This window comes from Eubalaena glacialis, chromosome 1 (genome assembly GCF_028564815.1).
Source record: "Eubalaena glacialis isolate mEubGla1 chromosome 1, mEubGla1.1.hap2.+ XY, whole genome shotgun sequence".
Taxonomy (NCBI): domain Eukaryota; kingdom Metazoa; phylum Chordata; class Mammalia; order Artiodactyla; family Balaenidae; genus Eubalaena; species Eubalaena glacialis.
In genome coordinates, this window is record NC_083716.1 from 194872440 (window position 1) to 195436508 (window position 564069).

Sequence of the window (564069 nt, forward strand, 5' to 3'; positions counted from 1 at the left end):
TGCATGCGGGCTTTCTCTAGTTGTGGAGAGGTGGGGCTACTCTTCTTTGTGGTGCGCAGGCTTCTCATTATGGTGGCTTCTGTTGTTGCTGAGCACGAGCTCTAGGTGCATGGGCTTCAGTAGTTGTGGCACACGGGCTTAGTTGCTCTGCAGCATGTGGGATCTTCCCAGACCAGGGCTTGAACCTGTGTCCCCTGCATTGGCAGACAGATTCTTAACCACTGTGCCACCAGGGAAGTCCCTGGATTTCTTTTATCTATGCTCTTTCTTACTTTCTTTCCTAAAAGAGCTACTGGGATGCACAACCTGAATGCAACTCTATTTCTTATCAAGGAGAGGGAAGAAGTATTACGAGAGCCCTTTGGTTGTCAGAATCTTTCATTGCCCAATTTCACGTTTATAAGAATTTTCTGGATGGTTGAGGAAGTTAGAAATGGTACCATGTTCAGTCTTTCCCAGATAGTGTAGAGGAGGGGGAAGGGTAGCAAGATCATTATAGAACAGGCCAAGGTTGGGATTTAGATGTAACTGGATGAGCCTCTTTGTGTAAGATTTGTAGAAGATAGAAGCAGAAGCAGTATCATTCTTGAAATCATTTGCTCTGGAAAACTCATCTTGACAACTATAGACTGGATCATGTGGCCTTCACAAGTTTCAGTACCACCTTTTTCATAGTATTTTTCACTCTGAGTTGAAACTGTTTCTTGTCAACCTTTCAGACAAGACTGTAGATTTATTAAAGATGTGGATCAGGTCTATTTCGTCACTAGCCCCATGCCAGGCATAATGCTTAGCACACAATAGTTACTCAATAAGTATACATTTAATTCATGAACAAGGGCATAGACCAATTTAACAGCCATATATCCCTGCTAAGATTGACTAAAACCTACCAACTTTTTTTGTCACATCAGCTACTATTATGCAGCCATGTCTCTTCACCATATTCTTCTGTAATCAGTTTTTAATATATGCTTTTACATTTATCTCTTACACAACTTTATGATGTTGATATCAGCCCACCATCACTAAATTCTGAGATTTTAATTTTAATCCTAATATTGCCATGCAACATGTAGTTTTTATCACCTACAAATTTGATTAAAATTTCTGCTATGTCCGTTAATCATAGGACCATTGGTTAAACTGATTTCACACCTTTTATTTCAATATCAGCCCACCAAGACGTCTTCACTTATCTGGCACAGGATAATATGAGAGACATTGCCAAAATTCACTAACATGAACTCTGCAGAATCAGGAAGAAAGCTCTAATTAGTCCCAATCATGCAAAATTGTCCAGTTGGAAGATAGTAATGTTGAGATTTGTGTCATATTATTTTTAAGTATATTCACCATTCTCTACACAAAAAAGCTTACATTATTGTCAGCACTTTCCTAAGTCAGAGTGAAGCATTTGATTAGAAATGTTAGAAGAATGCATGCTTGCAAGGCCTTGAGCTTTGTATAGGACAGTATGAATCAGACTCAATTGCTATGACTAACAAATAAAACAATGTGACAGCCAGATGAAGAATATGCTTACCATGACTCAACAAAGCAGTCACAGAAAGGTTAACCACCCCATCTCTGGATCATGGATATTATCAGTCCCTATATTTATTAAGCAGTTAATATGCTTTTAAAAAATGCTACATATTTTGATATGAATTTCTTTGATCTCTTGGTATAAGAAACATTTTGGTTGGATTGAGAAAGTAAGTTTCTTCTTTTTTCTAGGCTTATTTCACTAAAGTGTATACAATAGGAAAAAATAGATGCTACCTACTAATAGTTAGAGTTTGCAAGCTTATTGCCTTATTCTGAAGCATCCCATTCAAAATTAATACATCAATTAATCAGGCTACTCCAACTAAAACCAAAATGAACTCAAGTGTAATAAAATAAATAACAAAAAAGAATTAATCTAGAATAGGTATAATCCCTTATTTTAAAGTACAAAAAATTCTAGCATGAACTTTAAGTTAAAAGCATCCATATATCAGCTCCAGAGAGAGGTTAAGTAGCTCACAGCTCAGAAAACACTTCATGTGCAATTTTTTTAAAAAATATGTTTGGTTCTCTTTACCTGTGTTTTACAATAATGTGTTTTAAGAAAAAGAATGATATACTGTTAAGTCCAGAGAACAGATGCCTCTATTTCTGTGGGAGCTATTTGGAAAACAGAAACTACTGTAGAAATACAAAACATATTACAGGAGGGAGAAGCAAGTATGAGTAAATAATTGAAATATTTTTAATTGGGGAAAAAATAAGTACTCTATGATTTTTTTAGAAAATTGTCGACTTCTTAAACTAGAATAAATCTCAGTCAAATTATGTTTAAACTTATCACTTCATAGATGAATTTATTATAAGAGTGCCCAATGGATATGTTCAATATTAAGTAAATTATATAATCTCTTTAAGGCTAAGAATCATATTACTTTTCTGTTTATACCCTAACAAACTTAGTGCGGTGCTTTGCACACAATAGGTATTTGAATAGCATAATTAATTAATTGATCAGAAACTGTCAGAATCATCAAGGAGATATGCTCTACACCTAGAGGCACTTACCTGAATTGTTGGAAAGTAATTTGGAGACAAAAATGTAGAAAGCGGACAATGTTCCTGAAAATCCAAATCTATAAATTGAGGGCAAACAGCACATCTATGAAATGATTAAAGTGAAAATAAAATAAAATAAAAATTGGAATTTAGTTATCTGCTTTAATTTAACTGTTAATAATCCACAATGTCCCCCAGCTTAACTGTTTTTCATGCTCTTCAATTGCTTCTTAGCATTGAATCAACATGTACATCAAAATAAAATTGTTGTTTGAATAAAAAAATTTTCTTTGAAGAAACTCAAAATTAATAAAGCTTTTTTAAAAAAATGATAAAGAGAGAAAGTGATAAAGAGAAGGCCAAGCTGAGAAATGTTGTAAAGCCTATGAAATACTGTTGTAAAGGAAAACCTATGATCCTTTTGGAAATATTTGTCTAAGTATGTCATTTCGGGACAGCTCCCTGCCACATATGTAAGTTTTGTTGGAAACTGTGTTCATTTCTCCACTGTCAGGATGGGATCATTTTGTACAGTTTACAACGTGGACAGGCCCTCAGGGGAGGGAAAGCCTAATTTTTCACTTTCTGGTTTTGCTTGGCTAATCCTAGATTAACACTGCCTACAATAAAACTTGGGTTGTCCTAACAGACTCTGAGAAAAACAAAAATCAGATTAAAAAATATAATTTAGTAGAAGAATGAGATTCTACACAAAGACCTCTGTATTCCAATGTACATTCACACCACCTCAATTCAAGACAATAGACTTCAAGGACTCTTCCATTGACTTTTAAATTCCATAAAGCACTGAGATTTTTCTTTTCTATTCTCTTTTTACTAATATAACAGAAAGAATACACCTTTGACTACATCTTCACATTATGTATTTTTTCAAAAACACTTTTGGATCTAATCTGTGGGATTGTCTTTACAATCATTTTATGAGACATGAAGGAAAATTGGAATCATTACTTTGTATTCACATTTTGTTTTTTGATGCAATGTCACACAATTTTACTTGTTTAATCCTACTTATTCAACAGAAATTGCAACAAATCGTTTTTGGTAGTTAAAAAAATTAAACCTACTCTCAATAGGTTCACCAGTGGAAACAGTGAAAATAATGTTTCAAACAAATACGTAATTGAGAGGAAAAAAACTGTGCTAAACCTAACTACTCCAATGTTTTCATTGATGAGGAAAACACTCATTTAAATATAAAGTTTCTGATCTGTTTGAAAGCATTTAGGGCTACTAAATTCAACTTAATACATGGGGATTGAAAGAATGGATCCTGGAATCAGATTTCCTGGGTTTGAATCTTGGCTCTGTGTTCACTAAGCATGTGGTTTTTGGGAAGTCATTTTACTCATTTGCAAAACAGGTATAGCATTAGTCATGCTCACAGGGTTGTAGTGAAGATTAAATAAATTATATGTACATGTTATATATTCTACTTATATATTCTATTTTTATATATTATATTAAATACATATAAAAATAAATACATACAAATAAAACTTAGAATAAGGCTGGCACATAGTAAGTACTAAATAAAAACTGCTATTATTCTTCTTCTTATTATTAAGGGCTTTGTTTATTGTTTTAATTATGGACAATCGTCCACAATTATTTTTTCATGAAAATAACCTTCTTCCTACTAATAAAATCAAAACATGAAAGCCCAATTCATAATTGAGCACCTTATGTGCCAGGAACTGCATCAGGCATTAGATATTTAATATTTTTCAAATTTTATTTTGAGATGATTGAATCTCTCTGCATTAACACTCTTTAGGGCTAAGTGCTTAAATGACACAGTCAAAAACAATTTCTGAGAACATTTTAATTGTGGGAGACACTCTTCCTCTTCCTCACTCAACCCCATTCCTTGCCTTTATCTATGCAAACTAACATTTATAAGCCAAGCTTTTTCTTATAAGCTTTAAAAAAAATTATCTTTTGGATGGTGATCCAAAATAAACAGTTCAAATTAGATATGCTTTGGGAAAATGTTAATAAACTTGCCCTGGCAAATTATTTGAGTTGCCTTGTATTACTTTCATTTGGCAGGGATTTTATTTGGGGATTTAAAAAAAAAAAAAAAGAAATGAAGAAAAATATAAAACTTTACAGATGGATATTTTTATTCTAAAGTGAAGCTTTTCTTATAAAACCACTATTCCAGTTTGAGAATTAAGAACGTTTAATTTAAATTTAGATTATATAAATTAGACTGGAAAAATAATGAAATCACCAGAAAGCTTAGAATCATTGGTATTGGACTGGATTCTCAGCATCTCATCTGTCAACAGGTCAGTACTTCCTGAGCACTTATTTACTGAGTGAGTACCTTCTCTTTGAGACTACATGCAAGGTACCAGAGAAACAGTGACCACCAGAACAGACACAGCCCTTTCCCCATGGAGCTTTCATCCTTGCAGAAAATATAAAATAATAATGAGTAATCAAGTAAATTATCATAATAAGTAAAGTAAATAACTACCAGAAAATAATGAGAGAAAATAACTGAACTAATGGCCACTTCAGGAGTGTGGCCATTCAATATGGCCCATATTTTGGCCTTCTTTTTCAATATTTTAAAATTCTGTGTCTTAAGATTTCTTTACCCCAAACTCTTGATGCCCACTTCCCCTAAGTTCTAAGCTGTTGAGAAGAGGAAATGTGAAGTGTTCTCTTCACCTTTCTTAGTCAAGGAGAACAAAATTTAATTACACCTATGTAGTGCTGGAAAAAACAGCTAGGAAGAGAGCTAACACCATGGTGGGTACACATGGGTACCCAAGGTGCCTGTCACTACTGCTGTTGTTTCCTTCGGTTCACTGGTCACCCTTTCTTCTTATTAACTGCTAGGAAGGATTTTGCTAACTAGTATGGCTGCAATCATTAACAATTTGGTGAGATTCCAAAATCCACAGCCCCTAGAAATTTTCCTGGATTCCCTACTTGGAGAAACACTACAAGCAACTTACAGCACACTAAATCAGAAAGGTTGGCCTGGAAAACCATTTATGTAATTTCTCTGCTTTTGTTTTGGGGAATCTTCCAAATGAAGTGTCTAGAGAATCAGATATAATTTTGAGCAGGGTATGCTAACGTGGCTTCAACAATGATTTTACTTTTCTTGTAATTTTGCACTTGACATCATTTTTTCCAGTAGTGTGTCATGCTGTCCCAATTGACTGTCTGGCCATATTTTGCTCTGGTGTCTGCTATAGCAAAAAGTGCAGATATAAAGTTACCTTCTTCAACTCGATGTTAATTTCAGTGAAATCTCTCAAGATGCATCCTCTCCCCTTTTCCTCCGCTAAATCTATATGATTTCAAAGAGTCCATCAGTTCTTGATTATATTTTGACTAGGAAAGAGTAACTCTCTGATATTTTAAAATATTTCAAGAGACTTATTTTAGCTTGGGATTTCTTCTTAGTTAGTCATCACAATTAATAACTAGAAAACATATTTCTTTCTTATTTCTTCCCTTCCCCACCATAAATGTACGTTTTTTTGGAACGTACTTTTATTTGAAGTACACCACTTCAAATTGGGAGATGGAGAGGGCCGAGGAATTTTCATACAATCCTATGCAGTTTGATCACATAGTGCCTCCAACTATAACCTTTAGTTGTTGGCCTCTCACTGCCAGTCATACCCTAACTGATATTTTAGGAGTGACCATTTCAGCTCACACCAAGCAGCAATCAAGAGTGATACAACCCTGATGCTGAATCTAGGTCAATGAGGCTGCTCACTTTGGAGCTGACCTTGACCCAAACAACCGAAAACTGGATTCCAACTCCTACACACAGGGGTCCTCTCAAGAATACTATTACCTGCTTCTATATATTCCTTGGCATACTCAACTAACCCAACTGGCATTTCCATACTTCTCCAGGGAATTTAAACCAATAAAGCAAGCAATAGGAGAAAAGGTATTCAACATTTGTCTTACATTATGTGTGGGGTGCCTATATTTGTGGAAGAGAAGGAAAATGTCAGTATTTTGATGACTTGATTATTTTACAGTATTTTTTTTTTCCTTTTTAGAATTTTTACTGCAAGGAAATTGAGTCAAGGGAAGTGAAACAGTTCAAAAGTGTGAGAACTCCTCGTTGAAGTATTTTGTTCTCATGATACTCATTTATATGTCATTTAAAAATTTATATCCCCAAAATAAAACAGATGAAAATCGTGATGCATTTCTAGCTCAATTATTTAAATTGTTTTTGAAATTAACTTTTGACTTTCTTGTCCTTCTTTCTTATCATCCTTGGCAAATTACCTGTGTTTCTTTCCATTTAAAAAAAAATTGTTTGTTTTTTCCTTTTAGTGGTCTCTTACTTGTGATTCTTGTGGTAAACACAGAGTTTGACTGTTTTCAATTTGTTTGCTAACTAGTTCTATTGTTTACTTTTTTTTTCTATTTTAGAAATAAATTCATAACATCTGGAAGTCTTAAAAACCCATTATAAATCCAAAGCCTTCCTGTGCTGGAAAGAGTGACCTTTCTTTTTTCAGAGTGATGGAAATACTGGGAATAATTAATTTATTAAAAATTACATGAGTTCTAAAGGATACAAAGGAAACATTACTTCACATGCATTCTGTTGGATTAAGTGTTTCATATTGTAAATCATGACACTTGACATTTATTAACTGCATATTCTATATAAGGCACTATAGTAGTTACTATTGGGTATAAAATGATGATTAAACCTGAATCTTGCTTTCAGTAGCTTTCAGTCTAGCAAGAAAGATAAAACACTATAAATTAAAAGAAACTAAGAGCCATGGGAAAGGTAAGGAAGATTAGAGGAGGAGGAGAATTATCTCAACAGGGGGGATCAGAGAGATTTCCTAAATTAGGTGATGTTTGGGTTGGGTGTTAAAAATTGAGTAGGACTCGAGCATATGGAGTTGAGGAAGGCTCGTTTCTGACAGGAAGGCAGCATAAGGAAAGGCATGGATACAAATAAATATGTTAGGTATTGGAAAAAGAGAGCCATTCGATTCTCATTAGTCAGATGTTTTGACCTAATCACTTCATGAAATGTATCTAATATCTGTGAAATGATGAAGGGTAGAGGCAGATTCTTGGTATGGGTCCTGCAAATTTTAAGAAATTCTTATATTATTAAACACTTAACTTTTCCCCCACACTTTTATTTATTTACTTTTCAATAAGTCTAAAATCTCAAGGGGTACAGCATCATGTGGATTCTGTGTCCAGTGGCCTTCGCAGGAAGATTGTTTCCAAATTTGGCACAAACCATGCCACTGTTTCCATGAGCACAAGTGGACTGAATTTTCCCCTCATTTTTTTGGTTTTGTCTGGTTTGCCACCAGGAGTCACTGTGTTCTTTGCTTTGTACACAAAAGAACATTTCTTGCCAAAATAGAATTCAGTTTTATTTCAGGCATTAGCATCTTCAGTTTTAAGAAAAGCTGTGTTGTATTCCCTCTTGTTCTGGAGATCCCACTTAAGCCAGCAAAAATGGCCTCGGACCACAACCTTCCAGACATATCTGCATTTTAGAAATTCTATTCCCAGCAGGCGTCCACACGTCCCAAGATGGAAGAAAGGGAATGCCTAATATTTCAACTACTTCATTCCAATCCAGTCATTCTTTTTTTACATTTATGACCTATTACCTATGATCTACACGGGACTGTGTTTGCTGCTGTGCATGATTTTTAAAAGGGGATGGGAATAAAAAATAAGAATAGCCTATAGGCAGGAATAAAATAAATATATAAATAAACATAAATATAAAGCAAAGTTACAAAAATGGACATTGTCACATGAAAGCTAAGACTCCCGAGGGCAACACTCACATCCTTTGGAACAAAAGGAGCCTATTTACCATAGCTTCCTTCCACCAAGAATCTAATATTGGGATTATTCCATATGCCAATAACATGCCTAAATATAAAGCTTCTTTAAGCATGATTTAATGTATAGACAAAAATGCAGTCTTCAGACAATCAAGCAGAATATTTGTTACATGAGCAGTAATGCTGACCTGAAGAGGGGTTAGTTGTACAGAGTAACAGTCATAATAAGTTACACCTGGAAAGGCCACGTTTACCTCCATTTATTTGGTGAGAGAGAAGTAGGTGGCTCTAAATTTCTTTGTCCTAAAGAATTATTTGGATTAAGGGACCCTAAATATGGTCCCCCATGGAATATCTGAATATAAAAATATTGAGAGGAATTAAAATCACTCTCCATTTGAAGCATGTAAATCCAATAAATTTGGCTTTGGCCTATCTCATGCTTCTATCAGAAGATTGTAGTTTGGGCTTTCTTTTTATCTTCAGACAGAATTGGCTTCATTTGAAAAGCTATTGCAGCTGTGTTGGATACTGCTGAAAATTCCTAAGTATGACTCAGATGACGAATTATATTTGATAGAGAGTCTGGTGGGATTTGCAGAGTGGAGCTTCAATCCTGAGAATGATTAAGTTAACTGAAGACCCAACAGGGAACTTCTGAACTCCTACAAGATGTTACTCCCAGACTCTGTGTCACCTTTGTGACAAAATTTATAAAGTAATCACACTGTTCTGGAATGAGTCAGTATGTTAGGCAATGAGATAGATTCCAATTTTCTGTGAATTTTCAAATATAATTACAATAATTATGATGGCAAATAAATATCATTGAAACATAAGTATATAAAGACTTCATTCCAGGAGGACATAATCATAATACTTCATAAACTTTCACAATTCAAACATGTACATTAAAGCAGTTTCCAGGGGACTTCCCTGGTGGCGTAGTGGTTAAGAATCCACGTGCCAGTGAGGGGGACACGGGTTCCATCCCTGGTCCGGTCCCTGGTTCTGTCCCTGGTGCCACATGCCACGAAGCAACTAAGCCCGTGCGCCACCACTACTGAGCCTGCGCTCTAGAGACTGTGTGCCACAACTACTGAAGCCCGCGTGCCTAGAGCCCGTGCTCCACAACAAGAGAAGCCACTGCAACCAGGAGCCCCTGCTCACCGCAACTAGAGAAAGCCCGCGCGCAGCAACGAAGATCCAACGCAGCCAAAAATTAATTAATTAATTAATTTTTTTTTAAAGCAGTTTCCAGGAAATTTTACTTGCTCAAATTTTAGTCAACCTTTAAAAGGATATGTGAATATATTAAAAATATATTTGCATGTATATATATAAGCATATACACAGACACACATATAGACACACAAACACAGATGTGAATTCTCTTGCATGCCCTGAGATTGAACTTCATCATTCAGTATAAATTAATGAGGATTTACTCAAAACTTCTTAAATTACAGCAACACTGGAAATTAAATGATGAGCCGAAATCAGAATATTTCTTTTTAAAGATTAATGATGAGCCGAAATCAGAATATTTCTTTTTAAATTGGTCATTAACTCTACAACTGTATTCTTTCTCCATCTTTTTACAATCCTTCATTAGAAAAAAAAAATGTATTCACCCAATTCCTAAATTGCATAAAAATATTGTTACCACATCAGTGACTAACCCAAGTGGAAAACATGGTGAAAAAAATTTGGAAAGCGTGCTATTTAATTCCAATTCCAATGAGTAATTTTGAGGTCATGCAACCTCATTGAACTTTCTGTTCAATCTTGGGGTAATTTTCAGCTGAAAAATACCGGGAGAGAAATGCAGAACCTCAGGCTTAACAGCAAACGATATAAAAAATAGATAAGAATAGAGGTACTTAGTGTTTCCAAAATGAGTACGTGTAGCACACTTCATTTTACTAAACATCAAGGCAATGTGAGAGTCCTGTCCAAAAGTAAAATTTCTAGGTTAAAGAGAAGTGGTTATCAATATAGTTCTATAGGAACAAAAATAAGGGGACAATTAACTCTACTTTAGGGAATGAGAGGAAATTACAGGGTCTTGAAGAACTGATCGTAGTAATCATTCAGAAATTTGCCTGTCATGTCCCACTACCAATCTCACTGCCTCAATCTTACATATACCTGTGGTTAGAAGTGCCCCAGTCATTCAATACAACATGACATTTGCAACCACATTTTGGCTCTACTACACACATATTGGTATTTGTTTACATTATTTTAAAGGGAACACATCTCTCCAAACATGTTTTCACCACATAAAGTAAGTGAACTGACCCACCTCTCTAGGAATAGCAAAGAAAATTTGCATTGTATTTTACAATTGTAAGTTATCCTATTTTAGGCTGCAATTCTGCTATGGATTCAGTATGTTTTTAAGTGAATCTTACCACATATACATTTTAAATGGTTTTACAGCGATTTGAAAGCATATAGAAAATGTCCATTAAAAAATGCACCTCCTTTGCTTAAAGAAGAAAGTTATATATGAAGCAGTACGAGAGAGAGAGAGAAACAGAGAAAGAGAGGGAGAGACTTCTCTTCTATGTGTTTTTCATGATGGAGATAATTGATTTTCTTATCGCTATTGTAGAGAGCACTGCTGACATTCACCGGCCTACTGAGTTCATCACAGCTGTGCTTATGCATCTCTCCCAAGCTCCATTTTCCACTGAACTGGAAAAAATTTGAATTTTTGTTTGATAATCTGCCACACCCTTGCTTTGCCTCATCGTTTTAGTCACCCTCTTTGTTAAAGGAGAACCAGATTAATCAGTGCTTTAGTTGGTGCAGGTGTTTAGATTTGTGTTAAAGCTCTAAATGTGATCCAGAGAGCAAAATGACATGTCTGTGTGAACTGGTTAATATCAGGGAAATCAGGGATGTATAGAAATCAATGTGTGTCTAGAGTACTACGAGGACATCAGCCCTTGGACTGCATAATAGAATTCAACACTGTGTGTATTTTGTCCAGTCGTGACACCAGCTGAGATCCACATCCATCTAGACACCGTATTAGAAAACATTTTGACATGAAGAGGAAAATAAGATCTGGGACATAGAATACAGAGGATCCTGGTGCAGGACCTCCAGATATGCTTGAGGTAGTGAAGAATGCCAAATCAGAAAATCTGGAGTATGAGATTTATCTCTGGATCTCTCATGGATACCTTAAAACACAACAATTATTTTTTTGTGCAAAATATCAGCTAACTTTTTAAAAATGAGTACATCAATCATGAATTTTTCTCATGGGTATAAAACTTTTATTTGAATAGATAACCAAATTAAGAATTTTAGGACAAACCAAAAATACAATAGAAATTGTATATGTAATGCCTGAAACAAAGCATAAAAAGCATTATTTTAAAAATAATGTATCTAATTTTCCACATTGGAAAACAATTCTAATGAAGAAATTTAATAAATTTCAACTTTTATTGATCATGTACATAAGATAAGGTAATGAATACAGGTACATAAATTTTTTTATGCAAGTGTCAGAGACACCAGGAGAAAAATGAATCATGTTTCTGAATTGGTTTGAACACAAGGGGATTTTTTTTAATATATAGTGAAGATGATTGAAAGACAGAAAAATGTATATAACAGTCTTTTCCCCCAACATCTCCACTGTGATCCAATAGCAAAGCTTATTTTCATGACTGTTCAATTGTTACTTTTTTTCCCTAAGTAGTGTATCTCTGGTCTAAAATCAGAAGATGTACAAGAGATTGGTCCAACTAGTTTTCTTTTCCTGTCACCAGATGATGTCATCTACATTTGGACGTCTTTGTGCTTTTAGTAACTGGGCCTGTAGGGAGGCAAGTGTACAACTGTCCTCTCTTATAGAATAGATGTACACCTACGATTATACAAATAACATGTAAATTGAGTAAAACATTGTGTAACATGAATTGGGAGAAAGAGAAAGAAGAAGATGAAAACAGTTTTAATGGAGGCAAGTCTTGAACTGGGTATTAGAGAAGTGACTTCCATGAATTGGTGTGAGATGGGGAGAATTTTATGTGCACATACATGCATGGAGATGGGCATGGCTAAGTTGACATGGAAAAAATAAAATAAATGCAGGTGACCTTGATTAGAATTGAATAGCTCATGTAGAATAGAGAGATGAATGAAGGAACTATGGACTGATGATTAGGGTATAAAGAAATATCTTGATTAATAGAAATAACTTGGTACTGTGGACAAGCACATTTTTCTTGCAAAGATTTATCAAAGACCTATAAATAGTATTTGCCCCTCTTTAAAATATGACCCAGAAATTACTCCCCATATCCAGAAATACATTGAAAAGCTATGTTAATGTGGCCTGGAAATTATACATACAAAAGTCTAAATTGAGAAATATTTATACTAATATTTATACCAATCCAGATAAAGTGAGAACTTTTGGTACTCTTTTGATATTTCATGTGATAAGCTCTTTCTCTTTCTGTTTCTTACAAAGTCAAGACATGAAGGGCTAAATTTTCCTCTAGAAAAATCTGTTTCAGCTTTTACAAGCAGTATAAAATTTGCACTCTCACAAGGAATTACTCTTTGGCTGGCTAAAGAAATTTGTGAAAAATAGAAACAGCTATAGATTAGTATCTAACTTTTAAGATGCCATTCAAACATATCTTAGATACTTAGTCTTTTGACATTTGCCTGAAACTGAATTTCCAGGACCCAGAGTGGGTGGATGAATGAAAGGGACAAACAGAGGCTTTTCTTCCAGTTAATCTTTTACAGTTCCCTATTTAAATTGAGTTAGGGTGGATCTTGGCAAAATCCCAATATAAAAGTCTTCTAGGAAGATCAGGTTGGCAAATTAGTCATGCCCAAGAAAAGGGCATCAAGAAATTTCTCAAAATGATGCAGTTGTTAATAAGGGGAAATAAAAAAATACCCACATCTAAGTCTTTTATTAAAACTCAAGGTAGAGCCTTTTGATATATATTCTTAAGTTGTGCAAAGACACGTATGACTAAAATATGGAACAAACTTATACATACACAGATAGACACGAGCTCCAGATGTGCAATTTCTCCTAAGTTGTGGGTTGTGTCTTCCATAAGGGAAAAAGACATATTAATCATTTCTTTTACTGCTCAGGGGATGGGTCCTGCTCTCATATTTCAGAAAGGGGCTGGAGAGCAAGGGAAGCCAAACTTTTTCCTATTTAAGGCCAAAGCACAGGAATCTCAGTGGCTGAGTTTTATGACGGGCCCGGTGCTGAAGGGCAGGGAACAACTGATGGTGCTACTCTGAGCTGCTTTGCTTTTCTCCTTTTTGCACAAAGAGTCTCATGTCCGATATTTAGACATGACGAGCTTTGTGCAAAAGGGGACCTGGTTACTTTTCGCTCTGCTTCATCCCACTGTTATTCTGGCACAACAGGAAGGTGAGTAGGTACCGATTTCAAGAAACTTTATGGGGTTTTTGCCTTTACTTCTCTTTACAAATCAGTATAAAGGGGAAACCAGTCTCCTAAAAGCTAATTTCCTCTGTCAGCTCCCAGCTGTGAAACGTAGAACTGACCAGGGTGGTGCTTTTTACATTTGCTTAAAGAGAATACTGTCCGTTTTGTATTTAAAAGTTCTCTGATTGTTGAAGATAAAGATGTTCTTGTACTAACTTGTTTTCACGTTAACGGTACTGGAAACTTTTTTAAATGGCTTTAAAAAGTTCCCCTCCTGGATTGTTAACATCGTGGAATGCTTCCCTAAGCAGTCTGGAAGTTATTGGTCTCTTGTAATACCTTTATGCTCTCCTTTGTATGCTGGATTCTTTGTCAGGATAGAGCATTAAGCATTGTTTACCCAGTAAGATAATGCATCTTAAAAATAGCATGCATTAAGGATAGTCTAAAGGAAAACACTACACATTATTAGAACCATTGAAATATATTTCTGTAAAATGGCAACAAGGTAATATCTGCAACGTTCTTTAAACGGGTTCAAACTGTAAAAGAGTTTCATTGTTCCTGTTTGTATTCAGTTTCAAGCACTTACATGGTTGATTAATACGTATCTTCTAATAATTTATGGTTAAGGGCCTAGTGTTTTCTGCATGTTCTACATTTTAACTGCATTTACATTGACAAAGAGAATATTTATGAAAATATTTTCAACAGGAATGTTTGACTTTTCTGCAAACAAGGTAAAGATATTAGTACTCTTTGACTTCAAAAAGTTGATTTGTTCTATTTTCTAATAAGTGCAAATGATGGTTCTCATGTTCTAATTTCCTCAAAACCATGTTTGGTTCATTATCTTACTGTGTGAAAATATTTCTTTTAATTCATATGTTTCTCAGAGTCATTAAAATACCAGACATATTGGAATTAAAACTTTCATAGAAATAAGTCTTTAAATGCTAAGTTTGAAGATACTAGAAGAAATCATTACACATTCATTTCTATGTGCACATAGTAAAAAAATGCTTACATTTAAACCTATAGTTTTTGCAAACATGGTGTCTGAAAACAGTTTTTCATTTTTAATGTCAAATATCTTTAATGTCCTATAGGTTGTATATGTAAGGAGGGGGGAAACACCCAATGATTTTTCTTCAGTTATATTCAGCCCATGGCCACAAACGAAAAGAAACATCCATATTCCTTGTTCCCTTCATTTCCTCTCCTCCTTTTTCCTCTCCTCCCTTCCTTTCTCCACCTTCTTATCTCTCCACCCCTTCTGACTCCTTTGGACCTCTTCCCCCTTGTCATTCCTTCCCTCGTCACCCCACCCCCTTCCTAGGCAAGACCATCTCTCCTCATCTCTCCTCCTCCTTCCCCCGTTCCTCTATCACCCCCTCCTTCATCCCCTTGTGCCCTCCCTGTGGCTCCATCTCTTTTCTTTCTTCCCTCCTCTTGCCTCCTCCCCCTTTCCTTCCCTTGAATTCTCAATCCTCTTTCCTCTGTTCCTCTTCTCTTCCCCTCCCCATTCTATTCTCCCAGAAGATGCCACAACCCCTAGTCCTTGGCTAAAATACCAAATGACTTCTACCACACCTCCACCTCAATCAAGACTTTTACGTTTTTAAAAATCCTTAAATTCTGCTAATTTCTGTGGGAAAAATCACAAAGTTCTCATTTATTGGAAAGACTACAAACCTTTAATGTTTAGTTCAAAAGAGTGACAAAATATTTGTGGTTGCCTGGTGGTTACAATCTTTTATAATCATTATGGCTATTTTTCTTCTCAATCCCACTTTAGAGGGGAAAAAAGTGTTTGATACCTACAGGATCTTTATATCACATAAGTTCTTTTTATTTTCCCTTTAGCTGCAGACTATAATAAAAAACTAGGAAATTTTGCTGATCCATTTGTATGCTTTTATGCTCAAAAGAAGTAGTAAAGGATTTTGTTCAGTTTACTGCTTTTGTTTCTCATGAAAAAAGATGTTTAAGTTTTTTTTGAGATAGTAATATCTTATGTTCCCTGGAGGTTTTACAAAACAAGACCAAGAAAATGCTGGTAGATTAGTTTTGGGGAGGTTACAGGAGGTGGTTGAATATACAGCACATTGAGAATAGTCATATATAGTTCTGGGGTATGGGTTTCTTATAAATGCCCTGAGAATCCCAGAAACAGAACAGCTCCAATAACCACTAACTTCTAGTCTACTCACACGAATATTCTAGAGCATAAGACATGTCCTCACAAAGAATTTTGGTCTTATTACAAATCTGTGAAAGTTCTATCTAATTCATGTATTTTCTTCTACCAATGGAGAAATATGTTCTATTTTATATTTCCTGTAGTTTATAAACATGCCAGATTTTAAGCACAAAGACTTGCCACCTAGTGGCTGACAGACAGTTACCATTTGCATAACCAGTGCCAACATAGATGTTACACAGCTGGATTCCGTACTTTATAATGAGATTTTAAAATATCACATGTGTGAATTTTAAATATTAAACACTACTTTCCTAAGAAAACAGGTATATTACTGATAAAATATTGTCAAACACACATACTCAAACACAAACACATGGTAGCAATATTCAAAGACTTTTAGGAAATAGGCTTGAATGTTATGGCCACTTTCAAAATTCCATATATAACTATTCCACATATAATATATAACTATTTTTGTGAATATTTGTCAAGTTTCTGATTTTTTGGACTATTTGACATATTTTAGTTACTGCTTATTAAATAGATAAAAGGATAAAAAGTTATTACTAAGTAATACTGCTTCATTAGGGCAGGGAGATAAACTTAATTTTAATTCAAAGTGTTCTAATGTTTGAGCTTATATTTAGTTACTCGGCTAATTCCACTGTGATAATGAACTGTGGGCATTTAATTGTTTTAGAATTAAAGTCCACTGTAAATGGACTCAGAGAAATCAGTTCCTTATCACAGGTTATGAGAGTCTATTTTCTTTTACACTAATTTCCATTATGCTTTAAGAGGGGATTTGTAACTGATCAAGCACACTTTGAACTGCTAAATTTACTTTTTAAATAGGAGGCTCATCTAAAATTTAAGCAGAAATTATCTTCAGCTCTGTAAAAATATAAATTCCAAGAAAATAAAGTATTGGTACAAAATTTTGTGTTTTTCATTAATGATACCTTGCATTTCCTCCCCACCTCTAGAGTATTCGACATCAGATGATCTAAAGGCCTCTAAGTAAATAGATATTCTGATTAAATTCTGAAATTAAACATCTCTGTATTGTAAGAGAAAAGAACAAAGCCACTGGAACAATTCTGGAAAAGAAAGACTGTGGTTATGTGCTTCTAATTAATTCAGATTCTTGGGTTGATGTCTTATCTACAGGCTCATTATAAAAAATCAAGAAGCATTGGATATGAGTTTTCTAGGAGTAGAGTTGAGACTAAAAGCCCTCACAAAAGTCTCTGTTCCACACCTACAGAGTTGCATGCCAGAACTTGAGTAGTCACTCAGGGAGAAGAGTGCCATCTACTGAAACCCCATGGTTTCCATTGTGGATGACTGGTGCAGAGTTCCAAAGATTATGTAGCTCAGTTCTTTCATTTTGTAACATCAGATGATCTCACCACCTTGAAGTGATTAAAGTGGATTGCTTAAGAGTTAAAGTTTTAAAGATGAAAGATGTTATTGCCTTTGCTGGACATGAAGAACATTTGTAAAGTTTCCAGGTCTACAATAACTTTCTGGAAACGTCTCAGTGGGCTGTTTCTCGTAAAACAGTTTTTCCTAGAAAAAAGTGTAGTGCTGTTGTTTTCTACATTCAAAAGAAAAAATAAAATAAAATAGAAAAGAGGGGGGGTGGTATGATGTAAAAAAATCTAGAGTTTTCAAAAGGGAAACTTGGCCTGTTTCATGTCAAGATGACAACGGAAAAAATAAGATAGCAATTCTTACACAAATCATTTGTTAACTGCAGTTTGGGGAGTTACATTAAACACTAGAATTTCTGTCTGTGCCTAATGAAAACACAGCAGAAATGGATTCCTTTCAGATTAACTAATAAAACCCTTGTATTTTCCATGACTGAGGTCAAGAACTGCCGTTTAAAATGTAATCTTAGTGAACAAAATGAAAAGTTCAAAGAAGAGGACAAAAATTAAAGTGCCCCAAAGATGTAAACATTGAACATAAAGGATTCAGAACCTATTAAAAATTAAATTTGCTGTGAAAAGTCACATTAAGAAATTACTGCTTCAGTAAAATGGCATTTATTTTTCCAAAACTTTGTTTTCTATAGTATTTGGTGCGGAGGATAGCAAACAGGGACTGTGTTTCTCAAGTTAATTAAAATCAGAGAAATGCTCTGGAGCTGCCTGGTGTGTTCATAAATGTCCAAATTCAGAAGGGAAGCTTTTAATGAAGTTAGAAGTTCATTAATATGAATCATTTAGTAACTGTATTTTCTGAAAATCAATCTTAGACATCCTAAATATGTTTTTTGGCACTGGATACATAGGCCCTATCTGTTTATTGTTGTTGCTGCTGATAGGATCCTGCTTCTCTGTATCTAGTAAAATGTATGCTGAGTTCCCAGTCCCGGTTAATCCTGTTGGTGGTCTGGATGTCATTAGGGTGGTCTTGGAGATTAAACTCTTTTTCATAAGGTCAGGAGAAAATAAACAACAGAATTCAACTCCAGATATTATCTTCTCGTTTTGAGGCCAGATTGAAAAGATATTCTGCAGAAAAATGTTATTCCTTAAAAAAAAACAAAAAACAAAAAATAAACCCTGTCTTTTTAGATTCTGATTTTAAGCTTGCAGGATTTAGAAACCATAATGGGACAGAGCTTTGAAGTTAACTTCTTTAATCCTACCCTGCCCTTGAAACTGCAGAAAGGGAATAGAATGTAGTAGTTAAAGAGTATGGAATTTAGAGACAGCTTTCCTAGGTTCAAATATTAGCTTTACCTCTTACCATAGAAAACCTTGGGAAAATCACTTCATGTCTCTGTATCTCAGATTTCCCACCTGTAAAATGAGGATTATGACAACACCCACCTCACAGGGCCTGTGGGAAGATTAAGTAAAATAGATATGCAAAGCGCTCATAACAGGGCCTGCAACATAAGAGATACAGATACAAACTCTGCCTAGTATTAGTTTCACTAACACTGGAGAATAAAATTACTGTAAGGAAGAAATTAAAGTACTTAATGATTTAGTGATAAGGAAGGTAAGAATAACATTTTGGTTATCAGACATAAAACTTAAAGATGTTTGCCAACTGTAATTATACAAGTAGAATATATTTTCCTCAGTATTCCTATAATTGATCACTAATCAGATTATATTATAACGTAATTGCTGATGGTTAGGTATATGATACTTTTAATTCTAATTCTCTAATATTTTTATTTTTGACAGGGCAAAATATTAACCACCTTAAAGGAAATTTCTAATTGGAGACATAAAAATCATATAACTATAAAGAATAAAACAAGGAAACATCTAGAAATGATGATTCATAAAATTTCTTGGTTTTGGGTTTTTTTTTTTTGTAGGGGACAAGAATAAGAAGAATCTACCTTGTCCATGCAAAACATTTTAAAATTGAAATTATCTATCTACTTAGGTCTACAGATATTTCCTTCAGTCCTTTTTGTTAATTCATCTAACATACTTTAACATACTCTGATTAATAATAAGCAGCCAAAACGTATTTATTAAAAATGTATGTTCTTCAAACATAAGTATCATTTAAAAGCCAAACATATTTCAGTTGGAAGCTATATGAATTCCTTTTGCTCACACTTACAAAATATTCAACTTTCTACCGTAACAGGAAAATAATGTTATGATAACTTGCATATCACATCCGTTATTTTTAGATTTTCAGATGAAAGAAAACCTTCTCTCTGAAGAGGATTCAATAAGAAGAGAAGAGAGAAGAATTAAACTTGTCACTCAAGCTAAATTAACAATTTGATTGGATGCTTTAGGGCATATTATTTTTACTCCAAAAATGGAATGAAGACAAACATAGCTTGCATTATTTTTTAGTCACTACAGTAAAATTCTATCAAATCAGCATAAATTAACATTTGGAGAATGGAAAACAAAACAACAAAAAGGAAAGCTTTTAAGAACATCTGAAAATATTAAATTATGTTACTTGGTTTTATTTTTCTCTAAAGTTCCAAAACAGAGAGCTAGAATATAAAAGAGTCAAAGAGTGGATTATGTTATACACTAGCTTCATTTTGTTTTAGAACTTAGATGATGATTTAGTCTAATGCATTGTTTGAGTGACCACAGAGAAATTTATTTCAGGACAGTTCTTTGTACATGTCACTAAGTGACATGAGAGGTGGGGTTTAAAATTAATTACACATTGGAACAGGGAGACTTAGTTTAAGCAGTAACAATAAAGGAAGTAATTGGGAAATCTATTACTTGTCCAGCAGTAAAAATGAGATTATTTACCTTTTCTTTAACATATTTACAAAAGTATGTATCTTATTTTTTTTCATCAAAGCTGCTCTGAATTTAGATATCTAAAAAAAGAAGGGAATAATATGAGATGACTACTGTTTCTGAATTCCATTTTCTATTTTATTTCTAAACGCTGCAAGTGGCTAACTAGAGCATTTTATTCTTCTTGAAAACAAAACACCTTTTTCCTTGACTCTGCCATGATTTTCTCATATATAACTAGGCTATGGTCCTAAAACTGAGGACCATGAGACATCTGTGTAATAGGTTTAGCTTCTGAGAGAACATATTGCCAACCATATTTTGTCATGCACAAAACACAAAGTTAGAGGCAACTACATAAAATTCTCCATTCTTTCAACAAGGGTGACTGAGGTAGAACTGCAGAGAAAAGTCTGACTTTCAGCTACAAGTTTCTACAGGAACTGACTTTTCAGGAGAGCCAGATTTCTTTCAAATGAATGTGAGATAAGTTATGGCAATAAGCAAAAGTGCATTAATTCTTACTTTTCAAGCATTCCACCTTTCTTCTTTTATTTAGAACATCACCTTTAAAAAAAGAGAATACACCAAAATAACTCAACCTTTATATTGAGATCTCTATGTTTTAAAAAGCATAACACACATGGCTTCTAATAAAATTTGGAAACAAAAGGCTAAATAATTTTCATTTGTGTAACGCTGAGTTTAACCCCAATTCTAAAAAATTCATTTACAACTTTAATGTCAATATTATGCTCATTTGTTTAAAAGTTTGCAGAGGGAATGTAAAATACCGTATCTCTAGGTTGTGATAGTACCTTCAATGAGACACAAATATAGGAGGATGAATACACAAGGGAAAATGTTTTATGTTAATTTTAAAGCAGAATAAGAACACAGGAAGAGAAGATATTTAAAATACAACATGCTTGACCCTAGTTTTAACTGTTATCTTCATTTGTCTTTAATATGCCATCAGTATCCAACAGCTAATTTTTATAAAACAGGTCCTATGTTAAATATAGAAAGATATTCTTGACCCAAAGACAAAGAGCTAAAAAAAGTATTAGTATAAACTGATCGTATCTTTTTCTTCTTTTTTTCTCAGCTTTATTGAAGTATAAATGACAAATGAAATTGTATATATTTAAGGTGTACAACATGATGAGTTGATATATATACACATTGTGAAATGATTACCACAATCAAATTAATTAATACATCCACATAGTTACGTGTGTGTGCATGTGTGTGTGTGTGTGTGTGTGTGGTGAAAACACTGAAAATCTACTCTCTTAGCAAATTTCAAACATATATTGGCCTATGGTCAATATTCTGTATACTAGTGATATCTTCAAGGAAGCTGAGAAGCCTGATATCCACATTATTAATGGGAAAAAATCTTGAGCTAAAACTAATCTGTTGGGACACTTCATATAATGTTAATTTAGAGAAATTTTTTAAAAATAATTCATCTTAAGAAAAGGGAGCCAGTGTAAAGTTTGAAGAGTGCATGTCATGCAATTTTATTAAACAACCTTCCATCTCATCAAAATTTTCAGGCCTTTTCTGAAAACCAGTGAACTTAGTTCCTAAATATGTCAGTTCTGCTTAGAGAACAAATTTAATGCCTAGATCCTTTAAATTACTACTGTTCATAATAATATGAAAAAGATTACACTTCTCTTAAGCATATCTTTCAAAACACCATTTAAATAGGCCTACTTCATTCACATGAGGTAAGCATTTTGGCATTCAGCTTTTATGCTCACAAAGTATAAAGGAATGCTCCTTTAAAAGCTTAGACAATATTTCTTTCCAATGTTCTCATCTGTTTCAAACATGGAGGAGGAACTAAAATAACTTTTTAAAATAAGCAGATTCTTTCTTGCCTACTTAAATTTGCAGTTAAACAACCATACTTTCTTTTATTAGCTGTAAACACATTGGGTAATTGTAACAAGAAGAGACTTTTAAACTTCTTGAATCCATCAGGGGTGTGGCACAAGATCATTAAAGTTGTATCTGCACACATAGATGGAAATGAGGAGGGGAGGTATGCTGTAGAGTACCTAGATTCTAAAATTCTCCTTTTTTTGTGAACTTTTCTTTACTGAATCAGCCAAACCTCTATACCCAAAATATTTAGCATTACTTCAGGTATGGAGAGGATATAAAAACGGGAACTTGAAGAGGTGATCTTCATGGCTGTATGTAGTATCCAGGTAGAAAAATCTCAGGACTCTCTCAAAGGCCTCTTGGCCACAGGGCACCAAAAACTGTTCTTAAACGACTTGCCTTCTCCCAAGCAAGCCTCTTTCAACAGACAAAAGTTCGGGCTCTGAGAAAATAAAATTTCACTGTCTTACAAAAATACAAATACTGAACAAGTATATGATTTGTTGTTGGCAAAAATTTTTGCAGATGTTTAGAAACTCGTAGTTTATTTTCTCAATTACTGGCAAGCTATCATAGTAATCCTCAAGAGCTAAAGTTGTATTCAAGCACAGTCCACAGCTAATGCTTTAAGAATTGAGACCTGGTTTTATTTTGGCAACCCCTAAGCTGATTCATTGTTAATAGCTGCTGAAATTTCAGTATCTTACATATAATTAGGAAACAAGTCTAAAATTTTGGTTGAAGCAAATTTTTGACCATTTTAAGCCACAAATACACATGGTCATGATTCATATTTTTCCCTATCATTCCTTGCCAATTTTTGTTTAAAAAAACTTTTTTTTTTTTTTTTTTTAGTGATTTGGAAACCTCTTTACATCCATATGGGGTATACAATATATTATATTATATCATATTATGTTGACCTACTAATGCCCAACAGAGCTAGCAGTGATATTCAATACATACAATAAGACTTGTTAAGATTTTCCCAGGAATCTGGAAGAGTTTTTTGTTGCCAAGAGTAATTCAGATTTCCCCTGAATTTCTCAACTAGGTTAATAAAATCCAGAAAGTCTTCAGAGTTAGTGACAAAATCATCTTTATAGTTTAATGCTCCCATCTATAGTTAAAGCAAAGAATAGAAATTAGATAGAAAAACTTGTTTTCAATTGCACAATTAATAAATAAATGTTTAAGTGATTGTCAGATTTCCACTGGTGTTAAATTCTCACTACAAGCAAAAGTAAAATACCTACTGGCCCTAAGGAAAGTTTACCTTGGTATACCAATTTTATGTTAATAAACAGATTTGGTATTTAAAGCAGTCTCTTACTACTTACCAAATTATGGAGGAAGACCATGATATTCTTCATAATTTAATTTTGGATTTTTTTTGAACGTGCAAAATATCACACCATCTCTCTTATTTTTCAGTTGTTGAAGGAGGATGCTCCCATCTTGGTCAGTCCTACGCGGATAGAGATGTCTGGAAACCAGAACCATGCCAAATATGTGTCTGTGACTCAGGATCTGTTCTTTGTGATGACATAATATGTGATGACCAAGAATTAGACTGTCCCAACCCCGAGATCCCATTTGGAGAATGTTGTGCAGTTTGCCCACAGCCTCCAACAGCTGTGAGTTTAAAGAAAATCTGTACATACTCAAGATTCATATTTAAATACATGAATAGTTCCTATGTCATAGGAGCCTGAAAGGAAGTGAAAGTAATGTCCAGCAAATAATCACATGGGTATTACCAGTAAAAGGTGAACCTTCCTGTTAAAAACCAGGGATTGGATGCAATTTAGGATAAGAAATTGGGACACACTTCATGGGAAAATTGTTCCTATCTATGTCTTGTTTAATCTGTATCTTTTCCATTTATTAGCCCACTCGCCCTCCTAATGGTCATGGACCTCAAGGACCCAAAGGAGATCCAGTAAGTAAACATTCTACAGTGAGAGGAAATTAGTTCCTTGATGAGTTTGCTTTCCTTTTTTCCCTTCTAATAACCTTTCCATATTTGAACTTTCATCATGTATACATTTCCTTTAGTACCACATATTTAAATAATGACACATGATAACTCAAAATGAGAATCCATAATTGTGCATGTAAAGATTCAGATTTCCCCAACTTTGTATAATGTCTTCATCCCTATTATTGGTTTGAAAAATAACATATAGGTCAATATACAAAGGAATAAATTACACTGAAATTATTCACATGATTTGGGTAAAAATGTATAGATTCCCAAGAAAACGTATCCCTTATGTTGATTTCTTATAAAGCATAGAAGCTACAATTTAATAATGATTCTAAATCACTAGGACTTTTCAGTGTTTTGTTTATTTTTATCTCTGATATTTTTTTTAGGGTCCTCCTGGTATTCCTGGGAGAAATGGTGATCCTGGTCTTCCAGGCCTGCCAGGTTCCCCTGGTTCTCCGGGCCCTCCTGGAATCTGTGAATCATGCCCTACTGGTAACCAGGTAATAAATTCCAGGACTAAAACGTTGTCCCATTTAAAACTACCTGGTTCATTTTCTTTTCTTTAGTCTATATTACATCTCACTTCTGTGGGTTTCTTATATCTATTCTCTGATTTTGTGTATTTAACAAATTCCCATCTAGTGCTTATATATGCTAGGCACTCTTCTAAGTGCTTTATAAATATTCACTTTTCCTCATAATTCTAATGGTATTGTTACTATATCTTTGCAAAATTTCCCAGCTTCTAAGCAGGCATATAATATATGCATTATGTTTGAAAAATGAACCATCAACTCCCCAAAGAATTAACCTAGAGAATTTAGGAATTGCTGTAACTATTCCCCTTATAATCCTGATGGTAAAGCCTCTGAAAGTCTGGACAAAAGCAGCTGAAGAGCTATGAACACTCCTTAATGACTTCAAGTCCAGAGGATTATTCAAGCCTATGCAACTACTCTTGCCAAGCCTTCAGAGCATATCCTGCTCCTCTTCAAAAGCATGGCAACCCACTAACTCTGCGTGTAAAGCAGATAACTAAACAAATATATAAGACAACATTTCTACTGCATGAAATTAGGAGAAATTAGAAAACACATATACAAATCACTGTGGGTTGAAAAAAAAGATTTTCAAAAATCAATTTGACAGGAAGCAAAGGATATAGTCTAACTTATTCTTATCTTGGTACCAAACAGAATCCATTGCTAGAATTCAAAATAAAATAATTTCCAAAACAATCCAATAAACACATGAACCTTTCTATTAAATCTCGTGCTTGTTTTCTATGGGGATGTTTACTTTTTGGCGAATCTGTTAGGTACATTAACCAAAAACTGGAGATATAAATTTTACTTGTATCATTAACTTTTGAGAAAGTAATTTGACATCTTCATTTTTTCTGCTCAAAGTAAGAAAGTCAGATTATATGATCTCAAGGGTCTTTCAGCCTTCGTCTATGATCTTATGTTTCTAAGGCTGTAGATATCATTTAGAAATATTTTTAGTAAGAGCATATAGAAACAAATTATTTAGAAACAAATTGCATACAGTCAGTTGAAAGATTTGTGCATTGCATAGGCAAGTATTTCTGTAAGACATCTAATATCTAAAGTTACAGAGAGAGAGAATTAGCAAGATAATTCATTAATACATACCACACTCTCCGGCATGCCGAAAACTTTCTATCAGTGAACAGATGTTGCATGCATTTCTTCTAAATGCTTCTGAAAAGAACTATGATCTATATATCAACATGATCTTATCTACCTGGTCTCTTTGCTACAGAACTATTCTCCCCAGTATGAGGCATATGATGTCAAGTCTGGAGTAGCAGGAGGAGGACTCACAGGCTATCCCGGGCCAGCTGTATGTACAAGTGTTTGTCAGCATTTAGAGAATAATTTAGCCTTCCACTCTGTTAAATCTTGAATGGTTGTTCTTCTAGTAATACAGTGTTATGACAGAATTGTACAAAATAGCTTATTCTTTGTTAAGGCCGGGAAAGAAAATGGTAGGTTTATCATGATCCTTCTTTCCTAACTCATCTTTTTTCTTCACTGCCTCTTATTTCACGCCTGTTTTGCCACTTCTTCCTTCTTTACAAAACCACCTGTTCCAGGGGCACACCTGCCTTCATACTTAGGTCTCACACTCCTATATTTCCTAATTTTAACCAAATTTTGTTATTTTTCACTTCCACTTTTTCTCACCTGACTTGTTCAAAACCTTCTTTCAATGTCTGTTCACTATTCAAATGCTACTTTCTAGATGACAATTCACTTGCTGACAATCCAATATCACAATTCATCTCACCTCAAATCCTGAAATCAAATACAAATATTTCCAGAATTTATCGAGTATTTAAGTTCATCTATTGTAAATGATATCAATTCACGTTGTATGCAAAGGGTTCCCTTCAATGTAAATGACTTGCAGTTTTGATAGAAGAAAATAGCAAAAAAGCATTGAAACCTAGGCACGTGTGCTTGTCGCATGGTGTCCCATGTAAATGACCTTTGTTGAAGAATAGCCATTAGGAGGAGCAGTACTATGGAAGGTTATCATTTTACTGCCAGAAACAAGTATGTATGTGTAAATGAGACATGAAGCTGGATTCCCAGGGATTATGGAAGATTGCTGCCCAGATCATTGGACCCCATAGCTGTGATTTCTAAAACTAGAGAGGATAAAATTTCAGCTATTAGATCGAAATGATCAGTTAAAGAAAGACCCTTAATTGGTAAAAAAAGTAAATTGTAAGAAGAGAATTTTACTCATCTTTAAAGTTTTAGAACCTGTGACTTTTTTGTGTATATTTTAAAACCAGAAGGACAATTGTATTAACTATGTAAATGTAAACATCTGTTGTTACTCAGCTACATTCACATTATGAATCCTATTTTTCAATCAGATATACTGTTTTTACTAAAAAAAAAACCTAAAAAACTAAAAAATCCACTACTTATTAAGATTCCAGAAAAAAAGTTACAAGATAAAATTTAAGAAGAAACTCTAGTTTTATAAATTTATTATCAGTATTTATAAATAGTGTGCTACAGAGCTGAAGATTTTCTAGTTTAACCTGTATTTCTGAACAATGATGAATCATTTATAATTTATTGTTGTCCCACATATGATGAATCTTACATACGCATCTAAATCTTCATATCAACACACCTCAGTGATATAGTTAAGAACTTTTGGGTTGATTTACATCATTATTTTTAGAAACTGGGGTTTATAGTATGCAGATCAATATTCTTCCACATTGAGTTGAGCTGCCAGGCAAAAATATGCTTCTTCACCAGTTCGAGTATCCCCCTAATGTTGCAGAGATTCTCAAAGCATTTTGTATAGATTTTTCCAGATTTTGAATGCACTTTTTGGGGAACTCAGGTCAACATTTTATAACACCAATAATTTTTTTGACTCTGAGAGAATTTCATTTAGAGTGAAGTTTTTGTGATGAGATTTTCATTCAAAATTAATTAATCTATGAATAGTTGTCACATAATGAGGTATGCTGTTCTCATTTTTATAGATGTCAGTATCATTCCAAACAGAGACATCTCTGATGCCTGGTTAAAGTGTATTGCAGATGCATTTATTTTGTACTTATCCTTCAAATTTTTGTTCCAGGGTCCACCCGGCCCACCCGGTCCCCCTGGTGCATCTGGTCATCCTGGTTCCCCTGTAAGTATAGCCATTAATGGTGATTTCTTCTTCATGCATATTATATGAATCAAGTTAATACAAATCTTGCTGTAATTTTGCCATTCTAGCATGTATAATCTCAATTAAGTAGAGAAGTAGCAACCAAGAAACTATCATTCCTTCAAAGATGTTGGAATCTCACATTTAGTTCCTTTTAACTATTAGCAATTAAAACCTTGGTAAAATTAAACCACATATTTAATTTGCTTGTCATATGGCTTCAAGTCTGAAACAATTCAGTTTCAGTGGAATTAAGTGTGTAGAATGGAATAAATTAACTCTATTTTGATCTGAAAAATTGTGGTTTCAATATTTATAAACTAGAATAAAATTCGCTGACTACATTCACAAATTCTGATTTCATACTGTCTTCAAGATGTAAATGAATCATATGAAGATTAAAAGTTAGTTTAAAAATATTTACGTATTATTCTATCCACTAGGGTTCTCCAGGATACCAAGGTCCCCCTGGTGAACCTGGGCAAGCTGGTCCTTCAGTAAGTAACAATTTTATCTATATTTAATAAATTAACAGTTCTAGATAGAAACCACCTTCATTTTCTAAAACATAACCGTCGAATGCTACAAAATATAGATCAAATTTATTTAAAATAATAAGTTGTACTTTTATGATTGTTGAACTGGTTTCAAAGATCTTTTGGACTCAATGGTTTAGATATCTTAGAGACACTTACTATTTTAATCTAGGAATTTCCTGGCTAATTAGCCACCACCACAGTCCACTTCCTAGTGCGAATACAAATCCTCTTTCTCTTAAATATGGATTAATTATCCTGTAGCCACTCAGTTCACCTGCATGTCTACTCTTCTGAAATATAATTTTAAAATTAATTTAGTAGAAATAAGCATAGTCTAACAAAGTCCACCGAGAAAACATGCTGTGTAAATAAGGTGAAGTTAGTTTAATATTTCAAAATATTTGAAAATACCTATACATTAAAAATTTCAATATCTCAAAAAATGTAGAAGTGCATTTGGGTTTATAAATACACACATGTGATATAAAATACTGATACATGGTGCTTTAAATTTTCATAAAAAATACGTTTAATAAACAGTAACAACTGGATTTAATATAGGTATACTATTAACTCAGTGTGTCATTTTCATGATGAGAAACATTGATTGTATTTTTTAAAAGGAGTTTTTTTCTAGAAATACACATAATTAGAATAATAAATTGATTGTAACAGAAAAATCTACAGATATATTTGTTTTTTATTTCCTTTTTTTCAGGGTCCTCCAGGACCTCCTGGTGCTATAGGTCCATTAGGTCCTGCCGGAAAGGATGTAAGTTTTTAAGAATTGAATGGGGATACAGCAAAATTCAAGTTGGAATATTCTAAATAGTATATCCCATGTTCTAGGATCTCAAAGAGAAAAACCTTACTCAAAAAGTTGTTGATATCTTAATAACTTTTTAGCTCATATTAATCTCTGAATATCTACATAGTATTTGCATAGCTACATATACCAGTTTTTGAATTCCAAACCAACAAAACCCCCAAATGTGCTTCTTGACTCTGTCAAGAAGAGCCATCCAGTGAATACATCACTTAACTAGAGAAGACGCTTCTTCTCTCTGTCTCTTGTAATAAAGAAATTTGTATCAGTTTTTTACGAACTTGAAAACTTAAAAACACAATTAATATTATGCCAGTCTTTCTTTTCCATTTAATTTCCAATGGCAAATTCTTCCCACTGGATTGAGAGGTGGTCATAATACTTGTTTGGAGTGATGCCTGCATTTTTTATAAGTTTATATCAAGGTGGGAGAAGGTCTCCCCATTCCTTTTACTAGGAAAGCTGTTCTCACAACCATATGTTTAGTCCAACCATTTTCATGAGTCCTTGGTGAGGAAAATGCAAAATAATCCGTTCACTAATTGGTTACAATGAGTTTTCTCTTACACAAGCTCCCATATATTCTTTATTTCTCCACCTAGGGGGAATCAGGAAGACCCGGACGACCTGGAGAGCGAGGATTGCCTGGCCCTCCAGTAAGTCTTCAGCATGCAATGAATTAGTTGGAGTAATCACAATGATCTTAGATTGAAAATTATTATATAATTAAATTAAACTTAAAAAGGGAAGGCATTTTTACTACTTGATTGTGAGTCTGTTTGAAAGTTCATTAATATCCTTTTTATTCCTTATTTTTAGGGTGTCAAAGGTCCAGCTGGCATGCCTGGATTCCCTGGTATGAAAGGACATAGAGTAAGTACAGTTTCTAAATTGACTCTAAGTTGTTGCATTTGGCTATGTTTACTTACCTAACCAATTTTATTGGACAATTGAGTGTGTGCCAAAAATGATTGATTCTGACTAGTTGTTTTGATTTTCTAAGTCTATCAACTTTATTTGTTGACCAAATCAACTAGTTATTTTACATAAAGTAATAAAGCTGATTTTAAGTGTATGGAAAATACTTGCAAAACAGTAAGTTTCTTACTGCCACTGTCAGAAAAGATGAAAATATACTATTGAGAACTATTCTTGACTTAGTCAATATGATTTACAGATCGAATCAAATGACTTATTCTATGCAAAACATTAGATAGAGTAAACCAGCTGAGCCAAAAATTGATCAACTTCATAGACATAAAAATCTACAAAACTGATACTTGCCTTAATGCTACATTTAAAGCAAATTCCTAATTGGACTAAATTGTACTTTCTAATTAGTTCATGTTTTTTACTGTAAAATCAATGTCCAAGGTCTTCAATGCACTTAAAAGAGTTTTAAATTTTTTTAAAGTTTTAAAGTTTTAAAGAGTTTTAAATTATTCATGTCAATGTTGAAAATATGTGGTAAAGCTAGCTATAAAAAATTTAATGTTAAGTTTTTAACTGTTCTGAATTGTTAACAGATCTTAATATTTTTACTACTTTTATCTATTTCAAAGGGCTTTGATGGACGAAACGGAGAAAAAGGCGAACAAGGTGCTCCTGGATTAAAGGTAAATCACAACAAAATCATAAATAAATTTATTTAAATAATATAGCTATATTTAAGATTTATATTTTAGGGTTTGCCTTTTTCTAAAACATACCTGAGTTTTGCATTTTAAGAGCTAAATAACAGCGACTAATTGAGATGTTCTCTTAAAACTTCCATGAAAGCTGATAACTTGAACTGTCTAGATTAGAAATGATTGAGAGCCCAGAGTAACACGTTGATTACTTCTGTTTAGTCCTCAAGTTTTTAAAATGCAAAAACTGAGATTTATAGCATATAAGATTGCTAACAAAAATTTGGTGTTGTTAAAATGTAATCTTTTTCTTGGTTCCATATGTTTTTTATAATATGCTGTGTTGAAAAAGTTATAAATTTCTCCTCCTGTTATACAAAATGGTGACACATTTTACATGTTTCTAGGGTGAAAATGGCCTTCCAGGTGAAAATGGATCTCCTGGAGCGATGGTAATTATGTTTCTTATCATACAATTTTCAGTTTTACTATTAACTTCCACCCAACGCAAAACTTACCTCGCTCACTCTCCAACCCTTCTCACACATATCTAGTTTAAAATAAGACCACCCTTTTAATTTTATTCTGTAGGGTCCAAGAGGGCCTGCTGGTGAGAGAGGACGACCAGGACTTCCTGGAGCTGCAGTGAGTATTCTTACTGACATTACACAATTACAACCCGAGTCACCGAGAAGTGTCTCAGTCAGTTTTCAGGCTGTGACAATCTGCAAGAAGTTTTCTATAAAATTGCATTTAAAGTCACCTCCATAAAGATTTTAGCCATAATTATATGCAAACAAATAAGTGTTTTATAGTTATTATCTGTTGAGGATTTTTTAACGTGTTAGCTTGGCATATTTATGCATTAATTTGCCTTCAGTTCTGTAAAACACAGAATCTAATCTTTCTACATCAGATCATTGCTGTACCTATCAGAATTTCAACAATTTCCCTCTAAAGGTATATAATTATTAAGCAGATTTTAATATACTTGAGGAAAAGTCAACTCAATTGAGTCAGACTTTTAGTTAAAATATTACTTGTGACCAGCCTTTCAGAAAGAAGATATTTGAGACCAACTTCTCTTTTTAGGGGGCTCGAGGTAATGATGGAGCTCGAGGAAGTGATGGACAACCAGTAAGTAACTTTTTATCTAACCCTGATGGGCTTAGTGTAACGAGAGATTATGGAATTTTGGAGTATTGGAATAACATGGATTGTAGACTTAAAACGCAACCTTGTTCATAAATATCTGATTCAAACTGACACTAATCCCATAAACAAAATCTAGAAACAATTAATCTAGAAACGGTAAGCCCATAAACAAAATTCTGATACTCCTTATTATACTTGGCCAGTTACTAACATCTGTATGGTGCTTACAATGTTAGTTAAGGGCCAATATTGGATATGACAATTAAAAGAGTCCTGCAAAATAGATAATAATGCTATCTCTATTTTATAAATGAGAGCTCAAGGCTAAGTGACCTGCACAAAGTCACCAGAATTCATGGCATAAGTTGTCGGGCATGGGTGATCCAAATTTTCTTTTTATTTTACCACACTATTTCTCCACATAATGTTCATCTCTGACGATAAATACTGTTTTTATCTAATTTTCCTCTGTATTGTGTATGTACCCACTTATTATTTACCAGTAGTGTTAGTCTTCTTTTACTTGATTAAGAGCTCTTGAAATGTTATTTATTTTTTTAGGGTCCCCCTGGTCCCCCTGGAACTGCAGGATTCCCTGGTTCCCCTGGTGCTAAGGTAAACATGTATTTCTGTAGAAGAATGTAAAATATATCTTTGAGACAACAGAAAATCATTGGGCTGCTTCTTGAAAGTGATTTTTTTAACAGTCAAGTGGATTTCTTTGAGCTATATAGATTTTTAAAGCCCTATTCTTGTTTCCAAAAGGGGTTTTATCCCTGGCCTTCGGCTATTCTGATCTCTTCTGATGTCTTTTCTTTTTTCCCAGTCTCTTTCTGCAAACAGAGATAACACAGTCACACACGTAGTTACCATTTTTCTCTGCCTATATGATTAATGAAATTTTGCTTTAATTATCGTACCACTTCAGCCTTTGGGAGATGGGTTTAAACAGGACTGACTAGCAAACTGGCCAAGAGATTGGAAGTGGCAAGGGAGACTGACTACTTAGGGTTTTATCCCTTAGGGTGAAGTTGGACCTGCGGGATCTCCTGGTTCAAGTGGCTCCCCTGGACAAAGAGGAGAACCTGGACCTCAGGGACATGCTGGTGCTCCAGGTCTTCCTGTAAGTACCAAATATGGCTGATTAAGGGACAGCATTGCTACACTTTATTTCATGAAAGCATATGTTCTAATGTTGCTATCAATTAAAATTACTTTTTTGCAAAGAAATGTTGCTTAGTGCTCTGCAATAACTCTACTATGATAAATACCGATTTGACTAGTACCGAAATTAGTTTTGCGGTCTGTACTTTTCTAGAATTTATGAATTCTATGGTTATATGACACAGAATAAGTAGAGGATGGATAGTTATCTGATACTTTGAAGACTGTGCCCCAAACTAATCACCTATCAGAAAAATTCAAAAAAAACAAGACCAAAAACCTCTTCTCTATGTACTTATTTAATAATTTAGACCAAGTGCATATTATCTTTAATTTATTCAGATAATGATCATTTTTTGCGACATTTTATGTGTTGTGCTGTAGTTGGAAGAATCACCTAATCTCTATAAAGCACAACACCCATCAATAAATTTATTTTAGTTATATAAGCAGCTTCAAATATATATGCACTATTTGCATTCTTATTAATATGCTCTTTTCCCCCCTTAGGGCCCTCCTGGGAATAATGGTAGTCCTGGTGGTAAAGGTGAAATGGTAAGATGCCCCCACCACTCACCCACATTCAGCCATACACATATTATTGGCTTCCTCTGCATTTTGCAGGACAATACATTTAAGTTAGCTATTTAGAAAAGAAAGTTCAAGTTTGCCTAATGTTAACGTTCTTGGATTGTTTCTAGGGTCCTGCTGGCATTCCTGGGGCTCCTGGACTGATAGGAGCCCGCGGTCCTCCAGGACCCTCTGGTACCAATGGTGCTCCCGGGCAGCGAGGTGCTGCAGTAAGTTGTCTATTTTTCCTTTATTGTCTGAAAGGTGTGGCTTATTTCTCACAGTAAAAAAAGAAATAGCAGGCTCTTTGTTCTTGTTCCATTGAATTTATATTGATTTCACTCTGGTTTTGTAATTGAATCAGGTGTGACTGGTGATTATTTTGTTAGTCTATTTTCCACGTTTTTAAACCAAGATTATGTTCCATTTAGGGTGAACCCGGTAAGAATGGGGCCAAAGGAGAGCCAGGACCACGTGGTGAACGCGTAAGTATCGCCCTAACAGATTTGATTATTTCTTAGAAATGTATACCATAATCAGGAAATAAACAGGTAAAAAATTTGCAGTGAAATTCAGTCATTATTTCTTTATTGACCTCATTTCACAGGGGGAAGCTGGTTCTCCAGGTATTCCAGGACTTAAGGGTGAAGATGGCAAAGACGGTTCTCCTGGAGAACCTGGTGCGAACGGACTTCCCGGAGCTGCAGGAGAAAGGGTACGTTTCCCACGGGCATCGAAAAGGAAAACAATCATAGAACTTCACCTTCACTGTGAGGCAACCATGTTTGTTCTTAATTTGAGTAGTACTCAATCCCAAATATTGTTTTGAAGCATTTCACAATATGAGAATTATGAAAAAGTTTTGACACTTTAGACTTAAATACTTGCCTTTCACTATTTCAGGGTATGCCTGGATTCCGAGGACCTACTGGAGCAAATGGCCTTCCAGGAGAAAAGGTAGATAACTTTAGTTTTCGATGTTCAGGAATGCTGGTGCTACACATAGGTATATTCTTCTATACAGTTTCCCATTAATTAACACCTAACCTGAATGAAATATATTGGAGTTAAAAAAATAATAATTCCCAATGTAAAACAATGATTGCATTCCCTGCTCAGTCATTCTCTTAGCTTTGTAACTAACGTTATTTAACCTCTATGAGAATTCTTTAATTTATCTGTCAATTGGGGCTATTTATCTCAATATCATTGCAAGAATAAGTTAGACTAAAATGCCTGAAAGTTCTTTGGAAACTCTGAAGTGCAGTGCAAATCTGATTTCGTAACATCAAAGATATTTGATTTTATATGCACCAAACTATATTGCTAAGCCCACTAAATATTGCTTTCTTCAGCATGTGATGTTCATCGAAGTTGCCTTAAAATATTTCCGGTATGACAACCCAAGCTAATAGGTAACGGTGATTTACACTGAGCATGCCAGCAACACCCCACCTCTCTTTAAGGGACCAAAAGAAGTTCTCTAGTTGCAACCTAAGTACTGTCAACGTCTAGGTCAGTGAAGGCTCTTTTACATACATGTTGATTTATTTCATCACGTAGGGTCCCCCCGGGGAGCGTGGTGGTCCAGGCCCTGCAGGGCCCAGAGGAGTTGCTGGAGAACCTGGCCGAGACGGCCTCCCTGGAGGTCCAGGATTGAGGGTAAAGAGGAACACTTGTTTGATTGACACTGTCATTTACTAAGAAGAAAAGCAAATGAAGAACGTTCAAAAATAACTTAAATCAGACTATACATTTAGTAGGCTCAAAACAAAACAAAATTCTTTTAAGAAAACTTAAGCTAGTATAGATTGAAGAACAGAAAATAGAATGCTTGACGAAGATATTTACAGACAGAAAAACATGTGTGCAAATATGAAGCTACATATGTCAGTGGAAAGCTCAAAATTTTACAGATAGGTGCTTTTAGTTTTTTTTTTAATTATCATTTTAAAATCAGCTGACTGACTAAATTCTTCAATTTAGGGTATGCCCGGTAGTCCTGGAGGACCAGGCAGCGATGGGAAACCAGGGCCTCCCGTAAGTACATTTTTAACATCTCATTTTACAAGTCCAGAGAATAATGAAATGCACAGTTTGAACTAGGCTTGATGTATATTGTATAGCCTTGGTATGTACATCGTATATTTTGATCAGATTTTTATGAAACCTCTATTAATATAATTTTTTCTCATTAGGGAAGTCAAGGAGAAAGTGGTCGACCAGGTCCTCCAGGCTCACCTGGTTCCCGAGGTCAGCCTGGTGTCATGGGTTTCCCTGGTCCTAAAGGAAATGATGTGAGTTCCTTCCTTCATTTCTTCAATAAATATTTGACGAAAGGTCTTTTACTTTCTGTATGGGAGTGCAGATGGCCAAAAATTGATCTCCACTTCAAAGCACAGAAGAGTATATGAAAATCAAAATACCATGTGAGAAGGGAGCTAAAGTATTTTTTCTGGAGTTCTGGGCAAAGAGTGGAACATTTATGGAAACCTAGCTCTTGAAAGTAGTTTTCGGTTGTGGATGTATGCATGTGTGTGTAGGGGGCAGATCAAAAACATGAGAGAATGCTATAATGAATAATTTCCTTTTGAGAATAAGTAAACACTGGCTACTTCTTTAGGGTGCTCCTGGAAAGAATGGAGAACGTGGTAGTCCTGGAGGTCCTGGCCTTCAGGTATGTAGCTTTCATCCACTCATTTCCAGTCTTCTAGTAGAAGCATTTCTCTCCAACTCTATGACTTCTGTTATCTTTATCTCTGCTTCCATAACTGCTTTTTTTTTCAGGGTCCTGCTGGAAAGAATGGTGAGACTGGACCTCAGGGTCCCCCAGGACCTACCGTAAGTTTACTCACATAAATTGGAAATGGAAGTGGATGGGACTGGGGCCAAGGGAAGACTTTGGGTATTATACAATCTCTGACACTATATCATCATAGTTCACCAAAGCAATTACAAAGCTTGTTTAGTTAGTTAGCTAGCTAAATACTAATATTGAGTAAAGTTTATGTTGTACATGTCTCCCTTGCATCACTTCCACAAGCCAGACTCTGCCCTCCTTTACACCATTAATTTTTTAATTAAGCAACTGGCCTGATGAAATGAAAACTGTGTGAACTAAATATGAAAGGATATCTTATAATGAAGCATCTCAATATTTTTTTGTACATAGGGACCAGGTGGTGACAAAGGAGACACAGGACCCCCTGGTCCACAAGGATTACAAGTAAGAATTTGTTACTTAAATGTCATTGGGCACCTACTTTTATCAGTACTTTCCTTTGATAGTTGTATTTGTTGAGTTAATCAGCTGTTCAGTATTCTTGTGACACTAAAAGATTATAATGCATCTTAAGCTTAAAATGTGCGGATCTGACTTCTACCTTGAAATAAAACAATAGGCCATGTTAATAGGCATAACTTCCATGCCTATTCTAGAATGAGTGCATGAATAATTTTTTAAATAAAATAAAGTTCACATAATTCTATATGCTTATACTTATTTTTATTGTAATTTAAATGTATATAGCTAAATTCATCTCACCACACTCATCAATTCATTTTTATATACAGCAACAGAAAGAATTGAAGGAGATGAACTTAGGTTTGTAAGATATGATTATCACCTCTCTATCGTTGGATTTTGAGAGCTACATATTTTTTACACCTAAAAAGACTGCTAAAACCATTTTTGAATACTTTGCAGAACATACTTACATGAGAGAAGCTTTTCTGTAAGCAATGTTTGAAGTGATTACACAATACAAATATGATTCTTTGTAGGGCTTGCCTGGAACGAGTGGTCCTCCAGGAGAAAATGGAAAACCTGGTGAACCTGTAAGTTGCTTGCCATTTTTTCAAAACTTAGAAACCAAAAGAATAAATATTAATCATTTATAAATTATTAACTTTTGCATTTTCATGCCATGGTATCTGGGCTTTAACAATTAGTTTTGAAATATTCATTAACAAAACAAAGAAAAATTATTCAGTCATAACTATTCCATGGAAAGTTTGAATTTTACCATAAAATAAAAGGAACTAAAGGAAGAGTACACAGCTCAAGATTGGACAAATTATACAGCATGCAAGTCAAGTGTGTATTTTGCTTATACTTATATAATGTATATTCTGATAGAGGCCTAATCATGCAATGCCAATCTCCTAGGGCCCAAAGGGTGAGGCTGGTGCACCTGGAACTCCAGGAGGCAAGGTAAATATTTCCATTTATTTTCTCATTTCTTCAGCATGTTATAGAGCAGTTGATTAGTGACACATTTTTAGTACAGCAAACCAAAATATTCCTTTCTTTAAAAGCACGACATTGCAAATGTTTGGTGAATACACTTAGGGTAACCCGAGACATTTCCAATACATTAAATTTGCATCATCTGGAAAATGAAATTTTCTGACATGAATAAACACTGTAGAGTCAACTATGGACTTGAAATTTCAAAAGAAAACTTTTCTAGTGCATTGGCTCTCTATAGAAAAACTGTTTTGGTAGAAGAACTTTAAAAATTTGCCCTGTGATAAAATAATAATAATAGTGTCAAAGCTAGCTCATCAGACCAGTTATCCAAGTTTCCTTGTTTAGATTAACTAATTTTGTGTTTCTGTTTGTCACTCAGTTGATCAAATGTCTTTTATAATTATAAAAATTTCTAAATTTTTCAAAAATGTAAGTTAAGAACCTTGTGGTCTATATCAAAACAATACAATTTAGGGTGTTTTTGCTTTGTTTTTAGCCTTGGTTTTCCTAACAGGGATATTCCATTTTCCTACTACAGGGTGATTCTGGTGCCCCCGGTGAACGAGGACCTACTGGACCTGCAGGGCCCCCCGGGCCTAGAGGGGGAACTGGCCCCCCTGGTTCCGAAGGAGGAAAGGTAACTCCACATAATTCAATTCACCTAGATTTTACAAAATGCATTTCATGTCTTTCCTGTGATTTACTATTTCTCCTTTAATTTCAGGGTGCTGCTGGTTCCCCTGGGCCACCTGGTAATGCTGGTTCACCTGGTCTGCAAGGAATGCCTGGAGAAAGAGGGGGTCCTGGAGGCCCTGGTCCAAAAGGTGACAAGGTACCAACTTATTCTCTGTTAATTATGTAATAAAACCGACTTTGTTGGTTAAAGGAAGGCAACATTTCTGGAAAGTAATCTATTTTCAAAATTAATATTATTTTATTTATTTATTTATTTTTAGATTTTTTTTTTTTATTGGAGTAAAATTGCTTTACAATGTTGTGTTAGTTTCTGCTGTACAATGAAGTGAATCAGCTTTATGTATACCTTTAACCCCTCCGTCCTGGACCTCCCTCCCACCCCACCCCCATCTAGTAAGTGTAATTTGAGATGGATTTCTAAAGCAACTTTCAAAGCAGAACACCAACTATACATTGCAGCTAATCTTGAGGGTTTCTCCTCTTCTTGGCATGTTTTCAGTGAAGATACCTCTAATCTGATGACACTGGCTTTTATTTGACAGGGTGAGCCCGGCAGTTCAGGTGTCGATGGTGCTCCAGGGAAAGATGGTCCAAGGGTGAGTACTCGAATTGGGGAGAAACAGAATTTATCTGTATGTGATATGGAGTAGTCCCTCACCTCAACTTCTATTTTTTCCAAAAACTCCTCATGATAAGTTAGACCATACTTTGCCACCTTCTGGGTATTAAGAAGACCCAAATGACATGATTGTTAAAATTCCTGATTTCTATCACTAATAGTTCAACAGTGACCTAAGAATGGAAAAAAATCTCAGAAGTATGATAAATGTTATAAGCTGAAGTCATAATAAGTCACTAAAATTCAAGATAATCAATACTGCTGATGAAGGAACTTTTTGATTTTAAAAAACATTGAAATTCCATGGTACATTCATACCATGGAATATTACTTAGCAATAAAAAGTTGATACATGCAACAACTTATACAAACACCAAGGACATCATGCTGAGTGACAAAAGTCAATCTCAAAAGGACGTACTGCATGATTCCATTCATGTAACATTTGTGAAATAACGTAATTATATAGAACAGCTTTATGGTTGCCAGAACTGAGGAATAGGGGAGAGGGAGATGGGTGTAACTATAAAGAGGTGACATGAGGGAGTCTTTTATGATGATTGTACCTTTGAATATCTTGAATATGGTGGTGGTCATGCGAGGCTACACATAATAAAATGTCATAAGGCTACATACACACACACACACACACACACACAAATGAGTGCATGCATAACTGGTGCGAACTGAATAAGCTCTATGGGTTGTACCAATGTCAATTGCTTTGTTTTGATACTATACCATAGTTGTGTAAGATGTAATCCTGAAGGAGGCTGGGAGAAAGATGCACAGGATTCTCCTGTATATTTCTTCGCAAACTTCTGTGAATCTATGTAACTATTTCAAAATAAAAATGGAAAGAAAAACACATTACAATCAATTCTATTCGCATTAGTAAACACCTAGATATGACTGTAGCAAATAAACATGATAACTAAGCCATTAGATAGACATTATCTTCACTGTAGTTGCCTTAAACAAATTCATAAATGCTTCATTTTTAACAGACTAGATGAGTAAGCCATCATAAAATTTTTTTTAATCTAATATTTTATTTATGTAATATAAGTAAAACTTTAATATTTGAAAACGTCAATGTGAAAACTTTAATAGGTGTAACAATACTTTAAGTGGTTAAATGAAATATTTTGAATTATCATACAATTGAATAAGGCAATGCACTTTAATTTTAAAAGATACGACTGTGAAATCTTACATCACATCTTATTTATCTTCTGCAATAGAAAGAAAAAATGAATCTATAAATTGCCACTGAATTATATAATCCATGAAATCTTATATTTACTAAACTCTGCAGTATTTACACAGTGAGTGAAGAGCGTATCATTCAAGCCATCAAAGCAATCATATTATCTAGTTTATTAGATGAACAGTATGTCCTTATATATGCTCTTTGATTAATAAGGAAAATGATGCTTTTTATCTTCGAAATTAAAGTATATTTCTATTTTCTTTAGGGTCCTACTGGTCCCATTGGTCCCCCTGGCCCAGCTGGTCAGCCTGGAGATAAGGTAACACTTGACACTATTTAGAAAGAGAAAATGTCTTTTGTCATCATTGTTGTTTGGATGCAGGGCAATATAAATTATTTTTCTCTTTTTTAAGGGTGAAAGTGGTGCCCCTGGACTTCCGGGTATAGCTGGTCCTCGTGGTGGCCCTGTAAGTGTTTAAGACATTTCAACAAAATTTTAACCCCACACAGGCAGCAGACCTGTGCTTCCCTCTTTAGCAATTCTGCTTCTGGCCCTGAGTCTCAATGATGGGATACTGTCTTTAGGCATCATATGACATGCAAGGCAAGGTTAAAGTCCTTAAATCTAAAATTCACAAGAGACCATTTCAAATCTTGCCATCTTTCCTAAATAATTCTGGAAAAAATATAAAAATTGCACAAGTAATAGGCATTTGTAAATGAGTATTTCTTAAAGCTATAGGATCTTTGCCTGAGCCTCCTTCTAGATCTAAAATTCTCTACCTTCAGGGTTTGCAGACTCAGGAGAGATACTTAGTAAATGTTTTTAATTAATTCATTTAATGATTGATTTCTCAAAACTTTTACCATATTTTTATTTTTGTAAATCCTTACATTTTTAGAAGTTATACAAGTAAGTGTTTTAAACACTTCAAAATTCTCAAATTATTTTCCTTGCAAATAATATCACAGTCAGAAGCAGAAGGAATCAATGGTTCTGGTGTTGTCTACTTTGAATTTTATTGAGAAATGGAAAAGTCTTCAGAGGTTAAGCTACGTTAGTTAGCTTTGCACACTAATACTATCTTTTCTTAGCTTAAAGGAAAGATAAGATGATACAGAGGATGACGTGTGCTCCCAATGGGAAGATGTCTTCGCTGTGACTAATGAGTATATTTTCACTTAAGGGTGAGAGAGGTGAACATGGGCCACCAGGACCTGCCGGCTTCCCTGGTGCTCCTGTAAGTATGAACATTAAAACATACATATCACACAGCCCAGAATCACTATCTTGCTGAAAAATAGCAGAAGTATAAGTCAAGTCTGAATTCTAATCTATCTCAACCACTCATTCCTTATGGGGTTTCATTTATCCACCTCCTTTTTTTTTTTTACACATTATCTCTATTCTTACTGTTTAAAAGATGGAGATAAAAACACCTGGCCTGTCTTTATGCCAGGTTAATGAGGCTAACATGATCCCCTAGACTTAAAGCACTCTGAAAATTTGAAAGGTTCTTCCATTATTAGATGGTACTAATTAAAATTTGCTCTAAGCCCCATCTTTCTCAAATGCATTTACTGGTGATTGTTTTGAGATGCACAATCCTCAGAGAGAGGGTCTCCTTTATGACAAAGAATGTACATCTTACCACTTTCTTGATAATTTTCTTCTATCATAGAAACTCTTTTTGGGGGGGCCACATAATGGGGCATGCGGGATCTTAGTTCCCCAACCAGGCATCGAACCCACGCCCCCTGCAGTGGAAGCTCGGAGTCTTAACCACTGAACCACCAGGGAAGTCCCTGTCATGGAAACATTTTCATTGTCTTTGTTTCTTCCATGTCTTCAAAGACTCTTCTTTTCCAATTTTATTTCAATAGCTCTCCACCTGAAGAATTCTATTTTCTGAAGGAAAATAAGGACAAGCCCATTGTATTGTGAAGGATGTAAGCTCACGGGCTGTTTTTGTTTCTGAATGCAGGGCCAGAACGGTGAGCCTGGTGGTAAAGGTGAAAGAGGCGCTCCTGGTGAGAAAGGTGAAGGAGGCCCTCCTGGAGTTGCAGGGCCCCCCGGAAGTGCTGGGCCTTCCGTAAGTATTTCTCTTTCTCTAAGCCTTCTAATGGAAAGCACTTAGGTTTGTTGATACTTCAGTATTTCATACTGAGAGAGCTTGTCATGGTGACAAGGGTACAGTTTTCCTAGGAATACAGTTCTGAGTTTGACGCTTGACTCCAACAATCTAGATATGACCTCAGTCAAGTTATTTTAATGTCCTCATAGAGTTACTGGTTTTGTTTTTGTTTTTCTTGATGTAGCTTCTCATTTCTGTAGTAATGTTTTTCCCCCAGTTCTACTGAGATATAATTAACATATAACATTGTATTGTATAAGTTTAAGATGTACAACATAATGATTGTATGTATTACAAGATGATTATCATGATAAGTAGAGTTACTGACTTTCAAAGGCTTAATGCTTCTCCCAAATTTTGATTTTGGTGCTATTCTTATAAACCATTTCCATCTCCCTTCCATATAGGGTTCCCCTGGTGCCCCAGGTGTCAAAGGCGAACGTGGCAGTCCTGGTGGTCCTGTAAGTAATGATCCTCTTAACTATTATTGAAAAGCATTAATTAATATCAATCTGTATAAAAACTGCTTTGAAAGCACTAGATCCCTAAAGAGAGTATAAAATTATAATCACTCATTCATATGTGAGTTATATGTAAATTCCAAGAGGAAAAAACAAACCATAAGTGATCCCAGAGTAGAATGCAGGTCTTACCACATTTCTTACAATTTATATTTGTTTTTAGTGGTTAATTATTTGTTTTCCTTGATTTTTGACATCAAAAATATATTTATAATTTCACAGGGTGCTGCTGGCTTCCCTGGTGGTCGTGGTCTTCCTGGTCCTCCTGGCAATAATGTAAGAACTTTTTAAAGTATTTTTTAACCATATATTCCATAAAGAGCATTCATATATACATAGGGTGAGAAACTTATCCTTTGCTACTTCTCTTTGCATTAAATCCCATATAAAATTATTTGAATGCAGGTAAAAGAGGGGAAAAAAATTACTTGTTCATTATAAAATATTCAAATTTCAAACATTTCTTTGTAGGGTAACCCAGGCCCCCCAGGCCCCAGTGGTCCTCCAGGCAAAGATGGCCCCACAGGTCCAGCTGGTAGTAATGGTGCTCCTGGCAGCCCTGGGGTGTCTGGACCAAAGGGTGATGCTGGCCAACCGGGTGAGAAGGGACCACCTGGCTCCCAGGGCCCTCCGGTGAGTGGTTTCTTTGCTCTATTGATTGACAGTAGTTTTATTTTCAATCACAAATCCAACAGAGGAAAACACAGTCACATAAATAATAACTAAGATTTCATTATCTGTCACAACAGGGAGTTCCAGGCCCACTTGGACTTGCAGGGATTGCTGGAGCACGAGGTCTTGCAGGCCCACCAGGCATGCCAGGTGGTAGGGGCAGCCCCGGCCCACAGGGCCCCAAGGTGAGTATAGCTATCTTTCACTGGACTCTTGCTTCCTTTGATAGTCTTCAGACATCACATAAACATAGCAAGTATGTAATGATCAAGTTTTCCTGTAATTAGATGCAAATTCTTGATATTTTCAAATTTTCAGGAAGCATGCATATTATTAAAAGTCTCTGGAACACAAAAACAATGCACATAATAGACCGGCCTTGAACATCAAAACAAATAGATTGATATCACAGAAAAATATCTTGTCATCTCAAATACCTGTTAGGAAACTTGTCAGCTTTCTTCAGTTTGCTGACTGTCAGTCTTGAAGCAGGAAATAATGTCAGGTTATAGACCTATGAAAGCCTTTAATTGATACCAATTATCCATCAACTCAATTCATTTTATACTCCTGACTTTCTTTCACTGATATTACTATAACAACCTAGTGCTTAACATCTTAAATATTTATTTAGCAAATAGGGTAATAAAATCGTATTTTATTAGGGCACACCTTTTTTTTCACTTTGAGCACCTCTTTAAACTAAATGTCATATACGATTGTAGTGAAATTACAATATAACATTTAAGTCTAGTCAATTTATATGAACATTTCCAATAAATGTATGTATTCTTTAAATAGAGCCAAATGTTCAATATAACCTAATTCTAATGGGTACCATAAACCTATAGTTTCATGATGGCTCATCATTATATTTTTCTTACAATAGCCATGTCTATTTATGTACCTCATATTAGGATGTATTCTAATATGATAATCAATGTAATTACTCAGCCTTTTGGTATCCAGGTTCACTGGGCAAGTTAGAAAAGACAAGAAGCTTGCTTCCCCAAAGCTTTTCCCCTATGGCAGGGATAGTTTTAGGAACAAATTCTATAGAAATTGGGAAATAAAGACAGCTGATAATATCATATTAATTGATTTCTTAGATTAAAACACAAATTTATTTTATTCTTTTGTACACAGGGTGAAAATGGGAAACCAGGAGCTAGTGGTCTCAATGGAGAACGTGGTCCTCCTGGAGCCCAGGGTCTTCCTGGTCTGGCTGGTGCAGCTGGTGAACCTGGAAGAGATGTAAGTACTAGTTCTTAGAAAATACACAATAAGCCGGGTAGTATTTGATAATTTATTTAAGCAAGGGTCAAATTGGGCCCTACTTTGGGTCTAAAAGTATAAATATTGCCACAAGCCAAAGTTCTCCTTCTTTCTCTAGTAGTAGATATTCTTTCTATTACAACTTAGAATAGCCTTAAATGTTCATGTTCTTTAGTATTTACCCAATGAATGATCATTAATGGAAAAGAATATGATCTTTAGCTAAATAAGAAAAAAGCTGGGGATGGGGAGAGCCCCAATTTACAACATTCCTTCTGGGTAAAAATATTCTGCATGTTATCTGTGATTAGACTTTCTTTAAATTGTAGATTTCCGTTATCAGCTTAAATTACGGTGTGTCAAGATTTTATTTATTATTTCTCCCCCAAGGCTCCTTTTTAGACTTTTTTTCCTAGTCACTTCTTGCTCTCTCACCCTGTGAAACTTTAGTACCATAGATATACTGCATATCTGTTTAGGTATTGTCACTCCTTGCAGGGCCACACCCATTGTCATATCTAAGATTTTTCACTCCCAAGAACCAATTTTTATCCTCTTTAGGATGATACTTTCCCCATTGAGAATGCATGGCTTAGATGGTATTTAAATGGTTCCAAAGAATTTGATTTCATTTCTTCCTCTTTTTTTTTTCTTTAATCAGGGAAACCCTGGATCAGATGGTCTGCCAGGCCGAGATGGATCTCCTGGTAGCAAGGTATAACAGGCACATGTACAATAGGTTTGTGTAATTAAAACAATAGCTGCTGATCAGATCGATTTTGGAACTGTGAACTTGTCCACAGGGTGACCGTGGTGAAAATGGCTCTCCTGGCCCCCCTGGTGCTCCTGGTCATCCAGGCCCGCCTGGCCCTGTCGGTGCAGCTGGAAAGAGTGGTGACAGAGGAGAAACTGTGAGTTCTCATGAACTCCATCTTTCCCTACTTATCTATTTTCCTCAATAAGGAGCTCAGTAGGTAGAAAATAGAATGTCATATCTGCCAACCAAAAGATCTACTCTCAATTGTTTCACAGTTTTGTATGCTAGTCAGTCCTTAGGCAACTGTGGTAATAAAGATATATGAGAATTTCTGGCAGTAGTCAATGAAGAATTCATTATTAAAATTCAAAATGGTATTAATCACACCAAGTGTATATCCACTTGGTCAATATAAGGTTGAATTAACAGGGTTTTCTGAGCTTTCCTATTCAGACCCCCTGGTAAAGCTGTAAACAGGTAAAGGATTTTTAAGGAGAAAATAATACTAACTTTCAATAATAGCAAACATATCATTATTCCCTCACAATGAAATTATTAACGTTTAAGTAAAACAAAACTGTATCAATAAATAAACACTTCCCTGTGCGTGTTCATTTGTTTATTTTTATTTTAGGGCCCTGCTGGTCCTTCTGGTGCCCCAGGTCCTGTTGGTTCAAGAGGTCCTCCTGTAAGTCTTTTTTTTTTTTTTTTTAACTAGTTCTACAATGTAGGAAATATTCTATTTTCTGGCATGCTCAGCAAAAAGGGATGACTAAATACATAACTATAGAACCAAATTTAAACTTTCCTTTGATGATATAGAAAGCAATTTAGGATCTAAAAGTTCCTTGGGGCTATGAGATTACACATCAATTATTGGGGCTCCATACAATTCTCAGTCCAAGATCAAAACAACCACAAGAACAATCTTTATCGTTCCAAGTATGCAGTGTTTGTTGATGGGATTTCTAGCCTGTAAAATGTTATAAAATGGACTTAATTGTTATAAATCCTATTTTGTTTTTCCAATGTGTATGTGTGTATGACCTTAACTCGAAATGTGTTTGTGAAGGGTCCCCAAGGCCCACGTGGTGACAAAGGTGAAACGGGTGAACGTGGTGCTAATGGCATCAAAGGACATCGCGGATTCCCTGGTAACCCAGGTGCCCCAGGTTCCCCGGTAAGTGTATCCATTTTGTTAGAAAATCCCCTCAATGCATTTTAACTAATGAGATAGGCAAATCTTAGAGACCAATGATAGAAAAATGTTCATCTGTGAAAGTCTATGCTAAAAGAGATTAGAAATGGATTTGAGGGCTTATTTGAAATAGTAGTTGGCATGAGACAATGGGGATATTAAAGGAAAAGGAAATCATATTTTATCATGTTCCCCATGTTTCTTGATCTGATCTTGAACATACAGTTTCCTAAGCCTTTTTAAAGTCTTCACTCATATTCACCTTCCTTTCCTTTCAGGGTCCCTCTGGTCACCAAGGTGCAGTCGGTAGTCCAGGACCTGCAGGCCCCAGAGTACGTACCACAGAAAGATATTGGAAGGTCCATATTTTAAAATGTTAGCACTGCAGGAAAATATTCTAGCATTGTGATATCATGATAATTTCTTAGGGACCTGCTGGACCCAGTGGGCCCCCTGGCAAAGATGGAACAAGTGGACACCCTGGTCCCATCGGACCACCAGGGCCTCGAGGTAACAGAGGCGAAAGAGGATCTGAGGTAAGATATCACTTATAAATATGTGTATTTAATTTGCTTTAATTTTCACATTTTCAGAAACACTTTACAATATTTTAAAACTGAGATAGTGAGTTAAACACAATGCAATTACCAAACCTAATTTAGGACCTGAACAATGACTTTAAGACATTCTCCACCACATGAAGACTTTCTCATCACACTATAATGACAGGGAGAAAAAAACCTTTCTTACAGTTTATCAGGTAACAGTTATATCAGAATAAAGACATACCCCAATTAATAAGATGAACTCTGCCAGCGCTGATCTCATATTAGAGATCTCACAATTATGATAATCTTAATGACTTACAAGTATAAAGTACATTCCACTTCTCAAATGGCTTCCATGACTCCTGTTTTGCTACTGATATCATCATTCCTAATACATTCCTATCCCACACTTTTGGAGTGAACAGAAGAAAAGCTATTATCCCCACAAGTTACACAATTAAAACACAAATAAGTTAAGTGGTTAGCCCCAAAACACAAAGTTAGATTCCAAAGTTGGGATCAGAATCTAAGTTTCCTGATCATAACCCCTCTGTCATGTCAGCATTAGAATTGCTTACATCATTTATACAGAAGGAAACACGAGAGAGTAAAATGTGTGTTCCAACACCAATTCTTCTTACACACTGGAACACGCTAAGTGTCATAACAATGAATTATAGTTATTATAAATTGGTTAATATTTGATCACAAAACAACCCAAATAAACTTTTACTGAAACAATTACTATGACACAATATATCAATTGTTTGGAATGCATTTTGGGGGGCTAGCAACATATTTTTTTCAGTGGATACCGAACAAGTGCCCCTCAGTGATGTATGCTCTTACCCTTCCTAGGGCTCCCCAGGCCACCCAGGACAACCAGGCCCTCCTGGGCCCCCTGGTGCCCCTGGTCCATGCTGTGGTGGTGGGCCTGCTGCCATCGCTGGCATTGGAGGTGAAAAATCTGGCGGTTTTGCCCCATATTATGGAGATGAACCAATGGATTTCAAAATCAACACCGACGAGATTATGACTTCACTCAAATCAGTCAATGGACAAATAGAAAGCCTCCTTAGTCCTGATGGTTCTCGTAAAAACCCTGCTCGGAACTGCAGAGACCTGAAATTCTGCCATCCTGAACTCAAGAGTGGTACGCTGGGGAATCTTTCACACTCATGGCAACAGGATAACAGAGAAAACTGCTTATATTAGAATTTAGGGGAAATGAAAATTTTACTGGGAATAGAAAACATTATATAGCAGAGACGGTACTTAAATAATGTTAGTTGAATTGAAACGCCTTGATATTCTGAGTAAGAAAACATGAATTTTGTAGGTGTACTTAAACTGTAATGTAAATTCAAAATATGCCAAATGTAGGAAAATCTAAAGACAGTTTTATAGAAATTTTAATACAAATTATAGTTTGGCATGTCTTTTCATATCATCACAAAGTTGTTTGAGTGATAAACAACGTATATCACTGTGTTTGTAATTTGATGCAGACATAATTTGTAATTTAATTATTGCAACATTTATTTATTGAAACAATTTTTACAATAAATCTAATTATCAATTTTTTCAAATTAAGAAACAATCTAAAAGTTCCTCTATTCTGCTACACTATAAAAGTACAAATACATAAAATACAAATACATTAGCAGTCAACATTATGAATGCCTTACAAAATCATTTTGGTCCAAATCCCATTACTGGATATTATAACCAATTCCATTGTTCTTTTTGTGACTATTCAGGAGAATACTGGGTTGATCCTAACCAAGGTTGCAAGATGGACGCTATTAAAGTATACTGTAACATGGAAACTGGGGAAACGTGCATAAATGCCAGTCCTTTGACTGTTCCACGTAAGAACTGGTGGACAAATTCTGCTGCTGAGAAGAAACATGTTTGGTTTGGAGAATCCATGGATGGTGGTTTTCAGGTAAGAAAAGATATACCATTTTTCTTTAACTAATCCATCTCTACTTACCTGACTTTTTTGTTCCTCCCATTTGCTCATCACAAAACAAATTTAGTTAATAAATAGAAAAGTGAAAAATTTTATATACTCAGGTAACTACTTTTATAACTTGTCTCTCAAAAGTTAAACTAGATTAAATTATTCTTCGTAAGTTACCAACTTTCCTTCAATTCTTAAGATCTTCTTTACTCTAGCATTGTATGTTATACATGCAATAAAGACATAGTCATACATAAAATATATGAACAACTTACATTACAATGACCATACTACACTGCATGAATCCCTTATGTATAATTGCAGCTAAAATGTTTGACCAGCCTTATTTGTTCCCTATCACAGTTTAGCTATGGCAATCCTGAACTTCCTGAAGATGTCCTCGATGTCCAGCTGGCATTCCTCCGACTTCTCTCCAGCCAGGCCTCCCAGAACATCACATATCACTGCAAGAATAGCATTGCATACATGGATCATGCCAGTGGGAATGTGAAGAAAGCCTTGAGGCTGATGGGCTCAAATGAAGGCGAATTCAAGGCTGAAGGAAATGGCAAATTCACCTACTCAGTTCTGGAGGATGGTTGCACCGTAAGTAACAGCATTTTTATAAGCATGCATCATAATGAGCTTAGCATTTCTCATTTAATCATGCTACTTTGAAAAGAAGGAATAAAAATAATGAGGGTGAACAAAAGATGGCATTTGGTGTGAGTTATATTGAATCTACTGATTCATTCCAGGGAAGGTTAAATCACACAAAAAATGAGTATATCTTCTCAAGCTCCAGGTGAAAACCAGCTGATGTGAAAGCAATTGAAATTTAAATCCATGATATAAACTTTGCCAGATAATTTAGACAGTTACTATCCACTCTACATAATTGCCATCATATGGACTCAATCTAAAATCTCTTTTTAATTTTAAAGGTTAACTTTGAATCAATCATTTGTTATTATCATTTATGAACAGAAGGAGAATTCACTTCTAATATTAACAGATTCCAATGTAAGAGACCTATCCACTTCTTAGTAAACCAGCTCTATACCTGGTAACAATGACCAGAACCAAGGTTTCTGAGAATGGACTGGCCTGTGGCAATCTCCTTGTTGGGTTTACCCTGAAGCCCTATAAGGCTTTTGGTTAACAATATGGTTTATCAACTGGGAGGATTCTCACTTTGAACTGGAGCAGGTCTCAGATGTATGGAAGATAATATACATGGCAAGTTGGCAACTCCCTTCAACAAAATTTTTTTTTAACTTCATCAAACAGAGAAACCGTCTAAGTAATTGTAATGTCATGATCACTTACTTTTTTTTTTTTTTTGCTCTTTTTTACAGAAACACACTGGGGAATGGGGCAAAACAGTCTTCGAATATCGAACACGCAAGGCCGTCAGACTACCTATTGTAGATATTGCACCCTACGATATTGGTGGTCCTGATCAAGAATTTGGTGTGGACGTTGGCCCTGTTTGCTTTTTATAAACCAAACTCTATCTGAAATCCCAGCAAAAAGTTTCACACTCCATATGTGTTCCTCTTGTTCTAATCTTGTCAACCAGTACAAGTGACCAACTAAGTTCCAGTTATTTATTTCCAAAATTTTTGGAAAAAGTGTAATTTGACCAAAAAAGAATACTTTTTTTTTTTTTTTTTTTTTTTTTGCTGTTACACCAAATACAGTTCAAATGCTTTTTGTTCTATTTTTTTACCAATTCCAATTTCAAAATGTCTCAGTGGTGCTATAATAAATAAACTTCAACACTCTTCCAACAACACTGTGTTACATTCTTTGAATCCTAGCCCATTTGCAGAGCAATGACAGTGCTTACCATCAAAAGATAACCTTTCTTCTGAAATAGTCAAACATGAAATTAGAAAAGACCTTCCTGTTTCAACTACCTCAACCTGGTCAGAAACACAGATGAATTTTATAAGCCCCATAAGATGAAAAAAATTGTATAAAATACCAAAACTTATAAATTTCACTGATTAAGTTCCTAAAATATTGGTTAAAAGAAAGAGTAGAGTGTAGTACAAGAATTTAAAGAAATATTTTTGAAGCCATAATTATTTTAATCTTGAATATCAACTGCTTTTAAAGGTGCTTTTCCTTTTTCTTGTCATTGCTGGTCAAGATTACCAATATTTGGCAAGGCTTTAAAGACACATGTTCTGGTGCTAATGTACTTTCACTTTTAAAACTCTAGGTCAGAATTGTTGCCTTACGTTCAAAACACAGATGCACACCATCTGTACGTGTCTCCGGTCAAAAAGATTTCCTGGTGTGTCACTGCCGGGGACTCTTTCTCTGCAACCTGTAAAAGTCAACAACAAAAACAAAAAACAAATTTTGGGGCTGCTTTTGTCACAATAACGGAGAATGTGTTGAAATTAAACTTTGTAAGCTTGTATGTGGTTGTTGATCTTTTTTTTCTTACAGACACTCATAATAAAATATCATAATAAACATTCCTGGTTTTTGTCAACTTTTCATAGATTTAAAAAATGCAAGTTTACAATCTAGTGATTTTTCTTGAAAAAAGCATATTGAATCCTAGCTCTCTGGCTTAATAATGCAATGACTTTCAGGAATATGAGATGATATAACTCATGCTGGGAACAGAGATAATGCGCAATGGGGAATTTTGCAGATTTTTAGATCATATTTAGTGGAACTCCTTGGGGCATATTGAGAACTGAGGGCTTCTATATGACACAATCCCTGGAAATAGTAACATAGTAAATTAGGGAGTCTCCAAAGTGGTAGTAATCAGGGAGGAAATTGCTGGTAATTTAGAAGGAAGTAAGCAGGGTCTGGCAAAACAGACATTAATATTAAGAACAATTGCAAGCTTAGGCTTTTTCTACCACCTCTAAATACTGCCTCATTTCCCTCTTGGGTCAGCCCCTTCTCCACCGACAAGTTATTAATCTTTTAGTTACTGCAAATGAAAATAGCATCGTCTTGCATACCTGACTTTATAGTTTGAAATGTATTCACTCTATATAATTAATAATAATAATACTTTCAAAAATAAAAATTCCATCAGTCAAATGTCAAGACTCTTAGTCTACTTATCCTCCAAGCTAGAGGCAACCAATGTTAGCAGTTTCTTGTGCATATTTTCAGAAATATTATCTACCTATCTATCATCTATCTATCTATCTGAGTCTATTTGTGTTATGCATTAGAAATTAAATTCCTTGCAGTTTCATTTTAGACATATTCAAAGCCAGCAATATTTGGTCAAGTCTTTCTCACATTGCATCACTCTGACATTGGCTCTCCTGCCTCATCTTCCACTTATAAGGACTCTTTTAACTACATCAGCCCAGCCCCCAACTAGATAATTCAGGATAATTTCCCCATTTTTAATAGATTTTTTTTTTTTTTTTTTTTTTAATTTGTGGCTGTGTTGGGTCTTCGTTTCTGTGCGAGGGCTTTCTCCAGTTGCGGCAAGCGGGGGCCACTCTTCATTGCGGTGCGCGGGCCTCTCACTATCGCAGCCTCTCTTGTTGCGGAGCACAGGCTCCAGACGCGCAGGCTCAGCAATTGTGGCTCACGGGCCTAGTCGCTCCGCGGCATGTGGGATCTTCCCAGACCAGGGCTCGAACCCGTGTCCCCTGCATTGGCAGGCAGATTCTCAACCACTGTGCCACCAGGGAAGCCCTCCCCATTTTTAGGTTAGTTGATTAGCAACCTTAATTCCATCTGCAACCTTAATTCCTCCTTGCCTTGCCATGTAATATAACATATTCCCAGGATCCAGGGCTTAGGATGTGGACACATTTGGGAGCTATTATTCTGCCTACTTCAACAATGATGCACAGAAGTAAGGAGAATGGTGGTGGTCATAGCTGTAGTGAGGGCAGTAATAGCCAGGTTTCTAAAGAAACTTGGCCAGTAGTGCCAGAAATGTCATTCAGTGCCCAGTTCGTTCATTTCACCAGGCTGCTTCTGGGGTGTGATTTTGAAGATGGCTCTGAATGTCAGCATTCCCTTCATAGCTGTTCATTTTATGAACCTGGGTTCTATAACTTGCTCTGAATTTCCCTGAACTTCAAGTAAAATCTATAAATTGCATTTCTTAAATCAGCCCAAGTTGGTTTAGGTTGTTTGCATGAATCCAAATGTTTTGGCCTGAGTAACTGGGAGAAAAGTTGCCAATAGCTGAGATGGAGGAGACTATCAAGGTAAAAGATTTGAGGAGTTAAAAGATTTAACAAGATGGGGCAAGTTAAATTTAGAATGCCTATCAATCATCTAAGTAAACTTGCTGAGTTGGAAGTTAGGTATAAATCTGGAGGTCAGAAGAGAGGTCCAGGTTAGAAAAATAAATTTAGGAGTTTCAGCATATATATGGCTTTTATATCCATGGAAGTAGATACAATCATTAAATAATTGAGTATAGAAAGAAAGGAGAAACTGTATAAGAAATGAATTCTGGGATATTTGAATATTTACAGGTTGGAGAAGTGAGGATGAAGCAGCTAAGGAGATGGAGTAGGAATAAAGGGAAACCAGGAAAGTGTAGTGACCTAGGTGTGAATAAAAATGTTTGCTGTTTAAATTTTAAAATTATAGCATATTAAGAGGATAAGGATGCTTAGGGTTGATGTATTACAAGGCCACTAATTGCGTATTTTAAAAAGCAAGGTCACGTGAGGTTATATCAATATTCCTATGTCCTATAGATGGCAAATAATGATGTAATTAAATCTTCTAATTCACAGTTATAGTATCACTTTTTTACCTCTTTGTTGATGGAAAATTGAATACAACTCTTTATCTTCAAGCTGGCATTAAAGCAAAAAATATTTCATTTATAAAATTTATTTTATAGGTCTTGAGGGTGAAATTTTTGCAGTCATAACAGCATTTTTGGAAAATGGAGAAAAGTAGGAAGAAAAATTCATTATCCATGTCTCACATCTGTGGATATTTCCTTAAAGTCTTCGTTATATATGCTGACATAATTACGACAAAATACACTTGTAATTTTGTATGCTGCTTATTTCATTTAACACAATACCATTTTATCCATAAGAATATTTTAAATTTTGTTAATAATTAGGAAAAACATAGAGAAAAATAGCAGTAATGGCTCCAAAGTTAGAAATAACATCAAAGTGATTGTACTTTTATCTAGTTTATATTAAAATTTTGTCTGAGTTTTATCTTAGAGGAATGTACTTTTTTTTTTTTTTTTTTTTTTTGCGAGGGCTTTCTCTAGTTGTGGCAAGTGGGGGCCACTCTTCATCACGGTGCGCGGGCCTCTCACTATCGCGGCCTCTCTCGTTGCGGAGCACAGGCTCCAGACGCGCAGGCTCAGCAGTTGTGGCTCACGGGCCAAGTTGCTCCGCGGCATGTGGGATCTTCCCAGACCAGGGCTCGAACCCGTGTCCGCTGCATTGGCAGGCAGATTCTCAACCACTGCGCCACCAGGGAAGCCCATATTTTTAAAAGTGAATCATAAACTGTGAAAAATATTTTCTTTTCAGGCAAAACTCTCCATTGAACCATAACTCACTAAGTGAGCTTGATACAACATTGGTGAAAATATTTTATATGACGGAGCATACATGAAAGCTCTCCCTAAATCTTTATGTTTCCCAATTTACCACACCTAAGGTTTTCAGAAATTTTTGAAGAATCACCTGTTGAGTTAATGTCATAAAGAAAAAAAGGCAATCATCCATAGCCAATATTTTTTTAAACAAATTCTTTTTTTATTTTTAATTAATTTCTAGTACCATTTTTATTTATTTATTTATTTATTTATTTATGGCTGTGTTGGGTCTCCGTTTCTGCGCGAGGGCTTTCTCTAGTTGCGGCGAGCGGGAGCCACTCTTCATCGCGGTGCGCGGGCCTCTCACTATCGCGGCCTCTCTTGTTGCGGAGCACAGGCTCAGTAGTTATGGCTCACGGGCCCAGTTGCTCCACGGCATGTGGGATCTTCCCAGACCAGGGCTCGAACCCGTGTCCCCTGCATTGGCAGGCAGATTCTCAACCGCTGCGCCACCAGGGAAGCCCACAAATTCTTATCTGATCATATTTTTCCTCCTTTTTCTTCTCACCTCTTTAAATCTTGTTCAAAAACTATTTCCCTTTAAAATTTCACTAAAATACACAAAATGACTTTGGCATCTTTTAACCGTATCTAACATGATATTCATTAATAGAAGAAAGGCTACCCTATGTAGTCCATAAAGTTTATAAATGGGGATTACTATATTTCACACCAGTTTAGTGATGATGGAAATGCAATGATACACTTGCTTCAATTTTGAAAAGGAGATATTTCATAATTAAATAGGTGGGAGAAATAATAAAAAGATTTAAGCTCTGTCCTAGATTGGGTTCCCTGGAAACAGACTCTACGGCAACTTATGTAAAGATTTACTGGGGAGTCATCTCGGGAGATACAGAAAGTCAGGTTTGGACAGAAGGAGAAGCTGACCCACATGCAACTGACATCGAGGCTTTGGGAAATCCTACAAGAAGCTCTGGAACTGAGATGGCCCTTTAGAGTTTTTATAATGCACAGTAAGATGATGGGTCTGTGTAACCTTGACTCAGATGGTCATTGACTCTGGGCCAGAACCTGGAAGGGGTGGGGAGTGGGAGAACCTTCTGTAAGGCAGTCTTAGTGATTGAAGGAAATTTTTAATGAGGGGCATGGCTGTGAGTCCTCAGTAACAGATATTCCCAGGAGCTGATGCTTTGGCTTTGAAGAGAGAATATGGGTGGAGCAACACATGATCTACTAGAAGCTCCTACTCCATGCTCAGCACTCTGCCAAACACTATAGGGAAAGATAACACATGATCACTCCTTGTTAGGAATGCGTTGTCTAGAATAGATAAGTTGAATCCATATGAAATGGTACAAAAGCCTTCAGATGGTGAACAATTAAGTGCTAAATTACGCTGGGCCAACCATCTGAGATATAGGTAGTAGATGAGAAAAGGAATTAGCCAGTGGTGATTATTTTGTCATAAAAGTCTTTAAGAAGATAAAACTTGAGTTGTGTAATAAAGAAGGGGAATAATTTTGGTAAATTGTGGCAAAAAGGAAAGCCACTTTAGAGTAAGAAACAAAAAAAGAGGAGAAATCGAAGCAGGGATAATTATTCCATGCTCACAGGACAGTGAAGAAGCCAGGCTACCTAAATCTATTTATTTCAACATTACTGAGCAATTATTAAATGCAAGGCTCAGAACCAAGTGCTCAAAAAGGTTCAAGGAGAATGAGATTCTATGAAATTTAGAAAATAACAATGTCACAAGACTCTATGTAGTAAGTTGTATTAGAGAGATCCAAGGCACTTTAGAAAGGCCCAAGGAAGGAACCGTCATGTCTGCTTGGAGGTCCTCAGGAAAGGCTATGTGAAGTATATTTGGCAACTTATATTAGCCCAGTTTCAGATGAAGCATGGATTTCATGTGGTGGTGTAAGAGATAAGGCTGGAGGTATAGTCTGGACCAGAGAGCATAGAAGAGCCAGGTGACAGGTTTTTGTCTTTTTTTTTTTTTTTTTTTCTAATCTACATCTCAATGTAGACCCATATAAAGGTTTTAACTATTGGAAGGCTGTTACTTGAGGAGAGCCTTGAGGTCAAGGGAAGTGTAGTGAAACAGCATCAGATTTACAGGAGATGAAGAGATACCTACTGTGGAAGAAAGAAAGATGAATCAGAATCAACATTTTAGGGAAGAAGAGGATGAGACCGAAGAACCTTGGCAAGGGATCAGAACATCTTCATTTTCAAAGACTAGACTGAGGAAAGAGTCACAGAGTATAGACATAGTTGCTGGGAAAATTAGGTTAAGAGGGGACAATGGGGACAGCAAAAGGAGGACATCAGAAGTCAGGCAAGAGATGTTTCTATTTAACACAGAAGAACTCAGCGGAAAGTTATGCAACTCCAGTCTTACTCACAGCTCTCTACGTGGCAGTTCACCATGACAGTGATTCCTTTGGAATGGTAGCTGAACATGATAAAATGTGTGACTGATTGGAGAATACTAGGTCAGGGGCAGTTAAGTAGATTTGGAAAGTACCCTTATACAGATGGTCGATGAAATCATCTGGCTCCAGAATGAAATCATTAGGGAGCAAAACTTCCAAAGGAAAGGGGAAAAGGACAGCATGGTGTGCCTGTGGTGGGAGGGGTTATGTGGAGAAAGCATCATCAAGCGTTGGATTTGGCATCCTTGGTTTTTAATGGTTTAAGAAAAGGAGGGTTTAATTTTGAAGGCTAAGGTTGTGATTAATTCAAGGGTTATGAGGAGAGAGAGGAGACTAAACAGAAGGAGGGTTATCATTTGTGCTACTGATAAAAATGACTGGGGTCTGATTTTCAAATCTTGTCTTGAATTTAAACCACCTGGAAACTGTCCTCAGTGGCATCAGCAAGAGCACAGATTTGAAGGAGTGAAGGCTGTAACTGCCTGTAAGAACCCACAGGGCACAGCATTATGCAGAGAAACTTGTCAGATGTCTCAAGGAGGGGCTTGGACTGCATCTTCCTATCTGAATCTTTAGGGCTTACATTTGGACTACAGATGTCTTCAATTTCATTGCATTTTTCTCATTAAAGTGACTAACAATTGTGATCATTCTGTATCTCCAGCTGCCTTTCGTTATAAGATCTATCTCATAACAGTTTCAACTCTTGGTTAAATTGTTCACATTGCATTTCTACCTTCCTCTATTTATTACCATCTGAATCCACATTTTTTACTTCAAATATGTGCAGACCAATTTCTTATAGTATTGATGGCATTTAACCGTAATTGCTTATATATGTAGGCTTTTGTTACACACTCTTTAAATTGTGGTGAATCGTATTCTTAGATAAAAATAAATGCACTCTTCATGTTTTTGTTTCTGTTTTTAACTTGTAAGATAGTCCCATGGTAAGGCATCGATGTGAATTAAATATCATTTGAGGTGTTTGTTGATGGCATCAAAATCAAATCCAGCAGAGAATTAAAAGTGTAAGTTGTATAGGATTATGCTTAATTAGTACAATTTCATCTTTAGGGATCCTTATTATAACAGTCTCACTGGTATCTTTGCTTAGATTGATTTTCAACCAGAATTTTCATCTTTCTTCATATTTCTTTCTATTGGTCTTCTTGAGTTTAGTCATGAAAGGGCAAAAATGAGAATAAAAACTGCATTATTGCATCAAAGGAGGCTTCAGGTAATCTTTTCCAAAGTTCATGGTTACCTTTAACAACCAAGTTTTGGGATCCTACAACTAAAAAATAATATTCCTAACTTTCCCCTTTCTCTCTTTTCCCCTTAAACTCCAGAGGTTCCCAGTGATCTGTTCTGGCTCATTACTCTCCTTTGACGTCCCTCTTGAGTGATCCCATTCCCACCCAAAGCTGTAACAACTCCTTGATGTGATGGCTCACATATCTTTAGGTATAACACCCACTTTATCTCCAGAGAGATGCTCCATACACACATCAGTTGCATCCTCAGCCTGTTTCCTTTTCTATTCCCCATGTTAGTAAATGTCATCATCTTCCATGCAGGTACCTAAGAAGCCAGAAACGTGAGAATGATCCTAAATCTCTTGTTGTCTCACCCTCTCACTCTTTCATCAGATTTTGTTGATTCTATTTCTTCAATCCCTTCAAGTCCATCTCTCTTTCTCCATCCTCAGTGGCATTGACTTCTCATTCCCTGTTACTATTTCTCCAAACTTGTTCTAACTAATCTCTCTGTTGTCAGTCTCGATCACAGTAAAAATTCTCCCTGAGTATTGCTGCCAAGGTGATCTTTCCAATATGCAAATCACAATATGTATCTTCTTTGCTTAAAACTTCCGTATTTTGCAGTGAAAGTTCTATCGATATTTTGGATGGTTCAGATTTTGTTCAAAGGGATTGGCTTGCATGCAAGATATTCAACATCTTTGGCCCATCCATAAAATGCTAGAATATTTCCCAACTGTTATAACCACAAACACCCGCCTCACACATATCCAAGGGTTCTCTAGAGAGGATGTTTACACTCCCAGCTTATAACCAAAAATAGCTGCCTAAAAAAAAAACTTCTTCAGAATAATTTTCAATCTCTTTAGCTTGACATACCTTCATGGTACCTCTTTCTCCTTTAACTCCAAACAATCCCTTGTAGGCAGTCTACTGCCATGTCAGCCTGATTGGGATTCCCTGAACAAGCCACAGCTCTTAAGAACTGCATACCCTAATTTATGTTGTTCCTTATATCTGGTATGCCTTCATTGCTCAAGACACTGTCTTAATCCCTCACAACTCATTAAGAGAAAACCTTTTCCAGGTAGTCTTCCTTGTTCTCCCTCCTCTCCAAATCCCAGCCTACTTTAGAGGGCTTAGTTCTGTGGTTCCACTGTGCATACTCCATTTAGATCAGTTATAACCATGTATTTATTCAATTCAGTTGGTATATTGGTCTGTTTTACCCACAAAATGGTAAAATGGTAAAAACAGCATATAAAGCATGGAATGACTTCCTGTAGCATCAACTGGATACTACATTCCAAACAAAAAAATATACCAATATCCTTACATGAAATACACAAGCAAAACATGCACTCACAACAGATTCTTAGGCTATAGTGTAAATTAATCGGCCACCATTGTGAAATTGGTTGTGTTATGTGAATTTTAAGTTCCATTCTATTTTATATTTGTATCTGCAATTTTTACAAATGATATTTTAAGTTACTCATCATCCGTTAAAATTCATAGTTCTGGAAGATCCCCAGTGTATCCTGTTCTTTCTCCTACCCCCAGATCACTTCTGGTGGCACTACCTACTCACATTTACAGGAACTCTAAGTAAACCAATTTGATAAAATGACTGTAACTATACTTTCCACATCCAGTGGGAAAAACAGACAGAAAGTGTATGTGAGTGTTTTCCTGCATCTTCTTTTACACCTATTACAATCAAACATTTTAATATTTGTCAAATTCTGATAGATGAAATTTAATATCTTACTGTTCTGGTTGCAGTTTTTATTTCTAATGACATTATATATCTTCCACATGTTTATTGGCCTTTATATTATGGCTTTCTGAATTATCTATATAGGATTTTGCATAATTTTGCTTTTTTGTACTGATTTTTAAGGGGTTTTTTTTTTGCAAGTAAAGTATACGAAGTCTTTTCTGTCATAGTTATTACAAAAATTTTCCCTGTTTAAACAAGCTCTTATGCATGCTCATTGAGTTTTATAATATAGATTTAAAATTTTAGAATCTGATATTTCAACATTTTACTTTGTCATTTATATATTTGTTTTCATTACCATTCCAAGATTATTAAAGTACTCAAAATAATTTATGCAAATACTACATTTAGAGGTTTTTTAAAAAGTGAAATATTCAGTCCATTTGGGAAATGTCTTGGTTTAAGGACTAAGGAAGGAAACATTCTTTAAAATGATAAATGTCTATCAAGTAACTGTAACACCATTTATTGAATTAATGAGAATTAATTTAATTATACATTAAAAATATAATATAGACATGTATCTATATATTTATATATATAAATCTAATATAGATATATAGATTCTTGTCTAAATACTCTTCTTTTACCATGGTCAGTAGATTTTTATTATTTTTTTCATATCTAATAGGAAGAGTGACCCGTCTTTACTCAGCATTTCTGTTTTGTGGGGGATTCCTTATCACCTTTCTTGCATTTTTTGATTCCAATGAGCTTTAAAATGGTTTTGTCATGTCCCATGCTTTTAAGATCCTACAGGGATTTTAAGTAAGATTGTACTAAACTTATATTTTAATTTAGGAAAAAGAATTACATTTTTCAAATACTGAGTTTCCCTATGTGAGAAAAAGGCACAATTATGCCCATTTTATCTTATTTTACATACCTTGGTCAAAAGTTATAGTTTTTTTTCCATCAGGTTCTATAAATGTCTTATCATGTTAGGTCCTTAGTGTTGTATGTTGTTATTGCCTTTGTGGATAGAATCATTTCTTCTGTTATGTTTTCTATCTAGTAATACGAATAGAAACAGTAATCATAATACAATAGTAATAATGACATGTGCTTCATGCTAGTACATTTATCAACTATGAATATTCTCTAAATATACTTTTCCAGTTACACAGTAGATATTTTCTCATCATTCATTCAATGAATGTATTTTGAACAAACACAAATATCAAGCAGTATGTTGGATCCTTGTAAAGAGCCCCTGCCCTTATAAAAAATACAATTAATAGAGAAGACTAAGACTAATCAAATAATCATACAATTATAGAAAGCATCATAATTTGTGCTATAAGGAAAAAATACAAGGTGCCAAGAAAATTTATAACGGGGGATGTTATCTAACCTGGGAGGTAGTGAAGGGTGAGGACTCTAGGAGGATTTCGTGAGGATGCAGCATTGAACAGAGCTCTAAAAGATGAGTACTAGTAAACCGGGCAAAAGAAATGCAAATGCAGGTGGCCTTTGACAGGATGGGGAATCTGGTTTAGGAAATGGACAGAAATTCATTGTGTGTGAAGATGGTGGCAAAATGAAGCTTGAGAATTAGGCGGGAAGTCAGGTCATGCCGGAGCCTCATAAAGTTTAAGTATTTTTGTCTTTATCCTAGAAGCTACTAGTGAAGCTTTTTAAGGATCTGTGTGTGTGTGTGTGTGTGTGTGTGTGTGCGTGCATGTCTGTGTGTTGTGTTGGATGGTGGCGGAGAGTGAGGTGACATATTCAGGTTTATATTTCAGATTGATCGCTCTGGTTCTCCTGGGAGTAATGGATCAGAAGAGGGTAAGAATGGATGCCTGAAAACCTTTTAGAAGGATATTGAAGGAGCCCAGGTGAGAAATAATGATAATGTGAACTAGGATAGTGGCAGTGGAGGTAGAGTGAAGGCCATAAGGAACATTTAGGAAGCAAAACTGAAAATACTTAGCAATGCCAGGGTTCTGGCATTGTAAGGGAGAGAGAGGTGACAAGAATGACTACCAGGTTTCTGGCCTGCCTAAATGGACGAATGACGAGGCTCTTGCCTGAGATAGGGAACACAGAACATAAATCAGCTTTGAGATACAAGTATCGTAATTTTTTGAAACATAATGAGCTACTAGTACTTCTGAAATCCAAATGAAGATGGTGAGTTAAACATTTACGCATGCATTTCTTGAGCTCCCAGGAAAGATTTAGGTTGTGTATATACATTGGAGCTATTGACATTAGATAGAAGTGACATGGATAAAGCCGGTGATGAACGAGTATTGAGTGTGAAGGTAAACAGTAAAAGACTGGTCCCTGGGGAATGCTGACATTTACATATTGAGTAAAATGATCATGATAAAGGAGACTGAGAAGAAAAGCTGCTCTTGGGTAAGCCAGCCAGTCTGATAAAAAAAAAAATCATCCTACTGGCATGCCCCACGCTCCATAGGCTTTTGGTTGTCTTTGCAGCATCATTGCCTTGGTTTGCCACTGTTGGACCTCAGCCCCCAAATCAGCTTTTAAGAGATTATTCTTAGTCTCTCCTAAAATTTTCATAATTTCAAAGAAAAGTGTTATCTTGAGGTGTTCTTTTTTCATGGTGGGATAGGAACTCTAAGTGAGGTGGTTCCAATGATCATTTTTTTTTCCAGATTTTTGTTGCACTTGCTTTCTGCCATATAACAACATCGATGTGAGAAGAAATGTTCTCTACAATTTCTTTGAATCTTTTTTTAATTTAAAATAAGTTACATTGAAACTGGTTCATTTGCCAAATTTTGTGTTAGGAGTCTGGGACTTTTTTGGCATTGTTTGTGTTTTCTTTGCTATTTTCTTCCTTTCTGTTAATTTGGGGAATTTTCATTTGTATTTTTAATAAGGTAATAATAAATTAATGTCACCATCCTCCCCAGCTGAAGATTATTTCACTTTTGATGATGCAGAGTTTGAGGTGTGTGTTGGACATGAAGGAAAGAAGTACACTCATCTAATGAAACCTATAGATCTGGAACAAAGGCAAGAAATTTGAGGGCTTCTGGAATGGTCTGGGACAGCCTTTTATTTGTAACATTCCTGAGGTTCAAATAAGAAGTGGTATTTCTATAGTTGAAACTTATTAGTGCTTTTGACTTAAGAGAATCACCACGTATTTCTGGTTCATCTAGCTGAACTTGTACAACTTGTATAGGTTGGACTTGGAGGAAGTGTTACTACAAACAAAACTCACAAATCTTTAGGTATATACATATTCAAATATTCAAAATCAAGATGTGGAGCTCAAATAATAACCAATTTGGGAGAAAACAATATTGTGAAATAAATATTGAAGGTAAAACTCTGAAAACATTTAGGCTAAATTCATATGTGATACACTGAGACATACGTTTTATTATCACAGTTTATTCAACCATGAAAAATAAGTTGCTTTTCTCTTGGTATCAATTGTCAGTACCCTGAGATTTTTAAGGGCATAGAGAGTGATAATTAGTGTCGTGTTGCCTTTGTGAGTGATGCTGCAAACTGATTTTCTTTATAAGCCAGTATCTACATGATGAAAGGTATCTGTTGTTTTGTCTTTTAAACAAATGGCAAACAAAGAATACCACAACACCTAACTTTTCACCACTGAAAATGAAATGGATCTAATATGTTCAAAGGAATTCCACGAAACGAAAACCATTGACATGACAAAAGCGTGCATTTAATTCAATGCTTTGCAGAGATACATGACTAAAGTTGTGTGCATGGCTTGTCCTTTGGGATGGTCCCAGCTGTTTATTTTTAAAGAAAAAATAAAAATGGAGCCAACAAATGCAATTAAGGAAAAAAAATCCTTGAGACATAAGGGGACCTACATGTTCTAGTCTAAGAAACATGCAAGTATTACAAAACATTCCAGATACAGTATGACAGATGAACAGTGAACAGGCACTGGGACAATGCTCCTTCTTTCAGAAACGGGAAGTGTAACAGTTATGTTTTCACAAATGGTATTGATGAAACCATCGTTATTTTTAAAGAATTTTATAGAAGGAATTTTAGCACCATCATTAAAGGAAAAATAATAATACATTTTAGCCCTGCCTATCTCCAGTCTTGGAATAATCACAGAAGCATAGCACCTTTTAGTATCTAAAATATAAACAAGACTAGTTAAGTCCATCCCAGCTTGTAGAGATGAGGTAGCTCATGCTAAGAAATGTTGGGTCATTTTTCCTATGAGAGTTCAAAGGCCAAATGTTCTAATTCCAATCATCAGATTTGATTAGAATCAGCTCCACACACTGAGTTTCTAAATCTTTTTCTTCATTATCGCCCTCAGGAAGATGAGACTGTACGTGTGGAAGACTCTCAACTTTGGGTCCTGAACATTTGTTTTTAAAGTTATGTGGAAATTATTTAGCATTCTATGTTTTCTTAAACAAGAAAGTGCAAATGTATTCAATGGTATACTCATTTAACTTCTACCTATATTGATAGATCGAGTCAAGAGGGAAAGGTAGCTTTAAATTTGAATGAGAAAGAAGTTTAGATTCACCACACTTTACAAAAATTTAGGATCACTTTTTTTTCAGAAATTCCATTGAATATATACTATTTTAACATTCCATTTAAGACAGTGAGAAACTGATATTTTTTTCATGGTTCCCTTTAAAGAGTCTCCATGTTAGCTATACAATATCAAGACATGCATGTGGGTTTCAATCACAAGGATAAACATTTTGCTTTCATTTTTAATTGATAATCTGGAAATGAGAGGTCACAAAAGGGCACTACTTTCTATTTTTCCAACTGCAGCCACATGAAATAAACATGTGTTGTGGTTTTACATACCCCACTCTTTAAGCTATCTGCCAGGAAGAAAGATTTTCTTATAAATACTAAGCAACTTTGTCATTACATTGAAATAAATTGAAGAAAATGGAGATTTATTTATTCAAACAGTTTACTTTTTTTAAAGGTTGTCATTGTCATTGATCATCTTAAACCTAAACTGCTTATTGAAAAATATTTTAAATCAATTAAAACTTGAGGATTGTAAGTAAAATAAATATTCTGAAGGATAAGGAGGCCAGGCACTTAAGATCATATATACAATGCTGATGCAGAATCAGCCATTACTTCAAGAGTCTCAGGATCAGCTTCAAACAGTCAAAGTCCTGTGAATGGTGGTGGTCACTGAGGGTCGGGGTGGTGCTCATTGTCGATGTATCTCGGCTTGCTTCACACAAAACAAACTGGCCCAACTTCGATGCCAAATTCTTGGTCTGTACTGCCGACATCCACAGGGGCAAGATCTATAATGGGCAAGCGTGCCACATTCTGTGTTCTATATTCAAAGATGGTCTTGCCCACATTTCCATTTCGTTTCTGGAATTAAATGGTACAACGGGTTAACAGCATATACAAATTATTCCAAAGATTTTGGACAGCAACTTCCAAACCAGTTTTTATAAGGTAAAAGCAATGATTTTTAGAGCACTATTTAAAAGTAAGAGCGCTGCTAACATAAAGTGAGATACTGGCAGGCATTTCTCTCATTCTTTAAATTGAGAAAATGACCTTTATTCTTTTGCAGCTTCCCAAATGGTCACTAACAATATAAATTATGAAAGCCTTTTTGATTTTCACAAGTGAAACCATAATTCATCATTAAATATTTTCCTTTTTTATATCTAGATATGCAAGGGGGAAGACATATAAATCAGTGAAAAATATAAGGTAACTAACTCAGATTGATTACATATTTTAGAATCAGGAAATTATAAGCATGGAATTGAGATTAAATAAACTAAGTAACTTGCAGGAGAACCAAAGTGAGTTTGCAAAAGAGCTGCAAGGATCCAGTCCTTTATTGTTTTGTATTAAAACCTCTACTGGTATTTCACGTACTAACACACATTCAAACTTACCCTAAGGAACAACTATAAACAAACTGCTGTTGTGTTTATATACAGGGTAAAATTGTCCCCACCTCTAGTGCCAGGACAGTATTTTTAACAAAATGATTTTTTTCTTCAACCAGATCAATATGGATCAAAAGTACTTACAGAGCAAGTATCATGAAGAACTACGTATCTGAATCTAACGTTTCCCTCTGCTTTGATTTCTAAGTCATTTGACCCTTTGAGAACCACAGCTTTCTTGAAGTTCTTAGCTTGATCATCCATGTATCCTACACTGTTTTTACAGATGTAAGTAATGTTCTGGGACGCTTCTTTCGATAAAAGGCGCAAGAAGGTCATTTGAGTAATGGCTGCATTAGGTGACTGATGGTCTCCATAAACAAACTAGAAAAACAGAAAGAGTCTTTGTTATACGTGTCTACCCCTCTTGAGTTCTTATGGTTGGACTAATAAAATTGGCACAAGACAGATTAACAAGAGAAAAAGAAACAACTTTAATTCAGGACACAGAGGTCTCATAGAAATGGGACCTAAGAAGTGGCCAAAGCAGGCAGCTTTTATACTTTTTAGACAAACAAACAAACAAACAAACAAACAATAAATTTGAGAGGAATTGACAGGACAAAGAAACCTAGGTTTGGGTATGTAATTGGTAAGGAATTTAAAGTTTGGGCTTGGGTAGTAAATTAATAAGGAAGTAACAAGGTTTGTTTATACAGGCTTCTTGGCTCTAAATTCCCTGTCTCTGATGATAAAAATGTCTTTCTGTCCCCCAGTACAGGGACGGCACCTTTCACAAGGGAGATTTATTTCCTGCTTTCGGGGAGACACAGAGCAGGGTCAAAGTGTCCCTCTTGCATCAACCGTTACTTAAATAACTTTAATTCAAAATAATCAACATGCCACTGAATCATATTTTGGAGCGGCCTGCCCTGGGCCCCAATATATGTAATACTGATGAGTTTTATAGTGGTGTGTGTGTATGTGTGTGTGTGTGTGTGTGTGTGTGTGTGTGTGTGTGTATTGATTTCAGACAAATTAATTTTGAAGAGTATTACTTCTTTTGAAGAGTATTATTCTTTCATATAACAAGATATTCTACCTATATACATAAAAATATCTTAAAATTTCTATGAATATTCACAAATAAGAAGCTTTGTCCTTACTACCCCAAACAAGTGGTGATGAAACCAAAGATAATTATAACTCACCAGAGAAAGTTTAAGTATTTTAAAATTTGCTTCTCTATTTGTTTAAAAAAAAATCTTGAATATTACTTTTTAGAAGAAGTTATATACTTGGGCATAGGTTTGGATATTCAACCATGTAGCAAAAATAACTCACTGTTTTTATTGTTAATTATAATAAGAATTAGGACTTAACTATTGGTATAAAATCTTTTTTAACCCGACTGTTATATACTTGTAGGAAATATGAAGTACGAGTTTTCCATTAGCTAAAACAAATAATCAAAAATAACTTCCTACAGGATATTTCCTACCCATCTTCTACTTTGAGCTTTATTTTCAATGTTCCTATATGAGCTTTTTACATAATATGTTAACTAAATTACATTTCACTTAGGTATATTTAAATTAAAAAATTTTCCTTTTCATTAAATAATGGTAGATTCTAGTATATCCTGCATATACCCATAATGCCCTCCTACTATGTTTATTATGAACAGGAGTTCTGAGAAAAGGTCAGGAGCAGAGTTGAGAAGAAAATTTCAGAGTTAGGCTGCCATAAAGAGATCTGGAATAGAATTAGAATCTAAACACTGGACCATGAAAGAAACATAGAGGGGACTAGACTCAGAAAAATATCAATACAATTTATATAATCATAAAAATGCCTTAAGTTTAAATAATACTACAAGGTTTGCAAAGTGATTCAATCATTAAAAATAATATTATAGTAATTATCTAATATTTATCCATAACTTACCAAATACTAGATACTATATTAAGCACTTTATATACACACAGAAACTATGAGATAAATATTATTGCCCTCACTTTAAAATGGCAAAACTGAAGCTCCAAAAGGTTAAGTGACTTCCTAAGGTCCCAAAGTTAGTAAGACATCCAGGTATGAGTCACCTAGGTCTCCTGACGCTAAATATACTTCCTGTCTTCCAACTATGGCAAGATCCCTTCAACTCTACTCCACAGTCAGTGTCATACGCATTAAAGGAGCTAATATGAAAAAATAATTACTTTTGTACATTCCATGAATGGGAAAATTATCATTCAAAATTTATGTTAATTTAATTCATAGTAATGTTTATGCAATGATACTATAGGTGTAACTAATGAGAATATATCACTTCAAAATAAACCCAGTCAAAAAATAACAGCACAGTCCTAAATAAATACAATAAATAATGACAAGCAATGAATACGATTTTAAGTAAGCATATTAAATTACCTGAGATCCTCTATTCATATCAAGACCATACCAAACAGGCTTATTATCAGGAGATTTGCTGGCCCACCAGGTTTTACGTGGTACACTGGATGGGTTTGCTGAAATACATGTTTCTCCTGTTTCCATGTTGCAGTAAACTTTGATTGCATCTTCAACAGATCCCTGGTTAGGATCAATCCAGTACTCACCTATTTTCCAAAATAAAAATATTTGCTAAATAAAAAGAACTTCAAACATGATTATGAGTCTCTAAAAGAATTAACAGAGGGTTTGAAAATATGAACTCATTGATTAAGGACTCTTTGAAGAGAGAATCGCAGTTAAGGAAACACTCTGCAGCTAAGGAAAAAGTAACTGTTATGCATTTGGGCCCTTTCTACATGCCAGGCACCTTGCCAAAAAGTGCCTAAGGCTCAAAACACAAATGTGAAGAAAATATCATTATACCCATTTTACAAATGAGAAACTATACCAAAAAGAGAGAATCCACAGCAAGTAAGCAGCTTTGCCAAAATGAACGTGTTCCCACTTAATTTGTAAAGCCAATATTTTAAAACAAATAATAATGTAATGTAATAAAATAATGTATTCAAAACTATGAATAAAGTAAGTAAATGAGTCAAACTACAATTAGAATGCTATGAATTATCTCACTGGCCCTATTTAGAATTGATCTTCTCATGTAGAAGAGATCCTTGAAGCAGGCTATACCAAGATAGTGCTTGGTACTAGAGATACAGTCAGTAAACACACAAACTAATACATTTTTGTGCATATATGTCTATGTACACATCTGTGTGTATATTTTGTACATATATTAAATATATGTATATATATTACATTTATATATGTATATATAAATATATATCATTTATATAATAGTATATGTAATATGTGTAAAATATATAAATATATGTATGTATATATAAAATGTATGTATAAAATATATAAATATATGTAGGTATATATAAAATATATATATAAACTATATATGAAAAGCTGCATTTTAAATGAAATGAAGGGGCATTTATTTGGTGGTGGGATATAAGGTATAGAGTTAGTAATCAAATTGCCTATTCTGCAAAGATAACAATTTTAGCTATCCCTGTCAATATCATTTCAAAGTTAACTGAAACTCTTAAGCATTTCATAGCTCATTCCTATGGCCTAGGATCTTTCTTTTCCAGGTCTTATTAGATTAATCAAAATGATAGAATTTTGCAAACTTCAGGCATGGTATATACAACTAGAGAAAAAGACTATTTAATTCCAAAATATTTTATAACATAACTATAACATAATCCTGCAGCAGAGATTACTGAAGTGTGATTTGTAGAACAGTAAATGACATGAAAGGAATTCCATATTCAAATAAATTTGGGAAATAAAATGTATATTTTATTCTACTCTTGATGATCCAATTATATGTTAGCATATTAAATCCCTGAGAATTACTGAGGTAACCAAATATATTTAACCTTGCTTAAGCAAGTATTTTGGACATTATATCACCACAAAATTATCAATATTTTAAGACTTCTGGATGGAAATGGAACTACCACCGTGAAACTGGATCATGAATAGGCTACGTCCTCTATTAAAGCGCTTAGCTTCTCACCCCCTAATTTTTCATATCATTGGCCATCCCCACCACTAAACCACAAACTCTGTGACTGTCCACCATTTTATCTCTTGTGTCTATCACTAAATAGAGAGTAAATACAATATTTTGGAATGCATTGGAGAATTACACATCAGAAGAAATGAGCTTTGCTCACATGGGCAGCTGTCTACTCACCGCTCTGCTTTGCAGAATGGCAAAGCTTTAAGTCATCACAAGTTCGGGCTGGGTGCTTTCTAGAGCCATCAGGGCTGCGCATGGTTTCGATCTGACTACTGAGTGACTTCAGGGTAGCATGCACCCCTGGGTCCGTTTTGTTTTTGTCATCAGGAGCTGCCTGATCTTCAGTAAACTCTGGAAGTGGATCTGGCATGCTCTCATCATAGTGCCCCATGATATCCCCGAGAGCAGCTGTAAGGTGGCCAGGGGGACCCGGAGGGCCAGGGGGACCAGGCTCGCCAGGAGGACCCTAATTTAAAAAAATTGGAAATACATTTAACACATTTTTTTGGTTTTTGTTTTTCTATTGGACGCAAAGGCATTGATGGGACTTGGTGCAGAGAGAGTTACAATGCAACACCCCAATGTGATGGTACTTGGGAGATCTGTGACTCATGCCCTTTTTAAACTAGATGGTTCTGGCCTGCGAACCTGTAACATTCCAAGGGTGAGAAATGATGCATAATTGTTTTTCAGGCAACATATCCGCAAGTTGGCATCTGAGGTAAATAAAGAGCAAAGCACAAAATATTTGCTTTGATGTTTACCCTTGAAGATGTAATACATTTTATGTTAAGAACATATAGATATGCACACTCATTTCCAAACTATTCTGGGCAAGGAACAACTAAAATGTTTTAAAAGGATTTATGGACAGAAGATGAATGAGGATATGCAGAGGAGTTGTGGGTGCTAGTTCTATAAGACTACACATCAACGCCAAGGAAATACACACAAGAAACACCCGCAAGAGAATTTCCCCGTATTTCCAAATAAGGGGGAAAGCACAGGAAGTCTTTTTATGTGCATTAGTTAGTGTGTAGATCAAAATCCTCTATACTAAACAAAACTGGAGGAAGTTCTCTTTGCCCTTTTTATTAGCAAAAAATAAAGAGTTCTCTTACTTTTTTTTGCCAAACAAGAACTACTGGAGCAAAAGGGAGATAAGCACAAAAATTGGCAGAGGCTAGAAAAGTGGATCCTCTCTATTAATTTCCTTCTGCATTTTCTCAAGGAAGAACTCAGCAACTTGAGAGAATTAACCAACAACCTGAAGATATGTGTGGTCCACATCTCTCGTGGGGAGTACAGTCCTGGCAGGCAGAAGGCTGGAGTTCTGTTACTGGCTCCGCCACTTGTTACATGGTTCTGGGAAGTTGCATCAACCTCTAGTGCAAACAATTTCCTCACCGTCAAGAGACTGTTAAATCTGTGGGTTTTTTTTTTCTTTAAGATCATATCATGATTCCATACATTCCTTTATGCTAATCTCAAGGGAGGAGATTTTTTTTCTATCAAGGACCACTAAAACACAAGATAAAGTCAATCAAGAGCCACATAAGTCAGAGGTATTCCAATTCTGTGGCTGTTTTCCATTTAAAGATACAGAAATAAACAAATAGAAAATATTCCTCTTGACCACAGGAAATGTAAAGCTATTCTTTCCACGTAATAAATAATAAATATTTGGCTTAATGGTATTGACAATAAAGGGCAGAGACAGAATAAGAAAAGGAAAATAAAACCAAAGAGGAAGAAACACCAGGGAGGGATGCATAAACTCCTATACACGCATGCACATACACACATGCAAGCCTGGCAGATAGAGGAGACTGCTTCTCAAAGTTTGTTTTCTGAGAAGCCAAAGTCTAACTAAAGCAATTTTTATAGCTTTACATAATCCTCAAGTCAATACTACTGAAATATTATATTAAAAGTTTTAATTGAAATCCTTTCTGAATTTCATTTTCAGTAAATAACTCTTCGATTTCATATGCTTCACTTTCCAGCATTTTCATGAATGAATGCATTCATCAAATCTCACATTTAGTCTATTGCCTTTTAAAGCAAAGCAACATTTCCATAACTCTAATTATAATACAGTCATAACTTACTATTTGCTTTCATTGATATCACATGAAGTCAAGGCCTAGGTAGCTTGGACTCTGATTTTATATACTCTGAATAATCTGTATTAAAATGTTTGAAATAGCTACTTATACAGACAAGCTCTTATGTGACTTTCAGACTTGTTTTCAGGGTTCCCTGAAGTCTTTTGTCCATCATGCTGCACAGACATTCCTTAGACAGAATCCAAGCTATGAGAATCAATAGAATCAATCAATCACTTGCATACAAATCTGTGATTTTACCTCAGGGCCTGCTTCTCCGACACTGCCTCGTACACCAGGAGGCCCGATGGGCCCAAGTGGCCCAGGGTTTCCTTCTTTACCTGAAGGACCAACTGGGCCTGGAGGACCCTGTAAGCAACAAAGACTGTATTTTAGATTCTAGGAAGAAAATCTTTACAATACCTTTCTCTGATCAAAGAACTATTTCTTTATGGAATTAACACAGTGATTTCTCATATTCGTTTTCCTAATGACTAATAAATGGAGTTCTAGCACTTTCTAATGTTTACTACTTCATCACACATGAATTTTCCACCATCCATGCAAGGTAAAAGACCAGTGTCAATTAAAAACGTTAATGGACTAGTCATCTACTTTTACTGGTAGGCACTGCTTCATCAAATTTCATGTATTGTACACCTAACTAGAAATTCAATTAAGTAGGAGTAAGAAAATGACAGAAGGAGTGTCTGATATAAATTAAATTTGTGTGCCTATACCCCAGAATCTCATCACATCCTAGTAATTTTGATACTGTTCTCAATTTTATGTGTGATTTGTTTGCACTGTATTTAGATACAGCAGAAATTGTTTCTAATGATTTTCCTAAGTAATTATGTGTGTCAATTGTCTTATGGCATTAATGACCTATTAGAGGCAGCATTAATACTAATGCAGAATTTCTATAAGCTTCAAATATTGGTTTCATTTTATGATTTGCTTCCTAGTTAGCCTTATGCCAACCATTTCTGAGGAACTATTACAATTACTTAAAGGAAAAAAATAAATCCAGCTTCAAAATCTATCTCCACTTCATGGTAAATCCTATTATATCATTTCAAAGAGTACAATTAAATGGAAATTTCAATAAACACAGAGTAAGAAAATGAACTAACAGATGAGTATATCCACCCTAGGTAAGAGATTTTAATGTGGGCCCATGAAGTAATATGTCATATTTCAGGATATTTCTACTTAAAGGTAAATGCTGAATGGTTTGTCTCATATGTTTGCTGCCAGCTTCAGAGAACCGAGGCCAACTCCAACTTCAATACCATGAAAATGATACTGAAGCACTAACAGTATACCACCAGGAGCATTATTATTTACATCTGCAACTTATTAAGTTTTGTTACTTACTCTTGGGCCAAATGGTCCTGGGATTCCAGCACTGCCTTGTTCACCATTGGGACCCTTAGTAGGAAAAAATAATGATGCCAAAATATTTATATCCTACGTTTTACCACTCTTAGCTTTTTCAAATGTCCTGTCATTGACTTTAGCAACATAAACTACTTTCATAAAGTCATCAACCTCTATAATGTTTCATGAGTTGGCCAATACTAAAGACAACTGTAGGAGTAATGGTGCATATATCCTTTTGCTTTATTTCTTTCCTACAAAATTACAGCAAATATATGAACAATTATATTGGATAGCTAGGTAATTAGTTATTCATCGAGATATTCTTTGAAATGAAAATAAGATACAAAAAAACCCCATCCATTTTATAGACAAATAAATGTTCATGTCAAGATACCTGTGTATTCTCACATGCAGGGCAAATAATACTTAAAGGGATAACTTACAGGAGGTCCAGGAAGACCTTGAAGACCAGTAAAGCCTCTGTGACCCTTCTGACCTCGGTCACCTCGGTCTCCATGATCACCTTTGTCACCTCGAGGTCCTTGGGGTCCCTAGAAATAGGGTCACAGCATGGATATTGCCTGTTGAGACTACAATTTACTACAGTTTTACTTTGTGTAATTGTATTTGCTACAATTTGGGGTACTGTATTTTATATGAACTAATATATTTACTTATCTAAATAGTGTTAGACCTAGGAATTTTTGTCTATTTTTCTCAAGGAATGAAGGTAATCCTTAAAATCATAAGCTATATAATAATGCTTTCCTAAAGATTCAGTTTTTTTATGTTTATCCTACATTCAGACTAAAATTAGGTATTTTAAAGTTTGATCTACCCTATCTGAGACATTTTCCAAAGATTATATTTCACATATTTAGCTGATATCATTATGTAAAAATACTGCCACCATATATAGATTCTTTTAAATTAAAACGTGAGTTCTTATTTACTTATGTTACTTCTAAGAATAAAATGTTTATTAAATTTGCATATGCAGATAAACTAACTAGATATGAGCTGGGACTACGTTAAGAAATTGGCCATATTTGAAAGTTGCAAAGGGAGTAGATCTTAAAAGTTCTACCACAAGAAAATAAAATTTGCAACTATGTGGGATTATGGATGTTAACTAAACTTACTGTGGTAATCATTTCACAATATACACCTATATCAAATCATTATTACCTTAAGTACAGTGTTATATGTCAATTACAGCTCAATAAAACTGGTGGAAAAATAAGAAATTGGCAAAAACTTGTTTGAACAAATGAAAGAGGAATATCTTCATCGAGCCACTCTCTTCTAAAGAAAACACAAAGAACTCTATGTTATCCTCATATCTGCAATATCTGTACCCAAATCAATCAACCCTGATCCTGAGAAACTAAAGAAAAAGCAATAGTTGAGAATCTAATTGTGGGACAGAAGCTACACCAAGAAGTAAAAATCATCCGATCAAACTTATTAGTCACAGACTTTTTCTTTGTTTGTAAAAGTCTCGGGTAGTAAAGGCAGCTCCAAGGGTCTAGTGGTTCACAGTAAACTGACAAGTAACACAGGGTCACCTACTACAGGGAAAGCTTCTGTTGTCTTTAAAGTTTTTCTAAAAGAGAATTGAAATTCTATCAATCTGACTTTGGAGAATGGAAGATACTATCAAATAGACTGGCTCTCAGGTTAACTTTTCCCTTATTAGTTTTTTGTTCTTATTTTGTTTGGTTCTTATTTTTTAAATTGGATATCCTAATTGTCAGTACGAGAATCTTTTTTATAACAAAAACAAGACTAGATCTCAGTAACTTTTACATATTGTATAAAACAATGTAAATTGAAATACTAAAATCAGTTTGAATGCTTTTATAATGTCAGAAAGGTTATTTTATTTTAGGGATGCCCCCAAATTTCATAATTAAAATAAACTAAACCAGAAAGCACCTATTTAAATTATTAACTAGAGTTCATTTAATCATGGAAAACAAATTGTAACTGGTTAGAAAACCATTCACTTGACATGCCATGTAACTATAAAATCTTCTCTAGCCTAGCTCAAATCAAAGCTGAGAATGATGATTTAATAATAGGTCATAATTTTAAGGCTATAATTGTTCTTCATGAATATAGATATTGATATTGAGTACAGATATTGATTTATATAATGGGTGTGAAAGAAACATGACCTATTAGACTGCCCATAAGAGATGATTCACTCATGATAAGACATCAATATAATAATCATTAACCTCGAAGCAATTGCAAATAGCAAAAAAATCAGAACATGGGCAGGGCAGTCTAGTTGAAAATAAAATATATTTGAATAGTACTTTTCAAGTTTACAAAGAGCTTTCAAACCCATTTTCCTATGTAATTTTTAGAAAATCTCAGAGAATGACACTATTTCTCCTGTTATTTTTGGGAGAAAATTGTGACTCTAAAAGTCTTAATTGATTATTGAAATAATTTGTAGTTAAATTCAGAGGAGCTATATTAACATTATAAAAACAAATATAAACTCCTGGGTATCATTTTAAATCAACATTTTGTTCAAAGCTTGAAGAATTTGGTAATTTTCACTTATGAGTCTTAAATTGTACTTCTTCTTTGGGAGTATATTTTATGTAAGAAGACATATATTTAAAAAAAAAAAACAGAGAACTTACAAGTAAGCCACGTTTCCCAGCTCGACCAGGTGGCCCAATAGGACCCCGAGAACCCTAGAAGAAATTTTCACAGATATTAATACAAAAATATGGATGTATTATATAGATATAGAATTCAAGAATATATGTTTGTAGTTGAATACTTATATATGTGTATGTGTGTATCTAAGTGTATAGTTCTATGGCTAATTAATTAAAACCAGGCTGAAGTCCCTAAGTATAAGAATGTGCTCACTATAACCAGGATGACATTTCTATAGTCAATTTTATCAACGGTCTTCACTGAATGAAGATCATCTTAGTTGTTTACATAAGACATAACTTGCTTAAATTTAACATGATACATACTTATTACATTTCCTGTAAACAACAACATTTTTAGATGATGAAAGTCAAAGCATCAGGATTTTTGAATACCTATTAGAAATCAAATTTTTAAGACTAAAAAAATTAATTCCTAATTGACTGTTTATCATTCTTTGTTTAGGGTCCTTAACCAAATACACATGTCATTGAATGCATGCATATATGTAGCTCATAATACAGTATGTTGATGTTTATAACTGTCAGTGTGAAACTGACTCTCCTTACCGGATCTCCTCTTTGTCCTGCATCTCCTGGAGCACCAACAGGACCGGGAGTTCCAGGGGCACCCTGAGAGCCTGGCAGACCTGCAGGCCCAGGGTCTCCACGATCACCCTGACAAGAAAACCATGATATTATCTTTTTAATATTTATTCTAAAACAGCCGTATTCTATATGCTCATGCTGTTCATGAGAAGGAAAAATATAACTTTTTAAAACATATTTTATTTATTATTTTATTAATATTTTACTTAAATATTTTAACTATATTTGCTTATTAATAAATCAAACTGAAAAGAATAAGATATTTTCCTCCAATTTCATCCCTCCCCTCACTCTCACCCTATTATTCCCATAGTCAAGATTGCTGGACTATAGGAGTGGTCACCTCCAGAATTCAGCGTGTTTTTTAGACCAATAAGCCTTCCAACTGGGATATCCGTACACTTGGTATAAACAAAAACTTTCCAAAGAGTGTAAAAACAGGGAAAATTCTAAGGAAACCACTTTCCAGATTTTCAACTTCATATTTGTTCTTTCAGAAAACTGACTTGGAGCATCCTTCCCTACTTCTTCTTTAATAATCACCCTTCTCCCATTTTATGAAATAAAAGCAGATATTGTACAGTCTGCAATCTTATTATGGTGCAGTGCTTCGAAGAATAAACACCACTGGGCATCAAACTAAGGGACTTTTCCAGAATGTCACTTGAGAATAAAGCAAAGAGGTATTCGGAAAGAAAGAGGTGGCTCCTTATTTTACCCAGATGACCCCGTTATGACAAGGCTCCGAATCTTACTTGTCTCTTTAAGTCAGAGATGAGATTATCGTTACGTGAATGTGTATTAATATAATTATTTGACTTGAGAAATGGAGTCAGACCTTTTTTCTGACAGAAGTTAAGTCTTATTTGACTGATTAGTTTGGCAACCAGGATAAACTCTGGCAATTAGGTTAGAGAATTGATACATAATACATTGAATAAGCTGAATTGGCAACTCCAAGATTTTGAAAAAAATATATTGAAAGCACATGTACATTTAGAATTTACCAAGAATTACCTCCTTTGCAACTATTAAAACTTGTGATTAAAATAAAATGTGATGGCAACTTAAATTATCCATAGGGGTTCATAGATTTTCAAAATTATATCAGGGGTACATCAGCAAAATCTTTGAAGACTACCACACTGGACAATATATTACCGACCGAGGGAAAAACCCAGATGCCAAGAGAATTTGCATTCCCTGGCTTTATGGTAGATGGAGGGGAGTGGCCTTACCCCAAGATTCCTCAAAACTCTTTCTTCCCCTCTCTTTGAGTGCCTACTAGATACTTTAAACAAGTTATTTGAAACACAAATGCCCAGTGGTATAGGTACTAATCATATTTAAAGTATTTGAAAATTGAGGCTCAGAAAATATGTTCAAGATCACACAGCTAGTTACTTAAAGAATCAAGATTCCAATCCAGGTCTCTCTGGTTTCAAAGCCCATTCTGCTACATGATGAGCTCCTGGAGTGGAAAGAGCCTCTGCATCATAATAGACATTAGAGAGGGTTTTTGTTTTTGCCTTCCATTTACTACTATGCAGTCTGAGACAACTGTGTGACTGCCCAAAGGGACTAGAGTTTCAGATAAAGTTGGGGATATTTTCAGTTCAGCACATGTCTAATTTAAAAACACATCATGAAATATACAATATTTAGAAAGACATGGTTTATTTCCTCGTGGGGCATTCACTTTAGGAGGTGAGCAGAGAAATTTAGATGTTACACAGCTCTATTTGTGCTGCCATACTTTTGTGAATGAGTTTGAAATTTAGACTACTTCATATGTATCCTCATCCAAAGCCTTCATGGTGCACCTTTTCCTACTGTTAATTAAAAAAATGCCGTCTCACTTGGCTGTGTATTCAAACTTTCATTTATAAGATCTACTCAAATTATGACGTTACAAAAAAGATTGTTACAATCAGAAATTTCAGGGCTGCATTGGAGCTATGAGAAGAAAGAGTAGCTTTTTACTCTTTAGTATTACAAAGATTTCAAATTTACATTACTCCAGATTTTTTAATCAGTGAAATTGCCCTTACACGTTCTCCAATAGCACCATCCCGTCCTGGAGTACCATCATTACCAGCTGGACCCTATAAAGAATCATATTTGAAAAATGAATTAACTGAGTAATAAAAAAGCACATTCCAATTGCCAGAAAAATTACAGCATGTTTTCCACCTCTCTTCCATATTATAAACTAGCATTTATGGAAATTTCAGTAGAAGAAAGTCTTCTGCCATCTTTCTATTACTTTGATTTGCCTGTAAAATTATTAACACATTCTTACATTTTTGGTGCCAACTTTAAATGCAGTTTTATTTAAGACACTATTTTCCACTTACAATTCAGTGCTTATAAAGTGCAATGTTATTTCCTTTCCCCACGTACATATTTCATATTCAAGTATTAAGAATGCCCAGTTATTTACTATAGCAGCTCAACTTTAAAACTGTCCTGGCATTTGCTACAAATTTGGGCTCTTCAATGTTTGGTGTGAAACAGTACTAAATCTATGCTCAGGTTGGCTTAATCAACCTCTTCAATGGTGGGCCCAGAGGAGGTGCCACCAGATGGAGGCGCTCCACCACCAGAGAAGCCCCCAGACATTCCTCCTGGCGTGCCTCCTGCACTAAGTCTAAATGCTTCATTTCTATTTTTTATTTTTAAAAAAGAAAAAGTATTCAAATTCTTCTAAATAAATAGACAACAATTACATTCCTGGTATTTTATGTTTTGTTTATATTATCAGTGGATGGTTTTCCTCACATTTACTTACCCAAATAATATCCTTAAAGTTTAAAGTAAAATATCTGCGTTTAGATATTAAATTACTTTAAAAAATATATAGTCTTCTTTTCCTATTTTATTTTGATTTTTTTCAGAACTATATTTTTACCATTTGAGCAAAAATTGCTTTGAAAGGCATTGATTGTTTCTTTCAAGAAAATGTGACACTAAATGTTTGGTGATTTACTCATTAAAGCACTGAACAGAGGAAATTCCAACCTATAACTTCTCAAATCGCCTTTCAAAAGCTGATTTCCTCTCAAAAGAACCTAAGGGAACATGATCTCCATAATGTAACTTTATAGGGATGTGTAAGTAAAAGCATCTCTACTTACTTTGCCCTCTTCACAAGCTATAACAATTATATTAATCCTATCACCATAAAACTTGGCAATTTTGACAAATATGCCATTACAGAATGAAATAATAATAAGAGAAAAGGTAAATGGTTGTGTCCTTTCACCTTCAAAATAATTTGGCAACAACATAAGTCAAGTAAAATACTTGGCTCCAGACTAGATGAAAGTCAGTGCAAGACACAAATCTTACTACTTTTTCCTATGTCATCATTTAGTCAACTCTCTAGGCAAGAACACATAAAGAAACATCACTAGGAAACTTCCTTCAGGTCAAATGTACAATTTCTAAATTTCTAAATTGACTTCTAAATTTAAAAAATGTCCCCGGGACACCCAGATGAGGAGGGGAGAGGGATTTTCACCGCAGTACTCACTTCAGGTCCTGGTTCTCCCACAGGGCCATTTGAGCCTGGGGGCCCCACTGGTCCAGGCGGGCCTTTATCTCCTGGTGCACCAGTTGGTCCTACTTTTCCTGGTGTGCCCTGAAATAAAAGTATAAATATGTCCACCACTTCTGAAGAAGTTTAAGGAGGCCAGTTCACATAAAGGCTACATTTATTCATATGGCACCCCAGTCCCTCCTTCTATAGTAATAATTGTCCATTATCCCACAACACTCATGTCACTGTAGTGCCTTCCCAGAGGCATGCGCACTTCTTATCACACTCATCCTGACATATCAAAGGGAATAAAAAGTATCCTTTGCACCAAGTCAGGTTCAGTTTGGTTTCTAATCTGATGTATCATTGTCATTTCTGGATGCCCTTCTTGAATCTGTGTCACTAGTAAGATTTGCTCATGCTTATTCATTTCTGCTTTGTCTGCTCACTTTACTTCTATATCCTGGCACTTTGGTCTCAGTATTGGGAGATATTACTTCCAGGTTCCTTGGCTCACTCCTGATAACAATAAGACAGCCCTTAACTCCCGGTTTTCTGGTTTCACATCTCCACCCACATGTCCCCAGTTCCAAGGTCCCAGCAGTAAATCTCTCTGTCTACATTCCATATAAAAACACCATTTTTTCCTCAAGCATGTAAACTTTCAGCAGTAAAATTTAGTCTCTTCAAACCTAACAGTGAGTTAAACTTTTATCCATACTCCAGGGAATATGAAATTCTTAGCACCCTCCAGGGAACAGGAGATTACTTTCAGAATCCTTCTTTATTGTTCACCCCACTTTCACCTCCAATATTACTTTAGCTCAACTATTTCTTCCCTTTGATGGTTTATGAAAACTTACTCTCTCAACTGTGAAATATGAGTGTTTCTGTTAGGCATGTTTATTTAAAAAGAGGCTACCTACTCACCAGGAGATTATCCTCCTTCTCTAGCTCCATGGATATTTTTAATCTTTGAAGAAAGATTTAGAGTCACCAAAAATCTATATCCTTATTTGTCTACTTCTCTAGTCCCAGGGTTAAATAACTATATTTTTCAAGGACTTTCTAAGGTACTTAAGTAAAGAATTTGACATTTAAAATCAAAAGGTTTTTAAGATACTCAGAATTTGTGTCTAAAAAAGACTTCAAACCTATTAAGAAAGAAAAAAAAAGATAAATTTTCCCTTCACAAATTTTATTGCATATAATCAGATGAAATATCGACCAGTGCAGCTACTCACTGCTGGGCCTGGAAGGCCGGGCATCCCTCGCTCTCCACGCTGCCCCGGCATGCCGACGATTCCTCTTTGCCCAGTTGTTCCAGCTGGACCAGGGGGACCATCTGGACCCTAATTTTGAGAACAAACTATAATGAGAAATTCTCCAGGGAAGACTATATGCAAGCACTTTATAATAGATCACAGCTTTACAGGTTTTTTGGTATGAGAAAAAGTTCTCTGTTCCATAAAACCATACTATATATGAGTAGTCAAAATGTGTAATCCACACTGAGCCTCTAACATTATTTAAAGGTGAGAATGGCTCATTTAGTTGGAAAGGAACTTGAAGATTAATGTGAATATTAGTAGAATAAAAGAGGTAACTATTCAGACAAATATTTTTCCTCTTTTTAAAATGACAAGAAAAATTTTAAAACAAAGAAATAGGGCTCTATCTAAACATATTAATGTTGAGGCATTTGGATATTAAAATAGTTTGGTTTAAAACAATGTTCTTCATTCAATACAGATTATTTAACAAAAACATGTTTCCTTGTTTAGTTTCTGAACACCATATCCATGACTATTATATTTTTATATCTGTACATATACTTTTTCCTAGAGCAGAGAATTATAAATTAAAAACCTATAGGGCATAATGCATTTAAAGGATTACGAAAGTGCTCACGATAATATATAAACAGTTTCTTTGTGGCAGTAATTCTTATGAATTTCTACTAGTAAATATCTCAGATAGAGGTGGTCTAGAACAAAGATTCCAAACTTACAGGTTGCCCATCTTCTCCTGGGTCCCCTTTGTCTCCTGGGCCACCAGGGGGGCCAGCTGGTCCTCGATCTCCTAGTCGTCCGTGAGAGCCGGGGTCCCCACGAAGACCTGGAGGTCCCTCCTTCCCAGGTTCCCCTAAGGGCCCTGCAGGTCCTGGAGCTCCCTAGTACAACATAGAAAGAGACCCAGGAGGGCAAAGTGGAAGCCACGTTAGAAGACCTAATGTGATGGTCTCTGCCTCAGAGGCAGATTCCCAAGCCTCACAGGTCCATTTTTCCTGTCAGATGATCACTCAGTGGATTTAAACAAAAATAAAAAACACAGCTGCCACACAGCTGATTCATTTCCCAGAGGAAAATCTAAATTATTTGCACACAATTACCTTTCAGTCATTATTAAAAGTGTGCTGACAATATTGAAAAATCAACTATACTTCAATTAAAAAATAAAAGTAAAGTGATTTGGAATTGCAAAAAAAAAAAGTGTGTTGAAATTAACTTGAATTTTCAAACTCCATAAGGCTCTGCCCCAACAATGAATACATAATATTGATATTTTATTCTGTCTGACCTGATCTTATAATGAAAGAATAACTTCTATTAAAGATAATTTCATAGATTCTTCCTAACTGAAAGAAATGATTATTAGCACATAATACTGTTACTATTTAGTACCCAAATGAAATGAATTAACAGTCAAACATTGGAGCTTAAAAGGATTTGCAAATAAGCTCCTCCAGGAAACACTGGATGATTAAAGAAGGATTTGCTTGACAACATACCACTATGAATTATTGCGACAAGAGTTGTCAACATGGGATAACAACTAATTGAGGGATTAAACAAAAGAACAAATAATAACTCAATTAAATATATGTGTGTATCATTATAATATGTACATATGTGTGTTTGTGTGTATTTTTATGTGTGTGTAAAATTACTCCACTATCAATGATTTCAATTACTGAATCGACTTACAGTAGGACCTGGAGGTCCAACTCTGCCAGCAGAACCAGGAAATCCTGTAGCACCCTAGAAATATAATATCATATAAGCAATTTTAAAATAAAAATTAATTCTATATACTTTCTAGGGATTATTGATTTTACAGGGATACTTAGGCCTTTATATTCCTCTCGTTATGACCAATATATATTTTTTCTTTTATCCTATGTTTTTGGGAATGGATCTGGATTAACTGGTAGGAAGGATACTATTTTTCTCTTTCCACTTTCCATTTCTCTTGAATACATACAAGTATATTGAAGGCAAGGGCTAGAATCACATTAATATTTTATATAACAGAATTATACAAAGTACTTTGACATTATTCATTCCCTCTTCCATAGGTAATATATTATTTATGTTACATATGAGGCATCTGGGTCTCCAAGATCAAAAAACTAATTTTAACCCAGATCTCCATCAAAGTTAAGCGCTCTTTCCACTACTGTATAGTTATACAACTAAAAACTTGTTGTTACAAGTTCAAATGAACTTTAAAATGGCTATAAAGTAATAGGTATCTGTGACTAGCTGTGTGTAATTCCCAGAGCTTCAAACCAACTTACAGGTGGACCCTGAGTTCCTCGACCGCCTTTTAGTCCAGGAACGCCATTAGGACCCTAAATAGAAAGAAGCAAACAAAAGATCGCTATAGTACAGAAAGATGGTCTAAACACAAGGTCAAACAGTGGGCACTGGACTCAAGTTGTGTCTTTTTTATTTTCAACTTACATGAGGGCCTGGGGATCCTGCTAGACCTTGTGGTCCAGGAGAGCCAGCATCGCCCTTCTGTCCTGGCTCTCCAGGTTCACCTTTTACTCCAGGCTGCCCATCAGGACCCTACATTAATTGAACAAATAAGCAGTTGATTATAACACTTATAGACATATGATTTCATGATAATTATTACTAACATATCATTTATTCATATATGGTGTAGTGGTGCTTTGAAATCAGTATAAAAGCATAGAAGAAAAAAAAACGCCCTGATAAGATCTTTGAAGACAGTCTGAAAAAATAAGTTATGCCACCACATTTTTATTACAACAAATAAGTATATAATTCAATATAATGCAAATTCATCCATTTTTGGGCCAGTTCATGAAAAAATGTATTGAAAATGAGAATATTGCCTAGAAAACTATAAGTTTTCCAGAATCTTGAATATACCTTCAAAACACATGACAACAATAAGTAATTAAGTTCATTGCTGTAACAAGAGGAATGTTCGCTTGTAAATTAGGGATATTTGAAAATCATACCTGGGGTCCAGCAAAACCAACGGCTCCAGTTGGGCCATTTTCACCACGAGAACCCTAGAAGAAGACAAACATTACTGTAGCTTTCACACATTATTCTAAATAGGAACAGTATTTTAAAATGCAATTATATAAATTTGTAGTGTCTTGAAATGTACACATAGAGAAAGTAGACATATTTCTTGAGGAGGGCTCTTAAGCGTGATGTAAAGATAAGGGTCATAGAAAAAATTTTCCAAGGCCCAAAGTCTCAAAGAAGCTTCTAATTACTTAGTAAACGAGCTGCCTACCCAGACTTAATAGACTGTATAGAAATAATGCAATGATTTTTTTTTTAAGTTTAATGAGAATAGTAAAAGGTGAAAACCAGGAAGTTAAAAGTAACCTAATCCAACAGGCATGGTTTTATAAATATCAAGACAAAATGATGAATCATTTTACTGCTCAAGCTCATACTAAAGAACATCAAAATACTGTCACTTACAGGATTTCCACGGGAGCCAGGTGGGCCAACTAAACCTCGAGGGCCAGGTTCTCCCTAGAAAGCACATTTTAGATTGTTATTGTCCAAAGCAGTGGAAAAACAGTACAACTGTAAGATTTGGGCCCTATGTGTAGGGCAGATGCGAGAAGAACTCTGAGATGATCTAGTCCAACTGTCATATTTTATGAAAGAGAAAACATTATGAAAAAGATCCAGCATTCAAATCTCAGGATTTTAAGTCCACAAAATAACAACTTGTGACATTACCTTTTCTCCAGTAGGACCTGCAGGACCGGGAGGACCCAAGGGACCCGGAAGACCCTGTCAATTAACATAACATAGGCATACTGAGCAAAAGAATGCACAGAAATCTCCATGTTTAAACAAACTAACAAAGAAGGGACTATTTTGTTACAGCTGACTGCTTTTGTAAAACATTACCTATAATAAATGATATAACTGCATAGTCTCAATATTTTATATAGTCTAAAACAATTTCCAATGGATTTTCTCCACAAAACGTTTTAATCTCTTTCATCCAACTCAACTCCTCCATATATAACACCGTCTTCAGACATTAGTATGAAATTAGTGCTACCCTTCCACAATGTTTCTGGGTTTCTTAGCTTATTTAATTTTGCTAATACCTATTTGAAATGTGACAATAGATTGAAGAGGCTTTTCTTCTTTTGTATAGAATACTATATTCTTAAATTATACTAGTGAAATATCACTCCTTTATTTTTTTTAAAAAGTGAAATTCTACTAAAGCACTCAGTTTTCCGCATTCCCCTGAGATGAAAAGGAGTTGCACTACCCCGCTACACTGAAGATGATGGTGTTCTTTGGCTCAGAATGTAGGGGCGCTACCACATGGGGTTTTCTTGACATGAGGTTACAATCTTTAAACTGCTGCACTGTATTGGAATCCTTCCTAAGACAGGTTTTCTCTCTGATATTTGTGTATTGCCTCTTCACAAGCCGCCCAGATATTCTTTTGTCATTTAATTTCTGTATGCATTACTGAAGAAACTTAAGGAACAAAATGACTTTTTAATTTTATATCTGTGACAAGAACATGAGAAAACTGTGATCTTAAATCCTCTAGATCTATAATGAAACAATGTTCTGCCATCCATTTACCTAATATACTTCCTTAAAGGATTTGATTAAATATAAAGGTGACTTCATTACATTCACATTTTTTTCATACAGAAAAAACGTGATTCATTTTTTTTCCTTTACCATGAGATAACAGCAAATGCTCTGCTCTACTTCTTCCCTAAAACAACATATTTCCCTCACTAAAAATGAAGCATTAAATCTTGATCCTATTGCATTGCATTTCCATAGTTCAAAGGAACAATAGTTATATATTTCAGCTTTCTCCTTAAAATAAACTGTCAATGCATCTCTCCTTCAAACAGCACTTCACTACTTACTGTGCACTCCAGACCAACCATGATGTGAAATACAAACAATAAACCGGATTTACTTAGACCACTTTTTGAAATATTAAATCAAATATTAGATTTAATTAAAAGGCAAGAGATATTTTGAGTTCATAATTTGCTAAACTAAGTGTTTCACCTTAATTAGCTTTCCAGGAAAAGAAAAAAGGGATAATTATCACTAAGGCTAAAACTTTTCTATAATTTACTTTATTTTTTTAATCAAAAGTTAATATAATCAATGTATTAACAGTGGCTCAATGGACAGAATCAAAATATTAACAGTGGTTCAGTGTCATCTCTTTTTTAATAGTATAACGGCTATTGTCAGGACACAGCATGACAACTAACAGCAAACCATGTCATACTGAACCAGAAACTATTTATCAAATATCAGGAACTATTTCCAGGAAATGTTGACTGTCTGAGCAACTGTAACTACCTGCTCTTACCTGAGAGGATCATTCATGTCTGAAAATATATTTTCAGTCTGATTGTCTGATTATCCTTAGAATTGCAAATACATTCTATTTTTAAGGACATAAAGTTTGTTAAATGTCAATTTCTGGAAGGATATTAAACAATCCTTCTTTACATTTCACTTATTCAGCCTCTTTATCAATGAAAGCATTAATGACGATTCATCATGCAGTAATTTTCTCACCCTTAACATCTAGCATATTGAGAAACATTTGTCACACCTTTGGCTACTCTGTAAAACTTTACTTGCCTACACTGGAATGAGGTCTAAGGCAACTCATTAGATCAGCATTTTAATAAAAATAAACATTGCCTATGAAATAAAAAGATAATAAAGATAAAGAGGGCCCCACCGCTTAAAGCACCAATCTCATATGCACAATAAAAATGTGTCTTACTTCATTTTCTCAATAATGACTATTTTTTGGCTAGTTCTAATTCAAGGTAAGCAAAATGAATATCTGTGGTCCATCAGTGTCAAATCTCAGATCTCATCATTCTCCTAATCCTGACAACCACGGAAACATGAACCTTATTTTTAAAAGTTCAGGCAAATTCATACGATAGTGATGATGTTGATTCCTAGCCCAGTTGCTGAAAGGAATGATTTCACTTACTCTTGCTCCATCATTTCCAGCTGTGCCTTCAGCACCTTTCTCTCCTATGCCACCCTGGGAAAACATACAAAACACCATTTAATCATTTAATTGTCTTTTTCCTACACTGGCATGGAAGCTTCATGAAAGCAGGGACTTCTCGCTAATGTTCACAGCTGTATCCCCTTGAGCCTAGAACAATGCCTGGGCCTAAACATTTTCTAAGTACACATATACTGAAAGAATGAATGAATGAATGACTTGTGACTTAGGATGGTAGAAGTAAAAGTCTGCCCAGGAAATCATTATCAGTAGAAAGTGTAAATGGATGAACTAAACAAACCAAACTTACTCTGTCACCCTTGGGGCCAGGAGTTCCTGCAATGCCTCTTTCTCCCGGCATACCTTGAAGACCTGGTGGGCCTGTATCTCCAGGGGTCCCAGTTGGTCCTGGACTGCCCTGAAATGAACCAACAATAAGTAAGCTCACCTATATATTAAGGTTGAAACTATATGAAATTCCTGTTTTGGTAAATCAAAAATAGTAGAATCTTGGCAATTTCATGTGGTTCAACCTAGTGCTTATATTTTTCATTTGGGAAAATTGACTCTGAGTTCATTTAAAAAAAATCAGATCTTGCTGTTTTGATTGTTGGTTTGTTTTCAACATTCTCTTTGGAGAAATTGGGTACCAATTCAAATAAAAATGATAGAATTGCCTTTTTATTTTCTTTTTTGGCAACATCATAGGGATTCTAATAAAAAAAGAAGACATCACATTTAGAGAGTATTCCATTCTCTCTCCAAAGAACCCATGATATGAAGCTGGCTTTCAGGCTCATTTAGTAATTAAATTGAAGCACATCTTCTGCAATCACTCTGGCCCTTGAAGGTGATAAGGGATCTAATATTATATGATCATGAAAAATTCTACTTCAGTTGTTTGCACTGAAGTTGGCCACGCAGACTTCTACCAATTTTAAAACAACACCCAAAAGGAAATGGTACTGATTTTTGCCTTATAATGTATTGTACTTTCAGATTTCAAAAATGACATACTTTCATATATTAAGTAAGCAGAACTGTAGAAACTGAGACAAGGAAAATGGAGCATATGATTAGGAAGACATCCTAATAAATTACGCAATTTTCGATTTCTTGCCTCTGCTTATTAATAGAAGTCATTAATAAAAGTTATATAAATAAATATTAGAAACAGGTTTGTATATGAGAATGTATCACTACTTTATGTAGTGATCAAAAATCCCATCAAAGAAGAGATTCTATTTTACCTGACTCTTTAGTGCCAAAGAAAAGCCAAGTAGGTGCTCATTAAATATTTGTTGAAGAAATTATATAATCAAATATTTGTAAAAACAAGAGAAATAAATAAAATAAATAATAATAAATCCAAGCACCATTATGTGTTTATTGAGCAGTAATTTTAGAGCATTTTAAACTACTGAGCTCACTACCATACTTACTTTTGGACCATCAGGACCGTGCCCTCCAGCCATTCCCTTCTCACCAGGAAGTCCGGTTATTCCTGGTTCTCCTCTTTCCCCTGGATTTCCTCGTTCTCCCTACACAACACAGGAATGTCAAACAGTCTCAGTGCTTGGTCTGAAAATGGGTTAAAAGTGTTCCTGGAAATGTGAAAAATGACTTCTACTGGGGAAAAATTTAGAAATGAGCAACTATTAAGACTCAGTTTTCTAGTTTAATAAGAAATGAACTTGAAGTAAGCGTATACTAGTTTCACAGCACAAAATATTTCTCATAAGATTGATTTTCATTAAGTAAAAAACTGTAACAGTTAAAGCCCAGTTTAAGATAAAAGATGCTTTTTCAAACTGAAGCCAATGGACACAAAGTTAATCATGAAGAAGAAGAAAATACTTACTCTAGGTCCTAAGGGGCCAACTGCTCCAGGATCTCCAGGAACTCCCTATAAAATACATTTTTTTTAAATGAAAAACTTTCAACTGAACTTTAGGTATTTATTAGAAATCTTTCCAGATCATATACCTAATTTCTTCTAACATACTATTAGAAGTCTGACTAAGTCCATAATATTGAAGAAAGAAAAATGTTTACAATTTTATAAACAATGGGATATCATATACATTGGATGGAAATATTTTTCCAGAAAAATTTATATTATACATGAATGATTGATTTTTGGCAATGCGTTCATTCAAAATATTATCTCACAAAGATATTATTTTTAGCAACAATAAAATACAAGCAAAAGGCCTTTTATTTCCTAATGGAATGTGAAAAACTTAACAGAGGAAAGTGAAATTAAAAGCAATGAAGTACTAATCTTTTAAATAGAACCAATTCAATTCAATTTAATAAATATTTCCTGAACATATAATATAGACAACACACTCTACTAGGAATTGTGAGCTCAAACTAATGCAGTCATGACTACATTAAAAGTTTGCTCTTAACTAAAGGAAAATTTGTCATTTAAAACTTCTCTGTTTGATAAAGACAGTAACTATATCAAGTAGGCCTCCAATCTTGTCCCTTGAAATGATTATCTTCACTGTGGCACGATCTTCCTAAAACCCAAACCTAATAATATTTCTCTCTACTTAAAAGCCCTTCATTAGCTTCCCATTACTCTAATAATAAGAACAAACTAGACTCAAATTAAGACTTTCCAGAATCAGGCCCCTGTCATTCTCCAGCCTCATCTTCACCCTCCTCAAATTGTATTTCACATTTCTGACCTACCAAACTTTATTCAGTGCCTAAATTTGATCAGCAAGCCTTTGCACTTGCTGTTTCCATTTCCTGGAGTATTTTCTTACCTTCTCTCGTCCCCACTTACCATCGTTCTTCCTTCAGATCTCATAAAAGATACTATTTTGTCCAGGAAACTTTTTCTAAACCCCAATGTCTGAATTAGGTGCATCTTCTAGGTTTACATACACACAGTGCCTCTCTTACCATAGCATTTAGAATATGCTACTGTTGTAACTGACTTTCTATACTCTTTGTCTCCTAGTAAAATAAAATATAAGGCAAGGTCCGTGTCCATCTTGTTCAATTGGTTCAGGCCAAGGCTTAGTAGAGCTTAGCACAGAGTGCTCAGCAAATATTTTTGAATAGTTAAATGAATGAATAAATCACTCAAAGAAAAATAAATTACACAAACCTATGTGCTGGTAAAATGACAGAAATAAAATTGTAAGTTTCTGTTCATAACCATTTATGAAGCCTCCAGTAAAATGTACAGTAAGACATATTTAGTGATTAAGAACACAGTATAAGCACATGACCTGGGTTCAAATCACATCAGCTGTGTGGCTTTGGGAAAATTACTTAACATCCGTGTGCCTTATTTTCCTCATCTGTAAAATGGGCATAATAATAATAATAGTACCTAGTACATAAGAGTTGTTTTGAGGATTAAAGGAGATAATTTAAAGCAAAGCAGAACAGAGCCTGACACATAGTAAGTGATATTATGTTAGCAATTTTTAGTTTTGCTATCCTTATTATTTAAACACTTACCTGATCACCTGGCTTTCCACCTTCCCCAGGAGGCCCTGGAGGACCAGGAAGCCCCTAAAGCAAAAGTAAGAATATAAAATTGTGACTCTGTGGAAATTTAATAGGCCACCAGTGTTAACAGTTCACAATTCATGGAGCTCCCTGACTATATTTTCAAGCAAAAGACATTATTTAAACACAAGTTAAGCAAAGCAAAATGAGAAACCTACATCCTCTAACATAACACAGCAGCTAGTCAGTTCGTAGGTTTAGATTTTCATTTGCACACCACTTAGCAAAAAAGAGGTAAGAATATAACAGTAGGTTCTTTATATTTGTGGAGCTTTCAATGGCTCTGAGAACAATACTTTAGGCTGCTAGAATAAATATTGAAAGTTAGTCCTGACAGTTTTTTCCCCAAATTATGATTATCTATGCTATTAATCTACCATCATATTTAATTAAATAAATCATGAAAATTTGTTCAACAAAAAATTTTAGACACTGTGTCAATAAAATTAGATAAGCCTTAATATAGTTAAATAAATCTTATTGAGATATTAAGAACATTTTATGATTTATAATTTGTTAATAGGTTTGGGGTTTGATCAGTTGTTCAGGGGAAATCTGTTCCTTCTCTTTGAGCAAAAATGTTTGATTTTGTCCAAATGTCTATCTTATTTACTAAAAGAGGAATGACTTCTTTGAAAATTGTAGAATTTCACATCATTCAACCATATCTTTTTATAAAAAAGCATTTTGGTTAGGGGAAGAAGAAATGGAAGACCGAGTCAGTGCATACCTGAAAGCCAGTGGGGCCTGGAGGGCCTTGCTCTCCTCTCTCCCCAGCTAGACCCTAAGTCACGAAGGAAAGAAAACCATGAACATCAAGAGCCAGATCCTTCTGCCTGCTTCCTACTTGTGTGAACCACCAGAAGTATTTATATTTCTTTGTATTTCTTCCAATCACAAGTTTTTCACTTTAGCCAGATAATAAACTAGTCCTAAATGTCACCTAATGGTACTGTTTGAAGTCCCTGATGGTGAGAAAATATCTTCTAAAGCCAGCGAAGAAACTGATAACATGTGCTCATTTTTTATCCAAACATAAATGTTTGGAGCCAACTGTAAAATTGGGGGGGAAATTGACTATTGGCATGGAAAAATCCATTACTTTTATATGTCTAATCTAAAAGGGTAATTAATGTTTCCATTGTAGTTTGTTTCTCAGTGTTATAAAAAGTATTAATCAAACCTTCAAAACTAGAATAACTAAAGAAAGCAAAGCTAACATTTTAAAAAAGATATTTAAATTGCCCCATTCCAAAACAAATAAACATGCCATAATATTTCTGATAAACACAATTTTAAAATCCTAGGATGAAAATATACCTCAAAGGTAAATATTATTCCTTTTTACTCCATCCAAAAAAACAAAAACAAAAAAAATGCTTAAATAAATTTCAATAAGACACAATATTAGAAAAAAAACCTGGTATAATCGAGTATTTATATATTTTAAATAAAATACAGTATAAAATATTTGTCAGACACTACTTTCCTCACATAATTTTCAACTGTGATAACATAGAGATGATGAGGTAGCTTTTACCATCAGCATTTCATAGAAGTTTAAAATGAAAAGACCAATAATTCTATTTAAAAAGGCAGAAGATGCTAGCACAGGAATCAAAAGAAAAGATATAACTGAAATTCTTCCATCTTGCACTTTTTATTTACTTCCCCCTGAAACCTATCCATGAGTAAAGTCACAGACAAACATCACTGAAGAATGCAATGTGAATATATTCTCATTAAAAATTACATACCGGGGGGCCCACAGGACCGGAAGGACCAACTTCACCATCTTTTCCAGGAGCTCCCTAGCATCGCAGAGAGATAATTTATGAGGTGAGACCATGAGAATTTGGGTAATTTCATATATATTTTTTTCTTTAGCAGAAAATGTGTAGTTACCCTCTGCCCAGGAACACCAGCATTTCCTGCTTCTCCAGGTTTTCCAGGGTCACCCTAAAGAATCAATGCAAACTAATTTAAATTTCAATCAGTTTGTTATAAACATGTCAGCTCCAAGTGAGGATTATGATGAGATGGCAGCATTATATACTGTACTCACACTGCTACCTTTGGGGCCTGGAAGACCCATACTCCCAGGCTGCCCTCTGATTCCTATGGAGCCTGGAGGACCTGGCCGGCCATCCTCTCCTGGAGCACCCTACACAATTGACAGGAGCAAGGTAAGTTTCACATAAGTTCTCACTGAATGTTACATCACCCAAATTGTCACTTGCCTTTCCTTACTATAAAAGTTATGTAAGTTTTAAATTAAGTTACGTTTTTATTTTAGTGAATCAGGACAGTTGAGTGTTTAAAAAAACTGCTGAGGTATTTGAATGTTTAGAACAGAGACTTTATTCTTATTCTATACACAAGCCTCATCTTTATGTCTCTTTACATTCTCATATTAATAGGAGAAATCTTCCTTCTTTCATTTACTCTTGTTTGTGGTAATGAAAACTCAGGACTTCCATTTCACATTTACTGTATAAGGGAAGGGCCCAGAATATATGAACTGTCAAATTTATACCTACTTATCTCTTAAATATATAAAATTGGAAGGATATCAAGAAATGAGAATGTTGCTAACAAATTCCACTAATATTAATAAATACATCATGGCAACTTTTACACTTACGTCAGAGAAGCAATTACAATCTCAAGCATTTATTTCAATACAATGTTATCAATTTTTGGTCATTTTGAAAATTCGCAGATCCTTAATATTTGCTTCCAGGAGAGGAAGGTACATTTTAAACATGTAAACATGATTAGCATCCACCTGATCAAAAATGTTAACCTTAAATAAACATCTTACCATTGAAGTTGCATGTCTATGGAGAAATATTAATGGTGGTGGACTTTTGTTTAAATTACTTACCAAAGGTCCAAGTTTTCCTTCAGGACCTTGAACACCAGGATTTCCTGTCAGACCCTAAAAATTAAAAGCAATTGTCAGTTTGTTGCTGACCTGCAACTGGAGTAAAGATTCTAAAGAGTAAAAACAGCACTGCATTAAAAAGATCCAGTTCCGCTTTGCAAGGCCCACTCTCAGTAGCCTTAGGCTCCTCTAGACAAACTCACAGGACCATCATGGACCTCACCCAACCTGGCTTCAGAAGGATACAGGGCAGACAACACAACATGCAACAAGGCATCACGTGTGGGACTCTCCACTGGGAGGAGTCCTCACAGCACAGCCTTCAGGGCCAGACTCTAAGCCTCCCACAACGGGAGGCCCGATGTGAGAGAATCAGTCTACGTGGTGGGTGCAGGAGCCACCCTGGTTTGAAATCTCACATAACCGATATTTGTAACAGCACCTTGGACATACTATACTGGTCCCAGCAAGGTGAATGCCCAGGTACAAGTCCCTGCAAACTCAGGAAGTCCAAAGCTATGCCTCTTACCAGTTTTTTCAATTCATTCATAGTCCTCCAAGTCCAAATGCAGTCTACAATCAGGGATCATTTTTACTAAAAGTAATTGAATGGTCATTCAGCTGGCATTCCACCTTTATCATGTGTCTAGGGAAGAATATCGAAGATATTCATCGAAGATGAACCCAGTGCCTGTTTCTCACATAGAAGGAGAAAGGGTTGTAGGAGACTTCTACTCATATATCTAACACTGGGTTCAGAATAAAGAACTTATGTTGAGCCAAATGTATCTTTCCATGAAGCTTTTTGTATAATCCTTTTCTCTTTAAGGGGCATTGTTGACAACTGAATATAAGGGTAATTCCATAGCTCAAATGAATTTTCAAGCGACATTTTGTTAAAATGAAATTTGTCAGGAATTCTCTGTGCTAAAAGTCACATAAGTTGTTCATCAGCAAGTAAAGAAAAATTATAAAAATTGATAAACAGGATTTTTTTTTCATATCAAGTGGTAAAATTATTAATACATACCTCTTTGAATACAGGAGACTAGAAGTTACTTTTTTTTTTCTATACATGATAAAAATAGCAAACCATTCATTATTTTAAAAATAATAAATCAGGTCAAACCCAAAGAAAAAAACAAAGAAATGTTCCAAGTCGTGAAAGCAAGCTATTAAAAAAAAAAACAAACCTTTAAGAAACCTTTAATGAATTCTCAGGAGCATATCTCCTGGGTTGATGTAGCAAAAAACTGCTGTGTTCTTACCCGAGCACCTGGAAGCCCAGGTTCCCCCGGACGTCCTGGATCCCCCTGACCTCCTTTAGGTCCTGAAGAACCTACAGGACCCCTCTCTCCTTGAGCCCCCTGTTCCAAAGCAAAGCAGAACATGTCAGAAAAAAGGGAGTGCAGGGAAACAAAAGCAAGCATATATAAAATCCTTGTTTTACAAATCAAACCACTAGTATAACATAAAAGAGTTTGTCAAAGTAGTTACAAAGACTTCTTTGTAAACCATGTCACTTCACATTTTGTTCTCATTTGGATTCCTTGTAGAATAGAGGTTTTTCATCATTAACTAATGAAAGTTGTGTTTAGAGCCTCACTCCAATAACTTAGATTTAGAAACCCCCAAATTTTGAAAGAGTCTAAATTTCTAGATAAAGGAAAAAATATATATCGGCTAAAGGAAAGATTTATGGCCTATTCTTCTCAAGAATGTCCCTGGAAAGTTTGAAAACAAACTCCAATACACCTCCAACCATCGTCCTTCTCCCCTAGGCCTCTATAATGAAGAAATTGCGCAAGAGGTATTTGGTGTTAGGAGTAACATCTGTGTCCAACTCTTTGCTAGATCTGGACCCATGTGGGCCAAGGCTAGATCACCATGCTGGACAATGGCATCTTTTGCAACACTACCCACAGGAGTGTCAACCTTGATAGGATAGCCTTACCTTTGGTCCAGGTAAACCATCAGAGCCTGGAAAACCACGATTGCCAGGAGCACCCTACAAATGACCAAAATGTGATTCTTAATTGCAGATGTTTTTGTAATATATAATGAGTGGGTGATTTTTATTCTTAGTACTATAAGGTTTTAGGAGCTATGATCAACCCAACACAGCAATAGGTATGTATAAGAAAAAATAACCTGACTATACAGAAAGACATTTTAAATTTTGAAAAATATATGTAAGTACTGAGCCAAAATTATTCAAATCAAAAAATATTTTACCACTTCATTGTAAAATTAAACATAGAGAAAAACTGATACATAGATATAGATACAAGAGGCAAAGAAATGGTACCATCTACCGCAATCAAAATGTCAGCGATCGCAGGCATTAGTATTGTCTTTGATGTGAAGCCCTTTGCATTTTCTGAGGTTCCATACAAAAGTAAGGTGATATTGTTATTCTCCCTTTCAGACCTGTTTCATTATAGGCCAGTCACAGCAACCTTTTCTGGTCTTTAAAATCACTAAGCCCTTTCTGCCCTCCTGGATTTGCATTCTTTTGTTTCCTCTGCTGAAAAATGCTTTTTCTCTCAAGTTTTCTTGCTGGCTCATCCTAATCTTCAGATCTTAGCTAGATGCCATCCTCTCAAAGAATCTTATTTCCTAACCACCTAACCTAATGACACACTACTGTCATAAGTTACTCTCTACCACATCACCCTGCTATTCCCTAAGTGTATATGGCACTTATTAAAATGTGTAATTATATTTTTATTTACCTGTTAACTTGTTTATTGCTTACCTCCCCACTAAACTATTGCTTACTAGCCCCCGCATGAAGGCTGGGACCATAGTATTCTTGTTCACTGATGTATCCCAAGCACCATATATCAAATTGGCATAGAGCAGTTGTTCAGTCAATATTAGATGAATGAATGAATGAACAATGATTAGACAGTTGGCTCCCTGAATTCACAGGTAGCCATACTGAACTGTGCAATGCACCTGCTAGCAATTCTCTTAATTCCTCTAGTTTTCCTCACTATCCCAAAAGTTATTCATGTAATTCCCCCACAACTATAAGAATTTATTCAATCATTCAAATTTTACCCTTTCTCCCATGGGGCCTGGAGGACCAACTGTTCCTGGATCACCTCGGGGACCTCGTTTGCCTTCTTCACCAGGTGGGCCTATTGGACCCTGAATACCATGTGGCCCCTATTGAAAACAGAAGGACAGATACCAGAAAGAGCCATTTGACAAGGGAGTTACAGTCAAAAGATTCATTTAAATAAGTCAGTCACAAATTTTAAACTATATTAAGCAAACTATTTCCATCCAAAAGTATTATAATTCTCACTGTCATTATTTGAAGTACTTGAGTATTTTGGGCTTACACTTCTGGATAATATTCATGTTCTTCTTATCATTTAAAAGAAATAAAACCTTACCGGTTCCCCTTTTGGGCCAGCTTCTCCTTTGAAACCTGGAACTCCTGGATCACCCTAAAATAAAAACATTGATAATTGTAAGAACCAAGATATTTATCCAGCCCAACCTGCTTTAATTATTACAGTGAATGGGTCTTGAAAATTTTCTGCAGCTGAGACTGTACTGAATCAGCAGTATAATAATTTTTCTAAATTATGCAAATCTTGTAGAATGTGTGTGAAATTTTATAAAATCCAGTATAGTTAGGTAGTAATTTGTATATTTTACAGGGGTCTTCAAAAGATTTACTTTTAAAATCTTGTTTTTCATCATGCATAGTAGGATAATTAGAATTATTCAGTTATTATTCCAATTTGATAATAAAAATTAGAACTAACAATGACAACTTCAATAGATAAATCTATTTAGGGTCTATTTTAGGAAATAGATTTGTTCACCTAAAAGCAAAATAATTTTATATTTATGTTCTATTTATTGAGATTTGACAACTTCAAATACGGTATTTTATCTTTAGAGTATTCTAGAGTTTTGGGTATGTGTGTCTTTATAATACCAATTGTACTGTAATTTGTGGGAACCAGATTGCTAAATTGAGAACATGATAAAATCAAATGTAAAATACCAACAACACGCATGTTTTTATAAATTTGTCACTAGCATTTAAAAAGGATTTATCAGCATAATCAAATTACTTAGATCAGGATCTAAAATATTTGTTTTAAGTAGTACTAGGAAACAAAGTTTTGTTATATATCAAGCTAAAAGATACATAAGCACAACTTCTCAATGTGTTTATTTCTTAAGAACTAACTGTAATATTTTTACCAATAGATAAATATACGAATATAAAATATACAAATTTATACAAAATGTGGAAACTCATTCAATATAAACAACATGTTGGAAGCACTCTTCAAGAATAAATCTCAAGAAATAGCTGTTGAACCCATTTTAGCCAACTTGTCATTATAAACCCCCATGAAAACTCCGTATTTCCCCATACTGGCTTGCAAAGTGTCTCCATATTTGTTATGCAACTATTTATAAAATTCTATGAGGTGGATCATGAAGTTAAGACCTTACTATTTTAAACAAAAGAACATTAAAATTTAACATAGTGCAATAATTTTCCCCTTTGAATTTAAACATGTAAATTGTACATTAACATTTGGCTTCCACTTTACAAAAATTCCTACCTTCTTTTGCCTCATTCAAATAAGTCACATTATCTATGTTTCACTGTTATCTCATTACATATTATTTCTCTGGCGATCTTAGTTGTATTATACTAATGGATGATAATTCTTTGATGGACATTACCGGTTGGCCTCGAATTCCTGGAGGTCCAGTGCTACCCTGAGGTCCTGGAGATCCAGGGGGCCCTGCTAAGCCAGGAGGACCAGAGGTACCCGGAGAGCCCTATTGGAATGCAAGAGTAATATGATGAGCAGAGACCTAGGCACAAGTCTACGGTCACTGTCCAAAGGATTGTATCCATCTGAACCTCATGTGGCATAAATGAAGTTAGTTACTCACTGTTGGGCCTTTGGCACCAGGCGTACCATCAGTTCCCACTGCACCCTAAAAGATACAGGAAAAGTTCATGAAATATTAAGCCATATCTAGGGTGGTATTCAGATGTCCACCCATCTCGCAAAAGGAGGCAGAAAAATTACCAAAAAGAAAGAAAGGAAAAATAAATCAACCACCATTATATTATAAAAATCACTTTTATGACTAATTAATTCCCTTTTCCACAAAATAGACAAAATTTGCAGAGTTGACAAGCGACATTTTTTTTTTCATGAGTTCTAAACACTCATTCAGAATTGAAAGAGAATATATTAAAATATGTTGCCTTTGTTCAAAAGTTATAAAACATGTCCAGCTTTCAGTGATAATTTTTAAATATACTAGGAACTTACAGGAAGACCTTGAGAGCCAACAGGACCCGGTAGCCCAGTTTCACCTCTTTGCCCCTGAGGACCTTCAGGGCCTCGTGCCCCAGTGGGACCTGCTTCTCCCTAAAGGGGTATGAGGAAAACGTTAATTAAAGAAAACATAAATGTGGTGTGTTTCAAAGCTGACTGCTTATTTGGAGTTTTACATTTTACACCCAATCATTTAAACGAGTCAAGAGCACAAAGTAGTTTCCAGGGGTGTGTGCCTAACTTAGCTTAAGGGATGGACTCACTTCCCGCCACTCTGGATGTGATGAGGCCCACAGCATGCAGAGCAGAGCAACCTGGTCAAGGTCACCTGATAGCCACCCTTGTTTCAACCCAAGATAGGGATTCAGATAGTAAATAAAAATACAGGATGCCTGGTTAAGTTTTAATTCAGATAAACAACAAATGATTTCAGAATAAATTTGTCCCATGCAATATTTGGAACACATGTATCCTAAAAATGCATTCTTTATTTATCTGAAATTCAAACTTAGCTGAGTTTCTGCATTTTATCTAACATATTAGGTACCTAATGTAAATCAAATCGTAGAGGGAATCCCTATTATCCTTCACTGAAATACAAAGAGCTAGACGTGAAAGTTTATTCTTCATCTAGAGAGCCAGAGACCCTGGAAGAATATTACAGGTATGGCAGAATTTTGGCCAAAAACAAACACCAGGGGTGGTGGTCTTTATGTTGGGGGTGGTGGTAGGACAGGGAAACAATTTCTGAAACAGTTTTGTGAGGTATCTGACTTTATTAACGAGTTTTCAGTAGCCAACAGCTACTAGAAAAACCCAGGAGGAGAGGGAAGTATCCAGAGTGAACTACTGTATAAACTATGATGGCTAGTGAAGTCTTAACTAGAGGCCACAGTAGGAGCAGAAACCACTTCCTGCTAAGTGAGAGTCCTGGGCATTGTGAGTATTCTTTCTTGAATTCTCTAGCCAGAGCTCGGTGTGAGGGTGGAGAGTCTCACAGAGAGAGAGAGGGAAGGGATTTTGCCTATTTTGATTGAGGTACACAGGGAGGTTGGGCCCTCCAAGGTCAGAGTCAGTGGCAGCAGACTTAGGACTTCAGGGAGCAGATCAGGTACAGAGGGGAACTGAAGAAGGTCCTACTCGGCTGAGCTCACAGTGAGTTCTCAGTTAACGCAGGGACTGGTTAGTGAACCAACGGAGGGCACCATTTTGAAATAAAGCAGCCACACCCCTGTGGCACAGAATTTAAAGTCAGCGTTAGAGAGAGCCGAAGAATAATTTGACTTGATGACTCTCACATTTCAGAGAACACTTGAAATGTCAACTAGAGATTTTGTTTGTTTGTTTGTTTGTTTCGAAGTTCAAATCCAATCTGAGTGGCCCCACTAACAAGAAGCGTGGGCCTGTACTGAGGGTATCCTCTGCCTCAGGCACTATGCTAAGGGTTTGCATATTTTCTCACTTAATCTTCAATAAAATTCCTTGAGAAAACAAGATTTAGAGAGGTGAGGTGACTGGCCATGGTTATTTTTGTACAGCAGAATCTTGTGAGCAAATCCCTTCTTCGAGATGAAGAAAATTATTGCCAAAGAAAAACCGGGTGTGAGAAAAATCAAACGTATTGTGTTGTTCAAAGTTTGAAGGTAGTGTTCTGAGTTTATTCACTAATTTAGCTAATATAATCTTAATAACCTCCCACTGTAATCTATGGATTTATCATCCAAAGTGTTGAGAGAAAGAACAAGTTGTGACTCACTACAAATGTAAATCATCCCAGCAGAATACTTCAATCCATTCCCACATGGACAGCCAAATAGCCTCCCCACACGTTCCATTAATGATTGTGTAAGTTGGGGGGTGGAGGTGGGAAGAAGGGGGGCAGAAGTGGAGGCTAATATTGTGTGGCCTTTTGACCACCTCTGATTTATTTTACTCTCCTATTGTTTAGAACATTCTGCCACTTATTACTGCCAGGCACTGTATCCAAGAATGGAGTTCCAATTCAGATTAAACTCTTATTCCTCACAGCCGTTACAACTGTCTGGTGTTAGAGTCCTATTGCAACAGATTCTTTGATACTACAAGTGTATGACTATAAGTAATTCTCTTTTAATTACTTATTATATAAAAATATCATTTTTTTCATTTTCTTTTTTTTTTCCCCTACCATAATGGACATTGAGAATACGCTAGGCTCTTTTCCTTAGTTAAGAGCGACTTCCACACTCTTCAATGAAAGAAATGACATTCTTTACTTTGGGATTCAGGTACTTAAGTAATTCATGTCATCAAGAGCTAAATATAGTAACATCTTACCTTCATCCCAGGATTTCCTGGAAAACCAGAGGAACCAGATATCCCAAGAGGACCCTATTAAAAGAAACCAGAAAAGTGATTAGACATGTATTTTAATTAACATGAAATCTTTTATTCTGTACTTTGACATATAAGAATAATCCACTTAGTACTTTAAAATCACAAAGATAATAATATAATTTTATCATAAGAACCTTACAACATTGATATGAAATTGTGCTAAAAGACATGTCCAGTGGTATTAAACATAACAGAATTTCCTAGTTGTAGCATACGAGAGTCAGTCACAAACACAAATTGTTTGAAACAATTGCTTCTAGAGAAATTACTTTCTTTGTGTTAACCAAGTAATAAGGATAGTTTTTAGAAAGTTACACATTGTACCAAAATCTAGGACTTCACTTTATAAAAATGATGATTAAGAATCATCTGGATATTTTGGAGTGATTTTTTTCAGGCTAATAAAGAGTGAATATGTGTCACTATACTACATTTGGGAAGGCATGAATAGAGTCTAAACCACTGATTTAAAGGAAATGAGTGTAAGAGGAATTTCATTCTAGGTTATCCTGATTCTTCTTTGAGGACTGTATTTTAAATCCATCAGTTTTGCATTAATAACAGCCCTATTAAATTACACTTATTTTTCCTCCCATAGTTTGTTTCCTTTTTGTGAGTCACAAGGGAGAAAAGATCTTAAGGGCAAGTAATTTCAAATCCGATTTACCCTCCTAGTACTGAATATTTCCCTGAGCTCATCGTGTTTTTCACTTATCCATTGTACAGACCATGCTGTATTCTTGTTCTTTTTGTATACTCATCTTTCAAGACTAAGCTTAAAAGTTGTACCTCTTTAAGTCTTTCTTGACATCTTTGTCTCACTACTGGTGTCAGTACAGGTAGGTTCCCATACTTCAGGTTGCTTTCCCTATTACAGCAGTTAGCAATAGCATTATGCTACAATATCAATTGATACATCTCTCTTCTTTGATAGGGCAGGTTTCAAAGACAAGTACTATGTGTTTATTGCCTTTCTGTTCCAAGCACCTGGGACACAGTAGGTGCTTTGTAAATGGTAATGAATGTACAAATGGAAGAATGAATGAATAAATGAATGAATGAATATGAAAGTAATACACTCACCATTGGCCCAGGTTTTCCAGGCATACCATGTGCACCTCGTTGTCCCTAATTAGGAGAAGAGGCAAGATAACAGTGCATTTTCTACAGTATTTGTTGACAATTCATTTACGTTATAAAAATTTCTATGTTAAAAATTGGAGAATGAATATTAAGGTTAACTGACAACTTTACCTAGGTTAATAGCAATAAAAATACACATTTATACAACATGGGTAAAGTAGCAATATGCACATCTATCCTTACAGCAATAAGAAAGAAAAATCAAGACTGGAAATATAAACTGATTCAAATGATTCTTTTTACTTGAACGTGTCACCTTCTATCAAATGAGCTCAAAGACAATGCAACTTTGAACACCAGGCTCTCCTTAATAGCCAGAATAACCCAGAGGAAGGAATGCGCTCCATGTAAAACAAAAACCTAAAGCACATGTGCACACACATGTACACACACACACACACACACACAAAGGAAATTAAGTAGTAGTGAATGCTGTGGGTGTCACCCAGATCCCCCTTCAGCACAGAAGTAATCATTCTACCACTGCTGGAAGTGTTGTAAGCTGTGATGGCTCACAGTTGAGACCCTCACCACAAATTGCTGAAAGGAGTTAGCTATCCCAAGGTTATGCCCTTCCATGGTCAGTGCAGTGGAACAAAGGATTAGCCCCCATTCAAAACAGTCCGAAGAGCCATCCCAGCTCCACTGTTCCCATGGAATGGAAGACTTATGAAGACTGAGGTCTCTGTTGCAAATGTAACACAGTTTAATTTCTCCCTGTGGCAAATCCTGTTTATTTTATTAATTTCTTCATAGGTGTAGTTTCTTTCTTTTTTTAAAAAATAAATTTATTTATTTATTTATTTTTGGCTGCGTTGGGCCTTCATTGCTGCGAGCGGGGGCTATTCTTTGTTGTGGTGCACGGGCTTCTCATGGTGGTGGCTTCTCCTGTTGCAGAGCATGGGCTCTAGGTGTACGGGTTTCAGTAGTTGTGGCTCGTGGCTCTAAAGAGCAGGCTCAGTAGCTGTGGTGCACGGGCTTAGATGCTCTGCGGCATGTGAGATCTTCCCAGACGAGGGCTTGAACCCATGTCCTCTGCATTGGCAGATGGATTCTTTTTTCTTTTTTGAATTTTATTTTATTTATTTATTTTTACAGAAGATTCTTATTAGTCATCAATTTTATACACATCAGTGTATACATGTCAATTCCAATTGCCAAATTCATCCCACCCCCACCCCCCGCCACTTTCCCCCCTTGGTGTCCATACATTTGTTCTCTACAACTGTGTCTCAATTTCTGCCCTGCAAACCGGTTCATCTGTACCATTTTTCTAGGTTCCACATATATGCGTTAATATACAATATTTGTTTTTCTCTTTCTGACTTACTTCACTCTGAATGACAGTCTCTAGATCCATCCACGTCTCAACAAATGACCCAATTTCATTCCTTTTTATGGCTGAGTAATATTCCATTGTATATATGTACCACAACTTTATCCATTCGTCTGTCAATGGGCATTTAGGTTGCTTCCATGACCTGGCTATTGTAAATAGTGCTGCAATGAACGTTGGGGTGCATGTGTATTTTTGAATTATGGTTTTCTCTGGGTATATGCCCAGTAGTGGGATTGCTGGATCATATGGTAATTCTATTTTTGGTTTTTTAAGGAACCTCCATACTGTTCTCCATAGTGCTGTATCAATTTACATTCTCACCAACAGTGCAAGAGGGTTCCCCTTTCTCCACACCCTCTCCAGCATTTGTTGTTTGTAGATTTTCTGATGATGCCCATTCTAACTGGTGTGAGGTGATACCTCATTGTAGTTTTGATTTGCATTTCTCTAATAATTAGTGATGTTGAGCAGCTTTTCATGTGCTTCTTGGCCATCTGTATGTCTTCTTTGGAGAAATGTCTATTTAGGTCTTCTGCCCATGTTTGGATTGGGTTGTTTGTTTTTTTGATATTGAGCTGCATGAGCTGTTTATATATTTTGCAGATTAATCCTTTGTCTGTTGATTCATTTGCAAATATCTTCTCCCATTCTGAGGGTTGTCTTTTCGTCTTGTTTATGGTTTCCTTTGCTGTGCAAAAGCTTTGAAGTTTCATTAGGTCCCATTTGTTTATTTTTGTTTTTATTTACATTACTCTAGGAGGTGGATCAAAAAAGATCTTGCTGTGATTTATGTCAAAGAGTGTTCTTCCTACGTTTTCCTCTAAGAGTTTTATAGTGTCTGGTCTTACATTTAGGTCTCTAATCCATTTTGAGTTTATTTTTGTGTATGGTGTTAGGGAGTGTTCTAATTTCATTCTTTTGCAGGTAGCAGTCCAGTTTCCCAGCACCACTTATTGAAGAGACTGTCTTTTCTCCATTGTATATCCTTGCCTCCTTTGTTATAGATTAGCTGACCATAGGTGTGTGGGTTTATCTCTGGGCTTTCTATCTTCTTCCATTGATCTATGTTTCCGTTTTTGTGCCAGTACCATATTGTCTTGATTACCGTAGCTTTGTAGTATAGTCTGAAGGCAGGGCGTCTGATTCCTATAGCTCCACTTTTTTCCCTCAAGACTGCTTTGGTTATTTGGGGTCTTTTGTGTCTCCATACAAATTTTAAGATTTTTTGTTCTAGTTCTGTAAAGAATGCCATTGGTAATGTGATAGGGATTGCATTGAATCTGTAGATTGCTTTGGATAGTATAGTCATTTTCACAATATTGATTCTTCTAATCCAAGAACATGGTATATCTCTTCATCTGTTGGTATCATCTTGAATTTCCTTCATCAGTGTCTTATAGTTTTCTGCATACAGGTCTTTTGTCTCCCTAGGTAGGTTTATTCCTAGGTATTTTATTCTTTTTGTTGAAATGGTAAATGGGAGTGTTTCCTTAATTTCTCTTTCAGATTTCTCATCATTAGTATATATGAATGCAAGAGATTTCTGTGCATTAATTTTGTATCCTGCAACTTTACCAAATTCATTGATTAGCTCTAGTAGTTTTCTGGTGGCATCTTTAGGATTCTCTGTGTATAGTATCATGTCATCTGCAAACAGTGGCAGTTTTACTGTTCTTTTCCAATTTGGATTCCTTTTATTTCTTTTTCTTCTCTGATTGCCATGGCTAGGACTTCCTAAACTATGTTGAATAATAGTGGTGAGAGTGGACATCCTTGTCTTGTTCCTGATCTTAGAGGAAATACTCCCAGTTTTTCACCATTGAGAATGATGTTTGCTGTGGGTTTGTCGTATATGGCCTTTATTATGTTGAGGTAGATTCCCTCTATGCCCACTTTCTGGAGAGTTTTTATCATAAATAGGTGTTGAATTTTGTCAAAAGCTTTTTCTGCATCTATTGAGATGATCATATGGTTTTTCTTCTTCAATTTGTTAATATGGTGTATCACATTGATTGATTTGCGTATATTGAAGAATCCTTGCATCCCTGGGATAAATCCCACTTGATCATGGTGTATGATCCTTTTAATGTGCTGTTGGATTCTGTTTGCTAGTATTTTGTTGAGGACTTTTGCGTCTATATTCTTCAGTGATATTGGTCTGTAATTTTCTTTTTTTGTAGTATCTTTGTCTGGTTTTGGTATCAGGGTGATGGTGGCCTCATAGAATAGGTTTGGGATTGTTCCTTCCTCTGCAATTTTTTGGAAGAGTTTGAGAAGGATGGGTGTTAGCTCTTCTCTCAATGTTTGATAGAATTCACCTGTGAAGCCATCTGGTCCTGGACTTTGTTGGTTGGAAGATTTTTAATCACAGTTTCAATTTCATTACTTGTGATTGGTCCGTTCACATTTTCTATTTCTTCCTGATGCAGTCTTGGAAGGTTATACCTTTCTAAGAATTTGTCCATTTCTTCCAGGTTGTCCATATTATTGGCATAGAGTTGCTTGTAGTAGTCTCTTAGGATGCTTTGTATTTCTGCAGTGTCTGTTGTAACTTCTCCTTTTTCATTTTTAATTTTATTGATTTGAGTCCTCTCTCTCTTTTTCTTGATGAGTCTCGCTAATGGTTTATCAATTTTGTTTATCTTCTCAAAGAACCAGCTTTTAGTTTTATTGATCTTTGCTATTGTTTTCTTTGTTTCTATTTCATTTATTTCTGCTCTGATCTTTATGATTTCTTTCCTTCTGCTAGCTTTGGGTTTTGTTTTTTCTTCTTTCTCTAGTTCCTTTAGGCGTAAGGATAGATTGTTTATTTGAGATTTTTCTTGTTTCTTGAGGTAGGCTTGTATAGCTATAAACTTCCCTCTTAGAACTGCTTTTGCTGCATCCCATAGGTTTTGGATCGTCGTGTTTTCATTGCCATTTGTCTCTAGGTATTTTTTGATTCCCTCTTTGATTTCTTCAGTGATCTCTTGGTTATTTAGTAACGTATTGTTTTTCCCCCATGTGTTTGTGTTTTTCACGTTTTTATCCCTGTAATTCATTTGTAATCTCATAGTGTTGTGGTCAGAAAAGATGTTTGGTATGATTTTAATTTTCTAAAATTTACTGAGGCTTGATTTGTGACCTAAGATGCGATCTATCCTGGAGACTGTTCCGTGTGCACTTGAGAAGAAAGTGTAATCTGCTGTTTTTGGATGGAATGTCCTATAAATATCAATTAAATCTATCTTGTCTATTGTGTCACTTAAAGGTTCTGTTTCCTTATTTATTTTCATTTTGGATGATCTGTCCATTGGTGTAAGTGAGGTGTTAAAGTTCCCTACTATTATTGTGTTACTGTCGATTTCCTCTTTTATAGTTCTTAGCAGCTGCCTTATGTATTGAGGTGCTCCTATGTTGGGTGCATATATATTTATAATTGTTATATCTTATTCTTGGATTGATCCCTTGATTATTATGTAGTATCCTTCCTTGTCTCTTGTAACATTCTTTATTTTAAATAGGTGTACAATTTTATCTGATATGAGTATTGCTACTCCAGCTTTCTTTTGATTTCCATTTGCATGGAATATCTTTTTCCGTCCCCTCACTTTCAGTCTGTATGTGTCCCTAGGTCTGAAGTGGGTCTCTTGTAGACAGCATATATATGGGTCTTGTTTTTTGTATCCATTCAGCAAGCCTGTGTCTTTTGGTTGGAGCATTTAATCCATTCACGTTTAAGGTAATTATCGATATGTATGTTCCTACGACCATTTTCTTAATTGTTTTGGGTTTGTGTTTGTAGGTCCTTTTCTTCTCTTGTGTTTCCCACTTAGAGAAGTTCCTTTAGCATTTGTTGTAGAGCTGGTTTGGTGGTGCTGAATTCTCTTAGCTTTTGCTTGTCTGTAAAGCTTTTGATTTCTCCATAGAATCTGAATGAGATCCTTGCTGGGTAGAGTAATCTTGGTTGTAGCTTCTTCCCTTTCATCACTTTAAGTATATCATGCCACTCCCTTCTGGCTTGTAGAGTTTCTGCTGAGAAATCAGCTGTTTACCTCATGGGAGTTCCCTTGTATGTTATTTGTCATTTTTCCCTTGCTGCTTTCAATAATTTTTCTTTGTCTTTAATTTTTGCCAATTTGATTACTATGTGTCTTGGCATGTTTCTCCTTGGGTTTGTCCTCTATGGGACTCTCTGCACTTCCTGGACTTGGGTGGCTATTTCCCTTCCCATGTTAGGGAAGTTTTCTACTATAATCTCTTCAAATATTTTCTCGGGTCCTTTGTCTCTCTCTTCTCCTTCTGGGACCCCTAAAATGCAAATGGTGTTGCGTTTAATGTTGTCGCAGAGGTCTCTTAGGCTGTCTTCATTTCTTTTCATTCTTTTTTCTTTATTCTGTTCGGCAGCAGTGAATTCCAGCATTCTGTCTTCCAGGTCACTTATCCGTTCTTCTGCCTCAGTTATTGTGCTATTGATTCCTTCTAGTGTAGTTTTCATTTCAGTTATTGTATTGTTCATCTCTGTTTGTTTGTTCTTTAATTCTTCTAGGTCTTTGTTAAACATTTCTTGCATCCTCTCGATCTTTGCCTCCATTCTTCTTCCGAGGTCCTGGATCATCTTCACTATCATTATTCTGAATTCTTTTTCTGGAAGGTTGCCTATCTCTACTTCATTTAGTTGTTTTTCTGGGGTTTTATCTTGTTCCTTCATCTGGTACATAGCCCTCTGCCTTTTCATCTTCTCTATCTTTCTGTGAATGTGGTTTTTGTTCCACAGGCTGCAGGATTATAGTTCTTCTTGCTTTTTCTGCCTGCCCTCTTGGCAGGCGGATTCTTAACCACTGCACCGCCAGGGAAGTCCCATAGGGTGTAGTTTCTGAGAGCACTCAGAAAACAAATTTCCTGCACACAAGTCTGCTTTAATGCCATTTCCTTGGAAAATTGACCCGTATATCATTGGTGCCAGAGGTAGTCAAGAAAGCCTATGCTAAAATGGAGTTTTTAAGCTGGATTCCTCCCTGGCCAGCTGGCGATAGATAGGGTATGGATTTCTCTTGGCATGCTGTAGTGATGCAGTAGTAAATATTGTCTCCAGTAGTGAACTCAGATAGGGTACAAGTGTAAGGGAATGGGCTATGGGTGCAATAGCTCAGGCATTTGAGAAGGTTTAGGGGATGTAACAATTACAAAGTTAATGGAACTGCATGGGTCTTGTCAAGTGAATCCATTGGAGAAAGATGCTGAAAGGCTGATGGTAATTAATCATCAATATAAATCTTCTTAGCAGCATTTAAAAATATTGGCATCTTCTACAACCAGAGGGAAGAAAAAGTTGAAGATTAAGCCCAGGACTTTATGATAAAGGTTTAAGTGCTCTTGAGAAGGTTGAATTCTAAAATGTGGAAAGTCTGCTATGCCATGGTCAGGGCCCTTGATTGGAGGGAATGGGACCTTGAAATTTGGCATTGGGATATCTTAAGAACTTTGAAATCTCAAATACCCTGAAGCCTCTGGGCCTACAGACGTGGTCCTTCCCACCATTAACAGCTTATACTTCTCTCTTGCTTAAAGATGAAACAAAGGCCTCTACTTTACCAGACAACATATGCCACCACCACCACCACCACCACCACCTGCTCCTCCCCCGGCCACCAGACCAACAACTAGCATCAAGTCACAAAATAACTGCATTGAGGAAATGCTGTTTCTGATAAAAGAGTGAAGAGACTATACACCAAAAAATCTATAAGTCCTATACATCATGTAGAGGCAGAATCCAAGAAAGAATGTATGGGACTAGGTCCTGAAGGTACTGGATCAAGAGGGACAGGATATAAAGCTGGAGAATTTTAATGATTTGGAAGCACTCTCCCATAATACATATTTAACACCCTGATAAAGACCCTGGGAAATGTTGTTAACAGGGACAATAGTGCTTAGAAACTTGGAAATAGCAATGGCACACACTAAGTGAAGTAGAAATGCTGGAACTGCCTGGGCAGATGGTAGAATAAAGCACAGAGAAGTGAACACAGTAGATTGGATATAATATGTACGGCTGGATAAGGCAATAGCTGACTATATTCTACAATATTCTCTACATTTCCAGAGGATACGCTGCCTGTAAGTGATTAAGAATGGCCTAGTGAGAGGGTCTCACTTCTCCTGAATCAAGGCCCTGACTTTGGTACCACTGAGAAGCACTAAGGTGGTTGTCTTCTATGGGATAATAGTAGGGGATGCTATAAACCTGGGAATTTTAATTATAATGGGGATGATAGGATATCAAAATAACAGAGGCCAGATGGCAGTCCTTAATTGTCAAAAGAAAAGTGGGTGAAATATAATGAACTGCAAGTTTGAAATATTAGCAAGTACAGCCTGACTTTCAGAGAGCTGTGATGAGAATGAACAAAATCACGCCCCCCTCCAGGTTCAAGGTAGATGGACAGACAGCAAGAGAATTTCTCAATCTGTACAATTAAAATCAATCAAGAGAAGATGATCAGGAGACTCTAATCTTTAAAAGGGTTTATTCATACTACTTACCTTTTAGGATTGTGATGAACAAGAGATAAAGATATTTAGAAGAATGCTTGGCAGATAATAAGTGCTTGATAAATATTACCTGTTATTATAATGTGATTACTATTCCAAAGTCTATGGTTCTCCATGCTGCTAAATGTTTTTATTATTTCTTAAATTCTGTATTAAAATAAGTAGGCAACAAATGTACTTTGGTTATGTAAGATGTTAACTTTAACAGAAGGTAGGTATAGGGTACAAGGGTACATGGGAACTCTCTTCTATTTTTGCAACTTTTTTGTAAACCTAAATTTGTTTCAAAATAAAAAGTATAAAAATTACAAAGTAGGCAACCAGTATGTCATTCTCATTTAAAACGCATATTCAGTAAAGCATTTGAGAGAGTTGAAATACACATACTTACAGGAGCACCCTGTGGCCCAAGTCTCCCTCTCTCTCCTGGCATTCCTCTTGGGCCCTGCAGATGAGAGAGAAACATCTCTTGAAACATCTTACTTGAATTTCTAGGGTAGTTTGATTTCACTACTCAAATCAATCAAGACTCATTATAATTGACCTAAATAGATTTCACTTAACCTAGCTTTAATGGCCTAAATCTACAATAATCCTGATTTGATCACTGGGTACTGAAAAAGAATAAGGGCATTCAACAAATAAGAAAAACAATGTAACGCAGGAAGCCTTTTCTATTTGAAGGGGTAATTCTTATAGTGTGCTTGCCTTTCAGCTGATAATAAAGGATTATTTCACCAGCTAACATATGTTCTCTAGGTCTTTTTTTTTTTTTCATTTAAACATTCTCTTAGAATAATCTAAAAAAGCAAAGAATTAAATTGATACGTACCATTGGACCCATGGCACCCATTGGACCAGTAGGGCCAGCTTCACCCTAAAGCAAAAATGAGATCATAGTACAATATGAGAAACCTTCAATTGATATTCATATCATTCTGTTCCATGTGTGTGTTATTTTAAAGGTTTATTTTTCAAAGTGAGCATTTGAAAGGTATACTTCCAATGAAGGACCTCAAAATTCTGCTGTAACACCTTTTCTCAAAATACAATGGAAATTTAGTTTCTACAGAAATAAGTCTAAAATAAAACTGGGGATTTAAGCAAGACTGATAGAACTATCACACCTAGTCACATTAATTAGAATTAAAAAACTAATTATTTGTCTATGTCTGATAATACTTTAGGTCAAGTAAAATTTTACAAAGCTAAAATTGACTGTAATATTCCTTTAAGATCTCTTATAGGAAGCTTAGAAATGACAAATTTAAAGCCAAATGCTTTTTCACATATGTATTTCATCATACTTTCTACTAAAAAGTCATCTGCACTTCCTGAATGTTCTCTTTCCCTCTAGAAGCATAAATAAATTTGGGAAAGAAATGATGGCCAAGAGGCCCTAGAATTAGAAGGGTACTAAATAATGGGACTAATGAACCATCTAAACCTCTCAGATATTTTTAAAGAAGAAAAAAGAGTAAATGTGTTTTAGAGGGTAGATTCATAGTGCATCTTTATATAAAGATAACAGCCATCCTACATTGGTAGAAACCCAGTGCCATGGTGGCTGTTCTTGGTGGCAAAATTAAGTCATGTTGTGTACCCTGCTAAATCTATTGCCACTCATCCATGAAAGATTATATTTATCTATTAAATTTATCTACTTAACTATTCATTTTTTATACTCCTCTTTCATCCAGAACTATTTAACGTGGTCCTGAAAAAAATTTTAGACTTGAAGCAGAACAGAAATGCTATAGTGGGGTTGTATTGAGATACTATACAATTACCTTGGAACCGATTGCTCCAAGTTCACCTTTAGGGCCTTCAAGACCTTTGTGTCCCTGAGGAGAAAAATATAAATTTGTATTTTACTGCTTTTTTGAGCCTCAGAAATGTAAAAGAAGAACCAAAAAAAGCTCACAGAAAGTACCTTATGAAAACGGATCTCAGATTTACAGTTGTTACTCAAAATGTTTCCAAATTCTCAACCTTTTTTGAAAGTCTATTCAAAGAAAATTAAAGTAGGGTTTCCCTCTTTAAATAACGTTTTCAATGTGCAATGTTCTCACCTTTCAAATTTTTGTGACTTCATAGAAATTTATTTTATAGCAACAAATAAAAAACCTATGGTGGCCTTAGAGAAAACAAATAATTATAGAATTTATATAGTTATAAAATATGGTTTATATCCAGGAGTGATGTTCAAAATATTTAATAACTAGTATAGGAGCAAGCATTCTAATTATAAGCTCAACCACTCAAAACAGAGGCCAGTCAATGTACACTGAGTGAATATCAACCATGCTTTCAGATAGATAGATATGTAATTTCTACATATGTATGTAACATAATAGTTACATATTAATTATCCTGAGTTATAAAGAGAGAAGCATTCTATAGACTTCCATGTCTGAGTTGGGCTGAGTTGGCTAGGCACCCCCTGTGATCTAGTGCACTTTTTAGTATTGTGTCATTTATTCCACTATATAGTAATTGCCTGTTTTCTTAACTGAATCTCATTAGCCTGAAGCTGAGAGTCATGGACATTTCTCATTTATCACTGTTTTTTCTTTTATAGCACAGTATTCATAGTATTCGCAGTATTACATAGTAAGAACTCAAAATACATTTGTTTATAGAATCAAATGAAATGTAAAAAAAAGCATTGTGATTTTGGTAACTGCAGATGACTACTACAACCACAGCCAGTTAAGGGCAATTGACAAATGGAATTGTAAAGATTTTGAAGGTAATGCTCCCCAGACCCTACTCTATAAGCCACAGTATCTAAAAGGATTACAGAGGATTGAACTTACTCGGTGACCCTTCAGGCCTGGAAGACCAGGAGCCCCAGGAAATCCTCGAGCTCCCTGTTGAGGGTAAAAAAAAAAAACAGATAAGGCATTTCAGAGTCATTAACTGCATAATACACTTTTTTTTCCAAAAAATATCTGGTACATAGTTTTTCACTAACAAACCTAAGGAAAAAAAGGAGAAGTATATTTTTACCTGTCAAAATACATCTAGGTGATCAAAAATTAACAAGGCAAATGGAAACATGTCTTACACAGAGACACGGATTAATGTCAGGTATTGATTTGATGACATTTTTAAATTTTCAAATTATATCACTGTATTATAATTAATAAAGAATAAACAACAAGAAAATAAACCTGAGTCAACCTGCTCAGTGTCTGAATCAAGTAGCTCAAGGTACAGGAAAAAAAATCCGAAGAACTTAAGGAAAACTATGTTTTCCCGCCTTTATATCGTGTTTTATTTGTGGTAGAAGAATAAATGTATGTGTAGCAAACCAATATGATTTATTTTTTCTGAACTTCTAAGTATTAGCAGCAGAATATGATTAGAAAGATTATACTAAAATGTGATCAGAAATTTTTTTAAATAAAATGTTCAGGAGAAGCTTGTGGATTTGTGATTGTTTAAAAAACTGAGAAAATGAAATATCCAACAGAAAAGAAAGTCAAGAAATACGAAGAGAATGGGTTGGTTCCTTGACTCAGTTTCTTCATTTCTGTTAATTCTATGCATCCTTCACCTAAGCATATCAAATAAAAGAAAAATAGAAATCAAACACTAAATAAAATCCAAACGGCATGACTATTTTGAAATGATGCTTGAAACTTTTTCCTCATACCCTCTTAAAATAGATAACGACCCAGTGACTTAATTATTCACTTATTCTGGTTGACTACATTAATTAGGTTTTGAACTGAATGCTATTAATACTGCCACCAGTAGACTGAGCACCTTGATAGCACAGACTGATGCTATCAAATATTATCAATTATTATTATTAATCTGCATATCCCTGGCACTTAGCCTTATGCCTTAGTAGTGGGCATTCAAGAATAAGCATTGAATAAACAACTGAATGAAGAAATGGTTTAACATTCATCATCTTTTTCATCTTCTTGACATTCATAGTGCTTTTCCTAAATCTTTCTTAAGGAACTTCTCTTGTACTAGCACAATCTAACAAGCAAAAGCCTTCTGTTCTGTATTATCATAGACTTAACTTAAAGTTAATTGAATGAATAAATAACTCAATAAATGAAATTTGTATGATAAAAGCAAAGCAATAATTCCTCTGTGACCTCTTCCAGGGAAAATGTTTCTGTAGTGTTTTCTAGGGGGTTATCATAGTAAGGGCACATCAAACCATGCTCTCTGAAAAAATAAAGTTCCACTAATTCTTCTGTTTACACAGCCTGACTTAGGAATTCGTTCACTTCAAAAACTCCCTTTAAGTTTTTCCACTGGAATGCTCCCCTTTACTGAGATTCGTCTCCCCTCCATCCTGAGCAGAAACTCAGTATACATCCATCTAAGCCTATAGGGGAATTACTGAGCTATGTTATTTCAAATAATTAGTTAACTTTTGAGTTTTTGTGGTCTGCAAGGGAATTCTCATATGATTACATATCTTTAATATAACAAGAAAATAAACCAGATGTACTAGTGCTCATAAAATTTTTCTCATTCTGCTGACCCAAGACTGTCATCACACCCCAATCACACATTGTTGCATTGCACTCACAGAGTGCATCTGTGACGTGTTGGCAGGGCACGTTTCCTCCCCGTGGAGGGTCTACGCTGTGAATAGGTGCAAGACTGTAGCAGGGCAGGAGGTTCAAGCCTGGATTGGCTCACGTGGACATCTGTGCTAATGACTAAACCACATGTCTTTGTCTGCATGGACTTTTCAGGCTGATGGGGGAGGAAAGGAAAGAGAGAGCGGGGAGCTGGGGAACTGGTTTTGTGTTTGAAACAAAATAATCCTTACAGCGTTGTAAATTCCCTTAAAAGATCAGCATTTATTTGTTTAAAAAAATCCTAGCATTGAACCTCATCAATTTTCAGAAAGTAAAGGGAGAATAATTCAGTATTGTTGGATGTATTGGGTGGTAGACACATTAGGATATTATCGGAAATATAATAAGTAGGAGGCCAAATCAGTTTAGGGGATTTTGGACAAGGAAAAAGTTTAAGAGCAGGAATGTTAGAACATTTTTGCTTGCTTATCATTTTCTAAATTTCCCCATTGCCTGTGTAGTGCATCCTAGGGGAGGGCCTATCAAAGTAATATGAGTGAAGAAAGAAAGGTGGGGTCAGAGTGTGGCCAAGTGGCCCAGGTCTTGAATTCTGGTGGAACCAGTTGCCAGGAACTTCTCCCTGTAGTAAGCCAAGCGGGAAGAAAATAGCTGTATTAGGAGAGCTGGTGATCAGTACACCTTGTCATAAGATTTTAGGGGCCAGAACATCAATCAAGAATTTCAGTCAACAACAGGGTTTGGGGAAGCAGCCAAAGAGGAATCTTGTCCACAATTTATTGTTCTAGGATATAAAAAACAAATCAATAAACTCTTTAAAGCAGTTGTTTTCAACATATGAATAATACAAAATTAAAAATACTAAAAATATCTTTAAAAGATAAATGGGATTGATATGTTGTGAAATTTAAGTAAGTCAAGCTGGTGACTTAAATGAAAATTTGATACTCATTTTGGAAAGAATCCATGTTAGGTTATGATATAATTTTCTAGCTCTAGGAGGGTCATTCATATGGTGCCAATGCAAAGCAGGCAATTGGAATTAGCTATCACCCTGGCAAATCGTCCTGTTTCAGAATGACAGAAGAGAACATATCTTGGTGACAGTGCCTAATGCATGCGCAGGCAATGAATTGCGAGTTAATTTTAAATGTTCTTTATTTTTTGAAGTTTGTCTTTACATTGTTGTATTGATCAGTATAAACTTACCGGAGATCCTGCAAATCCTACTTCACCAGCTTTTCCATTTCTACCAGGCTCACCCTTTATGGAAAAAAAGCAAAGTAGAGGGAAGCAAAGAGGAATTAAAATGTTCTCTCCTGAGACTAAATGACAAATCAATTGCAGATAAAAAGTCTTACTTAGAAAGCTCACGCCCAATGCTCTAAGCAGTGTAAGAACACAGCTCTATTCCTGATGGCAATCCATTAGAGCAAGTCAGTTTGTGGAGATTTCACTCATTTATCAGAAGAAGAAATAAATATAAATTATACTGGTCTCACCTAGCTCACCATTTTATGAACATCAAAATTTACACACACACACATGCTATGAAATTCTACATCAACATGTAGCACTGAATTAAATAAATAGTGCTTCTTACAATGATATGTGCCATTTCTTTCTTGTGATGAAAAAAAATTTAAGAACTACCAGAGATATTTTCTTTATGGCCAAATTCATTGTAATCCACTTAAATAGATCTCATGATACACAAAGAGAAAATATTTTCTTGGTTTAATGTCACACAGACGTTGATGGTTTACCCATAATTTTATCCTCAACTTTGGTACAACTAACAAAAGAATCCAGAAAAGCAAATCTGTTGTTACATCCTGTTCTTTGATCTTTGATCAAAGAACAGGGTGTTCTTTGTTCTTTGATCACATGTTCTTAATGTTAAAATCTGAAGTTTAGCCATAACTTTAATTAAAAATTCAATTAAAGAAATGAAGCATTTCTTCAAATGCTCAAAATTTCTTCAGTGCTCAAAATGAAGCATTTTGAGCACTGGAGAGCAATATTGACACTATTTTACTAACACATTTTAAAAAATCCATTTAATGAGGGCCTCACAATGATGTTTTGGGATCAAAGCAATGTATTTTTCCTTAAGATCACTTCAAAAGCTCTACTACCAAAGGTTGTTGCTATTGTAACAATTCTAGTATCTCATGGAGAAATCATAATGGAAAACCGGAAGAATGCAGGCAAGGATATAGTACCTAATAATATAATACCATCAAAATTAAGAGCACTTTTAAATTTTGTAAAATTCCATTCTGACTTCTCCAGTTTTTAGTGACTTTAATGACAGTTAGAAATGGAGGAAATGAAATGGGAACCAATGAATAACATTCATGTTAACACTGTAGCTCCTTCTTAGCCTCTTTCGAAATTTCAAAGCAAAATGAAGAAAGGTAGCTTACATCTTCACCAGGTTTTCCAGGAGGGCCCTCTGGTCCACGTGTGCCAAGTGGACCCTAATAACAAAATGAAACAACACAAAAGGAAAAAAAAGAATATTTACCTATATTTACCCATACCCATCAATGATATAATCCAAAATACGGCTGCAATAAATGAAAAATATCATAGAAAATAACTTTATTAATATTCTGAATTTTATGTTGTATCTGTCAGATTATGTGCTCAACAGGAAAAAAGTTCACAAATGCAAGTATCTTAGCACTTTCTGCTGACCACATTCAAAGCCTCTGAATTTAAATACTCTGCCAAAAGAAACGTAGAGCTTAAGCACAGGCCATAACAGAGGGCTCCTGAACTGGACTGGAATTTCTTGTCACATTAGGAAAGAGTTAGTAATATAAATAACTCATGACATCATTGTAATGGTGGACCCATATTTAACTGGGTCTACATGCTTACTTGACATTTACCATTGGTCCAGGGTCACCAGGCTCACCAGGAGGTCCTGTAGGGCCAGTACCACCCTAAAATTGAAAATAAATTATATATCTATATATAATTTATGTATAATATGTAAGTTATATAAACAAACCAAAGAAAAACATAATACTAAATCCTACACTTTCTGCAGTATAATGCAATTGCTCAAAATGCTGGCTCTACCACTCTCCACCTGTGTGACTTTGAGTGAGTTACTTAATCTCTCTATACCTCATTTCCTAATCTGTGAAATGAGAATAATATGGTGCCTACTTCATTAGGCTGCTATAGCTCTTCAGATAATTAATGCATGTTAAGAACCTAGAATAGTGCTGGCACAGAGTGAGTGTTCAATAATGGTAGTTATCTCCCTATTCTCCTTCTTCTTCATCAACTACAGTTGCCATTCACAATGGCAATAATATAAAATAGCTTGAAGTAAAAGTCCACAACATGATAATGAAAATACGGTATCTTTGATTGAGCTAATTCTTTTCTTTCTCTCTTTTGAAAAAATCATTTACTACTGCCTGTCAAATTGCTACAAACATTAAAATAGCTCTACATCACTATTTTATTGGTATTTGATAGGCTATAGAAAGAAAGTACAGTATTATATTCTTTTTAAAGATTCGATGGAGTGATCATCTTCACTGTTATTTTTAATAATACCACATGGTGATGTCCTATGATCTGATTTCAGAGCTCCAGAGTTGGCACATAACTAATTATGAGAATTTTCACCATGACATGAGATAATGATGTGTTATTTCAGAAGCACAGGCACATAAAAATTCTTTGTGTTGGAGATCAGTAACATAATGAAACCAGATAATAAAACTTTAACATCATGAAGAATCTATGAAAAACATACTGCATATATTTCTAAGTGAGTGAAAATTAACTGAATACATCCCATTCAGTGAGCATTAAAATATGCAATTCAAAGGCCAACCAAAAGCAGTCATGTCACAGAGACCTTATTTATAAATTTTTCTTTTTTTGCTACAGTATATAATTTAATTATAAAAAGACTTACCTGCTGTCCTTGTAAACCTTGAGGTCCCCTTGGGCCAACAGGACCCTTAGAAACAAATGAGAAGAAAAGTTGCATAGTGTTCATGACAATTAGTTGAAACATTTCAAAAATGTTGAATCAGTGGGGCTTCCCTGGTGGCTCAGTGGTTGAGAATCTGCCTGCCAATGCAGGGGACACGGGTTCGAGCCCTGGTCTGGGAAGATCCCACATGCCGCGGAGCAACTGGGCCCGTGAGCCATAACTACTGAGCCTGCGCATCTGGAGCCTGTGCTCCGCAATGAGAGGCCGTGATAGTGAGAGGCCCGTGCACCGCACTGAAGAATGGCCCCCGCTCGCCGCAACTAGAGAAAGCCCTCGCACAGAAACGAAGACCCAACACAGCTAAAAATAAATTAATTAATTTAAAAAAAAAAACAATAACAAACAAACAAAAAACTAGAAACAGGACGTCTATAAGGTGATCCTTTAAAAAAAAAAATGTTGAATCAGCTTTAGAATCTGGAAAAGTAAAGCTCTGACAGTGAAAAGGTGATGACGTTGTCCTTCTGTATTTACCTGGAATACAGCTAAATTCAAAAAGATTAAAGCTTGGGCAACATTTGGGATGATTTTACACACACCCTCAGTGTCATACAAAGAAATAAAGAATGTGCCTATACACACCCAATGTCTTTGGGACAAGAACACTTTAATTGCTTAAGGGGTGGTTCTATTAAAGCAGAACATCCAACAAAGAAAAACCTTGGCAAGCATAAAGTCGTTATCAAACTGTCTATTTAATTCTTCAGCTTCACAGCAGCTAACTCTTATAACTTAAAATGAGCAAGTTGAATTAAAGGCTTATGAAACTATCAACAATAATGACTAGATTATTTTAAATGTAAGTTTAAAACAATCTGGGGCACTAAGTTTTTTGGGTTATTTCTTTCTTTCACAACATACACTTAAAGTATCCACACAGGCTTTCCTCATTTAACCATGAAATGATTACACTGAGGCTTAACCAAAGGAAGAAAAGGAAAATGCAATTTTAAAAATTATTAATAAATGTCTATGTAATTTTTTAAAATGTCACACTTTAAAAGGTGAAAGCAATTAAATGAAAATCTAGTTTGTTCTTATGGCAAAAACTTCAATTTTTGTTTTGGATTGATCAGATATTTAGCTAGTAAGAAAATAAAAGCTTCATTTAAAAAAAATAAACACATATGTAATTTCAACTTCAAACTGTTAAAAACTCATATATTTTAGAAAAATATCCCAAGTTAATCACTGAATGAAACCATACTGCTACTGACTTAGAATGTATATAAACAAACAATGTTTAAGTGACTTAAAATATATACAAACAATGTTTAAGTTACTTGCTGGCCTTAAGGATAGGTAGAAGGGGTGTTTATGCAGTCTGACTTTACATTGTCTGAAATGTCATTAATCTGGGATGCCTTTGAATTATGTTATGAGCAAAAAAGCATGGAGAAGTTGCTTTGAAAAGTGTTAATTCATTCAATGAAATTGCACTGCTCCAAATACCCAGGTTAAAATACTTACCCAGAGAAAATGGGAATCTTTCTAGCTGCTGAAGAAATTCAAAAGAGAATGGGGATGGCCCAGTGCATAAATTTTAGAGTTGTTGGCATAAGGCAACCAGAGAGTATTAAGATAAATAGGAAATAATAAAAACGTAAAGTGGTAAAACTTCTCATTTCAAAATTTTGTCAAATAACTTTCTAACAATACCATAAAAGTTTTTTTTAATTTTTAAAAAGTACAGTTTTTGTTGAGGTGGTGGTGGTTATATGTTTTAAAATTCTTTATTTTCTTCAAATGGTAAGTGAAAAATACAGACAGCCCTTTATTAATGTAGACACATATTTTGCACAGTTATGAATGGAAAACCATTGGGCTTTTAACTGGTACACAGCAGGGTTTGATAAATAAATTGAATGAATGAATGGATGGATGGATATGTTTTAAGAAGACACACATCACTTCTTAACTAGCCAACTGAAACCTCTCTGCACAATGGTTTTTCCAAAGTACTTTGATTATCAGTAAAATCTGAACTTACCACAGAGCCAGGCATCAGTCCTACTTGACTCCCAAGTCCAGACTTTTCATCCAACCCAGCCATCTGAGCTGAAAACGGCTGTAAAAGCAATGTGTTGACATTATTTCCACAGTAAAAGACATATATCAACATACTTTTTAAACTGAGAAGTGTACATTCTCTGGGATTCTTAAAGAATGGCTCTTCTGAGAATCATTTTAAACTTTTTATTTAAAGCAAGGAAAAAGGTTCAAGCTGTTTTTCATTGTATGTGTTTTCGATTGAACAATCTTCCTCGGGGTATTTTATTACTATGTTGCTCCAGAATAACTACTGCAATGGGCCAAATGTCTGATACTTGATAAAAGCATGGATCATTCTGATAAGTATTTAGCCAGTCTAATCGACTTCAGGTTCAAATCTCTTTATCTGATTTCCTCCCATGGTTAGAGCACGCCAAGCATCTGAACAAAACCTAAAAGTGCCTTTAAAACATTTGTCCTAAAGATTCCAGATTCCATTTCAGAATATTTTACTTATATGGTATTCTGTTTGTGGCCAACTTTAAACTGTACTTATATAGGTTGATTACAATTTTACAATCCTTTTAATGAGTCCCTGAATGTTCCAAAATTGGCAAGTTTTACCTACTCTCTTTCATATCTAAAAATCTCTGGTAACCCAACTGACCAAAACTGCCCATACTCATTCCAGGAGTTCTATTAATTTCCAGATTTAAGTGGGAAAAGAATGTGCATATTGTTTTAAAAATAAACTGGCAATTCCTTCTACAATGTGTTGAAAATCAAATGTAAAAATTGTTGTAAAAGAAAAATCATATTTCAGGGTTCCATAAGTTCCGTTGTTGTGCTATGCAATCTACTTATAAATCCCGTCTCTGCCACTAAGAATTCAAAGAGGCAGGTATAGAAAGACACTTTGCTTTATTTTACTTCCGGCAGGAAACTGATATTCAGGAAATAACCAGGTAGCATTTTTAGTGTCAACTCAGTGGCTCTTTCATATACATCATCCTGGATGTGTCATCCTCCCTTGGTGTAGAGGACATGACACAGATTTGGCAGCATTCTGAGCCTAGAGAACAAAGGACAAGGACATACTTCTCTTATCAATTCATAGTGGGAACAATATTAGTGGTCCTTCAGAATCAACAGAAAGTACAAAATTCCAATGACCAGAACTGACATTGAGAAATACAAATAATTTGAAGCAGCACTTTTAAAAAGTGGTACTTTGAATTTTCCAACAGTTCCCTGTGGATTTCCTAGTTTTATTGTTATTCATAGCAGTATTGTGTTCTCTTAAGCTTCTCTTGAAGTCAAGGGTCAACATCTGAACTAACACAATTTAAAATCATAACAATAAATCAAAAACTTAATATTTTATCTAAAGATGATATTGAACAATGCACACATCTCACCCTGCTCAGGCCATCGGGTCCTGGGTGAGATGGATGTCCAGGAGGTCCTGGGGCACCCGGTTGACCAGGAACACCTGGTTCTCCATCGATTCCCTGAGGACCACGAGGACCCTGGAAAAATAAGCCAGTAGAAATTAGAACCTATTGCCAAATATGTACTTAGTAGAAAGCAAAAAGCAGACTTCTTGATGGAGATAAAGTGTTCATTATTTTTAAAAAAATAGCAATCCAGCCACCTACAGTAATTTCATCAGCTATTCCAACACTGCGGATTACAGCCCTGGTCAGCCTCTACCATCGGGACACGGTACCTTCTGGGTAAGAATTTTACTCTTGATGTGTTAAATCCCCAGTAATGAGCCTTCTTGAAATAATTATAAGAGTATATTCAGTTCATCTGTATTCTAGTATAAGCTTCCTTATTTGGTTGAGTTTTGCTGTTCAGGGTATCTAATCAACGATTTCTAAATTCACTTGTCTGTCTTAGATTAAATTAACTGTGTATGTTCTTGCTTAACTTCCCCCCACTTAAAAAAAGAATGTGATGGATCCTTGATTGGGCTTTGTGGTTTTTCTCATCTTTCTAATTTTTTAATGCTTCACATAGTTCCTGGCTCATAGTAGACACTCAGTATATGTTTATTACATTTTCACATTTCAATCCTCTTTACTCTAGTACTTGAAGTCTGGCACACTTTATTTTCCCGACTACTCCCAAAGGTAGTCCAGACCAATGAGAAGTAGAGGGAAAGGCACGGGGACTCAGCCAAGTCTACTTCTCAGGGCAGTGCGCAGTGAGTTGCAGCTGTTGAATTCCACCCTCCTCCTAGCCCACATTCTGAAGGCAGGTTGGGGGACAGCTACGTCCTCAGTTCTGGAAATGCCCCGTCCCCTGACCTCATCACGCCCACAAGCCTTGTTAACTATTTTATGGCTTTTTAACCCTAGAGATTCTTAACAGGACCAAAGAAAGGAAAGGAAGGATGAAAAAACTCAATATACTTTTACTAATTAGAAGCAGGGATCAAGAAAAATATGGTAAGTGAGTTAGAGTTTAATAGTAAAAGAATCTTCTCATGCCTAAGCATGAGGATATCTTCCAGCCCACAGTAAGCGAATATGAGCTGGTACAGCAGAGGGAATAAACGCAGGACAAGCAGAGGGGGCAGAGGGGGCAGTTTGCATATGATGGTTTGGGGGAGGGTGGCATAACAGCTATACAGAAATTTAATTAATATATTTTAATATATTCAAACACTCATGTTTGACATGTTTACTTCCTGGAGTAGTGGAATAATTAAGCAAATTTATGTGTTCAAATAGAAGTAGATAGCTTAGCCTGAGAAAACTCACATTTTGAAAACTAATTTCTCAGAAAGTTATTCTCATCCTTTAAAAATCAAACCCCTTCTGACTCCTAAACCACTAACCATTCACTGCACTCTTTTTTCATTTTACATAATGGAGGCTAATTTTTCATTGCTATCTAGGACTTCTGGATCATATGAATGTGACACCATGAGCTGGAAGTGTATATTTTCAGTGATGGCATAGAAAACTTAGTAGTCTGACCTACTCAGACTACTACATGGGGAAAACTCTTAATGTATTTTTAAAATGTGAAATTGTTAATTGATAACCAGGTTTGGTTAATACAAAAAATGAGCTAAAACATTCTCTCTGCTCCGAAAGAGATTTCCAAAGCAAAACCAAAAACTACATTTAGTTCCAGTGCAAGTAGAGAGAGATTTGGGCAATATTAATCCTCAAAAACTTGTGTCCTTTCCCCAGCCCTCTGTGATCAAAAATCATGTTTCAAAGTCTGCTCTGAAGACAGTTCACTTTTTCATTGACTTCATGATGCATTCTGTGCCTCCATGGTATCTCCTCTAAATAGCCTACATGATTTACTTTTATACAAATTGAGATTAAAATTAATAAAAACTTGTGAAAATTATCCAAAATTAAGTGAACATAATAAGCAAGATTATAAGTGAAAATAAGAAAAAATATTATAATACATGATATTTTGCTGGTAAATATTTAAAACAAAAATTATAACTTTAGAATACATTAAAATATACATTTTCATATTTCCAAGTGTGCTGAATCACATAAGTTTTATATTAAGGTAAGTATTCTGTTTATAATCATTCCTTCCCATCCCCCAGGATACTCCACTATCTCAGGCAGCAATCCACAATAAAAAGTACTTGTACATTGCCACTAGGTGGCAACATTTAAACATTCACAAATAGAAAGGAATAATAATGACCCCAAATTGTAAAGAACTTTATTCACTGATGGTTAGTAATATCACACACACACACACACACACACAATGAAATGTTAGAGTTGGTAATAACTGGTATAGTCCCCATTTTACAGATGAGGGAAGAGACCTATAGAGGTTGCGTCTCATGCAATTAGAACTCATCACACCATTGACTGTCCACCTCCTGACAGGTTGCTAGTTTGCCACTATGAATTTACCAGGACAATACACTTAAAACTAAGGATATGTGATGAGAGACAGTCATGATCATTGGCTAGTAATGAGGGCTTCAAGAGAGTATCTCTATATCAGTAGTTCTCAATCTTAAGCAATTTGCTCCCCTCCCCCACTCCCCACTGCCAGGGGACATTTGGCAACACCAAGAGACGTTTTTATTTGTTACAATTGTATGAGGGAGGGGGGCAGGTGTTTCTACTAGCATCTAGTGGGTAGAAATCAGGAATGCTGCCAAACATCCTACAATGCATAAGGAATGATCTGGCCCCAAACATCAGTGGTGTTAAGATTGAGAAACTGTGCTCTGCTTCACGAGCTTTTGTAGTGTTTGATGGTAATGAAGTAAGGGGAGAAAAATGGTATTTATGACTGCAGTACCAGCCTATATTGTGTCAGCCACAGCTTTTGTCCAGGTAAGCGTCTCCTGCAAGTCTTGGGACCTGAGGCAAAACATTCTACCTGTAGGTATCTTATGACATCATGCCAGTATCTTGAAAACAGCCCTGGTGGGAGTATTTACACCAGGGAAATCAGCAAAAGCTACAGGCATATTCTTTTTTTTAAAACACCTTTATTGGACTATAATTGCTCTACAATGGTGTGTTAGTTTCTGCTTTATAACAAAGTGAATCAGCCATACATATACATATATCCCCATATCTCCTCCCTCTTGCATCTCCCTCCCACCCTCCCTATCCCACCCCTCTAGGTGGTCACAAAGCATCAAGCTGATCTCCCTGTGCTATGTGGCTGCTTCCCACTAGCTGTCTATTTTACATTTGGTAGTGTATATATGTCCATGCCACTCTCTCACTTCGTCCCAGCTTACCCTTCCCCCTCCCTGTGTCCTCAAGTCCATTCTCTACATCTGCATCTTTATTCCTGTCTTGCCCCTAGGTTCTTCAGAACCTTTTTCTTTTTTTAAAAAATAAGTCAGTCATTAAACATTTACCATCACACCACTGCTTGCTAGGATTAAGAGAGGAACAGATTTCCTACTTGGGTATCTGCCAGGACTGTCTTGCTTGATTCCAGGTAAATAACTACTCCTCACAGTTTTTCACACACACACACACAATTCACATTGATTGTCTCAGACTTAACCAAGATAGGAAATGGAGCCTATAACGCACTAAGTCGAGAAGAGAAGAGTAAGAGGAGTGAGGAGTAGATTCACTGAATCCTGACAGAAATTCTGGAATTCCAACAACTATTTCCACAGCAACTTCTACCTAGACTTAGGACTCAGTTTTATCAATTATTCTGGGCACAAGTACATTGATACACAGTGTTTTCTGCATGACCACCCACCCTCCACCCAACTGAAGTCATCTTCCACCTGTCTCTGTCATCCTAGACCCTGGACAGACATCTGAAGATCTACCAACAGCATTTAAGCTACCAACGCTGGTGAGGTAGCTCAGCAGAACAGCAATGAAGAATGGGCCATAAGGGAATCGGGACACAGCTTTGCTGCCCACCTACATGGCTATGAACTCCTTCCTTGGGGCCACTGTCATTTACCTGCATACCTGCAAATACCTTCCATAACTCCAGCTGCGGTTTGGAAACAGTACTGGCATCACCCTATACTTGGTGAAATGTGTAGAAGCAAAAAACAGTATCAAAGATGAAACCAGTGGCAAGAGTTCCTAGCGACATGATCTAAAATATGTTTTTTCCTTATTTGTATATTTAAGGTTGTTTGTTCCTTCCTTGCTCATCTATTTTTCCCATTTAGATATGGATAAATACATCTTTGGAAGGTTAAAAATCCATAGAGAGTTAAATTTTAGTAGATATCATTAGAAAATCAAGCAGCAGAAATTCTTCTGATTGTAACACGGATAATGACAGCAATACACAAATTCGTCTAGGTATTTAGTACATAAAGGACATAAGTTTTTGAGGGTGAGATATAAAAAAAGCAAAAGAATTGCTATAGTAGGACTTGGTAATAAGAGAAAACATTTGGCACGTATTACATGCCATATAACCTCATGTCTTATCTCAAGAATATAGAGTTGATTATTTAAATTTAAAGATGTTCCCTTTGGTAATGAATTTGTTGATGTTTAAAATCACTCCTTTGATAGCTCCGCAGCAGCTGCTCAGTGAAAAAGGCAGTGTTAGTTGGGAAATAAATTCATTATACAACCACTTGAAAGAAAATTTTGTCCTCTAATAATTTCTTGTTCCTTTATCCTATTTGGATATTCCTGCAGCAACCACAGATCACAGAACTTGGGTGTTTTATCTCAACAATGCATTCTTGGCATTGTTTACTCATGATTTACAACTTCTGAAAACAACATGAGGTACTCATTATGTTTCCTTAGATTCTACTTTATCTTAATTTGACCCCCTAAAGGACAAATAAATGTCATCTGTGTTATCTAAGAAGATGTTAGGTAATTATTAGCATGTGATGCTTTCCTCTGAATCAGGATCGATACGCAATTACCTCATGACCTGAATTCTATGTCACATTTAATAGAAGTGAGAAAGGAACGGTGCCCCTGGCTCTTTGCTGCATCCAGGGAGCTTGGTGTAGACGGGCTTATGCAGTACACAGCACAATTCGCAAAAAGGGAACTCCACAGCCAACTTACAGGTTTTCCTTTTGGGCCTCTCTCTCCTCTTGGTCCCTGTGATCCTGGAGGTCCCTAAAACAGAAAACAGTGGTTATGCCTGCAAAACACATATACTTCAGACATTTTTGTTTTAAAGGTTTACCAATATAAGAAAATTGGAAAACAGAAATATCACACTTTTTTAAAATTTAATTCAGTTGAAGACTACAGAAAATAAACCCATGTGCATATAAAAGCTCTGTGTGCATAGAAAGGCTGTTTTTTTTAGCACTGAAGCTTAAAGACTTGAAAAGAAGTGTAAAAACGTGGTGCCCAATGAGCTGTATATATTAGTTTGAACAATAACTGTAAATTTGTAAGGACTGTTTTTTTGCTGTCTTGTCTCAGACACAAAAACTGACGATTCAGATTTGAGAACTACAAAATCGTACAGACTCCAGATTTCCAATTTTCTGACGGATGTATGAGTTCATATTGGTACATGATATCCCAAACTGTTCATCACTATTCAAGTTGCTGATGAAAGCAGTGGAAAGAAAGGCCTCTTATTCTACTGTTAATTTGTGTGCCTTCAAGTATCTAGTATCTTTTTTTTTAACTTGATTTAGAATATTGCATCATCTCCATCGTATATTTAAAATCCACTGAGAATTTTCCAAATGGTAATTGCAGTTATTTCTCCATTAAAATAACAAATGATTGGGACTTTCCTGGTGGTCCAGTGGTTAAGAATCCGCCTTCCAGTGCAGGGGGTCAGAGAACTAAGATCACACATGCAGCGGGGCAACTAAGCCCGCGTGCTCTAGAGCCCGTGAGCCACAACTAGAGAGCCTGCACACCGCAACTAGAGAGAAGCCCACGCACTGCAATAAAGAGCCTGCGCGCTGCAACGAAGGATCCCACATGCCACAGCTAAGACCCGATGCAGCCAAATAAATAAATATATTTTTTTTAAATAACAAATTATTATATTTCAAAAGTGGCATTTTGTGCTGATATCTTAAATTAACCTTTTTTTTCCCAGAAAATGGCAGTTGCCAGGAGAATTTTATTTCTCTTCAAAAGAGTTTCAATCGGACTTCCCTGATGGCGCAGTGGTTGAGAGTCTGCCTGCCAATGCGGGGGACACGGGTTCGAGCCCTGGTCTGGGAAGATCCCACATGCCGCGGAGAAACTAGGCCCGTGAGCCACAATTGCTGAGCCTGCGCGTCTGGAGCCTGTGCTCCGCAGCGGGAGAGGCCGCGATAATGAGAGGCCCGCGCACCGCGATGAAGAGTGGTCCCCGCTTGCCGCAACTAGAGAAAGCCCTCGCACAGAAACGAAGACCCAACACAGTCAAAAATAAATAAATAAATTAAATTAAATAAATACTAAAAAAAAAAAAAAAGAGTGTCAATCGAGTTATAAAAATTAGACTGTTCATTTACTCAAGTCAACATACAGTATTGTTTAAAAGCAAAAGCTTCAGAAGGACTATAGCAGGTCTGTTAAAGCGTATCAGTATTTCACTTATGTTAATTTAATGTGTTTTAAAATTTACAGGAATTGTGTGTGCGTGTGTGTGTGTGTCTTATCCATCTGGTTACCTGTGAATGCTACCACTAATCCAAACCTGAAATCAACAGTCTTTTACGCTAAACCAGAAATATGCTATCTGATGCATAATTTCTCAAACGCTAATGTAATATGTGATTTAATTTTATAGTAACAGATGAAATTAACAGTTTGTTTCATTAAACAGATAAAAGGAGTCTACCCTTAATCATTGTCAAACAACAGACTAATATGCCCTAATTTCAATGAGTACAGTTAACCTAATTAGGGTTCATCAATATCATTCACTGCTGCAAAGGAATTCTTAAACTTGAGGATGTTTCAAAACAAAATGTTTCAAGAAATCAAGCATCATTATTTTATAGTCTATTGTCTTTTCATAGATATAATATCCATAAAGATTCAGTATCTCAAAGAACTTAACAGTACCATGAATATTGGAGGAAACTACTTACTGAGGGTCCTGGACGTCCACGTATGCCTGTTACCTAAATGATAAACAAGATAATATGTAAAGATAAAGTTTCTACGGAGTTTTCGAAAACTTAATAGTCTAACAAATAAGAATAACAACAAAAGCCCAGTGAATTTTTTTAGAACAAATAGATGTTGACAGTTGATGCCCATTTCCTCCTTGCCTATAAAGCTAAGACATTATCTAATTTAAACTCTAATATAGGGAGGCAGTACTGGTATAGTGATTGAGAGCACCAATGCTGGAGCCAAGAGGGCTGGGTTCAAATCCTAACTCCATCCCTTCCCTTACCAGTTGTATGACCTTGGACTAATTAATTACTGTCTCTGTACTTAAGGTTCCTCTTCTGTAAAATGGTGATAATGATTATGAAATTACCTCCCTCTCAGAGTTGTTGTGAAGACAAACAAATAAATATTTGGAAAGCGCTCAAAACAGTACCTTAGACATTGTGTTTTTAAATGAAAGAAAACAATATGAATGGTTTACTTTTTAGGGAATCTTTGTTAAAGACAAGCCAATTTAAAAGCAAAGCAAACATGCAAATATTGTCAAATAAATCAACATGTTATATTTTTGTGTTGACAAAATGATAACTCCTTTAAAATCTAGGAGAGTGGTGAAGAACTTTCATCCTCTTTAATGATATACTTTTTGATCATCTACAAGTCTAAATAACTCTTAAGAACTCTTATACACTATGAATTTAAATCAGGATAATGGCACAACGTATTTCCAGACGTGTGGCACATTAAATCATGCCTTTCCGTTTGGATTATATGGCTATTTATACTATAAAAAATGTACATCTTAACTATCACTTTATATTCACATACATTATATTTAATTTTGTAAAACCCTGATTTACACCTTTAGTCATGCGACAATAAAAGTTAGGAAATTGTGAAAAATAAACATGAAATATTGTATTAAAGAATTGATCTATTTTGGTTTGCTTCTTTTATACTAAAAACTTGCTTATAAAATAAATTCCCTGTTTTTGAAAGTATGTATATAAGCAATAATATATCAATACAACAAGGCTGTAACTAAGTTTATCAATGGTACATGAAAGCAGTATATACATATATACTTACAACAGGCACTAACCCTGGTTCTCCTTTTTGTCCCTATGAAACAAAATAAAAGTTCAATTAGCAAAATATAGTGGCTTGTTGAGCATTAACATGTCATATTAGAATATTCCATGTAAACACTGGAAATTTCTGTGTAAGAAAGGTAAAAAAATAAATTGAGAAAAAAAGTTAACAATCAATCTTTAAAATATTTAGTCAGACATTATTCATGAAAAAAACACTACTTATCTCAAAGACATGAAAAGAAAATTAATCCAATGTGTGAAATGTGTAAAGTAGTTTCCCTTCAGTTTTTACAGTAATCAAGCCCAAAGAGAAAATCCAGAAATGTGGACATATTTGAATTTTCACACTCATATTACATGCCACCTAGCTTTTAGTAACCTATCAGATGCCATTCCTGAAACACCTGCCATCCCTTTTTTTTTTAACTCGTGGAAGAATATGAGAAATAGCAAGAGATGTATGGCTGTCTTTTAAGAAAAAAAAAAAGGAAAGAAAAGAAAGGACATAATAATATTAGTCAGGTAATTCTCAATATCTGTGGAAAATCTAGAAAAAACATTAACTGAACAGGAAAGTAAAAAATAACACAAGAAACTATCATAACTTAAATAAAGTCAGGAAGTTTAATTTGCTCTTATAATAGATGTAGATAACACAACAGATACAGATGGAATTTCTTTTGATTCTTAGAACTTCAGATTATCAAAAACTGCATTCTTATAGCATGATGTCAAGTATATAGTTTAAATAATATTGGATGAATTGTATCTTTATATACCTCTACTGTATCACGTACTTGCTTGTATTATTTATTTCAGAATTTGTCTTCCAACAGATTTTGGTCTCCCCAAGGTCATGATTATGTCTACTTTATATTCTCAGCTGGACACACAGAAGTTCTCAATAAATTAATTAATATATTAATTTTCATTAATACACTATGAAAAATGTTTTTTCCTAGGCAATTACAGAGAATGAATGCATTGAGGATTACATCCAAACTATAGAAAATGCAATGATAATGAATTCTCTTTTATTAAATTTCTCCTTTTACATATACTGTTCTTATATCTGATTATATAAAGAACGTGAGTTCATAGTAGGGAATTGTTAAATAGAGGAAACAGAGAGATAAACTAAATATCATACTCATGCCCAGGAGATAATCACTGTTAACATTCTGGTAATCTTAGTTTTCCATCATGTACCTGAGCTTGGTTTACCTAATCAATGCCTCAGTATTTTACTCTTAGATTTTGTCTTCATTTAAAACATTATTTTACAATCTTGACAGTCTTAATGGTGGACTCAATGAAAGAACAGTACCCTGATCATACTTGCTGATTCTAATGCTGAGACAGCTAATACTCATGAAGTCAGGAATAAACTGAGAATTCAGAAGTATTGCAAATGCATTGCAGCTCTGTTTACAATAGCCAGGACATGGAAGCAACCTAAGTGTCCATCAACAGATAAATGGATAAAGAAGATGTGGCACATATATACAACGGAATATTACTCAGCCATAAAAAGAAACGAAATTGAGTTATTTGTAATGAGGTGGATGGACCTAGAGTCTGTCATACAGAGTGAAGTCAGAAAGAGAAAAACAAGTACTGTATGCTAATACATATATATGGAATCTAAAAAAAAAAAAAAAAAATGGTTATGAAGAACCTAGGGGCAGGACAGAATAAAGATGCAGATGTAGAGAATGGACTTGAGGACACTGGGAGGGGGAAGGGTAAGCTGGGATGAAGTGAGAGAGTAGCATTGACATATATACACTACCAAATGTAAAACAGATAGCTAGTGGGAAGCAGCCACATAGCACAGGGAGATCCGCTCGGTGCTTTGTGACCACTTAGAGGGGTGGGATAGGGAGGGTGGGAGGGAGACGCAAGAGGGAGGAGATATGGGGATATATGTATATGTATAGCTGATTCACTTTGTTATAAAGCAGAAACTAACACACCATTGTAAAGCAATTATACTCCAATAAAGATGTTTTAAAAAAAAAAAATGAAGTATTGGAAATGGCTCTACAGAGGCAGGAGGATGCTTCAAGGTAGACTGAAGCACACCTACAAAAAGACTAGAGGAATAGGGGATCAACACATATGGGAGGCAAAGTAGAACAGGCTTATCTCTGTGCTAACTTCTAGACTAGGTCTTTCCATTTTTAACATGAAAGTAATACAAATTAACCTTTTAAGAGCTAAAAGAGCTTTCTTTGAAATACTAAGAGAATTTTAATTGTTCAGAGAGGGTATGCAAATCTGTGTCCAATAAATAAAGGACTTTATGAGAATGATACTGAAGAAACTGTTCCTTTTAGGAACAAGTCTAGAAAAACAAGTAAGAAGGGAGGAGAAATTATTTCAGGCAAAATTAGAAAAATGAACCTCCTATTGTTCCACAATACTTGATATGGGATTAAATGTTCTCTTATCAGGTTCTGATAACAAATTTATCTAATGATTCTATGATATTTCTTATTTTGGAAATAAGCCACATATGTAAATATTTGTTGCTTTTGTTAATATGGGCTTCGAATAAATCAATTTATGTGGAATGATAATTTTACTAAATTTGATTTCCATACCCCTGGGAAACATAAAATTCAAGTACTCAGATTCAGATGAGAATTACAGTTTATTTTACTTCTCATCTGTTATTCATCACTTAATGCTCTGTGGACATGCCTCACCACTTTTATGGCATGCCGTTACCATGGAAGCAGTCACAGCATTTTTCCCAGCATCATGTCATCTGTATTATTTGCCTCCTACAGGATTTTAACAAGGGCTCAGTAATTATTTGGGGGTTAACATGAATGAATGAATGAATGAATGAATGATAAATAAAAATCAATTTTATATAAACCAAGCACAAAATGTATTTATATAATATTACTCTGCTCTCATATTTCTGATGACGCTTGATAATAAATAACAGGGTCATGAAGATAGTAGCACATAACTAGACCATGCTAAATTAACATCTGCTATGAGTGTGTCCAGCTGTCCCATACCACCTTTGGGAAAAGGCAGTAAACTAAATGACATAGCCTGACAGCTGTCCCTCAGCAAATTGGGTGATTGCTAACCAAATCAAATTGATTACATCAGGGCAGTTCTCACCGTTAGTTCTTTTTTTATTTCACAGATTGTTTATCTATCTACCTACCTATTCACCTATCTATCTAGTTTGTTTGAGGCCTATACTCAAACCTTTATGTTTCATATTTTTATAGCTTTCAGATGTAAATTAAATGTGAGCTGGAATCTGTAGTCCTTCTCCTTTAACATATATTCAAATGTAAATAGCTTCACTGATATTTATGACAAATAAGACAACAACAAATTTATGGTGTTGCCCTCTGAACCAAAAAATGTAAAGGTGACAAGGACCTCCCCTTGATAGATAGCATCACTTTCATTTACCATGAAGGTATTGCATTGCATTATCTGATTATCACTTTACCAAAGTTCCACTGCATGCAGAGGCAAAGAATTTAAATTTGCTGTCTAAAATCTGCCATGAAAATTGGGATGCCTGCTCATTTCCATTCTTGATTCCTGTGCCCAGCCCATCTGGATAAGACCAGAGCAAATTCCATAGTTTTCAACTTAACCAGAAAACGGAGAGCACTTCCAAGGGAATGGAACTCTCTTCACTGACTGGGATTACCCATGTCCAGATGACAAGTGGCTAAACCAGCCAGCTGTACCAGGGTCATGGCTATACCCCAATATTGTCCTCTTGAGTGTAAGGCTTGTCTCTCGGATTAGATTTTAGGCTCCTTGAATGTGAAGAAGGGGAGAGAAAGGGAGGTGATGTGTGTTTGGAAAAACGTTCAAATAATTCTTTTAAATGAATCTTTACTTCCCAATCAATGCGCGAGAGACCATGATTCCACTGAAGTAGAACTAATACCCTCCCTTCTCTTCCTTCCTTCCTTCCTTCCCTCCTTATTTCCTTCTGTTAGACATTCATTAGACATTTAATATATTAATTAGACCTTAATAATTAATTAATTAGACATTAATTAGACATTTAACATACATAAGGTATATACTAAGTGCTGTGATAAATGCAAGTAATACAAAGGTTAATATGACACAGTCTCAATCCCTAAGGGATTCACAACCTTCTGGAAGAAACATCTATAAACAAAAATTAACAAAGGGAATAAAACAGAGGCATCTATAATCAAAGTAGTTAAACTGTGCTCATATATTTATATTAGTGTGGTACTTTATACTTTACAAAAGGCTTTCAAACACTTCAAGGCACAGTCCTATGTGGATAGCGTTAGAATTTTAAAAATTTACAAAAATGAAACTATGCAAAGTAAAACTTACCTTTCTTCCTCTACCTATAAAAAGAAAAGAATAAATGTTATTTTATGCAGATATAGTTATTGAGAATCTCCTAAATATTTATTTCAATAATTATTTTTAGAGAGTCAGAATTTAACTTAAACAGGTTTCCCTGTCACCAGTAGATATAATTCAAAAGTTGTTTTGGATCAGTATGTTCGTAGGAGGCAAAATAATACATCCCTTTGGAAAATTCTGACGTTATGTGATTATTCTTAACATCCTTTATATAGTATTTAAAATTCATTAAATTATAAAATTGACTATTAAAATTATAACTAATTATCTTCAATCAGTATGCTCTGTTTTTGTTTTTTATACTTTTTTGAGTAGGCTATTCATTCACATGGTTAAAAAAAACAAACGCAAAATATATTAATAAAGGTATACAATTATACAGTGAAAAATCGCCTTCTTGTCCCCTTTCTTCTAATTCCCACATTTCACTTCTCACAGGAGGTCACTATTATTAATTTTCCTATTATTAGTCTTCCTAACCAAGAACATAATAGAACATTACATTTATTAAAGTCATCATTTGAGTTAGTAGCGTTTTAAAGTTTTCTTCAGATAGGTCTTGCAAATTTTGTATGAAGTTTATCCTTAGCCACTTTATCCTATATATTGCTATTATAAATAAGATATTTTTATTCCTATTATTTATTCTATGAGGTAATTGTATACAGTATATCTATTAATTTGTTAATTTTATACTGCACTATCTTACTAAATTGTTTTGTAGTATTTTTTTACTCTATTCCCTCAGGTTTTGTAAGTACACAATTGTAACAAAACACTGTTACTATAAAGATGAATCATTGGACCAATTCTGAGTTGGCCCTAAGCATTAAAGGTAATGCTTCTATTGTGACCACCTAGAGGTGTGGGGTGGGGAGGGCGGGAGGGAGGGAGATGCAAGAGGGAAGAGATATGGGAACATATGTATATGTAAAACTGATTCACTTTGTTATAAAGCAGAAACTAACACACCATTGTAAAGCAATTATACTCCAATAAAGATGTTAAAAAAAAAAAAAAAGGTAATGCTTCTATTATTAAATATAATAAAGCTTCTAAGCTGAGATGTAAATATTTTATTATGTTAATGAAGTGTCATTTATTACTAAGTTACTAATATCTGTATCAAGAATATTTATTTGTCTTTGCCAAATGTCTTCAATTATGGAGAAAAGCATGTGATTATTTTTTAATAGCTCTGCTAAGATAATTATTTTTAATTAATTATTTTTATTAATAGCTTTCCTAATATTGAATTATTCTTTTACTTAAGGAATAATCTCTACTTTTTCATGGCTAATTATCCTTTTAATGTGCTAATAGATTTAATATTTTATTTATGTTTTTTAATAAATTTAAAAATATTAAGTAAATTTATATGATTATAGTTTTCTTTTTGTGCAATCTTTGCCACATTTGGCTATCAAGGATGTACTTCCTTCATAACAAGACATTAGAAGTATGCCTTCTCTTTGCATGTTCTAGAAGAGCTTAAACAGCATTAAAATAATCTGTTTTGTAATGGTTTAGCACAACTGTGAAATTATCTGCTACTTTTTGTAGGTCCATCTGCTTTACAAATTTTTCTATTTCTTCTAGGGAAATCTGTGTGCTCACTTTTTCTCCTTTTACCAGGGCTAGTTTTAGCAAATTATATTTTCCTAGAAAGGTATCCATTTCATATAGGTTTTCAAATTTATCAGCATAAATTTGTGCAAAGAAACCTTTTATTATTCTTTTATGTTCTCTGTTTTCATTTGGTCATTTTCCCATTACCATTTCTTATTTTATGGTTAATTTATTTTGTTGATTTCCTGTAGTACTATTTTTTGAATTTACATATTTCTACTGTACTTCAGTTTTCTCACTTTTCAACTCATTTTTTCTTTATGAATTTCTTCTGCTTATTTTCAGCTTATTTTGTTGTTCTTTTTCTAATTTTTTGAGATGGATACTAAATGCACATATTTTTATTCTTTCTTTTTCAATTTTTTAAGAATATAGCTGTAGATTTTTCATTATATTTTTAAAAAATGTTTCATAATGTTTTCAAGAACATTTGTATTGTTTGGTATGTTAGTCTTTCTGATGTTTCAGAAGATTCATATATTGGCTCTACTATTTAACATTATTCTTTTATATTACTCATATCTTTATTTAGACAGTTTCTATTAGCTCCATTAAAATGAGCAGTGATAAAAATTACAGTGCTTCCTATTTCTTCTCTGACCCCCACACTTTCTTCCAGCACGCAATTTAAGACAAGAAAATGCCCTAGTGTTTATCTCTGTAGTGTTAAATGTGCTACTATACTTCTTCTATATGATTTGTCAGCTTTGAATGATATTCTTTGACTTCTGCCTCTTAAAGGTGAGGAATTAGCAAACTCAACTCTACTTCGCCCCTTTTTGTCTTCTCCTCTCATTATGTATTATTAGCTGTATTATTTCTATATTGTCAGATTCAATAACATTTACATTCCCATCCGTCACCCTAAACTGCACTTTTGTTTTAGTCTCTTTCTAGAGTTATATATATCAATGCTCATGTCAGTTCTTTGACAATTTCCCCAATTAACTCTTGGTTGTCTTGGGTTTGTCCCATAGTAGTTTCCCTAAGATATTTATGGAAAGATTCCCAGAGTTCCTGTGTGTTTTACTGTTTTTTCCATAACTTTTATACTTGAAGGAGAGAATGGATTTATCTTTAAACTTTGGTTCCACATATTTTTTTCCTTGAGAAACATGTAGATATTGTTCCACTCTCTTTGGGTATTGAATATTATTACTATGGAGAAATCTGTGACTAATCTGAATAGTTTTTCATTTTAGAATTTATCCATTCTTTTTCACTGATTTTCCAAAAGACTCTTTTTCTTTAAAGTTTAATAACTTTACTAAGATATGTCTCTATGCTGACTATTCTGGGTCAATTTTTTTAGCCACTTGGTTTCCTTTTTCAATATCAAAATGAAAGTTTAATTTTACTCCAGAAAAGTTTTCTTGGATTATATCATTATTTGTTCTGCTCTATTGCATTTATTTTTTCTTTGGGATTCTTCTTTAGGGCTATCCTTTACATATGTTCTATATTATTTTCTTTCAAATCCTTTTCACTATTTTTATTTTTTATTTTTACTTTTCTCATTTCTATTTTCTACATCCCTTATTGTATTTTCTGCAGAATTTATCAATTCTCCTTGTGTACCTTGTGCAATTTATCAATTTCTGCAGAATTTATCAATTCTCCTTGTGCACCTTCCTATTTCATCTTCATTTCCCTATGATGATTTGGTTATCCTTCTACTTATTTACTCATTATTCCTTCTTTTTGTATTTCTAATTTATGACGTTCTTTCTTTCAATTACTTCATTAAGTTTTATTTAGTTTATGGTTAAATGGTTGGTCAGAATTTTTATCTGTTCTGTGACAGTGTATTTACTGGTGTGTTCTTTATCTCATAAATTTCGTTAAACTGTCCTACATTTTTCCTTATAGTATCTTTGTATCAATGCTGTTGTCATCTCTTTTTTTTTCATTATTCATCTTGGAATAAATTGGGCTTCCCTAAACCACCTATTTGTAGGAAGTTGTGTATTTTTCTCTGGTTTTTGATATTTGCCACCATTGTCCCAACATACTACTTGCTTATTCCCACAGGTTTAATTTTGCTTTACTCCTGGGGATTCTGTGCAGATTGTATCTACCTCAGGTAGCCCTTTGGTGTCTTGTTTTTAATTCTTCCCATTATATCTTCCGTATTACCTGGCTAAAAATTAAGTTTGGGTATTTATTCCAGGCAAACTGTCACTGTTGAAAGATACCCAAGAGGATAATTGGTAAATTACTATGTAATGTTTCCATGAAAATACTTTTGAATACTTCATCATATTTGTTGTTATTTGCAGTGAAATTTGGGGGAAGAAATAAAGCCTTGACACTGTCTAGACAAGGATGCATGCAAGTCTCCATTCGTGACTGCTAAAACAAATAACCTAAAAGTTTAATATTAATCTTACCTGGTTCACTAAAACACATAAATATGAACTTGTTTCTCTTATATGGAAGTTTTTCTAACATGTTACTCAAATACACAGGCTATGTTAAACACAGACACTTTTCTCCAAAAAAGAAGTTTTAAAAACCAATAATTTATATCATTGTTTTCTCAAGGAAATCCATTTCATTCTCTTGTCTTTCTTAGCCAACATTAAAAGCATTCTGCATTTCTGAGCCAATGTAATAGAGGGTGCTGTGGCAATAAATTACATTAGAAATTATTATTCCATTACCAAGGTCAAAGCTGGCACCAGGGAAGATAAATGTGTTTCTAGATCTCCTCTTAGATATTAATGGACTTCATAGAAAAGCAACAAATATCTTGGAGGCACCCAGCATGGATAGGGTAACAAATGACCATCTTAAGTAGTACAAGGAATTCTCAAATTAGACATAACCACTTAAAATGCAGCCAAAAAAATTCCCTGGTTTTTAAGAAGACAAGAAATAACTTTATTTTCATTACTGTTAGATAAAGTGGGTGAGAGAAATTATTAACCCCAAAGACCACTGAATAGTGGCTTAATTATTTTCTTGGGTTGCTGAATTCTGAGAGCAAAAAACACTATTACTATAAAGATGAATCATTGGACCAATTCTGAGTTGGCCCTAAGTATTCTTACCAAAATTGGTATTGCTACTTCCAGTTGTATGTGGACAGACAGGACAGCACTCCCCAGGAGGAGTTATGGGGTCGGCACATTCAAGCACATCCTGGCACTGTATCTTGTCACAAAGAATGGCGCCATTGTCACAGACACAGATTTGGCAAGGGGCAGGTTTCCAAATGTCCCTGTTTAAGTACATCTGACCATTCTGAGTGCAGGCTATTTCTTCACCATATCCTTCTAAAATAAGAAGAAAAAAAGGAGGTTAGTAATCTTCTGAAATTTTGGAATCTGGGAAATATTTAAGAAGGTGAGTCATCTTGTGGGTTCTAAAAACTCTGGGCTAAGCGGTAACCTCCTAAGGAGGCAAAACACAGATGAACTTACTTCATTAGTATTTAAAGAGAAAGCATGTAATTCACAATTGAATTATTATGATACTTATATTCTAGCATGATAGGGGGGAAAAAGTGATCCAAAGTTAAGTATACTAAGTCAGAGAGGCTTCCCAAGATCATTTTTGAAGATACAAATAACCAAACGTGGTAAGATCATGTCAGAAGGATAAAAATAAACCATTGAAAAGCAGGAAAAGAATAGTTCCAAAGAGAATACATAATTTCAGCGTTTGGTGAACCCTATGTGACTTTAAACTGACCAGAAATTTTCCATTAGTAAATCCCACAACAACAGAAGACAATATATATTCTCGTACCATGAAGAAAAACTTAAATTCATTTTAAACATTAAGGTAAAAAAGAATAATGGTGACCCATTTCATGGAGTAGATTTCCACTAAACATCCGAAACTAAAGTTGTTTCCTAAACTGTAGTGGAAATGCAAAGCTTATACAGGTAATGCATTCATTATCTTTGCATCAAAATTAATTAAGGGAGATGTTAAAAAAAAAAATTAATTAAGGAAAGTCACGACCAAAACAATATGGTAAGCTATAACCTAATATCTGCCAAATACTTTTCTTACATTTAGATAAAAATTTAATGCAGATTTGGAAAATATATACACACAGTTATACACATAGTAGTTCTCTTATACATTTACTATAAAATAAACACATATAGTACATCTTTAACTTTGTGATTCTTAAGAAACAAAACTGTAGTATTTTAAAACATAATGTGGATCATATAATCCTTGCTTAATTCCTTCAGGAGCTTTGCAACTACTTAAATTCACAGCTCCTTTTTCAAGCCCAAAGGCCCTCCCTCCCAGTCCTTGTACAACTTGACCCCTTTGCCTAGCACTACCTTTCCATCCCTCAACTCAGACTCTGATAGCTCACTATTATGGTTTGCTTAATTGTCACCTGCCCCCCACAATTCTTCTCTGACTACCCTATAAAAGTAGACTTCCTTTACCGAATTGAAATGCTTCACAGAACTCTTTAAAGAACCCATTCACCCATCCATCCAGTGATTCATTCATTTTGTATTATATGCAAGGTAATTAAATATTTACTAAAATGGAATGGCTAGGCAAAAATCACTGCCTTCATAAGATTTACTACAATTAGTATTTTTTTTTCCCTTGTTTATTTTCTTATTTCCACCACTAGACAGTAAATTTTATGAAGGTAAGAACTAGTGTGTCTTGTTCGTCATGGTATTTCTAAACCTTGATGTCATACCTTGCATAGAGCCGACATTCAACAAATACTTGTTCAATGGATGGATATGAATGAATGAATGAATCTAAATTATGGTTCACTAATTTAACTGCACCAGCAATAACTTTACACTTTACAAAAATAAAACTAAAAATTTAAAAACGCATTTACAATTAGTTTTTGAAATATATTTACTTATATTTATATATTTATCACAATAAATATAGTCAAATGCCAATACAGAACTACGGATGAAAATGATTTCAGTTTAAACATGTTAGTACAAATATCCATCTTCCTAACTTCAGAAAGTTTTTCTTGGATAACATTCTTCTCACTGCTCTATGGAATACTTTGCCTCACATATTTAGTCTTTCATCACATATTTGGCAAATGGAAAATTGTTTTCAGAGCATGACACCACATCCTGGCTTCTGTGTTATTCATAAGAAGAGCACGAAGTTTCTAATCTGTTTCATTTTCATCAAAAGATGTTTATCACATAATATATAGCTACTCAATAAAAGAATATTGGCTCTGTCTATCCAGTGTTACTATAGGCATTTTAAACTAAGGAGAAAATAAGTATCCTGCTTTAATATGCTTTTCTGCAGAACTATTTTGAAAAAAATAAGAAATTTGTACATCAAATAAGCAGTGTTACTTTTAGAAGAAAAATCACTTTGAAACAATGTAGTTCCATGGTGAATATTTTCACAAAACACAACCTATATAGAAATGGACTTACACCCATAGTCCATCGAACTACTCCATTAAGTAAAAGAATAACTTTGTTCATTAAATTTTTTGATTGAGAAAGAAATATCCAATCACAAGCACTAAATACCATTGACTGAAAATGAGATACACCACAAGTTCAGTTAGCTTGCTTCTCCCTTCCCACACCCTGGGAGGCAAAAGTGTTCACATGTACCTACTGAGGGTTAAGTGGGTATGTGCCTAGGACTGCATGTGCAAAATATTGGAAGTATATGTATTCTGTTCTCAAAAATATATACTATCATTGTGAAGTAGATCTCAATTTCACTGATGAAATAATTATATATGGGGAAGTAGTGAATGTGAAAAACAAAAAACGAGATGACATACAATGATGTTGTTGATTAAACATCATTAAAATATGTGAGAGACTCTTCAGGGGTGAGTTATCCTGTTCTCTGTGGCTCCTTCAAGGTTGGAATAAAAAGACACATTCTCTCAGTCTGTGTTAACTCACAGAAGGTCAGTTTCTTCCTGAAGGTTTAAGACAGCATGACCTCAATCCAAGGGGCACTATATTACTTGCTTTAAATGACAATGTTAAAAGTTAGTTTTATACTCTGAGTCATCACTGGTTCTTTTCCCCCTGAGAATTTATAATTAAATTTAATATGATGTGGAAAGTTAGTTGGAGTGCTTTTAAATGGCAAGGAGATGAAAAACCACATTCGCTGCTAAAACCTGCCCTCTCTTCCCCGGCACAGAATCCATGCACATCACAGAGGGCACAAAAACTCCATGAACTCTGATTCTTCGTGTCTGAATGAAAGACATGTACAAAGAAACACTGGGTAGAAAATACAGGGTGTCTTGCAGTTCTCAAGTTTGTACGTGGTAGTTGTGTACCTTATGATTAGGTTGTCCCTTCTGTTTTCTACATAGATATTTATTTAAATGAAAAAGTAAAATAGGAAGCAAAATTGCAGCCAATTTACAGTAAAGTAGCCATGACATAATTATTTTATGAATGACAATATTATTAAAAAATAACTAAGTAAGAATTCTCATATGACATTCTGAGAGGATCAATACCGCCCTCCTGATTCCTCTATAGCAATCATAAAATAATGCAAGCTGACATTAACCTTAATTGAAGGTCCAGAAGTTTAAAAATTATTTCTTATAAAATCTGAAAAAGAATTCCAAAACCAAAATACTTTGACACTTGTATTTTTTCTATGTATGTTTCTTTAATTTTCCTAAAATTGAGGAAGACCGATAGATATCTTATTGTATTGCCATTATTTTGTAATCTTCCATGGTGTTGTAACTTCCAAAAATTTTATCTTCCAAGCTACATGATTCTTTCACGCTTATCAAATGTTCCAACAAATTAAACCAATCCATTGCAAAGTCATTACCACAAACATCTTGGCACTGATCTCTCAGAGAGAAGAGATGTATTTTATCTGACCATGTTTTGTTTGAGAGTAACTCAATTGTCCTGTGTTTCTCATATATCCTCAGAGATTTGTCTTCTCACAAAGATTAGATGCTTTTAAATTTAATTGTAAGAATTCAGTTCTTAATCACTAGATGGCAGAACAAATCCACCATCTTATTATAATAGACAATTAGAAACTCAGACATCAGAACTGCTGCCGCTTGACAACTATGGCCCACACCCTAGGGCTACATTCCTTTATATAATTATACTTGTGCAAAAAAGTCCGTATAGAAATGGCCTTATTGAAACCTTTGACTGTCCAGGAGAGATGTGATTCTATTTTTAATATTAAATTATTGGGGTCTACCTAAAAATTTTGAAAAATATATGAAATAAACGCACCTAAGCCCATGCTGGACATTCTGTAGACATTAACTAAAGATCTTCCTTGTAGAAATAATGTGCTCGCATATCACAGAAATTTTAAATCTCTTATTCAAACAAGTGTTTGTTCAGACCATTTTCTCTCACTGGACTGTGAGCTCCTTGGGAGCCAGACGTGTTCATCTCAGTAACCTTCACGTCCAATGTCATAGAATCAGTCTTTGATAAACATATTTGCTGTGTGGATGAATGAGTGAGTGAATGAAGGCAGGAAGGACTAGTTCATTGACATGCTTATTAAACAGATAGCACACGAAGCTCTCTTTCCTCCTTCCCTAAACTTCCCAAAGAGGATGTGCACTGAGGACCCCTATTTTGAATGATAGGGAAATGGGCCACTTGATTGTTCTTGTTAAGTATGCCCCTGACATCTAGACTTCTGTGTGGCCATAAAGGAAGAAAACTGTGTCCGTCACAGCCGCTCACATTTTGAAAAAATCTTCAAAAAGCTATAGCAGCCCTTCAGCCTTCCTGGCCCAGTTGGTCTAGGTCCCTTTGCTGGTTATGAAGGTCTGGGTTAACATAATTTAAAGTTTCTCTAATTGTAAAAGTTTTTGAAGGGTTAGAATCATGGCACAGTCAGCTGGTGTCCTCATGAAGTGGGCAGAGAATGCTTTATGGGACAAGAGAAGCAGCAGCAGGGCAGCTCCACTGGTCCCTCTGGACCAGAGCACAGATGCTGCCTTTACCAATGCACAGCATAGCCCCAGCTGCTGGACTCAGCTCCAGAGAATGTTCCAAGGCAATCCCTCCCTTCCTTCTGCGCTCAGGCACTGTTTATCAACACAACGGAGAGACCAAGAAGAGTATTCAGCTCTTCCTTTAGACCCTTCTGACTCAGTGCCAACAATTCCACATTGATCATTTCTTTTTCCTTACCTGATCCCCAACATTTAAAAAATAAGATACATATGAAGCCACCAGGGACAGCTGAGGGGGATCTGTTACATACTTTGACAATATTTTTCCACCGCAGCCTCAAGGTCTGTGAGAGAGTTGGTGGGTGAGTATGGAGCAGGCCTGTGAAGTTTTGCATCTTTTGTTTCTTCAATCCACTTATAGGCTTTCACTTTCCAATGAGCCCTCTGAATTTAAATCCCTTTTTAGGATGGTTACTCAAACTATTACTTTTTTTGTGCCCTTCTCTATTTTTTTGGACCAGTTGAACAAAAGTAGCCATTTGATGATTATCTGAGCTGAGTTAAATTTCTGTTCCACTAGGACAATCATATTTAATATTCTAAAGCAATATAATAACAATTAATTTTGAAAACTTATCTGAGAAAGTAAAAAGAAGACAATGTATACATAGTATTTCAGTGAAACATACAAATAATGAGATTAGACAAACTGTACAAAGGTAGTTAGTTTCTTCAATACAGTCATGAAATGTTTCTCAATCTCACATCCAAAGGCTTTCCAGTTAACTGGTAAAACTGCTGTTTTTCCTTTACTTAAAATGGAAAAAATAAAAAGGAAAATCTTTTATATTAGGTATTACTTAAGTTTCTTTCCATGTATCATTGGGAAATCTAAATGATTGTGGCCAAAATGTGAAACTAAAATTACACACAGTGCACATGCAATGCTCATCTACAGTTTTGTCTGGAAAACCAACTTTCAGTCTGTTAATGCATTTGACATAGATTTTTTTTTTTTTTCCTCCAACCGAAGGCTCAAACTATTGACTAGTTGTAAAAACACCACACAGAGAACTGAGCCTGCCTTATATTGAAAACACTAGAAATTTTAGTAGTAATATCTATAGCAAACCCTAGTTCTATTCTCAAATATTAATCCTAAATGAATAATTAAGTACAATTTGTGCTATGCCAAATGTATGAAATGCCTGCCTAAATGCATGAAAGGTTTCGAACTGTTTTTTGTTTTTTTGTTTTTGAATGAAGTCTGTCTGCTTAATCTCTCTCCAGCAATGACATTGCTTGAAATAAAGAAGAGAACCAAAAATCTGCCTAGCTATTTCTCTCTTCAAATGGGTAGTATCATGACTTTTATGTAGTCTGGAGATAAATTAAGTAACAAATTCTGAGCAACATATAGTACCCACATTTCAAATTTCCTTCATCTCCTTCAAGTCTTAGCTCAAATGTCACCTTCTCCATGAAGCTTACTCTGACCGCCTTACAAAAAATTGAAAATTACCACACACACACCCATGTCACCCTCCATCTACCAATTCCTGCTTTTTTTTCTTTTAATGTGGTATTTAGCACTTTTGAACCTACTATATTATTGTATTTTTGTCTATTTTGTGTCTCCTCATGATAGATTTATAGCTTTATAAGGACAGATACAATTTATTCTGGCTTGTCCATTGATATATCCTGATATTCTAGAATAGTAGTCAGGATCATAGTAGATGCTCATTAAATATTTGTTGAATTAATTTGTTAATTGAATTGAATATTAGTTGTTTGTGTTAGCAGCTTTAGATGGTGGAGTTGTTTTATAATTATAGAGTTATTATACAACTAAAAAGAGTTATTGTCATATTATAAGAGAATATTTACAGAACTAAACTAGGGATATTTCATTATCCTATGTTTGGACAAGAAAAATACAAAAAATGGGATCCAAGATTTTGACCTGTATTTAAAGCCAAAAGCCAAGATTCTCACCTGTATTTAAAGTAAATAACTGTAAATACAGTTATTTACAATAACTGTAAAGTTATTAAGGGTAATAACTTCTCAGTGCTTCTGAGAAGTTATTACCCTTAATAAGTAAATGAATGGAGACCAAATTAAAACACCCTTATGTAGAGGAAAAGAAAATATCTATAAAGGAAAGGAACACACATTATTTTCTTAAAACATTTCTTTCTTAAAACATGTTTTAAGAAAGAAGATTTAGAGTTTTCAAAAGACTTTTCATTATTTGTTCAATCCCAAATAGCTATGGAACACTTTTTTTGGGATAACACATTGGGTTATCTGGTGTTGAGATCAGAGGAGAAGAATGTAGAACATTTGCTAAGCTGTAGAGGGTAAGATTTAGGTTGAACAAAAAGACATTAACTAGGTTGTTTACTTTAGCAAAGGATATGTGCCTCAGTTTCTCTACTCATTAATGTATAGGAAAAGATGAAATATGAGCCTTCACTTTTGGATGGGATGAAATATACTAGGATATGACAAATAAAGTTGCCTTAAATTGCTGCTGAAAGTTAATCCAAATAAATTAGTCAATCTGGAAAAAGGAATGGAGGCATTATTTAATCCATTTAACCAGTATTTATTTATCCAGAAAGTTTTAGTGAATACTTGTCTAGTACAAGAACACAGTTTAGGTCGTGCAATGAGACAGTTGGAGTCCAGCTTCCTTGCCAAAAACAATCAAAATATACAGAAGTTGCAAAAGGTAATGCAACTTTCTTATAGCAGAAAAAATAAGTTTGTACAAATGTATATTTCAAGAATTCATTTTGGAAAATTTGCATACACGTTGCAATTTTTATAAAATTAATTCTATTTTCTCATTAACCTACATGAGTCCCAGCCCCTTTTGAATTATTGGTTCTTATCCTGGAAATCTTCCTCTGTGTTTTGAGAGGTCTTTGCCTAATGCTATTTATTTTAATTAACTAAAGCTAATTCTCAGGAACATCAACCTGAGGGCTTTCTAGAATCCCAAACAAAAACAATCTTCAATCATTTGGGGGGAAAAAAAAAAGTTATGTTTATAAAAGCAGGCTGCAAATAAGCTAGGAGTGAAAGGAATGCAGAATTCCAAAAGGCATTAATTGAAGAGTAGATTGGTCACATACTGACTGTCCTTCAATGTCCTCTTTGGTAAGAAAATGGACTTCGAACCCTAGAATAGTCTGAATGCATAGCAGTGAGAGAGCGGAAAGCCACAATTCACACCATCCCAGCAGCCCCCACGGTGCAGCTGCTCTGCTGTGCGTTTTTCAGGCTTCCTTGGATGTTTTAGTCTTCCAATAGCTTCGGCATTAAGAATAGTTTCAAATTATAAAGTAAATGCGCTTACTCTTGAAACAAACATCAAAGTAACATAATGTATGCATTTTGATAATATAGTTTATTTATTTAACAAATATTTATTATCCATCTGTTACTTTGCCAAGCACTGTGAATACAGAGGTCAAGTTACGAATTCCTCCCCATCCTCAAGAAGCTCACAGACCAGTTAGGGAACCATTCCAGCAATAGACTAAAAGGACACAGTTCTTTAAGTATAAAACTAGAGGCAAACCCAAGTTGTTGTGGGAATATTTAAGAGGGGCACTTCACCGAGGCTAGAGGTCAGAGAAGTCAAAAGGGTTCTGTAATGTCTTTCTTTCCTTTCTTTAACAATTTTTTAGTTTTTTTTTTTAAGTGCTAAAACTAATATCCAAAATGATTTCTTCCAAAAATTCACTTCCAGGCTGTATAATATTATCACTCCTGGCTCATTGCTGGTAACAAGCAACGAACTCCTTCTTTCTACCAACCGGCTGGGATGGATCTGAAGGACCACAGGCACTTCCTCTCACTCATTACTTCCTGTTTTCATCTCTTTGGCATCTATTCTCTTGTCTGAGGGTAAAACAACAGCACTCTTGTTTCTAAACCTCCTGATGCCTACATAGGTGGATGTCTTAGAGGGGAGCAGGGATGTGGCTCTTCGGTGCGTGGAGCTGCCTGACAGCGCAGAAACCCGGGACAGCGGCACATAGCAACACGGGAGGCATCAGTTGCCACAAATGACTAAGTCTGGCAACACTCTGATAACTATAAATGCATTTTTCCAGGTCCAATTCTACAGCCATTTGGAAATTCAGCAAAGCCAAATTAAAATACCATTCCTCCAATTTAGATACAGAATTCTGGATTATGCTGCCTTGAAATTTTAGGAAGTCAAAAATTGTTGTATTGTGTAACATTTAGCTTGAAAGACAATGAGTTTCAACCATGGATGCCACTTTATAATTTAGAAAACAGTGAGAAATAAGGTATCAAATATCTGTGCTAGAAGTTCACTTATTTTATACTCAGCAAATCTATTCATATCCACTTTCATAGATTACATAAGCATTTATCAAGAGTCTGTGACCATATCCCACGCCAGAGAGATACAAAAGTAAAAGACATATAAGCTACTCCAGAAGAGCTTTTAGTTGAAAAAATAAGAAGGAAGTTTATAAAATCATGCTTTTAACAAATATTTACTAAGGACTATCTAAATATAAATTATCTTCTATCCAGTTATTTCTCCAATGACCACAATTAGTCAAGGAAGCACATTGTTTATGTAAGACACTAGGTTCAAGGAATTATGGATAAGAAATCTAAACAGCTGAGATGACGATGAGCTGAAATTATCTGAGGAGGGGTGAACAGAAGTGGGGTCTAAAGTAGGTCTTGAAAAATGCAAGGTATTTGAGATGGTGGAGGTAAGGAAGACTCTGCCTGGGATGGGAGCAGGAACCACCTAAAAGAGGCATGGAGAGGAGGGCAAACATGTCATAACAGGAGGGAACGGTTCTATATACAGAAAAAAGAGGTGATGTGAATTCTTGCTATGAGTGACACTTCTTCTTCTAGGGAGGTTTTCATGACTTAACCCTTTCCCACATGTAATTTGGTCACTCTCTTCTTTGTGCTCTGATCTCATCTTGTCCATACACCTGGCAAAAGACCTGCAACAGTCTACCTATTGTTTTTTTACATGTAAACTCTATCAGGCTGTACATTTCTTGAGGGTGAACACATTTCATTTCTCTGTATTGTGAATGTAGAACAGTGCCTGACACATAGAACATGTCCAGTAAATGCTTATTGAATAAATGAATAAGTGAATAAATAGGAGAATGTATAAGTAGCTTTCAGGAATATTAATCTAACAACAGAATTTAAGGTGAATTGGAAGCAAATGAGACTAAAGGCCACTAGTTTAAAATGTTATACTTCAGTTAGGAGAAATAGTTGTTCTGGGAATGAAGAGGGGTACATCCATAAGACACCAGATAGAAAATATGTAGAGTTTGATTAACTATGAATGGGATAAGGCATTGGAAAAATTAAAAAATAACTTTCGAGGTTCAGGATAGAATGGAGGAAGTAACATTTATTGGATACAGTTGTGGGTGGAATTGTGTCCCCCCCAAAAGATATGTTGACCTTTTTTGGAAATAAGTCCTTAGAAGATGTAATTACCTAAGATGAGGTTGGACTAGAATAGGGTTGGTCCTTAATCCAATATGACTGGTATCCTTATAAGGAGAGGAGAAGAGAACACACAGAGAAGCACAGACACATGTGATAGAGGCAGAAATTAAAGTGCTGCAGCTGCAAACCAGGGAAAATCAAGGACTGCAGGCAACCACCAGAACCTAGGAAGAGGCAAGGAAAGATTATCCCTCTACAGGTTTCTGAGAGATCATGGCCCTGCCAACACCTTGATTTTGGACTTGTAGCCTCCAGAACTGTGAGACAATACATTTCTGTTTTTTTAAGCCACCCAGCGTGTTATACAGCAGCCCTAGAAAACTAACACAGATATCTGCAGGATAGGAGGATGGTCTGGACATTGAATGAAATGTAAGTTTTGGGAAGATAAATAAGTTTGATTGGAAAAAATTGTAAACCCTATTTAAGGCATATTGGGATGAACACTAAGGAAGAACAACCCAGTATAAATATTAACAGCTACTATATATTGCGTTGTAAGAGCTATGCTAAATTCCTATGTACATTTTATATTTAATCCTTAAACCACCCTGGTAGAGGCTTGGAGTCAATCAGGATCACAAAGTTAGTAAGTAGCAGAGCCAATATCTGAACAAACACACACTCCTAATAACTATGTTCTAAGTTAGACAATTGGACTGCTACTTTAGAGAGTATTTAAAAGAAAGACAAGTTTGAATACATAAGATTTACAATTCACACTCTAATTGTAGATTTTGAATGCGTGAGAGTTAATAACCTGACAATCCATATGAAGGATGAAGAGCAAGAGGGGTCTGGATTAACTTTAAAGAAAAATTTAAAAGAGTAAAGCATTCTTAGAGATATGAAAAGGGAGAGAGAGTGTTGGTTCTTTTTTTTAATGAATTTGTTTTCAAAGGGAAGCAAGTGAAACATACTAAGAATATGAACTCTATTCTTTCTTTCTATTCAGCTCCCAACTCTAAATGGTCAATATTTCATTTCCTGATGCTATGCCTGTGTAGCCACCAAATGTTACCATCCTAATATCCTGTGAAATTTCCCCTAGCTTTCCCGAGGCTTCACAGGATATTGATGGGGAAAACTAGCTCCATGACACAAATAAGCTTTCAGGCATTTTGATGAGTATGGATAGTAAAGGACTGCATACCAACTGTTATTCAGTTCTTTTTTAGATTGGTTTATAGGGCACAGGAAATGAAATTTTCCCCCAGAAAACTCAGCTTACATTGTATAAATGTGATTCTCCTCATAGCAAAAAATATACTTTATTCTATCTACTTTATTTAAACTAAAGAGGTGATGCTGAAAAAGCCATTGGGGAAAAGTCAATGAAATTCAACATTAAAAAATATAATTTAAAAGGAAACCATCAAACACCTGCTTCTTAAATTACATCATATTCAGTTCTTCATTTCCTTTCATTTTTCTGAAGTCTGAACTAGTCTTTACAAAAGTTGTTAACTGTTTTCCTTTTTTTAACATTTAATCTTCTGTTAAGAGCTCTGAAAATAGAAACTTCCTCCAAGAACCAATCTACAACTTCAATTTTTTCCTGTTAAATAACTATCAGTTCCTCACAATCTATGTGACTGGCAATAATGATTAGAAATTAAAGTAAATAATGGAATAGATGTGATTGTACATTTTGTTTTATGTTAATAAAAGAGGGAATATGATCTAATAAAAATGTAAACCTGACCCGTTTGCATCCTAATTTAATGGAAACTAATTGGATGAATTGATATTCTTATGATGTTAATGGAACAGCAGTGATTAAGATTTATTTAATGGAACTTTTTGGCTAAATATCAAATACAAAGGCTGATGGGATTTATCATGAGCTCAGCCAGACTTTTCATGACTGGATCATATTATCAAATAAGATAATGAGATGACAAGGTGGGCTAGATACAAAAACAAACAAATAAACAAACAAAAAACCCTTATAGTATGTCTCCACCAATAGAAATCTCTCCGGAGTAGCAGAGGTTCAACTATAGGGGAATAAGGTCATTCTCAGCATCTTAATTGCCAAACAGAATACATTTAGAGGCATTATTTCATGCTTATCTACATTTACCAATGACTTCTCTTAGAGTTAGGAATTCTAAGGAATAGACAAAATCATTCTCCATATCCACACAAAACTGTAAGTCCTGTATAGCAGAATTTAATATTCAATATTATTCTATCTCATCTCATAAAATAAGAGGCTTTTCATCTCTTATAGGCTCCCAGGTTTTGGAGTCCTTAAACTGTCCATGGAGTAAATGAAGAGTTTACCCAGAACAGGAATATGAAATATGCAGTGATAACCCTCTCTCAGCCATGACTTTGTGCTACTTTATGCCAGCCCATGTATGATAGATTACAAAATCCACCATTTAGAGTGTTCTAAAGATGTCATAATTTTAAAAAATAATTCTTATATGGGAACTAGATTATACTTTAAATTATTGGGGATTAATTTAGCTCAACAATCATTCAGTTTGTCAATCTTAAGAGTGAAATAATTTAAAAATTAGTAAAGGAAAAAAGCCAATGTGACAATAAGGTAGCAAAATGTATATTATCTAATAGTCAGTATATGTGGATTGTTTACATGGCGGTATCTTGTGTGATGGAAAGAGACTATGGCAAATTTCCCTCAGTTATGATTATTAACACCAAATTAATAATTTATATTTCAAAAATGTTGTTCATACTTAGGAACTATTTTATAATCAAAGGAGTATTTCTCTTCCTTGTAAAATTTTATTTCTTTCCATGTTGCTAAACCAGGATGGATTTCAAGAAAAGTGATATATCACATTGTGCAGAATATCCTAAGAGGAAAGAGGAAATCAGCTCTTCAGCAGTTATACTAAAATGTCAAAAAGTCCTAAAACTCAGGAAGAATAAGTTATATTTCTTAGTGAAGCATGTAAATAAAATAATGTAAATCAAATCTAATTTCCCCTATAGAGGTAGCATTGTAATTAAAATGCATTCCAAACCAAGGGCCTAACAACGGCAATGACAAACATGACCATGCTTAGTAAAATGAAACATATACAACCCAGTGTGCTATGTACGGGCCTTGAAAGGTCTTGGCAGAGTAAAGGTACGAACTGGAGTCTCCAAAGAAGTATCCACAGAAACACTCCAAGGAATGCTAAGGCCATGAGGAGAGGCAATATGGTCTTTATCCAGCCAACAAATATTGAGCACCTACTATGTGCCCTTTCTCTACCACGTACGAGAGCTGAACAAAACAAAAAATGCCATCCTAAGTCCAAATAGCTATAGCCCAATGAGGAAGACAGTCAGATAATCAAGCAATTAAAGTATGTAATGATAAGTATCTTGATAGAAATAAATACAGGATGCTAAGGGAGCACACACAAGCATTGTTTCAGGCATTTTGTAGGCGGGGTGGGTTAGTCTTTCTGGTGGAAGCTGCGCGTCAGGTGCGAACTGAGAAGTAGAATTTATCCAGTAGCTATATGTAACTCACTATGGTTGGAAGGAAGAGAGGGAACGAGAAGAGAAAGAAGAGGAAATAGAAATTGAATGGCGGCTTAAAGGGACAGGGATGGACGAAATGGCACCTCTTTCTTGGCTCCACCTTCGGGGTAAGTAGTACTCTGCCAACTCAGTTCAAGACAACAAGGAATGAGGAATGAGAGGGCAAACTTGCAGCTCTAACTGATGAAACTTTCAGATGTATTTTGACTCTTAATCTAGTCATTGGGAACCTCTAAAAGGCAAAGTGGTACATGAGGAATGAAAATTGAGGAGTTGAGGAAAGCTAAGCTTTTTGTTTTATTTTGCTTTTTTGACCTTGGCACTAAATATTACTTACGTATTAATAACTTTTGGCAAATTACAACTTTTTTGATCCTCAAATTTTTTCCTCTAAAAAATAGGGTAATATACTACCCCTCACACCAGGATGTTTTGAGAACTAAATAGATGTGAAAGTGCTTTAAAAAATCAATATGTTATTCAAACACAACCATTATTATTATTTAGCACAGAGGTTCCCAGACTCCATTTACATGTATATCAAAAGCAAATTCATGCTCACCCCTCTCCCCCTCATGAGTACCTGTCAGAATCTGGCATAGTTAGGGAGGAGAGAGAAATCCTGCATTACATTATATTGGCAGAAATCCATTCATACAGGGCTATGATCACAGGGGAGGAATCCTGTTTCTCCCACAAAGACCCCGAGGTCAAGTATTTAACAACCAGTCTTCTGGTCTGTCCACATAAACAACATCACAAAACAGAAGCACACTCAGATTTCAAGAAGAGCAGTGATAAGACATAGGGAGGAGGGGGAAGGTGATTTCTGTAGGGCAAGAGGAATTTTTCTAGTTAGCATATGATACCAGACAAAGCTGTTGTAGCAGTTAGTTGGGCCTGTTAATGCCACAGTACCTGAGCTACCTGCCCACAGCAGTACACCTGTGTTTAATGTAATCACAGCTAATTATGTGGCACTTTGACAAGAGGCTTTTTAAGTCATCGCAGAATATTTTGTGATTTCAGCCAATATGACCCATATCTTGCCAGTTATGTTTTTAAAAGTAAGTGGTATTGAGCCTTCAGGGTTGGGAGGCAAACCTCAGTATCATCTTTCAGAGCCATTTAAAGCTTCAGGTTACTTTTATGTCCATAGTTTATAATATTTCAGTTCTTCCTTCAGTCAAAGATTTCACCCAAAATCAGTCCCATAAAAATTACATGGGTTTTGTGACTTTAAATGCTATGTATCCCTCAAATTGAAGCGTTTCTTTTAAATTTATTTTCAATTTCAGCCTTTATTTTAAGTTGGTACATCACAATCTACTCAAAGAATTTTTTTGAAATGCCAGTTCCTAGACCCTACCTCTTGTGATTCTGATTCTGTTTTGCACCTGGAAATCTCTATTTTTTAAATGCTTCTCTGTATTTTGACACCAGATTTGGAAATATTACTGCAGTCATCACAATAAGCACTTCCAATGATGTACTACTTTCTTTAAATGGAAGAAACAACAGGAAAACTATTGTTCCTTAGTGTAATCATGCCCATTTAGGGCCTTTCCTTCCTTATGTACAAGCTGTTAAAGAATATATTTTCTGCTCCTTCATTTTAACAACACAGATAAAAGCTAAATGCCATTCCCCTCCATAAATGATTTACCACGAAGAACTACCACAAATCTGAAATCTCACTCTATAATCATTTTTTAAAGGTATAAATGCCCTTAAATATAAATTGATTTAATCATTATGACTCTTTGGTATTTTAGTAATAAATCTCCCTAGTAAAGTGTACAATTTAGATCAGTACAGTGAGACTCTGTTGTGAATGTAAGAAGTTGCAAAGCTCCCTGAGAATCCATCTGTGCCTTTATGGTCCACTAGTGAGTTGTATCACTAGGTAGAATTCAGACCAAAAAACGAAATCTCAAGGAAAACATTTCACAGGGAGAATTTAACAAGAGAAAACAATAACTACCTTATAGAAAACAGATGGCTGGCGTTAGTAAAGCTGGAAGGCTGTCAGCTGTGCCTTCGCCTATTTTCTGTGCTTTCATAAATTGGCAGGAAAAATCCCTCACATTTTACCAAGAAAGGCCCAGCCCATAAACAGTTTGCTAAAGAAATCTGAAAATCCATATTTTGAACATGAAAAATGTAAAATGATTGAAGAATAACTTTTTAGTTCCTTTTATTTTGAGAGATGATTCTGAGACATTCCATAAATATTCAAGAGTACATAGAGAAAAATGGTGTAGACAAAATAATAGTTTATATGACAAATATCATTTTTGTTTTCATTTTTTAAAACCCTCTTCTGTCTTTCACATTCAAAAACTACTAGGTGATGTTTATTTTCATAAATCACCTATTTAATCTCAAAATGGACAAAGTCTGTGGCCTAGGAAATTATTTTCAAGTTAGGAATCAAAGAGTGCCTTAACTGTATTGTGTGCGTTCATTCAAACTTAATTTATGCTAAGACTTAGGAAAAGACGTTAGATTATAATTTAGCCATTTATTAAATACACATTTTATACAGTTAAATTATAGTATATAGTATACTGGGAGGTTTATAGTGATGTAAAATAAAGTTCATGCCCCCAAGGGGCATGAACATTTGAGTTGTTTTAAATTATGCTCTTGTAATGGTTCTGTCTATAGCAGTTATGAATTTTATGACCATAACTGACATTGAAGCAAAGAAATATGAAAGAAATGAGCAGTTAACTGAAGTAAGATTTATGTATTGTGATATTCTAGAGATCTTTTTGGCCACAGAATTAAAATACTTTTCCTTCCTTATATTCCTTCAGTTCAATTCGACAAAAATGCATTTTCTATCTTCTCTGTGCCAGACACTTCCCTGGACACTGGTGATACAGTGATGGGCAACACATGCCTGAATACTTTTACTTCTGATCAGGCTCACCTAGCTTTGCATGATAATTTTCCTTCCTCTAGTAATTCATGGAAAGATGGCAGTATTTTGTAGGAAGAATCCATGTGTGTACTTTTGGATAATTTACTCCAAATCCTGTTAATCACAGAGATATTGTGAGAGGAGAGTCTATGAAAAAAATGTTTGCTTTTCACTTATAAGTGAAAAGAGATTAAATTTTGATTGAGAATTTTAAAAAATTAATTTACTCACTTATTGAACAATTATTTATTGAGCACCTAATATGTGCTCAATTTCAAAAGGGTACTTCTATAAAAAGCTGATCATATTCAACCCTAAGTTTTGCTTTACTACCTCCTAGACTACACTCTCCACTGAGGCAGGGTATCTCTGTTTTGTTCACATCTGTATTCTTGACATCTCTAGTAGGTGATGTCAGGCACAGTAGGTGTTCATTACAGCTGCATGGTTAACTAAAGGGAAAGGAAGAAATCAAATCAGAGGAATGCTACCATATTTAAATAGCCACTTTGGCTCTGAAAAGATTTCATACATATCTTTCATTTCTTCTAAAGGGATATGTCCACTTCATTTTATAGATGAAGAAGTATTTAGAGGATCAACCAGTCTACAATCTTACCTTTTGCACAGTTTTGTTAACTGTGAGTCCAGATTTAAAATCCCAAGTCATGTCAAAAATCTCAGTAGATTTCTTTTTCATTCATTCAATGCATATATATTGAGTACCTGCTCTGTATTGGCGCCATACCAGTGTTAGGAAGGTAAGTGTGGACAGACATAAAAAGTCTCATCCTCAAAGAGCTTACAAACTAGTGGAGGGTAACAGAAAATAAGCAAATTAAATACATTATCATATGATCTCTCTAATAGTGACAAGTAAAGAAAACTGCAGCAAGGCAAAGACAAAGAGTGCTGGGAGAGAAGGGAATTGGATGGGAAGGGGAAACCAGGGTTAATTTTGAATAATCAGGGATGATCTCACAGATAAAGTAGAATGTAAGTAGAGATCTGAAGGGAATAACATAGCATTTTAAAACGACCATTCTTATTAGGAGAAATGTCATCTTCGAAAATTATAATCATGAACAGTGATTTCAAGTTCATTCTTGGGTTATAGGGAATGACTTTGACAGTTAAGTGTATTGTAAAGTTCATACAATGGGACACTTTGCAAATGTGACTTAACAGCAAATAAAATACAAAGCATTTTAAGAATTCTGTTTTGCCCTTAAATTGATCATGCCATGTCAAAAATTTCATGAAAATATGACAATCATTCAGTGAGAAAATTTAACTTTTGCTTAAAGAGTTCTCAGCTGGAAAAAAAAAAGTTTAATGAACTAGATTGTCTTAAGACACCAAAATAGATGGCTTTAGGACACTTCATTGGACAAAAGACTTACGAGTCAAAGGTTGGGTTTGAGCTGCTGTTGGATGCTGAAGGCAGCTTTAAGTACTCTGCTTAGTTCACAGAGAAAGGTGTGTGTGTCACAAGCAGGGGGATTTCTGTTGAGCAGAAACAATAAACAACTAGGCTTGGAGCTCACTAATAAGATGCTCAGCCTGTCTGGACCTGGGGGATGGAAAAATATATGATGATTCTTGATGCAATTTGGCTTCAGAAGAACACACTAATGATACCCTCTTTAGCCCCAAAAGGTGAAAATCTAGCAACTCTAGTGAAGTGTGAATTTAAAAACCAAATTGTTGACAAGAATAAAAACTATGATTCAATTAGTTTTACAGTCTCTCCAAGAATTTCTTCATATATATGTAAAACTTTTAGCTAAACTTACCTCTTGTACTTGGCAAAACAAATTAGAGGGGAAAGGGAGAGACTGTATGTGTTAATCATATTTCTCATAATAATATTTGAATTTTGAACATAACATTTGAATTTTGAACAAAATACTTCTATGTAATATAATTGATAAAATAAAATATGAATACTAAATTTTGGGTTAATTCAGAGGATATTAGATTTTGATTATAAGGTATCTATAATTCACCCACTGAGGTTCACATTTTGATTGTCTTGTATTAAAATGTCTGTTATTGGAAAGGTTAAGGCATTGAGATGTACGGACATGTGATTAAACATGCACATGGCAAGGTTCTTTGACCTCAAGAAGCCAGAATAGCCACGTTTTACATCTATTTTTATGATATGTAGTCATGGCCTACTTTTTAGAAACTTAAGTAGAAGTTTCCTACCACATCAACATTCCAGAGTAACAGTATCATTTTGGTACAGACAACTTCAGAAAATCAGAGAGAATAAAACATCGCGTTTTAGGAAGAGTTACAATCTTGATTATATATTTTTTTAATTAAAAAAAAATTTTTGTTAATCAGATAAAATGAATTCTGTATGTTTAAGGGTGTTGTGTAACTAACTTTTTAAGCCCTGGCTTCAAATATTAAGTAAAAACTATCCTAACTTTCTAATAATTTGACTGTCCTTTTATTTAAACCAAATACCATGAATCACTTTTAAAGCATAATAGAATTAAAAAACAATGAATGAAATTCAACTAACCAAAACATAATATATAGCAATAAAACATGTATAATTTTTAACTACCTATCTAATTTATTGTCAGAACTCAATACAGCAATTAAGTAATCACTGCCTGTGAGTGCCTGGCTATGAGCTTCAGAAGTAACAACCGGGGAGATACTTAAGCAATTACACAGAGGTAAGGAGTTAAAGATGGCATGTGCTTGGGGAGCATTCTAGAATTTGGTTTGCCTGATATTGAGTATTCTATATAGGGAATAAGTGGAAGAAATGCCAGAAAGTGTGAGTTGCGTCCAATCACAGAAATCCTGAACACCAACTAACAGTGTTGTATTTAACTTGGTTGATGATGATGTGACAGCACTGAAGTCTTTTCCTTCACTGAGCAGAAAAATGAAAGGAAGATTGAATCTCCTGAGATTGTAGAGTAAACTGGGAGAATCATAGAGGAGAGAAAGTTGCCAGGCAGCAAACAGGTAGGTGGTCATTACTCTGGTCCTAGTATGAGTTGAGGAGGGTTCAGACTAAGGACAGAGGGAAAATAACAGAAAGAAGCTAGAGAGGCCATGTGAAGCCAGATGTTGGTGACAGAGCCAGAGGAGTTCAGAAGTTATGTTTCTTACATGGTAATGATTTTTTGGAGCAGTTTGTCCTGCCTTGAATAGTGGAGCAACTAATTCTTCTTTTAGGTGTCTATTCCTGAACAAGAGACTGGGGAGATACATAGGAAATCACTGCCCTGCCCTCACAGACCTTACAGTCTAGTGAGGACACAGCCATGTAGAATTAATTGGTTCACCATCCCTGAAAGCTCTTCTTCCACTAATAAAAACAGAAACAAACACTGAAAATGATATGCTCATCAATGTTCTTCGGTATCAAGAAAGATTCCTAGATCTAACATTCTCTCCATGCTGCTCTGAGAGTTTTTAGTACCTCTAGCCCTCCATTCTGTTCCAAAAGTCACTCACTTAGAGCTTATTCACTCACGAGCCAGGAAGCCCTTACAGAGTTGATAGTAATTATAGCTTGAGCCTGAAAATCATTCTATTAAAGTAGTTGACAATATAAACATAATAATCTCTCAGCAACTTGCTAGACTGTACTGGAGTGCATCATTTTCAATAGTTTTGTATAAAGCAAATTCAAATTTGATGAACTACAGAGTAAAGAAAACTACATAAAAACATACTTTTGGAATTTGGGAGTTGCCAAACACCAAGAAATAAAGGGCAAATTCCAGGAAAGTGAAGCAAATTATATAATAAATGGCACTGCAAAAGTTTCATTTATTTCTCTTAAGCCTGTCTGAAAAGGAGATGGGGTAGATAATCAGTTTTAAGATTTACAAAATGAAATCCTCCTAGTCCCAATTATTCCATCATTAGTGAAAACACTAACCCCTACATGCCTTATTAACCACATGAAATTAATACAATCTGAGAAGTTATAAGAAGCATTAGTTTCAAAGCTTTGGAAAGTCATCTTGCCCTTAAGAACAGTAACCATATCTTCAGCTCCACAACCTAAGGTTATCGGGAATATACATATAATGTATATAACAAATCTTTAAGTCATACTTTTTTTAAAATTTTTTTTAATTTTAATTTTAATTTTTTTTTAATTTTTATTTTTTAAATTATTTATTCATTTATTTATTTATTTATTTATGGCTGTGTTGGGTCTTCGTTTCTGTGCGAGGGCTTTCTCTAGCTGCAGCAAGTGGGGGCCACTCTTCATCGCGGCGCGCGGGCCTCTCACTATCGTGGCCTCTCTTGTTGCGGAGCCCAGGCTCCAGACGCGCAGGCTCAGTAATTGTGGCTCACGGGCCTAGTTGCTCCGCGGCATGTGGGATCTTCCCAGACCAGGGCTCGAACCCGTGTCCCCTGCATTGGCAGGCAGATTCTCAACCACTGCGCCACCAGGGAAGCCCTAAGTCATACTTTTTATTTTTGTTCTCCTATTTCTATTTTCCATGTCCACTTACATTTACAGCTGAAGTCAAATAATGAAGTACTAGCTTAATTAAAAAACCCATAACTTCTAATTCAAAGCAACCAAACAGCAAAAACAGAACCTATCGCAGATGGTCATAGATTTCTAGAGTATTATCTCAACCCCTTTAGCAACTTTTTTCTTCCCAAACCTGGATAATAATGTGTAATACATAATTTATGATGAAGATATTTTCTGACAAAATATTGCCACACAGGCAATTGGGTGTTCTGAACAGCAACCCAAGTGTTTTCAATGCTCCATGAAGCTGCTGGGTACCTGATAAGAGAAACACTACCTAAGCTTGCAAATGAGGTACTACAATGATTTCTAACAAGTCCTACTCTTCTGTGTCATAAATATTGGTTACAAACAGTGAACTGAAAAACAGAAGGTAGTATTCCACTTGGCAGTTTCCTGTTCATGATAATCTGTAGGCTAAAGTGTTTCAATTGTTTCGGCTTCAAACAATTGCAAACACTATGGCCATACCTACACACTTTGGAAATTTCCAGATTAATGACAATGAACTGGTGATTCAGCATTTGGATGTTGATCTTTTTCGATTTTCTAAGAGTTATTAAAATAAAAGACAATTCAGTTTCAAAGAACTTTATTTAAATTGATAGCAGTCACGGTAATGGTAGCACTAGAAATAGCAATAGAAGCTTATATTTATTGAATACTCGATATGTGCTAAGTACTGTCCAAACTGTTTTATATTCTTGAGCTCATTTAATCCTAAACATACTTTCATCCCCAGGAGGTAACTGACAGTAGCTCACAGTGATTAAACAATTTGCCCCAGGACCAAGATTCCCACACCTCAGAAGTGATAGGCCCTGGATTTGAAACCAGAGAGTATTATTGCAGGTGTAAGCTTTTTCATGAAGAATGAAGATCAGCAGAGAAACAAGATTTTATTAATCATACATTCTTTATCAATCACATTCATTCTCTGGATGGGCTGTAGTCAGCTGGGTGTTAGTATAAAATGATTGGTAGCATGAGAGCTGCTGAGATAGGGTCCTGACTCAAGCTCTAGTTTCTCAGCACTGAAAGTCCAGAATCTTGATGGTTAACTTAAGCTGTATTCATCAGATTTATTTCTCTAAATGTTAATTTATGTGGCATAAATTCATAAGAAACTAATTTGTATATGAAAAACCAACATACTGTTCTGCAGACCAGAAGTTTCCATTGAATTCACCAGCATCTTCTAATAGAGATATTACTATTATATATGTAAAAATATCTGGTAAAAACCCTACATCACATATATCCTTGTATGTGTGTATGTATTTACAAATACACACACATATATACACATATATATATAAAACAGTTTTATATTGTGTATTGTGGTGGTAGATATTTCCTTTTATACAAATGGTTATATACACTCATATTAGGCCGCTGTAATTTTTTTATAAGTACATATATACCTAATATACATGCACAAACATGGTAAAATCTTGTGGTTTTATATTTATATATACAGACATGCATAAACACGGTAAAATCTTGTGTTTTTATATTTATATGTACAGACAGACATGCATAAACATGGTAAAATTTATGATGTTGACAATTATGCAATGACATGGGGAGAGGGAGGTGGTCAAATTGCTAAACCTGATTTATTTTATATACTTTTAAATTTTGTTTTATACTATACTTATTTTTATACTTAAACTTGATTTAAACCCACCTTTATTCAGGTAATTACAACCTTTTTTGTGTGTGTTCCTGCCATAAGTCCATTGTCTTGCCAAATATATCCAATTTAGTTCAATCAGTAAAACATGGCAAGCTACAAGCTTGCTTCATTTGCAGCTACTTATAACCCGGGCTTTATTTTTATTTTAATTGTTGACAGCTCAAACTTTTTATTTTCTTGTAATGTTCATCATTTTGAAAACAGAAGATAAATGTAAAATATGATGCTGAATTCATATTCTATATATTTAGCATACCAGAAATCTATATTCTACAATTAATAAATGTTTTCTTTATTCATTTCCCTTCTGAATAAAACTAACTGGACTGATCTCTGCACGCAAAAATACAAATATAGTGCTTTAAATATAGCAATAAGATGTAGTTTATAGATCTTGAGTAAATCATTTATCATTGGCCATTTACACAAAATAACATGGTTCAAGATTTATAAAAATTGTCACAAAAAATAAAAGACATTAGAGATATCTTTTAAAGATTTAAAACTAGGCCATATAATAATGGTATCTACATCAAGGTCACACCAAAATCCAAACTCTGTGTTGGATTGTATCACTTTATGAAGTCATTTTATAGAAGTGGCAGGAAAACATTTTGTTCTGATCCTCACTGGAGAACCAAGGATTAGGGCAGACATCCAAATTTAGTGGGCAGGGTTCATTTTGCATATTAAGCAAATAGGGATACTCCTCACTCACATAGAGGAATATGCTTACTTTCATTTTACTTAAAAAACATATATGTCATAGACAACCCTTTGTTTTCCCAATGTGTTAGTCATGGGTTCAAGAAGTATTTTCCTCTTTTCCTTACTATGTGAAAAACAACAGTGCATGTAAGGTGGAACCTGAACTGTTTCCTCAGTGTCCAAGAGAAAGTGAGGTGGAGGTGGGGATGGGTAGAGGGCTTACGGTAGACTGGAGCTTGTGCAGTCCCCACCAAGATTTCAACCACCATTCAATGCCAGGTGATTGGTACATGAATAATGTAGGTCTACAGTTTCTCGGATATGATAAATTTTAAAAAGAAACTAGAAATCAATATCTGTATTTGACATCTCTCAGTTTTTCAACGTTAGTTTTGTAATTCAAATAGTTTTAAAAAACACTGTGTGGACCAAACAAAACATATATGCAGGCCCATTCAGCCTGTGAACTCCAGGTAGGGATCTCTGGTTTAGAGTATATATTTAAGATATTGTATCCAGCCTTTACTTAGCTCTACCATTAAGGTATTCATTAATATGTCCTAATTTGCCTCCATTTTATATGATATCCCACACAAGGAAAGTTTCAGAAGAAATGCTATAAAAGCTAAGGTTATCCTACTTCCAAGCTGTCCTTACTTCCAAAATATTAAAAAAATTCATTTATATATGTGCATACACACACACACACACACAAACACGTGTTTGTATACACACATATACTTCCTTGCTCTGTCAACTGAGAGGATGTAAAAAGAATGACTTGTTAGTAGCAATGAACACACACCTAGGTCCCAAATTGTGGTTTCTAATGTCATACTGCAATTTAAAAAGCCTCTTTGGAGAAATGACTGATTCTATGACTGGGCTAGGAAATACACAGGATAAGCCTGGAATGTCTTATAATGCTATAAAGTAAGAAAATACTAAAAAAAAACCCATAATGATAGGGATATATCAAAGGGACACCAGAGCCAAGTGAAAGAACTCCCAAAAGCTGAAGCTAAAACAATTTGACCAACAAAATAAGCAAAGTAGCATTGAATTATTACCCAAAATTTAAAATAAATACCCATGAGTCCATACTGAAATAAATGCATGAAAATAAATAATAAATGGAATAGACAAATCTCTGTGCAGAATTCCAAATAATTTTTGTAGATACTACACTCTCAAGAAGATAGAACATAACTCCTACTCCTTAATTGTGGGCTGCACATAGTGAGTTTCTTCCAAAGAGTACAGTTTAGAAAGGGAGAAAAATAATAAATTTACGGTGGAGACATCTGACAAATACTACCTTAGCCAGGGGATGAAGTTTAACATCAATAGTGATAAGGTATGTGGGTAGTTGAGAATGACACCCACCTCTCAGGTTGTCTTCCTCAAAATCCACAACCCCAGTTTAATAATGTAAAAAAAAAATCAGACACATCCCAATTGAGGGATATTCTATAAAATACGTGGTCAGTACTCCTCAAAACTGTCAAGGTCATGAAAAGCAAGGTAAGTCTGGGAAACTGTTCCAGCCAAGAAGAGTGTAAGAAGCTTTGATGACTACATGTAATATGGTATCCTGGATGGGATCCTGGAAGAGAAAGAGGTCACTGGGTAAAACCCAGGGAAACCTGAATAAAATATTGACAATAAAGTGCCACTATTGGTTCATCAGTTGGTAATGTAAGATGTTAAGAAGAGGGGAAATTGGGTCTGGATATAGGGGAACCCTATGTACTAAATGCATAATTCTTCTGTAAATCTGAAACTTCTAAAATAAAAAATATATTTTAAAAAATGGCCAGAAGTTAAAGCATGCCGAAGTACAATTGTTTAGCATTTTTATAATTATCTCGCTCTAGAAAGTGAGAATAAAAATAAGCATCAAAATTTTAAAAATAACTCATTTATACTAACAAAGAGAACTCACTTTAACATATGTACATACTCCATAGAGTACCATACAGAACAAAGAACGAAACAAAAATTTCCCAGAACATTAAAACACAAAGAACATGCCCAAGGCCTCAAAGATGAACACAGCCTTCTGAGTCCCACTCTAGAGCTCTTTCCTGGGGACCAAGTCGCCTTCGCCTTCTTTCCTTTATTCTGTCTTTAACAGATTAGAGTACCATTCTGAATATCAATACATTTTAAGCCTGGAGGCACATCTGGCACGTTATTATGAAACAACGATATGTTTATAGAACAGATAGATAAACACAGAGATACCACTGTGCTTCAACAAAGCTAATGATAAGGATACAGAAATTTTATGTATATATGTGTATGTGCACATATATACAAAAAGGAAGAGAGAGAATGGAGAAGTATGTCTTTGCTCAAAATGCATAATGCTCTATTGTCAGAGCTTTAAATATCCATACTCCTTTCTTTTTAGGATATTATCTTTACCCCTTCCCCTTGTTTTTATCATCTTATTTCTCATTGTAGAAGTTTAATGTATACCAGAAAAAACCGTTTCTGGCATCAAAAGACTCAGCTCTAGAAATTACTAGCAGGAACACCTTGAGTAAGTTATTCATTTTTCTAAGCCTCAATTCTTCCAATTTAAAACATGGGTTTAATAATTCTCAACCTCAAATCAAATGAGATAATTTACATGAAAAAAAAGCATTGTAATCTGTTAAGTGCTACACAAATATTCCTTGTTAATTTATAAAGATTCAAATACTCTATTCTAAAATGTACTAAAAAATCATACTTTGCCCACTTGAAATTTAAAAATATTTTTAATAATAAATCATCATTCTTTTATTGAAAGGACCTAGAAAACAACCAGATGTATTCCTTATAATAGAGATGTGCTGAAAGTGAAGCATTCTGGGAATTAAAGCAGGATTGACAGGCAGAGATGGGAGATGAATGACATGAGCTAAGGATTCCAGATGGTTTAGTGTGGAACTACAGTGTGCAACAGACCAATGAAGACAGTGGTTAATTAGGATGCTTAAGGTCACCAGTAATAATAAGAATTACTTATTAAGTGTTTACTTTATTCAAGGCATTTTCAGATGTTATCTGATAAATGCTCACAATTATTTGAGGTAGAAATTATTTTCCTGTTTCCCCATTTTACAGATAAAGGGACTGGGGCTCACAGAGGCAAACTGATTTTCCCAAAGTACTGAAGAGCCAGGTTTCAAAGCCTTACTTATGTGACTGCAGAAGGTGTGTTCTTTCTGTTACGTTAGCCAACAACTATATCATTGATATACAGTAGAATGCCCATCTGTCTAGGATGATTTATTTGTGGCTCTAGTAAAAGATCTCCTCTCACCCAATAAATAAAATAAGTTTACACAGTCGCATGGGTCACATAGTTAAAGCAACCTTATAGTTAACATACTCTCATCTCCCAACTTTCCCCTGAATTCTTGATATTTACCAGTGCTGCAGGGAAAGAGTGAAATGTACTGCTAAATTTCCCCTGGATTCTTAAGGTATATTCTGACCTGTAAACAAAGTTAACTGGCAAGTTAATTGGATCAAAGAGATTATAGAGCTTAGTAGTGAAGCCATCTCTTCTAAACTTGAAGTAATCCAGTTGTCCAATATATTTCCCTTGCTTAACTTCATAATGAAGTTTATGTCAAAGACCAAAGACCAAAGACCAAAAGTTAAGCTTCATGATACTAAGGAAAAAAAACTGAGACGTTTTATGGACAGTCATTTTATAGATACTATCAAACTCTTCTGGAATCTCTTAAGTCTTATGCTAACAGATTATATAAATTTGATGTATTTAACAGCTAAATTTTCCCCTAATCTATGTAAATACTGAAAATATTGTAAAGACTTGACAATCTACAATTGGAATAGATACAGACTATTCTAAAAGATTTAAATTAAAACTATTTAAAATTTTTTGATGTTATGATTAAAAATAATTTTAAACCAAAAATTTCATTAAAATAGTAAAATTCCTTCTACTGCAAAACAGGTTTTCTTTCCAATTAAATATGTCTAAACATTTATAATTCCCCCCAGATTCCTTTTTTTCTTATTTTTGAGATAAATTCTTAAAATTTTATAAGTAAACTGTAGATTAGTATTTCCCCTAAGGCAGTCAACTAGTTCACCATAATTATAAATTTTCTATACTTGTTTATATTATGTACCATTGTTTTTGTGTATTTTCCATTAAAATTCATTTTAAGTTGACTCTTCCACTTTTGAAGCTTTAAATTTTTAACCTCAGATTTGATAAGCTATATAGTTGGGGTTTTTTTTCTAACATACATATAAGCATATAACTTGCAAAACATAAAATGTGTGCTACCTGAAATTATCCTGTGTATCACTACAGACTAATGTCCTATGCTTTGGGAAACATTCCCATAAGATCACAGAATTTTAGAGTGTAATTTTTAAAGTTAGTTTATGCCATAAAAATCATAAGCAGATTATCAATTAAGGAAAACAAATGATCCTCTATTAAAAAAGAATACTTTAAACCTATACTGAGGAGATCATATTTTTGTATGCCAATTCAGTACTATGTTCTTGCTTTATCTAAGAATGCTTAGTAACTGAGTGCACATATTAGGAACTCAATAAATGGTGCTCTCAAAATAATAATAATTATTATTACATTCATGAATATCCATTAAAGAATAAAAATTTAAATCATTATTATCCGTTCCATCTCCTCAACTTTCAAAGCACACATTCTTAGATTTTATACCCACATAGAGTTAACCAGAAATTTTTCTCCATACTTTATCTTAATCATTCTACCTTTCTTTCTGCTTTCAATACCACAGACATCTTGCAAATTTCTTTGTACTAATGCTATCCTGCAATCTATTTTAAGTGTAGCTACTAAAACTGTCTTCTTAAATGGCACCTCAACCATGTCACGTTTCACGAACCTCAGCAATAGCCCTCAGTTGCACTCTGCCCCAGTAACAAATTCATCCACACCTTCAGAATTGTGTCATTTTCTTCACGCTGACTGTTGCTCACTCCCTACAAACCTCATCTACTGCTTCCTTACCTACGTATCCATTCTCTGGCCTTTTCAATCTCTTAAACAATTTTGAACACCAATTTAAAACCTAGATTCTTAAATAAATCTTTTTCACACGAGCCACGACTACTCACAACTCTCTCCCAACATGCAACCCATAAAATTTCCCAGGTTCTTAGCCTCTAGCTTCGTGCCACACAGAGTACACCACACAGAGTAGGCACTTCCTAAACTACCAAACTTCCTTTACTTGCATGCATCATCTGTGCCACTATTTGGAGGGCTCCTATGTATCATTTGCATTTTGTACACTTCACAAAGCTCCAACTGAGGGGGCCAATGGGAGGTGAAATTCATTCCAAGCTCCCTTTGTCTTGCTATGAGCCCTAGCTTGCAGGCTGCACCTACTGGATGAAGGGAGGCATTTTTGTTTGCACAAGGGTACTGTCCACTTGCCTAAGATCACACAGAGGTGACACCTTCTCTAATTCACACAAATCTATGTAAAGGCTAGACCTCGCCCTGTAATTGAGGTTAATATTTCACATTGTACAATTTTTTCCTAACTTAATCCCTTCCTAATACAGTCTCTCCCACATTCTGTATTAGAATGAGGCTTCTTCAAAGGCATTACTTAGTATTCATTCAACAACTAGGTCTTGAATATCTGTTGTGTCCCTATACTGTCCCTTACACTTTACAAAATAAACAAAAAGAATCTTGTTATCAAACAATTTACACTCTGATTGAGGAACCAAAGCACACGTGAAACATTTAAACTAATGTACACCATGATATGATGTGAAGACAAGTGCTCCATGCAATGAAAGAGCAATGCATAAAGGTTGGATTAACTAGGAAAGACTTCACATGAAAAACAAAATCTTAAACCAGCCTTTGAAAAAGGAGTAAGATGTGGCTAGGCTACAGAAAAGAAATGAAGACGTTACAGCACCATGGAAAATGTCCTACAAATGGAATGTCATAGGTAGTATGTGTTTCATCTTTAAAAAAACATATAGCTGGAGAATTGAATTCCTGAAGAATTTGACACGGTGATGAAGATTAATATATTAGGGATCACCAGGGTAGAATTTTAGGTCCAATCTGTTTCCCAGATCGTTAGGGGGGAAAAGAAAACACCCTAGTGCTTGTATTTATCATCTGCAAACCAGATGGTTATGGAAAGGGGTGCGGGCTCTCAAAGACATTCTTCCCTTGCAAGAAACATGCTGCTGTGATGCAAGAATCCTGAGTCTCTAAAAACAGTGAACTCAAAAGTACTTGAGAGTTTTCTCAAGAATTCAAGAAATCAAAAGATAGATAAATAAAAGAAAGGAAAGAAACATGCAGTTTGACACACATGAAGAATAGGAACCTCAGTTTCAATAAACAAGTACATAGTTGGGAATTTGCTTAGCTTTATCTACTTAGGGGAACAAAAGTTTTATTTTTGAGCAAGGTTTTTCTTAAAGGAGAGGGAGGAAAAACAAATAATCAGCACTTGTTCATTGTAAATGTTGGATTAGAAAACTGGACTGTGATTTTATAAATATATCTTTAGCTTCATAAAGACTCAGAAGGCTGCAATGTCCTTGTTGTAACCACACAATACCAAAAGATTGGGACCAAAGAAAAACAGATGTACATAATATGATACGTAATACTCTTTCAAAACATCTGACTAAATGAATTCCATGAGCCATCTTGTTAAATTTTTAAAATATATACATTTTTATCAGAGTCTTTAAAAGTCATAAGGAACTTGAGAAATGGCAAATGCTTATTATTCCAACAAATAATGTGAGACACTAGCGGGACTAACTAGTCTGTATGAAGAGAATATCCTGAGCAGGAAGTACGGCTTGAGCACTGGGCAGTCCTGACTTGCTGATGTGGATGAAGAATTCTCCATTTGGTTTTGAGTAGGAGCAGATGCCTCATTTTCCCTTAGAAAGGAAATTACTTTCTACATAAGAGGAACTCAGCACTGCCAAATTAATAAGACAAGAGATTTCATCATCTCCTGGAATACATTAGCACGCAATTCTCCTCCTATTACAATGATTCTTACTGAATTAGCCCTTCTTTGAGTTTGGAATCTCATGGAAAGCTGAACTATAGTCCACAACCAGCACTGCCTTCAGAGCACTGCAGAATTCTTTCTAAATTCCTACATTATGGAACAATGGAAGCCATGAGTGTTTCTTTATTCTCATAAATACTTTCTAACTCCAAACTCTCAAAAAATGGGATATGAGAGAATATAAGGATTCTTGATTCTATAAAGTGCTAAAAATACTATATGGGAACTATGAATCCCATATAAACCTTACTCAAATGAGTAAAATAATGTGAAAAATCATTTACATCGGAAATTAAGAATAACTTATTCCTTGAGCATCTTTTCCTTGTTTAATGTTCTTACATTTCAAGGCAGTGTTCATTGAATTTCCTATCTAATAGTAAAAATACAGTAATGAAAATATACTATAGTTCACTAAAATAATGAAACTAAGCTGAAAATATAAACAATTCATTCATACACCCCTAATATTTATTAAATATTTATTACAGTAGAGCACAATATATATACGTGCTACACTTAATTCCAAGAATGCAAAGTGAATAAGACATCATCCTTCCTTTGAGTTTACAGACTAGTAGAGTAGATCAACCCACAAATAATCAATTATAATAATGCATGGTTACATGTAGGAATAGAAGTGTGTATTGGATGCTATGGTAGCCATAGGAATGGCACAAAATCCAGCTGGGGATCCAAATCAAGTAATTTGTAACGATGCATTGCTGTCTGGATCACATGCTAAATTAGAAACTCCAAGAAGGTAAAAATCTTATCTGCACTTTCACCACTATAGAATTGGTGTCTACTACATTGCCTAGATCGTTGTGGGCACTTTAAAAATTATTGTTAGGTAATAAGCTGAAGAAGATTTTATTCAGTACAATTTCTATTGGGCAAGCACAATATTTTAAAAGAAAGAATATATTTGCTAAGTTGCTTACAGTATAGAGAAAGCCTGTATGAAAGGTGAGGTCAGGCTACAAAGATGTATGAAATAAGGAAAAAAATTTTTTTTTTCTGAGAAGGAAGGTAAGGGAGAAAAAAGAGATAGAGATAAATACAGATAGAGATAGAGAGATGGAGACAGAGACAGAGAGGATTGAGGAAGGATGAAGAAAGAAATTGAGATCTTAGTCCTTAATAACGTGACCCTTCCTTAGAACCCTAAATCTTCAATTAAATTATTAAATTATCACAGACTTGACATGAATGGTCTTTATCGTGTTTATGAGTAATGTGCTGACTCTCACATCTGGACTCACACAGGGCAAGACAGTAGAATTACACAGAAAGCAAAGAATCATGGATTTAGGGAAAGTTACATGAATTTAATTGAAAAGTGGCCTATAGGTAACATTTTGATTATAGTGGACATCTTGATTACATTTGAATATGTGAACAATGAAGAAGATAAGGAAAGATATTCCAGGAAGATCTGGGAGAAGGTACAGAGTTGTGAAATGATACCGTTTAGTAAGAACTTTACTGGGAGAGAAAAGGAAGAGTTCATGTGGGAAGTAAATGAAGATAGGGTAATTAGGCACCAAATTATCAAAGGCCTTGTTTGTGAAACTAAAGAATATGAACCTTATTCTGAATGTTATAGAGAACCATTTTAAGTAAAATAATCAGAATAGTATATGACAATTAAGAAAGTGAAAACTTGATAAATTAACGATCATGTGAATTTATATTGCCATTCTCCCATAGGCAGATATGCAAGAATACACGAGATTACAGACATCTGCTTGGTAAAACTGAATTTTCAGAGTCTAGACAGATTTGAGCAGGAATTGATGCAGGCTGTATCGTGAGTGCCCATCCCTGTCTACTCATTATTTACAACAATTAGGCTCAGCATTTGGGCAAAAGAAGGAATGCCATAAAAAATAATTTAATTTTAGGAAAGAAAGCTTAGGAAAATGTGGCCATTATATTAAAAAAAAGTAAAAAGGAATAGTTTAAAGTAACATAAACCACAGAAAGTCTGGAGACTATTTTAAGATACAGCATTAGAAGCCCAAGATGAATTTTCTGTCACGAATCATAAAAACAAGCCAGATGCAAAAAAAAAAATTGTTTTTACAGCAAATTGTTACAGAACAAGCTGACTTCACAGAGAGTAAAGCAATAAGCATAAAATGTAAAGATTTCCAAATCAAGGGAGAAAAGGGAAAATTCCAAAATGTGACAGATAAGATACAAATAGAAATTAGGCAGATCAGAAAAATATCTGGGAAACTATCTTACAAGGAACATCATAGCCACTAATGAAAAGTATCCTTAAATTTGTCAAAGAAAAGGAGAAATCCAACCACAGAATCCAGAAGAATCCTAAATATAAAATGATATATCAGGGGAATACTCTTAAGAATAGTTAGTTATTTCTGTTTTGATGTACTCACTTTGTGATTTCAACATTTAAACTGTATATTGAGGTAGGCACATCAGAGGTACTAGATTCAAATTGCTAAAAATACATTAAGTGTTTTATTCATTAGAAAATTGGGCACAGATAAATATCTGTGACGCTGTAGCATCTACACAAAAATTATGAAAGAATTTAAGAGTGAATGTCGAACAGTGAGGTAAGACATGTGACCTGTCAATAACAAATTACACCAGGCCAGAAAAGGTAAACTGTCAATAATAATCCTCGCTCATAAACACAGAATCCAGTGAAGACCTTGGAAATCTAAGACTCATTTCCACCCAGGCAATCTTATGGAATCTGTTATAAAGTGGGTCATAACTATGTACTTAATACAACAGAACTCACAGAGGAATCATGGTCCTGGAAGTGGAAATGGTGCTTGACTAACCTATTACAGTTGTCAGGTTAAGTAAGCAATTTGGACAGGACAGACCTGGTGGATGTAATTTATTTATACTTTCAAAGGGCCTTTGACAAGGTTCATACCAAAACTACTTGAACTTTGAGTCACTGTGAGACTTAGGAAGATGTCTTGACATGCATAAGGAGCTAGCTTAGAGTCAGGAAACAAGAAGTAGGAGGGCCAAATAAGTATTTCTTCAGGTATAGAAGTTCAAATACTGGTGCCTTCCAAGGAGTGGAGTGCTGTAATTTCTTTAGACAAAGGAGTGCCCAGAGATTTCTCTAGAATCATGAGAGTGATCTTTACCTTCAAATCCGTCTACAAGTCTTACCCAATATTCCAGCACCCCAGCAAAATCTCTTGGGTAAGGAGATGGGGGTGGTGGGTAGAAGAGATAGAGGAGGAGGAGGAGGAGAAGGAAGAAAAGCCTCATCTCCTCTCTCAAGCTTTCTGGACCTCTACCAAATGAGCTGGTAGAAAAAAAATTGAGCATGTTATCACAAACCCTTAGAATTGCTACTAGACAATCCTAAACCCTTCTGGGGATTGAAAAACCAAATTGTGAGTAATTGTCAATGAAAAGTTCTGTGATGCTCTTAGTAGACAGATAAAAGGACAAATGAACTTATCTGTGGAAAATATAGTTATATTTACAGAAAAACAAATTTCCATTCATTGGGGGAAGAGGGATCCTTAGATGACAAGCTACACTATGATGGGAAAGACTCAGAAAAATAATCTGAGCTTTTGCACAGTTATCTCTGAAGATATTCCAGCAAGATGCTAGTTTAAAAAGGCAACATATTTGTGAAGAGAGAAAAGTATATAAACAAAGTAGTATCTGACACTTAAAAAAAGTCACAATGTAGCTGGGCCTGGAACATGTCATGTAGCTTAGGTTGCCGCATCTAGGGAAAGATACATAGAGGTGGAAAGAATCCAGCAAAAGCCAAACACAGACCCAAGGGAGGTTGGCATCTGTATAAATAGATACAGAAGAAATGAGGCTTCCAGGCTGAGAAGAGTGTGACAGGCCAGTGACCTCTACTTAGTCATGGAGGGTGTAAATTGAGACTGGAAAGATGTAAATATAGGTTTGAAAAGAAAACATTATAAAGTTGATAATATATATGACAAACCCACAGCCAACATTGTCCTCAATGGTGAAAAACTGAAACCATTTCCACTAAGATCAGGAACAAGACAAGGTTGTCCACTCTCACCACTATTATTCAACATAGTTTTGGAAGTGTTAGCCACAGCAATCAGAGAAGAAAAAGAAATAAAAGGAATCCAAATCGGAAAAGAAGAAGTAAAGCTGTCACTGTTTGCAGATGACATGATACTATACATAGAGAATCCAAAAGATGCTACCAGAAAACTACTAGAGCTAATCAATGAATTTGGTAAAGTAGCAGGATACAAAATTAATGCACAGAAATCTCTTGCATTCCTGTATACTAATGATGAAAAATCTGAAAGTGAAATTAAGAAAACACTCCCGTTTACCACTGCAACAAAAAGAATAAAATATCTAGGAATAAACCTACCTAAGGAGACAAAAGACCTGTATGCAGAAAATTATAGGACACTGATGAAAGAAATTAAAGATGATACAAATAGATGGAGAGATATACCATGTTCTTGGATTGGAAGAATCAACATTGTGAAAATGACTCTGCTACCCAAAGCAATCTACAGATTCAATGCAATCCCTATCAAACTACCACTGGCATTTTTCACAGAACTAGAACAAAAAATTTCACAATTTGTATGGAAACACAAAAGACCCCGAATAGCCAAAGCAATCTTGAGAACGAAAAATGGAGCTGGAGGAATCAGGTTCCCTGACTTCAGACTATATTACAAAGCTACAGTAATCAAGACAGTTAGGTACTGGCACAAAAACAGAAATATAGATCAATGGAACAGGATAGAAAGCCCAGAGATAAGCCCACGCACATATGGTCACCTTATCTTTGATAAAGGAGGCAAGCATATACAGTGGAGAAAAGACAGCCTCTTCAATAAGTGGTGCTGGGAAAATTGGACAGGTACATGTAAAAGTATGAAATTAGAACACTCCCTGACACCATACACAAAAATAAACTCAAAATGGATTAAAGACCTAAGTGTAAGGCCAGACACTATCAAACTCTTAGAGGAAAACATAGGCAGAACACTCTATGACATAAACCACAGCAAGATCCTTTTTGACCCAGCTCCTAGAGTAAGGGAAATAAAAACACAAATAAACAAATGGGACCTAATGAAACTTCAAAGCTTTTGCACAGCAAAGGAAACCATAAACAAGACCAAAAGACAACCCTCAGAATGGGAGAAAATATTTGCAAATGAAGCAACTGACAAAGGATTAATCTCCAAGATTTACAAGCAGCTCATGCAGCTCCATAACAAAAAAACAAACAACCCAATCCAAAAATGGGCAGAAGACCTAAATAGACATTTCTCCAAAGAAGATATACAGATTGCCAACAGACACATGAAAGAATGCTCAGCATCATTAATCATTAGAGAAATGCAAATCAAAACTACAATGAGGTATCATCTCACACCAGTCAGAATGGCCATCATCAAAAAATCTAGAAACAATAAATGCTGGAGAGGGTGTGGAGAAAAGGGAACACTCTTGCACTGCTGGTGGGAATGTAAATTGATACAGCCACTATGGAGAACAGTATGGAGGTTCCTTAAAAAACTAAAAATAGAACTACCATACGACCCAGCAATCCCACTACTGGGCATATACCCTGAGAAAACCATAATTCAGAAAGAGTCATGTACCAAAATATTCATTGCAGCTCTGTTTACGATAGCCAGGACATGGAAGCAACCTAGGTGTCCATCATCAGATGAATGGATAAAGAAGATGTGGCACATATATACAATGGAATATTACTCAGCCATAAAAAGAAATGAAATGGAGGTGTTTGTAATGAGGTGGATGGAGTTAGAGTCTGTCATACAGAGTGAAGTAAGTCAGAAAGAGAAAAAGAAATAGTATGCTAACACATATATATGGAATCTAAGGAAAAAAAAAAAAAAAAGGTCATGAAGAACCCAGTGGCAAGATGGGAATAAAGACACAGACCTACTAGAGAATGGACTTGAGGATATGGGGAGGGGGAGGGGTGAGATGTGACAGGGTGAGAGAGTGTCATGGACATATATACACTACCAAATGTAAAATAGATAGCTAGTGGGAAGCAGCCGCATAGCACAGGGAGATCAGCTCGGTGCTTTGTGACCACCTAGAGGGGTGGGATAGGGATGGTGGGAGGGAGGGAGATGCAAGAGGGAAGAGATATGGGAACATATGTATATGTATAACTGATTCACTTTGTTATAAAGCAGAAGCTAACACACCATTGTAAAGCAATTATACTTCAATAAAGATGTTTAAAAAAAAAAAAAAGTTGATAATAAACATAAAATCCATATTTCCTTCCTGTATGGGATTAGAAAATTATGAAGTACTGCAACAATCAAGATTTAGCGAAATTTAGGAATGCTAGACAAAGTACAAAGATATTTGGGAGTACCTTTAAAAGTCCTTCACCCCCACCTATTGTAAAATCATAGATCTAGCTGAATCTTCATTTTGCCACAAAGAGTCACTGCACAAACTTGATCCCACATATAGATTAATAATTCATATAGACCACGGCCTTAACCAAAGATGGAATTCCTAAAATATTTGAGAGGTAATTAAGTTCATTTTAATTGTAATATGATCTTCTATAAGAAATACGAATTGCTCTCCAATGAAAGTTTGAAAAATGGAAAATATTACCCCTCCATCAAAGCCATTTCACTCTCTTCTCATCAGAAAGAAAATTTGATTTGTGAATTTTAAGATAAAGATTTTCTCACCATTGTATCTTATATGTTGTTTCAGAAACTAGTGGTGAAGACAACTAGAACTAAATTCCTGCAAAATTCATACAAGATTGTTTCAGAAAGTGAAATAAATACAGTAACACTTGCTGAACATTAATATTTAATTGGTTACTTAAATTTTTGGCTTTCCACAATCTAAAATAAATTACTTGTAAATATTTTTAATGTTGGGCCTAAATTTCATTTAATTCTGAAAGTCTATGATTCTTTTAATAGTCAGGTGAAATGCAATTTCATTTGCAGACATCTAATAGAATAAAAACTAATGTGATACTTTACATTAAAAAGAAAAAAAAAATCTTTTAAGTTTCATTAGGTCCCATTTGTTTATTTTTATTTTCCTTTCTCTAGGAGGTGGGTCAAAAAGGATCTTGCTGTGATTTATGTCATAGAGTGTTCTGCCTATGTTTTCCTCTAAGACTTTTATAGTGTCTGGCCTTACATTTAGGTCTTTAATCCATTTTGAGTTTATTTTTGTGTATGGTGTTAGGGAGTGTTCTAGTTTCATTCTTTTACATGTAGCTGTCCAGTTTTCCCAGCACCACTTAATGAAGAGGCTGTCTTTTCTTCATTGTATATTCTTGCCTCCTTCATCAAAGATAAGGTGACCGTATCTCTGGGCTTTCTATCCTGTTCCGTTGATCTATATTTCTGTTTTTGTGCCAGTACCATACTGTCTTGATTACTATAGCCTTGTAGTATAGTCTGAAGTCAGGGAACCTGATTCCTCCAGCTCCGTTTTTCTTTCTCAAGATTGCTTTGGCTACCCGGGGTCTTTTGTGTTTCCATACAAATTGTGAAATTTTTTGTTCTAGTTCTGTGAAAAATGCCATTGGTAGTTTGATAGGGATTGCCTTGAATCGGTAGATTGCTTTGGGTAGTATAATCAGACACTATAAAACTCTTAGAGGAAAACATAGGCAGAATACTCTATGACATAAATCACAGCAAGATCCTTTTTGACCCACCTCCTAGAGAAATGGAAATAAAAACAAAAATAAACAAATGGGACCTAATGAAACTTCAAAGCTTTTGCACAGCAAAGGAAACCATAAACAAGACAAAAAGACAACCCTCAGAATGGGAGAAAATATTAGCACACGAAGCAACTGACAAAGGATTAATCTCCAAAATATACAAGCAGTTCATGAAGCTTGATATCAAAAAAACAAAAAACCCAATCCAAAAATGGGCAGAAGACCTAAATAGACATTTCTCCAAAGAAGATATACAGATTGCCAACAAACACATGAAAGGATGCTCAACATCACTAATCATTACAGAAATGCAAATCAAAACTACAGTGAGGTATCACCTCACACAAGTTAGAATGGCCATCACCAAAAATTCTACAAACAATAAATGCTGGAGAGGGTGTGGAGAAAAGGAAACCCTCTTTCACTGTTGGTGGGAATGTAAATTGTTACAGCCACTATGGAGAACAGTATGGAGGTTCCTTAAAAAACTAAAAATAGAACTACCATATGACCCAGGAATCCCACTACTGGGCATATACCCTGAGGAAACCATAATTCAAAAAGAGACATGTACCACAATGTTCACTACAGCACTATTTTTTATTTTTTATTTTTTATTTTTTTATTTTTTTAATGCTATTCTTGTCTGCTTACATTCTTTTTATGTATGTATGTATGTAGGTATGTATGGCTGTGTTGGGTCTTCGTTTCTGTGCGAGGGCTTTCTCCAGTTGCGGCAAGCGGGGGCCACTCTTCATCGCGGTGCGCGGGCCTCTCACTATCGCAGCCTCTCTTGTTGCGGAGCACAGGCTCCAGACGCGCAGGCTCAGTAGTTGTGGCTCACGGGCCGAGTTGCTCCGCGGCATGTGGGATCTTCCCAGACCAGGGCTCGAACCCGTGTCCCCTGCATTGGCAGGCAGATTCTCAACCACTGCGCCACCAGGGAAGCCCTGCAGCACTATTTACAATAGCCAGGACATGGAAGCTACCTAAGTGTCCAACGACAGATGAATGGATAAAGCAGATGTGGCACATATATACAATGGAATATTACTCAGCCATAAAATAAATGAAATTGAGTTATTTGTAGTGAGGTGGATGGACCTAGAGTCTGTCACGCAGAGTGAAGTAAGTCAGAACGAGAAAAACAAATACCATGTGCTAACACATATATATGGAATCTAAAAAAAAAAAAAAAAGGTTCTGAAGGACCTAGGGGCAGGACAGGAATAAAGACGCAGACGTAGAGAATGGACTTGAGGACACAGGGAGAGGGAAGGGTAAGCTGAGACGAAGTGAGAGAGTGGCATTGACATATATATATACTACCAAATGTAAAATAGATAGCTAGTGGGAAGCAGCCGCATAGCACAGGGAGATCAGCTCATGCTTTGTGACCACCTAGAGGGGTGGGATAGGGAGAGTGGGAGGGAGATGCAAGAGGGAGGGGATATGGGGATATATGTATACATATAGCTGATTCACTTTGTTATACAGCAGCAACTAACAGAGCAATGTAAAACAATTATACTCCAATAAAGATGTTAAAAAAAAAAGCAGCAATGATTTCCCACACTATCAACCAAAAAAAAAAAACCCACATATGATAAAGGTTAATTATAAAATTAAATTGGACTTGGCTAAATATCAACATATTCTGATAATACAGAAAATAAAGTGCATTAAAAATGGCTCTTTTCAATGGGTTAGGATCTAAAATTCTACATTTCCCTTTTCCTTTTTAAGTATTTAGTGGTTTCAAGACAGCCTGGAAGGCTAGCATTAGAAATTTCTGTCATCAAGTCATTAACCTCCAGAATAAAAACATGGGCTTCTATAAAGACATTCCTCTTTCATAGCCAAATTTTTCTAGAGAAAAACTTTATGATAACACTTATTAAAATAGAACCTTTTATTTAGTGTTCTTTGTGAAGTCTTAGAAACTTAAAACATACACTTTGCAAAAATGATATATGTCCTATATGGCTATGTAATTACAAGCTTAGTGCAAGGGCTTTAAAATCCCTCTGTGAGGTGTATTTTATGTGTCCCCTCAGTTGTTATGGTTTGCTTTAATTTATGTAATTATGTATGAGGTCAGTATGGAAAACTAGCCCTCACTCATTACTGGCAAACATTCCTGAACAATGTGTGTGCCTTCAGGAATCAAAACAGGCTCACAGTCCGTAACAAGGTCAAATGAAAGCAACCAATTGTTTAGCCACTAAACGGTTGTGATTGTTTCCTAAATTACAATTGTACTTTGCAGATGGCTTAACAGGCAATAAATTATGTCCAGAATGACAAGCTCTCAGATGACAAGCAACAGCACAGGAAGTGAATAGAGTTCATGCTAATTGTCACATATCAAGGCACAAACACAAATCTTCTTATGTTATGTCAATATAAAAATCCTTGAGATATGGTGCATGGAAGAGATTTCTATTTGAAATTCAGTCAACTAGGATTCTTTGAGACACAAATATTTTCAACGATGTAAATTTTAAAGCCCTTTAAAAGTTCTCAAAGATTGAAATGTTAGTTTGAAATGTCAGTGTCTTTGTGGGCTATGAATATTTTCTATCTTTTAAGAAATAATCCAAACCAGGCTTGGGTTTTATTCCTCCATTTAAAAAAATCCTTGAAAGATAAAGAGTTTTGTATACACAATAAATGTTCCCTGATATTCATTGGTCTGCTTGGTTACTTCAAGAGATGGAGAATTCACCACCTAAACTGGAGCCCATTATATTTTTACTTAGGTCAAAACATTAAAAAGATCTTCCATAGGGAATCCCATGTGGCATTTTAGAATGTTCCTATGTATAAATACAGAGCAGAGCAGTCTTTAACGTAATTCAATGAGCATATCATGGGTTATGTGGCAGCCAAAATCGACCTACCTATACTTTCTACCATATGGAGCTACCTTGGCCTGCTGGAGTTGCAAGAAATAAATCTAACTCATTTCCACACAGATGAGCCCATCAAATATTTTAAGATGTACTAACAAGTTCCCCACCTTGTTATCTTCCTTTTTTATCCACTCTGATACTCACTCAATCACTTTACCCTTTGTATTACAATAGAATTACCATATTCTTCTCTGAACATATTTCCAAAATGTACCTTCTTTCAACTAAAGTGGTCTCTATGGCAAATGGGCTTATAGTCGATCAATCCCAAAATGGTTTTATGGTTTATATTTCACAAAGGCATAATGACAAATGAAGCAATCTTCAGAGTGAAGACACTCATAATCAAGATAACAGATCCTCTCAAGGAAAGCAACAGTGAAAATAACTGGGCTTTGACTGTCTTTTTTCTGTCGTATCCATGACTGAAGACATGAATGTATGGCAAATGTTTAAAGAGAAGTGATGGCCTAGACAATCTAAAAATCAAATGAACATCTGACATCTAGCTATCGGTTTCATAAGATTCCTTTTCAGTTGGCTTATTCTCCTTCCACAATGAGTTTCAAAGGTGTGTTTAAATTAAACACACTTTACATATCCCAGTAAGAAATGATATAAAAGCTATTTTTATTTTAAAAACCACTTTGCTTTTTTAAAAAAATCACATGACTATGGAATTCACCTGAAAGTTGTATTGTTGGGTCTATGATCCTAGCTTTTATATTAGAAAGAGAACTGTTCTGTTCCTTTGTTTACTTAAGAGCCTTAAAAAGATAACTCCTTATAATTCAAGGCATAACATTGTTTTCAAATTTCTAGGAGAATAAAAAGCATAATCATCTAATCTAACGTAGAAGAAAATTTGTATTTCAGTAAAGAAAATCTCATTGGAAACATTTTTTTTTAATTGTTGATTGCCTACAGTATAAATTAAAACTAAGGAATTTTGTAAGTTTAATCCGTACCACACATTGCGTTAAATGCTGTAGGTATGTTCTCTTGTTTGATACATGAATTAGATAAGCAATGACTTTCATGCCATTTTACAAATGAGATAACTGAGGCTTCATGAGGTTAATTTCTTACTCAAAGTCACAGGGATCAAGGCAGCCTGAGATTTGGATTTGCAGCTTGACTTCAGAGGCCCCACTCAAAAATGTTCTATGTACCTCCCCTGGACCAACCAAGTGCTAGATACTGTGGCTGCAACAAATACACAGAAATAAAAATGATCTCTATCACTTAGTCACTAAGGAGAGAGAGTCAAATAAATCACAATGTAAACAGAATTATTCAAAATCTCAGAGAACCGAGGAGTTCACCCACTCTGTTTCAAGTACTTCAACACACATGATCTCATTCCGTCTGCACACAATGCAAGGTAGTCAGAGCAAGTATTCTTATCTTCTACACTTTACAGGTACAGAACCTGAGGCTTATATGTATGATTTAAAATAGAAGATCATGCAGCTAGTCAATGGAAGAGCTAAGATTTATACTGACAGTTTCTAACTCCAAGTATAATAATAGGTAAGGTCAGCACCCTATGACCTTCAGGCTACACAAATCATAATACCAAGAAATTCTGAATTGTATCTCCGTGATGCGTCTTCAGAGAAATCAGGATGGCAACAGGCATTGGCAACTAATGTGCTAAGTTGAAGCGGCAGGAAGATCGACACAAGGTGTAGCTCAACTCAAAATTTAGACTTCAAAGCTCCCGCAGCAAATTCACAGAGGAACACAGCCAAATGTCCAGGTGTGGAATGAGCTAGTTCCCCAAAGGGATCTCTTCCTGTTATCCTGGCTCCCTTTACTCCGCTCCTTGGGAAAATAGTTGTGGTATGAATTAGGTTTTTAGGTTGCAACTCCTGCAGAGGCTGGCCTTTTGGAAGAGCCTGGCTTTTTCTGGCTGAGGACCAGGCTTAGCACAGAGGTTGGAAAAAAATCTCTATTTCAGAAAAGATCTGGGGCAGAGAGGATTGTAGAGGGAAGTGGGAAAATGAAAATGACTTAGAAAGGGAAGTTCAAGGTCTCACCAAGATGTGAAGCTAGGTGGGAAATTTTATCCGTCTTGAACTGCTTAGAACTGGTTGACTAGTTTGGGATGGCAATTACTAGCCTGCATTTTAAAATCAACACACAGGTTAAAAGAATGTTGGAGTAAAAGAAGCATCGTGGATATTCAGTGTGTAAAAAGAAATTCATCAAGGATGGATTTTTTATTTTCGTATTTTCTTCACCTTTTATGAAACAATTCCAAGAGGGTGCCTGATATGTAGAGAAAACACCTGGTTGCCTGTGTGATTCTATTACAAGAGCTCCCCAAAAGTCAACCTGGCTAAAATATCCAATCTGTGAGTCTGCCAACATTACATTCAATTCTCAGATGTCTTCCGAAAGTAGAATTTTTTCTAACTGGACAAAAACATAATGCTCATCCTGGAGGTTGGTTGATGAGGAAAAAAGGGAGAAGAAATTCATTCATGCATGCACTTCACATACATTATTTCATTTGATTCTCACAACAGACCTTTGGCAGTGATATTATAACCTCCATTCTACAGATGAAGAAACTGGATGGTTTAGAGGTTAAACAACTCAGTCAAAGCCACCCTGGTAGTAAATAAGGAACCCAGAATTTGAAGACAAATCTGTTTGACTCCAGTCATGCAGGTTTTAATAACCCCATGATATCTAACAAACATATTAGCCAGGAAGAGTTTCCTGATTAACATATTGACAAAAATAGTTATAGGAAAGATAATGAAGGTACAGGAAGGGGTAAGTGGGGTACATAGCAGTGATAAGCTTGTGTGTGCATCCCAGGACAGAGGCAGACATACTGTTACTATTTGCAGTTAATGGGGCACCAAATTTTGATCCCTTGGCTCAACTATCTTCCCTGTACCTATACTCTTTGGGTTCTTCTTGCCTTGCTTTCCATGTGCCTAATCCCTCTTATATCAGTGCTTCACATCCTTTCTGGTTGTTCTGGCAGGACATGCTTCAGTTTTTTGGAGCAGTTGCCAAAACAAGCATTTCAACATCTGGAAATCATCCTCCATCACTTTCCCTGGTAAGATGCATTTGCCTTAAAAGGTAGTTCCCATATAGACCCCCTGAGATTCCACATTACCTTTGAGTAACAACTTTCCAATATTCCCTGGCTATGGAAAATTGTAACCCACTGACTGCAAACTCTGGCACTTTCTATCAACTTAATAATGACATATTTTATAAGTCAATATTATAGCATCCTAAAGTAAAATAATTTTAAAAGAAAATATTAAAACAAATGATCAAGCAAACAAAAAAGCATACACCACATACACACACACACACACACACACACACACACACACACACACACAACCCTCTGGATTCCTTAAAGGAGACAACCATACCAGAAACTCTATTTTTTATCCTATAAGACATGACAGTTGAAAGTCAATATCACTAATATAAACTGCAAAAGGACAATGAAATGAATACAGAGCAGCAACAACAAAAATACACTATCAAGATAAAGTTCTAGTTCAAGACTTACTAATAGAAGGACTTAAATTTTACTGAAGATGATTCTCATTTGCTAGGGGAGCCATAACTCATGATTCCTACTTCTGCTTCTTCCACTGATATGATTTGTGTTTTTGGCAGGGATGAATCATTTCCACAAAATGACCAGGAAAATGCCTTTGATACTGGACAAGTGGGCAGTCCCCAGCGTAGCAGGGCAATCCTGACAGTCCCCCTCTTCCTTCACCCTCCCTAGAGCAATGCAAAACTGCAGTTTAACTCTCTGCCTCTAGAATCAATGGCCTTCTGAAGCCATCAAAATGAACCATAATTTTTAAAAGGAGAATTCTACCGAACTGTGAATTCCATGAGTTTAGCATCTCTGTCATATCATTTTTGCATATATGTTACTTGGCATAAAACCTGACACAAAATCAGGCTTTCAGTAAATGCTTGCTGAATGAATGAATGAATGAATGGCCTAATGGGTACTTAAAATGGTAGGCATGTCTCTAAAGCACACTGAGAGGTTTTTAAGTGCTCTACATCCCATCCGTCTATTTTATTTATTTTATAGCACGTATTGCTCTGCATTTTGCGCTTTCTGCCAGGAATGCTCTTCCCTTGGCCTTTCACATGCCCAATTCCTTCTTCTCATTCAGATCTTCACACAAACTAACTCCACCTTATGTAAAGGAGCACTACTCTCCAGCTCTCCTGAACAGCACTGTCGAAGAGGACTTTTTCTTTTTTTTTAAATTTTATTTGTTTATTTATTTATTTATGGCTGTGTTGGGTCTTCGTTTCTGTGCGAGGGCTTTCTCCAGTTGCGGCAAGCGGGGGCCACTGTTCATCGCGATGCGCGGGCCTCTCACTATCGTGGCCTCTCTTGTTGCGGAGCACAGGCTCCACACACGCAGGCTCAGCAATTGTGGCTCACAGGCCCAGCTGCTGCGCGGCACGTGGGATCCTCCCAGACCAGGGCTCGAACCCGTGTCCCCTGCGTTGGCAGGCAGATTCTCAACCACTGCGCCACCAGGGAGGCCCCCGAGGGCTTTCTGTTATGATGAAAATGTTCTATTATTTGCAGTGTCCAATACAGTAGTCACTAGCCACACTAGCAGCGCTTAGATTTTAATTAATTTAAATTAAATTTAAATAGTTACAAGTGGATAGTGGATATTAGACTGGCCAGCACAGCTTCAGAACTCTACTCTGTTTTACTTCCTTTGCCACTTAGTAACTGAAATTATCTTTTTTAAAAGACATATTTTGCTCATATATTGTCTTATCCCATTGTATTAATTTTCAATTGCTGCTATAACAAACTATCACTGACTTAGTGGCTTAAAAACATCACCAATATTATTTTACAGTTCTGGAGATCACAAATCCCAAATGGGTCTCACTGACTAAAATAAAGGTGTTGGCATTCCTTCTGTGGCTCTAGCAGAGAATTTATTCCATGGCCTTTTCCAGCTTCTGGAGGCTGCCTGTATTCCTTGGCTCATGGATCCATTCCATCTTCAAAGCCAGCAACCACAGGCCAGTCGATCCAACGTTGCCATCTCTCTGTTTCTTTCTTTCAATTCCCTCTTCTACTTTTATATTGTTGAATTTGTATCTTATTGTTGCTGTAACAAATTACTACAAATTTACTGTCTTAACAACTCAAATTTATTATCTTGCAGTGTTGGAGATCAGAAGCCTGAAATAGGACCCACTGGGCTAAACTCAAGGTGTCGGCAGGGCTGCACTCACTCTGGAGGCCCTAGAAGAGAATCCATTGCTTTGCCTTTTCCAGCATCTAAAGGCCACCTGCATTCTGTGACATATGGCCCCTTCCTCAATTTTCATAACTAGCAATGTAGCATCTTCATGTGTCTCTCTCTGACTCTGACCCCTGCTTTAGTCATCACATCTTCCCTGACTGCATCTGTTCTGCCTCCTTTTTTTCTCTTATAAATATCCTGTGATTACATTGGGCCCACTCAGTTAATCCAAGTTAATCTCTCTCTCTTAAAGTCAGCTAATAACCAACCATAATGCCATCAATAAACCTAATTCCCCTTTACTGTGTGAAGTAATATATCCACAGGTCACAGGGATTAGAGCATGGACTTCTTTGGAGAGCCATTATTTGCCAGCCACACCCTGGAGTAGAATTCCAGTTCCACGTGGTCAGAGACCCACTCATCGCTGTATTCCCAGAGCCACAGAATTGTGTCTGTCACATTGCACTCAATAAATATTTGTTAGAACTACCATACGACCCAGCAATCCCACTACTGGGCATATACCCTGAGAAAACCATAATTCAAAAAGAGTCATGTACCAAAATGTTCATTGCAGCTCTATTTACAATAGCCAGGCCATGGAAGCAACCGAAGTGTCCATCAACAGATGAATGGATAAAGAAGATGTGGCACATATATACAATGGAATATTACTCGGCCATAAAAAGGAACGAAACTGAGTTATTTGTAGTGAGGTGGATGGACCTAGAGACTGTCATACAGAGTGAAGTAAGTCAGAAAGAGAAAAACAAATACCGTATGCTAACACATATCTGTGGAATCTAAAAAAAAAAAAAAAAAAAATGGTCATGAAGAACCTAGGGGCAAGACGGGAATAAAGATGCATACCTACTAGAGAATGGACTTGAGGATACGGGGAGGGGGAAGGGTAAGCTGGGACAAAGTGAGACAGCGGCATGGACATATATACACTACCAAACGTAAAACAGATAGCTAGTGGGAAGCAGCCGCATAGCACAGGGAGATCAGCTCGTGGCTTTGTCACCACTTAGAGGGGTGGGATATGGAGGGTGGGAGGGAGGGAGATGCAAGAGGGAAGAGATAAGGGGACATATGTATATGTATAACTGATTCACTTTGTTATAAAGCAGAAACTAACACACCATTGAAAAGCAATTATACTCTAATAAAGATGTTAAAAAATAAATAAATAAATAAATATTTGTTAAGTAAGTGAATTCTAAATTTCCCTTTTAGAGAATGAGTTTTGACTGTGTATACTGAAGATTGTAGATTTTAAAAATACAAGAATAAAACATACCATAAAATTATAATTTACATTACATTTGAAAACAAACCAATACATTATTTCTTCATTTCAACATATTGTCCTTTTATAAGGACTTCTCAATACTTGAAAGTTTCAAATATACTCAGTTTTCTGATACATATTGATGGCCTTGTCCTCATGTATTAATTTAAAAAGAGTCTGGCTATCCTGCTTTGTTGGAGAGATTGCCCCAATGAGTCATAGGCATTATATAAGTAGAACATTATCACACATGGATGCACTAATAGAATAAAATTAATGTTACTTTTGCATAACCCAAAATATATATTGATGTGTCTCAATTATGCTTTTGTGCTAACTATTTGAGTCTGTTATCTAAGAATAAATTCCATTAAATTGCCAGTGTTACATTATCTTCTGAAACTTTCCAAATAGCTAGTGCAAAATCCAGTGTTAATTTGCACTAGGGAATATAATAAGCATATGGCCTATTAAGTTACTCTAATAATTTGCAATAAAATAGTGGAAATATGATGGAGGATTAGTTGCCATGGTAGATGAAAAATAACATCTGGTAACAAAATGGAAAAATTCAGCCTAAGCAACTGTTAATATGACTATGTAATAGCTTGGACTATGTATATGTTTTTCACCCATCTTCCCAGTGGATAGCCCTCAGCACTTAGGCTATAATGAAACAAGGAGCTAAATGTTCTGTACAATTTAATGAAAATTAGAGAGATAGATAGATAGATCACAAGGCACAGCACCATGTTCTAAATGAGCTTTTGAGATATATAAAGATCTGAATACAAATAATGCTACAACTATTAGATCACATTAAAAGTGAAAGTTGTGTAAATTTGCTTTCTTTTTAAAAATTTTTTTCTTCCATGTTTATTAAAGCATATACAAATGATAACGCATCTGGAAGCTTGACCCAAAACAAAAGTTAAAAACAATACAGTGGTATAGAAGAATGTAAAATATTCATTGAGATAACAGGGCATGCTAAGGACATTTAAGTAAAAAGGTCCAAAAAGAACAGGAATTCAATTTCATCAATTATCTTGAACAGTAATCACAAACAGGGGATTCTGTTATTTCCTTATGCTAAAGGAAGTGCTAGTTGCACCACTTTGCCCACCTGACAGGACACAGTAAACAATATGGAATCCCAACCTAGGCTATTGTCTAAAGTGTATTTCACACATACCAGTAATAGGAAGTCTGGAATATAATGAGCTTTGGATGACAGAAATAAAATGTGGGCTAATTCTTCAGTGGAACTAAATATTTTGTGGTATTCTTGCTTGAAATAAAACTCTGCCAAGAGTTGGGTCAAGATGCCCTACTCCTTCTGGTATGTCCTGGTTTGAAGAAACAATATTTTTACCGTCAATGAAAGCACTGAAATAATAAACAATTTTTATCTGATGTCAGTTATACATACATGACTTTTTCTTGATCTAAATAGAAAAAATATTTTATTTGTGACAATTAAATTTTAAAACATTCCCATTCTATGTTCTTGTTTTTCTCTCTCTCTAGATAGACCGTGAGTTCAATGAGAGCAGGGACTGTGTCTTATACACTGTGGTATCCCTACCTGGAACACAGTAGTGTCCAATAACTCTTTGCTAAATTGTAATTAGAAAGTCAAAATTTTTAGGTAATCATACCAGTAATTAATAGATGAGTCTCTGAGAATCAGCACAGCAATGGCTGAAGATATGTGCAATGACTGACTCCATAGTAATGACTTTATTGAGTAATTTATGGAAATTTCTGTTATTTTTATGGTAACAAGTATTCTTATCACATTAAGATTAAATATCATCAAGCCAAAGAGAATTTTATGCAGCTCTCTATCTAATCCATTGATCACCGTTCTCTACTTTTGTATAATACCTCACCAGCACTACAAACATTTCCTAGCACTAAAAATATTAACATAATGGAAACACCAACAGATCACATCTATCATTTCATTAATAATAGTCAATAGCTCCTTAGAATTAGAAAACAACATAGAACTAAAATTAGCTGAGTACAATCTAGTTAAATATATGACCTAAATGACTACTATGTAAAATTAGTTCAAAAATCAGTATATTAGAATATAAAAAAAGTCTGACCTCTGGAAATTTTGCTTTGGTTGTTTACTGCCTGGACAACCACTCTCAAAGGTGAACAGGAAACTCCACACTGCCAGATCCAGTAGCTTTTCTCCATCACCCCTCCCTTGGATCTCTGTGATACAATTACCACTGACTTCTTTTAAGAACACTTCTGATAGCTTCCACAACACTATATCCTCCAGTCTGCTTCTTCTCTGAAACCTTCACTCATTTCCTGACAACTCCAGCTGATTTTCCCTTCTCCTGAACTGACTCTAGACATATTCTGAAAAGTTTAATGTATTTTTAGTTCATATTACATATCCTATTTCTTATCCTAATTATTTCAAGTATTTACTTTCCAACTAAATTAGAAACTTCCCATGGTTAGGAATCAAGGATTCTACTTCCTAATTTATTAATAAATATATAGGTTAAGTGCACCATAGCACTTGACTTGGTACACAGAAGCCAAATAAATATTTCTTATTGGCAGATTTAGTGATTATCAATGGCAGCATTTACACAAATTGGTAGAACATTTCTGCAGGTGATTAAATTTTTAACTCATTTGTAACTACCTTCATGGAAACTCTTACAAATGTTTTGACCAAAAATGTCACTATAGCAGGAAGAAAAATATTTTCTTAGCAAATAAACATTTTCATTGCAGATCTTCCCATTAAAAATGTTTGGTTCAGATGTCTGATATTTATAACTTTTGACTAATTTAAAAACCAGCTTAAGATGGTCTACATGCATGTTGGTGCCTATACATCCATCATTTCTCTTCACAAAAGTACATAACTAGTTGTATCTCTCATATTGGGGTTCTTAAATATGAAGATCATTTCTTATTCTTCTTTCTACTTCCAATTTTTAACATGGCACTTAGGATTCAGGGATCATGGAAGCACTCAATAAATATTTGGCCAATGATGGTTTCATTAATTTTATAATCAGTGCAGTATATAAAGCCAGGACAGAAAGCCTAATAATTAGAGGGATCCCACTGAACGCTAAACCGGCATTAGTTTTTCTTTCCAAAAATCCCTTTTGGCTCTTGCCCTGTAACACAACCTGTAATTGCGTTTGTTTTCACCTCTATGCAGATTCCAGGTTACAAGGTTTCCTATTTCACCTCAAGTAAAAAATTTTATTTGTATAAACTAAAAGTTGTATGGTTATTTCCTCCTCACTATAGTTCTTCGTGATAATCTCTAACTTCCAGGTCTAAAAAAAAAAAAAATCTAAGCTTCTACAAGATTGAATTATACTTTCCCTAATCATTGTCTGTCACAGGTTTGGTCTCACTGAAGTCTCTAAGAATGCATCACTGAATAAAAATGATTTTCATATAATAGTGTGGAGTGCTCTTCTTGATAACTAAAACTGTCTTCCTCTTTCCTTTTCTTCTCTCTGTGAGATACAATTGAAAGAGTCCTGGACTGGGAGCCAGCAAACCTAGGTTCTCTATCTCTATCCAACGTCTGCTGCATCATTCATCCCTTGTGCATCTCGGTTTCCTCATCTGTAATCTAAGGTGCTTAGGTTTTATGTGTACATCAAATGAGTGAATGTACTTTGTGAACTGTACAATCCTACTTAGATCTAGTGTGATATTATTACTAATAGAGGCAAAAAACTCTACAAATAAATGTCAACTGAATATAGACCACTGGCCAGCACAGAAAACCTTAACCTTGCCTCTGAGAAAGTGAATCTTTTTTTTATCATTGTGATTTAGGAACACCTGACCTTTAGTGGGGGTGAGGCGGGGGTGGGGGGGAGTTAGAGACTGATGGAAGGTTGAACCTGACTATCCAAAAGCACAACACATTGCCCAGTTAGAAAAAGAAACATCATGTATTTTGATGCAAGCATTTTGAGCAACTATTTGATATTTAACCAACATTCACAATGAAAACAAATGACTTACTGATAACTTAATCTTCACATGATGCTAGCACAAACAGAGCAATAGGTGAGACAACTGGTCTCAAAGGACATCCTAGTATATATAATTTAATTGTTTAAATTAAATTGATTCCATTTTAATTTAATATTGATGCATTAAAATGATTGAGGCATTAAATTAATTGAGGCAATAAAAAGACTTGATGTATTCAAGCATGAACAATCACACCCCTACCTCTTGCACCCCAAACGTATTTCTTTCACCTGAAGCTACAACTGCATCTTTGCCTTCCCGCATCTAATGTCGAAGATACAACAGCCAATCTCCTTTCAGAGGCTAACTCCTCTCCCCTTACACCCAGTGTTGCCCTCTCCTATATCCTGGTCAATCTTTTACCCCTTTCTTTCTGTATCTTCGACATCTCTCCCTCCATGGGACTCTTTCTCTCAGTCTGTGAACATCCCATCCTGTCATCTGAAAACAAAACAAAACAAAACAAAAATCCTCACTTGACTCTACCTAACTATGGTCCTATATCTCTTCTTCCCTTCACAACTAAGTTGCTTAATAAATAGGGAAAGAAAAAAAAATAGTCTATACCCACTGTCTCTACTGTTATTAAATACTGAATTTTTAAATAATTAATCAATAAATTATCCAAAAAAGTCATCTCTAATAATAAATGAGATCATCCCACGTTCCATTCTCCAAGCCATCAAAGTACTTGTAGTTTCCTGCAAAACAATGTTAAATAACACTTCTGAGTATTGCAAATATTTTTTCCTATCTACATGCTATTTACTTGCTCCTCTTGTCTCATTTCTTCTGGTTACTGCACATTCATCACTTATATTTTGGATCTGTCTCCTCCAGGAAACTAACCTTTGCTCTCACAGGTGAACTGAATACTCCTATGCCATTCTTTTTCATCATATTTATTATATTGTTTTATAATTATTTGTTCATATGTCTATTCCCCTCATTATGGATGCCCCTTAAATACAGGAGAGTGTGTCAATCATCTTTGCACCCTTATAGCCTGACTAAAATCACTATAAATAAAATGGGTAAGTTATAAAATTAACTTTTGTTTGTATATAGTAGCCAATTAGTGTGCTTTGAAGTAAGTATTTTTATGAGGCTTTACCCAAAAAGGCGCTAAATACAGCTAACCTATACGTAAAAGCCGGCTCCATTTTTTTAAGTTTGCTGCTATGTATGTAAAAAAAAGCAAGATTGAGTAATGTAATTAGGCAACAATCTGACAGTCAATGGAGAGAAGGCATTTGACTTTAAACCATCAAGGGAAATATATTTTGTTCAAATTGTTCATCACAAACATTTATTGAAAACCTCTTATATGCATAGCACTGAATCTGTATCTGACGTTTTGGGTTTGAGAAATGGTCTTTACACTCAAGGAGCATATGACAAAAGTAAGAGATCAATGACATTTATTAAGTAAAACTAAAACAATGGGCGATGGAGAAAAGGTTTTATTAAGTGCTAAATACGTCATAGAAAGGAGAAGTGCTGTAGTTTAGAGAAAAAGAGCAAAGATATCTGGGATAATCAAAAGTTTTCAAAGAGGACACACACCAGACTTGATTATGATTTGAAGGGTGTGGATGTGTGAAGAAGAGGCTGGAAGACAGATAGAGGAAATAATGGAGTGAGTGCAGGGGAATGACTGCTCAGGTGCTCCCTCCTCTGAGACCTTCCCTGGCCTCCCATCCCGCCTCCACCTCTCAGGCTGTGTGTCAGGGACGCCCTCTAGACTCCCCTAGTACCTGTCTGCCTCCATCACTGCACGGACCACATGGTATTGTTCTTGCTTCTACTCTTCCCCCTCCCTGGGGGGCAAGGACTAAATATTTGTTTCTGTATCATCCAGTAAAGGGCCTGGTTAACAATAGGTACTCAGTAAATATTTACTGAGTTAATGAATAATACAGGAATGAAAGTAGGTTGCAGGGTGGGGATATACTGCCCTGTATAGAAAAGCAAGTCAAAATCATCATCACTTGAGATCAGAGCACTATTTCTTTCAAAAAAAGACAAATTTTTCAGAATCATCTGAAGCAAATTCTAATGTCACTAAAACAGTTTTATAATGGTTCTTGAGGATAGAATGGGATTTATATTCCCCAAAGAAGGAAATTATTGTCACCTGCTTTAAGATGACTGAGTATATCTCATTTATCAAAGAGTCCATTAATCTAGAACCTGACAGTTTTCTCCCACTGGCATTTCTGATTTTACATGGATGTGAGCATTTGTGAGTGCCTTTTTAAAATCTTGTCAGATTTTTAATCTAAATTTTTCATATGCCCAAATTAGACACACGTACTTCTTGTAAAGACATTTTTTTAAAAAGGCTATTTTCTATCCATAATGCCTGGGAGTGAAATTCTAGCAGGACTTGGGGACATAAATGTTTAGAGGACTAAATCAGGATCAGTGAAGTAGGAAAAGTGGGAAATAAAACACAAAAATGAGTCCCTCATTTTCCTTGAAGAAAATGGGAGACAAGCAGCATGTTCCAAAAAGTTCTGTGCTCAAGAAATATCAATGGAATAAATCAAGCCTTCTAAATATTAAGACTAAACATGTACATATCTCCCAACAAACATTATTGCAAAGAAAAATAAGGGCTGAGGAACAAGTATAAAATAAGGAATCAAGAACAATCATGACAATCTCATGATCTACTCCTCAGGTAAAGCTCGTAAGTTTTTAATTCCCCTTCCTGCCTCCCTCCCTCCCTTCCTTCCTTCCTTTTTTTTAAAGGCTAGATAGAATAGAATTTAGTACGTTCAGCAGATTGTCAGTAAAAGTAAGCAATGTCTTCATTGCAAAGACAAATCCATCAGCTTTAAGGGCAAGAGTCTAGGATGCCACTAACCTCTGACCACCATCCCACCAAAAAATATTTAGAGAGCACCAAGTCTTATGGTTGTAATAGTGTAACACAACACTGAATGCATTTACATATTTTCTCTCTAACTGGGAAATTCAAAATTAATCTGAAATCTACAAAATTTAATGCCAGATTATTCTGAATTTTTTTCACAATCACCTTTTACAACAGTGTCTAGAAACTTTGTTGTAAAGCCATTCGCTGAAAAGCAGATCATTTTGGAAGTTGTGTTTCTTAAATGAAGCATAGTCAGGTAAATAACTAGAAACCTGGATCAAAACTTAAAATCCTAATTTAAAAGTACAGAAAGATATTACCTACAGAAATTATGCATAATGCATCAATCTACCAAAACGCATACATGAGATTCTTCACAGTGGTATAGCACAAATCTGACCTATGTGAAGTAAGTTTATGTAAACCTTCTATGGTCACAGAATTTCAGAGCAGAAAGTGGCCCTGGATAATACACCACAGGTCTTACAAAGGAGGAAACTGAGGCCCAGAGAGAATTTAAGTCACTTCCACAAAATCACCAAGTTAGTTCATGATAGAGCTACAATTAGAATGCAGATTTCCTGTGTCCTGGTCTAGTTTTAATTTAGAATTATTTCAACAATTCATTCATGAAAGAAAGAAACAGTCTATTTAGTTGAGGCCCTCATCTCTTTAACTGCATGTTTCTCTCTGTATAAGTAGAGAGTCTTAAAATATACCAGAAAGTAGACAGGCTTGAGGGATGATGGAACCTTTGTCTAAACACTTGGCTCAGATTGCTGTGGATATTTATCACCAGTTTAAACTTCTGGCTCAAAGTCACCTTCTGACCCAGGGAAAAGGGATACCATGCTACAAACAGGCCCTTAGAGCTTAACTTTTGATTTTGAGACAGGCGTCCTGATGAGAGATGAATAGGGAAAAAGTAATAATAATAGTGGATTCAGCCTTAGGTCAGGAAGCTACAGTTTTGCTTGTATAGAGACTGCAGTCCAGTTATATTAGAAAAATCACGTTTTGTCTTTCCGTCTGTTCTGTTTATCCTCAAGTCAAAGTCTCTATTCTCATTTTTTTCCTATTTAATTCCTATTTTGGGGCTTTGGGAGTTTTCTAGATAGATATGTAAACAAGGTATTTTACTCTCTGCAATTCAAGGTTTAAAAAACCCCACTAATTTTGCTTTCTTTCAGTTCTGTGAAGAGTCTTATATTCCTTTGGATTATAAATATTCTCATCTACCTAAAATAAAACATTTATTTTGTATTCATCTAACTTTTCATTACAGTAAATCATACTAAAAATAATAACATTACCCTTATCGAGGCTTTTAAACCTGACACCGAATTTCCACAGATATTATGAACTCTTCATTTTGAATCTGTGAGGTAGCAAAATAAAAAGTATTATCCCTGTTTTATAAATGAGGAAATTAAGGTTCCAACACATTATAAGGAATTTACAAGGAAAGAGTCAGGACTTCACTGGAGTTGTCTGACTCAGGGCCAGTGCTCTTTGGACCCTGTTGCCATGTTGAGTCAGTAGAAGTTGAATGAACTCACAGAGCTCCTTCCTCTGCATTGACCACCCAGGTGGAGGTGCATGCCGTCCCTCATAAAAACATTGCCAGGGTCCAAATAAGTCTGTCTTGAACCAGTAAAATATCAGGAAAGTAAACAAATGTTTTAATGTTTTATGTATTGAGCATAGTTTCACTTTTCTTGAACAACTCTACCTGAACCAAATGGGCAAACAATTGCCAAAATCATTACATTAGAAAAAAAAGAATAAAATTAAATGAGTATATGTACCACTAAGTTTGTGAAATGCATCCTAATACCAAAGTATAACTTTCAGGGGTTGTGCCAGTTTGCTTTTCCTGACTTGCTTTGTGAATCATCTGGAGCTGAGCGTAGGCCTGGCCCAAGGGAAAAACATGAAATTAAAAAAAATTCCTTATTGCCATTTCAAACCTCGCAATTATACCTCTCTCCACTCCTCTCTCCCATTCCTGGCCCCGTTCTGCCCCAGGGATTCTGCTCCCTCCATCAAAATTTTAATTCAATTCTTCAATATGCAGATGAGAAAACTGAATCTCAAAGATCAGTAACTTGCTCAAGGTCACAAGGTTGCAACTGGCAAACTCAGGACTCGAATTTGAGACTCCAAAGACCCAGGCTCTGTTAATTGCTTTTTGAAAGTAAATGGAAAAGGAGAAGTTCTAAATGTAGAAACTGCTCACTGTTAAAGGTTCTAAGTGTAGAAAAATGGTAATAATTGGGAACCGAAGGAATTTCCCAGAATTAAAAAATCTCATTGTGAGATAGTGCCCTATTCCTACTATTCCTACAGCCTATAGGCCTAGTTAAGAGTATCTATGCCATTAGCTCAAAAGAACAGAGATATAGTATTGTGGTTGTGTTTATTTATTTATTCATTCTAAAATGACTGTGTTTTAGGAATATAGGGTAAACAAAAAAATTAGAGAAATCAAAGAACAAAAATTAAGAGATATCACAAACTTCCCCAACCTCTCTGAAATTCTCAAAATAAGTCCCACAAGACATGATATAGGAATGGTCAGGGAGCCCCACATTAGCTTGGAGCCTTACATTTTAATGTATGATTTCAATGAGGCTATCTGAGCCAACTGCTAATTGGTATCCTTGTGTACCCACAGAGAACCCATCTTCCCATGCACGTATGCTTTCCATATGATGCACAATCATATGGGTCTATCCTGAGGAAACTCAGAAGTCCTCTTCAGAAACAGTCGGAATCCTGTGGGCAAATTTCCATTTTGATTATACTAAGGCAACTTTCAGTTTCTATTAGAATGGGTTTGAAGTGATTCTAACGTCTTGACTGTAGAACCCTCCACGGACAAATAGGGGATGCCCATGACAGCTGTGTTTTATCCACCTATAGTGCCAGAGCGTCCATCCGATACTGGGACTTTCATCCAGAGCCATGATGTCAGCTGATCCTGATGGCCAGAGAATATTGGGGAAAAAAATCATAAAAGGCAAATTACCATATATAATATACTCACATTACAAAGGAGTAATATTTTTTAAAGGGTGCACTGGAATAATGACTAGAGAGGGCATGTGTTGTAGACTAGTTTCCCAAGGAGTAGAAAAGAAGAGGACACCAAACAGGTAAGTTTTGATAGGAGGTCAGGCTAGAAGAAAAATTCTGTAATTTGAACCAAATTTGGGAAGGAGACATGTAGATAAAGCTTCAGTGTGAGACCTTGATTCTCAGGCAGATTCCTGAATGCCTTTCCTACAAACTGAAAGGAGGTTGAAAGCGTATTTCCCTAAAAAAATAATTTAATTAAATTAAATTTAAAAGTCATCTACTTCAAAACTGTTTTCTTAAAACTGGACCTGCTTACCCTCCTGGGACTTTAGCAACATGGAACAGATGTGGAAGGGGTACAGGGTAGCTCAGGTGAATATAGCTCTGGCAAGTTTATGAAATATTTATATGCTGAATATACCAAAATACCATAAAAATACTAATTTAATTATCATAAAATACTGATTTAATTTTATTTCATCATCCTTCACATACCCAAACACAAACACTGCCAATGGAACTTTGAATGTATCCACGGATTAATCTCTTTAGAACTAATTGTTTCAATTTTGATTCATTCTCTACATAAAGGAATTAGCCTACTTTTTTAAAAAATAAAACAAACAGATTCAAAGTATCCGGAAATCTTCCCAGGCTAATAAGCACTCCATTGGTTCAGGAATTTATCAGTTGTTTCTCAGCAAAATTCAGTTCACTTTTACTGTGCTTAAGGGAGAAAAATAAAAATACAGACAAACACATGCCTAATCTAATGTGTAGAGATCAAGATTTAAGAGGAAATGGGGAAGGGCTGGAGAAAGAAGTGGTTTTTTTTGTGAACACGCAGAAAGACATAACACTTGCAGCACCTGAAAGCTTAAACACAAGCTCTTGATGGAATGTTCAGTTGTGCCTCCTTCATTGCCCCCAAGTCTCTTCTTCTTTTTTTTCTGTACAAACTCATATAAAAGAAGATTCTCATATCAGAATCACTCATTTGCCTTAGAATGGTCAGTGCCCTTCTGCCCTCTCAAATGAAAGTATAAGCCTTCTTTATAAAACTTCAGAGGGTTTGTGTTTTTAGCCAAAGACCAGAAAACTAGGAACTTTTTCTTTGTAGTTCATCTTCCCATGGTAACCAGTTAACCTCACTGTTCACCCACCAGCCCATCCTACCGGAAACTCTAGCTAAAAATTTAGCACTAACATGAGAAGCATAATGTTCTGAATTAAACTGTAACTTAATTATTTCTTCAATAGAAAGCTCTGGAAAGAATGAAGAAGAAAAAATTTAAAAATAATTTCAAACTAGCATAAATAAATCTGATAGGTTCTTCTCCCTCAGGAGCAAATAATAAGTATATAACTGCTATTTAAGAAATATTAAATGAAATATAAATGAAATGAAAATATTAAATCTCTAAACTGTATTTGCTAAGGGAAGCACCCATATTTTAAAATTCCATAATGAAAAACTCTAGAGCTGACAGCCACAGAACAGCTATATTGAATAACAAAGATTTAATTAAAGGAATTCATAGCTACTAATTATCTGGTGATATTCCATGTGCACACCTCCTGCCAAGTCAAACCCATCATTCTGTTTAAGTTTGAAAAACTGAGAAGAAAGAAAAGTACAGCAAAGTAAGGAAAGTGTGAGTATAAAGAATGTGCCTACATCCTACAGCAGTTTCTGCTTTCTGGAGTCAATTTAACAAAAATCTCCTGGGAGCGAAGGGAGTAAAGAAACCAGCAGACTTTGGAAAATGAAGAGACTTGCTGCAAAGTCTGAGAAAAGACAGTCACTCCCTCTACTGTATCCAAATAGTCCTGGGAGCTGCGTTGTAAATCCCTGTGCAGTGAAGCAATTCCTCTCATTCCAGATACAACCCAGGGCAATGCAGTGTGGAAAATAAGCTTCCAATTTTTACTACAGACTTTTATGACTATCATATTTTCAGAAAATAAACTCTGAAACAGACAGAGCCGGTAGACAGACATGTGGTAGCACTGGGGCATGGAACGGATCGTGCTTGGCTTGCTTACATCCTGGGAACGACTACAGAGAATGAAATGCTGTGGGGGTGAGAAACAGGAGAGCGGCAGTGATGCTTCAAATCACAGGGTTATTAGAAAGTATTCAACGGAAAGAGCTTTTTGTTCCCTTTGTTTTTTCCCATATAAACCTACACAAGAAGACGCTACAATAAAGCTCTGCTATTTGAAGGGTAAAATTTATAAATGGGCTTACAATATAGCCTATTTAGATTTAGATGAAAATACTGAGGTATTGTCCAAATGACCATAGTAGAACAGTAAATAAAATTTGCATTTTAAGTTTTACACTAATTTTAATCTCTTTGAGAGCAAAAGTTGTTTATTTTTTCCATAACATCTAACATTTTGGTTCTTATAATTACCCAATAAGCATTTATTATTATTGCTATACTACTAAATAGTAATGGAATAATAATATCAACTGGATAATAATGTTGGATAATGATATCTATAATCATTTGATGAGCTCCTAGTATTTGTTGGGAGCCATACTACTATGTAGGTGGTTTATATACATGATAGTCTTCAAAATAATTATTTAAGGTAAATATTACTATTCTAATTTTATAGACAAAAAAACTAGGACATAGAGCCATCAAGAAAATTGCTCAAGAATATGCAAATATAACTTGCAAATCCTGAATTTGAAATCAGTTCACTCATATTTGAATGAATAGTGGGAGAGATTTTTTTTAGATTTTCAAAAATAATATTCATTGGCATATATGCATGGAATAACTATCATATACTTAATACATAAAATAAATTTATGACATGAAGTGGAACCTGGGAAATAGACTTAAAAATAGGAACCGTGTGTGTGCATGTGTGTAGTGAGAGGTGAGAACTACAGGCAATTCCTATTTTGAGGCAAAGAATGATAGTGACTGTGACTTAAATTCTAGAAATGGGTCAGATCATGGAAGGTCTTGTATGCCTTGCTTAGGAGCTTGAACATTATTCTCTCCTCAAGTTATGGGAGTCAATGGAAGATTTTAAGGAAGGTAATGAGGTAATCAGATTTTAGTTTTATATCACAGTGGCAACAGAGGGGGTCTCTATAGGTGTGGGTGGGAAGTAGTCACGTGGGATGCAAGAGACAAAGTTAGATGCTACTGCAGTAAATTGTAGTAATACTGCAATATGATGATGAGAGCCTAAACTTAGGCATTTATAGTAGAGAGGGAGAGGAGGTATATATGAGGAATATTTAGCAGGTAAAATGGTAGCGAGTTTAGTGACTGATTACACTTTTGCTTGAATAACCAGGTAGGATGATCTTGCCTTTAACTGACATAAAGAATACATGAGAAGGATGATCCTGTCTTGGAGGAAAGATAATGAATTGAGTTTGGGATACACTGAACTTGAAGTGGTTATGGACCATCCAGTGGGAAGCTGGGTATTCTGAAGTAGATGTGGAAGGTCAGGGTTGGAGAGAGAGATATTTGAGAATGATCAGCAATTAGCTGTCAAGCAAAACCCTGAGGGTGAGTAAGATTCCTAGATACTCTAGGGAGAGAATATACAGAAAGGACCAGTGGACAAAATCCTATGAGAAAACAAAGTGCTAAGGGATAAATAAGGAGAAGGAGCCCATGAAGCTGAGAGGGAAAGGTCAGGAAGGTAGAGGGAGAATCTTCAGAGCACCACCTTTCAGGAAAGCTGGAGTGGTCAATGGTAGGTGAAAGGAGCCCACTGTAACATCACACATTACTAGAAGAGCTTAAGTGGAATGGACGGGGTAAAAGTCAGAGTGCATGGGATGAGTGAGGGCATGGAGGCAGACAGAAAACTGTTCTGCTCCTTTAAAGCAGCTGGGCTAAGAATAAAGAGAGGATGGGAGCCAGACACAGACCCTGGGAGAAAGCTGAGCTTGTTTACAGGCTAAGGGGAAAGAGCTCATAGAAAGGAAGCTGTTGAAGTTATGGAAAAGAGAGCATGATTAATGGAGCAACTTCCTCCAGGAGATGGAGAACAAACAAAGTACAGAAGGAGAACAAATCTGGAAGTTTCTTCAAAACAAATTCAAAGATTTGGCGAAAGTAAAATATATACCACCAAGGTTTGTATCTGTGATGACTGAAATCAGATTGTAATATCACTTTCTGTGTCTCATTTAAGTGCTCTAAAAGTGCCTTCAGGTAAAGTTCCCAAATGACCCACCTAAGAGTCCCATCAGATTAACAGGGGTGTGTATAAATTCTCCAATTTCAGATGAGGACCCAAAGGTTTGGGAAAGTTAAAGGACTCTAAAGGTAGCAAGACTGCTAAATAGCAGAGATGGACCAGAACTAAGGTGTTCTCCCAATGATGGTTGGACTGTGGCTTCCTTTATTTACTAAAGTATATAGACTACAACAAGGCTATGATGCTTATGTTGCAAGCAATGTTTCCACCGAGAATACTGTCATCTTGAAACTGAATTTATAATTCTGATTGAGCAGACACCCAGAAAGGAAAAGAAAAGAAAAAGGAAACCAACTGTGAGACAGTCCTTCCTCCTTCTCAGATCTAAACTAAAATTTTTTTTAAAAAGCATACAAACGTTTTTGAGTTTGAACATTATACCAGAAAGCTAATAGGGACAAAGTTCATTATTTATTAATATTAATTTATTAATACTGTTAATATTACTGCCTTCTCTGTAGAAGGCAACACGTGAGTAAGGAAAATCTGGTGCTATTGTAATGTCCCTGATACACTGTTCCTTAGAGAATATACTCAGTATAAGATGGAACCATCCTGATTTCTGTTGAGGAGTTTAGTTTTAAACATATCAATAAAATAAAATAAGGGCTTCCCTGGTGGCGCAGTGGTTAGGAATCCGCCTGCCAATGCAGGGGACACGGGTTCGTGCCCCGGTCCGGGAAGATCCCACATGCCACGGAGCGGCTAGGCCCGTGAGCCACAACTACCGAGCCTGCGCGTCTGGAGCCTGTGCTCCACAACGAGAGAGGCCGCGACAGTGAGAGCCCCGCGCACCGCGATGAAGAGTGGCCCCCGCTCGCCGCAACTGGAGAAAGCCCTTGCACAGAAACGAAGACCCAACACAGCCAAAAATAAATAAATAAATAAATAATTTTAAAAATAAAAAATAAAAAAAAAATAATAAAACAAAATAAAAACACTAAGGCCACCAATGTAGTCACAACTTTAAGGCAAAATTTTCCACTGGATAGACTACCCCTCATGCAAATGCCAAGGATAGATACTCTTTGTATATAACAGTTCTTCAGCCTTAAATGAAATTTAGAAAAAGCCACATGAAATTTATATGGAAAGAAATTTAGAGGAAAACTGAATGGTCCATATGCTCCAACCATTCCATTGTCTTATATAAACTTGTTCAACTTGCCAATATGTACACAATAGGTCAATTAATAATTAACAATTTTAGTCTTTCTTTCCTACTATTATTATATCTCTCATATGTAAATCTAAACTTTTCAATGTTGTAATCTCAGAGAAAAAAACATCAGTCAAAAAGTGACCGATCCATTTTTAAATATTTTATGAATTTCCATATAAGGCTAAGTGATGATGTATGAATTATCCTTCAAGTAGGAGCAAGCTGTTTGATTAAAAAAAGAAAAAAATGGATTAACATGACTTCAATCTTCTAAGTCTCCTCCTCTCAAAACAAACTTTCTCTTTATGTTTTTACTTTACATACTGCATTATGTGCATTTCTAGAACGATCAACACAATGAGTTTTAGGCCTGTGTTGATATGATAGAAGTGTGAAGAGCAGGAAGTAAAAGAGAGAAAAAGAAAACTATATATTCACCTGGAAATACATTTTAATAGTCTGTGTCCTTTGCATAGTAGAATGATTCACCTAACCTGCCATGAGGAGGATTTGGGCCTTGAGTTGTTTTTCCAGAAATGATAGTGAATTTGCAGTGGTTTATATACAAACTTCAATTAAGCAGCCTTATAAGTGAAAGGAATGACTAGAATAGCAAGCTATTGCCAAAGTCACAGTGTGTAGCCTTAGAACAGGAAGCCAAATGGTGTCATATCAAGACAAGAGTGTTAGGTAGAGACTTAATACAGTGGTTCACCAGCATGAATCAGAATCACCTGAAAGCTTCCCAGATCCCACCCAAATCTACCAAATCAGGATATCTGGAAACAAAGGGAGCCTAGAATCTATATTGGCAACAAGCTCTTCACGTGATTCTTTATGCAGCCAGCTCAACACTGATCTGTGGATCGCTTACCAACAAACTTAAAGAGTCATGGTCAAAGTATACACTGCATTTGTCAATATAAAAAATTCACTATAACTATCAATCTACCAATCTACATATATAGAGAGATACTCTTCAAAATAAAGCCTCGTTCTAATTTGAATAAAAGTTATAGGTACGTCTAAATTTATCTGAAGAGAATAAGGAAAGAATTGCAAAGAATTACAACCTAGTATTTAAGTGCCATCCAGTGTTCTTGGCTTTGTAGTCTGCTCAGAAGTGAACAATAACCAGGGTAAATCAGGTTACTCAACTATAGTCTGTCCATTGAAACCAGATCTATTCCACTAGTTGACAATTATACTCATTGTGGCTGGGATTATAGTTGCCTCCTAATAGCTGTTCTCCCTTTTATATCCTTCATAACATAACTCTATTCAGTAGAGTACACTGTCAGTGCTATCCAGCTAAGACTACATTTCCCAGCAGTCCTTGTAACTTTGTATGACCATATGACTAAATTCTAGCCAACTTTCAAGTAAGTTGAAATGATATGATGACTTAATAGTCTCCATTAAAAAAGAGGGAATCACAGCCTTTGTCTCCCATTCTCCACCCAGATGCCAGGAAAGTAAATATAATGGCTGGGATTCCAGCAGCTGTCTAGGAACATAACATCAAGGACTGTACCCTAGGGATATGAGAGAGCTAGAAAAAAATTGAATCCCTGATGGCTTTGTAGAGCTGGTATACCAGCCTTTCACCACCTAACTAGAAGCTTATTTTATATAAGGAAAAAAACCACTTTTTTTGTTTAAACTACTGCATTTTGCTATATGCAGGTAGACCTAGATTAAAACATCCACTATAAAAGAAAAGTTTGCATATCCTACATGATTCAAAGTATCTATTTCAGTAATAAAGAGTTTAAAACAATTTATGAGTGAACAAGTATCTTAAGCTATGTATTTGTATTCTGTACCTCCTTTAAAATCATCCCATCCAAGTACTGCTGAGTGTTAAGCATTAGTTTCTTCATATTTGTATTTTAACAATGAGATAAATGGTAGACGTAATATAATAAAAATGTAGGAGACCATGGTATAGAAAGGACTGTGAGCCCCTCATCTCTTAGTAATCAGAAGTTGGCTTGGGTCCAGGATATTAGTGTAGGGTTGCCACAAGAGGGTTGCAAATTTATGGTCCAGGAGCCAAACCTGGCACTCAAATATACTGCACTTGGCTTAGGCAATGCTTTCTGAAAACATTAGATGTGACTGTCTTCAAGTGGGCAAGCATCTTCAGTTCTCCACAGGCCCACCATCCCCTGTTGACGTACAAACACTCGTTTGCTTCACTTATTGATGTTACCTACCTTCTCAGTGCCTCTGAGAAGCACTGACGTTTATAGTCTCTGGAAATAAAATGGTACATTTCTGCACCTTCCCTTCTCTCCATTTCTTCTCTGTTGTTGAAATCAGTGATTCATATCAGAGATTATTTTCCAAGATTAAGTATGTCCACTTCTAATAACAAGAATGTATATAAGCTCGCTAGGTGTTAGACCTTTATTTAGGAATATAAAAATTACTATAAATGCACTAATATTTTCTCCTACAAAAAACAAATGGGGAACCTTTCAAAGCACCCCCCTAACAAACACACACACACAAAAACTCATGAAAAGCTGATTTTGTCACCTTGACTCATTTTTGTTACTTAATTTTACTTAGTAGTCTCAACTAAAGTTAGCCCAACTCTCACACTTTCTCATTTTTATGAATTTAAAAAATCAATTCAGTTCTTAAAATTTAGTGAGAAGTAGTAATGATTTTGGCCTAAACGGCCTAAAACTTTATTTGCTTTCTTTTATCTCATCATTCATAAGTATTTTTATCAGACAGGTACTGTGTAACTAAGTAAAATATGTTTTAAATTTCCAGTAAAAATAATCACAGTCAAACAGAAGAAAAATATACCTTGAAGTCCTGAAAAGAAAAAAATAAAAGCTCATAAATATGTACTTACATATGATAATAGGTCTCCACATTCAAAGGGGACATATCTGTACACAAAATCAATACCACATTATATGACTTAGAGCTAAAATTTGAAAAACATACTTGTTTTGCATGTGTGCCTTAGATATTTCTTTAGTTTAAAACATTTACCTGAACTTACTCTTCCCCAAACTTAAAATCACATGGAGTTTCAAAATTCTGACACTTCTATTAAGCTTGTGACAAGCCTGAACAGGGAAAATAAAGTATTGCCAAGTACCACACAATATAACTTAAACCAAAATATGCATGGTAAGTAAATACAAGTTATGTAGCTCTGAATATTCTGGATTCTGGAATTCTTTTCTACATCAACTTTAATTAGGACCATAACTATTTTCTTTTGCTTTTGAATTTTTATCACATATATTCTTTTAGCTTGAGTAATAAAACTGAGGAATTTATTTTTTATAATACGTATGAAAGCAATTACCCTTTTTCTGTAAAATACAATGTTTGGAATTCCAGTTTCTATGCTGTTTGGTTATACTGGGGGGAGCAGAGTTGGTATGGAATCAGGGACTTTTTGCATCAAGCCTCACATTCCTAACATTTATGTAAATCAGTATTAAGGAAAATTGAACTCTGCTCATTTTTCAGAAACACCTACAACGTAATTACAACTATTTGAGAAAGTCTTTTAACATATGGCCTACTCCATATGCTTTAGGAAACATTTATTTACATGTTCAATTATTTTCATACTTTATAAATGTAAGTTATTTATTTTAAAATATATTAACAAGGAAAGTTGTGTTAATTAAGTTTTAAAAGAAAGTTGTTGGTTGTTTTGGTGGGGGAGGGGAGTCAACTACTTCTTTTATGTTCAGATTTTTCTATTTCTATTGTAATTTTTCTGTATTTTATTTCTCCCCTTTCCTGACTTCTACTTCCTATTAAATTATCTCCCCAACCCTTCCAAACTGTACATGCTTTTCACAACATTACAAGGAAACTCAAGAAGTTTCATCTTTTATAAATTGTCTCATTTTCAAAAACATAAAAAGTAACATAAAAAGTAACATAAAAAGATCCAAGATTTTAGAAAGTGCCCCCTCTATGGGACTCTGGACAGATTGTTGGGTATTCATCCCAGATTCTTATTTTCACTTTTTAAATGTTTTTTAGACCTCGTGGTCTCTCTATTAATTTTATGAACATTTATAGAGCAAAAATACCCAGAAGCAGGTATTAAAATATATATATATACACACATACATATGTGTATATATACACAAAAATATATATGAAAGACAATAACAAAAGTTTAATAAATATGCTAAGTTTTAAAAGCTTGAGTTTGATGTTAAATTGTTATGAAAATCTATAATGGCCTATTATGAAACAGTACATGTCTGTATTTGAAACTTCAGGCCTGGAGGGGAAGGATTTAATAATCAGTGGAACCAATTTAAATATTTTCTTATATGTTATAGCAGCCATGCATTTTTGCTTAACATACCATAGAACCCAACCCTAACATATGCAAATTTCAAAGGAAAAGAAATCGGTAACCAGTCAAGATTTGCCTCACATTTTAAAAAAAGAAAAGAAAGGAAACTTGTGTCTAGTGAATAATGCCAATAAAATACTCCTTGATAAATAAATTATATAAGGCATGTGGATTTCCTGCCTTCCGCCATCCAACAGGGAACCACCACTGTCCTGATAATCAAGTCAGTAGGGTGGGAAAATAAGAAATCTGGCTTCTATCAACTTCTGCCATGGGGAAAGAAACGAGACTGTCTCTCAGAAAGCAAAAGTGATTGTAAGATCACAAATGAAAATGGGAAAGACGTAGAAGTCTGTAAAGAGAGCAAAATAAGGAGCCAAAGACAAAGAAAAAATCAGTTATCAGACTGGCTGCAGAGGTTTTTCTAAACAAAGAATTTTATGAAGCAGCTGAAGTTCAGTACAAAAAGGACTCCACCCTACCCTGCTTCTGCTGCGACTTCTCCTTGCTCTGAAAACTCCAGCCCACGGAACAGAACTCCTCTAACTAAAAGTGCCTTTAGTGCTCTGTTTTAAGCACTCTCCTTTTCTTTTAAACTTCCCACTCTCCACATTCAGGCAAAAGGACTTATCCTAGGCTTTCCCAGAAATATTCAGGAGTGTACTCTTGGAACCGCAGATGTGGAAGCTCCGGATTTACAAACATCCCGATTGTCTCCCGAGCTGTTTCCCAGGTGCAAGTCTGTCAGCCCCCTTCTCAACTTCAAATCAGAGCCTCCTCTTCATGCTCTTCCTGAGGCTTAACATTCCACCTATTTCCCAAACCATGCAATAAACACCACAAGGAAAGCAAACGGCAAACTCACCATCCTCGTCTTCTTCCTGGGCTTTTATTGAGACAAATTGCCCTAATAAAATAGTAAGAATGAGGAGAGGTCTTGCTTCCACCCAATTTGCCATCATGTCTAAATATTAGACATGTGGGTCCTCCTGGGAGTGAAAAGTAGATTCTAAGGTTATTGTAGCACCATGAAGTCAGCTGTGGGCTCTTCTTTCAGCACCAGCCCCAGGGCAGCCTCTGAAAACCCCCTTTTTCAGCACCAGCTCCAGCACAGTCTGCGAAAACTTTTTTCAAGCGATGCAGCTTTAAATAGGAAGAATGCTGCCTCCACTTCTTTTCCTGCCCCTTTTCAGCTTGTTCAGGCTCATAACCATCCAGTGTCTGCCAAGCAACGGTCTGATTGATGGTAAACAACCAAATCAGAACACGCGCCTCTGTGCCTTGAACTGTCCCTATTTCATTTATGTTTTAAACATAAATGGGGCTTAATCACAGAAACAAACGTTTGTTTCTCTTTCCCTTTTTTTTTTTTTTTTTAAAGAAAGCCTGTTAGAAGGAAAGAGACTCATTCTCCCCTCCCTACTCTTTTCCCCAGACACACACCCCTTCACTTTTTCCCTATAGGGAGGAAATACAGACTTTCAGCCTAGTTTTTGGTGTCTAGATAATTCAGGATCCTTGTCCACTTTAAACTTTCAAAGGAACAAATTTTAACCCTTTCTTTTTACTAAGGAGGACTCATACTTGTCCCCTTGCTACATTCTGTTTCTTTTCCCAGATTCTGGAAGGGGACCCTTAAATGTCCAGGTGAAGAAACTATTTGACAAATGCATCATACTTTGAATTAAGATCGTCTCCTTATCTCTCCATCTCTCTTATTTAGAGAAACACATCTGCAGGTCCTTCTTGTCCCAGAGAGTTTTAATTATGTAAAAAAGCAGTCCACTATGTTAGTGTGGAGTAATGGGAAGGACACTGTATTTGGATGCAAAAAGCCTCGCTTCAGACATCAGCTCTGCCACTCACCCATTTTGTAAACACAAAGTCCTTTATCTCTGTGCACTCCAATTTTCTCATTTGAGAACAGAGTTTTGCCCTGACCAGTGGACAGGGTTTAGTGACATTAAAACAAGTAATATATTATTAACTAAGTTCTGAGTTGCAAAGAACTACGTAAAAGTAGATGGTGGTATTATTACCCCTAAACCAGCTTTTCAGGGAATTTTGTAGTTCCAGTTGCAATTGCCATTCAAGAGCGTTATTCATGAACTTTTGTGCCACACTCATGCTTGCCAAGATCTTAATGACCTCCGAGTGTTCCACATAACCTAATACATTTGCTACCTTGAGTCTACCCAGAATCAGAATGGCTGTTCTACACAACACAGGTGAGTCAATGGTTTATAATTACTCAGCAGTGATCAGGAACCCTGCCCTGAGCTAAGTACTGGAGGGAGAGGATGACACAAAGTAAGTGAAAGGCATACCCACTGCCTCCAAGGAACACGTGTAGACACTAAGAAAAGAAATTTACATGAAACAAGAAATATAAGCCAGAGCATATACATATGTGTGGGATACATTAAGCCTAGGAGAAATTCAGAGAAAGGAGAGATTATAGGGTAAGATTAGGTAAGTAATATATTATCGTCACTTTTCTTCATAGAAGAAATCTAAGAAACTTTGAATTTTCACTTTGGAGCTAGAATCTCCACAGAAGTATTCCAGAGGAGGTCAACTCTCCACGCAGCTGTACCCCTCAGTCTAGTTTTTCACTTCAACACGTCCCATTTCAATTAAATACTTCTGGCACCACCACACTTAAATGCCCTGCTCCCACTTAAACGAATGGGCCGAGTAAGAACCAAAAATCACCCTTCTGCTAATTCTAACTAGAATATCTGAGAGAGGCCAGGACTTGAAAAACACCTTGCTAAATATTCAAAAAGAATAACAGGAAAATGCAGAGAAAAAAAAATTTACTCCATGCGCTTGCCACTTCTATTCTACTTTGAAACTATTTTAGACATCAACACCCCGATACCAAAGGGTTGGCACAATTTTCAGGCATCTTGTGTGGAATCTTTACTGAACCACAGAGACCAAGGACATTTATGGAGAATCTGCAATTCTCAGAAAGTATTCTAAATGCTGAGAGCACATAGATGATAACTAAACAGGAACAGGACTTGTAGCAGAATCAGTGTACATAAACACTCAGTGCTTGCTCAGACCAGCATCTTAGTATCTGTTATTAAAACAGTTATTATCAGCATATCAATAGTTATTTTAAATTTAAACATAAACACAGCTTTTATAAGAAAGATTTAAAATCCAAGGCAACCTCTCACAGTTTCCTCCAGTCCCAGCCTCCTCTCCCCATCATACCAAAAGCACATGGTATGATAGAGGCAAAGCAAATATTTTCAAGAGAGCTGAGATAAATTATTAGCATTCTCTCTTATCCTTGCTAGATTTGTGACTTGGGCTTTTCTTCTATGTTTGGCTTTAGGATTCTACATTATAATTTGGAAAGAAGTAAAACATACACAGGTATTGACCAGGTGTGTCTGTTTAATAGATGTGGCTGAATTCAGGAAGACTTGACCATTTCTCAGTCCTTGAAGAACTGATTCTAGGCCTCAGTGCTTGAGTGGAGAGGTCAGAAATCTGTCACAATTCCAATGAATTGTGCATATTATAATAATATGGGCCTAGTGGGTCAATTTTTACTAATCCAATTTTTCACAGCAACTCTGAAAGGGAATTTGTTAATTTTCTCAAGTCATATATAAAGGGATTACGCTTCAAGGAAGTTTCAAGTTTGCTAAGCTAATAAGCGGTAGATTTAGGTTTCTATTACTCCAGAGTTAGTGTTCTCACTGCTTCCTAGCTTTTAGATCTACTTGACACCAATACTTCCAATCTCAGAAGGTGTCTCAGCACCCTTCAGGGTTAGTCCCTCCCTCTGCACTCTTTATCCCTTCCCTTTACATTTCCTTCGAGGCATTACTCTGTCAGTGTCTTCCTCAATTTCTTCAAAAAATAAGCAAAAAACCAAAGGTTTCCCTTGACTCCACATCTTCTACCATCTCTTTTTTTCCTCTCCTTCCTCTCCTTCCTCTCCTGGCTATACTTCACCCTGTGCATCAGGATGTCATCACCAGCACCACCAGAGACACCAATACCCCTTTGTTGTTAAACCCAAAGATATTTCCTTTTTCCTCCTGTTGTGTTTGATACTCAGACTACTCCCTTCTTCTTACTGAAACTTTTTCCCCCCATGGATTCCTGGTCCCACATACTACTACTCCTCCTCTGTTTTGGGGGTCAAATTTCCTTTGCTAATTCCTTTCAGAAAGTTATTGTGCTCTCCAGTATTGTACTATCAGCCTTTTTCTCTCCTTGCCCATTATCTTGATCTATTTTAACTACTAGACCCCTTGACTTTATTTCCATTTACATGCTAATAACTTCCAGTCAAGGCTTCCCTCCTGAGTTGTGGACCTGTATTTCTAAGTGCTTGAACATCTTCCTCTGGACAAGTCCATGTAGCTCAATACCAATTAACACTACCACAATTATCCTAGTCCCAAAGATAAGACACAGAGGACACTCTTCCTTCTCCTTCAACCCGCATCCAATTGTTCACTGAGTCTTGCTGGTTTTATTATGCGCTTGCATTTTTTTAAATTGTAGCTGATTGACAATATTATATTACTTTTAGGTGTACAACATAGTGATTCAATATTTTTATAGCTAATACTCCATTTAAAGTTATTAAAAAATATTGGCTATATTCCACGTGCTGTACAATATATCCTTGTAGCTTATTTTGTGCATAGTAGTTTGTACCTCTTAATCCCCTACCCCTATGTAGTCCCCCCTTCCCTCTCCCCACGGGTAAACACTAATTTATTCTCTATACTTGTAAGTCTATTTTGTTTTTTTATATTCGTTAATTCCTAAGTACTTACATGATATAGCAACACGCTATTTTAAAATAATAATAACAGTAATAATAATGAAGGAGGAGAAGGAAAATGCCTATTTCTTGGTCCCATCTCCCTCTACTTTCCTCTTTTGGCTTCAGCCATTGGAAACACAGATTTTCCCAGGAACATAAGCAGTTTCACACCTCAAAATTTATTCAGGCTCTGACCTTTGCCTGAAATAACCACCTCCCCAGTTTAATTCATTTTCTCATTCAACAAATATTTGTTGATTGTCTATTATTTGCCAGGTTCTAATCAAAGCACTAAGGATGTAGTATGAACAACACAAACAAGGTCTGCAGTAGAGTTGTGAACAACACAGACAAGGTCCCTGATGCTATGGAGCTTAAAACAGAATAAGTGAGCAAACAAGGTAATTCCAGACAGGGATACGCCATGAAGGAAATAAACAGTGTGTTCTTTTAGAGTTGCTCAGGAGTCAGTGGTGGGAAGGATCCTGCAGATAAGGCCATAAGAGTAGACTCTGTAAGGAGGTAATAGTGAATCTGAGACCTAAAATTTGAAAAGGATCTATCCCTGGAGAACTGGGGGAAAACGGCATTCCAAGCAGAGGGAACAGCAAGCATGAGTGGCCTGGAATGGTGTATTAATTTTCTATGGCTGCCATAAAAATTACCACAAACTTAGTGCCTTAAAACAACACAAATGTATCATCTTACAGTTCTATAGGTCAGAAGCCTGGGTCTCATTAAGCTAAAATCAAGGTGTCAGCAGGACTGCACTCCTTTTTAGAGGATCTAGGGATGAATTCATTTCTTTGCCTTTTCACGCTTCTAGAGATCACCCACATTCTCGTGGCCTGTTCCTCATCTTCAAAGCCAGCAACATGGCATCACTCTGACACTACTTTTGGGGTCACATCTCTTTCTCTGACCCTAGCCAGGAAAGGTTCTCTGCTTATAATAGCACATGTGGCTGCATTGATTCCACCTGAAAAATCCAGAATAATTTCCCCATCTCAACATCCTTAATCACATATCACAAAATCCTTTTTGACATGTAAGGTAACATAGTCACAGGTTCTAGACACTAGGCCATGGACATCTTTGGGAGGTCATTATTCCTCTTACCAAAGATAGGAATAAGCTTTGAGTGTGAAAGACTAGAAAGAAAGCCATTATGGCTAGCCTGATATGATGTAAGGCTGGAGATGAGGTCTGTCAGTCATGTCTTGCAGGTCATGTATAGGAGTTTAGATTTTTTTCTAAATGCAGTGAGAATCCAATGAGGGTTTTTTAACAAAGGAGTGACGTGCTCTAATTTACTGATTTTTTAAAAATCTGAATGGCTTGTGAGAAATGTATTATAGCAAGGCAAGAATGGAAGTGAGGACACAGGTTAGGAAGCACTTTTAGTCCAAATGAGAGATGATGGAAATAGAAAGAAGCAAAGAAATTCAGACTATATTGTGGAAATAAATTCACTGATGACTTATGAGAAGCTGAAGTGCAAATTTGAGGAGGACACCTCTGCCAACTAAGTAGATGATAGAGCCAGCAAAGCTCAAGTGTTGCCCCCCTGACAAACCAGTCTGCTCCTTCATAGAACTGACCAACGTGTTCTGTATAGACCTCCCTAACCTCACACAATATTAACGTCTGATTTCCCTGCCAGACTGAAAGCTCCTGAAGATTATGGACATTGTCTGGTTATTTATATTTGCCTAATAGTTATTGTTGAACCCATATTGTTTAGTAAAGAATCAGTAGAACTTGATGATTGAATGGCCATGACAGAAGAAACAGTGAGCATAAATAAAAATGATTGCAAGATGTCAGCCCCAGAGGACTAGGAATATGATGGTTCTAGTCAAAGAAATATCTAAGCAAGGAACAGAAACATAAATGAGTAGAAGGAGAACACATAACTGATTAGGTGCCTCTCTACACATATTTGCTATAAAATAGCAAAACCACAGTTTCTGAACAGAAAAAGACTGCATATTGTGAATATACTTTCTTTCTGGCTGAAAGCCATTGTAAAAATAACTATAACAATAATAATAATGACGGCTAGAATGTATTAAGTACTTACTATGTGTTAAATACTATATAAGTACTTTGCATGTACTCATTAACTTAATCCTCAAATCAATACTATGGAATAAGTCCTATTATTTTCTCTGTTTTACAGATGAAGAAAGGAAATTGAGGCTCATAGAAGCTAAATAACTTGTGTCAAGTCATACTAGACAAGTCAAGAAATGACATACTAGTCAAGAAATGGCTAGGTCCAGGTTTGGAACTCTGGTTTCACAGTCTTTTCTCTTAAGGAGCTGAAGTTCAAGGAAATTATATGATGTTTATTTCTTTAACTTAAACGCCATCACTGATTTTTTTTAAACAAATGACAATACTTAGAGAATCTCTCAAAATGCCTTTAGTATAATAGCTTTTCAAGTAAACAAATATATGAACCAATTAATTTAATGGTATCTATATCCAAACTTTATAAATATAGGTTAGCTCTATCTGAATATTTGTATTGAAAATATATCTTTTTACATTTAGGCATAACTAGAAATATTTTCTTTTTTAAATTCTTAAAATATGAACTTTCATTTTAATCTGGATGTTTATATTTTGGCATAAGTCATATTTTGAGAAAAGTTTGCAATTTTACCTTTCAAAATATTGTCTTATCTCTTAAGGCAATCAACAGTCACATTTAGAAGTTATGGAGAATGTGAAAACTTCTATCTATTACTTTGTAGTCTGTGCTTTTTGTGTCTTCTTTAGGAAATCTTCCCTACTCCTGTATTTTCTTCTGGAAGTATTTCACACTTAGGTCTTTAATCCACCTGGATGTTTTGTTTGGGTTTGTTTTTGTTGCTCTTGGTTTATAAGTTAGAGATACTTTTTTTTTTTTCATTTGAATAGCCATTATTTACTGACTAGTCCATCCTTCCCCCACTGACTGTGATGTCACTGCTGTTATACGTTGTCATACGTGAGGGTCTGCTCCTGGGTTCTCCAGCCTCCTCCCTTTGTCTGTTGATGTATCCCTGTGTCAGTGGCACCGTGGCTTACTTACTGTTGTTGTTAGTAAACCTTGATAACTTAATAGGTCAGCTCTTCCCACTCCTCTTAATCATGAAAATCACTTCAACCCTTCCTGTTCCTTTACTCTTTCATATAAATTGTTTATTCAGTTCGTCAGATTCCACGAAAAGGCCAGTTAATATTTTTATTGGACTTACATTGAGTTGAGAGATTAATCTGGAAAGGATAGATGTTTTAATGATATTGAATCTTTCTCTTAATAAAAATGGCATGGCTCCACTTATTCATGTCTTTAAATGTATTTCAATAAAACTTTATAAATCTTTAAAAAAAAAAAAAAAAGAAGTTATGGAGAGTCCTGTCAGCCAAAATTATAAATGATCTGATAAATCATGTTGGCTCATATAGCACCCAACTCTTCACATACTGTTTGAGCACACACATTCTCTTTGAGACTCACAATAACCCAGTGAAATAATATGAGCAGAATGATCATTCCCATTTTATACTGGGATTCAGTGAGATTAAGTGACCTTTCAGACAATGCAAACAATAGTTTCAAAAATGGTTTCCAAGTCCTAGCACTCTCTGCACTGTACTTCATGATAATTAAACTATAATATAAAGTAAAGTTCAACTTTACTAACTAGGAAGACAGCATCAAAAGAGTCCGCAGGCTGGATAAGAGAGTAGGTCTTAAAGGTTCTCACACACACACACACAAGAAAGATAACTATGCCATGTTTATTAAGGCACATTTTAGATAGAGTAAATTCACCTTTTGAGATGTACAGTCCTTTGAGTATGACAAAGGTATATAATCGTGTAGCCACCATCGCAATCTAGAGGATATGTTCTTCACCCCAAAAAGTGCCTCCATTTGGAGTCAACCTTCTCCTCCCAACCCCACTCCTGGCAACAGTGATCTGACTTCAATGCCCATAGCTTTGTCTTTCCAGAACATTATATAAATGGAATCAGACAGTATGTACCCTTTTGTGTCTAGTTCTAAGATTCATCCATGTTGTTGCATGTATCGGTAGTTCATTCCTTTTTTTAAAAATACTTTGTTTACATTTAAAACATTTATTTCCTCATTCTTAACCATGAATCCCTTATTTATTAAGCCTAATAAATCCTGAAATGTGGATGATTGTTTGTATTAGAATAGACAATTCTCTGTAGCTAAAATGAGAGTCCATGAGTCAGGGCTTCCCCTGAGGGAAACTTTTTAGATGGCAGGAGTACGTACAAGCTACAAAGGGGAAATTGTCCAGAAAATCAGTGACATCAAAGGCCATTTATACCAAATGAGCTTGCCATGCTCCGTATACTGCTTTGAAAAAATTAAAGGCCTGAGAGTCTCAGGTTGTTTCTCAACAAAATAAGGAGTCATTCAGCCCATCTGACTTTTGAGTTCTTACATTGTTCAATTGACAACTATGCGGTGACCAGAGGTCTGGGAAATTGGTCCTTGGTTTGGAGAGGGCAGTAGAGGGCAAGGAAATCAATATGAGACATCTTATCACATTTCATACCTCCATCAGTATTTTGTTTAATGTTTTACATTTTCCTGTGTCTTGGGGCAAACTACTCCTTCAGACCCTTTAGTAACTTCATTTTAGTTTTACAGAGCTGTGGAATTCTCTGCCTTTGCGAGGTAATAAAAGAAATTTTTGTAAATTGGCTGTTGAGAAAGTATAGCATTTCCTATAACCTGCCATTTCAAGTGTCATTTATGTTGTAGTTTTGTTTTACATTTTACATTTGCATCCAGTGTTTGAATATGAAAAATAATTACACCAATAATTACATCAGTTATCAATATGTCAGGAGTATTCAATGCCAATTTTTTAAAACACTTTTTTAGACAATCTATGAGTAATAAAAAGATTCATCCCTATCTCCCTCTGATATACATATATCCCTCCCATATGATATGCATATATCAAATGAGAAATGGCCAGCAGTGGTCAATTCTTAATGCTGAAAAGCAGAAACTTCTGCTCACAATCTCTACTATCACAATTATTTGTCATATGTAAGTACTTTAATAATCATGAAAAAGCTAAAATATATTATTGATTAAAAAACATATAATGCATTTGAATTATAATTTTTATTTAAATATCTTCAAGTAATCAATGAGCTCACTTTGGTATAAATATACAAATATAAATTAAGATAAGCTCTTACCACAGTAATTAAAGTTAATTAAATATTAAAATTAGTCACTCTGTAGCCAAGATTTTCAATGCTTTAAATACCACAAGGACCCAGTGGCTCATTGATTATATGGCTTAGAAATCAGGAGCATTCTGTATATTTATCACACATTGCCCTACTTACCATTTAATTAAAATGTGTAGATATCTATACACAAAAACATACACATACACAAAAAGAGTGGGCAAAAAAGCAATTTATAAACTTGATTTCGAATATGTTCTTAAGTTACTGCAGCAACATAAGTCTGAGTCCTCCTTGACACCCAAGGATAAGAAAAGCAAAGACTCCTACGACCACTTATTACCAAAAAAATGGGTTATTATTCCTAATACATAGACAATACTACGGCAGGATTTCACTCACCAGTCGAATAGTGTATTATTTTAATTTTTCTAAGTATGTGAGTGATATCATCTCATGAGATTAGGAGGAACACATGGATCTCATTTTCTTGTTTTACAAAGACTTACTTTTGTTTTCTCTGGAATAATTGCAATCATAAGATATTATTGGATGAGTGAAATTTTATAAATGTGCCTTGTCTTCTCTTTCAGCATCATCTCCACTTCCATGATTTTGGAATGAGAGGAATCCAGAAAACTGTTCCTGGGACATCTGAAATCTCTTCTCCATAAATACATAGTTAAAGCAATCAAGGGACACTTAAAACATTTGGCAATTTCTCTCCCTGTTAAACTAACTAAAATTAATTTTACACACATTTATTTGTAAGAAGAGATCCTTTATTAATTCACATCTTGTAGTCAATCTCTAAGGCCCATCAGTTGGCTCCAAAAGCCACAATGTACTTAATTTAGTAAATTTATCCTGGATTCTGTTCAATGTTTATGATTCTGTCCCAATTACTTCAATTATCTGTGACATGGAAATCATCAGTAATAGGAAGAATTAATAAATAACTGCCTAAAGGCATGAGCGCAAAACCCTCATTTCAAATATACCTTGCTCATCCTAATATGTCCATCCTACTTACTTAAGGAAGAGGAGGTTGTGGCTTCAGAAGTTATATGCAATTCAATACAATGCACATTTGTCAGGAGATTACTTTGAGGATGCAAATATATATTGGACCTAGTCTTGCTTCTCCATGGGCTTACCTGGTTTGGTGGTAATAGACATAAGCACTGATATCTATAATCCACATAATACTGGCCCGAGTTCTATTATAAAAGTACACAAAACAATGAAAGAATAGGGTAGGGTAAAAGCACTTAGAATCATGAGGAATCTGGAAAGAAGTTATGGATGTGGTGGAATTTAAGCAGAGCATGAAAGAATGAATAGCGCTCCAACAAAGACTGGCTGAAGGGAGGTTAGGGAAGACACACAGAAGAACACTCAAGTGACTTAGAGAAACTGAAGGTAATCTAGCAGAGTTAAATCATAGGCCACTTAACACTACAAAGTGGGGAAGTAAAAACTCAATGTTTTAAAAAGCATGAAGTATTTAAGTAAAACTTATATTTACTTATACTTAAAAACTTATTAGGTAAAACTTAATATTTTTAAAGTATAAAGTATTTACAGTAAAAGAGATGGGAAGAGGGGGCAAAAAATATTTAAAAGCTAACTGCAGTAAATCCCAACCTTAACAATACCTTTATCTTTTAATGGTCTAGTCAGTATTTCAAGATAATATCTATGGTAATTATTATATTTCAGGGTACAATGATTTTTTAATGATTTCACTAAACTAAAAAACTACTGTACTGGATTCTTCAGAACTCTCTGTCATTAGAGAGGCACAGAAAGATATTGATAATATCCCCACATCTTTAGTCTTGTAGCAAAAAATAAAAGCATTTCTAATACTCTGCATGGTTTTGTTTCTTGTAGAACCACACCCATATCTTAGCTTCCAAAAGAAGACATAGCTCAAGAAAAAATGTGCATGAATCAGTAACCATACATAGATTTGAATTCTGTTTTTCACACAGCAACCTCATCTCATCTTCTAAGCTCACTCCAAAGTGGTTTTTCAGCAGCCTGAGTCAACACAGCAAAGAGAAGTAGAAAACACACATCTGTAGGTCCCTATCTTATCTAAGCCCGTGAGTGTTACTAGCCCTTTAAAATATTTGGAAAGATAAATACAGGTCCAAATTCCAAATCTTGCAAAAAGGGAATGAATAGCTAGTATAATCAAAATGATTTTAGGTTAAAAAAAAAAAACTACAAAAACTCATCTTGTTCTACAGAATATTATCACTGGCAGTACTGGGCCTTGGGAAACATAAGCTCTGGTCCTGGGACAGTCTCTGATTAACCTCTTGACCTGAGGAGGACCTCATATATCATCAGAGCCCAGTTACTTGTTTGCAAAAGGGGATAGTAAACGTCCCTTCATATTTCCAAGTATTGTTACAGGGACTATTCATGAATGAGCTTCATAAATTCTAAAAATTAATAAAATATAAGCTATCATTCTCATTATTACTACCCTTAAAAGGTGATTAAATAGACTGTTTGAGAAAAACCTTATTCATTTCTTTGCTTAAGAATGGACAGTGGATACTGAAGTTATTTTTAGCCATTAAAAGCGTATTTTCAATGGGTAAAAGGACAAGACAAGTGAGCAATGTAATATTCCTTGGTTTGGCAGGGTTCCATTTAGATCGCCTCAACTCAGAAAGAACTTCCAACTTGAGCATTGATCTAACAGAATGAGCTAAGAGGAGAGCAAGAGTTTGGAGACACAGGATGGGTAAGAATAATGACAAGGACAGTTTGATAGCCTTCTGAAAAAAGACATTTTCCATTTGCTTAGAAGTAATGCACAGAATTAAAATATTATTCCTTTACCATTTATGACTATGAAAGCTGAAAACATAACTATTATTATAAAAGACAGTATCTGATTAAACAGAGAAAATAGAAAAATTACATGTATTGTATCTCAAGTCTTTGTTTTGATACTGCAAAGGAGTTCCACAATGACAATGACTTTTCTCAACGACACAGTGGGATACAAATCTCATTTTACAGATAACTAACATTTAGTTCAGTGGGGTTTCATGAAATGTCAAAATTACACCACTAGTAAGTAAATCACTCAGGACTCAAACCTAGATCTGACTTCCAGTTCTTCCTCTACCTCAGAGAAGGGTCTAAGTACTCCTGGGTGCTCCTAAGACATTTTTTTTTTAGGGGGTTGGGGGTAAGGGTGAGTCTGTGAAGTTTTCCCTTTTCCAATCACATATCTGTATGAGGCCAGGTTTTTTCATATACTTTAACCACAACAAAATATGGCAACAGATTGAAATCAGATGTAAATATGAGAATCTGCTGTATTCTATTAAGCCAGACATTTAAAGGATTTGCAAAAATTTTAAATAATGTCACTCTTCTCATTAAGTTTTTATTTTGGTACATAGTTATTTTATAACAATACATCATTGATGGTAACATAAAATGGGTATATTGTCGTTTTAAATGAATAACTTTTTAAAAATTTCTGAGATTTAATTTCTAAAATGATAAATATCAATAGGTATAATCTACTAAATGCTATTTGGGGTCCTTGATAATTATAAAAGTGAAAAGCGCTCCTGAGACCAAACCACAAGTTTGAGAAACACTGCTCTACACCATGATCTAAGTATGTCTTCTACATTTTTAATCTAGTATGTAATTTTCACGTTTACAAGAGTAGCATATGCTTCCCTCATCCCTAGGAAAGGGAAAATGCAGAAAGTATAAAGAAAATGATTTCGCTTAATAATCCCTGATATAATCATTGTTAATACAATATTTATTTCTCTTCAAAACTTTTTCATTTGAGAATACATTTTACATGTAATCTCTTGCTTGATGTACTACTTTTTCCCCAATTAACACTATGAGATAGCATTTAATGATATACTAAAAATTCTATGAACAGCCCTTTTAGTGACTATACCATATTCTATCATAGTCCAATCTATAACTTATTTAGCCATTCCCCTGTTGTCAGATACGTACGCTGTTCCCCAATTTACAATATTATAAATAAAGGAAGGTAGAAAGAGTTCCTGGAAAGATTCTCTGTTTCTGGGTGGTGGATAAGGCACCTGGAGACGTGCATGTGCTTTGTTGTGGTTAGGAAAAGATATGTTAAAACTGTTGAATTGGTTTAAAAGAACGTTTATTTAGGTTTAGTTAGTTTACTAATGATGTTTAAAATGAGAGCTAAATGACAAAAGGTTGCTAGCCATGAAAATTACCAGAGGAAGAAAACTCCAGCAAAAACTCATACAAATGCATTCAGATAGGATCTGCTTGATATCCGTAAGAAACAGAGATGACCAGTTTGGCCAGAGGCTTCAGAATACTGCTCTTTTATGTGGCAGAAATTTCTCATAGGCCATTGCTATTTTTCATTCTGCAAACTTGACCTTTAAAAAGATATATATTTAGATCTAGGAGTACATCACTCTTACCTGAAATAAGTGTGTATTACTCTTTATCATCAGTTTTCCACATGGACACTGAATATATAAATATTATTATCTTTATATAATAAAGATACACAGATATAAAGATAATGAATACACTTGCAAGTATAGAATCTAGTCTGGCAATCACTCATCTTTGGCAGTGCTGCTGGAGTAAAGTGAGATCTTTTACCACCAATCTGTGATTACTTGATTATGAGCAAAAACCTTATGAAAATGAAACAGTATGAAGCTCATCTTTAAATGGATGAAATGTGGATAGCAAAAGGGGAAACATGGTAGCAGGCACCACTTTTTGGAAAAATCCAGTGAGAAAGGATAGGCAGGGTAGAAGATTTGCTAGAAAAATGGGAGGAGCTAGAAAAAGTTTTAATTGTTGGTTTGTTGACAGATGGGAGGCACATACTGACCAGAGCCATTTATTAATGATATGTCTGAGAAGTCAATTAATCATCCAGAAATTGCTTTCATAATAGTAGATGGAAAAAAATTAAAGGTCTGAAAATCAATCCCTTACCTACTGTTACAGAACATATATAAGTTGCCCTCTTGAGGGATACACATAAGTGATAAAAATAAACAATCATTAGAAATGATGGTCAACATCAGGCCACCCATTTCCCAACTTGAGATATAAACTAATTTTTCTTTTCAGCAATAGTCAGTTTTTAGATTCCAAGTTGGAAACTAAGAGAGAGTTGTTGACATTTATTTTCAGAGTAACTCTACTCTAATTTATAATTTATTCATCAACAACTTTATATATTCATTCATTCAGCCATGTTAATATTTTTTCTTTTCTAAAATTACGTTTTCACATGATGTTCTGCCTTTTCAATAGATTATGGTTCAAGAGAAAGAAGCAAGACCAATTCTTTTTGTAACTTTTTGTGAGCTGGAGTCCCATAAACATGAATTGTTGAGCAGGCCTATGATGAAAAAGCAAGATTGGGCACTTTGTTAATTCTATTCTTATTTAGCAAAAATTTATATAATCCACATATAAGTGGTCATTAAAAACTTAAATGTAAAACTATCTCATAAATGTTAGCAAGAGGGATGAACCATGGGATCATGCCATAAGCATCTACAGAGTAAGGTTTATTAAGGTAGCATTTAGTCAAGTTTTTTCTCTTCTCTTTAAAATATAGAACAACCCACAAAGTTATGTTTGCTTGTTTTTATTTCAAAACACAAAGTAGAGTGGCTAATTTAAAAAAAAACAGCCAGAACTCTAAAAATTCAGGTCAAAAAGGATGTTCAATTTAAAGTCTAAATTATGTACAGATATGGCTCTACAGACTTTTCTACAGTTAGAATATTTATCCTGATATAATAAATTCCCAAAGAAAGCAACAAATGTACTTTGTTTTCTCCATTTGCCCCATCAGATTCATTCTCCATCTTTCTTTGTACATCTCTTTGCCCCAAGAGGCTGACATTTACAGGTTGCTCCTACAGACAGCCTCATTCTCTGGTTTGGCCTGTTATGGTCTGGCCATTGGGAAGCACAGTAGGGGACTGGAAAGTAGGAAGAGAATGAGGTCAGAGTATTTATTCCTCTGGGCCCCGCCTGCCAGGCTGTGGTTAGAAAATGGCTGCATTCCTGTGGGGTAGCTTTTTCCTATAGCAACATCTCCCCAGGTTCCAAAAACTGCTCTCCTCTTTTCCTTTTCCAGGCCTAAGAATGATAAACACAGGTCTTGGGTGCTTTACCATTTGTTGTTGACTATACTTTCCTTCCCACATGTTTGTAAATGTTTTCATTCATCATCCTCTATTATACCCCTGGAGGATCTCATCTCTTTCTTGCCAGAATCCTGGTATATACAATCTATCAAAAACAGAATGCTTCCAAGTGTTAGATACGGAAGAATATTGGTGAGAAAAAGAAAAAAGATGACTAAGAAAAGGTGAACCAGAAGAGATTAAGGAAGATGTTTGCTCTAGCAACTTGTAGGTAAGGATTTTGCAAATTTATAAGTAAGAAGGAATTAGTAGTTAAAAGCAAAATGATATAATAAAAACAAAAAATTAATCATAGTAATAATAATAATAAAATGTATTGAATACTTTTTGTGCCAGGCATTCTACTAAGTGTTGTTTGGGCCTTATATCATTTAATACAAACATGATGCATGAAATAGGTTCAAAGCTAAGAAAACCAAAGCCTAGAATGGTTAAGTATAATCAGGCGAAGACAGTGGTTAGATGAGAGTTTCAGACTCTGGTACCTTTGACTCCAGAGTCCATTCCCTCAGCTACAATACAATATCACCACATGGTAGTTATTTAGCCATACAATTTCTACCTTTTTCAATTATTGTATTTATATATAACATTTATATAAGGAGGTAGCATAGCACTTAATCAAAAGATCTGTAATTTTACCAGATCAAAGCTCAGAAAGTCTGTGGGGAAAGGACAGGTGAGTAGGAAGGAGAACTTCACTGTAAACATCACTGTCAGCCATGCCACTCTCACGTATGCTGAAAACTAAGTGAAGATTCACTCTGAAAGAGTACTCAAAATAAGAAATCCAAATCAAAGCGACAGGCCCTTACAGTTTGTTTCTTTGCTACTACTTTTCTTCCTCCACTTTATCTTTCAGCTAATTTCCAGCCCCATTAATACCAGCATGGAAACTAAAAAGAGAAACTGAAAAATAAAAGGAGAAAAGGAATGAAAGCAAAAAGTAGAAGAGGAACAGCAGAACACATGAAAAAAAAAAAAAAACAGAGGCATAGTTTAAACAAAGAATTCTTCAGACTGTCAAGAAAATTAGTGTGTGATATTTTTATTAACAAATTATACTAATAATAAATTATGAGTTAAAAAGTTTATCTGTCTATAGGAGATGAAAAATGAGTTTATAAGTGCTCAAAAAGGAAATGGAAGATAAATACAAAAATATTTAGAAATGAAAGCCATAGTTGAAAGTAAAAGCAATGGAATAATTATTACTGAAAACAGAAAGATAGTGAACAGGTTAAAGGTACTCACACAAAAATGAAATGGTAGATAATACAGTTATTAAAATATATGAAGACAATAATAGATATTGGAAGACTAAAGAAATCAGAGATTCAATATATACATAATTGGTATTCCTGATTTTAAAAATAGAACTAATGGGGACTTCCTTGGTGGTGCAGTGGTTAAGAATCTGCCTGCCAATGCAGGGGACATGGGTTCAATCCCTGGTCTGGGAAGATCCCACATGCTGAGGAGCAACTAAGCCCATGAACCACTGCACTACTGAGCCTGCACTCTAGAGCCTGCGAGCCACAACTACTGAGCCCGTGTGTCACAACTACTGAGGCCCGTGCACCTAGAGCCCGTGCTCCGCAACAAGAGAAGCCACCGCAATGAGAAGCCCGCGCACCACAATGAAGAGTAGCCCCCACTCGCCACAAATAGAGAAAGCCCACGTGCAGCAACGAAGACCCAACACAGCCAAAAATAAATAAATAAATAAAATTTCTAAAAAAAGAAAGAAAAAAATTAATCAATTAAAAAAATAAAGAACTAATGGAACAGAGTATATGAGAGAAAAAACATTTTTAATAAAGAGAACATCTTTAATACACATATAAAAAGAAGATATATATCATAACAAAAGTTGTTACTGGACAATCAACACAAGGTCATATCTTAGCGGACTGACTGAATTTCCATGGTAAATAAAAAATGATCTGAATATTGAGGTAGTTTAAAGAAAAAGTCCAATACAAAGGAGGAAAATCAAGTTGGCTTGAAAATTTTCCACAGTAATATTCAGCACCAGAACAAAATGAAGTGATGTCTACAAAATACTGAGGGGAAGGAAAAGTGGCAAAATAATACTTTTAAAACAAAAATCTGCAATAATGAAAACAGCCAATCAAGAGGCGGCTGATGAAATGGAGGTGTAATGTAAAAAGATTGTGCTAAAAACTGAAAACATTTAGCTAAAGGAAAAAAAAAAGTTAAGTTTGATGGTATAAACAACAAACAAACAAATAAATGAAGCAACAAACTAATGCAAATTAAGGAGTTGGAAAAGAAAGAAGGTAGAAAGAAGATGAAATGTATTAATTTTCACATCTTTCATTGCTCAAAGCCATTAAATATATCTCAGAATGAAATATTTAACTAGAGGGCCTCTTGCTTCTAACTAGTAAGTAGAAAGCTAATAAGTGCATCGCTCCCATACTAATAATAAGTGAAACCCAGAGAATCTTCAAAATCATAATTTTTCCTTAACCCAAAAAAAGGTGAGGTTACAAGGGAGCCAAGCAGCTTGGATTCCAATAATATGAAAAGAAGATAGGGTTGCAAAACAAACTGAAGAGAGAGAGAATGGGACAGAAGAAATATTTGGAGAGATAATGGTTGAGAGCTTCATCTAAGTAATAAAATATATACAAGGGTCTCATTCAAGAAGCTCAGAGAACACCAAACAAGACAAATACCAAAAAGGAAAAACAAACAAGCACATCATCTTTAAACTTCTGAAAATCAAAGATAGAAAATAAAATCTTCAAGGCAGCCAGGCTTAAATGACATAATATATAAAGGGGAACAAAGAATTACACCAGATTTCCCATCAGAAACACTGCAAGACAGAAGAAAGTGGAATATCACTTTTAAAGTAGGGAAAGAAAAAACAATGCCAACCAAAAATTATTTACCCAGCAAAAATATCTTTTAAAACAAAAAAGAAATATAGACTTTTTTAAGACAAACAATAACAGAGGTAATTCATTACTGGAAGTCCTGCACTACAAAATTATTTAGGCAAAAGGAATATGACAGAAACTTGGGTCTACACAAAGAAATGAAGGTATCTGGGAATGGTTAAAATTATGGTAAATATAAAAGATGTTACTTTATCATTTTTACCCTAAAATATAACTGAATGCCTAAATCAACAATAATAGCAACTATAGCACATGGAAAAGTAAGCTATAAGATAAAAATAGCATAAAAGATGAGAAAGAAGAATTGAAAATGTACTGTTGTAAAGTTTAATACTACATGTGAAGGTTGACCTTGATTTAAAAATGTATATTATAAACCCTAGAGCAACCACTAACAAAATATTAAAAATGGATATTAATAAAAAGTCCATAATGGAGATAAAATGAAATCATACAAAATACTCAGTTAATCCAAAAGCAGACATACTAGACACAGCTAAAGAGAAAATTAATAAATTGGAAATTAGAATTTAAGAAAATATCCAGTATGGAATATTAACAAGAACAATACAATAAGAAATATGAAAGGGACATTAAGAGATATAGTGGTTAGAATAAGAAAGTTCTAACATACAACTAATTAGAATCCCAGAAGGAGAAACTCAAGAGAATGGAAGAGAGTCAATATTCAAAAAGATAATGGCCAATAATTTTTTCAAAATTGAAAATTACTCTGATCCTCAAAGTTAGAAATTTTAAAAACCTAAACAGGATAAATAAAAAGAAACTCACAAATAAGTGCATTGTATTGAAACTACAGCACACCAAAGACATAACATTATAAGAGCAGCACGAGAAAAAGGCAAATTATTGTGAAAAAAACAAGAAATAAGCTAAGAGCTAATTTCTCAACAACAAAAATAGAAACCAGTGTAAGTCACTTTAGGGATATACTGTAGGAAGAAAACAAAAGTTATCTCAGAAAAGATATCTGAGATGCAAGCAAAGAAAAACGGTATACATATGGGTAAATCTAAATAATCATTGAACAGATAAAACAATTTCTAAAAATTCCAATGGATTAATAAATACAATATAAAACTAAAATTATATAATCATTTCATATTGTCATATATAATATAGTTATATTGTATGCAATGTATAATAAACATGATAAATATATACTCTATGTATTATACAATATATATAATACATAGTCTATGTATTAGATAACATAATACATATACATTATATACGTTGTATTGTATTTTATGTATTATATAAGTATATTATATATATAAACATTATAAATATAATGTATATGCACATACACATAGGGTTTGCGGAGTATAGCATTTTAAGCTGCTGTTTTAGTTGGTAAGAGATTAAAGATATTAACTTCTTTAGACTGTTAATTTTAATATATGTGTAAAAAACTAGCAAGATAATTTTAAAAATAGAAATTAAACGCATAGAATACAATCTAGTTGGGTGAGGGGGAGTAGAATGTAAACAAAAACCAAAACCACTAACCCCCTCTCTGAAAAAATAAAACAGGAAGAAACAGAAAACTAGGATAAAATCAAAAGAATGAGATGCAATGTTAAAACTTAAGACATAGGAAATGTAAATCAACTGAATTATGCAGTTAAAAAGCCATAGATTGTGAGACGGGGTCTTGAGAAAAAGCTGGATTTAGAACGAGTGGAAGAGAGAGGTGAGGAGAACAAGTGCAGGGAAAGATGGAGGATGGAATAACATTTATTTATTCAAGTTGCAATAAGTGAACAAGCAGAGGTTTCATATTCAGAAGCAGTAGAAATTAATTTCTACAGGTTTAAAATTAATGTAGAAAAGTGAGAGCTACTGAGCAAAAGAAAGAAATGACAAGAGTAGTATATAAATAAGCACGTAAGGTAAATTTAAGGAGATAGATTAAAATATGAGATTCCATAACTCACTTGAGGAAAATGATACATTCACGGTGGGCATGATGAATTTGAGAATCCTCATAAAAATCATTATCTTTGGTGGAAGATTCAGCCAGAAAGTAGAAATGAGGATGAGGGGAAGGGAAAGAGGGATCAGAGACATAAAGCTCATTTATTAAACTTTTCTCAAGATCAATTTCAATCATTCATGTTTCATTACTTGTTACATTTAAATTTACCAATATTTAAATGAAATTCTTTATTCCTCAAAAGAGTTTTGCTTAACAGCTCCATTATTTCTAGAACAATATTATTACTGATAGATTTCAAGCCTCTTCCCTGCTAAATATTTTTTCCTCTAGTAGCATGGAAATGTTAAGAATAAAATTCAAGTTCAGTAACTTCCCACTAGTACAGATAAAGTATAAATCTGAAATGGAGTTTTTAAAGGTATATTTTGGAAACAAGAGAAAATATGAGTTCTTCAAACATGTGTACAAGTCAAGGATATATAATGAGGATATATCATGACCATAATATAATTGCCCTGCCTTATTTCTTTGCACTCTTCCAAATCTAAAAGTGTCATTGCTTTCAAGTTCCAACCAAAAAAACATAGAATGAACTTAAGTACAATGTAGTCAAGAACCAAACACCAGAGCTTTAACTTACAATCAACACACCCATTCCATAAATACAGGAGAAACTCTGGTGGCGTGGTAGAATTACAGGGAGCAGACAGTATTTGCTTTGGCAGATCTGAAGTTTGTGCAAATAGGAACACATCTGTATGCCGAGTTTTTACTGTTTCTAAAACTGCTGAATCAGACATAAAACCAGATCCAAAGTTGTAATGTAACAGCAAGTTTAGAGAACAGTATTTTTTAAATTTTTATAGAATAAGTGACCTGTATTAAGCATTTTTGTCACCATGTCAGTTGTAACATAGTACTTCCATCTTCAATATTGAGGGTCATATCTTACTTACATGGCTACAGTTCTTGTTCCAATTTAGATACTTTACTATTTTCCTTAAATGTAACACAGGCAAACTCCAGAGGAGCTAGTGACCCATTTGCCTAAAAGAGACTTAATTGAATATATAATTAGTTACATATGTATGAAAATTTCAATACAACTGAAATACTTCACACTGAAATTCTGAAAAGCAATACTGAAATACTGAGAATAATATTGGAGAACTTGGTCCACGACTATCCCTGTCTAAAAAATGAGGCATTTTAACAACACACTTTTAAGTCTCCAATTTAGTAAATTATGCTATTTTATGGAGAAGTCTAGGTCTCTTTAGCATTTCAAAAATAAAAATGAAAAAGAAGCACCTTTTTATTTACCAAGTAGGGCTTTGTCCAAAGATGTTTGCTGAATGAATAATGACTGAATGTCCCCTTAGTGCCTTACTTTTCCCACTGTTGAAAATATTTAGGACTTCTTTCTGGACTAATTAATCACCACCTACTACAACCTACCTTGTTTCTAAATTACGTGTTCATGTGTGTCTAACTCCCTACTCATTTAGAGTTTTAGACCAGTTTGTGTTTCGGTAATTGTTATTGAACTGACTTACACTTACTTTCAAATTATCAAATTCATTTTATCTTAAAACTTTAATCTCACCACACTAGGATGGTTCCCTACTTTAATTCATTTTCCCTCTAGATTCCTTGTCCCAATACTATTTAAAAAGTGAACATTCTGCAAAGACTACGGATAGGTTTCATCCTGTGGGCTGACTCCTGATGGATTTATAATGACTACCTGCATCATTTTACTGCGAAGAGCTTGAGAACAAATCTATGCATTAAACAGGAAAGAATGTTGTGTTAGATTAATTATGTCTGCTATGGGTTTAAAATAGTGGGATGAAAAGCGGTAAAATAGTTACCATTTATTTAGAACCCCAGGTCTTGGTATTTATCTACTGGTAGATCTTAAGTCTTACTTCACAGAATTCTAAACTAGTTAAAGCCACTACACACCTTACTGCAGAATTCTCCATTCTCTGTAGTTTTTCATATCCTGAAAGAGGAAACAGAATCCTAACACTGTTGTCCTAACCACCATGACACATCACCTTTGCTTCATTTAAGGATTTTACCGATGGTCACCTCTACCTCCCACCTCCAGGTTGTGGCATCCATAAAGAAGCCAAGAAACACAATTCCTTCTCAAAGGAAAATGGAAACTCCTGCCTCAAACACATAGTTTTTTTTTGCTTCCTATTTTATTAGCCAAATGGGAAGAAAGCTATTTTTTTTTTTAAAAAGCCAAAATGTCCAAATTAAGAAAAGAACTATTACTTTATGTTTACTCTACACCAGTCACCATGCTAACTGCTTTACATGGATTATCTCATTTAGCACAGACAATCCTGGAAGAAAGGAACTATTATCATTTTCACCATTACCATCCCTAACCTAGAGATAACAAAATTGAGTCTTGGGTATGTTAAGTGATGTACTCAGAGCCTCAGTGCTGGTGAGTAGAAGAAAAGGGATAGAACCTGGGAAATCTAATTCCAAATGCCGTGTTCTTAATTACAATGGGAAACTACGTCTCTAAATGAGACAATGGACCACATTTAGATCCTACTAAAATAATTGAACTGAATGTTAATGTTCAGAAACAGCACAGTTTGCATTTGACCTTGGCTTAGATTCCTGTGTTCATGCCGTATTTGCTACCTGTGTCTCATAAAGGCACTCTTCCCTTGTGTATAATATGGAGATAATGCTCCCTAAATAGTGAAATAATTATGAAGATTAGTAAAATAACTGCATGTAAGACATCTGGCCAATAGTAGATGTCAATAATTGTTGGTTGCCTATACTCATATTTTAATTTCTTACAATTCCTAGAAGATCTCTAGGTTTAAAAAGGGATCTATAATTCATTAGCTAGCAAAAGTAATAAACATTTTTTGGTGAATTACAAGTTTGTGTAATACGCTAGAATCAGGATATCACATTTATTAGAAAATTGGTGGAGATTTTAAGTAATAATATAGCACCAATTTCATATTATCCCACCAAAATTATAGTTGCCCAGAATGAATTGTTTAAAGAGCAATTACCCCCTTTCTTCCCCAAACAAACTGCTCTTAGCAGCTCTTAAGTCTACAATAAACTTTTCCAATGATTACTAGGTGTGTATGTCACATCACAGCCTGGGAGTAAAGGAACTGAGTAGGGCACGGAGGAGGGATAACAGGAGGTGTGTAGAGATAATGAGTCCCTGACATGACACCAATAATAGGAAATTAATAGAGAAAGAACTGGTTCGAGTGAGTTCAGGCTCATTGGTGGACTCCATAAGAAGGGCAAGTGGTAGAAATATGTCAAGGCCAGGGACGTGATTATAACAAGACAAGCAGATGGCAAGAGCAAGAGTATCCAATCTGGAACCAAATGCTGAAAGGAGCTTCAGGGGAGTTAGTTCAACAAAGGAGTACAAGCACAGAGGCCCAGACCAAATTCCTCTGTCCTTATCTGTTACAGCACCTTTAGACTCCTGAAGGCACTACACCCAGTTTGGTCGGACAGAGGGCACATATGGTTTCATCTCGGATGTACATGCCCTCCAGGCCAGCTGCAAGCAGAGGGAGAAACAGTAGCTGCCTGTATGTTGTGATTTGAGAGGAAATAAGAAGTTTCTTTTCCAAAATATACCCTGTGATGAATAAAAGTCCTTTGAGCTAAGGGGTGGTTCTCTGTTAAAAACATGAAGGGTTAGAACCAAGCCTGAGTAACCACTGGGAAGGGAGGAAAGACCACCAATCTTTATTTGTCATTTATAACTCACTTGAAAAAGTATTTGACCAACCAAGTCACTCTGACAGCAATTTTGTGGAAGTTGTTTAAGATTGGGAAGCAGAAAAGGGAAGAAGAGCCACAGGTGATGACAAGGCTATGAAAGGTGACGCTGAAAGGTTTTAATAACAATAGCACATATTTGACAATTTTGTGTAGAATTGGGCCCAAAGTCCTCTGATAATTTGTTTTCAATTGTATTGTGAGCAACAATTCAATAAGAACATGTAGGAGATATTAAACTTGGAAGCCTAAATTAAAATACCTTGACTTGTAATATTGCAGATATTTTTTACACATAATTCAAATTTATACTTTTAAAAATAGCAAGAGTGATTTTGTAAACATAATCTTGGATTTTATGCAAATTAAAGACAAAAATTGAGATACTTGCTCCTATACCATTGGAGAATATATGTTGAAAGAAACTAGTAATACCACTGCAGATGAAACAAAGCTTAGTTCTCTTCTTGCATATGTTAAGTTGGAATTAAACTAGGGTACACCTATGGCTTTTCAAACTTAACAGGAAAGTGGATTAGAGTTGTGAAGTTTATTGCACTGTGCTATTTTCAAAAAATTGGCTTTATTTTCTAATCAATTCCTCTAACTTCTATTTTTACCTTTTAATATGCAAGATGTTTTTGAATCATTGAAACATATCTTCAAAATTAGGCCAAAAATAACTCAGGGGAAAAAATTAACAAACATTTTAGCTTCTATTCTATTAAACCTAAGCCACAAAAAGCTTGCTCTGTGCTATGATCTGAATGTGCATAATCACCCCAAATTCATATGTTGAAATCCTAACCCCTAAATGTGATGGTATTTGTAGGTGGGGCTTTCAGGAGGTGCTTAAGTAATGAGGGTGGAACCCTCATGAATGAAATTAGTCCCTTATAAGAGGCCCCAGCGAGATCCCTAGCCCCTTTCTACCTTGTGAGGATACAACAAGAAGTTTGTGACCCAGCAGGGGGCCTTCACCAGACGGTGACCATGCAGGCAAACTGATCTCAGACTTCCAGCCTCCAAAACTGTGAGAAATAAATTTCTGTTGTTTATAAGCTCCTAGTCTGTGGTATTTTGTAATAACAGCCCAAACAGACTAAGACACTCTGTTATTCTACAGTTTAATTAATCCCCTTTAATAATCTTCATCAGTCATACAACTCCTTAACAAGCATCTAGTAGGTGCCAGTTTCTGGTCTAAGTGCTAAGTTTACAGAAGTTGCCTGCAGGAAGTGCACACTGTATCTGGTTAGAAAAGCTGGAAAATAACTCTAATACAACAAAGTAAGTGCCCTGGGTCTTTCTTCTTCAAGTCAAATTCCTCTTAACAAGTTTTTTACGTTAGCTGTCTCCATTTTCATTCCCTCATTCTTCACTCTATTCTATGTGCTGGTGTCATTGCTCCACTGAAAAAGATCTCCTATGATCACTATGAGGTCATTAAGTCCAGTGCAAAAGTCTGCATGCTCACCTTACTAAACCTCAGCAGCATTCAACACTGTAGCTACTCCATCTTTTTGAAATGTTTTTCTCACTGTTTCTGTTTTTAATCCTGCCTCTCTGATTACTCATTCCGCTTGACTTAGCCTTTAAGTGTTGAAGTTATTAAAAACTTAGCCATTGTCTTTTTCTCTTTCCTCTCCTCTCTTCCTAGGACTGTGATTAGAATGTGGATGCTATAGAGTGTCAATGTACTTTTCCAGTTAGCCCTTACTTCTACCCTCCACACTCAGTTACACAACAGTCCTCTCAATTCTCTTAGATGTCTCAATCCCAGTTCCCTCCAATCCCAGTTCAAAAATCACTTCCTCAGGAAACTCCATGTAGCAAAGACCAAGGGCATTTGGTTCATCATTGTATGTACGATGCTTTGCACAATGTCTATAACATAATATGGAGTCAATACACACTTGATTTGAATGAATGAACAGATAATCTATGGAAGTCCCGAGGAATGGGTCAATAAGTTTGTCTGGAACTCAGTTTAATAGAAGAGTTGACTCTTAAAGGATGGACACAATTTTGTCAAAATATAAAAAAAGTCAGATGAGGCAACAGACTAAGACAATGGAAGTATTAAATGTTTCAGGAGAATGAATCAAGGACTGCACAGTAAAGGGCATGGTGAAGATGCGGCTGGAAGTTAGGAGGTGGGGTGGGGATAGTAATAAAGGAAGAAAGGGAGGATTGAGAAAAGAGCTGAAAAAGTAGATTTTGACCAGAGAGTGAGGAGTCTAAAACTCTAGGCAACGAGGAGCCACTGAATGTTTTCAAATTGAGGAGGAGAGATTGTCTGTATTTTAGAAAGCATACAGTATTGGTTATTAAGTAATTGACTCTCATCTCCAATGCATCCTTCTATACTCTCTCCTGGGATGCTAGTGATGGAACTATGCAAATAACTCTCTTTTGCCAGCTGGTTCTGTTAGATTCTGTCAACAGGGGACTGTAGAGGGAAACTAGAAGACTGGGAAAAGGGACAAGGGACTGTCTCCTTTCTGGTTGCTTCATGGTTTTGTCAGTCACTCTACAATGGCACTCGGGCTTCTTTTGGCTCTCCCAAACCATCCTCATGAGGCCCCTTGGCGGTACCAGTACCTTCCAGGTAGTACCCTTTCCTCCAAGTCTGAGTCCCTTTCACAGGGCCTTTCCTTTATTCATCCAGTTTCTGAAAACCCCAGCCTCATGCCTCTCTTCCCTCAGCCTTAGGAGTGGTAGCAGCTTCTGCAGTTATTCCTCTGGTTACTTCTTTTTTTTTTTTTTTAGTCCTCTAATAAATATTATTCAATACCTTTTCAATTCTCTATGTTGACACACTTAGTATGACTTCTGTTGTTCTGACTGGACCCTCACCTACATAAACACTTTACTCAGATTAGGAAATTGAGTGGTAAGAACTGGAGTTAGAAGCCTACTTAAAAGACCATTTCAGGACTTTCCTGGTAGCACAGTGGTTAAGAATTCGCCTGCCAATGCAGGGGACATGGGCACAACTACTGAGCCTGTGCGCCACAACTACTGAAGCCCGTGCACCTAGAGCCCGTGCTCCGCAACAAGAGAAGCCACCGCAATGAGAAGCCCGCGCACCGCAACGAAGAGTAGCCCCCGCTCACTGCAACCAGAGAAAGCCCGTGCTCAGCAACAAAGACCCAATACAGCCAAAAATAAATAAATAAATAAATTAATTTTTTAAAAAGACCATTTCAATACTCTAGACAAGAGATAAAAGTGAGTAAAGCTGTGAAGATGATAATGATGAAAATAATAATAACTAGTATTTATGGAGTACTTTACAATATACCAAGTACAGTTCTAAATCCATAATTCCTATGATATAGGTACTACACTTATTTCCTTTTCATAGACAAGAAAACTGGGGCCCAGAGAGGTTTTAACTAACAGGCTAGGTCACACAGATAGTAGTGGTGGAGACAGGATTTAAACCTGGTTCCAAAGTCCTTCCTTTTAACAATTAAAAAGGGACTGGATTCTTGAGTTATTTCTAAGAAAGAAGCAATAGTATTTGAACACTTACTCAATAGGAAGGATCATGGAGAGGGACGAGTTTAAAAAATACTTCGGGGACATAGTTTTGGTGACTGGGTGAACGATGAAGCTATTAATATTAACAATGAAAAATTATTTTAAAAATCAGGTTTGGGTGCCCAGTAGGAATAATTAATTCAGTTTTGAATATTCTGAATGTTTTGAATTAAAGATGTTTGTGGGACATCTGAGGAGTGCTGTCAGCTGAAAGCTGAATTTGAGTCAGGTCCTTTAAAACGGTTCGTAAAAAGGTAAAGCTTTCAGAGCTCTTAGAATAAAGATGTTAGATAAAGTCATAAAAGCAGAGAGTAATGCCAGCCCTGAAAGGGAGGCTATAGAAAGAGAGTGAGCAGAGTTTTCAAGCTGCTAAGTATAAATCTTATGGCTCTTTTTCCTACATAAAGCATAGCAAACAGTTTTCAGAAGAAATATATATTAAGCAGTGGAATGGAGACACAGGGGATGAAAGGAAATGTATGTGGTATGACACACAAGCAAAGTATGAAATTATTCAAGAGGTTTTTTAAAAGGAAACAAAAAAAGAGGAAAAGGGGAGATAAAGAGAGTTTAAAACAGAATGCTTTAGTTCCTACACTGAAATGCAGGATCCCCTAGGTTGATTTTTTGCCTTAGAATGATTTGGCAACAGAGAATGGGATGACATCAGCAAGCCAATCCCTAGCCGAGTAGAATGAAGGACAATGAGTCACATTTCATCTGTTTTCACTTGATTAAAATATTTTACATTTGTTGAGCTTGAAAAAAAAAGATAGAGGAAGCCATGATGAAAGGAGAAAATTGAAAGTCCAAATATGGTTTGTTTCTGACTCACCAGAATTGCAGCATCATAGGAACTCTGACTTAGAGACATTAAAAAAAAAAAAAAAAAAAAAAAAACTTCTATTCAAGAAATAACTCTCCAAATAGCATAAAAGTGCTTTACAGTTTTCTTAAACTTTTAACTTAATACCAAACAGAAAAAACCCTATAAAAGGGTGATCTTCTTTAATACTTTTAAAATATAAAGATCTTGTTAGCTATAGAAAAAATGGGTAATATTTAAATATCATCTGGTCTTTATAACTTATTTTGTTCAGATTAGTAGAAACTGCTAGTTTTGATGGTTCAAATGTGTCGAAACATTTGCTTCTTTGGAACAGAGCAAGCAGGAAAATCAGAGTAAAGGGGTGGGGGCAGATTTGCTTCTTTACAGGGATTTATGCCAAGTAATCTGCAAACAATCCATTTCCTGGCAAATGTCTGCTAACTAATTTGTCCTTGACTCTTTTTTTACTCTAGTTGCTAATACTGACCTTCAGATCCCTTAACAACAAGAGAGATTTATAATTAGGCAGAATTCACTTGGAAAAGAAATCCATTGTTGCTGACTTTAGGCAGTTATTTTTCTAAGAATGTGAATTATTGTGAGGCTCAAATTATATAAGTGAAAGAAGTCTTTAAATAATGAGTCACTGCAAAAACCTTAGTTATTTTTTGTTTAATAGATCAGAACATGTAGAAATCATCTACGAATAGGAATAACACTGTTTGGGGCCATTTCCCATTAAGAAAATATGCTGCTTTCTAAGATTTCATTGTTCTTCACCCTGAATTGACATTAATTAAATATTGTTCATCAGTAAAACTTACCAAGCTCTTTACCAACCAGTGGGTGGGTCTCTCCAGTTTTTTTTTTTTTACTGAAGTATAGTTAATTTACAATGTTGTGTTAATGGGTCTCTCTAAATATAACCAAAAACAACATAGAAAAAAATTGAGAAATTTATTCACTTAAAACTATATTATGTAAAAATAAATTTAGATGATAAATGCCACACTGTTAAAAATTATTATTATTATTGTTATATGATAGACAAGAATTAAGATTTATATCTTAAGAAGAGTTCTTACATATTAAGAAAAAGGCAAAGACTCCAATAGAAAAATAGGCAAAACTACAAACAGTCCATATACAAAAGAAAAAATACAAATGGCCAATAATAAATACATACATAATAAAATAATTATCAGGCTTACTAAAAATCAAGTAATAAAAAGTTAAAAACAATGAGGCACCATTCTCACATTTCATATCAACAAAGATTAAAAATGAAAATACCCAGGGGGATTCAGGGAAGATGACAGAAGTAGAGACAGCAGAGTTTTTGGATATTCCAGAAAACCTATATAAGAATGGACAGAAAAAAAAAAAAAAAAAAAAAAAAAGAACGGACAGAAGAGTTAGAGAGTAAAACCAAAAACCCATGGACAACATCTACAACAAAACTAGACGGCAATATACAAATGTGTGGGAACAAACCACCAATAGCCTCAAACCTGCAAGAGATGGGAAGCTGTGCAAGAGAAAATCAAGGGAGGTCAAGAGGACTTGACCAACAAGACAATGCCCAAACAACTGCCAAAAAGTAATCACTGAAAACTCCAGTAACCCGATTTGAGATCAACTGCTTAGAGGAGGAGGTGGCACAGTGAGAGTGATCCCTCCAGGTGGAGAGGATTATTTTGTCATTGACATTGTTTAGAATTGCCAGTGGAGGCTGATAATATAAAGCCGACCAAGTTTCAGTAGCTCATTTTGTAGAATTCTCTATAGACAATGTGACCCTTTTGGGTCAAGCCACTAATCTCTACTGGCTACTGTTAGATTCATTCAACAATTAACTAACTCACTCATTCATTCAGTATTCCTTTCTCTAGGAGCTAGGGGATGAGAGTTCAAAGATGAGAAAACTAAACACCTGCTGCCTTGGGATCTCAAGATCTAGTATGTAAACAACACAACAAAAAGCTATAATGTGATTATAGTTACACTTTGCTACAGTAAAGATTATACTGTACATGTCACTAGGATAAATTAATCAGATTAAAAGTAGTCACATTAAAGAGCAGATAGTTGGATTCTAAACAAATAATATACTATAATATGGTATAATATGTTAAGATCACAAATCTGGAGTCATGCAGCTCTAAATTCTAATTCTAATTCTGAACACTTACTAGCTGTGTAAACTTGGGTAAATTATCTAGGGAAAACAGTAATAATACTTCAGAGTGTTATTAAGGATTAAATAAATTCAATAATACTCTGGGACCTTAGCATTGTCTCTGATACATTGTGTATACTGGAAAATGTACATTTTTATTACTATTGAATGGATCTAATGAAATCTATATTAGCTGGAGGGAAAGGCATGGGCAGACACATGGATATTTCACTGATCAATGAGGACCAACATGAAGAAATTGATGAAATTTACCCTGAAAGAGTGTAAAAAAGAAGAGAGGGGGGAAACTGACAGCGAGCATCTATGTGACAATACTGCATTGGACCTGCCTGATTTAATAAAATAATTCTTAAAAAAAAATTAACACCTGTTATTTAAGAATGAAGATTCATTAATTACAAATGATGTTGAACAGCTCCATACAGTCTTTGCATTTATTTACTTCCTGAAATAAGAATGGCATCAGCATCCTGTTGTCCCAGAAATACACCAATACTGGAAATCAGGAATTCCTTAAAGAGGACCATGTTGGTAATCAGTGTAAGAGCTGAGTAGATTTACCCTCCTGAACTCTAGGATGTGCCCTAGCAATTTGTGCACATAATCATATTTTTGTAAAATCTACAAAGATAAGCTATTTTAACTGTAATCAATTAAGGTCACTTTCCATCTGACTTCCTCTTTGTCACACTTTCCCTCATGGTCCAGTAGTGTTGGAGAGGCCACAGGCATTTTGGGGATCCAACTAAGAAGCTGAGTTGGGGATACATTTATTTTTGATTCGCTGTGGTATATTTATGTGGTTCACAGTCCATTCCACATATAGTTAAGATACTGCTAGCAGGCCTAGTGTAGGGATAGCTTCCAGAAATACACCTACCCAGAGTACTGACTTGATCCAGTATCATAACACAAAGGTTCAAGACTAAAATTTATTTATTAACATGAACATGTCCAGTGTGCCTTGTAATGAAACTATATAGGTAGTGGAGAAAATACAAGATTTGAAATGTATGAAACCAGAAACTAGTCTGTGGAAAATTCTTCCAGTCATCAGCTGTGTGCAACTGAATTGGGAGCATTAGGTTCTCACTGATGCCTAGTCAAAATATATATTGATAGAAGTGCTCTTCTGTCAGCAACGTTTGATGAGACAGTGCACACAATTGTAAATACACCATACATTCTTTTTGTCTTTCGGTGGGAAGCACATTAAATAGAATTGTCAGTTACCTCTACTTATAGAATACAATTTGTAACAGTAGTAAAAACAGGAAGTACTTCAGGGTGTGAAAATGCTTGCTTTATGCATATCAATGTATTGGATTATATTTTAGCACATCTGTTTTATCTTATTCTGACAGTCTGGTGCTTTCAGAGCAAACAAAATGCAAGATTCCACCAATGCAGCAAAATTGCTTGAAAAAGCTAGTATTCCAATAACAAAACTACTGTGCACATATGCATCAGTCAGCATATAAAGTACAAATGCAAAGCTCAACATGAAAGTGCAGCCATTTAAAAATCCACTTAAATTGCTCTTCTTTATGCCTTAATTTTAGGTTAGTTTTGTATATTTTTCATAATTATTGATCATACCAAAATTCAAATATAACATGAAAAAAGTATGCTAGTAGAAGCCAAAAACATTAACTTTAAAAAGACTGGTTAAAACTGGGTTGAAAAAAAATTTCTATATTTATGGCATTTGTCAGGTTTTTATATTTAAATTTATTACTTCTTTCAATCTAAGTAAATACTAACACGCATACCAAATTTGTATTTTTGATTTCATAGTCTTTTTCTTATAGAAGACCTCTCAAATTGAATAAGTTTCAGGACCCACAGAATCTGGAAGTACCCCTGTGTAAGGACAAAAACGAAATGGATGAATAATCACATTCATGATGACTTAGGTAGGAAAGTGGAAATTACCGTAAAACATTTGGATATAACTTAGATAAAACTGAATGACAGCAGAGTTGCTCATGTCATGGTATTTAGAGCTATAAGTGAATCTGAAAAGTACGTAGTTTAAAGCTTTCATTATAAAGTATTTGAGATTTAGAAAAAGTAAGCAACTTGCTTGGTTACACAACTAGCAGGCACAAGAATGGGCTTGGAATCCAGGTTGAACTGCAACGTAAGCCCCATGTTCCTGGGCCTGGAACATGTGGGTCTGTGGAGCCAGGGTCGATTTGGGGGCAGGGGAAAGCCTGCATTCTGCACGTGCGCAGACGGCCCCTCTCGCAGAAGCATCCCGCATTTGGTTCGTTACTCTGCCATCATCTTCTTGAAATTCTTAGTAAATTTTGAAAAAAGTGGTCCACATTCTCCTTTTGCGCTGGGCCCCGCAAATTATGTGGCCAGTCCTGTGTAGAACAAGTGTGGCCCGTTACAATGGCCCCCGTAGGGCTGAAATGGTAAACTTTTACTCTGCCTGGATGTCACTAGTCGTGGGCTGCCTCAAGAAGGACATGACCTAAGGTGAGGAGACTCTCTGCAGCTGAGACCCAACCCGAAGACGGGGACAGCTGGGCAACGAGACTTCCCGAGGGAGATTGGGGTATCACCCCCGTGACCACCTCTGGAGCCATTTACTCCATGTTGTGTTAAGATCCTATCACAAGACTTTAAAGATAACTTTAGTTGCCCAATTTTCTTCTTCCTCGTTGTAAGTGTGTAAAGATTCCCAGAGGCTAAGTCATTTTCCAAAGTCACTTAATTTCTTAGTGAGAAAGTTTCTTAGTGAGAGAACTCAAACTTGTTTGAAAATTATTCTTTCAAAATTATTTTAACTGTACTTTAACTTTACAACTTTAACATTAATTCCGTGCACTCAAGAAAAAAGACAAGGACTAATTTTCTACAGGGGTTTTAATATGCCAATCACTCCCACAGTAGCCAGTACAAAGAGACAATTTGTCTTTTTAAGTCAAATTTCGCTCACATTCCAAATAGACTCTCAGAGAAGGACATATTTTAGGAAGATCTTGAATTTAGGGGATTCTAGAAACAAACCAGTAATCTTGGTTATAAATTAGGAAATAAACCACTGGCAGCTATCGTATATAAAGTGAAAGATCCAATGCAAACAATATTTTGGCATACCAATGTTATTTCTGATGCTCTGGGGTAGGTAAGCGCAATCATAACCATGAGGACCATCACCCAGCCCTCCCCACTTCTCTTACCCTGCTCACTTTCTCCATAGCACTTCTTTCTTTCTAACTTACTATTCACATTTGTTATTTTCATTGCCTGTCTCCTCCCTCTACAACATAAGCTCTATGAGGTCAGTCCTTTCTGTCAGTTTTGGTCACTATTGTATCCCCAGTATAAAGAAGAGTGGCTAACCGACAAGAGGTGCTCTAAAATAAGTTGTTGAATGAATGAATGATTAAGTCCATAGAAATTTAGAGAATTGTGACTAAAAATATGAAGTCCCTAAATTCACATTTGCATAATTAGCAAAGGCCAAGTGCCGTTATACTATAGCTTAACAAAAATTAAAACGGAGATGATAACGTAATATTCATACCCTTAAACACCCCACATAATGAAAATTACAGCATATACCCGTTGGAAGTTCAGCTTGTTTGTGAATGATTTAACTCTACTCAGGATCATGTTTTTGTTGCAATCTAAAGTGTATTTTAAATATCTGAGCAAAGTATGGAGAAGTTATTCTGATTCTTTTTTTTTTTTAAATAGAGTAAAACCTAGAGAATAGTATCATGTGCTAGTAATAAAACTTTGTTTCTGTTTTGCTGATCAGAATATGATTAAGATCTTATAAAGATAAGACGTAGGTTCCGGAATCCTTGGGGGTCGAAGGGGGGGGACAGTGAAGAAAGAAATGCTAAAGAGAAAAAGATATAGTCAGGCTAACATTAACACTGAAAGTACATATTTGGTATGAAGCTTATATCCAAACATTACAACCTCTTTATCAAAAGGTATTTATTCAAGAAATGTAATTAGGGCTTCCCTGGTGGCGCAGTGGTTGAGAATCTGCCTGTCAATGCAGGGGACACGGGTTCGAGTCCTGGTCCGGGAAGATCCCACATGCTGCGGAGCAACTGGGCCCGTGAGCCACAATTACTGAGCCTGCGCGTCTGGAGCCTGTGCTCCGCAACAAGAGAGGTTGCGATAGTGAGAGGCCCGCGCACCGCAATGAAGAGCGGCCCCCGCTTGCCGCAACTGGAGAAAGCCCTCGCACAGAAACGAAGACCCAACAGAGCCAAAAATAAATACATAAATAATTAATTAATTTAAAAAAAATGTAATTAGATAAGCTTACAATTAGGTAAAGAAAAAAAGAAGGCACATGAAAGTTAGACAGCAGCAGCTCTTGACTCTTATAAACAGAGGCTTCCCGTTCTAATAGATCATGTTCTTAAGAAAAATTCATTTACTTTTTTCATCTTCTTCTCTCCCCATCTGCTCCTCTATGGCAGCAAGGGTGAAAAATAGTGTATGGCAATATTATAAAAGTTGGCCTAGAATTTGGCAAACTAATAATGCTGGAAGCCCACTATAACTTCATTGTCTATAGAATAAAATTTTCTATAATGTGGATTTATTCAAGACTCAGATCAAAGGACATTTAGTTTTGAAATACGAACATGTTCATGAGACACTTACACCACACTCAGTACATTCTGAGTTATGGCCTTGAGGCTATGAAAAAAAATTCCTAGAGTATTACTAGAATTGAGCATAAATAAAGCTTAACTATTTCAGTTGATCCATGTAAATTACCTTCATTTCGTTGCCATTTAAATTTCCTCTTACTCTCAAATGGATTCTAACTAGTAGAATAAATTCAACTGAGTATGCTTTAGGGTTTGAGCCAGATGTCCACAAACATTAGTGTACATCAGAATCATCTGAGATGACTGATAAAAATGGAAATTCTTAGGCCCCGTCCCCAGAGATTCGTAAATAATAGGACTGGAGGTGTGGTCCACATACTAAGAAACACTGGAACAAACACCTGTGAATTCCAAGTTTTTGCTAGAGTTAGAAATAGTGTTAGAAACACTATTATATAGCAAAGATAAGGAATAGTTAATGGATAAAAATATTATTAAGTATGACTTTTCATAATATATCCTCTAATACTTCTAGGTCAATGAAGAATATTTCATATCTTCTACCAGTTGTATACTCCTAACCAGGAAAAGTGCCAATTCAAGGTTGTTCTCCTACAAACTCAAAAGAAACATCTGCGTACTAATAAATGCCAGAACAAAAATGATTGGGTAATTTCCTTCTTAGTCTACCAAGCAGACTAATCCTCAGAGAACCTAGACTGGGCACTTGAAAAAGCACTTAAGGGCTTGACTCTGGGCCACTGGACTTTGGCCAAGGCAAACCCGTCTGCTTTCCTCCTCAGAAGAGGCAGTTGTGTTTGTAGTTTAGGAAAGGAAATCACTGATGCCCAGTAGAAAGCCTCCCAGAATTCCAAAAGTACAGTTCTGCTTCAGGCCGAATGCAGAACATCACTGAACATATGAAAAACGGATCTCAGGACCGGAGTAAGTCACCATTGGTCCTGAGAGCTGCTTTACATGAGGTTGCTCTAGTCTCCTGCCCTGAGAAATCCTCACTCCCCCAGCACAAGTATTCCCAGGATGTATGTCAGAATAGTTCATGGGTAACATTCAAGGACTATAATAAATAAGTTCTAGATTTCAATCAAAAAGGACAAATATCTGGGTTTTCTCCAAGTCATCCCAGGTGAAAATGTGCTCCTGTATAAGACAGTTCTGTACTATAATATCTTACTATCTTGTGTTTATTAGAAAATAAAGTTCTCCAAATGACTTAGCACACAAGAAACCTTCACCAAAAGAACTTAAACAAAGCCATCTTTAAAAAGCCATCTTTCTCACCCAAATTAAAGTCTTTTCTTCATCCAGACTCTTTCACACACAAGATTGAATGCAACAAAAGTGTATGTTCGAACAATATTTTACATATAAAACCAGTCTGGACTACACTTGCCTAATCTATAGTCCCTTCCTGTTTTTCCAAATTCAGATTATTCTCTTCACTCGTGGGGTCTCTGTGAATACTAGACCAAGCTAGGCAATTCTAGCTTAGCTAGAAATAAGCCCAGAAATCTAGAAAAAGCTAATAAGGTTGTACTGAATGTATGTGTGTGTGTGTGTTCACCGAAAGACATGTATGAAAACAGCCATACCAGAACTTATTCCTAATAGCCAAAAACCAGTAGCCACCCAAATGTGTATCAACAACAGAATGGATAAATAAATTTATGGTTATAATTATACAGCAATGAGAATCAATGATCTATAATTATATGCAGTTAAGTGAAAACCTTACAAACATAACGTTGAGTGAAAGAAGTCAATATTATGTTGTTGGTACATACTCTGTATTTCTATTTCTATAAAGTTCAAACTCAGGGAAAATTAATCTATAGTGTTCTAAATCAAAATAATGGTTAACTTGAGGGAGGAGGAGAAAAGAGATGGATTGGATGTTGGCACAGAGGGGCTTTCTGGGTTGTTAAATGGTTTCATTTACTTATCTGGCTCCTGACTACATGGGTCTGTTCACTCAGAGAAAATTTATTGTGTGTATTGTACATAAAAGATATAACACTTCTCTATATGTACATTATACTTCAATAAAATGTTCATTAAAAAAATCCTATCATGCTGTGTAACCTCTGAGGAAAATAACATGAAAGTGGACTAAAGGAGATGAGAGGTAAGGGCAGGGAAGGGTTGTACCAGGGAAAGCTAGAAGAAAAAAGGAATAAGATGGAAGAAATATCTCAGAAAGTGACTGCAAGGCTTCTTAAGGGGGAAGGTATGGGAACTGAGGATAAAACCTAAACCAAAATGCTTTGAGAACACCAAAGATCAAGCCTCCAAAAACCCCCAAGCCAGTTTCTCCCTTAATAAGAAAACACATGTCAAAAATCAAATGCAACCAAGAAAAATAAATGGCATTGTCTTCCCTGTCTAATGATTTAAAAAAAATAGTGAGCTGCCTAGCTCATACCATGCAATCTCCCCAGAAATCAGTTGTCCTTTCAATTTAGATGAGATAGATAAAGTATAAAGAAGGAGAAAGATAAAATATAAAAGGGGAATCAATTTTTTTAAGGGAGAAAATATAACTTTGAAGCATGAGTTACTCTAAGCATAATACCATAATTTTTTCAACTTGAAAAATCAAAAACATCTATATACCCAAAACCATAACTGGAAGTAAGAAAAATTTTAAGAAATTTGGGGAAATATCTGCAACTTATTTGAAAGGCAAAGAGTCAATATACGTAATTTGCTAAGAATACTCACAAACCAATAAAAATGTTTTAACAGAAAAATAGACAAAGGACACAATCAGGTATGTCACAAAAGAATACAAGTAAATGAAAAATGAATCATTCTCAATGCATATCAAAATAATTATAGCATTTTGCAATTATAAAATTAGCAGGGGCTTTTATAAATGTTAATAACCAGTGTTGGTACAATGCAGAGATATGATGGAGATATAAATATTAAAACCATCTTGGAGGACAGTCAATCAAACTGAATCAAAACACTGTATACTGTACATACCAAGTTCAAGCTTGACCCTCAGCAATCTTCAAAGAGAATCAGGAAGAGGTGGTTATGTATGAACAGTGATGACAGCGACTCTAGGATCCAGAAGCTTGTTGGGCTGTTCTCGGGTATAACACCAATGAGGAAGCAGATGGCTGGGCTTTTCGGGACTTTTGATACATCAGGAGCTGGTCCATGAGGAGGCTAAAAATGAAGAAAAATATTCATGACAAACGGACCCAAAAGGACCAGCAGCAAAATGACAAAAACTTCTCCTATCTTGAAAATAGTCTCTAATATTATTTTAACCTAAATATCTCTTACCACATCTTAATTATCACAGTCAGACTCTCAAGGAAATCTGTATTCAAATTTGGCAAAACACCAGTTGTGTTCCCTTTGCACCATTTTCCTAAAGAATAAAGCTGCTGTGGGCCTTTTCTCCTATTTACAACAAAGAGAATATAATCAGTGTTTTAAAAATAATTTTTAAATCGAAAAAGATACTTTTCAACTATGAAAAATAAAAAGAATTAACTGTTTAAAAACAAAACCAAAGCAACAACAACAAAAACAAGCAAAAAGAATCCTTCACATATAATATAGGTTCCAAGTTAGACACTGAGTTTTGGGGATATTCTGGGTTTTTTCAATTTCTATGTTGTTGTGTTGTTTTGTTTTTTCCTATTGTGTTTTACTTTTAGAGTAACCACTGAGTTAAGCTACATAAGTATGACAGTTACTGTGCACTGTCTCTGACTGCAGGGCACAGGTTCTGTAGTTAAACTGCCTGGGTTCAATTCCCAGCTCTTCTGCTAATAAGTTGCATAACTTTGGGCAATTTAAATATTTTCTCTGTGCATCCATTCCCTCCTCTGTAAAATTAGGAAAATAATAGTAACATATCTGCAATGTTTTGTGAAAATTAAATATCGCTGCATAAACACCAAGGATAATTATTGAGGCAGTAAAAGTGCTACATAGTGTCTGTCATTACATTTATATCTCTTAGCTGTTTCCACTATTACAGATAAAAAGCATAGAGCATGATTTGTTGGTGATAACATTTCCAAGAACTCAAACCAGAAAAGCATATGTAAGTAACAAGAACTAGTACTAAACAGAGAAACGATAGAGGAGTGATGTCAGCAAGATGGTGGAATAGGATGCCCCAGACCCTTCTCCCTCCCACAGAAACACTGATTCAATAACACACAGACCAATTCCCTTTATGAGAAATCCAGACACAGTTAAGAGGCTCCTGTACCCCAGGTGAGCACAAAATCGGCCACATTGAAGCCAGTAAGAAAAGTCATGGCACTCTCTTTCCATAATCCCTCTCCCTGGCACAGCACCACAAAATTGGGAGGAAACTACCATCTCCTGGCTTTTCCCTGGGAAGGAAAAGAGAAGACTAGACCACACATCTAACATTCTGACTTTTCAGAGGGGCTTCCATGGGATTGGCTTCTGCCTCACCTGTCGTGGAGTGTTAATGGAACCCCAGCTACTCTAGGGGGGCCTCTGGGAACAAAAAAGCTGGGTGGCACATTGATGCTCCAGAAGACCCACAGTACAGCAGACAGAGGCTAATACAGCTCAGCAGCCTCTCTCTATGGAGGAAGAGAAGAGTGGAGCATGTGATCAATTTTCCAGCTTTTTGAGAGCCGCCCAAGGCACTGGTTTCTGCATAGCCCAACTCAGGGCTCTGACAGGACCCAGCATACTATGGATGACACTATAATAGAAAACTACAAGCCAATACTCCTGATGTATAGATACATAACTCCTCCACAAAATACTAGCCAACCAAATTCAATAGCACATGAAAAGAATCATTCACTATGATTAAGTAGAATTTATCCTAGGAATGCCAGGATGGTTCGGTATATATTTTTATACATTATCAATTGCTATGGTACACCATATTAACAGAACACAGGGTAAAAATCACATGATCATCTAATAGATGCAGAAAAAGCATCTGACAAAATTCAACACCATTTCAAGGTAAAAACACTCCATAAACTAGGAATAGAAGGAAATTACCTCAACATAAAAAAGACCAAATATGAAAAGCCCACAGCTAACACCATACTCAGTGGTGGAATACTGAAAGCTTTTCCTCTATGATCAGGAACAAATCAAGGATGTCTACTCTTGCCAGTTGCATTCAACAAAATACTGAAAGTCCTAGCCAGAGAAATTACGAAAGAAAAAGAAAAGGCATCCAAATTGGAAAGAAAGATTTAAACTGTCTCTGTACACAGATGATTAAGTAGAAAACACTAAAGATTCCATTAAAAAACTGTTAGAACTAATAAACGAATTCAACAAAGAAGCAGGATACAAAATCAACATACAAAAATCATCTGCATTTCTCTGCATTAACAACTAATAATCTGAAAAGGAAATTGAGAAAATAAACCCATTTACAATAGCATCCACAAGAATAAAATACTTAGAAATAAACCAAGGAAGCAAAAGCTTGTACAATGAAAACTATAAAACTTCGCTGAAGTAAATCAGTAAGATGCAAATAAATGGAAATACATCTGTGTTCATAGATTGGAAGACTTAATATTGTTTAAATGTCCATATTACTCAAAGTGATCTACAGGTTCAATGTAATCTCTTTCAAAAATCCAATGATCTTTTATTGCAAAAATAGAAAAAATAACCCTAAAATTTATGGGGAGCCACAAAGGACCCCAATAGCCAAAACAACGTTGAAAAAGAACAAAACTGGAGTCCTTACACTTCCAACAGGATAGTAATCTTTAAAGTATTCACTAATTTAAGATGAACTCTTGCCTGTACAGTGCAGGGGTGCATACTGTCAGTGTTTTATGGCATTACCCTTCTTCTTTCTGAGCTACTGTAGCCAATCAGTGCCTCTTGTGATTGGCTTATCTGGGTTTTACTCCAGTCTTGTAGTCATCCAGTAGTCATCCAGTGCCTTTAAGATAGCTTTATAGATCTATTTTCTGAAACATTATGTGTTGTTTCCATAATATGACTCTCAGAGGATATCTTAATTTATTTCCCAGTTCTCAGAGGAAGCTACTTGAGGTAACTCTCAAAAGCAGTCAATATATGATATAACACATTAATATTATTAACATGTAATGGAAAATTAATGGATCAATTAGTCAATAAATCTGTGGAGGGAAAATCTAAGCCATAAAACTATACTCAGAAGTACACATCCTGAACAGAACCATGTTCATAACATTTTGCCTTTTCTATCCATTGGTATTTGTTCCCTCAAATTGGACTTCAAATCATACAGTTTTATCATTAAAATCAAATAGCTTGCCACTCAGATAAGAAGATCCATTAATCCTCCATTGTATGTTACTAATATTAATGTTTTGTAGAATTTGCATTTTCATTCTTCAGTTTTCTACAGTGTTCAATGGTGCCCTATTTTCTTCCACATCAAATATAATCATCAACTTTCCTCACCATATATCCTCATTATTCTCTGAAATACAACACAGCTTTTGAAACTGAAGCTTAGAGATGTGCGTTGTCTTGCCCAAGGTTAAACAGCTAGTAATCAGTAGATCCAGGATTCAAGTACAGCTCTAGTCAACACCAAGACCTCCTTCTTTTCACTGTATATAATATGCCTCACAAACAAACATGCCCTATGGGGTCCTACTTCACTGTGTTCATTCTTGACTGAAAACCCATCTGTTCAAATTTCACCCATCCTTTATGGTCCAACTCAAACTTTGCTGCCTTTCTTTCAAAGATACATATTTTTTGTGAGAAACATCATTACTATAATGCTGAAAAATGTTAAACTGCAATATAATATTAACTTTAAAATATGCTTTCAAACATAAAATACAAAGTGGAAAATTTGATGACTGAATGGAACAGGTTGAACTTGATGATGAGAGGAAGGGACAATGGATAAGGGAAGGGGGCTGCAGAGAGGAACCTATCAGTTGATCCTGGAGATTCTGGGAAAGTGGGACACAGATGTCTCAGTTCCCAGCAGCTTCCAGAGGAAGTAGGATGGAGCAGCCTGACCAGTCCAAGTCCTCCAATCTTATACTCATGGAGACAGAGCGCCAAATGGAGACACCAGAATAGATCAGCCAAGGAAAAAAAGTGAATAATATGAGAGCTTGCCTTACGTATTTTGATGGGTTGGTTAGAAGGGCAGATAATAGAAACACAGTGAGCCCCTGAATGGATCAGGAAAATGTCACCACTCAGGGAGAGAAAGGTAAAGAAAAAAGCAGCATAGGAATGCTGCAGCCAAGTGAGTGGTAATCAATCCTTTTCTATTTGGTAAGAGGAATAGAGGGCAGAAGAATACTAGAAGTTCAGAGGAAGGAGAAGAAAGTGAGGTGGATACGTCAGATAATCAACACAACCTTTTCTGAAGGGCAAGATTTATCTTCATTGGTTTGGAGGGAGAAAAAAAGAAAGGCGGGTAAGGAAGATAAAAAGGAAAGAGAGGGAAGGAAAACAAAACAAAGGTGAAGGAAGGAAGGAAGTGGGGGGGGGAGGCATAAGAAGGTATTTATCTTGCAATTTTTCATATGTTCTAACATAGAACTGTAGGATTCATGGCAATACTGTTTCTCATCACTTACAAGAATTCCAGGTTTCTTGAGAGCTGTGTTCATGCTTTTTTTTCTCTATTCAAATAATTCAACAGACCACAGTAGAGCCACAAAGAAGCAATATTTTATAAAGGGTGTTACTTCCTTGCTATTACCCACTCCATACACAGAAACTTCATTGTGACAGTTAGATAAAATCTATACCTGGAAGAGGTGCTTTAAGTCAAAACTCAGATGGATTATTTAAGATGATGAAGCTCAAACTATGGTATGCTTACTACATGTGCTTTATTCTAAGGTTAATTTAGGAATGCTTAAATTTTTTTAAAAACTAAATAATGTATAGTTGGGAATCAATATGAACTTTTTCTTTCCTCCTCACCAATTAAGACAGGTTCAACTCCTAGCCAAGGTAGAGTTTTCTCTTAGGACATCTAAGGAGAATGCCTCTTCCTGGGCTTCCCAAGAAGCTCCTCTGTGTGCACCACTCTGTCTAGTGCAATATGGGCCTTGTGGAATGTCAACTCTGCCACTGGACTATAGTTTTTAGTCTCAGACATTCTTTAAGACATTTCTCAATCTTAAATCTTTATGAGTTGATCTGTTTCAATATTAGCTTTCTCTAAAAATCTACTGTCCTGGGCTTCCCTGGTGGTGCAGTGGTTGAGAATCTGCCTGCCAATGCAGGGGACACGGGTTCGAGCCCTGGTCTGGGAAGATCCCACATGCCGCAGAGCAACTGGGCCCGTGAGCCACAATTACTGAGCCTGCGCGTCTGCAGCCTGTGCTCCGCAACAAGAGAGGCCGCGATAGTGAGAGGCCCGCGCACCGCGATGAAGAGTGGCCCCCGCTTGCCACAACTAGAGAAAGCCCTCACACAGAAATGAAGACCCAACACAGCCATAAAAATAAAAATAAAAAATAAATTTAAAAAAAAACAAAAAAAACTTGCTTCCTTTAAAAAAAAAAAAAGAGTGGCCCCCACTTGCCGCAACTAGAGAAAGCCCTCGCACAGAAATGAAGACCCAACACAGCCAAAAATAAATAAATAAATAAATAAATAAAAATTGTATTAAAAAAAAAAATCTAATGTCCCAAAGATTTATGCCTTTTTCCCAATTTCTCTAGAGATGTATTCTTTTTCTCTGATTATTCTTTCCTTCCTTCCATTGGCTATGTTTTAATCTTTCATATCTTAACTGTAATATGGTAAAGGAATATTTTTAGAAACAATTTTGCTAGGAAGAATAGTTCACCATATGATAGAGTCAAAGTTGAAACTGTATTTTCCCTATTGATGACATTACAACTTATGTTTAGTATATTTCCTTTGGCTGGAGAAACGTATGCCATGTACTATTGAACTATTTCATAGCTAATATTGTGGAAACCACAAAAGCACTTAGCTTAATGATGAAAACAAATTAGACTTTAATGAGTAGAATTCTGTTGATACTGTTGATTTTACTTATGGATCATTGCAAATACTTATGATAATATATTTGGTTATTTTAAACAGAATACGTCATTTTATTTCTGAAAGAAATTTTTAATCTTTCTAAACAAAAAGCATATCATATGAAACTTTCCAATCATTCATAAATACCTGAAAAATCCATTTCTAATCCAGAAATATAATCCAAATCATACCAGGTCACATGATAGCTAATTACATATTAGTCCTAGTTTGGTATCTTTGATTCATGTAATAATTTATTGAAAGAGCTGTCCCAGCTATGTCAGAGCTGAGACTGGAAACTGTAGCAAATGGAAGCAGGTGATATCCCCGATAGCACTTAGCTACATGCTTTGGCTACAAGAAGCTAAGGAACCACATAGAAAGGAAACTGAACCTGTCCACATTTGGGCTTTAGTTATATACAGACACGTGATAGACTGCAGTATGGGGATGTGGTAAAATGTAATCAAAGCCAAATAACAGGCCGATGGAGAACAAGGCTAGTCTTAGAGAAAAATCAGCATAAATGGTAAATAATTTTGTACAATGTACCAGATTTAGCAAAACATCTCCTTGGTGAGAGAGACTGATGGCTGAAGATAAAGCCTTAAGTAATGTTTGAATGCAACAGCCTTAAGCAATGTTTGCATGCAACAGATCCAGCCTTCTGGACTGGAGAGGGCTGCCTGTGGTCCTTGAGAAAGAGAAAACTATGGCGCAAACCTAAAACAATTCAATTGCTTCTTCCTTTTTTTTTTTTTTTTTTGAGCTCTTGAATGTCTGAACACACCTTTATTCTTTTTTTTTTTTTTTGGCTGTGTTGGATCTTCGTTGCTGCGCACAGGCTTTCTCTAGATGCAGAGAGCGGGGGCTACTCTTCGTTGTGGTATGAGGGCTTCTCACTGCGGTGGCTTCTCTTGTTGCAGAGCACAGGCTCTAGGCGCGCAGGCTTCAGTAGTTGTGGCACTCAGGCTCAGTAGTTGTGGCTCGCGGGCTCTGGAGGACAGGCTCAGTAGTTGTGGCTCATGGGCTTAGTTGCTCCGTGGCATGTGGAATCTTCCTGGACCAGGGCTCGAACCTGTGTTCCCTGCATTGGCAGGTGGATTCTTAACCACTGTACCACGAGGGAAGTCTCTCAACTGCTTCTTAACTGAAGAAGAAAGCAATTCATCAAATCAATTCTTCTGAGGAGTAATAACTTCTCCTCCACTTCCAAACAAAACAAAAAAGCAAGACTGAGATGGAGGAAATGTTTCTCTGCCAGTTGGATAAAAGATCAACCTCAATCCAAGACAGGTAGAATAGTGAGGAGATCCAAGCACAGTAGTAGAGAAGCAGTCTTTGCACCCTAACAAGAGACCTATGCAGGTTGTGGCTCCTGTGCAAATGGGCCAAGGAATGCTGACAGCATCACAGATGGTGAAAGAAGCATCAAAGTGAAGAGTAGAGTGATGGACAACAGTCCAGAGAGATGGCAGGTACAAAAGTAGAGGTGCAGGACTGTGGAATGAATTAAAGAAGAGATAAGAAATGAACCTTCTCTGAGAAATCCCAGACAGCCAAAAAAAAAAAGAGAAAAAATATTTGGCAGCTGGTGGCTCTTTACCTAACAGTCTTATTTAGTGTCCACAAACCAGTGGGTATTTTTGCATATTAATATATGAATATGTTAATAGGAGCTATGTACCCCATCCTCTCTCCCCAAAAGAAGCTCTGTGGTTAAATAGGATTGTGAAACAAGCACCTATAACCCCTCTTCAAGATTCACAATACATATTAGAGTTAGAAAATTCCACAGTACAATTTATCTGCCCAAAAGATGCTTTTTTTGCAACATACTTACGGTCACACTGAGGATTACATGACATATCAGTTAAGGAATCCTAGTTTGAAATTTTTAAGTTTTAAAATGCAAGTAACCCAATGCATGGAACAATGATAGGTTCTGAAAATATATTTGATGAATATTCAAAACCTTTAAAATCAATACATATTCTAATTTTTCTAGGAGTAAAAATAATTGTTATAATTCACTTGGAAATATTTTACTCCCAAAATTGTTTAAGCTGCACTTTTAAAAACATCATTTTTTAGCTAGTCTTACTATTAGAGCTCCAAAATATCAGAAAAAGGGAATGTATGTATTCAATCTACGAAATGTCACAATTTCTAACCTAATAGCATTTTTAAGTTTTGGTTTTATCAATGTCACAAATTAGTAGTTTTCATTCTCAAGATATAGCTGTGTATGCCATAATTTATGTTTGTACAACAAAGTCCGACATTTCAGAGAAGTTTCCCTTATCTACAGCTATTTCCACATTTTAAAAAATTGGAGAAGAAACAGATGTTGAATGGTGAAATATATTCTAAACTATTTCAAAAATATTTGGCAGCAAGTGCTGGAGCATTAGTAGAAGAATAGCTCTGTATAAATGGCCAGTTTATTTTGCATGTACTTTTCTTGAAAGAAAAATAATTTTAAAAGAGACAAAGGAGAATTATTGATGTGTATTATATAAACATTTATTAATATGGAAAACAGCTTTTCGTATTATATTTCATGATTTTGAGTCTCTATAAAACTCCACATATATACTCATAAATATAATATATTTAAAAATTTTCAAGTCCCTTCTGCTTATTACAACCTGTGATTTTTTTTTAATTAGCCCTGATGATTTTACCCTTCCTTCCTACCTTTTAATTTCTACTATAGCTTTTAAACTAATCCTTGCTCAAAAAATAGACTAATCCAATATTGCTCTACATTAATTTCTGAAAGATTCTTGTGGTCGAGTAATAACTCAAGCTTCTGGGCATATCTGGTCATTTTGTGTAATATGTTCATTTTACTCTTGGTCATCAAGCTATGTTTCTACATCACTAAATAGCTTTAAACTATCTTTAATGCTATTTTAGTGGATAGACTAAAAGATGATTCCACTACAAAGAAGGTTGTTATAATATTTCAAAGAATTTGGGGCAAAAAAGCATTAGTTGGCTTAACTCAAAGTTTTTTAATGAATTTTTTCTTAACCATTTGTCCCAGGGATAGCCAACTCTGTAGTTTTCTTTGGCATGTGAAGAACAATTTTATTAAAACAAACTTTCTGGGAATGAAGCTAGCAATATATAGGATAAGCATATACTATCCCAGATTATTTTTCCTTTTGCTAAAATTCTCTAAGATGGCTGCTGAAATTGATATCGTTTTATCACTAGTTGCAATCATTTACCAAAATAGCCAAAATTCAGAGATTGTCTACATTTCATATCAAAAGAAGGTAGCAATTTTAAAGTTCAATTAATGAACCTGTCATTAATGCAAAGCTTAAATTCTTTTCCAGTTGGCCTTGAAGTTTAACGTTGTGTATGATGTGGCCAAACTCCAGCAACTGACTAATTTATGAATAAGCAGTAGACTGGTTACAGTTTCCCATAGTAATTCAAAATCCAAAGTTTCTTTATTCAAAAATAATCCAGAACTCATTAGACAATTTTAGCATACTTGAAGTACAAATAAATTATCTTTCTCTTTATCCCAGCATTCCAAATTTAGGTTTAAAAGTAGTCCTTTTATCTGTGATCCCCCTGATTGAATACTCCTGCTTAATTATTTAATTAAAAATAAAACAATTCAAATAACAAAGACATCACTCAATCACTAGCTGTCAGCTGGATTAAGGCCATTGTAGCTACCTTTGTATCATCATGTACCTGAGTATGGTTGTAAAAGCAGAGGAAAGAACAGCATGTTTCACTTCTGGCCTGCAGCCAAGCCACATCTTCCAATGAAAATATATACTATATGAAAAGAATGAACAATATTCAAGATCTTAGGGTGCTAGGGAACAGGAACACATAGCAGCAGCAGCCCCCACTTACATATAGGGAGCTTTCACTGTGTGCAGAGTACATTTCCTAGAGCTTTGGCCAGGTTAACTCATATAATTCACACAGCAAACCTATGAAGTTGGTACTATATTACCCCATTTTACAGATGAGGACTAAAATGCAGAGAGATTAAGTAACATGCTAAGATCATGCAGTTGGTAAAAGGAGGAGCTGTGATTAAAATCCAGACAATTTGACTTCATAACCCACACTCCAAACCAAGCTGACGAAGCTTAATCAGGCTATTCTGCAATTTTAGAGATTGATATTTTAGCCAACTGCCCCAAAGTTTTTGTCCAAACAATTTAGAGTCACTTTAGCTAGAAGCTTCAATAGAGTGGCTAAACTTGCGGATATGATTTCCTGCAAACTTCTTCCCTCCCCTACTTGTAGAGCACTCCTATTTTCTCTACTTTTCTCCTTCATTGAAAGAATAAATATCCCTCTTACTTTCCAAGACTAACTAAAGGTTCCACTTTAGCACTTAATTCCATCCCCTACCTTTTTAGGGGTAAAACCATACCCTTCTAAAGACCATGATGCATAACTGCCCTCACACTGCTGCACAGCATTTTTTCCTCCACTCAAGACTATAACATATTCACATCTCTACTTCCTTTGATAAAATAAATCTTCCCTCAACCCCTCTAGAGCTATTATCCCATCTTCACTCCTTTACCTCATGCAATTTTTATTTTAACTAAGGAAAGGTGGCTAAAGCAGGGCCAAATCAGTCACCATGATTTAGTCAGAGGCCAAAAAGAAATCACAATACAAATTGTTCAACTGCTTTGATATAAAGAGATCAAGACTTGGAGCCAGAAATCTACTCTGCTTAATGGTGTGAATTCTGGACACCAGTCATCTGCAAAATACGGACAATGATACCTACCCCCATTATGCTCTTGGGGGAATTACATGTGACCAAGTGTGAGAAAACCCCTCAAACTCATTTTGGAACACAATAAATAATTAGGAAATATTTGTTGAATAAGAATTATAGTAATAATTAAGTGAAAATTATTTTATATTAAAAAACAAGGAATGAGATCAGAATGGATAAAAAGGAGAGAGCACTTGTATGTGAGGGAGAGAGACAGAGGTCAAAATGGAGAAAGAATGAACAAGATTGTGTAAGCACTAATCCCCAGAAGGTGCTCTGGAATTCATTCATTCAGCAAATATTTATAGAGCACCTACTATGTTCCAGGCAGGGTTCTTGACACCTGGGATTTATCAATAAACTAAGCAAAGAGAGTCTCTCTACGTCTGCTTTTGTCTACTCCAACAAATTAATCCTTCTAAAGAACCACTATGTTATTTCATTGTTTGAAAGTCTTCAGCAGAACTTCATTGTCTACTTAATAAATTCCAAACCCCTTAGCCTGTCTTTCAATGTCTTTTTTTTATTTTTTTAAACTCCAATCTATTTCTTACTATTTCAGCTTTTCCCCTACATGTACTCTCAGGAGGCATAAAAATAAGATTTTAAAGGGACTCTAGAGCTCTTCTAGAGTTTTGAAATTGAAGCATATTTGAGTGTAGCTGGGACATCTAAGAAACTTGAGGAGAGGGTGGAGTTGCAGATGATGGGGCTGTGAAAGAAAACTGGACTAGAGCCAGATTATAAAGGACATTGTATGCCACGTTAAGAAGTTTGGGTTTGTTCTTAAAGGCAACTGGACACTGTTTTAACAAAGGAGTGACATGATCAGATCTGTGTTTTCCAAAGGTAATTCTGGAGGCTGTGGTAGAGTAAATTTGAAGAGGAGATGTCTAGTGGCATGGAAGGCAGCTAAGAGTATTGCAATAATAATGAGAGATGGTGTTAGCTAAATTATACAGTGGAGCTGATGGAGTGAAGGATAAAAGAAACATTTCAGAGTTACTATCAATGAGGTCAGGGGTAAGTTGGCAGAATGATTTAATGGTTATGTGGCTCTGGAGTCAGACTGCCCTTGTCTGAACCCTGTCTTCCACACTTCCTAGATACATGACTTAGGTCAAGTTAACCCTGAGATTCATTTTTCTCATCTGTAAGGTAGAGATAACCAAAGTAGCTATCTCCACAGATGCTGTGAAAATTAAAGTCAATAATTCACACCAAGTTCTTGGCACCATACCTGGCTTATTAAGGGCTCTATAAATTGTATCCCTAGAATGTAGCAATGCATCATTCAGCCTTTTAAGTCCCCCTCTCAGCTTTCTGTCTTCAAATTTGTTAAATTTTCCTCATATTCGCTACATAATGAATTTTTACCTCTATTGGATCATTCTTCATGACATCTCTTTCACTCTGGTTTCCATCTACCAAAATTCAACTTAATGCCAGAGTCTATGGTTTAATCATTTTTGAATTCCCAGCACTTAGGTTAATTAGGCTGGAATTAAATTTGTTCAAAGTTCTCTGAAAACCTCTCCCAACATGATTTTTCCAGCCCCTGAACTTTCATAGTACTTTATATCATCCTTGACTCTTACCACACACAGTCTTGCATTTGAGGACTTGATGTAAGTAACTAATCTCCCCTCATTGCTCCATGAGTCATTTCCCCACTCCAACTTTTCTAAGGCTCTACACATGATCAGATTGGTGTCTTAGTCCAATGCATAACTATTTAATGATTTTCTCATTCACTCAATGACAAATAATTCCAAGGAAGCCACCAACTAGATTATAAACTCATTATTGCCATAAACTGACTGTCTTTGTAGTCAATACTTACATTTAATGTTTCATTATCTTGGAACCTGTTGCTGGAGAAGTACTAGAAGGTGCTCATTAAGTAATCTTGAGTTTACAAGATGTGATCTTCTGTTGACCGCCCTTGGGTATTTCATGATTCTCACAAAATCTTTCCAAAAAGTAAAACTCAAGTCTTCTCAATTAAGATAATTTTAACTTTTAGGCACATGCTCTGCTATAATTTAACAGAAATGATTGTTGTTTGTCCAGCCTGGGTCACATTACATTTCATTGTGTGGGCAGGCATCTGAATGTTTCACAAACAGCAGTTCTAAGGGGTATAAATATTGGTTGGTTTATACTTAGTTTAGAAACTCAAGGCTGCTATGACCAGTGATCTAAACCAGCATCACTGCTCCACCAAAAGATCTTGGGCAGGGCTTTCAAATGTCTTGGGAAGGCAGCCAGCCAAACACATGTGCCATCCACATTTCCTAGTCTGGGGATATGAGAAAAAGGAAATCTGCCTGAGCATGCTCAGGGCAGACAGTATACCCAGGCCACTTCTCCTGTCCTCTGCTGTTGTGCTCCCAACTGGGGCCTTGGGAGCACTCCCACACTACCTGCTGCCACTCCAGGCCCTGCGGCACAGAACTACCCCTGACATTACACCAGAATCAGGCTGCCTCTGCTTGTCACCAGAAGCCAAGAGACAGTATTCTACTGCATTCGAACCAAATGCTGCTGAGGGATGCCATGAAAAATGTGAAACTGGAGCCAATTTGGGAAGTAAACCACCTCACAGATTCTTGCTCAACCTAGCAACAAAACCCCTATCATTTGAAAGCATCAGTACACATTCCTTTCGTTCCAAAGACACCATAATAACTCTGTATCTTACAGACTTTATGCTACCTGCAAATAGTTGTTATGCTTATTCATCAAATGCAAAAAGAAAGTATCTGCATACTGCATCCTACGTCTTTTCCCAAGGGATAGCCCTAAGATCGTAAAGGACAAAAGTGATGCATCACTCCCACTTCCACCAATCAGAAAACAAGCTAGCCAGGTTCTTTCTCATGTATTAGAAGCATATGCTTCTGATCCAAACACTTTGGTTGGTAGGAGTCAAAGAATCAAAACATAAATTCCAAATGCTGATTAAGAGAATATGCAATGAAGTTAAACAGTTAAAATCCAAATATTAAAAGTCTAGTTCAAATACATATTTCATGCAAGTCAAAAATTTGCATTCCCCAATTAATTATTAAAACAGTCAAATTTGTGTAGTCATTTAACATTCTTTCCAGTGTGCAATAAAATTTATAGGATAATTTTAATGCCATCTGTAATTTTACTTTTCTCCATCTAAATGGACACCTTCTTTTCCCCAACTTCAATCCCAAAATCTCTTTGACGCTGGAATTCTGTTCTGAAACCCACTATTATTTGGATAAATGTTTGAAAAATGCCAATATTTTCACAAAACAAACTAAATTTATATTGCCTGTGATATAATTATTTGTACATCAAAAGTGTCACTGCCGGGCTTCCCCAGTGGCACAGTGGTTAAGAATCTGCCTGCCAATGCAGGGGACATGGTTTTGAGCCCTGGTCTGGGAAGATCCCACACGCTGCGGAGCAACTAAGCCCGTGCGCCACAACTACTGAGCCTGCGCTCTAGAGCCTGTGAGCCACAACTACTGAGCCTGCGTGCCACAACTTCTGAAGCCTGCGTGCCTAGAGCCCGTGCTCCGCAACAAGAGAAGCCACCTGAAAGAGAAGCCTGCGCACCGCAATGAAGAGTAGCCCCCACTCACCGCAACTAGAGAAAAGCCCATGTGCATTAATGAAGACCCAACGCAGCCAAAAAAATTAATAAAATAAATTAAATTAATTTTTTAAAAAGTCACTGCCATACAAATATTTTATGTTTTTAAAATTTTTTGACACGATTCAATTTGATAAACATTTATTAATTCTTATTATAGGTTGGTGCCAGTGCTAGCCACCATATACAATAAAATAAGCTCCCTTGAGGAGTTAATTCTCTAACAGGTAAAATAGACATGAAAATATCTAACTATAACGTAAAGTAGAACAATGTAAGAACTAATGTCGACTGCAAACATGTTGTAAGAGTAGAGTGGGGAGAATTATTCATCTTGTTGAGGGGAATCAGGTAACGTGTCATAAAGGAAGTAGCACTCAAGTATCTTGAAACATGAATAAATTGTGACAGAAAAGAGATGGAAGAATATTCTTCTCTCTGAAACGTCATGCCTTAAAAGTACAAGGAGGATGAGGGACAAATAGTGTGGAATGGCCAGAGTATATGGAGGGTTGGAGTAGGAGCAGGGCCTTTAAAGATAATTAGAGAATGATTATAACCTTCAGCATTTATTTGTTATTTATTTACTATATACTCAGATGTAGCTATTGCATGCCTGTTATATCTCAAGCAGACCACTCATACTGAAGATTCAATGGGGATTAAATTCAGTCCATGTCTTTCTGTCTAGAAAGTCTAGAAGGCAAATTTAAGAATTTTTAATTTCATTTTTGTAGGCAACAAGAAGCTTCTGAAGGTCTTTGTGGAAACAGATGGAATAAAAGAGCCTGTGTTTTGAGAGCACTGCTATTTGGTAACATGTTAAATAGACTGAAGCTACAAAAATGAAAATGAAATGGGAACATGGGCATGTCTGGAAGGACACTTTTTCCCTCCTCTGCTGTTTCTTTCCTGGTAAAATGAGGGCCACTAGCAGTATTACTCATGGCTTCTCTTCTCACCCTGAGGAAGAAAATGACTTAACAGATTCATGAATTTCAAAGGAGAAACCAGGCATGTGGAGCCCTGCGCATCCTTCTTCCTGTGCTCTTTGGAGAACACCTGACCTCAAAGAGCTTATGTTGCCCTGAGCGTCTCTAGGCTCCAAGTTGTCCATAGTTGACTCCAACTGGGCAGGTAAGGCTGGCTAATTCAGGAGTTTATCATTAGGAAAATTTGGAGAGCTTTCCAAATCAACAAAGAGTGTTTTCAATATTTTTTACACCTGCATAGTATTTCCTTTTTGAATGTACCATAATTATTTAACCTATCTACTACTGTTGGAATTTAAGTTACTTGCAAACTTTCCTGTTATAATACAAAAATTCTATTACAATACTAAAACTACCATTCTAAAACAATATTGCATTTAGTGATGTGTACATTTCTCACTTCACACACATATGAATGAATTTATATTTAGGATAAGTACTCAGAATCAAAGGCTATATACATTCATAATTTTAGTAGATATTGTTAAATTGTCCTTCGTAAGAGTTGTACTAATTTATGTACAGCCACATATGACAGAGCCTATTTGCTCCCACCTTGCTGCCAACACAGTGTTTAGATTTTTATGCAGAGTTTCTCAATTTTTAGATGTCATTTATAGATCATTTTCTAGTCGTGGCATTGTGAAAATTTTTATGCTTATTATTATATGATGTTTCTCAGCTTAAATAATCCATGAGGTTCTGAATATAAAAATTATGCAAACATCAAGGTATGTGAATTCCCTCAATTATTTGATTTTAATGTTTTATTATAAGATGTCATTTATGTCATCGTATATAGAAAACATGATCTGAGCCTCAATATAATTGAATTTAATTCTAATACGGTTGTAAAATACATTTTACCTTTCTGGATTGAAATCTGAAACGTAAAAATATCTATATCATACTTAGATGTAATGTTTATTACCACAGATACAGTGATAAATATCATCATTGTCAATTAAACATGACATGCATAGAAATGAACCAGATCTTGGGAATAAAATGAAAATTAAGATAATGGTTGTCCCTGCCTCAAAGCAAATTACCATTCATTAATAGCTATCACAGAATATATTTTAAAAGTAAATCTTCCAAGTATAATATAACCCCAAATAGAGATGTGTATATTTTATCTTATTCAATGAAAAGTCATTTTAGCTATACCATACTATCTCTTATTAAAATATACCAAAATGAAAAGACAACCTACTGAATGGGAGAAGATAATTGCAAATGATATGTTTGACAAGAGGTTAATATCCAAAATATATAAAGAGCTCATAAAACCCAATATCAAAAAAACAAACAGCTGATTAAATGATGGCCAGAAGACCTGAGTAGACATTTTTCCAGAGAAGACATACAGATGGCCAACAGAAACATGAAAAGATTCTTAACATTGCTAAGCATCAGGGAAATGTAAATCAAAACCACAATGAGATATCACCTCATACCTGTTAGACTGGCTATTGTCAAAAAGACAACAAATAATAAATGTTGGTGAGGATGTGGAAAAAAGGGAACCCTAGTTCACTGTTGGTGGAAATAAAAACTGGTACAGCCAGCCACTATGAAAAACAGTATGGCGATTCCTCAAAAAATTAAAAATAGAACTAACAACTGATCCAGCAATTCCATGCCTGGGTATATATCTGAAGAAAATGAAAACACTAATTCAAAAAGATATATGCACCCCAATGTTCATAGCAGCATTACTTACAATAGCCAAGATATGGAAGCAAACTGAGTGTCCATCAACAGATGAATGGATAAAGAAGATGTGAGATTATATACATATATACACACACACACATACACACACGCACAGTGGACTATTAGTCATAAAAAAGAACAAAATTTTGCATTTGTGGGACTTCCCTGGTGGCGCAGTGGTTAAGAATCTGCCTGCCAATGCAGGCAACACGGGTCCGAGCCCTGGTCCGGGAAGATCCCACATGCTGCGGAACAACTAAGCCTATGCACCACAACTACTTAGCTTGCGCTCTAGAGCCCGTGAGCCACAACTACTGAACCCGCATGCCACAACTACTGAAGTCTGTGTACCTAGAGCCCATGCTCCACAACAAGAAAAGCCACCACAATGAGAAGCACACGCACCGCAACGATGAGTAGTCCCCGCTAGCCACAACTAGAGAAACCTACGTGCAGCAATGAAGACCCAACGCAGCCAAAAATAAATAAATAAAATTTTTACAATAACAAAATAAAATTGTTTAAAAAAAATTTTGCTATTTGCAATAATGTAGATGGACCTGGAGGGTTTTATGCTTAGTGAAATAAGACAGAGAAAGATAAATTTTTATTTATATGTGGAATCTAAAAAATAAAACAAATGAATGAATATAAAAAAACAGAAACAGACTCATAGATACAGAGAACAAACTAGTGGTTACCAGTGGGGAGACGGGTTGGAGGAGAGGCAAGACAGGGGAAGGGGACTAAGAGATACAAACTACTAAGTATAAAATAAATAAAATACAAGGATGTTATGTATAACACAGAGAATATAACCAATATTTTATAATAATTTTAAATGGAGTATAATCTATAAAAATATTGAATCACTATGTTGTATAACCGAAGCAAATCTAGCATTGTAAATCAACTATACTTCAATTTAAAAAAAAAGAAATATGCCTAATCCCTTTTGTTATGAAATAAATATATTTAAGTTTATTGTAAAAGTAAGTTTTGTTGGGTTAATGACTGTTATTTCTGTTGTGAAGTTAATTTCTGTCAATGCAAGAGTATAACTCCAGACAATTAAATAGATAATACTAAAAACTTTGGCAGAGTGATCACCTACCTCATATTTTCTTCTACTGGTCTATAAAAGCTAAAATACTTGGGCTGATAATTAACCTATGATGTATAATTGTGTATCCAAAATAATTCATTTACATTGCTGCTTTTTCTCTATAATTTTAAATTACCATTCTTTTCTGAACAGACATCTTAGCTAATTACACCTGATCATCTTATTGGGAACAGGAGATAACTAATTCAATAAAATATAAAAGTGTCCTATCTTTGCTTAACAGAGTAATTCTGGTCCCAGGACTGCTCAAAGAGCAATATGCAGTTTCTTAATCAAATCCTACCCTCAAAATGAATGATTGTAAGGAAGGTGATATTTGGTTGAGTTTTTGTGGTAAAAAGGGAGACATAATGTTAGGATTCTTTTTCATTCATATTGGGATTTTATTCCTTTCACCTGAAAGAGGAAGGACAGGGAGCTGTCGAAGCCCAGGAGATAGCCAAGTGGCCAGGGAGCAATATGGTGGTACAGGAAGAACATGCATCCAGGAGCCAGAAGAATGGGTGTCAGCCTCAACTCTGATAGCCGAATGAGCCAAGGCAAATCACCTGCCAATCCTTGACCTGTTTCCTCAGTTGAAAAATTTAACCAGATGGTCTCCAAGATCCCTTCCTGGTCCAATATTCTAGTCTATGCTATGATAATTCCAACCTTATCCATCCTTATCCACTCTGATTTCCACTGCCCCAAACAGAGCACAACAGAGAAGTGAAACTCCTCTGTTCACTCCTTTACCCACTTCAGGCAAGTAATCTGTAATGAACCCTTGGTCCATTTTAGCCCAAGGGCAGAATAGTTATTAGTCAAAGAAAACAGTGTGCTAGGAGATAATTATGCAAGCAAGAAATGTGTATTAATTTCCTTCTCAAATGTGAAAAAAGTAACAATGTTGTAAGGCATTCTAAGGTTTTCCATTTATAGATTCTTACAGTAATATTTATTCAAGTCTAATTTTCCAATGTTATTTTTAACCTCACACAGTATGATTATTCTACTTCACTATGGTAACCATGTCACCAGTCTTCCAAGGCAGCCTCAGTTCCAATTGTTTTGTCCCAAATTTAGACCAAGTTTTAAACTTTATCTCTTTTTTTAAGTTTAGGAGATATGATTGCCCATATACTTAATTATTCTCTGTCTGTGTCTCTCTTCTCTGATTACAATAACAAACTTGATATGAGATGAGTAGACTAAGGAGATACCCAGATTTTTATATTTCACATCTTTGTACTTGGCTAATAGTTTCACAAGCTGATGTGGTGATGGAAAACTTTGGACCCCGACATAAGATTTACCCATTGAGTAGACATATATAGTGGGAGATATTTAGCTACAGTAGCTGACCACACAGAATTTGGAATTCCTGTGAAGCAAAGTCAGGATTGCTCTACTGTTAATAGCATTTCCAAGTGGATATATTAGGGTCCTTATGAGGGGAAAGAAGCCAATAAGTTTAGGAAGCTGGACAGACCGGCAGTTGTCTTCTGGGCAGAAAAGACAAGGGTCCCGAGATCTTACTGGGACTAACTGGCTGAGGTCCCAGTTAGTACTAGGAATCCACACAGAAAAGAGACAGAAAAGGGCAAGGAGGGTCATCAGATACCCAATGCTGGGCACAAGGATATATGGAAGCAGGGGAAATGTTTATTTTTTTTATTTTATTTTGTATTGGCTGTAGGTAACATAATATTGCACTCTTAAATCCTTCAGTATACATCTCTAAAATATAAGTCGTTTTTAAACTTGTATTACATTCCTCTTTGAGAAAGTGCTAAAAACTACAGAGTCAGAAAAAAAAAATAAATAAATACATGAACAATGCCTTATGGGCAATTTCAGGGGATTCACAGCTTCCTAGAAAGTTAGCCACAGACTTCAATTCAAAATCTTTAGCAAAGAGAGATTTGACTTTGCAGGGTGATCTAGAAGGGTAGTGGCCAGCACATGTCAAATCCAGTTAGCAGCTAAGATTATCTGGATATCCCATTGACCAGTGGGGAGGCCCCAGTTTCTAGAATTGGAAGGATAATTAATAGTCAGCCTCTGTGGGAAGCTGAGGCTGTTTATTACCATCAGCTGTGTGTCCTGTTTGGTCTAGAAAGTGGAGCAGGGATGACTTGTGGTATGAAAATCAGTGGGCCCAGCTCTCAGGAGCTGAGTCGAGCAAAGGTCAAAAAATAAGGCATCCAATACAGCTGAGGCAATCAAAGAATCTGCTTCCTGTGCACCATGCCCGAACACCACAGACAAATATAAAGTGGGATTTTAAGGGTCAGACTTGAATAGTAAAGGTCAGAGGAGAGGGTTCTGCTGATGGCTTTGGCAAGAGGTAAAAGAAAGAAAGAAAGATGGTGACCAGATGTTCTCCATTTGGAATCTGTAAAAGGGAAATTACATTACAATAGCAGGAATTTAGGTTATATAAAAGGAAAATTTTGCATCCAATGAACTTTGTAAAGCATAAGAACTACTTACTGAGGGACATTGTTATTCTCCTTCCATGTAATAGTTGAAAACAGAACAGACGTTTGTGTGTTTTCAGGGATTTGAATATAAGGTTGTCAGAAACAAGAGATCAGGTCAGGTATATATGGACATATTCAAATTCCTTGAAAGACTGGCATATCTGTATTTGACGTTTATTTAATTATAATAGTTTTTATAATTAGTCTTCAAATCCATTGAATTCCTCTAATCTGACAGTTCACCGAAACTTTTCTATACAAAATTATTGAGAATAAAAATATGCTTAATATAATTCATAATCAACATATTCACAGAACCCATTCATCATCAGTATTCCTATTAATTTTTATTAATATGTATTAATAAGAATTAAGTGAAAACATCAAGATGTAGCAGTCCAATTATAATTTGAAATTATAGTTTTTAAGTAAAATGACTCATATCTACATACACATGTTGAAAATAATATCTTAAGTAAAGTACACTCTGGAAAATTATGTAGAAAGTAATGGAAAAGTAATTACAAAAAAAAGTTCTGAAAAGACTGTTAGAAAAGTAATGAGATTTACAGATTGACTAGAAACAGCAGAAAATACCCAAAAGGTATTTGACATTTGGTCAGTCAGTCAGAAAAGACAGTTGGCAGTTGGTCAGGAGAAAATGTGAATCCTAAAAGTCTATCTCCTCCATCATATAATGCGTATGAATCAGATGTCTGCTAGCTAGTTCTTGGTCTCAATTCTAAGAGTCACTAACTACTTTATACGACTACTTCATGACCAAGCTTAGAGTTCCTGTTTTTTCAACTTGTAATATACGTAGCTCACGCTCACACAGAATTTGGGATACAGTGTCACTATCCTCCCACCCATTCACACCATCCTTTATTTTGGCCAACTGCTGAAACACAATTGCCACGTCTATCACCTACAACGGAAGTTTGACATTTAGCCAACTATTAGGAAGCACAGTAGTGACTGCTATAGCAACAGACTAAACAGACAATCTAAAAGGCAGAGTTAGAGGAAGAGGTAAGCAATTCCAAATACACGGAGGTATGAAAGTACTTTAAGAATTTTCAAACGTAACTCCAAGGCATAAAAACTCAGAATCCACATCAGAGTTAATGATATTCTTTATATTAAAAATATAATTATTTTCTATAATTATTTTACCAATATTACCATCTAAGAATTTTTTAAATGGTTTAACCTCAATTTCTAATGAAGTACAAATTCAAAGAATACATAGTTTCAAAATAAGAATTCTAATCCAAAAATTTCCAAATGCTGACTTCGTAAATAAGGTTATATACAAACAATGTGAAATTACTCCATTCCTTTAGAGCTGTTTCCTGCTAGCCTTCTAGTTGAAAAGGAAAATGTTAGCAGCACCAAATGTAAGCCACAAAGGAAAAAATGACACCACCTGTCCAAACTCTACTTCCTTCAGTTTATTTCTCTGAAAGCTTTTAGTTTTCTTAATCCTTCCATTATAAACTCTCTCTCTCTCACACACACACACACACCTTCCTATAATTTTATCAAGACAAAAATCAATTTAAAAAAAATCCTTTTGTATAATAGCATAAGATTATTGCCACTCTTAGACGGCTGTGTTTGTGGAGTTGGGTGAAACTTTAAAACTGTTTACAAAGAGAATTACCATTTTTGGTTCACCAACTGATACTCTATTTAGACCAGTGATTCTAAACACTGACTCAGAGCCTTCTTTTATAACAAATATTTTTTAACCATTTTGTACTATCATAGAATGAAGTTCTTAGAATATATAACTTCTAAGTATACTTAATTTTAACAAATTAATATAATGTCCTAACTGCAATGCAAACAAGAAATTAAAAAGGAAATAAAATAATATGTATTTCAATATGTAAGTGCTCAGCCATGACTACACTAGATGATATATGAAATAAGATCCTTGTACCTACTCATAATCAACCAATATGGATATAATACAAGTAAGACAATGTTCATCTGATTATTACAGTACTATTTATGCTCAACATCTAGATATAAAGGCTAAATAATTACAGTCATATACTTGGCAGCTGCATTCCAGAGAAATGCATGATATATTAAAACTTTACAGAAAGTATTTTGTGTTTGCATATATAATGAAGTTGTTTCCAGGCTCAAATAATTACAAATGGATTTTTCATTTACATGAATGACTGGTAAGACCGTCAGTCAGGCAAGATGTAGGACGGTTTTTCCCTGCATACCAGGAAATGTAGTATCCCCAGCTTCCACCATAAAAAATCCTCTTACAAATATCCTAAATTCTCCTAGAGAGCAGCACCTCACCCCCACCTCAATCTTGAGAACTACAGGGCTAAGTGGAGACACCTAGACACCTTAGATCCATATAGGATTTATGGAAAGAGATGGAGTGGCTTCTCTGGGAAGATTATAATAAAACTTATGTGTGCCATTACAGATATTTTTCAGGTCAAAGAATTGGAATCATGAAGACTATGATTTCTGATTATAAGGAAAATGTTATAAATTAATAAATAAGATAAATGTTTAATTATATATGCAAAAATTAATTGCATTCCTGCATACAGCTACAAATGGTTAAAAACTATGTTTATAAGATAAAATTTATAATAGCAAAAAGAAATACAAAGGACCAAAGGAAAAATAACAAAATATGTTCAAAAAGTACTATGAAGCATATTATAAAATTTTATTGAAATTCATTAAAGAAAACCTAAATAATTGGAGAGTTTTACTACACTCATTAAAAGTAGAACTCGGTAATATAACCATGTCTATGCTCCTCAAGTGACATAAATATTTAATATTATTTCAATCAAAATCTCACAAGAATTTCCAGTTTCTAGCCAGACCACTCCAAACTAACAAGTAAAAATCTGAACAAACTGAAAAATTGACAACTCTTCTTTTATCTATCAGAGAGGTGGAGGCACAGGGCAAACCACTGCCCCCCAAATTAGAGACAAAGAGAGGAATACAGAGAATCACAATACACCAGAGCAGAAACCTCTGCAGGAAGTAGTGCCAGGGCTATAAACCCCTGACCTATAACTGACAAACTGCTGGAGTCTCAGTGTGGGCAAGTCTGAGAAATAACATCTCAAAGGGGACCCAGTCATTGGTGGGAGTGTGGGAAATGGGGGGAGGGGGGCAGGAAAGGGTGTTCACAAGTTTTGCTAAGCTTTATCTTCTGAAGCTCTATCAGGTTCTCACAGAGAATACTGGGGGAAAAGGCCCTGGTGCTTCTGGTAGGGGGAGGGTGAAAAAGGAACCATTTTGAAATATAGCAGAGCATTCTGTTCTTCATAACAAGGTGTGCCCTCAGGAGAAACTGCTTAACCAGAGTCTGAAACGTTGGGCCAGAGGAAGGGAAACACCCAACTCCAGCCCACACTAGTTATCTTGTCCTACCTAATGGGGGAAAATATTGAAATACATATATAAGGTTTACAGTTCAGAGGAAGGGCACAATAAAAAACTGAGACCTAGCCATAAGACCATAGAACACTTCCCCTTCCTCTGCCACACCTTATTACTGCATTACTAAAGGCCTATTTATAACAATTTCTTTTAACCAGTACCTCACACGTCTTGCTATTAAGAAAAAATGACAAGACATACCAAATGGAAAAAACATAGTTTGAAGAGACAGAACAAGCATCAGGACCAGACATGGCAGAAATGTTGGAATTACCAGACCAGGAACTTAAAACAATTGTGATTATTATGCTAAGAGCTCTAACAGATAAAGAAGACAACATACAAAAACAGATGGGCAATGTAAACAGAAAGAAATTCTAAGAAAGAACCAAAATGAAATGCTAAACATAAAAAAACACTGTAGTAGAAATAAATAATGCCTTCAATCGGCTTATTAGTAGACTGGACATGGCTGAGGAAAGACTCTCTAAGCTTGAGAATATCTCAGTAGAAACCTTCAAAGCTGAAAAGCAAACAGAATAAAAAAGACTGGAAAAAACAAACACCAGAAAAGAATATCCAAGAACTAGGGGACAACTATAAACACATACACAGAATGTAATATACATGTAACACACACAAATGGAAATACCAGAAGGAGAAGAAAGAAAGAAAAGGACAGAAGAAATATTTGTAAAAGTATTGACTAAGAATTTCCCCCAAATTAATGTCAGACTCTAACCCAGGAAGATATAGATATAGATATAAGATACAGATCCAGGAAGCTCAGAAAGCCCGGGTAGAATAAATGTACAAAAAACTACACCTAGGCATTCATTTTCAAACTAAAGAAAATCAAAGATAAAGAAAAAATCCTGAGAGAAGACACAGCAATAAAATACTTTACACATAGAGGTGCAAAGATGAGAATTACACCTGACTTCTCTTCAAAAACCATGCAAGCAAGAAGAGAATGAAATGAAATATTTATATCATTGAGAGAAAAAAGTCACCAACCTAGAATTCTGTGCCCTGCAAATTTAGCTTTCAAAAGTGAAAGAAATAAAGACTTTTTCAGACAAACAAAAATTGAGAGAGTTGGTTGCTAGTGGACCTGCCTTGCAAGAAATGTGAAAAGAAGTGCTTTAGTGAGAAGGAAAATTATATAGTTCAGAAACTTTGGTCCACATAAAGACAGGAAGAGCATCAGAGAAGGAATAAGCAAAGGTCAAAGAAAAACTTTGATTTTGCTTATTCTAAATTGATGTAACAGATAAAAGTTTGTTCAAAATAATAGCAATCATGTATGCTTATGTACAGGCATACCTCGGATATATTGCACATTCAGTTACAGACCACCACAATAAAGCAAATCTTGCAATAAGACAAGTTACATGAATTTTTTGGTTTCCCAATGCATATAAAAGTTATGTTTACACTATACTATTAAGTGTGCAATAGCATTATGTCTTAAAAGACAATGTACATATCTTAATTAAAAGTACTTTATTGCTAAAAAATGCTATCATCTGAGCATTCAGGAAATTATAATCTTTTTCACAAACAGTAACACCAAAGATCCCTGATTGCAGATCACCATAACAAATATAATAATAATGAAAAAGTTTGGAATATTGCAAGAATTAACAAAATGTGACACAGAGACACAAAGTGAGCAAATGCTGTTAGAAAAATGGCGCCAATAGACTTGCTTGACTCAGTATTGCCACAAACCTTCAATTTATAAAAAACACAATATCTGTGAAGTATGGTAAAGTGAATCACGATAAAACGATGTATGCCAGTAAAAGCCAAATGAATGACAGCAGTGACACAAGAGACAGGATAAGGAATTAGCCTTATGTTGTTATTATAAAGTACTTGCACTATCCATGAAGCAGTATAGTGTTATTTGAAAGTCAACTTGGATTAGCTGTAAATGTATATTGCAAATTCTAGGGCAACCATTTTTTAAAGTTCTTTTTAATTATAACTGATACGCTGAGAGAGGAGAGAAAATTGAATCATATAAAATGTTCAAGTAAAACCTCAAAGCACAAAACAGAGTGAAAAACAAAAATAGGAACAAAGAACAAGGGCAATAAATAGAAAACAGTAAAAAAAAAGATATATATTCTTCCAACCATATCAATAATCACTTAGAATGTCATGGTATAAATGCACCAATTAAAAGACAGATATTGTCAAAGTGGATCAAAACCCAACTGTATGTTTTCTACAAGAAATCCATTTTAAATATGAACACAGCTATAGATTAAAAGTAAGTAAATGAAGAAAGACATACCATGCTACCACTAATCAGAAGAAAGCAGGAGTAGCTATATTAATTTTGAAAATAGCAGACTTCAGAGCCAAGGAAGTTATCAGGGATAAAGAGGGACATGATATAATGATAAAAGGGTCAACTTTCCAAGAAGACATAACAGTCCTTAACATATAAGAGTAAAAATAGAGCATCAAAATGCATAAGGCAAAAACTGGTAGAACTGCAAGGAGAAACATGAATCCACTATTACAGCTGCAGACTTCAATACCCTTCTCTCAGAATGGACAAATCCAGCAGATAAAAAATGAGTAAGGACATAGTTAAATGCAACAACACCATCAATCAATCAGATATAATGGACATCCATAGACTACTTCATCCAACAACAACACAATACATATTCTTCCCAAGCTCATATGAACATTCAGCAAGACAGACCACATTCTGGACCATAAAACACACCTTAACAAATTTTTTAAAAATAGAAAACATACAATGTCTGCTTTCACACAATGGAATTAGATTAAAAATCAGTAACAGAAAGACAGATGGAAAATACCAAAATACTTGGAGATTAAACAACACACCTCTAAATAACACATGGGTCAAAGAAGAAATTTCAAGAGAAATTTAAAAATGTGTTCAACTAAATGAAAATGAAAACACAATTTATCAAGATTTGTGGGATGCAGCAAAAGCAATGCTTGGAGGAAATTTTACAGCATTACATGCACACATTAGGAAGAAAGATCTAAAATCAATCATCTAAGCTTCCACCTTAGGAAACTAGAAAAAGAAGAGAAAATTAAATCCTAAGTATGTATTAGAAAAGAAATTAAAATGTAGCATAAATCAATAAAATTGAAAATAAGAAATCAAAAGAGAAAATCACTGAAACCAAAAGCCAGTCTTCTGAAAAGATCCATAAAATTGATAAGCTTCTAGCCAGGTTAACTAAGGAAAAAAGTGAGAAGACACAAATTACTAATATCAGAAATGAAAGAGGGGGTATCACTACAGATCTCATGGACATTAAAAGAATGATCAAGGAATACTAAGAACAACTTTATGCCCACAAATTTGATAACCTAGATGAAATGGACAAGTTCCTTGAAAGATACAATCTGCCAAAACTCACACAAGAAGAAATAGATAACCCAAATAGGCCTATATCTATTAAAGAAATTGAATCAATAATTAATAAACTTCCACAACAGAAAGCACCAGGCCCAGATAGGTTCACTGGTGAATTCTACCAAACATTTAAGGAAGGAATTATACCAATTTTTTACAATCTCTTTCAGAATATAGAAGATGAGGTAATAGTTTGTAACTCATTCTATGAAGCCAGCATTACCTTAATACCAAAACCAGATAAAGACATTACAAGAAAACTACAGAGCAATATTTCCCATGAATATAGATATAAAAAAATCCTGAACAAAATATTATTAAATTGAATCAAACACTGTATAAAACAATTATACACCATGATCAAGTGGGATTTATCCTAAGTAAGCAAGGCTGGTTCAACTAATGTAATCTGACACAACAACAGGCTGAAGAAGATCATATCAGTAGATGCAGAAAAAGCACTTCACAAAATCTAACACCCATTCATGGAATGGAGAGAAATCTTCCTCAACTTACTGAAGAACATCTATAACAAAGTCTAGAGCTAACATCATACTTAATGGTGAGAAGCTCTAAGCTTTCCCACTAAGATCAGGAAAAAGGCAAGAATGTCCTCTCTCACCACTGTTTTTCAACATTGTACAGGAAGCCTTGGTTAATGCAATAAGACAAGAAAAGGAAACAAAACTTATACAGATTGGGAAGGAAGAAATAAAACTGTCTTTGTTCACAGATGACATGATCATCTTTGTAGAAAATTGAAAATAATCAACAAAAAATTCCTGAAACTAATAAGTAATGACAGGAAGTTTGCAAGATACAAAGTTAATATATAAAACTCAACTGCCTTCCTATGTACCAGCAATGATCAAGTGGATGAGATTAAAAACACAATATAATTTAGGTTAGCACCCCCAAAATTAAAATACTTAGGTAGAAACATAACAAAATATGTATAAGAGCTATATGAGGAAAATTGAAAACTCTGATAATGAAATCAAAGAACTTAATAAACGGACATATATTCCATGGTCATGGATAGGAAGACTCAAGATATTGTCAAGATATAAATATTGTCAAGATATAAATTCTTCCCAACTTGCTCTATAGGTTTGATTAAATCCCAATCAAAACCCCAGCAAGTTATTTTGTGGCTATCAAGAAACTGCTTTTAATGTTTACATAGAGAGGAAAAAGACTAATACTAGCCAACACAATATTGAAAGAGAAGAACAAAGTTAGAGTACTAATACTACTTGACTTCAAGATTTACTATAAGATTACAGTAATTAAGACAGTGTGGTATTGGTGAAAGAAAAGACAAACAGATCAATGGAACAGAATAGAGAACCCAGAAATAGACGACCCACATAAACAAAGTCAACTGATATTTGACAATGGAACAGGGCAATACAATGAAAAAAAGGCTGACTTTTCAACAAATGGTGCTAGAACAACTGGACATCCACATGCAAAAAAAAATTAATTGAGACACAGACCTTACATCCTTCACAACAATTAACACAATATGGATCACAAGTTTAAATGTAAAATTCAAAATTATAGAACTTCTAGAAGATAACATAGTAGAAAGTCTAGATGACCCTGGGTTTGGCAATGACCTTTTAGATACAACACCAAAGGTATGATCCATGAAAGGAATAATTGAAAGCTAGATTTCATTAAAATTAAAGATTTTTGCTCTGTGAAATACACTGTCAAGAGAATGAAAATATAATCCACAGACTGGGAGAAAATATTTGCAAAAGACATATCTGATAAATGAGATACCACTACACATATATTAGAATTTATATATATCCTATCCATGACCATGGAATATATGTCTATTTATATATCTTTATAAATATATATTTTATAAATATATAAATATATTTTATTATAATATATAAATCTATATATTTATAAATATATAAATCTTTATATATTTATTTATATATATATATATATAAATCTTCATATATATAAATCTTCCCAGAAAATCTCATGGGAGTATTTTCTGTATAAATTAATAACTCTAAAATTCATAAAAAATAATAAATAAGATGTGGTATTCATTCAGGGAAATATAAATGATGCAATGGAACAGAATGAAAAACCCAATAACAAGTTTATGCACATACAAAAACTTTATATATAAAATAGGGAGCATGGAAAAGCAGTGAGGAAAAGATTGCTTATTTCCTATGAATTGAGAAGTTAAATGAGAAAAGAATTTTTTTAATTCTAGAAAAAATAACATATTTCTGACTTCACTTTTTTAAAATCAAGCATAAAAATATAAATCATAAAATTAATTATCAGGAAAATTACTAAAAAAAATTAAAAGACAAGCCACGCTAGGAGAATACATTTGAAAAGCATGTAACTGAAAAGGGTTTGTACACACTATAATGTGTACACCAGGATATAGGAACAAAAATGTTCCAAAGCAGCAAAACTTTAATAGCCTCAATTCAGAAACAACTCAAATGCCCATTAATAGTTAAAAAAAAAAAAAGGATAAATAGTGATATATATATACACAATGGAGTACTATGCAGTGATGAAAATGAACAAACTACAACTATTTGCATCAGAACAGATAAATCTTAAAAAATACAATGTTAATAGAAAGAAGGCAGAAGAAAAAGCATATTTTACTGTATGATTGTAAGTTCAGAAACAGGAAAAACTAAACTGTATTGTTTAGTGATACATAAGGAGGTGGTAAAACTATAAGTAAAGAGATATATACAGTAAAACTCAGAATAGAGGTTAAGTCTACAGGGAATGGGTTATAATCAGAAATAGCCATCTGAAGGGCTTCAATATGATGAATATATACACAGCACAGTAACAAATAGGCAAAAGACCTGAATCCTCAGACTCAAGAAAAACAACAATAAAATTGGAATTCTGACTAAATGCCTCAGAGTAAAACTGAGAAGACAAAGCTCTTGGAAGCAATCAAAATGAAAAGAGAGATGACCTACAAAGAACATTCCTTACAAGACACAATAACATCTTCAAAGTTCTGAGGAAAAGTACTGTCCAAAAAGAATTCTCTACTTAGCTAAATTATCACACAAGTTGAAGAGTAAAAGAAAAACTGCATACATAGAGGTAGTAGAAAACTGATCTTCTATTAAGCAATCATAGTGGTACAGAGGAACATACTAGATTGGTACCAGTTGCTTGAACATGGTTAGGGAGCAAACAAATAGGTAGATTATTCAGAACGGTTGGAAAAGGCCAAATGGTATTTCAAAACTTCCTGGGAGACAAAGACCATATACAAAAACTAATTCAAAATGAATCATAGACCTAAGTGTAAGAACAAAACTATAAAACTCTTAGAAGAAAACATAGGCGTAAATCTTAGTAACCTTGAATAAGGCAATAGTTTCTTATATGACATAAAAAGAATAATCAACCAAAGAAAAAATAGACTCTATTTCCAAATGAGGTCACAATCAAAGGTACCAGTGAGTCAGGATTTCAACAAATCTTTTTAGGAGACATAATTCGACCCACAGCAGACCTGAATAGACATTTCTCGAAAGAAGATATATGAATGGCCAATAAGCATAAGAAAAGATCCTCAACATTAGCCATAAGGGAAATGCAAATCAAAACCGCAATGAGATACCACTTCACATCCACTAGCATGGGTAAAATCAAAAGGCAAACACTAACAGGTGTTGGTGATGAAGTGGAGAAATTGGAACCTTCATACACTACTAATTAGAATGTAAAATGGTGTTGCCACTTTGGAAAACAGTTTGGCAGTTCCTCAAAAGCTTAAACATAGAGTTACCATATGACCTAGAATTTCCACTCCTAGGTATATACCCAGGAGAATTAAAAACATATGTCCACGTGAAAACTCGTACACCAGTATTCACACCCCCACTGTTAATAATAGCCAAAACGTGCAAACAACCCATGCCCGTCAGTTGATGAATAGATAAACATTCACATGATAAATCCGGACATGGAATATTATTCAGCCATAAAAAGAAATGAAGTACTTATATATGCTACCACATGGATAAACCTTGAATACTTAATGCTAAATGAAAGAAACCAGACACAAAAGTCCATATGTTGTATGATTCCATAAAATGAAATGTCCAGAATAGGTAAATACATAGAGACAGAAAATAGAGGCATAGTTGCCAGAGGTGGAGGAGAGGCGGGGATGGGGTGGGATGGGTACAAGGTTTCCTTTTGGGGTGATGAAAATGTTCTAAAATTAAATAGTGGTGCTGCTTGCACTTCGTGGATATACTGTAAAACACTGAATTGTACATTTTAAAAGAGTGGATTTATGGTATATAACTTATACCTCAATAAAAATATTACAAAAAGAAAGATTCTTTAAAATATTGTTTTAAAACAGCTTTCTGTCACTAGTTAGTCAAATGAAGTACACAGGTAATCCATGGCCCAGCCATTCTACTCCTAGGTGTATGTGTGAGTGTGTGTGTGTGTACATGTATATATATATAGATATATATATCTCCAAAAATTCTTGAACAGTTACATAATAACATCTCTGAAAAATATCTATTATAGTGTAATACGTAGTGCTGGGAAGTTGGAGGCAACCTGCATGTCCATCACTAGAAAAGTGTGTAGGTAAAAAAAACATTCAAAAAAACAAATTAGATACACATATTTCAAAGTTTTTATGTGGATGAACATCAACAATAGGATGCTTGGCAAAAAAATATATGTATATATTCATTTATTAAAAATCCATGCACAAACATATTCATTTTTGCAAAAACACATACAAATGAAAAGATGCATGTTAAATACATTTAATTGATTGCCTAAGAGGAGAGGAAGAAAATAGGAGCAATGTAAATAGGAATAAAAGGAAATTAATTAATTCCCTATCATTTTAAAAACAATAAAATAAGAATGCCAGGGAATTGAGAAGCCAAGATACCAAAGGCAGAGAAGAACAAGGGTTCATGCCTAAGTCTGGGCTTCTATTTGCTCCACATGATTCACAGGGCAGGCTGACTCCACTTAACAGACTAGCGGTAGATACAGATGATGTCTTACATTATATTTATGTTTACAGAAATGCTTTTAGGGTCAAGAATAAGTGGTTTACTAAAAGTCATTTGGCCAACTATGAAAATTACTCTAGCAAACCAAGTAGGCCAACCAAACTCACCACCACAAGAGTCTTACCATTGTATCATATATTTTAGTTGATCCCTAGTTCAGTGTTCAGCAATCCATTTGTTCTTTTTTTATATTTTTGTATATTATGATCCCTTCTATATTGTCTGTTATTGACTATCTAGTATAAAGACATAGTTATACATATTTAGGCTTCATATATCTCCCTCCCCCCAAACTGGAATTAAAATCTTATATTATCCACTATTTTTTTTATTCAGGTAATAGATAGAGTTCCGGTTTACTTTTTCCCACACCCTTTGGGTCACAGTCTTTTTATAATTTTCAAACAGAAGTTCTTCATTACTATGGCCTCTTCCTTTAGTCAGTCTTACAATTCAAACTAAAAATTCTAGGAAAATTGGCACTGTTTCCGTAAGAAACAAAGTTATCATTTCATTTCTAAGGTGCAACATTCTCTACTTTTTAAATAAAACTTCATTTTGTTGCCTAAAATTGTTAGTAGTTCCAGCACCATTTCTCTGGCTTACTGAATATGTGGCAGAAGTTTAAATTGTTTCCAGACCTCATGCTATTTTTATATGAGTCATCTGAGCAAATTCTATTCAGCATACACTTCACTTAGAAACAATTTTTCAGACAAACACTCTACCTCCAAGGAGTAAGAAGCAATGAGAATTAATGTGTCTGAGGTTCAAAGAAAATCCTTATGTTTGACAAGTGTACATTTACTGATAATAAATGTTTAAAAGAAATTTCTCCACTGTGAGTGAACATATAGAAAATAATATGCTTTTTCTGGGACTAAACTTTAAAGAACACATAACACTTTATCATTTGACCAAAAATGAATCATCTCTTTTTAACAAAATTTAGAGAAAAAAATGCCACTATTAGTGGCTATTTTGTATAAATTTAATTCTTCATTAAAACAATATCCCTTTACATAGAGCTACACATTAGAGGAGACAGAAAAATTGTATAGCTTTTGGTCAAGAAGACAATTTTACATAAATCAAATTTGAGTGTTAGCAACTACTCAGCAGTTGCTTAAACTCTCAGAGCCTTTGTAAAGGAAGAATATTAAATAAGATGATCACTTGTGTCCCCAAGACTCTGTAATTCACTGAAACCAAAGTCTAGCCTTGTTTTAATGGAATAAAATGAGATTCCAAACATTTGGTCAGCTACCAACTCCAATGCTTAACCATTTTCACAATCAGGAAATTCTTCTGGGCTAGCCTAAATCTTAAGCCTTTCCAATAATTCTTTCTATAATGTGGTTAGAAAACAGATGATTACTTTCCCTTGTATGGAAAAAATTAATTCCATACTTGAATAGAGCTAATAAATCACACCTTACATTTTCTTCTCCAGGCTGAATAGTCCCAAACTTTCCTTAAAAATCTCAACTTCCAACTATTTAATCATGTAGTGGCTTTCCTGTGATTCTACTCCAAGTTTTCTAGATTTTAGCTGTGGGTTTCAAACCCAGACAACAAAATTCATGGAGGATCAGAAAAGAGCTGAGTGTAACTCTCTACCAGTTTATGGACATGGACAAGTAGCATAGATATTTCAGGAACTAAGAAAACCTTTACTCCTTGTAGATCACGACCACCAATTCTGTGAAATGATTATAGCTTTCTCTTTGCCAAGACTGCCAGTGTAAATGACTGGGTGGTTCTCCTCTATCATCCACAAGCTAGAAGGTACAAACAGCTTTTCTTTATAGTATTCCAAGGGAAGATAGAATTCAAATTAGGTGGATCAAAACACTGGCTATTTTCTGATCTCTTACAATAACAATGTGGACGTAAGTTGGGCTTTTGTTCATTAAGTCTCAGATAAAATTAAATTGTTATGATGGAAGAAGGCATTTACGATAAGAGAAAGTATAGAAAGCTTTGAATGTGAGATCTGATTCAAAATTGTATTACTTACTGCCACTTGATAGCCCATGCCCTTCCATAGGTTATTATTTAATTTCTCTGGGCCTTAGCTTCCTCAATTATGAATATGCAATTGAGAATAATAATATGTACCTCCTAGGATGGTTGTAAGATAATTTTAATAAGATAATTAAGCTATAACCCAGATGTACATTACCCTCTCATCCACTCAGGCTAACTCTGGCATAACGCTGACACACAATTAGAATCCTTCATAAACATCAATAGGAAATCCATTTATAGCAAGCATATCATGATGGGGTATTTTTACTGAAGATTTACAAGGTCTCAGGGGGTTGCACATACACTTCACTCATAGTTCTCTACAATCTTTCCCAAGATTTTGACCACAAGGTCTGTCTTCTCCTTAACCTCGAGTTCAGCCTTACAGGTGCTGGTCTCCTTCCTCTTGCATCATCCTCACAACCTTCATTGCCCATTCTCTGTTACATGAAAAACTTGGTCCAGCCCCAGGTTCTGCACTGAAAACATAGAACTTTTCCCAACAAAGTGCTCAGTAAATTACAGAAGGCACTGGAGAATCATAGGTACCTGTTTTTCCTACTACGAAAGCAAAGCGCTTCCTTGACAAGGTGCTTGATGAACATTACCTTCTGTCATTCATCCCTGTGGGAAATTGCACTAAAGGGAGTTATTATGTCATGCCAAAACCTAAAAATAATAAATACTGAATCATGGTAACTATTTTAATCTTAAAAATACTTCTGTTTTATGCTTTACAAGTGTAGTATCAAATGTTTCTAGTGTCCATGGTCAACCATCCCAGTAATAAAAATCAAAACCAGATGCATTGACACTCTTCAAAGCAAAACCTGTGGGTAATGGTGGAATAGACACTATTTAAGCTTGTGTATAATTGTTTTTACCATTACCTAACCCATTTTATTTTTCTACGTATGGTATTCTTGTTTTTGCTCTGCTAAGTGAATTAATTACTTGTATAATGGCTCTTGACTGGGGAAGCACTTCTATGATTTTAATTATTTTGGCTATAGTAAATCAAGCCTTAACCACATAACACTGAATTTTACTGGAAGTTTACTAGAAGTTATTAATTAAATTGTGTGACATCTGGTTCCCAAACCTCATAATTGTAAATGTTAGCAAAGTACTTTTTTAGTTTTAAAGAGTATAGCATGATGGTTTGATTTACATATATTATGTAATGATTACCACAATAGGTTTAGTTAATATCCATCATCTCATATAGATATAATGAAAGAAATTTCTTCTTGTGATGAGAACTCTTAGGATCGTCTCTTTTAACAACTTTCCTGTGTATCACACAGCAGTGATATCTATAGTCATCATGTTGTACATTACATCCCTAGTACTTTTTTATCTTATAACTGAAAGTTTGTACCTTTTGACCACCAGCATCCAATTTCCCCTCCTCCCACTTCCCACCTCTGGTAACCACAAATCTGACCTCTTTTTCTATGGATTTAGTTGTTTGTGGGGTTTTTTTGCCGTTAGATTCCACATTTAAGTGAGATCTTACAGTATGTGTCTTTACCTGTCTGATTTACTTCACTTAGCATAATGCCTTCAAGGTCCATCCATGTTGTCACAAATGGTAGGATTTCCTCCTTTATATGGCTGAATAATATTCGTACGTGTGTGTGTGTGTGTGTGTGTGTGAAAACTTCTTTATCTATTCATCCATCCAGGGACACTCAGGTTGTCTCCATGTCTTGGCTATAGTAAATAATGCTGCTTTGAACATGGGGGTGTAGGTATCTTTTCAAGTTAGTGTTTTCATTTCTTTTGGATATATTCCCAGAAGTTGAATTGCTAGATCACATAGTAATTCTATGAACGAAGTATTTTTATTAGCATTAAATTAGTCTCCTTAAAGAAAAAGCATTGTCTTCTAAATATCTGTAGCACATTTTTCTAATTTGCCATTTTAAACTTTTTTTTTCAAAATATCATTATTTAAATAGTAAATTAATATATATATAATAGTCAAAGCATGGAATATCCCTTTAATTATATTACTTTGCAAATAAAAGGATACTTCTAAAATTCCAGTCTCTTCAAATTAATGCTCCTTTCCCTCAAACACCACCCACTAATACATTAACTGCAGATATGTAAAATAAAAGAAAGCTTTTTTATTTCTAAATAAAAATATTCTGTTCCATTTTTTGTAATAAGCCAACATTTTAGATCAATTGATTTAGTATTTTTACCTTATGAAATTGCCACTTTTTAGATCAAAAATGGCTGAATATCGGCACTTTTTATGGTTCAAACTAATTATATTTCCATCCCAAAAGAAAAATGTTGACACATATTCCTTTCTATCAGCTACACAGAGCCAATAGGAAACTGTGGGAATCTGTCATATGCACCACACGGACTGCTTATGATTTCAAATTTTTATCTCAGCCATAAACCAACTTTTATATTTCTTTTCTCCAAATTAGGCAGTCTGTACTCTGGCGGCAGAGCTGGAGTTGGTTGAGCATTATGACCTTTATTCACTGTGTGTAATGACCACCACATGTTGTTATTTAATGTCATATATTCACTGGATTACATGTCTGGTGAGATGCCTTACTCCCTGTTACTTATTTATGGTAAATTGTCTCCTTTGAGGTTAAGGACATAGAAAAATCTGGGGATTTTTTTCTGGTTTAACCAATGACATCAGATTTCCAGAGACTGCTAAATATGTACTAGAGTTTGAAAGTGCATGCTTACCATATTGCATACAATTATTGTCTTATTGCCACACTAATTTTCCTTAGGAATTGCTCAGTTATGACTCATATGGGTTTGACTCAGGGCTGTAGCATTTTAGAAAATTACTTCAAAAAGATATTTAAACAAAAGTTGGCATATTTCTATACTATTTCTAGGAAATAGCATCATAAATTTGATATATTAAAAAATAAGATTTATTTTCTCCTATGCAATAATGTATTGGCTTATTTCATACTTTCTTGTAGTTTTCTAAATTTTGTAGTTCTCATCTCATTTCCATTACATCTGTTACTCTGAACTTCCTGTTCAATTGTCATAAATCATGTCTAAAAATTAAATTCTTGACTCATTAGCATTTTAATTTTCTTATTTTTCTGATGTAAAAAGGTATATTTTGAAGGTATATTTCATGAATGCTTATTATTATAGCTTAAGTTGATTTTTGGAGTAAAATAGATCTGTATTTGAATATCCACTGGGCCATGTACCAGCTATGAAACTTTGGGGACATTATTTTACCTTCCTAACTCTGTTTTCTCATGTATGAGATAATGATAATAAAAATTATATGTAGAAATTAAACTGGGTAAAAAACATAAACCACATAATTTAATGACTGACCTATATTAAGTGAATAAAGGTACTAGTTATTAACATTATTTACCAAATAAACCAAAACAAGAAGCTTTCTAACTGTAAAGCTTTTCATTATATAAAAGCTATCTACATATGTGAATGAGTCAATCAAAATGTTCTTAACGTGGCCCCATGATTCACTGAAGTGCATCACAGAATTAAGGTAAATAAAGTAAGAAAGAACAAGTCTGGCTTATTTAGCTAAATAACAGACTGAAAACACAAGGGGTGGGTTAAGTATTACCTTGAGTTTAAGTCAATCACCATAAATCCTTGCCCCTCTCTATACCCCTTAATAGCAAAACATCATGGACATTACAAAGGCCTACGCTAACCATTTTTCCTAGACTTAAGAAGCTCAAGGGGGACGTCCTTTACAGGCCATAGTTTGGGAAGACATTAAGCTACAGAAACAAGAAAAGCCTTGTTTCTAGCCACAGGGTATCCACAAATTCTATGAAAGATATATTTTAAAATAAAACTAATGTAGATTGCTCCATATTGTTGCATACAGTTAGTCATAAATCCAGTATCTTCTTTATCACAATCTCTTAGAATATTAAGCTATTCTAAAAGATAAGCCACTTGTCAGTATTTCCACTTATTTATTCTTTGACCAAATACAATGGACAAAACAATAGTGGTCTGCTAGCCCCCAATGGCAGTATTTGAATATGGGTTTGGCTGTCAGGAACTTTCTTTCCCTTTTTGGAAAAATAGGAATCTGTTTAGGTTTCCAAAGTGGGTGGGTCCCAGGAGGTCAAAGAGCATTTCCAGAAACCTTACTTTTACAACTAAAAATAAGGAATTTCCTCTAGGAAAATAAATAACCTCAACTTCCAGAATGCTAACAGGAGACACCTGAGACATGTTCGTACAAGACCAGGAAATCACAGAGATGCACTGTGCTGTGGTCAACACTGACCATAAATAAAGCCAGAATAGACAGGGTATGGTCCTTGCTGGAGACGAAGCTGTACTGATCAGAGCAGCCCTGGCAACAGAAGGGAATTTAAGCACTCCAGGGCCAGTGCATCAGCATCAACAATGTAGTGTAGCAAACAAAATCTGGGTCTAAAATTATACTTGAATCAAAGTAGACTGCTTACTTGAAGCAAAGTGGAGGCCTCTGAGAGACCCTGAAGCCAACTGATAAGTTTTGGTTTGAAAATTTTGACTAGTGTCAAATGAGTCAGAAGAGTAAGGGATGACCAGAAGGTGAATTAGGACGTTGACTCTAGACAAACATGCCTAGATAGATATAAATTCCCAGGAAGGAAACTCATTTTAAGATAAATGTAAAGGTTACTGAGCTCTGTCCACCAGAGCAACACCCAGCTCTACCCACCAGCAGTCCCTCCCATCAGGAAGCTTGCACTAGCCTCTTAGATAGCCTCATCCACCAGAGGGCAGACAGCAGAAGCAAGAAGAAGTACAATTCTGCAGGCTGTGGAACAAAAACCACATTCACAGAAAGACAGATGAAATGAAAAGGCAGAGGACTATGTACCAGATGAAGGAACAAGATAAAACCCCAGAAAAACAACTAAATGAAGTGGAGATAGGCAACCTTCCGGAAAAAGAATTCAGAATAATGATAGTGAAGATGATCCAGGACCTCAGAAAAAGAATGGAGGCAAAGATCCAGAAGATGCAAGAAATGTTTAACAAAGACCTAGAAGAATTAAAGAACAAAGACCTAGAAAAATTAAAGAAAAAACAAACAAGATGAACAATACAATAACTGAAATGAAAAATACACTAGAAGGAATCAATAGCAGAATAACTGAGACAGAAGAACACATAAGCGACCTGGAAGACAGAATGGTGGAATTCACTGCCGCAGACCAGAATAAAGAAAAAACAAAGAAAAGAAATGAAGACAGCCTAAGAGACCTCGGGGACAACATTAAACACAACAACATTCGCATTATAGGGGTCCCAGAAGGAGAAGAGAGAGACAAAGGACCTGAGAAAATATTTGAAGAGATTATAGTCAAAAACTTCCCTAACATGGGAAAGGAAATAGCCACCAAAGTCCAGGAAGCTCAGAGAGTCCCAGGCGGGATAAACCCAAGGATAAACATGCCAAGACACATAGTAATCAAACTGACAAAAATTAAAGACAAAGAAAAATTATTAAAAGCAGCAAGGGAAAAATGACAAATAACATACAAGGGAACTCCCATGAGGTTAACAGCTGATTTCTCAGCAGGAACTCTACAAGTCAGAAGGGAGTGGCACGATATACTTAAAGTGATGAAAGGGAAGAACCTACAACCAAGATTACTCCACCCAGCAAGGATCTCATTCAGATTCTATGGAGAAATCAAAGGCTTTACAGACAAGCAAAAGCTAAGAGAATTCAGCACCACCAAACCAGCTCTACAACAAATGCTAAAGGAACTTCTCAAGGCAGGAAACACAAGAGAAGAAAAAGACTTACAATAACAAACACAAAACAATTAAGAAAATGGTAATAGGAACATACATATCAATAACTCCTTAAATGTAAATGGATTAAATGCTCCAACCAAAAGACATAGAGTGGCTGAATGGATACAAAAACAAGACCCTTATATATGCTATCTACAAGAGACCCACTTCAGACCTAGGGACACATACAGACTGAAAGTGAGGGGATGGAAAAAGATATTCCATGCAAATGGAAATCAAAAGAAAGCTGGAGAAGCAATTCTCATATCTGACAAAATAGACTTTAAAATAAAGACTATAACAAGAGACAAAGAAGGACACTACATAATGATCAAGGGATCAATCCAAGAAGAAGATATAATAATTATAAATATATATGCACCCAACATAGGAGCACCTCAATACATAAGGCAAATGCTAACAGCTATGAAAGAGGAAATCAACAGCAACACAATAATACTGGGGGACTTTATCACCTCACTTACACCAATGGACAGATCATCCAGACAGAAAATTAATAAAGAAACACAAGCTTTAAATGACAAAATAGGCCAGATAGATTTAATTGATATTTATAGGACATTCCATCCAAGAACAGCAGATTACACTTTCTTCTCAAGTGCACACGAAACATTCTCCAGGATAGATTACATCTTGGGTCACAAATCAAGCCTCAGTAAATTTAAGAAAACTGAAATCATATCAAGCTTCTTTTCCGACCACAAGGCTATGAGATTAGAAATCAATTACAGGCAAAAAAACGTAAAAAACGCAAACACATAGAGGCTAAACAATACGTTACCAAGAGAACACTGAAGAAATCAAAGAGGAAATTAAAAAATACCTAGAGACAAATGACAATGAAAACACAATGATCCAAAACCTATGGGATGCAGCAAAAGCAATTCTGAGAGAAGTTTATAGCAATACAATCCCACCTCAAGAAACAAGAAAAATCTCAAATAAGCAATCTAATCGTACACCTAAAGGAACTAGAGAAAGAAGAATAAACAAAACCCAAAGTTAGTAGAAGGAAAGAAATCATAAAGATGAGAGCAGAAATAAATGAAATAGAAACAAAGAAAACAAGAGCAAAGATCAATAAAACTAAAAGCTGGTTCTTTGAGAAGATAAACAAAATTGATAAACCTTTACCCAGACTCATCAAGAAAAAGAGGGAGAGGACTCAAATCAATAAAATTAGAAATGAAACAGGAGAAGTTACAACAGACACTGCAGAAATACAAAACATCATAAGAGACTACTACAAGCAACTCTGTGCCAATAAAATGGACAACCTGGAAGAAATGGACAAATTCTTAGAAAGGTATAACCTTCCAAGACTGAACCAGGAAGAAATAGAAAATATGAACAGACCAATCACAAGTAATGAAATTGAAACTGTGATTAAAAATCTTCCAACAAACAAAAGTCCAGGACCAGATGGCTTCACAGGTGAATTCTATCAAACATTTAGAGAAGAGCTAACACTCATCCTTCTCAAACTATTCCAAAAAACTTCAGAGGAAGGAACACTCCCAAACTCATCCTAAGAGGCCACCATCACCCTGATACCAAAACCAGACAAAGATACTACACAAAAAGAACATTACAGACCAATATCACTGATGAACACAGAAGCAAAAATCCTCAACAAAATACTAGCAAACAGAATCCAACAGCACATTAAAAGGCTCATACACCATGATCAAGTGGGATTTATCCCAGGGATGCAAGGATACTTCAATATATGCAAATCAATCAATGTGATATACCATATTAACAAATTGAATGATAAAAACCATATAAGCATCTCAATAGATGCAGAAAAAGCTTTTGACAAAATTCAACACCCATTTATGATAAAAACTCTACAGAAAGTGGGCATAGATGGAACCTACCTCAACATAATAAAGGCCATATACGACAAACCCACAGCAAACATCATTCTCAATGGTGAAAAACCGAAAGTATTTCCTCTAAGATCAGGAACAAGACAAGGATGTCCACTCTTGCTACTATTATTCAACATAGTTTTGGAAGTCCTAGCCACAGCAATTAGAGAAGAAAAAGAAATAAAAGGAATACAAATTGGAAAAGAAGTAAAACTGTGACTGTTTGAAGATGACATGATATTATACATAGATAATCCTAAAGATGCCACCAGAAAACTACTAGAGCTAATCAATGAATTTGGTAAAGTAGCAGGATACAAAATTAATGCACAGAAATCTCTTGTATTCCTATACACTAACAATGAAACATCAGAAAGAGAAATTAATCAAACAATCCCATTCATCACTGCAACAAAAAGAATAAAATACCTAGGAATAAACCTACCTAAGGAGGTAAAAGACCTGTACTCAGAAAACTATAAGACACTGATGAAAGAAATCAAAGATGCCACAAACAGATGGAGAGATATACCATGTTCGTGGATTGGAAGAATCAATATTGTGAAAATGACTATACTACCCAAAGCAATCTACAGATTCAACAATCCCTATCAAATTACCAATGACATTTTTTACAGAACTGGAACAAAAAATCTTAAAATTTGTACGGAGACACAAAAGACCTCGAATAGCAAAGGGAACCCTCTTGCACTGTTGTTGGGAATGTAAATTGATACAGTCACTACAGAGAACAGTATGGCAGTCCCTTACAAAGCCAAAAATAGAATTACCATATGGCTCAGCAATCCCACTAGTGGGCATATATCCAGAGAAAACCATAATTCAAAAAGACACATGCACCCCAATGTTCACTGCAGCACTATTTACGATAGCCAGGTCATGGAAGCAACCTCAATGCCCATTGACAGGGGAATGGATAAAGAAGATGTGGTACATATATACAATGGAATATTACTCAGCCATAAAAAGGAACGAAACTGGGTCATTTGTAGAGATGTGGATGGACCTAGAGACTGTCATACAGAGTGAAGTAAGTCAGAAAGAGAAAAACAAATATCGTATATTAACGCATATATGTGGAACCTAGAAAAATGGTACAGATGAACCGGTTTGCAGGGCAGAAATTGAGACACAGATGTAGAGAACAAATGTATGGACACCAAGGGGGAAAAGCCATGGCGGGGTGGGGATGGTGGTGTGATGAATTGGGCGATTGGGATTGACAAGTATACACTGATGTGTATAAAATTCTGCTGAGTAAATAAGAAATTTTACAATTTTTACAATTTTAGGAAATATTTTCTGCCACATTTCTTTTAAATCACAATTTGATAGTGTCTTTATTATATTCTTCTTCTTTGTAAGCTGAACTAGATATTCTATTACTGGCCAGACATTGGGGCAGGAATAGCTAGATTTACAAAAAAATATTTAACTTCCCATGGAGAATCTTTTTTTATACAATTTCTGGAAAATTAATTAATGTAGTCATTTCTCAGTGACAGTATAGTTTTCCATCTTGGTTTTTATTCAGGAAATTTTGCTGGAGGATAGTGTTACCTTCTTGCTTGGTTAATAATTAAGGGGAACATTCAGTCAGTCAAGAAAATTTACTGCATATCAACAATCTGCAAAGCACACTTCTGGGAAGAAGTAGAAAATAAAACATTAGAAGGCATGAGCCCTGCTTTCAAATAGCTTTTAGAATTTTTTCCTTGCCTTCACTCTTGATATTCATTAGAGAGGGTTTCATGTTGGATTTTTCTTATATTCTAAATATTTGGAACACCCTGAGCTTTTTCAAACTGTAGTTTCCATTTTTCTTTAGTTCTTGAAAATGCTATGTAATTACTTTACGAAATATTTTTCTCTTTAAATTTTTAATCTTTTTCTGGGACTACTATTAGATACTGACACTTCTTTTTTTCTTCATATCTCGACTATTTTCTCAGTCTTTCTATCACTTTATCTGATTCTAATGCTCCTAAGAGAGTTCATTGACCTAATGACCTAATTTCATTGAAATAATAGTATTTCAAACCATTAATTAGTTCTGAAGCTGTATCTTTTCTATTTAGTTCAATTTAATTCATTATTTTAATAATTGTGTTTTCATAGCCATCATCTGGTTTCTCTTCATAAGAGTTTTTTCTGAGAAACAATTCAAGGGCTGCCTGTTCAACTTAACAAATGTATAAATTTGCCTCCTGTGTTAACAAAACCACAGAGTTAAAGATTTTTAGTTAAATGTAGGTGAGTTAAGAGCTATGGAATCTTCATATGCAAGAAAAATACATTACTAGTATTTAAATACTAGTAAATGTTGTTGACTTGTTTGGAAATGAAGAAGGAAAGGAAGGAGAAAGGTGGGAGGGAGAAAAAATAGGAAAGACAGTGAGAAGAAAATTGAAAGGGAACCAGAAAAGGAAAGAAAGATAAGGGAAAGCAATGCAAAGCAGAGAAAATTTTTAAAAAAGAAAAAAAATTAGCCCATGAAATTTTTGAAAGAGCAAAATGCTCTTCTTCCAAAGTACCCATAACTCCAGATTAATCATAAGACAAACATTATACAAATACCAATTGAAGTATTCTACAAAATACCTGCCCAGTGCTCCTCAAAACTGTCATGACCATCAGAAACACGGAAAATGTGAGGAATCATCACAGCCAAGAGGAACCTAAGGAGACACGACAACTACATGTAATGTCCTAAATGAGATCCTGGAACAGAAAAAGGATATTAAGCAAAAACTAAGGAAATCTGAATAAAATATGGACTTTATTTAATAATAATCTATCAATACTGATTCATTAATTGTGACAAATGTGCCATACTAAGATAAGATACTAACAATACAGGAAATTAGGCGTGAGGTATATGGAAACTCTCTGTACTACCTTCACAACTTTTCTATAAATAAATAGAATTATTCTAAAGTTAAAAGTTTATTTTAAAAAATATGGGCCTAAAACTCACTCTAGCAATTTCAAAAATTACCGCATGAATCAAAAGTTGGTCTCTAATCTGAACCACATTCATCATTAATCTGGAAAAATGTGCTAAAATTACATGTTACAAAGAATAATGCTGCTTAGTCTAAGTAGTTGGAACAAGAATTTCAAGAATAGATGGCACGCTTCCAGTTGCCTCAGGATATACATCTTCAGCCAATGGGTTGGCCTTTCTTCATTAGGCTCCTCTTTTTAGAAATGAAAGAGTGAAATGCTGTCATGGGTAACACAGGAAATATATAGATCTCAATAGGGATGTCTATCACAGTAAATCTGATCACTGACAGTTGTGGACGTTTTTGAAGAGTGAAGCACGGTAACAGTTGCTACCTCTAGAATCAGGCAGATCTGATGTGACCACCGACTGACTCTGTTCTCTTGGATGAGCAACTCAAACTGGCTCATCTCTTTTCCCAGTTTTAAAAACATTCTCAGGGCTTCCCTGGTGGCGCAGTGGTTAAGAATCTGCCTGCCAATGCAGGGGACATGGGTTCGAGCCCTGGTCGGGGAAGATCCCACATGCCACGAAGCAACTAAGCCCGTGTGCCACAACTACTGAGCCTGCGCTCTAGAGCCCGCGAGCCACAACTACTGAGCCCTCGTGCCACAACTACTGAAGCCCGCGCGCCTAGAGCCTGTGCTCCGCAACAAGAGAAGCCACCGCAATGAGGAGCCGTGCACCGCAACAAAGAGTAGTCCCCGTTCTCCGCAACTAGCGAAAGCCCACGCGCAGCAACGAAGACCCAACACAGCCAAAAATAAATAATAAAAACAAACAAAAAAACAGACATAAAATAACTCATCCCATAGGTTCATTGTGTAATTTACATGAAAGAATGCATGGAAATCATTTAGCACAGGACTTGACACATAGTTAGCGCTCAAAAAATATTAGCCAGATTTTTAATTTCTTTAAAAGTTGTCCTTGCTGTGGTAGTCATTAGAGTTATTTGCCAAATATTTCTGGGTCTACCCACTTCCATTCTAGGCACATGGCAAATTGCACTTTCTGGTTCTCTTCTGGTTGGGTAGGGCATGTGACATTCTGGGCAAAAGACTGTGAACAAAATGATGCATGTCACTTCCAAACCAATATGAAATCCTGCATAAGTCCTCCCCTCTGGCAAGGGACCGGACCATGCATGTTCAGGCAGATGGCTGTCACCCTCGGTCCCTGAGTGACATCAATGAGCAAGGCTCTAATGTTGACTCACGATGAACACACAGTAAGAAGTAAACTCCTTGGATTCAAAGCCACTGAGATTTGATAAGCATAACCTAGCCTGTCCTGCCTAATATACTTCAGTTCTCAACATTAATAACAAGGCTAGTTTAGCCTGTAATTCAAATTAATATGCCATGTTGAAACAGACTTTTATACAGGCCTGGTTCTGTTAATAGGATAGCTAAAAATGCTAAGAATGCCTATTTCAAATACAAGAGATAATGAAGTATTAGATGTGTTATATAAAAATAGCAGAATTTTTTAAGCACTGTAAAGGAAGGAAGCGCTTACTGAATCATGCTGCTCCACAGATTTCTCTGTCCCAAGGATCTTATCAAACCTCATTTGATGTTCATAGTACTTTTCAAAGTAGAATTAGTAATCACTTATTTGGAATACAAAAGTCTTTTTTTTTATTGAAGCATAGTTGATTTACAACGCTGTGCCAATCTCTGCTGTGCAGCAAAGTGACTCAGTTCTACACATATAGACATTCTTTTTATAATATTCTTTTCCATTATGGTTTATTCCAGGAGAATGGATATAGTTCCCTGTGCTATACAGCAGGACCTTGTTGTCTATCCATTCTAAATGTAGTAGTTTGCACTGGAATACAAAAGTCTTTTGCTTCCATTTTTTAATAGTTGAATATTCCTAGTCAATGACCACTTTTTTGTTTAATACAGCAGCCATATATAATCAGTCCTTGCAAAACCCAAGGATTGAGCAAAATATAAGGCATGCTTGGATAACAAGCATTTTGCTGGGGTGTTTTATTATTTGGAGATGGAGTTGTTCTTGTTGACTTTGTTTGCTTGTTTCTTTTATGAAGCCCTTTCCTCTATGATACCAATATGGACACCTCTGAGTTAGCCTCCAGTGTACTATTGTGTAAGCATTTATGTATGTGTATGTGTATGAAAGAGAGAGACTAGGAAAACATTCTCTTGAGGTTATATCTTTTAAGGAGGGAGAAAAATAAAACGCAGAGCAAGACGGTGAACCTCTCTGCTGGCTGCTATCCTTGAACGTGAGCATCTGTCTTCTGAGATAGGCCACCATGACAAAAATTGGCACTGTCCCCCTAATGCCAGACCATATGTCAAAACTTCTCCAAGGCCTGAAAAATCACAACTCTACTTTACATATAAAGTCCTGGACCCATCAACACCTAAACATTGCTTGTAATTCCAGGTCCTGCACCTCTGGGGAAAGTTAAGGCAATCTGAAAAGGTCCCCTGAGTGCTAACCTACATTCGTAATGCAATTTCTCATTAGTATCATTTCATCTGGTGCTCACAAAAATACTATAATTTAGGCAAAACAAGAAACATTATCTTCATTTTATATAAATAAAAACTGAAGTTGAGATAAAATAACTGATTTCCAGAAGGTCAGATATCACAACTGCCAAGGTGGGACTAGAATGATACTAGGTCACCTAACTTAACATCTTCCTACCAGTGACACTGATTTTGACCAGGCACAGTGTCAAAGACATAAGTTCAGAGTAACTGGTAAAGTGGCCCTTTGAAGTGAAAGGGAAATGATTTTTAAAGATGTGTATCCCTGGGAAAATTCCTTTGATAAAATATAATGTCCTTAGAGATTAATTTCTCTCACTACTAGTTTTCCTTATTTTTATCTTATTAAACTATAACTAGAGAATCTTTCCATGAAGCAAATGAGTGACCAGCTGAGGCCTGACCATTTCTGGTTGAACATATCAATTAAGTAGAATGTTTCCTATCTCCTCAAGTGTTCCAAATGAACCCATTTTATATCAGTATCCTAACATCCCTTTTGCTATATGTTTCTGACACTACATTATTTCACCGGGCAGCCATTTATTTAATAGTACTTTGAAATTCAGTGCCTGGATTCTTTGGGTGGCCTAAGGGTGACTCCACAGAAGCTCACACGTGGTAAAACAAATGACTGAAGACGGAAGAGAGCATTAAATGGCACAGGCAGGTCAGATTTCACAGTTTGGCGTTGCATTTAGTAAATTATAGTCAAGCAGCTCTTACTCACATCTTAACTGTCCATTTTCAGATGGTACTTCTGCCAAACATCAGATTACTAGGGCTGTGTTAGAAAGCTCAAATAGCACATTCAAATTTGAAACTATAGGTCTCATTTATTTCTAGTTTTTCAGCTGGCAGACATGAAAAGCACTTTTGAGCAGCCAAAGAAGATGAAGAAATAACTTACAGTGAATGGAAAATGTTAGGAAAGTGAGGGCTAGACAATTCCATGAGTCACTACTGAGATATCTAAAGGGATAGGGATTCCAGTCCACTCATTAAAGTGTGGGTTGAAACGTTGCTTTATTTTTCAAGAATTTCCATGGGAGGCACTTGGAGGGAAAAACAGGAGGTGGTCACTCCTGATTACAGCCAGAAAAGGCATATCTTGAGAGTGGTGAGATACTGGCACAGCTTGAAGACACTCCACAACACAGACGAGATTTCCAGTCTTAAATGATTTTAAGACACTTTATGGCACTATTTCAAAAGTGAACCAAATCCTTCAAAATATTGTTTTAAATGAACAAATGTAGTTTCTAAAATCGTTTTTAGCTTACTTTTGGGTTCATGAATACAACAGAATTAGTTTTGTCTAAAATTTTAAATCTTTGAATGTCTATTTCTAACAAAGGAGAAAAATATTCTAAGATAGGAACTAATTTTAGATTCACATTTTTTTAGGAAGAAATTGTCATCTATTTTTTTTTCAAACAACAGGAGCAAAACGAAGAATGAACCTAAAAAGAAATATTTATCTTGTGGATATTAATTTAGAGTTAATATCATAATATCCATTACCTACTTCCTGGAAAAAACGATGATTTGTGCTTTGGATACAATCTGCCTAAAGTCTCGAAGTGTTAATTGCACCCGGAGAGACCATGACCAGCAGTAATTAGGAATACAGTGCAATGCTGGCTCTGTCACTTAAAGTTTCAGTGTCTTCTGTAAAATGAGAAAATAATAGTATCTAATTCATAAAGTTGTTGGAAAACGGGTATAGCTCAGGGGTAGGGCATTTGACTGCATAGAGTTATTGCGAATTTAAGTAAATAACATCTGCAAAGTACTTAGCACATAATAAATGGTCGTTGTTACTATAATTAAAGTTTCAAAAATTTATTCCACAAAAAGCTAAAGGAGATCTGAATAAATAATGTCATTTGGTTCTCCAGTTTTGTTACTGACCACTGAGATTTGGCATAGATGTGGCACAAGCACACTAAACACAGGACTAGTGACTTGGAGAGAGATAAGAAGAGTGCAAGGGAGATGTAATGGCATGTATGTGGAAAAGTCCCACTTTCAGGCACCTCTTTCATTCAGCTTGACGAGTATTAACAGGCTCCCACTATGGCCCCAGTCATCTAAAAGATGCTCTATCCCTGCCTTCAAGAGCTACTCCTCATGATAAGACAAAACTTGTGCACATAGGACAAAGAAATTTATGATTAGATACTAAAATGAGTGGTACCATAAGGGTTATACAATGGGTTCTTACTAACAAATCATGTTAAATTACAAGATTTAGAGCCATACACATGCAGAGCCAGCTGAAAAGGGCAATCATTATGATTACTCTTCTTAATATATCTCAAAATGCCATATTCTACCAATCTCTACAAAAAATGTAAAATGCCAACTGCTTTCCATCACTTTACTTTAGATATCTAGTTTACTTGTGCTTTCTAAATTAAACTGGAAATCCTCTAATTTGGGTTTCATCTGTCTGAATTTTAAATGTAAAATTTATCTAATAATTTCTCAAAACATTTCAAAGATATAAAATTATGATTTATTTCACCCTTATGAGCCTAAACTATTCATGAATTCTCAAAATTGTGCATTGTACGTGTGCAAGAGGCAAAGAGCAACAGCAATGTAAATCAGCAGATGTCAAGAGCTCTGCTGAAAAAGAAAAGAAAGTATGCCCCCTGCTGTTTATGGAATGAATGCTTCTGAACATGATTGCAGCTGAAAAAAAGTTTTCAGTTGCATCTCTTTAATTTCTTAGATCTTGATTCCAGCATGTTATAACAAGTTTATGACCATGCATATGTACCTAAAGTTATTGCAAACAAGTCTAGTCCTTGTCTCTCTCCCCTGCACAATATAGAGGTGGTAGGTTGTTTAACTATCTACTTGTGCTGATCTCCTATTTAAATTTTTAAGTACATGAAGAGAAAGGTTTATGTGTGATTGTATACTTATTAAAAAGCTCTACATGCAATATCAGACAGTCCAAGACATGACTTCGTGGTGGTAAAACAAAAGGAATCATGTGAATCATCATCATTTCTTCTGCCTTGAGTCCCAACCAGAAACCAAGGTAAATCACACTTAAGAACCTTAGTGAGTCGACAGGAACTCTAGCCTTAGAAACTGCCTATTGGCATATTTATTTCATATAATTCTAAAAACTAACAAATATTTTTGACATTAATCATTCACAGCCATTTTTGCTACACTCCCTTATTTATTCAGGGTACAGTTATAATGAAGGACTGGTATAAGATAGTGGTTATGAGCACAGACCCTAGGCCCAGACTGCCTGATTTCAAATCCCAGATGCACCACTGACTGCTTGGGATAGTTACTCAATGTCTGTGCCTTCTTTCTCTCATCCATAAAATTGGAATCATATTATAGCTGCCTCATGAGATTATAGATGACAACATATAGAAAGAATTGCGTCTGGAACATAGTAATTACTACACAAGAATTTACCAGCATCAGTATCATTTGTTATTACTACTATTTATTTCTTCACTTTAGTCTATTATGTATTGCTACAATGCTTTATGCAAGACAAGGTTTTTAGATTGCAATAATTTTAAATGTACTAGGGCACCCAGAAATAATCAAGAAATATGTATCTATGGGAAGAAAATAACACAACTTTGCTGACACATACAAAAAAAGTCTTACGGAAATTATCATACCATGTTTATGAACATGAAAACAGGAATATTATAATGATTTAACATCAATATAAGTGGTTTTATTTGAAAATAATGTAGGGGGGGCAAAATTTGCCACCCCCAAATATCTCTTTGGCATGTGGATTATTTCAAGCTGAAAACAATCAAGGCCCAAAAGACTTCATGAAGAAACTTTGACTATTCTCCTAACTGCCTAAAAGAATTTACACAGAGGGCCTGTTTCTGGAATAGAGCTATCACCAGAGATATCTGCAAAGAATATGGGGTAGGTTTAGTTGGGGAAACTTGGCAGGACCTGGAAATCAGAGTCCATTCTGTGTCTCATTGTCTCTGCATGGCTCAGCAAACATTTGTTTACCAAACATTTGCTTTTCCATCTCCATGTGAATTGCCTTCCTCCCCTTTGAAGTCCCAAACCCCTACCCCAGCGTCCTCTTTTGTCTGTTTAAGATGGTATTTAAGGTGAGGGATTCAGTCATTTTTGAGAGTTACTCAGTTTTCCTGTGTCTCTCCAATGTATACATGGTATTAAACTTTTGTTTGATTTTTTCCCTATTAATCTGTTTCATATCATTTAATTCTTAAACCAGCCAGAAAAATCTAGAAAGGTAGAGAAAAATTTCTTTCTCCCTGACAGTAACAATAAATCTAATTCAAGCTGCCTTTAAAACATGAAAAGAATTTGTTGGATCTCATAACTAAAAAATTCAGATATTTCAAATGAAGTCTGATCCAGTGGTACAACAATGACACAAAATACCTGAATTCTTTCTATCTCAATTATCTGCCCAACGCTTCTTTTCCCAGCATCCCCAGTGAACACTGAGATCCCCTGTAATTGGATCTACTTAGGTCACTAGCCCACCATCTCCGTCACAAGGGAGAAGGAATGTACTGATTGGCTTAGTTGGCATAGCTTCCCTGAAATCATATGGTTCCCAAATGAAGAGAAAGGTCTGATGGGAATGAAATAGGGAAGAAACATATTTTAAGAAGACACACAACAAATACTGACCCGCCTAAAATTAAGTTGTAGGTAAATGGAATCTATTCAAAATTCCAAAGTGGTTTCTGAAGAGTCAGTTAAGAATTTTAATCATTAAGAACTTTAGAAAAATACACATGTGGAAAAAAAAGAAAAAAAGAGTTAACTTTAGGGAAGAAAAAAAGAGTAATTTCAGGGATGGCAATTTGATATACCATATATAAAAATATACAAAGCTATGATAATTAAAACAGTATAGTACAAGTATAAAGTCAGGCAGATAAATCATTCAGTAAATAATAGTATAATTGAATAATGACTTAGAAAAATTAAATTTTACAACTTCCATTCAGATTGTATATCAAAATAATTATGGATGGATAAAGAATTAAGTCTAAGAAATTAAGCTATTAAAAATAAAATATTTATAAGCAAATATGATTTCCTGAATTGGGAAGGCTTTCTTAACATGAAAACAACAGAAAAATAAAAATGAAAATGTTGTTAGATGTGACTACTTAAAAGAACCAGATAAAAAAATACCCTTTTACCTAAATCAAATTTTATACCAAAATCGAAAAGCAAACATTTCAAGAAAAATATTTGCTTTAAATTTAACAAGGAGTAGGTAGAAATAAGTAATTCTGAGATATCAATTAGTGAAAACAAAAATGTAAAAGAAAATTGGTAAATGACATAAACTTATACTTCAGAAAACAAGAAATATGCATAATTAACACTATGAAAAGTTGTCTACATCACTAGTAGGCAAAGAAATAAATATTAAAGAAATGAATATAGCCTTTAAGCCATAAAAAGAGCAAAAATTAAAATATATAATAATGTTAACAATGTCTTAGTCAATTTGGGCTGCTATAAATAAGTGCCATAGACTGGGTAGCTTATAAACAACAGCAATTTCTTTCTTATAGTTCTGGGTGCCAGCATGGTTGGGTTCTGGTGAGAGCCCTCTTCCAGGTTGCAGACTGCCAACTTCTTACATCCTCACATAGTGGAAATAGAGTGAGCTAGCTCTCTGGCCTCTTCTAAGGGCACTAAACCCATTCATGAGGGCTCCATCCTCATGATCTAATTACCTCCCAAAGGCTTCACCTCCAAATACTCTGACATTTGGGGATTAGATTTCAACACTTGAACTGGAGGTAGGGGAAAAGACCAAACATTCAGTCCATAATAATTGGTATACATATATATGTATGCATACATAGCAGGATTATATACTGACTAAATTTCCTACAGAAATATAATTAAAAATCTCTAGCAATAACCTCAAATATATTTTAGTCCTTTGACACAATAATTTCAATTTTAAGAATCTATTTGGAAGACATCATTTAAAAACACAAAAATTTACACACAAAAACACTCACTGCACCATTATCAAATAAGAAATAAAAACAATAAAAAAAGTTTCATAATAATGGAACTATCAAATAAATTAAGATTATTTCTATATTATGCAATAATTTGCAAAAGCTAAAAACACATATAAAGAATATGTAGAGTGGGAAGCAGCCGCATAGCACAGGGAGATCAGCTCAGTGTTTTGTGACCACCTAGAGGGGTGGGATAGGGAGGGTGGGAGGGAGGGAGATGCAAGAGGGAAGAGATATGGGAACATATGTATATGTATAACTGATTCACTTTGTTATAAAGCAGAAACTAACACACCATTGTAAAGCAATTATACTTCAATAAAGATGTTTAAAAAAAAAAAAGAATATGTAGAGGTCTGAGAAAATTCTAAAAGTTGAGAGAAAAAACAGTATACAAAATATGTGTGTGTTTGTGTGTGTGTATGTGGTCTGTGTGTAATCTCATTGAGGAAAATTGGAAAAATATAAACAAAAATTGTTAACAGAGTCCCTGGGTGGAATACAGGTGATTTTTATTTTATTATTTATAAGAATTTTCTATGGTGCCTACTTTAAATAATATAATCAAATCAAAAGCATTTTTAATATATTAGAAAACTTTCATATGCAGTTAGATTATTATGAGTTATTTGCAAAATAAACAATCCTTTTGTAAAGAAAACATTTAAATATTAAAATGTATTACATATAAATTCCTATTTCATGTATCAGCTTTATTTACAATGCTGCACATTTGCAAAATACAATAAAGAGGTATGTTTTTGTCCTTATTAATCCAGAAAAAAATACACGATCAAAAATAAGTACCTCAAAATACTTCTATAATGTAATTCATATTCTTTTACTAGTTTTAACATTACTTTTTAATCACATTTATAACATTAAAGAAATAAAAATTGCTAAAGAAATGGATTCTGTAATTGAGGAACTGGAGACAGCTAGAAGGTAATTCCTTTTGGCTTTTTGCATTATAGTAAGAAAGAATGTGCATCAGATTTTTATTTTAAAATAATATACAATGATGTAATAATATAGGTGTGTAGTCTTTAGATTTGGGCTGGTTGAACTGTATCAGTTTATCTCTGAGAATTTACCAACATCCTGTTTGGATACTTGGCGATCTAGGGTCTACTGCCCAAAGGAAAAATTTGGACTGGATAAATTTGATATTCCACCATATATATAGTAATTGAAACCATACACACACACACACACACACACACATTATTATATAGATTTTATATATATATATATAGGTTGCATATATATATATATATATATACACACACATACATATAAAGAATTAAAACTCAAAGCCAGGGAAAATATCTTTGCATGAAGGAAAGGACCTTTGGTTGAATTAGGGAGGCCATCAGAAATGTACAAATGCATAGATAATGGCTTTGTTGTAGATTCTAAGGTACTGGGCCTTATTCTGGAAAATATGAATGTTTTAATAAATAAAAGGTGTCTTAAAATGTTATATGCTGTTCTTCTTTTATACTGATAAGTCATAACACAACATGTCAAAGAAACATCCAATTAAATTTTCATAACATTTAATTAAGGCATTTAAGAACTCCCATTTAATGAAATCATAGTGACTCTTATCTAAATTCCATGGATTAATTCCATAAATCTCAATAAACATTTTTGTTTCATGTACTTTAGGTAAAGATACTCTTCTCTCTAAAAGGTTTAAAGAAATGCAAGTGTCCTAGTAGTTATCGTTATATTCACTCACAACAGAAGATTGAAAGGTTTGCTTTGCTGCTGGTTTCTGGATCAGAGTATTAGCTCTATAATCTTAACTACATCTGGCAGGAAACAGAAGACCAGTTTTCCTGATTTTGCCACACAAGATATTTCAAACATTCATTAATTCCTACAACTGCTTAAGAACAAAATGACAAAATTCATAAATTTTTGAGACATTTTCATTTTCTCAGTTTTAGTCCCTTATATGTGAAATCGATTATTTCACTCTTGGCATTTCTTTCCCATAACTTTATTATTACATTGGATTATATTTTCATTTAAATTTAATGATGGATAAATTCTTTCAGAGCAGGTGTGATTCTCATTCCAGAAGAACCTTAGACCTATCATATAATGTACTTGTAAGCCACACTCAAAGAAACTCACTTGGAAATTATGACTCACTGTAATGAACAATATCATTTCTCTTCAGCATGCCTTGAATTTTTATGTCTTGGTAAAATGTTTTCTCATTCTGTATTATTGAAATTTTTTCTGGTGTTTTTTCCTATGGGCAATTAAGCTTCTTGGTTTAAAAAGAGAGCTTGCTATGTTCTATCATGTTTTGTTCCAACTCTTGGATTATACTAAAAATATATTAATTTAGTACATTTGATATATCTTCTGTACAAATCTATCTAGACTTTTTTGGAGTTTCTCTATATTATAAAAATGGAGAGCTCGCTTTCAAGGAATCCATGCACCCTTTTTATTACATGATCGTAATTAACACCCCAGAAGGAAATCAGTTTAATAGCTCCATGACCTATGAAATGGAATTTTTGCATTTCTTTAGAAAGAAAAACAGTAGTCTATTCAACCCAAGAAACTCCACTAAGTGGTCTGGTTCATGGGAACTTGGTAACCCAATTTGATGTAATTGGCTATATAGTCCATGGGTAGACAAGGGCCACACATATTGTATGGAAGATCATAGTTTAAAATTACCTACATTAGTTGGTCATTTACTTTTAGGGTGAGAAAAAAATCTACTTAGGAAAACTGGTCTGTGATTAACATTTAAGTAAAAAATTACTGTATTTAGGAACTAAATTGAAACTGGAAAACACTGTGAGTGTCTCAACCTCTTACCTATTGACATTGACCATTCTGCTGCATGCTAAAGAAGGCCTTAGGGCTTTACCTGGTCAGAGCCTGCTTGCACTGTACAGGAGTCAGACCAGAAATGATTGGGAGTCAGTGCCCTCTGGGAGCAGTTCTCAATCAATGACTGATTGATGGGAGTCGAGGCATAAGCATTCCAGACAATTCTTTCCTCAGCTGGGAATTAAGTCTGAGGTATTCAAGTCTATCTCTCCAAATTACCCAACAGGATAGAGCAAGTGGTAACTTGCATAGTAATACACCCTATTGCCTGTCTACCTGCCTTCCCTCCTTCCTTCTTCCTTTTGAACTCCTCTACGAGTGTTTCCTGGAAACAGCATTCAAATCACTATTTGCACTCAAAACTCTGTACCCAGGTGTGCTACTAGGGGAATATAAAATAAGATGGAGGTTATTTAATTTTTTTTTCTTCCTCCAATATTGAAAACTGTATTTACATAACTTCATATCAGCTGGCTCTATGAAAATATATATACATATATAAAATGAGGCAGAAATAGTTATTTCACATTTACCTTAATCAACTCCAATCTAATGTTTGGAGGAAAAACTGATACCACTTCCTAGTGATCAGAGACTTTATTATATTCCTAATAACCTGTGATTCTTGGAATACATCACTCTTGTCAGTAAAATAAAACACTCTTAATATATTCAATATCTTTTAACACATTTTTAAAGCAGAATATACTCATACAAACACATTAGAAAATTTCAAAGCAACAGTCAAATATATCTTCAATATGTACTGGAAAATCAAATGTCTTCCAAGAGAAAAGCTAAGAATACACTGGAATTACATTTTCATTTCTACACAGATACCCTTAAGTGAATGGAGACAATTCTCCCACATTCTCCATGAAGCATGGCATGAGGTTCTAGTTTACACTTTGAGTGAAACTTTACACCTTAAAATTACACACTAATTCCACTCCTTGATATTCCTGTGTTGCTAGGAATATTGTCTTTCAAAGGAAAAAAAGTGTCACAGAAATTTCATATATTACTCTTGAGCTAAAAATTAAAATTGCCCTTGAGACATAGCTATGCTAAATCCTTAGGGTTTTTTCCCCATCTCTGAATTTTTAATATTTTTTAGTTCAATTCTTCACAACTTTTACAGTAGAACACTAATAAAGAGAAAAATATGAAGTGTAAGAACAATCATGCCAGAAAATACAGTAGTTCATCTAACGTGGAATACTGCACCATATTTTTTCAGAGTCATGAGAAATATTAAAAAGGTAGTCAAATATTTGGGGGATAATAATAGCTAAAAAAAAAAATAACGCTTCCCATATGACATTCACTGAGGTAAAATTCTATGCATGAATAGACTAATCCTTTCAACAAACTCATGGGGCAGTTACAATTAATGTCCTCATTTTTCAAAGAAAAGAAACTGAAGCTCAAGGAACTTAACTTACCCAAAGTCATACTGCTAGAAATGGTGGGACCAGATTTGAACCCAAGTGTTTTGAATGTAATGTGCTCTATATATCCACATAGCTGAATTGATTCAGTCAGACAAGGTCTTCTCTGCTTCATGACCTCTCAGAATCTCCAAAGGGATAAATAGTTTCTCAGGTTTATTTGACCATGCTATCCTTTTGTGTGGGGCATCTTGAGATAACAATATTTAATATTCAGAGGAACATACTTTAGGAAATGCCTCCCTAAGTAACGAAACTGGGTAACTATTGTTAAAATTTGTTACATAAAATTATTTTGGCAACAATAAACAGATTATTAGAAAGAATAAGAAGAAAGTGTTTTAAAACGTATAATATTTCTCAAAAAGAAATTTATTTGAACATTTAAAAATTATAATTGGCACAATTCTTAAAGTCAAAATTAGTCATAAGTTAAAAACTCTTGATATGCTATTGATGATAGATTTATTTTAAATGATGATATGTTGCCAGAATGTTACTTGAAAACATACTGATCAATAAAAGAAAATAAGTTACTAGTAGTAACTCAAAGAATGATGAATTTAATCTTCATTTCAATTTCAATTCTTTCTCAGATAAATCCATAACACAAAATGTACACTACAATGCTTCTTTTTATTATTATATTTTTATCCAAGGGCCTTAAAATGCCTTAAGAAACGTCCTAAACATCCTAAATCTCTGACAGCATTAGCCCTATGTTTTCTGGTTTCCAGCTAAATTTTATTCTGACTACTCTGAGTGACTGAGTTCTAGTCTTCACCCTGTGACTAAATAGATATGTGACTTTGAACAAGTCATTTAATCTCTGAGTTTTAATTTCCTCAACAGTACAATGAAAAGACTTAACTAGACCATTTTAAACATTTGTTTTCAGCTTTACAATAATATGATTCTAATAAGAAAATCTAGTCATATTACTATAAAATTTTCTCCTCTTTAATGTCAGCCATTTCATGGAAATAAACCAATAAAACATTTTACTAGGTAGAATTCTAACAAAATAAAAGTAGTTGACACATCTGTTATACTTTGGGGGTATAAATTATTTTTTTAACTGAGGTATACATAAGTAAAATAGACAGGTTTAAAGTATACAGTTTCATGAGTTTTGAAAAATCCCACCTCAAGCAAAGACAGAATATTTTTATCATCACTTTTTTATTTTCAGCAGTTTACCTGTGATGTTCAGAGATATAGATTTATTTGTATTTATCCTTCTTGGGATCTTCTGAGTGTCCTGGATTTACTGGTTACTTTTTTTTTGTTTTTTTTTACAGTAGATCCTTGTTGGTTATCTATTTTAAATATAGCAGTGGATATATGTCAATCCCAAACTCCCAATCTATCCCTCCCCACCCCGCCCTTCCCCCCAATAACCATAAATTCATTCTCTAAGTCTGAGTCTGTTTCTGTTTTGTAAATAAGTTCACTTGTATCATTTTTTTTAGATTCCACATATAAGCGATATCATATGATATTTGTCTTTCTCTGTCTGACTTACTTCACTTAGTACGATAATCTCCAAGTCCATCCACTGTAAATGGCATTATTTCATTCTTTTTAATGGCTGAGTAATATTCCATTGTATATATATATACCACATCTTCTTTATCCATTCATCTGTCAATAGACATTTAGGTTGTTTCCCTGTCTTGGCTACTGTAAATAGTGCTGCTATGAACATTGGGGTGCATGTATCCTTTCGAACCATATTTTTCTCCAGATATATACCCAGGAGGGGGATTGTTGGATCATATGATAGCTCTATTTTTAGTCTTTTAAGGAACCTCCATACTGTTCTCCATAGTGGCCGTACCACTTTACATTCCTGCCAACAGTGTAGGAGGGTTCCCTTTTCTCCACACCCTCTCCAGCATTTATTGTTTGTAGATTTTTTGATGATGGCCATTCTGACTGGTGTGAGGTGATACCTCATTGTAGTTTTGATTTGCATTTCTCTTATAATTAGCAACGTTGAGCATTTTTTCACGTGCCTCTTTGCCATCTGTATGTCTTCTTTGGAAAAATGTCTATTTAGGTCTTCTGCCCATTTTTTGATTGGGTTCTTTGTTTTTTGATATTGAGCCACATGAGCTGTTTGTAAATTTTGGAGACTAATCCCTTGTCGTTTGCATCATTTGTGAATATTTTCTCCTATTCTGTGGGTTGTTTTTTTCATTTTGTTTGTGGTTTCCTTTGCTGTGCAAAAGCTTTTGAGTTTAATTAGGTCCCATTTGTTTATTTTTGTTTTTATTTCCATACGGTCATCAAAACAGTATGGTACACAAAAAAAAACCAGAAATATAGATCAATGGAACAGGATAGAAAGCCCAAAAATAAACCCATGCACCTATGGTCAATTAGTCTAGAGGATGCAAGACTATACAATGGAGAAAAGACAGTCTCTATAATAAATGGTTCTGGGGCAACCAGACAGCTACATGTAAAAAAAAATGAAACTAGAACATTCTTTAACACCATACACAAAAATAAACTCAAAATGGATTAAAGACTTAAATGTAAGACCTGATTCTATAAAACTCTTAGAGGAAAACATAGGCAGAACACTCTTTGACATAAATTGCAGCAATATCTTTTTCGATCCATCTCCCAGAGTAATGGTTACTAGGAATTTTTTAAATCAGAGTTGATAAAAATAGAAAAATAAAAACATTTATCTGTCTCATTCTCATTCTCCTTTCTTTCTGAGGCTCTGATTACATGTATGTAAGGCTGACTGACATTATCCCATAAGTCACTGAGGCTCAGTTCTTCCTCTCTCTCTATGCTTCAGTTTCTGAAGTTCACTCAAGATCTTTGCTATTGCTTCCAATCTGCTGTTAATGTCATCTGAAGGATTTTTCAATTTCAGATACTATACTTTTTTCTTCTAGGATTTCTATTTGATTCTTTTTGATAGTTTCCAACTTCTCCTGAAATTCCCTATCTCATCATCTATTATACCCATCTTTTAAAATTGCTTCTTTTACATAGTTATCCTGCTGATCATTTTACAGTCCTTCTGCAAATTCCAACATCTGTATTGTCTGTTGATATGTTTCTAGTGACTGATTTTTCTCTTAACCGTAGGTCACTTTTGCTGTTTCTTCATATGTCTCATTATAATAAATTGTAGAGTGACTTTATTCTGTATGTTCCTCTGGAGAATGGTTAGTTTTGTTCTTGCAAGTAGCTAAATGACTGGTGGAATAGTTTTGACTTAGTCCAAAGGTGAATCCCTTAGTCTTAGAATGTAGTCTTGATTCATAAAGCATAATCCTTCCTGGGTTTCAGTAAAAATCCTGAAATATTTACCAAGACTCTGTAATCTAATGGGATTGGACATCCAAACTTTGTCTTCCTCTGGGAAGCAGCTGTTGAACTATCTGTTCATCCTTTTCAGTTCTCCAGCTGTTGTTTTCTCCTTGAGCTACTTGATGAGATCCTAACATATGTGCAGCTTAAGGACAGCCAAAGATTTGAGAAAGGTCATTTATAAGAAGGATTTATACAGATTTTGAGGATTTCCCTCTGAGGCCTCCTCAATTCTTGTATTCCCTATTCAATTTCCAGCAACTCTGGCAGCCCCTATCCTCTGCCTCTTCAGGCCAATTAGACTGATTTTCTGATCAAATCCTATACAGTAAGTCCCCTACATATGAATCTTCAAGCTGCGAACTTTCAAAGATGCAAGCGTGTGTGCCAGCCCCTGTATGCCAGCTGTTGTACTGTACTACTGTACTTTTCAAGACACTGTACTGTAAGATTAAAAATGTTTTCTTTATTTTTTGTTTGCTTGCTTTTGTACATATTATATGTGTGAAAAGTATTATAAACCTATTACAGTACGGTACTATATAGCTGATTGTGTTAGTTGGGTACCTAGACTAACTCTGTGGACTTATGAACAGATTGGACTTATGAACATGCACTCGGAACGGAATTCGTTCATATGTGGGGGACTTACTGTACACTGTGCCCACAGGTCTTGAGAATGCCCTCAGTGGAAAAGCGATATACACATGAATCTAAATTGTGATCATTCCTATCTTTCAAGAGAGGATTCTCCTCCAGTTTTGCCTGCTTTTGATTGATTTCCAGTAGCTTCAGAGACTTTTAAAATATTTTTGTTCAAAGTTTGTAATTATTATTGATAAGAAATTTAGTACAATACAAGCTCCTGCAGTTACTGGAAACCAGACTTCACATCTGCAATATCTTTTTGTTATTGATTTCTAATTTTATTACATTATAGTCAAAGAATATTATGTTATGATGTTGATTTGCTTGGACTTTCTTTGTAGTCTAGAGCAAAGACAATTTGGTATGCTCTGACTCCAGGCATGAGGCACTCAACACATTAATAGAGAGTTTCTGTTTAAGTGGGGCATTTTTACTCTATAATTTTTGACTTGATGTAAACTATTTTAGCTTATTTCCACTATGTTTTGTGCTTTTAAGTTTCTCTGATTTTTTTCTTTGTTTTCAGCCTTTCTGTCTTTTATCGATCATTGGCTTAATCAAATTAATCAGGTAATCTTTATTTTTTTCCACCTCTACTATTTTTTGTTACACATCTATTTCTATGCTTTTAGTAGTTACACTGAAAAATCTTAGCATACAAATTTAACATAAGAAAACATCTTTATCCACTACCATTATCTACAAGAACCATAAAAACACTTAACTCTGAACTCTTCTTCTCCCATCTTCCATGTTATTTTTATCTGGTATTTTAATTCTACCTTATTTTTAAACTCTCCAAAATTTGTCCATTTTTACATAGTCAATTCATTATTTGGGTTGAACCACATCTTCACCAACTTATTTGTTTCCATTTGCTTCTCACATTCCCTTTCTTCCTTCCAGGTTTAAATTTCTTCTAATAATTCTTTTCTCAGTCAATGGTGACTGGTATACTCTCAATCCTTATTTATCTGAAAATGTTTTTAATTTTTTTCCTCACATTTGAATGATAGTTTGTTCCCCCACACTTTGTACATGATTAGTCCTTCTCTCTAGTTGCTTTTAACATTTCTTTGCCTTTTGTATTCTATAATTTCACTCTGATATTTTTAGGTGGGAATTTGATTTTATTCTATGCTATTTTGATTTGGTAGTTTGTCTTCTTTACATCTGGTAAATCCTCAACAAATAAATTATTTTACTATTGTTATTTTTCCATTTTCTCTGTTTTTACCACTAAGATTCCCATTACTTACACATTTAACCTCCATGTTCTATCCTTTATCTCTGTCAACTGCTTTTTATTATTCTTCATACCTTTATTTCTCTGTGCTGTAGCTTTATTTTGTGGAGATGATTTCCTCAAATTAACCACAATTTCTCTCTTGAACTGTGTCATATATTATACTTATCTTCTTATACTTTAACTCATATTTTCTTATTTCATTATGGTTTCTGCTCCATCTTTATCTTTTTAAACAATTTAAATAAACTTATTTTATAATCACTTTCAGATTGTTTATTGTTTTCTATTCTTGAGAGTGTTAATCCTCCTGTTTGCTATTCCTTCTTACTCTCCCTCATAATGGTTCATTTGCTAAGGTAGTTTGTAACTTTTGATTGTAAGTTCATCTTCAATGGGTTTGTGTTTTCCATAAGAGTTCTACATTCCCTGAGTTGTGAAATTATCCTGACAGATCAACTTTGTACTTTTTTCTGACAGAATACAATAGATTTTAATACAGTAGATTTTAATGGTCTTTGACTAGCTTTTATTCCAATTTCTCAGCTTGTATTTCCCATATCATTCAGGAAATAGCAGTTGTGACCCCATGTGGCACAAACCTGGGCTTTCAGTTTCTTACTAGTACTTTTTTTTTCCACTTAGAGCTCCAAACAGAGAGCAGTTTAGGCTGCTTCCCAAGGCTTGTGGGCAGGGTATTTCTAATCCCATTTTTGCAAGGAGAGCACTACTTTAAAGTACTGTTTTGTAAGCTGGTTACTCAGTACCAGCTCCCCAGCTCTTGTGGATAAAATGACATGGCTCTCATCCTTATGTGCATTTAAAATTCTCATCCATAGAGTCTGTATCAAGCCTAGAACCTATGTGAGCTCTGACTGGCTCAGCTTCCATTTGAAACTCTGCCTTTTATTTCTCTCAGTTCCTGGCACTTACAGATTATCTTTTCTTTCATTGAAAATATTATTGCATTTTAAATTATTTTAAATATTTTATCTAGTTTTCTTGAGGATGATCTGCACTAGTTCAGTTCATCAAGTTCTACAAGTCTCAAAATATAAACCTAAGGACATAAACATTATTCCAAGCGAAAGAAACAAGTGGTTCAATGATTAGAAGAATGAAAGTTAATCATAAATAAATTATACTAGGGTATAATATATCCTTGGTTTTCATATTACGCTGAATAGTACGACACGGAAAGTTAGAGAGGCCTAATCAAAGAATTAATTAAGACAGTACATGCTACTGTAAGAAAAAAGAGTTACGAGATCATAAAACTTATCAAAATGAGAACAAAACAAGGCAGTAACACTCGGAAAGATGTTATAATAACGCAAGTGAGACATAACTGGAATTTGGATAATTAACTGGCAGCAAAGATGGAAACATCACATCCAAGAGATGTTGTGCAGGAGGAAGCAGGAGCAACATTTGTGGGGAAAAGATAGTGAAGAAATGCCTCCAGCGCACTGAATTTGTAAAAGGGGTGTGCAGCAAGTATACATTTCAGATTCTTCAGAAAGTTATGATATCCCCCAAAATGCATTTTTGCAAGAACGTAGCTTGTTTAAGTTTCCTTTAATTTAATTTTTTGACTCTCAGGCCCCATGCTGCCAAATGTAGTAAACTAGTCCAACTGAGTGATTTTCAAAGACCTCAGTTTAAAAAGCAATCATAGTCTCTTTGTCCCCATTCCTCTTTTCCTGGGGCTGATGCTAATCTCCAGGAATGCATATATAATTCATCCCATAATTGTTTCCAGATATCTTTGACCTCCATCACCATAGTCCTAGGGGCCTCGTCTGAATCCAAGTCCTGGCATGGCCCCAGGTGTCAGCTTCTCACAGGTCCCTCTACTTCCTCACGTTACTTGAATTTTCTGAATTGCTCTACCCATTCTACCCTTCTCATGAGCACAGAAAAGACCTGACTGTTCTCTTGTGCCCTGCTGAGGACTGTGGGAAATTTAGGGGTGAGTGCAGTGTCTGCTCTTCCCCTGATTTCTCCCTTCCGTTTCTGCGAGGTTGCAACCATTATTGACCAGATGGGACAGGTATGAGACAGGGCCCTTTGGTTCTGATCTCTCCAACACATGGTAGGGAATGTAGGCCAGGTTCAACGTCTCGCCTGTTTGCTCTTCCTTACCTCTAAAATCTTCTTTGTTCCCATCCTAGAGATTTCTCTGACCACAGGACTGTACTGCAATGGCAGACAGACAGTGAGGAGTCCATCTGTAGCTTCTGTCCCTGATTTTTATTTGGAGGTATATTTGGGGAGTAGAGGTGAGAAGAGGTTATTTTTTTGGCCTGAAAGTATTTCAAGCTTCATTTTTTATATTCATTAGGTTGGGATAAGATTTGTATTCCCTCTTATTTCTTATAAGATGAGGGTAATATCAAGAGAAGAAAAAGTCAATGTGTTTTTATAGTGTAAGGTGACTCTGTGTGATCAAAAGTATCTTAGAAGCATATGAGAAACATCTGTATTTTTAGCATTAATGGGGACTCCTTAAATGATAATGTAAAATGTCATTGCTTAAAAACATAGGTGTCGGGGGCTCTCTGGGCAGCTCTAGTTTCTCGCAGAGGCTTGATGCTTTACCATCTGTTTGTACTCCTTTGGAAGCATTAATGCAAACTGGCATCTCCCAGATGTGTCCATTTCAAAAACTGATTCACAGTGATTCACCTTTGTGCCCAAACAATTGACAACTTATTTGTTATCTGATGAAGAAATATCAAGATGCTTTTTATATCGTGTGAGATTTTCTTTTAAATGTTCGTACATAGAAGTCTAATCCCATATAAAATCATAACCACAAAAATGCCATTCATGTTCCTGATTGTAACTTAATACCCAAAGTCTTGAAATTCTTACTTTTTCCAGAAGCTGAAGTGAAAAAGAGGTGGCCCCCTCACTGCACATTTCTCCCATTATTTCTCCACTCTATTTGCCAAAACAATGAAAGACATTTTATCAAAATGAATACCAGTGCAATCTCAAACAGTTGGAATATAAGCGTGAAATCAGTTATTTTTTCAATCACTGCTTTCAGTAATGCTTTGTCCAATCTTTTCCCCACCCCTTAGTATCATATTTGGTAGATTCCACAACTTTCCAGTCATGTTTGATTATTAAAATTCAATCTAATATAAAACTTCAGTCTCAAACTCAATCTAAATCTCATCAGCTCCAAGTGTAAGGGCAGACGTAGACTGCTAGGGGTAGTGATGAGGTGGAGGTTGAAGGGAAGTCTGTGCACCTGTATTCTTCTTGTCCCTTTGCCACCCTTTTTCTTCAAGGCCTAGCTCCTTCAGTTGTTGGGGGTAGGGAGAAGGGAAACAGAGAGGAACAAATGCCTCTTTATATAACTGCTGCTATTACACCCTTGTTTCTGTTGGCTTTCTCTGCTTCTCTGGTTTGATATTGATGTCCTATGTAAGGCAGCCATCCAAATGCTGACTGTCTCATGAGAGCTATGCAAGTTCTTGGGAAAGCCTTAAGGGGTCCCCTCATGGCACAGTTCTATGTTAAGGTAGATTAAGCTCCAGGTCGACTTCATTCTCCAATCCCAACTCCCTCCCCTGGCAATACATCAACTGCCTCTTCCTGTTGGGGCCTCTATAAAGCAAGAAGCCTTACAGATTGGGTGTTTCAGTCAGCTCAGGCTGCTATAACAAATACCATAGATTGAGTGACTTAAACAACAAACATTTACTTCTCACAGTACTGGAAGTTTGAAGTCCGAGGTCGGGGTACCAGCATTGTTGGGTTCTTGGTGAGGTCCCTTTTCCTATTTATGTCCTCACATGACCTTTCCTTGATGTATGTATACACATGCACACACAAATACAGAGAGAGAGAGAGACAGAGGGAGAGATCTCGTGTCTCTTACTCTTTTTATAAAAGGACATTAATCCCATTATGGGGCCTCTACCCTCATGACTTTGTCTAAACCTAATTTCATTCCAAAGGTCAAATACCACCATCAACATATGAATCTTGGAGGGACACAAACATTCAGCCCATATCAGTGGGCAAGCAGGCCTAAGCCTGCTTACATTCCTTGATATATGTCTGAGCTCATCTTTACCACACCAGATGGTAAAAGTATAGGCTCTCTCCACTCTGCCAACAGTCTCTCATTGTGTTCTCTTCTGTTGAAATAGGCCAAGAGGTAGACTAGCAAATTTGCTGGCTAAGCAAATATCCAATCAAGAAACACAATGCCAGGCTTCCTGGTAGCGCAGTGGTTAAGAATCCGCCTGCCAAGGCAGGGGACACGGGTTCGAGCCCTGGACCGGGAAGATCCCACATGCCACAGAGCAACTAAGCCCGTGCGCCACAACTACTGAGCCTACACTCTAAAGCCCGCGAGCCACAACCGCTGAAGCCCGCGCGCCTAGAGCCCGTGCTCCGCAACAAGAGAAGCCACCGCAGTGAGAAGCCTGCGCACCGCAAGGAAGAGTAGCCCCCCGCTCGCCGCAACTAGAGAAAGCCCGTGTGCAGCAACGAAGACCCAACGCAGCCAAAAATAAATAAATAAATAAACTTTTTTAAAAAAAAAACAAAAAGAAACACAGTGCCAACCAGTCTCTCCTGGTAAGAACCCCCATTCTTTATGAGAAATTTTCTTGGAGCCCCCTCCTATTCCCAATTTGGCCTTAGACAGGAAAGCATCTCTATTCCTCCCCAAGGGAGGGGAGGGTGAAGTCTCTAACACAATAGCTGCATCCACGGTGATTCCTGTCTCCCCAGTCTAGTCATTTTCTATAAAACGGAGGGTGGGTGGGGGTGGCTGATACAGAAGGGTTGGTTCTGCCACTTATTATTAACTCTGAGGGAAGTGTTAATAATTCCCTCTTTGGGGGCAGTTCTCTTTAAATTGTGGGATACTTAGCACCTCAGTATTTTTAAGCTCTGACCCAAAACACAGAACATTGAATCCCACTACATATCCTGTTGCAGAAGCAAATTTTCATGTTTTTAATTCTACTCCAGAGCTTTTGGCCACTACTTTCTTAAGTTTTTAAAACACGTTTTCCAAAAGCAGTCAGGAAAATAGTGTATTGAATGCATGGTTATTTACACACAACTAATATTTGAATTTGCAGATTACTACCCAGGAAGGTATATCTTTAAACTAAGGTTTAAGCTAAAGCTTTAAGCTAAAATCCTAAAATAATTATTTTTTAATATTCACTTTCAGATGTGCAGTTCCATTAGCTTCCAAAAAAAGAATAATTCAGAAACTGCATTAATTCACTGAGCTCTAGAGTACTTGAGGATAATCATTTAAAATCATCCTGCATTTTTGTCAAGTGGAGATATCATCAGGTTTAGGCAATCTCTGCATCCTGAATCCATGAACCCACATTGATACATGGCTCAATTCTATGTAACATGCATGGAAGAACTACCAAAACTAGGTATTTACATCCTACCTATAACTTGGGGAACACATATATTTCAATATTTTTAGGAATATATTCCACAAATGGCACAATACGGTTTTTTAAGCCATTAAATATGATGGGTCTCTGATAAATACTGATGATACCTACATGTTATAGGGAAGGCATCCTTGATGATACCTACATGTTATAGGGAAGGCATCCTTGTCACTGACAAATAACTTTGTGTTTTGAAAGATAGCAATGCCTTCTGGAATAATCAGTTTTGTTTCAATTCCAAAGTAAGTCATGGTGCTTCCATATTATATTGAAGTGCCTGCTTAAGCAAAAACTTAATAAAAATTGGCCCTAAATAAGTTCTTTCTTAGTGTAGATCAGACCACATGACACCTGGGGAAAAGAAAAACAGCCAAACCCATAATTTTTAAGGACTAACTCCAGAAACAAGAGGGAACCAGAGACTTAAGCAAGGATGTCCCCTATGGCCATTACAGTTCATCATAAATAAGGATGTATTGACAACAGTTCTCATGGTAAACTATCGTATTAACATTGCTCACCAAACCTTCCCATAGCATGCATAAATTTCCAAGTGACACAACCCCTTTAAGTATTGTTATATATTGCTTCAGCCAAGCAGGGTCAAGGTTCTGAAGATTTAATAATAACGTCTTCCGACTTAAAATACATACCCCTTGTTATGCTATATATTACACTTCTTTACACTTTGTCTTTTGTCCTTGCATGCAAAGTTGTGTGGAAATATCTTTCTGCATGTTTCTGTCTTTTCTTCTGTGGCTGTATTTTTTTTTTTAATCTACTATCTAGATTCTCAGAAGGGAGACAAAAACTACACCTGAGACTACACAAATAGAGACTTCTTAAAATTAGGAAACTTTGAATGTTCCCAGACTTTCTATATTTTCTCCATGTATTTAGACGTAGAAAATTAAAAGCTTCCACGTTTGTCAGATAACATAGAGAAATAAAAATAACTCCGTGTTTGGGGCAGCAAGAAAGGAAGAAGACTGAAACTATATCACACTCTTCAGTCAGGCTTGGGAGGAGAAGAACCCTGAAGAATAAAGTGATAACCCTCCTCAGGAAGAGAAGTAGACATGTCCGCAGGAGCCATAGGGGACAGCCCTGCAGACTGGGTACATCTGAGAACTAAGTAGTAATCGGGTTAATGATAGAATGTCTAGACGGTTCCAGAACACACAAAGCAGTATTTATTATTGAAATAGCATGGATTCTGGTGTCAGACATGTTGGGGTTTTCATTCCGATGCTGTTCCAAAGACTAGAAATGTGACTTTGCAGAAGTCATATATTCTCTCTAACTCTGTTTCCTCTCCAGGAAAATGGGCATGTGTATACCATCTCAAAGGATTTTTTGTAAGGATCTAAAAAGATTATCTGCGAGAGCATCTATCTCAGTGTCTGGAACATTAAATACTCGTGGAATAAAGGAAAATATAAATGTGACACTGTTAATTACACTGGAACAATAACATGCTTAAAATATACCTTTCTCAGCAAAGGAAACCATAAACAAGACGAAAAGACAACCCTCAGAATGGGAGAAAATATTTGCAAATGAAGCAACTGACAAAGGATTAATCTCCAAAGTATACAAGCAGCTTATGCAGCTCAATATCAAAAAAACAAATAACCCAATCCAAAAATGGGCAGAAGACCTAAATAGACATTTCTCCAAAGAAGATATACATATTACCAACAAACATGAAAGGATGCTCAACATCACTAATCATTACAGAAATGCAAATCAAAACTACAATGAGGCATCACCTCACACCGGTCAGAATGGCCATTATCAAAAAATCTACAAATAGTAAGTGCTGGAGAGGGTGTGGAGAAAAGGGAACCCTCTTGCATTGTTGGTGGGAATGTAAATTGATACAGTCACTATGGAGAACAGTATGGAGGTTCCTTAAAAAACTATAAATAGAACTACCATATGACCCAGCAATCCCACTACTGGGCATATACCCTGAGGAAATCAGAATTCAAAAAGAGTCATGTACCACAATGTTCACTGCAGCACTATTTACAACAGCCAGGACATGGAAGCAACCTAAGTGTCCATTAACAGATGAATGGATAAAGAAGATGTGGCACATATATACAATGGAATATTACTCAGCCATAAAAAGAAACAAAATTGAGTTATTTGTAGTGAGGTGGATGGACCTAGAGTCAGTCATACAGAGTGAAGTAAGTCAGAAAGAGAAAAACAAATACCATATGCTAACACATATATATGGAATCTAAAAAAAAGAAAATGGTTCTGAAGAACCTAGGGGTAGGACAGGAATAAAGACACAGACATAGAGAATGGACTTGAGGACATGGGGAGGGGGAAGGGTAAGCTGGGACAAAGTGAGAGAGTGGCAAGGACATATATACACTACCAAATGTAAAATAGATAGCTAGTGGGAAGCAGCCGCATAGCACAGGGAGATCAGCTTGGTGCTTTATGACCATCTAGAGGGGTGGGATAGGGAGGGTGGGAGGGAGACGCAAGAGGGAGGGGATATGGGGATATATGTATACATAAAGCTGATTCACTTTGTTATACAGCAGCAACTAACACAACAATGTAAAGCAATTATACTCAAATAAAGATGTTAAAAAAAAATACCTTTCTGATGCCCTACCCAGCTCACTGAACCAGTTTAAATCCAGTGAAATAATTCTCCTAGAATCAAAATCTTTAAATAATTGAGAAATAAGAATCCCTACAATTTTATATTTGAAGTTTTTTAATATTTGAAGTTATTAGATTTTTATATATTTGTTTATAGTTTAAAGGAAAAAATTGGTTAATCATCTTTACTATTTCTTAAAGTGAAGTGAATTATATTGGATTTATATATCTATATGAGATCATTGCCCAAATTTTATGCACTATCACTTTATTAAAGTCTGTGACGGAAGAAATAGCTAATAACATAGTTAAACAGCTCCAAACTCTGGTTGTACTGTCTGAGTAACTCAGCAAACAGAAATTTTACCAGATATTTAATGAATTCATCAAGCTAAAACAGAAAATTCCTCAAATCTGTAAGGAACCACAAAATAAACTATTCTCCATAGGTAATTATTTTGTTGTATCTTTGTTTCATGAGAGACCTAAGTAAAGCTTAAAAACACAGTGAAAATTTTTAAAAATTTTAAAAGGAACTAGAAAATATAAAATATAAAAAAGAACCAGTCAAAACTGAAGAACAGTAACAATGAAACACACACGAGAAGGAATGAACAGCAGACTAGGTGATACAGAAGAACATATAAGTGATCTGGAAAATAGAATAATGGAAATCACACAATCAGAAGAGCAAAAAGAAAAACAAATTTTAAAAATGAAAACAGCTTCAGGGATCTTTGGGATACCATCAAGCATACCAACATTCACATTATAGGGGTCCCAGAAGGAGAACAGAGAGAGAGAGAAAGGGGTCAAAAATGTATTTAATGAAATTATGGATGAAAACTTCCCAGGCCCAAAGAAGGAAACAGTTATCTAGATACAGGAAGCACAGAGGATCCCAAACAAGATGAACCCAAACAGACCCACACCAAGACATATCCTAATTAAAAAGGCAGAAGTTAAAGAGAGAATTCTAAAGGCAGCAAGAGAAAAACAGAGTCATAGACAAGGGAACACCCATAAGGCTATCAGCTGATTTTTCTGCAGAAACTGCAGAAGGGAGTGGCATGATATATTTAAAGTGCTGAAAGAGAAAAACCTGCAACCCAGGATACTCTATCCAGCAAGATTATCTTTTAGAATTAAAAGAGAAATGAAGAACTTACACAAGCAGAAACTAAGACTTCATCAATACTAAACCAACCCTAAAAGAAATGTTAAATGGTCTTCCCTAAGTGGAAAAGAAAAGGCTATAACAAGAAGTATCTATAGGAAAGGAAAAATCCCACTAGTAAAGGCAAATATATAGTAAGGGCTGATGATCAACCACTTAAATAAGCTAGTACAAATATTAAAAGACAAAAATTACAAATCAAGTATAACTACAATAATCAGTAAAGGGATAAACATGAAGATGTAAAATATGACACCAAAACCACAAAATGTGGGGGAAGGGAATAAAAATGTAAATCTTTTAGAATGTGTTTAAACTTAAAGGACTATGTTTAAATCAAGAACATATAGTTATAGCTCAACATATATAAACCCCACGGTAACCACAAATCAAAAACCTACAACAGATATACAAAAACAAGAGAGAAAGGACATCGAGAATACCACTAAAGAAAATCATCAAACTACAAGAGAAGAAACTAAAAGAAGAAAAGGACAGGGAAAAACTATAAAAACAACCAGAAAACAAGTAATAAAATTGCAATAAGTACATACCTATCAATAATTACATCAAATGTCAATGGACTAAAGGCTCCAATCAAAAGACAAAGGGTGCCTGAATGGATTAAAAAAGACCCATCTATATGCTACTTACAAGAGACTCACTCTAGACCTAAAGATACACACAGACTGAAAGTGAGGGGAATGGAAAAAGATGTTTTACGCAAACGGAAATGACAAGAAAGCAAGGTTAGCAATAGTCATGTCAGACAAACAGACTTTAAAACAAAATTTATAATAAAAGACAAAGAAGGGCATTATATAATGATAAAGGGATCAATACAAGAAGAGGATATTACACTCATTAACATATGTGCACCCAATACAGGAGCACCTAAATATATAAAGCAAAGATTAACAGACATAAAGGATGAAATTGATGATATAATAATAGTAGGATAATTTAAACACCCCACTTACATCAATGGGCAGATCATTCAGAGAGAAAATCAATAAGGAAACAGTGGTCTTAAACAGACCAGTTGGACTTAATAGATATCTACAGGACATTCCATCCAAAAACAGCAGAATACACATTCATTTCAAGTGCACATGGCACATTCTCCAGGATGGATCACATGCTAGGCCACAAAACAAGTCTCAACAAAATTAAGAAGACAGGAATTATATCGTGCATTTTTTTCCAACCACAACAGTATGAAACTAGAAATCTATTACAGGAAGAAAAATTGGAAAAGCACAAACACAGGGAGACTAAACAACATGCTACTAAAAAACCAATTAGTCAATGAAGAAATCAAAGAGGAAAACAGAAAATACCTCAAGAAAAATGAAAATAGAAACACAACTTTCTATCTAGGGGATGCAGCAAAAGAAGTTCTAAGAGGGAAGTTTATATGATACAGGCCTACCTCAGGAAACAAGAAAAATCTCAAATAAACAACCTAACCTTCCATCTAAAGGAATTAGAAAGAAAAGAACAAAGCCCAAAGTCAGCAGAAGGAAGGAAATAAAGATCAGAGAGGAAATAAATAAAATAGAAACCAATAAAGCAATAGAAACAATCAATGAAAACAACAGCTGGGTCTTTGAAAAGATAAACAAAATTGATGAACTTTTACCCAGCCTCATCAAGAAGAAAAGAGAATGCAAATAAACAAAATATTTAAGAAATGAGAGAGGAGAAATAACTGATACCACAGAGACACAAAAAATCATAAGAGAATACTATGAAGAGCTACATGCCAACAGATTAGACAACCTAGAAGAAAAGGACAAATTTCTAGAAATACGCAACCTTCCAAGACTGAATCAGGAAGAAATAGACAATCTGAACAAACCAATCATAAGTAGCAAAATTTAGTTTGTAAAAAAAAAAAAATCCCAGCAAACAAAAGTCCAGGACCAGACAGCTTCACAGAGGAATTCTACCAAACACATAAAGAAGAACTAATACCTATCCTTCTCAAACTATCCCAAAAAACTGAATAGTAGGGAACACTCCCAAATTCATTCTACAAGGCCACCATTACTCTAATACCAAAATCAGACAAACACACTGCAAAAAAAGAAAATTACAGGCCAATATCTTTGATGGATATAGATGCAAAAATCCTCAACAAACTTTAACAAATTGAATTCAACAATACATAAAAAAAGGATCATACATCATGATCAAGTGGGATTTATTCCAGGGATGCAAGCATGGTTCAATATTTAAAAATCAATGAATGTGATACACCATGTTAACAAAAGGAAGGTTAAAAACACATGGAAAAGAGATTCCCCAAGTTAATAGTTTTGTGCTATATCTAAAACATAGAAAAGTAGAATCCAGATATATACCCATCAGTGGAATTTCTGGATCATATGGTAGTTCTATTTTTAGTTTTTTGAGGAACCAGCAACTATTTTCCACAGTGGCTACACCAATTTACATTCCAACAAGAGTTCCCTTTTCTCCACATCGTCACCAACATTTGTTATTTGTAGACTTTTTGACAATAGCCATTCTGACAGGTATGAAGTGATATCTCATTGTGGTTTTGATTTATATTTCTCTAATAATTAGTGATGTTGAGCATCTTTTCATGTGCATGTTAGCCATCTGTATGTCTTCTTTGGAAAAATGTATATTCAGATCTGCCATTTTTTAATTGGGCTGTTTGTTTTTTTGAATTTGAAAAGATACATGCACCCCAATGTTCATAGCAGCATTGTTTACAAAAGTCTATATATGGAAGCAATGCAAGTATCCATCAACAGATGAATGGATAAATAAGATGTGATACATATATATATATATATATATACATATATAATACACACATACACAAACACACACACAATGGAATATTGCTCAGTCATAAAAAAGAATGAAATTCTGTCATTTGCAACAATGAGGATGGACCTAGAGAGTATTAAGCTTAGTGAAGTAAGTCAGAGAAAGACAAATACTGTATGTTATCATTTATATGTGGAATCCAAAAAAATAAACAAATGTATATAACAAAACAGAAACAGACTCACAGATATAGAACACAAGCTAGTGGATACTAGTTGGGAAAGGGAAAGGAGGGGCATGATAGGGGTATGGGATTAAGAGATACAAACTACTATGTATAAAATCAATAAGCAAAAAGGATATATTGTACAGCACAAGGAAATATAGGCATTATTTTGTAACAACTTTAAATGAAGTTTGATCCATAAAAATATTGAATCACTATGCTGTACACCTGAAACTAATATAATATTGTAAAGCAACTATACTTCAATAGAAAAAGCAGAAACCAAACACAAATAAGATATTGCTTCCATATGTGACAAAACTTATGGTGTGATCTAGCTGAAGTTGAAGTATATGGTATGTCTCCAGTGATTAAGAAGATTATTTTATTTGAATAAAGTTTGGTACTAAATTTCTCACCTAATCTGGTAATTTTATAAATGGACTTCCCATTTCTCTAAACCCTAAACTTAGAGTTCACTAAAATCCACTTTAATTTGTGTCATTTGGTGCCATTAACCAAATTAGTGTATTTCTAGAAGTATTTGCCTATTCAAATTATTAAATGTTGAAATTTCATAGTGATTTCTCCATAAATCATGACTCCATTTAAACTTTTGCCACAAAATCTCCCAAAATATTATATGCTAATATTTAGAACTTGAAAGTTTCCCTGCACTTAAAAGAAGCCATTTTCTTAGCAGCATTTTAGGATAATGAGCAACATGTTATGGTACCAAAAATCTAAGCTTCAGGAGCCAGCAACCCACTCTACTCTATATCTCTCTCAACCTCACCTCAAGAAACACATAAAATATACTATTTTCTTCAAAAATTATTAAGCAGCCCTTTTTTCTCTAACCCCTCTCCCCATCCTCTAGCTATTTTCTTATAGGTCACTCTTCCCCAACAACTCTTGACCCAAATTGCATTTCAAAAAATAATATCTTAGAATTAAGATACTATTAATAATAATTAAGATTAATAATATTAATCTTACATTGTTTCTTTTTATAAAAGTTCCTTGTAAACTATAACAATGTGTAAGACTTGCTATGAAGTGCCTGTCTCCACTCATTCTCTCTTTTCAGTGAATTTTCCAGCCACCACAAACCCTATTGCCTATCAGAATTCCTGAATGCTCAGCCTAGAGCTGGTTCCACAGAACCATTTGAAGAGACTATAAATTGATGAATATCACATAATAAATCCTGCTTAAACCAGCTAGCATAGATTCTGTTCTCTGCAACTAAAGACCCTGGCAATATCATGGTTTTATATTGTATGTCCTATGAAGGTCTTCCCTATCTCAGAGTTATATTTTGCTATATTTTAAAGCTTTTATGTATGCATTTGTAACTATGAGATTATTTTCTAGAAATTTCTGAGTTTTGCTGGTATATAAAAGTTACTTTGTTGAACTGTTTTATAAGTTCTAATTGTTTTATAATCAATTCTCTTGGACTTTACAGGTAAATAATATCTACAAATAATAAGGGTTTTGTTTCCTTTTTCCCAATATTCATAACTCCTATTTCTTTACCTTATTATATTGGCTAAGATCAGCAATAAAATATTGATTAGTAATGGTGATACCAGTCATTCTTAGCTTTTCCTAAATTTAATAGAAATGCTTTCTCGCTTCTGGTAGATAACTAAAGTGTTTCACTGAGAAGAGATTTATGAATTTTGTCAAATAATTTTGATAAATCAAGGAAAATGGGGACTGAGAAGTGATTATTTATGAGACTCACCTAAAAGCAAACAAAAACATACATGAAGTTTGAAACAAACAGAATGGGCAAAATCAAAGATCAGGAAAATCTAACAACAAAACTAACAACAGAAACTATAAAAGGTATAAAGATAAAGAATAATATTTCAGATTGATACAAGAAATAAAATAATTTTTGGACATTTGGTATCAGCCAACTTCATGCATCCACCACCCCAGTGCTAGAAAATGGGCTCATGAATGGAGTGGCTATGGTGGGAAAGACAGAGGTTATGCGTGGGACCAACAGCTAAGACTCTCACTTACCAAGGCTTCTTTACCTTCTGCTGGCAGAGGTCTAATCTGCCAGGAGCAGAAATCAACACTAAACTCTTAATATGGCACTATTCCTTAAGAATAACAACCAGCTAAAACTAGACACATATTCTGAGTGTAGGTTTGCCTTACCTCCCTTCAGGGTCCCAGCTAGCACCCTTTCGATTAAGAAGTGTTTCATCGGGCTTCCCTGGTGGCGCAGTGGTTGAGAATCTGCCTGCCAATGCAGGGGACACGGGTTCGAGCCCTGGGCTGGGAGGATCCCACATGCCGCGGAGCAACTAGGCCCGTGAGCCACAATTACTGAGCCTGCGCGTGTGGAGCCTGTGCTCCGCAACAAGAGAGGCCACGATAGTGAGAGGCCCGCGCACCGCGATGAAGAGTGGCCCCCACTTGCCACAATTAGAGAAAGCCCTCGCACAGAAATGAAGACCCAACACAGCCATAAATATAAAGAAAGAAAGAAAAAACAGCAAAACTAAAAAAAAAAAAAAAAAAAAAAAAAACTGACTTTAAAAAAAAAAAAAAAAAAAAGTGTTTCATCTATGAGCATGGGATCTCACAACATTGCATCAGACCAGTGGATCCACTTCATAGCAAAAGAGGTGTGGAAGTGGGTCCAAGACCAGGGTATCCACTGGCCATATCATACACCACTCCATTCAGAAGCTGCCAGGTTAACAGAGAATTGAAATGGGCTGCTGGAGACACAGCTGAAGCACCAGCTCAGGGGCCATACTCTCTGAGAATGGGTTGTCATTCTCCAACACACAGTACACACATTGAGTCAAGGACCTTTATAGTGTACTATGTACTATGTACCTTTGTATGTCTCCAATGGGAGGACATTATATTAATAAATTAATGAATTATTTTACAAATAAATCATTTTTTAAAAGAGAAATATATCAAGTGAGTGTTTACACAAGGAACATCAATAATAGATAATGCCACCAAATGGTTTCCCAGAAAATATAGAGAGCTTATTTATCATTATATATTTGTCTTGATATAAAGCCCAAAGTATATTTTTTTAAAAAACCACACTTGTGAAGTCATTTCTGAAGAATGATATGATAATCAGCACGGTGTTTTCTAGTAATTCAAATGTCATAAAGTTCTAAGTTAACCTTAAAAATGCATTCCAATATACATTAGGTGCAGACAAATACTGTTTGATTCCACTTATACGAGGTACCTGGAATAGTCAAATTCACAGAGTCAGAAAGTACACTGGTAGATGCCAGGGGCCGGGGGATGGGGTGGTGGGGAGGGGGAATGGGGAGTTAGTGTTTAAAGGGGACAGAGTTTCAGTTTAGGAAGGTGAAAAATTCAGGAGATGGATGATGGTGAGAGTTGCACAACAATGTGAATGTACAGTGCCACTGAACTGTACAGTTAAATATGGTTAAAATAGTATGTTTTGTATTATGTGACTTTTACCACAATAAAAAATTTTTTTAAATGTCATAAAGTTCAAGTCACATTATTTTATGGATAGTGTATATTAATAAAGCTTCAAATATCAATTTTCTTATCTAGAATTTTATTAGAAATGAGATTTCCAAGTAATTTGAATTACTCTAGCATTATTTTCTCTATATAAATTATAAGAAATACTCATTTGGTTTTGGTGCTATTTCATGTTATTGTTTTTTAGTATGTTTTCTTCTCTGATAACGAAAAGAGCTAACACATCTATAGTGCTTCCTGTATGCCAGGTTATATTATAAATATTTTTCATGTACTGTTAGGTCCTGATATTTGAACCAAGACTGTCTAATCCGAGGATCCACATTCTTAATGACTACAATGACTCAATAATACTCTTGATTTGCATACTAAGCAAAGTAAGTCAGAAAGAGAAAGACAAATACCATATGATATCATGTGTGGAATCTAAAATATGATACAAATGAACATATCTACAAAACAAAAACAGACTCACAGACATAGAGAACAGACTTGTGGTTGCCAAGGGTTGGCAGGGGGAGGGATAGATTGGGAGTTTGAGATTAGCAGATACAAACTATTAATATACAGGATGGATAAACAACAAGGTCCTACTGTATAGCACAGGGAACTGTATTCAATATCCTGTGATAAACCATAATAAAAAGAACATATATATGTATAACTGAGTCACTTTGCTGTACAGAAGAAATTAAATACAACATTGTAAACCAACTATACTTCAATAAAATCTTTAAAAATATTCTTGATTTGAAAGAATATATGAAATTTATGAATAATTTATTTCTACCTATTTCCAAACCATTCAATCGGCCAGTTTTATTACTTATAAAGAATCCATTTTCATCCACATCAATGGAATGGGGAAAGGTATATATAATCCCAAAGCATAGCTAATCCAAAAGGTATGTGACTTTAAGGTAATGAGAATCATTTCTATGAAGTGCAGATTCAGTTGGATTTTATTACAGGTATAACTTATTTGCAGGTAACTAAAGCAACTGTGTGTCAATATTCAAAGTGACTCAAACTGAAATTTACAAGTTGTAAAATTGATTAGCCGGCATCCAAGATTATTATTAGATTGACCAAGATATTGGAGTAATAACAGTGATTGCAATTCTAATGAAATAAAAATATAAGCACACACTTGCCCTAATGAATGTTTTCTCTTTAGCTCTAAATTTAGGAAATTTTCTTACCCTCAGAGCTCCTGAATTCTCTAGAGAGATGCACAATACACAGAGCTGAAATACCATCATGTTGTTGCTTTTTCTAGATCTTATATCTGATCACAGTAGCACACCTGTGTCTGCAACCTCTGATATGAGTGGTCCCAACCAGAACTGAATTCAAACGGCATTAATATTTCAACTCATTTCAGTGTCTTAAAGGAGAGCTGGTGAGAGATAACTTGTGAAATTAAGCTAAAGTATAAGGAGATGTGTTAAGGGTTGAATTTTGTCCCCCCCAAATTCATACATTGAAGTCCTAATCCACAGGGATCTCAAAATGTGACCTTATTTGAAGACTGGATCTTTACAAAGGTAATTAAGTTAAAGTGAAGTCATTAGGGTGGGCTCTAATCCAGTGTGGCTGGTATCCTTATAAAAAGGGTAAATTTCATCACAGAGGTAGTCAGACAGGGAGAATGCCACCTACACATACAGATGATCATCTATAAAACAAAAAGGAACTGATTCTTCCCTCACTGCCCTGGGAAGGAATCAATCCTGCCAACACCTTGATCTTGGGACTTTTAGCCTCCAGAACTGTGAGACAATATTGATACATTTCTGTTACTTAAGCCACCAGTTTGTGCTACTTTGTTACAGCAGCCCTAGCAAACTACACAAGGGGATTAAAAATACCAATTAAGTTTTCCTCACCCGCAGGGTCAACCTATATAACATTATTTATGCCCCAATCAAGGAGTTTAGGAAGTTCCACCTGTCTTCACCACCCATTTTACCAAATTCCCCACTTCCCTCACTTCACTCTGGCCTTTGATTTCTACGCCAGCCTTGCATTAGTTGATTCACTCTACACACCTCCCTCTTCTAGTTATTTAACTCCATTTTTCAAAAAAAGAAAAAACATGGGTTAATTAAGTGCCATGATTTTTCAAATAGCCTCCACAAGAAGCCCTTTCCATTTATTCTACACCATAGCATGTCTTTCTAAAGGATTTCATTCTCCATGAACTCCTCCAATTAAAAGTTCCTGACAGGCAAATGATATTTTGACAAAGCTATTTTGACATGATATCATTTTGAAGCAGCTAAAAATCAAACCATTAAATTTTTCCTACCAATTTTTATTTTTAACTAATTTGTGAAACAAGTGTCATCACTCCATCTCCTCCCCCAGCTCCGGTGGATGACATAGAACAGGGGGCAAAGAGAGTGAGGTTCAAGAGTGCCTGCTGGTGTGTCTCTGATTAGGCTGGAGTTCTGACACAGCTGCTTTAGCCACCTGCAAATAAACCTCTGCAGAATCAAAACAGCTGCCTCCAAATGCACAAGCTGCACTTGGCTCTGATTAGTTTAGTTATCATTATACATCTGTGCTTCTCAAAGGTGTGTGAATCCCCAAGATACGATGTACTGTGCCAAGAGATGGTCAAAAGCAAACCTAGCCATGACATAGCTCCTTGAAGTGTCTATTTTCATCAGATTTAAGAATAAAAGCACTCTATGTGTTACTGTTTTTTATATTAAAACACATGGATATGGCATGAGATAAAATGAAAATTTTAATATATTTTTAAAATAAATTGTTACATGTTGAAGAAGGAGGCTGCTCCTATTCACTCCTAGCTTACTCTCAACCATCCATGTTCCTTCTCCTCTGTCTTTAGTGATCCTTCAACAGAAATGTTTGAAAAGCACAGTCATAAACAAGTCTATACCTCTCCAGCACACACACATGCCTTCTTTCACATTTTCCACCTGCTCAGCATTTAATCACTCATATATTATGTGTATGTGTGTGTGATCTGCAGTTATTTTTCTTAGGTCATTTATTCTTATTTTTTGCATATACTTGAGAGAGTTTTAAGTTTCTCCCACTGATACATTGAAGGAGAAAAAATATTTATGTCTGCTTTCACTCTAACACTTTAAAGTTACCAAAGAACATAATTCAGAGAGTTCCTGGCTGGTAAATGGACATTCCTACAAAATTTTGTAAGTCAAAATGTATTTATGGTAGAAACAATGCTAGAAATGGTGTTAAGAATTGTATATAAGATGACAAAAAATATTTAATTCACTACATAGTTTGCAATGAAATGTTGAACAAAACTAGCTTGTTTTATATACCAGCATATTGTAATGATGATGATTATGCAAAATACAAAAAACAAGCAAATAAACTAATAATTTATTTTTAAAGTTTAATTTGTTGGCTAGGAAAAAAGCAACCTCAAGAGGCAAAGATTTGGAAAGCAAATTTCAAAGAGATTCTAAAAGTGACTTCTAAAGTCTTTGGACAAAATGATGGATTTACCACTCCCCCCACCACAGGTATAACAACATACATAAAAATCAAAATGAGGGATAAGTTAGGTCATGATCCTACCAGCTAGATCAACTGAATTATACTTTCTTTCAGGTTTTCTTCCAGCCTCTATATATCTGACTACAGGAGATTTAAATTATGCTGATTCTCACTTCAAAACTTATGCTTTCTCTTTCCTCCACACTAGCGCACCCCAGACACAACTCTTACATTTTTGTGCCATGTTTACATGAACATATTTATTTCACAAATAGCCAGAAGGAGAAGGACGGGGGGATGGGGAGGAAAGGAAATGTTAGAGAAGGAAGAAGAGAAGACAAAAGAAAAGAAGAAAAAAGCAGACTTAGAAGGGGGCCCACAAATACAAAAGAACAGACTGAAGAAAGGAGCAAAACCCTCCTTAGATAACTGGGGAAGAATTAGAAAAAGAGAGAGAGGTGTACAGTTGAAGACATACATGAAAAATACACCGTCAAGATGGAATTGAAAAATAATGAAAAGAGTATGAACTTTCTGAGGAAGAAAAAGAAAGAAGAGGGAATAAAGAGGCTGGGTAGAAAAGTCTCCATACTGATCATCAGAAGGTTGATATCCAGAGTAAAGACAAAGTAGACGACAGAGAGCAATCTCAGGATCCTAGGGCAAGGGAACATCAGTGCCCCAGACCTTTATGGTGTGGGTATGTCTAAACCAGGGAATTCCTAAGGCACACATGCAAGCCTAGGACTTATTCTGAATGACTGATTTGACATCATTTCTCAAAGACCTTGCTTTGGTTATTAATCAAATATATGTCTTTGTTTCATTATTCATAGTTACAGAACTTATTGAAAATGGCCTAGTGATGCTATTGTTCTTGATACAATATGTGAACAGATGATCTTATGATAATGGAACTTAAACAGGGATTGTATTTCAGAGTTCTGAGATCACTATGTACCAATTAGTGTCTTTTAAATAATAACAAGAGATTGTATTGATAACCTGTCATGAACAGTGCCTTAATATACCAACAAAAGCTGCATGATGATAAAAAAGAATTCTAGCATTGTTGAAAGGCTGTCTGAACATAATTCCTAAAGAGCTACACACCTACAGAAATAAATGGAAATTCTATATTATCTGGATATAAAAGCAAATAACATAAAATCAATTTAATCCCTTAATTAATATTTCATTAATAACAAGAGTTCAGAAATTCAGATTGCCCATATCAAGAGCAAATTATAAGCCCATCTCTTTAAAAAATAAAAAAAAAACCACACAAAAACACTGGTTTAAATACTACCCAGCCTTCATATGTTACCAGATTCTGACTCTTCCTGTTTTAGGAAAATTGTAAGGGCTTTCTTAAGTTTTTAATGTGTGAATTTTATTTGGCTCTAACAATAATGAGATTTTATAAGAGTCTAGTGGATATACATTAAAATGCTCATTTCCCAATCATCTAAGTAAAAGTCAAATAAACACTCTTCCTTCAGCTTCCTTGTGACACATTATCTCAAAAGAAATAATCAAACTTGATGGAAATTCAAATTGAATTCTTAAAAGATACTTGAACTAGATTTTCATATAATTTGATAAAATTTACTGATGGCCATCCATATGTAAGGAATTATTCTGGACACAAATCAACATATAACTAAACATGATCAATTTTTTTTTTCAGGTAGAAGTTTAAACTAATGTGGAGTTACAGACTTTGAAATTTATAGATCACATCCACATTCTGATATGATATAATTGGAATGTTCAAGTGCTTATTTTCATGACAGAGTTCATGCTGAATCAATTTAGGGCTTCAAATTTTCACAACAAGAAACAGCTTGTTATTTTCCAAGCCATTATGTATTTTACAATCCATTTATACTACTTCTGATGTGATTCAAAATTTCAGAATTTAATGGCATGTTTATCCTCTGAGATATTCAGGTGCACGTGCAGATACAGGTATTCCTGTAAGTCCACATGAAGAGCCAAATTTGTTCTGTCCCTATTATATAAAAATGCTCTTAACTAAGTTCCTTCCCGTGTCTTACCCAGCAAAACTGGCATTCTGTAGTTCTTAATAGATTCCAACCAAAAATACATGACCATTTATTGAGTTTCAGTTTGTATGCCAAGAAATTCATATTCACTGACTGATTGATATCTAAATATTACTTCAATGAGTCAAATACTTAACTAAACCTCTTACTTCTTTACATAATGTATTTTGAAACTGTATTCAAAAGTTCCATGTCCAAAAGTTGAAAAAACAGACATTTATATTGGCAGCAAGTATATTTAGGTTCAATTGCCAGAGAGCTAAATCATTTTACAAAATCCTATATTGAGATTCCTATAGACAGTGCCTCCCTCAGGCTCGGGCAATCCAACATGATGAGGGAGGCCTCATAGGCCTCTTGAAACCTAGGGCCAGGGGGCAGTCTACCATTTTGGAGATACCAGTTAGCTCTCCTATATCTGTGTGGGATAAGAATAGGGTCTTGTTTCCCTATCACTCTAACACTAGTCAGCAGCATGTTAGCCAGCCATTCCATTACCAGATTGCGGGTCATCATGGCAAAGAGACACAAGAAAGCATGGTCGGGCTTCCCTGGTGGCGCAGTGGTTGAGAATCTGCCTGCTAATGCGGGGGACACGGGTTCGAGGCCTGGTCTGGGAGGATCCCACATGCCGCGGAGCAACTAGGCCCGTGAGCCACAACTACTGAGCCTGCGCGTCTGGAGCCTGTGCTCCGCAACAAGAGAGGCCGCGATAGTGAGAGGCCCGCGCACCGTGATGAAGAGTGGCCCCCGCTTGCCACAACTAGAGAAAGCCCTCACACAGAAATGAAGACCCAACACAGCCAAAAATAAATAAATTAATTAATTAAAAAAAAAAAAAAAAGAAAGCATCGTCAACCACAGACCAGCACTTAAAGCCTATACCTATAAGTGGTACCGGTCACTTCTCTGCCACTTCTGCTCATGTTTAACTAGTCAAACTAAGTCACATGGGCAACTCTGGTATCACCGAGGGTGGGGAAATATCCATAAAGACAGGTAGTTATATTTGTGAACAAAAAAATTCACTAAATCCTAAAGAAATGTGTTTTACATAAATTAACCCTAGAAAATTCAGGGTGATTTATCCATTATGTAGTCTCTATTTGTGCATTTCCCAAGAATTCAACTTTGATTAGTATGTGATAAGTACCTAAATTTTGTAGTAGTTGGTGACTTAATACTACTCTTATCTTATAGAAAAGTTACATTTAAACCTCATTTATTAGCTTTGGGAATGTCAAAAAAGTACTCAAATTCTTAGTCTCAACTGAGGGTGAAATGTATTTTCCATTGCTGTATTGACTTGCTTCTCCTTTTGAACATGGCTTAAAAAAATCAAATGTGCTTTGGAACAAAATATTTCAAATCTATGAATAATGAGACTTCCAGTTGGGATGTGGAAAGTCAGAAGATATTGTTGTTCATCTTAACAGAAACAAAAACAGAAAGGTGACAAAATAATAAAGTTTTCTTCAAACTCTTGAGAGCTAAGACAGCAAAATAAACGAACCTAAATGCACTGAGTTCTAGAAAGGGCAAGCCCTTCCTAGGAGAGAAGAAACCCATGGCTGCTTTCATTCATGGAAGCTTAGCAGGAGAAAGAACAAACCTTTAATTGATAGGATTGAGGAAAAACAAGCTAAAATTTTAAAGAATTTTTAATAAACTTGTGTTGGCTGGCATAACGACTAGAATCCTAATGTACCCCAGTGAAAAAGAAATCAACCCACACACCAGTTTTGTCCCATGAAGCCTTCACTGAGTAAATGTCAGTAGTGTAGCAAAGAGCTGGGGGCAGGGGAGGAGGTCTGAAAGAAACTCTGAAATGCACTGGGCTTTGACGAAGTGAAAGGCTGCTTCGTAATTCCAAAAGAAGGAAGAGAGCTGAGAAAAATTCCACTGAGGTACACTGGCAAAAGAACAGCAAAGGCTAAAGACAGGGAAGTAAAACTCATAGAGTTTCCCACCCCCTCACCCCCCGCCCAAGTTGCATAGGGTAGTAAAATAGCAGCAGCCCATCAAAGGCTGGAGACAAGACAGGAGAACTGAGAGAAATTTCCCCAAGGTTCACAGGGCCTTCACCAAACACAAAGCTGCCAAACTCAGAAGGCTGGAACAGGATGGTAGGATCTAAGGTGTGGAAAAGAAAATTCTTCAGCAACCCAAAATGTAGGCAGTGGGACTATAAAATAGACAGAAATGTCTTACTGCTGAGAAAAGCTGACTTACTAGGGTGAAAAGCATCTCCAGAGTCTCATCACTGCTCAAATCCCAAGGCATACTGAAGAGAAATTCCTGATTTTACCTTTGAAACATGTGAAGCCAGTAGGGAACTTACCCATAAAAGCTGCAAAGAAGCAAAGATTCACCTCAGTCACAGACTACATTGACTCAAGTCCTCCTCCTTACAGCTTAATAAAGCAGTGTGCCAAATTCTTGAGGAAAATATTACCTAATTCAATTTCAACTGCTCTTTGACACAAGGTCTGGCATACAGTTAAAAATTTTGAGACATGTATAAAACCGGAGTATGTGACCCAGAATCAAAAGAAAAACAGTCAACAGAAACCAACCTTCAGAAGACACAGATGTCAGAACCATATAAAGATTTTTAAATAATAAATATATTAAGGGACCAAGGCCCAATTTATGTGAAAATGTAGGGAATTTGAGCAAAAATGTTGAAACTATAAAAGAACCAAATGAAAATTGTAGAATTGAAAAATACAAAATTAGAAATGAAGAAGTCATTTGATGATCGTAATAGCAGAATTTATATGACAGGGGAAGAATCAGTGAACTTAAGGACAGGAGGAATTAACCAATTGAGCAAAAAGAGAAAAAGAATTTTTAAAACCTAAACAGAAGGAGCAAAACGTGGACCAACAGCACACACCATATATAATAGGTGTAGTTTGAAGTCTCAGAAGGAGAGGGGAGAAAAAATAGGAAATAATTATTTTAAATGATAATGGCTAAGAATATTCCAAAACACGTGAAAGACACTGTGATGGTTAATTTTATGTGTCAACTTGGCTGGGTCATGGGGTGCACAGATATTTGGCTAAATGTTATTTGTGGGTATGTCCATGAGGGTGTTTCTGGATGAGATTAACATTTGAATCAGTGGACTTAGTAAAGCAGATTGCCCTCCCCCGTGTGGGTGGGCACCATCTAATCACTTGATGGTCTGAATAGAACAAAAAAAGGAAGGCAGAATTCATTCTTTCTCTGCCTGATTGCCTGAGCTGGAACACTCATCTTCTCCTGCCCTCAGAGTACGATTTACACCATCATCTCCCCTGTTTCTCAGGGCTTTGAACTAGGACTGGAATTACACCACTAGCTTTCTTGGATGTCCAAATTGCAGATGGCAGATTGTGGGATTCTCAGCCTCCGTATCACATGAGCCAATTCCTTATCATCTCTCTATATTTATCTATCTATCTATCTATCTATCTATATCTATATATCTATATATATCTCCTATTTCTGGAGAACCCTGCCTAACTCAGATATCAAGCCATAAATCCAAAAAGAACAGCAAACCCAATGTAGAATAAACACAAAGAGGACTACATCTAGGCGCATCACAGTCAAACTGCTAAAAACCAAAACTTTAGAAAAAGAGCGTTTAAAAAAACAGTCACATAGAAAAAAATTATGCATTACTTTCAGAGGAATAAAAAAAATGACAGCTTAATTCTCATCAAAAGCAATGGAAGCTAGAAGATAATAAAATAGCATCTTTAAAGTTAAGAGGGGGAAAAATTTTCTCAATCCAAAATTTTATACCAAATTAATAATATCCTTGAAAAATAATTAAATTTTCAGAAAGGCAAAGGCTGAGAAAATTCACGTACAGCAAACTTTCACTATAAGAAATGCAAAGGCAGTTTATCAGGCTAAAAGAAAATGATACCAGATGGAAGCGCAAATGAAGAACATCAGAAAAGATAAGTACGTGGATAAACATTTTTGCTATTTTTATATATAAATATTCTTAAATTTATTTTTTTCATTTATTGTTAAAAGCATAAATAATAACAATGTAGGGTAAGGAATATAACACATGGAAGTAAAATAAATGGCTAATACTAAAGATTGATGTTACAGAATTCACACTGTAAAGTTTTTATATTTTTCATAAAATAGGATAATACTATTTTGAGGTAGATCATGATAAATTAAGGAGGCACACTGCAATCAGTAGAATAATCACTAAAACTTAATTCTAAGAGGTATAGCAGAGACATCAATAGCAGAGAAAATATTTAACATTAAAAATACTTGAATAACTCCTCAAAAAAGAAGAAAAGGAAATTTAATTAAAAAGAACAGATGGCAATTTTCAAACCAACTAGATCAAAAATTATGTTAAATGTAAATGAACTTAACACTCAACTTAATAATTAGATGTTGTCCCTGGATAAAAAAGCAGGACCAAACTATAATATACGCCATTTGCAAGAAATATACTTTAAATATGAAGATGTATGCTAAAAATAAAATGATGGAAAATATATAAACTAATTTTTTAAAGGAGTAAAAATAAGAAAGTTGGTGAGGTTATATTAATATATACCAAACAAAGTAGACTATGACTAGAGATAAAGAGAAATATCTCATAATGATAAAGTGTCAATTCATCAGAAGATGTAGCAATACCAATAAGATGTAGCAATACCAATAAGCAATACCAATTAGGTGCATAATAAGGTATGCACCTAATAATATAACCACATGAAGCAAAGACTGACAGAACTAAACGGAGAAATAGACAAAATCACAAACATAATTGGGGACTTTAACACCCTTTTGTCAGTAATTGATAGTATAAGTAGTCAAAAACAAATCATTAAGGATATGGACAATTTGAGTGCTATCAACCAACTTGACCTAATTGGCATTAATAGAACACGATAACAAGTGCAGGATACACATTCTTTTCAAGGGTACATGGAACATTCACCATGATAGACCATGTATTAAAACGTAAAACAAATTTCCATATGTTTCAAAAGATTGAAACCATACAGTTATGATTTTTAAGACATTAGTAAATTAAAAATCAAAAAATTATCTTTAAAATACCCAAATATCTGGAAACTAAGCAATAGTTCTCAATAATTTGTAGATCAAAGAAGAAATCAAAAGGAAAATTGAAAACACTTTGAATGGAATGATAATGAAAATACAGCATATCAATGTTTCACCTAAAGCATAGCTTACAGGGTAGTTTATAGTACTAAATGTGTATACTGGGGAAAAATAAGGACTTAAATTCAATGATCTAATCTTATTCTCACAGAAGTTAAAAAAAGAAGAGCAAATTGAAGCAATGAATGCAGGAAAATGAAATTTTAAAGATAAAAGCAAAAATCAAGGAAGCAGAAAACACAAACAACAGAGAAAAATTTTAAAGCAGGATTTTTTTAAAAAAATGAATAAAATTGCTAAATTACTAGCAGGACTAACCAAGGAAAAAAAGAAAGTGCAAATTGATAATATTATAAATGAAAGAGGGACATGACCTCAGAGCCTGTAGATATTGAAAGGACAGAAAGGAATATTACGGACAATTTTATGCCAATAAACTTGGTGTCTGAAATAATATGGGAAAATTCCTTGGAAAACACAATTTAAAACTGACACAAGAAAAAAACAGAAAATCTGAGTAGCCATATGTTATGGGCTGAAATGTGTATCTCAAAAACCCTATGTTGATGACCCAGCAATCCGACTACTGGGCATATACCCAGAGAAAACCGTAATTCAAAAAGACACATGCACCCCAACGTTCATTGCAGCACTATTTACAAGAGCCAGGTCATGGAAGCAACCTAAATGCCCATCGACAGACAAATGGATAAAGAAGATGTGGTACATATATACAATGGGATATTACTCAGCCATAAAAAGGAACAAAATTGGGTCATTTGTAGAGATGTGGATGGACCTAGAGACTGTCATACAGAGTGAAGTAAGTCAGAAAGAGAAAAATAAATATCATATATTAATGCATATATGTGGAATCTAGAAAAATGGTAGAGATGAACTGGTTTGCAAGGCAGAAATAGAGACACAGATGTAGAAAACAAACGTATGGACACCAAGTGGGGAAAGCAGGGGAGGGGGTGGTGATGGTGGGATGAATTGGGAGATTGGGATTGACATATATACACTAATATGTATAAAACAGATAACTAATAAAAACCTGCTGTATAAAAAATAAATAAAATAAAATTTTTTAAAAAACCAAAACCGTATGTTGAAGTCTTAACCCCCAGTACCTCCGAAGGTGACTGTATTTGGAGTTAGGGTCTTTAAAGAAGTAATTAAATTAAAATGAGGTAATTAGGGTGGGCCCTAATCCAATTTGATTGGTGTCCATATAAGAAGAAATTTAGACACAGATATACACAGAGGAAAGACCATGTGAAGACAAAGGGATAAGACAAGCCAAGGAGAGAGGCCTCAGAAACCAAGCCTGCTAACAACACCTTGATCTTGAGTTTCTAGCCTCCAGAATAGTGAGAATATACATTTCTATTGTTTAAGCCACCCAGTCTGTGGTACTTTGCTATGGCAATCCTAAAAACTAATATACCATACTTCTAACAAAGAATTGAAATTTACAATGAAAAACTTTTCCACAATAAAAAGGAAAACAAACAAACAAACACCCAAGACTTGATGGTTTCTCTAGTGGATTCTAGCAAATATTCAAGGAAGAAATAATACCAGTCTATTACAAATTGTTTAGAAAATGAAGAAGGACAAAACATTCTGAATTAATTTTATTAAGCCAACATACCCCTTATACCAAATCTACTAAACACAGTTGTTATAAGAAAAGAAAATTACAAACCAGTAGCCTCATGAACATGGTACTAAAAACCTCAACATAATTTTAGCAAATCAAATCCAGCAATATTTAAAATGAATAATTCACCATGAACAAGTTGGGTTTTTCCAAGGAAAGCATAAATGGTCTAACATTTAAAAATCAATCAGTTGCGATTCACCAGAAAAATGAAGCAATAATGCACTCATCTCAATAGATTTTTAAAAATTAACAGTATTTAATTTAAAATTAATTTTGTAATTTAAAATTCTCAGCAAATTAGGAAGAGATAGGAATTCACCAAATCTGATAAAAGGCATTTATGAAAAGAATTAACATTTATCGTAACAGTGAAACACTGAAAGCTGTCACCCTAAAATTGGGAATATAGTAAAGATATCTAGCCTCACCACTTCTTTACAGCACAAAACTAGAAGTCCTAACCAGTGCAAAAAGGCAAAAAACCAAAATAGCCAGAACAGGAAAGAAAGTAAAACCAACCAACATTTGCAGATAACATTGTGGCATATGAAGAAAACCCTAAGGATCCTCCAAAAATCTACTAGGAATAATAGGTGAATTACCAAGGTCTCAGAATACAAGATCAATATACAAAAACTAATTATATTTAAATACTATGAGCAATTAGAAAGTATTATTTTAAAACAATACCATTGGGACTTCCCTGGTGGTGCAGTGGTTAAGAATCTGCCTGCCAATGCAGGGGATACAGGTTCGATCCCTGGTCCGGGAAGATCCCACATGCCATGGAGCAACAAAGCCCATGTGCCACAACTACCGAGCCTGCACTCTAGAGCCCACGAGCCACAACTATTGAAGCCCGTGTGCCCTAGAGCCCATGCACTGCTACTACTGAGCCCACGTGTTGCAACTACTGAAGCCCACGTGCTCTAGGGCCTGCGTGCCACAACTACTGAGCCCACATGCTGCAACTACTGAAGAGAAGCCACCACAATGAGAAGCCCGCACATCTTAACAAAGAGTAGCCCCCACTCACCACAACTAGAGAAAGCCTGCGCACAGCAACAAAGACCCAATGCAGCCAAAAATAAAATAAATAAAATAAATAAGTAAAAAATAAAACAATAGCATCAAAAACTGTCACATACCTGAGACTAAATCTAACAAAAGAAACACAAGACCTTTACACTAAAAAATAAAATCTATTGCTGAAATTAATTAAAGAAAATCTAAGTAAATATGAAGATATACCATGTTCATAAAATTGGGGGCCTCAAATTTTTAGATTCCATTTATCCCCAAATTGATAGATAGATCTAGTGAAATTCCAGTTAAATATCAGTAGATGTTTTTATAGAAAATGACAAGGAATTTCTAAAATTTATATGGAAAGACAAAGGACCTAGAAGAGTCTAAGCAATGTTAAAGCGAAGAAAAAAAGTTTAAGGTCTTGCAATATCTGATTTCAAGGCTACAACTATCACGTGGTATTCACATGAAGACAGACATATCTATCAATGGAACAGAATAGAGAGTTCAGAAATAGAACATACATATACGGTCAACTGGTTTTCAAAAAAGGTGTCAAGATAATGTAACAGAGGAAATTATAGTCTATTCAATAAATTGTGCTGCAACCATTGGATACCTATATGGACAAATAAATAAATAAGACTTTACATTTACTTCACACTATATGTTAAAAGTTAACTCAGTACGGATCATTGATCTAACTCTAAAAGCTAGAGCATAAAACTTATAGAAGAAGAAATAAGAGAATATTTTCATGACCTTAGGGAGACAAATATTACTTACACATAACACACTAGTCATAAAAGAAAAGGAAAAACTTAAAAATTTCATCCTAATTTCATCATAATCATCAAAAATAAAAAATTCATCAAATTAAAAATGTCTATCAAAAGAAACCATTAATACAAAGCTACAGTAATCAAAACTGTGTGGCACTGGCATACAGATAGACATATATATCGGTGGAATAAAATTGAGAGTCCAGAAATAAACTCATATATTTATGAGCAGTTGATTTCAACAAGGAAACCAAGACAATTCAATGAGGAAAGAGTAATCTTTTCAATAAATGGTGCTAGGACAACTGGATATCTACATGCAAAAGAATGAAACTGGAACCGTGCCTCATACCATAAATAAAAAATAAGTCAAAATGGATCAAAGACCTAGATTTAAGAGAAAAACTATGAAACACTTAGAAGAAAACCTAGATGCAAACCTTTGTGATTTGGATTAGGCAATGGTTTCTTAGATATAATACCTAAAACACAAGCAACCAAAGAAAAAATAGACAAATTAGGCTTTACCAAAACTGAAACTTTTGTGCCTCAAAGGACACTATTAAGAAAGTGAAACTACAACCCAAAGAATAAGAGAAAATATTCCCAAACCATATATCTAACAAGGGTCTATTATCCAGAATATATAAAAAATTCTCATAACACAATTTAAAAAAAACTTTTAAATAGGCAAAGGATCTGAACAGATATTCCTCCAAAGAAAATACATATGTGGTCAATAAGCACATGAAAAGATGCTCATTAGTCATTAGTAAAATGCAAATCAAAATCAAAATCGTAGTAGTAACTATAATTTTATAAAACAGGCAATAACAATGGTTAGCAAGGCTGGGGAGAAATTAGAACGCTCATACAATGCTGGCAGGAATGTAAAATAATGTAGTTGGTGTGGAAAACAGTTTAGCACTTTGCAAAAAGTTAAACATCGAGTTGCCATTTGGAATTACCCAGTAATTCAATTCTAAGTAATTATCTTAGTCAGTTCAGGCTGATATAACAAAAATACCACAGATTGGTTGGCTTAAACAACAAACATTATTTCTTACAGTTCTTCTCGTTGGAAGTCCAAGATCAAGGCACCAGCAGATCCAGTGTCTGATGAGGACCTGCTTCCTGGCTTGAAAACAGCCACCTTTTTTCTGTATCCTCTCATGACCAGGAGGAGACATAGGAAGCAAGCTCTCTCATGTCTCTTTTTTTAAGGGCATTAATCCCTAATAAGAAGGGCTCCACCCTTATGAACCAATCACCTTCCAAAGGCCCCATCTCTAAATGTCATCACATTGGGGATTAGGATTCCAACCTATGAATGTTAGGGGAACACAGACATTCAGTCCATAGTAGGAATATACTCAAGAGAAGTGAAAATATTGAACATAAAAACTTTTACACGGATACTCATAGCAGTATTATTCATAACAGCCAAAAAGTAGAAACAACACAAATATCCATCAACTGATAAACAGAAGCCACACACAAAAGGCCACAGAGTGTATGATTCCATTTATATCAGCTGTCCAGAGGAGGCAAATCCATAGACACAGAAAGTATATTAGTAGATGCCAGGGCCTGGAGGAGGAGGGGGAAATGGGGAGTGAATAATAATGGATATGGGGTTTATTTGGGGGGGTTATGAAAATGTTCTAGAATTACATAGTGTTGATGGTTGCACAACTTTGTGAATATACTAAAAAGTATAATTCACTTTAAAAGGCTGCATTTTATGCTATGTGAATAATTTCTCAATAAATAAAAAGAAACCATTAAGGAAATGAATAGATAAGAAACAAACTAGGAGAAAATGTTCAGAAAACATTCATCTGAGGACTTATAGAATATAAATATAACTCTTAACCAAAATAAATATATTTATACACACACACACACACACACACACACACACACACAGAAAGAGAGAGAGAACAAAACAATTATAAAATGAGTAAAAGAATTGAAGGGACACCTCATAAAGGAGGATATAAAAATGCCCAATAAACACACAAAAAGTTCCTCACATCATTAGTAATCAGAGAAACGCAAATAAAAACCACAATGTGATAATGTTTCAATCCCACTCGAGTGGTTAAAATCAAAAAGACTAATAATACCAAATGATGGCAAGGATGTGGAACATATGAAACTCCATGCATTGCTGGTAAGATTGTAAAATCATACAATCACTTTGAGAAACTGTTTGGCAACTTCTTATGAAGTCCTATTATGCAGTTCTCCTGCTCCTAAATATTTACCCAAGAGATATAAAAACATACAACCACAAAACAACTTTCACAAGAATATTTTAGCCCCCTTATTTATAATACCAAACTTGGAAATAATGCAAATATCTATCATCAAGGGAATAAACAGACGAATAGTGGTATATTCATACGATGGAACACTACTCAGCAACTACAAGGAATGAACAACTGACACAACAATATGGATGAATCTTAAAAACATGTTGGGTCAAAGAAACAAATCCAAAAGAGTACATACTATATGATTCAATTTATATGAAGTCCAAGAACATGCAAAACTAATCTATGCTGTTTCTGGTGTTTGGAGGAAGGCAGGAAAAAGACTAGAAAGGGGCACAGGGAAGCTTTCTCGGTGATGGAAATGTTCTATATATTGATTTGGGTGGTGATTACACAGGGATGAAAACCTTTTGAACTGTACACTTAAGATTTTCACATGTTAAGTAAAGTATACCTCTATTTTAATCATTAAAAACAGAAAAAAAATCACTAAATGATAAATCAATTTACAGATTATTCAGACTCCATAAAATATGAAAGAATTTAGATTCAGAATTTTGAATTTAGATTCAGAAGAATTTTGAATTTATGAACTAAGGATTAGGTACTCTTTTTTCTGGCCTACTTTTTGGTTCATTCTTAACATTGATAATTTTGTTTATAACATATGCATGTGTGTCTGTATTTTTCCAAATTCAAACACCGATATTTAAACTAGATTAAATAACCCCCGTACACACATGCACACACACTTAGAAATACTCCTTTCTGGCAGCATTATAAAGTGTTTTTGATGGCCTTTTTTTAATGAAATGAAAACATATGTCTCCAATTACCAGCATTATAAGCTTTCAAAATTGTGGGAGTAATCTGAACTACTTCCTTCAAAGACAACTGAATTAAACATACAAAGGAAGCATAGATTAGGATCCTGATTTTTATCTATTTTAAGAGAACAGAAGAACAGAAGGGGTTACAATCTTGTCATATTATGCCACTCTTCTGCCCCAATATATCAAAAACTTGATGAACCAAGGTCATGCAGGACAGCTGAGAAGCAATCAAAGTAAACAATGTACCTTGTTGCCAAGAAAGCTTGCCAATATGAGTTTAGAACTCTCCATCCTAGCAGAAAAAAAAGTCTTTGGAAAGTTCCTTACAACATTTTATGACTCATAGGTATTCCCAGAGGTTCCTGTTTCCATTCTGCAGTAGACAGTGTTTGAAGATGTGCAGCTCTAGTCAACTGTTGTTCTTAGGCAACTTGGCTGAAAGATCTGTTTAAAAAACATTTGTTGGAAAGATATGTTTGGCTGTTTTAATTTTTTTTAAACAAAATTCCAGATTTTCAATTTGTTTAACCCCTAATTCAATGTTAACTTAAGGAATAGCCTAAGAAGAATTACTAGTTACATAATATGTATTATGAACTCAGCAATTTTCCCATTTGAAAACTCCCACACCAGGGGCTATATATTCTTGGCATAGCCCCCCTTGCATACCCTTCCAAACTGCCTCCAGACCCTGGCTCTGTACTCAATAGTTCTGGCTCTGATCTTGGCCACCCAGTTCAGTATCTCACCTTGGCTTCTACTTGGACCAAAACTGCCAACTCACCTCCCAGCCCACCAGGACTTGATTCCTGGCTATTCTCCACTTTTGTCTAGCCCAGTTCTCCCTTTCCAAGTATTGAATACCACTCCTGAGGTATTTTCTCCCCAAACTCATCTAACTGTACTTCACTCTATTTACATTTTAATAGTCTTCACCCCCAAGGCCTATTCTCTACTCCTAGCCAACTCCCCCATTCTTTCCTTGCTTTTCTCCCAATGTGCCAAACAATAAACCACCTGGTTCTTAACAGTTTTCATCATCTATACATGGTCTTGTTGGTTTGTTTCCTGACAATAACTATACAGATATGGACATGAGAGAAGGCATAATATTATAAAATATTTTAGCATTATCCCAATAAATGTTACTCCTTCATTTAATAGGTATGCTAATGGAGGGAGGCCTGATCTCTCTTGACTCCTTAAGTGACTCATCGCTGCTCTACTTGCTAGCTCAACCCTCCATCTCACCTTTATTGCTGGCATTTCTCTCACACACACTTTCTCTGAAAAGGCAGCTCCTCTCCTGGGTTCCACACCCATCCCTCCCTTGATTCTTTTGTGGATCAGACTCTGCACATATGTGGCAAGCTGGGTTCAGCCCAAACACACATTTAGTTTGACTTACACAGCGTTTTTGACTTTTTTTTCAGTTAGTTGCCAATATTTAAACATTGGAAAAATAAGCCTAAAAGCAGAAATTTCCAAAGGAAATGAACACAGGATATCAAAGGTATATCTGCACTCTCATGTTCATTGCAGCATTATTCACAATAGCCAAGATATGAAAATAACCTAAGTGTTCATCAATGGATGAGACGATAAATAAGAAGATGTGAGATAGATAGATAGATACATACATACATACATACATAGAGTGGAATATTATTCAGCCATGAGAAAGAAGGGAATCCTGCCATTTGCAACAACATGGATGGAACTTAAGGGCATTATGCTAAGTGATACAAGCCAGACAGAGAAAGACAAATATTGCATGGTATACTTATATGTGGACTCTTTTAAAATAAAAAGTCATACTCATAGATACAGAGAATAGAAAAGTGGTGGCCAGGAGCTAGGGGTTGGAGGAAATAGGGAGAGGTTGGTCAAAGAGTACAAACTTTCAGCTATAAAATAAATAAGGTCTGAGGATCTAAAGTGTAACATGGTGACTAGGGTTGATAACACTGTATCGTACGGTTAAAATTTGCTAAGAGAGTAGAACCTAAATATTCTCACAAAAAAGATAAATATGTGAGGTGACAGATGTGCTAATTAACTACATAGATGGGGGAATCTTTTCACAATGTATATGTACGTCAAATCACCACAATGTACACTTTAAATATCTTACAATTGTATATGTCAATTATACCTCAATAAAGCTGATTTTTTTTTTTAATGAGAAGCTATTTGTTTGAGATCAGGGGTCAGCAATCTACAGTTTCAAATTTGTGTCCAAAAATAAAGTTTATTGAACACAAGCATGTTCATTTGTTTATGTCTTATCTACGGCTACTTTTGTGCTACAATGGCACAGTTGAGTAGCTGTGGCAGAGGTCATATGGCCAAAAATATTATAAATATTACCAAGGCCAGAAACATTTACAATCCGGCCCTTTACAGAAAATATTTGCCAACCTCTGTTCAAATGGTCCACAACACTGGATGCCTCACCCACAGAGATTATAATATGATTAGTCTGCAGTGGGTGCTGGTGTCCAACACTCAGAGCTTCTCATGTGATTGGTCTGCAGTGGGTGCTGACATAGGAATTTGCAAGCTCCCAGATGGTTGTAACGTACATACAAGTTTGTGAACCCCTGAATTAGGTAATCTGATGTCTCCAACAGTCTATGATTCTTTTCTCTCTCTCTCTGAGAATATATACTTCTCCTATTTCGATAGGAAAAGACTATCTTCTACCCACCTTCACAAGTGTTCTCAGCAATGCAGAACACCCTCTTATATTATCAGAAAGACATCCTCTAGATCGTTCATGGCTTAGTACTTTATAAAAATGGATTTCAGGCTCCAACACAGATCTATCAAATGAAAGCCTCCAAGAGGTAATAATTTTGAAAATTTTGGTATTAATATAATTATCCAAGAGAATAATCCCCAAACGGTTCTGATGAGTAACTAGATTTGAGAGCCACTGCCCAGCAATGATAAGGTCATTCATACAGTTACAGTCACTGAAGCTCAACTAGATCTTAAATATCCACGATAGCCTCTCATCCTCCAGGGTGTCTCTCCACATGGCCTCTAATCACTAATCTTTAAAGCATAACAACTAGGCTCCAAAAAGTAAGGACAAGGAAGCTGCAAGCCCCTTAATGATGATACAAAAGCCCTTAAGGCCTGGACTAAACTCCCAACTCCCAGAATGTCACTTCTGCCACATTCTATTACTTAAAGCAAGTCAAAAGTACAGCACATATCCAAGAGGAGGGAAAGTAAACTCCATCTCTTGGGAGAAGTAGCATGCATGTACAGGCTGGTGAGGTATTGATGGTACCCATCTTTGGAGACTACCAAAAGAATCTAGTAAGGGAGAAAAGTAAAACAATGATGACAGTCAAGCATTTGGATTGTGGTATGAATAAAATAAAGGTATGAAAAGAGAAGTATGAACAACAGAAAGGAGCATCAGGCAGAACTGTTTCTCAAAGAAACATTGAACTAAAACAGTTGTTTCAACTAAGACATTTAAACTGAGATATCTGACACAAGTTTTTTTAAATTAGACATTAGAAATTAGTTAGGCATTAACTACATGAAGAAAGTGAACAAGAAATGAAGCATTCCAAATGGGGGTAGGCTGTGCAATAGAGAGGTACAGAGCACAATGAGAGCCAGAAGCTGCAAGTACCTTGCTATGAGCGGAGCAAGGATATATGTGGATGGAGTGGCTTTCCAGCACACAGCTGTACATAAAGATCTGAAGCTTTTGGAAGAGGTCTAGGCTAGAAATAATGGATTTGGGAGTCTTCAGCAGATAAATAGCAGCAGAAGGCCAGATGTAGGCTACAATAGGGTCGTGTGGGAGAGAAAATACAGTGGGGAGAGCACAAGACCAGGAACAGAGCTCTGGAGATTACCGGCATTCGAGATTCTGCACAGGAGACATGAGAAATAGCAGTAGAAGGAAATATGGATCAAGACAAAAGCAGAAAAGTGTTTGTCGAATTTGGCAATATGGAGGTCCTTGGTAAATTCAAGGGTTGTTTCAATAGAAAGGGATCAGAAACTAGATTAGAGGGGGTTTAATAGCAAAGAGTTGAGAAAGTAGAGTAAGTTAATGTAGCTTAATTTATGCAAGCAGTGCTGTGAATAGGAGAAAATGTTGACAGATCTAAGACAGTCAAAAATGATACTAATGCATTGACCCACATCATTACCTTGCATTGTTATATACTACTAAGTGCTAGTTGACTGAATATGAATGAATGAATAAAGATGCAGTATAAAGAAGTAATTGACTTCATAGAAAGGCAACAAGTTCTCTAACACTGTCCCTTCCAAATTAAAGTTCTCAGCATAACACCTTAATATAATGATTAATTCAAAGAAACCGTAGATTAATTACTTTATTTATGCTCATTTCCTGCCAAATGCTAACAAATCCTTGCACTGGATACATGTAAAATCATGAGCAGCTAAGGCAGCTTGAGGCAAAAGGAAGAAAATTAGATTCACCTCTGCTCCAGGTTTCTAACCACTCACTTATATGACCTTGAGCAAGTCTTTTCATCTTTCCTGGTCTTGTTTGCTTTCTGTATAATGGACTATGAACTAGATAAGGGATAAGAAATAGGCATCAAGTGATTTCTGTTATTGTAAAACCTAATTGGAACCCCACTGGCAAGGATTAAGTATTTTTGCAAGGAGAATTACTATCGGTGATAACACCCATTTTTGCTTTGATTGTGGAGGTACACATATACATTTCACACAGCATATTCCGTATCACATAGTAAAAACCATCACATACGTATCACATGTTAAAGGCCCGAATCAGGAAAGAATTTTTTTAATATAAATCAAAAACACAATGCAATGAATTTTCTACTTGATTTTTCCTATTTTTAACATTAAATATAATTTAAAATATATATGACTAGGGACTTCCCTGGTGGCACAGTAGTTAAGAATTCACCTGCCAATGTAGGGGACACAGGTTCGATCCCTGGTCCAGGAAGATACCACATGCCACGGAGCAACTAAGCCCATGCGCCACAACTACTTAGCCTGCGCTCTAGAGCCCATGAGCCACAATTACTGAGCCTTCGTGCCACAACTACTGAAGCCCCCACGCCTAGAGCGCATGGTCCATAAAAAGAGAAGCCACCGCAATGAGAAGCCGCGCACCGCAACAGAAGAGTAGCCTCCACTCGCCGCAACAGGGAAAGCCCATGCGCAGCAACGAAGACCCAACAGAGCCAAAAATAAATAAAAATTTTTTTAAATAAATAAAATAAAATATATGACTGTGCATATATATACATATATGTATATATACACATATATATGTGTGTATGTGTGTGTGTGTGTACATATATATATATATATTAGGCAAGTCAAGAAACCACAGTTTCAGCAGAAGGGATTTAATGGAGGGAGTTGTCCTCACAGGTGTTAAAGGGCTGAACAAGCAAAAAGGTAACACTGAGGTAACCCAGGAGGAAGCTACAATGCCTGAGGTTAGGGGACCAAAAGGGAAAAGGTGGGGAAAACCAGAACCTAGGAGCTAGAAGAATAAGCCCCCAGATTCGATGCTTTAAGGAAGGGGCTTGAGCTGGCTGCTGCTGGTACCTCTGAGGGAACACAATGAGGTTGGCTCTGGAAGAGTGAAAAGGAACAGGGGGCTGGAGTCACTTCCACAGCTGTGGCCACCAGCTGATGCTCAGGAGAAGTGCCATCTTGGAATTGAGGCCAAGAAGAACAGTACAAATTTAAAAACAGGAAGAAAGTCTTATCTCCTCTCCTACTACTCACCTCCAATACCTTCAAGTCCCACCCTAATGCCTTCAAGAATCCAGCAAAGAAATCTGAGGAATGAAGTTTACAGAGTCACAGCCCTAGCATCACAGAGTAGAGTCAAAAAGGAGGACACAGAGCTGAGAGACAATAAATAGATAAATAACTGGCACAACTTATTTACTCAGAAAAGTGAAGGTTAATTGCATTGTAATTAACAGCACAAAAATTAATGTTGAAGAAAGTATCTTAGAGAATGTAAGAATTATGGAGATTTATACATGAGCAGACAAGCACATTTGAACAGAAAAACGAAAGCTATCCCAGGCTTAAGGAATGACATGCAGAAAGAGAGAAGAAACAAAGAAAATTTGGACCTTGTGGAAAAGATCTCTATTAAAAAAGGAAAATGACACTGGTATGAATATCATAATCATGACATTTAAAGTTCTATGTAATCGACTATACTTCAAAAAAAAAAAAAGTTCATGTAATTAAATTAGGTTCCAAGGGTAAGAAATTGGCCCTTATATTAGTGTTAAAGACTATCATGAAATGTCCCACAAGACCATGGTGCCTAAAATTTAGGATTACTGGGCTCATGTACTCATGAGCAAACACTACTCACCAAGTGCCCCAAAGTTAAAATAGACCAACAGTGACATCTGCTGCTGTGGATTTACTTTGAAAAGGGCCAGTCTCAACATTTTAAAAGTTAAATCTCCTGCCAAACCACTGGACTTCTGCTGTGATGAGTCAGCACTTCTGGAACTCCTGTTTGTCATCTGTGGTATTAGAAGCTTTGCTTAAGCGAACACAGAACATGGGAAAATGAGATAATATTGGAAAAGTAACTAAAACAAACAACAAACCGTGGGGTGGAGGCATAAGTGATGAGAAAAAGAGACTTCATATTGTCTTTTCTCATCCTGTTTTTCCTTTGGCTAAGTAAGTCCAAACTAATTTTGTAGTTGTCAGAAAGCATGAGCATATCCTCAGTAAAAAGAAGGATTAACTGTTGCCAGCTTCAGTGGATTCCAACACAAAATTTATAGCATAATATCCAGACCAGGAAAAAAAAAAAAAAAAGGTCAAATGATCAAAGGAGAGTATGTGGAAAACATTTGGAGTTACTCTTGCTTAGGAAACCCCTTCCTAGTTATCTAAGTGTTTTGGTTGATTATACCTCCTTCAACATCTGCTGACCCTCAGGCTTTTTCTTTTCTGAAAGCCAACAGAACAGAAGGTTTGAATCAAGCATGGCTTTTAAAAACTACATATAATCACCAGTGTAAAGTGGTCAGTGGTGCTCATTTATGTAAACTAAGAAATAGTCGTTCAAGAAAATCATAAGTTAATTTATTTGTTCAAGAAAAAGAATGGCAACTGATACCAAATCCCAACTCTGGTTATTATAAAAGAAGATGAACAAGAAAGGCAGACCTTGCAGTGAAGGAGAACTGAATTAAGAATTCTTCTAATACAGGTTCTGACCACTCACTAAATGTGTCACCCTGAGGAAATCACATAACCTCTCTGAGCCTCAGTTTTCTCTTCCATCATACAAAAGGACTGGACTACATGAGAGATGAAAAATGGGTTTCAACTCATTTTCCTTCTTTGGTTAACTGGCAATGGCCGCTTATAAGTAATCCTAAAGCTGCATCCAGACTCAATGGAAAAGGTGCTGATCAATTAGCAGGGTCTGCTGTAAGCAATACAAACGTGGAGGGCAGTGTGCATGTCACATATATACCAAGCTCAGACAAAATTATTTCTTTCATTTTTTTGCAGCTATAAATTCTGTTATTAGCTACCATTTTTAGTGCCTACTATGTTTCAGCTATGCAAGATGCTCAACAGATATTATTTCCAGTCTTCACCATATTTTAAGGACAAGGAAACGGAGAAACATAAAATAATTTTCTCAAAGCCACACAACATAGCTGGACTCAATTACTAACAAAATATCCCAACAATCTCTATTATGAATAAAATCTTAACTTCTCGTACTTTAGATCACATCCCCTAGCCCTCTTGCAACATAAAAGCTATAATATCATTATGTCTTATCTGATGATACCTTAATACACCCATATTTCCACAGAAAGAAAGGATGAAGGTTTTGACATGAAATTTGGCTAGCCCACATAAACATGAAAGGGAAAGGTAAGAGCTTAAGGGAGAAAGTGTCCAAGAAAATGCTTTTTTCAGCAAACAGACCAGGAAGGATTGTATGGTAAAAATTAAAAGTGACAAAGGAATAGACAATAACTAAAAGTCATGTTCAACTTTAAAGCAAATAGAATTCTAAACAAATAAAATCACAGGGATAGCAAATCCAGACTTGAAAAGATTCCCGTAAAAACAGGACATTGTGTGTTGCATCGATACACAGGCAACAGCAACTTAATTGGTACAGTACTTAGGGAAGTACTCAGGTACAGTACTCAGGATGTCAGTGCTTGATACACACTTTTTGATGATGATGGTTTACAAATAATTCAGAAAATAGATTCCTGGTAAGAAACATTTCTGAAGCTTCTTTAATTTGATGCACCATTTTGGACATTCTTTGGGTTACAATGTCCAGGTAGAGTAGAAAGCAAGACACTTTAACTTTGTTATAACAAACTGACTCTTTCCATCATATAACAGAAACTTTGAAAATGGCATCACAAAATTGGTCTATCCTGACTAATTACAGAATTACATACTGATGCTTTCAGAGTACATACTCAGAAACTTATACTTGCCTTTAGAAAATTACTCAGAAATATGGATTAGTAAAAAAACTTTAAGGAAACCAAATGCAAAAATGTACCCATAGGAGGAAAATGATTATTAACAGCCAAATTGGATTTCATATCAAGGTACCTCATGGCCTATGATTAGCTGGCTGATTTATTCATGTTGAAAATATTTATTCTTCACTTACTATGAACTAGGCACTCTGATAGTCACCAGGAATACATAATAAAATAAAATAGTCCTAACTTTGAGGAGTAGAGATCTAACTGGAAACAGGTACATAAATAAATTAAAATACAAAATGACAAGTAAACCAACTGGATTATGTTTGAGGTACATATGTATTACATGAAAGTGAAGTAATTAATTTTCTCTCACGGGGTCAGAGAAGGATCTGAAAGACACATTAAGTACAGGGCTGAACTGAAGATCAATGTTTCTTAAGATACCCATAATTTGCATGTTTTTTAAATGACAGTAAGATAGTAAAAAAATATTAAGATCAAAGGCATGGACTCTTAGACTGGCCTCACTTATAAGATAGCTCTGAAAAGAACACAGTCAATAACCATATGGGGAAAATGGTACTTGTATAATTATGTAAAGCAAAGTGTTACATTATTTTTCATCCCTGCTATTTTAAGGTAATTTCATTCCAAGGGATGAGGGCCCAACATGGAATCATGCACTAAGAAAGTCAACACAAGAAAGTCCTTCAAAGAGTGTTGTTCTACATACGCTTTGTGACTAATTCTGTTTGTGGAATGAACTGAGCCGTGGTCATGGGTCACATTCATCCAGCCAAGAGAATGTTTCCAGAGTGTAATTGTTCTGGGCATCAAGGCACTTTACAGCATGTTCCCATTGCTTTTTGCTATTCTGTGGACAGGAGACTGCTGAGAAAATATTATTCACCCGAATTAGACTGGACTAGTCAACCGCCTGGTTATTACATCTCCATGTAAGCACAAGCAGTGTCTGCAACCGAATTTACCAGATGTTTCTAATTTCTCTACCTTCTGAACTACAAGTTGGTTTTCTCTTACTGACTTTGAAATATTTTAAACAAAGAACTTTCTGTAATGGCTCAGGAAACTTACAAAATTAAAATCCTGGTTAATATCGGAATAAGAGTCCTGGGACTCCTGCCATTGCCACATTGATGGGATTTCCACCTTGCTACTCACTGCTGGTGATTCTCTCTCCAGAGTCTCATTCACTCTAGAGATTTCCATCCGGCTAACAAATTGAAAAACACTGAATTCTGGAGGTAGCTACATGTCCTCTGCTACCTCATTATCTAAAATAAATGCTACTTCAAATTAAGGCCTTAATGTTAATAAAAATGATCAAGCCACATACCTCTCAAACCAGCAACTGCATTTCTAGAAAGTTACCTACAGAGATTTGCACACATGTTCACAAGGAATCGTATACAAAGATATTCATTGCATCATGGTTTGTCAGACCTTGAACTTGGAAACAACCTAAGCATCTATCAGCAGGGGACTGGTAGAATATTTTATGCTACATCCACACAGGAAATAATTTGCAGCCCTTAGAATACCTAGACAGTTCTCAATATATATAATAAGAGAAATCCCCATAATAATTGTTAGGGGAAGAACTAGGCCAATATGTATGTGTAAAAACACACACAATATATACCGTGTATCTTTTTGTAGCTTTCGAATTTTAATTTGTTGCCATGTGCAAGCATTGTTTATTAAATAAGTTTGGTGAAAATAAAGTAAAATCAAGATAAAATGAGGTCTTGAGGAAACTAAACACAACTAATGGAAAAGGGACATAGTAGAAGGAGGGAAGAAAGAAGGGAAAGAAAATTGTGAGACTTCAAGCTTCCAAAATCATGGAAAGGTCTGTCTTTTATTCTCACCAGCAAAATTTCCAACTCGTGTCACACGGTTGGCCTACCTCAGTTCTGATTCTTTGCAAGTGCTCAGGAGTGGCATTTGACACTTCACTGGAGACTCTCCCCTTCCGTGAACTGCCTCACCCTGATTCTATTTTTTTTTTCTTTTTTTAAATCGAAGTATAGTTGATTTACAATGTTGCGTTAATTACTGCTGTACAGCAAAGCAATTCAGTTATACATACATATACATTCTTTTTTATATTCTTTTCCATTATGGTTTATCACAGGATATTGAATATAGTTCTCTGTGCTATACAGTAGGACCTTGTTGTTTATCCATTCTGTATATAATAGTTTACATCTGCTAATCCCACACTCCCACTCCATCCCTCCCCCAACCCCCTCCCCCTTGGCAACCACAAGTCTGTTTTCTATGTCTGTGAATCTGTTTCCATTTCGTAGATAGGTTCATTTGTGTCGTATTTTAGATTCCACATATAAGTGATATCATATGATGTTTGTCTTTCTCTTTCTGACTTACTTCACTTAGTATAATAATCTCTAGTTGCATCCATGTTGCTGCAAATAGCGTTATTTCGTTTTTGTTTTTGTTTTTTTTTATGGCTGAGTAGTATTCCATTGTATACGTGTACCACATCTTCTTTATCCATTCTTCTGTCGATGGACATTTAGGCTGTTTCCATGTCTTGGCTACTGTGAATAGTGCTGCTATGAACATAGGGGTACTTGTATCTTTTGAATTATAGTTTTGTCTGAATATATGCCCAGGAGTGGGATTGCTGGATCATATGGTAATTCTATTTATAGTTTTCTGAGGAACCCCCATACTGTTTTCCACAGTGGCTGTACCAACTTACATTATCACCAACAATGTAAGAGGGTTCCCTTTTCTCCACACCCTTTCCAGCATTTGTTATTTGTAGACTTTTTAATGATGGCCATTCTGACTGGAGTGAGGTGGTAACTCACTGTAGTTTTGATTTGCATTTCTCTAATAATTAGTGATGTTGAGAATTTTTTCATGTGCCTGTTGGCCATCTGTATGTCTTCTTTGGACATACAGGTCTTCTGCACATTTTTTGATTGGGTTGTTTTGTTGTTGAGTTGTATGAGCTGTTTGTATATTTTGGAATTAAGCCCTTGTCAGTCACATCATTTGCAAATATTTTCTCCCATTCTGTAGGTTGTCTTTTCATTTTGTTTATGGTTTCCTTTGCTGTGCAAAAACTTATAAGTTTGATTAGGTCTCCTCACCCTGATTCTTGACATGGTCACTGGTCACTCCTCCCAGCTCTCAGGTGGCTCTTCATCCCCCTCCTCCCTGAGATCTCCCTTCAAGGCTTTGGTTGTGAGCATTTCCCAGAGCTTAGGGACTAGTCCTCAGTACTTCAGATACTCTACTGATGGCATTTTATTTGTAGATGATTCATAAAACTGTATCTCCAACATTTGCCTACCTTTTGTTATTTGTCTCGTCTTCCCTTTCCCTTTGCATTCTCAATGCCTTCCAACCCCATTCCCTGACTGCCTACAGAGAATTTCCAACAATTGCTATTTAAACACTGAACTTAATCTTCCCCAATCTCTCCTGCTTTCATGTTTTATATATGTACATGCACTGCCTTCAAAACAAAATGTCAAATTCCTCAAAGTTAGGAAGATTTTTACAGTTATCTTAGTATGCACCCCATCATTCCATCCTTCCTCCAGCCAAGAATAGTGTTCTAACCAGCTTGTTACCCAATGATTTCTTATGTAATATTATGTTATTATGAATAACCCATTCCCGTCTCATATAACCACCAGATTTAATTCATAATTTGGTATGCATAATAGAACACAGGAATTTTATTTATGAATTATTGATTTATTTATTTCTAATCTATTCCACAATGGATTATTATTCCACAATGGATTTGAGACAGCCTATGTTAGAATCATTGTTTACATGTTTCCTCTCTCACTAGACTAAGCTTTTTGAGGTTAGTGCTGTATGTTATTTGTTTTCTTTTGCTAGGGACTGACTCCCATTAGGAGCTTATCATAATTATTTGTTAAAAAATGAATATTTTAAAAAAGGAAAATACATGATCTGAAGTATTTTCCAAAACAGATTTTAACATTTAGTGAATTAATCCTTTTGTAATAAAAGTGATGGTTTGTATTCACATGGAATAAAATGGATCTGTCACCAGTGTAGCAGGGATAAATGAAGCCCACAAATTCAGATATGCAATAAATGCAAATGTATTTCCCATTACTCCACTGAATTGTTATTATGAGTCTGTAAGGCAGGCTGAAGCTTCCACTTGAATCCTTTTAAAGAAACCCAATTCTCCAGGGTTTTGTTGAGTTTTAAAGAAGAGTAAAGGATTCTGTAGGGTTAAGAATTTGGGGAGATAGGAAACTAATACAGCCCTAACGTCACTCCTCATATAAAGGTTACCACTGAGAAGTCCATCATGCCATGGAATTATGGTCTTTCTCGTGCAGCTTCCTTACTATTCTTGGAGCATAGGAATCTGTCCACAAAGTTTCCCATTCTCCATCTGCTAAAAGCCTCATGTTTTTGCTTCCTTGATAGCGTTCACCAAACCCCATCCTCTCAAGGGCATTGCCAGGAAGCAGAACTGTACAGTCAGATCTCTAGGATGCCATGAACCTTCCAGGCTGTCTCTTCCCTGCCCAATCTATTTCCTTCTAGTCTCAAAGCAATTCTCCCTTCACAAATCCAGCCAACACATTTTCCTTTGCATTCACATTCACTTTATTCTACCAATTTCACAAAGCCTTCCTCCATTATGAGGTTTAGACTTCTAACACAAAAGCCAAGTTTTTTGCTTCCCACCAGCCACATCCCTTCCCTGAGACAATGATCCCAGAACCAAATACTTACTTGAATAGGAAAAGGAAAAGGGAAAAACACAATGTGAAGCTTAAAACTAGGTTACTATATCAGTATATTAGCCCACTCTGTTTTTCCCAGATCTTTCCATCATTTGTCTCTTATCTTCTCTTTCCCTTTTTCATTCTCACTGCATTCCCACTTCATAACACCCTTTTCTGGGCACTTATCATCTCACACTTGGATTACATCAACATTCTCCTTGAGAATTCTCCTCTACAACATTCTCCTCTACAAACGCATTTATCATGCCTCTGTATAATCTTCTGCTATCTGTGGCAGAAAGCTTAAATTCTTCTGCCAACTTGAAATATTTGCCTATTAAGTTATTTTGACCTAACTTATTTTCACCTGATTCCAAGCACGCAATCTCTTTTCCAAAAAGACCGATCCTTTCACTGCTCCCCCCATGCTTACAGTACTCATTCCTGCTTCTGTGCTTTAACTCACATCGTTTCTCTCATCTTAAATGTCCTTAAGCGTTTTCTCCTCTTAGTAAACTTCAACCAACTTTTAGGACCAACTCTAAATTCACTACCACAACCCAGTCTTTGTTATGCACAGTAATTTCACCGTAGGGCATGAATTGCCTAATTTAATATTTAATTATGTGTTATGTATTTTTGAATTGCACTTTATTTCACATATTTTGTTCTTTGCTCCCTCCACTAATTGCATGCTCCCTGCAAACAGGGAGCATATCTTCTCATTTCCTTCATTATACCCAAAGAAGAATCTTTGGGTATAATGAGATAATAAACACTAAATAAACACTAAATCAATATTTGTAATAAACACTAAATCAATATTTGTGTGGTGGAATGAACATGTGAATTACCTGCCAATGTGGCTGCTCTTCTGCTTACTCCTCCTGCCCCCAACTTGCAAACAGACACAGTTTGTGCTAACGGATATCCCTCCTCAAATCAGGAGGTAGCAAAGGAATTCCATACTTACTCTCAAAGTAGAGTTGTTCCAGCAGAGATGCGGAAAGAAAAAAATAAAGGATGGAACCAATTCTCAGCTCTTGACCTTCAAAAGAAAGTTTTATAGCCCACATAGAGAAAGCAAAAAGTCAGAAAGTCTACAATCTAGAGCACAAAATAAAACATGCTTTAAACAACTGAAGGATGAAGAAGAAAGAAATTAGCTCTCCGATTTAGGAAGAAACTTTTAAAAAGAATAATACAGTGAGATGCTTACGTGAGTCTCTTAGAAGGGACTCTGCGCTCCCTTATTCCCACTCCAAGAAGGTGTAAATAGAATCTCTAGTATATTTGAGTACTAAAAGCTTACTCTTTGTTTCCCATCTGCAGCCTTGAGAAGGAGCACGCTAACCGGCTCCAAAGATGCACTGGCATAAGAAAATAGAGATGGTTTCATGCATACTTGGAGGACTTAAGGGGTTCAAGAGGTATGGAGAGCCTTGAACTAAATGAGTGAATAAAACTTTTTCACTTTTTGAAAGAGGCCAGGCAGAGAGAAAGTCCACTGAGTGTACTGCAGAATGACTAGATTAAACTTTCTGCCCCTAGATAGAGTGGAAGTTCAAAATGAAGCTTAGGTTGAGTTACAAAAAAATAAAGAGAGCTACTTTGCACATCCAAATTTATTGTCAGAGAAATATCACACCCAGCACTATATTTATGATTGAGTGATTAATTCGTTGATTGATCAATTCATAATGAAATAAAAGTCTGAGCTAGACTCAGAAGTTGAAGACACAATTTCTAAATGGTCCTAAGTGCATTTTTTTTAATCTATTAAAATATTCATAAAATTTAAATAATAATAAAATCTCATAAATCAGAAAAAAACTCCCTCAGAAAAGTACAATGCTAATTAATAAAGTTTATTTTTATACCTATAAATGTAACATTTAGATGAGAAATGAAAATACATGTGATCCCATAATATAAAATCACGACAGGATAAGAGTACATTAGACCATACTTTTAAGGCATTTGTCTGTTTTCTTACACAGGCTAGGATGCATAAAATGAGAAGTCAGTGATTTTTAACATTACAAAATAATTTACCCTCTTAAGCCTTTTTACAAATCTATCAATTGCCACGATTCACAAAGCTTGAAAAGCAAGAATTTTACCTATGGAATCTTTTGGTAATCATATAATGGGTTTATAAGGTCACCAGCCTATTGAAGAAGAGTGTAGAGTGTTATAAATGTTTCCTACCAGTAAAAAAAAAAGTATCCAACTTGTGCCTTAAATAAATAGAACATTTTCCCTTTACCCATAATTTGTCTCCTCATTTTACCAACAGCATTCTGTCAACCCAGTACACTAAAATCATGATGATGGGAAAATATTGGTCATTTGTTTCCTTCTTACATTCTATGAGTTATTACCTCAGAGCACAGCTGGATGATTAACTACTTGTCTTAGTCAAAATGTTCCAGTTGTGTCCTCACCGTCAGAATTTTTTTCATTTTGATTTATAACTTTCCTGGCAAGCATATTATTAACTTTACATCTCTGTAGTTAACTGCCAAATGTGAACAATATGTTATTCAACATATCAGCTTCCCTAGTCTGAGTAAGCCTGGTTTCTACTTGGTGAGAAAACATTCAGCAGAAAGTGCTAATTATTAGTACGAAAATACTCCATATTTTGAAATTAAGAATCCAAACTCACACACAGGTCAATAATTGAATATTATAAGCCTGGTTTAGGTGCATTTTCACTTCAAACATTTTGGAGAATGTTTTCAATCTCACCAAATGATGTTTAGATCACATTTTTAAGTATCAATTGTAAGTCATTAAGAAAGGAAAACAAACATTAAGTTCCTATACTATGTATAATCTTTGAGGAAATAGGTCTTCCTCAAGATAATACTCTTTGAAACAGATGGAAAAAAGTTCATCTCTTTTAACACTGATTTCTAAATAGTAGCCTGGAGACTATGCAGAAGCCTCAACTGAGGCAGATGCCTTGCTAGAAAATGCTGGCCTCCTCAGACATGCCTTTTTTTCTCCTCTCCTGGCCACTAGACCAATGTCTAGGGCTGTGTTGCCATAACCTGACTTGGGAATTGTTAACTCTACTAAGGAGAAAAGGGATTTTTTTCACCAAAATTGCTGTAAGGCCTTGCTAACGTGAACTGGTAGGAACCAGGACAGCATGCCTAGAAGTGGCTCTTGAAAGTCCTGAACCAGGAGGAGACCTGAACTTAAAGCTGGATTAGGAAGAGTTTGTTGATACAAGGGCACGCTCTGTGACTCAGGATTTAATGCCCTAGCAAGTTCTGATATGCTGCTGGGATGAATATTGGAAGCTTGAAAAAAAAAAATAATGGCCTTATATTAAACAAATTTGAGATGCTAGAACTGATAGACTGCTAAGGAAAGGAAGCAAATGTCCCAGAGAAATGAACATGGTAAAATGTATCTATTACGTACATGTGAGAACTCTCCAGCTGACTTTTCCTGGAGGGGGCCAGAGAACATTTCATTAACTGCGGTGATGAGGAAGGCACTGGAAACTGAGACGCCATTATTACTGAGAAGCTTAGTAGTGGCTGTCCTCTGCAGGCTGAGGCTGATGGCAGGACATACTGTTATGAAACTTGGCTCCCCAGTATCAACAAGGAAGACAAGATTCCAGAGAAGCAGAGGCAGGTGGCAGCACTTAATTGTCAGAGACAACGTACATGTAATAACTGTAATTGGCAGCATGGTTGAAATGGCATCCAGGGTACCCTGACCCAACAGTAAACTATCATGATGACTAATAGACCATGGCTCCAAAGAGCAAGACAAATAAGCAGTAAACAGGGAGCTTCTTCAGATGATACATACATACATACATACATGATAGTTTCAAAAGAGATCAAGAATGGATAAAGACGCAGACATAGAGAATGGACTTGAGGACACGGGGAGAGGGAAGGGTAAGCTGGGACAAAGTGAGAGAGTGGCACTGACATATATACACTACCAAATGTAAAATAGATAGCTAGTGGGAAGCAGCCGCATAGCACAGGGAGATCAGCTCCGTGCTTTGTGACCACCTAGAGGGGTAGGATAGGGAGGGTGGGAGGGAGACACAAGAGGGAGGGGATATGGGGATATATGTATACATATAGCTGATTCACTTTGTTATACAGCAGAAACTAACACAACACTGTAAAGCAGTTATACTCCAATAAAGATGTTAAAAAAAAAAAAAAGAATGGATGAGCAGAAGAATGATATCAGCTGCCCCAGTGGAACTAATCAAAAGCTGCAATCTCTCACCTACATTTCATACCTGAGCTAGTTCTTAGACAAGAACTCATCAATTAAAAGAGAGATCAGATCTCTGTAAGGAAAGACCCAAGAATACCATAGTAAATGAGGGTAGTAATTCCCTCAGTCTTTCCCCACAGTGACCTAGGGTCATTTATCAAATAACCATGATTTTTTTTTTCTGTTACATATATTTTTTTCAGATTATTTTCCATTATAGGTTATTATAAGATATTGAATATAGTTCCCTGTGCTATATAAGAAATCCTTGTTGCTTATCTATTTTATGTATAGTAGTTTGTATCTGCTAGTCCCACACTCCTAATTTATCCCTCCCTCCCTTTCCTCTTTGGTAACCATGTTTGTTTTCTATGTCTATGAATCTATTTCTGTTTTGTATATAGATTCATTTGTATTATTCTTATATTCCACATATAAGTGATATAATATTTGCCTTTCTTTGTCTGACTTACTTCATTTAGTATGACATTCTCTACATCCATGCATGTTGCTGAAAATGGCAATATTTCATTCTTTTTTATGGCTGAGTAATATTCCACTATATACATTTATCTCACATCTTCTTAAACCAGTCGTCTGTTGATAGGCACTTGGGTTGTTTCCATGTCTTGGCTATTGTAAATAGTGCTGCTATGAACATCAGGGTGCATGTATGTTTTTGAATTAGAGTGTTCATCTTTTCTGGATATATGCCCAGGAGTGGGGTGGCTGGATCTTGTAGTAGCTCTATTTTTAGATTTTTAAGAAACCTCCATACTGTTTTCCATAGTGGCTGCACCAATTTACATTCCCTCCAAGAGTGCAGGAGGGGGGAACCAGGATCTTTTGAGGTCTACTAAATTCAGGATCTAAACTGACTCTAATAACAAAGACTATAATAGATACCCCACCATAGATAAGATAGGAAATCAAGAACAATACTGAACAATACTGCATTCCAAGTAGAAGGACAGAGCTTAGTGCCAACCTCAAAGGCTTAAAAAAATGCAGCGAAGCTGTTTCCCATTAAGAATCCATTTAATTCGCCAGTCTGGCCATAAAAAATCAAATGGACCTTGGCAGATGACAGTGAACTCCACAATTTAATTAAATACTAGTCCCAATTTCAGCTTTTTTGCTAAATGTGGTGTTTTTGGCAGAGCAACACGGACTAGAGTATGTGGTATGGAGCTACTGATCTGGTAAATACCGATCAGGAAGGAGGCTCAAAAGCAGTTCTCATTCACCTGAGATAAATAACATGATACATTTATGGCATCGCCCAGGGGTATGTTGAATCACCTCTCTTCTGTCACTGTATATTCTTAACAGATCTTGATCATCTGGACCTTCCAAAGAACATCTCATTGGTCCGATATACTGATAACAACATGATAAACAGAACTGATAAGCAGAAAGTGGCAAGTACTCTGAATGTTCTAGTAACATACATGAGCTCCTAAAAATGGGTGATAAATACTACAAAGACTCAAGGTCCCAATTTATCAGTCAATTGTTTAGAAGTCCAGCAGTATGCTAAAATATCATTTTCAAGATAAAGAATGAGTTATTGCACCTTGCACTTCCTACCACTTAGAAGCATAGCACTTGGAGGGCTTTTTAAATACTGTTTCAGCCCACTTATGTGACTCAAATGAGGGCTTTGCAGTAAAACAAGGCCGAAGTACAAATAGTCCTGCCACTTGGGCCACAGAGCCCATCAGACCCATAGTTCTAAAGGAATTTATGTTAATCTACATAATCAACATTATGCAGAGTCTCTAGGAAGACCCAATAGGAGAGTTGCAGCATAGATCTCTAGGGTTCTGGATCGAAGTCATGCTATTTACAGTGGAGAACTGTATCCTATTTACAAATCAGTTCCTAGCATGTTATTGAGTCATGGTAAAAACTAAGTGTAAGACCACAGGATAGCAAGTGACCATTGACCATAGCTGCCCATAATGAACTAGATGCTATTAGACTAAGGATGTCATAAGATTCAACTGGCCCAGCAACAATACATCTTTCAAGAGAAGCTTCATCCACATATACCTAGGACAGAACCAAGGAAGTCTAGAAGACCCAAGTAAGCTTCATGATTAGGTTTACCATGTACCAATGACTCACACTTTTCTTACACCTATGGGCTCATGGAACAGTTTCTTACAGCCAGCTAACAGAGGAAAAACCCAGAACTTGTTCATGGATGTCTACTAGATATGCTGAGGCAAGATTAAAAATAGACTGCTGCTGCACTGCAGCGCAATTCAAGGGTGGGCCTGAAAGACAGTAGTGAGGAGAAATTCTCTCAATGAGTAAAACTTGGGTCAGTGCATCTGGTCATCCAATTTGAACAAAACAGCTGGCTAAAGGTAAGGATATATATGAACACATGGACAGTGGAAAATGGTTTGTCTGGTCAGAGGCCAGGAAAGAGCAAGATTGGAAGATCAGCAATAAGAAAGTCTTAGAAGTGTTTAGATGAGCCTGAGGGAGTGGGCACAAAGGTTGAGCATCCTTGAAACACACTAAATGCCCTTGATAGAGCATCAATTGCAGAAGACATCCTAAACAACAGGTAAACAGGATTACTTATCCAGTAGCTGTCTGCCAGCTTCTCTACTTGGGCACCCTAGTACTTTCTCAATGGGCCCAAGAATGGAGTAGTGGTGGTGAAGAAATGGAGCCTCTACATGGGCTCAACACCATGGGCTCCTCCCACCACTCAATGTAATCTGGGTAGCACTACTGCTGAATATACACACACACACATATATATATTCTTTTTCAGATTCTTTTCCCTTATAGGTTATTGCAAAATATAAGTATAGTTCCCTGTGCTATAGAGTAGGTCCTTGTTGGTTAACTATTTTAAATATAGTGATGTGTATATGTTAACTTCAAACTCCTAATTTATCCCTCCCCCGACTTTCCCCTTTGGTAACCATAAGTTTGTTTTCTATGTCTGTGGGTCTATTTCTGTCTTGTAAATATTGATAAAACAGAAATTTGTATCTTTTTTTTTTTTTATAGATTCCACATATGAGCAATATATGATATTTGTCTTCACTGTCTGGCTTACGTCACTTAGTATGATAATCTATAAGTCCATCCATGTTACGGCAAATAGCATTATTTCATTCTCTTTTATGGCTGAGTAATATTCCATTATATATACATAAAATATATATCCTTATTATTCTTCTTATTATTATATATATATAATATATATTCATTATCCATTCATCTGTCAATGGACATTTAGGTTGCTTCCATGTCTTGGCTATTGTAAATAGTGCTGCTATGAATATCGGGATGCATGTGTCTTTTTGAATTATGGTTTTCTCCAGGTATATGCCCAGGAGTGGAATTGCAGGATCATATGGTAACTCTGTTTTTAGTTTTTTAAGGAACCTCCATACAGTTTTCCATAGTGGCTATACCAATTTACATTCCCACCAACTGTTTAGGAGGGTTCCTTTTTCTCCACACCCTCACCAGCATTTATTATTTGTAGACTTTTTGATGATGGCCATTCTGACTGGAGTGAGGTGATACCTCATTGTAGCTGATTCGCATTTCTCTAATAATTAGCAATGTCAAGCATTTTTTCATGTGCCTGTTGGCCCTCTGTATGTCTTCTTTGGATAAATGTCTATTTAGATATTCTGCCTATTATTTGATTGGGTTGTTTGTTTTTTTTGATACTGAGCCATATGAGCAGTTTGTATATTTTGGAAATCAATCCTTTGTTGCATCATTTGCAAATATTTTCTCCCATTCCGTAGGTTGTCTTTTTGTTTTGTTTATGGTTTTCTTTGCTGTGCAAAAGCTTTTAAGTTTGAGTTCCATTTGTTTGTTCTTGTTTTTATTTCCATTACTCTTAGAGGTGGATCCAAAAAGATACTGCTGCGATTTATGTCAAGGAGCGTTCTGCCTATGCTTTCTTCTAAGAGTTTTATAGTATCAGGTCTTACATTTAGGTCTTTAATTCATTTTATTTTTGTGTATGGTGTTAGAGAATGTTCTAATTTCATTTTTTTACATGTAGCTGTCCAGTTTTCCCAGCACCACTTACTGAAAAGACTGTCTTTTCTCCATTGTCTATTCTTGCCTCCTTAATCATAGATTAATTGACCATAAGTGCATGGGTTTATTTCTAGGGTCTCTATCCTGTTCAATTGATCTATCTGTCTTCTTTTGTGCCAGTACCACACTGTTTGATTACTACATCTTTGCAGTATAGTCTGAAGTCAGGAAGCCTGCTTCCTTCGGCTCCTTCTTCTTCCTCAAGATTGCTTTGGCTATTCAGGGTCTTTTTTGTCTCCATACAAATTTAAAAATTTTTTTGTTCTAGTTCTATGAAAAACACCATTGGGAATAGGATAGGGATTGCACTGAACCTGTAGATTGCCTTGGGTAGTACAGTCATTTTGACAATACTGATTCTTCCTATCTAACAACACGGTATATCTTTCCATCTGTTTGTGTCATCTTTGATTTTTTTTCATCAGTGTCTTATAGTTTCCAGAGTACAGGTCTTTTGCCTCCTCAGGTAGGTTTATTCCTAGGTAGTTTATTCTTTTTGATATAATTGCAAATGGGACTGTTTCCTTAATTTCTCTTTCTGACATTTCATTATTTATGTAGAGAAATGCAACAGATTTCTGTATATCAATATTGTTAAAGAATCAATATTGTTAAAATGAATTATTTCATGGATACATTTCAAGCTTATGTATGTCCAGTTTTTTTAAACTATTTAATATCATTCAAATTTGCAAACTTTATAAATAAAACATTGAAAATGAATAAAATTCTATCTTTTACTATTTGCTAATACATATGAAAAAGTTTTTAATTATATATAAGAAACTATAAATGGTAACATTTGTGCAAGTAGATTAGCAGGAGGATTTTCACTTTTAATTTTAAGTCCTTCTGAATAGTTTAAGGGTTTTACAAAGACCATATATTACTCACATAATCATCAAATAAACACATACAGATTTTTCCAAAAATACAGTCATTATAAAATGGAATTTATCCCTTCTTTCTTCTGATGAAGTATTTTTGCATAAGCTTGCATATTTAAAAATTACATTTCAAAAGGCAAGATTTGTTGACTTGTTTGGTCATTACTTCATCTTTTGTCTGTAGACTTTTATTATATTTATACAAACAAGCTTTATTTTTTGAATGCTTTTCATGAACTTACACCTCTCACATTTGATGTTAGGACTGTTCTAGAGGGTGAATTTTGCATGCCAATCAGTTAGTACCAAATGCAATGACTTCATATTCTGGGAAAGTTGACATATTTTAAGAAACAGTTTTCCATATGCTATATTTGGCACAAACTTTAGAATGACATAGATTGTTCTGGATCATTTCATGGCAAAATTAATTTCTGTATTACCTCACTTTCTCCTCCAAAAGATGCCTTTTTTTCTATTCAAGTTAAACAGACATTAATATCTCAACAGGGAAAATATGAATTTTTAAATTTTTATAATAGCCTTTTCAGTCCCAAACATTACAGTATTGGTTACAGTTAATGCTTGCTAACTAAAAAAGGTTCTTTTCAGTTTAGTTCAGTTTAACAAACATTTACTGATTATTTTATATACCACAAACTGGCTTAAGCTCCAGAGTTACAAAGATAGCTAAGTATTCTCTGCTGTCCAAAATATTCATCAACTAAAAGAGATATCTAAAGAGAATATCAATGTGAACACTGTGATCACCGAGGACTAAGGACCCACAAAGGACAGGAACCTCTCTCATTTCTGCCTTTCAAAATAAGTATACACTCTTTAATTTAAATTTAATTATAATTCAATTATAAATTCCTACTTGGTAAAATCCCTTTATACATTTCTTTGTGCCAGGCTTTCTATATAGATATGAATAATCCGACTCAAAATAATATTCCTTGTGAATGACAATGATGAGAAGTGTCTGGGAAGAAATATGGCAGGGACATATATCAAGAGTCTCAGATTCATGTGAAACTAAATTTGATATGAGAAGCTTAAATTCTAAGAGAACAAGAAAGAACATAGCTGATATAGAAAAAAAAGAAAAGGGAAGGAGAGAGATAAAGAATATGAAAACTAAATCAGTTCTATAATTCCTATATCCTGCATGCAGAAATATCTCCAACTCGGGAAATACCTTTAATGCCCCACATGACTAAGGTCATGGCATGGCTTCCAGATACCTATTTTGAGTTTTTTTTTTTTTTTTTTTTTAAGCAATGGGACAGTATGTTGTTGACTTTTGCTGTGTAAACACACAAGTGAAGAGAACTTATCCCTGAAATTGATTTTTTTTTTTTTTCAAGAAAATGTCCTATGAAGAAACAGAAAGCAACCTGCACAAACCCTATCTGAGAAAGCAGCCATAAAAGAAGTATCAGGTCAAAGGACAATTGTGAATTAGAAAAGAGTACTTTACTGTAAAGAAAGTGTAATATGAAAAATGAAATGACACTTGCATATGCATGAGTGACAAGGCATGAATTGGGCACAAACTTAACTAAATATTAAATTATTAAATTTTTTTTTTCTCACATCTTTTTCTTTCCTAAGGCAATCTCAGAGTTTACATCTCTTTTTTTGAGGGGGAAAGATCAGATTCCTATGGTTGTTGAAGTCCCTGTGGTCCAATTTTACCCTTTTTTAGTTTTACGATCATTCTTAGAAAGAAATCGATCATGATCTCAAAATAATCTTTAATAAATTTTACTTATATTTTAAATAAATGACTGCTAGAGGACCAATTTTATGGAATAACTCAAGAGCTACATTTATAGAACGTGTATTGTTAAAGGATGCATTGCTTCAAAATAACTATCAAAGATCCACTTTTTCCTTAGTATTATATGGAAGGCACAAACTGAAAGCACAGCTGGAGTCTTCAGTGAATTTTTACAAAGAATTTTTTGTGTTGTGAATTACAAGAAAGAGCATTTCCACTCAAACAAATCTTCTAAAATGAATATTCAGTATTTATAGTATGATATATTCTCCACTGAAAGTGTGCATTCAGGTCAAGAGAGATGTGAGCTAAGGAAGACATGAATGATAGGTAAATATAAATGCATAAATCATCAGTGTATAATAATTTATAAATTGTCCTTTCACACTATAAAGCTCTTTAAAAATAGTTTCTAAACAAAGGAAAACGAAGCACCTTAATCTTCAATAAAGTTAATAGGAAATTTGACTGCTTAGTAAATTGAATTGTCAAATATGCTCAGAACAAAATGTAAAGAAAATATTATATACCAAAATATAGGTGTATCCAAATATAAATATAGTATACATGTGTATTCACATATATGAAATACATGAAATGGAGAAAATTCATACCTGAAACTAATGAAAGTGGAAACAAGCATTCAAGAGGTCTGTATTTAAGAATGGTTCTACAGAAATAAGTTGAAGTGTAAAATGTAATCAATGAGCTACTTTAAATGGAGATGAAAGAGAGTTATTGAATAAACTATTTTTTATTTCTGCCCCAATCCACTTTACCAAATAGCATTATTTCATAACTATATTTTGCTAGATAGCTTGTAGGTCCCATTTTAATATACTGATCAATAATGTGGATAGATTATAAATAACTTATTGATTTCATGCTTCTTTAACACAAAATGGAGGCAATGGCTTCTTCTGTCAACTAATATGATGTCTACGTTTTGTTTTTAGCATATGTTATACACTATTTATCAATGTTTAAATTCTTATAGAGAGAATGTTACCTTCCCAAAGTACTCTGGCTTTTAGGATAATAGGGGTGTTTGCCCAGGACAGTATTATCTATTATCACAGGAGGTCTGGAAGGGATCTCATACCTAATTGGTCCAAGTTCTTGCCTCAAGATATTGGGTTGGCTAAAAGGTTCATTCGTTTTTTCCTGTTAAGATGGCTCTAGTAGTGCTTAGTTGTCTTTAACTTCATTCGTAACAATTTTGTTAGATTGTATTGTGATAGCTGTGATAGCTGTCATATCAGTGTGCATTTTTTAAAAATTTATCAAAATTGGTGAATTTTTGTGTTGCCATTTTAATACTGAAGATGGAAGAAAAAAGCAACATTTTCAGCATATTATGCTTTACTATTTCAAGAAAGGTAAAAACGCAACTGAAATGCAAAAAAAGATTTGTGCAGTGTATGGAGAAGGTGCTGTGACTGATGGAACGTGTCAAAAGTGGTTTGCGAAGTTTCCTGCTGGAGATTTCTCACTGGACAGTGTTCCACAGTCGGGTAGACCAGTTGAAGTTGATAGCGATCAAATCGAGACATTAATTTAGAACAATCAACGTTATACCATGCAGGAGATAGCCAACCTACTCAAAATATCCAAATCAAGCATTGAAAATCATTTGCCCCAGCTTGGTTATGTTAATCGATTTGATGTCTGGGTTCCACATAAGTTAAGCGAAAAAAACCTTCTTGATCATATTTCCTCATGAGAGTCTCTGCTTAAACGTAATAAAAACATTCCATTTTAAAAATAAATTGTGACAGGCGATGAAAAATGGATACTGTACAATAATGTGGAATGGAAGAGGTTGTGGGGCAAGTGAAATGAACCACCACCAACCACACCAGAGGCCAGTCTTCATCCAAAGAAGGTGATGCTGTGTCTATGGTGGGATTGGAAGGGAGTCCTCTACTATGTGCTCCTTCTGGAAAACCAAACAAGTAATTCCAACAAGTACTGCTCCCAATTAGACCAACTGAAAGCAGCACTCAACAAAAAGTGTCCAGAATTAGTCAACTTTAGAAAACGCATAATCTTCCATCAGGATAACACAAGACCACATGTTTCTTTGATGACCAGGCAAAAACTGTTACAGGTTGGCTGGGAAGTTTGGTGTCATCCGCTGTATTCACCAGACATTGCATCTGTGGATTTCCATTTATTTCAGTCTTTACAAAATACTTGTAATGGAAGTGGAAATTCAATGGAAAAAATTTCAATTCCCTGGAAGACTGTAAAAGGCACCTGGAACAGTTCTTTGCTCAAAAAGATGAAAAGTTTTGGGAAGATGGAATTATGAAGTTGCCTGAAAAATAGCAGAAGGTAGTGGAAAAAAAGAGTGAATATGTTGTTCAATAAAGTTCTTGGTGAAAATGAAAAATGTGTCTTTTATTTTTACTTAAAAACCGAAGGCACTTTTTGGCCAACCCAATAGGTACAGTGGCTAATAAACAACATAACTTAATAAAACTGTGATATTTGAAAATAATTACATAGACATCTGGAATTCAGTAGACAGTGAATAAAAAGGAAAAAATTAGTTTTACATTGCATGACCCTTTCTACTAGCATGTTAACAAAGTTCCAAGATTAGCAGAGGTCAGGACAGTGGAAAGAGACTTCCAACCCTTCCCTGGGGAAGCTTTCAATTCAGCCCAAACTTCAAATTGGCTCTAACTCTTCTTGTCCTCCAAAGGGAGAATAAGATCTCTTTGCTCTTTTCTAATTTTCTGGCACACAGGGAGAGTTTTACACAATGTGGGTAAACAAAGGCTGCCTTTATGGCATCAATAAAATATTATACTTTCTTTTATTCTTTGATCTCCTTTATTGATACTTGAAATTTTTATGCTTATAACCTTTGCATTTCGCACTTTGCTTAGTATTGGTATTTGATCACCGTCTAAGACCTTACATTTCAAATTCTGCTTCTCTTTATCTGTTTACCCTCTTCTAGCCTCATTATCAATAATGAAGAATGAATATAATTATTCTATCACCAAATACATTGTATCTTCCATAGTTTACCCAGTAAAAGACCTATGATGAGGCCTCCAGGCTACTTCAGTTGACTGATTTTTTACCATATTCTTGATATGTTTTTAAAATAAAATACATTTATGGCATAAATAATAAATCTTTTTAAATTAATTTTTTTATTACTGAAATAGTTGATGTACACTATTATGTTAGTTTCAGGTGTACTACATATTGATTTAACATGGACATATATTACAAAATGATCACCACAATAAGTCTAGTAAGCATTTTTCCCATACACAGTTATTACAATATTTATTGACCATATTCCTTATGCTGTGTATTATATCCTCAAGGATTATTTATTTTATAACTGGAAGTTAGTATCTCTTCATCACCTTCACTTGTTTCACCCAACCCTACATCCCCCTCTGGCAACTACCTGTTTGTTCTCTGTATCTATGTGTCTATTTTCACTTTGTTTTGTTTGTTTAGTTTTTCCACATATAAGTGAGATCATAGTGTATTTTTATTTCTCTGTCTGACTTACTTCACTTACTATGCTACCCTCTAGGTCCATCCTTGTTGTCAAAAATGGCAAGATTTCATTTTTTTATGGCTGAGTAACACTCCATTGTATTTATATACCATATCTTTTTAATTCATTCATCTATTGGAAGACACTTAGGCTGTTTCCATATCTTGGTTATTGTAAAAAAAAAATGATACAATGAACACTGGGGTGCGTATATCTTTTCAACTCAGAGTTTTTATTTTCTTCAGATAAATACCTAGATGTGAAATTGCTGGATCATATGGTAGTTCTACTTTTAATTTCTTGAGGAACCACCACACTGTTTTCCATAGAGTCTGCACCAATTTACAGTCCCACCAACAGTGCATGAGGGTTCCCTTTTCTCCATATCCTTGCCAATACTTATTTGTTGTCTTTTTGATGATAGCCATTCACAGATATGAGGTGTTATCTCATTGTAGTTTTGATTTGCATTTCCCTGATGATTAGTGATATTGAGGATATTTTCATGTGTCAGTCAGCCACCTGTATACCTTCTTTGGAAAAATGTCTATTCAGATCTTCTACCTGTTTTTCAATGAGTTGTATTGTTTTTTTGATATTGAGTTGTATGTGCTTTTTGCATATTTTGGATATTAATCCCTTATGGGATATATTGTTTCCAAATATCTTCTCCCATTCAGTAGGCTACATTTTTCTTTTGTTGCTGGTTTCCTTCACTGTGAAAAAGCTTTTAAGTTTTATTATGTCCCACTTGTTTATTTTTGCTTTTGTTTCCCTTGCCTGAGGATACAGATCCAAAAAAAATGTTGCTAAGATCATACTGCCTATGTTTTCTTCTAGGAGCTTTATGTTTTCAGGTCTTACATTTAAGTCTTTAATCCAGTTTGAGTTTATTTTTGTATGTGGTATAGAAAGTAGTTCAGTTAGATTCTTTTACATGTAGCTGTCCAAATTTCCCAACACCATTTATTGAAGAGGCTGTCTTTTCTCCATTATATATTCTTGCCTCCTTTCTTGTAGATTAATTAACCATACTAGTGTGGGTTTATTTCTTGGCTCTCTATTCTGTTCCAGTGACCTATGGGTAAATTTTGGTGCCAGTACCATACTGCTTTCATTACTATAGCTTTATAGTATGGTTTGAAATCAGGGAGTGTGATACCTCTAGCTTTGTTCTTTTTTTTCTCAAGATTGCTTTAGCTATTTCAGTTCTTTAGTGTTTCCATACAAATTTTAGAATTATTTGTTCTAGTTCTATGAAAATGCCATTGGTATTCTGATAAGAGTTTCCACTGAATCTATAGATTGCCTTGGGTAGTAGGGTCCTTTTAACAATATTAATTCTTCCAATTTATGAGCACAGTATAAATTGTTTTTCATTTGTTTATATCATCTTCAGTTTCTTTCATCAGTGTCTCACAGTTTTCTGAATACAAGTCTTTTACCTCCTTGGTTAGATTTCTTCCTAGGTATTTTATTCTTTTTGATGCAACTGTAAATGAAATTGTTCCCTTAATTACTCTTTCTGTTAGTTCACTGTTAGTGTATAGAAATACAACAGATTTCTGTATATTAATTTCGTATCCTGCAACTTTACCAAATTTATTGATGAGCTCTAGTAGTTTTTTGGTGGCATCATTAGGATATTCTATGTGTAGTGTCATATCAGCAAACAATGACAGTTTTATTTCTTCCTTTCCAATTTAGATTCCTTTCTATTTTTTTTCTTTTCTGATTGCTGTGGTTAGGACTTCAAGTAATATGTTGATTAAAAGGCATCCTTTTCTTGTTCCTGATCTTAGAGAAAAGGCTTTCAGCTTTCCATCATTGAGTATGATGTTGGCTATAGGTTTGTCATATATAGCCTTATCACATTGAGGTGTGTTCCCTCTATACCCACTGTGTTGACAATTTTTATCATAAATGAATGATAAATTTTGTCAAAAGCTTCTTATGCACCTATTGAGATAATCATGATTTTTATCTTCAACTTGTTAATGGGGTGTATCACATTGATTGATTTGCAGATCTTGAACCATCCTTGCATCCCTGGAATAAATCCCATTTGATCATGGTGTATGATCCTTTTAATGTATCATTGAATTCAGTTTACTAATAGTTTGTTGAAGATTTTTGTATCTATGTACATCAGGGATATTGGCCTGTAATATTTTGTGTGGTGTCTTTGTCTGGTTTTGGTATCAACGTTTGCTGGCCTGATAGAATGAGATCCAAAGCATTCCTTCTTCTTCAATTTTTTGGAATAGTTTAAGAAGAATAGATATTAACTTTTCTTTAATTGTTTGGAATGGCCCACCTATGAAACCATCTGGTCCTAGACTTAGGTTTGTTTGGAGGCTTTTTTATTACTGATACAATTTCACTAATGATAATCAGTCTATTCATATTTTCTATTTCTTCTTGATTCATTCTTGGGAGATTGCACATCTCTAGGAATTTATCCATTTCTTCTAGGTTATCCAATATTGGCATAGACTTCTTCATAATACTCTCTTATGATCCTTTGTATTTCTGTGGCATCAGTTCTAACTTCTTTTTCATTTCTGAATTAATTTATTGGGACCTTTCTCTATTTTCTTGCTAAGTCTGGCTAAAGGTTTATCAATTTTGTTTATCTTTTCAAGGAACCAGCTTTTAGTTACGTTGATCTTTTCTATTATTCTTTTAGTCTCTAATTCACTTATTTCTACTCTCATCTTTGGTATTTCCTTCTTTCTACTAACTTTGAATTTTGTTTGTTCTTCCTTTTCTAGTTCCTTTAGGTATGAGGTTAGATTTTTTACTTGAGATTTTTCTTATTTCTTGAGGTAGGCTTGTATTGCTTTAAACTTCCCTCTTAGAACTGCTTTTGCTGCGTCCCATTAATTTTGTATCATTCTTTTTCCACTTTCATTTGTTTCCAGGTATTTTTTTATTTCCTCTTTGATTTGTTCAATGACTGTTTGGTTGTATAGTAGCATATTATTTGGACTCCACATGTTTGTGTGTTTTTTGCAGTTTTTTTTCCCTATAATTGATTTCTACTCTCATACTGTGTAACTGGGGGAAAAAAATGCTTCATATGATTTCAATCTTCTTAAATTTATTGAGACTTGTTTTGTGGCTTAGCATGTGATCTATTCTGGATAATGTTCTATGTGCGCCTAAAAAGAATGTGTATTCTGCTGCTTTTGGATGGAGTATTCTGTACATGACTATTATGTTCATCTGGTCTAATGTGTCATTTAAGGCCAGTGTTTCCTTATTGATTTTCTGTCTGGATCATCTGTCCATTGATGCAAATGGGTGGGAAGTTAAAGACCACTACTATTATTATATTACTGTCAATTTCTCCCTTTATATTGGTTAATATTTGCTTTATGTATTTAGGTGCTCCTATGCTGAATGCACGGATATTTACAATTGTAATATCTTTTTGTTGGATTGATCCCTTTATCATTATGTAATGTCCTTCTTTCTCTCCTGTTACAGTCTTTCTTTTAAAGTCTGTTTTGTCCAATATAAACATTGCTACCGCAGCTTTCTTTTTGTTTCCTTTTACATGGAATACCTTTTTCTATCCCCTCACTTTCAGTCTGTGTGTCTCTTTAGATCTGAAGTGAGTCTCTTGTAGGCAATATATATAGGAGGTCCTGTTTTTTCTTTGTTTTCAATCCATTCAGCCCCTCTATGTCTTTTGATTGGAGCATTTAGCCCTTTTACATTTAAAGTAATTATTGATAGGTATGTACTTACTGCCATTTTGTTGGTTGTCTTCTGGTTGTTTTTGTATTACTTTTTGTTTCCTTTCTTCTTCTTTTGCTCTCTCCCCTTGTGATCTGATGACTATCTTTAGTGTTATGTTTGGATTCCTGTGTGTGTGTGTGTGTGTGTGTGTGTGTGTATCTAAATTTTTGGTTTGTGATTTCCATGAAATTCATATATATATATATGAATTTCATATATATATACACATAAATATATATATATGAATATATATGCTATTATATATTTTGAGTTGATGATCTCTTAAGTTCAAACACATTCTAACAATCCTGCATTTTTACTCCTGCTCCACCCATGTTTTATGTTTTTGACATAACTTTACACCTTTGTGTGTGTGTGTGTGGTCACGCTGCACAGCAGGTGGGATTTTAGTTCCCCGATGAGGGATCGAACCCAGGCCCTCAGCAGTGAGAGTGTGGAGCCCTAACCACTGGGCCACCAGGGAATTCCCTACATCTTTTATTTTGTATCCCTTAACTACTTTTTGTGGATATAGATGATTTTACTACTACTTTTGTCTTTTAACCTTCTTACTAGCTTTATAAGTGGTTAATCTACTACCTTTACTGTATGTTAGTCTTCACCAACATTTTTTTTTTCTTTCATAATTTTCTTATTTCTAGTTATGTTTTTTCGTTTTCCACATAGAGAAGTCCCTTTAACATTTCTTGTAAAGCCAGTTTGGTGGTGAATTCTTTTAGCTTTTGCTTGTCTGAAAAAAAAAAAACATCTTTACCTTGCCTTCAAATCTGAATGTTTAGTTTTTCCTTTCATCACTTTGAAAACATTGTGTCACTCCTTTCTGGGCTACAAAGTTTCGCTGAAAAGTCAGCAGATTATCTTACGGGAGTTCCTTTGCACATAACCAGGTGCTTTTCTCTTGCTGCTTTTAAGATTCTCTCTTTATCTTTAATTTTTGCCATTTTAATTATAATGTGTCTTGGTGTGGACCTCTTTGGGTCTATCTTGTTTGAGACTCTCTGTGCTTCCTGGTATTGGATGTCTGTTTCCTTCTCCAGGTTAGGGATGTTTTCAGCTACTATTTCTTCAAATAAGTTCTCTGTCCCTTTCTTTCTCTCTTCCCCTTCTGTATCCTTATGTGAATGTTAGTATGCTGGATGTTGTCCCAGAGGTCCCTTAAACTATCCTCACTTTTTAAAAAAGAATTGTTTCTGCTCATCTTGTTTGATTTTCACTACTGTCTTCCAGATCGCTAATCCATTCCTCTGTAGCATCTAATCTACTTTTGATTTCTTTTAGTATATTTTTTATTTCGGTGTCTGTATTCTTCAGCTCTGTTTCGTTCTTTTTTCTATTTTCTAACTCTTTGTTGAAATTCTCACATCCATTCTTCTCCCAAGTTAAGTGAGCAACTTCCTGATCATTATCTTGAACTCTTTATCAGGTAGATTGCTTATCTCCACCTTGTTTAGTTCTTTTTCTGTCGTGTTCCTTTGTTTAGAACATATTCCTCTCTCTTCTTACTTTCCCTAATTCTCTGTGTTTATTTCCATGTATTAGTTAGGACAGTTACATCTCTCAATCTTGGAAATGTTGGCTTATGTAGGAAACATCCTATGGGGTCCAGCAGCGTCATCAAAGCTACATGCTCTAGGGGTGCCACCATATGAGCTGAATGCTCCCTTCTGTTGTGGTGGGGCTGACTACTGTGGGCACACTGGTAGGCAGGGCTGGTCCCTGGCCTGGTTGGCTGCAAAGCCTTGCCTCATGCTATGTCTGTGAGGTCCCTGGAGGGCAGAGTAGGCTTCTTGTGAGGTTGGCTGTGCAGTCCACTTGCACACAGCTGCTGCCAGCCTGCTAATGGGTGCAATAGGGTCCCCAAGCAGCCAGCCATATGGCCTGGTGGTATACAGCTGTTGTAGGCCCACTGGTAGGCTTGGTCACCTCCCCACACAGCTAACCACAGGGCCCAGAGGCACTTGGCTGCTTCAGACATGCTGGTGGGCATGGCTAGTCACAAGGCCAGAGGCACACAACTGCTGCCAGCCCACTGGTGAATGGGGCCAGTACCTTGTGCAGCTGGTCATATAGCACATGGCTACTATGGGCTCACTGGTGGGTGGGGCAAGCTCTCCAGCTCTAACAGGCTAGAGAGAGAATCCAATATGGCACTTGCAAGCACCAGTGTCATCACGGTAGAATGGGCTACTAAAAATGGCTGTCACCAGCATCTTCATCCTCAGGGGGAGTCCCAGTTGCCTCCTGCCTCTTTGAGAGGCTCTCCAAGATCAGAAAGTGGGTCTGACCTCATGTTCCTTTCAAACTACTGCCTCTGAGCTGGGACTCAAAGCATATGAGATTTGGGTGCACCCTTTAAGAGCGGAGTTTGTTTCCTATATCCCTACAGCTTCACCATTTGTAAGCCTGGTTTTCAAAGTCAAACATTCTGGAGGCTTGTCTTCCTTGGGGAGCCCAATGTGGACCTTGGAACTCCTTGGGGTAGACCTCTACAGTTGTGATATTCTTCTCGTTTGTGGGTCACCAACCTGTGAGCATGGGTCCTGACTATACCATGCCTCTGCCCCTCCTATATGCTGCATTGTGGCTCTTTCTTTATACCTTTAGTTATAAAAAAATCTTTTCTTCTTGTCTTCAGGTCTTCTCATAGATACTTGCTCTGTAAATAGTTGTAATTTTGGTGTGCCCATGGGAGGAGGTGAGTTCAGGGTTTTCCTATTCTGCCACCTTGGGCTGACTCCCCATAAATAGTGAATCTCAGCTTGTCCTCCAAAGTGCAATAACCATGGATAGCAAAATTTTGGCTGAAACTTCCCTTTTCTGGCACATAGAAGATATTGCTAATCAATTATAGTGATCTTTCCCTCTGCACCGATATGCAGCCGAGAACCCATTTCAAAACAATGTTTCAAGCAACCACTACTACTATGTAAATATTGGCACAGGAATATGTATAAGCATATTTGTATTCTCTGGTATAAAAAAGCTATTATAATTCTGAATTTATATTATCTATGCAGTTATGAAAATCCTAAGTTAGGAGTTCTCAGTTTAAATGGACTAAATATTGGAATAAATGTTCCATTTTCCTTTGGTAATCACTAAAACAGGCAAAGCACTTATATCCATTTGAAATACGTAAAGTAACAAGCAGTCATCCATAAGGCAAGACAAGGGCATATTGTCCCACTTTACAAGTTGTATGAGGTGCCACCACAGTAACTAGAGAAGTGGTAGAAAAGATGCTAGATTTTTAAAATAAGTAGTTCTTATTACTATTATTATGTTATGTTAAAATTATGAAATACACTTCATATGCACCTCATCAATTAATTGTATGAGTGACTATGAGACTGAGGTTCATCTTATCTTACAGAACAAAGTTCAAACACCTTAAAATGATCAAGACCCTTTGCAGTCTGTTCCCAACTCTTCAGTCATATCTGCCCTTACTTTCTACCATATGCCCACCAGAATATATGTTACATGACAGCCATGCTGGACTGTACCCAAGCATAGTATGTTTTTTTTTACATTCCTAGATATTTGAAAGTCATTCCTATTGCCCTCAATGCCCTTCCTTCCTTTGCTTTACAATTCCTACCTACTTGTCAAGACCAGGCAACAATTAGCTCCTCTAAAGCCTTCTCTGAACTTGGGCATGTCAATCATTCTCACCCCAGTGTTCTTAAAGCACTTTGTACAGAGTTATGTTGCATTCACTGGGTCATGATGTTATTACTAATCTGCCATAAATTACATATATGATCCTCGAAGACAGGAAACACTGATATTTTCATGTTTGTGTCTCATTCCTTGAATAGTACTTATACAAAGTAGAAACTCCAAAAATATATTCTGAATGAATAAATGAACATTTGAACAAATCATACACTAACCTAAAATGAATTCAGTTGATAATCAAGAGCCTTTCTTGGGTCCACACTAGTCTCGCTGCTCCATTACCAAATTCTTCATTGTGCTATTTTTACAAGGCTCACTCAAAAGTGACAACCTTGCAGCTTCTGTATTTACCTATCATAATCTCTCCACTATCTCCTCATCCCTAGAAGTGGCAAATAACATAGTGAGAGATTTTTTATTTAAAAGAATCATATGTCATTACAGAATAAAGCAATGTAGATGCTGTCATTTAGTTTAAATTCTAATTTTTGGTTGCCTGAAAGGTAAGGTAAAAATGAAAGATAAAATGAGTAATCTACTTATTATTTAAAAAGGAAAAGAAACTAACATGATAGATACTAAGAGTAAGCAAAGATTTTTCTGTCACTGAACTCTGAAAGAAAGTTCTCATTGAAATTTTCATATATGCAATATGAGATATTAAGTGGAAAGTAAACTTTACCCTCAACAATTATGTTTATAGTATGTGCTAGAAAAAATATATGACTATTATTTATTTTATTATATTTTACAGGCATATTATTAAAACAAAACTCAGTAAAGATGATTATACATCAGGCTAAGTTAATATGATCCAAAATATAATCTTCCTGTAACCCAATTTCTCCAAAGACAGTTGTCAGAGTATCTAGGAATGTGGTTCTTAATTCCATTTGAGCTTTGAACCATTTTACAAATCTGTTGAATACTACAGTACTCTCAGCACAAAAATGCACATGCACACCCGCCTTTGTACACAATTTCAAGGAGTTCATTGACCCCTTGAAGCCCACCCATAGGTCCCAAGGACTAGTGTGTAGATCGATTACACAGCCTTTAAATAATTTCTCATATGTGTCAATTTTAGACACTACTTTTGATAAAAGATGAGGAGTAAATGATTCAAGGCTGCAGTTTCACTGAAATTCCTAAAATATTTAATTTGAATGACTCTGAAAACCCTCAGGGCAAAATTCCTTTCTCTGATGATAATAACTTTTCTTATAATAACAGTATATTTATCTGCTGAAGCAATGTCACTTTCGCTTTCTGCGGGTATTTTTTATGGCTAGATGAAAGGGGATCCTTAGCCTCTGGTAACTGAACTGTCAAAATGTAAAGTTGGCATCTCATTATTAAAGGCTATAGAGAGGCAGGGTACAGAGGTACCTAAGGCAAAACAAATTTTTCTTCAAAGAGGTATCTGAGATGTACTCCAGCTGAAGAAATGGTAGCTGATACTGAATGCTTTTCATGTCTTTGGTACTTTACAGACATTACTTCATGTAATTCTTACAAATTCATGTTCATATTATAAACATGAAGAAACCAAGGGTCTGAGATGTTAGATAACTTCCCCAAGTTTTCATAATAAGTGACAAAGCCAATATTCAATCTGAGGTTGGTAACTCCAAGCTTATATATGGTCTTTCTAGCATACCATATTGACAATCATCCTTACTCTGCTTTGCACATTAATACTGGAAGGAGTTGGGAGACCCTACATTCTAACTCTCTCCGGAAAGGTAAATAAGATCAAGGTTTTTGTCAAAATTAAATCTCTGGCATTATGTTAAGAGTCTTCCCTTAATGGAATCTCCAATCTACTTCCTCAGTATTTATGTAGTCATTTATTTAATCTGATTTGTTCAATATTCACTAGTTCTTTATCGGTTTTAGAATATGTTACTCCTCTTAAAGGGAACCATAACAAATGATGAAAGAAACAGTCTCAGCAGTTAAAAATGCTATTCACATAAGCAGTGATTGTCATTATTGCAAGGAATTTGGCCTGTGGGTTTTCAGAATTGTTCACATGAAATATTCTAGGAATGTCAATGATAAATGGAATGAGATAATGGGATCTCGGGAAGGTAAATGAGCTGTTCCAGAACCTACTAGGGTAAAAAAGAGGATCTTACTTGGAATGTGCACTGTGCTTAAGTTAAAAATTGTCACACAAAACTCTTCCTCCTTACCTTTACATTAGCTAAAAAATAAAAATAATAAACTATTTTAAGCTTCATAATACAAAATTTTAAAAATAAGCTCAGTAAAAATAAGATTAAAAGTTATAAAGATTTAAAGCGAATCATGCAGTGTTAGAATCAGTGGGGTGGGAACAATCCTGGCAACAGAGTTTTGGAAAATGCCTTGATCATATAGTGCATTAAAAACTAGGCATATGTTTACTGGTTCTTTCATATGCTTACTGCTTCATAGAATCAAGAATGTTGTTGGAAACTTATGGTTGCCACAGAGGAAAGGGGGTGGGGAAGGGATAAATTAGGAGTTTGGGATTAGCAGATACAAACTACTATATATAAAATAGATAAACAACAAAGCCCTACTGTATAGCACAGGGAACTATATTCAATATCCTGTAATAAACCACAATAGAAAAGAATATATATATATATATATATATATATATATATATATATATATATATATATATATCTGAATCACTTTGCTGTACACCAGAAACTAACACAACACTGTAAATCAACTATACCTCAATTAAAAAAAAAATGTTGTTAGAATGCAAAAAAAAAAAAAAAAGATTTAAAGGAAATCAGAATTGAAACCTAACAGTATAAATGATCAACACACTAGAAAAAATCATGTTAAAAAACAAGAGAAATTTGCCCCTTTTTTGGCCTTAATTTTTAAATGAAAAGCATAATGGTATATTCCATTTTAAAAGCTAGAATTAATTTTTAAAATAATAAAAGCACAAATAAATAATTAATATAGATCTTGCTATAATTTATATATATATTTATGACATCTGATGATTTTTCCATATTAAATACGGGAATTCAGTTCTGAATGAATCCGCACTTCCAGGCAGAAAATCAAATGCTCTTGTATATTTCTGGATTGCTTAAATGTTTATAAATAGTATTATCAATTCTGTGAACAATAAAGTAATAATTCTATAACATTTTACTTAAAATCATGAAAGCATTATAAAAGAAGATGGAATAGTACATGATCTTAAGAATAATAAATAGTTAAGGTATCTTCTACATTCTTCTATACATGTAAAAGATGGTGCAGTAATTTCATAAGAGAAGATTGAATGAGAAAACTTGAAATAAAATTGTATTCTTTCTATCACTTGAATAAATTTGTAAAATGACATATCTTTCCTACCTCAAACAGCCTTTAAGTAAAATTCAAAGTTGAGATTAAAACTAGAAGAGTACTATAATATGATTTTTATTTTTAGTAAAACTGATTTGAAAAATAAGCTCTTATTATGTGTGTTACTGGATAATTAAATTAGACTATAATATAAATTATTTACTTTCAGATTGTTTTTTAGAAACCATGTTTGTTGAAATTTAGTGAAATGAAAATGGTATTATGCAAGAATTTTCTGCTGATGTTCAATATTTTTTCACATTTATTAAACATAACTTGAATAAATAACTACTCAACAATTAATATTCTGAGTAATTTAAACTTTTCCTTTCAATAAGCTAAATAAACAATTATCTACATGCCTAATATTGTCAGGCCAGCAATAAATAGAAGGTGGTATAAAAGTCAGTGTTTTTGTGTTGAAGCCAAAGAATTTCCCTTTAAGACAGTCATAAACAAATGAAATGATAGCCAATGTTTACACAGTAGTTAAAGATCAAGATATTAAAATCTTATCTTTACCATATAGTTAATTATAGTTATGAAATTTTTTTCTAATTTCCATTTAGAAGTGGTTATATATAACATAAAGAAAAATTTTGGTTCATTATAATTATCTTCTAACCAGCCATCTAACCAAATTCCCTTATTTTAATTTGTAGATTTTTACTAGGATGAGCATGTCATGGTTTTCTGTATTCGTTTTCTAGGCCTGCCAAAACAAAATATGACAGACCAGGTGGATTAAGCTGCAGAAATTAATTTTCTCACAGTTCCAGAAGCTAGAAGTCCAAGATCAAGGTGTCAGAAGGGTTGGTTTCTCCTAAGGCCTCTCTCCTTGGCTTGCAGAAGACAGCCAAGCTTTCTTGCTGTGTCTTCACATGGTAATCTGTGTTGTCTGTGCCCTAATATCCTCTTCTTATAAGGATACCAGTTATACTGGATTAGGGTCTCACTCTTATGACCTTATTTTAACCTTAATTACCTCTTTAAAGGCTCTGTCTCCAAAGAGGTCACGTTGGGGGTTAGGACTTCAACATATGGATTTAGGAGGGGACATAATTTAGTCTCCAGAAATTTCTAAGTATAATAAGATATCATAGACAAAAAAAGAAAGAGAAAAAAATCATTTTATGTTTTTGCTTCCATTATTTTAGTTATTTCATTTTTTTCCCTATTGCATTTTAGAGAACTTCCAAAACAATGTTGAATACTAATAAAATATTGGTCATCCCTGTCCTTTTTCTAATTGTGACAGAAATGTCTATAATGTTTTGTCATTTAGAATAATGTTTGCTATTTATTTCTAATAGCGTTTATCTGATTTAAGCATACCCTGCTATTCTTATCGTACTTAGATGTTTTATGAATAACTTCTATCTTTCATTCAAGGTTTTTCAGTATCTACTATATAATTATATACCTTTCTCTTTTAATTGGTAAATATTAAAATAGGTTTGCATTCCTGGGATGAGTTTTACATAGTCGTGATGTATTATTCTTTGGAGGCATGTAGTATTCTGTTTGCTAATATTTTATTTAGAACTTTTGCATCCAATAAAATTAAAAATTTACATAAACTTTGATTCAGCCATCCCACTTCTGGGACTCTAGCCCATAGAAAGAAAGCACCAACAGGTTAAGATTTTATGCTTAAAGATGTTAATTAGCAAATGTTAAGTAGCACAGTTTACAATGGGAAAAAAAAGTTTTAAAAAGTTATCCTATAAAGAAGTCCATTTTAAAAATTTCATCTACTGACTAGATTGATGCTGTTCTCAGCATAACACCGGTAATTTTACAGCAAGGTTGGATTGTAACTGATGCAGATTACATTCATGGTATATTTATTTTTGACAAAGATCTCAATAAAAAAATGCCCCAATAAAGAAAAGAAAGCCTCTTCTACAAAAAGTGCTGGAATAATTGAATATGTATATGGAAAAAAATGAACCTTATTCCTTACATAAGACTATACACAAAAAATAATTTAAAATCCACATAGTCCTAAACATAAAAGCTAAACCTATAAAATTTCCAAAAGAATGCATGGTGAAAATAACGAATGAAAGAATGGAAAAGCAAACTGATATATTCAGAAAATGTAATATTACTCAGAAACTTAAAAATTAATCAAGCAGCATGGAAGAAACTCAAAAACATTAGACTGAGAAAAGGAAGCCAGACACAAAAGAGTATAAACTACGTGAGGCCATTTGTATGAAAGTTTAGAACAGACTAAACTAATGTATAGCGCCAGAAAGTGGAGCAGTTATTGTTTGGGGCCAGGACTGGGGGTGATGGTTGATTTCAAATGGACTTAAAGGAACTTTCTCATGTGAAGAAAATGTTATATCTTTTAATCGTGGTAGCCAAAATTCTTTGAAAGTATACATTTTAAATGGGTGTATTTATTATACGTAAATTATTTCTCAATATGGTTGATTTAATAAAAAGCAAGAAATATATTAGGTTTAAAGAAAGTCTTACAGACAAAACATTGAGAAAATGCACAAGAAAAAACTAAGAATTCAGCAATCAAGTAAAATTAAGTAATTTTACTTAATTTCTATTTCAATAGTTACATGTGGTTGGTAGCCACCATATTGGAAATCATAGTTCCTCATATACAGTGATTAAGGTTCTTTCCAGTTTCTTTAGGAAGAGAAATTAAAGAAAAGTAGTAAAACCCACCATGTGTATTATTTATATTTAGTTGTATATAATAATATAGCATACTGTAGAAAGTCCTCATTTTGTAAAATTTAGAATCATTTAAACATTATTTTTATTTTAAAATAAAAATATAATATGACATCCTTTGAAAGCAGAAGTATACACTAAATGCCCTGTCAAGTCAGTATTTACTAAGCTATAGAGGGCTCACTGAGTAACAGACACCAAGCTTGGTACTTCCATAATTTGAATACACATAGGATTATTACAAATGAGAAGCTTAGAGGGCCAATGTTAGAATCATTCAGAGCCACACTTATACCACATGGAAACATTTTATCTCTTCTGCTCTCTCACTAATCACAGTGGGGGGTAAGCCTATTGTCATGACAATTTACTGAATGTACTATACCTACTATATAAGTGAGAAGCTTACAATAAGTAAATAAAAATTGATGCAAAAAATAGTTGTACCTATGACTAAATATTGTATTCAACTGCCTGGTTTGTTGGAGATATATGGAAAGTTCCTTCCTAAACAAATCCTGACTATTGAAACACTGAGTTCTCATTTATTTCTGCCATTAAGACACAGTATAAAATTAAATGGGCAGAAACTCGTGTTTTATTCATTTAAGCTAGGATATGGTACAACTGTCTGAGATTTAAATTTTTTATATGATCCTTATATTTTGAAAGTAACTTCCTTAATATAAAACATTAGTTTATTTCCAAAAGAAAAATGTCACTGTCCATGGCAGGATCTGTTTATGCAAAAGAAAACATATATATGTATATATTTATATGTGAAAACATATTATATACACTCATACACACACACACCCCAGAGACCATTTTGAGCTCCCAATATATGGAGAATGCTGTATTTTATGGAGAATGAATTAAACTTTACATGAGAGTAGGGACTGTATTGTATTGATTACCAGTACACTGGAAATATATGTTCAATTATTTTTCTAATAAATAAATGAATATTTAGTAAGAAAATATTAGGCATAATTGAACCACTAAAAGGAAGAAACCATATTTAACTAAATGTTACAGCTCTAGCACTAGCACCATCCCTGGGGCACATCAAGGGTTGTACCTGTTGATGTGGTTCAATGATGTCTAGATATACATAAACTATATGCGATAATAATGTTGTTAATAATAAAAGAGCAAACTCTTATATAACACTATGTGCTAAAAATTGTTCTAAGATTCTCCTTTTATTAACGCATTGTCTTAACAGTATGTTTATGAAGTACGTAGTAGTATTATCCCCATTTTAAAAATGAGGAAATGGTGGCACAAACAGAATAAGGATAGATAGAGTTGGATAGATAGATAGAAAGGAAGGAAAGAAGGGGGAGAAAGAGAGAGAGAGAGAAAAGAAAGGAAATGAAAAAAGCAAGCAAGCAAGCAAGAAAGAGTTAAAATGGCCCAAAGATAATAAAAATCGTATCCCTAAGTGAGGTGACAGACCACCATTAGGATTTGCAAAAAGAGAGATGAAAGAAAACCATCCTTAAACCTTTTGCCCAAATAGAAAGTATAAAAAAGTCTAGAATAAAAAAATAAGGAGGAATTATTGAAAGAATTATTGGTGTTCCCTGAGCCCTATTAATCTACAGTGTGAAAGAGTGGGAATGGTTCCCCCTCTACCTCTAGTTCAAAATAATTGGGAAGATCAATTATTATTTGTCTCTTGTAGTTTGAGGGACAAGATGGCCTGCTACACTGCTCCCACCTGGAGAATCTGAAGGATAAAAAGACGTTCTAGTTAGCTACTTAAACAGAAGAGAAAGGAGATGAGCTACGTTGGGCAGTCCGAAATCCCCGAGTCTCTTGGGACAAAGCATGCACGAGCACACCACACACAAGAGAGAAAGCATGCGCATAAGGTCTCTTAGGTACTATCCAAATTGGGCCACCAAAAGGAGCAAGCTGACTTCATCAGACAAAAGCCAGAGTTTGTTCAGGATGTCTAAGGGGCTAATGAAGTAGTAAACTACCAGCTGGAATTATGATGCACTGCCATCATTAAGAGAACTGCAAGTAAGAGATCCCTAGTAATGTGGGAAACACAGAAAAACCAAAAAGAAAAGAAAATCCTTGTGAATAAGAGGCTTCTTCAAATATCTACCAAATCCAGAGACCAGCAATTCTGGGTTATCATACCAGGAGCAAACTAACAAGAATGTTCCTGTTCTCCATGCGTCTTCTCCCTTCCAATATTCCCATGCTGGAGGGGTCAGAAAATGTGGTTGGCCACACACCTATGGTCAGTTAATCTTCAACAAAGGAGGCAAGAATATAAAATGGGAAAGAGACAGTCTCTTCAGCAAGTGGTGCTGGGAAAGTTGGACAGCTGCATGTAAATCAATGAAGTTAGAACACACCCTCACACCACACACAAAAATAAACTCAAAATGGCTTACAGACTTAAACATAAAAAATGACACCATAAAACTCCTAGAAGAGAGCATAGGCAAAACATTCTCTGACATAAATCGTACCAATGTTTTCTTAGGTCAGTACCACAAGGCAATAGAAATAAAAACAAAAATAAACAAATGGGGCCTAATCAAACTTACAAGCTTTTGCACAGCAAAAGAAACCATAAAAAAAAAAAGAAAAGACAACCTGTGGAATGGGAGAAAATATTTGCACATTATGCGACAGACAAGGGCTTAATCTCCAAAATATACAAACAGCTCATACAACTCAACAACAAAAAAAACAAACAACCCAATTGAAAAATAGGCAGAAGACCTTAATAGACATTTCTCCAAAAAAGACATACAGGTGGCCAGTAGGAACATGAAAAGATGCTCAACATCACCAATTATTAGAGATATGCAAATCAAAACTACAATGAGGTACCACCTCACTCCAGTCAGAATAGCCATCATTAAAAAGTCTACAAACAACAAATGCTGGAGAGGGTGTGGAGAAAAGGGAACCCTCCTACTCTGCTGGTGGGAATGTAAGTTGGTACAGCCATTATGGAAAACAGTGTGGAGGTTCCTCAGAAAACTAAAAATAGAATTACTATATGACCCAGCAATCCCACTCCTGGGCATATACCCGGACAAAACTATAATTCAAAAAGATATGCACTCTTATGTTCATAGCAGCACTATTCTCAATAGCCAAGTCATGGAAACAACCTAAATGTCCATCGACGGAAGAATGGATAAAGATGTGGTACATATATACAATGGAATACTACTCAGTCATAAAAAAAAGAATGAAATAATGCCATTTGCAGCAACATGGATGCAAATAGAGATTATCATACTAAGTGAAGTAAGTCAGAAAGAGAAAGACAAATACCATATGATATCACTTATATGTGGAATCTAAAATATGACACAAATGAACTTATCTATGAAACAGAAACAGACTCACAGACATAGAGAACAGACTTGTGGTTGCCAAGGGGGAGCGGGGTAGGGGAGGGAAGGACTGGGAGTGTGGGATTAGCAGATGTAAACTATTACATACAGAATGGATAAACAACAAGGTCCTACCGTACTGCACAGGGAACTGTATTCAATATCCTGTGATAAACCATAATGGAAAAGAATATTAAAAAAAAGAATGTCTACATGTGTAAAACTGAGTCACTTTGCTGTACAGCAGGAATTGGCACAGCATTGTAAATCAACTATACGTCAATAAAAAAATAGAATTAAAAAAAAAGAAAATGTGGTTGGTGAGATAGGAAGAAGGAGTAGAAAAAGGAAAAAGCAAGGAGCAGACCATAACCCCCATCTTCTCCCCAGCTACCTGCCTGCGTACTGCCCATGCTAGGAGAGGAGGAGAGCCACAAATACAAAACAAGATTGAAATTTTAACAAGTACAAGAGACTGGGTATTTTAACAACTAAACTACAACTCTGATCTTTGACTTGAAATAACCAGAGGACAGTTTCCAGAAATGTTATAGGGCCTGCCTGAGTTTTTTCCCAAGGGCAGAACTGCATAGAACATATTTAAAGGGAGAATAAATTATAAAAATCAAGGCTTTCTCTTTCTGACTTACTTCACTTAGTATGATAATCTCTATTTGCATCCATGTTCTTGCAAATGACATGTGTGTAGGGATTTAAAGAAAAATTACAGAAAAATGAACTACATACATCACCCCCTACAGTATTTTTTGCAGCAAATAAAAATGTGTGTCTAACATCACTGAGGTATTGTTTCCAGGAAATGGAAACTATAATGAGGGCCTAATCAAAAGCTGCTGCATCAGTGTGAAAAAGAAGTTCTGAGCATGAACCTCAAAAACTTTAAGGAGGACAGAGCTGCCTTTTAGAAAAGAAAACCAAGACCAGGAGAATCCAGTGTTTTCAACATATGGTAAATACATTTGTTCCTGCAAAGGGCCTCAAACAAAATAGGCAACAGACAATGTTAAGATCCCTAAAAGGAGTTTTAATCTGTTCCAAGACAGTGTGCTTCAGAGCAGGGAAATCGCATGAATAAAGAGGCATTTAGGAGAGTTTGTTCTTTTTCCAATCCAGGAGACAGAGTATTGAAGGAAAGATCACTGAGGAGAGGGAAACCTCTAAGGAAGCTGCTGCGGGAGTTTGATAAATAATGCAAATGGGCTGAAACCTTAATATTTAAAGCCTATAGGGGACCTTGGAGAGTTTCTAGGCCAATATTTTCCTCTTGAAGCCAAGCAAGGAAAACATGTTCATAAAATGTAACAGACATTAAAACTCAGATGTGCAGCAAAATCTTAAGTTCCTTATTTAGTCTAAAACTAATCTGTCCTGTTTCCTTCTTCTCCACATAATACCTAGTGGGTTTAGATAAAAACATATAGCGATCTAGACATAGAGAGATCCCCGATCCAATCTGGTCATTTAACAGTCCCTTCAAGTAATGCTCACTCTCCCATTTGGATGAAAACTCTGTATCACAAGAGCTTCTTCTTGCCCAACACCCAGTGAAGTCACAACCATTTTAGGTATTACATTCTCCTGGTGTTGGGATGAAGTGGCCACCAGCCAATCCTGGCACTGGTAATGCTGGTGTCTGAACTGAGGTCCCCTGTCCGAGTTATGGTTTGCTGCCCTGGACCCTGTTGCTACAATTTACAGCCAGCAAGTTTATGGTCTATTCCTTTGGCTTGGACTTTGTTCCCAGAAGAAATTGGCTTCTTCCTCTTGCCAACTCAGCTCTCCCACAATTCTTATTGGCTTCAGACTCGTGGTTCTCCCTACTGCCTCCATACAGTCCCCTGGCCTAGAGGTCTTTTCTCAACCCCTGTTTTGGGGTCACTCACCCTCACTGTCTCTCACGTTAGTGTCCAACCTACTCCCTTCTCTACACCGATCAGGATCTCTCTGTCAGTCTCCTCCGTGAGTCCCAATTAGGGGAGCAAGGAAGAGCCGCATGCCATTGATATCCCATCAACTGCCCAAACTCTCTCAACCCAGGCTAAAGCCATGAGAGGGAATATCAGGCTGCATATTTAACTGGCCCCATGTTCTCACTCTTGCTATCCCTTCTGTCTACCAACCCTCAAGGCCAAAAAGGAAGTCAATTCTTCCCTTATTTTCTTAACTTCATTCCTCACTTCTTTCTGACTTGAGTCTCTCCGTTAATGCTTAGAGGCGATTAGGGGAACCTTCACTAAACCCTGTGACAAGAAATACATACACCTAAGACTCCGGTCTAACATTAAAATAATAAATAGACTTGAAGGGTTAGGAATTCCTAACTCTTCAAAAGCCTGACTTTCAAACCTATTATCTTGAAAATATATCAAGTGTGTGCCTTCTATTGGTCAAGCGTTAATCATCAGAGAAATGAAAATTAAAACCACAACGAGATATCACCTCACACCTGTCAGAATGGCTATCATCAAAAAGAACACAAAAAACAAATGTTGGAGAGGATGTGGAGAAAAAGGAATCCTCACACACTGTTGGTAGGAATGTAAATTGGTGCAGCCACTATAGAGAACAGTATGGTGGTTTCTCAAAAAACTAAAAATAGAACTAGGAGCCTAGTACATTCACAAACTGAAAGGTAATTATGCTCCCTTTGTTTTCATATCATTAAGTAATAATAATGCTGAGCAGAGAGTAGCACTTCAGTCTACCTGGTATATATTTCCTACCTTCCATTCATTCTCTCATTCATCCATTCTGCAAACATTTTCTAAGTACCTTTTACGTTCTAGGCACTGATACTAATTGACAGGGTATAAGATTATTCCCAGTGCCTTAGGCAGCCTGATCCCAGGAAATACTAATGGAAGAACCACTGAAAAATACCTAACATCCTATCTCAAGCTATATGGAATAGCTGTGATCAAATATTGTAAATCAGATATTTTCTGGTTCTAATATTCTATGATTCTATGATAGTTTTATGTTATTTTCTTAAGGAGTTTTTAAGAAATTACTTTTGGGAAGTAACATGCTGAGAGAAATATGGAAACACATATATGGAGATACACTTTATTCCTCATACTTAAAAAAAAAAAACCTTTTAAATGAAATCATCATGGACAAATGGCAAAGATTCTAGGAATTTTTTCCAAGATCTCTTTTACCTTCTCCCTTAGAGAATTTATCTGATCTGGTGTCTTTAGAATGCCCAAATCCATACTGTCAGTCCAATCTTCAGTATAGAATAATTATAAATTTTAAGTTGGAAAAAAGCAATTTGGCTTTATAACCATATGTATGATCTGCTTGAAATGTGTGAAGGGGCTGTGACATTACTGCTTACTCCTCAGGAGAAGAAAATACGATCAGCTAGAGCTCCTAATTCCCACACCTCAACCACATACATTGTGATAATTAACTGGATCATTAATGGAAACAAACACTATTACCATCTAAACTGAAGATCACTGCAATGGGAAATGTTAACTTCTAATGACCTGCCAACATTAATGAGTTTTTAGTAAATCTAAATATATCTGAAGACTGGAAGGAAGATATTACTGCATTAAGAAGCTAGATTCCATCAACACATTTTGTCTCTCATTAAATTTCATAAAACCTGGAAATACTGTGAAGCATTTTGAACTGTGAAAACACATTAGTCAGTGGAAGCACACTAGTCTATCATTCTAATTAATAAGATGACTGAGCCCTGGAACAGATACGAGTTCTTATGGACCTCCTGGTTCTCCAGGGCATGTCCCAAATCTGTAAAGTCCAGCCTAAAACTGCCTAAATAAAGCATAATGTTGTAAAATGTGTCCCCAGAGGATGACTCTGTGCTTAAGTACAGATTCACCACCTTAGCAACCCCAGGCTCAGGAGTTCACCAGCACATACCCTGATGGTTTGGTCCTTCAAGCTAAGACATGCATAGTCACAGCAGAATGTAACTATGTGGCATGACTCAAGAGACACCAAAAAGGTTTGTAGTGAGGAATAAAACAGGTCTAACAAATACAATATTTATTTTTAATTAAAAAGCCAAGATGATTGAAACTACCAAATTTTAGCAAAATTTCTGCAGGATCAAAGAGTAAAGGTAAATTTGACTGTCCATATGTCCTAATGGAGAAAAGGCCCCAAAAGAAGGGAACAGAAAACAAGTTAGAATCAATGTGAATGAAGTCAAATCTGGCTGCTGCTGCCTAGCAAAGCATGGCCATAGGGTTGGAATGGAAGAGGGAGGGAAATGAGGTTATGAGGTAACGGCCGCAGACAGAAAAACCAGGCATAAAAAGTTGGGATAATAAGCTATCCAAATACAGTGGCTACCCTGCTCTCGAAGGCCACAAGAGCACGTGCTCACTTATATCCCAAGATTGTTTAATGATCTTAATAACCAGTTCCCAACTGCAGTCTTTTCATTACAGTCTAAATGAATATAAGAAAATTTAAAAATCAAAAGTAAGATTAGGTAGTCAGTACTGAGAAGCCATTTCCTGAATTTATTTAGCAAATTGAGCCATTTATAACAAATTAATAAGGCATTGGTAATTGATTTTGGAATTCATTACAATTGAACTATTTCCATGCTCTGAAATTGTCACCTTGGGGTGAGATGCTAACTATAATAATAGAAGCTAATTTCTTAAAATAATAAAGTTTTCCTTTTGGTCATCAGGTCTGTTTAATTTCAATGTGAATTTATTAAAGTTGGCTTAACATGTGAGTCATTAGTCAGGAAAATTGGTGGTTGCTATTTTCAAAGATTTTTTTTTTTTAACTACTTTGAAAGTAACAAATGCTCTGCGACTCAAATTTGGCTGTATCTTTTAAGATGGCATTGAGGTTTAGATCTGAAACGGAAGTAGGATGGTAGGACACCTCCTAATCCTGTGTTCCATACACAACATCTGACAGACATGCTATACGGGGAATTCAGTTTAAGAGCTGAAGAAGCTCCTAGGCTATATGGCAGTGACAATTTTAGAGAACATCTCCGACTTGTGGCTATTGTTCCACTGATGCAGACAAACTTAAAATGAGAACCCACTGCTCTCATTACATAAAAGAAATTAATTTGGTAGCTCCTTAGAAAAAGGCTGATTGGTGTCACAAAGAGCAGAACGAGGGTGAACAAGGTGATATATGAACAAAATAGCAACTAGTCTCAAAAGAGGTAACTTGTGCAAAGTGTAATTTACTCCAGATTCCCTTTTAGGAAGAGAAACTAACTATCTGAAAAGGTAAATATACTGTTCTCAGAGGGCATCCACCAGTATAAGGAACAGAGTTGTTTGTTCTGAAAAGATGAATTTACAAGGTCTTTCTAAGTATACTCAGTACGTGTCTTCTTATTTCTGGAATATAAAAAGGGAAATATTAAAACTTGCTTTGAAAATGACTTAGATTTTAAAAAATGACTTAGATCACATTAGCTCACTCTACCTGCTAAAACTATAACTTGTTCATGCTTTTGCTAATAGGCCACTAATATTTTCCATTTAAATGGATATGTTTTTCTCACATTAATTGTACATCTCAATATTACTAAGTTTGGCATCTTGAAATGGTGTTCCCATTAGGTAACTAACCTATGTAAGTTATTAATGTTCAGCTGAGATATTAGTTTAACCTTTATTAAAACATTCTTTGCCATGTTAATACATAATATTCCTTTATTCTCACTATTTTAAAAATAAAATAATTTGAGAAAATATAATATTGAAATATACAGAACCCCTTTTACTTTTATGTATCAAGTTATATCTTAAAAGTTTAGACATTGAGCTTAATTCAACCACTCAAAATTCCACATAAACCTGGAAAGAAAAATTTATGGATGTGAAAAATCACCAATGCAGTACTAAGACAGACTTTATTTACAACTTTGTTGATAGATCTTGGATTTCAACAGAACTGGAAATATGTGCACAAAATTCAGGAAATAATTCCTCAAAAATGTCGTACTGACTTTGACCATATCCTCTACAGGCCAGTTGTCGTCCTCCTGTGCTCCTGGTTGTCCCAAACTTTCACATTCATATCAAATGATTCTCTCTCCCTTTTGCTTAACTCTTAAAACAAAATCAGAGTTTACATTTTCCTACTTTTAACGGTAAAGAATGTGCCTTCCTTAGTCCTCCAACTTTATAGGACAAATGTGCTTCCACATTTCCTGATCTAAAGAAGCAAATCATCCTACTTTATCACCAGTAGAGTGGTTCCCTTCTACCCCATCACTCCCAGACTGTAAACAGCTTGGACCCAGCCCTGCAGCAGAGTGGGGAGATGGAAGGGGTAAGACAGGCTAAGAACTCACTGCAGTGTTAGTAGGAGTCATAGGCAACAACAAATCACACTTTTCACATGGCCCAATCTGCTGGAAATCATATGAAGCACCAACTATTTTCTAGCCCTGCCTGCAAGCCTTGTTTAGCATACTCTCTTTGGATTTAGTCTAGTCATAAATTATCTGATCACCTGAACAGCTTAAGTACCTACCGTGAGAGTACTGTCATCAAGCAAGGGGAATTAATTTAAGATATGCCACACCTCTCTGTTAAAAAAAAAAAAAAAAAAGGCTGTATACTATAGTTACATGTAGGTTGCCCTTGCAGTCATGTCTTATTACTCCTGTTTACTGCACAGACCTCTACCCACAAATGAAAAACTTAATTGTAAGAATTAATTGATTAAAATAAGTCCGTTGCCCATTTGCTCATAATTAGCAATGCCAATTTAGCATAACATGTGTGCCCCTAGAGCTCACAGTCTCCCACTTTGGGGATACATTTTTGAAATCTTCTAACCTTTTTTATAGAAAAACACAAAAAGAAGTTGGTTCCAGCTGTGACTTCACTCCCTATGTCTAAAGATACTACGATTTTCCAGTCTTGGGTCTGGCAACATCTATGTTTATTCTTTAGTCCAACACTTAAAAAACATTAACTGTGAGAGGAGTCAAGATGGCGGACTAGGAGGATGTAGAATTCGCGTCTCCTCACAACTAGGGCACCTAGCAGGCACCGGTGGGGGACCACGGACACCTAAGGGGACGGGAGGAACCCCCAGCAACCCGGTAGGATGTGGGGCATGGGGAGGAGTGAGGGGGGAAGAGAAGTGGAGGCTTGACGGGACTGGTGCCCCTGAGGGGCGGCTGGGGGAGGGGAAGGGATCCCACGCCCAAAGGGGGAAATTGGGGGACCACTGGGAGGGCAGAGGATCAAAAGGGAGAGTGGCCAGGTTTCCCCTGCCCACTTGGGCCCCCAGGAGCCTGCTGAGATGCCGGGCCTGATCCTCTGCCCACCAAGACCCCCTCCAGCCGGGTGGATCCTGAGGGAATGGGAGGGAGGGAAGGGGGAGCAAAAGTAAAGGCCGGACCTATGAGACTGGCACCCCTGAGGGGTGGCTGAGGGAGGGGAGGAGTTCCTACACCCAGCAGGACCCACCCACAGTTAGGGGTCCAGCAGCAACGGGGGAGACCATGGGGGGACACAAAGGAGCAGAAGGGAACGTGGCCAGCGCTTCCCCTGTCCACTTAGGCCCTGGGGAGCCCATTGGGCTCCCGGGCCAAATCCTCTGCCCTTGGAGCCTCCCTCCTGCTGCCCAAGTGCCCAAGTCCCACCCCTACATCCCCACCCAGGGCCCTACCTCTATACTCGGAGACACCCTCTGAGACCCCCTCCAACAACACTGGGCCTAAACCCCACCCACACACCCCTCACCCACGGCCTTACCTCCAAACTCCAGAACTCCACAGAACTCCACACTCCAGAGGCAGCCCTTTGGACATGCTGCCTCTCTGCTTCTGGGCGGGTCCTAAGCAGAGGCCCCGCCCTAAACTTGAACATTGCCTGCCTAGGCCCTGCCCCCAAGGCCTTTTCTGGCTGCATGGGTCCTAAGCCTAGGCTCACCCCCCCCACCCCCCCAACCCTGCCTAGGTCCTGCCCCATCCTAAACCCCGCCCCTGCCTAAGTTCCACCTCTGCCTAAACTCCGCCCCCATAGCCAAGGTTTTTTGTTTTTTATATTTTCTTTTTTCCTCTTTTAGATTGGAGTTCTGTTTTACCTTGTTACTGATTCATTGTTGTTGATTCATTTATATTTTTATTTTTTATAATAAATCTTTTATTATTCTGATTTTATTCTTTATACTTTGTTATTGTTCTGCTCCTTTTGGCTTCTTCCCCCCTTTTTTTTTTCTTTTCTCTGTTGTGGTTTTGTTTTACCTTACTGCACTTGTTTCAATATTTTTATTTTTCCTAATATATTTTTTATCTTTCTAATTTTATTTTGTTTTTTATTCTTTGTTATTGTCCTGCTTCTTTTTTCTTTTTTTTTTTTTTCTTTTTGCCTCACCACGTGGCTTGCAGGATCTTGGTTCCCAGGCTGGAGGCCGGGCCTGAGCTCCTGTGGTGGGAGCTCCAAGTCCAAACTGCTGGACTAACAGAGAACCTCAGACCCCAGGGAATATTAATCAGAGTGAGGCCTCCCAGAGGTCCTCATCTCGGCACCAAGACCCAGCTGTATCCAACTGCCTGCAAACTCCATAGCTGGACGCCTCAGGCCAAACAACCAGTAAGACAGGAATACAGCATCACCCAACAAAAAAAAAAAAAAAAAAATGAAACAACACAAAAATATGTTACAGACGAGGGAGCAAAGTAAAAACCTAAAAGACCAAGTAAATGAACACAAAATAGGCAACCTACCTGAAAAAGAATTCAGAGTAATGATAGTAAAGATGATCCAAAATCTCAGAAACAGAATGGAGAAAATACAAGAAACACTGAACAAGGATCTAGAAGAACTAAAGAGTAAACAAACAGTAATGAACAACACAATAACTGAAATTAATAATACTCTAGAAGGAATCAATAGCAGAATAACTGAGGCAGAAGAACAGGTAAGTGACCTGGAAGATAAAATAGTGGAAATAACTGGCACAGACCAGAATAAAGAAAAAAGAATGAAAAGAATTGAGGACAGTCTCAGAGACCTCTGGGACAACTTTAAACTCACCAACATTCTAATTATAGGGGTTCCAGAAGAAGAAGAGAAAAAGAAAGAGTCTGAGAAAATATTTAGAGAGATTATAGTCGAAAACTTCCCTAACATGGAAAAGGAAATAGTCAATCAATTCCAGGAAGGTCAGAGAGTCCCATACAGGATAAAACCAAAGAGAAACACGCCGAGACACATATTAATCGAACTATCAAAAATTAAATACAAAGAAAAAATATTAAAAGCAGCAAGGGAAAAGCAACAAGTAACATACAAGGGAATCCCCATAAAGTTAACAGCTGATCTTTCAGCAGAAACTCTGCAAGCAAGAAGGGAGTGGCAGGACATATTTAAAATGATGAAAGGGAAAAACCTACAACCAAGATTACTCTACCTGGCAAGGATCTCATTCAGATTCGATGGAGAAATCAAAAGCTTTACAGACAAGCAAAAGCTACGAGAATTCAGCACCACCAAACCAGCTTTACAACAAATGCTAAGGGAACTTCTCTAAGCGGGAAACACAAGAGAAGAAAAAGACCCGCAAAAACAAACCCAAATCAATTAAGAAAATGGTAATAGGAACATACGTATCAATAATCACCGAGAATGTAAATGGATTAAATGCTCCAACCAAAAGACACAGGCTCGCTGAATGGATACAGAAACAAGACCCTTAAATATGCTGTTTACAAGAAACCCACTTCAGACCTAGGGACACATACAGACTGAAAGTGAGGGGATGGAAGAAGGTATTCCATGCAAATGGAAATCGAAAGAAAGCTGGAGTAGCAATACTCGTATCACATAAAATAGACTTTAAAATAAAGACAGTTACAAGAGATAAGGAAGGACACTACATAATGATCAAGGGATCAATCCAAGAAGAAAACATAATTGTAAATATTTATGCACCCAGCATAGGAGCACCTCAATACATAAGGCAAATGCTAACAGCCATAAAAGGAGAAATCGAAAGTAACACAATAATAGTGGGTGACTTTAACACCCCACTTACACCAATAGACAAAGCATCCAGACAGAAAATAAATAAGGAAACACAAGCCTTAAATAACACAATAGACCAGATAGACTTAATTGATATTTTGAGGACATCCCACCTGAAAGCAGAAGACTACACTTTCTTATCAAGTGCACATGGAACGTTCTCCAGCATAGATCACATCTTGGGTCACAAATCAAGCCTTGGAAAATTTAAGAAAACTGAAATCATATCAAGCATCTTTTCCAACCACAACATTATGAGATTAGAAGCCAATTACAGGAAAAAAACAGTAAAATTCACAAATACATGGCGGCTAAACAGTGCACTACTAAAAAATCAAGAGATCACTGAAGAAATCAAAGGAAATAAAAAAACACCTAGAAACAAATGACAATGAAAACACGACGATCCAAAACCTATGGGACGCAGCAAAAGCAGTTCGAAGACATAAGTTCGTAGCAATTCAAGCTCACCTCAAGAAACAAGAAAAATCTCAAATAAACAATCTAACATTACACCTAAAGCAACTAGAAAAAGAAGAACAAAGAAAACCCAAAGTTAGTAGAAGGAAATAAATCATAAAGATCAGAGCAGAAATAAATGAAATAGAAACAAAGAAAACAACAGCAAAGATCAATAAAACTAAAAGCTGGTTCTTTGAGAAGATAAACAAAATTGATAAACCTTTAGCCAGACTCATCAAGAAAAAAAGGGAGAGGACTCAAATCAATAAAAGTAGAAATGAAAAAGGAGAGATTACAACTAACACTGCAGAAATACAAAAGATCACAAGAGACTACTACAAGCAATATATTCCAATAAAATGGACAACCTGGAAGAAATGGACAAATTCTTGGAAAAGTACAACCTTCCAAGATTGAACCAGGAAGAATTAGAAAACATAAACAGACCAATCACAGGTAATGAAGTTGATACTGTAATTAAAAATCTTCCAACAAACTAAAGTCCAGGACCAGATGGCTTCACAGGCAAATTCTACCAAACATTTAGAGAAGAGCTAACACCTATCCTTCTCAAACTCTTCCAAAAAATTGCAGAGGGAGGACCACTCCCAAACTCATTCTACAAGGCCACCATCACCCTGATACCAAAACCAGACAAAGATGTCACAAAGAAAGAAAACTACAGGCCAATATCACTGATGAACATAGATGCAAAAGTCCTCAACAAAATAATAGCAAACAGAATCCAACAGTACATTAAAAGGATTGTACACCATGATCAAGTGGGGTTTACCCCAGTAATGCAAGGATTCTTCAATATATGCAAATCAATCAATGTGATAAACCATACTAACAAACTGAAGGAGAAAAACCACATGATCATCTCAATAAATGCAGAAAAAGCTTTTGACAAAACTCAACACCCATTTATGATAAAAACCCTCCAGAAAGTAGGCATAGAGGGAACTTACCTCAACACAATAAACCCACAGCCAACATCGTTCTCAATGGTGAAAAACTGAAACCATTTCCACTAAGATCAGGAACAAGACAACGTTGCCCACTCTCACCACTATTATTCAACATAGTTTTGGAAATTTTAGCCACAGCAATCAGAGAAGAAAAAGAAATAAAAGGAATCCAAATCGGAAAAGAAGAAGTAAAGCTGTCACTGTTTGCAGATGACATGATACTATACATAGAGAATTCTAAAGATGCTACCAGAAAACTACTAGAGCTAATCAATGAATCTGGTAAAGTTGCAGGATACAAAATTAATGCACAGAAATCTCTTGTATCCCTATACACTAATGATGAAAAATCTGAAAGAGAAATTAAGGAAACAATCCCATTCACCATTGCAACAAAAAGAATAAAATACCTAGGAATAAACCTACCTAAGGAAACAAAAGACCTGTATGCAGAAAACTGTAAGACACTGATGAAAGGAATTAATGATGATACAAACAGATGGAGAGATATACCATGTTCTTGGATTGGAAGAATCAATATTGTGAAAATGACTATACTACCCAAAGCAATCTACAGATTCAATGCAATCCCTATCAAACCACCAATGGCATTTTTCACAGAACTAGAACAAAAAATTTCACAATTTGTATGGAAACACAAAAGACCCCAAATAGCCAAAGCAATCTTGAGAAAGAAAAACGGAGCTGGAGGAATCAGGCTCCTTGACTTCAGAGTATACTACAAAGCTACAGTAATCAAGACAGTATGGTACTGGCACAAAAACAGAAATATAGATCAATGGAACAGGATAGAAAGCCCAGAGATAAACTCATGCACATATGGTCACCTTATTTTTGATAAAGGAGGCAAGAATATACAATGGAGAAAAGACAGCCTCTTCAACAAGTGGTGCTGGGAAAACCGGACAGCTACATGTAAAAGAATGAAATTAGAACACACCCTAACACCATACACAAAAATAAACTCAAAATGGATTAAAGACCTAACTGTAAGGCCAGACACTATAAAACTCTTAGAGGAAAACATAGGCAGAACACTCTATGACATAAATCACAGCAAGATCCTTTTTGGCCCACCTCCTAGAGTAAGGGAAATAAAAACAAAAATAAACAAATGGGACCTAATGAAACTTAAAAGCTTTTGTACAGCAAAGGAAACCATAAACAAGCTGAAAAGACGACCCTCAGAATGGGAGAAAATATTTGCAAACAAAGCAACTGACAAAGGATTAATCTCCAAAATATACAAGCAGCCCATGAAACTCAATATCAAAAAAACAAACAACCCAATCCAAAAATGGGCAGAAGACCTAAATAGACATTTCTCCAAAGAAGATATACAGATAGCCAACAAACACATGAAAAGATGCTCAACATCACTAATCATTAGAGAAATGCAAATCAAAACCACAATGAGATATCACCTCACACCAGTCAGAATGGCCATCATCAAAAAATCTACAAACAATAAATGCTGGAGAGGGTGTGGAGAAAAGGGAACCCTCCTGCACTGTTGGTCAGAATGTAAATTGATACAGCCACTATGGAGAACAGTATGGAGGTTCCTTATAAAACTAAAAATATAACTACCATCTGACCCAGCAATCCCACTACTGGGCGTATACCCTGAGAAAACCATAATTCAAAAAGAGTCAGGTACCACAATGTTCACTGCAGCACTGTTTACAATAGCCAAGACATGGAAGCAACCTAAATATCCATGAATAGATGAAAGGATAAAGAAGATGTGGCACATATATACAATGGAATATTACTCAGCCATAAAAAGAAACGAAATTGAGTTATTTGTAGTGAGGTGGATGGACCTAGAATCTGTCATGTAGAGTGAAGTAAGTCAGAAAGAGAAAAACAAATACCGTATGCTAACGCATATATATGGAATTTTAAAAAGTGGTACTGATGAACCTAGTGGCAGGGCAAGAATAAAGACGCAGATGTAGAGAACAGATTTGAGGGAACGGAGAAGGGGAAGCTGGGATGAAGTGAAAGAGTAGCATTGACATATATACACTACTAAATGTAAAATGGATGGCTAGTGGGAAGCTGCTGCATAGCACAGGGAGATCAGCTCGGTGCTTTGTGACGACCTAGAGGGATGGGATAGGGAGGGTGGGAGGGAGGCTCAAGAGGGAGGGGATATGGGGATATATGTATACAAATAGCTGATTCACTTTGTTGTACAGTAGAAACTAACACAACATTGTAATGCCTTTATACTCCAATAAAGATGGGGAAAAAAAACATTAACTGTAAAATGAAAGAAAACTAATAACTAAATAGGATTAGACCATGCCCCATTTTATAGTAATTGGAAATTTTCATATTTTAAAGGTTTTTACACATTCCCATTAATTCATTTTTTAAATATTTTTATCAGCTTGAATACTGGCTAGAACTACAGAGACCTGTCTTTCTACAGTCTAACATCTCTACTTAAATTTTACAAAACTCATTTCTACCCAGAAAGAGAATGTGAATCATTGTCAAAGCAGTATCTGTATAATGTCTGATGGTTGACAGGATGGGTTCATGGTGTGAGGACTGCTGTTTATAACAGGGAGATTTAAAGTTGGATTCCCGTGGACAACAGTGATGCAAACAAACTCCAAATCTACAAAAAACATTAGTCATAAACTGATAAGTGCATCTTTCAATAACTAGTTGTTACCCCTCTATTTACAGGCCTTCTCTTTAGTATGCTACTCTTAGAATGCCAGAAGAAATGAACTTGCCAGTGCCTTTACTTAATGCAAAAATTCCCTCAATATATCTCAGTTACAGTGGCAAGAAATATTGTCTGGCTATTCACGGCAAACAGGGCCTTCACCACACACTAACTCCCAGCTGTCTGCCTGCTGTTAGTACATTAAAAGACATTCTGTCCACTTAATTTTCACTCCTTCTCAGCCACATTTTTTATGCTTCCCCATCCTTAGTAGGCAATTTCCCTCTGCTGAACTATATTAATCAGAAACTATATTAGGCCTCCCCTTGGGCACACCTCTCAATAACAAGTTTCGGTAGCAACCAATCCCTATAATTGCTTACTAGTCGTTATTGTATTTGGTTTCAAAGGTTTATCCCTCTCGCAGAAAAGTTAAGTTGTTCCTGGACAATGTTGACCTTAACCTAGTTGCAGAAGGTGATGCACTATGAGAGATATCTACATGACAAGATTAAGGAATATCAGGAAGCTTCTGAAAAAAAAAAGAAAATTCCTTTAAGGTTCTTCATACAAATGTTCCCTTTTAAAATACAAATACACTTGGAAAGGTTATGCAATGGATGAAATGATCATGTCCCCCCAAAACGTATGTGTTGAAAATCCTAATCCCCAACGTGTTGCTATTTAGAGATAGAGCCATTGGGAGATAATTAGGTCATGAGTGTGAAACCCACAAGATGGGATTAGTGCCCTTATAAAGACAGACACAAGAGAACTTGGTTCCTCTCTTTGGTCTCTGCCATGTGAAGATATAGTGAGAAGATGGCCATCTGCAAACCAGGAAGAGGGCCTTTACAAAGAACCCAACCATGCTGGTACACTGATCTCAAACTTCAGCCTCCAGAACTGTGAGAAATACATGTTTGCTGTTGAAGCCACCCAGTCTAAGGTATTCTGTTATAACAAACCAAACTAAGATGGGTTAACTCAGCAAACTAATTACACAAAGTCAGAGACTCATAAAACATTCTCCTCCTCTGCAAGCTTATAAAGGCACAAAGACTGAGAGTCAAGATGGTAGGAAAAAAGATGTGCAATAGAATGAGATGAAGCTCACAGAAAGCTAATTCTACCTAATTAAAAATGGTTCCTGTCCCAGACAGTCACATTTTGCTCATGACACTAAACCTACTCTAAACTAGACTGAACAGTAACTAGTCTTGATTTACCCACTTTATTTTAGTCGCTCATTTTAGGTTTGTCTTTTCATGAGATGGTTTATAGCAGCTCCAGAATTTATTTGCTTAGAGTACAATGCTTGTTATCAAAGCTTCCACAAAGCTCTTTATATTAAAAAGATACCAGAGAAATTTCTGAGACACTATAAGCATGATCATCTAAAAAAATTTTCAAAGTCAATAAAATTATTTCCACATACTACAAAAATACTTTAAATAAAAGATGAGAAACCATCCAAAAGTGCCTACGATGTTGACAAGTTCTGTATCATACTTCTTGAACACTTTTTAACATCGTTTAAGATATTTTCACACTTTTCGTGGTCCTTTGAATGAGGATAATTTTTACATTATGAATTAGAATGAAATGAATTTATAAAGAAAAGCATAATGTAGATATAAGCTGGAAAGCAATGAAAGAATTTTCATCAATTAATAGTTTCCAATTTCACGTCACAATTTGTAGACCAAACTTTAGTCTCTTCTATTTTTAAAAACCACTTCTAGGCATATACTTGTAATTCATCACACACACACAAAAAAGTATCAATAAGCTCCAAAAGCTCTCCTTTTGGTTTTTATCTTAGAGATGCCAGGTGCAACTTGAAATTTCTTATCGCTACTAAATTATTTGTTTTAATTAACAGTTTTAGGAAAATATAGCTGATAGTTCACATTTCTAAGTAAAATTTGGAGCCAAGGTACTATAGAAAGCCATTCTTAAGAGGTTATTGGCTAATTTCACAACTTGGCATGAAAAGTGGTAGCTACATATTTTTGTTGCTATTCTGTTGTATTTAGAATGTACTATTAACAAAGAATATATGTAAAGCATCTACTAGATGGGAATCAGGATATTTGAGTAAGAAATATACTCAAATATCTCTTTTTGATATTTTATCCTGATATAGAAAACTTTATTACCATTTGGTCCGAATTTCTTACTGGTATCAGCTTTACTAAACTTTATAAAGTTTAAGAAATTTCTAAATATTTTCTTAATGGTACATGTACTAGATGAAAAAGCTGAAGTGTGTGGTCTCAAATTATTTAACCTCTCTCATTCTCAGTTTGCTCCTTTCTAAAATTTTCTTTCTTTGGTTGACCCCCCTAGGGTACATGCAGTAAATTTGGAAACCACTAATATAGTGGAAAGAAATGGGCTTTGAAGACAGTTCAGATTCAAAACCTGGCTCTGCCACTTATGAGCACGAGCAAATTAATTAGCTAATGTAGTCCTCTCATAGGACCAAAAATTTCTCTCTCATTATCTTTGACATAAATCATAGCAATATTTTTTGGATCTGTCTCCTAAAGCAAAGGAAATAAGAGAAAAAATAACAACAACAACAAATGGGACCTAATTAAACTTAAAAGCTTTTGCACAGCAAAGGAAACCATAGACAAAATAAAAAGACAACCTACTGAATGGGAGAAAATATTTGCAAATGACATGACCAATAAGAGATTAACATCAAACATATATAAACAGCTCATACATTCAACGTCAAAAAAACAAAGAACCCAATTTCAAAATGGGCAGAGGAACTGAATAGACATTTTTCCAAAGAGGAAATGCAAATGGCTAACAGGCACATGAAAAGACACTCAACAATGCTCGCTAATTATCAGGGAAATGTAAATCAAACCCACAATAAGATATAACCTCACACCTGTCAGAATGGCCGTCATCAAAGAGAGCACAAATAACAAACATTGGTGAGCATGTGGAGAAAATGGAACCCTCGTACACTGTTGGTGGGAATGTAAACTGGTGCAACAGCTGTGGAAAACAGTATGGTGGTTTCTCAAAAAACTAAAATTAGAACTACCATATGACCCAGCAATTCCACTCCTATGTATACATCCAAAAACAACAAAAACACCAATTCGAAAAGATACATACCCCTCAATGTTCATAGCAACATTATTAACAATTGCCAAGATATGGAAGCAACTTAGATGTCCATCAACAGATAAATGGATAAAGAAGATGTGGTATTTATATACAATGGAATACTACTCAGCCATAAAAAAGAATGAAATTTTGCAATTTGCAGCAACATGGATAGACTTGGAGGGCATTATGCTAAGTGAAATAAGACAGAGAAAGACAAATACTGTATGAAATCACATATATGTGGAATATAAAAATTAACAACAAACTAGTGAATATAACAAAAAAGAAATAGACACAGATAAAGAAAACAAGCTAATGGTTATCAGTGGGGAGAGAAAAAGGGGGAAGAGGATTAAGAGGTACAAGATATTATGTATAAAATAAGCTACAAAGATATATTGTACAACACAGGGAATATAGCCAATATTTTATAATAACTATAAATGGAGTATAACGTTTCAAAATTGTAAATCACTATATTGTACACCTATAACATATAATATTGTACATCAAAAATACTTCAATTTTTAAAAATTTTAACAAAAAAGAGAAAAAATAATAAACACTGTGAAAAAACAATTTTAAAAATTACTGTCTCAAAAGAATAAGATAATTATGTACATGTTCCTAGCACAGATCCTGGTGTGTAGAAGGCACTCAGTAAACATTAGTAGTTCTCTTCCTTTTTAATGCAATTATTCAACAAACTTCTATTGACCAGTTATAAGTACTAGTCCTGGATGCTGGGGATACAAAGATAGCTAAGATATCACGCTCCATTCAAGTAGATCATGGTTGAATAGGACAGACAGATGTATAAACAAATATAAGCAATACAGTAAGAATATTTCAATACTAGAGACTAGATATAGTCATTCAACTAGTATTACATGAGCACTACTATGAACAAGGCAATCTACTTGGTACTGGAGATTTGAAGGTAAAACATAATCCCAGGTGGGAAGGCTTTCAATTACTGATTCTATTTCTTTAATATCTGGGAGGATTCATATTTTCTCTTTCATTCATGTCAGTTTTGTTAGGTTGAGTTTTTAAGAAATTTACTCTAAATTTTCAAATGTGTTAGCATAAATTTGCTTATAATATTCTCTTATCATTGTTTTAATGTCTGTAGCATCTGTGGTGATGTCCTCTTTTTCATTCCAGTTTTGGACATTTGTGCCTTCTTTCTCTTTTCCTTAATTAATCACACCAAAGATTTATCAATTTTACTAGTCTTTTATAAGAATCCAATTTTGCCTTTTTTATTTTCTCTATTGCATATTTTCCTATTTTATTAATTTCTGCTCTTACTCTTTTTATGTGTTTTATTCTTTCTTTGAGTTTAATTTGCTGTTTAATGAGTTTGAGGTGAATCATTTATGTTTAGCCTTTCTTCTATACTTTCTCAAGACTATGAGTTCACCTCAAAGCAGGGCTTTAGCTGCATTCCACAAATTTTAATATGTCATATTTTCATTAGCATTCAGTTTGAAATGTTTTCTAATCTCCATGGCAATTTTTCTTTAAACCCATGGGTTATTCATAATGGCATTTCTTAATTTCCAAATGCTTGGAAATTTTCTAGTTGATATTTAGTCATTGATTTCTAGCATAATTCAGCTGTGCTCAATGAATATATTTTGATGTTCAATCTGATGAAATGTGTTGAGACTTGCTTTATGGCCAAGCACATGGCAAATATTTTTTATAAGTATTCTGCAGTTTCTGGGTTCAGTTTTACATGTGTGTAAACATATTTACATATTGGATGATGCCTGTTATTACTCAAATATTATATATTCTTCTATGCTCAATCTATCATTACTCAGGGAAGTTATAGTACAGTCTCTCACTTTAATTGTTTTTGTCCATGTTTACATTTATTACAATCAATGTTTGCTTTATATAGTTTGAAGCTTTTTCATGATACACATAGTTTTAAATTATTATATCTTCCTAAAATATTGACACTTATGTCATTATAACTTATCTCTCCTTATCACTTACAATGCTTCTTGCTTTGTAGTCTAATTTGTCTTATGTTAGTTTAGTTACACCAACTTTCTTTTGGTTGCTGATTGCATGATATATCTTCTTCAGTTCTTTTTCATTCAACATTTCTGTATGCTTACACTTAACCTGTGAGTACTGGAAGAGAATATGGTTGAGATTTGTTTTTTTATCCAGTTGGACAACCTTTGTCTTTTATTGGTATATTTTATCTGTTTAAATTTAATGTAATAATTGGTCTATTTGGGTTAATTTCCACATTAGTATGTTTCCTTTCTTGCATTATTTTGAGTTATGTAGTTTTTTTTCATTTTCTTCTATATTAGCTATTTAGTTATACATTCTTTATTCTATTAAAAGTTTCTCTATAATTACAATATGTATCCTTAATTCTTTTAAGTCATACAGTATTTTTACCATTTCTTAGACAATTTAAAGACTTTAGAATAACTGAATTCTCTTTCTCCTCTCTCATATTTTATGCTGTTTTTGTTATATGTTCTTAAACCAGTAGCATATTATTAGTATTGGTTAATACAATAAATATCATTTAGATATATCCATATCTTTATTCTTTCCATAAATTTTCATTTCTTTCTGCATTTTCATGCTTCCAGGTAGAATTATTTTCTTTCTGCATGAAGTACTTCATTGCTATTTCTTTTAGTACAGATCTTCTGGGTATAAATTCTTTCAGTCTTTGTTTACCCTAAAATCTTTATATCATCCTCCTTTTTGAAGGATGTATTTTATAGAATTTTGTGGCTGATACATATTAATTACATATAATATTTGTTTTGCACTGAGTTATCATCATTCCAGTACCTTCTGCTTTCCATTGTTTCTGTTAAAAAGTCAACTGTAAGACATTGTGGCTCAATTGGCAATAATAACTCTCTTGGTCTGATTTTATAATTTTCTCTCTTTTTGCTATGGTTTTCAGCAGTTTTACTATAATTTGCCTAGATATGTTTTTTTCCTTCATATTTATTCTGCTCAGAATCCATAGCACTTCTTGAATACATGGCTTGACTTCTTCGATCAGTTTCAGAAATTTCTCAGTCATTATCTCCTCAAATATTCCTTTTGTTCCATTTTCTTTCTTCTTCTGGAATTCCAACTACACGTATATCAGACCTTTGCACTTTGTCTTACATATCTCTTATATTCTTTTTCTACTTTTTCTATTTATTTGTTTCTGTGCTGCTGTCTTAAATTAACATTTTCTTATTCTCTATATACCAAATTACTAATTCTCTCTTTAGTTGTACCAAATATGCTGTTAAGCTATCCATTGAGTTCTAAATTTCAGATATTTATTTTGACATCTAGAATTTCCATTTGATTTTTTAAGTTCTCTGCCAAAATTCTTCCTCCTTGACTATTAATCACAGTTATTTTAAAGTCTATGTTGGATAACAGCAGCATCTGGACCTCCTGAGAATATATTCTATCATCCTTAGTTTGGGTCAATTCTTTTCTCTCTGTATGAATGAATTAGATTTTTATTGGGTGATGAACACTGCAGATTTTAAAACATTGTAAAGATAATCTGAGAATCTGGGTGGTGTTACCTTCTTCCAGAGAATTTGGGGCTAAAGAAAAGATTGCTTTAATCTAATTAGAGATCAAGATAATTTGAAACTGGCCTTCAGTTCCTGGTCTTCATGACTAGTCTGTTTCTGGTTTACCCTTACTCTAGGATGCAGCCCTTGATGGTTCCAACTGAGAAGATAGGCTATTTACCAGGCACCTACCTCCTTGACAAATCCTCAATTCCAATTTTTATTCTTCAATCTCTATAATACAAAGCAGCTCTCTTCAGCTTCTCAATCTTCCAATCACTGCTTTCACTTTTGAAATCTACAATTTCCTTGAGGGAGAAAGTATGCCCAAATGCTGGGCTCATTTTTGCTAGTTTCCCGCTTCTTTCAGCTCTTGGCTTAAAAATAATTAGTAGCCATCTGATGACTTCATATAGATGCTCTTTTCTTCTTCATTTTTTATCCAAATTTTATAATCATTCTTAACAGAAAAACTGGTTTTAAATAACCTAGTCATTAATGGAAATTCTCTTTTTAATTTCATTTTTTAATCCTTTACCTTGTGGCTACTCTCTTCCTTCTACACTATGTCACTTAAGTTTTAAATCTTAAAAAACATTTCTAGCCAGAATATTGGTGCACCCATACTAGGCTCAGATAGCTCAGAAAGCAATGTCAAGAATGCAACATGAAAGAAAAAGAAGGGAAGAATAAAACCATGATCCAGCAAAAATGCTCCAGTATCTAGGACATTCAGAAATGTTGATAGCTCCCCAAATTATCTCCTCTAGCTTTTTCTTTCTTAGCAAATCCATTATTGTGGGAATTCTGAGTTACTGGTCTTTTAGTGGTGGCTGGCAGAGGCCAGAGTTACCAATTACTAACTCTGCTAGTGACTTAACAACCCGAAAGGTAGATATTTCCAGTTGAACTAACCCACCTTTAGCAAAGAAATCATAGTAATGTGTTTCCCTTCATGGACAACAACTATTGTTCAAGGGAAACAGAAAAATAGCCCTAGAAACATATCGTATAAGTATAAAGTGAGGTTTATAAAAAACAAAACTTACAAGTGGAGAAAACAGCAGATTGCACAAGATACCCAAAGTGCATATAATCCCACCGAGTAGAGTACCTGGGGTGGGCACAGCTAGATTCATCGTGTAACATACCCCAGAAAGGAACCCTGCCCTTGTATTCATTGTCAAGTGGCATAGGGTCAAGATAAACTTCAAGTGGACTATGTAACAATGGGGGCTTCATGGTTGAAGAAATGTTTGAAGAAGAGGGGAGCCTCTGGAGCTCAGATAAGGTATTAGTTGTTAGCAAAATAGCAGGTGCCAGTAAGAGACCTTGTTCTTCTTACATTGAAGAGGCATGCTCCTCCTGACAAGCCAAGTTTTTGCAAAGCCACCAAAAGGGAGAATAGAGAGAGTGCCACCAGGGTAGTAGCCAAGGCAATCCAAGAGACAAGTCTTATCTTTTCTCACCGTTTTAGCCCTAGTTCTATCATCATGATTGTTTGAACATAGACACTTGGCTCCCATGGATCTCAATCTCCACATCAGTACACTTGGAGATGAAGATAAAGGTGAAACTTGATAAATTTAATTCCAGATGGTATTAGGACACTGTTTTCTAATTCTCCACATGTGTCCAGGCCCAAACTTTGCACAACACAATTTGCTCTTACTCTAATCCACTTATATCAGTGGTCCTCAGCCTTGGCTGTACAAATCTTAGTGTAATCATACATTTTCATTTCTCTAAATAAACACCTACAAGTGGAATTGCTGGGTCATGTGGCAGGTATATGTTTAACTTTATAAGAAATAAACTGTTTTCCAAAGCAGTTGTACCATTATACCTGCCCACCTGCATTGTATGAGATTTCCAGTTGCTCCTCAATCTCACCAATATTTAATATTGTCAGTACCTGCAAAGCTTTTAAAAACATGTTGTCCAGGCTACAGCCCAGAATAATTAAATCAGAGTCTCTGTCATTAGCATTTTCAAAGCTCTCCAGGTAAAACCAGTATGCAGTCAAGGTTGAGAATCATTGGCTTCATGGAAAATATAATCCATTTTTTTCTCCTTCTCCACAGCTACGTCTAATGGATACAAGCTCTATAATTAGCATACAGTTTCAAAAGCAAGATTGAAAGCAAGCTAGTAGACACAATAATTGGGGTAAAAGAACTCTTTGGACTAAAATAAATATCCCCAAATAGTATATGCGTTTGTTACAACTTTTTATAACACTTTAGATATATTATAATATTTTGAACATTTTTCAGATGTTTTCAGATATATATCATTTTAGTAATTAATCACACTTTTTGCTATAATAAAGTTGAAACAGCCTAATTAGTCAATAGAGGTATATTAGAAGTAAAAATCCATCTAATTATCTGCCATATAAAATACAATCACCATCTGTACTATTCCCTTGATCTCATGTAGAACAGAACCACAGTGGCATGTAGCCACTTAACACAATCAATTAACCACATTATCCTAAGTTTTCCAAGCATACATATGAGTCTGAGGTGTTTTGACGTAATGAATTGTTGGAGAAAATACTGCAAATTATAAAACATACATGGCAAGGTTCTATATTTGTAAAAAATCAATAATATACATAATGTATACATATAAGGTATCTAAAGAGATACAGTATTTATGTCAATAGTGTCAGATTGCCTATAGGTATTCTTCATATTTTTCTTTTGTTAAATGTCTGGTTTTTCACTTATATGCACATACTGCCTTTTTTATTCAAAAGAAATTCTTTTAAAAAATGTGGAACTTGAGTGTTCTGTTTTTTACAAAATATTTTAAGCCAAATACACTTGCTTTTCTTGTTTATGTTTTGTACATAAGAAGACAGGTGGTTCACACTAATTTCATTATCACATATGTACATCCTTCTAATTTTTTCCTATTAAGAGACTAAGCAAGGGCTCTAGAGACAGACTGGATACAAATACTGGTTTTGCCATTTGCTAAGTATATCATTTTGGATGAATTATTTAATATCTGTGTGTCTCAGTTTTCTTGTCTACACAATGATAATAACTGTATAGGTTATTAACTTTATAGGTTAGCTGTGAGAAATAAATCAGATAATCCAGTAAAAGTACTTTGCTGGCATATAGGAGGTTCTCTATAAATATTAGCCATTTTTATCAATATATTTATTACTAACTGGAAAATATTCAAATTAATTGAGTGAAAATAAATAAAAAGAAGCACACACACACAAAAACAATGACATAGGATAACCATTTGCAATTAAATTACCCTTTAACAAAGCTTAGAGTCACAGAGTTTAAGATTACTGCATTGTATAGAACATTCCATTTATTGGCCACTGGGGAGGCATGCAGGAAATAGAGACCCAAAAGAACTTTGTTAAAATATAAAGCAGAGGCATATAACATAATACTGTGCTAAATTAAAAAAGACAAACTCTTGCACACAATTTATTTCATGCTCACAGTGGAAAATGCATGTAAAACCATCCGGGTACCCATAAGCATGAATCTAATATAGAATTATAGTGCATTTCAGTCAAAAATCTCTGTTGTCCCAAGGTTTCTCTGATAACTTTTAAAACCACTGTAAAAACTTAGTCAACATTTATGGTCCTTTAGGAACTATTTTTTGGACTAATGAATTAATCTGTTGCATCATTTGAAATTCTTAATTTATTTTCAAAGCAATGAATATGAGTAGCTTAGTTCTTTCTAGAGTATTTGCAACCACATCATACAATGATTAAAGGAAAATATGCAGATAACTTATTTCAGCTAAGACCAAAGTTATTCACAAACAGTAATCAATTTTCATATTTCCAAGTGCTAACATTATATCTTTTAATAAATGAATGACTAAAGAAATAAGTTCAAAGTAATAAATAAAACCCATTATCAAAATGTGTTGGAAATTGCCAATTTTAATTTCAATCTCATTTTAATTTTTAAGATATGCTTCTAAAAACATGGATTTAATGCTTTTTAAGACATATTTCTTCTAAAGTACTGTATTTTTCGGTAACTATGTATTTCACAAATAAAATGAAGAGGTGGTAGACCCCATCACTGGGATAATTCCATCTCAGACACTACTAATAGCTGACTATGTTCAGAAATATCCAAGACCATCAAAAAAGCATATATTAAAAAAAAAAAAGCATATATTGCTAAAATCTAAAAAATTAGTTTTAGTGCATATTTCCTGCCACAAATTATAATCTTATCCTTGCACTTCTCCTTAGTCTAAAATCAAGTTCGTCCCCCTGCTTAAGCTCCACAAGAAAATGCACTCCTTGAGGTCTTAGAAGAAAATTTCAGTACAAAAAAAGTTCTGTAATGAAACATGATTGACCCAGCTCTGACCTCTAGCCATGTAACTAGGAAAACTGCTTGAAAATTGGTTTAGACTGGATTACTTATATATTAAAAGCCACTTGTACATGATGTTATTCCAATACAAGATGCCAAGAAAAAGCTATTAATTTGTGAATACAGCTTCTAAAGTGTGGGAAATTCACGAATGATAATGCAAGATCTTAACATTATTCAAAGAGCCCACAGACAAATCATCACAAAAGTGAGAAAGATGGAGCTATAATTTATAGGGGTTGAAGAAACTGGATCACTTCCTGTAAACTCAAAGAGAAAAGAATTATAATTCGTTTGCCTGTTTCAACCCAAATATCTATTGAACATGTATTAATTTGTCTTGTCTGTGCTGGCCAAGTTCTTCCCCGGCAAAAAACACATTTGAAAGCTTGTTAATGGCTATACCATAGGAAGATGTTTTAAGATTACACTAAATTTTCAAGAAAATGGTACAGTTTTTCAATCATTTTTAGGTTATTTGCTTCAAGTAAGCATTCAAACTCCATCTCTGTAAAAGGTTCTTATAAAGTTTTATTTAGTTAAAAACGCAAATAATTTTAGGAAATGCATGATAAGAAGAAACTGCAAAGTTTTTAAATCCTTTGCCTTGAGCCTGGAAAGTGTAAGAATAAGGATGAGGTGGAGGGGAATGTTTATATCACTCAAAACATAGCTACAGCTGTTTTGTATCAAAGGAAAGGTTTTTGAAATGTGCTAAAAGCCAAGTTTAAAATACCTAAAAAGAGGTTCACCACACATGGAAAGGGATATCCACCTTCTCCAAAACTTAGTATTCTAAGCTATTAGGTTACTTGATATTGGTTAAATGTGAACCATTATCTAACATTTTAACTGAAAAATATAAGATTTTTTCTACCTTTGAAAAGTCCAAAATCCTCCATCAACTCAGCAGCTGTGCATGATTAAGAATGTAAACAGGCTCAAGAGACTGATTCCATTTCCAGGTCCTCTGCTTATGAATCACCTACCCAGAGACATAATTTTAATGGAAACAGAGTTTCTTTCTAAAGCAACAAATAAATTAACTTGCAGGAATACTACAGCAAGACAACACTTCTTTACTAATACTATTGTACTGAACAAAGGCAGGCTCCATTTTCTTTTGCTTTAAGACATATAGTGAGGAAATGAGAGTTTCTCTGTTTTTCATTTTCTGGGAAAAGAAAAATATTATAGTTGCCTTTCCAATAATAGCAACTTAAACTCCCAATCTTGTTATGGCAGCTTAAAGATCTTTCACTGAGGATGGACACAGTATTTTGGATGGTGAAAGTAGAGTGCGTTACTTAAGGCTGTTCAAACCAAGATTGGGTTGACTGGTTCTGCTTACCTGGCCACCCTTGACCCAGATTCATGTGCTCAATTTACAGATCAAGATGAAATCCACTCTAATGTCTGGGATGGTAAAAAAATGTGCTATATTATTTAGCCAATTATTTAGCACAAGGGACTCATTTCAAGTGAGAATGCCAATATTCTTTCTGAGTGAAGGGCAAAGGTAAGTGAATACAAATCTGAGTAAAGGTAATAATAATACTTATCTGAAATAAGAGGCTATAGCTGAAGCTGAAGCTAAAGGAAAATTAATTCAATCTCACAGACATTCACATGCTGCCCATTGTATAAGCTATAGTGCCTGGACATGTACACAGTTTTGCTTTTTGCCTCTCAGATGGTGTGATGTCAAAAGAAAGTACATAGCATTACTATGTAAATAGATTTGACATCATTCAAATCTGACTCTTAAAAAACATGTGTGACTATCAAAACATCAAGTTGTATACCTTAAATAGATACACTTTGTCAATTACACCTCAAAGAAGCTGTTTTTTAAAAAAATTCTGTGGCTATTAATTCTTAATACTGGTCTGAAGATAGGATATAAATCATAAAAAGGAAAGCAACCTAGAGTATAAAATTCAGTGACCATGGTGACTTTTAATAGTCATTCTTTAAATTGGAATATAATACAAATGTATCCAATCACACTGTACATCTTAAACGTACACAATGTTATATGTCAATTATATCTCAAAAATAAATAGGAATTTTTATATCAATAAAGATAATAGAATATAATAAAAATTAGAATACTATGATTCAGATATACTAATTTATCTTTTTACTGTTAGCCTTACTTTAAATCATCTTTCTAAACACTGGATAGAAGCCATATAAGACACAATCACCACCTCTACTATTCCCTTGACCTCATGTAGACCCACAGTGGAATATAATGATGAAAGGCACTCCATGTAAATCCAGACACAATAATTTAACCGCATTATCCTGAGTTATCCAGGAATATTTGTAAATCTATCAGATGTTTTGATGTAATGAACTGGATTGTTTATTCAACTGGTCCTCTTGACTTTGGCTGTAGAAGCCCAGCTTGGAAACAGTCAAAGGAAAGTGAAATAACAGGGTGTCCATGGTCTAAGTATTTACAAGTTTAATTTTATGACTACAGTCCTTCACTTGAAAATCAGCATGAATCCATTCTCTTATTTGAAGTTGTGCTTATAAAATTTTCACTTCATGGCATTTATTCTCGTTTAGTGAAACTTCTTTCTGAAAGTCACCAGTATTTCCTTTTTCATCAGAAAACTACACTCACAAAATGACACAGGATAGATTCTGCTCACAGAATTATAGAAATACCCCTACATTTTATTGATTTTTTATATATCCACTCAATGCCAAGACATATGCCCTAGTCAATCAGAAATGCAAGTCTGATTGCTTAATTAGCACTATTCATCTTATAATATTGTGTAAGGGGTTAATGAAACAAGGAAATTATCTTTAGCTTATCCTTAATAGTTTGAGAAGATCTGTAAACGAGAGTTAGATTCTACTTCTAATTTGGAGGCAGAGTGGGAAACCTTAAGTAAATGGAAAAATTCAGATTAAAACTACCACTTAATTCCTTTAAAAACTATTCACTTCACCCTAAAAATAGAATTGTTTTAATGTTAAAATAAAAATACAATCTTTATAACACCCCTTTATAAGACAATTTATTTATGACTAAATTATTAGACACTTATTTTTTCAAGTGACTTCCATAAGTGAAATTACTGAAGCTTTACTATTATTTATGACCTCTCAAACAGACTAGAAAACCTAAAGAATGTCATAATAGTTTTCTATTCAGTCCCTAACCACAGTTTGATGGAAACTTTAAAATGGAAAATAGAGCACTTAGAATCTATTTATTTTAGAATTATAATTCAGGCTAAGAAAAAGAGTGGGTTCAATATCCGTCATTAAATGTAAGAGAGCAATATGAATGCTTCTCTCTTAAATTAGAAGTATGTTTTATTCTGATCCAATAGAAAAATAATATATATAAAATACTTTCAGGGCAAACTGCCAATATCCACATACATCCCAACAAATAACATATATTCCAACAAATAACATCATTTCTTTCCATGTAACTAAGACTATAATGGCAAGACCAAAAGGTGTATATATGAGAATAAAACAAATACTAAAACCAGAAGTAGGAAAATTTATTTTTATAAGATAGAAAAATAGCATTATGTATCGAAAAAACAGAGCTCCTGAAACACTTCCACCAATGATTCTAAAAGCTAGCTAGACAAAATAACATAGAATATATTTTTTGAATGCAAGTTTCTCCACATACATTTTGAATTTGGTTTTGTGAGGAAAATACTACAGATAATTAAGTTATTTCTGTTACATTTAATATATACTAGAGCTATCATTTAGCCATCTAAGTTGACCAGTAATAAAGGCCAAATTATCAATTAATTACCAACACAGCATTATATTTATACATATGTATTATAATTATACAAATGCATAATACACATTTTTCACTAAAGCTTTGCTTCTTAATCTAGAAGCTAAATACCTATGGCCTTGAATGATTAAATATAATGACAAATTCAAGGACACTTTTATGTTTATTTAACAAGACAAAAATATGTGAATATACATGGAACTGCATAAATTTTTAGTCACTGATGTATTTTACTGATACATGTAGAAGGTAACTCACTAACTTAAGAACATCAGCTGTTATGATACCTATTAAGTTTTTACTATGAAGGAAAAAAGGTCATGTATTATCACCTTGAAATAACATGAATCAAAGCTTTTTCATAAATCAAAACATATATCAAAACTTTAAAACTATAATCTCTAATTTTTAATTAAAAAAAGATTTTGCATTTATATTTCCAAACCTTTAGGCATAACTAAATCTGGTCTCAACTTTTCTTTGAATTCTTTTCTTTGCGGGGGGTGGGGCGGAGCACAAGGTAGTGCGGGCACTTTTGCTGGGCATTTTCTTTTTTGTTTTTTTGTTTGACCACGCCATGCAGCCTGTGGGGTCTTAGTTCCCCGATCAGGGATTGAACCCAGGCCCCCAGCGGTGGAAGCACGGAGTCTTAACCACTGGACTGCCAGGGAATTTCCCTTTCTTTCAATTCTTTCTCGCTACCTAGTTACTCCTTCCATGTATCTGTAAGAAAACTAAACTAGAGTCCTTATGTTCCACAAACCCATCACACTAGTGCTCATTCCATTCTGCTGCCTCAAAAACCTGTTGTTCCCTTCAATGCCTAGAGAAATTCCCCTCTATCATTCAACACTTACCTCCAATAACTTCTCTTCTATAAAGTTTTCTTTAGTTCCCCTAGATTATGGGTTGGCTCTCCTGCGCTGTCAGAAATTTTTAATTTGTGCTTCTTTCCTAAGTTACATTGAATGTTCCTTAAGATGAGGATCTTTCTTAATCCTTTCTGAACATAGCACAGAACCTGAGGTAGGCCCTTAACAAATATCTTTGAAAAGAGAAAAAGAGGGGAGGGGAAGAAGAAGATATAAAGACAAAAGAAAGTAGTTAATAACTAATAATAACTCTACCTTTTTTGGGAAAACTATTAGAAGCACAAATTCTAACTGTGTGGTTAGAACTCTATAAACTATCATCAACATAAATCAGATATTAGAATACTTTCAAATATAGTATTTAAATATCTGATACCTGAGAAGGTACATAGGCGTTGCACAAAAATCTGCCTTTATTACTGCTAATCTTTAGGAAAATAAAAGTTCAGTTATTATTAAATGATAATATCAGTGAGATTTAGTTTGGTTTTAAGAAAACTTGTATCATTAGAGTGAATAGCTTCCTGATTAAAGAATAAACAAAGCTTATAGGGAAGGAAAGAAAATCATATGGTTATCAAGGAAGGATTTTAAAGCAAAATCCAACATTTATTTGGGCAACTGTTTCCCAGTAATAAACTGCTACTCACTAATGGGGTCAAAGATACTAGATGGCTATCCAGAGGCCCTTTTCTATTCAAAGGGCTTTCAAAATAAAGTGGGGGTGGAATAAGAGGCTAGGGAACTGTTCCTTCATGCACCAAATGCATTCTCAGAGTACTAACATCTGTTTCAGTTTACATACTTTAAGTATGACTTTACACATGGAAATTAAACATGCCTAAGAAGGCTGTCTGCAAAAGAACTACACATACCATTAACAGCTGGAATTTGATTAGGTCCACATTCTACACAACATAATAACCTGTGAGCCACCAATGACCTCCATCTCAAAACCCAAATGTCAAAGAACAGCTTCTAATGCTCATGAAATTTTTAGAGTATAGAGGGATAAGACAGTGATGGAAGAGGAATCTGATTCCAAAACAACATATAGGAGTTCTAGAACTTAAAGACATCTTTTGTAAAAAAAGACAAGTAAAGATGCAAAGATCTTTTTGAATGTTTCTATACTAAGAAATGCTCATTCTATAACACTCTACTAAGTTTAATTATTAGTTAGATATTAAAAAATATTTTTCAGTGTGCTAATACGATAATTATAGTTTCTGGTAGACTGAACTACAATATAACACAAAACCTGCAAAAATAATGATGCACCTTTGGTGCCACCACGTGGTATATCTGTATTTTTGCAGTCGTAGTTTTTTTTAAATAATAGTTTTCATACCTAGTTCTGAAGTCATCATCATCAGCTCAGATCTCTGGCATGCAAATACTATTAAATACTTTAGGAATATAGGGTCTGTTCCCAGATAATTTACATACTAATAAATCATCAACCAGTAAATGGTAATTAGGAACCCACAATGCAGGAAACATTGCATTATGATACCTAGAAGACCAATATACCATCTTGCCCTCAAAGAGCATACATCTGTAAACACAAAAACACTTGACAAATCAAGTATTAACAGGAGACAACTCAAGCTATTATACAATTAAATCGCAATAAGTGGTAAAGAAAAGTTTAAGTGCTCTGACTGGAAACTAGGAAGATAAATGAGAATGTTCATGGAAGAGAATTGAGAAGGTTTGAACCTCTTGGAAAGGATTTAGATATTCAGAATGAAAATAAGAGGGCATTTCAGGTAGAAGCAACATTAAATAAAGGTAAAGATCTAGAATCATCATGGAATGCTAGGAGGACCACCCCACAGTGAGGTTCACAGAGGCGAGAAAAATAAGCTAGATTAGAAAAAGTTAGGACAATTTGTGTCAGTCCTTCATTGCCAGATCCAGAAGCCTAGATTTTAGCCTATCATAGGGAATCATTGATTCAAAATATCATGCTTTTATTTCCCACTGTAGATATAATCCCTCTGCCACGTGAATGTCTATGAGTTTATACAAAAATAATTTATTTCCCAAATTGAGAATAATCTAACAGCTCAGATCCTTTAATCCCTCACTCTGAGTAGGTAATTTGAGGTTACAGAGCCCTGAAATCAAAGTCAACCAGTAAATCACCCCAGAGGGAAAAAATTAATAAATAAATATTAAAAAGGAGGATGACTGGGCCCAAGGAGATGTGAAACCTTCTTCCTAATATTTTACTGAGATCTGTTCTGAGAGGATGGGTGTGCATTGCAGGGAAGGAAAAGAATTTTAACAAAGAAGAAAGGAGAAGAAATTTAGGCTCATAGGCCCCTTTCAAAGCAGAGTGTAATGTAGTGTGTATTCGGGAGGAGCAGAGTCAGGTAAAGGAATGAGGCACTAGGACAATTGCTAGGTGACACTTAGATGTCCAGGTAAAAATTAAAACTCCAGCAGTGGGTCAGTTTGATTCAAATTGTTGATGTAAAAATAAAAAAAAAAAAATAGAAAATTTATTGTGGGTCATATATTATTGGATGCTACACTGATCTGTTCTTTAAAACGCAATTACAGAGCACCATGAAGAGTAAAAGATCTCCAGGCGGGGAGATTCAAATAATGGTTCCTGAATCTTCACATGTGAGAAATCATGGGGAAAACTTGGGGTCTTTGTTTATGCTGTCCATTCTGCCTTGAATGTCCTTTTCAGAATCTCTTTACATGGCTTACTTCTATTCATCCTTTGAGAATTAGGTGAATCATCACCTCCTTCAAAAATGCAGGCCACGTTAGGGGGCCTTCTGTAAACCCACATCACCACGTATATACCTAACATTTGCACTTGATTACACCATAACATAATGATCACTTTTGTGTCCATATTCCTCAATATAAGATCCTCTCTTATGTACCATGTACCATGTCTTAACTCATCTTTATATCCCCAGGAACCAGGACATTGTATTATATTAACTATTCAATGTTTGTTGAATTAGGAAGCAAAATGTGTTATTAAAAAGATAAAATTACACACCTATCAGAACGGCCAAAATACAGAACACTGACAACAAAAAATTCTGGCAAGGACGTGGAGCAACAGGAATTCTCATACATTGCTGGTAGGGTTGCAAATTAGTACAGCCCCTTTGGAAACAATTTGGAGGTTTCTTACAAAACTAAACATACTCTTACCATACAATCCAGTAACAGCACTCCCTGGTATTTACCCAAAGCAGTTGAAAACTTAACATCTACACAGAAACCTATACATGAACGTAATAGCAGCTTTATTCATAACTGCCAAAACTTCGATGCAAACAAGATGTCACATCCTCATCAAGGGAATGAATAAATAAACTGTTGTATATCCAGGTAATGGAATATTATTATTCAGCACTAAAAAGAAATGAGCTATCATGCTATGAAAAGACATGAAGGAAACTTATACGAATATCACTAAGTGAAAGAAGCCAATCTGAAAAGGCTACATATTGTATGATTCCAACTATATAATATCCTAGAAAAGACAAAACTAGGGATGGAGACAATAAGAAAATCAGTGGTTTCCAGGAGTGGGAGTTGAGGAGGAAAGATGAATAGACAGAGCACAGAGGATTTTTAGGGCAGTGAAAATATTCTGTATGATATTATAAATGCTGGATATATGTCATTATATGTTTGTTCAAGCCCATAGAATGTACAACACTAAGAGTGAACCCTTAGGTAAGCTAGGACCTTGCGTGATTATGATGTGGCAATGTAGGTTCATCCTTGGTAAATACCTTCCCATCTACACTGTGAGAACCTGGCAGGGTTCCTAGAGATAAAACATATGAAAGTGTGGGGATACTCATGCAGCTAGGCCCCCTTGGAATTTTTAACTATCAAAGTTGTCCACACTGAGCCTCCAATAATTTGTCAATTATAGCTTAAGTTTTCTTTCCCAAGTACTGCTCCAGCAATGGCAGTTTCTGCTCTTGGGCATCTGCTCTGATATGCTGTGATTCCATCTGCCTGTCTCCAGTTTGGGGAGCAGGGGCAGTGCTTTTCCTTGTGACCTCAATTACTTGATGGATCTAAGAAGAATTGTTAATTTTCAGTTGTTTTTTTCTTTCTTTTTTCTTGTTGTGAGTGTGAGAGTAATGATTTCCAAGTTCCATATAAGCTAGACCAGAATTGTGACTACTGTGATAGACCAGAAGGGACCCTGTATGACTTTTGACACTAGACCACAAGACACTCTCTGAGGAATGTCAGCCACCACGTAAAAATTCCAACTACCCTGAGACTGCTATGTCAAAGACGCCAGGTTTAGGTGCCCTGGTTGATAACCCCAGGTAAGCTTGCAGCAAACAGTCAGCATCGACTTCCAACCATAAGTGCGCCATTTTGGATGTCCAGTCAAGTCAAGCCTTCAGATGACTGCAGTCCAGCCAACATGAAAAATCCCATACAACCATCTCAACTGACACAGAAAAGTCACTTGACAAAATACAACATCCTTTCACGATTAAAACACTCAGAAAACTAGGAAGAGAAGGGAATTTCCTCAACATGATAAAGGGGACATATGAAAAATTCACAGCTAACATCATACTTAACAGTGAAAGACTGAACACTCTCCTCCCAAGATCAGGAATAAAACGAGGATGCCTGCTTTTACCACTGCTATTCACCATTGTACTGGAAGTTCTACCCAGATCAATTAGGCAAAAAAAAAGAAAAGAAAGAAATAAAAGGCATCCAAATTGGAAAAGAAGAAGTAGTATCTATTCACAGATGACATGATCTGACATATAAAAAATCCTAAAGAATACAAAACAGAAAACTATTAGAGCTAGTAAATGAATTCAGCAAAGTTGCAGGATACAAGATCAACACACAAAGATCAGTTTTATATCTATACACTAATAATTGTGGGGATGGGGGGAGAAGTAAATACTTAATGGTAAACGATTTCCTTTGGGGTGATGAAAATGTCCTGGAACTAGATAGAGTGGTGGTTGCACAACATTGTGAATGTACTAAATGTCACTAATAAAAAAATTTGTTATGTGTTTTTCACCACAATTAAAAAAAAAAAAACAAAAAACTGATGCCCAGGTTACACTGCAGACCAATTAACATCAGAATTTCTGAAGATAGGACCGGACCAGGTTTCATTATTTTCTAAAGCACACCAGGTGGTTCCTATGTGTAGCTAAAGTTAACTACATCTTTATATATATTAAGGAGAATTTAGTAAAAGGTTGGTATGAATAGCTAGAATATCCTTGGGGATATAACTAGCATAAAATATTTATTAAGGCCAGGTACTTAAAAGTATAGTGTTTTGTATGAGTTGATTTTTATGTTGGTAGGACTTGCGAGTCTACTTAATGGCTTATTTTGCACAGTTGTCATTAAATTGTGGAACTTTTTTTTTGCTTTATGAAGCTATTCCTTATTGCCTAGCCTCTCAGATTGAAATCTGAGAGTTCAATAACAATTTTTAATTTTTGAGATATCATTTTAATAATCTGAGAAAAAAATTACCACCAAAAAAACCCATAAGTTCTCTTTTGCAGTGTTACTTCCCAATTATATTACACCCTCAATCTGTACAAAATAAAATAATACTATCCATGTTTCCAGTCTTCACGAACACCCTCCTTCTCCCTTCCTAGCTTACCATTGACCAGAAGCCTTACCAATAACAAAATAATCAATTAACATATATTTTTGTTAAATGTATATCTACATACATTTTATGCATTCCTGACATACCTAACTTTCTCTTAATTTTTTCGATATTTTTAGGCAATGCAGCGCATCTGTGAGTTTTTTCAAATTGTCACAAACCTCCAAAAAAATTCTCCAACATATTTATAGAAAAACATCTGCATATAAGTGGACCCACAGTTCAAACCTGTGTTGTTCAAGAGTCAACTGTATAAAACTCTTCATATAAAACATAGGAGAATATTTTCATAAACTTGGAATACATAAAGTGTTTTTAGATACAATAACAAAAGCACGATCCATAAAAGAAAAACAGTGATAACTGTACTTCATCAAAATTTAAAACTTCAGTTCTGTGAAAGACACTATTAGAAGAATGAAAAGACAAGTCACAATCTAGGAGAAAATATTCATAATTCACATATCTGACAAAGGAATTGTGTCCAAAATATATAAAGAAATTTCCAACTCGACAATAAGAAAACAACCAACCAATAAAACAATGGATAAAATATTTGAAGACATTGCACCAAAGAAGATATACTGATAGGAAATGAACACATGAAAAGATGCCCAACACCATTAGTCATTAGTGAAATAAAAATTAAAACAATGAAATCCCACTATAAACTTATTACAGTGGCTAAAATTAAAAATACTGACAACACCAAGTGCTGACAAGGATGTGAAGCAACTAAAACTTTCAACATTTACTGATTAGAATGCAAAATGGTACAAAACTGGAAAAACAGTCTGGCAGTCTCTTAAAAATTTAAACATATTATTTGACCCGGCAATCCCACTTATTGGTATTTATCCTAGAGAAATGAAAACTTACGTTCACACAAAAACCTACAAATTAATGTTTAAACAGTATTATTCATAAGTTCCAAAACTGGGGAAAAAAACTAAACATCCTTCAACAAATAAACAAAGTGCAGAATATCCGTATAATAGAATACCACCGAGCAATAAAAATGAGAAAACCACTGATCTATACAACATGAATTTCAAATACATTATGCTAAGTGAAAGAAGCTAGATTCAAAAGGTTACATACTATATAATACCATTTATACAACTTTCTGGAAAAGGCAAACTATAGGGACAGAGAACAGATTAGTGGTTGCCCAGTGTGATAGTTAATTTTATGTGTTAACTTAACTGGGTCACAGGGTGCCCAGATATTTGGCTAACCATTATTTCTAGGTTTATCTGTAAAGGTATTTTCGGATGAGATTAGCATTGGAATCTGTGGACTCAATAAGGACTCAATAAAGCAAATTGCTCTCCCCAGTGTGGGTGGGCATCATTCAGGGCCCATTAATACCTTAAGTAGAACAAAAGGAAGAGGAATAGAGAATTCGTTGCTTCTCTACCTGACTGCTCAGCTGGTACGTCATTCTTCTCCTGTACTTAGACCGGATTTACACCATCAGCTCCCCTGGTTCTCAGGCCTTCAGACTCAGACTGAATTACACCACCGGGTTTCCAGGGTGTCCAACTTGCAGACTGCACATTGTAGGACTTTTCAGCCTCCAAAATTGAGTGCACCAATTCCTTTTAATAAACAAACAAATAAATAAATTCTATTGGTTATGTTTTTCTGGAGAACCGTGACTAACACAGATATTGGTCCCAAGAAAGGGGTGCTGCTGTAACTAACAAATACCTAAAAATATGGAAGCAGCCTTGGAACCGGATAAAGGTAGAGGCTGGAAAAGTTTTAAAGTGTGTGCTAGGAAAAGTCAGTACTTTCATGAAGGGACTTTTAAAGATGATTCTGGGGAGGACGCAGAAAGAAAAGAGGAGAGCTGAAGAGAACCGAAGACCTGTCAAAGATGCTCAACTCAACAAGTGAACCAAACTTCCCTTGCTCTCTTCTATGAAATGCCTAGGGAAATATCTGATACCACATACAGAGAGTATCTAGCCACCTCTATCACCCTCAGTATTCTATTACTTCTTTCCAGTCCTCCAAACACTTTAGAAAATTTTGCTTTTATTTTAGTGTTTGCAGGCCAATCAACAAAGACTGTTGTATGATATATGAATGCCAGTATATGAAAATAAATATTAGACTTAAGAAGCAGAATTCACTATACTTAACAATTCTTGAAAAAGTGACTCCACATTACACTCTTAAATTTAAACAGTGAACTCCCCACCCTTGCTACCTTTCAATTGTTGTTCATTGATGCAGTATTTATAGACAACTTCATTTGCCTTACACCATTTCATCAGTCCTTTTCCCTCCTGATTTCTTCTTAAGAAATCATACTCTTATAATACTCCCTCTTCTTATGGATTTTCCCAAAACTTTAAATAGTTCCCTTTTTTTGGGCTGCCATTAGTTATTCCTCTTGGTTTTCCCAGTAACACATATCTCTATTCCACAAAACATACCCTCAAAATAAAAAATGCAAATATCCTTTAACCCCACAATACCTATTCTACGAATCTCTCCTACAGCAGTACTGTCACAAATTTATGTGTCCTGTAGCACTATGTGCCACTTTTTAAAAAATGGAAATGACTAAATGTCCACCTTTAAGAGTATGACTTAATCAATTATGGCACATTTACTCTATGAAATACTATACAGTTATCAAAAAGGAGATAAAAATCTGTATACACTGCAGTGAAAGCATATAGAGAGGGGAAAAAAGAATACGTGGTGCCTTGCATTGCGCTGCAGAATAATGTTAAGGTGTATGTATGCCTAGAAAAATATCAGGAAGCATATACACCAAACTTTTAATGGTGGAGAGATACTCATAGGGTATAGGATCTACCGAGACCATTCTATTTCTGCATTGAATTATTTTATATCAAATTTGCGCTAACATTGAATTGTTAAAATATCATCTTTTAACCTACACGACCTTAACAAATATATATTCATCAGGTTAAGCCTAAACCTCCTCAGAGAAAACTATTCTCTCTTATATTACTGTTTTATTTTCTTCGGCCCACAATCTGTGATCATCTCGTTTGTTAAACATTTTTGTCTCTCTCCCATAGAAGGTAACAGGGCAGCGGTCACGTCTGTCTTGCATTGTCTCACATATAGAAGGCTCTCAATAATTATTTGCCTCCAGAAACACTGAAGGGATGTGGTAATTTGCTACACAATCAAGGCAGATCTCCTGTTCTTGTTAAAGTTAAGCTGTCACTGGCTCTTTACCCTTAGGAGTGTTACAGAGCCAGCACAGAGGGGATTGGTGGAAGGGAGGAAGGAAGGGAGGAAGGGAGGGAGGAAGATAAGCACCCACTAATATATAGGGGCCACGAAAATGATACACATAAGTTTATAAAAAGGAATGGAGATGGAGGCATAAACTTTCTCAGAGTTCAGGGCCTCGGTCGACTAACTGCGGAAGCTAAAACCACGGCAACACGCACAAAACAGTAGCAAACCAGGGAGCAGCGGCCCTGGAACTTGGCCAGGGTAAGAGTGCAATGTCAGATCGGCCAAGAAGGTCCAATCAACCAGGGAGAGAAACAGGAACCAGAATCCCGGAGTAAGAGCCAGGTGTCCAAAGGAAAAAGCAAGCCTCTTGGAGCTGTGAAGATTCTGTAGGAACGTATGCTCTGCTCAGAGGAACAGAACAAAGTGACGGCTAACGAGAGGAGCTAACAGCTGTGCAAAAAAGAGAACGCTACCTTTCCAACCAAGAACTCAATTGCGCGACCAGGAATGCTGTTGGCGCAAAACGCTGGCGTCATCTCGCAGCTCCCGAATCAAAGTTAAGAGAGAGGCGAAGCCTGGCGGGGTATGGGAAAGGACTGGCGGTCATCTGACACACTTCGGGCCACCTTTCCCTTCCGGCGTAAGAAACTTTAGAGTCAGATTAACAAGTCCGGAGAGAAATTTATCTTTTCTGAATAAAAGTTTAGAGGGAGCTAATATAAATGCATTCTATGTTTCCTTTTTTCACATGTCCTAATTTGACGTTGCCCAAACCAAAGATGGCCGCACAGGCGCTGGGTCTTACCATTGAGAACTACCATGGAGACTGAGGCCTAGAGGAGCCCTGCGAGGTTGGGGTCTGTGGGCAGGGGCAAATGCCCTATCAACCGGCTTCCGTCGGGGAAGCTCGGGGCGGGGTCGGCGACAGCGAGTCCTTGCGCTTGCGCGAAGATGGTGGAGGAGGAGAGTCTCCGCGTGGTTCGCTGTGGCGGCAGCGAGTTGAACTTCAGGAGAGCGGTGTTCTCTGTGGATTCTAAGTAAGAGGCCACCACGCGTTGCCCGCCCAGCTGAGGGGCGTGAGTCCCAGGGGTTGGGGAGAAAGAACTGTCGGGCGCGTCTGGACAAACCAGCAGGCGGTTCTGGGCTCGGGGAAGGGACGCGCGTGCGGGAGACCGCAGGGCCAGCGGGAGGGAGCTGGTGCCCGTGTGCTGTAAGAGGACTCAGAACCCCTTAGTTCCGTAGCACCTCAGGCTGGGGCGCGCTTCCCCCGTCCCCGGACCTGCAGGTAGATTGAGGGGCCCCCGGGCGGACCCACGTGTCTAGAATCGGCTCGGCGTTGGGGCGGCTGGAAAATGGTCCGGGCACGGATTTGTACGCCACTGCTCTTGCAAAACCACGAGGAGTATCCCCTTTTCGGACCGAATCGTGACTTGGAATTACTGTATGATTAAAGATTCTGATTTCTCCACACTTCTCTACCCCCTAAAAAGGCATTTTGGCAACCTTTTTGGAGCTCTGCGTAAAAACTGACATTAGATTCTGTGTAGGATAAAAACACGCGTAAGCCCTGGTCCTCTTCCTCAGAAGCTCAGTGTAGCTGGAAAGCTTAACTAAACCCAGTTCATCCATTGTGTGCCTTCGCAAGGTTCTTAATCTCTGCCTCAGTTGCCTCATCTATGAAAGGGGAATAATATTTAGTAATCCATCTCGTAGGGTTGTTGAGAGGATTAAATGCCTTAATACAATACAAATAAAGCAAGTCAAACAGTGCCTAGCACTTAATGGCTCAATATACGTCAGCTGTCACCATCATTGGTCTATTTTCAACATCATCTAGAAGTGACACAATGTAAAAAAACGTTTTCAAGTCACTCAGGGATAGAGAGACACTTAGTAAAAACCCTTTCTATCTTAGAAAAGTAGAGGTAGTATCTTATGAAAGTTTGTATGCCCCGCAATGTCTTGCTTATGGGTGTATGGCAGATAGTTATTGAATGCATGCATGACTTGAAGGAGCTTTCATAAACTGCCTTAGAGGCAAAAAAAAAATCCTTGGTCTTTACAATAAAGAGGGCTTTGTCGATACTCATCTTGTGAATCAGAGGAAGAAACTGAGGCTTTAAGAGATTGCCAAAGTTCTGCCACTTTGGACTTATATCCAGTTTTTTACTCCAGTGTACTGTTTGTATATCTCATTCATTATACTGGGATCCATTGTATTTCACTTGATTAGTGAAAATTGATTAGTCCTACAATTCATTTTTAAGTATTTATCAGCTATGTATTTATAACAAGCTGCGATGACAAAAACTAAGATAATTCCAGGATTGATCCTACCTTCAAGAGCTTTCAGTGTAGTGAGGAAAAGAAGATAATCAGTAACAGATGTTTCATACAGTGGTACTTTGGGATCCCATAAGAAACAGAGTACTTCAAACTGGAAGGATGGAGAAGATTGATGAGGAAGTGATGTGTAGGCTAGACGTAGATGGATGGATGGTATTTTGTCTAGGGGATATGGATGGAAGGCATTCCAGATAGGGGGCACAGTATAAGCATGAGGACTGTGGTACAGTTAGCTTGTAGGAATGGTATATGAAGAGAGCTAGTGGGAGATGAGGTTCTAAAGGGAACATAGAGTCAGTTCTTGGTTGTTTGGTCCAAAGAGAGTGTATTTTTTTACTCTGCAGATAAGGTGTTGGTGGGGGGGGGGGGAAGCGGGATAACATGATTGTGTTTCCTCAAGAATATTAATCTGAGAACTCTATAAAACTATACAGTATGTGGTGGAGAGACGAGAGGTGGCTAGGCTAGCATATTCAAGGTGCAGTGATGGCATAGAAGGAGGAGTTACACAGTGAAAGTTTCCCTTCAGCAGTAGGATCTTGCAAAACTAACAGGAGTTTGCCCCTTCCGTGATACTGGGGGGAGGGCAACCAGGCAAAGTGAGCAACTTGAAATTGGGGTGGGGGAGGGGTGTCATGTGCATAAGGCCAGTATACTTGCAGCATAGGCTGAAGGGAAGTGGTGGGAGAAGAGTCTAGAACATTATAGACCAGGTATTAGAAGACTAATGCAGGCATCCAAGCAATTAAGATAATAATGAAGATGAAGAGAAAAGACAGAGTTTTGGAGTGATTTAGCAATTAGGATTAACAAGGAGAAGATGTAGGGTTCACATGTGCCTGTTGAGTTTAAAGTACCTTTAAAACAACCAGGTGGGTGTAGGAGGTGTTTAGGCAGAAATTCAGGACAGGAACTTGGTCGAGATTTAGAGATACATTTTTTTTCATATATATAGAAGCTAATAATTAAACCAGTTTTCTGGCAAATTAACAGGGTTATAATAAATTCACCAAGGACTTGAATATTATCAAAAGCTGCCACAAGGGTTGGCTAACTTATACAAAGGGGAATAAAATAATTTTGTATTTTACCTCAAGGAGCTTATCAAAAAAGCTGAAATAGTAAATGAAACAACAGAATCATGGAATTTTAACAGCTTTCTCTTGGTCACTAGGTCCTCTTAGGACTAGGACAAAGCTCTACTCTGCCTACTTGAGTGCGTTATTATGAGAGGCAAGCAGGGAGGTGAGGTGTACGTGAAAGGACCTGGCATCCCCCTATCAAGTATTACTCCCAGTCCGGCACTGTTTGCATCACACCTTATTGCCTCCCACAGTTATATGGTGCTATGTATCATAGCAGTAGGTTACTAGGGTATAGAAAACTAAAACAATGGGTCATTCTTGCCTTTTACATTTCTAAATTATCGCAGAATCGATGTCCCTGACTCTAAATATTTTTCCCTGCAGAACGTTCTGGATACTGCTGCTGTTACATTACTGTAACTCTTATTCCTCGTCTTGCTCAGAACCCTGTAACACGGTTCTGTTGCCTTCCTTAACTATAGCTCTTATGTCTGGCTTTCAGGGCCTTCCCCGATCTAGCTCAACTCTGCTTATGGGGTTGTGTTTCCTGCTAGTGCCCATTATGCACACTTTGCTACTTACATAGGTACATTCCCTGTCTCTCGTAGGTACCATGTTGTTATTTGCCTACTGTTTTTTATGTTGCTCTTCTTTTTCTTTCCCAGCCCTTAAATCATGCATCCTTCAGAACCTCATTTAAATCCTGATTCCTGCTTGAAAACATCCCTAATTTCTTACTTCACCACTTGATCAACAAAGATGATGTGAGTCCTGTGTGACAGGCATTGTGGTGGTGCTTTACATGCATCCCTGTCTGCGTGGTTTAGGTATTGTTATCATCATTTTACAGAACCATTTATTGAGGGTTTGCTGTATATGCCAAGCTTGCACTTGCGTGCATTGTTTCATTTAATCCTTATAATAACCCTGCGAGTGGAGAACAGCGAGGTTTAGAAAGGTTAGGTAAATTCTTGAACATCATTCAGCCTTGTACATAGTAAAGCTGGCATTCGAACCCATCTGTTTGACTTCTTAAAAATGCCTCCTTTTCTACCACACCCTGTTTCTGTTATTATTTGAAGTAAGTAAACACACAGTTCCTCCCCTCAAGGAGGGGAAGTTCTCTCGTAACACCTTGCAGAAAGTGCTGGGATAGAGTTAAGCCCCGCACCCTGCAGAAGCACGTTAGGACTGGTGCTGATCTGGAATAAGATGAGGGAAGGCTTCCAATGGAAAGACCCCTGAGCTGAGTCTTAAAGAAGTAGTCAGAAAGAAAGCGTTCTCAGTAGATAGCAGAATGTGCAAGTGTGGAGAGTGTTTTCTCTAGAGGTTTGCATTCAAACAGTTGAAGTCATTATTCCCTGCTGAGGAGCAAGGAGAGAGGAAATTACTTTCCACTGGGGAAGAATATCAGAATCAGTTAGGGGGAGTTTTCTTGGCAAACAGCAGTACCCCCTCACCCACCAACATCTCCAGGAAACTCTGCCTAAAGGACTTGTTGATGCTAATGGGGAGCAGGGGAGAGTGAGGGGGTCGTTGGAGTTTTGAACCACTTAACCTACTGTTCAAGTGAAAAAGTATTTCCAGTCAGACTGGAGTCAAACCTAGGAATTTGGATCATATCCTGAAGGCAGTGAGAAAACACTGAAGGATTTTAATTTAATTTTATCTTTATTTAAGGAAGTAATATGGTCAAGTTTGTAAAATTAGTCTGGTATGAGTACGAAAGGTTGAATCAAAGGGCCACACCTGGAGACTGTAGTAAGCCCTTAAGAGTGGTCCAGACAGGAGATGGTAAGAACTAGGGTACTCATGGGAATGGAGAGGAAGATCCAGCCAAAGGGGAATCCATATACCTCAGTTGCTTTGTTGCTTGTACTTTGTTGATCTTATAAACAGTTGAACACGACCATGGCCCCTGCTTACAGCACTTATAAGATGCATCCTGATTTTAGAGAGGTGAACATGTGAAAATCAAGTGTCTTAAAAATGATAAAATAGGGTGGTAGCAACCCCAGTCAGCATTAGAAGATTTACCCTTTGATTATTTTGTAATAATTTTTTTACTGGTTTATTTTATCTAAATAGTTTATAAAACCTTTGAAGATCAGGCATGTTGTGTTTGACAAACTGGATTGGACATTGAAAATCAAAGATAAATAGGGCCTCTGCCCTATAGGAGCATATGGCCAGATAAGGGAGATGGATATTTACATAAATGAGGAATTTCGACACAGTTTGAAAGTACCCAGATCAAATCATGCCTTGGGTACTTTGGGAGCACAGAGAAGAGGTCCAGCCTAAGAATTCTGTGGTTTGTACCTTCTATGGTATATGAGAAAGCACCATGTTAGACACATACGCTGTCAGATGTAATAGGCACAGAGCAAACATTTTTTATTTGATGCTAGAAGATTTGCAGTTCTGAGCTTTGTCTTATGGTTATATCTATTATGAAAAAAGTTAAACAGATATTACCCCAGGTTAACCACAGTTAATAATTTAGTAGCCTCTGATATATGGAAGAAAGCCACAAATCCAGAAAAACAAAAGCAAAGCCAGCTTTTTGGGAGTAAGAAAAAGAACTGTCATAAAGTCTTTATACTTTGCTATCTAAGAGACCTCACTGACTAGAGAGAATATTTGACTTCGTATTTGTAAGCTGGTGTCTGTGCAATGAATGATGGAGAGTTGGAGGACAGGGGAAGACGCTGCTGTTAGCAGAACCACCGCAGAATAATAGCTGATAGTGAAGGCGTAGCACAGTGTCTGCATCCATTAGTGAGCAGGCAGCTTGGTTAGGTTGGCTGTTTTTGCAGGATGATTCCATACGGCCTCTGCCTCTGGAACAGGTCAGAGGTATGACTTTGGCATCATTGATCTACTTTCAGAATTCGTGAACTAAACGACCTCAGATGTCCCCATAGGCTTAAGCAGCACAATTTGAATATACAGTTCTTAAACTATTATTTTGAAAGAAATTTCTGTTGCATGTTATAGCTTTGTTTTTTGTTTTGTTTTGTTTTTCACGGATAATAAAAAGATTATGCTGTCTATGCAGTATGTGAATCTTATTTTTCTCTCTTATTTCCAGGTATGTCTTCTGTGTCTCTGGAGACTTTATTAAAGTTTATAGCACAGCTACAGAAGAATGTGTACATATATTGCAAGGGCACAGAAATCTGGTGACTGGAATCCAGCTCAACCCCAGGAACCATCTACAGGTATTAATTTACAGTCAAATATTTTAATATTGGCTTTATTGTTGCCAGAAAAATTTGAATTGAATTTGGCTGGGAAGCTTTCTAGGTGATGATCAGGGAAATATCTATTTTGATTTTCTGATTTAGTATAGTTTTCACTTATTTTTAATTATTAAAATAGGGTCACAGCCTAGAACTACATTGTTCATGGTGTATTCTGTGAACCATTTGTTCACAGGATGCTAATAGGTGTTACTTGAAAGAAGGGGTTCTTGTTTGTATAGTTTCTGAAATTCAGGATTTGGCACAGTTAAATGAATTTCTTGATTATAGGTCTTCTCAAGTCCTTTATATGCGTGGTGAATATCCAGAAGGGGTATATAGTCTTGGGTGTTTCTCAAATTTATTTGACCTCTGAACTCTTTGGTTTCTGGAATGCATCTTTGAGGTATTGATTTTGTAGATCTATTTCTTTAGAGACGAGGCTCTTTAGTGTTAATGCAGATGTCACCGAATCTTAGGGCCAGTATCTAGACGAGAAGAAGGGATTCTTTAGTCAGTGGATCAACCAGTTAATTTCAGGACAAACTTGGGGATCTAGTGGAGTCTGGACCTTCCCACTCTCCCCACACAACAGCCCTTGCTTTTCAGAAATCAACAATAAAATGGTCATTTAAATTCTGTTCTTAAGTGTCAGCAAAGCTGCTAGAGAGTTATCTCAAAAATACTTGCTCTAGTTTTTGATCAAGTTCCCCTTTTCTGGATTAGTCTCAGCCAACTTGACAGTTACTGCTTGATTTAAGAATGGATTTGCATTGCCATTCACTGTGTTGTCGTAAAAGAAGTAGGGCATAAAGTAACACTAACACTGATCTTTTCTTTCTAAAATTAAATGAGCTACTCTTGAAAATCATAGTTAAGTAGCTTCTCTGCAGGGTTCAAGCACACATTTCGTCCTTGCTGTCCTCTGAGGACTTGAGAAAAGAGGTTATGGTTATGTGTACCATTTGAATGTTTTTTGTAGCAGAAAAGAAAATTAAAATTGGAATTTATGAAGTCTATATTACCAAGTTTAACAACAGGCTTGGTTGAGGTGAAGGGGTGGGTGCCAGAGATTCTGTGGACTCTGAACTCACAGTATTTGTGTATAACCATTGTCTTATAGTGATTCTGTTTGCCTTGTTATATTTTACTGATCTGTGTTCATGATTCATGTTATATATTGTAATGCTGGTGTATATTTTCTACCTAATATAATTCTTTTGCTTGAATAGGTAATATTTTCTTACTCCATCATTTTTTATTTCAATTCTGTGATTCCATGTCCTCCCTGGAAGAAATCTTAAAATTGCCACTTTTTTTTTTTAATTGAAGTAGAGTTGATTCACAATATTATATTAGTTGTACATACAGTGATTCTTCAGTAGTGGAGATTAAACTCCATTTAAAGTTATTACAAAATAATGGCTATATTTACATGCACTGTACAATATATCCGTGTTGCTTATCTATTTTATACGTAGTAGTTTGTATCTCTTAATCCTGTACCCCTATCTTACCTCTCCCCCTTTTCTCTCCCCACTGGTATCCACTAGTTTGTTTTCAGTATCTGTGAGTCTCTTTCTGTTTTGTTATATATATTCATTTGTTTTATTTTTTAGATTCCACATATAAGTTATAACATGCAGTATTTGTCTTTCTTTTTGTCGTATTTCACTAAGCATAATACTCCTAGGTCCATCCATATTGTTGCAAATGACAGAATTTTATTCTTTTATTCTGAGTATATATATCACATCACATCTTCTTTATCCCTTCATCTGTTGGTGGACACTTAGGTTGCTTACATGTATTGGCTGTTGTAAATATTACGCTACTGTGAACATTGGGGTACATGTATCTTTTCAAATTACTATTTTTATTTTTTCAGATATATACACAGGAGTTGAATTGCTGGATCACATTGTAGTTGTTTTTAGTTTTTTGAGGAACCTCCATACTGTTTTCCAGTAGTGGGTGCACCAGCAGTGTACAAGGGTTCCCTTTTCGCCACATCCTTGCCAACATTTGTCATTTGTAGACTTTTTGATGATAACCCTTCTGACAGGTGTGAGGTGATATCTAATTGTGATTTTGATTTGTTTCTCTAATAGCAATGTTGAGCATCTTTTCATGTGCCTGTTAGCCATCTGTATATCTTCTTTGGAAAAATGTTCAGATCTCCTGCCTTTTTTTTTTTTTTTTTAACATCTTTATTGAAGTATAATTGCTTTACAATGGTGTGTTACTTTCTGCTTTATAACAAAGTGAATCAGTTATACATATACATATGTTCCCATATGTCTTCCCTCTTGCATCTCCCTCCCTCCCACCCTCCCTATCCCACCCCTCTAGGTGCTCACAAAGCACCGAGCTGATCTCCCTGTGCTATGCGGCTGCTTCCCACTAGCTATCTATTTTACATTTGGTAGTGTATATATGTCCATGACACTCTCTCACCCTGTCACATCTCACCCCTCCCCCTCCCCATATCCTCAAGTCCATTCTCTAGTAGGTCTGTAGGTTCTTCATGACTTTTTTTTTTTTTTTCCTTAGATTCCATATATATGTGTTAGCATACTGTATTTCTTTTTCTCTTTCTGACTTACTTCACTCTGTATGACAGACTCTAACTCCATCCACCTCATTACAAACACCTCCATTTCATTTCTTTTTATGGCTGAGTAATATTCCATTGTATATATGTGCCACATCTTCTTTATCCATTCATCCGATGATGGACACCTAGGTTGCTTCCATGTCCTGGCTATTGTAAACAGAGCTGCAATGAATATTTTGGTACATGACTCTTTCTGAATTATGGTTTTCTCAGGGTATATACCCAGTAGTGGGATTGCTGGGTCGTATGGTAGTTCTATTTTTAGTTTTTTAAGGAACCACCATACTGTTCTCCATAGTGGCTGTATCAATTTACATTCCCACCAACAGTGCAAGAGTGTTCCCTTTTCTCCACACCCTCTCCAGCATTTATTGTTTCTAGATTTTTTGATGATGGCCATTCTGACCGGTGTGAGATGATACCTCATTGTAGTTTTGATTTGCATTTCTCTAATGATTAATGATGTTGAGCATTCTTTCATGTGTCTGTTGGCAATCTGTATATCTTCTTTGGAGAAATGCCTATTTAGGTCTTCTGCCCATTTTTGGATTGGGTTGTTTGTTTTTTTGTTATTGAGCTGCATGAGCTGCTTGGAAATCTTGGAGATTAATCCTTTGTCAGTTGCTTCATTTGCAAATATTTTCTCCCATTCTGAGGGTTGTCTTTTGGTCTTGTTTATGGTTTCCTTTGCTGTGCAAAAGCTTTGAAGTTTCATTAGGTCCCATTTGTTTATTTGTGTTTTTATTTCCATTTCTCTAGGAGCTGGGTCCAAAAGGATCTTGCTGTGATTTATGTCATAGAGTGTTCTGCCTATGTTTTCCTCTAAGAGTTTGATAGTGTCTGGCCTTACACTTAGGTCTTTAATCCATTTTGAGTTTATTTTTGTGTATGGTGTCAGGGAGTGTGCTAATTTCATACTTTTACATGTACCTGTCCAATTTTCCCAGCACCACTTATTGAAGAGGCTGTCTTTTCTCCACTGTATATGCTTGCTTCCTTTATCAAAGATAAGGTGACTATATGTGTGTGGGCTTATCTCTGGGCTTTCTATCCTGTTCCATTGATCTATATTTCTGTTTTGGTGCCAGTACCATACTGTCTTGATTACTGTAGCTTTGTAATATAGTCTGAAGTCAGGGAGCCTGATTCCTCCAGCTCCATTTTTCGTTCTCAAGATTGCTTTGGCTATTCGGGGTCTTTTGTGTTTCCATACAAATTGTGAAATTTTTTGTTCTAGTTCTGTGAAAAATGCCAGTGGTAGTTTGATAGGGATTGCATTGAATCTGTAGATTGCTTTGGGTAGCAGAGTCATTTTCACAATGTTGATTCTTCCAATCCAAGAACATGGTATATCTCTCCATCTATTTGTATCATCTTTAATTTCTTTCATCAGTGTCCTATAATTTTCTGCATACAGGTCTTTTGTCTCCTTAGGTAGGTTTATTCCTAGATATTTTATTCTTTTTGTTGCAGTGGTAAACGGGAGTGTTTTCTTAATTTCACTTTCAGATTTTTCATCATTAGTATATAGGAATGCAAGAGATTTCTGTGCATTAATTTTGTATCCTGCTACTTTACCAAATTCATTGATTAGCTCTAGTAGTTTTCTGGTAGCATCTTTAGGATTCTTTATGTATAGTATCATGTCATCTGCAAACAGTGACAGCTTTACTTCTTCTTTTCCGATTTGGATTCCTTTTATTTCTTTTTCTTCTCTGATTGCTGTGGCTAACACTTCCAAAACTATGTTGAATAATAGTGGTGAGAGTGGGCAACCTTGTCTTGTTCCTGATCTTAGTGGAAATGGTTTCAGTTTTTCACCATTGAGGACAATGTTGGCTGTGGGTTTGTCATATATGGCCTTTATTATGTTGAGGAAAGTTCCCTCTATGGCTGCTTTCTGCAGGGCTTTTATCATAAATGGGTGTTGAATTTTGTCGAAAGCTTTCTCTGCATCTATTGAGATGATCATATGGTTTTTCTCCTTCAATTTGTTAATATGATGTATCACGTTGATTGATTTGCGTATATTGAAGAATCCTTGCATTCCTGGAATAAACCCCACTTGATCATGGTGTATAATCCTTTTAATGTGCTGTTGGATTCTGTTCGCTAGTATTTTGTTGAGGATTTTTGCATCTATGTTCATCAGTGATATTGGCCTGTAGTTTTCTTTCTTTGTGACATCTTTGTCTGGTTTTGGTATCAGGGTGATGGTGGCCTCGTAGAATGAGTTGGGGAGTGTTCCTCCCTCTGCAATATTTTGGAAGACTTTGAGAAGGATAGGTGTTAGCTCTTCTCTAAATGTTTGATAGAATTCGCCTGTGAAGCCATCTGGTCCTGGGCTTTTGTGTGTTGGAAGATTTTTAATCACAGTTTCAATTTCAGTGCTTGTGATTGGTCTGTTCATATTTTCTATTTCTTCCTGGTTCAGTCTCGGCAGCTTGTGCATTTCTAAGAATCTGTCCATTTCTTCCAGGTTGTCCATTTTATTGGCATAGAGTTGCTTGTAGTAATCTCTCATGTTCGTTTGTATTTCTGCAGTGTCAGTGGTTACTTCTCCTTTTTCATTTCTAATTCTATTGATTTGAATCTTCTCCCTTTTTCTCTTGATGAGTCTGGCTAATGGTTTATCAATTTTGTTTATCTTCTCAAAGAACCAGCTTTTAGTTTCATTGATTTTTGCTATTGTTTCCTTCATTTCTTTTTCATTTATTTCTGATCTGATCTTTATGATTTCTTTCCTTCTGCTAGCTTTGGGGTTTTTTTGTTCTTCTTTCTCTAATTGCTTTAGGTGCAAGGTTAGGTTGTTTATTCGAGATGTTTCCTGTTTCTTGAGGTAGGCTTGTATTGCTATAAACTTCCCTCTTAGCACTGCTTTTGCTGCATCCCATAGGTTTTGGGTCGTCGTGTCTCCATTGTCATTTGTTTCTAGGTAATTTTTGATTTCCCCTTTGATTTCTTCAGTGATCACTTTGTTATTAAATAGTGTATTGTGTAGCCTCCGTGTGTTTGTATTTTTTACAGATCTTTTCCTGTAATTGATATCTAGTCTCATAGCGTTGTGGTCGGAAAAGATACTTGATACGATTTCAATTTTTTTAAATTTACCAAGGCTTGATTTGTGACCCAAGATATGATCTATCCTGGAGAATGTTCCATGAGCACTTGAGAAAAATGTGTATTCTGTTGTTTTTGGGTGATTCCTATAAATATCAATTAAGTCCATGTTGTTTAATGTATCATTTAAAGCTTGTGTTTCCTTATTTATTTTCATTTTGGATGATCTGTCCATTGGTGAAAGTGGGGTGTTAAAGTCCCCTACTATGATTGTGTTACTGTCGATTTCCCCTTTTATGGCTGTTAGTATTTGCCTTATGTATTGAGGTGCTCCTATGTTGGGTGCATAAATATTTACAATTGTTATACCTTCCTCTTGGATCGATCCCTTGATCATTATATAGTGTCCTTCTTTGTCTCTTGTAATAGTCTTCGTTTTAAAGTCTATTTTGTCTGATACGAGAATTGCTACTCCAGCTTTCTTTTGATTTCCATTTGCATGGAATATCTTTTTCCATCCCCTCACTTTCAGTCTGTATGTGTCTCTAGGTCTGAAGTGGGTCTCTTGTAGACAGCATATATATGGGTCTTGTTTTTGTATCCATTCAGCCAGTCTGTGTCTTTTGGTGGGAGCATTTAATCCATTCACATTTAAGGTAATTATCGATATGTATGTTCCTAGTCCCATTTTCTTAAATGTTTTGGGTTTGTTATTGTAGTTGTTTTCCTTCTCTTGTGTTTCTTGCCTAGAGAAGTTCCTTTAGCATTTGTTGTAAAGCTGGTTTGGTGGTGCTGAACTCTCTCAGCTTTTGCTTGTCTGTAAAGGTTTTAATTTCTCCATCAAATCTGAATGAGATCCTTGCTGGGTAGAGTAATCTTGGTTGTAGGTTTTTCTCCTTCATCACTTTAAGTATATCCTGCCACTCCCTTCTGGCTTGCAGAGTTTCTGCTGAAAGATCAGCTGTTAACCTTATGGGGATTCCCTTGTGTGTTATTTGTTGTTTTTCCCTTGCTGCTTTTAATATGTTTTCTTTATATTTAATTTTTGATAGTTTGATTAATATGTGTCTTGGTGTGTTTCTCCTTGGATTTATCCTGTATGGGACTCTCTGTGCTTCCAGGACTTGATTAACTATTTCCTTTCCCATATTAGGGAAGTTTTCAACTATAATCTCTTCCAATATTTTCTCAGTCCCTTTCTTTTTCTCTTCTTCTTCTGGGACCCCTATAATTCGAATGTTGGTGCGTTTAATGTTGTCCCAGCGGTCTCTGAGACTGTCCTCAGTTCTTTTCATTCTTTTTTCTTTATTCTGCTCTGCAGTAGTTATTTCCACCATTTTATCTTCCAGGTCACTTATCCGTTCTTCTGCCTCAGTTATTCTGCTATTGATCCCATCTAGAGTATTTTTAATTTCATTTATTGTGCTTTTCATCGTTGCTTGGTTCCTCTTTAGTTCTTCTACGTCCTTGTTAAGTGTTTCTTGCATTTTGTCTATTCTATTTCCAAGATTTTGGATCATCCTTACTATCATTATTCTGAATTCTTTTTTAGGTAGACTACCTATTTCCTCTTCATTTGTTAGGTCTGGTGTGTTTTGACCCTGCTCCTTCATCTGCTGTGTGTTTTTCTGTCTTCTCATTTTGCTTATCTTACTGTGTTTGGGGTCTCCTTTTCACAGGCTGCAGGTTTGTAGTTCCCGTTGTTTTTGGTATCTGTCCCCAGTGGCTAAGGTTGGTTCAGTGGGTTGTGTAGGTTTCCTGGTGAAGGGAACTAGTGCCTGTGTTCTGGTGAGTGAGGCTGGATCTTGTCTTTCTGGTGGGCACGTCCACGTCTGGTGGTGTGTTTTGGGGTGTCTGTGGCCTTATTATGATTTTAGGCAGCCTCTCTGTTAATGGATGGGGCTGTGTTCCTGTCTTGCTAGTTGTTTGGCATAGGGTGTCCAGCACTGTAGCTTGCTGGTCGTTGAGTGAAGCTGGGTCTTGATGTTGAGATGGAGATCTCTGAGAGATTTTTGCCGTTTGGTATTACGTGGAGCTGGGAGGTCTCTTGTGGACCAGTGTCCTGAAGTTGGCTCTCCCACCTCAGAGGCACAGCCCTGATGCCTGGCTGGAGCACCAAGAGCCTTTCATCCACACGGCTCAGAATAAAAGGGAGAAAAAATGGAAAGAAAGAAAGAAAGAGGATAAAATAAAATAAAATAAAGCTATTATAATAAAAAATAAGAAAAAAATTATTAAGAATAAATTTATTAAGAAAAAAATTTTTTAATTTTTAAAATAGATTTATTAATTTTTTATAATAAAAAATAAAAAAATTATTAAGAAAAAATTTATTAAGAAAAAAATTTTTAATTTTTTAAAATAAAAAATATGAAAAAACTTACTAAAAAATTTTTTTTTAATATTTTAAGAATAGAAATAAGGAAAAAATTATTAAGAAAACATTTATTAGGGAAAAAAGAAAAAAAATTTTTTTAAGTAAAAAAAAAAAAAAAAAAAAAAAGGACGGGCCTAATCCTAGGACTAACGGTGAGAGCAAAGCTATACAGACAAAATCTCACCCAGGAGCATACACATATACACTCACAAAAAAAGGAAAAGGGGGAAAATTAATATATCCTGCTCCCAAAGTCCACCTCCTAAATTTGGGGTGATTCGTTGTCTATTCAGGTATTCAACAGATGCAGGCACATCAAGTTGTTTGTGGAGCTTTAATCCGCTGCTTCTGAGGCTGCTAGGAGAGATTTCCCTTTCTCTTCTTTGTTCGTACAGCTCCCGGGGTTCAGCTTTGGATTTGGACCCGCCTCTGCATGTAGGTCGCCTGAGGGCGTCTGCTCCCCGCCCAGACAGAACGGGGTTAAAGGAGCAGCTGATTCGGGGGCTCTGGCTCAGTCAGCCTGGGGGGAGGGAGCGGTACGGAGGAGGCGGGGCGAGCCTGCGGTGGCAGAAGCTGGCGTGACGTTGCAGCAGCCTGAGGCGCGCTGTGCGCTCTCCTGGGGAAGTTGTCCCCTGATCACGGGAGCCTGGCAGCGGCAGGCTGCACTGGCTCCCGGGAGGGGCAGTGTGGAGAGTGACCTGTGCTGGCACACAGGCTTTTCGGTGGCGGCAGCAGCAGCCTTAGCGTCTCATGCCCGCCTCTGGGGTCCGCGCTGATAGCCGCGGCTCGCGTCCGTCTCTGGAGTTCATTTAAGCGGCGCTCTGAATCCCCTCTCCTTGCGCGCCGCGAAACAAAGAGGCAAGAAAAAGTCTCTTGCCTCTTCGGCAGCTGCAGCCTTTTTCCCGGACTCCCTCCCGGCTAGCACTGAAGCCCGAGCCTCAGCTCCCAGCCCCCGCCCGCCCCAGCGGCTGAGCAGACAAGCCTCTCGGGCTGGTGAGTGCTGCTCGGGCGCCGATCCTCTGTGCGGGAATCTCTCCGCTTTGCCCTCCGCACCCCTGTGGCTGCACTCTCCTCCGTGGCTCTGAAGCTTCCCCCCTCTGCCACCCGCAGTCTCTGCCTGCGAAGGGGCTTCCTAGTGTGTGGAAACCTTTCCTCCTTCACAGCTCCCTCCCACTGGTGCAGGTCCCATCCCTATTTTTTTGTCTTTGTTATTTCTTTTTTGTTTTGCCCTACCCAAGTACGTGGGGATTTTCTTGCCTTTTGGGAGGTCTGACGTCTTCTGCCAGCGTTCAGTGGGTGTTCTGTAGGAGCAGTTCCACGTGTAGATGTATTTCTACTGTATCTGTGGGAAGGAAGGTGATCTCCGGGTCTTACTCTTCCGCCATCTTGCCCTGACTCCTCTCCTGCCTATTTTTTAATCAGGTTGTTTATCTTTTTTTTTCTTTAGGTTGTTTATCTTTCTGAGTTGTATGGGTTGTTTATGTATTTTAGAAATTAATCCCTTATCAGTCATATTATTTGCAAATATTTTCTTCCATTCAGTATGTTGTCTTTCTGTTTTGTTTATGGTTTCCTAGCTGTACAACAGCTTTTAAGTTTATTAGGTCCCATATGTTTATTTTTGCTTTTATTTCTTTTGCGTTAGGAGACAGATCAAAAAATATGTATTGCTATGATTGATGTCAAAGGGTGTTCTGCCTATCATCTCTTCTAGGAGTTTTATGGTTTTCAGTCTGACATTTATATCTTTAATCCATTTTGAGTTTATTTTTGTATATGGTGTGAGGAAATGTTCTAATCTCAACCTTATATATGTAGCTGTCCAGTGTTTCCAGCACCACTTATGGAAGAGACTGTCTTTTCTCCTATGACTGTCTTGCCTCCTTTGTTGTATATTAATTGGCCATAAGTATGTGGATTTATTTCTGGGCTCTCTGTTCTGTTCCATTGATCTGTGTTGTGTTTTTGTGCCAGTATAATCCTGTTTTGATTACTATAGCTTTATAGTATAGTCTGAAGTAAGGGAGCATGATACCTCCAGCTTTGTTCTTTTTTCTTAAGATTGCTTTAATAATTTGGGGTCTTTTGTGGTTCCATACAAATTTTGAGATTATTTGTCCCAGTTCTATTCAAAATGTCATGGGTATTTTGATAGGGGTTGCATTAAATCTGTAGATTGCTTTGAGTAGTTTGGACATTTTAACAATATTAATTCTTCCAATCCAGGAACATGGGATATCTTTCCATTTCACTGTATCATCTTCGGTTTTCTTCTCAGTGTTCTATAGTTTTCAGAGTATAGATCTTACACTTCCTTGGTTAGGTTTATTTGTAGGTATTTTATTCTTTTTGATGTGATTTTAAATGGGATTTTTTTTTTTTCTGTTTCTGGTAGTTCATTATTAATGTATAGAAAAGCAACAGATTTCTGTATATTAATCTTGTATCCTGCAACTTTACTGAATTCACTTATTAGTTCTAATAGTTTTTCAGTGGAGACTTTAGGGTTTTCTGTTTGGGTTCATCTTGTTTGGGACCCTCTGTGCTTCCTGTACCTGGATATCTGTTTCCTTCTTCAGGATTGGGACATTTTCAGCCATAATTTCATCAAATACATTTTAGACCCCATTCTCTCTCTCTCCTCCTTCTGGGACCCCTATAATGTGCCCTATATTGTGAATGTTGGTACTCTTGATGTTATCCCAGAGATCTCTGAGCTGTTCTTTCTTTTTCTTTCTTTCCTTCCTTCTTTCCTTCTTTCTTTTCTCTTTTTGTTCTTCTGTTTGGGTGCTTTCCATTATTCTCTCTTCCAGATTACTTGTGCATTCTGTATCACTTAGTCTGCTGTAATTCTTTCTAGTGTGTTTTTCATTTCAGTTATTGTATTCTTCAGTTCTGAGTGCGTGTTTTTGTGGTTGTTTTCCTCTAGTTCCTTGTTTAAATTCTCACTGTGTTCATCTATTCTTTTCCCTAATTCAGTTAGCGTTCTTATTACTAACGATTTGAATTCTTTATCTGGTAGATTGTTTATTTCTATTTCATTAATTTTTTCAGGGGTTTTCTTTTGCTCTTTCTTTTGAGACCAGTTCCTTTGTCTTCTCATTTTGCTTAACTTTCTTTGTCTCTATGAATTTAGGTGAACTGGTTACTTATCCCAGTCTTGAAGGGATATTCTTATGTGGGAGCATCCCTATGCAGTCTGCATGTGCTCAGTGCCTTTGGTAAGAGAGCTGGCTTTGACATGAACTACAAGTCACATCTTTCCTCGGGGTGTGCTGGCAGCTGTCACCTTGGTTAGAGGTGGGGCTAGAGATGGAGATGCTAGGTTGCTTCTGTGTTCCACAGCCAAGCTCTCTCCCCAATCACGGCAGGCCTCTCTCCAATGTGGAGCTGCGTCATGAAGTAAGCAGGGCTGGAGCGTGTACTGGAGTGGTCACAGGAAACCAGGCAGCCACTAAGGCAGTCTTCAATCTACCCTCTTCCTCAGGAGCAAGCCCACATGTGTGCTCTCCTCTTGAGTGGAATCCAGGCTTCCCACTGCCCTACTGTTAGTCCCAGCGGCACTTCAGCCAAGGGAACTTGTCTTCCCTGTGTCAGACCCTAGGACTGGAGCACCCAGTATGTGACTCAAACCGCTCACTCACTCCACAGGGCAGATCTCTGCCCATGTAATCTCCTTTGTCCTCTGTGTTCCTTCCCAGTGGAACAGGTCCCGACCTGATTGCTTCTTTTCCCTGCCTACCTCATTCCATGTGGATCTTTCTTACAGCCTTGATTGTATAGGACTCTTTCTGACAGTTTCCAGTTAGTTTTCAGTGAGAATTGTTCCACATGTAGATGTATTCTTGATGTGTTCGTGGTGGGAGGTGAATTCCACATCCTCCTACTCTACCATCTTTCTTTCAAAAAACTCAAAATTTTAAGTAAAGTGTTTTCACACTAACAGCAACGAAAAAATCCAGTGTGACTTTAGTAAAACTCAGTCTGCTGGGACAAAAATAAAAACATGCTACAGAGGCATTCTGGTGGTACCAAAGTATGGCCCACAGACCAGTGCCACAAACCGTTGGTTACAGGTCTGCAATGAGATAAGTATAGAAATTGAGTGTCTAAAACTTTAGGGCACTTTGACATTGCCACAGCATCCAAGTACATAATAATTTAAGTTGTAGTTTACAAAAATATTGGTCCGTGATGGGTTGGAAACTTTTTTTATAAAAAAGGACATTCTCAGATCATCTGAGAGACACTCCTTTGATACCAATGTAAGATAAAAGCAGTTCTGCTGATAAAGGACTGGGCTCTGGGAAAATAGCAACAAGCTCTCAAGTGCTTTTCATAACTCAGTACCTTACCATCTCCCTCTTGAAGACAGAGGGTTGACTTTTTTCTTTATTTTAATTAAAACTTGAAATTGATAGGTCTGCTTTCTACAAAGAGCTGTGATAAGATTTTTTATTTTGCAAAAACAATGTAAATAAATGATTTCACCTCTTTAAAGCTGATAATGAATTAATGAACAGGCAATGCCTTCTGTATCAGCAGTTAAGTTACTTGATATCTTAATGTAGCTCTTTTTTTTAATCAGTTTTGTACTATTTTTACCCTTCTAGCTGTATTCATGTTCCTTTGACGGCACGATTAAACTGTGGGACTATATAGATGGCATTTTGATAAAGGTACGTGGATTGAGCTTCCATTTTCATTATGTGAAGAGGAATGGCAACATAATTTAATGACAGACTTATTATTTATTGAATACTTCCATACGGCCCAATCTTTTAGATAGCCTTCCTAAACAAATCATGAAATTCACTCACTATAAAAGAAACGATAAATTTGACTATATAACATTTTAAACTTTTTTAACCAAAAAATGCGCAATGAAACTGAAAGAAAATATTTACAAGAGCTATTATCCCTAATATACAAAAAATTACCAGAAACCAATAAGGAAAAACTAATGACCCAATGGGAAAAAAATTGGTATAAAGTAAGAATATGTAATACACAGAAAAGAAATAACAAGTTGCCAATAAACATGAAAAGATGCTTAACCTTGTTAATAATTAAATGTAAATTAATAGATAACACAGCATTTTTCCCTGTCACTTTATCCAAATTGCAGATTGAAAAAAATAGTGATAAAGTGTAGAGAAATAGACACTTTTGTACACAGTCAACGAGAATGAAACTGAAAATGAATAAATGCCTTTTGCTCCAGCAATTTCACCTTTAGGAATCTGTTGTTGAAATAATGGCAGGTATATGTACTTCTTAAAACATTGTTCATGGTAGAAAAAAAAAAAATTGAATATAATCTTGAGGTCATTTAAAATTTGATAGTCATTCAGTAGAATACTGTAAAACCATTGATAAGAAACAGGTAGATCTATATATGTATTAACTTAAAAGGTTATTCAACAAATATGTATTGAGTGTCTCCGTAGGCCGGGTTTTCTTCTGATGTTGGCAATATAGCAGTGAGCAAAATGGATAAAAAAAAAATCCCTACCTGTTATGGAACTTATGGGGGGGGCACAGAATGAACAATATGGTGCTTTTTATCTTTCAGACTTTCATAGTTGGATGTAAACTTCATGCCCTCTTTGCTCTTGCCTGTGCTGAGGATTCTGTCTTTGTTATAATAAATAAAGAAAAACCAGGTATAGTATAATTAATTTTTTTATACATATGTAGCATTGAGTGGCTCTTTACGTCTTACAGTGTCTCAAATTTAACATTTTGGTTTTAGTCTGAAGTTAAGTTTTCGGAGTTGGCTTTTAAATTGGTTTCATCACTATTGCATTCATTTTGGGGAGGCTTTGTATTATTTCTGAAATATTGATGAGGGAATGATTACTTAATAAATGGCTGTGATAGTGGACAGCATAACTCCAATTTTAAAGCTGTTTTGAGCTATATGTGTCTTCCTACTGACCTTAAATCTGTCATGCTTAAGCATCACTGTTACTTTACCCATCACTGAACACCCATTCGTTGATCTTGAATCTGGAGGAAATGGTATAGAAAACAGGTGATTAGGAACTAATAGTGTGGCTAAATTATTATTATATTTTCACTACCATTGGAACATTATTCCATTGAAACTGCCATGTTTCAGAGCATTTAAGGATTTCTAGAATATCTTCAGTGGTTACAAATAATTGTCCTTTAGCAGTAAATTTAATACATTTAACATGGACATGAAGGACATATCTGAAGAATTTTTCTAATCTCGGACTTCAAGAATGCCAGTCCCGGGGGCTTCCCTGGTGGTGCAGTGGTTGAGAATCTGCCTGCCAATGCAGGGGACACGGGTTCGAGCCCTGGTCTGGGAAGATCCCACATGCCGCGGAGCAACTAGGCCCGTGAGCCACAAGTACTGAGCCTGCGCGTCTGGAGCCTGTGTTCCGCAACAAGAGAGGCCGCGATAGTGAGAGGCCCGCGCATCGCGATGAAGAGTGGCCCCCGCTTGCCGCAACTAGAGAAAGCCCTCGCACAGAAACGAAGACCCAACACAGCCATAAAAATAAATAAATAATAAATAAATTTAAAAAAAAAAAAAAAAAGAATGCCAGTCCCCCCCTGTGTTGTCCTCCTTAAAATAGAGTTGTATTCAGAATTCAAAGTACAGAACAGCTTTAAACTGGTTACTGGGCAGTCAGCTAAACTGGCTCACAGCTCATTAGCTAAGTGAATCCTTTGGGGGGGGCGGGGGAGCATTGGCTTGGTTTTTGTTGGGGGTTCTGGTAGTGGTTTTTTTGTTTGGGATTCGGGGAGTTTTGTTTGTTTTGCTAAAACAAATTTACAGATTGTTATATCATGGACTTTTAAGTAAGTTGAGAATAGTCAAAACTGTGAAGCTAAATCTTTTTTAGCTAAAAGTCGTTTGGTGCCACCTCTGTTAATGAGTAATATTTTTATCTATCAAAAATGTGACATGAAAGAATAAAAGCTGTAAGTTTAGTTTTCTGATGTGGCGCATAAACCATCTCTAAGGGACATTCCAAAAAATGTTTTGGAAATGGCAGTGTACTTCTTAAAATAATGAAGTTGCCTTACCAGGTGACTATTTTAAAGTAGCACTTTTCAATATTTAGGTTCTGTTCTGTATATAAAAATGTGAATTCTTTTTTTTTTTTTTTAGGGAGTTTTATTTTTTGTAAATTTATTTCTTTTTGGCTGCATTGGGTCTTTTTTCTTTTTTTTTTAATGTTTGGCTGTGTTGGGTCTTTGTTGCTGAGCGCAGGCTTTCTCTGGTTGCGGCGAGCTGGGGCTACTCTTTGTTGTGGTGCGCAGGCTTCTCATTGTGGTGGCTTCTCTTGTTCTGGAGCACGGGCTCTAGGCACGTAGGCTTCAGTAGTTGTGGCACACGGGCTCAGTAGTTGTGGCTCGAGGGCTCTAGAACGCAGGCTAAGTAGTTGTGGCGCACGGGCTTAGTTGCTCCACAGCATGTGGGGTCTCTCCGGACCAGGGCTCGAACCCGTGTCCCCTGCATTGGCAGGTGGATTCTTAACCACTGTGCCACCAGGGAAGCCCCTGCGTTGGGTCTTTGTTGCTGCGTGTGGCTTTTCTCTAGTTGCGGCGAGCGGGGGCTACTCTTCGTTGCAGTGCGCGGGCTTCTCATTGCAGTGGTTTGTCTTGTTGTGAAGCGTGGGCTCTAGGCGCGTAGGCTTCAGTAGTTGTGGCACACGGGCTCAGTAGTTGTGGCTTGAGGGCTCTAGAACACAGGCTCAGTAGTTGTGGTGCATGGGCTTAGTTGCTCCGCAGCATGTGGGATCTTCCTGGACCAGGGCTTGAACCCATATCCCCTGCATTAGCAGGCTGATTCTTAACCACTGCACCACCACGGAAGCCCTGTGAACTCTTAATGTCTGTCTAAATGCTTACTAAAAATTCATGTTTCTAAACTCCCTGACTGACAGTTGATTCACTAGGTCTGAGATTTGGTCTAGGAATCTGCATTTTTTGTGTCTCCCCAGGTGGTTCTGCTCATCACTCTAGTTTGGTAGCCACTCCCCATACTCACTGCATGATTCCTCAGTTGGAGGGGTAGTTGCCAATAGCAGTAATGAAAGTTTTTATCCATATCAGTAGGACAAGTGATTCTTAACACTGACTACACATTACAGTCACTCCAAGGAACTTAAAATATAAGATTCTCTGTGGTGGGGCCTGTCTGTTTATATAAGTATTCCCCCAGTCAAGTCTAATGTGCAAGCCAGTATAGAAAACTGTAGATATAAAAATAAGTCTCACTCAGATCTAAAGTCAGTAGCCTCTTGGAGTTAACTGGAAACTTCCAATGCTGTAATGTCATCTGAATTCTGTTCATGGTGGAATCTAGTGTTACTCTTCAGTACTTGGCACATCGTGGGCACTCAGCCTGTGAAAATCTGGTTACTATATAAAAATGTGAATAAGGCTTAAAAAAGATTCCCTGTGACTGGCATCTCAAAATATATATTAATAACATATCCTTCTTTATTTGTTTCATCTTTGTTCCACAGTCCAAAACCAGAGTCTCTGATAGAAATTTGTATAAATCATATTGAAATATGCTTCTGTAGTTTAAAAACAAATGAACCTTTTATTTACACGTTATCTTATATGGTGTCATTTCTTGACTCTGTAATTAATTTATTCACCAGCTAATTAAACATTTACCATGTACCAAATACTGTTCTGGTTGCAGAGAACTAAACAGACATTAAGCTTACTAGATCAGTCATATAATACAATAAGATGACAGGTGTTCTAGAGAAAAATAAAGCAGGGGACGGGAATAGGCAACACTGGAAGAATACATATTAAATAAGTGATCAGGCGAGGTCCTGGGAGAAAGAAGAATACTCTGTGCAGCTGTGTTGGAGAAGCATATTCTAGAGCATTCCTGCCATGTTTGAGGAATAGCAGGGAGGATGGATTGGAGTGAGCCTAAGTAGAATGGATAATGTAGAGCATTGTATGCGATTAGAAGGACTCTGACTTTTACTCTGAATAGACAAAAAGCCATTGAAGGTTTTTGAGCAAAAGAGGGACATGATCTGACTTAGCAGTAATAGAACACGGGCTTCTGTGTTGAGAAGAGACTGAAGGGGACCAAGGGTGGACGTAGGAAGAGCTGTTAAGAGATCCCTATTCCTAACACTTAGGATATGAAGCAGGATCATGGCTTTAGGCTAGGTGGTAGCGGCAGAGGTGGTGAGAATTTATTGAATTTTGGATGTCTTTTGAAGGTAGAGCCAGCAGGGTTTGCTGCTGGTTTGGTGTGGGGCATGAGAGAGAAGTCAAAGGTGACTCAAGGATTAAGTCTGAGCAACTAGGTAAATGGTGGTGCCATTTCCTCCAGTGGGCAATGTGGGGGAAGACTAAGTTCAGAAAGGAAAATAAGAGTTCAGAATTTAGGCATGTAAAGTTTGAGATGACTGAAAAGGCTAGAAGAATTGAGTTCAGAGCATATAATCAGGCTGGAAAACAAAAAATGGTAGATCAGTGTATTACAGTGTATTATAAAGTCTAGGAGGATAAGGAAATAGCATAGTGAAATATAGCTATTTCCCCTTAAGGAGAAATTTTTTAAATGGAATGCAAAGAGAAGAGCATGCCAATTCTACAGAAAAGGAGATTTATTCTATGAATGTGTGGCAAGCCCATAGCATTTCTGAAAGCTCTCAGATGGTTTGTTGCTTTTGGCTGCTCAGTTCACCAATGTATCATATTCCATCTCCATCTTAAAGCTCATCTCAGTACTTTGGGTTTTTTTGTTTTGTTTTGTTTTTTCGTCTCAGTACTTTGGAAAGCAGTATGCACCAGTAAAACAAATTGTTTTCTGTTTCTACATATATGAAGCGTGTGTGTGTGTGTGTGTGTGTGTGTGTGTGTATGAGTTGTGGAATTAGCCTTCCAGTTAAAACTTGTATATTCAAATGAAGAGTACAACTTGTTCAGACAGCCTAGAATTATGATCTTAGCATCAAATTAACTTTGGAGTACTAATTAACAGTTTTATATGAACAAATGCACATCTTCACTTTCTCTAGAGAAGCTTTATATTAATATAGCTGCCTTTGGCTAGATGTATTTCAGCTGGTTTCAGTGAAACTACCAAAATCATCAAGTCAGGAAATAGAAGCTAAGGAGCTCTCCTTTGTTTTGGATTATATAAACCAGTCACCCAAGTGCATTGCCTTTGGAAATGAGGTAAAATTTGCTTTGTTGGTTTTCTTTTTTGTACATAAAATCTCTTTCCTGCAGTCTTTCCTCTGAGAATTTTATGTTATAGTGATTTAATATTGCCTTGAGTTACAATATTTTTGTTAGTAACTAAGAAATCTGTCTTACTACTTTAGCATGTGTTTTTAGTATAGATTTTTTTAGGACTACCCTAATTTTGTAGATTGTGTCTTTTTGCTCTTGTAAACTCTGTAATTGTCCAAAAAAAATCAATGTTTTGGCATTTGTTCTGTACTTCTTGGCCTGTACCATGTAGAAGCCACTTAAATGCTTTGATTATAGATATGTGTCTTTTGAAAATATGAGCTCCGTATCTATAAATAACATGCCCTTATAGAAAATTTTGAAATTACAGAAAAATTTAATGAAGAAATTAAATCTCACCAGTGGTAATATTTGAGGAATTTTTTCTAGACTTTTTCCTAAATGTATAAAATAACTTTTCTCAAATTGAATAATTATCTTTTTTTTCTTCACTTAACACTGCAGCATGAGTGTGTACTTAAATGTTCATCAGAAATAGTGACTGTATGATGTTCATACCATGACTTATTTAGCCATCCGTTGTTAATAATCACATAATTTATTAAAATCAAGTACCATCAAAAGCCCCTATATATCATTGTGGTGGCATGTTTCTTTAGTCTTAAGTTTTGTAGCATTATTTTGGCTTTGTTCTGAAAAGTTTTAATTTCTTAGAGTAGAGAAAACACTTTTACATTATAAACATCATTATTCTTTAGCATCATAGTCGTCAGTTAAATACAAATTAAAACCACAGTGAGATACCACTTCAGGTCCACTAGAACAGATAAAATTAAAGAATGACAGTACTGAGTGGTGGAAAGATATGGGGCAAAGTTAAACATATGCCTTTACTGTGACCCAGCAGTTCCACTCCTAGGTAGACAAATGAAAACATGACCACAAAATGACATGCACAAGAATAATTAATACTCATTAATAGTTCCAAAATGGAAATAACCCAAGTGTTCATCAGTAAGAGAGTAAACAATTTATGATACATATGCATTCATTGGGATGCTGCTTCACAGTAAAAAGGAACTAATGGTACACATAAGAGCGGGGGTGAATCTCAAAAAGGTGATGTTGAGCTACAGTCCAGACATGAAATGTATTTACCATTCTGGTTGTATTCTGTTATAGAAAAGGCAGAGAAGTAAGCTACTGTGATAGAAATCAATAGTTGCTGACAGGGGTGGGGGCATTGGGGAGTGACTGGAAAGAGGAACAATGGAGCATTCCTGAGGCGAAGAAAATGTCCTAAATTTTGATTGTGATGGTAGTTACATGGTTATACACGTGTCAAACATTGCATTCTGTGGTGTATAAATTATGCCTTAATAGAAAAAAGTTTAATCATTATACTTAGAGAGTCTAGTTTTAGGATTTAGGACCTACTTTCATCTTTTAATTTTCTATGATTATTGTAAATGTAGGAGTATCTTTTCCATAGTTAAACTGTAATATGGGTTGGCCAAAGAGTTCATTTGGGTTTTTCTGTAACATCTTACGGAAAAACCCGAGTGAACTCTTTGGCCAACCCAATATATCATTTCATACTAATATACTCTCAGTCTGCAAAAAGTTTATTGTTCCCGTGTTAACTTTTATGATAATATTTCTTCTTAAAGGGTGTTGACTATTTTTGTGAATGTTATCTTCTCTTTGAAATACCAGGGAGAGTATGTTGCTGCAGTACGGGACTTTTACTTGTCTGTTTATTTTTTCAAAAAGAAAACAACATCAAGGTAAGAATTCCTTTTTGATAGCTTTATTTTATTTACTCAAGAGTTCATTATAATTTTATTCATCCTTATACCTGTGACCCAAAGCTGTTTCATGTTACAAGTAATTGTGAAACCACAAGATGAGGTAGAGTTTTTAACCCACAGTGGGTTAAAATTGTTAGTCACAAAATCCTAGGGAGCTTTTCCCCCCAAAACCGCTTTCACACTTAGATTCTGCTGTGTATACTTGGTGTCAAAATTGGATGTGGTTTGAAAAGTTTTCCCTAGGTGATCCACATTGTCATTTTATGGCTATAGGAATGAATATAGGCTTTGGTATATCTGGGTTTAAAATGAGTCAGATTAGTCCATTGAACCTCACTGCACTTCAAATTAACATGTATTTTAAATGGCGATAATTTCTACCTAATAGAGTTGTAAGGATGAATGAGATAACGTATTTAAAGAAACTAGTGCTAAGCATGAGTAGTCACTCTTCAAATGACTCTGTCCCCTCTCCCCTTTTACCCTGCCAAGATTAACGTTTTCCTTTGCAGTATAAGGATCCTGACATCTTTGGACACATTAGCCAGTTGTCTCAGATAAAATTTCTCAGGCTTGTCCATACTTCATGCTAAAAACTTAGCTTTAATGAGAAATTCAAACAAACTTTGCCCAGGCAGAAAACCATAAAAACAACTGTCTGTTCTCTATTTCACTCTCAGTGGCCTCCATAGACAAGTTATTATGGTAGAATGTTATTCACATGAAATTTATATTGTGTATTAATAAATGTTTACAAAACAAAATTCTTGATTCTTGGTCATGATTTTTCTTAAAAATCGTGCATTTATGTTCAGTGAATTCTGAGCGCTCACCAGTTTGGGTTGATAAGGGTGAGACCTCCATTTTGCCTAACTACATCACTTACCAAGCCTTTAATAATCAAGGGAAAATATTTTTCTTCTAGGTTTACTTTATCATCATCAAGAAATAAGAAACATGCGAAGAACAATTTTACATGTGTAGCATGTCACCCGAAGGAAGATTGCATAGCAACTGGTCACAGGGATGGCAAAATTCGTCTTTGGTCAGTTAACTCTTGAAGAACTTGGCAATCATTTATTTATTTTAGATTAGTCCTGCAGAAAAGGGGTATACCTGGGTGCAGGGAAAAGGATGGAACTGAAAAGCAACAGCCGATAATAGAGATGATGCTTTGCTGGCATCCTCCCTTTATTTTATTACTGTACTCTTCATTGCATAGACTTACTATTTTAGGACTTCAACCCTTGGCCCTAGGAGTAAATCCATTTTGTCCTTAATCATTTAATTGAAGAGAACTTTTTGTCAGCCTTTAAGTAAAAAGGAGAGAGTAACAGTGAATATTGAACTTGTAGAATACTATGATGACCTATTGTTTGCAGAAGTGACTGGTTTAGAAATAGAAAATGTACTTTTTGCACATTAAGACCAGTAAACTTGATAAACATAACGCCTCTGGCCAAATTAAGAATTTTGGTTTTCTCCAATAGGAGGAACTTTGATGATGAAAAGAAATACACATACACATGTTTACATTGGCACCATGATTTGGTTATGGATTTGGCTTTTTCAGTGACAGGTAAGTACAAGTTTAAGACTTAAAATGAACTTTTAAAGTATGTGAACCAAGTATTTTAATTCACTGTACTTACAGTTTGAAAGATTTAGAATTGCATGAGCCAAATGAATTTTTTTAAGCACTTGTATATCACCCCTGTGTTTTGGGCTTTGCTCAGCACAATGCCATATGCTTAAGTTTTCAAAGCTCTTCAGAGTATCAAAGTGTACACCTGTCATAAAGTCTCTTGTTAATATAAACCTATTTAAATTATATTCCTTTTCTTCTTCTAATGTATGTGCACATAGCTAAGTGCTTGTTGTCCATAAGTATAGCTACAGTTTATCAGGAGCAAATGACTGTGCTGATGCTTTACATCCATTATCTCATTTAATACTTGACTCTGAAAATAGGCATCATTATTCTCATTTTACAGATGATGGAAGTGAAATTTGTAGTTGAGAACTAACTTGCCTAAGGTCACGTGTCTCGTAAGTGGGATTTGGACCTAGGTCTAATTCGAAAGTTTGTTTTTAACTGTAAGATCGCCACATTCACTATTTTAAGTTAATTCAGATCTTTGTTCCATTTAAGCTGCATGAGAGTGGCTATAATGTGTAAAAATACCTCCTTGGAAATAGGATGACCTTCAACAGAAATTTGGAGAAGTACATTTTGTCTTTGGTTACCGTTAGCATCCCCACACGTATGTGGTGAAAATTATGTCAGTACATTTTGACTGGTCCTTAAGGGGGTGGGGGAAGGGAGGTGCTAGATGCTCCAGAAGTTTACATGCCTGGAGAAAGTGGTTCTTCTTCCTGTAGGTCCTCCTAGAGACTGGCAGGACAAGTCTTAGTACCATTTGCTCTAGATTCCTACAGGCTTACTTGGGTTTAACTCAGTGGAGCCTCAGGAAGCAGGAGGCATCTTCAGCCTACTTGTGCTTTTGATTTTGGGGATCAGTGACTGGTATATGGGGGTGGGACCCAACCTGACACACTTAGAGTAGTACAGCAGGAGTACAGCTGTGACATATGGGAACTAAGAACAGAAGAATGAAGAGGGTGTTAACCCTATGGATAAAAGACATAGGCTACTCTTATCTTCACCCTCCTCCCCACCAAAAATACAAATGAGTATGTTTGTGGCATTGTGTGTACATATGTCTGTAATGTTTCAGGCAGTGTTGTTACTCTCTCCTGACCTAAGGTGGTTTCTTCTGCCCTTCCTCATCAGTTTCTTTTTCTCTGCTGTGGCCCCTGCCCAAAGGCCAAGACCCGTTGATGTATATTGTCACTGTGACTTTTCTCTGTTTTGTCGCCCTTACGCATCTTGTCTACCTCCTCTCACAGTAGTTATTAGTCACAGCTTTCTGTGATGGCCTTACTTATTACCCTTAAGTCCTGGGACATTCAGGATTGGCCTTCTCAGGTGGGGTTTGGGGAAGAAGGAATAGTTAGATTAGTTGGCACTCAAAAAAGAATATCAAGTGCCTCTACTGTGAGCCATGGCTTTCATATAGGAAGTACTGCAGATCATCTTGGCTATTAGAGAGTTCAATTCTTGATGTTATTTTTTAAATCATGTGAGTATTTGTGAGAAGTAATATAGTACATGGTTGTCAGTGAATGTATAGGTATGAGAGAGTTAATAGAAGAAATGAAAATTAGTTGTCTGTGTAAACAAACTACAAATTATAGGGCTTTTGAGAACTGTTTATAAGTTAAGGCAAATGTTAACAGTATAAACTGTTTTGGCTCTGCTTTGAACGCAGTCATGCTGTCTGTGAGCATCTAATTTATTATTTACTTCTTTCTGATTCTTAAGCCTTTCTTATTTCAGTGCTCTAGGACCTCAAGTTAATGTTGGATAAAAGTGGTATTGGTGTTCCCAACACAGGGGGAACGTTTTCAGTGTTTTACCACTAAAATATTTGCTATAGATTATCTGTAAGTATTCTTGATGAAATTTTAAAGGTCTCATCAATTCCTAGGTTACTGAGAGTTTTTATTATGGGTCTAGAATTCTATCATTTACTTTTTCTGCATCTGTTAAGATACTGATGATCTATTTCCCTTTTTTCTGTAAGTAGAGTTCATTACATTGGTTTATTTTTCAAATGTTAAAATAACCTCACATGCTTACAATAAATTTTACCCTGCAGTGATGTCTTATCTTTTTAATATATCATTGGATTCAGCTTGCTGATACTTCATTTGGTAGTTTTCATCTGTTATGAAATTGGCTTGTACTTTTCTTAATGATGTGCTAGTTTTGGTGCAGCATTATGCTGGTCTTCAAAACAAATTGGAAAGTGTTCTTTCTTTTTTGTTACCTGGAAGAGTGTAAAACTGGTTTATTTCTTCCTTAAATGTTTGGAAAAGTTTACTAGTGAAGCCAGCTGGGCCTGGAGGATGTTTGTTTCATCCAGTTTTTCTGGTTATTGGCAGAAGAATTTGTCAGCAACAAAGTAGTCACATATTACTGGAAAGGAAAAATCCCTGAACCAGTGATCTTTAAATCTTTTGTCTTACAAGTATATTAAAAGATATAAAGACACTTGTTTGCGTGTTTTTTTAAATAGTTTATTTCTCTAACATAGGAAAAATCAAAACATCGATTATATTTTCCTGTTTTTTCCCCCAAACTGTCCTTTTCATTTCTTTGGGTGGATGAGAAGGCAGCAGTCTGCTGAGTGGTGGCCGTGAGTCTGTCCTCGTAGAGTGGCGAGAGGCAGCAGAGAAGAATAAGGAGTTCCTCCCCCGTTTAGGAGCTACTATTGAACATATCTCAGTGTCTCCAGCAGGGGATCTCTTCTGTACTTCGCACTCCGATAACAGTAAGTCTCAATTTGTTGTCATGAGGAAATACAGTTTGTGTAATGTCATAAATTAGCTAGCATCTGTAGGGGATGGAAAATAAGAGACCTCAAACTAAGAGTAGCATAGGATTTAACAAGCATTTTTTTCCCTTCCATTTCTCCTCTTTCCTCCACCCCTCTTGCCCCAAGATGCCACCTGAATCCAACATTTCCAGAGTTGTTTTTATGAAAGTGTAGGGCTAAGTGTATTTGGTTATTGTTGTGCCACTTATATTTAAAAATCTTTTCATGTGGAATGATTGGGGGAATAAAGGAGGTTTTCACAATATAATGGCATTCTCGAAAGAATGCTCTGAGGTTTTCCTTTGGTACAGCCATTGTCTCGGTGTGGGAGTCCTGTGGATTCTGACAGAAATGGAGCAGTCTTCTGATTCCTCCCCAGCATTTGGTCATCCTGTTACACCTCAGCTTAGATGTAAATCCCGTGCCCATTGCCTCCTTTCCCTTCAAAAGAGAGCATAACGGAGCAATCCAGTAGTGCAGTGACTCATTTCAAAGTAAACAGCCGTCTCTTTTGGGGCATATAAGTTTCTGAATCAACACTTCTAATGTATTCATAGTCACAGCAGAGAACTTAGAGACTCCAACAGAAAAAGCCCTCATCCCCACCCCTAGTTTTTCTGTTAAATCACAAAATATATTCCTAATTTTCCAGTAACACTCCAAGAAATTGAACATACTCAATTGTTTTGTATTCTGGTATGTTTCAGAATGATATAAATTCTTTTTTTTTTTTTTTTTTTTTTAGAAACCTTGAAGGTTTGACCTATTTATGTTTAGATGTTTGTTTATTTATTTATTTATTTATTTATTTTACCCACAGAGATGATAATCATTCACCGAAACCTTGAGGCGTCTGCAGTAATTCAAGGCCTAGTGAAAGGTATCGCAGACCTCAGTGGATGTGGAATTGTGTACATTTTTAAAAGTGAATATTTGTCTGATTTCAGCTATTGTTCATCACTTCTTTTGCAGACAGAAATATCTTTACCGGTTTGATGATTGACCCAAGAACTAAAGCTTTGGTTTTGAATGGGAAACCTGGCCACTTGCAGTTTTATTCTCTCCAAAGTGATAAACAGTTATACAATGTAAGATTTTTGATCTGTTAACTAGCCTTAAAACTAATGAAATATCTTTATAGCACCACTGGGGTCAAGTAACTTATTGTATAGCTTCTAAAACAAGATCCTGTGCCTATGTTATTTGAACATAGTATTATCAGTTGTTTACAGCATGATTCTAATGAGGCCACAGTTGCAGATGAAGTCTACATGTAAGCCAGTTGGCACTGTTGTGTGCGCTCTATCTATTTTATTCTGTTTAAGACTACACTCTAAATTAACTGTTGCACACATCTGTGCCTTTGAGTCATAAGGATAGGCAATGAGAATATGGATTAACAATACAAACCGGTCTCTGCTTTGTGGTAAAACAGTATCATATGTACATGCTGAAGATAAAATCTTCAGTGTAGATTAAAGAGGAACACTTCCTATAATCCTGGTAAATGCAATTTAGACTTTCCACTTTTTCTTTAGTGCCCCACAGTACCCTTTACAGATTTCTATCACAACCACTCTCTTTATCTCTTTCTCTCCAACACCTTTAAACCTCTCAAAGAAAGGAAACTTAATGATCTTTGTACATTTCTAGTACAGTGCCTGGAAATAGTAGACACTTAATACATTTTTAGTAAATAGATGAGGAAACAATAAAAGAAAAATTATAAAGAAAAAGCTGGCCTATTTACAATGTTGTGCTTTTTTCACTTCTTAAAAATTGTAGGTTTCATTTTTGCTCTCCTTGTTTCTAGTGATGTGGAATCTAGCCTTGAGATTTTATGTAAAGCTATTTGTTCTTAGAAACAAAAGAAAAGCATTACTGTAACCTAAAGTTCTGCTGTATCATATAAATGGAGCATAGTCGTTACTAAAATTTAAGGTCATTGAAGAATCATCACCAAATTGGTATTATATAGTATGCTCCATGTTTTCAGTGGCAATTTCGATGTCCGTAAGTAATGATTAGTTCATTTTTCTCTTTACCTAAAAATCTGTTACTGTAGATTCCAGAAGGTATCTATGATGTGGTTAATTACCATTCCTTGAATGCTTTAACATTTATGTATTTACATTAATAAGAATTTTGGATTTTTTGTTTTAACCCATCAGTTAGATATTATACAGCAAGAATATATCAATGATTATGGTCTGATCCAAATTGAGCTAACAAAGGCTGCATTTGGCTGCTATGGTAATTGGCTTGCAACGGTGGAACAACGTCAAGAAAAGGAAACTGAGCTTGAATTGCAAATGAAGCTGTGGACATATAATAAGAAAACACAAGGGTAATACTACCTATATAGACATTTAACTTGAGAGCAGAAAATTATTTGACTTTCTAGTTTCAATTGTTGGTCTTTACGATGTTTCATTTTGATAAATTTATATTAAGAGAAATGAAGGAGGTGCTATTCCTCTCATAAAGCCTTTATGCTTTCTGCTCTGAGAAAGCATTGGTGTCCTCCAAATTATGAGTCACCTCATTGCATAAATGAGGAAACATGGAGAAGTGACACCCCCAGGAACACATACCTACTTCCAGGCAAATCCAGGATTAGAATACAAAGGTCTTAGTTCCTTAGCTCTTTATTAATGTTATATTACCTTCTTTGGGAAAATGGCAGTGGTAGGTGGTAGAGATGTGGTGTGGTGTAGTCTTGGTTAGATAAGGAGCCCACTAGTTTCTCATACCATGGCTGTAATATCAATTTATCAAGTTCTTGCTTGTCAAGAACTGGGCTTAGTGCTTTCGTGCCCATTGTCTTGTGAATCTTCACAAGATAATCTTTCATTCACAGCAGTGTCCTGTCGAGCTAGAAACAAGCTTTAAGAGGTAGTTTGGGTGACTTTAAATATTAAGTATTGACCAGGGCAGTGAAATAGGTAATGTTCTTTCTGTACTGTCTTGCCAAAAATAAGGGCTTTCATAGCCATTTCCTTTTTTGCTTATTTTCAAAAGAGTGAGGTATCTGTGTTCTACAGTTTCCCTGCAGTTTAGTATAGTAGCCTTTCAAGTATCATTTTTTGATGACCCCTATTTTATACTCATTCTGTACCAGTAAGCTGACACTATTTATAATCATCTCTGTTACGTACGTTACACGAGGCCAGAGGTAATGTGTTAGAACTCTTTGCATCCTGTGGCCATTAGTGATAGAACACTCAATTGTTTGTCATGCTAGGTGATAATATATCAGTTGCTCATTCTTAAAGATGCTATTGTAAAATGTGCAATATGTAAGGAATTCTTAATACTCATATGATAGTGTATCATATTGCCCTGGTATAAAAATAAATTGGTTTCCTTCCTACTAGGTTTGTTCTCAATACAAAGGTTAACATGCCACATGAAGACCACATCACAGCTCTCTGTTTCTGTAATGCAGAAAAATCTGAAAACCCCACCTTGGTTACAACAAGTAAAGATGGTCACTTCAAAGTGTGGATATTAACAGATGATTCTGATATATACAGTAAGTTACTTAAATATAGTATGTCTATATGTAGTGCACAGTTTTAAGAATTGATATATTTATCTCATGAATTGTATCCATTCTGGGAGGACATTTTCTACTTTGTTTAATTCTATAGGATATTGCCCAATTTCAAAAGATTTGAGAGATTACATTTTTACATGCCTTTTCTCCCAAATCTTTACTTATTTTATGACGTTCTTGATTAATCGTGTGCTAATTATTCCAGTCTGTGAGGGTACAGTAAAAAGGGCTTTTGCAGTAGTCCCTTTACAGTTCCACTAGAGGGAGGTCAAGGTCTCTTGGAAGGGACGCAAATTTCAAATCAGTCAATGATTTGTAACTAAAATTTTGGAGAGGAGGTTTTTTGTTGTGTTTCCTTGTTTCTTAATCCATATTTCTTATAAATTCCCTAAAATATTATCTAGCATTTGTACTATTTCTATGGTCTATATTTTCACAGAAAAAGCTGTTGGCTGGACCTGTGACTTTGTGGGTAGTTATCACAAATACCAAGCAACTAACTGCTGTTTCTCCGAAGATGGCTCTTTACTAGCAGTTAGTTTTGAGGAAATAGTTACAATATGGGATTCGGAGACATGGGAACTTAAATGTACATTTTGTCAACGAGCTGGGAAAATAAGGTAGGTAAATAATTGGGGGAGTATGAAGTACTGGGTTTGTTTCTTTTTTTTTTAATTCAAACAAGTCTTTCTACATAAACTTTAGTAATTAATTTATGCTTTCTCCAGAGGTATCCTGTGGGTCAGTAGTGCCAGCAGCTAACCAAAATACTGGGAAGCTAAAAAATACTGGGTTTATGAACGATGTGCATTACTTTTCATGGTTGTACTACACAATAATAGAAGCTATATATAAGCCTCAGTAGATCCAAACAATGTTTATTTTCTCTGTATTTTCATAAAAGCGATGTTATGCTCAAACTTCATTGTTTGTAATAATGGCAAGGGAATGTAACAGCAGTATCTTTCATTTTATTTCCGGTAACTTGGGCATTTGAGGACAGAATGGGAAATGGCTGTTTCTAATTCCCAACATGTCTAATTCCGAATTTACTTTGTAAAACTTTCTTCAGAATTCATATTGCAGATTTTCCTCTTGAGGCAAAGAAGCATAAAAAAGAGTTTTTGTTAAATAACTTGGTACGTTTCACATACATTTTCTCTATATGTGTCAATTATTGTACCATACAGCATATTAGAGAAAAGAATTGGTCATCAAATCTGTTTTCCTAAAGAAACAAAATAGCTAAATAAAGCTTTCCTGTTGTGCTCCTTACCCCCTTTCCGGCAGAATAATTATGAACAAAAACATACATGTCTATCTAAAAATTTGCATTGCACGAAGCTAGTACTGTGCAGGAAGTCTGCAGTCCTTTGTAACTACGTGTGCTAGAACTGACTGTTGTTAACTTCCTTGTTTTAATCTAGGCACCTTTGCTTTGGGAGATTGACTTGTTCCAAGTATCTTCTTGGTGCCACTGAAAATGGCATTCTGTGCTGTTGGAATCTGCTCAGTTGTGCATGTAAGATATTTTTTGCTATAAAGTGATGACTAAGCATATAGGAAGTGGACATTAACTAATCTTTGGCATTTTAGGACTTCTGGATGATATCTTCGTATCTTTACCCAGAGAATATATAATTTTTTACGTGGTACATTGTACCACCAAACTTTGGAGTGCTATGCCTGTAATAATAGACTTTGATTACAGTTGACCCTTGAGCTATGCAGGCGTTAGGGTCACCGACCCTCTGCGCAGTCAGAAATTCACTTATAACTTAGAGAGTCAGCCCTCTGTGGAGTCAGCCAACCTTGGATTGAGCAGTTATTGTAGTACTTGCTATTTTAAAATCCACATGTATGTGGACCCTCGCAGTTCAAATCCATGTTATTCAAGGGTCAACTGTATTTATAAACTGCCTAATTGTCAGCAAATCATCTTCCATTATCCTCACCTTTTTCCACTGTCTTCAGTGTATGACTTTGTTGCCCTCCATCTTATCCATCCTCATAGCAATTTGAGGAAAGTTTCTGATAGTTCATAATGCATATTAACCTGCAGTGTCCCTGACAGCATTAAATTTGAATGTAGCCTATCACAATCCTCCTAACAAATGTGAACTTTGTGGCATTTTACTCATTCGAGTATATGTTTGGAAGACATTGTGGTTACTTTGTAATGAATGTGTGTGATAACATTTTTTTTAATATTCTCTACAGTGATTCTGGTTAACATTTTGCCCACATTTAGCAGTAGTGGAAAAGCACCAGACAGAAGTTGCACTGTAATAACCATTTCATAGCATGGGGAAGAAGTATCAATACTTTGTTTTTCTGCTTCTTGCCCCTCATTTTAGTGCAGACTTCCACAGATAATGTCAGTGTGTTCTCCATGTATTATCTGGAATGGTAAAATCCCTCTTCCTAAAAATAGTAGAATTGATTGTCCCAATAAATATTGAGTACCTAGTTTAAATAACAAGCTGAAGAAAGCTTTTGGTAAATCTCTTCTTAGAAGTGAATCACTTTTTTTCCCCCAGTGGAGTGGAGTGCAAAATTAAATATGAGAGTTTTGGAACCTGATCCCAATTCAGAGAATATTGCTGCAATCTCTCAGTCTTCCATGGGTTCAGACTGTAAGTACAGACCATTCTTTGACAGAAGAAATCTATTACCTAAATTTTCTTTTTAACACCTTTAATATAATTTGAGTTAAACTTACCTTCAAATCAGATGTCCATTTGAAGCCATTTGCCTGACTACTGCCCTTCCTTTCTTGAGTTCCAGCTCCAGCACATCCCTCATTTTTCAACATGTCATTTGCTACTCAGCCTTCAAAATCCAAGAGAGATTTTGCCTCTTTGAAGCATTCCTAAATCCCCCAAGGAGCTTTTATCGTTCCTCTATGATCTTGAAGCTCTTTCTACAGATCTCTGTTCTAGTGCTTAAGACAAAATACTGCCATAGTATTTTGGTGTCTGTTTTCTGCAGTTGACCCTGCTCTCAGAAACAGGAATTTTTCTTTCTGTTTTTCATCTTCAAAGCCCTCATTCCTAACCGGCTTGGCACATAGGAAGCATCAAGTAGATATTTGTTGACTCAAAGCCTAAAATAATCATGACCTGATCAATTTACTCAATGGGGTAAGTCCCAGGATGAGTGTGGTCTGCCAATCTGAGGCTGAAACTAACCTTTGCAGGCAAAATGTTGTTGTCTGTTTGGTTTTTTTTTTCTCTAGTGTTTGTGTTTAGACCTAGCGAGCCAAGGCCATTGTATATTCAAAAAAATATCTCCAGAGAGGAAGTCCAGTGGGGAGTGTTTGTTCCACGAGATGTCCCTGAATCATTCACCTCAGAAGCTTACCAGTGGCTGAACAGATCGCAGTTTTACTTCCTAACAAAATCACAGGTAACCATCCACCTCAGAAATGGCGGTCATTTCATATGTGTGATTTTCAGTTGCTTTAATATTTGAGAGTAATAGCCCAGGGCAAATGGAATAGTTTTATTAAAGGATTACTCCTTCTCTCCCCTCCCGCTCCCCTGCCAAATCGTCTAATGTGCTCTGTACAGTCATATTACTGGTGGGAGTATATTAGCCCACACCTTTGGGGCTAAGTATTGCTTGCATTCATTCACTCTGTGACACCAAAAAAGATATGACCTAGAAGATAATTAGAATACTTTAAATTGTATTTATTAGAATGGCTCTTTTTTAATTTTAGTATTTGATTTACCATAAAGAAATCAGTGGCTTCAGTTTGACCCATCAGTTGAATTTTATTTCATTACCAATTCTTAAAAATGATCTTTGAGAACAATCTTACAATTGTCACAGCAGTTATTAAATACGTTTTAAATCTTTTATTACTTTTCTGTGAGCAGATATATTTATATCAAGATGAAAAGTCGACATCATTTTCTAACTTTAACATTTAGATTTGCACTCTATATTTTGCATCATTAATTGACCTCTCTTTTCAGAGTTTATTGACATTCAGTACACAGTCTCCAGAAGAGAAACTCACACCAACAAGCAAACAGGTATGTTCTAGTCACTCGTGGTGCAGATCATGCACATTGCCTCCCTGCAAAGATAAGGTTATCTTTTAGAACTCAGCTATGAGAAAAATGTTTTACCTGCCCTAAAGTGGAATTAAAATTACATACTTAGAAACTACTTGCTTCGTTTGATGTCATAGTGCTCTTTGAAAATGTAGTCTCAATTTGTAATATCAGTGATATATGCTTGTGATTTAAAGAATCAAATAGTTCTACAAGACTTCTTGGGGAAAACTTGAACATCACCACCACTGCCATTACTCACAAAGATACTCTCAACTCTTTGAGTTGAAGTTTTTATTTACCTCTGTATCTCTAAGAAACATGTTTATATTGCTAATTCTGGATTTTTCAGATCTAGGTATTATTTGTTAACTCTGATCTATTGAAGTTGAAGTTTCTTTCACACCACTCCTGCCATATACATAACATACCCCCGCATATTTTCTGTCCCCTAATTTTTCCAGTATAGATAAATCTTAAATTGGTCAGGTCACTGTTCATCCTTAAACATGTAAACACAATTCATAGCTGAGCCACATAGTAATAAACAGGTTGTTTTTCCTTTTGTGACCAACTTCTTTTCTCTGGAGTTAATGATTGCCTTCTTTTTTCATTTGCTCAGTTTCCTATTTACTTCTCACCTAATTCACCCCTAAACTCTACCCTGTAAGTCCTCTCTCATTATTTTCAGACATATTAGGTATTCTTTCGAGTCTTGAAGAAATACTTTCAAGAGCCTCTGACCTGCTTCTTTCTGAACTGATTGCCCTGTAAACCTGCTGCACAGTAGTCATCTTAGGATCTACATTTGCCACCATTCTGGGGATTTATTCACATCTACTGTAATAGATCCTGTAGTTTTTCTCCTTTGGTCACTCCCTTGCTTTGGTAAAGCACATCCTACTGGTGCATGGGAAGTAAATTTAAGACATTGCGTGTTTGGACATGCTTTTATTCTCTCCCATTGGATTGGTTGGTTGGGTAGAGTTCTAGGTTGAAAATCATTTTGTCTTAGAACTTTGAAGATACTGTCTTATACTTTATCTGTATCCTGACTTATTTTTCTCTGAAAATTCATTGAATTCATTTAACATTTTTTTGTTGATCATTACTATATGTTCTAGACATTTGGGATATATCAGTGAGCAAAAGAGTCAGGTCTCTAAACTAGTGGTGTTTATAGTCTTAACAGGAAGGCACAGATAATAAACATCAAGTAAGTAAAATATATAGTATTTTAGAAGGCAATAAGAATTATGGGAGGAGGAATGGCGGGAAAGGGAGTGTGGAGTGCAGTTTGTCATTTTAAATAAAGCAGTCAAAAACAGGCTTTAATGAAAAGAATTTGACTTTTCCTCTGAGTTAAATGTAGAGCCCCCTTCGAGGGTTTTAATCAAAAAACTGTCTAAGGAGAAGAATTAATTCTTTCTTTGCCTTCATTTTCTCTAGAACTGCTATTATTTACTGCTGGACCTTGTAGAATGGTGCTCTCTAATATTCTTAATTTTTCTCCTGTTTTCTTCCTGTTGTCTGAGAGGTTTCCTCCTCTTTTTATCTGATCCTCTATTGTTTGTCTCTCTCTTAACATGGTTCATTTCCATTAGGTTTTTATTTCCAATCTGTTTTGGAGATTTTCATCAAAGTCTCATGACTCTTAGCTGTCTGCTCTTATTTAAAAGTGAGCAAAATCACCATTTGGAGGTTTTCTACCTAGGTGGGACTTGACCTCTGGCCTCCACTATCTGCCTGAGCTATTATGAGAAAATCTCCAAAGTCATTATTTTTAGGACTTTTTCTCTTGGATTGGTCAAATTGTCCAGATAAAATTCTTCCAAATTCTTGCCTAAAAGATGTCAACGTGGCTGCCAGTGTTCTGAGAAGCGCCCTCTATGGAACACAACTGCCTTCAGCTGTGAGGCCACCTCCGCCCCTCCACACACCAAGCCATCCATTCTAAAGACACACTTTATTTCGCTGTTCGAGGAACATTCTGCCAGCCCTCTGCTGGGGCTGAGGAGGAGATCTGGAAACCTGAGCGCTCTCTAAATAGACCTTCAACCAGGCTACCTGGTTTCTTTCTTTTTTTTTTTTTTTTTTTTAAGCCTTTTACAGGGGAGGTACTGTTACTATTAGTACCAATTCTTGAGTGTTTGCAGGATTCTACAGTATAAATTGGGATGCTTTTAGCTTTCTTCACCACCAGCTTAGAATCCTGCTTTCTCAGGTCTACTAAGTTAGCTACCACCATTCAAACTGCTTTCCACTTTGCACATCACACAGTGTCTTTATTACTGTGGATTTATGCTCTTTTGAAAACCCCTTTGCTGCCATTTTTGTAGGATTGGGGGACTAAGTAGTGGTGGATGCACATTTTGTTCTGTCATCGAAGTGTCTACTGTTAGCTTTTCGCATAGTAAATTGACTGCCCTCAGTTGCTTTACCTGTGAAATGAAAGAATCATACTAGATAATTTCTATAGTTCCTTCCATCCGACATGTTATGACTGTGATACTTCTTATTGCCTCAAAGGTAGTTTCCTCCTTTTTAGTGAAGTAATTTATTTCCCTTTGTCTTAAATCCTTATAGCTATTAGCAGAAGAAACTCTTCCAACAACCCCATTTTATTTCATATTGGGAAAGCACAGGCAGCAACAGCAGGATGACAAGTTAAATGAAGCTTTGGAGGATGAACTGGTACAACTACCCTTAACAGAAAACATACCTGCAATTAGTGAGGTAAGTAATTATTCATTACTTATTAGTGTGAAACATAACTTTTATTATAATATTAAAAAGTAAAACTAATAGTGTAAATTAATTGCTTATACCAATGTGAAATGGGTTAAATGCATTAAAGTTCCTTAAGTTAGAGTTTATTTATACAATCTGTAACAACTAATTTTTAAATAATCATTTATACACTGTGCAACTTTTTTTTTGAATTTTTGAATTTTATTTATTTTTCTATACAGCAGGTTCTTATTAGTTATCTATTTTATACATATTAGTTGTATATATGTCAATCCCAATCTCCCAATTCATCCCACCACCACCACCACCACCACCCCCCGCCACTTTCCCCCCCTTGGTTTCCATTCCTTTGTTCTCTACACCTGTGTCTCTATTTCTGCCCTGCAAACCAGTTCATCTGTACCATTCCTCTAGGTTCCACATATATGCGTTAATATACAATATTTGTTTTTCTCTTTCTGAGTTATTTCACTCTGTATGACAGTCTCTAGATCCATCCACGTCTCAACAAATGACTCCGTTTTGTTCCTTTTTATGGCTGAGTAATATTCCATTGTATATATGTACCACATCTTCTTTATCCATTCGTCTGTCGATGGGCATTTAGGTTGCTTCCATGACTTGGCTATTGTAAATAGTGCTGCAATGAACATTGGGGTGCATGTGTCTTTTTGAATTATGGTTTTCTCTGGGTATATGCCCAGTAGTGGCATTGCTGGATCATATGGTAAATCTATTTTTAGTTTTTTAAGGAACCTCCATACTGTTCTCCACAGTGGCTGTATCAATTTACATTCCCACCAACAGTGCCAAGAGGGTTCCCTTTTCTCCACACCCTCTCCAGCATTTGTCTGTAGATTTTCTGATGATGCCCATTCTAACTGGTGTGAGGTGATACCTCATTGTAGTTTTGATTTGCATTTCTCTAATCATTAGTGATGTTGAGCAGCTTTTCATGTGCTTCTTGGCCTCTGTATGTCTTCTTTGGAAAAATGTTTATTTAGGTCTTCTGCCCATTTTTGGATTGGGTTGTTTGTTTTTTTAATATTGAGCTGCATGAGCTGTTTATATATTTTGGAGATTAATCCTTTGTCTGTTGATTCATTTGCAAATATTTTCTCCCATTCTGAGGGTTTTCTTTTTGTCTTGTTTGTAGTTTCCTTTGCTTTGCAAAAGCTTTGAAGTTTCATTAGGTCCCATTTGTTTATTTTTGTTTTTATTTCCATTACTCTAGGAGGGGGATCAAAAAAGATCTTGCTGTGATTTATGTCAAAGAGTGTTCTTCCTATGTTTTCCTCTAAGAGTTTTATAGTGTCTGGTCTTACATTTAGGTCTCTAATCCGTTTTGAGTTTATTTTTGTGTGTGGTGTTAGGGAGTGTTCTAATTTCATTCTTTTACGTGTAGCTGTCCAGTTTTCCCAGCACCACTTATTGAAGAGACTATCTTTTCTCCATTGTATATCCTTGCCTCCTTTGTCATAGATTAGTTGACCATGGGTGCATGGGTTTATCTCTGGGGTTTCTATCCTGTTCCATTGATCTATATTTCTGTTTTTGTGCCAGTACCATATTGTCTTGATTACTATAGCTTTGTAGTGTAGTCTGAAGTCAGGGAGTCTGATTCCTCCAGCTCCATTTTTTTCCCTCTAGACAGCTTTGGCTATTCGGGGTCTTTTGTGTCTCCATACAAATTTTCAGATATTTTGTTCTAGTTCTGTAAAAAATGCCACTGGTAATTTGATAGGGATTGCATTGAATCTGTAGATTGCTTTGGGTACTATAGTCATTTTCACAATACTGATTCTTCCAATCCAAGAACATGGTATATCATATTTCTCCATCTGTTTGTGTCATCTTTGATTTCTTTCATCAGTGTCTTATAGTTTTCTGAGTACAGGTCTTTTACCTCCTTAGGTAGGTTTATTCCTAGGTATTTTATGCTTTTTGTTGCAATGGTGAATGGGATTGTTTCCTTAATTTCTCTTTCTGATCTTTCGTTGTTGGTGTATAGGAATGCAAGAGATTTCTGTGCATTAATTTTGTATCCTGCAGCTTTACCAGATTCATTGATTAGCTCTAGTAGTTTTCTGGTGGCATCTTTAGGATTCTCTATGTATAGTATCATGTCATCTACAGACAGTGACAGTTTTACTTCTTCTTTTCCAGTTTCGATTCCTTTTATTTCTTCTTCTTCTCTGATTGCCGTGGCTAGGACTTCCAAAACTATGTTGAATAATAGTGGTGAGAGTGGACATCCTTGTCTTGTCCCTGATCTTAGAGGAAATGCTTTCAGTTTTTCACCCTTGAGAATGATGTTTGCTGTGAGTTTGTCGTATATGGCCTTTATTATGTTGAGGTAGGTTCCCTCTATGCCCACTTTCTGGAGAGTTTTTATCATAAATGGGTGTTGAATTTTGTCAAAAGCTTTTTCTGCATCTATTGAGATGATCATATGGTTTTTCTTCTTCAATTTGTTAATATGGTGTATCACATTGGTTGACTTGCATATATTGAAGAATCCTTGCATCCCTGGGATAAATCCCACTTGATCATGGTGTATGACCCCTTTAATGTGTTGTTGGATTCTGTTTGCTAGTATTTTGTTGAGGATTTTTGCATTTTTATTCATCAGTGATATTGGTCTGTAATTTTCTTTTTTTGTACTATCTTTTGTTTTGGTATCAGGGTGATGGGGCCTCATAGAATGAGTTTGGGAGTGTTCCTTCCTCTGCAATTTTTTGGAAGAGTTTGAGAAGGATGGGTGTTAGCTCCTCTCTAAATGTGTGAAAGAATTCACTTGTGAAGCCATCTGGTCCTGGACTTTTGTTTGTTGGAAGATTTTTAATCACAGTTTCAATTTCATTACTTGTGACTGGTCTGTTCATATTTTCTGTTTCTTCCTGATTCAATCTTGAAAGGTTATACCTTTCTAAGAATTTGTCCATTTTCTTCCAGGTTGTCCATTTTATTGGCATAGACTTGCTTGTAGTAGTCTCTTATGATGCTTTGTATTCCTGGGGTGTCCATTGTAACTTCTCCTTTTTCATTTCTAATTTTATTGATTTGAGTCCTCTCCCTCTTTTTCTTTTTTTTTTTTTGTTAGCTTTGCTTGTGGTTCAAGAGATTCTGCAGAGGACAGTCACTGTAGCCAGTGACAACAGTGATGCCATGTGTGTGTATGCAAGTATAAGCAGCCCTCAGAACATGGGCTGCCATACTTGACTGCATGTTGGAATCTTGCAAGGAGTTTTTTAAAATAAGAAAAAAAAATTTTTTTTTTAAAAGCCTAGGCTGCACTCTAGAGCAATCAAATCAGAATCCCTGGGGTGGGACCCATGAATTGATATTTTTAAAAACTCCCTCTTTTTCTTGATGAGTCTGGCTAAAGGTTTATCAATTTTGTTTATCTTCTCAAATAACCAGCTTTTAGTTTTATTGATCTCTGCTATTGTTTTCTTTGTTTCTATTTCATTTATTTCTGCTCTGATCTTTATGATTTATTAGCTTCTACTAACTTTGGGTTTTGTTTGTTCTTCTTTCTCTAGTTCCTTTAGGTGTAAGGTTAGATTGTTTATTTGAGATTCTTCTTGTTTCTTGAGGTAGGCTTGTATTGCTATGAACTTCCCTCTTAGAACTGCTTTTGCTGCATCCCATAGGTTTTGGATCGTCGTGTTTTCGTTGTCATTTGTCTCTAGGTATTTTTTAATGTCCTCTTTGATTTCTTCAGTGTTCTCTTGGTAACGTATTGTTTAGCCTCCATGTGTTTGCATTTTTTACGTTTTTTTTCCCCTGTAATTGATTTCTAATCTCATAGCGTTGTGGTCAGAAAAGATGCTTGATATGATTTCAATTTTCTTAAATTTACTGAGGCTTGATTTGTGACCCAAGATGTAATCTATCCTGGAGAATGTTCCATGTGCACTTGAGAAGAAAGTGTAATCTGCTGTTTTTGGATGGAATGTCCTATAAATATCAATTAAATCTCTCTGGTCTATTGTGTCATTTAAAGCTTTTGTTTCCTTATTAATTTTCTGTCTGAATGATCTGTCCATTGGTATAAGTGAGGTGTTAAAATCCCCCACTATTATTGTGTTACTGTTGATTTCCTCTTTTACAGCTGTTAGCAGTTGCCTTCTGTATTGAGGTGCTCCTATGTTGGGTGCATATATATTTATAATTGCTATATCTTTTTCTTGGATTGATCCCTTGATCATTATGTAGTGTCCTTCCTTGTCTCTTGTAACATTCTTTAAAGTCTATTTTATCTGATATGAGTATTGCTACTCCAGCTTTCTTTTGATTTCCATTTGCATGGAGTATCTTTTTCCATCCCCTCACTTTCAGTCTGTATGTGTCCCTAGGTCTGAAGTGGGTCTCTTGTAGACGGCATATATATGGGTCTTGTTTTTGTATCCATTTGGCGAGCCTGTGTCTTTTGGTTGGAGCATTTAATCCATTCAAATTTAAGGTAATCATCAATATGTATGTGCCTATTACCATTTTCTTGTTTTGGGTTTGTTTCTGTAGGTCCTTTTCTTCTCTTGTGTTTCACATTTAGAGAAGTTCCTTTAGCATTTGTTGTAGAGCTGGTTTGGTGGTGCTGAATTCTCTTAGCTTTTGTTTGGCTGTAAAACTTGATTTCTCCATTGAATCTGAATGAAATGCTTGCCAGGTAGAGTAGTCTTGGTTGTAGGTTCTTCCCTTTCATCACCTTAAATATATCATGCCACTCCCTTCTGGCTTGTAGAGTTTCTGCTGAGAAATCAGCTGTTAACCTTATGGGAGTTCCCTTGTGTTATTTGTCATTTTTCCCGTGTTGCTGTCAATTATTTTTCTTTGTCTTTAATTTTTGTCAATTTGATTACTATGTGTCACAGTATGTTTCTCCTTTGGTTTATCCTGCCTGGGACTCTCTGCACTTCCTGGACTTGGGTGGCTATTTCCTTTCCCATGTTAGGAAATTTTTCAACTCTGATCTCTTCAAATATTTTCTCGGGTTCTTTCTCTCTTCTTCTGGGACCTCTATAATGCAAATGTTGTTGCGTTTAATGTTGTCCCAGAGGTCTCTTAGGCTGTCTTCATTTCTTTTCATTCTTTCTTCTTTATTCTGTTCCCTGGTAGTGAATTCCACCATTCTGTCTTCCAGGTCACTTATCCGTTCTTCTGCCTCAGTTATTCTGCTATTGATTCCTTCTAGTGTATTTTTCATTTCAGTTATTGTATTGTTCATCTCTGTTTGTTCTTTAATTCTTCTAGGTGTCTGCTCTTTAGTTTTTCTAGGTGTTTGCTAAACATTTCTTGCATCTTCTTGATCTTTGCCCCCATTCTTTTTATGAGGTCCTGGATCATATTCACTATTATTATTCTGAATTCTTTTTGTGGACGGTTGCCTATCTCCACTTCATTTAGTTGTTTTTCTGGAGTTTTATATTGTTCCTTCATCTGGTACAAAGTCCTCTGTCTTTTAATTTTGTCTATCTTTCTATGAATGTGGTTTTTGTTTCACAGGCTGCAGAATTGTAGTTCTTGCTTCTGCTGTCTGCCCTCTGGTGGATGAGGCTATCTAAGAGGCTTGTGCAAGCTTCCTGCTGGGAGGGACTGGTGGTGGGTGGAGCTGGGTGTTGCTCTGGTGGGCAGAGCTCAGTAAAACTTTAATCCACTTGACTGTTGATGGGTGGGGCTGGGTTCCCTCCCTGTTGGTTGTTTGGCCTGAGGCAACTCAACACTGGAGCCTACCTGGGCTCTTTGGTGGGGCTGATGACAGACTCTGGGAGGGCTCACACCAAGGAGTACTTCCCAGAACTTCTGCTGCCAGTTTCCTTGTCCCCACAGTGAGCCACAGCCACCCTCCGCCTCTGTAGGAGACCCTCTAACACTAGCAGATAGGCCTGGTTCAGTCTCCAATGGGTTAGGAGACTAACCACTGCTCCTTCCCCTGGGTCCTGATGCACACACTACTTTGTGTGTGCCCTCCAAGAGTGGAGTCTCTGTTTCCCCCAGTTCTGTCGAAGTTCTGCAATCAAATCCCACTAGCCTTCAAAGTCTGATTCTCTAGGAATTTCTCCTCCCGTTGCCGGACCCCCAGGTTGGGAAGCCTGACGTGGGGCTCAGAACCTTCACTCCAGTGGGTGGACTTCTGTGGTATAAGTGTTCTCCAGTCTGTGAGTCTCCCACCCAGCAGTTATGGGATTTGATTTTATTGTGATTGCGCCCTTCCTACCGTCTCATTGCAGCTTCTCCTTTGTCTTTGGATGTGGGGTATCTTTTTTGGTGAGTTCCAGTGTCTTCCTGTCTATGATTCTTCAGCAGTTAGTTGTGATTCCGGTGCTCTCACAAGAGGGAGTGAGCACACGTCCTTCTATTCCACCATCTTGAACCAATCTCTATACTGTGCAACTTTAATTCCCAAACTAAATGGCCTAAAACTTACAATTTCTGATTATTGTAGCCTGACATGGGTTTGGGGGAGGGGTTATTTGCATAAAAGTAGGGAGTTCTTTTTTTTAATCTATTTCTTAACAATTTTATTTATTTATTTATCGGCTGCGTTGGGTCTTCGTTGTTGCACGCGTGCTTTCTCTAGTTGCGGCGAGCGGGGGCCACTCTTCGTTGCGGTGTGCGGGCTTCTCATTGAGGTGGCTTCTCTTGTTTCAGAGCACAGGCTCTAGGTGCACAGGTTTCAGTAGTTGTGGCACGCAGGCTCAGTAGTTGTGGTGCATGGGCTTAGTTGTTCTGTGGCATGTGGGATCTTCCCAGACCAGGGCTCGAACCCATGTCCCCCTGCATTGGCAGGCAGATTCTTAACTGCTGCACCACCAGGGAAGCCCCAAAAGTAGGGAGTTCTTTGGTTTGGTATTTCTGTGGGGAGAGCCTTCTGTTGATGAAAGCCTTGGCATTTCATCTTTTTAAATGAAACCCTGTTTTTCTGTTTTACTGTAGCTTCTTCACACTCCAGCCCATGTACTGCCATCTGCTTCTTTCCTGTGCTCCATGTTTGTAAATTCATTGCTGCTGTCAAAGGAGACTAAGAGGTAAGGCAGTTCATAAGATATGTTTAGATACTCTGTTTTGAGAAACAGGATGGTTTGTGTTATCCTTGATTAGAATATTCTTTCCCTGTGTTTCTTTTTATTTCAGCTTTAACCTATAGTTAAAGGATATAGGATTACTAAGTCAAATAAATAAAATTTATTGAAACGAAATATCAGAGATCTTTTGTGATAATGTTTTAAAGGTTTAAAAATTTCATATTTTATAAATTTACCTGTTCTTTTATAATCATAATTTTTAAAGTGTATTCAATAACAAGAATTTTCATTTATTTTGTTCATGATTATGTTTTTTCATAGATACCTTAAATTGGAAAGTTATTGTTTAGAAATATTTTTTAATAGTAATTGTTGTATTTTACTCTGTTATTGTTAAAGTGCTGAAGAAATTCCTGATGATGTCAGTATGGAAGAAGAAAAAGAAAGTGTTGATTCAGATGAAGAAAATAATTTCACTGAACAGGTCCAGGATACAAATAACACAGATTTGGGAAAAGACATTATACATCAGTTGTCAAAATCTGAAGAAAAGGAACTGAGAAAATTTAGGAAAGTAGACTACAGCTGGATAACTGCTCTTTAAGCCTTGGAGAATAGAGGAGGGTTTTACACTTTTTGTGTTTTTTTGTTTTGTGGTTGTTTTTTTGTTTGTTTGTTTTTATTGTATGTTGATATTCCAAAATTCTATTTTAATGTTATTTCTGTTCATAAACTGTTAAATATTAACAGGTTCTACTTTTTAAATGACTGGTAATATGAAGCTATATTTGCATCATGTTTTAGTTGCTATATGCATCATCTCATTTCACTTTTCAGCCCTATAGAGTAGCTAGATATTTTCTTCACAGGTGATATAGCAGAGCTGGGACTTGAATTTATACAGCATAAGTCCCCTTATCTGCAATTCGGAGATAGATAGATAGATATAAAAGGTCAAAAGGTTTTGTTGATGATATTAAGTTCAGAATTCATTTGGTGGCCAAATATGACCTGAACTGATATGAGGTTCTCTGTAGTCTTGTTTGATCCCTCTTAGAGTATTTATTATAGAGAAATTTAGAAAAATGATTTGATTATGGTGGTATTTCACAGGCCGCACTGAGGATTTTATATAATATGAGCTGCCTGAAATCTGAAAAATTCTACATTCACATCATCTGGTCCCATATCTTTCGGGTAAGGTCTTGTCTACTATACTTGTAAATACAATTTTCATGACAGCCTTGGCAGATAAGAAGAACTGGTATTACTCTGTCAGTGTTATGCCTTTGTATACTGAGTCAAATAACAACTACTTTTTAACCACAGTCCCATTGCAAGTAGAAAAGAATGCAAGACTCCTCTGTATTACCTTAAAGTAGTGAAATTTCTACATTTTAACCACTTAGCATTTGGAGTTTTCCAGTTCCATGATACACTTCCATAAAATTTATATTTAAAAAGTTAATGCAAAAACAAGTGTACACATCACAAAAGCACATCTCAGGGAATGTTCACAAAATTGCTGTAAGTGGCTTTTTACATTATGTCTGAGTCAGTATCCAAGTAAGATCTATACATTTCATTTAAATAGCTAGATTGAGATATAGATAACTCACAAACTATACAATTCACCCATTTAAAGTGTACAGGTCAGCAGTTTTTAGTATATTCAGAGTTGCACACCATCACCACAGTCAATTTTAGAACATTTTCATCACCCCAAAACTCAACCCATTACCAGTCACTCCCCATTACTCCCAGCCTGCCCCACCCCACACCACAGGCAACCACTAATATTTCTGTCTCTATAAATTTGCCTAGTCTGCATATTGCATAAAAATAGAATCATATAATATGTGGGCTTTGTGACTGGTTTCTTTTCACTTAGCATTCATTCTGCAGCATGTATCAGTGCTTCATTTCTTTTTATTATTTTCATTTCACCTGATTATATACCTAGGAGCAGAACTACTGAGTCACTTGGTAACTCTATGTTTAACTTTTTGAAGAATCACAAAACTGTTTTACACATCAGCTTCACCATTTTATATTATTTACATTATGTGGGATATAAATTGTTCCACAGTCTGATCCATTAAATTTAGGTCCCTTTGCAGGGTTAGTTTTTGAGGCCAGTGTTTGAGGTTCCTGGGAGGACTCTTTAGCCGTCTCTTTTCCTGGTTCTTTTTGGTAAATTAGCTGGCATATGGATTAGCTTGTTGCTCTCTTGGAGCTACTAGCTTCCCCTTAATTGCTTACCACCAAAATCTCCATTGTTTTCAAGAATACCTTAGGCTTGAACTTCACTCTATTTCAAATAATGTCAGAACTCTCTATTCTTATGGACTGTCTCTTGCCCCTGGGCAAAATCTCTCACCCACTGCTTCAAAAAGGGGGGATAGGGGGGATAAGGCACAGTGGACCCTCTCAGAGTGTCAGAGTGACACCTCTGCTTCACAAACAGTGGAGAAAATAACCTCTGGTCTTGGTATCTCCTGATGTGGAACCTCTGCCCTAACCAGCTGGGGCAAGGACAGCCAGATGACCAGTATTCTCAGCCTGGGGAGTGGGGCTGACATAAGTTAATTATTTTGCCGCCTTCAGACACTGACATGGTACCTCCAAGTTTATTTTTTGCAGTTACGTATGAAAGGTTTCATACTTTCAAATCAAATTACTTAAATTTGGAGCTTTTTAAAATGATTATTCCATAATCTGAATCATTGCTTTATAAGTGTGGGTTTTTCTAAGGAGTTGATCTCTCACACTAAAACATGACAACCTTGTTATTATTCTAATTTTTTCTCCAATACTAAAAAAATAATTTTTCCAAAGACAACTATACAGATAAAAGGGTAATAGCCACTCTGTTCTTTCAAATCTGAACTTCTTTCCAGCAGATCTGTACTGCCGTCCCTCAGTTTCTTTCCCACAGAAAACTGGTCCCATCATAGTAAGCAAACCCATAAAGATTATTCACCTTCTAGCCTCCCTTGTTTATCTGATTTGCCTGTCAAGGCACAGACTCACTACTTGCTCTCACAAGTGCAGCCTGTACTTCTGGACGCAGACAATCTCAGCCTTACTGCAGGTGGACCACATGTTAACCACCTACCATGTCTGCGTATCCATGTCAGATATTTACCCCAGTTTGACAAATGAGGAAAACTGGATCCATAGAGAGCGAGTAATTGGTATCTAAGTCACTGAGTTCTCAAGAAGTGGGGCTAAGACAGGAGCCCCTCCCTCTCCCATCAAATACCAAGTCCTGTGCTCATTATAGAATAGCACATTGTCTCCCAGACACTTAAAACAACTAGTTAGCATTACGAAGGCATCTATAACTGGGGAGGAATTGTGATTGATTAAAAAGAAAAAATTTTTTAAAAATGAACAGCCCAGGTTTAGAGCTGGTCTCAGCTGCAGACAAGAGCTAGCTAGCTCTGTGACCTGGCTAAAGTTCTATAATCTGTCTGAGCTTCAGCCCCTTCATCTGTAAAATGAAGTGCTCCCTCCTTACGTAAATGGTTTTGACTGTCTGACTAGTACTGTTACGTTCCAAAATAGGAAAAGTGTATGAAATTTGGATATGTATGAGATTGTACACTTGATTATATGCAGAATTTTAATGAAAAATCTAGGCTAATTAAATGGCTGCATATTAATTAATTAGAATAGGCTCATTGTTAATGTGCTGAAGCAATTCCTCTTTGGTTTTTTTCCCTTATCACAGATTAGCACTTAGTATAGAAATAATAGGGCTTCCCTGGTGGCGCAGTGGTTGAGAATCTGCCTGCCAATGCAGGGGACACGGGTTCGAGCCCTGGTCTGGGAAGATCCCACATGCCGCGGAGCGACTAGGCCCGTGAGCCACAATTACTGAGCCTGCGCGTCTGGAGCCTGTGCTCCGCAACAAGAGAGGCCGCGATAGTGAGAGGCCCGCGCACCGCGATGAAGAGTGGCCCCCGCTTGCCGCAACTAGAGAAAGCCCTCGCACAGAAACGAAGATCCAGCACAGCCATAAATAAATAAATAAATAAATAAATAATTTTTAAAAAAAAAGAAATTATAGACTATGTTGTAATGTGTAGTCTTAAATAATTTCAGGTCTTTGTACTATGACTATAATGGAGCCTTTAAAAGAAATCTATGAGGTTAAACATAACCATTTGGTTAAAGTTATTTAAGTCTTGTAAATGGCACTGATTTTTCTGTGAGGCTGCTTTATCTGAACTACTGGAAATTGTGCTTTCCTCTGTCAGCTTCTTGTGTGCTTCTTGATAGCCGTGAAAATGGCAAAATTATCTTCCAACATCAAAGTGAAGGTTCTGTATCACCACACAATCCTAAACGAAATGACAGGGCCCCAGGAAGGATATATGATCCCAGGAAGATTATTTATCATTGAGATTAAAGAGAAACAGAAATGGAAGTAACTGGGATTTGATAGTATACCATGCAGGGGGGAATGTGAATGGAATACAAGCCACCAGGGAGATGCAGATGCAATGATTACATTGTTGAAGTTACTTTTGTTTTTCTAAAAGCATGAGCAAAACCACAGTCTGAGTTACAGTTCATCTAAGCTGCGTAATTAGACAGAATGATCTCTTCTAGCTCCAATACTCCGACCACAAAACCAGGATGCCAGACTGGGGTATTATAGCCCCCACTCCCACCTCATGCCCCGAAACACCAAGGATCTGGTCTTGCAAGTACTAATTTGTGGTACCTGTATGTAAACATGTAAAGATATATCTAAGTTTCCCATCTTCAGGCATGACATATCTCTGGCTTGGAAACTCCTTTGGAGATCAGAGCACTTAGTTCACAAAAGAAAAACCCAGACATGAAAGCACACCAGTTCCTCCCATTGTTGTGTTGAGTTCTGATAATCCTTGTTGTTCAGTGGTTGCCTATTTTAACGGAAGGATGAATATAAGTGCTCTGAAAACAAGCACTTTAAATGCAAATATTGATGTTATATTCTAGACCACATAGGAAGGCAAATTTAAACTTCTTGTTCCCTCAGAAATGCCTGTCTGCAGTTGTAAAATTTGAGTCCCTTAGCCCAGCTTTATTTGGTGAGCAGTGTTTCATACCAGAAAGACCACTGGTCTAGGAGCCAGAAGACCACGAATTCCAGCTCTGCCTCTTACTAGGTTTGTGCTTGTATTAAGTTTATTTGAGGCCTTAATTTTTTTATCTCTAAAATAAGAGGGCTGTGTTTCCTTAGATGGTCCTCCAAAGCCCATTCTTGACTCTCAGATTGTGATTTTCCAAAATGCCCAGAATTCTATTAGCCCTACTCAAAAAATATGTGTGGGGCTTTGCTACTTAATCACAACTTCCACTGGTGCTGGAGAGAAGAGGAAACAATAGTTTAACAAGATTTCATTTCCAGGGACTTCCCTGGTGGTGCAGCAGTTAAGAATCCGCCTGCCAATGCAGGGGACACGGGTTCAAGCCCTGGTCCGGGAAGATCCCACGTGCCGCGGAGCAACTAAGCCCGTGTGCCACAATTACTGAGCCTGAGCTCTAGAGCCTGCGAGCCACAGCTACTGAGCCCATGCACCGCAACTACTGAAGCCCACACGCCTAAAGCCCATGCTCTGCAACAAGAGAAGCCACCACAATGAGAAGCCCGCGCACTGCAACGAAGAGTAGACCCCACTCGCCACAACTAGAGAAAGCCTGCGCCCAGCAACGAAAACCCAACACTGCCAAAAATAAATAAAAAGAAAAAAAAGATTTCATTTCTGAATAAGAGATCTGCACCTACTTATTCTCGAGATGCCCTTGGCCTAAATCTGCAGACTTTACCCAAGAGAACAGATTAGAATCAGAGCTCCTCATCAGCACCTTCCCCAAAAAATACAAACAAAAGCCAAAAAAAAAAAAAAAAAACCAAATGGAATGAAGGAACAAGCAGGCTGTGTGACACACAAGAGGCACTCACATTTGTTGAATGAAACCATAAAGAAGGTAAGAGGAAATAGGTTTACACTTACAGGTTTTTACTTAAATTCAAAGTCAAGGTGAAATAAAGAGCCAAAGATGCCCTATTTAATCAAATCTATTTCCCAGGCTCAAAGTACTCCCAGAAACCACTGAGGAGTTAGATATTCTGCAACATGGGCAGCACAGTCCATGAATTTTAGTCAGGAGGTAGAGTAGCATAAGAACATTGAATGTCCCAGTCTTAGAATATAGCACTTCACAGGATATTTGAGGCGTTCTCCACTCCCTACGTCCCTCAGCACCAGGATAGGACGAGGTCGGCTTTCTGTTCCACACTGACTTCACAAGGATGCTGTTTCATCCTTGTGTAGGAGTACGTCTTTGAGTTTCTTATTCCCACCCTCGTGGTTTTTATCCCATTTTTTTCTGGTCCGCTTGGGACCTGCTCCAGCAATCATCCCCTCCAACTCTTCTATCTTTAATTTTCACTTTCCCCTTTCTGCTTGACGTAGGAACATGCTGACACTTGGTATTGTCAACTCTTTAAACAAAATCACACAGCTTACGCTTTGCGTTGTATTATGAATCTCAATGTTGGCATTATCTTTCTTTCACCCCACTTGGCATTTTTGCATTTACCTCCTTTTGTTGTTAAATCACATGTATCTGTATAAGCTACTTTAAATCCTTTTGGAAACAGGCCTGAATTTAAGGGCATGCAAATATTCATATTCATATGTTCTAACAGGTATCACAGCCAACCTTTCATCCTGTATCTAGCAAAGTCAGTTCCAAATGAAAGTGAGAACTCAATGAGCAAATGAATGTCTTAGGTAACATGCAATTAGAACAACAAATAAAAGTGAGATTTTTGTTTTAAGACTGTCCCTCGTTCTACAAAAATTGTTGTGGGTTCCAGGATCTCAATTAATCTGATCTCTGGTAGCCTGATCTTTCTAGTGACCAATTCTGAAACAACCACCTTTCTCAGGCAGACGGGAAGGTAGTGTATGTGTGGCTGCAAACCACTCTCAACAAGCAAAGGACACTGAGTGTGACCTGGATCTTGGACTACCCTAGTCTCCTCTCTGAGGCTTCAGTCATCTCACAACCTCACAGGGTTATTAAGAACATTAAATACAATTATATATGATAAAGCCCTTCATAGAAATATAAATTTTTGTATAAAAGTTAAGCAAACCAGTTGGTAAATTTAGCCACCCTACCTAAAATGTATCCCCTTGAACGGCAAAAGGATTTCAGTTTCACTTGGAGGATGAATTACAGCAAGAATAAATCTAACATGACGTTAACACTTGATGTGTCTATTGCCACACATATCTGTTTTCCAAATCTATTCCTTCAAGAAAAAAAAAGTGCAAAGTGTAAGCTCTAGAATGAAAAGATCTGATTATCAGTAACAGAAAGCAGCCCTCTGATTCCTGAACTACATGTAGTACAGAGTAAGGTAGAATTTTGAGATGAATCCAATTTATGTCATGGAGGTGTAGCTCAACTGTCAGCACATCCCCAGTTCACTGAGTAACCATCCCACTCATTCTTTATAAAACATATTCAAGATGCAAAGCAGAATCACAGCAGGCTTATAGGACTTCAGTGCATTATGACTTACTGAAAAGCTTATTGTCTACATTGCCACTTATGTGGTACTGCTACAAGAAACCGTTTAACCTAAATCCAATCATGAGAAAACAGGCAAGTCCACATTGAGAGATTCTGCAGAACAACTGAACCCAGGACTCAAAAATAGCAGCCTTTTAAAGAAAATAAGCTAGGGAACTACTACAGGTTAAAGGAGACTAAAAGAGACATAAATAAATGCAATGTGTGCTCCTTGGTTGAATCCTGAATTGGAAAAAAGGCTATAAAGGACATTTTTGGGACACCTGGGGAAATTTGAATATACACAAATTTTAGATATAGGATTATATCAATGTTACGTTTCCTGAAAGTGGTAAGTGAATTGTAGTCATGTAGCCATGCCCTTGTTCTTCGGAAATAGATGATGAAATATTTAGGCGTGAAGTGTGATGTAAAACATTTAAAATTCACAGATAATATAAGTGGTTCGGGGAAAAAAAAAAGTGTGTATGTGATAGGTAGATAGAGGCAAATCTAGGTAAAGAATATATGTATACTCGATGTACTCTTCTTGCCAACTTTCCATAGGTTGAAAGATTTCAAAATGAAAATACAAAAAAATCAAAAAATTATATAAAAATTCTACTTCTGCTATTTCTATTGTTGCAGGACCAAATCTTTGCCACCCTATCCGGCTATCTTTAGCTTGTCTCCAGAACTACTCAGATTCTTCATTTGATAAGTCTCCTTATGAGTTCATTCTTTCCTCCTGGAGTTTTACTACCCTCAACTTTCCCACCATTTCCTCTTAAGCAATTTATCTAGCATCAGCTGTGATAACACCACTCTGCTTATTCACCTTACTCTCTGCTCCTTTGGCCTCCTCTGCATGTATCTTGCTCTCCTATTCTATTGCCTTAGGACCAGTTGTCATCCTCCAAGTTGAGTTTTGAGATCTTTACCATTTCCATTTTTCCTGCATTAAGGGCACTAAGCACTCCTGCTCAAATTGTTCTCCTTATGTGACTTAATCTGTCCTGCATTTCTGCCCTATCTTCAGTCCCATAACTTCTTTGGAACTCCTGCTGCTAACTGGATATGCCTAAGTCCATTCCACTCTATCCCTCTGATGTATCCAAACTGTGTAACACTCCTCTCATCCCCTCAATGCATAACCTTGATAGAAAATATCCTATTGACTATATAAGCCAACCTAAAGGAAATATTGAACACTACAAAATATACTGATATGTTCACATCACTTAAATAAAGGAGCGTGGGGATATGATTGGCTATTGAAACTAAACTACCCAGAGAGCACATCTTTATTGGTATGTCCAATAATTGGGAATATCTTGAACCAAGGACAATAAATTGCTATTTTACATTTTGCCTTTGTCCTCTAACACTTCCAACTTTTAATGGGAAATTCAGCCACCCTGAATATCCCTGCATCTTTTGAAAGATCTCTATCAGGAGTAAGCTGTATGCCCATCACTATAGACCTATATTTCCCATTCAAGATGTTATAGAATCTTCCCCCAAGTAGCTCTTTGAGGGCAAAGAAAGTGTAGCTCAACCCTCAGTTCAGTCACAGTGGCTCTGCTGTCTCCGTCTGTCCCTATACCTTCAATGCCTCCATCCTATTCCCACCAAAAACTTAAAAAATCAAGATGTTTTTCACTGTCCATGGCTTTGTGTTTAATAAACAATTTGCAGTGACAGATAAAAAATCACTTAAACTTCCATGAACATGTTTCCTCATCAGTGAGGCAGGAAGAGGCTGTCATCTCTGAGGTAACTTCTAGCCCTGAGACTCCCTGATTGCAAGAGTGCTACACAATCTTTTGCAATTAAGATGGTAATGCTTTGATAGCAATAATTCATTGCTGAATATACCAATAGACTAATGGTGTGCAGAATTCTCTATACAATTAAAAGGAGTCATGAGTCAACAAATACACCTCCATACAAGCCAGAGAGACACCGACCCTGGTCCTGCCCTCCCAGGGCTCTAGTCCAGATGTGTATGTGTGTGTTGGCAGAGTTGGGAGGGGCAGGATGCAGAATGGCAGAGGGAGAATCAACCATAAAGCATCTTATCGCATAGATAATTCCACCTCTCTTAGGGACCCCAGAGATGTAATAATAACAGGAATGCCCAACATTTATTTAGGGCTCACCATGCTCCATTTAATCCACACCTTAGGATGTAGTTACATGTTAAAATGCAGTCTTATTATCTCTAATTTTCAGAGTAGGACACTAAGATCCAGGAAGGTGAGGTGAATTGCCCAAGGTCACAGCAGTAGTTAAGTGGATATTCAAGCAGAGTGGATATTCAAGCCCATTTGGCTCTAGGACCTGCTCCCTTAGCCACTACAGTTCCCAAAGCCAGTGAGCAGTTTCCTCACCATAACCCCAGGGCCTTCTGCAAATTTAGCACCCCCTGTCTGGACTGTCTTCCCTCCCATGAGTCTGGGTTGGAGCTGGGGTCTCTGCCCGTCCTCACTGACTGTGTGGCGGTCTAGTGATCCCCACTTCTGCCCCCATCCCCATCCACTAGAGGCTCTTTGATCTCCTTCCTACCTCTTCTCAACCTCACCATAGCCTCAGTTGACCGGCAAACCCTGGGCATCAATCATCCTAATGTTGCTCAGCTGGGTGAATGCCTGGACCCTGCCCCTGTGGAAAGTGACCACCTGCCTCAGCAACAGAATCATTGCCAACCCAACTGGTGTGAGAGGGGCTGTGGATGTCCTGTGTGGTACAGAGCAGGAGTCAGAGGCAGTACAAGGCTGCCCACATCCCTTTGCATCACCATCTTCCTTGTAGCTCTGCTGAACCTGCTTATCTACATTACGGGGGCCGGGTATAACACCTTTGTAGAAGACAAGGAGTCCATTGTCCCCCTGGTACTCACCTCTGGGATTATCTTTTTCATCCCAGTCCTGACCCTAATCCGCATCTGCTGGAGAGCCCGCATCATCATCTCCGACACTGACAAGCACCTAGGCTGGGCTGCCTCAGCCTCTGGCTGGATAAAGGTGGGGAGGCTGATGTGCTCTAAGTGCAGCTCTGAGGGGTCCAGGGCTCCAGCCCTTACGCGGTACTTTGCTCTGCCTCTGCCTCATCTGGTACCTCTTTGGGAGCCTCTGAGTATCCCCACTAAGAATTATCTCTGAGGAGAATGGGAGAGTGAAGGCTCTTTTAACAATGGAGTCTTCCCCTCTTAAACTGGAGTCATCGAAGTGATGCTTGTCAGCTTTGGGGTTGGTTTTATATTTATTTTCTTGCTTTTTGGTGGGTTTTGTTTTTTCTGGGTTTTTGGGGTTTTTTTTTAATCCATTGAATGATTGAACCAAGAAAATGACTCAGACTCCTACCCTGGACTCTGCTGCTGGTGTTCTCACCTTTGGATGATGGAGCCAGAAATGATGCTTTGAAGCTTCTGGATCATCATCCCTCCTCCAAGGCCTGGAAATGGAGCTCCTGGTCACATCCCCACCTTGGAGGTAAAGCTGGAGATGTGGACCTACCATAAAAGGCTGCTTTCTGTCCTGGCTCTTCCTGACAAAACAGTCTCTCTCTGAGAGGACCTGCTGCTGTTAGGGGAGGAGCCTCCCTGGACCTGAAGGGACACACACCCGCTTTCCTCTCAACCTCTGGAACACCCCACCCCCACCCAGGATAACTCCTAGAACTTCAGCAGATAAGTTACCAAAGAAGCCTCACCTCCAAGACTTCTGACCTCTGGTTCCTGTGTCCCTTACAATCTGTCACAATGTGCCCTCTGGGACTGGGGACTTCTGGCCCTCCCCAAGTCCCGGCTATGCTTTAGTCCCTCTACCCTTTCACTCCTTACTCACTGTAAGCTTCTGCTTATGCCCTGCCCTGTACTCATAAGTTTTTCCCTAAACAAGATGAGTAACTATATATATGTGTGTGTGTGTGTGTGTGTGTGTGTTTAAAGAGGAAGAATTAGGAGAGGCATCTACAGTTCAGGGGGCATCTTGACCATCAGTGGCCTTGGTTAAAACTTGGCAGATAAGTTTACAATTATGGCAAAACCATTGAAGATTTTTATATTTATGTTTATTAATTTTATCCTAAATATGCACATGAGGTATTCTGGATCAATCAGAGACAGATTTTGTGTTCATTACCTTACAGTAAATAAGAAGCATACTGGCCCCCCTAGGGTACTGCAATGAGAGCCAGGTCAAGTGTCTTACACAAGTAGCTGGATACTCCATAGGTGAGTGATGACAAAAAGTGATTTTTCTCTGCTTATAAGGAGGAAGGGGAGCAGCTGTCCCCCTCCCTTCCTGAAATAGTCTCCTTAGAAATATCTCTGAGTCCTTTCTCCTTATGTGAATAAAATAACTCCAGGAGCCGGATAACCCCATGTACCTCAGTTTTTATGACCTAGAGATGTCTCCAAGGTCTGGGCTTCATACCAAAGGAGATAGCACTGCCATTGGTCATCCTGGCACCCTGGGGCTTAACCTAGGGACCTAGTTTGTGTTGTAACCATTTGGCTCTTTCAGGGACATGAGAGAAATTGTATTGTCACTTCAGATCAAAGCAATTACCCAGACAAGTGGATACAGATCTAATTCTCATGGTATGTAAAAAGTGTTGGGAGGCTTGGGTTTTTTACCAGAGCACAAGGAAATCCAAGGAAATTTTATTTCCCTGTAAACACCCACAGTGTTCTAAAACCAAGGAATGCCTAGAAATTTCTAGTGTCCAGAAAACTGACTTTATTCAATAAGTTTTTGAATATATACTTTGTGAAAAGGTGAGTAAGATGTAGTTCCTGTCCCTAAGTTGCAATGGTGCATGTGGTCAATTTGTTATAGGCCAATGGGACTTGAAACTACTGCTTACACAGTGTCAGAGCAGACCCACCAACATCACAATATAGGCAGGCTTACTGTTACATAGCAAGAAAAGATTCTAACCAGAGGTTTTGCCTCAGATCAACCACATGAAAATTGCTGCCTCACTGTCACTGCACACAGCTGTCCTGAAGATGTGTACTATTAATAGAAACTTACCTATCCAGACCCCTCTGAAGTTCACAAAGTGCAATGCCCATAGAATTGATCTCCAGAAAAATTAGAAGAGTGATTAGTATAGCCCAGAAGTGACTTGCCCAAAGTCGTATGATGAATAAACAGTAGAACTCAAATTCTGATTCAGATCTTTGATTACAAAACCTGAATCCTTTTCACTAAGTGAATTCTATATAATTCTATGTAAGCACTCAATATTTATAATATTATAATGTTAATTATTGCAATAGTTGCTGTATATCTCATTCAAGTTCTGAGGACCATGAAAATGTTAAAAATTCTTAAACGAGACCAGTTTAAGAAACTGTATAAGAATGCATTGAAGTCCTATTTGTTACCATACAGCATAAATCAAATACTGGGAAACGGCAGCAGTAAGCATAGTTTACTAATAGAGTATGTGATAATCTAAGATGAGATCACTTTTTTTTTAATCCCTCTTGCCGCACCACTGGCAATTCCTGGCAACCACTGATCTTTTTACTGTCTACATAGTTTTGACTTTTCCAGAATGTCATAGAGTTGGAATCACACAGTATATAGCCTTTTCTGACTGTCTTCTTCCACTTAGTAATACGCATTTAAGGTTCCTCCATGCATTTTCATGGCTTGATAGCTCCTTCCTTTTTAGCACTGAATAATATGCTACTGTCTTGATATACCACAGTTTATTTATCTATTCATCTACTAAAGGCATCTTGGTTGCTTCCAGATTTGGCAATTATGAATAAAGCTGCTATAAACATCTGTGCAGGTTTCTGTGTGAGTTTTCAGCTTTTGTGAGTAAATACCAAGGAGTGTGATTGCTGGATTATGTTGTAAGAGTGTGTTTTAGTTCTGTAAGAAACCACCAAACTGACTTCCAAAGTGTCTGTACCATTTTGCATTCCCACCAGTAAATTCCACATCCTTGCCAACATTTAAAGCTGTCAGTATTCTGGATTTTGGCCATTCTAATAGGAGTGCAGTGGTATCTCATTGTTTTAATCACATTTCCTTGATGACTTATGGTGTGAAGCATCTTGTCTTATGCTTAGTTGCCATCTGTAGATCTTCTCGGTGAGGTGTCTGTTGAGGTCTTTGGCTCATTTTTCAGTCAAAGTATTTTCTTATTGTTGAGTTTTAAGAGTTCTTTCACATTTTGGTTAACCGTCCTTTATCAAATGTCTGTTATAAATATTCTCTCCCAGCCTGTGGTTGTCTTCTCATTCTCTTAACACTGTCTTTCCCAGAGGAGTTTTTAATTTTAATGACGTACAATTTATCAATTCTTTCTTTCATAGATTGTGCCTTTGGTGTTTTTTTTTGGTATTTTTAAATTTTATTTTATTTTTCCTGGCCATGCCACATGCGCGGCGTGCAGGATCTTAGTTCCCTGACCAGGGATTGAACCCGTGCCCCCTGCAGTGGAAGTGCGGAGTCTTAACCACTGGACTGCCAGGGAAGTCCCGTGCCTTTGGTGTTGTATCTAAAAAGTTATTGCTATACCCAAGGTCACCTATGTTTTCTCCCATATTATCTTTTAGGAGTTTTGTAGTTTTGCATTTTACATTTAGGTCTGTGATCCATTTTCAGTTAATTTTTGTGAAGGGTGTTAGGTCTATGTTTGGATTCAATTTTTTTGCATATGGGTATTCAGTTGTCCCAAAATCATTAGTTGAAAAGACTATCTTTGTGCCACTGTATTGCCTTTGCTCTTTTGTCAAAGATCAGGTGACTACATTTATATAGGTCTATTTCTTGGCTTTCTATTCTGTTCCACTGATCTATTTGTCTGTTGTTTTGCCAATACACTGTCTTGATTACTGTAGCTTTATGTAAGTCTTGAAGTCAGGTAGAGCCTGTCCTCTAACATTGTTCTCCTTCAATGTTGTGTTGGCTCTTCTGGGTCTTTCGCATCTCCATACAAACTTTAGAATGTGTATGCCAATATCCACAAAATAACTTACTGGGATTTTGATTGGCATTGCTTTGAATCTAATATCAAGTCGGGAAGAATTGACATCATCACAATATTGAGTCTTCCTATCCCTGAACATGGAATATCTCTCCATTTATTTAGTTCTTTGATTTTGTTCATCAGAATTTTGTAGTTTTCTTCATAGGGATCTTGCACATATTTTGTTACATTATACCCAAGTATTTCATTTTTTGATACTAATATAAATGGTATTATGTATATTTGAAATTTAATTTCAAATTTCACTTTTTCATTGTTGGTATATAGGAAAATGACTGACTTTTGTATATTAACCTTGGATCCTGCAACCCTGCTATAATAACTTATTAGTTCCAAGAGTTTTTTGTTCATTCTCTCAGATTTTCTACATAGATGATTATGTCATCTGTGAACAAACACAGTTTTATTTCTTCCTTCCCAATCTGTATATCTTTTATTTCTTTTTCTTATCTTGTTGCATCCACTAGAACTTCCAGTATGATGCTGAAAAGGAGTGATGAGAAGGGACAGCCTTACCTTGTATCTGATCTTAGTGGGAAAGTATCAAGTTTCTCACCATTAAGTATGATGTTAGCAGTAGTTTTGTTGTTGTTGTTGTTTGGTAGATATTCTTTATCAAGTTGGGGAATGTCTCCCTATTCATAGTTTACTGAGTGTTTTTATCATGAATGAATATTGGATTTTATCATGAATGAGTATAGTTTTCCATCTATTGTTATGGTCACTAGATTGTTCTCTTTTAGCCTCTTGATATGATGGATTATATTAGTTGATTTGCAAATGTTGAACCAGTCTTGCATACCTGGGACAAATTCCACTTGGTGGTGGTCTATAACATTTTTTATATAGTTGGGCCTCTGTAGCCATGGGTTCCATATCTATGGATTCAAACAACCGTGGGATCAAAAATATTTGAAAAAAAATTCCAGATAGTTCCAAAAAGCAAAACTTGAATTTTCTGTGCACCAACAACTATTTACTTAGCATTTACATTGTATTTACAACTATTTACATGGTATTTACATTGTATTAGGTATTATAAGTAATCTAGAGATGATTTAAAGTATACAAAAAGATACACATAAGTTATATGCAAATGCTACAGAATTTTATATAAGGGACTTGAGCATCTACTGATTTTGGTACCTGCAGTGGGTCCTGAAACCAATCCCTGGTGCATACTGTGGCAAAACTGTATGTTATTGAATTTGACTTGCTTTTATTTTTTTTTGAGGATTTGTACATCCATGTTCATGACAGACATCAATCTGTAGCTTTCTTTTCCTGTAATGTCTTTGTCTGATTTGGTATTGGGGTGATCCTGACCTCACAGAATGAGTTAGGAAGTATTCCCTCTGTTTCTCTCCTCTGAAAGAGATTGTAAAGAACTGGTATAATTTCTTCCTTAAATATTTGGTAGAATTCACCAGTTGACTCATGTGAGCTTGGTGCTTTCTATTTTGGAAGGTTGTTAATTATTGATTCACTTTCTTTAACAGATATAGATCTATTCAGATTGTGTATTTCTTCTTGCGTGAGTTTTAGCAGAATGTGTCTTTCAGAGAATTGGTCCCAGGGCTTCCCTGGTGGCGCAGTAGTTAAGAATCCTCCTGCCAATGCAGGGGACACGGGTTTGAGCCCTGGTCCGGGAAGATCCCACATGCCGTGGAGCAACTAAGCCCATGCGCCATAACTACTGAGCCTGCGTTCTAGAGCCCGTGAGCCACAACTACTGAGCCTGTGTGCCACAACTACTGAAGCCCGTGAACCTAGAGCCCATGCTCCGCAACAAGAGAAGCCACCACAATGAGAAGCCTGCGCACCACAACGAAGAGTAGCCCCCACTTGCTGCATCTAGAGAAAGCCCGCGCACAGCAACAAACACCCAACGCAGCCAAAGATAAAATAAATAAATAAATAAATAAATTTATTTTAAAAAATAAGAATTGGTCCCTTTCATCTGGGTTATCAAATTTATGGGCATAGAGTTGTCCACAGCATCCCTTGATTGTCTTTTAATGTCCATGGGATGTATAGTGATGTCCCTTCTTTCATTTCTGATATTAGTAATTTGTGTGCTCTTTTTTTTCTTAGCCTGGCTAGACACTTATCAATTTTATTCATATTTTCAAAGAAACAGCTTTTGGTTTTACTGATTTTCTCTATCGATGTCCTGTTTTCAATTTCATTTATTTTTGCTCTAATTTTTTTTACTTCTATTGAGATATAATTGAATACACAGCACTGTATAAGTTTAAGGTGTACTGCATAATGATTCGACTTACATACATCATGAAATGACACACATCATGAAACGATTATCACAATAAGTTTAGTAAACATCCATCATCTCATATAGATACAAAACTAAAGAAATCAAAAAAAGGTTTTTTCCTTGAGATGGGCATTCTTAGGATTTACTCTCAAACAACTTTCATATGTAACATACAGCAATGTTATTTTATTTATTATGTTGTACATTACATCCCTTGTACTTATTTATCTTACAACTAGAAGTTCGTACCTTTTGACCACCTTCGTCTAATTCTCCCTCCCACCCTCCCGTAACCACAAATCTGATCTCCCTTCCTATGAGTTTGTAATTTTTTTAATTTTAATTTTATTGGAGTATAGTTGCTTCATTTTTGAATAATAACTAAACGACAACACTATGTTAGTTCCTGGTATACAGTACAGTGATTCAGTATTTTTATACATTTCAAAATGTTCACCACAATAAGTCTAGTTACCATCTGTCATCATACAAAGATATAATTATTGACTATATTCCCCACTCAGTACATTTCATACCTATGACTCATTTATTTTGTAACTGGAAGTTTGTGCCTCTTAATCTCCCTCACCTATTTCTCTCATTTCCCCACTCCCTTCCCCTCTGGCAACCACTTGTTTGTTCTCTGTACCTATGACTCTTTATGTTTTGTCATTTTTGTTTGTTTTGTTTTTTAGATTCCGCATATAAGTGAAATCATACAGTATTTGTCTTTGTCCAACTTATTTCACTTAGTATATAATATGCTTTGGGGTCCATCCATTTTGTTGCAAATGGTAAGATTTCATTCTATTTTATGGCTGAGTAATATTCCATTACTATATATATATATATATATATATATATATATGGTTGCTTCCATATCTTGGCTATTGTAAATAATGCTGCAATGAACAGAGGAGTGCATATATCTTTTCAAATTAGTGTTTTTGTTTTCTTCAGATAAATACCCAGGAGAGGAATTGCTGGATCATATGGTAGTTCTATTTTTAATATTTTGAGAAACTCCCTACTGTTTTCCATAGTGGCTGCTTTTAATTTCATTGATTTCTGCTCTCATTTTTATGATTTCTTTTCTTCTTCTTACTTTGGATTTAATTCACTCTTCTTTTTCTAGTTTCCTCAGGTGGAAACTTAGATTATTGATCGTAGAAATTTTTTCTTTTCTAATGTATGCATTCAATGCTATAAAATTTCCTCTAAACACTGCTTTTGCTGTATCCCACATATTTTGATAAGTTGTGTTTTAATTTTCATTCAGTTGAAAGTATTTTTTAAATTCTCTTGAGATATCTTCTTTGACTAATATGTTATTTAGAAGTGTGTTGCTTAATCACAGCATATTTTGGAACTTTTCAATTATCTTCCTTGTCTTGATTTCTAGTTAATTCCATCTCAGTCAAAGAGCAGACATTTCAATATTTCTATTCTCTTAAATTTGTTAAGGTGTGTTTTATTCCAGAATGTGGTCTCGGTGAATGTTCGTCTTGGTGAATGTTCCATGTGAGCTTGAGAAGAATATATATTTTACTGTTGTTGGATGAAGTGATCTGTTATTATATCCAGTTGATTGATGGTGTTGTTGAGTTCAGCTATGTCCTTACTGATTTTTCACCTGCTGAATCTGTCCATTCTGATAGAGGGGCACTGAAGTCTCCAATTATGATAGTGGATTCATCTATTTCTCTTTGTAACTCCATTAGCTTTTGCCTTATATGTTTTAATGCTATACCACTTTTTTTAGCAAAGGTATTTTGTAAATTTTGTAAAATTATATTAATATTTTAATGCAAATGCTTAACACTTAAAATTATCAAAGCTCAACTTAAATAAAAAATTTTATTTAATAAAGATGATTAACTCCAAGAATTGTACAGTATTTCATTTCTGCTATATAATGCCAACCCTATGCAATACAATAAGAACTGTATCATTCACTGTTCATTTTTTCCACTGCTATTCTGAATCCTAAAGGGCAGAGGGGGAGGTAATCAAACAGACACAAAACAAAATACAATCCAAATAAACTGAGCAGAGTGATTCCTGCTAGTTATAAGTACATTTTGACTAAGCTTTCTAACCAAGTAGCTAGGGGATAAATGCAGGTATTGCTCCCGGGTTGATAAGAGGCTTTGTTTCCACAGCTTAGTAAAAGCTTTGTACTAAGTACTTACTGTACTTAGTAAAAAGCTTTGTCACAGTTTAAGGATGCGTGTTCTTTAGTTATTACACATACACACTTAGTGTCTGTAAACACTAGAAATATAAGTTAGACAGGGTCTATGTATTCCTCAAAAGTTGGGTACAGTTTTAAAAAAGGTGAAGTAACATGATTTTTCAAAGTCCACAGGAATCCTGCCTGAAGAGTTTGAACCGTTGCCAATAATTCATCTTCACTGTGCGAGATTCTTAACTCTGAGACCCTTAGGGTTTGTCCAAACTGGATTTTCTGGCTTTCAGTATAGCAAGTGCATCTTTCACTGTGTGGTAAATAACATTCTTCACCTGTAATTTATCTTCATGATTAGTATGTGTTTGTGACAGATACCAGAATTCCTGAGTAAGCCAGAAGCATTGTTTAACACGCTCTGGAGAAACAAAATCTTTAGTCACTTTGATACGGCTATATAAGTTATGAACCTTATATGAAATTCCAGCTGGGATAAATGCCACATCTCTGAGAAACTGTATAATAGCCCAGCCTTGAACTCCATACTCTTGATGAAGATGCTTTCTTAGTGATCAGTCTAAATACCAGCTCTGATCACTGATAGGACCATGGTTGCAGGGTTTTCTTGAATTTGCTCTTCTGATGCCTTTTTTAGGAATCCACATTATCTTCTTTGTGTCTTCATTAGCATATATTTGCAAGAGGGCTCCTGGCTTCTCTTTTCTTCCAATAAATTGCTTTATTGTGAGTTCATGAGAATTTCCATCTTGCACAATTTTAAGGACTTCTTGGTCACACTCTCCTTTGGGATTTCCTACATAGACCAGGACATTAGCTGCATCTGATATGTCTCAGTAAAGACATTGCTCCACACTTTTGATCTTCTGGAGTAATTAATCCATAATTAATCTTGGGACCCCAGTCTGGCCAAATAAAGTAGTCTGGCAGCCTAGAGACAAAATTCAATTTATCATCTCACCCTGTGTACTCAAGCAGTGGGTGCTGGCCATCAGATCATCAAACCGGGAGTGCATCATATCTCTAAAATTTCCCCCTGATAGCCAGTCCTTAAGTATCAGCATTGTTAATTCTTTTTCATTTTCCAAGAGATTTGGAACATCTTCAAATCCATTCCAGAAGTATCCTACTATGGCTTCTGTGATTATTTCACTGGTCCTTGGTATAGACTGAATGTTTGTGTCCTCCCAAAATTCATATGTTGAAACCTAATCCCCAGTTGTGATGGTATTTGGAAGTGGGGACTTAGGTTTGAAGGCAGAACCCTCATGAATGGGATTAGTGCCCTTATAAAAGAGACCCCAGAGAGCTCCATTACTCCCTTCCATCACATGAGGACACAATGAACACAGCTATCTATTCCAGCGGGAAGTGCTACAAAGTCATGTGCCAAAAGGTGTAGCTGTATAATTCCTTTACAGAGAGGGAATGAAGGACTTGGAACAAAAATTCAATCTATCCCCTCATTCCAACAAACTGGGGAATGAAAGAAAGGAATGACTGTTGAGTAGCCATCCAATTGTGTCAACACCAGCGTAGTCAAAAGAAGCCTTAGAAACTTATTTTTCTGATTTAGTTAGCAGGAAGAAGAGGAGGAAGTAAGGAAATGGTAGAGTTACAAATTGCTTTCCTGGGCAGGGGTTTCCAGCTACAACATTGCTGGACAGTTGAATAGGCTGATATAGACTGTTTAATAACTCAAACTCTCAGTTTCATAGTCTGAATGCCTGTGAATAGCAAACATCTCTGATGTAGTATGTGCCTGGTACTACACTAAGTACTTTACATGCATTAGCTCATTTTATCCTCACAACAAACCTATGAAGCTATTCTCACTTTACAGTTGAGAGGTCAAATAACTTAGGCAGCTGCTTACACATGGCAAAGCTATGATTAGAGCCCAGATCTCTCTGATTTCATTCACTCAGGCATCCACTACTTGCCAGGCATTGAGCTGAGAATGCAGACCAACAACACAGCCCCTGCCCTCCAGGACTTAAGATCTTAAGTTTCTAAGCTGTACATCCCACTAGACATTACATGTCAACTAAAAACAATGAGTCCAAGACAAATATGTGTGTTATTTTTTAAATGAATATACTTTATGTCAGTTACACTTCTGAAGGCTTATCATGTCATACGTCAATAAACTATCATACCAACTCTTTGAAGTAGGTACTATTATTCCCCATTTTAAATATTAAGAAACTGAGATAACAAAGAGGTTACCTTTGTTATACGTGATGGAGTGATGTGATGGAGCAGGATTAGAACCAAGCCATCTGACTCTAGAGCTCACCTTTCACCACACCTGCCACGTGCAGCCCATGGTTAATAAAATACAGGTTTCTTCAAGTATAGTAATGAATCAATATAGCTTTTTCTGATGTATTTTCTCATTAAAAGATACTAGTTATAAACTTATCACATAAAGGCCTGTAAACTATTTCATGTTTAAAAGGGTTTCTCACACTTGAAAAACTTGAGATCATGGGTCTGGTATTTTTAAAGTGTTTCAAAATTATAAACTAAGAGGTAAGATATTAAAATACAAAACAATAGGTGTGATTTCTTTTTCCTTAAATCTCAGAGACTGGATTTCATTTATTCCACTATTTTATCTGTGTTTGATGTTCACATAATACTTTACAACCGCCAATTAATCACGGTACATTCCAGCGATGATTATAACATTATTAAAATCACTTTGCTTGGGGGTGCTGGAGGTGCCACTGGAGCCCGCTTGCCTGCCAGCTCCTCGCAAGAGCCAGAGGTTGGGCGGCAGTTCCAGCCACGTCGGCTCCCGGTTCCCGGCCACCTGGCGGCAGAACTGCGGGGTGACATTGCCGCCGCCCAGGCGGCGCTGCTGAGCGCGGTTCCCCGAAGCAGCGGCGCTGCCCGGCTCTGCCCGCCACGCCCCGGGCCCCTAGCCCCCGACTCGGCGCTGAGGACAGGACCCCACCACCCACTCTGCAGCAGCCTGGCGCTGCACGACATCCAGGGCGCCTTCCAACTCCAGAGCAAATTTTTGAGAACATAAAGCAAGAATATAGTCACTATCAGAAGTGGAGTCATTCCGAAGTTGTTCTTAATCAGAGTAAAGCTTACGTTTCCGAAAGTCTTCCTCCCTCCGCGGCACACCCAGCACCTAGTTCTCCAGGTTCCTCCTGGATGAAGAACGACCAGTCCCCCTTCATCCTCCAACAAGTTGGAATAATATGTGAGCATCTCTTAAAAGACTAGAAAGATCATATTTGGGAGGGGTATGAGCAAATGCTCGGCACCTAACTAGCAGAATGGTATGAATCTTCTGTGAAATTCACACATCATCAGATTATGCCACGAGGAAGAAAGAGGCCAAAAAACTATGTATCCTGAAGCTTTTTGTGAATCTGGGTGCCAAGCTTGAAATCAAGAGATGGCTGCTATCTATAATACTTTTTGCAACTGGTTTGATATCACATTTCACTCCAACTTTACATCCTGAGAACACTTAAATGTTTCTACAGATCCATTTTAGGACCTTAAAACTTCCTGGTTGCAACAAGCATCTCTTTCTTTTCTGCTCATCCAATAAACAGCTGTGCCCTACTGGGACAGATTTTCCAAACAAAAATACCTGGAGCAACAACTTATCAAAATATACCTTCAGTGGCATTTAACAAGTGGAGTTTCCCCATGCACAGTTGTGTAAGAAGCGTGTGTTTGTGTCTTTTACGTTATTGTTTGTTCAAAAAGTTTTTCTTTTTTTTTTTTTTTTTTTGATCTTGGGGATTCTGGATGTGAATTTGACACATGATGACTATGGTTAAAAGCATTTCCATGGTGTACAGAAGATCATTAATGTTTTGTGACCATGTACATTATAACAGTAGATTATGTGTAGGTATTATTGTTAAATACAGGGGCTGTTTCCAGGCACAGAATATGAATCATAAGTTAGTATGGACATCAGATGTTCTTATAATGACATAGCAAATGTCTATGGTCCTAGGTCTACAAATGCATGGTGGGAGACTAAGACAAAGCAGAAATGAGCCATTTGACAGCTGGATTCTCCCTAGCTGGTATTAGGAAAATACTTTGACCCCAACACTTAAAATACCCATGTGGAGTCTGTGTTCATCTCATTCACATAAAGAGCTCCCTGGACACTGAACCTCTAAAAAGAAAACGTCTCCTCTGGAGTAAAAGCATCAGGATTTACTTGGGAGCTTAGCATAGGTGAGCACAGGGTAGGCCAGATTCTGGAGGCACTGCTTCTTGGGAGAAACCACTTGACCTTTGTATCAGTTATTAAAAATAGAATTTGGATTCTTCGGTCAGGTTCCCCCAAGTTCTTTTAAGAGGTGTCCACGGTCAACTGCTTAAGCTTTGTTTTGGCAGCCCCCTGACCAAAATTGCTTATGGATTGTTTTTCACCTTGTTTCCAAGGCTGAGGAACAGAAAGCAGCCTCTGCTTGGAGGAAGTGGAAGTTAAGTATACATTTATTTATTTGCTGTTACTTGTTCAGGACCACATTTTATAAAATGCTTTCTATTATTATTGTCTCTAGAAAGAAAAGTTCTATTAAAATTGTTTTAGTTTCAATATAGGATAGTTTTTTTAATAGGGCTTATTTTGAAATATTGAGTTTAATTCAAATGAAAAAAAAGTTATAGGTAACCTCATTGATAAATACAGTTGCAAAACTCCAAAATAAAGCATTCACAAACTGCACTCATCAATGTACAAGAAATAACACTACACCAAAATCAACGGTGGACCTAGAAAGGCAGGGATTTTCCAACACTGGAAAATCTATTTATGGAGGTCGTTGACATTTAAATAATATTTAAATCCTTGGTAATAAAGAAGATTCCCTAAGAAAGATGAGTTAGATAAAGAGAAAGTGATTCCCAAAAATGTGACCTGCAACACTTAAAGCTTATGCAAAGAAGACTCCAAAGGAGCAGCCAGTGAAATGAGGGTGGAGTGGGAAAGAGGGATGTGTGGTGTCAAGGCATCCAAGAGAAGAAAGTGTTTCAAGCAGCCAAGCCCTGAGAGGTTAAGTAAGATGAGGACTCAGAATTGACTATTAATTCAGCACAGTGGTGGTCAGTATTTCTGTGATAAACACAATCTCTGTGGAGTGATGGGAGAGGAACCTGATTGGACGGGGTTAAGGAAAAATGTGAAGTGAGGAAATGGAGCCCAGACTGTAGAAAACTCTTTTAAGAAGTTAAGTACTGAAGGGAACAGATATATGGTGCGGTAGCTTGGCTCTTTTAAGAGGAGTGGGTAAAGAAAGTTTTGTTTCTTTGTATACTGTTTAATATTTGTTGTCGTTATTTAAGGATGATAGGTACTGGACATATTTTACACTGAAGGGAATAATCAAGGAATGAAAGTTTGATGATGCAGGAGAGAAAAGAAAGAATTATGGGAGCAATGCTTTCTCCCTCAGCCAGGAACACCTTGCCAAACTCCAGCTCAGGTGAAACTCAACTGTCTGCCATGTTCCCGAACTCAAGCAGCTGAACATAGTGGAGGAAAAAATACACAGCTAGTCTCACTTAAAATCCATGACTACAAATCTCAAAAGAGCACATAACACTAACCAACAATCCTTTTACACTTTGCTAATATGATGACTTCACCTCTCTCCAAAATAATTACATCACACATTCTTCTCTCTCCAAAAACAAATGGTCTTCACCCCCTCCACTAAAATAGGAGCTATTAGATAGACGTCCTCTCATCTTCCCACCGCCAAATCTACCTGCATTTCTGTACCTTCCTTCTCTCTTCTGTCTCTCTGTGTGGTCTGGACCCCACTTCATTACAAGAGGACACCAGCTGAAGGATGACTGAAATATTTAGGCTTTCTTAGAAGAAATAATAAGCCCAAATAAAACTGAAAAATTGCTAAAACTATACAAAACAAAAATGTGACTAAAATTAATGGAAGAATTCAGTCTCCTTGAAAAAGTTAGATTTACAAACTTGACCTGAGGAAATTAGATTTGGTAGTAATAATGCACCCAAATAAAGGTCCAATACTATGTGCCATCACCTATAAAAATCTTCATTATAAAATTTATACAGAAAAGCTGTCCCCTAAAGAAAATGATTCAGTAAAATAATAATAAAACGGTATATTTTGACTGCGAAAATCAATCAAGGCCATAAATAGTTATTAACATGCTGATATTTAGAAATGAAGCCAAAACAATCTTTTATAAAAATATTGGGAAAAAACTGTCGGAGAGGTCAAAATGTCCTATACTAATTTGGTATACTTCCTTCCAGACCTATTCCTATGTATTCAGAAGAGTGGAGTTCACTCCCCACTGCTCCAGCTTAGGGCCCTCAAGCATAATCAGCTGGTGAGAACATGGTACAGACAGAGGACATTTCCCCCAGAGTGTAGACTGAATGATCAGCAGGCACAGGCCCCGCATGCAGGCAATATGAAGTTCTCTTTCATAGGAAGTCTGGGTGGCCAGGTCTCTGACCCAGCATGGCTTTCGGAGCCTCACAGCAGTCCTCCCTCAGACTATCTGCCCTTACACCTTCTATACAGGGGCTCTTTCTTGGAGCACTTTTTCCATTTGGGGGCTCCTGGTATTTTACCTTCCTTTCCTACCCCCAGCATCTTTCCATGCTCCCCTTTTGCCCTATAGACTTTTCCCATTTCTCTTGTAATATCCTTTTTTTAAGGATTCCAAGAATTTATTTTACTAGAAAAAAAATTGATATCCAGTCTCACTAGTAATCAAAGATAAATTCTATCATTTAAAATAACAATGAGATACCATTTTCACCTATCAAATTGGCAACAGTTGACAAAATTAAAGGGGGGTGGATATTACAGCAGCTGAGGAACTGCAAATTGGCTCAACTTTCTGGAAGATGATTGGGCAAGACATCAAAATCTTTTAAATGTTCACCCTCCTTAACCCAGTAATTCTGCTTCTAGGAACCTATCTTTTTCTTCCTTTTCCTTTTTTTCATTGAGATATAACATTGTTTAAGGTGTACAACATGCTGGTTTGATATACTCTTGCAAAATGATTACCACCATAGTGTTAGCTAACACCTACATCAGGTCACACAATTCCCACTTCTTTTCTGTAGTGAGAACATTTCAGATCTACTTTCTTAGCAACTTTCAAGTGTATAACACAGTATCGTTAACCATAATCATCATGCTGTACATTAGAGCCCCAAAACTTGTTCAGCTTATGACTGGAAGTTTGTACCTTTTGACAAACTTCTCTCACTCCTCAGCTCCTGAGGAACAGGGTAGACTACTCTCAGTTCGAATTTTTTTTTTTTTTTAGATTCCACATAAGTGCTATCATACAGTATTTGTCTTTCTCTGTCTGACTTACCTCACTTAGTATAATACCCTCAAGGCCCATCCATGTTGTTGCAAATGGCTGTAATATCCTTTAATGTTTGTTAGAAAGAAACTCAGTGTCTTTAATGAGAAACTGATTTCAAGCCATCTCCCACTCTGCATTTAAAGAGCTTGGCAGTAGCCGCTCCAACCTAACAACAAGTAAAAAGCTAAACATACTGAAAAATCAACAACTCTTCTTGGATCCGCAAAAGAGGGGAGAGAACACATGGCAAACTTCTGCCCCCAAGATTGGAGAGACAGACAGCGAATACAGAGTCATGACTTACCAGAGCAGAAACGCACTTAGCCGAAATGACCTCAGGAACCAGCGGCAGGGTAGGAAAACCGGACCTGTAATTGATGAATTGCTGGAGGCTCAGTACGGACAACTCTGAGAGTTAAAAACTCCAGGGGACCCAGTCATAGGGGCCCCCCCACGATATCGTGAGATTCGCTTCCAGGAGCTTGAGCAGGTTCCCACGGTAAATGTTGGAGAAAAATCCTCTCCTGCTTCCAGCAGGAGGAGGGGAAAATACGCCAGAACACTGCGTGCTTCTTAACAAGGCCTGCCCTCAGGAGAAACTAGTTAACCAGAGCCTAAGAGCCTAACCTGCCGGAGTATTATTAGAACCTAACTCACCTGGCGGGAAGGGAAATACTCCAGTCAGCTCTAGCCTTCCACATTGGGAAGGGGAAGTACCCAGCGGCAGCCCACTCTAGCCATCCTGTTCCACATAAGGGGGGAGAAAAAAATGGAGACACACTTGTGAAGTTCACAATCCAGAGGCACAACTTCACTGAAAGACTGAGACCTAACCATAAGACTATAGAATGCTTCTCCAATGCATACCTCATTACCACATTCCTAAAGGCCAATACAGCAGTTCCTTTTCCCCAGTACATCATGGCTAGCTATCAAAAAAAAAAAAAATTATAAGGCATATAAAAGTAAACAACAACAACAACAATGCCTACATAGTATTCCAATAGAAGAATGCATCATATTTTGTTTATACACTCTCCTATCTACATCGTTTAAAATTTCCACTATCCTAAAGCAATAAAAACCCATATATATATATATATATATATATATATATATATATATATTTGTGGAATCAGATGGTAAATTTCCTTAGGATATATTTCTAAAAATCATTTGCCAGAAGTTTGAAAATAATAGATTATCAGCTAGCTTAGTAAACAAATACTGTACAATATCACTTATGCATGGAATCTAAAAACTACAACAAACTAGTGAATATAATAAAAAAGAAACAGACTCGTAGAGTCTGTTACCAACAGGGAAAGGGAAGGGGGAGGAGCAATATAGGAGTAGAGAATTAAGAGGTACAAACTAGTAGGTACAAAAAAAAGCTACAGGGATATATTGTACAACAAGAGGAATATAACAAATATTTTATAATAACTATAAATGGAGTATAACCTTTAAAATTTTTGAATCACTATATTGTACACCTGTAACATACAATAATTTTAAAAAACTCGAAAAAAAAAAAACAACCCCAACCTCTGGCACAGAAGAAAAGAGCATGGGGAGAAATGTGGGAAGAGGAGAAAATAAGTCAGTCTAGGAAAGTTTATGACCATGTATGTTACTTTTTTCTCCTCTTAAAATGTTTATATTAATTGTTTGAATATGGTAAAAATATCCTTGGACTTCACAGAATATGTGGAGAAAAGTAAGTCTGCCTCTCAAATGTCTCCCAGTTCCTAGGTTTCTCCTTAGTTTCTCTGTCCTTCTAGATATCAGGATGAAGCATAAAAAAAGCCATTTTTGTAGATCTTACATGGTTTAAAGTTTTAAGAAATGTAATATGGTTCCACCTAATATGATATGCATGTCCATTTACTTTTCCAAATATATGACCATAATATATTCAGTGACTTTTTCACATATATCAGGATGTTTTGCTATCAACTTCTCTCCTCAGTGGGAACAAAATGTCTGAAAATCAGCTTTTAAAAATTAAAACTGCCAAGGGATGTCAGATAAGTGGAGTAGAGGAGGTCTTGGGTGTGGTGTTATTCATTTTCCTAAAATGAAAAACGGTTTCCTTTAACTTGAAGAGGGAGCAACACTTTTGAAGTCTATAAATTACATAAACAAATGATAAGAAAACATATTGTATGAAGAATATCTCCCACTAACAAAGCCCAATGGTTTCCTACAGTCGGAGACAGCCCAGCCTCTGGCTATGCAGGCATGCAGGCTAGAGGGTGCTGTAGTTCAGTCCTAACGTGTTGGTTCCTGTAGCCAGGATTTGGGGATAAAATTGCCTAGAATAGTTTTTGCACCATTAGAGGACCATGGGTGAATAGTTTGTCTATTGCAACCCCACTCCCTGAAGTACATTTTCTGATTAAAAAAAAAAAAAAGGAAATTATTAAATCTTGGCTGTGTAAGTAAAATAATATATTTTCAAAGAAAATTCAGATTATAGAACTGAAAGAAACCATGAAAGGTCCATGGTTCTTAACAGGGAATCGTATCAGTAATGCCATGGCATTTTAACTAATCGTTCAAAGGCCATAAAATGACTTTTTTCAAGTTTGAAACCAGATCTTTGGACACTGCAGCACTGGAAAGTGATCCTTCCTATTTTCTTCCTATTTGTCCAGCTTTTCTGAATTACTGCTCAGTCACCTTCTCAAAAGACATTCCTTATTATTCTCTCCACAAAGTGTATCTAGAATCTCTATATCCTGGTCAACTCTGCTAACCCAAAAAGTACATTTCCTCACTCCCGATCTCTGAGTAAATTTATCCCTATACACAGTATAAATTTTGTCTATTCATGTATTGGTTTTATTTTGACCTTCCCTTGCCTCTCTGTAGTGCATTGGTGTTCCTGTTAGTTTCTAACTTAAAAGCATTCGGTTTTATGTTAAGCTGTTTGTTTCAATGGGAAAATATGTTCCTGTGTCAGATTAGAAAATGATGGTTGCGCTTCCAAGCTAGACCACCCAAAACTATTTAATCTATAATTTACCTGAACCATGATGCTGATGCCCCTTTATCAATTATACCTCCATTCCATTGAATAAGCATTGACTAGGCATGCATTGGAAGATTCTGTTGTGTTCCTGATGTGGGACACTAGCAACAAAAATTTCTCTTAACTTCAGTAGGAAGCATGACCACTGGCTGTAGAGTCAAAAAGGATTGCTGGGCATCAGTTTCAATGTTCACTCACTGTATTTGAAGTACCCCTGGTCCTCAGGAATATTCTTGTTTTGTGTTCAATAGACATCTATTCTGAAAAATAGTGTGTAGTGGATCTCAAACTAATGAAAGAATGAAAACATGGCAAAATTCAAGTGGGAGCAGTTAGTTCAGACAGTATTTCATTTAGTAATTAAATGAGTGAGCCAAGGTAAGTCAGCCCGCAAACACAGCCACCCCAACTGTTTCCTTTTCTTTAAAGTTAACAGCAGATATGTAGGGAGCATTAGGGCAAGAGCAAAAGAGAAACCTAGAAGACTTCTCTAAATCTCGCCACTTCTCAAAATGGAAGTAAAAGAGTGTGGGGAGAAATTAAAAATGGAAAAGATAGGAAGTTTATCTGGGTGCCTTTGGTGAGAAGCAGGGTCAGTTCCTACAGCCTGGTTAGGATGTGATTTGTTCTGGTTCATTTGTAAATGATTATAGGAGGTTTTCCTAAAAGCAACAATGATGTTGCTACTGTGTTATCAGTTTATATCACCTCATAAGCGAGAACATACCTGGACAAGATTAAAGACTCCAGGTCGCACTTACATTTCTAACCCTCTGCCAGCTGCCTCTCAAATTGCTTATAAGGTCACCAGCAATGAGGTGTGTAAGTGTGGATAGCTCTGTGAAAATCCGCCATCACTAATGAAAACAAACTCCAGTGTCTGGTCCAGTGTCAATGAGTCAATCACATCCTATTTGTTAGGAAAACACAATAGTATTTATTGTGTGGACAGTGGTTCATTAACACACCTTTTTTTCAGAATATTAGTTTGTTTGCTTATAAGTGGACATATTCACTGTACAAAGGCAAATGTTCTCATGCTGAACAGAAGGTAAACACTGTTCACAGAGTTTTCTCTCTTTGATGAGCTTTGCTGTATGGGTGGAATATGGAGGGTGATGGGGAAATAGGGAGAATGATTATGGAATAAGTAGCAAATGTTTCCTGGTAGTTGGTTTACATAAGATTAAATGCAATTACCTGTTCCTCTGACTCACTAAAAAGTTTCTCAGTCCAAGAGGCAAGGTCTGCACCTGGTATGTGAGGGAAGCCAAAGGCCTTTCTGATTACTTACCTGCCAGAATAGCCACATTAGCACAGATCATGTGAGTGGATTAATCCATCATCAACTGTAGTCATTTAAGAGAGAAAATTTCCCTAGAAAATAAATCAACCCTGTTGAGACAGGTGTTGTAATGGATGGTGAGTGCTCTAAAAAGGGAAAGAGTATTAACATTATAGGACTAGAGGATAGTTTCCTTAGTTATAAAAGCTTCTTGATCTAATAATTGGTTTATATTTTGGATTTTATCTGAAATAATATAAATATGGTTTGATGGTATAATGGAAAAGTAATGATTGAAATAATAGACAGTAGCCATCTTTCCATAGAGTTGAGGGTTTGTCCTACTGTTTTGTAAACCTGGTCGACAATTTCCTGAACATTATCATTAAAAAAAAAGAAAGATAAATGGCCATTTGACAAAGACAACTATATAAACAAAGTTCTCTCTTTCAATATAAGCAAGACTGATACAGCTGGAAATATTCCCCTAAATTAGGAATATATATATATATATATATATACACACACATATATATATGTATACACATATATATATATATATACACATATATATATATATAATGTGTGTGTGTAGGTGTGTATGCTGTGATATATGTTATATATGCTATATATGTAGCTATGATGAAAGCTACATCATTCTTGGGATATTGTTAACCATTGAAGTCCAAATTCAGACTTGACCAAGTGAAGAGAAGCCATGAGCAATTATCTAGCACTGAGAAAAGACGGAGCTTGGCATTGCAAAATCTGGGATGAAGTCCCTGCCCAGTCCCTTGGGTTAGTCACTTAATCCCTCTAAGCTTCATTTTACCACATCTGTCAAATTAAGAATAACATGTTACTTCACAGGGTGTTTGGGCATTCAAATGCCATAATGGAAATGTATATACTTCATAAATTATAAAATGCTCTACAAATGTCATTTTAAGACATTTAAAACATTTGAAAAGTAATATCTGAGATAACTTCCTGGCTGAGCAGGGCTTTCAGGAATTATTTAAATAGAAGAGTATTAGAAATTGAACTTGGCATAATTAAGTATGAGATAGTCACAATTCATGCTCACTTTCCAGGCCAATGTACTTACTCCAGGATCCCCATGCCCTCTGGCTGTGGAAGACCTACTCTGTGGACCTGGAAGTCAAGGGGAAATTTTTCAGGCTCTTGAATGACCAGGGCTAGTTGGTTTCTTCACTTATTTTCTGTACTAGGCTCTGGAGATACAGAGAAGACTAATAGCCAAGGCACCTGCTCTTCTGGAGCTTAGAGTCTAATAAGAGAGACACAACTTAGTCAAGTAATTACCCAAATACATAAAAAGAGCGTAAAGCCTTTAAGAGTTCAGGTGGCTCTGAAGCATATGAAATATGGACTTGATCTATTTTAGTTTTGTCAGAAAGCTCTCCTGAGGAAGTAACATTTGGCCTAAAACATGACAGCAACAAGATGAAGTTGGGGCAGGGTAGAGAGGATGGTAGAGAGGGAACTGTTTTAGCAAAGACATTGAGACAAAAAGAACTGAAAGGAGGATGTGTTGAAGGAGCCTGAGACTGGCAGCAGTAGAAGACGCAAGCAGGAGCCAGTCTTTATCTAAGAGCAGAGAAGTGACAAGATTACTTTTTTGAAATAGTACTGCGGAGTGAATTGGTGGGCTGGGAGGCAAAAGTGAAAACAGTAAGTTTGATTAACATGGAAAGTTTGATTCAACAGAGAGCACTTGCTAGCTTCAAAAGCGGTCTGGGCACCATCCCATATCTATGGATGTAAATTAAGAGAAAATGCTGATGAATAAGTCTTGAGGGGCTCCAACTTTTAAGGCCTCAATAGAGAAGGATAAGTCTAAAAAGAAGAGGTAGGAAGGTAAGAGGGACGTTAAGAGCCACGGTGGCGGGGGGGGGAGGAATGCTGCTGAGTGGTCAAGTAAGATGAAGACTGAAAAAATGCTCATTGGGTTTAGTGACATGGAGGCCATTAAGTCATTAGCAAGAACTATATTGGAGGAGAGATGGGGACAAATGTCAGTCAAAGAGTGAGAAGAAATGGTTATGAAAATTATAAGTAAAAGATTGTAGTAGCTGAGGGGGAACGATAGGGAAATATTGGGGGACATTTTATCCACCCCTCAAATCATGAGCCGGTCACTCAATCTATTAGTCTAGAATTTCTTTCTCCCTTAAATTTGGGGTGGTGTTGGTCCTTAGATAGTATTTGAAGAGGAGGATGGAGATTAGACTAATATATATATAGACTCCAAAATTTAAAAAATAAATAAGTAAACGGGTTATTCATTTCCTCACTACCCACTGTCAGCAAGCTCCACACCAGGATTTATGATTTCTAAAAGTGACTTTCAATGGTATGGTGCTGGAAAGAAAGGAAAAACAAAGATGTAATATTTCTCCACATAAGTGTGGGGCTTCCCTCTCTTCCCAAGACTTCTTTTCCCAAACCATTATTTAAAGCCATGTCCTGTCCCCTCCTAACATCTCTTATGGGTCCATTTCATCCATCTCTGTCTTCACTGGCTTGGAAACATCTCCTTCTATATTAGGCCCTAGACAGGTATGGCCCCAGGGGTTTGGGGGATACCATTGCCTTCTCTATCCCCGTCATCATTCCTCATTCCTTGTCCTCTCACGGTAGACAGACTTCCACCGAGCACCCAGCCTTTGGTGTTATGCTGGCCTGTGCCGAGGTTGATAGAGATGAGATTCCAGCCCCACTTGCTAGTCTGTCAGTTCCTCTCTGCCACTCACTGATAATAAACCACATACCACAGTTGGCAATTGGCACTTGTCTTGCATGTCCTGCTGAGCCCAGCTCCCAGACAACATCTTATAGATCCTGATGCCTCTTCTTGGAAGTTTTCTTCTAGCTGAACCTAGATGTTGATGGGCAGTGTAGTATATTCTACAACTCAAATTATTTTTAAAAAAAGTAAATTTATTTTCCATTACTGACCTCATTTATTAACCAATTAACTCAAATAATTAGACTCCCTAAGGATCACCAATACTTTATAAAATTAAAAATAAATTTTTTGAGAGTGTTCTGAAAGCCATTTCCCTTTTGCTGAGCACTCAAGTGACCCTTGAGCATAAAGATAAGGATTATGTCTGTGGGAAATGTGTTGGCATCTCTGTTTGAAATGAAACAATGACAGATAACTCGTACATGGTATCAATGTAGTTTCAAATTTTTAAAAATCCACAGCAGAAGTTAGGAAGTTGTACACTTTAAAATACAAAGCAGAAAAAAAAAATACAAAGCAGGACAGAAGACATGAACAGATGTCTCACTGATGAGGATATATGGATGGTAAATAAGCACATGAAAAGATATTAAACATAATTAGTTATCAGATAAATGCAGATTAAAATCACAATGAACTATCACTATATACCTATGAGAACAGCAAAAATAAAGTTAGTGACAACACCAAATGCCAGTAAATATGTGCAGAAAGTAGATCACACGTACATTGCTGGTAGGAAGCAAAAAGGTACAGCTGCCCTGGAAAACAACTTGGCAGTTTCTTATACAACTAAACAAGCAATACTATTCAACCCAACAGTTACACTCTTGGGCATTTATCCCAAAGAAATTAAAACTTATGTCCACACCAAAGTTGTACATGAATTTTCATTGCAGCTTTATTTGTAATAACCAAAAAGTTGGAACAGCCCAGATGTCCTTCAATAGATGAATAGTTACACAAACTGTGGTACATCCCTACCATGGAACACTACTCAACAACAAAGAGAAATGAACTACTGATACCTGCAACAACTTAGATGGACCTTCAGAGAATTATTCTGAGTGAAAAATGTCAATCCTAAAAGTTACATCATATATGAGTCCATTTACATAACATTTTTGAAATGACAAAATTTCGGAAATGCAGAGTGGATTCGTAGTTGCTAGGGGTTAGGGATGGGGGTGAGAGGTGTAGAAGGGAGAAAAGTGGGTATGGTATAAAAGGGCAACAGTATCTTGTTCAGTATCTTGACTGTGGTGACAGATGCAGGAAAACCTACACATGATAAAATTGTATAGAGCTAAACACACACACACACCCACACAAATAAGTACAAGTAAAACTGGGGTCATCTCAGTAAGATCAGTGTATTGCATTAATGTCCATATCATGGTTATGATGATACACTAGAGTTTGCAAAATGTTACCATAAAGAGAAACTGGGATCCCTCTGTATTACTGCTTACAACAGCATGTGCATCTATAACTATCTCAATTGAAAATTTCAAGTAAAAAAAGAAAGCAAAGCAAATTTTCTTACCACAGTCTCTATCACCATGAGTTTCTTTTCTTTGCGAGGTACTCCTCTAAGCAAAATGGTGATGAGCAGTGATCATTAGTAAGCACATGCTTTGCCACATATAGGTTAAGACAGCTGTGTCAATAGGATAGCCTATCACATGAGCTGGAAAAATAGTTCAAGCAGTTTTTTATTCAGACAGTCAATGAGTACTTTATAGTCTTTTCAAATAACATCAGGAGCCAATTTACTATATGAAAACTACAACTATGAATTTTTCCCAAATCTTTTTTTTTCATAACCCACTTCTATGAAAATGTAAGTATGAATCTCCATCTGGGCAGGAGTTTGCAAAAGGCTCTACAACTTGCCTAGCAAAACTTTGACTTTGCTTCTTACCCACACAGTAATTAGGTGAGGAACTCCTATCCATTTATAACCCAGAATCTTGTGATTTCAGGAGCAGGTTTGGTTTTGAATTCTCTTCTCTGCTCCTCTTCTCACAAGCTCATCTGGGCACCTGAATCCTGAGAGGGGGGCTCACCGCCCCAGCTTCTCTTCAGTTTAACACTGCAGCCGTCAGATCACATTTAAAAAAATCCATTACTAAGTTACTCTAACACAGACATACTTTCATAAGCCTATCTTAACATTTTACTTTCTATCTTAGAAAGGGTTATTATAAGAAATAGTCATATTAAGACTGTTTCTGCATTTCCTCAAACTATGAATTGAATGTGCTGTCTACCATATTATTAAATGTCTCCTATGTAATAATTCTTGCAATAAATTTCTCTCAGAGTATTGGTGAAAACAAAATGTCCCTTTGGGTACAAAGGTATAATTCCTGAGATTAGATCACGAGAAATATAGAATCTAACGTGATTTATTTTTGCCCTACCAAGAAACTCAGACCTAAGTTTTGTGCTCATTTACTATTTTTACCTAACTAGAGATATTTTCCTCTTCCTCATACTTATTTACTTCAATATAACTTGTCTTAAAGGTTGTACTTATTTAAATTTTATCAAAGATTTCTGCCAACTTAAGTTCATTTAATTCTAACAATTTAATAATAAAATCATTATACTACTACCTTAAGCATTATTTATGTTAATTCTTTTTACAAAAAGATAAACAATATACTCGAAGGAAATAGAACCAGCAAAAGGACACGTGCAGGATTACTTAATGTGTTTGTGTTTCCATTCATTTTAAAACTTAAGACTCAGGGATATTTAGTTCCCTATTTTAACAACTTCATAGATTCTCTTGATCTAAGAAAAATTGATTGCTTGTATCTAAGCTCAAATTGCCAAGGATAACTCATATAGTAGACATTTAAAAAAAAGAAAAAAAGCCCACCCTGCCAGAGACTCCTTCTAATAGTTTCTGGTCCTAAATAAAAGAAATGACTCATGTAAATGTATTTTCTGCTTAGGTGAAAGCAAAATCAACAAAGGAGGAAAACTTATGATCACTAAAAGTCATTATATTAGTAAAAAAACTGACTAAGATACAAAAGTCACCATTGAAGGAATCTCATTTCTGATCCGCCAGTTTGCAAACCAAAAGCTGGTGCCAAAGGACATCACACATATCTTGGCTTTATGTAGCCATCTTTTCTCTTACCCTCTATCAGGAGTCCAAGGATACGTTATAATTTTGTACTAGCTGGTCCAAGCTGGCAATCTCTTCTTCCCAATTTACCTCCATCTCTATTCCTTTCTTTTATATCAAAAGTGACTTCTACTGGAATTTCAGAGAAAGCTGGATAGAGACCACTGAGCCATGTGGCCTCCCAGCCTGATCCTTCCAGGGGCCATTTCATCTTGGGGCTCTCAGCTGTGGTTTTCTTTGGTTTCTTTTGACAGTAGTTCCCAAGATCAGCAGTTCCAGGCGGTTGATCACGGACACTTCTCTGGTTTACTACAGCCTTCCTTGATGATTGCTCTTGCAGGTGACAGTTCCAATCAATGATGATCATCCTGTTAAAAGTAGTGTCCCTCACTTTTGTACATGTCTACTATGACCCTATGTCTTAACTGAGGCTGACTTATTCACGCAAATACAAACAGTGCCTAACAAAGAGAACCCAAGCAACATTACTCTGCTCATTGCAAAAATTCCAGACCTAGACCCCTTCACTCATGTGTTTTTAGCTCCTCTACATCTTGTTCCTGGATTCTTAGATTCCTTCTTGACTTTTGGACCCATTAACTGGTTTGTTTGGTTTTTATTTTTCTGATTTTGGCCCATAGCACTCTTTCTTACACACATGCTACAGACTAGCTCTCTGGATGCCTCTGACTCCTATGGTTAAATAGTAACTACCTTGTGTAGTGTCCTACAGGCCTGTCTTACTCTCCCTTTGACCCCCATTATGCGGCCCTACAGTTCTTTCAGGGATTATATTCAAAGTCTCTTATGAATGCTAATTCCTATTCCTCTAGGGAAACTGCCCCTAGTAAAGGAGGGAGGACAATACTCAGAGCTGCTTCACAGACTTTCTCCTGCTCTTTTTGGAACCAGAGCCTAAGCCCACTCTTGTTGCAAATGAGTCCTCAGAATATTTGAGAATGTCCATCTAGGGGATGCTGTGTGGAGTCCATCACTTCCCTATATCCAATTCAGATATGAAGGTAACTTGACCAAACACCCAAATTCCTTTTCATTTTTCTTGCTCACCCAAGGCGCTCATCTAGATTGGAGCACAGGAATATCCTTAGCTATTTCATAGTTCTCCAAGCTGGATCAATTTATTGAACTCTATTATTCAAAGTGATCACCTCTTATACTGATAATTTTAACTATTCCACTTAGATGGTTCCAGTCACAATGCTCTCCTTTCAATTCCTCAAATACAGCAGACCCATGGTAACAGGGCTTATTTGGCCTTACATGATCTAGCTTAGGCTCACTTCTCCATCCTCATCTTTTGCCACTTCCTTTCTCACTTCAGCCATACTGAACTTGTTTCGGTTCCTTGAATGCTCTTACAGGGTTCTGAGATTCACACTTAATTTGTGATTTTGTCTGACACTAGTTAACCCCCAGCTTTTATTCATCCTTAGAACAATACCACCTTAGCCCAAGTTTGGATCCTATGGTCTATCTGTGTGCATGCGTGGTGGCAAGCTGCAGAGTATCATGATTTAATGGGAATTAAAATTACATTTGTTTAGCATTTTCAAAGTGTTTCCTGGTTACACCTGTTTACTTGATGGTCTCTACCATTAGACTGCACACTTTGTGAGGTAAGAGGCTATGACAACATGGTAGATGGTCAATTCATATTTGTTGAATGAATGAACTATCAAACTATAATTTTCCAATAAATCTCTTCAATGAAGTGTCTCACTTCCACTTAGATTGGTTATACTAGTTATATTCACGCTCTTGTGAACATGGAAATCCTACCCTGCTGGTGTTGCCTGACCCCATCTCCCTACATCACTCTTACACCTGGATTTTAGCTGTTTCGACAGTGAGAAGTAAAATGGGGCTGCCTTGGTTTTATTAGTAAATTAATTTCCTGAAATGAGAAAAAAAAGCTCAGACAGCAAATACACCACCATGTTCACAGACTAAGCATGCAGTGTTCAACGAAAGGTACTTGAAAAGCTATTTCATTCTTTATTCTTATGTATGAAAATGTTGACTATGACAGTTTGTAGTCCAAAACACAGAAACCTCAAAGTTGGCAGAAAATGTTATCTGGAAGGCAATGTCTGACCAAATACTGAATTATTATCTCATTCCCAGGAAATGTCCTCCCTATCAGTAACTTTTGCTATGATTCTACCATAAGCTTCAAATTGACCGAATTTTCATAAACAGACTAATTTTTCTTCTTAAGGCAACTTTAAAAGCAAAGTTTTTGAGAGTAAGTGGAAATGGCACTATTAAAAAGATCTGAATAGTTTTTCCTCTGACCAAAGCCATCCCCATTTTTGCTGAAATCACCAACCATGCTATGCTTTGCTTTTTTGCTCTCACTGAAATGTGTTTATGTAACTTACTAAAATAGAAACACTGTAATCAGTTCCTTTGAAATGGAAGTAAACACTAGCCCTTCCTTCACAAGAGGAGGTTCGTTCATAGGAACAAGTACCAGGAGTAAATCCTGACCAAACTACAAGCACTGACTCATTTTTTTTAAATCAGATTTTTATATGAGAATAGGTTTCAACTATCCCAGAAGGTTCAATACCTGTTGAAGAGTAAAATACTAATTTTTTCTCCAAGTTTTTTCTTGAGTTTATTACATCTAATTAATAGATTCCTCTAATCAAACATTTGAAGAGATACCATTTTATTCTTCAGCCTTTTAAGAATGAAAGAAATAATAATCATTTTAACCTCTAACTTCAAAAATCCAGATTACCTTTCAAATAGTTTTATCATTAATCAAGGCAACTGACGAAGCAAATACTTTAATCCTATTCAACGTCTTCAATTATTCAAAGATTGTCCTGAGACCTGAGATCAAAACAGATCCTAAAACTCTCAGGTCAGTTCTAAGATCCTGGAACATGCCTACCTCAAGGGCCAGTATAGTGAAATGGGGTGTGGGGTGGGGGGATGGTTTGGTAAAGTAGCAAGATCAGTCCTGTGGGAACAAGATACAGAAAAGAGAAGTGTTGATGGTAAGGAGGAAGAAAACATGGCAGATTCTAGTCTTGAGTTGAGCCATAGATTTCTTTTTTAACTGAGGTAACATTGGTTTATACCATTATATACATTTCAAGTGAACAACATTATATTTCTACTTCTGTAAACACTACAGCATATTCACCACAAAAAATTTAGTTTCCATCCATCACCATACAGTTGACCCCCTTTACTCCTTTTGCCCTCTCCCCTACCCCTTCCCCTCTGGTAACCATTACTCTGTTCTCAGTATCTATGTGTTTCTTTGGCTTGGTTTTCTCATTTATTTTGTTGTTCGTTTGTTTGTTATATTCCACATATGAGTGAAATCATATGATATTTGTCTTTCTCTGACTTATTTCATTTATCATAATATTTTCAAGGTCCATCCATGTTGTTGCAAATGGCAAGATTTCTCTTTTTTTATGGCCACTGGTATTCCATTGTATATATATTCCACTATTCTTTATCCTATCATCCATTGATGGGCACTTAGGTTTTTTCCATATCTCAGCTATTATAAAAGAATGCTGTGATGAACATAGGGTGCATATCTCTTTTCAAATTAGCATTTTTGTATTCTTTGGATAAATACCCAGAAGTGGAATAGCTGGATCATATGGTAGTTCTATTCTTAATTTTTTGAGGAATCTCCATACTGCTTTCCACAGAAGCCACAGACTATCTTAAGATATCAACCCAGAGAGAGATGTCTGGGATAGGTACCTCATCAGCCTTCCTGAGTTGTGACTGCAATTTGGCCAAGGAAGGCAAGCCCCAGTCATGGGTTGTTCTGCTTATTGCTTTGAGTAAAATGATCTCCTTTCTTACCTGTTGCACATGTCTATCATGTGTATTATCTAGTTATGTAGCTATTTTTTTAAGCTTCTTGAGGCAAGCATTTGTGTCTTATAATAGTCTGCACCACCATGCATCTGTGTCTAGCACAGAGCAATATGCAAAAAAAGATTTGTTAAATCAATGAATAAACTAATTTTTATAATACTTGAGGTTCAATGTAACAAATCACAGAGAAAAGCATATCTTCAACATAGTTCAATCTGTACTGCTTATATTATGGACAATATACAATTTGTTACTTGATTAATATTTCTAAATGCATACATTTAAGGAAAACACTAATTCACCAACAGAAAATGCAAGGCAATATCTTCTCATTTGGAGTGTGCTGGTATTTAAATGGAACAATACTCAGCATTTTTAATTGCTTAGTTTGGGACCAATTCTGCTTTCTCATCTTTGCTAATCTTCATGTTTGTCACAGGCATAGTCATACTCTGTATTTATTCCACAATATTAGTTCATCTCTAAGCAAAATGTGGTGCTTCCCCTGTTTTACATCTTCTATTCCAGCTTCCTCCACAAAACATCTGTGCCAGGCACAGATGCATTGTGGTGCAGACTATTATAAGACATAAATGCTTGCCTCAAGAAACTTAAAAAGATAGCTACATAACTAGATAATACACAAGGTGTCTTTCACCTTCACCTGTTCAACAAAATATTTATTAGTAATAAAAAATAATATTCATTGATCTTTATTATCCCTAGAACATGACAAGAAATGTTATATTATTTAACCTATAGAAACATTTTACTGATGAAAAAAGCCTGGAAGTTCAGTAGATTATATAAATTGTCTACAGTCATATAAATGTCAAACCTACTGTCACTAATACCTAAATGGAACTAAAAAGAGGGGTCAATGTAGGAGAAAAAGATTTGATATTGGCAGTTGATAGCACAGTGGTAATTGTTGACAGGGTGGGAATGCATGAAATGACTATCTCAGAGAGAGAACATGAATGTGAATAAACAATTCCAAATTAATCCTGGGTGAACATTTAAGTGTCAGGATGAAGAAACAGGAAAGTGAGAGCAACTGAGAAGGAGCAGTAAAATAGGTGAGAAGAGAACTAAGAACCAGTAACACTGTAGAAATCAAGAAGAAAAAACGACCAATAGTGTTGCTGCTACAAAGAAGTCAAGGAAGGTGAGGACTGAAAACAGGTTCTGGATTTGTCAATTATAAAGTTATTAGCAATCCTAACCAGCATATTTTCTGAGGAGTTGTGGAGATAGAAGTCAATTTGCAAAGAGAGATCAGGAAGACAGAGAGAGCAAGTATAGACAAATCTTATACACATTTTGGTGTCAAAAGGAAGAAGATAAAGCAGTACAGTTGGCCCTCCATATCTGCGAGTTCCTCATCTGTAGATTCAACCAAACTTGGATAGAATGTATTGGAAAAAATTTCCAGAAAGTTCCAAAAAGTAAAACTTTGAACTTTCCACACACAGTGACTATTTACATAGCATTTACATTGTATTAGGTATTATAAGTAGTCTAGAGGTGATTTAAAGTATACAGGAGGCTGTGCATAGGTTATACGTTACATAAGAACTTGAGCATCTGTGGATCTGGGCGTCTGAGGGGGTCCTGGAACCAACCTCCCCCCAGATACCAAGGGATGACTGTAGTTTGAGGCAAAGTCAGAATCAAGGGGAGATTCTTTTAGTCCTTTTTGGCTCTCTTTTTAAGAGGGAGGAGACAACATGTAGAATGTGAAGCCACCAATAACTGATTGAACGAAGTCCTAAAAGGGAGGGAAAGGATTCCCTTAGGGAGACAGAATGAGAGGAGGGAGTGGTGGGTGAAATTATTCATGCTGGAAGGATAGGAAAGGGGAAAAAATGGGCTTTATTGTATCCATGACTTAAGAGATAAAGTGATACACCTAGAATGAGAAGATGAGTAGGATAAAGAGTTGCAGAAAATTTGAAAATATTTGGGACCATCCCAGTGAGGAAAAAGAAAGGCAACTTTAAAAAAAGAAAGAAAGAAAAGAACTATCTGGAAGCACTAAGTGCTCAGAGGGAGGGTGGACTCACCATAAATTCAATTTTCCCAACAGAACTCAGGTCAGCAAGTTTCCTGCCCACCATGGCTCTTAAAAACAACCACTCTTTCCAGTAAAATGAAGCTGAAGACGGGAAACCAGATTAGCCAGATTGGGGGACTGTACTCTCTGAAATAAACTACACTCAGGAAAAAGCAAGAGTTTCAAAACCAAATTGTGAGACAAAGTAAAGGCTTCTTTTTATCTTTACCCTCTCCACCCTCCAGTTACTACTTCTCCCAGAAGATATACATCCTTCACTTTCCTTCTCTTTCCCCTCACCTATTTTTCTCAAACATGACCCAAACTGTGCCATCTATTAAAATCAAAACTGAAAAATGCGTATGTGTTATTTTTGAATCCAAACATCCCATGATTGGAGAATATTTCATTTTTATTTCACATTGTCTCAGGTCAATGTGCCAGGTTCTTAAGCCTGTCACAAGTCTCAGAGATCATTCCCGAGAACTGCAAAACAAAGAATCCTGTGACAGAAATGCTGACAACGTGGAAGGACTTTGTGATTTGCTGAGTTACTAATCATAACTTACAATTTTGAACATTTTCTTTTGGAATTAAAATTCCATATCCTAACATGCCCATCTCTCTATATATGGATTAAAAATCATTTAAAATCAACTTCCATATATGAATGAAATGGTAAACTATGTTTTCAAGTACCTCTCCCCCCACCATACACATTCAACTTTTTAAATGATCAATTTCTCATTAATTCAATCTTTTCTCTTACTGAAAATTTGCAGTAATTTAGAAATGGGCTAATTGTAAGTTTTCCTTTTGCACATCTTTCAAGAAGCAAATAAATAAACACAATTTCAAGGGTAATTTTTACTTGAATATATAAATTATGTTGACATTTGGAGTGAATATATGCTGATGGAAACATTTCTATGGTTAGGCAAATCAATGTCACATTGTCTAACTATAGATTTGTTGATCATTCTTCTGTATTCGTTAAAAAGGACCTCTACTAGAATGCATGTTAACCTAGATCCAGATCCTGTCTCTATTTGATAGTACAGCTGACCCTTGAGCAACAAGAATTTGAACTGCAAGTGTCTACATATATGCAGATTTTTTCAACAGTAAACACTACAGTACTACATGATCCGTGGTTGGTAGTATCCACAGATGCCAAATCATTGATATGGATGAACCGCCTATACAGAAGACCGACTGTAAGTTATACCTGGATTTTCTTTTTTTTAGGGTATTTTTAAATTTTTTGTTTTATTTTATTTTTTTAAATTTATTTATCTTTGGCTGCATTGGGTCTTCATTGCTGCGTGCGGACTTTCTCTAGTTGCACTGAGCGGGGGCTACTCTTCGTTGCGGTGCACAGGCTTCTCATTGCAGTGGCTTCTCTTGTTGTGGAGCATGGGCTCTAGGCACGTGGGCTTCCGTAGTTGTGGCACGTGGGCTCAGTAGTTGCGGTGCACGGTCTTAGTTGCTCTGCGGCACATGGGGTCATCCTGGACCAGGGCTCAAACCCGTGTCCCCTGCATTGGCAGGCAGATTCCTAACCACTGCACCACCAGGGAAGTCCTTATACTTGGATTTTCAACTGCTCAGAGGCTTGGCTCTCCCAACCCCAAAGCTGTACAAGCGTCAATGTAATAAAATTGCATTCCTACTTAAATATTTTATTGATTTAAGTAGTACACTAATTCTAATCAGGCTTGATCCTAATTACTTAGTGTTTTAATATAATCTTATGTTTATTTTACTTCTACCTTTTAAAGTATATGTTATTTTTATTCCTAGGAAATTCCTTAAAATAAAACATTTATTTCACCAGTGTCAGTCTATAATGCTTCTTTAATGTCAGATCAGAGGTAGTGTTTCAAAAGGAACAGTTCTCAAAAGCCGTGACAGTTCCTGCCACAGAGCTGAGTTAAAATGAAGACTCTCCACCAGGCAAAAATTTTAAAGCCTAGTCTGAGATACAAACTTATTTATGCGGCAAATGTATATTGAGGACGTGCTATCTCTAACCAGGGGCTGTGCTGGATGTGATAATCCAGAACATTGGCATTCTTTTCTGGAGGAACTGACATCTGGGTGAAGGATCCAGTCACGGACGAGAACCTGCATGAAGCAAGATAACTTTAAAAAAGGAATACGCAGTATGCGACGGTGAGGGGAGCACCTATCACAACCTGGTGAGGTCAGTGTACCAGGCTGTTTTACAGGGGAGGCGATGCTGGGCTGAGCCCTAAAGGAAAGGGCTTTGAAGATAACTCACTTGTGCGAGGGAGGGGAGCCAGTGCAGGCAAAGGCCTGGGAACGTGATCTGCTGACAGCTATGAGGGTATGTTAGAGAGTCTATATTGCTAGACTTTCAAGTGCATAGGAGAAGAGGAGGGGCTCATTCTCCCTGACTTTATAGTGATCGGAAGATTAGACTTTAGTCCTAAATTCAAATTGCTTCAACCTTAAAAAAGTTTGTATCTAAGAGTTTGACTGAAGTCACAGTTCTTTTGTTCTTGAATGCAAGATGTTCTATAAATGGTCTCTAACCAGGTCTTTCACTTTGGGACAGGAAATGTTCAAAGAGCAAAACTGTAAACCATGGAGTCCTTCTGAGGAGGAATGTTGTTTATGCACCAGAGGAAGCCAAGGCTCAGCGAGCTTGTGGGTTGAGGGAGAAGGAGATGGGGTTCAGGACCCTGGGTTCTTGCTTGTATGGCTCCAGACTGGAGTGACTGGGGAGGGCTGTCCCAGAAGTGTTTCCTAGTCATGAAGGAAAGTCGTATGAGAGGCGTCTCCTTCCCGACTGTTTCACTTTTAACCCAACACAACAAATAGAAAGCAGATTTCCCAGACACTACAGAAGAAGATAAACAGCCTGAGGAAAATCGGACATCTGCAAATCAGCATAGACTAACTCTCAAATACTTTACATGAGTAACAAATTAAAACAGCAGCCAAGCAGGACATGGCAGATGGGGGACTGGGTGGAAAACAGAAGCCTGGGCCGAAGATAAGTACCTGATAAAACCATTCTTTTCAAAGAATGCCAAGAACTCAGATTTGAAGATTAGCCTTGTCAACTTCTTAAGTCTCTGATTCCTCTCAAGAAAAGATGTGATGAATAGATAAGAGTAAATTATAAGGAGTTTTTTAGTAGTTGTTTATAAGGTACTTAAAAGCAGTTCTTTTAAGCCTCTTAAATGTTTCAGTATCCTATTAATTTACATTATATAGAAGATGACTGACTTAGCAAATGCACACACTGGTCCAGCCAATTATCACAAACCTCAAAGTAGTAGAGTCAAAACCAATGAGGCTATCCTGATGCATGTTAGCCCACACTGTTAATTTAGCATTTGAAGCTAGATTTAAAAGCAAAAAACCTATTACCCTTCATATGAGGCTCCATCAGTTATTAATTAAAGATTATGCATTCTGCTTTTCCCTGGTGTGATTCTGTCCTGCTCGACTGTTCCCTGGAACAGTAGTCTTTTATCTCCATCCACCTTCTCTCCCACCGAAGTGTGTGCCACCAACCCATGGAAGATTTGATGGACATGGACATGAGCCCCCTGAGGACCCAGAACTATCTTTTCAGTTGTGAACTAAAGGCCGACAAAGATGATCACTGTAAGGTGGATAATGATGAAAATGAGCACCAGTTATCTTCAAGAACGGTCAGTTTAGGGGCTGGCGCAAAGGATGAATTGCACATTGTCGAAGCAGAGGAGATGAATTATGAAGGCAGTCCAATTAAAGTAACACTGGCAACTTTGAAAATGTCTGTGCAGCCAACGGTTTCCCTTGGGGGCTTTGAAATAACACCACCTGTGGTCTTATGGTTGAAGTGTGGTTCAGGGCCTGTGCATATTAGTAGATAGCACTTAGTAGCTGTGGAGGAAGATGCAGAGTCAGAAGATGAAGAGAAGGAGGATGTGAAACTCCTAAGTATACCTAGAAAGCACTCTGCCCCTGGAAGTGGTAGGAAGTTTCCACAGAAAAAAGTAAAACTTACTGCTGATGAAGATGAAGATGATGATGAAGATGACGATAATGATGATGACTTTAATGATGAGGAAGCTGAAGAAAAAGCTCCAGTAGAGAAGTCTGTACGAGATACTCCAGCCAAAAATGCACAAAAATCAAACCAGAACTGAAAGGACTCAAAACCATCAACACCAAGATCAAAAGGTCACGAATCCTTCAAAAAACAGGAAAAAACTCCTAAAACGCCAAAAGGACCTAGCTCTGTAGAAGACATTAAAGCAAAAATGCAAGCAAGTATAGAAAAAGGTGGTTCCCTTCCCAAAGCAGAAGCCAAATTCATCAATTATGTGAAGAATTGTTTCCAGATGACTGACCAGGAGGCTATTCAAGATCTGTGGCAGTGGAGTAAGTCTCTTTAAGAAAATAGTTTAAACAGTTTGTTAAATTTTTCCATCTTATTTCATTTCTATAACAGTTGATATCTGGCTGTCCTTTTTATAATGCAGAGTGAGAACTTCTCCTACCGTGTCTGATAAATGTTGTCCAGGTTCCATTGCCAAGAATGTGTTGTCCAAAATGTCTGTTTAGTTTTTAAAGATGGAACTCCACCCTTTGCTTGGTTTTAAGTATGTATGGAATGTTATGATAGGACATAGTAGTAGTGGTGATCAGACAAATGGAAATGGTGGGGAGACAAAAATATACATGTGAAATAAACTCAGTATTAAAAAAAGATTATGCATTCTTACACATTTTAAATACATATACACAAAGGCCTCTTTTTTTTTTTAATTAATTAATTAATTTATTTATTTATTTTGGCTGCACTGGGTCTTGGTTGCTGTGCGCGGGCTTTCTCTAGTTGCGGCTAGTGGGGGCTACTCCTTGTTGCAGTGCGCGGGCTTCTCATGGCGGTGGCTTCTCTTGTTGCAGAACACAGGCTCTAGGCACACGGGCTTCAGTAGCTGTGGCATGTGGGCTCAGCAGTTGTGCCACACGGACCCTAGAGCGCAGGCTCAGTAGTTGTGGTGCATGGGCTTAGTTGCTGCGCGGCATGTGGGATCTTCCCGGACCGGGGCTCGAACCCATGTCCCCTGCACTGGCAGGCGGATTCTTAACCACTGGGCCACTAGGGAAGCCCACAAACGCCTCTTTTTAAGACAAAAAAACCCCAGTTATAAATAGACTGCAAAGCACGATGAACCTCCCTAGCCAATTGGCAGGGTGCTCCCTGTTGCAAAAACACCCCAGCAGAGGAGTCTGTCATCTGTTATGAGGCATCCAAGGATCTGAGTGCTTGGGAGGCAGAGCTCCTCTCTAGCTCCGAGAAGCCCAGCTCTGGCTGGGGGCCAAATCAAGAATTACTGTGAAGCTCTTGAAATCTACAGATAACAAAAAAAAAAAGCCAAAAAAAAAAACTCTCAGATATTTTGTATTAAAAGTTTGAGGGGGCTGCCTTGGTCACCACAATGAGAAGCCTGCGCACCACAATGAAGAGTAGCCCCCGCTTGCCACAACTAGAGAAACCCTGCGCGCAGCAACGAAGACCCAACGCAGCCAAAAATAAATAAATAAATAAATAAATTTATTTAAAAAAAAAGAAGAAGAAAAGAAGAACATCTTCCTTAGAGATAAAAATGGCAGACACTCCTAACATCTAAATAACAAGTAAGGCCCAACATCATTGAGGCTGCCAGCACAGAAATAATAAAAGCAGTTCACATCCAAAAAGGCCTCTTTCACACCGAAGTTTTAAAAAGTCTCCCTTAAACAATGAGTTAGAGGAAATATAAAAATAAAAAAATAAAAAGTTTTGGGTAGAGTTCTAGAGACAGCAGACTCAGAACATAGGTGAGGCTCCAGCAAAGCTTGATGGTGGGGCAGATCAGTACACCTTGCTGCTAATTTAAAAACCTAATCTAGAGTATTGCCTCAAAATTAAGAATTAATGCACTAATACAAACCTAAGTTTGTAAAGTTATTGTTGAACTCTGCTTCCTAAGAAAGATCTTTCAGGGTCCTTTGACTTGCTTAGTTCTTAAGGGCAGTATTAAATGGGATACTATCTTTGTCTAATGTAAATACGGTCACCATCTTATAATTGGGAGACATGAAGTCAGAGAGGTAAGGAATTTTCCTTATATCACACTGCGGAAAAATGAGTTTGTAATAGAATTCAAATATTTTCAACCAGTAACTAGAAATGACAACAATCATATAGCCAACTTTCTATTATCATGTTTTTTAATTCTTTCCATGACTTTTTGTGTTTCTTGGATTCTCCAACCTATAATGTAGGTACTACTGGCATTTACCATTTTACGTGTGAGGAAACAAGCACAGAGTAGCTGCATAACTGCTCCAGTATCACACACAGCTGGTACATATGGAGGCAGGAGGGAAATTCATAGTCCACGCTCTTAACCACTGTACTTTTCACCCTTTATGTCTCTACCTACTTCCCCAAATAACAGTTTGTGGGTATTTTGTCTATCAGACACCATGAATGAACTCACCGTAGAGTAAGTCCTCCCTCTAGACTCAAAGGCAAAACAAAACCACGAGGGTGCCTTTTGGTCTAACAATCTGTGACCCAGGATCTGCTGAGAGGAGGCACCCCACTTACAATTCCTGCCACAGTCTCTGTGGTTCAGGGCCTCGACCCCTCCCAATCCCACCAGCATTCACATTAGTTGTCATCAAGCATTCTCTCCATGTACAACATTGTTTGTTTTGTAGAAACATAAAAACACATTTCAACCACCCATTTGTTGCTTAAATCTCTTCTATGATACCCTGGCCAAGTGGTCCAGAAATTTGAAACTTCCCATGGTAGCACATTCCATCCTGGTTGGCTTTCACTGAGAAACGTCTTCCTCACATTGAGAAAAAAAAATCTGTCTGTAGCTTCCTTTTATTTTTTCCAGTTATAACTATTAGATCTAATCTGTTTGTTTGTTTTTATTTTGAGAATTTAATAAACATTACAAGCCCTACCCCCAGAAAAAATGTAGTCTGTAGCCATGCACAAAAGCTGACAGGCAGACCTCCTAAGGCATATAATGGTCCGTGGGCCTTAAGCTTAGAAACCCTCTTTGATAATAACCCTTCAAATGCTGTATGGGGGCGAGCGCTCTTCCCCTCTGTACTGTGCACTGGGTCCAAGAAGGGACTTGTGTTCTTTTCTCCCCACTGAACTGCATCTGCTTAGATTTTGGTCATTCATTTCAGCCCATGGAGACCTTTCTGAACCCTGGTCCTGTGATCTAATCAATTCACTATCCCTCCTTCAAGTCATGAGGCTTCCTATGATACACAAGGAAGTGTGCACATTTAACAAACAGAATATAATCATATGCAGTTAAGTTTGTCACCCAGGAGACCTGCTTTTGTTCTGATTTCTTCAATGTTGGGTTAATTCAGGAATTAGACTAACCAACTCAGAGGATACGAAAACACATGAGAGCCACATGATTGAAGGTCTAGGTACTGATTGCAAAACTTCCTTTTACAGTTTAGTCTGTGACCTCAGGACACCCAAGTATTTTCCCAGGCCTAAAGCACCCCTGCAACTGTAGTCTTCCTAAATAAAACAGAGTGGCTGCCCAGAGGCTATCTCTTTGGAATGAAGGATTCTCATGGCCAGCAACTTTACAAATGCCATGTTGGGTATTAAGGGTTTTTTTAATGATTTAATTTACTTGTTTTTAAATGAATTTTTTCATGCTTCAAGAGTAGCTTCTAGTGTTCTAGCATTTTGTGGACAACTTCACATTGATCCTGTCCAAGTACTTTGTAGATTTTATAAATTAAATCATATCAGTTCTAGTGTTTGTCATTTCATAACTAAGAGTTTTAATATAGCCAGCATTGTGGAAGAAGATTGAAAAAGATTTGAGTCAGAGGACCCCACTCTGTCATTAACTAACCAAGTGATCACAAGCAGTTCTTCTATCCTTTCTGGGCCTCTTATTTCTCATGTATAAAAGGAGGGAGCTGGGTTACTTCTTCTGTAAAGTCTCCTCCAGTTTTCAATATCATTTTATTCTAATTCTGTTAAATTAGATGGATGTCCTGAAGCATCAGAACCAATACAAATAGCAGTATCTGGATTCCTTTCTGTGCCTTAAACTTCAAGGCTGAAAGTATGATTTTAATACACAAGGGCTACCACAAAACATCCTTTCACTATATTAGTGACGCATGGTAGGTCACAGGACACAATCTCTCTATTCCAATGATTCCTAAACTTTGGAAACACCTAGGGAATTTTAAAAATTGATGATACCTAGATCTCACTCCCAAATTTTCCAATTTAATTGGGAAAGAGTGAGACCACCTGGACCAGCAGAATTATAAAAACTTCTCCAGTTTAGAACCACTGCTCCAGTCCATAGTTTTCAATTCTGAATGCTTGCAAGAATCACCTGATAAATTTTCAAAGCCTACCAATGCCTAGATCCACTCCCAGATTCTGATTCAATTGGCCTGTGGGACCAGGGCATTGACATGTTTTTAAACTCTGCAGGTGACTGTAATATGTAGACAGGGTTGGGAACTACTCCTCTAATCTCTACCTCACAAGTTCCTTCTAGTTGATCGTCCTGACATGCTACTCCATCTCACACTGGCTATTCATCGAATGAAAAAATTTTGGACCTAGTTACAAGATACAGCTCCACCTCCACTATATCAACCTGGTGTCATAACTTCCTGCTTTTTCTCTAGGACCATAACATCTTATCTTGTCAATTAACCAGTGCTCCCTGTTATGTGACCTGAATTGCCCAGCTATGAGCTCTCAAATGCTTCTTTCAGATTGTAGTAACACTTCTTTCTATCAATTTCTGTCTGCTTTATGCATCAGTTTTCCCTAGTACCTTTAATGCCTTTGCCCACTATTCCAAACTTCCTCTGCATCCTGGATTATCCTGATAAAATTTCTCCTGTGATTCCAACTAACTACTATGAAATGGAGTCTAAAGGACATACCCAACTGAAAAAAAATCTGCCTATTTTCTCCAACAGCTAAACAATGCTAGGCATATATAGGAAGGGAATTGGACACACACACACACACACACACACACACATACAATTTCTAAAACTGTAACACTTTCTTCCATTCAACACTGGCTTCAGTTCTGGACAGGTACCTTAAGAAACACAAGAATCAATCTTGGAAAAGTGCAAAGACGAGAACTGTACATTTTCAAGGGAATTAAGAAGTTACCAAAAGAAGGTGAAAGCAAAGATTAGACCCTCAGTCTAGAAAAATGAAAGCTGACGGTGAATCATTTTTAAATCGTGACTAAAATAATATTATTTTCTCAAATATGGAACATAGAAGCTGAAAGAACAACGTTCTAGGAAAAATAAAAGATAATACTGCATAGTAAGTATAAAACAAAATTATAAGGTGCTTATACAGGTTAAAGATAAATAGGTTCTTTGACGGCTTAGATAAACTTGATAAATGAGATAAAATGGGTTTTTCAGAAAGTAAGAAAAATTACTTAACATTTGGGGGGGAACTTTATCAGTTTTTAAAGTACTTTCATACACATGTTTTTTATTCAAGTCTTGTAAAAAATCAGAAGTTAGAGCTGTTCTGAGAACATTCTGAACATTTTGAGGCCAGTATTACAAAGGTATCCAACATCTTCCACAAAAGCTCCTTTGAGATGCTGTCTGATACTGGGCTGGCCAGATATTCGCTCTAGAGGCATTTATATTCTTTATGACCAGAGGTGGATTTACCATGAATCTAATGAAGCTTTAAGCTTTAATCACTTCTCTTGCAAGGGTTTTTTCCAAGTCTTAAGTGGAGCCCTGACAGTAGGTTCCCATGGTTGTATGTTTTTGTCAAATAGCAAAAGTAAGTTGTTATCATCTGTTGTGACTTTTTTTCTTCATTCTGAATATATATGTTCGTACATACTCTATATTGGAAACTTTATATTCTTTTTCTTAAATATGGAATGTGGTGCCCCTCCTGCTTATGAGCTATTATTGCTAAGTCATAGCATCCTGCTACCCACTGCAAGGCCATCAATATCCTCCTCTTTGTCTTTTAACCTTCCTTCTCCATCAACACTCAGCCTTTGAGTTTCAGCTGTTCCTTGCTCTCTCCTCGGCCATATTCCTCCTTTCTGATGACCGTCCCCTCACAGGGAATGTCTTCCCAAGGAAGATTCAGAGTATCAGGTAAAGCTTTCCAGTTATTCCCTTTCTCTTCCCTGGACCAGCTCTCCTCCTTTTCCTCAACCTTGGAGAAGGTTCTCAGTCTGAGAGAATTCAGTTTCTACTTGGAACTCTCTCTGCCATGTGCTCCCAGCTTTGCCCTTTCATTTCAGTCACACACCCTTCTCCTGCTCCTCAGAACCTTTCTTGCTGCCTTTGTCCACACTCAGCACCTTCAGTAGTTATGGTCTCCTTTAGTGGTTTCTCTCTTCTAAATTTCCATTCCTTCCCCAAAAGTAAAAAATACACTAAATACTGAAAATGCCTTTTATCTTGAGTTGTTTTGGCACAAGTGTCCCAGAAGGAAGGGAGAGAGAAGATGTGTGGCAGTCACTCCTGGGCCAAACTTGGGAGCAGTGCTTTCGCCCGCTGTGGATAAGTTGCCAAAATAGACACTGGGAAATGAAAAAAAAAAAAACAGTTTTTCCTTCCATGAAGTGTGGTTTCGCGCACCTGGAGTTCTGAAGTCAGCCTGAGCGAGGCAGAAAGTGTGGGGATGTGCGTCACCTGAGGTATCCATTTACACACATGCACACAACCATAGAACATGGGTCCGAAGTGTTAGGACTGACTTCAGGAGCTCAGCTATGAAATAAAGATTCCACTGTGTCTACCCTAAACTACCCACCCAATATAGAAAAAGGGAAATTTTTATTTTACAAAGATTTCAATAATGCAGGCTTAAGCTCAAAGAACTGTAATACTTTGAAGTTTATCTAGAAGATATAATTAAAATGTAGACTATCTTAGTCACTGAATATTTTAGTTATCATGGTTTTTTCTGGTTTAAGCAATACTAAATAGTGATTCTGAAAAATGTTTAAAATATGTTATAATGTTACGGTGTCTTAATTTTCCTCCCAGAAAACCGTCTAATGGGTTAAATCAGATTTAAGTAAAGATTTTAATAAAGAAGCATTTAAATGAGAGTCCTGGGCAGGATCAGCATTGTGGTTGAATAGAAACACACAGAGTCTGCCAAGAAAAAAAGAGGAAGGGATTTGACCTTTGCCTTAGATTTCAGTCTGGGAATTTGCAGTACTTTAATGCTACATATTTTGTTCAACCAACAAAAAGCCACAATGTTTATGGAAGCTCAGGAGAGTCAACTTCTTCTCACTAGATATTCTCAGTACAATAAAATATTAATGCTGTGCTAAAATTATAAATTTTCATATATACAAGAGCAAACTGTGCTGATTTCCTAGGTGCAAAACATTTAGTAATTATAAGTGAACTTATGGGTAAACACGTGGCCTTGGTTATTTTTTCACATCTGTCATTTGCTAGCTCCCCAGTGTTAATTTGAGTACCCCTGTACTGGGATATCTCTCTGGGGAGAAGAAAACTACAGCCTACACATAGTAACCAAATCCTGTGAATTCCTGACAGTTCTAACATTTTTGACATAAAGATTTTTAGTTAAATATGTATGCCTTGATTTTATCCTACCCATTATCACCACCTTGGTCATTCACTCTCTTTCAGTAGCTCAACAGTATACATTCACTGAAAATGCTGAATCACAATGCTATGAGGTATTCATGCAATCTCCTGCTTAGGATTACCCATAATGAAGAAAGCTCAATGATGATTGGCTAAATAATGACCAATATAGAATTTAGTCCACTATTTATATTGCCTATCTTTCACTCCATTCTTGAGCTGAGTTCCATAAGCCTACATTGCCTCAGGCATGAGGAAACAAAAATACAGGTCAGAGTCCTTGCAATATTAGACCAGGGCTTACACCATTTAAAAAAAAAAAAAAAAAGCTGAAAACAATGACAAACATGAAAACAGTTTCCCAAAAGGGTTGGACTAGCTTCTTTGAGTCAACGCAATAAAAATGGAGTAACATTCAGCAGAGTCATCAATGCCACTTACGTCACATGCAGACTAAAAAAAACATCATAGCCCAAACATCATGGAACACAAAGCAGAAAAAGTTGGGTACATCCACCCTCTTCATAGCAGTGGCCACAGCAATCATCTTTCAAATCTCAGAGAAATATCCCAACACACTGATACTCAAATGAGTAAATATTCCACGCATTAAAAAATAGTTTCATATAACCTTATGTGTCTTTTCTCCTCACTGTACCTTGCTGTCCTTTTACTCTATTACCTCTGTGTTTGGCATATAGTTGAATTTTACATATGAATAAAAAAATGATGGAAGGAAAATTGAATATCTTGGGATATGATATCTAATTCTTAAAAATAAGAATTCTTAAGGATGCTTGAATTGGGAGAATTTCCTGGGGCAGTGGCGGGGGGCTAAAGGACGACGTATTTTTAGTGCACAAAAAAGTTGTCATTAGTTATTTGATTTCTTCATTTATTCAGCAAATATTTTTTGCCTACCATCAGCACACCAGGAATTGTTCTAGGTTTCTGTGATTCAATGATCAACAGCACAGACTTGGACACTGATCCATAGAATTTACATTCTAGGGTGGGGGGAAATAGTTAAAAACTAAAAATGAAAAATGAGCACAAAAATAATGATATAGTTATGATTGTGATTAGGGCCAAAATGGGACTTTTTGGAGAAATGGAAAGGTGCGAGCCAGATTGTACAGAGCCTTATATACCGTGTTAAGGATTTTCTGTTTTATCCTAAGATAAATGGTAAATATTGTGAAGTTTAAAGCAGGAATATACCATGATTAAAATTTCATTTTGCAAAGAATACCCTAGGGGTCTAAAAGTAGAAATGATTAGAAGAGGTGAGCAAAACACGATTATGGCAGGAGTGGGTGAAAGTAAAGGTCCAGTTGGGAGGCTACTGCTGTAGTTTAGGCAAAAGGTGATGGCAGTTGAGCCACAGGAGTAGCAGTGGACACATGGAGATGTGACCAGATCCAAGATTCATCTGCAAGGTGCAAGATGCTTATCAAGTAGATAATAGTCAAGGGTAACATCAGCGTTTCTGTCATGAGCAACTGGAAGGATGGGGGATGGGAAGACTGAGAACATTAAATAAAGATTAGGTTTGAGGGATAAGTAGGTTTGAGGGATAAAATCCATGAGAGGTAACCAAGAGGAGATAGCAAGTAAATGTTGTACGTACAGTTTTGTAGCTCAGAAGGGAGATCTGTGATGGAGAAAGCAATCTCTGAGTCATGGTGAATACACAGTATTTTTTATAAGCTGTGGAAGTGAATGAGATTTCATGGGAAAAGAATGTGGGGTAAGAAAGAAACAGGGTCCAAGACTGGTCTTTGAAAAACTCTAATTGCTAAGTAGAGGAGGAGGCTCTACCAAAGGTGGATGAAAAGGGTTGGCCAGATGGGGTAGAAAGAACACTAGATTGTGTGTTACACTAAGTTGTGTGTTACAGAAGCCAAGAAAAGAGAGAATTTCAAACAGAGAAAGTGATCACACAGGAAAGTCAAGTAAGTGGAGGATTTTGCAATGGGGCCACCACTGAGATCTTAGCCAGGACAGTTTGAGTGGCATGGTAGATTGGAGAGAACTGAGCTGTGAAAGGGAAGTGAAGGCATTAGGAAAATGTGCATACAATAACCCTTTCCAGAAGCCTGATCATGGGCAAAATTTTGAGGTTCTATTCTTGGTTATGTAGCCCGCATTTCTCCATTTGTGAAATGAGGGTGTGAATATAATCATATATTCAGAAAATAACTCAGAAATGCAAGGGCAAAGGCCTGTGATTGGCATCACTCAATTCAGTTGAGTTCAAATAATATTTATTGAGCACATGATAGATCCTGTGACACAGAGATGAATAGGACAAGGTGCATTCTTGCCAAGAGCTTATGATTTAATGGAGGAGACACAATAAAACACATAAATTTTTAAAAATGCAGTAAGTTTGAAGATGAAAGTATGCGTGATGTGCCATGAGAGCAAAGAAGAGGGGCATATAGCCCAACCAGAAAATCTGAGAAACTTTCTGGAAGAGAAGACACATGAACTAAGCTGTGGAGAAGCAAATAGGAATTAGCCGAGTGGTAAGTAAAGATACACCACGGAGGGAATGTATGAACATAAGCAAAGGCCCAGAGAGGTGAAACACAATTTAAATTCTGTGTACACCCTGTCCATGATTTGCTCAGAGCATCTGCAAACACGTCAGCTACTAGAATGTAAAGCGGAGTGTGAGAGTTAAGTCTGGAGAGGTAGACAGGCCAAGCTCATGAAGAATTTGTGTGCCATGTTAAGAAGATTTGACTTTAGTAACTATCTGGATTCAAATTTAAGATCAACCACCTATTAGTCCTGTGACTTTGGACTATTTCCTTAGACTCCCAGAGCTTCAATTTCCTCAATGAGAGTTTTTATTTTTAATTTCCTTAAATGAGAGCTTAAATAGTACCTACATCCTAATATGAAAATTTCATGAACTCTCAATTAGGGTTAAAAAGTATCTGAGCAGGAAGCAGCCTTAGACTCATCCAATCTACTTATTATACATATACGGAAACTGAGTCCCAAGGAGATGAACAACTTATCCAAGCTCATGCTTTGAAGAAGCAGCAGAGCCTACAGCAAATCTAAGTTCTATTATCTGATACTATGACACTATTGAGCATTCCTTTTTTCCAGGAGTTAAAGAAAAGTTTGAAGCAACCAAAAATTGAAAGAGGCGGCAGAGGACAGGTTTTCAAATGCCAAAGTGTCAGTAGAGATGACATTTTCTGATGATGAGCAACAAACTGAAGGTTGAGAATTAAGACAGGGACAAGGCTGGGATGTGCTAGTCACTTTCTTTCTTCCTGGTGCAAATCACCATGAACTCACAGCTTACTACGTATATCGCAAGAGGCATGGGTTTTGACAGAAGCCAGGCTAGGTTCATATCCCTGTTCTGCAATTTATTAGCTGTGTGACTTGAGTCAACTCTTTTCTGTATCTGTAAAATCTGAAAATAATGCCTTACTGATTTCTTGAATAAGTTAGTATATATGGACATGCTTACTATATTGCCTCACACAAAGGAGGCACCTGAATATTTGTTTTCTTTATTCCTTCTCACAAAAATACAGGGCAGACCACCACAGGTACAAGATGAGTCCATTTAATGACATATACCCAGACAATTTATTCTCAAGACCCCCCAGGGAATATGGAAGTGGATGATAGACTATTTTATAGACTATTCTCTATCTTCTAGGTTTCAGACCGATCTACTAAGTCCTGGACAGCTGATGACAGACTAGTCAACAGCTCAGAGACCAAAGATCAGAGTCTGAATTGACTTGGTGGAGCTTTTAGCTAACAAGAAAGGGACATGTGATGGGTTAGTAGGACAGGTGTGGTGTCTACGATAGAAATAAATGCAACTGAAGGTAAGAAAATGAAAATGGGTGAAGTAGAGAAAGAAGTTGTCAACCAACACGTCATGGTCTCAAACATAAAAATGCTCTGTGTGGGCAGCCATAAAATGTTTTCTCTGTAATTATTGACAGCTATGGCCTGAAAATTATTTTGAGTTCATTCCAATGTAAATAGTAAGACAGGAAGAGTAAGCACTTTTCTTTAACTGCGTGACCTTTAAGGAAGAAAGCATAAAGATTTGCTTAAAGTAGCCATGGAACTAGTTCCATCAAATTCACGTGACTGGGTACACTCCAGCCCTCTGATGAAGACAGCAGAGAACGAGCCCTAGGCCGGGGGTACATGAGGATTTGAACCATGTTTCATTGCCGCTTCTTTCCTTCCCTGAAACTAGCTGACTTCTCTGTTTGGGGCATTTGGTAACATACACACTTCCTGTGGAAACAGCCAGGCAAAAACAAAGGCAGACTAAGCTCTCCCCATGCTCTTAATCTTGAGCCTCACAAGTATTTTATTTGCCAAAGTCACACCACATATCAACTCTCTTCACATTTCCCAGTCTACAGTTTTCTAAACATTTCTATCACAGGCTAGAGGAGGACAAAAATGAATCTCTCTATAACTTCCTCTCCCTTTTTCTGCTTAAGAAATTCTGATAAGAAGAAATTAGGAAATAGAGATGAGTCTCATTCACTTTTCAGCTATTCATTGAGTACCTCCAGTGGTCAGGTGCTCTGCTAGGTACAGGAGACACAAAGATAATAAGACATGGATCTTGCCCTCGGGTACTCTCAGCCTAGTACAGAGACACATGAAAACTAGTCATCATACTACAGTGTAACAAATGTAATGAAAGAGGTAAGCAAGGGATTAAAGGGGCTCATCAAGAAAACATTCAAGGCAGATCAAGAAAACATTCATGAAAGAGTATTTTGAGTTGAGTCAAGATGGAAGAACAGGACTTTGCCAGAGAAAAGGGCATAATGGCAGATGTAACAACACGATAAACACAGGGAGGTATGAAAGGACCTGCCAAATTTGAGTATCTGCTAAAAGTTTGTTATTGATGGAATAAGGGTACAATAGAATGGAGTAGGATTGGGGAAATGAGGCCAGAAAAGGGGGAAGAGGCTAAATTATGGTGGGTTTTATATGCCATGATAGAAACATTTTAACTCTATCCAGAAGGTCATAGATACCCATTGAAAGGTATTAATCCAGGGAGTGAATAACTAGATTTAAACTCTAGAAAGGTCATCCTCAGCAGGGTGGAGGTGGAGACAGGATTGGATGGGGTGGAGAGTCGAGATAGGATTTCCAGTGAGAAAGTCACTGTGTTGGTTCATGTGAGTTATGATGGGAACCAGAACTAGAGGACTGGCAATGGGAATGAAGGAGAGGAGGCATATTTGAGAAGTATTTAAGATTAGCCAACTAATTAAATGTGTAGATGAGGGCAAGGGAGAAGTAATGGAAGATGAACACCAGACTGGGGGCTTTGGCTCCTGGGTAGGTGGTGGTAAAATTAGCTGAAGTAGAAACATGGAAGGACATTAAGGGGAAGATTTGTTTGAATTTATTTTTAAAATTTTTATTTATTTATTTATTTATATTTTTATTGTGTTAAGAACACTTAGAATGAGATCCATCTCTTAACAATTTTTTTCAGTGTAAAATACAGTATCGTTGACACTATATGTACAATGCTGTACAGCAGATCTCTGGAACTTAAATCATCTTGCTTAACTGAAACTTTATGCTTGTGGAATAGTAATTCCCCATCTTCTCCTCTCTCTAGCCCCTGGAAACCACCATTTCACTCTTTCAGTCTATGAATTTTACTATTTTAGATCTTTCATAAGTGGAATCATGCAGTTTGTGAAATTAGAATCTCAAAGAGATATTAGCACTCCCATGTTCACTGCAGCACTATTCACGATAGCCAAGATGTGGAAACACCCTAAATGTCTATCCACAGATGAATAGATTTTTTAAAATGTGGCATATACATACAATGGAATTTTATCCAGCCTTTAAAAAGAAAGAAATTCTGCTATATGTGGCAATGTGGATGAATATTGAGGACATTATATTAAGGGAAACAAACTACTGTGAACTTCTCACAGGACACTAAGTTGATGCTGTCCAATAAGTCCTTAGATATACATATGAATCTTCAGCTGAAGTAGAGAAATATCTGAAGAAAATCAAGACAAATCATAAAGTTAAGAAGGCAACCAAAAAATTGTACATGACATTCTCTGCCTCTAGAAGTCAGATTTGCTTAGGAAATCAAGTAGGAACTAAAGTAGTTTAAGAAACATGTTTTCATTTTATTATCAAAACAGGAACAGAGGAAGACTGGAAACAAAATTGAGGAAGACACTGTATGTTATACATGAAAGTTAAGAGTGGAAATCCTGAGTTCTCATCACAAGGAGAAATATTTTTTTCTTTTTCTTTTCTTTTGTAGTTATTTGAGACGATGAGTATTCACTAAGCTGACTGTGATAATCATTTCATGATGTATATAAGCCAAATCATTATGCTGTACACCTTAAAAATACAGTACTGTATGTCAATTACATCTCAATAAAACTGGAAGGAAAACAATTTGAGGAAGATAGGCTGATTAACCTGGAGGATGAGAAAGATTTCCTAAGACGAAAGACTGAGATCCTAGTGGACACCTTGACAGATTTAAATGAAGGCTAATACGCCAGGAGAGACTAATATGAGAAAGGGTGCTCCATGTCTAACTGCTCTTCCGGAGGGTTTTAGAAAGGGGGAAGATGGGTCGACTGCTATCAGATCAGAAATTGTGTCCTCCTGTAACAGCTCTGAGAGGGCGGAAAACTATTGAGAGGCATCTCCTTAAAGTCACAGAGACTGAAAATCAATTGGGGAACTTTAAATATTTAGAGAAGTGTACACAGTGGTTACAGAATATCTGGACGGGTATGATGGGGGAAGATAAGGAAGATCAGCGTAAGATGCTCAGGGCATTACTGGGTAACAAAGCAGAAACAATGAATAAGCAGAAACTCTGGGCATGTATGAAGTAGAAAAAAAGATATTAGTGTTAGAGGTAACATAGTTGATCGGTAGTGGCAAGAACAGTACAAGCAGTCAACAAGGAGCTGAGTCACCATTATGATGGGCTCAATATTTCACACTGAGGAAGCCACAAAATAACCCAGTCCCCAAGAGTGTTTCACCTCCATGTGGACCACTTACAGGGCATTCCTCTTTCCATGAAATTTCTATTACATTATTTCTACAAATATATTTACAATAACTCCCTCAGTACCTGGGGGTAGTCTGAGATCATACTGTTCTCTCTTTCTCTGGCAGCCAAAACTGCATACGATACCGCTCCAACTTTTTTAAGCAGTTAACTACACACTTCTTTCAGTGTGACAGCCAGAAATGAGTGAAATAGGTCATAATGTCCAACAAGAAGTCAAGAGAAATGATCACCCTCTCCACTCTGATCATCATCTCCTTTTGCTGGCAGCCTCATTGCACTGCTCATAATGACTTTTCTGTCCATTAAAAGCCTCAATTCTTTTATTATTTATTTATTCATGAAACATACATTTATGGAACTTCTATCATCTACCAAGGATTCTATACAAGAGGAACTGGAGGATGTTAAAGAGAGTAAAAACAAACACAGTCCCATGCCTTCATGTAGTTTAGCATCCAATGGGGGAGACAGGCACTGAGCCAATAATCACACTCATGAAAGTATCATCCATCACACGTGAGGGAGGAGGTGGCCCAGGACCACTCATGCTCCCTGTAAGACTGCCTTCCCTTGTCTTCAATCCCTCCAGTGGCACGAAAGAAGAGGGTGCTCCACAGCTCCCTCCCAAGAGAGGCTTATAATCCCTCTACCACTATCTACACTTTATCCTGGTTTCCTGCAGTTAGCACAAAAGGTCCCGGTCTCTCAGGAGATCCCACAAACCCAAACCCCCTAACTCCTTAAGGCTCTGACTTCAGCCCCACCCTGACTCCTACTCCTCAAACTCTTCTGCTCTCCCCTGAAGAATACCCAGTCCAATATCAATTAAAAGCCCCCAATAAATACATAAATAAAAATAAAATCCCCAAAGTCCTCAAAATTTCCATGAATGTTCCTATCACCTTTGCGTTCCACCCCAAATCTCCCGCTCCCCTGAGGAATCTGCTTTCCCTGCAGTCGTCTCTGGTGGTGGCTCTTCTATCTCCCTGGGCCTGGAGGGGGGAAATGTGTCCTCCTTGCTCCTCTTCTAAATCTTTTTCTTTCTCTCATTCCTAACCCCTCCCCCTCCCCCCTCCCCCCCTCTCCCAGGCTCCCACTTTGAAATTCGTGTCATCAGACTATACAACCTATTACCTTCCTTATAGGAGCCTTTGGCTCACCTGCCCCTCTTTCTTCTCACCTTTAAACTTCTTCCAACACCTTCACCCCGCCCCGCTCTCTTCCCTGGACCTAGTCCAATCAAAGTTTTGGCCCCCACCGCTCCATGGCAACTGCCCTTTTCAAGATCACCAATAACTGCCGCAGTGCTCAATGCAGTGGTCAGTCATAGTCTTCATTTTGTTTTGCTTGTCCTCAGTATTTGGCACAGGCTGACCACTACTTTCTTGAAACATTTCTATCACTTGACTTCCAGAACCTTATACATCCCTGGTTTTCCTTCTACTTCACTGGACCCTCCTTCTTACTGTTTCCTGCTGATCCTTTCTCAACTTCCTCACTCTAAATGCTCGGGTCACCTTGGACATTTCTCCTCTAGTTCACTTGCTCTCTGGATGATATCATCTAATTTTTTTACTTTAAGTGATGTTTACATGCCAAAGACTCACACATTTATATCTATAGTCCAGACCTAGGGTAACCAACTCATCCCGGTTTTCCCAGGACTTTCTTGGTTTTAGCACCAAATGTCCCATGTCCCAGGAACCTCCTCAGTCCCAGGCAAACCAGGATGGCTGGTCACCCCACCCAGACTTCTCCCCCAAACTGTAGATTCGTAAATCCAACTACCTACTCTCTAACTCCATTTGGATATGTGCTAGGCATCTTAAAGTTGACGTGTCCAGACTGACCCTTAACCTTTCCTCTCAAATCTGCTTCTCTCATAGACTTGCCCATCTCAGTAAATGGTGACTCCATTCCTCTGGTTACTTATGCCATTAACCTTAATGTAATCCTTGATTTTTTTCTTTCTTCTGTAACTCATCTTCAATCTGTCAACATATTCTGTTGGCTTTCCTTCAAATGTATCCAGAAGCTGACCACTTTCCTCAATTCTGCTTTTATTACCTTGACCAAACCACCATCATATCTTGTCTGGATGAGCACAGACAAGTTTAAAACTGATATCTCTGCTCTACTCCCCAACCGCCATCCACACAGAGTGTTTATTGCCCAAACAGTAGCCAGTGCAATCCTTTGGAAACGTGCCAGATCACGTCCTTTGCTTAAATTGCGTAATTATTCTCCACCCACTCAGACTGAAAGCCAAAGTTCTTACATTGACCTTTCAGGTCCTACCCCTCTCTGTCTTCATCTCCTGCTATTTGCATGTCCATTTACTCTCTTCCAAACATGCCAGCCTTATGGTTGCTCTTTAAACACAGCGAACATGCTTCTATCTCAGGGCTTTTGCCCTTACTCTTCCCTCTACCTGGCGTAGTCTGCCTTCAGGTATATGCAAGCTTCACCCTCTAGTTCAAATGTTGTCTCATCGGTTCCTCCCTGACTATTTAAAATAGCGTGCACTTGTGCACACACATGCACTTCCTATCTTCTCTCTCTGATGTACTTTTCTCCATAACGCTTAACACCAATGGACATCCTTTATATTTTACTTGTTGATATCTCCTCCATCACTAGATGACGATCCTTAGGAAGGAACTGTTTTATTCACCACTATATCCTCAGCACTTAGAACAGAGCCTGGCACACAATAAATATTCAACAAATATGTGTTATGTAAACAAATGAATGAATTATAAATTGAGATAAGAGCTCCAGAGGGCAGGACTGTAAGGACTATGTAATGTGTAACAAAGGAATCTCAGCCTAGAGAGTTAGGGAGGGCTTCCCTATGGAAACAACCCTTGAATGGAGACCTGAAGGATGAGTAGGTATTAACCAGATGAGGATGAGAAAACATTTCAGACAGAAGGAACAACCTATGCAAAGGCTTTGTAGCAGGAGGCTTTGTAGCAGGAGACTTCACAGTGTGTTCAAAGAACTGAAAGAAAACCCATATGCCTGGGGTACAGAGAACAAGGAGGATATTTCTAAGACTAAGCTGGGCAGGTATACAGGGGCATGGTTTTTATCTGTATGTGAGAGGAATAAAAAGACATTAGAAGAACTTAATCTGGGGGTATATGTGTATATGACCCAATCATATTTGTGTTATGAAAATATTTACTCAGGCTGTTGTGTTAAATGGGGTGAAGGGGGCCAGAGTAGAAACACTGAGACCAGATGGACCATAGTCATAGTATGGGTGAGAAATGATGGCCCTATAGACTAATAAGGTAGTAGTGGAGATGAATGAGTGACAAATTCTGAGATTCTAGGAGTTAAAATGAACAAAGTCTGGAGAGGAGTTAGAGATGGGGAGGAGGGAGAAAGAGGTATCAATGATGATGCCTAAATTGACTAACAAAAGAGAGAGTAGTAATATTTGCTGATTGGGGGGTACTGGAAGAGGACCTGGCTTGAAGGGGATGGTTTAAGAGTTCCATCTTGGACATGCTAAGTGTGAGGAGCCTTTCAGACATCCAACTCCAAGAGAAATTTGTTGAGCTATTGGACATACAGCACCGGAGCTATGTAGAGATCTGGGCTGGAGAACAGTCTTTGGGGACTATCATTGTAAAGATGGTAATGAAGCCTTGAAATTGATGAGACAGCTGATTTTTTGCATGAGTTCCTACTAAGCCACATCTTTCCTCCTCTGTACTCACACAGATAACTTTTCAGATAAAAGCACAATTATAATTTTACTCTTAATTTCGTTGTGTTAGAGTCAGATTATTGCTGTCACCTGTTATAGTTTTTTTAAGATTCTCATTCTCGGTTTCCCTCTCCTCTTTCAGCCTTGTATATCCTGCACTACTAATGATAATCAGTAGCAGCAGCAGCATGGCATGAATGTTTCTAATCCATTAATAACCACATGGAACCAAACAAAATGTAAATGTTGTTTTTTGGTACCCCACTTGGGACCTCCCTCCAGAGGGGCACTAATAGAGGCAAATCCGTGTCAGATCAGTCACAGCAACAGTTCAAAGTTCATCCAACTATTCAACAGCCCATGATGTCTCCCAAGGAGTGCATGAGAGAACTTGTAAAATTATTTATGCGTCAGGCAACTTCAGAAATATTACAAGCATACTCTTACACCTGGTGCTTAAATCCCAGTTCCTTTGTTTGTGACAAGTTTGAGCAAGTTGCTGAAACTCTCTGGGTTATAGTTTCCATTTATAATATACTGATCACAATATCTGTCCTACAGATCTATAGAGAAGATTAAGTGAGATGATGCATGCAAAACACCTGGCACCTAATATGTACACAAACAGGAGCTTGTTTACTTTTGTGTTATTATTATTACTACCATTTTCCCCAAATCTATGTGCATCTAATTTACTACCAGGTTATATCTTTTTTTTTTTTCATAACTTAGTGGGCTCAAGGGAGGATCATAGCCTTATTCCAGCAGATAATAGCAACATAAGAAATCATATTTGTGCAAAGTTGGTCATAAGATGGATGAAAAGAGTTGTCCAGGAATAAACTACCATTGAGGAATATTTTCAAGTACAGCATGGGGATGGAAGGACATTACTGGTTGAGAGTGAAAATCAAACTTAACAAAGTTTCTTTTTGTTCAAATGTTGGAAAGCATAGACACGTACCTTTATTATCAATTTAATGCTGAAATATTTACCACTAGCTAAATGTCTTAGGTACCTAGAAAAATAGGGTACTTACAGAAATTTACATTGTAGAAAATATTGAATTTTAATGGAAAATATAACTTATAATGGAATTTTACTGAAATCTGATCTTTTTCTAAGAAAGTATGCACTGGGAAAGCCAAAAGGAAGAGCACAGCTTTTGGAGTCAGACCTAGGCTGGAAATCTAGCTCCCTACTTACACACTGGGTTGCCATTAGCAAGCTTTGCCATGTGTCTAATCTTCAATTTCCTCATCTACCAAATGTGAAAACTAGTGCCAGTGTCATAAGGTTTTTGAGTGCATGAAGTGACTCACCATATGCAAAGTGCTTTATACAAAATAAGCATTTAATAAATGTTAGTTCCACCTTCCTAAACACTGCTAGCTAAGCAAAGGTAAACAATAGGGAAATAAAAGCCTTATTTTGTTCAAATGAACTGCACTGCACCCAAGCTATTCTAATAATACACTCTACAACTTCTTACTATCTTTCATTTCCAGCACTTATCTTCACAACCTATCTTGGGGATCCCACCATTCATTACAGCCAAGAGAAGACAATGAAACAGTATCTATTTTTAAACACTTGCTAAAAGCTCCAGAAAGGAAAATCTATTTCTAATGATTTTGTGTTTAATCCCATGACACTTGGTGGATGAAAAATGAATCTCATTCTTTGATTGTAACTGTTCTTAGAAGTCACTGAATTTAAATATATATGTATGTGTGTATATATATATATATATATATATATATTAATCAATATAATACATGCATGTGGTAACAAAGCAAATAGGACTCATGATGAAAGCAAAAATAGCATTCTCATCCTTCTCTTCTCACTTTCAGTACACACCCTAGAGACAAACTGCTTCAGTTGTTTCTGTTTCTAGTTTTGGTGGTTGCTTCCCTAATTCTAGATATCATGATTTTACCTCTGTTTTGATTCATCCACTTTAGACATAGTATCTAGTGAATCCCATATATGAGAGCTTAAAATTCAGGTCACTTACTCATCTCTATTCCTCTCAATGTATGTTATCATTATTTATAGTTTTTCTATTAGTTATCTTTACATCTTTAATAATATATTTCAACTCTATTTTTTATTCCAACAGCTTTGGCAGTATCTGTGGCAGCTACATGTCCTAATGGCATAACGTAATGTAAGCTCCAGGAAGGTAAGGAGTTCTGTCTGATGTTTTTCTTTCTGTTTCCCAAGTGCCTAGAACAACACCTACACCCAGTAGGTTCTCAGTAAATATTTGTCAAGTGAATGAATAAATGACTACGCTAATGGTATCAGTGTATTAGCATCCTTACCTTTCCTTCTACACGTCCTTCCTCCCATCAGCTCACTTACCTTTTTACATTGTAAAATTATTAATATTTATATATTGTCCTGTAAACACAGCAAAGCCTTCTACATTTTGTCTATAAGTGACTTAGGGCTACTTGTCTTTGCTTTCCCCAAACGTTGTTCAGTTTATTTAGTGAGGAGGCCCCTACACACCAACTGCCTACGTATTGGTTTGGGGAAGGGCGAATGAAGTACCCACTGGTGGCTGTGGTTTCATCACAGACCTCAAGTGAATCCCTTGGTTTCACTCTAGTTCTCGCTTGCTTGTGGTTGATCCTGAGGCCAGAGACTCTGGGATTCCGAAGAGCAGATCAGCTCTTATCTCCTTATAGCTCCTTATCTATAAAACTAAGGCTCTTCCAGCCTGTTTCATTCACCAAGACATTCCTGTTCATTTTCGGTCTCCCAGAAATTTGTTAAAATCATTTGCTTGGGAACTTCCCTGGTGGCACAGTGGTTAAGAATCCACCTGCCAATGCAGGGGACACGGGTTCGAGCCCGGGTCCGGGAAGATCCCACATGCCGCAGAGCAACTAAGCCCGTGTGCCACAACTACTGAGCCTGTGCTCTAGAGCCCGCGAGCCACAACTACTGAGCCCACGTGCCACAACTACTGAAGCCCACGTGCCTACAGCCCGTGCTCTGCAACAAGAGAAGCCACCGCAATGAGAAGCCCACGCACTGCAACGAAAAGTAGCCCCCGCTTGTCGCAACTAGAGAAAGCCCGCGCACAGCAACAAAGACCCAACGCAGCCAAAAATAAATTAAAAAAAAAAAAATTATTTACTTGTTGAATTGGTTCATCCCCACCTTGATTTTCTTTATTGCTAGTGGCTTATTTCTTTTTGTGCTTTTCTACTTTTATTTCAGTAGATGTTAAAATGAAAATGTGTACCACGTTTGTCATCTTAAACCAGAAATGTTACAAGTAATTTCTTAATGTTTTATTTCATTTGTGTGTATGGAAAGGGATTATAGAATACACAGGATTTGTTGTAGGCAACTTCTTTTTGCCTTTCCTGCTCTAAGTGCGACCTGCCCACGTGAACAATAACATAGTCAATATGTGATTGTTGAGTCTCTTAACTTTTATTTCTTATTTTAAATTGAACTCTGAGATTTATGTGAATTCTGTGATTCATCTTTTTAAGCCACGTTAAAATCTTTTTTTTTCTTTTTTACCAAAATGCATTTAAAAATAAGAAAACGCAGTTAAAAAAGAATATCCCCTTTCTTCCCACGCACACCATGGATGAGGACAAATCCTACCTCAGAGAGGAATGGACAAGAGGAGAAGGGAGGAGGGGTGAATGAGCCACTGTGTCCTGACTTTCTGCTTATGTGGCCATAGAGCCAACGTACTGACTCAGCCAATATTTTCCAAAAGGGGATGAGGCTGGAGAATTCCAGAAAAAGAGGTCCAAAGATCACCTACACTTATCACACTTCCACCTGAAGAAAAGCAATTCTCTTACCAAATTCATTCTTTCATCTAACAAACATTAGTTTGGAAGAAAGGAGTCTCATATTTATTGATCATACCATGTTCTAACTCTTCTACCTGTATTACATTCTTTTCATGGTTACAAGAAACAATGAAAAAGAAATAGGTATTACAGCAGACTCTTGTCATTTGAAGATTTAACATCGGAGGATTTGGCTATTTGCCAGTAACTCCAAAAGTTTAGGACTTGGCATTTTTCTAAAGGATTCACTTGAAGCTGATGCCCCCTTGGAGGCTGAGGTTGTGGAGCAAATGATAAACCAGTGAGTGAGATGGGATTATTGGCGAGCATCTCTATTTCAGTTTGAGTTTGCTTTTCTCACCTCTCTTTCCTATCTGTGTAGCTCTCCAGAAGTGCTCCAGTAGTCTTCTTGCATTTAAGGCTTCCACGTCTCAAGATTATCCCTTGAGTATTTCAAGGGTCTATTATAATCAAGACATAAATTAATGTGACAAGGTTTACCCAGGAAAAAATGGCAAACTGGGACTTGAGACCATTTTTCTAGACTCTAAAATTCATCACCAAGTCTGAGGCCCCATAAGGAAGGCTGCACCTCTCCCAGCAGCAAACTGGGCTTCAGGCAGTTTATGGGTCCTGTGAAGTTCAACCTGTCAACAAGGAGGCTTATCTTTTCTTTGTTTGCAGGAAGATACAAAGCTAACTCCCTCCTGAGGACCAACAGAATAAGATGAGCAAACACAAGTCATTCAGTTGAATCAGTCAAATGACCAAGTTAATAACAGGTAAAGATGTGTGACCTGAAGAGAATATGTATTTCAATCATGAAAAATTGACAAAGAAGCCAAAATCGAGCTCAGAAACAATGGTCTTAAGTTCTGCCAAATTCAGAGGGAGCCCATGACTTAGGCAGCCCATGGTTCACCAGCTGCATGATCAGCTGGCAGAGTTTTCTACAATTCCAATGCTCTCATCCATAATAAGGTGAAACTTAAAGTGTTCCAGTTATTTTTAGCAATCACTAAACCAGTGTCTGTGGGCATGGGAAATATTTTGTCAATGACCAAATCTGCTTCTCTCTCCAAAATATCTCATCAACATGTTTCCTTCAAACCAATTAGTTCTGTTTTAGTAAGAAGAAGTTTGCCCAGAATCTCTTTAAGGAGATTAATGAGATCAATTCTTCCATAAAATTACCAGTGTATAATAGGGCCCTAAGTGCCCATCCTCTGACTGAGACTCCAACAGATATTTATGAGCTTTTCCTACTTTGTGTGGCATACTCTACTTGATATGAATGTTTTGGTTTGTTCTGCTTTGGGGGATTTTTTTTTCTCCAAGAAAAAAGTTCAAAAATAATTTCTTAAAACCAGATAGCATCTGGGCCCCAGGCAGCTTAGTTAGCTGAGATGCCCCTAAATAAGTATTATAATCATTTAGAAAGTACCTAGGCCAGATAATCAGTGAGATTGTTAGTGTTTTCTCCTAAAGAACACAGTACAAAGAAAAAATAAAATCTAATTCAATTTGCACAAATAACAACCCAGTACATTCATGAGATACTTCAGAATTACAGAGTAACTTCACATCCATTACTTCATTTAGTCCTTATGAGGTTCTTGTGAGATAGATATTATTCTCTTATTTAACAAGTCAAGTAACTTTCCTGAGGTGACACAGATGCTATATGACCAAACCCAACTCCATTTATTATATATATTATTCCTTTACCGAGGACAAACCTCGTGCCCATATTAAGTGAGGTGCTAGGGTTACAACAATGAGTGAGACAGTGTCTTTCTTCACACTGTGTTTGCAGTGTGTGTACACATATTCTCAGTAAAATGTCTAACACTTGCTGGAATGCACTAGAAAGCAGTCTTTTTACCAGCAGACAAGAAAACTCCAGCCAGCCATGGTTCCAATTCAGCCCACCTGCCCTGCTTCGGCTTTGACCTGGATAGATCATAAATCATGTGAAAAGATGCTCAGTCACGGTGCCAATTCTATCTTTGTTCAGATCCATACAAGTTACCAAGAAAGCTTTTCAGCTTTTCATCAACCTGATTTATCAGATTGTTGTTATGAGGGCAGTTAGTGTCACATTCATTGTGCCAGGTTGCATCAGTCTTCAAGCTCCGCCCTAGGAAAAAGTAAGGGCAACTCTTGAAGTTGCAGTCGCTAAGAGGAAACCATGACCTGAAAGAGGTCACATACAACCACTTATACCAGTTAGATGTGAATAAACTCTTTTTTCTGCTGATATCTAAAATGGAATATAGTAACATGAACTAGTATTCACTCTGATGTCCCCTAAATTCCACTGAAATATTGTCAGAAAATCAATATGTAAAACTTTCAAACCATTGGCCAAAGGCACAGATAGCGGTCTGATTAGTGGAGAGTTATGCCAGCAGGACATGTAAAACCTTACAAATGACTGTGACCTGTGTCAGCTTCACCCCTCCACCTCTTCCACCTGCCTGCTTCTCTGCATTGAGGCACCCTCCTCTGGTATATTCAGGAACAGGCTCTGTCCCCCTATATCTTTCCTGAACTATATACCCGGGAGTTGCTCCTCCCTACTCTTTCAAGTCCTGGCATCTGGCATGACTCATTTTGCAGCTGGGAATCCTCTAGAACTTTCAGTCGAGTCCCCTTTGAGGGAGGCTGCCACTCCTTCCCATGGGACCAGCAGACAAGACAGGCCTATCTTGTTTCTGCTCAGCCCATGTGTGTGTGACGGCCCCAGCCCCACAAAGCTGTATGATGTGTCAGTCTTATCCACACTGCCTACATAGCTAAAAGCACTGGGCCAAGAAAGGAGTAATCTAGTTCAAGAGAAATAGTCCAGGAGCAAAGCACCCAGCAATTTTAAGCCCTTATAGCAATTCCTAGATGGACGCTCCCCAAATCCTCACCCCGTTGCCCAACCTGCCCCTATCTGGTGTAATCTCTGCACTTTACATAACCTCTACCATGCAAATCGCCACGTTTGGCAAACCCCACTCTTAACCACAGTGTTTACCCTTCCCTCACTGTTCATTACCCCCAAATCATTCCATCCAAAATAAATCCCTGAGGTGTTCCAGCTCGACAGTCCAGAGTGGCATGTGGAAGTCTCCATCATGCAAAGCAATCCAGAGTAGATGTGGACATGTCACCTCCAGGTCCTTCCTGAGAATTTCCCATTAATGAGAGCTACAGACACTCCCCTTCCTTCAGATATCCAGGAAATAGCTGTTAGCTCAGATACACACATCTCTAAAGGACAAACATTCACTCTCAGAGATGGTATAGTCAGAGTTTAACCAGAAATCACAGCATAGTGGCCACAGACATGTTTTATTTAAGCCTTAACATTAAAAAAATTAATCAGTTTCTGGAGTGGACAGAATAAGCCCCTGCCCCCAAGTTGTCCACGTCCTAATCCCCAGAACCTGCAAATATGTTACTTTCCAAAGCAAAAGGGACTTTGCAGATGTGATTAAGTTAAGGATCTTGAGATAGGGAGGTTATCCTGGATTACTCAGATGGACCCAATACGATCACAGTAGTCTATACCAGGGAAAGAGGGAGGCAGAAGCGTCAGAGTCAGAAAAGGAGATGTGATGAAGGAAGCAGAGGATCTGTCAGAGAGATATTAGAAGATGCTATGCTGCTGGCTTTGAAGGTGGAAGAAGAGGCCACAAGCAAAGGAAAGCAGGCAGCCTCTAGGAACTAGAAAAGGTGAGGAAATGGATTTTCATCTAGAACTTCTGGAGGGAGCACAGCCTGCCAACACCCTGATTTCAACCCACGGAAACCAATCGCACACTTCCAATCTCCAGGACTGGGAGATCATAAACTCATATTGTTTACACCACTTAGTTTGTGGTCATTTGTTTCAGCAGCAATAGGAAGCTAATACAGTTTCCAACATTTAAAAATCAGAAGTTTTGACATTTAAAAAAAATGCTTCTTGCCTTTCTTAGAAAATGAAGAAATCTGTCTACGCTTGGCCTACTTTCCATGGCAGAAATCAGCTGAGGAGCAGCTGCCTCTTTTAGAAAGAGAATGGCGTGTATAGTCCTCCATCATCCCTCCCTTCCCTGTGTTCCCAAATGCCGAGGCTAAGAGCCAGGTGTGGATTATCATCATCAGGTTGCTTTCGTGAGTGATGGCCGGTCTGCTTCAATCAATGCTCAGGCATCACTGTGGTCACACCGTTCTTCCTCGACCTTTTTACTGACTTGAACAATCACTTAAATGGACAGCCATTCCAAGTTTAAAAACCTGCCAATGGAAGGCTACTGCTTTTATCTTCACCTCTGAAAAACACTGTACAGAGAATTGGAACAAACCAGGGAAAGGAGATAAGTGTATCCACAGGCAAGCTGGAAAGAGGAGCAGATCATCATGGTGACACCAGTGAGGCCCCATATCTTCTTGGGTTCAGACAGACTTATTTTGACAATTTTAGTCATGGGTGATTCGTAGTAATTGCACACACACATAAAGATTCTGCAGATTATGATCACTTGAAAGCCCTGGCTTTGTTTAGTTTGAGAGAAAAGGAGTCTAAATTAGATTTTAGAATTTTTGGCCAGTGACGGATATCATGTTTTATAAAATCATATTTTAAATCCAGTGGATGTCAGCCAGAACCTAGCTTGTTTTCTCTGGGAAGAAAAGCTTTGGCCACAAACATCTCCTAAAGGTCTTGTAAATAGAAAGGCATAATTCTGAATGTACCTAAAAGGGTACCCAAAGTATCTCTGCCTTGGAAGCACCTACTCAACAACTTGACTCCCAAAAAATGTTTCCACTGTATAGGGAGAATATTTTGCCAAGCCTGGTGCAACCATGATGAGCTTTAAATGTCTAAAATTATTTTTTAAAAGGCTACTTTATAAAATAGTAGTGGAATTTTTTTGCAATAACACTGAATATCAAAAGTCAGCACAAACAGTACCTTTCCAGAAATCAAGATCACTTCCTCCGTTAAAAACACCTATTCAGAGCCTTCCCTGTGAACGGGTAACTTCATCTGGCTTTGTTTTTATAACATTTTATAACACCTCTGACGGTTCAACTATGGAAAGGCCAATGATTGTGAACCGGCCAGTTTTATTATTAGGTTGGTTGAAAAGAGTCTGCAGGCCCGAATAGTGGGAACAGTGGAAGAGATTTATTCTCCAAAACTGGCTGTTCCCTCTCGATGTAAACTCTGGTCAAAGAACTGCTGTCTCTGGGAAATGAAGCAGATTTGGAATATGAAGCAGATTTGGAAAATGAAGCAGTTTTAAACTGCTTATGTGAATACATTTTTTTTCCAGAGTGAACTAAGTCACTCTGTTCTCTGTGGTACATGAGATTTCAAAGTACAAGCCCTGAGGAAACACACTGTTGACCTATTTGCTTATGGACCTGTATTAGTTTATTAGAACAGCTGTAACAAAGTACCGCAAACTAGGTGGCTTAAGCAACAGAAATTTATTGTCTCACAGTTCTATATCCTAGAAGTCTGAGATCAAGGCGTTGGCAGGGTTGGTTCCTTCTGAGGGCTGTGAAAGAGAATCCACCCCATGCTTCTTTCCTAACTTCTGGTGGTTTGCTGGCAATTTCCGTCATTCCTTGGGTTTGGTTGCATCACCCAGATCTCTGCCTTTATCTTTACAGGTATTCTTCCTGTGTGTATTTTTGTCCAAATCTCCCCTTTTATAAGGACCCCAGGCATATTGGATCAGGAGCCCACCCTACTCTAGTATGATCTCATCCTAACTAATTACATCTGCAGTAACCCTATTTCCAAATAAAGTCACATTCTGAGCTACTGCAGGTTAGGATTTTAACATGAATTTTGAGAGAACACAATTCAACCTGTAACAGGACCAAATCCATATTTTATATCAATTGGACCAATCTTTTAGAAAATCATACTAGCAGAAAAAGAAGTTGTAAACTAAGGTTTTTCTCTCACTTTTCTCTTATATGCCATCCTCTCTGTTCTTGGCATTTGGAGGAAGGATGTATATTTATGAATAAGAGGGCTTTATCAGGGTAAAAGCTATAGAAAATTTTGTTCAATATTTAGATGTTGTAATTAGATTTTATCAAGACTCATTTCCAAGAACTGGAAATGGGTAAATTAGTATTATTAGGCTTTATTTTAAGAGCTAAAATAAAAGAATGAGAACATTTTGGATAAGATAGTTAATGTTGTTTCTTAAAATGGAGATAACTTGGCTTGGGGGTGGATTTTTGGTACAAAAACCTGAGAGACTTTCGCCCCACGGTGTAACCTTTGCCATTGTTGGCCTTCCTCCTTAAACCTCCTTGGCTCCCCTGCCTAGCTCTCCAGTTTTGATTCTCTTCCTGCCTTATTCTCACTCTTTGCCATCTTCAGTGTATCACACTCATCTTTCCAGCCACTAAATGTAGAATTTTCTCCACATTATACTCTAATTCTGTCCCCTTTCCCTGCTCTATCTTGTGACTGCATTTACTCTTTGGCTCCAGTGATCAATTTTAGGTGCCTGATTCCGAAGCTGGTATTTCTAACCTTGACTTCTCTACCTCGCTACAGACTCACATGTCCAGTTGTTTACACCTGAAACTCAATACCACTACAACTGAAAGCGTCATATCATCCTCTGCACTGAGCCATCTTCTCCTCTCCATCACATTGTTCCTGTTAATTTATTATTCTTCTACTCAACCAGGCTTGGAACCTTATGATCATCATATATGTCTGTTCCAATTCTTATATATCCAGTCTTTCTAGAAATCCTGTTTTCTCTACCTCTGATTTGTAAATGATCTTCCTCTGACTTGTCCTAGTTCAAAGCCCTCATTCTTTTTCACCTGAGTGGTTTACATTGCTTCCTGTTATCTCAGACTCTCTCTGCTCCTTTCTAAAGTATACCCTGCTTCCACTTGCAAAAGTTCAGCTGAAAAAAGTAATTGATTCCCCCATTCTCTATAAATCTTAAACTGAGGCCAAAGTTGTAAACTGGCATTTGTGACTGCTCTACTATGGGTATACTCTTCTGGTTTCCTTTACTTCCAGCCAATGTTGTACAGGTACCCCCTTCTTTGGCCAAACTAGACTACTTGCTTTTTATTAAAATGGATTTGACAAAAGTGGATTTTTCCAAACAGTGCATTCTTTAAGGCCAAAACTCATTTATTCCATATTCTCCATGAAGTCATTTTCTGATAATCCAACAAGGTGTCTGAGATCTTAGCATTTTATTTGGAAACTCTATGGTTCCACTTAACACAGCCCTGACAGAGGGATGGACTCATGGTATATGACAAACGTTTTAACTGACTTTCTTTCCCAATAGGCCTTGCCTTAGAGTTATGGGCATGTTTGTGTTATCCTGTCTACTAGATTACAAGGTTAAGAAAAGTGAGGATTTTGTTTTATCCATCTCTGTTTGCCCCATATGCCCTTCCAATGTCTTGTTCTGGGCTTTAATTAGACAACTAATTAAAGACTATTAATTTAAACTATAAATGATACTGGAAAATCAACTTGACATACCAAGAAATTGTGTTATAAACTTCCCAACCAATAGATGAGCAGAAGTTTGAAATTATTATTTGACCTAAATATCTGTTTTGTTAAGTTTACATTGATTACTAGATTATATAACCTTATCTTTGAAATACAGATTTGTGCAACACTCTTAAGAAGTTTCCATGGGCTTCTAATGGCTGAGGACTTAGAGGAGAGGGATGAAGAACAGCAGAAGGAAACTTCATGCACCCATGAGCCCTGTTGAAAGTGAAGGAGAAGAAATGATTCTAAATCCTAATCTCAAGAATGTCCCCATGACAAAATTTTCACTTGTACCTGTTTCTGCTACTCTTTCTTTTGTTTGTTTGTTTGTTTCTGCTACTCTTTAGTACAAGATTTCCTGCAAGAGAACAAGGCTTGGTTTTTGCCTCCTAATTACTTAAGTTGAACATTCAATAATAATAAAAGTTGCTCTCCCTTGTATTTCCTCACAGGCTCACAGTAAATCATCCAAGTCTATTTTTTACTTATCTTGGTGGCTGAGTTCATCTACAGAGGAATGCGAGGCTTTGCTTTCTCCTCCAACTTGATATCCTTGGTTTCCCCTGAGCTGGTGTGATATTCAGTGATAATGATGTTGGAATTTCTAAAAACAGAGAGAAATTTGACACAATGGCAGCTTTCAGATACCTTGCTTGAAAGAAATGCAGTCTAAAAATACAAGTTTACAGATATGGAAAATATTCACCATTTTAATTTATTTGTATAAGAGGCATAGGCATAGCTTTCCACAGTAAGCTGCTATAGCCCTGGATACTTTAAAATGTAATTCAAGTTGCAAAATCTGACACTTTTTTTCAGAAATGTCTATTAAGTAAAGATTACTGAGACGCTATTGTATGTAAACAACTGTTTTATAGATCCTATTGCATAAGATTACAAGCCACAACTAGAACCGGTTAGGTAAAAGAACGTGTCTAAGTCTTCCGGAGATTGATACCAGCATTTAGGATAACTGCAGTTTAGAGCAAAGGACAGTCAAAACCAGATCAGTCCTGGGTGCTTGGATTAGCTCAATGTTTCAGAGGCTGAGCTCTAGAGACAGATGACTAGGCTCCAATCCCAACTCCATTCCCTACTAACTGCATAGCTTTAGCCAAGATATTTAACCTCTTTAAGCATCAAATTCCCATGTGTGAAATAAGGATAATAATAGTGTTTCCTTCCTCATAAGTTTACTGCGAGCATTAAGTGAGACTGTATATAAAGTGCCCTCTCTAAAGAAGCTGCTTTAGCTATTATTATTCATAGCAGTAACTGTCAAATTAAACCGATAATTATGGTTGGGTTTTTTTGTTTTTGTTTTTGCTTTTGTTTTTAGGCTGTAAGTTATCTGGATTTCTTTGGCTTTTTAAAAACAGCTTTACTGAGATATAATTCACATACATTTCACCCATTTAAAGTGTACAATTCAGTGGTTTTTAGTATATTCACAGACTTATGCAACCATTACCACAATCTGATTTTAGAACATTTTTTGTTTTTTGCCTAATAAGCTAGCACGTCTCTTTCTTTTTAATTTTTATACTCTAACTACCTTTTTAGAGTTCTTCCTACAGTCCCTGTAAGGCTATGGTTGAATAGTAGAAGGAACCATTTTATTAATGGAACTGCTAGGATTTTTGAAGTTGGAGAGGTGTAAAAATTTAATCAACATGAGGACAATGCTGGATGATGTCTGTGTCCCTGGCTGTCTCATAGGAGATCTAAGATCAGCTAGGCTGGTAGGACAGAGAAAAGCAATGGCCTAACTATTATTTTGTTCAACAGTTAGGTTGTAGGTTGGCATGTAGGTTGGACTCATGCCCTGAGAATGAAATGAGTTCCCTTACGCAAATACACACGATATTGTTGAGGGCTTAGAGAAAGGGAGTATATAATTTTATACCCCTCAGTGGTGTAGAGAGGAGAAATAAAGTGTCACAGGATGGGGGATCATAAATCTCTTTAAAATTCTGGGCTCTGAAGAACAACTCTGGATTAAAATGTGCTTTCAGGTACATTCTTTAGGAGAGGCGCACATTGTTGATTATTTCATCACTTGGCTAAATGCAGATTAAATAAGACCAACTATTCATGACTAGGTATTTGAGGGAGAAGGCTCTGCTTAGTGTTAGCTTGAACAGGGCACAGAATGTAAATACCTGAGCAGGAAATTAAACCCTAGTGATGGTATTCCAAGGCCATGCTTCTGAAGTTGAGGTGAGATGGGCTGAACATGAGATTAAATGGCGAATGAAGGAAAACTGGAACCACTTCACAAAATTGCCTAGTTCCTGCTCTGTTCAAAATACCCACAAACACACATCAATCCATATTCAAACTCCTTGGTTCATACACACAGATTGAAAGCATATTAGACTTTGGATTTTTTAAAGAGTGAATAGGTTCAGAAGAAGCTGAACATGTATGTTGTTGCCAGACGGCAGGAGTTTCTTGGATTAGCTCAGGCAACAGCTACATAAATATTTATGTTGGCTGCCTGCCGCATTCCACTTCTTTGCAGGAAAGAGCACATTTTTTTCCAGTTCGGTTTATTGCTTGTATCTTATGTGGGTTGACTGAAGAACATTATTTCTAAAACTAGAAGTGTTCCAAGCATAACTATGACTTTTGGCAGCAAAAGAGTACCAAACAATTTTTCTCCTTTTCTGTCTGGCTGTTCCTATTCATCCTTCAAGACTTAGCTCAGAATATTAGTATCAAAAAATGAAAAGGACCTGTGTGAATAAAACTATAAGTCCTTATTAAATAACACAAAGAAACACTTGAATAAATAGAATGATATACCTATTTAATGGAAAGGAAAATTCAAAATTAGGAAGAACTCGATTTTTCCTAATTGGATCTATTCTCTATAATGACGGTCAAAATCTCAGTAAGCTTGTTAGGAATTCTCAATATGGCTCAAGTTCATCTAGAAAAAAAAGAAACGCTAGAAGAATCAGGAATATTCTGAAAAAGAATGAGAGAACTTGTCTACGCATAAGGTAAAGCTAGAATTGGTACTGCCCCATGAATTTCTAGACTCTAGTGGGTGTAACAGAATAGTCTAGAAATAATCCCACATAACATGTGAATTTGGTATCCAATAATAGCTACTATTTAGTGAGCTCTTATTATGTGCTATGTATTCTTCTAAACCCTTTAATATACTAATATGCAGTTCTGACAGCTCCAAGAGGTACGTACTATTATTATACTCATTTTACATATGAGAAGTCAGGTTCACCCAGTAAGTAAACAGTGAAGCCAGAATTTGGACCCAGGCAGCCTAACTCCAAGACCTATTCTGTTAATCTCTATACTATGCAGTATTTTAAATCAACAAGGGAAAAAGATCATTCAACATAGGCGACTAACAGAAACCCTACTTTACTTTTGATATTACAGCTAATTCTAATTATATATTTTTGTTTGTTTTTGGCCATGCCACAAGGCTTGTGGGATCTCAGAGTTCCCCGACCAGGGATTGAACCCAGGCCACGGCAGTGAAAGCCCAGAATCCTAACCACTAGGCCACCAGAGAACTCCCTTTATAGATGGCTTAAATATTCTAGATTCTAGATGGCTTAAATATTTAAAAATAAAAATATAAAAGTAACAGAGGAAAATTTGGGCTTTTATAAATCTCAATGTGGAGAGGTCTTTTTACAGCCCACACAAAAGTCAAAATCAAAATAGAAAAGATTGATAGACCTGACTCAAATATTTTAAAACCATAATTAAAGTCAAACAAAGAAGTGAATTAAGGGGGTCAACGGTAAAAAAAAATAATAATAATGCCAGCCACAAAGGGTGAGAAAAAAAGAATGTGAATTGAATAAAATGTATATATGACTTTGGAACCTACATGCTTAACACTCTAATATACTGGGAAAAAATTAAGGGGAGGAGGGGGAAAGAGGAGCTTAAAGTTAAAAAAAAAAGAAGTGAAATAATAATCATAGTATGCATGACAGGCAAACATTAATATTCCTAGCATACAAAGATCTTTTACAAATCAACTAGATGGTGATAAACGTGCCAATGAAAAACATACACAAGTAATTCACAAAATAAGAAAAATAGGTAAAAACATGTAAAAAGATGTTTAAACTTATTAATGATTAAATAGGTGCACATTAAAAAGAATTTTTAATTTATCAGATTGGCAGAGACATAAGAGATAAAATTCAATGTTGACAAAAGCATAGGAAAACATGGAATTTGAATTGGTACAACTTTTCTGGAGAGGAGTTCAGCATTTGTGAATCAAAATTTCAAATGCGTATAACCTATGATCTAGCAATTCTCTATGGAGCAATTCTCCACAGAGACCTATCTGTGGAGATCATTGCCCAAGTACCAAAGCTATATATACAATGGTGCTATGTTCAGCATTATTTAAAACAGCAGGAAGTTGAAAACAACTGTACTTTGATAAGCAACTAGCTAATTAAAGGAATAAAATATAATGGAATACTATATAACCATGAAAATTTATGATGTAATTTTAAACTCATTGATCTGGAGTAATATGCAGGGCATATTATTGAATGAAAAACAAAAATACTGATTAACAAGTGGAATATGGCCACATTTATATAAAATTATGTCTATAAACACACACACCCACACACCACATACACATACACACACACACATATATGCCTAGAAGGATACCCACCATAATGTCAATGGTGATTATCTTACAATGAAGAGATCTGAAGTGAGTTTTACTCTCTAGTCTATATTTTCATGTATTATTTGGATTTTTTTTTTTTGGAATTTTTAAACAAGCAAATAAATACCACTAATCAAAGAAACAGAAGAGACACAAATAAAGCACTACCTTTCCCAGGAAGACTTCAACCCAGGTTGGTCTCAGTGTTGCCCTCTGACCTCTCATAGCACCCAATGCACATCTCAACCACAGAAAATCCACTTTACAATGTAAAGATATTTATTGGTATGTGTTACCCCTCCCCACTAAATCATCAGCTCTTGACTATCCCTGATATTCTATTTATGCTGTTCTTCCTGTATTAAGCTCAGAGGTTGGCAAGGGCAGGCACCCAGTTGCTCAACTATTTGGGAACTCAAACAAACATTTTGTAAAGTAATATATTGTTCACACAGTACTGTGAATTTTATGAGATGAAGATATGGTTTTTTCCTTTGGTTTTTATGAGATAAATAGATTGTGGAGAAATGCAAAGTAATGCCCTTTTTTAATGGATCTCTCTACCTTTGAGCAAGATACAGGGTCTCAATGAATTAACCAACATCCTTCAGAACCCTTCTTGTGAGTACTGCTGTTTAAGTTGTGACAATGCCTGACACTGATTTGCTACTGGGAACTTGTCTACTTTTCTGGAACTCCCACGTTCTGCATCTGCAAACTGGAAATGAGGATAATTCACCCAGCAACAGCCATCTACCTCCAATGACAGTGGCAATGAGGAACAGCTAACAGTGTTTGCTCGAGGACCCTGCTTTAGGCATGCTTTATTTCAGCTCCAAATTTTCCAGTGAACTCTGTTGCTATTTTGACATTGAAAAACAATGTTTTGGCACTGAGCAACACTCAAAAAAGTTTCACAATAAGCTCCTCTTATCAGCTTGTTGACTTCGTCATGTGAGGTTTTCCTCTAGCCAGATTACAAATACATTCTGGGGTTAGTGCTTTTGAACTATAGTAACAGATATGAATTGCAGGTAGACATAGTCTCTAATAACTATTATCAGATATTAACATGACATTTTAAATACATGAAAAGGGGAGTAGATAACATATCAGATACCCCAAAGGAGCCCTCTAACTGAAATTAGTTAAAAACAGAGATTCAAAAAGTCCATATCAAAAGTGTTACTGTATTCATGAACATATTCTAGAGGACAGTGTTAGTTTTGGTGCTGATGGTGCTATTGCTGCTTTACAAAGCAGCAGACAGGACAGAATGGAAGTAAGTAAAAAGTTACAGCTTTAGCCCTCAATACACCAACTAGAGACAATCATTTCACATTATTCTTAGGTGTTCAGGTAGCTACCTCATCATTGTGTTTGTTTTCCTGTGTTTAAGGTGGGTGTGATTTTCACACGCTCCTCCAGCCAATGAAAGTGCCAGCTTTTAATGATCACATGAAAACTATGACTCTTATTTTATAAATTTTGACACTGCGGGGTGAGTCAAGGTCTTTCTTAGTGTTTGTTTACTTAATCTTTTGGAAATTAAGCTTGGAATTTCAACAACGTGTTATGCACGTGTCATCATTTTAATCTTAACATATTACAGAAAAGTTTATAAGACTTATGCATTGCTAAGCATTTATTTACTTAAAATCAATGGTCCAGAAGTTTTAAGAAATGTAAAACATTGGGGAATATGAATGATATACTTCCAGGAAAAAGAAAGAGAGAGGAAAAGTTAAAGAAAGGATGTTTAGAAATAAGAAGAGTGAAAAAGGAATTCACTTTGCTGTACAGGAGAAACTAACACAATATTGTAAAGCAACTATACTCCAATAAAAATTTTTTTAAAAATTGAAAATGAATGTAAAAAAAAAAAAAAGAGTGAAAAAGGAGTACCAGATACAAGCAACCTACAAGCCATAGTCAACACAATTGTATATGATGATAATTTAGAGCACATTATGGCACATATTTATAGTATAAATACTACAATTAACTTAGATATAGTTCTAAGGTCACACAGTCTTTTCCTTCCACTTTACACAAATATACTTTTCACTTTCAAAAGAAGGCAATCTGTTACATATTCAGTCAAGTCAATGAGCATTAGCACATCACAACAATAAACTTTTGAAAAAGTCTGCTCATGCTTTCCTAAACTTGTATGTTCATGTCAACAAATTAGTCTCTCGAAAATTCAAACAACAGGCTCATTGGGAATTGTATTTGAGAAGAATGCGCTTGTTAATAAATGTGTAGATAAAAGACTTAGGTAACTACTAGGATCTGCTAGAGAGGTTGATGGTAAGCCAGCTACATCTAATTCTCAATAGTGATATATCTCTATTTCTCGATTTCACAACCTAAGACGCTATCTCTCAAAGCCCCACTATGATGGATAAGTAATTCACCTCACATTACTCCCTGCTTTTTCCCTACCCCTTCTCCCAGCTTTTGTTGGTTAGAACCCTACACTATCCTTTACCTCTTCTTTACCCCCATCTCCCAGCTTTGCCAACTACACCAGGGTTTTCAAATTATCAGTATTTAGAGCATTTACATTTACAGCCACCCTGTCCTTGTTTTATAACTTGTATTTAAGATTCTCAGCTTTGTTTAGAGGTTAACTCTAAAAATTAAAAACCAACAGCCAATAGAACATTATTATTTTGTCAATATTATTCATTTCAGAATCAAGTACTGTGTTTGAACCTCAGGAAAAGAAATGTAATCCTATGTAAGGAAAACTTTGCCATTCAAAGAAAATGATTGAAGAATCAAAGTAAAATTAATTCATTGGAATCATGCACAGTTTACTTTGTTTCATATATGGAAATGACTTTATTGCACACGTTTTTTTTTTCTGAGGTTTCTAGTTGCCTTTTTTTTCTATTAGATAAGAAACATATGAACCCTTCATCATATTATTAAAGTAATCCGGCTCCTTTTCCTTCTCCTCCCTTCTCCTCTCCCATTCATCTCTTCCATTTTTCTGCTACTTTTTACTTGATTTCTTGATAGAAAGATATTTGACATCCTGGATTAATCCTTAAGGTCACCTGTTTTTCTCTCATTCTATATTTTTGTCTCATTGCTCTACTTTTAAATTCATCTTTTTATTGAATTTAGGGGGGCAATATTTTAAATTTCCAATCATTTTCTCCTGTTCTCTTTTTGCATACAACCTTGTACTTTCTTAATAGATATCATCCTTTTTTGAATATCTCTGAGGATATTAATTAGAATTGAAAAAAATCATTTTCTTACCTGAATTATCACTTTCTTTAATTCTTTTTTGGTCCATCACTTTCTTTATTCATCATAGTTCTATTTTTTGGTGCTGTTGCTTTCCCCCTTGTATCATCATTGGTTATCTGTTCATACTTACAAAAGAAAGTCTAGGTTGACGAATTCAAGGAGGCTATGTGGATTTCCTTCACTGTTAGTAGGTTGTTTTTCCTCAAAAGATATCACTGACTGAAGATTTCAGGGTAAGTGGGCGTCACGTTGATGGGCTTCTTTTAAGATAGGCTTCTTTAAGATACGTGGGCAAGAACACAAAGGCAATCAGGGTTTCACTCCCAGTGTAAGAGCAGGAGGTTTTTTTCTGGAGCCCGCACCCTCACTAGGAGCTCTCTCCAGGGCTAATTAGCACTGCATACAAGCTCGGCATTGGTGGGAAGGAGCAGCTGTTTTATATACAATCCTCCTGCCCATTCCCCTCACTGGGAACCCAAGCTCTTCCAGGAAAGGTGGCTTGCACCTGTGCTGCAGCCTTTTGTGCTAGGGCTTATCTGTCAGTATGTTCTCATTTGCTTTCCTTATGTTGGAAATTTACCTTTGATCTGCTAATGATTCCAGCCTAGCCTGTTTTCAAAAGAACAAGCTGAAGTGTTTTGGTACTCTTTTCCTGTCATTTCAGTGGTATTTGAGGAGGAAGAATGGATAAATATATGTACTATCCTGTTTACTATCTTTGACTAAAAACTTGTGCTGTGAATTCCTTCCCCACTCTCCCCAACACCCTTCATTCCTTCTCTCCATCCTTCTGTCCATCTTTTCCTCTATCCTTTTCTTTTACAGGCAAGTATCTAGAAGTCTAGGAAATGATATTAGAATTTAAAACAATGATAAGATATATACCCAGGAGTGGAATTGCTAGATCATATGGTAGTTCTATTTTTAGTTTTTTGAGGAACCTCCATACTGTTCTCCATAGTGGCTGTACCACTTTACACTCCCACCAACAGTGTATGAGGGTTCCCTTTTCTCCAAATCCTCACCAACATTTGTTATTTGCTGTCTTTTTGACAATAACCATTCTGACAGGTGTGAGGTGATATCTCATTGTGGTTTTGATTTGCATTTCCCTGATAATTAGCGATGTTATGCATCTTTTCATGTGCTTGTTTGGTCATCTTTATGTCTTGTTTGGAAAAATGTCTATTCAGGTGTTCTGCTCATTTTTTAATCAGGTTGTTTGTTTTTTTGATATTGAGTTGTATGAGCTGTTTATGCTCTTGGGTATTTATCCGAAGGAAAAGAAAACACTAATTTGAAAAGACACATGCACCCCAATGTTCACAGCAGCATTATTTACAATAGCCAAGATAGAGAAGCAACTTAAGGTCCATCAACAGACGAATGGATAAAGAAGATGTGGTACATCTATACAATGGAATATTAGTCATAAAAAAGAATGAAATTTTGCCATTTGCCACAATGCAGATGGACCTGGAGGGTACTATGCTTAGTGAAATAAGTCAGATAGAGAAAGGCAAATACTGTATGTTTTCACTTACATGTGGAATCTAAAAAATAAAATAAATAAATGAATATAACAAAACAGAAACAGACTCATGGATATAGAAAACAAACTAGTGGTTACCAGTGAGGACAGGGATGAGGTGAGGGGCAAGATGGGGTAGAGGATTAAGAGGTACAAACCATTATGAATAAAATGAATAAGATATAAGGATGTATTGTACAACACAGAGAACATAGCCAATACCTTATAACAACTTTAAATGGAGTTTAATCTATTAAAAAAAAATTGAATCACTATATTATACACCTGAAACTAATATTATATTGTAAATCAACTATACTTTAATAAAAATAAAAAGCAGTGATGGGAATTTTCCTCTTTTTTTCCATAGAGGTTCTTTATAATGTCCACAATAGAAACTGCAGCTATTTTCCAAAGAACTGAAACTAAACTTAATTCAGTGTTTTTTTTCTCCTAAACAGGTCTCTTTGTAGACTCCTACTATCAAAGAGAATATGTCACATTTGAAGAAAAAAATTAACAGGTAAAATTAATTGGTATATTTTACTAAATAGTTCATCCAACATGACACATTTGTATAAGAAAAATTCATGTAACAATAAATTATGTCAAAACAGAGAATATCCTTAATTATTCCTCATATGAATTTAAGAAACACTTTGTTTGGGGCTATATATTAGGTACTGGGCTAAGAGTGCTAATCCCCTATAAGATAGGTATTAATATTCCCATTATGCAAATGAAGAACAGAAGTTCAGGGAAGTTTAAAAACTTGCCCAGAGCACAGAATCTAGTAATTAGCAAGGCGAAAATTTGAACCCAGGTCTCACTGCAATTCCCACCCCTTTCCCTGTTTCACCTCATATAGGTATTAGGAAAGCCCCAAAGTATTGTAAGCGCTGCCAAAGGACCAACCAAGACATTTAAAACAGGTGTGGCAGCTGTGAATATTGGAAAAACTTTAGCTGTCTGTAAACACAATCAGAAATTTTCATGTTCAGTGAGTCAGTTAACAGAGTTATACCCACTTCACTATGTAAGTTAAAATCTGTTTGCCATAAACAAATAGACCCCCTTAAGGATATTAAGGATTTTCTGACCTTTCCCATTATGGAAAAAAAAAAAAAAAAAAGCTTGTCCTAGGGTTGTGTGGTATGGAGGAAAGAAGACAGCCTTTGGAGACAGACAGAAATGGTTCT

At 36.0% G+C, this 564069-nt stretch overlaps 3 protein-coding genes and 2 pseudogenes across 4 annotated transcripts; 3 read left to right on the forward strand and 2 right to left on the reverse strand.

Moving 5' to 3' along the window:
• Positions 1-7777: 7777 nt before the first annotated feature.
• Positions 7778-8114, reverse strand: LOC133091717 (large ribosomal subunit protein eL33-like; annotated as a pseudogene).
• A 5544-nt stretch (positions 8115-13658) lies between these two features.
• On the forward strand, positions 13659-52181 carry COL3A1 (collagen type III alpha 1 chain). Its single transcript, XM_061185743.1, has 51 exons — positions 13659-13863; positions 23683-23885; positions 24140-24190; positions 24628-24741; positions 26027-26107; positions 27881-27934; positions 28399-28452; positions 29213-29266; positions 29923-29976; positions 30140-30193; positions 30883-30936; positions 31356-31400; positions 31540-31593; positions 32041-32085; positions 32665-32718; positions 33128-33226; positions 33778-33822; positions 33969-34067; positions 34269-34322; positions 34445-34552; positions 34741-34794; positions 35401-35499; positions 35824-35877; positions 36036-36134; positions 36461-36514; positions 36625-36678; positions 37010-37063; positions 37621-37674; positions 38006-38050; positions 38628-38726; positions 38814-38921; positions 39328-39381; positions 40883-40936; positions 41031-41084; positions 41805-41858; positions 42603-42710; positions 43160-43213; positions 43496-43549; positions 43745-43906; positions 44023-44130; positions 45092-45199; positions 45882-45935; positions 46024-46131; positions 46612-46665; positions 47050-47157; positions 47454-47507; positions 47604-47711; positions 48582-48876; positions 49484-49671; positions 50053-50295; positions 51048-52181. The coding sequence occupies exons 1-51, from the start codon at positions 13785-13787 to the stop codon at positions 51192-51194; spliced, it is 4398 nt and encodes a 1465-aa protein (XP_061041726.1). The 5' UTR covers positions 13659-13784; the 3' UTR covers positions 51195-52181.
• A 12531-nt stretch (positions 52182-64712) lies between these two features.
• COL5A2 (collagen type V alpha 2 chain) lies at positions 64713-426613 on the reverse strand. Of its 2 annotated transcripts, XM_061185762.1 has the most exons (55): positions 426435-426613; positions 247908-248096; positions 140815-141039; positions 136097-136110; positions 131724-131756; positions 130607-130639; positions 128616-128669; positions 123492-123602; positions 122072-122149; positions 120001-120045; positions 118952-119005; positions 118481-118534; positions 117261-117314; positions 114294-114347; positions 113265-113318; positions 112307-112351; positions 111866-111919; positions 103539-103583; positions 102396-102449; positions 100074-100172; positions 99685-99729; positions 99469-99567; positions 98148-98201; positions 97807-97914; positions 96695-96748; positions 96009-96107; positions 94741-94794; positions 93919-94017; positions 93759-93812; positions 93611-93664; positions 92584-92637; positions 91803-91856; positions 90178-90222; positions 89759-89857; positions 88627-88734; positions 88296-88349; positions 86015-86068; positions 85748-85801; positions 85267-85320; positions 84737-84844; positions 84571-84624; positions 83978-84031; positions 83002-83163; positions 82235-82342; positions 80985-81092; positions 79501-79554; positions 77411-77518; positions 76820-76873; positions 74603-74710; positions 74154-74207; positions 73035-73142; positions 70840-71131; positions 69042-69229; positions 66756-66995; positions 64713-66075 (listed from the first exon to the last, which is right to left on the reverse strand). In XM_061185762.1, exons 3-55 carry the CDS (start codon positions 140996-140998, stop codon positions 65929-65931), a joined length of 4362 nt encoding a protein of 1453 aa, XP_061041745.1. In that variant the 5' UTR covers positions 140999-141039; positions 247908-248096; positions 426435-426613; the 3' UTR covers positions 64713-65928. The 2 variants fall into 2 exon arrangements, with proteins under 2 accessions (XP_061041745.1, XP_061041736.1); XM_061185753.1 differs by lacking the exons at positions 247908-248096; positions 426435-426613 and adding an exon at positions 209601-209936.
• A 2585-nt stretch (positions 426614-429198) lies between these two features.
• On the forward strand, positions 429199-477633 carry WDR75 (WD repeat domain 75). Its single transcript, XM_061203155.1, has 21 exons — positions 429199-429285; positions 434774-434903; positions 447592-447657; positions 448554-448644; positions 453060-453184; positions 454919-454989; positions 455939-456058; positions 456504-456592; positions 459252-459410; positions 460276-460335; positions 460428-460543; positions 461627-461802; positions 462833-462990; positions 463454-463634; positions 464442-464536; positions 465555-465650; positions 466253-466422; positions 466998-467057; positions 469665-469814; positions 476769-476860; positions 477257-477633. The coding sequence occupies exons 1-21, from the start codon at positions 429200-429202 to the stop codon at positions 477459-477461; spliced, it is 2496 nt and encodes an 831-aa protein (XP_061059138.1). The 5' UTR covers position 429199; the 3' UTR covers positions 477462-477633.
• A 45409-nt stretch (positions 477634-523042) lies between these two features.
• LOC133099473 (nucleophosmin-like) lies at positions 523043-523909 on the forward strand (annotated as a pseudogene).
• Positions 523910-564069: the final 40160 nt, after the last annotated feature.

Bases quoted from the DNA above. Each gene is read 5' to 3' on its own strand.
- COL3A1 (XM_061185743.1), top strand. From the start codon at position 13,785: ATGACGAGCTTTGTGCAAAAGGGGACCTGGTTACTTTTCGCTCTGCTT. The intron at 31,594-32,040 runs GTGAGTATTCTT...TTCTCTTTTTAG, and splicing joins CAGGACTTCCTGGAGCTGCA to GGGGCTCGAGGTAATGATGG. The intron at 36,679-37,009 runs GTAAGTTTACTC...TTTTGTACATAG, and splicing joins AGGGTCCCCCAGGACCTACC to GGACCAGGTGGTGACAAAGG.
- COL5A2 (XM_061185753.1), bottom strand. From the start codon at position 209,697: ATGATGGCAAATTGGGTGGAAGCAAGACCTCTCCTCATTCTTACTATT. The intron at 91,857-92,583 runs GTATGCACTGAC...CTTTTGCTTTAG, and splicing joins CAGGCCCCACTGGCTTTCAG to GGGCTTCCTGGTCCTCCAGG. The intron at 84,845-85,266 runs GTATGATTTTCA...CAATTAATGTAG, and splicing joins TTGGTTTTGCTGGACCCCAG to GGTCCTGATGGGCAGCCTGG.
- WDR75 (XM_061203155.1), top strand. From the start codon at position 429,200: ATGGTGGAGGAGGAGAGTCTCCGCGTGGTTCGCTGTGGCGGCAGCGAG. The intron at 461,803-462,832 runs GTAATACTACCT...CCTTCCTACTAG, and splicing joins TATAATAAGAAAACACAAGG to GTTTGTTCTCAATACAAAGG. The intron at 465,651-466,252 runs GTAAGTACAGAC...TTTTTTCTCTAG, and splicing joins GTCTTCCATGGGTTCAGACT to TGTTTGTGTTTAGACCTAGC.